Source organism: Pleurodeles waltl, chromosome 4_2 (assembly GCF_031143425.1).
Source record: "Pleurodeles waltl isolate 20211129_DDA chromosome 4_2, aPleWal1.hap1.20221129, whole genome shotgun sequence".
Lineage (NCBI taxonomy): Eukaryota > Metazoa > Chordata > Amphibia > Caudata > Salamandridae > Pleurodeles > Pleurodeles waltl.
This window is the reverse complement of record NC_090443.1, coordinates 794,647,915-795,224,630: the sequence shown is the minus strand read 5'-3', so window position 1 is coordinate 795,224,630 and position 576,716 is coordinate 794,647,915. Positions and strand designations below refer to the sequence as shown.

At 46.5% G+C, this 576,716-nt stretch overlaps 1 protein-coding gene and 1 long non-coding RNA gene across 2 annotated transcripts; one reads left to right on the top strand and one right to left on the bottom strand.

The window, feature by feature from the left end:
• Positions 1–147,881: 147,881 nt before the first annotated feature.
• On the bottom strand, positions 147,882–442,578 carry ANKRD13C (ankyrin repeat domain 13C). Its single transcript, XM_069232446.1, has 13 exons — positions 442,002–442,578; positions 407,316–407,357; positions 400,940–401,044; positions 362,530–362,615; positions 362,227–362,272; positions 355,908–355,974; positions 354,135–354,279; positions 331,289–331,420; positions 326,537–326,698; positions 283,499–283,578; positions 230,333–230,431; positions 172,434–172,534; positions 147,882–149,976 (listed from the first exon to the last, which is right to left on the bottom strand). Exons 1-13 carry the CDS (start codon positions 442,306–442,308, stop codon positions 149,846–149,848), a joined length of 1,503 nt encoding a protein of 500 aa, XP_069088547.1. The 5' UTR covers positions 442,309–442,578; the 3' UTR covers positions 147,882–149,845.
• A 1,749-nt stretch (positions 442,579–444,327) lies between these two features.
• Positions 444,328–570,609, top strand: LOC138293301 (uncharacterized). The gene is made up of 3 exons (XR_011202955.1): positions 444,328–444,368; positions 447,223–447,390; positions 570,538–570,609. It is a non-coding gene; the product is annotated as an uncharacterized lncRNA (long non-coding RNA).
• Positions 570,610–576,716: the final 6,107 nt, after the last annotated feature.

Genomic DNA, 576,716 nt, shown 5'->3' with positions numbered 1-576,716 from the left:
GGTCCAGCAGATCTTGCTCCCTGGCAACAAGGTCAGCCCAGCGGTGCTTCAGCTGGTGGTTCATTTTGCGGTGTTTTGTATATTATCTGCAGATGGTACAACACCTTTGCCCACCAGAGCCTCCTTGCCTCTGTGTGATAGCCTTGCTTCACACGACCACCTGCCTCTATCATCAGGGGTAGAAAGTGGCACACCAGCCAAATAAACCCACCCAGCAACTCCTCTCCCATCCTGCCAAGACAATGCCTACCCAACATTATTGTACCAAAATTAAAGAGGAGATAAATGGGAACAAAGGAGAATAGAGGGAAAGTAGGACAGGACAATTTAAAAAAAACTACAAACACAGTCCAACTATACCCATACTACCACTACCCACAACAGACTCCCAACACAACGAAGACAAATGTTGACAACACAGCTGACCACAAAAACACTCAGACAGGATACCACAGACAGTTATTATACACAAAAAGACAATTTAAAGACCACACTGGAGACAAAATCACAAAATGCACTGCACAAGGAGACAAGTCTATACACAGCCACACAGTCAGGAAATATCACAGACTGCAAAGTGAAAGTGAAAGTACACCCACTGTACCAATTCTGTAAACACGATATCCTATTACATCACTTCCTGCCTCAAATGTGGTGTGTTTTTCTTGTTATGCATCAAAATATAATGACGGTTACAGTCTGTGTGTCATTTTTTTTTTACGCACATGATAAGAAATAACCCCGCAATAACCCCGCATCCATACCGTTAAATATGTGTTATACTTAACCAACTTCCAGGGGGACAGTGTGTGAATTACCGCTCAGGGACAATGGATGTTTCAGGGCATTGTGCGTCATATTTTGATGCATATGCGTCATTTTTAGACGCATGTGTGTCTTTTTTTGACGCATATGCGTCAAATTTTCTGTCATTAACAGGGTTTGGATCATTTCTCATTTTGAATGGGACATGACAGTTGTAAAAATACAGAGATAGACTGATTGCACCCACATTGGGCATTACGGTGTATGGGCACATGTGACGGATCATACTACTGCGGACCATGATCCTCTACTTGGTGTACCTGATGTTCACGCATCACTGACGCAATAGATGGCCAAACGTGTGGGATACAATTATGTATTATCCAGTTTGGGCATGTTTTGCATCAAGAGAGGATAGCAAGGCAACGCAACTCACTACATTAACTCAAAGTCGCTGGGTCAATGTGTGTGATTTGGCTACTACTATTGTTGTTGACCCACTGTGTGAACATCACAAGATGCATTTTTGCTAATCTGCTGGTATGCATGTGGGGTCAATGTGTCCAACCCTCATATAAGTCAGTGTGGAATTGAGAGAGGACATGTGTTAATCATACACATAGCAAGAACTGCTGTGTGCACTTCCTAGGTTTTTTGGAACATAAACACCACCAATGACAAAGCATGCACTGGATAGATGGCAGATGGTTGTTCATGTCAATGTTCCAAAACTTAGCCATCACATGTCCTGGAATGTTGGATACTACTTCCTAGGCACTTGTTTGTTAACCCACCATGAGTCAGGCATGGGATCATACTATGTGGGTACCGTGTTTGTGACACGGAGTCCCTAATATAATACACAATTGTAATGTTACGCCACAGTTGGAGTCATATAAATGAGCCATGTCTCTCCTGTGGCAGTGGAGGACCAGCAGACCCAGCAGCACTTGTTCACATATTTCCAGTGGTAAAATGAACAGAGGTGTCTGGTTCATGTGTACGGGCCAATGTTTAGCCTGTATAATTATTGGGGTCTATGTTGTCACAGTTACGTGCAGGTCTAGTCATGAGTCTGGGGAGCTATTTCCTGTATCTACAAAGTATCCTTTGCAGATCAATAGAAGGAAAGCCAATGTGGATTTGAGAACACACATGGGGGTGGTCCAACCCTGTCACTGCAGACGTGTTATGAGTCTTTCAACAGGGCAACCTTGGTGTGCTGACAAAGTTAATGTCTCAGGAATCTTATACCGGCAGGTTTCCTGACAACATTTGTACACAGGTTGGCCTTTAAAATTCCCACTGCATCTGGGAACATCAGCGCCTCTGTGCTGATTACTCCCACAGCTATTGACCACACAAGCCCCATCAATATGTTGGGAGCAATGTGAATCAGCGTGTCAGGATCCTAACATGTGTAGACATTTCATGCACGTTATCTGACGTTGTTTGTTGTGCTGGAGGCACCATACCCAATCCATGCATACAGCCATGGTACACTGTCACAAATTGTCACTCATGCATACATGAGACCCAGACAAGGGATAGGCCATGATTCGGCTATTTGGAGACAAATTCCCTCCCCATGGTGCAATAAATAAACTGATTATGCCATACAATGTATTTGAGTATGCATTGTAGACCCAACTGACACAATACCCCAAGAGGACTATGAGGGTTGGGAAAGCAACTATGATACAAATATAGGCCCAAGGAACCTTTAGGGTAACATTAAGACAGGAGCCAGTCAGGCTCACAGGATGCAGGGTCAATCAGGTTCCAAACATTTCACAAGGTAAAAACACAGTGGTCAGACTGAGAGTGGTCAAAGGAGGAACAAGACAGTGGAAACGGAAAAGTGTGTTTGTCCTGTGTGTTGGAAAGTAACACATTAACCCAAGGGCTGAGTTACACAGCTGATTTATACGGGAAGGCATAACAGTGTAATGGACGAAATGGCAGCTTCTATGCTGTTCCAAGCAGCTGCAAAGGCAGTGCATGTTCAAATGGCTGGTGTCCATGGAGGTGCTCACAGGTGTGTGCAGCATCAGTCTCTCACAAGTCCTGTAGGTGAGATTCAAGTTCAAATGGCCAACAGTACCTTTCACATGGGAAGCAATGTACAGGTGATAACAGGGCTTAGAGACTACAAGCCAGTGCATTATTTAACCCGACGTCCATGCAGACAGAAGTATAATGACTATGGCATACCATACTAAAGAGGGTAGCACACTGGATTTAGATTGTGAGTCTGGGAGTGTGTAGAGGAGGGATTATCTGGGGACACATATTACCATTCCAGGACCCTCTGACAAAGGGTGGGGTGAGACCGGGAAAATGTGTGTGTCAGGACTTAGGACATGGGTTGCCATGTGCAGGGGATGTCATGTGAGCAATGCTAGTCATACCTGGGGCACTTGTGCTATGACTTTGCTGCTTAGATGGAAATCTAGTCACACATAGTCCTTGCAAAGATAGGTGATGTAACACTTACTGCTATCAAGGGTCTGGTCATACATTCCTGTTACTAATACAATAGCACATCCACTGCCTCATGTAAGAGGCATTTTATTCCATTATTGACTGATAGTGTCTTAGTTGTGTGCCATATGCTGCGATGAACCATGTTGCCAACATGTATGTGTGAAATAGGTGTGGTCCTCTGCTATTACCCTTCAAATGTGACATGTACAGGATATATGTAATTTACAGTGTGAGTGAATGTGGCTGTACATTCATACGCATCTAACTAGTTTAGGAATGTTCTGTGTCCTAATCGGTATTTCAGCAATGCTCCATGAGGCTACACTCTGATTCTGGTAGTTAGAGATAATGTTATGCAAAAATGATTATCCAGACCATGATATGGTGATTTGTATAGGTGTTTATTTACATATGGTAAGACAGTGGTGATGAGTGAGTACAGTTAAAATAAATTTTGGGCAATATGTTGTCTCTGACGCAATCCTGCAGCTGTGTTTAGATGGTCCCCCTCATGTTGATGGACAGCATCCTCCTCTTCCTCCTCTTCAGGCATTTGTGGGTCAGGTTCATATAGGGGAATGTTCCTTCTTACACATATGTTGTGCAGGATGGCACAGGTCAAAATTATTTTGCACACCATTTCAGGTGAGTATAGGAGGCTGCCTCTGGTGATGTCGAGGCACATGAATCTTGACTTCAGGATGCCAAAGATCCTCTCGACTATGGTGCGTGTCCTCCGATGTGCCTCATTATAGGCACGCTCTGATGCTGTGCTTGGGTTTGCAAATGGGGTCATAATCGATGGCTGGATCCCATACCCCTGATCAGCTGAAAGAGAAAATGAGTGAGAACGTGTTGATGTAGCTTGCCCCATAAATATCACTTTGCATGGGAGTAGTTCTCTTGTGTTGTCTGTGGCTCATTGGTGTTTGTGTTATTGTGTGGATTTCTAGGCTTCTAGGATGTACCATCAGCATTGGGTTGTTTCCTTATCTGAGCGGGTGTTTGGCTGTTGACCGGATGTCAGCAGTATTTTTGTAGAGTTGCAGTACAGTGTGTACTCCCTTGCATTGTGACTTGTGAAACAGGTGTCCCTGTGTCTGAACTGGGGTGAGATGATACTTCCATACACAGAATATGTTCGACAGTGGTGGTAACACGGTTGCATCTATGTACCCTTGACATCCCATACAATTTGACATATGCAATAGATTAATTTAAGCATCAGTGAGACCCTAAGATTTTGGAAGGTGACAATGTGCAAAACATCTCTGTACGTTGTGTGCACTGACTTGTTATCAATTGACTATGCACTAATTTCACATGTGTGACAAGTTCACTGCAGACCTATTTCTCTGCCCTTGCCAAGTCGACTCAGGTTGTAACGTGTACCTATACTACTGAACATGTTCAGGTTCTGATGGCTAACTTGGTTGTGAGGTTGTCATTTAGAGTTTCAGAAGGTACATCTGTTGTGTGTGTGTTAAATTGTCGCAATGCGTATGTGTAGGAATGTGCACTTTCAATATTGTCACTTCAAGATGTGTTCTAAGCACAGTCCACTTGCTTCTTGGTAGTGGGCAATGTGAGAGCAGGAGTGATGTGAGATATAGGTACAGCCTCAATGATTGCACGTGACCTTCATTGTAGTCATCATCATGCTATGTGTGTGATTGTGTTTCACCTGCAGCAAAAAACATTACACACCCCTTACATAGTAGGTTTGGTTTGAAGGGTGTTGGATTGAGTGTTATTGATGTGATATTGAAAGTTTAATCTTCCCAGATGTACTGCCAGTTGGGGCCATGTGTTTGTCATTGTGTTGTTTTAAATTTTTCCTTTGTGTCTGTGGAGTGGCATCAGTCGTTATTTGGAACTGTCATTTGTCCCTAGGTGTGTCTCCCATTGGGTGAGCATATCAGACATGCCTAGCGGTGTCACACCCTCAGTGTTTTCCTGTCCACGTGTCGATGTCATGGTGTATGTGTTGTGTGTCCTAGAGGGTTGCTGTGCAGTGTGTATATAACTGGGTTTCTGTACTTACCAACAAGTAGTCCATTTCCATATCGTCCATCCTGGAAGTGTTGATTGATGGTGCAGTGACGGAAGATGAATGAATCATGTACACTCCCAGGATACTTTGCCACGATGTTGGTGATCAAACCCCGGTGATCAACAATGGCCTGCACATCAATGGAGTGTGTGTGCTTCCTGTTGCGGTATAGATGTTCGGTTGCAGCAGGTGGCACAATGCGTACATGTGTGCAGTCAGTGGCACCAAGGACGTGTGGGAAGCCATTAATTTGGTAAAACCCCTGTTTTGTCTCCTGCTGCTTCTGCTGTGTGTTGGGGAAGCTGATGTGGCGGGTGTGAGGGAGATGATCGCATCCAGTACCTTGGGGAGGAAGGCGGAGAATGATGGCTGTGAGATCCCAGCAACCAGTGCGCCAGTGGTTTGAAAGGAGCCGCTTGCTAACATGTGTAGTACAGCTAGCAGCTTGGTTTCTGGTGGAAGGGTGCAGGTGTCTGCAAGTTGGGTGCCAACTGTGGCTCAATGTTGCGCAGCAGCTGCTGAATGGCTTGCCAGTTAAGCCTGTACCTCTGAATGATGTCTTGTTGGCGGAGTCCCAGAAGGGTTGTCCTAAAGCAGAATATCCTCACCTGCCTTCTGCGTTGCCTTTGGAGTCCCTGCTGGTGTTGTGGAAGCTGCTGTTGTTGGTCCTGTGCTCTGCGTCTGCATGCATGCTGGATGAAAAGCACCTCCATGTCTTCCTTTTGGAGCTCTGCTGTTGCTTCTGTGTGTTTCCCTTAAGTAGTGGTGTGTTTGCCCCATTTTAACACCTGCCCTGACCCAGACGTTATTTTTTGATGCACAAGAAGCTGGAAAAGTCCCACTTTAAAAAAGTCTTTGTTTAAGGTCCTAATGCCATAGGCTTGAGAAGATTCAGGTAAACAAAAATTTAAGAAGGCGTCGTTGTTAATCCAAAGTTTGCTCATTTATTTTGTATAGGGGGGAACAAAATATTTCCAAGATAGGATACATCAGTAAATAGGATCCAGAGAGAAGACAACAGGGTCAGCCAACACGTGTTTCGCCCCAACTGGCGCGTAAGCCGGGGCTTTCTCAAGGCTGAAAGAAAAGGGAAACAGAATCCAACTGAGGATAATACAGTGTTAGCGAGAAAAATTATTGGAAAAAGACAACACCGAAAGGTGAGAATTTCCGGACTACATGCAAAGGTGATCGGGTGCTAATTAATCCCAGATAAGAAGATACATGTGAGCATTATTGAAGGTAAGTGAGAGATAAGGAAAAAGATCGATCCGCGATATAAAATACTTTTTAGTTATTGTGACTGATAAGAAAAAATGATATTTTTTGATGCAAATCGGGTTGTGCGTCATTTTATGACTCCGCTTCCCGGCCATGCGTTATTTTTGGACGGGAACGCCTACCTTACATGTCATTAACGCAAGGCGGTTTCCCGCATCCAGAAAATGACGCACACGGTGGGATTTTGGCGTTCGCGGGCTCGGGCGTCAAAGTTTAAATATGGTGCACGGTTTGCGCCGATTGTGCGTCAAAATGTTTGATGCACATTCGGCGCAAACAGAGTATAAATATGCCCCTAAACATCAATACTCAGCTACTTGCGCAGCCGTGAGCGGAGTGATGAAGGATGGTGTATTCTCCCCTGAACATACCTACACGCAGACCCTAGGGGACTGCACAGCAGAGTTAGCTTAGCACTTGGCACTGGAACATACAGAATACCTTACATTGCTTGTGTGAGATTCATACTACTGTGTCCAGTCCTAATATGATTATATTAATGATTGGTGGTTGAAAGGGTTCAGAGACTCAAAGCGGAACACCATAAAACACAGAACTCTGTGGGGAAGGGTGGCTGATCTTAAGGATACGTTACCAGACACCCATGTTCGTCAGAAACTGGGCCACCAACGTGTAGGAGTACATGTTATTGGGAACACTTTGTCTGATGAAGAGGCCAAATCCGCAATAGATACGGCTTCTGTTGCAGCAGTGACTCGTTCCCACACACGACTGAATAAAGAAATTCAGGCTGCTGTGAAAGCTTTGACTGAGGGAAAGCCTCTTCCAAAAGCATACCCTACAAAACATTTTTACCATATCAGTGCACAGAATGTTGCCTTTCAATAATTCCTGGGGTTGGAGATCGAGTGATCCCCAACCAAGACTATAGATTAGATCTCTTCAAAGCAGCGCATGAGGGTGTCTCGCCACAATATCACTCTCACAGAGGCACTTCTGGTGGCTCGGTCTATACAAACAGACCAAGCAATAAGCCCTTTGTTGTGACATTTGCCAGCAAATTAAGGACTTAATCATCAAACGCCCTCACAGTCATCCCTCTTAGTGTCCATAGCCCACTACATTGTGTGTACCTGGACAGTTGTGGTCCCTTACAACCTGATGGTGCATACAAATACATCTTAGTGGCTATTGATTCTTATTCCTGTGGGTATGGCCACAGCTGTTGACTGACTCTCAAACTGTTATAAAAGATTTGCTGGTCTTTATTGGTTCAAATGCGGTTGCAGCATTTACTCGGACCAGGGCCCTGCTTTTGCCTCTAGGGCATTCAGGGACACCATGAGGAAGATGGGTGTTTCTTAGAAATGGGGTCTCTATCTGGTTGGCAGTTAGTGTGCACTCTGTCCAAGTAGAGACCCTCTCTCTAGTCAGGGCAATGGAGATACACACTTAATATAACCCCTGTTCACCCCCTTTGTAGCTTGGCACAAGCAGTCAGGCTTATCTCAAAGGCGATGTGTAAAGTATTAGTACCAACACACAGTAATACAGTGAAAACACTACAAAATGGACACCACTCAGGTTTAGAAAAATAGATAATATTTATCTAAATCCAACAAGACTAAAACGACAACAATCCACATACACAAGTCAAGATATGATTTGAAAACAATGGAAACGTTGTTGTTAAACAAAGTACCTGGTTTGCGTCTAAAGTATAGTTTCACGGGCGAGCACGCATCGAAAAAGAGCGATGCGTCGCAAGTGAGGCTGTGCGTCATTTCTTCTTTGGTCGGATAGGGGACGTGTTGTTTTTCTCTCCCACTAGAGAGGGATGCGTTGATTTCCAGATGGGCACCTCGGATCCGCGCATGCTTGGGTGGATTTTTTACACCCGGCGATGAAGCATGAGAAATCCGGCCGCATGGTGTTGGAAAACTGCGCTGAGTGGGGTTTGCGTCATTATCTGCAGCTGCAAGTGGGTGTTGCATGGTTTCTCCAACCAATGTGTGTCGATCTCCCAGCCGCGATGCAGGTGGGGCATCGATTTTAGCCGCAAAGCAGGTAAAGTGTTGTTTTTCGGCAGCGTTTCAGGTGGTGCATCAAACTTTTCCCAGCTCGGTGTTCTGTGCGTGGATTTCAATCCTTGTTCTGCCAACTTCACCTCTCAAGGGACCAGGGACTGGATAGGGCACCACCTGGCAAGGCAGGAGTCTCAGCAGAGAGTCCGGGTGCTGGCAGAGAAAGTCTTTGGTGGCCCTGAGACTTCAAAACAGGAGGCAAGCTCAATCCAAGCCCTTGGAGATTCTTCCAAGCAGGAAAATACAACAAGGTCCAGTCTTTGTCGTCTTTCAGGGATAAGCAGCAACTGCAGGCCAACACAGCAAAGCACAGTCGCAGGCAAAGGGGCAGTACTCTTCCTCCAGCTCTTTTCCATGACAGAAGTTCTTCTTGATTCCAGAAGTAATCTAGGCAAACTTCAAAGGAACGTCTCTGTGGTTCACAAGATTCTGTCTTGCCTGGGCCTGGATCCAGACACACACCAGGCGGTTGGAGACTGCATTGTGCGAGGGAAGGCATAGCCCATTCAGGTGTAAGTGACCACTCTTCCCTCCACTCTAGCTCAGATGGCTCATTAGGACATGCAGGCGTCACCCCAGCTTCCTTTGTGTCACTGTCCAGAGCGGATTCACAAACAGCCCAACTGTCAGTCTGACTAAGACAGGGAATACACAAGCAGGCAGAAACACAGAAAGGTTTAAGCAAGAAAATGCCCACTTTCTAAAAGGGACATTTTCAAACTGACAATTTAAAAAACAACTTAACCAAAAGATGTATTTTTAAATTGTGAGTTCAGAGATCACAATCTCCATATCTCTATCTGCTCCCAAAGGGAAAATTCACTTTAAGGTTATTGAAAGGCAGCCCCCCATGTTAACCTATGAGAGAAATAGGCCTTGCGACAGTGAAAAATGAATTTGGCAGTATTTCACTGTTAGGGCATATAAAACACATCAGTACATGTCCCACCTTTAACATACACTGCAACCTGCCCAGAGGGCTACATAGGGCCTACCCTAGGGGTGCCCTGCATGTATAAAAAGGGAAAGTTTAGGCCTGGCAAGTGGGTACACTTGCCAAGTCAAATTGGCAGTTTAAAACTGCACACAAATACACTGTAGTGGCAGGTCTGAGCCATGTTTACAGGGCTACTCGTGGGTGGCACAACCAGAGCTGCAGGCCCACTAGTAGCATTTGATTTATAGGCCCTGGACACCTCTAGTGCACCGTACTAGGAACTTACTAGTAAATCAAATGTGCCAATCATGGAAAAGCCAATTACACAGACATTTTACACAGGGAACATTTGCACTTTAGCACTGGTCAGCAGTGGTAAAGTTCCCAGGCTACCAAAAACAGCAGAAACAGAGCGCAGCACACAATCAACACATGGGAGGCAGAGGCAAAAAAGACAGGGGAGACCACGCTAAGGATGCCAGGTCTAAGAGTGTTGAACTCCATTACTCTTCCCCATATCATCCTGAGGGTAATAGTGCTGCGGAGAGGAGGAATCGTAACCTAAAGCAGTCCTTAACAGCCAGAGTATTAGGTTCAGGCCGCAGTTGGCTTCATCATCTATATGGGGTCCATAAAGCACTGAATAATCTGCCAAGACGGTCTTTGGGAGGACACACACATTATGAGGTCCTCTTTAGGCTACCTCTGTGTGTCCCAAATCTAGATGGCCCTGGTATGATGGCAGTAGACACACCTTTTGACATAAATGAACATCTCACTGCCTTAAAGGACATTCAGCAATTTTGTGATGATAATTCATCCGCCAGTGCTGCCACCTTAGAAATAAAGGATTTACAAACAACTTCTACAGGCTGATTCCTAAAACTGGGGATCTGGTTCATGAGAAGATTGCTGTGAAGAAGGAATTTGACCCATCCTACAGAGCACCGGTTCCAGGCCTGGGAATACAAGGCAGCAGAACTGTCATTCTACCACCACTGCCAGGTTCCAAAGCCAACAGATTCATCTCAATTGACAACATCAAACTGCACCAAGTGTCCGATCCTGCACAGTAGATACAGGCGTCCCTAGGGTAGCCCCTGATCCCCTCTCACTGCCCAACAGGATATACCTCTTCAAAGAAGAAACAACAACACTTCTGACTACACCATCATGTGCAACAATGCTACAAATGCCTCTCCGAGCATGGGGAGGATGGAAAATGAGCTTCAGCTGATTCCTGCTACCACTTCACTGACAAGAACTGTTTAAGATGTGGCTGTTTTCTACTCCAATGCAAAACAAACTGACAACATCGTCTAGTATGAACCGCCACGTGAAGTGGATCCATCCACCAGTAATGCACTGGCTCCTATGTTTGCAGAAACTGCTTCTGGCTATTTCATCGACATTGATGACTTTTCTTCAACTTCATCTGCACCTGCATCTGAAACTGTTTCAAAGACATGCAAGCTCTACACATGGCTTAAAAATAACTATTTGGTTTATCCATGGTATTATCTGTGGATATTTTTGACATTGCTTGCCTTTCTGTTATGGATTGGTTTTGTGACTGTTTTTGTTCTCTTGATAAATGGTCATCATCTTCCTGAACGCCCCTCTGTCAAGCCAGTAAATGAAGTTTTAACTTGTCCCTTGTGAACATTTCAGCAGTACCAATTCCAGATGGGATTGTTCAGGATAAAGTTCCATTTGATATTTTGGGGGCCACCGAGGTTATCCAAATTCCACATGTATTCAAATTTTCAATGACTGATGTAATTACACCTGGTGTTGTTTCTGATAACTGGGATGGTCAAACAGTTGAGTCTAAGCTTGCTGAGCTGCAGGATTACACTGTATTTGAAAGTAATGATGTGACAATGGGCACAACGAATTATGGAGAAATGTTCTGTTACAATCATTGAGGACATTACTTTCTGCACTGAGCAACTAGACACAGAACAGTATTTAATTACACACAGTGGGACCATTGTTCAACTCCATCTGTTTGGAGCTCCAAAATATATGTAGACAAATTTGCATACTTTTCTGGGCATGACACTACAAATGCAGAGTCATATTATTTCAAATTACCACCATCCAAAATGCGAAAGATTTTGCTAACTGACACCAAATTAATCTATTCAGATTCCTTTGGTTCCCGACTTGCTGTTGAAGGTTAGGAATACTGGAAGAGCACTACTAATGTGAAAAATGTACAGGGAACACAAGATTGGTAAACTCAGGGTAGGGAAGCTTTGTTTAGAGCATGCCTTATTCCTGTCCAAATGATATTCTTAAATGACACAAGTCAACAGACATCCTGCCTAGGGTTATCAAAATAAAAGAAATTAATGTGCCCCGTGTGTCCCCAGTGTCACCAATTGGCATTCATTCCTAAATGTCACTGAGGAAGAACTTGGGGCCAGATTTAAGGGAAAATGACGGTGTGCGCCACTGTGCCAAATGTGGCAGCGCCATGAGCCATCATTTTCACAACGCAAGGATGCACTGTATTTAATAGAATACTGCGCACCCCTGTGCTTCCCCCTGTGCCGGCGCTGAGTTTGCTGCTGTGCGCCAACGCAGCAATCCTTGCACCATTGTATAAGGATAGCTGCGTTGAGGGGGAGATTGTTTTTGTGAAGGAGGGAACACCTTCCTGCACAAAAACAATCTTACATGGCGATTTGCTCTTTCTATATGTGCTGCAGAATGAAAGCATTTCTGCTCATTGCGCCCTGCTAGTGCCACCCCTGGGGTGGTGTTAGATTTTGGCGCTGCCTCAGGTTTACAAAAACTCATAAATCTGGGGCATTGTCAAAGGATGTTGCTGTGGCACATCCACAGCAACACCCATTGCATGCCACTTCCATGCAAAGTACTGGGTGTGAAAGGGCCATATTTTCAAGGTGCCATTAAGCCACAAAAAGTGGCTCAATGCCACCTTGTAAATACGGTGCAGTGCATAGCGCCACCGGAGTGTCACTAAAAGTGGCCCTAAATGCTTGGGTTCAGAATGGTACCTATAATTCCACACTTTCGAGTCCCGGCAGGTGGTTATTGTGGCCAATAGACACAAATGTGTGTCAGGCGTGTTTTGTAAATTCCTCAGGGGGGTTCAAGATTAGATGGCTGGACCCTTGCTATGTCTTGGGTCAACACTCTGGTACAGTTACCACATACTGTGTGGGTAAACTGTGCCAACAATGGTTATGCACTAACATCTTAGCAACAGTTAAATAACATCTAGGTTTCCTATCAGAGGAAGTAGACTTGCAAGATTTCTTGCTAGATCCAAGAAAACCCCACTCAAAACGATTCCTGTCTGTCATATACAATGAAATATGGAAGCTTTCTCAAATTGAAGCAGTTGCACGTTTAAGGTAGATAGATAACGAAAATAAGGAAAAGGCTTTAGCTGTTGTAGATAATGACATAAATACTCTGTTCAACAGAATAGACACCCTTAATAACATAGGTGCAGACTTTAGGAAAGTGGCGCTGCACCCAGTGCAGTGACACTTTCCTTGCGCCCCTTAGCGCCCCATACCGCCCCATAGCGCCACCATGTGTGCGCCGTATCTAAGATATGGCACACCATGGCGCAGAGTATGGGGCAATAGCGTCAACATTTTGATGCTATTGATGTACTGTTCAGGGTTAGTTCCAGAATTTTTATGCTAACCCTGAACAGTACGTAGTGGCCCATTGAAAACAATGGTGTGCCCCCTTTTAATGCATGCTCTGAGTAGGTGTTAAAAGTGCCGAAAACAATTAAGCAAACAAATCTCTTAGATTTCTTTGCACCATTTTCTCACCCCCCCCCCCCCAATGGGGGTACTCCCCCTTTCAATACATTATGCCTGGTGCAGGTATAATGTAGCGCCAAGGGCTAAAATGTGGCGAAATGCATGCATTACAAAGACGTGCAATGCATGCATTACAAAGTGGCGCAATCAATGCTTCCACTTTGTAAATATGGCACTGGGAAAAGGCCACCTTAGCCTAAAACAAATTACACTAAGGCGGCGCTAAAGTGGAGCTAGGCCCTCTTCAATCAGGGCTGTTGTGTCTTCTGTGATGGATATCATACAGAATGACGTCCCTTTTACAACATGAACGAAGTCAACTGCATTCCATCATGCAGGTGGGTTGGACATTGCAGAAGATGAAAAATGGCCTTGTCCCTTGGAAATACATAAACAGTAGTGACTTGTTTGCTGCCTTTAATTTGTCCAGGTAGCAACAGATAATGGCTAAAAAGGAAGTGGGTTACACCATGCTCAACATAGAAAACTGCCTTCACCGTAGCAGAAACACCATCAACAGTATGGCTCATACATGGTGTTATAAATTTGCCAAATTCCACCTTTCATTTCATCAAATGTTTGAAACATTTTGCTCTGGGCAGATACGAGGGGCTAGGAGTTCACTATATAAAAGAATAGTGGGAGTTGCCTTTGAAATTCAAATGTCTGAACGGCAAAACAGAGGTCTTTCTGTGCGGAAGCAAAGGTGAGACTACTGTTAGTCATTCAATGATCTGCAAACAGGTGTCGCTTCATGGCTTTTGCAATGTGGGGGCCACAAACTTGGCATGTTTTCTGAAGGGTTTCCCTGTCCCTTTGATTTGTTCAGCATTTCTTATACTTTTGAACAGAAGTTATATGGTCCTGAATGATTAGAGCTGTTGCGGAATGAGACCAGAAATTACCTCTGCAATTTTGGTGTCTTAAGTTGTAACTTGCTGTGGACATGTTTTATTCCCCCCACACAAGAGATAAGAGTAGCAGGAATGTGGCCTCACATTGATACTACTAATGTAAATTATGACAAGCTGAGCAGAATAAATGCGGTATTGTTTAACGACTGCTGTTAAACATCGCCCAGAGAGACGTATGCTCTCCAGAAAGCAATATCATCAGCCGAGATACAATCCCTATTAAATACAACTTCCCGAAGCACTTTGGAGAGCTGACTTTCAGAATGTTCAACACCTCGACCACTACTGGGATTGTACATTTCTTTAAGGCTGTTGGGTCTGGATTTGTTTCCATATTCCAGACTGTCTTTGGAGACATTCCATCAGCTATTCATTAACTCTTTTCAAGTGTGTTTGGTGGGTTTTCTGTGACTTTGGTGCTGATTAGCGGGAGACTGCTGCTGCTGTTTCTAATACACAGTGGTTGTGCTTTCTCAGCTAAGTGATGAACCTACTATCACTAGCCCAGCTGTGCAGTGATCGCTTGGTATAGTTGTTTGGTGGTCCGTTGCTGGAAGAATTGGAGCATGATTGGCCATTGTCATTCCGACTAGTCCTGTGGTGCGTGCTACCTGTCTTTCATTGCACCTGGTGCCTCTTCGAGTGCCTACCATTGGTGTGTTTTGCTGTTCAGCCAGTGCCTCCTGTGGACAAGGAACTGCTGATGTTCCCGATGAGGGTTCATTTACGGTTGTGCCCCATGAGACTGAGGTTGATTCGTGAGGCCACTTATGAGCTTCTGCTTGTGCACTACTTGGCTCCACCAGGCACTATGGATGATGCTTCCTACGCGGGTGATCCTGCGCTTGAGGCTTCTGCGCACTTCTGCTCCGTGGCTCCGTCTGCCAATACTGTGATCTATCTGATGATGTGGAGACATTCCTGGATGCACTCCCATTTGATGATTTCAGAAACATTGTTCAAGATCTTGATTATTGCCAAATGATTTCACTATTGGGCTTATTCCAAAGTTTAAAACATTTAATGCCAAATTGCCTTATTAATTCAATTTGCATTTGGCTTGCTGTGCTTGTCATGGTCTACATTTTATCTCTTTGTATGTTTTTAGCATAGTTTTAATTAGATTTTAACCTGTTTTTGTCTCACACTGTTTTTAGCTTGGACTAATTGCACCTTCTATAGTGTGTTAGCATCCTTGTTCCCGCAATGGAGAGGGTGTAGTGAATCCAATTTAGTTTTATTGGGATTTAGGAGATTAGCTGAACACATAGGTATGAGGTCAGGCCTGAAGGTTAATGACTGACAGGTCACAAGTGGGACGACACTCAGCCGACAGCCAAACACACAAGCTTAGATCAGATCATACAGATAGGTAGCAACACTACAATGGTCCCTGGAGATTGGCCCCAGTAAAGCACAAATGCCCAGAGGGACCATGCGTTCCTGTTAGACCTGGCAGCTCTTGGCGTGGTTTCCCTGTACTTTTTGCTTCTGAACTCCTGTTTTTGGATCCTGTGCTGTAATTCGTTTTTGTTGGCTTTGATACTCTGGGCATTTTACCACTGTTACTCAGTGCTACAGTGCAAGTGCTCCCTCTCTAAAGGATATTGGTAATTGGGCTTCCATAATTGGCACCTTTTATTTACTGGTAAGGCCCTAGTAAAGTGCTCTATGTGTGCCCAGGGCCTGTAAATCAAATGCTACTAGTGGGCCTGACGCACTGATTGTGCCACCCACAGAAGTAGCCCTATAAACATGTATCGGACCTGCCACTGCAGTGTCTGTGTGTGCAGTTTTACACTGTCAATTTGACCTGGCAAGTGTACCCACTTGCCAGGCCCAAACCTTCCCTTTCACTACATGTAAGTCACCCCTAAAGTAGGCCATATGTAACCCCATGGCAGGGTGCAATGTATTTAAAAGGTAGGACATATTCTGGTGTGTTTTACATGTCCTGATAGTGAAATTCTGCTAAATTCGTTTTTCACAATTGCAATGCCTATCACTCCCAGAGGTTAACATGGGGACTGCCTTTTAATATCTTTTAAGTACAGTTTCCCATTGGGAGCAGATAGAGATTTGGAGTTTGGGTTTTCTGAACTCACCATTTAAAATACATCTTTTGGTAAAGTTGGTTTTTAGATTGTCTGTTAGAAAATGCCACTTTTAGAAAGATGGGCATTTTCTTGCTCAAGCATTCTGTGCCTCTGCCTGCCTGTGGAACTCACATGTGAGTCAGACTGACAGCTGGGCTGTTTTTGAGTTTCTTCTAGACAGTAACACAAAGGGAGCAGAGGAGTGTCCTGCATATCCTGATGAGTCTCCTGGGCTAGAGTGAGGAGGGAGGAGCTGACACTTACACCTGAAAGGGCTGTGCCTGTCCTCACACAATGCAGTCTCCAACCCCCTGGTGTGTGCTGGGGCCAGGGCTGGGCAAGGCAGGATCTTGTGAACCACAGAGACTTTTGAGGTTTGCCTACTTCAAAGGCAGAAATGAGAATAAGTAGGCAACCCAAAACCTCCGATTTTCAGATTACTTCTAGATCAAGAGGAACCTCTGCCAAGGAGAAGAGCTTGATGCTTGAGGAGGACCTGCCACTCTGCCTGTTGCTTTGCTGTGCTGGCCTGCCGCTGCTTCTACGTTCAGACGGAAAGGGCTGGATTTTATCTTCTGAATCCTGCTTGTGAAGTTTCTCCAAGGGCTTGGACTAAGCTTGCCCCCTGTTTTGAAGTCTCAGAGACATCAAAGACTTCCTCTGACAGTGCCTGGGATCTTCTGCTGAGAGTCTTGACTTGCACAGTGGTGCCAACTTCGGTCCCTGGGCCCTCAGAAGTGGAAGCTGGTAACCTGCTGGAGAAAATCCATGCACCGCTGTGTGCACGTCAGAAAAATCAACGCAGCGCCTGTCCTGCAGCTGAAAAATTGATGCAATGCCTGCCTCGCAGATGGAGAATTGACGCAGTGCCTGTTCTCACCATGGACCCTTCGCACAGCGTGTCAGAATTTTCCACGCATCGATCCTGGGCATCAAAGTCTTCAACATCACCGCACGGACCTGAGGCAGCTTGCACAGAAACCGACGCAACTTTTCCCTGCGAGGAAAGAATCGTCGCATCGCTGGCCAGCAGATAAAGAATCCACACACTGCCTCACTTGCAAGTAAGGAATCGACGCATCGGCTGCTTTTCCGACGCACATTTGTGGCTTTGTTTTTGACACATACGAGGTATGGGCTAAAACAATGCATCCTTTGATTTCTATTGAGTAAGACTCTATTTACTTTAAACAATTATATCTTTGCTTGTGTATGTTGTATTTTTGCCATTTTGGTCTTGTTTGATTTAGATAAATATTGGCTATTTTTCTAAATTGGTATGGAGTCCTTTTGTTGCGTTTTCACTGTGCTACTGTGTGTGTTTGTACAAATACTTTACCCATTGCCTCTGAGATAAGCCTGACTCCTTGTGCCAAGCTACCTGGGTGTAATACAGTGTTTTGCGTTGCTGGCCGCTTGGGCCACTAGACATGACACAGGTGGTACACATAAGGCTCTGGGTGTGACATAGGGCCAGCTCTCTGTTTTAAGAGGTGCCTTCACTTGGACCTCTGGGCATGATGCAGTCGGTACACATATGCTCTGGGTGTGATATAGGGCCCACATCTCGATGTTATTAAGGTATCCTGGTTTTCTCAGTGCCACTGGTTTCTTAGCAATGGTCGTATTTGAAAGAAGTGAGAGCTGTGTTTCACTTGGACCAATGGGCATGACACAGATGGTATGCAGGACCCCTGGGTGTGACATAATGGGAATTCGGACATTATGGTACTAGTGTGATTGTGATCTCGGAGATGAATGTGTTTTGCCAATAAGGGTCTATGGTAACTGAAGTAGGTCATTTCTTTCTCCATATAAATTGTTGCAGGGGTTATCAGAGCTGTGTTTCTCCCTTACCCTGACTAGAGTGAGGGTCTCGCTTGGACAGAGTGCAAATTGACTGCCAACCAGAGACCACAGTTCTAACAGTTCCCAAAAAACCATAAAGTTAGATGCCACATGTAGTTAGGTACACTTAGCCAATCACGACATAATGCACACAGCGACCATGCACCCCTCAGGCCAAACGTCTGGAAACGTACTCTTTGACACACATGGTCCCTCATTACAACCCTGGTGGTTGGTGATAAAGTGTCGGTAATACCGCAAACAAGCCGGCAGTGGAAAAAATGGAATTATGACCACGGCGGAAACCGTCCACACAGACAGCCACTTTAACACACCGACCGCCACGGCGGTAGCAACAAGCACCGCAGCAGTAACCGGCAACAGCTAGATGGAAGACAATGTACCGACCACTGTATTACAAGAGGCCTATCCGCCACCTTTTCCGGGGCGGTACCAACGACATCAAAAGCACTGCGGAAACAGTTCTCAGAAGTCAAAGGACTCACCTCTGGGGACTCAGGGAAGAACCACGCCGCCATGGAGCCCGAACTGCAGGTTTTCCCCATGCTGGTCTACCTCCTCCTACACCAGCAATACCAATGCCAGCGGTGACGACCACAGTGAGTACTGCGGCCTAGCACACAGGAGAGGGGGGAGGAAATAGAGAGTGACACACACACACAACATGCCACCCCCCACCTCCATACCCAACAGCATACACACAAACAGATGCAACAACATTACACATCCACCCCGTAGCCCTCAGGAATAATGCAAGGACAAAAGGAAGTGATTGAATTGAGTGTAATAAGATAAAATACTAGAAATATGTTGTCAAAAATCAAAACAGTATTTACATATATATAAATGGAGGGACACTGCCCAGTCCATAATGTCCGTGGGCCACAGGGCCACATCACATAGGCCAAGGCCCCACCTTACTCCTGCATCAACACAGAGAGAACACTGCTGGGGTATCAGGTCGAAAATACACAGGCACCTCAGGGGAACGGGGAATGGGGGGGGCACCTCAGCCGGAAGATGGTACAACACCACTTGTCCTGGAGGGGGCAACATGCCCTGTGCTCGGTCCTGGGGAGTGCAAAGCCACAGTCTCTCAAGTGGGTGGTTTGCTCACTGCTTGGTCCTGGGGAGACTAAAGCCACAGTCTCTCAAGTGGGTGGTTTCCCCACTGCTTGGCCCTGGGGAGTGCAAAGCCACAGTCTCTCAAGTGGGTGGTTTGCCCACTGCTTGGTCCTGGGGAGTGCAAAGCCACAGTCTCTCAAGTGGGTGGTTTGCCCATTCTTGGTCCTGGGGAGTGCAAAGCCACAGTCTCCCAAGTGGATGGCTTCTCCAATGGTTCTGGAGGGGGCTTTGTGCCCAGTGTGTTTCATCCTGGCAAGAAGGGGGTGAGTGGATGCCTTCTTCCACTAGTTCTGGAGGGGGCTTTGTGCCCAGTGTGTTTCATCCTGTCAAGGAGGGGGTGAGTGGATGCCTTCTTCCACTGGTTCTGGAGGGGGCTTTGTGCCCTGTGATGCAGATCTTGGGGAGTGCAAGGCCACAGTCACTCACCTGGGTGTCAGACCCACATGATTTGCAGTGGTCAGGATGCATTACAGTCCATGGAGGCAGGACTACACACAGCCCGCCGGCGGCGACGGCTGCTCAGTAGTGGCAGTGCCGGTGCTGGTGTCGGGGCTGCCAGCGGTCGGGGTAGGCTCCAGCCCTTCCCCTGCAGCCTCGGATGGCTGCCCACTGGGACTGCTGCTGCTGGCAGGGCTGCTAGTTGCAGTGCAGGTGGTGGTGCAGGTGGCAATGCAGGTGGCGGTGCAGGTGCCGGTGCTGGTGGCGGTGCTGGTGTAGGTGCTGCCAGTGGTGGGGGGTGGCTCCTGCCCTTCCCCTGCAGCCTCGGACAGCTGCCCACTGGTGCTGCTGCTGCTGGCAGTGGTGCTGGTGGCATTGCAGGTGGCGGTGCGGGTGGCAGTGCAGGTGGCGGTGCTGGTGTCATTTCTGCCAGTGGTGGGGGGAGGCTCCAGCCCTTCCCCTGCATCCACGGACGGCTGCCCACTTGGGCTGCTGCTGCTGGCAGTGGTGCTGGTGGCGGTGCTAGCAATGGTAGGGGGAGGCTCCAGCCCTTCCCCTGCAGTCTCAGATGGCTGAAGCGCCATGGTTGGTGTTGGGGGCTCAGAATCAGTCTGAGCACCAGGCCTCCTGTCCTTCCTACCTGCAGGGGCAGGCCCTTTGCCCTTGCCATTTGGTGGTGCCTTGTTGCCCTTGCCCTTGCCATCTGGTGGTGCCTCCTTGCCCTTGCCATCTGGTGGTGCCTCCTTGCCCTTGCCATCTGGTGATGCCTCCTTGCCCTTGCCAGCTGGTGGTGCCTCCTTGCCCTTCCCCTTGTAAGCTGGTGGTGCCTCCTTGCCAGCTGGTGGTACAGCCTTGCCCTTCCCCTTGGCAGCTGGTGCAGGCACACTGCCAGTGCTGATGGGTGTTTCCTTGGCGCCTCTCACACCTGCAGTAGCTGCCGAAACTACTGTGGCCATGGACTGTGTGGCTGAGGTGCTATCCTGGGTTCTGCCCACCTGGCCCGATGTGAAGGATAGGGGGGGAGGGGTAGGGAAGAGGTCAACGGCAGAGAGGAAAAGCTTCTTAGGGACATTGGGGTGGGAAGAAGGTGAAGGTTGTGAGTGGAGGAAGAGGGAGTGGTTGTTGGAGGTGTCTGTCTGCTGTGTTTGGGTACAGGTACATGGGCTGGATGCTGTTGTGAGGTGGATGGCTGTTGGGTGTCTAAGTGCTTGCGTTTGTGTACTTTGGGAGGAGGAGGCACAGACACAGTGAGAGAGGATACAAGGGACGTGTGCATGGATGTGGGGATGGTGACTGCAAGTGAGGGGCATGTAGTGATAGGCAAGATGGTGATGGAGGCAGGGGTGTGGATGTAGTGCATGCAGGTGTGAGTGGAGACGCTATTGGGAGGGAGGAGGAGGAGGAGGGGGACACAGTGGAGGCAGTGGATGTGGATGTAGTGCATGCAGGTGTGAGTGGAGACGCTATTGGGAGGGAGGAGGAGGAGGAGGGGGACACAGTGGAGGCAGTGGATGTTGGTGTGTCTGCATCTGGATGGTGTTTGTGTGAGTGCCTGTGGAATGATGTGTGGTGCTTGTGTTTGCCTGAGCCACTCCTGTGTGTTGTCCTGGGTGCATGCAGGTCTGCCTATGTGCTTGGGATAGGTTGGGGTTCAGTGGAATGGGACTGGGCAGAGGAAGCTGGAGAGGGGAGGCTAGAGACAGGAACAATGGCTGCCATCAGGGAGGAGGCCAGAGCCTGGAATGATCTCTGTTGGGCCGCCAAGCCAGAGTGAATGCCCTCCTAGAATGCATTTGTTTGTTGCAAATGCCCTGCCAGCCCCTGGATAGCATTCACTATGGTTGACTGCCCAAGAGCGATGATCGCAGGAGGTCAATAATCTCCTCACTCAGGGCAGCAGGGCTAACTGGGGCAGGGCCTGAGGTGTCTGGGGCGAAGGAGATGCCCACCGTTCTGGGTGAGCGGCCATGGGAAACTCGCTGAGGGGCTGCTGGGATAGTGGTGCTGGTATGGGGGTGGCCGCTGTACCTGTAGTTGGGGTGGGCACAGAGCTGTTCACCACCACTAGGGAGCTTCCATCGGAGGAGGTATCACTTTCAGCACTGTGTCCTCCTGTCTCTGCCGTGGTGCTCCCCTCGCCCTCCGTCCCACTGGTGTCCTCACCGTTGGTGGATTCGGCCTCATGGGCCCTGTGGGATGCAGCTCCCTCCGTTGCCTCTGCTCCTCAGCCAGATGATGCTAATGTACATAAGGACAGGATGACACAACAAAAAGGGGGGAAAGAGACAGAGGATGCACTTGGTCAATGGCAGCAACAACACCACCGTTGGAGTACACAACACACAGGGAACAGCCCAACGCACTACGCACTACGCAATGCAATACCAGTCACAATGCTAGTCACCAGGCCATGGACAGTAATACCTAACGCCAATTGCAGCATACCTGAGACCCACAGAGACCTGCCCAGTAGTGGATGCCCACTAGCTTGGTTGGAGGTGGAGTTCATCAGCCTCTGCCCAACATGGAACCTACCCTGCAATGTCCGACCTGGCCTAGTGGCACCAACAGGCCCACATCCCCCACCCGGAGACCACCCCACCATGCGCAAGTAGTATATTGGGAAACTGTACTCACCCACTTGTGCTACTGTGATGCCCTCTTGTGCTGCTGTGATGCCCTCAAGCGCCCATCCAGCTCCAGATAGGCCACCGCCAGTATGCGGAACATCAGGGGGGTCAGGGTTTGACAGGCACCCCTTCCTCCTTGGGAGGCCATCCCTAGCTGGGCCTCCGCCGTCTTCCATGCCCAGCGTCTCAGGTCCTCCCACCATTTGCGACAGTGGGTACTCCACCTGCACTAGACACCCAGGGTCTGCACATCCTTGCGATGGCACACCATATACCCTTTTTCTGATGGGCGCTGACCTGCAGAGGAAATACACATAGAAAAAGGGTATCAGTCATACCGTCCGGCCTGTTACAATAATGGCCACCATCTCCCTCCCATCCCCTTACGCACATACATTGCCCACCATACATGCAGCACACTGCCCAGGACCCCTCAACCCCCCCCCCCCTTACACGAGCACATACAGCACTCCATGCCCCATGCATCATGCCCACAGTGTACTCACCTGTTGGTCTGGAAGCCCATACAGCATTCAGTACTGGGGTAGGACCCCATCCACCAGTCTCTCCAACTCTGCAGCAGTGAAGGCAGGGGCCCTTTCCCCAGTGACACGAGCCATGGTCGGTTCTAGACGCAGGTCACAGCAGCACTTGCAGTGTAGGTCCTCTCCTGTTGAAGGTCAGGTAGCAAGTGAGTGAACAGATGGCGGTCACGTCCACTGCGGTGCATACTCTCACCACTGGCATACATCACCATTGGCTACTCTAACCCCTAGGGCCCAATGACAACCAATGAGGAGTTGCACGGCGGTACTCGACCGCCTTCCGCAATGGCGCACAACGTCAGCGGCATTACCTCATTTCCACATGTCCATTCACACAGGAAAGGTGGGCGCCATTTCAGGGGGGCAGGCCATGGCACCTAACTGTATCACAGCACACATAGGCACCATTTGGGCCTATACAACAACATACTGTTTCTGTCACAACATGCAATGCACTGTACATTTTGGAAATGTTGAATACTGACCAGATGATCATCGTTTTGCCCCCTAGATTACAACAGCTAAGGATGAATAAGAGATGGAGATATCCCCCCGTGTACAGACCCCTGTTGGACTTGGCAACAATGAAGGACAGGCACATTATCCCCATCTACAGACTTGACAGGGCCACAATCCAAGAGCTGTGTGCCCAACTGGAGCCAGACCTGATCTTGGCTATCCGTCACCCCACTGGGATCCCCCCTCTTGTGCAAGTCCTATCTGTGCTCCATTTCTTGGCAAGTGGCTCCTTCCAAGTGACAGTGGGCTTGGCAGCAGGAATGTCTCAGCCAATGTTCTTAATAGTGCTGACCAGAGTGTTGTCTGCCCTGATGAAACACATGTGCAGCTACATTGTTTTCCCCCAGGTGGAGGATTTGGCCACAGTGAAAACTGACTTCTATGCAATGGGACATGTCCCCAACATCATTGGGACAATTGATGGTACACATATTGCATTTGTACCCCCCCGGAGAAATGAACAGGTGTTCAGAAATCGAAAGAGCTTTCACTCCATGAATGTTCAGATAGTGTGCCTGGCGGACCAGTACATCTCCCATGTCAATGCAAAGTATCCTGGGTCAGTGCATGATGCCTTTATCCAGAGGAATAGCAGCATCCCATATGTGATGGCTCAATTCGAGAGGCACAGAGTGTGGCCAATAGGTGAGCCCATGGTCCCCACCCAGTATATGTTGGTGTATGGGTATGGGGTTGGCCCTAAGGGTTAGTGTCTGGCTAACAGGTATCCCTCGGTATTTGCAGGTGACTCTGGTTACTCCAGCCTCTCATGGCTACTGACCCCAGTGAGGAATCCCAGGACAAGGGCAGAGGAACATTACAATGAGGCACATGGGTGAACAAGAAGAATTATAGAGCGAACCTTCGGCCTCCTGAAGGCTAGTTTTTGGTGCCTCCATCTAACAGGTGATTCCCTATGCTACTCACCCAAGAAGGTGTGCCAGATCATCGTGGCTTGTTGTATGTTGCACAACCTTGCCTCACGTCACCAGGTGCCTTTTCTGTAGGAGGATGAGGCTGGAGATGGGCGTGCGGCAGTGGTGGAGCCTGTGGACAGTGACGAAGAGCAGGCAGAGGATGAGGATTTGGACAATAGAACATCAATCATACGACAGTACTTCCAGTGACACACAGGTAAGACACTGTAACTTCACCTTCCATTGCAGTTTTGTATTGTAAATTTTCACTGGCAGGCTGATATTCCCACTACTATGGCCACTTACTGTACCCTTTGACATGTCTATTTACAGATATCTGTGCCCCACTCAGGCTCCTGGTGTATTGACGGCAGCAAAATACAGGTCATACCTTTGTATACATTACTGTACAGTTGAATTGCAATGTCTACAGATTGTTAAACAAATACATAGTTCAATCACCACCAGTCACCAATCTTAGACACAGGAGGACTAAAATGGCACCACTGTGTGCACACGAGGAGAGCAGCTACAAGGACGTTTGCTACTCCCCCCCCGAATGTGCAGGACCAGTAAACCAACACCAAGGGACAGACTAGCTCAGGAAGAAGGTGAAATATTCGCCCAACCCTTTTGTCACCTGCTAGCCTCCTGGACTGAGAGAAGTGATCAGTACGATAGGCCCAGGCCGGAGAAGGGATCAATCGAACCAGGTTATATAGTGATTGCCGAAGACTGCATCTGGCACAGAGGGAGAGAGCCCAAGTCGAACTTCCCTTACATGCAGGAGTGTGTGAGGAGATGGGAACACTATGTAGAGGGAAAACCAGTAGAGATGTCTGGAGCAAAAATATGCCCATTACTACAGAAGGGCACATCAGGGACAATCTATGTGCCATGGACCCAGATAGATAAAGAGGGGCTAAGAGCAAAGCTGCCGCCGTTGTTGGATGGGGCCGGGAAATGGGTTTCATGCTATGAGAAAAACATCACGGGGATCACTCTAGCTATAGGTGATGTTCGGTGAGCAGACCAACATGGTGTTCGCCCGCACTTGTATCCCGATGGTCATGTTGACCAACTTAGAGCACGACAGGGCCATATTTAATTAATACAGGCACCAGAAATGGACTGCCCTGAGGGAAATATTCCCTGACTGCCCAGACGTAGTTGGGTTAATGGCAGAAACCATGAGACGTGGGGAGACCATAATAGACTTCCTAGACAGGATAAGAGAATGGTGACAGGACAGCCATAGACAAATACAGGCCCTCAAGTTGTTTTCTTTTATAACATCCTCAAGAAGTGGCTGTCCTCCAATGTAGAAAGCTGTTTAGATAATGTAGTAGGGCTAGAAACTAAACCCTGGCAAGAAATACAACCACACACACTGCACTTCCACAAGAGAAAACAAGAGAAAGATAAGGAGCAGCCCAGAGGGACAACGCTAAGTTGGTCGAACATAAGCTAAGGAAGACTGCCCTCGAGGGGGCTACATTGGCAACAAGTGTGCAAATGGCACCAGTCATGAAGGGAACTCCACCAAAGGACCCCTGAGGGTTCCAAAATGGCCACAGCGCTGGAAATCAGGGTGACTGGCAGCAGTCAAATCCCATACAGTGCCACTATTGCCATAGAATGGGCCACATGGCTGACAGATGCCAGCTAAGAGCACACCACGTGCAGAAGTCAAGCAGCCGAGGCCAAGTCCTGCAGAACTTTCATTCACAGAATGAGGCCCAGGGAAATGTAGCAGCATCTTATACTCAGCCACATGAAAATGAGTCCACTCCACACCACAGCAGCAGGGGTCAGGTAATTGGACCAGCGTGTGGCTTCAGCAGCCACAACCAGAGAACCAGGCTCATCATAGATTGGTACCACAGCCTCGACAGGGAGGGATAGCCATTTGGGGAAACAAAGTATACAAAGTATACATTTTGAGCACACCTTTAAATTCACTGCAGTAGGATTCAAACTAAAAGGCAAATAAGAATAACATTAGGGATTTCAACCATTTACTTGTACTTGGGACAGTCAGGGTTGTTGCGTGGCTTTCAGCCGGGTGTCCTCACTAGATTCCGCCATCACAGGCTGCCATGTGTCAATCAGGAATGCGCACCAGAGATTGTCATTTGGGGAACCCGCCTAAGCCTGGGTCCCACTCCACTGTTGGTCCCCCAGGGCAGGGCTAGCCAGTCACACCCCAGCGGAGGGCAGTCTGACTGAGAGGGGCAGGACAGCTCCCCAGCTGCTTCTAAAAGAGCAGGCACCCCAGGTCCTCAAACCCAAGAGCAAAGTGGGAATGGTTCCTATTACCAAGTCAAAAGGTCCGAATTCTCCGGACCCCAGCTGGAACCAAAATGCCTTTGTTGCGCAGCCCCATCAGCAACAGCGTCCTCAACGGCCCAGACACCGCATGATGTTGAGTCAGTAGGAAGGGGGAATCACCAGGACAACCAGTCACCCCAGTACATTCCCAAAATGCAGGCAGAATTCTGACGAGTTCCGAGCCTTGCTCCAGACACGCCACACAGTGATGTCTACTACCTCCTCCTTACCCTCAGCGCTTCCTAAAAGCAGCCAGGAACAGTAGGCCAAAAAAAGATATGGACCAAAGGAGAGGGGAGTGCTAGGGAGAGGAGTCCAAAACTTTCATCGCAGCCTCGGGCAGAATGCAGGAGTAAGCTCACCTCCACATCAGGTTTAGCAATAGGGTGACACGCAAGGCCTCACACTCCTTGAAGGGAGCAAAAATTCCAATACTGCGCTCCGCAAATTAGAGACACAAGTGTCATGGAGCCACACTCCAACCCACACAAGTACAGGACAATAAAGTTCAGAGGTCTAGGGAAACATCCAAGAACAAAACGAAGAAGCCCAGAGCTAGCCCAAAGGAAGCATCGAGAAAAAAGGGCGTAGTTAGGAGACGGTACCACTTGGGAAGATCACGTGGTGTGCCACATGCTGAGACCAGAGGGGTGCACACATGACCTTAGGGCACGTGGTATTCACAGACCAACGTTCAGTGTGAGACCCCTCCTTTTGCATTCTGCCACACATGTAGGCTAGAAACATTGCCTCGAGACGCTGACACTGACCCATGCACATTACAGGGCACAGAAGGGCTGGCAAAGTCAACATAGCACCAATTAGAAGGTTAAAAAACACCTGTTTCACGAGAATAACCCTGTAAAACACAGCATACAAACATATTCTTAGTTAGGCATGGCGGGGAGGGGGGAGACCTGCCGATGTGTAAAAACGAAGGCCCATATTTATACTTTTTTAGCGCCGCATTTACGCCGCTTTTTGATGCAAAAACGGAGCAAACTTACAAAATACAATTGTATTTTGCAAGTTTGCGCCGCTTTTGCGTAAAACAATTATGCAAATGCGGCGCTAAAAAAGTATAAATATGGGCCGAAATGTTTATAAATAACCTATTTTACCCAGAACCAGGTATATCGATCGAGCCCCCCCCGTGCCACACCAAAATACATGGAGAGCACAGAAATTCATAAAGGAATAATTGGCAAGATACAGATATGCACTATTTTTCTCTTATAACGACCAAACATAGCTCTTGCCCAACAGGTCTTCAGCCAAGCCATTAAGTGCATCACCCCTACCATCATCTTCTCAGCGGCTGCAATAGAATACCCAACAGGATCAAGAGGCACAACACACTCCAAGGTCCTTTTTTACATCCATACCCTCAACGGGATCCCATACCACACCTTTTCCCTAGGATTCTCTCTGAACTGTTTTTCAAAATGTTTGTCCTCGTCACAGAGAAAATCATAAGACATCTCAGCCAGAAACACTACAAGAACCACAATGATGCCAAAGTTATGTGTAATATTGCATTTGAACTTTCTCTGGTTGCTAGGGATGGTTCGGCATCCATGCATTTCCAATAAACAGTCTGATCTAAAGGAGTCTATTGGAGAGTTGTTGCTTGTAAGGAAATGCCTCCTTGGCATGGTTACCCCCTGACTTTTTGCCTTTTGCTGATGCCAAGTTATGATTGAAAGTGTGCTGGGACCCTGCTAACCTGGCCCCAGCACCAGTGTTCGTTCACTAAACTGTACCTTTGCTTCCACAATTGGCATAGCCCTGGCACTCAGATAAGTCCCTTGTAAATGGTACCCCTAGTACCAAGGGCCTGATGCCAGGGAAGGTCTCTAAGGGCTGCAGCATGTCTTATGCCACCCTGGGGACCCCTCACTCAGCACATGCACACTGCCTCACAGCTTGTGTGCGCTGGTGGGGAGAAAATGACTAAGTCGACATGGCACTCCCCTCAGAGTGCCATGCCAACCTCACACTGCCTGCGGCATAAGTAAGTCACCCCTCTAGCAGGCCTTACAGCCCTAAGGCAGGGTGCACTAGACCACAGGTGATGACATATGTGCATGAGCACTATGCCCCTACAGTGTCTAAGCAAAACCTTAGACATTGTAAGTGCAGGGTAGTCATAAGAGTATTTGGTCTGGGAGTTTGTCAAACACGAACTCCACAGTTCCATAATGGCTACACTGAAAACTGGGAAGTTTGGTATCAAACTTCTCAGTACAATAAATGCACACTGATGCCAGTGTGGAATTTATTGTAAAATGCACCCAGAGGGCATCTTAGAGATGCCCCCTGAATACCAACCCGACCTCTAGTGTGGGGCTGACCAATTTCTGCCAGCCTGCCACAACCAGACGAGTTGCTGGCCACATGGGGAGAGTGCCTTTGTCACTCTGTGGCCAGGGACAAAGCCTGTACTGGGTGGAGGTGCTTCTCACCTCCCCCTGCAGGAACTGTAATACCTGGCGGTGAGCCTCAAAGGCTCACCCCTTTTGTTACAGCACCACAGAGCATCCCAGCTAGTGGAGATGCCCGCCCCTCCGGCCACTACCCCCACCTTTGGCAGGCAAGGCTGGAGGAGATAATTAGAAAAACAAGGAGAAGTCACCCACCAGTCAGGACAGCCCCTAAGGTGCCCTGAGCTGAGGTGACCCTGCCTTTAGAAATCCTCCATCTTAGTTTTGGAGGATTCCCCCAATAGGATTAGGGATGTGCCCCCATCCCCACAGGGAGGAGGCACAAAGAGGGTAACCTAAACACACCCCTAAATTTAGTATTTAGGGGCACCGCAGAACCCAGGGAATGAGATTCCTGCAACCTGAACTAAAACGAAGGACTGCTGGCCTACAAGCCTGCAGAGACGACGAAAGACGACAACTGCTTTGGCCTCAGCCCTACCCACCTGTCTCCTGACTCGAAAACCTGCAACCAGCGATGCATCCAACAGGGACCAGCGACCTCTGAAGCCTCAGAGGACTGCCCTGAATCCCAGGACCAAGAAACTCCCGTGAGCATCAGCTCTGCTCAACAACCAGCAACAAACTTCCAACTTTTCTACAACTTCAAAGACATCACTCTTCCTGCCGGAAGCGAGAGACTTCACACTCTGCACCCAACGCACCCGGCTTGAGATCCAGAGAACCAACACCACAGGTAGAACTCCCTGACGACTGAGACTGCGACCCCGTGAATAGCCCGAGACGACCCCCCTGAACCTCCATAGCAACGCTTGCAGAGAGAATCCAGAGGCTCCCCCTGACCGCGACTGCCTGTAACAAGGGACCAAACGCCTGGACCAAGCACTGCACCCGTAGCCCCCACGACTAAAAGGAACCGAATTTCAGTGCAGGAGTGACCCCCAGGTGACCCTCTGCCTAGCCCAGGGTGTGGCTGGCCCGAGAAGCCCCCCTGTGCCCTGCCTGCACCGCTAGAGTGACCCCCGGGTCCTTCCATTGAAACCAATACAAAACCCGACGCCTGCTTTGCACACTGCACCCGGCCGCCCCCTGTGCCGCTGAGGGTGTGTATTGTGTGCCTGCTTGTGTTCCCCCCAGTGCTCTACAAAACCCCCCTGGTCTGCCCCCGAGGACGCGGGTACTTACCTGCTGGCAGACTGGAACCGGAGCACCCCTGTTCTCCATAGGCACCTATGTGTTTTGGGCACCTCTTTGACCTCTGCACCTGACCGGCCCTGAGCTGCTGGTGTGGTAACTTTGGGGTTGCCCTGAACCCCCAACAGTGGGCTGCCTATGCCCAGGAACTTAGACTTGTAAGTGTCTTACTTACCTCACAATCTAACCAATACTTACCTCCCCCAGGAACTGTTGATTTTGCACTGTGTCTACTTTTAAAATAGCTTATTGACATTATAACAACAACTGTATATATTATTGCTCTAATTCAAAGTTCCTAACTTACCTATGTGGAGTAGCTTGTATTTTATGTATTTACTTCAAATCTTGAACTTGTGGTTCTAAAAATAAATTAAGAAAAGATATTTTCCTATATAAAAACTATTGGCCTGGAGTTAAGTCTTTGAGTGTGAGTTTCTCATTTATTGCCTGTGCGTGTACAACAAATGCTTAACACTACCCTCTGATGAGCCTACTGCTCGACCACACTAGCACAACATACAGCATTAGAATTATCTAATTTTGCCACTATCTTACTTCTAAAGGGAACCCTGGGACTCTGTGCACACTATCTCTTACTTTGAGATAGTATACACAGAGCCAACTTCCAACATTGGTGGATCAGCGGGGGGTCAAAGACTTTGCATTTTCTGGACTACTCAGCCAATAGCTGATCACACGACTAAGGGGCATATTTATACTCTGTTTGCGCCGAATGTGCGTCAAAATTTGTTACGCACAACTGGCGCAAACCGTGCACCATTTTTAAACTTTGACGCCCGCGAATGCCAAAATTCCACCTTGTACGTCATTTTCTGGATGCGGGAAACCGCCTTTCGTTAATGACATGCAAGCTAGGCGTTCTCGTCTAAAAAATTACTTAAACTCCTGTGCGCCTTATTTACGCTACCGCGCAAAAATGACGCACAGCCGGGAGGCGGAGGCGGAAAATTACACACAGCCCGATTTGCGTCAAAAAATAACACCTGGGTCAGGGCAGGCGTTAAAATGGGGCAAACACACCTGTACTTAATGAAAACACACAGAAGCAACAGCAGAGCTCCAAAAGGAAGACATGGAGGTGCTTTTCATCCAGCATGCACGCAGACGCAGAGCACAGGACCAACAACAGCAGCTTCCACAACACCAGCAGGGACCGCAAAGGCAACGCAGAAGGCAGGAGAGGATATTCTGCACCAGGAGAACCCTTCTGGGACTCCGCCAACAAGACATCATTCAGAGGTACAGGCTCAACTGGCAAGCCATTCAGCAGCTGATGGGCAACATTGAGCCACAGTTGGCACCCAGCTTGCAGACACCCGCACCATTCCACCAGAAACCAAGCTGCCAGCTGTACTCCACATGTTGGCAAGTGGCTCCTTTCAAACCACTGGTGCCCTGGTTGCTGGGATCTCACAGCCATCATTCTCCGCCTTCCTACCCAAAGTACTGGATGCTATCATCTCCCTCACACCCTGCCACATCAGCTTCCCCAACACACAGCAGAAGCAGCAGGAGACAAAACAGGGGTTTTACCAAATTAATGGCTTCCCACACGTCCCTGGTGCCATTGACTGCACACATGTACGGATTGTGCCACCTGCTGCAACCAAACATCTATACCGCAACAGGAAGCACACACATTCCATCAATGTGCAGGCCATTGTCGATCACTGGGGTTTGATCACCAACATCGTGGCAAAGTATCCTGGGAGTGTACATGATTCATTCATCTTCTGTCACTGCAACATCAATCAACACTTCCAGGATGGACGATATGGAAATGGCCTTCTTGTTGGTAAGTACAGAAACCCAGTTATATACACACTGCACAGCAACCCTCTAGGACACACAACACATACACCACAACATTGACACGTGGACAGGAAGACAATGAGGTAGTGACACCGCTACGCATGTTTGATATCCTCACCCAATGGGATACACACCTAGGGACAAATGACAGTTTCAAATAACAACAGATGCAGCTCCACAGACACAAGGGGACAATTTAAAACAACACAATGACAAAGACATGGCCCCAACTGGCAGTACAATTTAGAAAATTAATCTTTCAATATCACATTAATAACACTCAATCAAACACCCTTCCAACCAATACGTACTGTGTAAGGGGTGTGTAATGTGTTTTGCTGCAGGTCAAACACCATGACACACATAGCATGATGATGACTACAATGAAGGTCACTGTAAGGAAATGCCTCCTTGGCATGGTTGCCCCCTGACTTTTTGCCTTTGCTGATGCTATGTTTACAATTGAAAGTGTGCTGAGGCCTGCTAACCAGGCCCCAGCACCAGTGTTCTTTCCCTAACCTGTACTTTTGTATCCACAATTGGCAGACCCTGGCATCCAGATAAGTCCCTGGTAACTGGTACTTCTAGTACCAAGGGCCCTGATGCCAAGGAAGGTCTCTAAGGGCTGCAGCATGTCTTATGCCACCCTGGAGACCTCTCACTCAGCACAGACACACTGCTTGCCAGCTTGTGTGTGCTAGTGAGAACAAAACGAGTAAGTCGACATGGCACTCCCCTCAGGGTGCCATGCCAGCCTCTCACTGCCTATGCAGTATAGGTAAGACACCCCTCTAGCAGGCCTTACAGCCCTAAGGCAGGGTGCACTATACCATAGGTGAGGGTACCAGTGCATGAGCATGGTACCCCTACAGTGTCTAAACAAAACCTTAGACATTGTAAGTGCAGGGTAGCCATAAGAGTATATGGTCTGGGAGTCTGTCAAACACGAACTCCACAGCACCATAATGGCTACACTGAAAACTGGGAAGTTTGGTATCAAACTTCTCAGCACAATAAATGCACACTGATGCCAGTGTACATTTTATTGCAAAATACACCCCAGAGGGCACCTTAGAGGTGCCCCCTGAAACTTAACCGACTGTCTGTGTAGGCTGACTAGTTCCAGCAGCCTGCCACACCAGAGACATGTTGCTGGCCCCATGGGGAGAGTGCCTTTGTCACTCTGAGGCCAGTAACAAAGCCTGCACTGGGTGGAGATGCTAACACCTCCCCCAGGCAGGAGCTGTGACACCTGGCGGTGAGCCTCAAAGGCTCACCCCTTTGTCACAGCCCAGCAGGGCACTCCAGCTTAGTGGAGTTGCCCGCCCCCTCCGGCCACGGCCCCCACTTTTGGCGGCAAGGCTGGAGGGAACAAAGAAAGCAACAAGGAGGAGTCACTGGCCAGTCAGGACAGCCCCTAAGGTGTCCTGAGCTGAGGTGACTCTGACTTTTAGAAATCCTCCATCTTGCAGATGGAGGATTCCCCCAATAGGGTTAGGATTGTGACCCCCTCCCCTTGGGAGGAGGCACAAAGAGGGTGTACCCACCCTCAGGGCTAGTAGCCATTGGCTACTAACCCCCCAGACCTAAACACGCCCTTAAATTTAGTATTTAAGGGCTACCCTGAACCCTAGAAAATTAGATTCCTGCAACTACAAGAAGAAGGACTGCCTAGCTGAAAACCCCTGCAGAGGAAGACCAGAAGACGACAACTGCCTTGGCTCCAGAAACTCACCGGCCTGTCTCCTGCCTTCCAAAGATCCTGCTCCAGCAACGCCTTCCAAAGGGACCAGCGACCTCGACATCCTCTGAGGACTGCCCCTGCTTCGAAAAGACAAGAAACTCCCGAGGACAGCGGACCTGCTCCAAGAAAAGCTGCAACTTTGTTTCCAGCAGCTTTAAAGAACCCTGCAAGCTCCCCGCAAGAAGCGTGAGACTTGCAACACTGCACCCGGCGACCCCGACTCGGCTGGTGGCGATCCAACACCTCAGGAGGGACCCCAGGACTACTCTAAGACTGTGAGTACAAAAACCTGTCCCCCCTGAGCCCCCACAGCGCCGCCTGCAGAGGGAATCCCGAGGCTTCCCCTGACCGCGACTCTTTGAATCCTAAGTCCCGACACCTGGGAGAGACCCTGCACCCGCAGCCCCCAGGACCTGAAGGACCGGACTTTCACTGGAGGAGTGACCCCCAGGAGTCCCTCTCCCTTGACCAAGTGGAGGTTTCCCCGAGGAACCCCCCCCTTGCCTGCCTGCAGCGCTGAAGAGATCCCGAGATCTCTCATAGACTAACATTGCGAACCCGACGCCTGTTTCTACACTGCACCCGGCCGCCCCCGCGCTGCTGAGGGTGAAATTTCTGTGTGGGCTTGTGTCCCCCCCAGTGCCCTACAAAACCCCCCTGGTCTGCCCTCCGAAGACGCGGATACGTACCTGCAAGCAGACCGGAACCGGGGCACCCCCTTCTCTCCATTCTAGCCTATGTGTTTTGGGCACCACTTTGAACTCTGCACCTGACCGGCCCTGAGCTGCTGGTGTGGTGACTTTGGGGTTGCTCTGAACCCCCAACGGTGGGCTACCTTGGACCAAGAACTAAGCCCTGTAAGTGTCTTACTTACCTGGTTAACCTAACAAATACTTACCTCCCCTAGGAACTGTGAAAATTGCACTGTGTCCACTTTTAAAACAGCTATTTGTGAATAACTTGAAAAGTATACATGCAATTTTGATGATTTGAAGTTCCTAAAGTACTTACCTGCAATACCTTTCGAATGAGATATTACATGTAGAATTTGAACCTGTGGTTCTTAAAATAAACTAAGAAAAGATATTTTTCTATATAAAAACCTATTGGCTGGATTTGTCTCTGAGTGTGTGTACCTCATTTATTGTCTATGTGTATGTACAACAAATGCTTAACACTACTCCTTGGATAAGCCTACTGCTCGACCACACTACCACAAAATAGAGCATTAGTATTATCTCTTTTTACCACTATTTTACCTCTAAGGGGAACCCTTGGACTCTGTGCATGCTATTCCTTACTTTGAAATAGCACATACAGAGCCAACTTCCTACAGTCACATGCAATCATTGAGGCTGTACCAATATCTCACATCACTCCTGCTCATTACCAATAACCAAGTGGACGGTGCGAAGAACACATATTGATGTGACAATATTGAAAGTGCACATTCCTACACATACGCATTGCGACAAATTAACACACAGACAACAGATGTACAGGCTTACAGACCTTCTGAAACTCAAAATGACAACCTCACAACCAAGTTAGCCATCTGAACTAGAACATGTTCAGTAGTATAGATACACGTTACAACCTGAGTCAACTTGGCAAAGGGAGAGAAATAGGTCTGTAGTAAACTTGTCACACGTGAAATTAGTGCATAGTCAATTGTCAACACGTCAGTGCTGACAACGTACGGAGATGTGTTGTACATTGTCACCTTGCCAAATCTAAGGGTCTCACTGATGGTTAAATAATTCTATTGCATATGTGAAATTGGATGGGATGTCCAGGGTATATAGGTGCAACTGTGTTACCACCACTGTGGAATTGAATCTGTGCATGGAAGTATCATCTCACCCCCAGTTAAGACACAGGGACACCTATTTCACATGACACAATGCAAGGGAGTACACACTGTATTGCAACTCAACAAAAATACTGCAGACATCCGGTCAACAGCCAAACACCCATTCAGATAAGGAAACAACCCAATGCTGATGGTACATCCTAGAAGCCTAGGATTCCACACAATAACACAAACACTGATGAGTCACAGACAACACAAGAGAATAACGGCCATGCAAAGTGATAATTATGGTGCAAAGTACATCAACAGGTTCTCACTCATTTTCTCTTTCAGCTGATAAGGGGTATGGGATCCAGCCATGGATCATGACCCCACTTGCAAACCCAAGCACTGCAGCAGAGCGTGCCTATAATGAGGCACATAGGAGGACACGCACCATAGTCGAGAGGACCTTTGGCATCCTGAAGTCAAGATACAGGTGCCTCAACATTACCGGAAGCAGCCTCCTATACTCACCAGAAATGGTGTGCAAAATAATTTTGACCTGTGCCATCCTGCACAACATATGTGTAAGAAGGAACATTCCCCTATATGAACCCGAACCACAAATGCCTGAAGAGGAGGAAGAGGAGGTTGCTGTCCATCAACATGAGGGGGACCATCCAAACACAGCTGCAGGATTGTGTCGGAGACAACATATTGTCCAAAATTTCTTTTAACTCTACTCAACCATCACCACTGTCTTACCATATGTCAATAAACACCTATACTATTCACTATATCATGGTCTGGATAATAATTTTTGCAAAACATTATCTCTAACTATCAGAATCAGAATGTAGCCTCATGGAGTATTGCTGAAATACAGATTAGGACACAGAAAAATCCAAATCTATTTTGATGTGTATGAATGTACAGCCACATTAACACACACTGTAAATGACATATATCCTGAACATTTCACATTTGAAGGGCAATAGCAGAGGACCACACCTATTTCACACATACATGTTGGCAACATGGTTCATCGCTGCATGTGGCACACAACTAAGACACCATCAGTCAATAAGGGAGGCAGTGGATGTGCTATTGCATTGGTGACAAGAAGGTATGACCAGACCCTTGACATCAGTAAGTCTTACATCACCTATCTTTGCAAGGACTATGGTTGGCAAGATTTCCATATAAGCAGCAAATTGATGGCACAAGTGCCCCAGGTATGACTAGCATTGCTCACATGACATCCCCTGCACATGGAAGCCCATGTCCTATGTCCAGCCACACCCATGTTCCCTGTCCCAGCCCACCCTTCTTCAGAGGTCCCTGGAATGGGAATATGTGTACCCAGATATTCCCTCTTCTACACACACCCAGACTCACAATGTTAATCCAGTGCGCTTCCCTCTTTAGTATGGTATGCCATAGTCATTGTACTTCTATCTGCATGGACGTCAGGTTAAATAATGCACTGCCTTGTAGTCTGTAGGACCTGTAATCACCTGTACATTGCTTCCCATGTGAAAGGTACTGTTGGCCCTTTGAACTTGAATCTCACCTACAGGACTTGTGAGAGACTGATGCTGCACACACCTGTGAGCACCTCGTTGGAGACCAGCCATTTGAACATGCACTGCCTTTGCAGCTGCCTGGAACACTATAGAAGCTGCCATTTTATCTATAACACTGTTATGCATTGCTGTAAAAATCAGCTGTGTAACACAGCCCTTGGGTTAATGTGTAACGTTCCAACACACAGTAGAAACACAGTTTTCAGTTTCCACAGTGTTGTTCCACCTTTGACCAGTCTCAGTCTGACCACTGTGTATTTACCTTGTTAAATGTTTGGATCCTGATTGACCCTGCATCCTGTTAGCCTTTCTGGTTCCTGTCTTTGCGTTACCCTAAAGGTTCCTTGTGGCTACATTTGCATCATAGTTGCTTACCCAACCCTCACTTTCCTCCTGGTGTATTGCATCAGGTGGGTCTACAATGCATACTCAAATACATTGTATAGCATAATCATTTTATTTATCGTAACATGGGGGGGGACTTGTCTCCAAATAGCCGAATCATGGCCTATCCCTTGACTGGGTTTCATGTATGCATGAGTGACAAATAGTGACAGTGTACCATGGCTGTATGCATGGATTGGGTATGGTGCCTCCAGCACAACAAACAACGTCAGATAATGTGCATGAAATGTCTACACATGTGAGGACCCTGACAGTCCACACACTGATTCACATTGCTCCCAAAATATTGATGGGGCTTGTGTGGTGAATAGCTGAGAGATTAATCAGCACAGAGGCACTGATGTTCCCAGATGCAGAGGGAATTTTAGAGGCCAACCTGTGTACAAATGTTGTGAGGACACCTGCCGTTATGAGAATCCTGAGACATTAATTTTGTCAGCACCTCAAGGTTGCCCTGTTGTCAGTCTCATAACACGTCTGCAGTGACAGCGCTAGACTATCCCCATGTGTGTTCTCAATTCCTCATTGGCTTTCCTTCTATTGATCTGCAAAGGATACTTTGTAGATACAGGAAATGGCTCCATTGACTCATGACTAGACCTGCACGTAACTGTGACAACATAGACCCCAATAATGATACAGGCTAAACATTGGCCCACACACATGAACTAGACACCTCTGTGCATTTTACCACTGGAAATATGTGAACACGTGCTGCTTGATCTGCTGGTCCTCCACTGCCACAGGAGAGACATGGCTCATTTATATGACTCCAACTGTGGTGTAACATTACATTTGTGTATTATATTTGGGACTCGGTGTCACAAACACGGTACCCACACAGCATTATCCCATGCCTGACTCATGGTGGGTAAACAAACAAGTGCCTAGGAAGTAGTATCCAACATTCCAGGACATGTGATGGCTAAGTTTTGGAACATTGCCATGAACAGCCGTCTGCTATCTATCCTGTGCATGCTTTGTCATTGGTGGTGTTTATGTTTGAAAAAAACCTAGGAAGTGCACACAGCAGTTGTTGCTACGGGTATGACTAACACATGTCCTCTCTCATTTCCACAATGAATAGCATCTGAGGGGTGGACACATTGAATCCACATGCATACAAGCAGATTTGCAAAAATGCATCTTGTGATGGTCACACAGTGGGACAACAACAATAGCAGTAGCCAAATCACACACATTGACCCATAGGCATTGAGTTACTGTATTGAGCTGGGTCGCCTTGCTATCCTCTGTTGATGCAAAACATGCCCAAACTGGGTAATACTTAATTGTATCCCACACATTTGGCCATCTATTGCGTCAGTGAAGAGTGCAAATCCGGTACAACAAGTAGAGGATCATGGTCCGCAGTAGTATGATCTGTCACGTGCCCATACACCGTAATGCCCAATGTGGGTGCAATCAGCTTATCTCTGTATTGTCACAACTGTCATGTACTATTACAAATGAGAAATGACCCAAACCCAGTTAAAGACAGAATTCGTTACGCATACGCGTAAAAAAAGATGCACTTGCATCAAAAAATGACACATATGCTTTGAAATATGATGCACATTGCCATGAAACATCCATTGGCCCTGAGCGGTAATTCCCACACTGTACCCCCTGAAATTGGTTAAGTATGAAACACATTTCAAAATATGGATGCAGGGTTATTTCTAAGCATGTGCGTAAGAAAAAAATTACGCACAGACTATAAGCGTCATTATTTTGACGCATAACAATAAAAACGCACCGCATTTGAGGCAGGAAGTGATGTAATAGGATATCCTGTTTACATAATTGGTACAGTGGGTGTACTTTCACTTTCACTTTGCAGTCTGTGATATTTCCTGACTGTGTGGCTGTGTTTTGACTTGTCTCTCTGTGCATTTTATGAATTTGTCTCCGGTGTGGTCTTTAAATTGTCTTTTTGTGTTTCATAACTGTCTGTGGTATCCTGTCGTAGTGTATTTTCGGTCATTTGTGGTGTCAACATTTGTCTTTGTTGTGTTGGGAGAGTCTGTTGTGGGTAGTGTTAGTTTGGGTATAGTTGGGCTGTGTTCTTAGTTATTTTGCATTTCCCTGTCCTACTTTCCCTCTATTCTCTTCTGTACCCCTTTATTCCCTTTTTTTTGGTGCAAGCATGTTGGGTAGGACTCGTCTTGGCAGGATGGGAGAGGAGGAGCTGGGTGGGTTTATATGGCTGGTGTGCCACTTCCTACCCTTAATGATAGAGGCAGGTGGTCGTGTGATACAAGGCTATCACACAGAGGCAAGGAGACTCCGGTGCGCAAAGGTGTTGTACCATCTCAAGAGAATCTACAACACACCGCGCAATGACCACCAGCTGAAGCACCACTGGGCTGACCTTCTTGCCAGGGAGCAAGACCACCTGGGGATTGTGATTGTGGCCCTGTTGGTGAGTACAAATCAGAGTAATGTGCACGTTTAAATGCTCTGTAGTGACAGTAGCTGATTTGTTCATATGCTGCTGGCAATGTTTTTGAACATGTGGAATGCTAGTTAAACATACAGGGGCATATTTCTACTTTATTAGCACCGCAATTGCGACATGTTTTGAAGCAAGAGCGGCGCAAACTTACAAAATACAATTGTATTTTGTAAGTTTGCGCCGCCTTTGTGTCAAAAAGCAGCACAAATGCGGTGCAAAAAATGTATAAATATGGGCTTCAGTTGCCTGTGAGGTATATAATATTTCTTACACATTACCGTCATTTGTTGATGCAACAGCTAGACTAACTTACAAAACACAACAGGAGCCTGTAAATTAGTGATGGCTTCACGTCAATTGATGATGCCAATGTGGCTCTAACAGATGTTTCATGCATGGTCTGTGAGTGTATCAGGAAACATATGTTTGAAATCCAGATATTTTCAAGAAATAATGGCCCGTATTTATACTTTTTTTAGTGCCGCATTTGCGCCGCTTTTTGACGCAAAACGGCGCAAACCTACAAAATACAATGGTATTTTGCAAGTTTGCGCCGTTTTTGCGTCAAAAAACGACGCAAATGCGGCGCAAAAAAAGTATACATACGGGCCAATGTGTCCCTCATTTTTTTCGGATACATATCTGAACTGGATTCTGACACATACGTAACAAGTTATAGCTGACCTCAGATAACATCTTAGACTGATATTTGGAGTTTGTAGTGCCACATTTAAATTAGGGATGGATGGCAAAAGGTATGCACACGGGTTCATATCTCTATGGTTGGTGCAACTTACCATAGCTGTGGCACATCAAATGAAGAAAATGATACAAATTGAGGGCTAACAACTGTCCCTGGCCCTCTGTACATTGTACCTGTGTGCCTTCAATTGGTCTTAGTCACAATGTCTGGGTGACTGGTATTGCAGTCCTCACAGAAAGTGGCTTGGCATGTCTCTCATGGATACACATGATGAGAGGAATAAACTCCATGAATTAGTCTGCTAACTAATGAAGGAGTATGTTTGCCACCACATGATATTTGGGGCCACTGAATGTGTGCAGATATGTGTGTCTCACTCACTGGAGTCCCCAGGTCTGTATATGTTTGCAGTGGTATGTAGGATGCAGTATCATCATGTCTGAGAGGCTTGACTTTCTGAGTTAATATTACACATAGTATTTGTATTTGGAAGTGTTGTGCAATGCACAGACATTGAGCACATTTCTCCCTTCCATGCCTTACAGGTGGCCCTGCCCCCAACACTATCGGATAGGTGGCTTGATTTGCGGGCCCAGACATCTCCAGTAAGTGTTGAGATTTCTGTTCTGGGTTGTTGATGTGTGATTGACTCCTGTGTGTTGGACACATAGCAAGGTGTGATGTGCTGGTCAATGGTTGGTTTTGTTCCTTGAGTGGAGTATCATTTTTTGTTCCCCATCTTTGAGTTGGCCAATCCTTATCATATTGTGATAATTTGGGATTGTAGGTCAGTCCTGTAGGCACGGCAATGTGAGTAGAGATGAGTTATGTGGATAAAATTTTAAATCAGAAAATGTGGCAGTGGACCATATTAGTGATTTAGGCCCATATTTATACTTGTTTAGCGCCGTATTTGCGTCATTTTTTGATGCAAAAACGGCGCAAACTTACAAAATACAATTGTATTTTGTGAATTTGCGCCATTTTTGCATCAAAAAGTGGCGAAAATGCGGTGCTAAAAAGTATAAAAATGGGCCTTAGTCAGCCAGTCAGACCCTGATTCTCCCAGAATAGGGATGCCAAAGTCTTACCCACAGACTTCAGCTTCCCTATTCACTAATGAACATGTTTGACTGTATTTTTAACTTCCTAGCAACATGTAGCTCCACATGTTGTGCTACGAGTATGAGGCACTTGAGTACAATGGCCTAGGTGTGCATGCAGATCATGGCCAGAGGTGTGCTTGCATCTATCTGTTTGTTGTAAGTCATGGGTTACTGGTAGGAAATGATGTTGTCAATGGTTTGCATTTCCAAAGATAAGTGTTGATGGGATTGTCCAAGGTTTGGGTGTATTCTAGTTGGACTTCCTCCTTACCTGTGGTGTGCTTGCCAAACCCATGTAGAGCTTTCTAAAGTTTCCTGGGTGTCCTTGTTTTTTAAGATTATTTGTTGCTTGTCCACCCTGCCTCCCCCCCCCCCGGCACAGGCATAGGGTAGTGAATAGTGTACCTAAGACTGATGATCCAAGTTTAGTACACAGACATGTAAATCTGTAAATCACTTGTCCAAACCTAGGATACCCACTCAGATTAGCAACTGCAGTCTATCCTGGCAACTCCATTTACAACTCGCAGATCTTGTGGCCCTAGATTGTAATCAAGAACATAGTAATTTGTTGGCCTGTCAGTGGTGGAGGATTTGCAGCATGATTTTTACCTGACAAATGGCTGAACAATGATGCCAAAGTCACTCCAGTTGTTACCCATCTTTTAGGTTTTTGATGTGCTGTTTGATGATAGGACATGTGTAGGCTGGCTTGGCATGTACAGCCTCAGGGACAATCAGTGATCTGTATGATGATATGGGCTGTTTCAGGTACATTAGATGTATTGTCTGATTTACTTCTTGAGACATTTCACACAATAAAGTACCTAATGTTTGGTTTTCTATTTGTCTTAAGAGCTGCCAATATGACTCCCATCCAGATTCGAGAGTTTCAGCGCAGGGCAATACGTTACCGCCACATTCTGGATGTGGTGTCTGGGTTCCATGGCAAGGACTTATCGCCATGAAAGAGCCTCCGGAGTGTGGAGGGCATTTGCCCAAGGGGGCCCTTCCGTGTCCACCACAGCCACCAGCACCACCACTACCACCCAGGTGGCACCAACATTAGCAGGGACCTTTGCTGGACCATCAACATCCACAGCTCCAGGACCTGTCACATCACCAGCTGCACCTCCTCCTACAGACATGGCACCGACAAGGGCCCATACTTCCTCCACTGGCACCCAGACTACCCCTGCTGCAGTCATAGACCCTGCAGCTTTTCACCAGATGCAAAAAGAACTTGGACCGTGTGTTGCGTAAAATGACCCAGCTGCAGCAGGAGGTGGCACAAGTGAATCGGAGGGTGCGTGCCATCAAAAAGACTCTGCGGAGGGCCAACTTGTAGACCTTATACTCAGCCATGATTCCCTCCTCTTTCCTCGTTCTTTAAATTAGTGGGTTTAGGGGGCTTAGTGTTAGGTTAGTATAGGCTGTTAGTCTAGTTAGTAGTAGTGGGTGGGGGTATCATACTTTTTAAAACTGTTTTTTCTTATGTGTGTTGGTGGGTGGCTGGGGGACGGTGTTGGGGTTTTGGTGTTTTAAAACAAATAAATTAAAAAAATATATAAAATAAAAACAAAAAAAAACAAAAAATATATTTGTTTAGTATAAGATAGTATGTGTTTAGGTTAGTATATGTTGTCCTCCATGTGTCCCGTCTTATAAGGGGGAAGGGGGGGTCGATGTTTAGATCATTTTGTTAAATGTGATAAGGACAATTGTGGGTGATATGTAGTTAGAGTAGTTTAGGTTAGGTAAGGTGTTTCCCCTGGTTTTAGCTTCTGTTTTTATTGTTTAATAAATATCTAGGTAACCCTTTACAGTATGTGTCAAATGCTTGTAGATCAGGGCCTTGGCATGAGTGAACAGTGTCTCTTTTGGATTAGCTTTAGTGTCCCATGCTGCAACCATATCCCAACTGAGATGTTACATTGGCAGCTACACCAAAGCTACTTAGCTAAGATCCGGCCATCCATTGCACCCACCACTCACGGTTACTATGGATCCCAAAGTGTGGCTAATTTGTGATGTATGTTTTCAATGTCACATACTTTGCTACCAGATTTAGGCCCATATTTATACTTTTTTAGCGCCGCATTTGCATAATTTTTTGACGCAAATGAGGCGCAAACTTACTAAATATAATTGTATTCTGTAAGTTTGAGCTGCTTTTGCATCAAATAATGACGCAAATGTGGTGCTCAAAAAGTATAAATACGGGCGTTAGTATTGAGGACACTGTGTTAAGTCTGCCTGCAGCCTGATGTCCAAGCGAATCCCTATAAGGTGAGTGGTAGTATGCTCTCATGTAGTATGGTATACATAACTCACACCTATCATTTGTTACAATGTTCAGCCCGGTGACTTATTTCTATGGAAACTCATACACATCCATTCATGCTGTATGGTGTGTTTTAGCTAAAAATTGGGGCAAATGTCACATACGTAGGTTTTGACTTACAGAAAAAAATGAAGGCACTATTTTCTGGCTTAGACATCCCGTAAGGAAGTGTTATTCTGTCCAACACAGCATTATGGTGTATAGTTTCTATTTTCCTCTGAAATAACCCTCAGGAAGGGCAGATGATGGTACAATCCAGACCACTGTGCATAGTTATCAGCCAAGATTTGTTCAGGTCAGGTGTATTGACAACCAATAATCATTGACCTGAGGTAAACATCACTGATGGCCATCACGGTTGATGTGTCACTTTACACAGAGACAAAGGGGGTCATTCTGACCCTGGCGGCCGGTGGCCGCCAGGGCCACCGACCACGGGAGCACCGCCAACAGGCTGGCGGTGCTCCCACAAGCATTCTGACCGCGGCGGTTCAGCCGCGGTCAGAAGCGGAAAGTCGGCGGTCTCCCGCCGACTTCCCGCTGCTCGGGGGAATCCTCCATGGTGGCGGAGCGCGCTCCGCCGCCATGGGGATTCTGACACCCCCTACCGCCATCCTGTTCCTGGCGGGTCTCCCGCCAGGAACAGGATGGCGGTAGGGGGTGCCGCGGGGCCCCTGGGGGCCCCTGCAGTGCCCATGCCAATGGCATGGGCACTGCAGGGGCCCCCGTAAGAGGGCCCCACTGTGTATTTCAGTGTCTGCAATGCAGACACTGAAATATGCGACGGGTGCAAACTGCACCCGTCGCACCCCTGCAACTACGCCGGCTCAATTCTGAGCCGGCGTCCTCGTTGCAGGGGCATTTCCTCTGGGCCGGCGGGCGCTCTTTTGGAGAGCGCCCGCCAGCCCAGAGGAAATGTTTGAATGGCCGCCGCGGTCTTTTGACCGCGGTGCGGTCATTTGGCGGCGGTACCTTGGCGGACGGCCTCCGCCGTCCGCCAAGGTTAAAATCACCCCCAAATTTGTTGTGTAAGTGCTATTTATTTAAAAGTGCTGTAGTGCTATATGTACATTGTCCATGATTGTGAGTCCATTAGTGTGACATCTTCCATTGTGATCCTAAACAAGTGCAAAAGGACATGTCATTTGACATGCTGAGGTGAAGTGTCAGACAGTGCAGAGGGACAGGATTTGCCAATGAGGTAGTGAGAGACAATCACAGGGTAGGGTGACAAGATAAACAGTGGACTGAAGAACAGTGCTTGAGTACAGTTGTTGCAAGACTGGCATGTTACAAAGCACAGGACCTTGGTAATAGGTGGCCATGTGGCAGGGACTAGTGCTACCGGGTACTCTTACGGGTGAAGGTGATCTGTTCCATGTCTTTATCTTCTGATGTGTGTGTTGTCTCCTCTGCCCTTGGTGGTGGTGGTTGTGAAGGGGCAACACACACCTCAGTGTTTGAAGATGTGGAGTCAGACATCCCGGTAGCTGCCAACTGTGGGGCTCTTAAGGGCAGTACTGCAGCAAGGAGGAGCTGCTGGTTCTTAAGAATAGAAGCCACATCACAGTGGTAGGTAGGCAGGTCGGCCCTGAGGGGTTCAATATTGCATTCGTGCTCGCATTGACAGGATTGTTGTTGTAGGTGTTGGGTCAACTCTATTACAGCTGTGCTGATTTCCTTCAACCTTTTTTCAAGTTCCTGCAAGATTGTTGTTCACCCTTGCATAGCTGCTGCCTGTTCTTCAGTTGACATCATGCACGAACGGACCCCCTCTAGGCTGGCTGCATTAGTTTGCCTCCCCACCTGCACCTCCTTTGCCAGCTCCCGCTGTACTCCAACTACAGTTCGCTCACAGCTGGTGCCAGGGTCGTCAGAGTCCTCAGCTGTGTTGGAGCTGGCAGGTCGTACAATTGGGGTGGTGGGTGGGTCCTCTGTGATGGCTGCTAGTTCTGTGCTCCTCCTTGTGACTGAAGGTGGGGTCTGGAGAGTTCCAAGGACATCTTGGAGGGTCTGCTGGCTGATGTTTGTCAGCTTGTCATCCATGTCATCAGGGTAGTCGTAGACAGGCATATCTGCAGGAGGGCCATCGTCCTCTGCAATGAGATATGGTACAATTAGTGTGTCTGTGTTGTGGGATTTGTAATATGACATGCCTGCCTTCCGATTATTTTCACATTGTGATCTTGATTCCTGTTCATTGTTCCTGTCTTTAATATTAGCATTCTCCCAGGCCTATGTCCCACCTGCATTTCACATGTATTGTGGTCAGTTTGTGGACTTGTCAGCATCACATCCTCTATGTGTTGGTTCAGGCCAAATTGTGAATTGCCACCTTCTTGTCCTTCAACCCTCCGTCTACTTCCATTCTCATGGTGAGGCCTTTCATTGGCTGTGGGTGTTCTGATGGCACTAGCACCACACTTAACAATCTGGAACTGCCCCAGTCTCTGATCTTTCACATCCACCTATATGTTGTTGAGATCTAGCATATACTATGTATAGCATTGGTATGGCACGATATGGATGTCAGCATTGGTAATGTGTACTGCTGATGTTGGGGAATGTGTGGTACATTGGATTGCACTGATTGTCATAGCAGTGTTCCGTTTCCTCCTCTGACTGTGCGGGTGTATTTCTGTAACCAGTTACATATGTCCTCCCCCTCCATGCTGTTGTCTGAGCAGTATGACATTTGGGATGTTGCATGGTGTCATTGGAGCTATTGTGACCCAGGCACAGGGTGGACCCTGACATATGCAGCATGGGTATGACATTAGTGCTGTGTACCTCCTAATGTTTATGACAATGGCTGATGTTTGTAGCAACTATGGACAATCACATTTGACAGGATTGGAACATTTGTATTGATTTCAGGGGATTGATAACATTGTCATCCCGAACCCTCTAATTTGGGTGTGTTTGATCCATGTGGACGTTACTGTCATTAGCTACTTGACCTGCACACACAGCAGAGGTGGTAGTGGCAATTGTTGTCAATGTTGCATTCCACTTGCAGATATGGTCAGAGGTTGTTAATTGGGCCCTAGTTAATCTAGGGAGAACACTGCCTGACGTGTGACGGACTGCAAGTTTAATGTTGTATCCTGCCCTCCTGGTCTGGCTTTACCTTTGCAACATCCTTGGCAAGGCAGCATACCCCAGTGCCTCATTTGTGCTTGTTGTTTCCGGCACTTATTTGTGAGGGCCGGGGCTTATTCTTATGCCTCAAGCATTTGCTGCAAGCAAAAGACACATATGTGAAAGACGTAAGAAGGAAAAACTAAAAACCTTCATAAAGGGAGAAAGTAGAAAGTTGCAGGATGAGCTGAAGGGGTAGGGGTGGCCGTAAATGGATTGAAGAGGCCCGAGATGGCTTCAGGATTACGCTGCCTCAGTATTCAGTGCTGGCAGATTTAATTACAGCAGCCTAATGTTTAAGAGAAGGGCTTTGAGCACCGGCACCTCTTGATTTATAAATTAAGCACTGGCGTACCCCCATGCAAAGGTTGTTGGTGTAGTGTAATATTGTGCCCCAGGTTTCCTCTGTACAGCCCATGCCCCCATGCCCCTCTACCCATGCCACTCCCTGAATATCATGACTTAAATGCATTGTGTAGTAGGTATGTCCACCCCCCGCTGACAGTTAACATTTGTGCATTTAAATTCCCCATGCGACTTACCATGCATGTGTGTTGTCTCCTGGTAATCTGCGCTGTCCTGTCCTTGAATCCTGGTGACGATTTCCTAAGGGATGGCGGCTGCGACCACCTCCTCTATGTGGTCCTGGCCCTCCTGCGGTGTTGTACTCCCACCTCCAGTCTGCAGTGCTGCCTTCCTGTTCCTGGCCATCTTTTCCTTGGTCCTGCGCTTGCAGTCATGCCAGCATTTCTTGGACTCGATGACTGTTCTCCGTACTTCTGCCACACTGTTAATCTTGTCAACAATTTGTTGCCATATTGCCTCTCTCCTACTGATGTGACAAACAGTTGGTGCTGGTGTTCCTTCACCTCTTTCACTAGAATTTCCTGCTCCTCTGCACTGAAGCGACACTTTCTTTTTTTCTTCTTCCTGTCCTGGGCCTTGTGTGGGTCCTCCTGACTGGTTCCTAGTCTGTTGTCATCTTCCTGGGGTCTGTGGAAGCATCTGGAATCCATTTTGGCTCTCCTTAGCACATTTTGCTGTGTTTGCGCCGGTTTTTGACGCAATTGCGTCAAAAACGGCACGTATCCGGTTTGCGACGTCGTAAACCGGCTCAAAGTCATTTTCGCTACGTTAACGTTTTCCTTTACGATGTGACGCATTGGTTTGAGTAAAAAAAAAATGACTCACACCTGTGGTTTGCGCCGCCGTACGCCAAAGTATAAATTTGACACCCGCATGGCGCACAGGAATGGCGTTAGCCGGCGGTAATATTTTTGATGGAAAACTGCGTCGGCGCAATTTTGCGTCAAAAAGTATAAATATGGTCCTGAATTCTAAAAATTGTCATTAGAAACTGATTTTTGCAATTTGAACTATTTTTCTACATTTTTAAAAGTCCAGCTACGGCCTTGTGTAAGTCCCTGTTAGAATTTCTTTTAGAGTTTAAAAATATATAAACTGGGCCCAACCCTACCAAAGTTAAGCTCCAGGAGCTTCTGGTAGAGTTTGCAAAGGACCACCCCTCTGAGGATAAAGCTACAGAGGAAGAAATTAGTGAACAGGAGGATGATTCCCTCCCTCCTGCCCTAATTAGGGAGACCCAGGTCCCTCGAACCCTGACTCCACAAGTGTTAGTCAGAGACACTGGTTCTTCCACAGGGGAGGCCAGTAACTCTGGAAGCATTGAGGGCAGCTTCAATGAAGATTACCTCCTGTTAGCCAGGATGGCCAAAAGATTGGCTTTGGAGAGACAGCTCCTAGCCATAGAGCGGGAAGGACAAGAGATGGGTTTAGCTCCCATCAATGGTGGCAGCAGCATAAATAGGGTCAGAGAGAATACTGACATCCTAAAAATCCCCAAAGGGATTGTAAGAAATTAAGAAGAAGGTGATGATATCACCAAGTGGTTCGCAGCTTTTGAGAGGGCTTGTGCAACCAGAAAAGTAAACAAATCTCACTGGGGTGCTCTCCTTTGGGAAATGTTCACTGGAAAGTGTAGGGATAGACTCCTCACACTCTCTGGTAAAGGTTCTTAACTGAGGAGTACAGGATTAGGTTCAGGGGGGCTCAAAAATCCTCGGGCCAGACCTGGGTTGATTTTGACTTCTCAGTCAAAACACTAGATGGTTGGATAAATGGCAGTGGTGTAAATGATTATGATGGGCTGTATAACTTGTTTATGAAAGAACATATTTTAAGTAATTGTTTCAATGACAAACTGCATCAGCATCTGGTAGACCTAGGTCCAATTTCTCCCGAAGAATTGGGAAAGAAGGCAGACCATTGGGCCAAGACAAGGGTGACCAAGACTTCCACAGGGGGTGACCAAAAGAAAGGGGTCACAAAGGCTCCCCAGGGGAAGAGTGTTGAGACATCCAAGGGAAAAAGTAAAGAGTCTTCTACAGGGCCCCAAAAACCTGCTCAAGAGGGTGGGTCCAAAGCCTCTTCACAATCCTCATTTGGGTATAAGGGTAAAAACTTTGATCCCAAAAAGGCCTGGTGTCGCATCTGCACTCAGCATGGACACCAAACTGGAAAAAAGGCCTGTTCCAAGAAAAGTCCCACAACTACTATTCCCGTTAGCACTTGAATAGCCAGTCTCCAGGTGGGATCAACAGTGTGCCCAGAGCAAATCAGGGTTCACACTGAAGCTACATTAGTCTCAGAGGGTGGGGTGGACCCTGCCACACTTGCTGCCTGGCTGCCTAACATGGAAAAATACAGGCAGCAGCTCTTAATCAATGAGACTAGAGTAGAAGACCTGAGGGAAACAGGTGCCAGTGTCATTATGGTGACAGACAAACGGGTTTCCCCAGGACAGTTCCTGGCTGGACAGACATATTCAGTCACCAATGCTGACAATCAGACTAAAGTCCATCCCATGGCAATTGTAACTTTAGAAAGGGGAGGGGTCACTGGCCTGAAACAGTTGGTAGTCTCTTCAGCTATTCCAGTAGAATGTCTGCTTGGAAATGATCTGGAGTCCTCAGCATGGGCTGAGGTAGAACTCAAAACCCATGCAGCCATGCTGGGTTTCCCTGAACTGGTGTGTGTCAAGACAAGGGCACATTGCAGGGCTCAGGGTGAAAAAGAAGTGCTGGAGTCTGGAATAATGGCCCAACCTTCCAAGAGAAAAGGAAAGAAGACTGGGGAACCAGCTTCAACACAGCACAAGAAACGGAACCTCTCTTCCCAGGAAGAAGTTCTATCCTCTGAGGGAACTGAGTCCATGGAGCCAGAACCTTATCAGGTTGAGCTCTTGGGCCCAGGGGGACCCTTAAGGGAACAGCTGTCTAAGGGGCAAGAAACTTGTCCCTCTCTTGAAGGCCTAAGACAGCAAGCAGCTGAGCAAGAAAAAGGAAATGTCAGTGGAACTCACAGGGTCTATTGGGAAGATGGACTCCTTTACACTGAGGCAAGAGATCACAAACCTGGTGCCACTAGGAGAGTGGTAGTGCCTCAGGAGTTTATGGAGTTCATTCTGACCTTAGCCCATGACATTCCCCTTGCTGGGCATTTGGGACAAACCAAGACATGGGAGAGGTTAGTCAACCATTTCTATTGTCCAAATATGTCCCAGAAGGTAAAGGAGTTTTGCACCTCCTGTGTCACCTGTCAAGCCAGTGGTAAGACAGGTGGCCATCCAAAGGCCCCCCTCATTCCACTTCCAGTGGTGGGGGTCCCCTTTGAAAGAGTGAGAGGGGATATAGTGGGTCCACTTGAACCTCCCACCGCATCAGGGAACCAGTATATCCTAGTAGTAGTGGATCATGCTACTAGGTACCCTGAAGCAATTCCCCTTAGGTCCACTACTGCCCCAGCAGTAGCCAAAGCACTCATTGGTATTTTTACCAGAGTGGGATTTCCTAAGGAGGTGGATTCTGACAGAGGTACCAACTTCATGTCAGCTTACCTGAAGCATATGTGGAATGAGTGTGGGGGGACTTACAAATTCACCACACCATACCATCCACAAACCAATGGCCTTGTTGAGAGATTCAACAAGACATTGAAGGGCATGATCATCAGGCTCCCTGAAAAACTCAAAAGAAGATGGGATGTCCTCCTGCCATGCCTGCTTTTCGCCTACAGAGAGGTGCCTCAGAAGGGAGTAGGGTTTCCCTCTTTGAACTTCTGTTTGGTCATCCTGTTAGGGGACCACTAGCTCCTGTAAAAGAAGGCTGGGAGAGACCTCTCCATGAGCCTAAACAAGATGTGGTGGACTATGTACTAGGACTATGTTCAAGGATGGCAGAGTACATGGAAAAGGCAAGCAAAAACCTTGAGGCCAGCCAACAACTCCAGAAGATGTGGTATGACCAAAAGGCTGCTATGGTTGAGTTTCAGCCAGGGCAGAAAGTCTGGGTTCTGGAGCCTGTGGCTCCAAGTGCACTTCAGGACAAATGGAGTGGCCCTTACTCAGTAGTAGAAAAGAAGAGTCAGGTCACCTACCTGGTGGACCTAGGCACTAGCAGGACCCCCAAGAGGGTGATCCATGTTAACTGCCTCAAACTCTTCCATGATGAGGCAGATGTAAACATGCTGATGGTTACAGATGAGGATCAGGAAACAGAGGCCAATATTTATACCTTCTTAGCGCCACATTTGTGCCGCTTTTTGATGCAAAAGCGGCGCACACTTACAAAATACAAGCTCGAGATCCAGAGAACCAACACCACAGGGAGGACTCCCCGGTGACTGCGAGCCCGTGAGTCGCCCAAGACGACCCCCCTGGTACCCCACAGCGACGCCTGCAGAAAGAATCCAGAGGCTCCCCCTGACTCGACTGCCTGTAACAAGGGACCAAACGCCTGGACCAAGCACTGCACCTGCAGCCCCCAGGACCAGAAGGAACCGAACTTCAGTGCAGGAGTGACCCCCAGGTGACCCTCTGCCTAGACCAGGTGGTGTCTGGCCCGATAAGCCCTCCTGTGCCCTGCCTGCACCACTAGAGTGACCCTTGGGTCCCTCCATTGAAACCAATACAAAACCCGACGCCTGATTTGCACACTGAACCCGGCCGTCCCTGTGCCTCTGAGGGTGTGTTTTGTGTGCCTACTTGTGTCCCCCCCCACGGCACTACAAACCCACCCTGGTCTGCCCCCGAGGACGCAGGTACTTACCTGCTGGCAGACTGGAACCGGAGCACCCCTGTCAACCATAGGCGCCTATGTGTTTTGGGCACCTCTTTGACCTCTGCACCTGACCGGCCCTGAGCTGCTGGTGTGGTAACTTTGGGGTTGCCCTGGTCCCCCAACGGTGGGCTGCCTATGCCTAGGAATTGAGACGTGTAAGTGTCTTACTTACCTCACAATCTAACCAATACTTACCTCCCCCAGTAACTGTTGATTTTTGCACTGTACTTTTAAAATCGCTTATTGCCATTTTAACAATGCTGTATATGTTATTGCTCTAATTCAAAGTTCCTAACTTACCTATGTGGAGTACCTTGCATTTTATGTATTTACTTAAAATCTTGAACTTGTGGTTCTAAAAATACTTTAAGAAAATGTATTTTTCTATATAAAACTATTGGCATGGAGTTAAGTCTTTGAGTGTGTGTTCCTCATTTATTGCCTGCGTGTGTACAACAAATGCTTAACACTACCCTCTGATAAGCCTACTGCTCGACCACACTACCACAAAATAGAGCATTAGAATTATCTAATTTTGCCACTATCTTACCTCTAAGGGGAACCCTTGAACTCTGAGCACACTATCTCTTACTTTGAGATAGTATATACAGAGCCAACGTCCTACGTTGCTCATATGCAGGGACCTCACTCAGGTTACCTTTAATTACACTACACCCAACACTAGCATACCACACGCACTACACAGCGCCCTTTTGTACAACATGTGGTGCCAGCACATGACTGCTGTGGGCACTAAGACATAGGCTGGGTCATGTTATGTCTGTTCCCTATTACTGCATGAAGTAGGCACAGATAGATTGTACTTATCCAAAGAGGTAGCCCCTGAAAAAAGCAAAATGCCTCCTCCATCTGTATCTGTGTAGAATTAGGGCTACAATGCTGCCTACTAGTGTGGAGCTCCATAGGGAAGTAGTAAATATGACCCACTATGAGACCAATCCTACAGCACTGTACCTTCTCACCAAGCCTAGTACCTTCTAACCAAGCCTAGTGGCATCCAAACTGAGCCAGACAGGATGCGCAGAAAGAGAGCTATAGGGGAGAACACTGTTTGGCCTCAGAATTTTCATGAGAAGAGATTTTTGGTCGGTAGCTAAACCACCTAACTAGTGCACAAACTTGTCCTCTTCTGCTTCCATCCGTGGTCCCAGGGGGATCCTTAGCATGTCTGGGGCTCTCACAATGACAAGAAATGGACCCCAGATATGGAGTTTCAGTGCAGGACCATCCACTTCGATGGCATGAGGGGGAATGGGTCTCGTAGGGGAAGTTTAAATGCTGATGGACACTTACGGGTAGTGGGACGAGTTTGCTTATACCTAGCTCATCCCTGGATGGCAGGGCCTCTGCTCCCTCATCACCACACCCCCCCCAACCCTGGTCATCCCCACAGAAGATCTGTCTGAACTGTTCCAACACCCGCTGAGGATGGAAACAACACTGTTGCACCAGGCTCGAAGGAGAAGAGCTGCTGATTATTTTGGTTGGGCTCAGTACGAGGACATTCCTAACCAGTTTAGACTGTTCCCTGATGCTCAAGTATCGGCAGGAGGGTCTATACACTTCTCCACTTTGCAGACAAAAGCAAATGCCTGATGGTTGCAGATAATATCAGGGTGGATGCTCAAAATGATGAACAATTCGGCCTTAATGCTATAAAAGAAGAACTAAGAGCCATTCGCCTCATGATGATGCAACATTTGTATATTTTGGACTTGATGACTGCAATGGAGGGTGAGATGTGTGCCAATATCGGCACATCTTGCTGAATTTTCGTGCCTGGCAATGACATGGACAATGGAACTTTATCACTTGCCATTCAAGCACTGCACCAATGGCAGAGAGACATGTGTGAGGAGGGAGGTGTCCCTGAGCAGGAGTGGTTCACAAACTGGTTCTCCTGGCTAGCTCCCCCGGTGGCTGACCAGTGTGTGCATGTCATTGTTGCCCATTTTTGGCATGTTACTGTTTTTGTGTGGTTTCTTACTATTTATTGGGAGTTACCTGCTGTAAAACCTCAGTCCCCAGATTAGATAGAATACATGTAGTGAGGGAGGTTGGACACAACAAAGTGGCAACACTGTGACTGTCATGACTTATGGGTTTGATGGTGTCGTCGAAAACTCAACTGAGGGGGAGTGTTTATATTGGATCAGTCAAGGCACACGACAAGACACCTTTATACACGAACAATACATTTTTGTATATGGATGAAGTCACATCACTCATGTTGGATTCCCTTGTCATGAACTCTTTGTCAAACCACATAGGTACGTGGTCAGGCAGGCTCTGCGGCTCAGGCCTGAAGGTTATTGACTGACAGATCACAAATGGGGTAAAACGTGGCCCACAGCCAAACACACAAGCTTAGATCAGATCCCACAGATAGGCAGCAACAATTCAATGCTCCCTGGAGATTGGCCTCAATAAAGCACAAATGGTCAGAGGGACCATGTATTCCCAAAACCCCATGAAGTTAAATGCTTGTTTTTCAGTACACTTAGCCAATCAGGAGACAGCACACACAGCACGTGCAGCAACCATGCGCCCTTCAGGCCAGACATCTGGACTTGTACTCACTGGCCCACATAGTGTCATTGCCAGGTCGAATCCCATCTGGATTCCCTATCTGGAAATTGTATCTGTGACTCTTTCTCAATAGTTTGCACATTTCACCAGGGAAATTAGTTTATTGCTCCCAGAGAAATGTATCAAATGTGGGTTATTTTGATGTTCTATAAAAGACAGTCCTCAGCCCCCGGTGCTGTAACTGCTCTCCCATGCCATAATGTTAAATTAAACAAACCACTTTCTGTTTAGCCAGATGTCTCTTGTATTTTGTTTTTTAAGGTAAATCCGCATTCAGGCAACACCACAAGGGTAGGAGCAATCCTCAGTCAGGTCCTGGCACTCTTATCCATTGCAGTGGTGTCCTATGGAAGTGGTCCTGATGCAAGGGATGAATGACACTGAAGATGCTCAAAGAAGCTGGGGATGCGATGTGGTCGACAGGGATTTACATGCGGCTACTCCCCCGTCAAAAAAGAGGGTGAGGTCCCTCGAAGTCCTCTCGGTGCTGGTAGAAGTCCAGTCACCCAGTATAGCGGTCACAACCAAATCCTTCTCTGTGCAATAACGTAGACTCTGGGTGACCAGGTTGCACGCAAAAGACTCTTCTGGGCTCAGCAAACTTGGGTGCTAATTTGAGCATTGGATTCTGATCTATGGTGCTGCACAACAGCAGTTGGCGGCTATCTGAAGATTCTGGGCTACCAACTTGCCCCAGCAGGCTTCTCAGCTGTTGTGGCCCTGTGCTGTGAACAGGAGGTCAGCCAGCAGACCCTTGGGCCCATATTCAAACTTTTTGATGCAAACCAGCTCCAGGCGCCTTCTTTAAGGATTGACGTTAGCCGGCGCTGCGGGCTGGTCAGAGTTAAAAAAAACTGACTCAAACCAGGCAGCGCCGGCTTAGGGGAAAATGGGGGTTGTGCGGCAAAAAATGGTGCCAGTCAGGTTTGAGTAAAAAATCATGGCTCAAACCGGACTTGCACCATTTTTTGACACACAACCCCCATTGAAATGACTCCTGTCTTAGCAAAGACAGGAGTCATGCCCCCTTGCCCAATGGCCATGCCCAGGAGACTTCTGTCCCCTGGGCATGGCCATTGGGCACAGTGGCATGTAGGGGGGCCCACATTGGGCCCCCCTATGCCACTTTAAAAAAGAAAAAAAGAATACTTACCTCAACTTACCTGTACTTACCTGGGATGGGTCCCCCATCCATGGGTGTCCTCCTGGGGAGGGCGAGGGTGGCAGGGGGTGTCCCTGGGGGCAGGGAAGGGCACCTCTGGACTGCTTCCATGGTCTGAGACCATGGAAGTGCGCCCATAGGTCCCTTAACGCCTGCCCTCACCCAGACATTAAAAAACAACACACATCAGGCTGTGCACTGTTTTTTAAGGCCCGCCCCCTCCTGTGCGTCAAAATGACGCAGGAGTATAAATAAGGCACACAGGCCTTAAAGTCATTTTTTGGATGGGAACGCCTACTTTGCATGTCATTAACTCAAGGCGGTTTCCCGCATCCAAAAGATGATGCACACTGAGGTTTTTTGACATCCGCGGGTCGGGCGTCATAGTTTAAATATGGGGCAAGGTTTGCGCCAAATGTGCGTAAACAGAGTATAAAAATGCCCCTTGGAGTCTCTTGACTTTGGCTTGGCTCTGCAGACTGTGTGCCCACGAGTAGGACACAGCAGTCACAGTCCCTTTCCTTTGCTAGCCACCAGTTGCAGACCACATCGGTGCAGCCTCTCTTTACGGGTTTCACGGTGTAGATGGGTAGTCCTTCTACAGCACTTCTTCCAGTCCCGACAATATCTGAGTTCCCAGTGCTGGGAGTATTCTATTTATTCTCAGAAAATGTGCCCTTAGGCTAGGATGCAGTTGGTAGCCAATGGGCTCCCAGGTCCCCCCCTCTCTTGGTGACCACTTCCTAGGAACTCCTCCCTCAGCATCCAGAGCTCCCTAGCCCAACCCAGAGGTGTGGCTACCAAGGGGGGGCTACAGGCCCATGAATAATTGGTTTTGCAGCAGGTTTCTCCTCTCCTTCCCAGATGCCAGTTATTCTGCCTAAGCAATGGGGCTGCCTCTCTCTTAATTGCTCCCCATTTGCTCTTCAAAGGCAGCTTCAGCTTTGAAGCTCCTTTCTTGGGCCAACACATGTGTAGCTTCCTGCTGGATCTAGGTGACACCTCTCTCTAGTGCAGGCCCCTGTTGTCACCTTTCCTGTGAGACGTTACCAATCTGTCAACACCAGGACAGTGCGCGCTCTACGGGCATCTAGAATGCAAAAACCCAACACTCGCAAGATAATGTAATTTATGCATTGTGATGATATGTTATTGTTTAACCTTTTGCATTGCAGAATTCCATCCAAAAGATTCATTTTTAAGGTGCTTATAAATACTGTACATTTGCAATGTATTGCTGCAGACATTCAGAGTGTGTTAGGGTGTGGTCCCTTTCCAGGGCCTTCTAGAGACTTTCCCTGCAACATGCCTGGGCGTGGTTCTAGGCTGGGCCAAGACTCTATAAAAGAGAGTCAGCCCAACTTCCAGTGCTCACTATTCAGAGGTCCCGGTGCAGAGCAGCAGCTTCTTCCTGAGTTCCTGTCCCGGCGACCTATTTGGATTTTCCAGTCTTCTGCACTCATCTCTCATTGGTGATCACTGTTTCCAGGCGGTAAGACAGTGTTTGGACATTTCCCAACACCGTAATTGAGAATTTTCATATTCTTGATTTTAATTCTTAAATGAATAACAGATTACTTGTGTGCTGCCATTTTTTGACATTTGTATGGTGGTTTGCAAATAGGGAGGACGCGCAATTTATTCCATAAAGATTTGACTTCGTTATTACATTGTTGTTCATTGCACGCTGATATTTCTTGACATTTACATGATGTTTTACGAGTTGGCAAGACGTGCAACTCGTTTCATGAGCATTTAACTTTGTTGTTCATTGCGCGCTACCATTTTCTGGCATTTACATGGTGGCATTCGACTCGGCAACACGCGCGATTCTTTCCTTGAGTGTTTTTTCATGTTATTCATTGTGCGCTACCATTTCTTGGCATTTGCATGGTGGCATTTGAATCGGCAAGACGCGCAATTCTTTCCCTGAGTGCTTTTCATGTTGTTCATTGTGCGCTACCATTTCTTGGCATTTGTATGGTGGCATTTGAATCAGCAAGACGCGCAATTCTTTCCTCGTGTATAAATAATGTAAATTACTGTGCGCTACTATTCTAACACATTTTCTTGGTAGCATTTCAAGTTGACACGTTGCGTGATTTATTCCTTGAATCTACGTTGTGTGATTTCATGGTGCACAATCCTTTATGGTGTTTAATACTCATATAAAAATCTGCAATGTGCGCAATTCACTTCCCAATGTTTTTTCTGAGATGAACACAACAATACCAGAGTTCTAGATGTAATGCTGTGAGTTCCTGATATATATTCTTAAAAGGAGATTCATATGGTTGTTTAGAAATTGCTCAGAGTGTTTCCTGATTCTCATGCTAAAGAAAGTACTCGAATCTGAAAGTCCTATTTAACTTTTCCTGTTTCCTCCTCAGGCATTCAGTCATCTAAAGCCTAGTCAGTTTTAGGACTATTCTAGGGTTGTTCATGTTTTTCGGAAAAGACGAAGCTTAGAGTTGTAGCATGGTACTGATTTCATGAGATGTAATTTTGATGTTGTGTTTTAACCTTTTGCTTCCTACAGGTCTCCTTCCCAGCTGTTCCTGTCCTAATCCCCTTTTCCCCACTTGGACTCTCTTAGACTCTGTGATAAATCTAATCAGAGTATTGGAGCTGTCTTGTGGTGGAAGTGTTGGGAACGTGCACAGACCCCGAGGATCTGGTGACTCTGACAGAATAGTGAGCCCACAAATTATTATCCTCCTGGTTTGTGTATGTTCTCAGCATGGCCACACTGGACGAGCTAGTCAAGGCTATCACCCAGCTCCAGTCAGAAGTGGTATCATCAAAGGATTTGACAAATAGTCTAGCTGAGAGGGTGAGTCAGTTACAGAATAAGGTTGAGAAGAAAGAACAAAGTTCCACAGGTGTGTCTTGGCCAGGTACTTCTTCTCAGACTTCTGGAGGTAATCCGACTAACATTTCCCTCAATGTTCCTTCAGCCATTCCTTTAGCTCCCCCAGAACGCTTCTCAGGTGATCCCTTGAAAGCGCAATCTTTTCTGGTTCAAGTGGAACTTCACTTCACCTGCAGACCACATACTTTCCCCGATGCCCAATCTAAAGTAGCTTTCTTGTTGTCATATCTGTCTGGAGATGCAGCTACCTGGGCTATTCCTCTTGTGCGTAAAAATAGTCCCCTGTTGTACAACTGGAAACATTTTGTTCATGAATTTGAGAGAGTTTTCGATCGTAGAACTGTAACACAGTCAGCAGATCGTGAATTATTAGACTTACACCAAGGGAATCAGGACTTAGTTTCATATTTAGCCAACTTTAATCGGCTGGTCGCTGAGACATCCTGGCCTGAAGAAAAACAAGCGGCCTTGTTTTACAGGGGACTCAAAGAGGAGCTAAAAGACATCTTAGCGCAAATCGACCCACAACCTGCAAACTGTCAAGATTTAATAAACCTTGTCTTGAGGCTTGATCATCGTTTAAACAAACGAAAAGGAACGCGTAAAAAGACTGAAAAACATTCTAGGCATGCTCATGATAACAAAGACTCAAGAACTCCGAGAGAAAGAACGCCGGAACCGATGGAAATTGGAACCATCAGGAGACCTTTGACCAAAGATGAAAAGGACCTATGCAGAAAAAATGGGCAATGTCTCTATTGTGGGCGGAAAGGTCATTTCGCCAAAGATTGTCCAATCAAAACAAAGAGCAAGCGAGGCCCAGTGCAGAAAGTTGCAACCAATGCATCAGTCGAGTCGGAAAATCTAAAGCACCCAAGTTGCAGAGAAGGGTTGCTCTTGGGTGTCACCGTGGATCCTTCACAATCCAAACATCTAAAATTGGGAATAGGAGTTCAGGTCAAGAAAAAGACCTATTTCAAGAAGGCTCTAGTCGACTCTGGGGCTATCGGAAACTTTGTTGACGCCCAATTGGTTCGTGCATGGGGGATCCCATGTATTGAAAAGAAGACCCCAGAAACCATCCAGGCAGTTGATGGAAAACTCTTGACTGGAGGTCCGATAACTCTTCAGACTGTCCCCTTGACAATAATTTGTGAAGGTAAAAATCAAAGAAAGAAACATAAAGAGGAACTCATCCTTGACGTGATCCATGCTCCCCAGTATAGGATCATCCTTGGCTTGCCATGGTTAACTCATCACAATCCAGAGATTAATTGAGCAGAACGAAAGATCGTGTTCTCATCAGTGCTATGTAAAGAACATTGTCTCCAAAGGACTCAAGAATCGGAAGTTCGCCATTCTTACATAGCTACCGCCGCAAAGAAAGAAGTTCAGTTGCCCAAACAGTATTCGTCTTATGATGATGTATTTGATGAGAAGGAAGCAGAGAACTTACCTCCTCATAGATCTTATGACTGTCAAATTGATCTAGTCCCAGGGGGGATACTTCCCAACTGTCGTGTGTATGCCCTGTCAGAACATGAAAATCAACATTTACGAAAATACTTGGATAAATTCTTAGAGAATGGTTTCATCCGCCCCTCTAAGTCTCCCACAGCTTCTCCTTTGTTTTTTGTTCCAAAAGCGAACGGAGAGCTTCGAACTTGTATCGACTATAGGGGCTTGAATAAAATCACCATCAAGAACAAATATCCTTTGCCTCTAATTCCGGTCTTACTGGAACAAGTAAAGAAAGCAAAAATCTACACGAAGCTTGATCTTCGAGGTGCTTACCATTTGGTCAGAATGAGAGAGGGTGACGAATGGAAAACGGCATTCAAAACAAGATATGGCCTTTTTGAATACACCGTCATGCCTTTTGGTCTGTGCAATGCTCCAGCAGCATTTCAATTTTTCTTAAATGACGTTCTTAGAGAGTACCTCGATATCTTTGCCATAGTTTACATTGATGACATTTTGATCTTCTCAGACAATGAGAATGAACATGTTCAACATGTCAAGAAAATTTTGGCAGCCCTTCGTAAACACCATTTATATTGCAAGCTAACCAAGTATGAGTTTCATGTTACCACAGTTGAGTTTTTGGGGGTTATCCTTACCCCTCAAGTTATGGTGATGGCAGAAAGGAAAGTAAAAGCTGTGTCTGAATGGCCCATCCCAAAGACTGTTCGTGATGTACAATGTTTCCTGGGCTTTGCAAATTTTTACCGGAGGTTCATCAATCATTTCTCCCAGACAGTGGCTCCAATTACTAAGTTATTAAGAAAGAAAGAAAAATTTGTATGGTCCCCAGAAGCAGACCAAGCCTTTTCAACTTTGAAAGAAGCTTTCTCCACTGCCCCAGTCTTGACTCATCCAGATGCGGATCGACCTTTTATAGTGGAAGCTGATGCTTCAGATGTGGCGATAGGAGCAGTCTTGTCACAACGAAACAAAGACACTGGTCACCTTCATCCTGTAGCTTACATGTCTCGGAAGTTGAACGAAGCCGAACAGAACTATGTAATTGCTGAAAAAGAGCTTCTGGCGATTCGTGACGCCTTTAAAGAATGGAGACATCATTTGTTGGGAGCTAAATATACTGTCACAGTATATACTGATCATCGCAATCTTCAATTCATGAGTTCTGCCAGACTTTTGACTCCTCGGCAATTACGCTGGATGCTGTTTTTTGCCGAGCTTGATTTTGTGGTAAACTTCCGGCCTGGTAAAGATAATCGCAAAGCTGACGACGCCTTGTCCCGCCAAGAGTCTACCACATTGCCTGCAGTTCAAACCTCCAGAGCTATCATTGCTCCTGACAAGGTCCTATGTATCATAAAAACAGAAGATTTCTTTGAAGACATCCGCAAATTCACTCAATGTAGAAAAATGGCAGGCGTGGGCCCAAGCAGATCCGAAAAGATCAATCAAGCAAGGATTACCCTTTCACGATGCTCGTTTGTTCGTGCCCACTACCACACTTCGCAAGATAGTGTTTCATTGGTTGCATGTTATACCTACAGCAGGTCACCCTGGTACTCCTAAAACTCTTGAATTAATCCAACGCTATTTTTGGTGGCCTACCTTAACAAAGGATGTAAAAACAATGGTAAACAACTGCGAAGTCTGTGCTCGCACTAAAACAAGTCATTCAAAACCGAAAGGGTTGTTACACCCACTCCCAACCCCAAGTCATCCGTGGGAACACATCTCTTTAGACTTTATTACAGGTCTGCCAGTGGTTCAACAGCATTCAGTAATTCTGGTGGTAGTAGATAGTCTCACGAAATATGGACATTTCATTGCCTGTAAGAAATTACCCACCTCTAGTGAACTGGCAACTATCTTACTGAATAGAGTGGTTCGTTATCATGGACTGCCAAAAGTGATCCTCTCCGATCGGGGATCGCAATTTGCCTCCAACTTCTGGAAGACATGGTGGAAAACACTCCAAGTGACATCTACCCTATCTACTAGCCACCATCCTCAAACAGATGGTCAAACGGAGAGACTAAATCAGACTTTGAAGCAATACCTACGTGCTTACGCTGAAAAAGCACTTAATTCATGGACATCAATGCTCTGGTTAGCTGAGTTAGCCTACAACAACTCCTTCCACACGTCTACTGGTGTTACACCCTTCTTTGGTTTGTTTGGCTATCATCCTGACACCTTGCCCATCACAATTCCTCAAGAAAGTTCTCTCACTCCAGCTGTGTCAGAAATCATTCAACATTTGCATCAAACTCAGAAATCAATTCAACAACATTTAGAAAAAGCCACAAAAAAATACAAAAAGCATTATGACAAGAAACATTGTGAGGGAACTCAGTATCAATCTGGTGACAAAGTGTGGCTTTCCACAAAACATATAGACTTCAAGAAGAAGCACATGTTCAACCCCAAATTTATAGGTCCTTACACTTTTCTTCAGCAAATCAATCCTGTGACCTATAAACTACAATTGCCAAAATCATTACGGATTCATCCAGTGTTCCATACTTCCCTCTTAAAAAAGGCAGTCCAAAAGGTCCACCCTCATCCAGCTCCTGTTCTAGTACAGGGGGAAGAAGAATATGAAGTCAAGAAAGTGTTGGACTCTAAACTGAGAGGGCGTAACCTATGGTACTTAATCTCATGGAAAGGTTATGGCCCTGAAAGTAATTCATGGGTTTCCGCATCTGATGTTCATGCTCCAGTACTTGTGAGACGCGTTCATTGTCTCAATCCAGATAAACCAGGCCCTAGAGCGCGCCTGGGAGAGGGGAGTACTGTCAACACCAGGACAGTGCGCGCTCTACGGGCATCTAGAATGCAAAAACCCAACACTCGCAAGATAATGTAATTTATGCATTGTGATGATATGTTATTGTTTAACCTTTTGCATTGCAGAATTCCATCCAAAAGATTCATTTTTAAGGTGCTTATAAATACTGTACATTTGCAATGTATTGCTGCAGACATTCAGAGTGTGTTAGGGTGTGGTCCCTTTCCAGGGCCTTCTAGAGACTTTCCCTGCAACATGCCTGGGCGTGGTTCAAGGCCGGGCCAAGACTCTATAAAAGAGAGTCAGCCCAACCTCCAGTGCTCACTATTCAGAGGTCCCGGTGCAGAGCAGCAGCTTCTTCCTGAGTTCCTGTCCCGGCGGCCTATTTGGATTTTCCAGTCTTCTGCACTCATCTCTCATTGGTGATCACTGTTTCCAGGCAATAAGACGGTGTTTGGACATTTCCCAACACCGTAATTGAGAATTTTCATATTCTTGATTTTAATTCTTAAATGAATAACAGATTACTTGTGTGCTGCCATTTTTTGACATTTGTATGGTGGTTTGCAAATAGGGAGGACGCGCAATTTATTCCATAAAGATTTGACTTCGTTATTACATTGTTGTTCATTGCGCGCTGATATTTCTTGACATTTACATGATGTTTTACGAGTTGGCAAGACGTGCAACTCGTTTCATGAGCATTTAACTTTGTTGTTCATTGCGCGCTACCATTTTCTGGCATTTACATGGTGGCATTCGAATCGGCAAAACACGCGCGATTCTTTCCTTGAGTGTTTTTTCATGTTATTCATTGTGCGCTACCATTTCTTGGCATTTACATGGTGGCATTTGAATCGGCAAGACGCGCAATTCTTTCCTTGAGTGCTTTTCATGTTGTTCATTGTGCGCTACCATTTCTTGGCATTTGTATGGTGGCATTTGAATCGGCAAGACGCGCAATTCTTTCCTCGTGTATAAATAATGTAAATTACTGTGCGCTACTATTCTAAGACATTTTCTTGGTAGCATTTCAAGTTGACATGTTGCGTGATTTATTCCTTGAATCTACGTTGTGTGATTTCATGGTGCACAATCCTTTATGGTGTTTAATACTCATATAAAAATCTGCAATGTGCGCAATTCACTTCCCAATGTTTTTTCTGAGATGAACACAACAATACCAGAGTTCTAGATGTAATGCTGTGAGTTCCTGATATATATTCTTAAAAGGAGATTCATATGGTTGTTTAGAAATTGCTCAGAGTGTTTCCTGATTCTCATGTTAAAGAAAGTACTCGAATCTGAAAGTCCTATTTAACTTTTCCTGTTTCCTCCTCAGGCATTCGGTCATCTAAAGCCTAGTCAGTTTTAGGACTATTCTAGGGTTGTTCATGTTTTTCGGAAAAGACGAAGCTTAGAGTTGTAGCATGGTACTGATTTCATGAGATGTAATTTTGATGTTGTGTTTTAACCTTTTGCTTCCTACAGGTCTCCTTCCCAGCTGTTCCTGTCCTAATCCCCTTTTCCCCACTTGGACTCTCTTAGACTCTGTGATAAATCTAATCAGAGTATTGGAGCTGTCTTGTGGTGGAAGTGTTGGGAACGTGCACAGACCCCGAGGATCTGGGGACTCTGACACAATCTACCTAGGATGGCAGAAAACTGTCTCCGGTTCAAGCTTCATGCACAATCATTAAGGGCACAGAAGATTGAAGGAGAAAGTGGCAACTTTGTAAAAGTCACACTCCGTAAATTGTTACATTCATTTCGACTTGACAACCATGTCAAGCTTAATGCAACAAGTTGTTTGAAACCTTAGAGTATCAACTTTGGTTGCACCGTTCAGGGGTTAGCATAGCTGAAGGGTCAGCATGTACTCTTGCACTCTCCAACAGGGCTACAAAGTCTTTCCACAGTAAAAACAATAGTTATGCATTTTGTATTGTCAGAACACGAAAAACACATGTTCTGTTCATGAAATATGCTACACCTTGCCTTAGGGCTCAGTAGGCCTACCAGTGAGGTGACACACATGTTTCAGGGGGACATTTGGCTTTGCCATGGCTTAAAATGGCAAAGTCAGGCTAGCAGTTCGAAACTGATCTTCCAGTCTGCAATGGCGGACTGAGAGACTTGTTTCACCTTTGTCACATCCAAAGTGTCACAGCCAATGCAGCAATCCCTGGGGTGACTCTCTAACTTACAAGCCCTAGGATCTTACAGGTTAGTTAACTTATGCCAATTGGGTATAGCCAGTGTAACATACATATCTTGGGGTCAGGGCACTGGCACTAAGGTCTAGTTAGCAGGCCTATTTGTGCTGTCAGAGTCGAAAAACCAACAGCATCAGTTAAAAAAACCTGGGGATAGCCATACAAAAAGAGGCACTTCCTTACATGGTATAAATATTATACAATATGGTGGAACCATAAATAGATCTTGGATTGTCCAGCAGAACACAAATAACTTCCCTTAGGAAGGGGAACAGCAGGATCAAGAATATGGGCAGCCAAGACCAAGGATGCCTGAACACAGGGCGAGTCCTCTGTCAGAAACTAAATTAAATTCTCATAAAGGAAAGTGGATCTGTTTCAGAGTAGCAACAAGAAGCTTCAGCTTACTACCTATGAAATGCACAGCTCCGATTTATGGACAAGAAGGACTGCAGTTTGAGAAATGGACCCGAAAGCATGGATGAATCTTCACCCCCACACAGGCACAGAGTCAAAAGAAGAACCACCTTCTCCTGCACCTACCCTCTACAAGGACACATTAAAAATGACCGGACAGGTGAAGCAGGGGGTCATGATAACTAACACTGCTGCTTCTGGTCTCTGCCCTGCATAGTCACAGGTATGTACGTACAGGTAGTGACCAGGGTAGGAGTGGTGTTGGGCAGATGCTTGTAAGGATGCAGCCCTGTGAAGGTTGTAAGTCATGGTTGTAAGGTTGTGAGACATGGTCATAAGAGATTCCGAACCCAAGATCAGGTATTGGTGCATCTCCTAGTAACGTCATCGAGTGCAAGGGGGGCCTGTTTGCCAAACAGGAGGCAACCATCAGAGGTCGTATGCAGTATGATTGCCTTAATATCTCCATGAAGGTCCAAGGAGATCAAGATCACGCCTACAGAGTCACAGAAGAGCGCACAGACCAACTGTGCCATCTCCCAAAGAGCGTGGGGGTGACACACCTATAGGCATGTGGTAGTGGTATATGAACAAACAGCCAGGCTCTTCTTATCATCTCAATCCACAAACATTATCGGTCAGTCGGGGAACATAGAGGCCTTTTAGCACCATCACCTATCAACCTCGAGGTCTCGTTCCCTAGACCCTTAGTTGACTGATGAAAGGACAAAAATGTCGGGTTGCCTGGAGCTGGATAATGAGCAACAGTGCATGTCCTGCACAGAAGCCAGACTACCCCATATAAGCATGACCGAGTCTAACAATGATGAATTAAAATGGTTCTGACATCGAGGGACTTGCCTAAGAGTATGGTAAAGAAAGCGTTAGCTGAAATCTCTGCAAATGGCAATGGCACTTCCAGGATCTTAGCTGCCTTTTTCACAAACCTTTAAACAACATGTGAGGCAGAACTGAGGGACTAGCAGGTTTAATTATATTAGTAGGGAAATCACTGAGGTTTTAGAAACCCAAAACAACAGTTTTTAGAGTCTGAACAGAAACAGAGCAAATCTGCTTCACTATCGAACTTTTGGACATGAAAACCCTCGAGCACGTCCTGGACAAGGCTTTGGAAGGTTCAAGATAGGTGCACAGGCCTCAAAAACTACGACTGCACTGTGGTTGGCATCAATATTAGGCTGAAGCTGAAACAGACAGGCAAAATAATTGCTGCTGATGCCAATGCGCTTTTAGAATGATTGGTGGGCTTGACTTGCGCCAGGGAAGAGGCCGCTGGTAGAGGCACACCAGAAAAGCCAGCAGGTGCCTCAGGCCAATGGTGCACAAGAGAGAGTTAGAATAAAGCAGACCTTAGGCAGCAAAGCCTGGATAAAAACTACCATTTTAAAGTGGTCTGCAGCAGGGGCGGGAAAGCTTTGAGCTGAGCCAGCAGAGCTAGAACAGACTCATGTCGACTTCATATCCACCAAAGTAGCTTACGGTTCGATAGAAGATGCCCAACACGTGCTGTTCTTGGAATGAGAAGAATTCCTCAGAAGAGATGTCGTACCTCTGTACCTCTGTTGAGAGCAGGATCTGCCAAAGCGCATATACTGACTTCCTTTTTGGCTTCCAGATGAATATAAGGAATTGCCACCCAGTCATTTAAATATGTCAAATGACAACAATCACCCTTGCACAACTGGAGCAGTACATGCACAGCATGGTCCCTTCTTCTGTGATATCGTTCCTGAAGCACTACAAAACAATGAATGTATCGGAGATACGAGAACCACTCTGCCATGTCAAAGGGTGCAGAAAAATACGGAACTGACTTCAGAGTGCCACGGCAGTGCCATGCAGGCCTCTTGGATGTCACGTTTTGGGAAACACTGGAGTCGAATAACCTTTTCCGGAATCAGTCCGGCTCACGAGGAGAATCATTAGGTGATGAATCTGCAGGTAGAAGTATCCATCAGATTCAGCCTGAGGGGAGCGCCACAATCATGCTCCCTAAAGGCCAACAACAAATGACTACTCACTCCTACACCTTCCAGCCAGCTAACTTGAGACCCCGGTGGAAGGACTGGCAAAGTCTTCTCCAAATGGTAGGCAATTACATCCGACTGTTGGCTGTTCTAAAGGGGATTGGTAACAACCTGAAAATGTCTACAGAAACGTACATCATCACAGAAGAAAATCACCTTCAGGAATTGTTAAAAGAGGACTGCAGTCTGTTTTACAAGTGCCCTGGAGCCAGTAAAATCAAGGATTCTACTTACACCATAGGCAATATGGCCAGGCAGCGTAAACTACTGAAAGGACTTGCGCTCAGCCTGCAGTCGGGCTGAGAATAGTCGCCAGAAGTATGGCCACTGTGGGTGTGCGCGTGTAAGGAAAGAGGGTTATTCCGTATTTCCATACAGGAAGCTTGGGTCTCCATAAATGGCTGGCTCTCACTCTTTTGCTACGCTAGCTTCCCTATAAATGCAGAAAAATAGATGGTCCTTCCTTCCGGAAAGCCTCTTTTCCTGAAAGGTTTTAGGACTAAGGGTCAGATTTACAAGCCCCTAGCACCACCTTAACGCCACCTTAGCATCATTTTTATGATGCCAAGGCAGTGTTAAGGTGGCCATTCCCCGCACCATATTTCCAAAGTGGAGCAAATCATGCATTGCTCTACTTTGCAACCCCTTGATCCACATTATGCCTGCACAGGGAGACCCAAAAAATGGTGCAGTGAAATTCACAAGATTTCACTGCACCATTTTTTCTATCATTTTTAATGCCTGCTCAGGGCAGGCGTTAAAGTGACGCACCCATAATAATATATGGGCCTCACTGTGCTTTGTTGCACTAGTGTCATCATTTTTGATGATAGTGCAGCAAAGCTCCACAACAGCGTAAAAAATGTTGACGCTTTTGTGTTAATGACCACCATGGTGCATCATATTTTAAATATGGCACAACTATCGTGTCGTTAGGGGAGTGAGAAGGGTGCAAGAAAAGTGGTGCATCAGGACCGATGCACGACTTTCTTGTGAATCTGACCCTCAGTATTAACTGTGCAGCACCACATCTAAAGCTATTCTCAGTAGTGGCATATTTTTGCAAGTAGTGCATGATTCATCTTAGGATCTACAAATCCATTGTGGGCTTCTCATCTTTATTTATCTCGCTGATTTAATTTTGCCAGTTACTAATATATCCTACTCAACAAGGTCAACACAAGCAGTGGCATATGGCTTTATGGGCATGGGAGGATGTGGTGAACTTCACCCAGGTACTCCTGAACCTATCAGTCAGGCTCATGTTCCCACCTCCTCGCCCTAGTTATGTTGTAACTGATGCCTCGATAAATGGCTGTGGATAGACATGTGGCACCAAAAACGTTCCTATCAGCATCATGGAATTGCAGGGAATAAGGCACGGCCTGCAGGCCCTTCTCACAAAGGTGTCCCTTCCTGCACAAAAACAATCCTGCTAACATGTGCAGACACCCTTGCACCATGAGGCAAGGGTGTCTACATTGATGCTACGTTGATTTGGCTTCCAGATACAGTTAAAAAGGGTCTGAATCAACAGGTGGAATGGAAAATACTGGCAACGTCATAGATAGACTATCTTGAACGGAACAGTTAATGTGATGTGTTGGAAATGGGGTCTTTGGTTGGCAGTCAGGTTACCCCGTGTCCAAGCAAGGACCCTCACTCTAGTCAGGGTAAGTCACACACAATCCAAATTATCCTGTGCCCACCCTCTGGTAGCTTGGCATTGAGCAGTCAGACCTAATTTAGAAGGCAATGTGTAAAGTATTTGTGCAATAAATTATACAATAACACCATATAGCACCACAAAAATATACCACACAGTGTTTAGAAAAATATATAATATTTATCTGATAAGATGCAGGTCAAAACAATCAAAGATGCAATAAGTAAATGTAGAGATATCACTGAAAAGTGATATAAGGGGGGTTATTACAACTTTGGAGGAGGTGTTAATCCGGCCCAAAAGTGACGGTAAAGTGACGGATATACCACCAGCCGTATTACGAGTCCATTATATCCTATGGAACTCGTAATACGGCTGGTGGTATATCCGTCACTTTACCATCACTTTTGGGATGGATTAACACCTCCTCCAAAGTTGTAATAACCCCCAAAGTGTCTTAAGTCTTTTTAAAGCAAACAAAGTCTCTTTCAAGCACAAAGTACCTGGTTCGCAGGAAAAATCGCCACAAAAAACCGCAGAGGAGGAGATGCGTGGAAACAAAGGGGTGTGCGTCCATTTCTCAGGCTGCACACGGCGATGCGTCGTTTAGTTTTCATGCAAGGACGGCTGTGCGTTGATTTCCGGCACTCGGTCTTGGATCCTCTTCGGGTTGTGGGGGTTTTCAGACGCCCCGGGGGCGATGTGTGGATTTCCTGCACTGGCAGGGCAAAGTCACAGAAGCTGCGTTGATCCAGTGGGCGCTGCGTTGATTCCTCTCTAAAAGTCAGGCGTCGTCATTCCGAGTCGGCTGTGCGTTGATCCAGTGGGCTGTGCGTCGAATTCCTGGTTGCTACGCTGGCGCTGCGTCAAACATCTTTTTACGAAGTCGGGCTGCGCCATTCCGGTTCGGCGTTCAGTGGAATTTTCACCACGGTGCAGGCTGTGCGTCGTTTCTGGCAGGCTGTGCGTTGAATTTCGCCGCATAAGGAGTCCTTCTTGTAGAGATGAAGTCTTTTTGGTCCTTAGACTTCAGGGAACAGGAGGCAAGCTCTATCCAAGCCCTTGGAGAGCACTTCTTCACCACAGCCAGAGAGCAGCAAGGCAACAGGGGAACAGCAAGGCAGCAGTCCTTCACAGAAAGCAGTCTGGTGAGTCCTTTGGGCAGCCAGGCAGTTCTTCTTGGCAGGATGCAGGTTCTGGTTACAAGTTTCTTCTCCAGGAAGTGTCTGAGTTGGTAGGGGCAGAGGCCCTGTTTATGTACCCAAATGTGTCTTTGAAGTGGGGGAGACTTCAAAGAGTGGCTTAGAAGCGCGCCAGGTCCCCTTTCAGTTCAATCCTGTCTGCCCGGGTCCCAGTAGGGGGTGTGGCAGTCTTTTGTGTGAGAGCAGGCCCTCCATCCTCCCAGCCCAGGAAGACCCATTCAAAATGCAGATGTATGCAAGTGAGGCTGAGTATCCTGTGTCTGGGGTGTGTCTGAGTGAATGCACAAGGAGCTGTCAAATAAACCCAGCCAGACGTGGATTGTAAGGCACAAAAAGATTTTAGTGCAGAGAAATGCTCACTTTCTAAAATTTGCGTTTCTAAAATAGTAATATTAAATCCAACTTCAGCAGTCAGCAGGATTTTGTATCACCATTCTGGCCATACTAAATATGACCTCCACCCACCACCCTCGGACCACCCCCAACACCCACCACCCATGCATGCAACCTTGGCATAGTTCTAGACTCATCTCTCTCCATGACCCAGCAAATCAACACCATAACATCCTCCTGCTTCAACACCCTTCGCATGCTACGCAAGACTTTCAAATGGATTTCGTTAGAAACAAGAAAAACAGTCACCCATGCCCTCATCAGCTGCAGACTGGACTACGGCAACGCCCTCTACGCAGGGACCACAGCCAAGCTTCAAAGAAAACTCCAGCGAATTCAGAACACAGCCGCACGTCTCATCCTCAACCTCCCTCGCCATGAACACATATCCACCCACCTCAGATCCCTACACTGGCTGTCCATATACAAAAGGATAATTTTCAAAGTCCTCGTCCATGCTCACAAAGCCCTCCACGACACTGGACCGGCCTACCTCAACGAACGAGTAAACTTCCACATACCATCTCGACAGCTCCACTCCGCCGACCTCGCCCTCGCTACAGCCCCCCGCATCCAATGCACCACCTCTGGCAGCAGATCCTTCTCCCACCTCGCCGCCAAGACCTGGAACTCCCTCCCCACCAACCTACGCAAGACCCAGGACCTCCTAACCTTCCGAAAGTACCTTAAAACATGGCTTTTTGAGCAGAAACCGGCAACCCCCCCTTCCAGCGCCTCGAGACCCTAACAGGTGAGTAGTGCGCTTAAGAAATTATTTGATTGATTGATTGATTGACCTTCCTATTCCTTTCAGACCAGCAGCTACCGCTCAAGCAATGTATGAGGGCAGCCCCAATGTTAGCCTATGAAGCGAGCAGGCCTCACAGCAGTGTAAAAAATAATTTACACTACCAGGACATGTAAACTACATAGGTACATGTCCTGCCTTTTGCCTACATAGTACCCTGCCCTATGGGTTACCTAGGGCATACCTTAGGGGTGTCTTATATGTAGAAAAAGGGGAGTTTTAGGTTTGGCAAGTACTGCACGCACAGGCCTTGCAATGGCAGGCCTGAGACAAGGTTAAGGGGCTACTTGAGTGGGTGGCACAATCAGTGCTGCAGTCCCAATAGTAGCATTTAATCTACAGGCCCTGGGCACACATAGTGCACTCTACTAGGGACTTATAAGTAAATTAAATAGCCCAATTGGGTGCGATCCAATGTTACCATGTTTAAAGGGAGAGAGCATATGCCCTTTAGCACTGGTTAGCAGTGGTAAAGTGCACAGAGTCTTAAAACCAGCAAAAACAGAGTCTAAAAAGTGAGGGAGGCAGGCAAAAAGTTAGGGGTGACCACGTAAGGCTGTCAGGTCTAACATGATGTATTCTACATAGAGAGTTATGGATCTTAACCGCCTTTCATTGTTCTGTGCCTGCAATTGCAGACACTGAATCGATATCTAGCAGTTCTACTAGAGAGGGTATGGTACCTTTCAGGGTTTCCTATTGTGTCCTTTTCTTTTTTATGGTTGGTATGTGGGTTGTGAGTCCCTTTATCTGTAATTTCATTTCTGACAATTAGTTGTATTGGTTGTTGTGGTTGCTGGCTAATAATGCCCTGAGAATAATTGGACGGGTCAATGTTTTCTTTCTGTTATATGGATAAGCTAGACTCTGGGGCTACCTACAGCAGGGTTGTGAAAGTAGATTTAGTATTGGAGAGCATTTAGATGGGCCATTTTTAAAGATGGCTGCCACAGTAATTGCATTGGTCATGTGACATGGTCATGTGACATGTGACTACCTGAATGCTCTGTAACAGGGAGACAGACAGTATGTGTATCTTACTAACATGGAGTGAGCTGATGGCCCAGATGGATATTTTATTTATTAACTTACTGAGGTCCACAACAGTATACTTACAGTAATTACAACAGTCTCCAAACTCTGGGCATTAGCTAGCCATTTTTACCAGTTTAAGATGGCTGACATAGTCACTGGAATGGTCCCATGACCTTTCACTTCCTTATTTAAACTCACCAGGAAGGCCAGCAATGTTTGAGTCTGACTCATGTGTTGAGCGGATGCAGATGGAGACAGACGCTAGTGGTCCCATATTTAAAATGTACGAGTATGCTGCAGTGGAGGCAGCGTTTTTCTAGAGTCTATGTTGTATGACGGTTAAGCAATTTTAATATGTTAACCTTTGTGGATTTGTTTACTTGGGCTTATATGCTGAAGTCCCCTTGTGTGTTGCTACAGAGTCTATTTTTGCAACCTGTTGTAAGTAGCAGAATATAGCTATTCTGGTTGGGAGCCTGGCACAGTGTAGTTTATGGTGCACTTGTGCTATGTTTTAAAAGTATTTTTTGAACATTCCTTGTCATGTAGGTGGTGGCTTATACTAGTATCCACACCTGTGTTTAAGGTGTTTTCTTGGGTTCAACAGGCGGTACACATGGTGTGATTTGATAGATTGCGCGGACTGTTTTATAATTAATTTTCCTAATGTGTAGGTATTATTTAACAACACGGAGTCCTGAAGATGGTCTGACGGACCTCTGCCTGCCACAGCAGGCTGAAACATCGACATTACCTTCTCATTTGACAAGCTGAATTGGAAGTCCATGATATTGCTTGAACTGGGACTGAAAACCAGGCAAGTATTGTGCAGGACTGTGTCATGAGGAGGGTTATAACTCCTTCCTGGATATTCTATTGGGATTCAATCTTGTGATCCAGGCTGGGTATAGACAGTGTTGTTGTTTATGAGATGTACAACAAATCCAACGAAAGTCAATTTTTTGAACTTCCTGAATCCTATTTAGCAATATATTGGATTTTAACAGTACAGAGTTGTCTTATTCATTAATTGACGACTGGATCATATGTACACATACTATATCTAAACAATTCCACTAGGAGCATTTTTAAGTGATACATTGGTGCTAGGCACCAATTAGTGCACTGGCTGAAAAGACAGGAATGCACCATATCTCATAAATACAGTGCATTCCTGCCCTTTTGATTTGGCATAGGGCAGCGCTGCAAAAAGACTTGCGGTGCTGCCCTACACCAAATCTTTGTAAAAGAGGCTCTAAATTACCAAACAAGAAGGTATATGGTCCTGTACCCTTTCAGAAGAGGCTCAGGACCTTAGACTGGGCAATCTCCAACAACATGCACATCTCTGCAGGGCATCTCCAAGGTCTCATCAATGATAAGGTATATGCTACCTCCTTTCACACTATCACTAATGGGGGCTTCACCAGGACAAACTGCAGATGATCTTGAAGCACCAGAGTGAACCCCAGCTGTACCTTTTTGTAGGAAAATGCCACTGATGGCATGGTTACCCCCTAACTTTTTGCCTTTTGTTGATGCCAGCTTTGATTGAAAGTGTGCTGGGACCCTGCTAACCAGGCCCCATCACCAGTGTTCTTTCCCTAAAACTGTACTGTGTCTCCACAACTGGCACAGCTCTGGCACACAGATAAGTCCCTTGTAAATGGTACCCCTGGTGCCAAGGGCCCTGTGGCCAGGAAGGTCTCTAAGGGCTGCAGCATGTATTATGACACCCTGAGGACCCCTCACTCAGCACATGCACACTGCCTCACAGCTTGTGTGTGCTGGTGGGAAGAAAAAGACTAAGTTAACATGGCACTCTCCTCAGGGTGCCATGCCCACAACCCTCTGCCTGTGTCATAGGTAAGTCACTCCTCTAGCAGGCCTTAGAGCCCTACGGCAGGGTGCACTATACCACAGGTGAGGGCATAGCTGCATGAGCACTATGCCCTACAGTGTCTAAGCCAATTCTTAGACATTGTCAAACACGAACTCCACAGTTCCATAATGGCAACACTGAATACTGGGAGGTTTGGTATCAAACTTCTCAGCACAATAAATCCACACTGATGCAAGTGTGGGATTTATTAAGAAATGCTCAGAGAGAGCATCTTAGAGATGCCCCTTGCATGCCAGCCCAACAGCTAGTACTAGGCTGACCGGTCTCTCCCACCCTGCCACTTCAAGACTAGTTTCTGGCCACATGGGGTGAGTGCCTTTGTGCACTCTGTGACCAGGAACAAAGCCTGTCCTGGTCGGAGGTGCCTCACACCTCCCCCTGCAGGAACTGTAACACCAGGTGGTGAGCCTCAAAGGCTCAAGCCTGGTGTCACAGCACCCCAGGGCACTCCAGCTAGTGGAGATGCCCACCTCGGGACACAGCCCCCACTTTTGGCGGCAAGTCCGGAGGAGATAATGAGAAAAAAAAGGAGGAGCCACCCTCCAGCCAGGACAGCCCCTAAGGTGTCCTGAGCTGAGGTGACCCCCTTCCTTAGAAAATTCTCCATCTTGCTTTGGAGGATTTAGCCTAATAGGATTGGGGATGTGCCCCCTCCCCAAAGAGAGGAGGCACAAGGAGGGTGTAGCCACCCTCAGGGACAGTAGCCATTGGCTACTGCCATCCAACCCTAAACACCCCCCTAAATTTGGTATTTAGGGGCGACCCTGAACCCAGGAAATTAGATTCCTGATGACCTAACAAGAAGAAGGACTGCTGACCTGAAAACCCCACAGAGAAGAAAGAGACGACAACTGCTTTGTCCCCAGCCCTACCGGCCTGTCTCCAGATTCAAAGAACCTGCAACAGCGACGCATCCAGCAGGCGCAGCGACCTCTGCTGACTCAGAGGACTGCCCTGCAACCCAAAGGACCAAGAAACTCCAGTGGACAGCGGCTCTGTCGAAAACAAGCAAGAAGAAACCATCTTTAAAGGGACTCCCACCTCACTCCTTAAGCGTGAGTCCCCAACACTCTGCACCCGACGCCCCCAGCCCATGTCCAGAGAAACCAACACTGCAGCTAGGGTCCCGGGCAACTCCCACGACGTGTCCACCCGGAGACAACCTCCCTGCACCCCCACGGTGACGCCTGCAGAGAGAATCCAGACGATCCCCCTGACCGCGACTGCCCTGTAACAAAGAACCTGACGCCTGGAAGAAGCACTGCATCCGCAGCCCCCAGGCCCGAGAGGAACCAACTACCGGTGCAGGAGTGACCAGCAGGCGGCCCTCATCTTTGCCCAGTCGGTGGCTGGCCCGAGAAGCCCCCCTGTGCGCTGCTGCCTCGCCAGAGTGACCCCTGGGTCCCTCCATTAAATCCAATACAGAACCTGACGCCTTGTTAGTACACTGCACCTGGCCTTCCCTATGCCACTGAGGGTGCATTTTGTGTGCCTGTTTGGGACCCATCCCCCAGTGCTCTACAAAACCACCCTGGTCTGCTCCCCGAGGACGCAGGTACTTACCTGCTAGCAGACTGGAACCGGAGGCCCCCTCGTCTCCATAGGCGCCTATGTTATTTGGGCCCCTCTTTGACCTCTGCACCTGAATGGCCCTGTGTTGCTGGTGCTGGGTGTTTGGGGTTGACTTGAACCCCCAATGGTGGGTTGCCTATGCCCTGGAGACTGAACTTGTAAGTGCTTTACTTACCTGACAAACTAACCTTTACTTACCTCCTGCAGGAACTGTTGAATTTTGCAGTGTCCATTTTTAAAATAGCTTATTGCCATTTTATGCCAAACTGTGTACATTACTGTTTTTATTCAAAGTCCTATGCCAAGTACCTTACAATTTAAGTACTTACTTGAAATCTGAAATTTGTAGTTCTAAAATAAATTAAGAAGATAATATTTTTCTATACAAAAAACTATTGGCCTGGACTTAAGTCTTTGAGTGTGTGTTCCCATTTATTGCCTGTGTGTGTACAACAAATGCTTAACACTACACTCTAATAAGCCTAACTGCTCGACCATACTACCACAAATAGAGCATTAGTATTATCTATTATTGCCACTATCAACCTCTAGGGGGAACCCCTGGACTCTGTGCACACTATCTCTCACTTTGAGATAGTATATACAGAGCCAGCTTCCTACTCTTTTCGCCACCCATCAGAACAAAACATGATGTTTTGCCAGCAGACACAATCAGGTTCATAGAGAAATGCATATTTTGATTACATGGTTTCACATCTTTATTTATTCCTGTCCTCTGTTTCCCATGTTCCCCAGTGTCTTGAGCAAGGCCAATAGGGCCCAATTCACATGACACAGCACAACACCTTTAGATAAAGGAAATTTAAACTAAATAAAACAGTTACGATGAAGTCTATGAAAAATATGCAATAAATTAATATACATATTCCCAACAAAATAAAAAAAATGTAGTGGGAAAAAAAAACAGCCTTAGTGAATAGGAACAAATTACTAGTGCTCAGGCATATCCCATGTGACAAACAATATACACAAATGGATTCACATCTTCACAGTACTATTGCTCCTGTCAAATCATACACTGTCATAGAGAGTCAAAGTACTAATGTCGACAACCTTTTGATCCCTTATTGGGATCATCATCAGGACATAAAAGTTATGCCTGAGATTAGCATATATGGTTACTGGCTATGTAGCCAAAACCTGTTATAGCAAAGAAAGAAGAAAAAAGAAAAGAGGGAAGGGACAGAAGAAGAACGGCAAAAATGGAAAAAGAATACTAAGAATTAATTAGATACTGCTGTATGCCAAAATAACCCTGGCACACCATGCATCATGTGCGTGAATGACTCGACATGTAGGGCATTGTGCTGTCACCATCTAAATTGTCTGGAAAGGAGGTCAAGTGAAATAAAATAGGCTAGGATCACACAGTTTGGTTAAGTGGAGAAGCCGGGGTTAATCCCAAGTTTTAGGTTTTACATTGTACAATTTAGGCACTATGGGCCATATTTATGAGCACCGTGCGCATCTGGAGTGTCACTTTTTCTGATGCTCTGGCGGTGCAGACCACAAAATCATATCTATGAGGCCACACAAAGCCATTTTGTGTGGCTTTGAATGGCCTCATAGATATGGAGCAAGGCAAGGCAGCACAAGTCTCTGCGTTGCCTCACTCTGCACCAGGGAGGCGTGCCATGGATACTGCATGGGTTTTCCTACGCAACATCCATGGATTTTGAAGCATTCCCAGATTTACCAGAAGTGGAAGACCTGGGAATTCTCCAACATGCCTTCCCAGGAGTGGCTTAACAAGGAAAAATATCATTTTTCTCCTCGCATCCTGCAGCGCACACTAAAAGAGGAAAATAGGTCAGGGGATTTTTTTGTGCAGGAAGGTTCTCCTTCCTGCACAAAAACAATCCTCTTTACAATGCAGGCCCATTTGCACCATAGTGCGTTGGCACTAGGCTGCCAAAATGGCACCAGTGCAGGAACAAAGGCAGGAATGTGCCATATCCTTTCAAATATGGCACATTCCTGCCATTTTCCTGCCATGCAGTGCAGCAAGTTGACTTGCTGCGTTACACTGCGTGACTTGACCACAAATGTCCTTAATTTTTTGTCTTCCAATCTAAAATTCTAATTTCAATATAGAATCTGTTAACCTTGATGTAACAAGAAGATATAGATTACTGTCAACATTTGGGGCCAGATTTAAGAAGCCCCTCATGCCACCTTGCACCACATTTGTGTAATTGTTTTTTACACAAATGTGGCGTTAAGGTGGCATTTCTCCTGTGCCATATATACAAACATTATGGCTGCACCAGGCATAACATTTGCAAGGTGGGGTGTTCTGACACTAGGAGGCCCGAAAAAATGTTGCAGTGAAATTTAAAAGATTTCACTGCGCCATTTTTTCTGTCATTTTTAACACCTGCTCACAGCAGCTGTTAAAATGACACACCCATTTAAATCAATGGGCCTCCTTGCACTTTGCTACATTAGCATCAACATTTTTACGCTATTGTAGTAAAGCGCCACAATAGCATCAAAAATGTTGACGGTATTGTTCTAACTAACACCATGGTTCGCCATATGTTAAATACAGAGCAAATATGGTGTCGTTAGGTTCCAGTAGGGGGGGGCGCAGAAAAAGTGACTCATCTGAGCTGATGTGCCACTTTTTCATAAATCTGGGCCCCTGTTTTCACTCCATAGGTATGGCTGCTTATACCACTCTTTACACCAAGGGGCAGAGAATGTCAAGAAGAAGACTGCTTTTCTTGTTGAGAGAGTCCAGTATTTTGTTCAGTATTCTCTCTCAGACATGGGCGACTTACTCTATCTATCCCTAGTTTCCTCATCTTTAAAATATCCCCCAGGTGCCAGACTGGAGCTGGAGGTTTTCATAGCATTGCTCCAGCATCTTGCTAGATGGCACTACGTGGCTCCGTTCTGAATTAATTCTGCCCCATTGAAGACTCACAGCCTCATGTAAGTGTCACACCTGCTGGCCGACGTCAGTTTCCTGCACGAATCTTTTCACACCAGACACAGAACACAAAACAATGGTCAGGACTAGTGTGCAGTTTTCTTATTTGGGTCTGTTTTATGGAACCATTTTTTAATTGTTTTCTGAGGCAATAAAATTCATACACATGCCTACATCCCCCGGCCTGCAGGGTGGGTATATTCCAAATAATAGAATAATAACAAAAAATATAGGCCCTATCTCTAAACGTCCCCACCAGGAGCACACCCACAAACCAGGTATCTGGGAAGTCCAGTCAGAAGGAGCGGTTATGCATAGTTGTAAAGCGAGGCCTATAACAACCATTAACTTCAGAGACCTTTGCTTCTCTCTTAGCCGTCAGACTTTTCTTCTCCCTCTTCGGAAGTGGTCCGGCGCAGCACACGGAGGTACTTGGGGCAGTTAATTTCCATAAATTCCATTGCTATTAGTGTGAGGCACAGTCCCTATTTTTTTTTTTTTGCAAAGTCCTGTCCATTTTGTTCCACTGGCATGTAAACCTTTTCCAGGTTTATTAATTCCCATATCTTGCACAACCATTGCTTGTGGTCCAGGCTTTTGTTCGTATCCCTGAGTACCAAGATCACCTGTTTGGCTATGCACTGAAAGATCGTGATTAGCGGCTGTGTGAAATTTTCATCCACCCGGAGGGAAAATATGCGTTGATCCTTAATAGCAGACAATCAAACATCTTGTCTCTATCATTCAAAACCGCTCCGCTATACCCAAGGGGGGCTCCTTCGCTATGGTGAAGGAGCTTCGCCCCACTGGCGGTGTCGGAAGCAGAAAAATAAAACTATAGTTTACTATTTTATTTTTCTGCTTCTGGTACAGCCAGCAGCGCAGGAAGGGGCAGGGCTGGGCCATGGGAGGGGGCAGAGGAGAGGAGGGGTGAGTGCACCTAAGTGTGCATGTGTGTTTGGCCGGCTGTCTGAGGCCTACCAAACTCACATGAGCACTTAGGTTTCTCCAGCCTGACTGTGCTTAACAGGCAGTCCTGCCTCTCAGACCAATCCTGCCATTTCTTTCATGCAAGGTTTTGCATGAAAGCAGTGCCAGTATTGCTGGGATGCTGGAAGAAGAGGAGCAGAAGGCGGCAGGGATGGAGACAAGAGAGGTGTTTTTTAAAATAATTTTCACCTTGTCTCCTTCCCCGCCCCTCCCCTTGAGTTATGCGGTGACCGCCGCAGCCTATACCTGTTAAAATGAGGGCAGTGCCAAAGTTATGCATGTGAGCCTGTTCCCCGCATCCTCGGCACCAGTATTTAGACTTGTTTTTATTCCATGCCTGAACTTTCTCTGTTACATAATACTAGAAGAAGGCCAACTTGATTAGCGTTTCTTTGATTGCTGCACTGGATGGCGTGAATTTTGCTCTTTGGAAAACCTCGTTCTATCCCTATTTTCAAGTGATCTGCCAAGCTCTTTTCTCATGTCTTGTGGCCTGCTGTCTTCAAGAGGTGTTTTTATATTTTCTTACTTGAGGCATTTGTCCAATCTTAACGATTAGCCTTTTTCAGAATAATAGTAGTAAGGGTCTGCTGGCTGCTTTTTAGGTCGAGCATTAGCGTTTGGCCTGCTGTATACTAAAGTATACAATAGAGTGAGTTTCAGCGTTCTGATTTGTTAGTTGCAGTGTCCTTCAAAAATCCTTGCATGCTAGTGGTCAGTTCTGCCTCTTTGTCCTGCCTTTTTTCACTTTGGGAGCAGCACAAAGTACTGTGTAATTACACTATGTCCTGTTTATCTCTTCTGTAAGTGACCTTTTTTGGCATTTGCCTGTTTCACCTCAACAGTGTGGGTGCTTGTTCATTCCCTCCTCCCCACCAGCTCCCTCTGTAAAAATAAACCAACAGCAAGAGGGGGGCTTTTCCAGGGCCAGTTCACCCTCGCTCTCTTCCTTTTGTTATTTTCAGTCTGTCTGGCAATGAGGTTCTGTCAGTAATTAACAACGCTATGAGCTCTAACTCGAGCAAACACGAGACTATTGCATTCCAAATGCTTGTTTATTCTTCCCAAGTCGGGCAAAAAGCGTACAAACCACAGAAGCTCGTTTTAGGGGTAAAAGGCTGCTTTAATAGAACAGGTCCGGTATAAAACAATAACCTTGGCATTAAGCCTAACAAAACTAGAAAACCTCACTAAACAATATTTCCTCCTAACCCCTCCCCCACCCTCTAAACTTGCCCCTCCCCAATACCCCTTGATCAATCCCTTCCCCATCTGTCCTGCTGCCCACCTTCTGTAGTTCCCCTTGCCTTTCCTCCCTTGTGATCCTTGATAAAACCTCCCTGCCCTCAAATATTTCTGCATCATCCCCTTCCCCCCAAAGCCTTTATGCCACACAGGAAAACCCTCCAGGCGTTTTCCTGCCCCACTCAAGTTTACGCTAACGATCCCAAAGCCTCTTCCCCAAGAATTCTGCCATCATAATCCTGAGATCCAATAAGTAGTGTTCATTACCCATAAATGACAAATGCACACCATCCTGCCGAAACAACTCCACGTCCGACACAACTATATTCTCATGAAACAAAAAGGAAAACCCCTGAACCTGACAAACATTCCTCATTTCCCTATTCACCTTCTTCCTTTGCTTCTCTATTCCAGAAAACAAATATGCTCCTCTCCAAATCCTACGGAGGACCAAACCTATCCAGACTATGGTGGTCATTACAACCCTGGCAGACGGTGATAAAGCGGGGGTAAGACCGCCAACAGGCCGGCGGAATTATTTTTGCTATTACGACCGTGGCGGAAACCACCAACAAAGACAGCCACTTTAACAATCCGACCGCTACGGCAGTACAAACAAACAGCTTGGTGGTCACCACCAACAGACAGGCGGAGGACAATGTACCGCCCACAGAATCACAACAGGCCAATCCGCCACCTTTTCCGGGGCGGATTCACCGCGGATAAAAACACGGCAGAAACAGGAATACCGAAGGAAAAACGCTCACCTCTACACACCCCACGAGGAACGAGGACGCCAAGGATCCGGAACTCCAAATTCTACCTGCAATAGTCTTCCTGCTCCTCTACCAGGAGCACAAATGCCGGCGGCGAAGACCACGGTGAGTACTGCACCTACGACACAGGTGAGGGGGGAGGGAACAAACAGGGACATACACACGCAACACCCCCACCCTCACCCACTACAATACACACACTAATGCATATCAATACATCACAGTTACACCCCCCAAACCCCCTGGAAGAATGCAAAGACAATAGAAAATGAGTGTAACCATTGTAATATATTAAAAGCAAGAAGGCAGAAATATATACATACACCATGTACAAAATATATACCAAGCATAGTAATCCAGGTAGTGCTCTAATAAAGTCTGTGGAACACTGGGACCACACGGTATGGGCGAGGCCCACACAAGATCCCCGACCATGATGGAGAGAATACTGCAGGGGTATCAGAGAGCAACTAAACAGGCACCTCAGGGGGAGAGAAAGGGGGGGGCACCTCTGCCGCTTGAGTGCATGGCGCCAAATCCACGAGGGGGCCACATGCCCACTGTTCCTTCCTGGGGAGTGCAAAGCCACAGTCTCTCAAGTCTCTACAGTGGGTGGTTTGCCCACTGTTCAATCCTGGGGAGTGCAAAGCCACAGTCTCACAAGTCTCTACAGTGGGTGGCTTGCCCACTGTTCAATCCTGGGGAGTGCAAAGCCACAGTCTCTCAAGTCTCTACAGTGGGTGGTTTGCCCACTGTTCAATCCTGGGGAGTGCAAAGCCACAGTCTCTCAAGTCTCTACAGTGGGTGGTTTGCCCACTGTTCAATCCTGGGGAGTGCAAAGCCACAGTCTCTCAAGTGGATGACAGTCTCCACTGGTTCTGGAGGGGGCATGGTGCCCAGAGTGCTTCATCCTGCTAAGGACAGAGGTAGTGGATGCCTTTCTCCACTGGTTCTGGAGGGGGCTTTGTGCCCAGAGTGCTTCATCCTGCCAAGGACAGAGGTAGTGGATACTTTTCGCCACTGGTTCTGGAGGGGGCTTTGTGTCCAGAGTGCTTCATCCTGCCAAGGACAGAGGTAGTGGATACTTTTCGCCACTGGTTCTGGAGGGGGCTTTGTGCCCAGAGCGCTTCATCCTGCTAAGGACAGAGGTAGTGGATGCCTTTCTCTACTGGTTCTGGAGGGGGCATGGTGCCCAGAGTGCTTCATCCTGCTAAGGACAGAGGTAGTGGATGGCAATATCCACTGGTTCTGGAGGGCGCTTTGTGCCCAGAGTGCTTCATCCTGCTAAGGACAGAGGTAGTGGATGCCTTTCTCCACTGGTTCTGGAGGGGGCTTTGTGCCCAGAGTTCATCATTCACCCCGTGACGGACTCATTTGCGTCAGTGCCCTTGCCGGTCATGGGCCAGCGGTGCCCTGTTCAGCGGTGCTTGAGACGGCGGTGCCCTGTTCAGCGGTGCCCTGTTCAGCGGTGCTTGAGACGGCGGTGCCCTGTTCAGCGGTGCTTGAGGCGGCGGTCTCCATTGCAGGGACTCAGCTGCTGGCGGTCCTTCATGGCCCAGTGGGGATTTTGTTGGCGGTCCTTCATGGCCCAGCAGGGCTTTTGCTGGCGGTCCTTCATAGCCCAGCGGGGCTTTTGCTGGCGGTCCTTCATGGCCCAGCGGGGCTTGTGCTGGCGGTGGCCTCCTGGACAGGTGGGCTTGTGCTGGCGGTGGCTTCCTGGGCAGGTGGGCTGGTGCTGGCGGTCCTGTCCTGGGCAGGTGGGCTGGTGCTGGCGGTCCTGTCCTGGGCAGCTGGGCTTGTGCTGGCGGTCCTTTCCTGGGCAGGTGGGCTGGTGCTGGCGGTCCTGTCCTGGGCAGCTGGGCTTGTGCTGGCGGTCCTGTCCTGGGCAGCTGGGCTGGTGCTGGCGGGCCTGTCCTGGGCAGGTGGGCTGGTGCTGGCGGTCCTGTCCTGGGCAGCTGGGCTTGTGCTGGCGGTCCTGTCCTGGGCAGCTGGGCTGGTGCTGGCGGGCCTGTCCTGGGCAGGTGGGCTGGTGCTGGCGGTCCTGTCCTGTCCTGGGCAGGTGGGCTGATGCTGGCGGGCCTGTCCTGGGCAGGTGGGCTGGTGCTGGAGGTGGCCTCCTGGGCAGCGGGGATGATGGCGGTCTTCTCCGCCGTGCTGCTCTTCCCAGACTTGCCAAGTTTCTTGTGGCCATTCCCCACCTTGGAAGGTGTCACAGCTGACTCCACACTCCCACCGGGACCCCTGGGAGCGGCTTTGGTGGCTGGAGTCTTCTCCCTCTCCCGCCGGGCACTGGCCAACTTCTGATGCTTCACAGGTGGGGGACTGTCCGTGCTGTGGCTCCGTGCCACACTGGCTGCCCTGGTGGCCGGTGCATTCCAGATTCCGGTGACTACAGGCACCACTGGTCCCGGAGATGTTGTGGCTGAGGTGCTAGTTCGGGACCTATGAGACAGACGGGGTGGGGGAGGTGTGGGAAAGAGGTCAAAGTTGGACAGGAAAAGTTTTTTTGACACACTGGGACGGGTAGCTGGAGGGGGTTTGGGAGTGGAGGAAGAGGTGGTGGTTGTAGGAGGTGTTCGTTTGCTGGCTTTGGGTGAAGGTGCATGCGCTGGAGGCTGTTGTGAGGTGGATGGCTGTTGGGTGGGTGTGTGCCTGCTTTTGTGTATCTTGGGAGGTGGCGTCACAGACACACTGGGAGAGGACACAGGGGACGTGTGAATGGTAGTGGGGTGGTGACTGCACGTGAGCGGGGTGTGATGGTAGTGTGCTGGAGAGGGACGTAGTGGCTGTAGAGGTAGTGCATGCAGGTGTGAGTGTAGACGAGACAGGGAGGGAGCAGGGAGATGAGGAGGAGGGGGACACAGTGGAGGCAGTGGATGTTGGTGTGTCTGCATGTGTGTGATGCTTGCGTGAGTGCCTGTGGGATGTGTGGTGCTTATGTTTGCCTGAGCTTCCCTTGTGTGTTGACGTGTGTGCATGCTGGTCTGTAGGTGTGCTTGGGATAGGCTGGGGTACAGGGGATTGGGTCGGGGTGGAGGAAATTGGAGGGGTTAGGCTAGACACAGGGACAATGGCTGCCATCAGTGCTGAGGCCAGAGTCTGAAAAGCTCGCTGAAGGGCCGCCTGACCAGAATGAATGCCCTCCAGTATTGCATTTGTTTGTTGCAACTGCCTTTCTACACCCTGGATGGCATTCAAAATGGTAGACTGCCCTCAGTGAGGGACCTGAGGAGGTCAATGGCCTCCTCACTGAGGGCAGTAGGGGTGACTGGGGCAGGGCCTGAGGTGCCTGGGGCGAAGGTGATGCCCACCCTCCTGGGCACGGGGTGAAGGCTGAGGGGCTGCTCGGAGGGCGGTGCTGGAAGGGGTGGTGGCGGCTGTACCTGTAGATGGGGGTGGCACAGATGTTGCCACCACCACAAGGGAGCTCCCATCAGAGGACGAGTCCGTGTCACTGGTCTCAGCTCCTGTCCCCGTCGTGGAGCTCCCCTCGCACTCCTTCCCACTGGTGAAGTCCGAGTCCGTAGTGTGGCCCTCCATGGCCATGTGGGATGCAGCCCCCTGGTGCTCCGGTGCCACTGCTCCTCCGCCTGATGATGCTAATGCACACGAGAACAGGGAGACCACAAAAAGGGGACGACGACAGAAGAAAGACATGTTGAGTGCATGCATTACCGCTACCGTTGGCGGACACGGCAGACACAGAAGCCCCCTGCACTACGCTGCGCTCTTGGGCTCCACTGTTCAATTCCTGGGAAATGGCCTACTAGGCTATGGACGACATCTGCACACATAGATGACACAGGGACATGACTAGGTGTACTTGGCACTCTACAGAGGTGGGGTGGGGTGCCACATGGCCTGCCTTACGGAGGGACCTTGCCTACGGAACTCGTCCTGGCCTAGGGAAACCCACAGCCCACCTCCCCCACCCAGACCCCTCCACTGCGCGCAAAGTCAGCAGAATGAGAATGTACTCACCCCCTTGTTGCTGCTGTGATGCCCTCAAGCGCCCATCCAACTCCGGGTAGGCCACCGCCAGGATCCTGAACATCAGGGGGGTCATGGTGCGACAGGCACCCCTCCCACGTTGGGAGGCCATCCCCAGCAGTAGGTCCTCCATCTGTGGTAGACCCCCAGGGTCCGGACGTCCTTGGCGATGGCACGCCAAATATCTTTTTTCTGGTGGGAGCTGACCTACATGAAATGTACAGGGGGAAGAGTGAGTTATAACCAATTGCACCGTCAAAGTGATTCGCCCCCATCCCTACCTTTGCCATGTGGCACATGCATTCACCGTTGTTTCATGCACGCCGCACTCTCCCCCCTTCCTTCTTACATCCAGCCCTCTCCACACAGGCATAGCCCATACATCATGCTCCCTGTGTACTTACCTGTTTGTCTGGAGGACCGTAGAGTAGCGTGTACTGGGGGAGGACCCCATCCACGAGTTTCTCCAACTCCTCTGATGTGAAGGCAGGGGCCCTTTCCCCAGACACTCGAGCCATTGTCTCTTCCAGACCGGGGTCACAGCAGCACTTGCAGTGTACGTCCTCTCCTGTCGAAGATCAGGTATCGAGTGATTCAACAGATAGAAAATGGGGGTCACGTCCGCGGCGGTGCGTACCGTCACCCCCAGCGTACATCGTCATTGGCTCCTGGGACCCATAGGGTCCAATGTTAACCAATGCAGTTTTGCGCCGCGGTCTTCGACCGCCTACCACAACGGTGTACAACGCCAGCGCAGTTACCTCACATCCAATTGTCCCACTTTACAGGTCAGGCAGCCGCCATTTCAGGGGCCCACATGGCTTCATTTTCAACTGCGTCACACATACCTAGGCCTAGACTCAACACACATACAGGCCACTTTTTGTGTATGAATGGTGTTCTGTGTAAACTGTGGCTACGTACCTCTGAGTTATTTGACTCTGTGCTCGTTGTTGTCCTTCATAGGCACCGTCCGCTGGGACATGTGAGGAGATGGTGGCATCCTCCGGTGTACCGACCGTTGGTGGACCTGTAGACAATGGAGGACAGACATGTGATTATCACATACAGGCTTGTCCGTGCCACAATCCAGGAACTGTGTACCAAGTTGGAGCCAGACCTGATGTCAGCAATCCGCCATCCCACAGGAATCCCCCCTCAAGTGCAGATGCTGTCAGTGCTCCATTTCCTTGCAAGTGGGTCATTTCAAACAACAGTGGCCATAGCATCAAGGATGTCCCAGCCTATGTTTTCCAACGTGTTGTCCAGAGTGTTGTCTGCCCTTCTGAAACACATGTGGAGCTACATCGTTTTCCCTCAGGTGGAGGATTTGCCTACAGTGAAAGGTGATTTCTGTGCCCTGGGACATATCCCCAACATCATAGGTGCCATTGATGGGACCCATGTGGCTTTGGTACCCCCCCACAGGAGTGAACAGGTGTACAGAAACCAGAAGAGTTATCATTCAATGAATGTACAGATGGTATGTTTGGCAGACCAGTACATCTCCCATGTGAATGCCATGTTCCCTGGCTCAGTGCATGACACCTACATCCTGCGGAATAGCAGCATCCCTTATGTGATGGGTCAACTCCAGAGGCACCGTGTGTGGCTATTAGGTGAGCACCTGGAAGCAAGACAGTGGGAATGGGTGTCTGGGTCTGGGGATATCCCTACAGGTTAGTGCGTGTCTAACAGTTGTCCCTCGCCATTTGCAGGTGACTCTGGCTACCCCAACCTGTCATGGCTACTGACCCCAGTGAGGAATCCCAGGACAAGGGCAGAGGAACGCTACAATGAGGCACATGGGCGAACTAGGAGGGTGATCGAGCGGACCTTCGGCCTCCTGAAGACCAGTTTCCGGTGCCTCCATATGACAGGTGGATCCCTATTCTACTCACCAAAGAAGGTGTGCCAGATCATCGTGGCCTGCTGTATGCTTCACAACTTGGCTTTGCGACGACAGATGCCTTTTCTGCAGGAGGATGGTCCAGATGGCGGTGTTGTGGCAGCTGTGGAGCCTGTGGACAGTGAAGACGAGGAAGCAGAGGAAGAAGACATGAACAACAGGGACTCAGTGATCCAGCAATATTTCCAGTGAGACACAGGTAAGAGTACAGACCTGCCTACTACAAGTGCTTATACACTACTGCCTCTCTACTGTCTGTCGTTTTCACCCAGTGTATGGTCACTGAGTTGTCACTTTCCCTTACGATTTCACAGATGTGGGTCCCACTGTGTGACATCTGCTTAGATTCCTCATAGACTAGAGCTGTGTGACATAGGTATGTTGACATTAAAATTGAAAGTGCATTTTGTCACTGTAATTGCTAATACACTATTTCGAAATCGCAGACAGACTCCAGATTGTTTTGTGCTTTAAGTGTGTTTATTTAAGTGCTCAATATTGGAGGGGGTAGTAAAATGGTGAGGGGTGATGGCGGAGGAATGTCCATGGCAGAGTCCAGTCTATTAGTCTCACAGGTGCATTGCCCATATGGGCATAGGAAGTGGAGCTGGGGCAGTTTAAGTATGGACAGGGTGACAAAGTGGGACAGTAGGATGACAATCAGGGTGGTCTCATTTCTTGGCAGGGGTCTTGGCATCGTGCTCTGTCTTGTTCCTGGATCTCAGGGACCGTTTGTGGGGTGGTTCTCCCTCTGCAGGGGGTGGGGTGCTGGTGTGGTGGTCCTGTGGCGGGGCGTCCTGTCCACTAGCGGAGGTGGTGGGCAGTTCATCGTCCATGCTAGTGTCAGGGTCCCCTTGTAGTGCCACAGTGTCCCTCCTGGTGTTGAGTACTTCCTTCAGCACCCCTACGATGGTGCCCAGAGTGGAGCTGATGGTTCTGAGTTCCTCCCTGAAGCCCATATACTGTTCCTCCTGCAGGCGCTGGGTCTCCTGAAACTTGGCCAGTACTGTTGCCATCGTCTCCTGGGAGTGGTGGTAGGCTCCCATGATTGGAGGAGAGGGCCTCGTGGAGAGTGGGTTCCTTTGGCCTGTCCGCCCCCTGTCGCACAGCAGCCCTCCCAGTTCCCCTGTGTTCCTGGGCCTCCGTCCCCTGGACCATGTGCCCACTGCCACTGCCCCCAGGTCCCTGTTGTTGTTGGGGTGGTGGGTTAGCCTGGGTTCCCTGTAGTGGTGGCCACACAGCTGACTGACGTGTCCTGGGGATGGAGGTATGGGCCCGCTGGGTGGGTGCTGTGCTGGTGTTTCCAGAGGGGGGAAGCTCTGTAGTGGCCTGTGACTGTGTGATAGGAACCGACTGTCCCGAGGTCCCCGATGGGCCGGGCTGGTCATCTAGATCCAGTTGGACAGAGCTGCTGTCATCACTGTGAGCCTCTTCTGTTGGCGGTGTGGACATGTGTAGACCCTCCTGTCTGGTGACGTTGGGTAGGGGCCCTGCAGGGGTATAAAAGGATGTTTATTACATCTGTGTGTGGCATGGTGTGCAATGGGTGGGTGACCGTGTACCCCAGTGCTTGCATTCCTGTGTGGGACCTTGTTTGATGATGGTTTAGGGGGGTGTATGGGTATATGCAGTGGGCATGCTTTAGTGATGGGTGTCCATGCTTTGTTGTTGCATGCAGGGCTTGGTGACGGGATGGGTGGTTTGTGATGTTGGGACATATGTGAGGAGTTGGAGTGCTGGGGTGAGGGTGGGGGTATGTGCTGGCATGCAGGTAGGGTGGGGGATGTAATAGTTGAGATTTAACTCACCAGACTCCATTCCTCCACCTACTCCTGCGAGGCCCTCAGGATGCAGAATCGGCAAGTCCTGCTCCTCCCATGTTGTTAGTTGTGGGGGAGGAGGTGGGGGTATGCCGCCAGTCCGCTGAACAGCCAGGTGGTGTCTTGAGACCACGGAACGCACCTTCCCCCGTAGGTCGTTCCACCTCTTCCTAATGTCATCCCGATTTCTTGGGTGCTGTCCCACTGCGTTGACCCTGTCCACTATTCTTCGCCATAGCTCCATCTTCCTTGCAATTGAGGTGTGCTGTGATCCGAAGAGCTGTGGCTCTACCCGGTCGATTTCCTCCACCATGACCCTGAGCTCCTCCTCTGAGAACCTGGGGTATCTTTGCCGTGCCATGGGGTGGTGCAGGTGATGTGTGGGGTGGAGTGTGGGGTGATAAGTGTGCTGATATGTAGTGGGGTGTTGAATGAGGTGCGTGGAAGTTCTGTGGGTGGTGGTGTTGTGTGCCTGTGGATGCTGGTATTGTTGATGGTGGTGTCTCTCTCTGTGCTTCTTTCTCAATTGTGGTCATAGGGGTTTGTGGGTGATGTGGGTGTGTGTTTTATATTGTATTGGGTGTGTGGGAGTGGTGTGTGTATGTGTATCAGGTGTGTGTATTTCGATTCGTCCAATGTGGCTGTGTTTTGTTAATGTGTGTGTATTTTGAGCGTGGCGGTGTGTACCGTCAATGGAATACCGCGGTTGAAAGACCGCCGCGTGGATTAGTGTGTCGTTATAGTGTGGGTGTATTTCTGTTGGCGTGACGGTGGAGGTTTTGTTTTTGCCAGCTTATCACTGACCTTTGGTGTGGCGGACTTGTGTGGGTGTCTAGATTTTGGCGGATTCAGAACTGTGGGTCATAATTGCTGTGGCGGAATTCCGCGGCAGCGGCGGTGTGTTGGCGGTCTTCTGCATGGCGGTAAGCGGCTTTTACCGCCAATGTTGTAATGAGGGCCTATGTGCGTCCCAGCCCAACGTTCCTTTATCCTCACCAAATCTATTTTTATCGCTTTCAAAAGTCCAATACCAGACAGAGACACCAAATCGTTCTCCCCAAGATGAATAACCAATAAATCAGGACTAATCCCTCGCTTAAGCCTCTTAGAAAGAACCAACAACAACTCTCCCCACCTCATGCCGCTCTTACCAACCCAACTAATCCTAATTTTAGCTCCATCCAAACCCAATTGCTTTCCGAAATGCCTGGATGACGCTTGTTTCTCTGCCCACTGCACGAACGAGTGCCCAACTATCCACACCGAACAGCCTCCATCGGGGCCCCCGACACAACCTACAAGAGAACAGCAAAAAACGCATTAAACTCTTATATAAAACAATGTCAAAAGAAAATAAGGTGAGAAAAGAGAGGAGGGGGGACGGGGATAAAAGAAGGTGTGAATAAGAAAGGAGACAAAACCGCACAAAAGCATAGCATCATAAGTAGACGACCACAATGACCAAAACTAACCCAGAGAAACATACCATCATTGAAAAAAATGAACATAACGCTTAAAACATTGTGATTTCCACCTCCCCATACCTATAATCAATCTATCTGATTTACCCAGACGTTTGGCCTCCGTGGCAGCACCAATCCGAAAAGAATGAGTCCCATAGTATCGGGGATCTAAACCAAACAAACCAATAGACCTTTTCAAAACTACAAGCAATTGGTGAGCCCTTAAAATTGAACCATCCTGGTGAATGAATACAAACCTTGATAACTCTGGCAAACTCCTCACAAAGGAAAACCACTACCTAAAGGGACAAATGCAAGACCTGGTACTCTGCAACACAACCTCCTGACCCCTCCCCAACTAGTCCGTTTTGGATGTTCGCAGCCAAATAACCACGTCGCCATTCCTTACCTGCACATCTGAATGTACAATGCCTTCATGCCCTTTAACTCCCAAAAGTTCTGAAACCCTAAAGGCTCCGTGGAAAAGCCATGACACACAAAGCAACATCAATTTTACTTCCCACTCTGAAAAACAAACTTCAACCAAAACTCCCAACATCTCCTGCAATAATTGCAATGTTATAGGATGCCTGCGGTCCATCCTCACCCCCCCCCCTTCCCTGGCCCAACCTGAAATCAATCTTCTACAAATTTCCCCCTCAACAGGGTCATATCCCCAAAAATACTTCCCGTAAAAGAAAATACCGGATAACTTACCTGATATGGTAACCGCAGATAAACCCATCTCTATCTGCTGCATAATGAAATGGACTGCATCTTCTCTCCTTTTCACAAACACCTCCACACCCCCCCCCCGTTTAACAGCACCCGAATTCAAAAATTCAAACCAGGCCTGAGCATAACTCTTCCGCGTGGACGGAGCTATGGACTGTTTAACCAGCTCCAACATCCTAACTCTCCTAATTCCCACAACTCCCCAGGGACAGCCGTCTTCAGCACATCCGCTCCCGGTGCCAGCCCACGGAATCTCTGCCACAGAAAACGAGACAGCGCATCAGCCACATCATTGTTGACTTTTGCCTTGAAAATCGCATTAAATGTCAAACATTTCAACAAAAAGACTCTCAAAAGCTTGAGTACTTTCTCATCCCTTGCCCTCTGTGAATTTACCAAATTGACCACGGACTGATTGTCCACATTGAAAACCACATTCCTATTCTCAAAGGTAGACAATGCTACAACAAGTGGGAAAAACTCCAAAAAGGCAATGCTGTGCTTAGCCTTCCTCCAACAAAAAAATGTGGATTTGCCAAAACCAGTCAGAACCATCCACCAACATGGTGACCACATTACACTCTTGCAAAAAAACAATCCACATCCTCAAATCCTCTCTGACACTTGCCCGAAGCCAAACACGATGATACGGTAAAACTGCTCCCGCATCGCAAAACCCAGGCGCCTACAGAAAGCTCTGCCAATCCGCACCACTTTGCAAGCAAAATTCAGATGACCCAGCAGTCTTTGAGCCTGACGCAACTCCAATTTCGGCTTTTTGACCGCTTCCTCCAATAAAGAGACCAACTACTGCACCTTCTCCCTTGGCAACCTCACTTCCATTCTCAAGGAGTCAAACTCAATTCCCAAGAAACTCAGGCATGACAAAGGCCCTTCAGTCTTCTCATGGGCCAATGGAACCCTAAAGTTAGCCATCATCTGCTCAAAAGCCACCAAAGCCTCACCACACTCACCAGACTGAGGCCTACCCACCAATACAAAATCATCCAGGTAATGAGTAACACACTTAAAACCACACTGATACTGAACAAACCACTGCAAAAAGGTACTAAACATCTCAAACAAAGAACAAGATACCGAACAACCCATCGGTAACATCCTGTCAACATATAGAGCACCCTCAAACTGCATGCCCAACAATGAAAAATCTTCCGGGTGAACAGGAAAAAGCCTAAATGCTGATTGAATATCTGATTTCGCCATTTCAGCGCCACGCCTACATCTTCTCACCAAAGAAATCGCATAATCCACTGATGCATAATGAACCACTGAATCTTCAGGAGCAATGAAATCGTTAACCAACGCTTCTGCTGGCCAAGACAAATGGTGAATAAGCCGAAACTCACCTTGCTGCTTCTTAGGGACCACTCCTAAAGGTGAAATAGTCAGATTAGGTAATGGCCAGCTGTGAAAAGGACCCACAATTCTGCCCAATTCCAGCTCCTTCTAGAATTTAGCCCTCACCACTTCCGGGAACTGTCTCACTGATTTCAAATTATTGGCCTATCTCCTCAACCTCGGACCTTGATAACATAATTTAAAACCTTCTTGAAATCCCCGTAGCAAAATCTTAGCTTCATCCAACCGAGGATAAAATTGTAACCAATAACCAACCACCTCCAACTTAATAGGAGTAGGGCCCTTTACCTGCCAGCTGCGGCCCATGTGCCATGCCTCTATCAGCCCCTCTGCCCTGTGCCCCTTGCTAAGCCCGATTGAATCCTCCAAAACATTGGTATGCCAGGTGCCTGCCCCCACAATTGGAACAATCGTGCCTAAATTTACATTGTTGCCTACTGCACATTCCACTCTTAAATGACCAGTATGCCCCATTATGTGGAAACTGGCCTCTTTGTCTGAAACCCACCCCAAATTGGGTGGGACGCCCCTGAAAGGGCTTATACTGAACAGGTAGACCACTTGCCGTATGCGTCGTAAGTGCATTCCTTGCAGTTCTCAACCACTGCATCCATAACTCGTTGTCAATCTCCCCGCAAACTTTCTCCGGATAAATAGCCTTACGAGCTCGAAATTCCTCATCATAACGAAACCAGCCGAATCCTCCATAATCCATCTGAGCCCTTCTCACAACATCCATGTATTTAAACAGGGCCACACAATTATCTGGGAAACGCTTGCACAAAACACTTGCATAGATCAAAAATGCAGAAGTCCAATTCTCAATTGTCGTTGGAACCTTAGGCCTGCGAGCCAGCTCCCATTCCTCCTCCTTAGAACCTTCCTTTGCCTGCACCTCTCTATGTAGTAGTTTAAAAACATCAATGAATTCACCTTTCCATATCTTTTCTTTCAAACTTTGAGTGAGATGCGCCCCCAAAGGCATCGACACTCCCATATAAGGCAGTTTTTTAGCTTTAGTCCCACCCTGACTAGCCTTCCCCCCTGCCACACAAGAACCAGACTGCCCCGTACTCACCTGAGCCAATTCCAACTTACCTGTAACCGCGTCCGTAGCACTTTGAGAGCCTTACAACTTACCTGCCTCTGCCCCATCCCCAACTCCCACTTGAATAGCAACATCAACATTCTCCGTATTCTGCGACACAACCGCTTTACCCCCAGAACAGACCTCAACCAAACCTGTCTCACAAGAGACCTCACCTCTAAGCAAATTGCCAGCCAAGTCCTGATAACGACATGAAAGACGATCGCGTTGGACTGCCCGCCTGCTCGTCTTAGACTACTCAACTGCAACCGACTGCACCCCATGAACTGGATCCTCTTCGTCATAGACCAACTGTTCTTCGTCGATGACCAATCCTGACACAGCACCCTGGCTAGCAGGAATGGTACGGATGACACTCAAATTAGGATCCGAGGATCCGCTTTCTCGAACAGCTGCCTCCCTCTGTGTCAGGCGAACCGCTCCGGGTTGTGCCCTCTCTTCCACCCGGTGTCCTGGGGGTGCCCTGACCTCCAGGGTCCTCGAAACCCAGCCGGCCGCCTGAACCGCTGATCTGCCTGCCGCAGCCATCTCATGTCCGCCTGAAGCATGAGCAGCATCACACCCAGGCTGGTACGCCCCCCTGATTCTGCTGCCAAAAATCCAACCTAACCTGAGCCGTACCTGACCTACCATCATCCCTAGTCGCACCACAAATAGTACCCCTAAGAACAGTACCATGCTCATCCACAAATTCCACCTGCTCACCAGCCTTCAAAACCGACTGATTAGAAACTTCCCACTCTTGAATTCTATGAACCATGGGACTAACCTCCCTCAGAACCCATTGAATCAATCGGCCACCTTGTGCAGAAAAACCTGCAGATGCTACAGTACTCCTACTGCCCCCTTCTCTATCTGTATCATTACCCATCTCTAAATCATCATCTGAATCAATAACAACAATAATATCCTTACCCAAAGGCGTAGCCCGATCATTTCTACCACAAACAAGCTGCCTACCATCTCCGATATTCAAAAATATCAAAGGTTCTGCGGGGCGCCGCCATATTGGCTGCCCCTTCTAAGGTCCTTTCCTTGGAAACAGGCTCCAACCGCTCCACTTCGCTTTCTACAGCGAGTGGGGATCGTTGTGAGCCATACTTCAAAGCGCGCCTGCGTTTGGACGCATGCGCGCCAACCGCCGACACCCCCGCCCGGCCTCCAGCAGAAATCGCAGCCTGATGCGCGCTTTCAATTTCCAACGTGCGCAATCCTTCGCCGCACGCCACCACCGGGCCGACCCTGGTCACTGCATCCGCCGGCAATGACCCCCGCCCAACAGCCGCAACCCGCTGCCTAAACGACGCCCCGGACCTCCTTGCAAATCTAACACCGCCCCGACGAACGGGGCAGTCAATCGGTAAGTCTGCACTTTGTTCAACAACCTGCAGCATGCGTTCTGGCGAAACAGAAACCTTTCTGCCAGAAACGCTCTTTGATTTAAACTTTTTTAACTTTTTTGGACTACTCGCAGGTGACGTGCAAGCTAAAACCGCGGCCGTCACACCTTCCGCTGAAGATCTCTTCGGTCTCTTCAGCCCCACCCACGCTTACTCCAGCACACCCTCCTAAGGTCCTCCCAAGGTCCTCCCTTCCTTCCTCCTGCAAAACCCTCAAAGCTTGAACTACTTTATTGGGCTCCATGACAACCAAAAAACAAACGACCAAAACACCTCTCAATAACAATGAAATCTCTCTAACCACTACGCCCCCAAAAAACAGTACCGCCTCCTGGGTGTGAACAACGGCCAAAGAGGCCGCCCACACCCAGCCCTCCTCTTATATGCCCACCCCAAGACCCACCCCATCCTGTAAATCCAGCCAATGACAACCCGACCCCCTTGTGGTTTTTCCCATCGGCCGATCAGCCAGGGGGGGAGATCGGGCAAGCCCTCTGCTCCCCCCAAGCTCCCATTGTTGCTTGATCCTACTTGCCCCCTACTGCTCCGTTGCTTGCTCTATCTTTGTTGTTTACTCCCCCAGCATTACTTGGTTTATCTGTTACTTGTCGGCACGTATGTATAGACAGGAGATTCATGACATGCTTTCAGTCACTTATTTTCCTCAGGGAGTGTGCTCTAAAGCGCTATCAGTCCTTTTCGGCTGTTCACCCTAGATGCTATTGATGGCAGCGCAAGACAGGCAAGAAAGAAAATGTATTTGTAATCAGACTTCAGGAAGTACTGAAAAATGATGGGTGACTAAATGTCAGTAAATGAAAGCCTAATATCGCAACATCTGTCTTATGTGAAAAGCGCTGGATTTCACTCGGATCTGCACTGTATAGACCTGGAAATCACAAATCTTCTGCCTGTGGTTGACGCACCCGTTTCACTAGAGTTGAGCGTATTCAATTAAGGTCATATTTAGTGGCTAATTACACCAAAGCATTCAGAAAATATGTCTCGGGGGTCTATTTCTTGTTCTGGGGCCCCGCTTTGCCCTGCCCCTCTTCCCTCACATCTCCCCGGCCTCGCTGTAATGAATATGTTGGGAGCGTGTCCCCGCTGGAATGTATTAATCACGTGGCTGTGTTTTGTTGTGTGTCTAGGTTCTTCCTTTCCACATCTAGCCTGCGTCAGGAAGGATGCCAAAGTCTGGGAACTAGGACGAACCAAAGGCTGACGATGCTTCAAAAAGACCGCACGTATATTGTAGAACGCATGTTGTAAAACGAGTGAAAAGTTATAACACAGAAATAATTATCGGAGACCCCCAGAAAGCGGCGTCCGCATGTTTCTGTGCTTTCTGCCAGTGCTTCGTGGTACATCTGTTCTTGCCCGTGGGCAGATGACACAGGCTTGTGCTCACATATGGAATAGTTTGTCACGGTTTGACGCAGGGACTAATTATACAATGTTTGCCCATGGCTTAATTCCCCTTTTTTATGATTATTTTTTTTTTAACTTTAGGCACATGCTTTCTCAGTGTCCATGATTCTTATTGCTAACACCAATAAAATTAGGGCTGCAGGAGTCCTCCCACCTCCCCTGCCAAACAAAGATTAAAGTTTATCGAATAGCACAAAACTATTTCTCGCTTTTTTGTGTGCTCCATTAACACTAGTTAGTGACTGGGGCAGATCGGTGTACTAACGGATAACCCTGACCCCTCTTTGTTACCCGTCGCCCTACTCGTGCTACCTTTGTCCCAGGGGTCATGAGGCAGTGACAGAACCGGGAGGCCAAAGGCACGATGGATTTAATTTGGTTTCAATGCTTGGCCCTTCCTGCAGCCCCGCAGCAGGAAGTGGTAGGTTGTTGAAAGGGAAAGGACGGGGCAGTAGTCCAGACCTGTGATGTCATTATAGCGTTAAATTGTGCATTATGTCATCTCTACTACGCATGGCCTTTGGGTGAATCATCCCCCATGGCGACTGTCAAGTAAAATTATCGCACATAAAATTCATACATGCATTCATTGCAGAGTGCAACCGTTACAGTTATTCTTTTCACTGTGGTGGATATTTAAAATGTTTTAGACAGGACTCTAGTATTTGTAGTTCCATTTTGTCCTACACATTGTTCTTTAAACCCTGTGGCCCTAATTACGAGAGGCTCGTAAATCATAGTGGACCCCTAATGGGAGGAGATGGGCTCATCAGCATTATACATTTGATTTTTCACATGAAGATTTTGAATGCTCAAATGTCAGGGTGAACCTCTGTGTGGAGGTGGTGGAAACCTGTGAACTCCTATTACTTCCAATTACTGGGACCCCTGGTAATGGTAATTTCATAAAGGGCTCCTACTGTTTTCTCCTTCGGTCTCGTATCCATTGTCCTTCCTCTTCCAGGTTAACACAACAATAAATAAACTTGGCAAAAGCCAATAAATCTGGCTTAATGAGCTAACACATGCAAATAATGGCATGCACAAATGTGGCTTCCATGCACATTAAGACCAAACCTATTAGCTTTGCCAATGCTTACTTTAGTCAGCCTTGTCTGTCTGAACTATTGTAACGTGAAGCTATAGTTCAAAGCCAGTAGTAACTTCACATTATGCCCATAAGAATCATATTTTCCTCTGATATGCATTAAAACTAAAAAGAGTTTCTATACCTGTTTTTAGGTTGAGCATCGCAGCATGCATGCACTGCTTTTCCGACATTTTGGTATGTATCTGGGCTTTGAACAACGCCCACCTCACGCCAATCACTACCAATCGTTCGTGGGCTTGCTCTTCAATAATCCTTTGATGACATTGGTAAATGGTTTGTTTGTCCCTCCTCGGGGAGGTTTTGTCACCGTCTTGGCAATCGCCCCTGTTATATGGCTAATTGCACTTTTGCCGATAAGTTTGACTGCGAGCGAACTTCTTTTTAGGGTCGAGCGCAAAGAGCTCTGTCCCTGGTGTAATCTCTCTGTGGGCTTTTAACCACGCCCATCAGTTTGGTTTGTTTCATGGGCTTGCCGTTTAAAATTCTCTACATTTCATTAGTGAAAGGCATGCATACGTCATGCCTTTTCCAGTGTTTAGCCCTCTCCGAGCGCACAGGCCAACTACTGAAAACATATGGGACTCCATGTTTTCCGTATGGGTTCTGGACTACTTTTTCTCTTTAATTCGCAGGCAGCACAATATCGCTGGGCAGTAGTCCCATGACTTCGACCCTGTTAGATGACGAATTGCACTTTTGCCGGTTACATGGCTAATTGCACTTTTGCAGGTTACATGAATAATTGCACCTTTGCCAATAAATTTCACTGCAAGCGAACTTCTGTTTCCTTTTGCGTGTCTCCGTCACGCTTCATGGCAGCCGTGGGCTTGCTTATGTGAAACTGTTTTACTTTCCAGTTTAAGTGGCATGAAAAGTCCAGTTAGGAGTTTAAAAAGCAAAGTGCTCTAACCTGAGTAAACGCGAGACCCGTGCATTGCAAATGCTTGTTTGATAGTAGAGTGCATCACCCAGTGGTGTACCTTTAAGTATCTAAATATTTCCGCTCTGTTAACCGGTAGTCCTCGTTGGCCTGCTCAAAAGTCTTTAATCGCCAGCAGGCATATGTCTCCTATCCACTTGCACCCTGCCTTTTGCCAGTCCCTGAAATCCCCCACTGTGAATGCAGATGTGAAATCAGGATTTCTAGTAATTGGGATCATGGGAGACGGAACAGTGACCAAACCTGGCTTAACCACTCCTGTTGGACTTGGCTCTTTCTGCATGGTCATCCCCAAACTTTGGGCCTGATTTATGAAAAGTTAGTGCCGCCTTTGCATCATTTTGTGACGCAAAAGTGGTGCAAACTTACAAAATAGAATTATATTTTGTAAGTTTACGCCACTTTTGCGGCACAAAATTACGCAAAGGCGGCACTAACCTTTTATAAATAGGCCCTTTTTGTACTTTCACCCTAGTTTTCTGAACCTGTTTCTGCACTTTTTACCAATTTAAATCAGTACTAAAGTGCTTGTGATCTCTTCTCTAAAACATGGTAAAGTTGGATTACGTTCAATTGGCCTATTTAATATACTTGTACGCCCCTAGTAAAGTGGTACTGCATGTAATCAGGGCCTATAATTTAAATGTTACCAATGGGCCTGCAGAACTGACTATTGCACCCACTTAAGTAGACCTTTAAACATGTCTCAAGATTGCCTTTGCAGCCTGTGTCTGCAGTTTAAAACTGTCATTTTTAACCTAACAAAAAAACACTTTTGCCAGGGCCAAGCCTTCCTTTTTAGGTACAGCACAACATGTTGGTATGTATCTGGCCTTTTAACCACACCCACCGCACACCCATCACTATCACTCGTTCATGGGCTTGCCTTTCTAAAATCCTTTCTTTTCGTTGGTAAATGCTTTACGTTTGCCTCTCCTTAGGGCGGTTTTGTTACCGCCTTGGCTATCGCCCGTTACATGGATAATTTCACTTGTGCCAATATGTTTGACGGCGAGCGAACTTCTTTCTCCTTTTGTGTCTCTTCACGCTGATGTTCATGGCGGCCGTCGGCTCTCTTATGTGAAACTATTACTTTCATTTTTCTATTAGTTGTTTACTGATCATGCCTTTGGTGTGTGGTGTACTTACTTCTCTTTTATGCCCTTTCTTCCTCTCACAACTGCCTTGGTTTTAAGGGCACAGGGCGATCAGCTGTGTTTTTGGAATATTTCTACGGTACTGCTTAGAAACCTGGCTATCGTGAGTGAAGGGGCTGAGGCGGCCCCTGGTTTCAATATCTTTCAGGAACACCTCCGAAGGGGAAAAGAGCTTTAACAAAAACAATCCCCAACTGTCCTTCCAGTGAAGTTTCTGCTGCTTTCCAGCAGCCCGTAAATATCGCCTTTCGTGTGAGCTTGTTACATTAGTTGTAGTTCTGATCTGTTAGTTCATATTCCTCACAGCAGGCACATTAACCTTCTGCACTACCTTATATTTAGTCCAAGCTTCCACTAGAGAAAAGTAAGTTCTCTCTCCAGAGATAACATTAATCACCAGAGTTATTTTAACATTTGAAGATAAAATGCAGTCTGTGATCTGCCTACAATACGTTCTTTGCAGCAGCCATATTAACGCTCTTTACTGCCTTATAATAATTCCAAGTGTCATCTCTTGCTTACAGTGCTGCATTTAGTATGACCAAAAGAGACACTTGGGAAAGTCATAACAAAACCAAAATGAAAGCGCAACACAAACAACAGAAATTTTCCTTCTTTGCAATTTCAAATTAGCCTTATAAAATGAGTACTTGTAAAAATATATGCAGCAGTTATTAGCGTGCGGTGTAAAGTGACAGCTGAACTTAGAAAAAAACATACTTTTTATGTATGCTAACAAGGCAATTGTGGGCCTCGCTAAAAAGCTAAAAACAAAGTTTATGGCTTCACTATCAAGGAAAAATAAATCAGCCTTATGTGTATAGTAACAGCTGGATCTAAAGAAGGCACACATTGTTTGCAGTGCTTAATTTGAGCCGGTGTGTTCCGATGGAGGGCACAAACAATATTTGTTAAAGGGGCCATCAGTTATTTTTTTGTCTCATTGATGTACTTTGGGCAAAATAAAGAATAATTTATTAGAAATACAAACTCTAACGTGAAAATGTCCTTCCATTCCAAACTATAAACAAGCTGCCAGGCTGGAAGTTTAAACAGCAAGATGTTATCATGATGTAGAAAACATTTTGAACACAAGGACATGAATCACTCTTTACTCGTAAACAAAATACAGCAAATTAACGTGAAAAAGACTGCTGGGGAGATGAAAGTTTAAGGTGAAAAACAAAAACAGAGCAGAAACATTAGCATGTGTTAGTGAGAGGGCAGCATTACCCAGATGAAAGAGTGTAAATGACTGGCTGGCTGGCTTGCGCTGTAGACAGCAGCGATGTTATCAGATGCTATAAAACTTTGTTGAGTGAATCACACCTAAACAGTGTAAATTGCAGCCAAACACCATATAGGACACACCAGTAAAATGACACGTAAACATAAATATTAAAATACACAATTGTATTAATATGCAGGCATTAGCTTTTAAAAAATATTTATTTTCCGTGTGGCCAATGTGTTCCGTGGTTCAACTATAGTTTTTAAGTGTAAATTGTGTATTTTGTATGTGCATATTTGCCTTCAGTAAACACATCAGCGTGCTTCAATTAAGCTTTGCTCAATCAAATGCTGGTAAATAACAACATTTTTATTTTTTTGCTGCCGATAGAGGAAGGTACATGGAAGTGCTTTAGTTTTATGCAGGGCCACTGGAATCAGATGGCAGGAAAAGACACAATTATGAGACAGGGATGACCAATTTAAGTCTGGTTATGTATTTACAATTCCAGTAGCTCTAATTCAAGAAAATGTGAGACCTATTGCATTGCAAATGCTTATGCTTGTTGATACATATGTCACTCCAAGAGTAGGCCCCCGAAGACTCCACAGGGGAGGGTGCAATGCAGTTAAAAAGTTTGACATGCACTTTTAAGTTTTACATGTCCTGGTAGTAAAAAAACTCCCAAGTCGTTTTTCACTACTACAAGGGCTACCTCTCCCAGAGGATAACATTGGAGCTACCCTATTACATTTAATATGCTGTAATGTCCAATTGGGAACAGGTAAACCTCTCAAGTTTGGTGTCTACAGAATTGTAATTAAAACCCTTGTTAATGACAAAGTCAGCTTTTTAATCACAATTCTGAAAATGCCATTTTTAGAAAGGTGTTATGTTCTTGTCCTAACCATTTGGTGCCTGCAGCCTGTTCCTGAATAACTTGACTAGGTGTAACAGGCAATTGGTCTTTGAGTATTGTTCTCAGGCAGTGAGACAAAATGAAGATAGGTGTTCGCAGGATGGGCCACTCTGAGTTGATGAAGGGGAGGAGCTCTCACCTACCACACTTGCACATCACACAGCTTCTGCCTCAACACACTCTTACAAAGTCTTTGACTTAGTTTTTTTGCAACCCCAGATAAGCTGGGGCTGGGACAGGAAAGAAGGGAATGCCTGACACCTCAGGGTGTGGAAACCTCTAGAAACGCCCTCTAGTTGAAAGAGGGCACCAGGTGTAAATATTGGACCTCAGACCCCTTCTCTTTAGTATGCTTCTGGACCTGTGGACTCTGCCAGGAAGGACTGCTGTGCTGATGAAAGACTCCCACTCTGCTGGACTGCTACTCTGAAGGACTGTTGCCTTTCTGTGCTGCTACCTGCTGCATTCTTGCCCGGGGGATATGGACTGGACCTGCATCTGTTGAACCCAGGACACCAGAGTGACTCCAAGAGCTAGTTTGCTGGCCTCTTGATTACAGCCTCAGGGACAGAAGTTTCCAGAAACCTTGAACCCAACACCTGGACTCTGGCATCTGTGTGTCCTACTCTGCCATGTGGTGCCACCCCAGTCTTGTACTATTGGAAGTGGGCCTGAATCTGCTCTTCCAGTCCATCTGTGGGTCCAACAGAACCAATGCTGTGCCGAGCAATGCTGAACAGAGCCTTAACTGGTGAAAGGACTTTGCATTGCAACCCGCAGCCTCATCTGAACCGCTGCTGCGTGATGAATCTTCGGTACAGGCCTTCGCATTGTGAACCTCTCGTCGGCGGCAGCCTCAACTACAACACAGAACTTTGCATTGCAAGCCCCCCAGCTTTTTCAGCACCACCTGGTGTGTGATGCATTCTCAGCACTTTACATCGCATTGCAATCCCTACTCATGGACGGCATCCTCGGCAACGATGCAGGCCCTTGCATCACAGCCTCGGAGCCTCTTGGAACTGACATTGCAAGATGTATCACTGATGAGGAATTCGCATCGCCTCACCTGTGCAACGCATCTTTGGTTCAGGACTCCACAACTCTTTGCAACCAGGATTTAAGGTAGTATTGTTCAGCAGACATAACTGGGTCCCTGAAGTCAGTTCACTGCGCTCCATTGCAGTGGACCTGAACTTGTGACTTTGTTCCGGCCTAACACAACCAGGTATCCATAGTGGAAGGCACTTAGCCCTATGTCAGGGGAAGTGTCCAATCTACTGGTCTCTTGTAGGTCCAAATATACACATCTGTCGGGTAATTAAACCCCATCATTACCAAAAGGTGGTTGACTCTGGTTAAAGTCTGACCCAAAATGTTATTGGAGCACTGGATGATGGCTCCTAAGCAAAGGCTCCATCTTATCAGAGTAAACTGGGGATGGCGTGTCTGACCTGTGCAGGGACACAACTTCAGCCAAAGTTGAGACAGATTTGATTTGGAGGTGGACAGGATAATGGGATTGACATTCTCCTCTGGTGTCGGCAGAATGAGAGCTGGTGTTGCTGTTTCAAGAACTAGAATGGATTGTGGTGTTGAAGCAAATACAGGAGGCACAGACTGCGTTGAGGGCTGACCAGCCAGTTTTAATCTAGCTGGAATTCTTTGAGGATCCATCTGGTCCAAAGGCACACCAGAGCGTACCAAAGATTCCACGCCTGGCCTCCTTATATGCCTCAATCTGTTCTTGGATCACCAATAGCTCTGGAAATTTGACATACATATGATTCAGCTGCAAAATCGACACCTCAATTGAGAGGCACCTCGAAGTCCTCATGCTTTCTCAGAAGGATAGGGGCAAGGCTGGGATAAGGTCCACTTGGACTTCTTGAGCTTCTTTTTGGATTGGACTCACCTGACGACTTGGACCGTTCTGACGCCGTGCTGCGGGAGCAGCCCTAAGAGTGGGAACGGGCTTGCAACATTTAGTACAAGCGGAAGTGGATCTTATGTGATTTCCTGTGAATCGTATCGCCTCCGGGTGCATCAGGGCACACTCTTAGTATGACTTGAAGTGAGTTGTGGCCTGAACACCAGACACACCTTATGGTGATCTGTCACAGACATCTGTTTGTGACAGGCCGTACAAGATTTAAACCTTGTCAGTTTTGGAGAGTACACATTTCCTTGCACACTATAGAGAAATTTTGTGAGAAAAAATTACTTGTCATCTGATGAGAAAAAGGTAGGAGCTAGCTCCGAATCAGCATACAAAGCGCAGAAAGAAAGGAACTGACATGAGTGGGCTTGGGTGGCAACTATATGCAGCTCCAGATATCACTTTCAGGGCAGATTGGGATCAACGTGGAGCCACACAATGCCACCTAGCATCTTCTGGATGCTGTCTGGCACCAGGGGATATTCTAAATGTAAGAAAGTACCCTCTTTCTGTCATGGTTACCCCCCACTTTCTGCCTGTTGTCAGTATGTTTCACTGTAATCCTGCTAACCAGGATCCCAGTGACTGTGCTCTCTACTTTTAAATTTAGTTGCTTGGACCACCCACACCCCACATTTGGCATACTGGTGCCCCCATATAAGTCCCTATTTATGGTACCCAGGGCATTGGGACACCAGGGGTCACCCATCTGCTGCAGCGTGCATTATGCCACCCATGGCGAGCCCATGCAAAGTGTATCTGCAGGCCTGCCATATGGTAGGCCCTCCTAGCCCAGAGGGCAGGGTGCAGGTACTTGATTTCCTTTGGGAGAGGGGGATAACACCCTCCCCCTTTAGAAATAGGTGTTACATGGCTTGGAAGGGGTAGCCTCCCCAAGTCACTGGTATGCTTTAAAGGGCACATTTGGTAACCTCCTTGCATAAACCAGTCTGCACTGGTTCAGGGACCTCCAGTTCCTGCTCTGGTGCTAAACTGGACAATGGAAGGGTGAGTGACCACTCCCCTATCCATCACCACCCCAGGGGTGGTACCCAGAGCTCCTCCAGAGGGCTCCTTGATTCTGCCATCTTGAATCTAAGGTGGGCAGAGGCTTCTAGGAGCATCTCAGTGGTCAGGTCAGCCAGGTGACGTCAGAGCCCCCTCCTGATAAGAGGTCACCTTGCTAGGTGACCAATCCCCCTTCCAGGGCTATTTAGGTCTCCCTATTGAGTGGGTCCTCAGATTTGGCTTGCAAGATTTCAGCAGGGCTCCTCTGCAACCTCTACCTCAAATTCTGGCCACCAGAACTGCAACTGGACCCTCCAGGACCTGACAATCTGCATCCACGACGAAGACTCAGCTTGGAACATTGTTTCCATGTCTCCTTCAAGCTTCTGCAACATTTCCCCGTCCCAAGGGTTCATTGCCACTAGGGGACGCAGATTCCTCAGCCGTCTATGAGATCCCAAAAGTCCCTTGCAAAGTGAGCGGTCGGGGAATCCGCAAGCAGGGGCACAGACCTATTAAGTTATATGACTGCCACACAGCTGTGATCAACCCCCAGGACTAGTGGGGCCGGACCATCCCTGTGTATGGAGAGGAGACAGTGCCTCGAGGAAGTTCCCTTGCCATGTTTTCAGGGCCTATATGCTGCCTATCACAATATGCAAACCATCTAATTTAGTGGTTCCCAACCTGTGGTTCAGGGACCCCTGGGGGTCCTCAAAGCCTCCTCAGGGGGTCCGTGAGTGCTTACAAAATGTAATAATTTTAACAGATTAGGTCCGCAGCTTTCAGTAATACCTCAGTGGGGGATCCCTGGAGTGCGAGGTAGGTGGATGCCACATCTATGGCTGCAGCCGCCTCCTGTACTATCTGGAACTTGGTGGGCCAAACCAACCGCTCTGCACCCTTTCTGGTTCTGTGTTTCAGTAGCAGTCATATGCTCCACAGCTCGGTATCTGTCCCTGCCTTACGCTTCTCGAGCCAGTCCCATACACTCTCAAGTTTGTCGAAGAACCAGAACTTCTCCAATAGCATAATCTTCATGAAGATCTAAAAGAGGAGTGCACATCGGATCCCTGTCTCTCAGAGCTCCAATATGACCATCAGGAATGATGTCCATTTGCCCGGTACTGCCATTGTGTAATCTGCAAATATGGCAATAGTGCCTCAGTTGGTGTCATCTTGGTCTGGGGGCAATCGATGTAGAGTCACGCAAGCTGGGTTGCCAGCTGTTCCTGTGCGTTTCGTGAAAGGGGGCATTCCCCCAAGGTCGTACCAGTCAGCCGAGCTGGCTATATATAAGGCATACTCAACTGTGCGAAGGCACAGGGGAATGTCCTCTCATCCCTCCATCTGGGGAACTTTGTTGTTATATCCAGCAATCAGCACACTTTGTCTTTGGGCTCCCATGGCACTCTCCTCAACTAATGGCACTCTACCATCCCTGTGGTGTGGTTTCAAGCAAGGCCATTACTCCGCTACTGTCCTGCGATCTCCCTGAGTGCAGTTGCCCACCCTACTGCACATCTAGGCCAGCCGCTCACCACCACCTCCTCCCTGAAGTTAGGTGGCATGTGCTGGTCTGACAGCCATCGTCCTCACTGCTCTGCTCCCAGCAATGCCTCTCCGGACTACTGGAGGTGCTCTCCTAATGCAGACAGAGGGACACAGAATGCTCAATCAGCACCACCTGCAGCTCAACCCTCTGTGGTAGAAGCAGGCTCAGAAGGCCAGAGAGATGCGTTCTCTCTGGGGGTCAACTCTGCCGGTGGGGCCCCAGTATGCAGACTGACTGGTAACTTCACGTTGCGGCCCCCACTCACCGTCTCTCCGCTGCGGGCTGCAACAATATCTGCCTCTGTTATTCTTGGTGAGCTCGTGGGTCACCATGTTGGTTTCAGGTCCTCTCTGGGTGGGTTGCTGCCGTCCTCCCCACCAGGGCTGCAGTTAGAGTGATCAGCCACCATCGGACGACATCTTGCCTGGTCCATCCACTGGAGCCTGCGCTCCCAGTCTCGCCACTCTGCGCTCCCACTCTAGTCCAAGCAACAGCCCCAGCTGTCCCACAGGCACTCTGCTCCATTGAGTGGCTTCAGATGTTGCTGTGGGTCCCTCCCGTGTCTCAGGATAACCAGGGATCAGTTGGCAAAGCTTCAACATTCACTGACTTACAGCCATCTTGTTGGGTGGTGGGCTATGCCCCCTTCAATTGATGAAGGCATTGCTTGACCACATCTGGATTAGTACTAGATGATGGGTATAAAGCTGGAGGCATACCCGGCTCAACCACCACCACAATAGGACCTCTGATTTGAGTTTGGTTGCATTCTTCTTGGAGTAAATTCGGAATAGTGAGAGGATGTACTTGATTAATCTAAACATACGTTTGCATTGGTAGTGGGCCACATAATGCTTCTTAATGTGATCAATCAACCCCTTCCTGTTTTTCTGTGCACGTAGCAGTGATGGCAGAATTACAGTGTGTGCCTTCCACAGCAAGAACTTAAACAAGTACTCTATTAGAATGATCAAAGGACTTGCTTATCAGGAATCCTTCCCAGAATGAGCTTTCAGTTTTGCAAACCACCCATCAAGAGCAACTTTCTCTTTAGCTGGAATCATTTGTACCTAAACATTTTACTCTCAATTATTGAATAATCATGAGACAGGATCAGATGAGTCAAATTTAGACTCTATTGTCTTTCATGGAGCTTGAGATCAGGTACATACATTGGAATGTCAAAAAGCATCTGACATGTTGTATGGACACCTAGTATTCCTCTAGGCAAATTGCTGAATGCTTGCTGAGCCCTATATCGATTATAAAACCATGTCAATTCTGAATCCAAAACTCTAGTAATAAAAAACTCGCTTTAGTGCACCACTGGCTTGCTCAACCACACAGTTTGTTTCTGGGCAAAAAAAAAAAGGTTCAAAGAACAGTAGTTGCATCCCCAAAGCACACATCACCGCCTTAGCAGCAAAAGCAGGGCCAACCAATCAATCAATCAATCATTAAATTTATAAAGCGCGCTATGTACCCATGAGGGTTTCAAGGCGCTGAGGGGGGGGGGGGGGGGTGGGGGGGCAGCTGCTATTGGTCGAAGAGCCAGGTCTTGAGGAGTCTCCTGAAGGTGAGGAGGTCCTGGGTCTGGCGCAGGTGGGTCGGGAGGGAGTTGCAGGTCTTGGCGGCGAGGTAGGAGAAGGATCTGCCGCTGGAGGTCTTGCGTTGGAAACGGGGAACGATGGCGAGGGAGAGGTTGGCAGAGCAGAGTTGGCGGGAGGGGACGTAGAAGTTGAGTCTGTTGTTCAGGTAGGAGGGTCCGGCGTTGTGTAGTGCTTTGTGCGCGTGGGTGAGGAGTTTAAAGGTGATCCTCTTGTCCACGGGGAGCCAGTGGAGGTCCTTCAGGTGGTGGGAGATGTGGCATCAGCGGGGTATGTCGAGGATCAGGCGGGCGGATGCATTGGAGTCGTTGGATGTCTTTTGCTGGGATGCCTGTGTAGAGTGCGTTGCCGTAGTCAAGTCTGCTACTGACGAGGGCATGGGTCACTGTTTTTCTGGTTTCCATCGGGATCCACTTGTAGATTCTACGGAGCATGCAGATGGTGTTGAAGCAGGAGGAGGAGACTGCGTTGACCTGTTTGGACATGGTGAGGGCGGAGTCGAGGATGAAGCCGAGGTTGCGTGCGTGGTTGGCTGGAGTAGGGGGGGTCTCAGCGCGGTGGGCCACCAGGAGTCATCCCAGGCCGAGGGGGTGCGTCCAAGGATGAGGACTTCCGTCTTGTCGGAGTTTAATTTCAGGCGGCTGTTTCTCATCCACTCGGCGATGGATTTGAAACCCTCGTGGAGGTTGGCTTTGGCGGTGTGTGGGTCATTGGTGAGGGAGAGGATGAGCTATGTGTCGTCGGCGTAGGAGAGGATGCTGAGGTTGTGCTGACGGGCCAGTTGTGCGAGGGGGGCCATGTAGACGTTGAACAGTGTTGGGCTTAGCGAGGAGCCTTGGGGGACGCCGCAGATGAGGTTGGTGGCTTCGGAGCGGAAGGGTGAGAGTCGGACTCTCTGGGTTCTGCCAGAGAGAAATGAGGAGATCCAGTTGAGGGCTTTGTCTTGTATTCCGGCTTCGTGGAGACGAGTTAGTAGGGTGTGGTGGCAGACCGTATCGAAGGCAGCAGAGACGTCTAGGAGGATGAGGGCTGAAGTTTCGCCGTTGTCCATATGCTGTCTGATGTCATCTGTGGCGGCGAGGAGTGCAGTCTCGGTGCTGTGATTGCGTCTGAATCCAGATTGTGAGGGGTCTAGGATGGAGTTGTCTTCGAGGTAGTGGGTGAGCTGGGCGTTGACGATCTTCTCGATGACCTTCGCTGGGAAGGGGAGGAGGGAGATCGGGTGGAAGTTTTTGAGGTCGTTGAGGTCAGCCTTGGGTTTCTTGAGGAGGGCTTGGATATCGGCGTGCTTCCAGCTGTCCGGGAAGGTCGCAGTATCGAAGGATAGGTTGATGATCTTACGAAGTTGGGGGGCGATGGTGGAGTCGGCTTTGTTGTAGACGTGGTGTGGGCAGGGGTCTGAGGGGGATCCTGAGTGGATGGAGTTCATGGTCTTTCGGGTTTCGGCATCATCTGCGTGAGTCCAGGTGGTGAGGCGGTCGGCGTAGGAGGAGTTGTCCGGGTGGGGTCTGGCAGAGGTGTGGTGTTGAGGCTGTCGTGGATGGAGGCGATTTTCTGGTAAAAGAAGGTGGAGACTGCGTCGCAGAGTTTCTGGGATGGTGGGACGTCGTTGACGTTGGCGCTGGGGTTGGAGACCTCCTTCACGATGCAGAAGAGCTCCTTGCTGTCGTGTGCGTTGTTTTTTAGGCGTTCTGTCAAGTGGGAGCGTTTGGCGAGTCGGATAAGTCGGTGGTGCTTGCGGGTGGTTTCCTTGTGGGTTGCCAGGCTGTCGGGTGTGCGCTCAAGAAGCCATTTTTTCTTAAGTTTCTGGCAGGTGCGTTTGGAGGTGATCAGTTCGTCTGTGAACCAGGCTGCTTTTTTCTTTACTTGGTTGATGGTGGGCCTCTTGAGTGGTGCGAGGGTGTTGGCGCAGTTGAGGATCCACTGTTGGAGGTTGATGGCGGCGGAGTCCGGGTCGGTAGGGTCGGTCGGTGGGTTCTTGGCGAGGGTGCTGGTTAGTTGGTCCTCGGTGACTTTGCCCCAGCGGCGGTGTGGCGGTAGTTGGGTGCGGTGGTGTTCGGTGTTTTTCTTGAATGTGAAGTGGACGCAGTGGTGGTCGGTCCAGTGGAGTTCGGTGGTGTGGCTGAAGGAGATGTGGTTGCTTGCAGTGAAGAGTGGGTCTAGGGTGTGACCGGCGATGTGGGTGGGTGTGTTGACCAGTTGTCTGAGTCCGAGGTTGGTGGTCAGTGATGCGGTGTTGGCATCGTTGTTGTTCTCCAGGTGGAAGTTGAGGTCTCCAAGGAGGATGTAGTCCGTTGAGGCGAGGGCGTGGGTGCTTGCGAGGTCAGAGATGGTGTCACTGAAGGGGGCCATAGTCTGAATAAAATGTATGAACTGCTCCCACAATACTAAGTACTGCAAGTCTTTTATGGCTGTTCAAGTAGTAGTAGTCTTTTGTGGCCACACTCAAAAGAATCTTTAACAGGAATTTACTGCACTAATATATATATTTATATTAATTGCTGGTAACAAACCAAACTTTTTAAGAAAAACACCACCAAACGGTGTGCTGGATATTCTCATGGGAGCTAGGCACTGGTCTTAGAACAGTGGAATGCCTCATTTGTTGACAAACGTTACATTGCTGTCTATATTTCTTTGCATTCTTTGGAAAATATGATAACCAATATCGCTACTGTATCACTGATGAAGTAATGCTGGTGCCAGCATGAGCCAAGGTCAACACTTTATTAATGGTCTTACCAGATCTAATCTAGATCTCTCTTTAGGTATATGCTTTTTTCCAACTTCAAGTAAAAAGACCATAGGAACAGTTTCTTTGGTGAGACTACAGGAGTACTTGGAGGGGAAACACTTAGAAAGCATTTCACCTTTCAATTTTGATTGCATTGAAACCAATAATGGCAGCATTGATCTTCATTTGACATAGTGGTACAAACTTTTAAAGTGGCAAATGTGATTCTGTCTTTGCAGCTAAATCATCTGCACATTACCCTTCAGAGTGAATTCCTTTACTTTTATGGGCCATGGTATATTGTATATGGACCAAAAAAAAGACTGGCCTGTAGAACAGCTACCTTTCTCCAAAGCTAGTTTGCTTCATCAATTAGACTTTTGAATGTCTGAATCCACTCAGATCCCAATGTGGTAAATCTACATTATAACTTTGTACATAAATCCTAATCTGACATAAGTGTGGGAATTGATGGATCAGCTTTACTAAAGGGCAGGTGTGAGGACATTAACTTCCGCTAATTGTGCAGTTGAATCACCTAAAGCTAATGTGTGCATGTACCGGCTTGAGGCCGCCACCTTTAAAGCAGAACAGTTGTGTCAATTGGAGGCTGTGCAGTCATCTGTATATAATATGATCTGATAGTCTTTTATGGGCAATGTATGTGGAGTCTGTGGTGTTGCTTTTTGATAGGAATTACTATAAAGCGTATCTTAATTATTGGAAGATGCTCCTTTAAAACAGCAGTCTGAACTGCTTTGCTTTTTTTCTTAGACTGAGTGAACTGTTCCTCTGCTTTCAAATAGAAGTGTTATTTATAAGTTGTTGGGGGTCATCTGTCCATCATTGTAAACTACATACGTTTAGCCTTAAGGAACCACCTTCATTACTAGACTGTCCAGTGTCTGGAGATATATGGGGATATATTTATGAGCCCCTAGCGACACTGGAGCGTCACTTTATGTGACGCTCTGGTGGCGCTATGCCCTGCGCATTATTTACAATGTGGTGTTAAGCTACTTTTTGTGGCTTAATGTCACCTTGTAAATATGGCACCTTACACACAGCACTTTGTGTGGAAGGGCTGTGCAATGGGTGTTGCTGTGGGCATGCCACAGAAACACTCATCGCATTTTGACTCTGCCCTAGATTTACGTGTTTTTGTAAACCTGAGACAGCTCCAAAATATACCACCAACCCAGGGGTGGCGTTAGCAAGGCTCAACAAGGAGGAATACTTTTATTCCTCCTCTTTTTTTGCTTTTTCTATCTGTGCTGAATTCTACAGCAGCCATAGAAAAAGCAAAATGCTAGAAATTATTGTTTATGTGCAGGAAGGGACACCGCACATAAACAATCATTTGAAAATGACGCTTTGGCACTTGTGTGTGTGCTGCAATTTGCAGCACACACAGAAGTGCCAAATTGCCGTTAGTGATTGTTTATGGACTCCTTCCCACACAAACACTCACACCCCTGAAAGCATGATTTTGCAAAGATGCCTGCATTGGCACTGACCCCTAAATTTACCGACAATACAGGGGTGCACCCTATTTTGGCACAGCGTCGGGCTCCGCCATTTTCCCATAAATATAGGTCTTGGTCTGTAACATGTCTGCCTGCTTGAGATATTCCATCTCTAACATGTGTGCCTGCACATAAGCAGTATGTGTGCAATTCCTTTCAGGAAAAAAGTTATTACATGTAAGAGCTTAATTTGCTAGGCGTAATGTGGCAGGTAAGCTCTTCCAAGGTTCAAGAACCCTATGAGGGGTTTTAACTTTCTCACTGTATATGAAGTTCCTAACGAAGCATAGTTCTGCATTAAGTCCAGTGGCAATTCTTTACCCTTACTGGGTAGTTCAAATCCAAGTAAGATCAAATAACATACACAATAAGATATCTGTGTTTAGCAAAGAGTGTGGCTAGTCTTTCCACCCTGTAAAGATACTCTGTTAAATCATGATCTGTAATGTATATGCCATCTATATACAAAAGCACTCCAAACTCTTCTTGTAAGAGCTCCATACTTCTTGCTGCAATAGGCACAGGCCTATTTCTATACCCTTGAGATAATCTTGTAGAGGCATACTATAATCCACAAAACAAGAAAGCAGTTAGATATTGTTATTCAGGAATCATAATTTTACTGAAGAACCAGTCTGAGATGTCCAACCTCATTTGATAAATTGTCCTAACTAAATTCAACATAAGTGCAGTGCTGTGAGCATTTTGCTGTGTATGCATTCACAATTCTATAATGTAACATTATTCTATAGGAGTAGTCCGATTTTAACATCAGAAAAAGGGGAGTGTTCATTGTAAATTGACAAGGCACTATCATATCCTCATAATAAAACTGATCCAGGTTGGCTATTATAACATGTTTCGCTTCTGGCTTTATGGATATTTAACTTGCATCTGTGGTTTACTCCGTAGGGAAAACACATGTGATACAGAGTTCTTATTCCACCCGCTTGATTTCTATTTAATGTAGGAGCCTTTTTTAAAGCTCTCACACCTGCCTATTTTCCCCCGAAACCCTCAGGTAGCAGGATATAAAAACCTTCAATTATTAATTACTTCCCACAAGGAACTTTCCTTATAGAAAGATAGAGAACAATCATCTTTAGTGAAAATATCACTGGCATTCCATAAATGTGACCTGAACATGGCTTTTATTAAACACAATACATCCCTCTTTATCTTTATTTCTACATAATAAAGTATTAGGTGAGCTAACATTGCATTGCATGCAGTGGTAGGAATTTTGTGGATTCCGGCGGATTTCATAAGTTTCCACCACAGAAATGGAAGGAAAATGGGTGTTTTCAGGCAGAATTTGAGGTTTGCCGAGCATTGTGGGTGAGAAAACATTGTGGGATCCACACAAGATACACCACCCTGGACTCCCCTGGATGTGCTAACTCAGGTTGATAGGAAACCTGTGGCTATCCACAGATTCCAGAACTTTCCATCACAAAAATGTGAGGAAATTGTAGTTCTTACCAAAATTTGACGTTTGCAAGGGCTTCTGGGTAAAATGACCTAGTGATCGCCACCTAACTTGTGTATCCCTGATTGCTCTTATTTTCTAGTTTAAAAAAAAAATGTGCATGTTTGTCTAGGTGGTGACTGAGCTAGGGCTCAAAATCCACAGCTACCCATATTGCAAAAAAAGGTAAGTTTCACTATATAAATGTGAAGCATTTAACGTTTTTCAATCAGGGGACCAAGGGCCACCCACAAAAACGGTGTTCAGTTTTTATGTGGAGACAAGTGGGGATATTGGTTAATTGTCAATTTTTGGATCTCAATCGATTACAGAACCTTCCAACATAAAATGTTAATAAATGAGTAATATTAGCCATATATGCCATTTTTCACACCATTATAGGAAAGTGAACAGAATCAATGCAAGTTAAACCATGCTGACACCTCAGGGTGTTTAGATTGGAAAAAGGAAAAAAAAAAGACAAACAAGGAGTTCTTAGTAAGTCCAACAACATCACAAAATAAAATGATGGACATAGTGTTGAAACTTTTCAAACACTCACCCCCAGTCACAGATCTGGGTTTAATCCATTGTTATTTTGCTTGCCACGTCACCCCAGTTTGGACCCAGCCATATGGAAATCAGTCTTGACCCTGCTCCCCAGGGGAACAGTACAGCCCGAACTGCCAAGCTAGGCCCTCCCTGGAGAGGAAACAAGCATCCTGGGACCGGTTTCGGGGTTTCACCCCACATCAGCAAGGCTAGATTGAATCCAGAGGGGCAGCAAGCAAGATTCCTGAAATGTGAGGTGGTATTGAGGTATGCTGGACCAGTACTGTGGAAAGCTTTGACTGTGTACTTCAGGAATTTGAAAAGAGTTGTGGATGGGCAGTCAGTGAAGCTGTTCGAGGTGCAGGGTGTGTGCCTGCTGGGATGTTGAGGGAGGAGGCTGCCTGCTTTGTTCCATATAATTTGGAGTCATCTGCTTAGGTGAGTGAGGGAGTAATTCAGTAGTGGGGTGAGTACTGCACAAACGTATTTGAATCTGTAGGTAAAGATGAAGTGATGGCTTGTGTATCTGTACTAACTTTACTATCTGCCTTCTGCCTATGCAATATCCCTGTGAAAGCACAACTAGCCTAAACTTGTCCTATTCGTTCATGTGACTGTCCCCATCAGAATCCTGACTAACCCTGTGTGCTTGCCAAGTGAACCTATACTAGCACCTTCTGACACTAGCTACTCGAAGCTCAAGAAAACTTCTTTCATGCACCTTCACCGCACTCACTGTGCTAAATCCATCCCCTTCCAGTTTTGAATTGAAGTTGGGGGGTGTCCGAGGATGAAACCTAGGCCTACATTCCTCGAACTGAGAGAGCATATCTATTTTTTAAACTAAAGCAAAAAATGCTGGGAAATACTGTCTAAGTACCCAAAGCAATAAGCCAAACAAATGTCTTGTGGTCCTCATTCACCAACACTTCTACTTTTGCTTTGAAAGTGTGAAAACTCAATTAGTAACTTGTATTACAATCAATATTACTGACCAAGGGTACTGGGCACTATCTTGTATGATGATTTTTACATACATATATATATATATATATATATATATATATATATATATATATATATATATATATATATATATATATATATAATTTGTTCACTGTCTGAGCACTGCATCATCTGCACTGATTTGGAAACATAATGAAATGTTAACTGTCCATATACTAAAAATAAATAAATCGTCATACAAGATATTGCGTCCAGTACCCTTGGTCAGTAACATTGATTGTAATACAAGTTACTAATTGGAAAATGTCACTTACTCAGTGTACATCTGTTTGTGGCATGTAGTGCTGCAGATTCACATGCTATGCATTATTCCGCCATCTAGTGTTGGGCTCTGAGTGTTACAAGTTGTATTTCTTTGAAGAAGTCTTTTCGGAGTCAGGGGATAAAGTGACTCCTCCTCTCGGTCATACTGCGCATGGGCATCGACCCAACTGTTAGATTGTTTTCCCGCAAAAGGGTGTAGGAAGGAGTGATAGAGTATAATAATATAGATGTTGTATAGAAATAGTAAGTAAGAATAGATGTCCATGCAAATGTAAATGTATCTACATATGTACAAAAGAAAAAGAAAAACTGCAATGAGTACAGGCTTCCAGGGAGGAGTGAGGGTGCATGTGAATCTGCAGCACTACATGCCACGAACAGATGTACACTGGGTAAGTGACATTTTCCGTTCAATGGCATGTGTAGCTGCAGATACACATGCTATGCATAGACTACAAAGCAGTTACTTTCCTAAAAAATTGCGGTGGCTAGCCCGTAGGAGTTGGAATTGCTTGAAATAATGTTCTTAAGACAGCTTGACCAACATTGGCCTGTTGCTTTGAAAATACATCTACACAATAATGTTTTGTAAATGTATGTGGAGTAGACCATGTGGCAGCTTTACATATGACTGCATTGGTATATTTCCTAAGAATGCCATAGATGCACCTTTCTTCCTAGTGGAATGTGCTTTAGGTGTGATTAAAAGTTGTCTTTTTGCCTTAATGTAACATGTTTGTATACATTTAATAATCCATCTTGCCAACCCTTGCTTAGAGATAGGATTCCCTTTATGTGGTTGTTGAAAGCCAACAAAAAGCTGTTTTGTTTTTCTGAATTCTTTGGTTCTATCTACATAGTACATTAGAGCTCTTTTAAGGTCAAGAGTATGAAAGGATCTTTCTGCAATTGAATCTGGCTGTGGAAAGAAGACCGGCAATTCAACTGTTTGGTTTATGTGAAAAGATGATACCACTTTTGGCGGAAATTTGGGATTTGTTCTAAGTACAGCTTTATGGTTGTGTACTTGGAAAAAAGGTTCTTCAAGAGTGAATGCTAGTATTTCACTAACTCTTCGCAATGAAGTAATGGCCACTAGGAAGGCAACTTTCCATGTTAAGAATTGAATCTCACAAAAATGCATGGGCTCAAAAGGGGGGCCCATGAGGCTGGTCAGTACAATATTTAGATTCCAAGTAGGAACAGGTGGTGCTCTAGGAGGAATAATACGTTTTAATCCTTCAATGATGGCTTTTACAACTGGAACTCTAAAGAGAGAGGTACCTTGAATAGTTAGCAAGTGCTGATATTGCAGTAAGAAGGATTTTAATGGATGAGTAAGCTAGATTTGACTTCTTTAAATGAAGTAGATAGCACATAATATATTGTATTGATGCGATAAGTGGATCAGTATTTTAGATTGACAGTAGTGAACAAATCTTTTCCATTTGTTAGCATAGTATTGCCTAGTTGTAGGCTTACATGCATTCTAATGGAAGTTTAAAGTATCCAAATTCTATGACTTCAGGAGCCAAATCGCTAAGTTGAGAGCACTGGGATTTGGATGTGTGGTTTGTCCCTTGTTGCATGTCAACAAATCTGGTCTGTTTGGAAGTTTGGAGTGAGGTACTACTGACAGGTCTAAGAGTGTTGTGTACCAAAGTTGTGTGCCCACGTTGGGGCTATGAATATCATGGTGAGAGGTCTGACGTAGTTTGCTGACCAGAAAGGGAAGTAGTGGGAGAGGGGGAAAAGCATAAGCAAATATCCCTGACCAGTTGATCCATAGAGCATTGCCCTTGGATAGAGGATGTGGGTGTCTAGATGCAAAGTTTTGGCATTTTGCTTTTTCGCTTGTTACAAATAGGTCTATTTCTGGTGTTCCCCACTTTTGAAAGTACTGTTGAAGTACCTGAAAGTGAATCTCCCATTCGTGTGTCTGTTGGTGCGTCCTGCTTAGGAGATCCACCAGCTGATTGTGTATTCCTGGAATGTATTCTGCTAATAGATGAATGTGATTGTGAATTGCCCATTTCCATATTGTTTGGGCTAGAAGGGACAGTTGAGATGAATGTATCCTGCCCTGTTTTTAAGGTAATACATGGTCATCATGTTGTCTGTTTTTATCAGAACAGACTTGTGTTTGAGAGGGGGGGAGGTTGAAACGCTTTTAGGGCAAGAAACACAGCCAGTGTGAAATTGTTTCTCTTTGAGATCCCATTCCCCTTGAATGGTAATATTGTTGAGATGAGCTCCCCAACCTATCATTGATGCATCTGTTGTTATTATGGTCTGAGGCACAGGATCTTGAAATGAACACCCATTCATTAGATTGCTGAGATTCCACCATTGATGGGACGTGTGCGTTTAGCGGTCCATCAACACTAGATCTTGAAGTTGACTATGTACCTGAGACCATTGTTGTAAGAGGCGTTGTTGTAAGGGCCTCATGTTTAATTCTGAACGTGGAAGTATGGCCATGCAAGATGCCATCATCCCTAGAATTTTCATGATAAATCTTACAGTGTATTGTGTATTGTATTGTGTACTGTATGTGGGGTATGAGATTTTGGAAAGCCTGTATCCTTTGTGTATTTGGATATGCTAGGGTTTTTTGAGTAATTAGAATAGCACCTAGGTAAGGTTGTACCTGTGCTGGTTGAAGGTGAGATTTCTGGTAATTTAGAGTGAGCACTAGTGTATGCAGGGTTTCCATTACATACGGAGTGTGTTGTAGGCATTGTGTAAAATTGCTTGATTTTATTAGCCAATCGTCTAGATATGGAAAGATGTGAATGTGTTGCCTTCTTAGGTAGGCTGCTACTACTGCTAGACATTGCGTGAACACTCTTGGAGCTGTTGTTATGCCGAATGGCAAAACTTTGAACTAGTAATGTTTTCCTGCTATGACGAACCTGAGGAATTGTCTGTGTGCTGGGTGGATGTGTAGTGTGGTCAGTTTTACGTATATTTTGCGCATTAGCTTCAGGCCTTAGGCCTCTGTGCACTTTGCCCTAAATATATTTTATTCATTTGCTAACAGCTTAGAGCCTCTGTGCACTTTGCTCTAAATGCTTTCTATTAGGCTTCGTACTGTTATTTTACAGAATAGCCAGTTCTACGGTGTTGTTTTTTATTCATATCACACTGTTTTGCCTACTTCAGCACTGGAGTTCTTCATAACATTCACTCTGTGCTTTAGTCAAGGATACAGTCTGGTACATTGCCGATAGACGTGGTAGGAGTCTAGACTTGCCATTCCTGCGTAGGAACATTTTGTGATCACGATGACATGTTAGTTATAAAATCACTTCCTTGTCCCAATACATGGAAGAGGGAGATTCCGACCAGGGAACCACAACTAGACGCTGACTGCCTCGTTGCAGATGCTGAACCAGATCACAAGCCTTTGCTCAGGTATGAGTGTGTCCGTCTCCCTAGTGATACAGAAAGGCAAGCTGAAAGCTTAACATGCTGTGCTCTAAATAGAACAAGCAGAGGGAGAGTAGAAACGGTTAGGAATTATGATAGCTTTATTTCTATGTTTTACTCTCCTGGTTACTATATCAATCCTACTATGTTGTATTGTTCTGGTTATTGCGGCTCACGCCTTAATATCTAAAATACAGTCGTTTTATTAAAACATTATATAAAACTTATACTGTCTTTGTCATTTGTATATGAGACCATATAGTGAATGAGAGAGTTGGTTTGGATCTGAGTGACCACGACTTCCCTGAGAAGTTCCAAAGATGTCATGCGCTCGGCTGCCCAATCATTTCTTCCCCGTGGGAGAAATGAGGCACTGCTAGTTAGCCGGAGCAACAACCGGATTTAGGGTGACAGAGTTCCTTACACGTGGGTCAGACTCAGTCCCCCACACCGTTATCGATCCTGCTGCCTAGAAATCCAGTAGTCTCATTTAGGATAATGAGAGCCCACGCGACATGGCGCCGCCAACGTTTGGTCTGGCTCTAATGTTTGGGTCCGACTGACTCTCTCGGTCTCGTATATATTTTGACTCCTCGGTTCCGTATGCGGAGACGTCCGTGGGGCTGAGGGTTTCCGCCACCACAGGTTGGGTACATCCTATTACTTAGTGGTTGGTTGTTCAAGCTTGAACTTTGAAAGGAAATACCCCGATATTGGTGTGCCTTCTCTGTCCTAGAGCTATTATTGTTATACTAATGGCGAATCCAGTTGTAGTAAATATACCGCTTAATATGCGATTTCCGCTCACGGGTCATCTGATAGCACATGGACTGACGGTCCAGGGGGGTCCGGTCACTTTTGTGGTGGACGCCCATGCAGCCTATAGAACAGAACTTTTTTATTCTTGGGTCGTATTTCCAGCAGCTGATGGGGGTACAAATACTTTTCACGAATATACTGTTGCGAATGTCCCTGGACAATACAGGGCTTATGCATACTTAGAAATACCTTTATCTTATCAAGAACACCATAATTGGCTTGATGGCGCCCCCCCACATTCAGTAACACCAGTACGGTTAGGTCCGTTGAGTAATGATGGTCCGACCTGGCCTTTATTGGTTACATATACACCATATCCTGGAGTGGCAAATGTGGCAGTGGCTGAAGTGCGTCGTTTATATGTGGAATTAACTGCAACGTACAGACGATTAGTTCAGTTTGTGATGCAGACATTAAATACTAATGCAGCGCGTGCTGCTCCAGCTCATCCACATGCGGTGGTGCCGGGAATAAATCCGGCCACTGTACACTCTGTAATGGGCAAGGTACCGGCTAAACGTGAGGAGACTCCATTTTGGCTGGCGCAAAAAATTAATACGCTGGAAGCAGTATTTCCCCATACGGGACCTCAGGATAAGCATAGAATTTTGATGATGTGTTTGCCGTATGGGATGGTTCCTACGGTGGATCTTTGTAATACTTGGGGCACGGTGTTTGCCACTCTCTATACTACAGCACACGGTACACCGACTATGGCTAATTTGCCGGAGGTGCTTAAACAAATTCAGGATGAATATGGGGCTGCCCCTGCCTTGGATTTAGGCATGCAATTGATGGGTAATTTTGACGCGGTGTCTTCTATTATTTTGAGTAATCTCAAGGGGGAGGCTGTAGCACTAGCAGTGCGAATGCGTCTTCGGGACGTTCCGCAGATTAATCAGGAGCGGGAACTTTCGAGAATAATAGCTGAAACATATTCTAGTATTGGTCGTGATAGCCTAGGGGCTCGACCGCAGAAACCACAATTGCAGGGTAAAAATAATAAGGATAATTCTAAGCAACAGCAACCTGAGGGTGCGAAAAAGCGCTGGGATAAGAAACAGCAAACACCTAAGAAAGATGGTGGGCAGTCTCCGCAACCGGAGACCCCACAAAATAAGTATAATCTCAGGAATAGGGATACTTTGAAGACACCTGATCGATATCAATATACTGATACGCGCCAATCTCGTTCCTTTCAGGACTCCTCGGAGAAAAGAAGTGAGAGAGGTGGGCGGTCAGAGCGGAGGACGGAGGTTTCTATTAAACAAGAAGAGAAACCGCTGCAACAAAAACAGCAGTTTAAAAAGAAGAAAGTGGCAGCAGTCTCAGTTAGACATGCCGCTCAAGAAGAGAGTTCTCTTGACGAACAAGACATGGGCGTTAGCGCTGTTCGACAGCGTGGCAGAGGTCACAATAGTTCGCCGGAGTCTTCTAGAGCATCTGGAGGCGAAAGCAACTGATGACTTCATACAAGTCGAGACGGCGGATATGCGAGTCTCTGATCCTGATCAAGTATATCTTGTGACTCTACGATTAGAAGGGGACATTGACCGCGTTGTACACGCCATCTTTTGGGACCATATGGTGAAATCATATGATGTCCTGTTGGCCGAACAAGATTGGCCACCTGACTTTGTTCGCGACTGTCCAGTTGGGGAGGAGGTTATTGCGCCTTCCTTTTCACCACTTGTTCCGAGAGAACTAGCGGAGTCATATGGTAAATCATGGGCTCTAGCACAAGCCCCCGCCCTATATAGAAATAATGTGGGGTGGGATAAACAATCACCTTATCATGTCATTCCCATTAAAGGAGAACCTCAGCCACAGCCGCAATATCCTATTAAATTTGAAGCAAGGGCATCGGTTCGGAAAATTCTTACACAATTGGAGTACCAAGGTGTGATTGAGCCTTGTGTCTCGCCGATGAATAATCCCTTATTTCCGGTTGCTAAACCGGACCATTCCTATAGGATAGTGGTGGATTACAGACATTTGAATAGTCATACACGCACATATGCTATACAGAATTCACATAGCGCTGCGCTTATGAATAATATAGTGCGTAAAAAATACAAAACAACCTTGGATATCTCGAATGGATTTTTCTGCCAAAATATAGCACCCGAAAGTCGGGACTATACCGGTTTCAGTGCGTTTGGCTCTCAGAAAAAGTTTTGTCGTTTACCTCAGGGGTATAAGAATAGCCCAGGACTGTTCTCGGCTCGTGTGACTGAACTTCTGCACGAGTTGGACCCTGAGGCGTTATCATATGTTGATGACATTTATTTGACGGACGATGAGATTCTACAACATCTCAGTCGCGTATCGCGCATTGTTGTGGGTTTTGCTGATATTGGTTATAAGTTTAATTTTAAGAAATCGAAGATTGCCTTCCTCAGTGTTATTTTCCTGGGATATGAGTTATCGAGTGAGGGCAAGAGCCTGGCGCCACATTTTTTGGAGAAATGTGCTTTACTGCAGCCTCCTAATACGGTTCGGAAGCTCCAGTCTTTGTTGGGGTTTCTGAATTTTGGCAGAACTTACATTCCTGATTATGCTACACGTATAAAACCCTTATATGAACTGATTCGCCCGAATTTTTCAAGTAGATTTTGGACGATTGAGCATACACACATACTGCGAGAGCTGCAGAATGATCTCTTAGCGGTTAAACATTTACACACGCGGGACAATAAAACTCATTTGGTCATCAGGGTGATTCCTGGGGCTGTTGGATTTACGTATGTCACCTTTAATGAAGGGGAGACAGTCCCAATAGCATACAAGTCCCACTTGTATTCTGCTGCAGAACAACGTTTTGCACAGACTGAGAAAATTCTCACTGCAGTACAGATGGCTGTGATCAAAGAAAGACCGCTAGCCCAGGGCCAACGCATTATTGTCGTTTCCCCAATTCCGGCCTTGGAGGCTGTTACAAAAGCGAGTGTTCCTAATTCGAAAGCTTTACACCCGCGGTGGATACAATGGGCTACGTCTTTGACGGCCACTGATGTGGATTACATATTTGACCCTAAGCTGCAGACTCAAGAATTTCTTCAATATGAAATAGAGTACCCGGTTCCTGCTGGCACATTACCTATTGACCAATATGAAGTGGTCATGTATACCGATGGCTCTGCGCAACCGGCGGTTGGGACTAAACAACAGTATTCTGCTGCTTGTGCGGTGGTGAGCGGGACTATGGAGGGGGGAGTTTTCTGCCCCCGACATACTTATACTAAAACCTTGGGAGATTGCACGGCGCAGCTGGCTGAGCTCAAAGCTCTTTTGTTAGCGTTGGAGCATGCAGAGCCGGCGATATTGACCTTGCTAGTCTGTGACTCCTACTACTGTGTGCAATCCTTCAATGAATATCTGCATTATTGGAAAATGAATGGGTTCAGAGATTCTAAAGGCAACACCATTAAACATAAATTGTTGTGGGGTAAGGTTGCGGGTCTGAAAGAGACGCTTCCTAAAGTCCATGTTGTACATACACTTGGACACCAGCGCGTTGGAATACACGTTGCTGGGAATACTTTGGCTGATGAGGCTGCAAAGTCGGCAGTGGCTATCGCTACTGTAGCCGCGGTAACTCGTTCGAGTTCAAAACCAGACATAGAGATTTCGGCTGCCATAAAAGCTACGGCTGATGGCACGCCATTTCCTAAAGGATTCCCTTCTAAATATAGTTACTGCTCGAGTAGTGCACTAAATGCTGTTGTTAATATTCCAGGCGTTGGTGTACGTGAGTTACCGAATCAGATTGAGAGACCTCGATTAATTTCTGCAGCGCATGAAGGGATGGCATCTGCGCATGCTGGTGTGGCTGCCACGATTTCGCTTTTACAGGCCCGTTATTGGTGGCCTGGTCTCTATAAGGAGACAAAGCAGTATGTCCTTTGTTGTGACGTCTGTCAACAAATTAAAGTATCGTCGGCTAGACGCCCGCAGCAGACTCCTCTTCTGATATCAAATAGACCATTACAGTGTGTGTACTTGGACCATTGTGGTCCACTGACACCAGATAGTGCATACAAATACATATTGGTTGCAGTAGATTCGTGCTCCAGATTTGTGTGGGTCTGGCCACAGCGCTCGGCTGACGCTCGGACTGTTATTAAAGATTTGCGTATCTTTGTCGATACATTTGCAGTTGCGGCTTTTCATTCGGACCAGGGCCCTGCTTTTGCCTCTAAGGCATTCAGGGACACCATGGCTTCGTTGGGGGTCCAACTCCAATTCTCGTCTCCATTTCATCCCGAGGGAAATTCTGTCGTGGAGCGTTTAAATCGTGATTTAAAGCAATCCTTAACAGCCAGGGTTATAGGTACGGGTCGTAGTTGGCTAGCCCACCTGTATGGAGTACAGAGAGCACTTAATAACTTGCCTAGAAGGTCACTGGGGGGTCGTACTTCATATGAGTGCCTGTTCGGAACACGAATGTATGTTCCTGATCTAGATGGTCCTGGTGTGGAGGCGGCAGAAACGCCCTTTGACATAAATGATCGTGTCACTGTTTTGCAGGATTTACAACGATTCCGTGAAGATAACTCTTCTGCGAGTGCTGCCTCCTCTGGAATTAAGGATGAGCCAGTAACACCTACTGGTTGGATACCCAGGATTGGGGATCTAGTGTGTGAAAAGGTCGCAGTAAAGAAAGAATTTGGTCCTTCTTATCGAGCACCTGTCCCGGTGTTGGGGGTGAGCGGCACGAGAACTGTGATTTTGCCGCCGCTGCAAGGGGCCAAAGGAAATCGTTTTGTTTCCATTGATAATGTCAAGTTACAACATGTGGCCGATTCTGCACAGCAGACCAAGAGGGACACCCAGTAGTTCCGACATCCCTCTCACTACTGGGGAAGAAGTCCCGCTGCAGGTGATTAGCACCGACCATGTTTCCTCTCCGAGCTTGGGGAGGGTGGAAGATGATCTTGCGATTGTTCCACAGTCGACGATTGATATCGATTCTTTTTCTCAAGTTGTTGTACGTTCTACTGATGTTTCTGAACATGTGATTTATAGCGTACCTAGGAGAGAACCTCCATCAGCTTCCTTGTTCACTGTTGCACCTTTTGCGAGAACTGCCTCTGGCTGCTTCAACGACGCGGATGCGGCTGTATCCAGCTCTTCGTCTTCGCTGTCTTCAATCCGAGGTCCACGTAAGCTACTAAGTTGGCTTAAACGTACATATTTTGTTGTTCCTTGGAACTATTTGTGGCTTTTTATGGATGTACTGACTATTTTTTTATGGTTGGGATTTGTGGTTACCTTTTTTCTGGTAATACATGGTCATTTTCTTCCTGATCGATCAGACATTGAGCACGTGGAGACTGTGTTGAGACCACATTTTTCGTCTCATATGGTTCGAAGAGACATATCCAATGTGAACATTTCTGCGATACCAATTCCGGATGGAATTGTGTGGGATAAAGTAATGTTTGAAATATATGGTCCCACTGAATTGATTCAAATACCGTATGTTCTTAAGTTATCAATGAATGATATTGTTATTCCAGGCATTGTTTCTGATGATTGGGATGTGAAGACAGTAGATGCTATGCTAAAAGATTTGCAATATTATACTGTCTATGACGATGAAGATGCTTACCAATTTAAAGATAATCATGGTGATATGTTTTGCTACACCTATTATGGACACCACTTTATTCACAAAGCGAGTAGCCCTAAGTCCATCTTTCATTATGTACAATGGGAACATTGCTCGACTCCTCCACCAGGGAGTTCGAAAACGTATAATGATAAATTTGCATATTTTTCTGGGCATGATCAGCGAAGCGCTAAGTCTTACTATTTTAAAGTGACACCGTATTCTAATAAGCAAATTTTGTTGACCGATACTAAATTACTGTATTCTAATTCGTTTGTATCTAAACTTTCGGTTGAAGGATATGAATACTGGTTGAAGACTGTTGACTTGAAAAGTGTTTGGGGTACGAAAAATTGGCAGATGCAAGGCAGAGATACATTATTTCGAGCATGCATTATCCCTGTGCAAATGATTTTCCTCAATGACACAGTACAACAGACTAGTTGTTTGGGCTTGGCGTCGATTAGAGAATTGACTTTGCCTAGCATACCTGTCCCTTCTAAATTAAATAACTGGCAGCACTATGTGAATGCTACTTTTAGTGAATTTACGCATTGGGTCCAGAATGGTACGCTTAACGCTTCATCGTTACATCCGGGCGGGTGGTTATTGTGGCCTGTAGACACTAATCAGTGTCATCAACGTTTTGTTACCTCTTCTGGGGGGTTCAGGACTAGTAGGGCAGACCCTCGTTACATTTCACCAGAACATGCAGATATAATAACTACATACAGTGTGGGGAAACTTTGTCAACAATGGTTGAAGTACTCCTCGCTGGGTGCAGTTAAGTCACACCTCAAGTTACTGTCTAATGGTACTGATTTACAAGATTTCTTGTCAGGTCCCAAGGTGCCCCGGAGAAAAAGGTTCTTATACGAAGTGTATAATGAGTTTTGGAAACTTTCCCAGCAGGAGGCTGCAGCCAGGTTAAGACAGATTGATCGAGAAAATCTGCTGCAGACTTTGTCTGTTGTTGATAATGGCATGCATACCCTTTCTGATCGTGTTTACACGATTGACAGCATTGTCTCTTCTGCTATTGACATTATAAAATCAGACATGTCTTCTTTATATCATGGGCAGAGTCAGACACGATCTATCATGCAGCTGGGTTGGACTCTTCAGACCTTGAAGGCGGGTCGCGTTCCATGGCAGCACATTCGTGCCAGAGAGATCTTTATCTCCTTTAATTTAACTCGTCAACAACAATTGATGGCTAAGAAGGAAGCAACGTATGTTATGTTAAATATTGAAAAGTTGGAGAAACTGCCTTTTACGGTGGCTGAGATTCCGTCAGCTGAGTGGTTGATTCATGGGGTTATTAATTTGCCTATCTCCACTCTGCAATTTACTTCTTGTTTGAAGCACATTCCGGTGGGTAGATATGAACTATTGGGTGACAGTTACATACACGAGGTGTGGGAGCTTCCTTTTCAGTACAGATGTGTTAATGGTTTGCGGGAAGTTTTTCTTAGCGGTAGCGACTGCGAAACTTCTGTTAGCCATTCCATGGTTTGTAAACAGCTGTCCTTGCACGGAGCGTGTAATGCTTCGATTGCTAACTTAGCTTGTTATCTGAAGGGAGTTCCGGTCCCGGTAATTAAAAACACTTTCCAGGTGCTTTCTAACGGCAGTTACATTGTTCTTAACAGCGAACGCTGCTGTGGCATGCGTGCCGGAATAGTTTACATCGTCGTTGTCAACAAGGCCGTTACGTGCTGCGGGAATGTGCTGTTTCCCCCTACTGAATTTTGGGAGGTAGCGGACATCTGGCCTCATATTGCTACTTCCAAGGTTGATTTCGACAAGTTGAGTCGGCTGAAAGCTTTATTGTTTCAAAAGCATGCGGCCCTTACATCTGCTAGCGAGACCTACGCACTTCAAGTGGCAAGGTCATCGGCGGAGATACAGTCCCTTTTGAATACTAACTTTCCGAGTCACTTCGGTGAACTTGTGGGACGTATATTTAATGCATCTAGCACTGCTGGTATTGCTCATTTTTTCAAAGCCGTTGGTGTTGGTTTCGTTCACACCTTCTCTTCCGTATTCGGTTTGATACCTTCGGCTATACACTCTATTTTCGGAAGCATTTTTGGGGGTTTCCCAATTACTTTGGCTTTATTTGCTGGAGTTTTGCTATTGTTGCTATTTTTTCGCAATGGCTGTCCCGCCGCAACGAGATCCTGTATTGCTGCTCCCGTCAGCGCAGCTGTGTCGTGAACGCATGATGCAGCGTTTTGTAGCAACACTCCTGGCTCATTTGGAGTGTGACTGGTCTTTGTCGTTCCGACCGGTTTTGGATTGTGTGCAACCCGTGTTTCGGTGCCTTTGGTGCTCGTTTGAACATGCACTGGCTTTCTGTCTCTCACTGCAGCGCTCTCCAGTGGTTGATCTTGATCTGTTGATGTTCCCGATTAGGGCTCATTCCCAGACTTGTGCACTGCGGTTGCGTTTGCTTCGTGAAGCGGATTATGAGATTCCCTTCCTGGAGGAAGATGGTTTTGTCTCTTTCCGTGGCACTACACGGGGTGCCGCCCTGAATGGTTTTGGGGCTTTGGAACACACCTGCTCCACGATACTTTGTGGCGTGGATCTTCCGATATTGACATATCTCGAAGTGGAGGAGCTTCTACGTTCTGTTGCTTCTGTTTGACAATTGGATTTTTTTTTTTCTCTCTCTCCCGACTAAATTGACACTATATTGCAATTCGCTCTATTGTCACGTTTCCTAAATTTATGACTTTGTTGTCTTCTCATCTTGTCGAAATGTTGGGTTTAAATTTAGGTCATGTTTTTTTTTTATGTTGTTGGAACCACTTGCTACCGACAAGGGGAGGGTGTAGTGTGGTCAGTTTTACGTATATTTTGCGCATTAGCTTCAGGCCTTAGGCCTCTGTGCACTTTGCCCTAAATATATTTTATTCATTTGCTAACAGCTTAGAGCCTCTGTGCACTTTGCTCTAAATGCTTTCTATTAGGCTTCGTACTGTTATTTTACAGAATAGCCAGTTCTACGGTGTTGTTTTTTATTCATATCACACTGTTTTGCCTACTTCAGCACTGGAGTTCTTCATAACATATTCACTCTGTGCTTTAGTCAAGGATACAGTCTGGTACATTGCCGATAGACGTGGTAGGAGTCTAGACTTGCCATTCCTGCGTAGGAACATTTTGTGATCACAATGACATGTTAGTTATAAAATCACTTCCTTGTCCCAATACATGGAAGAGGGAGATTCCGACCAGGGAACCACAACTAGACGCTGACTGCCTCGTTGCAGATGCTGAACCAGATCACAGGCCTTTGCTCAGGTATGAGTGTGTCCGTCTCCCTAGTGATACAGAAAGGCAAGCTGAAAGCTTAACATGCTGTGCTCTAAATAGAACAAGCAGAGGGAGAGTAGAAACGGTTAGGAATTATGATAGCTTTATTTCTATGTTTTACTCTCCTGGTTACTATATCAATCCTATGTTGTATTGTTCTGGTTATTGCGGCTCACGCCTTAATATCTAAAATACAGTCGTTTTATTAAAACATTATATAAAACTTATACTGTCTTTGTCATTTGTATATGAGACCATATAGTGAATGAGAGAGTTGGTTTGGATCTGAGTGACCACGACTTCCCTGAGAAGTTCCAAAGATGTCATGCGCTTGGCTGCCCAATCATTTCTTCCCCGTGGGAGAAATGAGGCACTGCTAGTTAGCCGGAGCAACAACCGGATTTAGGGTGACAGAGTTCCTTACACGTGGGTCAGACTCAGTCCCCCACACCGTTATCGATCCTGCTGCCTAGAAATCCAGTAGTCTCATTTAGGATAATGAGAGCCCACGCGACAGATGGGTATATGGAAATACGCATCTTTGCGGTCCAAAGCAGTCATGTAATCTTGTTTCTGTAGTAGTGGAATGACATCCTGCAGAGTTACCATGTGAAAATGTTCTGACAGGATGTATAGATTGAGAGGCCGGAGGTCTAGGATAGGCCTTAGCGTGCAATCTTTTTTGAGAATGAGAAAGTATAGTGAGTATATGCCTGTTCCTTGCTGAGAATGTGGGACCACTTCTATTGCTTGTTTTGGTAGTAGAGATTGTACCTCCCATTGCAACAGAACGTTGTGTTCTGGGGACAATCAGGGGTAACGTGGTGGAATGTTTCGGGGCTGGAGATTAATTCTAGGCAATAGCCATTGCGGATGATTGATAACACCCAATTGTATTTGGTGATATTTTGCCATTGAGAGTGGAATTGCTGTAGTCTCCCCCATCCCCCACAGGAGATGTGTGTGGTGGAGGGGTAGAAAAGAAGTCACTGTTTGGATGGTGTAGTGGCTTGTTTTGAAGCTTGGAACTTGCCTCTATTTCTCAAATATTGCCCTCTATAGGAACCTCTAAACCCCCTCTTTGATAATGTTGCTGCTGTTGTCCCTGCTTTGCCTGGGAGGTAGAAGCTTCAGAGGATTGTGGTTTGAATCCTCCCCTAAACTGTGACCTGCGAAAGGAGCCTCTATACGGTGTTCTGTATAATGCTCCCATTGCTTTCCTATGGCCGTATCGACCTCAGGACCAAATAAGTGTTTATCAAAAGGCATGTTAAGTACTGCGTGTTGAATTTCTGGTTTAAAACCAAAAGATCGTAACATTGCATGCCTTCCTATTTGTAATGGCAGTATTTACACTTCTTGGGGCTGTATCAGCAGCATCAAGGGCAGACCTTATCTGGTTGTTACTTATGGTCTGTCCCTCTTCTACAACCTGTTGTGCTTTCTTTTGATGCTGTTTTGGGAGGTGCTGTATGATGTCTTGCATCTCATCCCAGTGGGCTCTATCATATCTGGCAAGAAGTGCTTGTGAATTCCCAATTCGCCATTGGTTGACCGCTTGCGTGGCTACTCTCTTGTCAGCAGCATCAAACTTACTACTCTCCTTATCAGGTGGAGGAGCATCCCCTGGGGGTAGGCTGTTAGCTCTTTTCCTAGCCGCACTCACCACTACCGAGTCTGGAGGAACTTGGTGTGTGATTTAGTCTGGGTCTGTAGGAGCAGCTTTGTATTTTTTGACAATTCGGGGAGTATTTGCTCTAGCTTTGACCGGCTCACTAAAAATTTGGTCCGCATGTTTGACCATTCCAGGCAAAATGGGAAGGCACTGGTATATAGAGTGAGTGGAAGACAGTGTTGAACAAGAAATCCTCCTTTAGGGGCTCAGTATGCATAAGCACCCCATGATAAGCAGCTGCCCTAGAAACGACCTGAGTGTATGCACTTAATGCGGTCCAATTTGCTCCCACAACCAGTTCCACCAACATATAGGAAGCCTAAGCCCCCCTTAACCATGCATGTCCCAATTCCTGGGCTGCAACAGGCATTTATGCTTCCGGTCACTCTTGTAGTCTATCCAAGTAAATGCCTCACTGCTCCATGCTGGCCTCCTGTAGAGCTCGCTCCACTGATGCCCACCTAACTACGTCCTCCTGCCATGCCCATAGGGGTGGAGCTAATGCCGCCTTCCACACCATGGCAATGCAATGTTTGGCAAGCATCAGGGCCAAATTTTTTAAGTACTCAATTGCTTTGTCCTTTTAGTAATCACTCCAGTTTGTAGCAAACATCAGAGCGGGTCTTGTTGCAATAGAGATGCAGTTACCAGTGATACACAGGTAACTTCATTGCCACAAGATCTGAGGAGGTTGAAAAACCTCAGTGCAAAACCGAGCAATCCCCGGACATTCCCATACCATGAGTATGAAGTCTGCTACTCTACCGGACATCTAGGGAAAACTGGGTTGAAGGCCATGACCATTTTCCCTGTGCAGTCAGGAGCTAATTACGTATGGTGTACATAACTAAATTGTGTAAAGCGGAGATGCTCATTGTAGGAAGTTGGCTCTGTATGTACTATTTCAAAGTAAGAAATAGCATGCACAGAGTCCAAGGGTTCCCCTTAGAGGTAAGATAGTGGCAAAAAGAGATAATTCTAATGCTCTATTTTGTGGTAGTGTGGTCGAGCCGTAGGCTTATCAAAGGAGTAGTGTTAAGCATTTGTTGTACATACACACAGGCAATAAATGAGGAACACACACTCAGAGACAATTCCAGCCAATAGGTTTTTTGTATAGAAAAATATATTTTCTTAGTTTATTTTAAGAAACACAGGTTCAAATTCTACATGTAATATCTCATTTGAAAGGTATTGCAGGTAAGTACTTTAGGAACTTTGAATAATTACAGTAGCATATATACTTTTTACATAAAACACATTTAGCTGTTTTAAAAGTGGACACAGTGCAATTTTCACAGTTCCTGGGGGAGGTAAAGTATTGTTAGGGTTTGCAGGTAAGTACACCACCTACGGGGTTAAGATTGGGGTCCAAGGTAGCCCACCGTTGGGGGTTCAGAGCAACCCCAAAGTCACCACACCAGCAGCTCAGGGCCGGTCAGGTGCAGAGTTCAAAGTGGTGCCCAAAACACATAGGCTTCAATGGAGAGAAGGGGGTGCCCCGGTTCCAATCTGCCAGCAGGTAAGTACCCGCGTCTTCGGAGGGCAGACCAGGGGGGTTTTGTAGGGCACCGGGCGGGACACAAGTCCACACAAAAAGTACACCCTCAGCAGCGCGGGGCAGCCGGGTGCAGTGTAGAAACAAGCGTCAGGTTTCCAATGGGAGTCAATGGGAGACCAAGGGGTCTCTTCAGCGGTGCACGCAGGCAAGGGGGGGGGGCTCCTCGGGGTAGCCACCACCTGGGCAAGGGAGAGGGCCTCCTGGGGGTCACTCCTGCACTGGAGTTCCGATCCTTCAGGTGCTGGGGGCTGCGGGTGCAGGGTCTTTTCCAGCCGTCGGGATTTTAGAGTCAGGCAGTCGCGGTCAGGGGGAGCCTCGGGATTCCCTCTGCAGGCGTCGCTGTGGGGGCTCAGGGGGGATAACTTTGGTCACTCACGGTCTCGGAGTCGCCGGAGGGTCCTCCCTGAGGTGTTGGTTCTCCACCAGTCGAGTCGGGGTCGCCGGGTGCAGTGTTGCAAGTCTCACGCTTCTTGCGGGGATTTGCAGGGGTCTTTAAATCTGCTCCTCTGAAACAAAGTTGCAGTCTTTTTGGAACAGGGCCGCTGTCCTCTGGACTTTCTAGTCTTTCTTGAAGCAGGGCAGTCCTCTGAGGATTCAGAGGTCGCTGGTCCTGGGGAGAGCGTCGCTGGAGCAGGTTTCTTTAGAAGGCAGGAGACAGGCCCGTAGGACTGGGGCGCCAAAGCAGTTGGTGTCTTCTTTCTTCTTCTGCAGGGGTTTTCAGCTCAGCAGTCCTCTTCTTCTTGTAAGTTGCAGGAATCTAAATCTTTAGGTTCAGGGAAGCCCTTAAATACTAAATTTAAGGGCGTGTTTAGGTCTGGGGGGTTAGTAGCCAATGGCTACTAGCCCTGAGGGTGGGTACACCCCCTTTGTGCCTCCTCCCAAGGGGAGGGGGTCACAATCCTATCCCTATTGGGGGAATCCTCCATCTGCAAGATGGAGGATTTCTAAAAGTTAGAGTCACTTCAGCTCAGGACACCTTAGGGGCTGTCCTGACTGGCCAGTTTCTCCGGCCTTGCCGCCAAAAGTGGGGCCGTGGCCGGAGGAGGCGGGCAACTCCACTAGCTGGGTTGCCCTGCGGTGCTGGAACAAAGGGGGTGAGCCTTTGAGGCTCACCGCCAGGTGTTACAGCTCCTGCCTGGAGGAGGTGTTAGCATCTCCACCCAGTGCAGGCTTTGTTACTGGCCTCAGAGTGACAAAGGCACTCTCCCCATGGGGCCAGCAACATGTCTCGAGTGTGGCAGGCTGCTAGAACCAGTCAGCCTACACAGGTAGTTGGTTAAGGTTTCAGGGGGCACCTCTAAGGTGCCCTCTGGGGTGTATTTTACAATAAAATGTACACTGGCATCAGTGTGCATTTATTGTGCTGAGAAGTTTGATACCAAACTTCCCAGTTTTCAGTGTAGCCATTATGGTGCTGTGGAGTTCGTGTTTGACAGACTCCCAGACCATATACACTTATGGCTACCCTGCACTTACAATGTCTAAGGTTTTGCTTAGACACTGTAGGGGCATAGTGCTCATGCACTGGTGCCCTCACCTATGGTATAGTGCACCCTGCCTTAGGGCTGTAAGGCCTGCTAGAGGGGTGACTTATCTATACTGCATAGGCAGTGTGAGGCTGGCATGGCACCCTGAGGGGAGTGCCATGTCGACTTACTAGTTTTGTTCTCACCAGCACACACAAGCTTGCAAGCAGTGTGTCTGTGCTGAGTGAGGGGTCCCCAGGGTGGCGTAAGCTATGCTGCAGCCCTTAGAGACCTTCCCTGGCATCAGGGCCCTTGGTACCAGGGGTACCAGTTACAAGGGACTTACCTGGATGCCAGGGTGTGCCAATTGTGTAAAACAAAAGTACAGGTTAGGGAAAGAACACTGGTGCTGGGGCCTGGTTAGCAGGCCTCAGCACACTTTCAATTCAAAACATAGCATCAGCAAAGGCAAAAAGTCAGGGGGTAACCATGCCAAGGAGGCATTTCCTTACACTCATTTACTGGAAACAGTCTTGATGGAACGGAGGCTGCACTCCCAGGCCACCTCTGGAATTTGTCAATAGTCGTTCCTCCCACCACCCCTTAAGTGCTCGAATGCAGGTATAATAGCCCCTGACGCATTTCTCCATGTAGGCCTGATACCACTTGTCTTGTCCTACTTCTGTCCAGTATCATATCTAGCTGCTCTGTTGATGGTGGTAGCTCAAGTTCAGATCCCCACATCACCACCTCCACCACCACCACCCCAGGTAGGACTGATTGCAGGTAGACCCAACCCAGGCTTTTGAAAGTCTTTTCTATGTCCAGATAGGGCACCTAAAAGTCAGTAGCTGTTCTGCACGCCCCGTCCAGGGTACAAACTAGATGGTGCAAATTCAAAAACGTGTTCCTCCCAGGTATAAACCCATTCTTATCGGGGCGTGTCAATGTCTGGCCCAGAGGGGTCAGTTTATTGACTAGTATTTTGCCCCAGCGTGTACTGTCCCGGTTTCAGCAGGATAGTAATAAGGGCCTCCTTCATAGACTTGCAGGAGCCTAGATGCTAGGTGGATTCTATAAGTGGCATAAAACTCGAAGGGAAGGCCATCCGTTCTCGGTGTTTGTCCTCTGGTCATCTGTTTTATTGCCAACCTGATTTCCTCAAAGGTGAGGGAAGCATCCAATTTGTGTTTTTGTAGGGGTCCTGATATTGGTTAAGTCGCTATCGCCTCCTGATTAGAATCCCCTGGAGCCCTTTACAACATCCTGTAATAGGCCTCAAACTCTTGATTAATATCAGATTGCAAATTCTTTAGAAGTTTGTTGGTAGTGTGTATTGTTCTAATGGGAACCTGAGGAGTCTCAGATTTCAGTAGTCATGCGAGTAGACCGCTGGCCTTATCAACCATCTTGTGTTGACACTTGGTATATTCCTTGTAGTCTAGGTCCGATAGGCGCCGTAGTGTCTCCCTGCGTTTGGTTTGGACAACCTGTAAAGGTGCGAGGGAATCCAGGTTAGACACCTAGGGGGTCATTCCAACCCTGGCGGTCGGTGTAAAAGCGGCGGCCAAAAAAATGGAATTCCGACCCTGGCGGGAACCGCCAACACAGCCCGCCACTTTAACACTCCAACCGCCACGGCGGTACAGACAAGCAGCGCGGCGGTCACCGCCAACAGACAGGCGGCAGACAATGTACCGCCCACCCTATCACAACTCACCAATCCGCCACCTTTTCCGGGGCGGGAGCCCCGCCGATAAAAACACGGCGTAAACAGACTACGAACGGGAAAACGCTCACCTCTACACACTCCACGAGGAATCTGGACAGCATGGAACCAGAACTACACATCCTACCAGCTATTGTCTACCTGCTCCTCTACCAGGAGCACGAACGCCGGCGCAGAAGACAACGGTGAGTACTGCACCTACGACACACGGGAGGGGGAGGCAAAAAATTACGGGGACACACATACGCCACACACCCACCCCCACCCTCACCCACTACAACACACACATCAATGCAGAGCAACAAGTCAGAGTGACACCCCCCAAACCCCCCCGGAAGAATGCAAAGACAAAATAAAATGATCATTAAAAATGAAGTATATTATAGCATATTTGAACTTAAGTGAAATATGAAATATATAAATAAAATATATTACATCATGAACAATATATACATAGGTCAAAAGTCCGGCCCATATTGGCTATCATCCATTGTTCGTGGGCCAATGGGCCTAAACACATGGGCAAAGCCCACACACGAGACCCGATTCCATTGGAGAGAACACTGCAGGGGCATCAGATAGTAAAACTACAGGCACCTCAGGGGGAAGGCAAGGGGGGGCACCTCAGCCAGTTGAGTCCACGACGCCAGATCCACGAGGGGCCTCCATGCCCACTGTACCATCCTGGGGAGTGCAAAGCCACAGTCTCACAAGTCTCTACAGTGGGTGGGTTGCCCACTGTACCATCCTGGGGAGTGCAAAGCCACAGTCTCTCAAGTCTCTACAGTGGGGGGCTTGCCCACTCATCCATCCTGGGGAGTGCAAAGCCACAGTCCATCAAGTGGATTACAGACTCCACTGGTTCTGGAGGAGGCATGGTGCCCAGAGTGCTTCGTGAAGCCCTGGCCGACACAGATCCGGCCCTGCTAATGGGCCAGCGGTGCTTGAGATGAAGGGCCCAGCGGAGCAGTTCAGAGACGGCGGTGCCCAGCGGAGCGGTGCTTGACAGGAAGGGCCCAGCGGAGCGGTGCTTGAGATGAAGGGCCCAGCGGAGCGGTGCTTGAGATGAAGGGCCCAGCGGAGCGGTGCTTGACAGGAAGGGCCCAGCGGAGCAGTTCAGAGACAGCGGTGCCCAGCGGAGCGGTGCTTGACAGGAAGGGCCCAGCGGAGCGGTGCTTGAGATGAAGGGCCCAGCGGAGCGGTGCTTGACAGGAAGGGCCCAGCGGAGCGGTGCTTGACAGGAAGGGCCCAGCGGAGCGGTGCTTGACAGGAAGGGCCCTGTTCAGCGGTGCTTGAGATGAAGGGCCCTGTTCAGCGGTGCTTGACATGTGTTCCCAGGGAACCAGATCGGGCCAATATGTTCCGCTCAGTCGCCATCCGACCTTTCGCTTGCGGGGCCCTCCCGTGCTGGAGTCCTGGGCCCGTGGGTGTCCTCCTTCACACCTGAAATGGGGATGGTGGGGCCCTCCTGGGCAGCTCGCCTGCTGCCGGACTTGTCCGCCCTGCTGCCCTTGCCCTCCTTCGCCGATTCTCTGGGGCCCTTGCCTCCCTTTGTGGATGTGCCAGGTGACGGTGCCCGGGTAGTGCCTTTGGGGGCTGCCGTCTCTGGCCTCTCGCGCCGGCCCTTCCCTTTTTTAGTTTTTTTCCCAGGGGGTGGGCTGGCTGTCCCCTTGCTGCTGGCCGATGTTGCTGCCCTAGAAGCTGGTGGACTCCAATAGCCCCGGACTATGGTCCTTGTAGGTGCAGGGCTTGTGGTGGCTGAGGTGCTGTTTGGACTCTTACGAGATGGAGGGGGTGGGTCAGGTGATGCAAAGAGGTTAATTTTGGAGAGGAAAAACTTTTTAGGAGCAGTGGGAAGGGTAGGTGCAGTGGGTATGGGAGTGGAGGAAGAGGATGTGGTTGTAGGAGAGTCAAGTGTGGTGTCTTTGGGTGCAGGTGCTTGTGACGGAGGCTGTCGTGAGGTGGATGGCTGTTGGGTGGGTGGCTGCCTGCGTTTGTGTGGTTTGGAAGAGGGGGTGACAGACACACTGGGAGAGGACACAGGGGACATGTAAATGGCAGTGGGGGTGGTGACTGCACGTGTGCGGAGTGTTCTGGTGGGTGTGGTGGTGATGGACGTACTGGCTGATGGTGGTGTGCATGCAGGTGTGAGTGGAGACATCACAGGGAGGGAGGAGGGAGGTGAGGAGGAGGGGGACACAGAGGAGGCAGTGGCTGTTGGCATGTCTGCATGTGGATGTTGCATGTGTGAATGCTTGTGTGATCTGTGGTGCTTATGTCTGGATGAGCTGCCCTTGGGTGTTGATGTGTGTGCAGGCTGGTCTGTAGGTGTGGCTAGGATAGGCAGAGGAACAGGGGAGTGGGACTGGGATGAGGAAATTGGAGGGGGGACGCAGGAGACAGGGACAATGGCTGCCGTCAGTGCTGAGGCCAGAGCGTTGAACGATCGCTGATGGGCAGCCTGACCCGAAGGAATGCCCTCCAGGTATGCATTGCTCCAGTGCACCTCCCTTTCTACACCCTGGATGGCATTCAAAAGGGTAGACTGCCCAACAATGAGCGTCTGGAGGAGGTCAATGATCTCCTCACTGAGGGCAGCAGGGGTAACTGGGGCAGGGCCTGAGGTGCCTGGGGCGAAGGAGATGCCCGCCTTCCTGGCCGAGGGGGCACGGGGCGAACGCTGAGGGGCTGCTTGGAGGGTGGAGCTGGTGCGCTGGGTGGCGGCTGTACCTGTTGTAGCGGTGGGCACGGATGTTGCCGCCACCACAAGGGAGCTCCCTTCTGAGGACGTGTCTGTGTCGCTGACGTCTCCACGGGTCCCCTCCGTCTCACTGGTGAACTCTGAGTCGGTTGCATGGCCCTCCGGGGCCATGTGAGATGCAGCTCCCTCGTGCTCCGATGCCACTTCTCCTCCGCCTGATGATGCTAATGCACACATGAACAGGAAGACCAAAAAAAATGGGGGGGGGGGGGTTGAGAAAAAAATTACATGTTGAGTGCATGCATTGGCGACACCGTTGGCGGAGAGGACAGACACAGAAGCCCCCTGCACTACGCCGCGCACTCGGTGTACACTACTCAATTATTGTGACTTGGCCTACAAGCCTATGGACGACAACTGCACACATAGGTGACCCAGGGCCATGGATAGCTGTACTTAGCACCCTACAGAGGTGGGGGGCGGGGGCACAGGGCCATGCCTTACGGAGGGGCCTAGCCTACAGAAATCGCCCTGGCCTAGAGATCAACCCACAGCCCTCCTCCCCCACCCAGACACCCCCACTGTGCGCTAATATAGCAGAATGTGCTGGTACTCACCCCCTTGTGTCTGCTGTGATGTCCTCACGTGCCCATCCAAATCGGGGTAGGCCACCGCCAGGATCCGGGACATCAGGGGGGTCAATTGACGGGAGCCACCCCTCCTACGTTGGGAGGCCATCCCCAGCAGAGCCTCCACGGTCTTCCTGCTCCCGCGGCGGATGTCCTCCCACCTCTTGCGGCAGTGGGTGCCCCGTCTGTTGTGGACCCCCAGGGTCCGGACGTCCTTGGCGATGGCACGCCAAATGTCGATCTTCTGATGGGCGCTCACCTATGTGACATGGACAGGGTGGGAAAATAAATATCATTTTCTGCATGGTCGATGTGAGTGGCCCCCCTCCCCGACCTTGCCATATGGCACATGCTCTCATCTGTTGTGCGATGCATGCCTCATTCGCTCCCCTCCCCACCATCTTTCATCCACCCCACTCAACACAGGCATTGCCCACAAAGCATGGTCCCAGTGTACTTACCTGTTGGTCTGGAGGACCGTAGAGTAGCGCATACTGGGGGAGGACCCCATCAACAAGTTTCTCCAGTTCCTCAGATGTGAAGGCAGGGGCCCTTTCCCCAGTCGCAGCAGCCATTGTATCTTTCAGACCGAGGTGACAGCAGCACTTGCAGTATAGGTCCTCTCCTGTGGATGATCAGGTCTTGAGTGATTAAGCAGATAGAAAATGGCGGTCACGCCCGCCGGCGGTGCGTACCGCGGCGGTGCGTACTGTGACCGCCGGTGCACATCGTCATTGGCTCCTGAGACCCATAGGGTTCAATGTTAACCAATGCTGCTTTGAGCCGCGGTCTTCGACCGCCTACCGCCACGGTTTGCCACGCCAGCGGATTGACCTCACATCCCATTGTCACACTTCACAGGTCAGGCAGCTGCCATTTCAAGGGCCCACATGGCCTAATTTCTACTGCGTCACACAGGCCTAGGCCTTGCATTGCCACTCATACAAGCCATTCAATGCATAGCGAATCGTGTTCTGTGCAAGCTGTGGTTACGTACCTGTGGGTTGCTTGACTCTGTGCTCCATGTTGTCCTTCCTAGGCACCGTTCGCTGGGACTTGCGAGGAGATGGAGGAATGTTCCCGTGTCCAGACCGCTGGTGGACCTGTCGACAATGGAAGAAAGACATGCCATACTGACATACAGACTTGACCGAGCCACTATACATGAACTGTGTGCCCAGCTGGAGCCAGACCTGATGTCCCCCATTCGCCAACCCACAGGGATTCCCCCTCTGGTGCAGGTTCTGTCAGTACTCCATTTTTTGGCAAGTGGATCATTCCAAACAACAGTGGCCATATCATCAGGGATGTCTCAGCCTATGTTTTCTAAGGTTTTGTCCAGAGTGTTGTCTGCCCTGATGAAATACATGCGGAGATACACTGTTTTCCCTGAGGTGGGCGATTTGGCTACAGTGAAGGGTGATTTCTATGCCCTTGGCCATATCCCCAACATCATTGGTGCCATTGATGGGACCCATGTGGCTTTGGTTCCCCCCAGTGAAAGTGAGCAGGTGTACAGGAACAGAAAAAGTTATCATTCGATGAATGTCCAGGTGGTCTGTTTGGCTGACCAGTACATCTCCCATGTAAATGCCAAGTTCCCTGGGTCAGTGCATGACGCGTACATCATGCGAAATAGCAGCATCCCTTATGTGATGGAACAGCTACAGAGACACTGTGTGTGGCTAATTGGTGACTCTGGTTACCCCAACCTGTCGTGGTTACTGACCCCAGTGAGGAATCCCAGGACAAGGGCAGAGGAACGGTACAATGAGGCCCATGGGCGTACTAGGAGGGTGATCGAGGGGACCTTCGGCCTCCTGAAGGCCAGGTTTAGGTGCCTGCATATGACAGGTGGATCCCTAATGTACTCACCAAAGAAGGTGTGCCATATCATCGTGGCCTGCTGTATGCTTCACAACCAGGCTTTGCGACGCCAGGTGCCTTTCCTGCAGGAGGATGGTCCAGATGGTGGTGTTGTAGCAGCTGTGGATCCTGTGGAGAGTGAAGAGGAGGAGGACGACGGGGACGACACAGACAACAGGGACACAGTGATACAACAGTATTTTCAGTAGCACACAGGTACGAATCAACCCCGCCATTTTACATTTACTTAAAGTCTCCTGCCTCTCTACTTTATGTGTTTCCCCCCAGTTCCTGTTAACTGAGTTGTGACTTTCCCTTCCGTTTTCAGAGCTGTGGGCCCCACTGCGTGACCTCTGCTTTGTTTGCCCATGGACTACAGCTGTATGACAGTGGTATGTTGTCATCACAATGTAACTGAACATTTTGGCACCGTTATGTCTAATACATTTGTTCAAAATACAAGCAGACTCCAGATTTTTTACGTGCAATAAGTGATTTTATTAAAGTGCTAAATTTAGGGACATGATTGTAAAACGTGATGGTGGAATAATGTCCATGGCAGAGTCCAGTTTTCAGTCTCACAGGTGCATTGTCCATATGCCTGTGGAAGGATGGAGCAGGGGCAGTTTAAGTTTGGACAGGGTGACAATGTGGGACAGTGGGATGACATCAGGGGGTATTGTTTGCTGGCGGGGGTCTTGGCATCCTACTCTGTCTTCTTCTGAGATCTCAGGTACCGCTTGTGGGGTGGTGGTTCTTCTGCAGGAGGTGGGGTTCTGGTGGCCTGTCGTTGTGTGGGGGCCTCCTGTCCACTAGCGCCGGCGGAGGTGGTAGCCTGGCCTGGGTCCATGCTAGTGACAGGGGCCCTTTGTGGTGCCACAGGGTCCCGCAATGTGGTGACTATCTGGTTAAGGGCCACGACGATGGTCCCCATTGCGGAACTAATGTTTCTAAGTTCCTCTCTGAACCCCATGTACCGTTCCTCCTGCAGTACCTGGATCTCCTGGAACCTGGCCAGTACCGTAGCCATCGTCTCCTGGGAGCGGTGGTATGCTCCCATGATGGAGGTGAGGGCTTTTGGCGGTTTGCCAGTTGCCGGTCAGAATGACCGTGGCGGTTTACCGCGACCGCGGCAGTGTTATGGCGGTCTTCTGACCGGCGGTAAGCGCCTTTTACCGCCGAGGTCAGAATGACCCCCCTAGTCTTTTTCTGCAACTTTTTACATGATCCTCTAACTGTAAGACTTCTCTTTCAAATTCACGCTTCATGCTGTAATGCGTTGCCATACATACTCTGTAGGTCACCACTTTAATAGTGTCTCACTGTGCCACTACATCTGTAACAGACCCCTCATTTGCCTCGAAATACAGAGCAATTTGTTCACATGTGTTCAGAACTTCTCATCCGACAATGCTATTGGTTGCAGCAGCCAAGTGTGGATAGCCGGGTGAGTACGCGCACAGGAGGAGGACACTAATAACAGACTGTGGTCTGACAGTGCCCTGCCAGGTATTTGGTGTGAGTACTCATTCATCTGTACCCCACTACTGCAGACCAGATCAATCGGTGTGTGTAGTGAATGTAATGCAGAGTAGTGTGAGTAATCCTTCAGGCATGGATGTAAGGTGCACCAAGTGTCTACTACGTGCATATTGAGTGCCCACAGCTGCCTGGAATTGGTGTGTGATTGGGCTCCCACTAACAGCAGTGTCGATCAATCGAGTACAAAGTTTGGGACACTGCTGAAGTCCCCACACCAAAACATCCGTTAAAGTGGGTTGTGTAGTAAAGCATAGGCTAGGGAGGCCAGAAATAGGGGTTGCCCCACGTTTGGGCCATATATTTTGGACTGAGTAAGGGGTTCCCCATCCAAGGCACCCTGTAGAATAACATACCATACCACTTTGTCTATTAGTGAGTGTTCCAAGGGACACTAGGGGCAACCTACATCAAAACTCCCTGGTGCAAGTGCAATATGTAGTGCCATAGATTTCTCCCCCCGTCAACGCTTGCAAAGCTTGGTCAGTTCCACCATTGTCAAATGTGTTTCTTGTAGGTATGCAATCTGTAATGCTCTCTGCCTCAGGTATGAATGGATGCAGTACCATTTGCTATAGGAACTCATCCCTCTCACATTCCATGTCACAAGGCGATAATCTCTACAAGACATGGCAGTAGTGCAGGTGTGAAAATGACTCATCAGGGGTACAGTGCGGAATGTGCAGTGGTGTCACGAAGCACAGCAGGTACAGAACAAACGTATGAACAGTGTAAACAAGCCCCAACTAACCCACAACCCTCGCCGCTCCCCCAATCAAACTCATCCATCCAATGCTTTGGCAATGCACCTATAGTTATTCTGCCCCCTGAATGTGAGGGGGGGCTCCCAGTTGGGAACCGATCATGTGTGGTGTCTGGCCCTACCGCCAACTGGAATATAAAGCACTCTCCCTCATTCCTCCTCATATGCACCCATCACCCCCACTCTCAGCTCCTCTTGCCACTGTGCAAAAGGTGCCAGTACTAATTAGAGATAACACAAGGATATCACCACAGTTGGGAACATGCAAACAAGCTGCAGTCATTGGTGTGACGACCCGAGTACAACCTTGTAGTCCGCCGGCACCTCATCCATTGAAGGAGGGTCGACTGACCCAACCATGTCTGTATCTGAACCTCTGTTGTCGGATCCGGTGGCTACAGATTATTCCACTAGTGCAAGCCCTTCTCCTCGACACAAGCTGGCTTGCACTTTTGATGGTTTGCTTTGGATATGTTCCTCTGAGTCTGCCAGCCAGCTGTCCCTTCTGGACTGGCAGTGCGCTGATATTGGCCTGTCAGTTCCAACCAGGTCATGACCTCCTGTGATGATGTGAAGAGGCTCTTATTATCTAGAACAACTTAAGCTTTGCTGGGTACAGTAGTGCATAGTTGAGTCCCAGAGTTCGGAGTCGCTGTTTCACTTCCTGAAGTAATTCTTGCTGCTGTCTGACATTAAGGGTATAGTCTGGGAAAATGGGGATGGTGCTGTTGTCCACAGTCCACAGGCCCTTGGCAATTTGTAGGATGTTGCAGTCCCTGAAGTTGAAAAGCCGAGCCACCACAGGCCATGGGGGAGCACATGGACTGAGATGCCAGCCCGGTATCCTGTGTGCTCACTCCACTGAAAAGAAGGTAGATGTTTTACCCCTAAGAACTCTGTCCATGAGCCAGGCATCTAAATATAAATCCATGCTCAGTCCCCCTACCCTTGCGGGGAGGCCCACCATTCAAATGGTTTTCTGTCTGGATGCCCTTCTGTATCATCAACTAAGGGCTCGCAGAACCCACCACCACTTCCCTCAGAAGTGTTGCTCTGTGTGATCTTGGTCACCAACAGCAGGGAGTAAGGTTTTCAACATCTCAATAGAATCTTTTAACCTGTCCTTCAATGTTTTGTGATCTTTGCGTAAGAATCACACTTCCAGCTTCAAAATAGTGAGCTTACGTTCCAGGGATGTTTTTAGATTGTGAACTTACACCATCTGACCCCAAACTGTGGAAGTGGAAGTGTTCTTATCATAAATTGTAGTGAGCACATACACATCAGGTCTATCGGCGAACTTGACTCCGAGCAGTTTGTTGGAACGCAACACAGTGCTCTAGGTTTTTTGTAGCTTCTTACAAACAAGCTCCTACGGGAATCCTTTAGGGTGACAACAAACTGTACCACATGCGACAGTGCCAGCTTTGTACAGCTCACTGAACAGCTCTACTCCTGTATCGAATTTGTCCACATAAAGGTTATTACATTTACGGTCGAGTGGCTGGACATCTTTCCTGGGAGGGCAACCTACAAAGTTTAGAGTTGAGTCCTTCCCTGTAAACACACTCAAGCTGGACAAATAGCCAGAAGAAATCTTCCACAGCATGTACTACCTGATGAATAGCAAGCTCTTTTGCTTGCAATGTACTACCTGAACAGCAGCCACCCTTTGTACAGGATTAGGGACTCAATGGCTGTATTCCATCCAGGAGTGTTAATCTCTGGAAACCTGGGAGACAAATGTTCCACGACAGGCTGAATTTTGAACAACCAGGTATGATCTGGATGACCACAGGGCAGCAGAATGGTCATAGAAATACAGCATGCACTGCAACCGAAAAAGCAATTTCTTCTCACGTACAGTGCAAAGATGGGCGTTTCCCAAACCGTGTGAGCAGACCAGTAGGACTGCATGCTTAGTTTGTGCATTAACCCGTTTTCAAGAGTAAGGTCCAAAAATATCTTGAACTCCTCAAGTGAAGCTGGAATTCACTGGTGTGGCCTAGAATGAGGCCCTAAAGAGCCTTCTTGCACCCTCAGGAATTGCTTGATAGGCAAATGTGTTTGCTGCACAATTTGCTCAAGGAACTCAACATCCTCAAAAAGATGGACGTAGTCAGTTCAGAAAACAATTGGCCGTATTGACTTTACATCCAGCGTCACCAGTGAAAGGCAGAATGTAGGGCTGACCTACATTGATGGGCTGCCAAGAAAGCACTCTGACTGTGCTTGCTGCAGCATGTGTCTGCTATCTGGGTTGATCTAACCTGCTAGGGTCATTCCCATGCAAAGACTGCTTAGGAAGGGACAGCAAGACTGCCATCATCATGCCCCTCAGAACTGCTGCAAGATGAGTCGTTGGATGGAACTCTGCAGACTGAAAAATGACTTCTAGATTCTGCCCCATTTTCCTCTCCCTCAGATGCGGTCTTAGTATCTGCTGTCGCAGTCTCGGATCTGTCCTCCATAACCCGACTTAGTGCCTGAGCAGCAGTCATCCACCGACAATCTCTGCTGACTGGCTAAAACCTTCCTTCTTAAACTCTGTCCTGCATAGAAGGCAGAAATATTGTTCTAAATCAGCCAGTGAGCGTGCGTCTGTGAGATGTGTGCAATAGTAAATAAACAAAAATGTACTTTTTTTGGTGGAACAGCAGGTTCTCCAAAGGCACTGAAAGAAGTCACTGGAATTATACCACCGGGAGAGCACCCAATTATGCCATAGGACAGAGTAAATTATGCAGCACATTTTTGCAACAAGTGTACAGCATAGATTATTTTTATATATGTGTATTTTCCTATTGGGGGAGGGGTTTAGATAAAGGAAGGGAGGGTACTCCTGGACGAGCCTCTTACTTCCCTGAGGCTCAATGAGTAGATGGGCATCAGAGCACTGTTAGACAGGCAGAAGTCAAAACACCATTTTGGACTTCAACCACATACCTTTCCAACCATTAGCATCATAGATGAAGAAGTTGAAAATCAAGATTTATTCCAGCTATGTCGGATTCGGCATATTAAAGGGCTGTTCCCTCCCTAGGGATGTCTCCCTTCTAGTGGGTGAGAACTCCAACTTTCCTGCACCAAGGTCATCCTATAATTCTGCACACCATGCATTGCTCTCAGCTCCCCGTACACCTTTAGCATCACATCATCATACCAGACCAGTCATTGGAACTCCACTGTGACAGGGACCTGAACATAGGGGGGGGTATCTGGTCACCAGGCAAATGTCCCTGCTGATCCGAGTTACCAGCAGAGTCACATTAAAAATTACAGTTATCTACAAATTTATGGAGTAGTTAGAAAGCCCAAATTAGGAAGCAAATTACTTTGCAGCAGTGAGCCAGGCCACCAGGATTATCCAGCACAATCTAATTCTTAAACTAAGCTCGCTCAATTCTGTCTAGCCATGTTGGGAAGGGGACAATGTTTCAATTTCCCCGGCTAGAAAAGCCTCCACACCACCAAGACACAGAACATGTGTAGCTGCTAAATTTTAGAGCAAGTACAGGCCCTTCACATTACAAGATACTAAAGAGCTTTAAGTTGGATAGAGGTTCACAAAGAACCTGTATCTTGGTTAAATGCCCGCTGGTGCCTGTTATGGCGCCAAAGTGTACTCCCATCATGTTAAATTAGTTGTGGTACAATACGGTTTAGAAAATAAATAGACTAAGATGAATTTAGAAATTCAAGGTTTTATTTAAAAACAGACAAATAAAATAACGTCCTTGAATGAACAGTTTTAACAGAGTAGGCTGTTCAATTAACCCAACTCAAAACATACAATTTTCTAATAATCTTGTTCAAAGTGCCTTCATATTTCATTGTCCTATTTTTTTATCCGAACATGAAATGTTGAAACACTGCAATGGGTATGTCCAACAACATTTTATGAACATAAATGATGTCAACTAAAATGCCCCAAATATTGAAACGGATTAACAGAAACTAGACAAACAGTAATATGCAAAAAACGATTTTAATATCAATTTGGAGCGGATAGTTAAAAACAGCAGAAACAGGGCACTTATCGCCCTTTACTGCTTTATTAGTTTTTGATACTCTGATAACTTGTCCATAAATCTCAAAACTGTGGTTAAGTAGCAACTACTTGCAGAGGTGAAAAAAAAAACACAGGAAGGATTTGTTAACTACGTACACAGGTTAGTATTTTGGGTTACGAAAATAAAATAGTGGGGAAACGAGTTCCTTAAAAGGAAAGGTTTCAATATGATTTATATTACTGGAGAAATCACTAAAAAGCAGATATTTCAAAACTGTAAAGTCGTCTCCCTCAGCCCCCCACTGACGTTTACAAAAGCAATGATCTGGAAGACCAGTATAACTACGCTTGTTTAGCCCAAAAATATTTTATACCTACTTTACATGTTCTAAATTACTGTGTCTCACAGCAACATATTTCCTGAATTATTTAATGTGTTCCTCAAGGAAAACTTGTTGAATGGTTGATCATGTGGCCCCAATATGTTTCGAAGGACATGCAGTGGTGCTACAAAGCCTTCTAACAAACTGAGCAGGAATGAACAAACCGTTGTAATAAGGCCCACAATATGTCAACATCCTGTTCAAGTAAACAAACATTTAAAGCTGCAAAGGGATTTTCAAGTGACATTCCTATCATTTTCAGACACATCAAAAATCCTTGCAAATATTTCGGTGTACAAAGGCTTCTGCAGGACTCCCTAGCTACTAACAAATAGGCTAACTTTTGGGAAAAATACATTTTTGTACATGCCAGTTTATTGTTACCCATAAAAAGTTAAATTCAGCCAGATCATCTTGTTCTGCAGAATCTGTTTCTGTAGCTTCGGAAGAAATCGATAACTAAATATGAAATAAAACGTGATACAGCAGAACATCTGAAAATGACTGGTTTTAAAACCATGCATGTCAAGGCTGCACATGTACTGGTCTAAAAAAATTAGGGACTTTAACATAGGAAAATGATATGAAAGTAAGATTAGCAAGAATTAATATTTACAATAAAGAGAAAACAAAGCTAGCACCACAATGTTTTGCACTAAAGTGCTAAAGGAGGTAACTTATTCCCTGCAGGGCGAGTGCTCTTTCTGACATGTATTGCAATGTGTAAATTTCATTTATTGAGATGCCATTTGGTTCATTCATCTACAGAAAATGCATTCCTTCTAGTTTATACACGATTAACTAACATTCGAATTTATGAGCTATACATATTGTTACATAGTTTACAATTTATGAAAAAGATGCTTGAAAGAATATTTACAAACTCACCTTGAATGTAAGGTGAGACGCCAAAAGAGGGTCAGTTAAGACAGGTCATGTTTACACTTGGTCATGGTCCGTGTGAGCTCAATTAATTAGGAAGAAAATTACAGAATAAAAAAAAAACATATGACAGCACTTGTTTACGAATAACTTCTTCGTCTCTTTCGGCTGCCATACGAAACCATATTTTCCAAAGCAAGTTTAGGTGGACTGCTGTATTATGCTCCTTTGTGATGGCTCCAAAGTTCAATACCTGTTCCCTTTTCTTCTGACAGAATTGTAGGCTTGGGGGTCCCTTCTGCTGCGTGCCACTGATTAGCCACTTCCACATTTCTTCACTGTTAGCCACTGGGAATTGTCCATTTTCCAAGTACGCTATAAATCAGGAAAACGACTTGGATCCTCCTTGTAATCTTCAGGTACCATAAAAATAGATTCATCAAATTCATCATAGCGAAACTCTTGAAAAGTCACTGTGGCAGTGATGGTTGGAAACACGGGTATGTCTAAACAGAATGCAAAAACAAAGGAAAATCATGAGAGAGTAGGACTCCAAAAAGCAGGAAGGAAGGCGTAGTGTAAACACACTGTAACCAATGAATGTGAGCAGGTTTTGCCCCTTCAATAATACAATTAAGTACAATAAAATTAAGATTAGAGTGCAAGAGTAAATAATGGAGGGCAAACTGTGCTCTATCACATAATGGTTCCATAAGCCCTTACTTCACAATGTCTTGCAATGTCACATTGTGCTGTACTTCTAAATTTTACTGCAGACAAGAGCAGATGACTAAGATGGTGTGTTTACCTCAGACAGCTGAACGCCAATCTACAAGAGAAAAAAAAGACTAACAACATGCATGAATATTCATCCTCCAGCTCCTCATAAAGCAACCCCGCCAGAGCACCTTTATGTACAACATAGTGGTCCATGCAGAGCAAAGGTAACAGACCCGTGCCACCCTGTTTTTGGCACAATGTTACCATTCTGAGTAACCTTTTAGTTTCTCAGTTATTCTCATCCTAAGGCTGGCAATGGCAGGTATATTCACCTTCTCAATGCTTGCTTATTTGCACTTTTGTATTTTCTATTATTTACATTTTTAGTCGCATTCCTCTAAAAATATTCTTATTTCTTGTATCTATTAGCTTTTTAACATCGACTTTCTTCAGTGGAGGGAACCAAGTACCTTATAGCTCTGTTAAAACTAGTAATGGACACACATTCACCTGCCAGGGACCACACCAAATGGGCGGGAGGACTTGTTTAAAATATAAATTATAATGCAGACAAAGATACTCAGTTGTTATAGTCCGTGCACTACTGCATATGTTGGGTGTTTGAGTGCAATGCCCTCTATGGAACTTTTCACCACATGAACACTACTGGCAAAGATTTCGTATTTATGAACGGCAAACAGTGTTCTAAAAATAAACCCCCTGGGTTGTCCATCTACAACTTTCTCAGCAAGGATCGCAAATAATGAGGAGACTCCTCAACAGTGGCATTTGTTAATAATCCTGGCTTGGGATGACAACTCAATCACAACCCTTTCAAAAGTGAGTGTGACATGCTTTACATCTATAGGTTTTAGCATGTCTCACAGGGTGTTTTTTGAGGCCTTGCCCTATTTATGTTACCAGTCCTTCACTAGATGCTCCCGAGTGGTCACACTTGAACCCCCTCTTAAAATTACAAGCCCCGACAAACAAGTTACTTACCTCCGGTAACATCTCATCTGGTAGAGACAATATCTAGCTCCAGATTCCTTAGCTTTGAATTCTCAGACTGGATCCGGAACATTTTCGTGAGCAGTACCACTTCGTGCCATTAGGTGGCTTAGATTGACTCTGCATCCGTCATCGGCATCGGATATGATGTTGCAGCTCCTATATAGGCACCACCTCGGCAAGCAAATGTCAGTGCCTTTTCACAACTTGACACCCCAGAAGCGCAGAGCCATAAAGAAATTGACTTCTGGTGCGTCAAAACTAAGGCCCTGAAAGGGGACTCCCTGCCCCTAGAAAAGAGTTCACAGAGAGGGGAGGATGGCTGTGTTGGCATAGGTAAGTAAGCTGTTCATCCGATAGAGACTTCGAGCTATAGATTTCTTACCTTTGAATAGATACCCAAGCAATAGGATCCCTGGAGGTGCCTCTAAGAACCAAGTTCATACTAGAAAGTCCTGCAGGATCGAATGGGTAAAATCCCTCCCCATCCCTACAGACCAGACTGTCCAAGCAGTAGTGTCTGGTAAACTTGTGCAGGGAAGCCCATGTTGCCACCTGAAAGATGTCAAGGACTGGTACTCCGCATACTAATGCAGTGGTTGCTGCTTTAGCTTGGGTAGGATGAGCACACAAACCCTCAGGGGGTTGCCTTTTGGTCAGTGTGTAGTAGATCTTAATGCAGAGTGCAACCCATCTAGAGATGGTCTGTTTCTGCACTCCCTGACCTTTCTTCACACCCACATAACCTACAAAGAGTTGGTGATCCACCCGGAACTCTTCAATACCATTAAGGTACAACACCAACTCTCTTTCTGGGTCCAGGCGGTGGAGTCCTCCCTCTTCCATAGAAGGATGTGGGGGTATGGAGAAAAGTAGATAAGCTGATGGATTGGTCTAGTAAGCTGGCTCTCTATATGGTACACTAAAGAGAAGTACACCGTGCAGACAGTCCAGTGGATCCGCAATTGGTCTGCAGAGGCAAAAGTGCCGCAGAAAAGCAGGCCTGCGTGCAGAGGCTGCAGGCAACATGGGTGATCACAAGAGCGGTGAAACCTGAGGGGGAAACATCCTGATCCCTGACTCCAGAACAACGATGTTGTCTACAACGCAAGTGTAGGAAAGTAGCCTCTTTCTAGCTTGGTTGCCCCCACTTATTGCCTGGTTGTCAGTATGTTTGACTATGGTCTACTGGGATCCTGCTCACCAGGACCTCAGTCGGTTTGCTCTCCCCTCTAAATTGTACCTTTTTCTTCCCACAATTGGCATACTGGTCCCCCTTGTAAGTCCCTACTATATGGCACCTATGTACCCAGGGCATTGTGATTCCAGGGGATCCCTATGGGCTGCAGCAGTTATTCTGCCATTCACAGGGAACCCATGCATAGGGTTCTTCAGGCCTGCCATTGCAGTCTGAGTGAAACTGGTGCATGCATCCGTTTTCACTACACCACGTCAATATAAGTAATCCCTATGGTGTGTCCTCTCAGTCAAGAGGGCAGGGTGCAGGTACCTGTGTGTGAGGGCACCCCTGCACTAGAAGAGGTGCCTCAGAACCTCCAGATCAATTTTTCTGGACTTTGCGAGTGCGGGGACGCCATTGTACGCGTGTGCTGGACATAGGTCACCACCTATGTCCAGCTACATAATGGTAACTCCAAACCTAGGCATATTTGGTATGAAACATGTCGGAATCATACCCCAATACTGTTGCAAGTATTAGAAATATGATTCCATGCACTCTGGTGGTTCCTTATATGACCCCCAGCATTGCTACCACCAGTCTTTACAGGGTTTTCTGGGCAGCCCAGCTGCTGCCAAACCTCAGACAGGTTTCGGCCCTCCTGCTGCTTGATCTGAGAAAGTCGAGGAAGGCAGAACAAAGGATTTCCTTTGGGAGAAGAAGGTAACACCTTCTCCCTTTGAAAATAGGGGTGACTGGCTTGGGAGGAGTAGCCTCCCCAAACCACTAGTTTGCCTTGAAGGGCACAATTGATGCCCTCCATGCATAAACCAGGTTCAGGGAGCCCCAGTCCCTGCTCTGGCACGAACTGGACAATAGAAGGGGAGTGACCACTCCCCTGTCCATCACTACCCCAGGGTTGGTGCTCAGAGCTCCTCCAGAGGGTGCCTGGGTTCTGCCATCTTCTTCCCAAGGTTGGCAGGGAACTCTGGGAGCATCTGAGTGCCCAGGCCAGGCAGGTGACTCCAGAGCCCCCTCCTTATCGGTGCTTACCTCGTTAGGTGACCAATCCCCCTTTCAGGGCTATGTAGGGTCTCTCTCTTGGGTGGATCCTCAGATTCGGCTTGCAAGATTCCAGCAGGACTCCTCTGCAACCACCTCTTCTGGCCACTGGAACCTCGACTGGACCCTCCAGGAACCGACAAATGCTGCTACAATGAAGAATACTCTTCTGCAACTTTGTTTCCACGTCTCCTGCCAGCTTTGCAACATTTCCCCAGCCTTGCATGCTCAGAAGACTGCAACTCTTCAGACTGCACAAGAAGGAGGATCTCCCTTGGAGCGGAGTCACTCCCCGGCAATCGCAGGCACCTACAACAAGCGACAACCGGCTGCGTGGATCTCCCCTCATCTTGACCTGCATGGATCCTGCATCACGGGTGGTGGTCTGGAGTAGTCCTCCAGTTCCTCTCTGCCAGCTGTCCCACTTTGGTGGAAGTAAGCCTCTGCCTTCCCACACAGGACAGTACCCCTGTGCACCACGTCTCTTGCAGCTGCCAAGGCTTGTGTGCATCTCCTCCAAGGGATCTTCAGGCGACATGTAGCGCCAGCCCCCAGCACTCCATCCTGCAAAGCACAGCCTCCTGCGCGGTTCTCCTGTGGTGTGAAATCCTCTTTTGAAGTGCTGCATGGGCTTCTTCTGCGACTCCCGTGTCCCGGTCGTGTGGGACTTCTGTGGGTGCTGCCTCTGCTCCTGTGGACACTCTGCGACGCTCAGGGTCCCCTGTGTCTCCCACTCCTGGGTTAAGTCCGCCTGGGCCTTGCTGGTCCCTGGCAGCACCAATTTTCCACTTACCATGAGTTTGCCTTTGCCAAGGCTTGTTGGTGGAACTTCTGCAACAACACCCGTCTGCAGTCTTCCTTCCAGCGTGTGACATTTGCACCCATCAGGAACTCTAGTCCGGCTCCAGGGCTGCAGTGCTGACCTGTTCTTCATCACCGTCGACCAACTCCTGCAACTACAGCTGGGTGGGTAGTAGGTCCTACTCTTTCTGGATCCACTGCTGGTTTTCTTGCAGTCTTGTCTGGGTGTCGTCTTTTTTCTTCTTTTCCTCCTTTTGGGTGGTTTGAGGAAACTCCAGTGAATTCCTCCTGCCTTCCTGGTTGCTGGGGAGTACTGTGTTACTTACTGCTGTGGTTTTCTACTACTCCCAGCTCTCCTCTACACATTTTACTTAACTAGGTGGGGGTACCTTCTTCGCATTCCATTTTTATGGGCGAGCACAAAGTGCTCCGCCCATTCTGTAATCTCGCTATGGGCTTTAAACCACGCCCATGCCACGTCAGTCACTTACATTGGTTCGTGGGATTGCCTTTTAAAATCCGCTTTCTTTCATTTGTGAAAGGCATGCATACGTCATGCCTTTTCCGGTGTTTAGCCCACCTACACAGTACTGGTAAAGTACCAAAAACATACGAGGCTCGATGTTTTCAGCCGGGTCCGGACTAATTTATCTATTTATTTTACATGCAGCGCGATCACGCTGCATTTTACGTAGCGCGACCGCGCTGCATTTTACGTAGCACGATCGCGCTGCGTTTTTTTTTTTTTTTTGCTTTACAACGCTAATAGCTCTAACTCGAAAAAATGCAAGACCCGTTGCATTGAAAATGCTTGTTTTAGTATCTGGTTTGTGCTCCCCCTAGGGTCACTATTGGTTATTGCGATTTGCACTGTTTTCCAACCTTTTCTATGCTTATTTCTGATTGCTAGTATATATATTTAGTGTATTACTTACCTCCTAATGGTTGGTAACCCTTCTAGTATTTTGTGATTTGTTTAAAAAAAATAAAGTAACTTTATTTTTGTACAACTGAGTGTTTACTTTCATGTGTGTAAATGCTGTGACTACTGTGCTTTGGAGGATTAGGACCAATAGGTATGAGGATGAGCTCCACTCCCCAGAGGGAGTGGGCACATGGAGCGTGTAGCCACCCTCAGGGACAGTAGCTACTGGCTACTGCCCTCTAACCCTAACACACCCCTAAATTTAGTATTTAGGGGAGACCCTGAACCAAGCTCTTCAGATTCCTGACAACCTACAAAGAAGAAGGACAGCTGACCTAAAGAACCCCGCAGGGAAAAAGGAAGAAGACAACTGCTTTGGCCCCAGCCCTACCGGCCAGTCTCCAACATCAGAGAACCTGCAGCACAGCAACACATCCTGTGGGCCCAGCGACCTCTGCTGGCTCTGAGGACTGCTCTGCACCTAAGAAGGATCAAGAACTCCCGTGGACAGTGGACCTGTCCATCCAAGAAAGAAGAAACCATCTTTAAAGGGACTCCCACCTCACTCCAGAAGCGGGAGTCCCTAACACTCTGCAGTCCCAAACACTCTGCACCCGACGCCCCCAGTCCATGTCCAGAGAAACCAACTATCCAGAGAGGACCCCCAGGCGACTCCGACAACATGCCCACCTTGGGCTGACCTCCCTGCACCCCCACGACGACACCTGCAGAGGGAATCCCAAGGACCCCCTGACCGCGACTGCCGGGGACGAAGATATCCGGCGCTTGGAAGGAGCACTGCACCCGCAGCCTCCAGGCCTGTGAGAAACCGACCACCGGAGCAGCAACGACCAGCAGGTAGCCCTCACCCTTGCCCAGTCGGTGGCTTGCCCGAGAGAACTCCCTGCCTGCAGCACCTACGTGACCCCAAGGTGCCCCTATAGAGTTCTATTGAGAACCAGACGCCTTGTTGGCACACTGTACCCGGCCGCTGAGGGTGTGGTTTTTGTGCCTACTTGGGGCCCCTCTGTAGGAAAGTACCATCTTGCCTGGCATGTTATCCCCATACGTTTGTTTTTGCCTGTCTCACTGGGATCCTGCTAGCCAGGACTCCAGGACTCCAGGGCTCACAGTTTGTGGCCTGAATGTGTATACCTGTGTAGTGACTGTGTTACTGAGGCTCTGCTAATCAGAACCTCAGTGCTTATGCTCTCTCTGCCTTTAAAATTGTCACTGTAGGTTAGTGACCATTTTTACCAATTCTAAGCGGCACACTGGAACACCCTTATAACTCCCTAGTATATGGTACCTAGGTACCCAGGGTATTGGGGTTCCAGGAGATCCCTTTGGGCTGCAGCATTCCTTTTTCCACCCATAGGGAGCTCAGACAAATCTTACACAGGACTGCCACTGTAGCCTGAGTGAAATAACGCACACATTATTTCACAGCCATTTTCACTAGACTTAAGTAACTTATACGTCACCTATATGTCTAACCTTCACTTGCTGAAGGTTAGGTGCAAAGTTACTAAGGTGAGGGCACCCTTGCACTAGCCAAGGTGCCCCCACGTAGTTCAGGGCCATTTCCCCGGACTTTGAGAGTGCGGGGACACCATTACACGCGTGCAGTACATATAGGTCAATACCTATATGTAGCTTCACAAAGGTAACTCCGAATATGGCCATGTAACATGTCTAAGGTCATGGAATTGTCCCCCCCATGCCAAATCTGGTATTGGGGTGCCAATCCCATGCATCCCCGGGGCTCCACTATGGACCCCAGGTACTGCCAAACCAGATCTCTGGGGTTTTCTTTGCAGCTACCGCTGCTGCCACCCCACAGACAGGGTTCTGCCAGGAAGGCAGAACAAAGGATTTCCTCTGAGAGAGGGTGTTACACCCTCTCCCTTTGAAAATAGGTGTTAAAGGCCGGGGAGGGGTAGCCTCTGCCAGCCTCTGAAAATGCTTTGAGGGCACAGATGGTGCCCTCCTTGCATAAGCCAGTCTACACCGGTTTAGGGAACCCCCAGTCCCTGCTCTGGTGCGAAACTGGACAAAGGAAAGGGGAGTGACCACTACCCTGTCCATCACCACCCCAGGGGTGGTGGCCAGAGCTCCTCCAGTGTGTCCCAGACCTCTGCCATCTTGGATCCAGAGGTGTGAGAGCACTCTGGAGGCCTCTGAGTGGCCAGTGCCAGCAGGTGACATCAGGGACCCCTCCTGATAGGTGCTTACCGGACTAGGTGGCCAATCCTCCTCTGAGGGCTACTTAGGGTCTCTCCAGTGAGCTTTTCCTCACATAACGATTTGCAAGAATTCACCAGAGATCCTCAGCACCTCTCTCTTCGACTTTTGCCAAGGATAGACCGCTGACTGCTCCAGGACACCTGCAAAACTGCAGCAAAGTAGCAAGAAGACTACCAGCGACATTGTAGCGCCTAACCCTGCCGGCTTTCTCGTCTGTTTCCTGGTGGTGCATGCTTTGGGGGCTGCTTGCCTTCATCCTGCACTGGAAGCCACGAAGAAATCTCCCGTGGGTTGACGGAATCTTCCCCCCTGCTCCAGCAGGCATCAAACATCAGCGTCACCGGTACTCTGCGACTCCTCTCATCCTGACGAGCGTGGCCCTTGGAACACAGGTGGTGGACCCAAGTGACCCAGACTGTCCAGTGGTCCAACTGTCCAAATTTGGAGGAGGTAAGTCCTTGCCTCCCCTCTCCAGACAGTAATCCTGTGCACCGCATGAACTGCAGCTACAAGGGCTTCTGTGCACATTTCCACAAAATCCTTCGTGCACAGCCAAGCCCAGGTCCCCAGCACTCTGTCCTGCGATGCTCAGCTCCCTGAGCTGATCTCCGGCTTCGTGGGACCCTCTTTTGCAGTGTTGAGACGACCGCTGTGTTCAGACTTCTTGAACCTGTGTTCAAGTGCTTCCGTGGGTGCTACCTTCTTGTGCGTGGGCTCTCTACGTTGCTGAGGGCCCCCTCTGTCTCCTCTCCCAAGTGGCGACATCCTGGTCCTTCCTGGGCCCGGACAGCACCCTTTTTCTTCAACCGTAACTCTTGCAGCTAGCAAGGCTGGTTTATGGTATTTTGCCTAGGAAACAACTCTGCATCCTCCAGCACTCCGTGGGGCATCTTCTGCACGAAGGAGAAGTTCCTAGCACCTTAGGTTGTTGCAGAATCTTCAGCTTCTTCCATCCGGAGGCAGCCATTTTGCACCTTCAGCTGGTGTTTAGTGGGCTCCTGCCCCCTTCCCCCCCTCCCCGGGACACTTTCACAACTCTTGGACTTGGTCCCCTTCCTTGCAGGTCCAGGAATCCGTCTTCAGTGCTTTGCAGTCTGTTGTGGTCTTTGCAAAATCCTCTATCACAAGTTTAGTGTGTTTCTGGGGAATAGTAGTATTTTCTTTCCAGGGTCTTGGGGTGGGGTATCTTGGACACACTTAGTGTTCTCTTACACTCCCAGCGACCCTCTACACACTACCCTAGCCTAGCGGTCCATTCGTGGTTCGCATTCCACTTTCTTAGTATACAGTTAATGTTACTACCTGATTTTGGTTTGTGTGTATATTTTGTGCATTTTACTTACCTCCTAAGGGAGTATATCCTCAGATATTTTTGGCACACTTTCACTAAAATAAAGTACCTTTATTTTTAGTAACTGAGTATTGTCTTTCTTATGATATAGTACCTATATGATATAAGTGATATAGAAGGAGTGTTGTATGTCTCCTAGTTCAGCCTAAGCTGCTCTGCTATAGCTACCTCTAGCAGCCTAAGCTGCTAGAACACTACTAATCTACTAATAAGGGATAACTGGACCTGGCACAAGGTGTAAGTACCATCAGGTACCGACTATAAGCCAGGCCAGCCTCCTACACCCTCCAGTACTCCACCAAACCCCCCTGGTCTGCCCTCCGAGAACGCGGGTACTTACCTGCCAGCAGACTGGAACCGGAGTACCCCCATCTCCATAGGCGCCCACGTTATTTTGGCTCCTGTTTGACCTCTGCACCTGACTGGCCCTGTGTTGCTGGAGTTGGGTGTTTGAGGTTGCCTTGAACCCCCAACGGTGGACTAACTATACCCCGGAGATTGAACCAGTATGTGTGGTACTTATCTCTGAAACTGTACTGTACTTACCTCCCCCAGGAACTGTTGCAAATTGCACAGTGTCCACTTTTAAAAGAGCTTTTTGTCATTTTAATGACAACTGTGTACAATATTGAATCTATTCAAATTCTCAACTGTTACTATGCAGAGTACCTTTCATTTAATGTACTTACCTGCTAAATGAATCTTGTAGTTCTAAAAATAAATTAAGAAAAGAACATTTGTCTATATAAAAACCTATTGGCTTGGAGTGAAGTCAATGAGTGTGTGCTTCCACTTATTGCTTGTGTGTGTGCAACAAATGCTTAACACTGCCCTCTGATAAGCCTAACTGCTCGACCACAAATAGAGCATTAGTATTATCTATTATTACCTCTGTCAAGCCTCGTGGGGAACCCCTGGACTCTATGCACACTGTATCTCATTTTGATATAGTATATACAGAGCCAGCTTCCTACGCTGTGGTACTGCATGAGCTTTGCCGGTCTCCTAGATAAGCCTTGGCTGCTCATCCACAGCTACCTCTAGAGAGCCTGGCTTCTAGACACTGCCTACACTGCAGCTGGTATAAGGTGTAAGTACCTTAGGTACCCACCACAAACCAGGCTAGCTTCCTACATCAAGTGTAAGCATGCTTGCCGGAACGACGACTGCTTTTTTCTCTGCCATAATCACACATGTGCTGAACTACGCATGTGCGTGGTTAAGGCAGAGAAAAAGGCAGATTGGTTCGGGAGAGGGCGCGATCAGGTAAGTGTGGCTGGGGCAGGGTTGGGGTAGTTTTTAGTGGTGGTGGTGGATTAGGGGGTTGGGGTGGGCGGGGGTTAGGTAGTTTGGTTTTTAGGGGTGTGGGATCAGGGTAATTTGGTTTGTAGGGGCGGGTGGGGGATCGGGGTAGTTTGGTCAGGTAAGTTGGGTTGGGGGTACTTTTTAGGGGTAGGGGTGGATTAAGGTCTTGGGGTGGAGTTTGGGGTAGTTTGGTTTTTAGGGGTGGGGTGGGGATCAGAGTAATTTGATTTTTAGGGGTGGGGGTTGGTCCTTTTTAGGGAGGGTGGAGGGGGGGGCCGCAGAAGGTTTTTAGGGCTCAGGGTGGGTGGGGGTATCTGGGTAGTTCTGTTTTTAGTGGTGGGGATCAGAGTAGTTTTGTTTTTAGGTGCGCGGGTCGGGGTAGTTTGGTTTTTAGGGGTGGGGGATCGGGTAGTTTGGTTAGGTAAGTGGGGTTGGGGGTATTTTTTAGGGGTGGGGTGGATTAAGGGCATGGGGCGGTGTAGTATTGAGGGGTGGGAGTGAGTGGGGTCAGGGTAGTTTGGTTTTTAGGGATGGAGGGGTCAGTGAAGGTTTTAGGGCTCAGGGCGGGTGAGGAGTATCGGGGTAGTTTTGTTTTTAGGTGCAGGGGGGAAGTCGGGGTAGTTTTGTTTTTAGGGACAGGGGTTGGGGAGGCCGGGGTAGATATAGGGGCGGGGTGGGGGTTAGTTTTAGGGTGGGTTAGTCGGTGAGGTTTTAGGGCTCAGGGTGGGTTGGGGTGTCGGGGTATTTTTGTATTTAGCAGCAGGGGTGGGGGGTTTGGGGTAGTTTTTTTTCTTGGGGTGGGGGTTGGGTTGTTTTGATTTTGGGGTGGGGGGTCGAATAGTTTGGTTTTTAGGGGCAGGGAGGTCGGGTCAGTTTTGTTTTTAGGAGTGGAGTGGGGGTTAGGTTGTTTTTAGGGTGGGTGGGGGGGCGTCGAGGAAGGTTTTAGGGCTCAGTGGGTGGGGGCTGTTAGGGTACTTTTCTTTTTAGGGGCAGGAGTGGGGGGGTCAGGGTAGTTTTAGTATTAGGGGTGGGGTACTTTTAGGCCTTAGGGAGGGTGGGGGTATGCTAGAACCATGCAAGGCGTTCCCACACATGCCTTTACTAGGCATGCTTTTACAACGAAAAATAGTTGTAAAGGCATTTGTGTCAACAATTTGGTCGTTGTTCCGACCGCGTTGTTCAGGCACACGTGCATCTCGCATTAATTGTTCCATTAAATAGTCCCTGAAACATTCAGAAACACACCTGTGGTGGCTGAACTGGTCAGGACAAGACAGTGGACCCACTAGTAGCTGGTAAGTTTTCAGGGGGCACCTCAAAAGGTGCCCTGAGTGCAGTTATTAATAAATCCTTCACTGACATCAGTAAGGGTTTATTAATCTGAGATTTAGATACCAAACATCCCTATATTCAGATAAGCCGTTATGTAGCTGGAAACCTCGTAGTGGCCAGGTGATGACCAGTAAGTGGTCACTTACTACGTCTGAGAATTGACAGACATAGCAGGGGCATATATGCTCATGCAGATATGGCCTCACAGGTAATATAATGCACCCTGCCTTAAGGCTGTAAGGCCTGCTAGAGGGATGACTTACATAAATTGCATGCAGTGTTTAGGGGACATGGCACACAGGGGTGTGTGACAAGTCGTGTTTTCATTTTGTACTGCACCCACACATGCAGACTGCAACGGCAGTACTGTACGGGTTTGGTGAGAGGTCCTTCTGGGTGGCACAGCTGGTGTTGCAGCCCTCAGGGACATTCCCTAGTACCCCAAGCCCTAGGTACCAGGGGTACCATTTACTATGGACTTACAGTGGGTGCCAAAGATTGCCAATTGTACAACCGTTTAGCAGGAACTCAGTGCATGTCAACCCATCTTTGTGAGGACAGATGGAAAGGTAGAGCGGCTTAGATGACAATGCCTGCAGCTCACTCACACTGCGGGCACAAGGAAGGCTGTTTTCAAAGTGAGAAGCTTGAGAAAACAATTGTGGAGAGGCTCGAAAGGAGCGCACATCAGAAATATAAAAAACAAATTCAGATCCCATTGGAGTATAATGAATGGGGATGGAGGAAAAAGATGTGCATGACCTTTGAAGAAACCTATGTATAGTAGAGGACTTAAAGAAAATTGATCAGGCAACCTCAAAAAAGCAGAAATAGTGACAAATATCCTTTAAGAGAGGCCATAGGAGAACCCTTCTTGGCAAGGGAAAGGATGAACAACAGGACCTCAGAGAAAGGGGGTCAACAGACTTGTCTGTGCACCATGCTACTAATATCTTCTAACAGGCGTATACAGTTTTGATGGAAGGATGCCTGGCTGCCAAAATTACATTACAGACTTCAGGAGGAAGGTCAAAAGCTGTCAACTGTTGCCGTTCAAGCTCCATACAAAAAGGCGAACAGTGGACAGATTCTGGTGCAGAACCCTCCCCTGCTGCTGCAACAGAAGATCCTCCCGCAGGGACCATCACATCAAAAGATTGATGGACATGCTCAACAGCTCGCGATACCAGACTCTGTGCCCACACCACAGCCACAAGGATTATTTGGACCTGGTCATTCTTGATCTCTGGGCAGAAGCGGTATGGGTGGAAAGGGTGTACAGGAGGCCTCAGTTCAACTCGAGACGGAAAACGTCTCTGAGCGGTTGCCGCCTTGGAAACTCCAACACACAAAAGTGCTGACCTTGCACGTTCTCTGCAGAGGCGAACAGATCTAACCAAGGCTCTCCCTACTGCTGAAAAAGACCTTGCACCACCTTCTGATGGAGACGGCATTTGTGATCTGCTAGGCATTTTTGGCTGGGTTTGTCCACTCTGGCACTTCGAGATTCTGCCAGACGTTGAACCACCAGGGATATGCCCTGCTGGTACAGCCACGCGTAGAGCCTCCGGACAAAGGGTCCACAACCTGGCTCCATCCTGCTTGTCGCCGTACCACATTATGGTGGTGTTGTCCGTTAACACTTGCACCATCTTCACCTTGAGAGAGGGAAGAAATGCTTTCAATGCTTGTGGAGTTTGTGTCTGACAAACTCCCAGACCATATACTCTTTATGGCTGCCCTGCACTTACAATGTCTAAGGTTTTGCTTACACACTGTAGGGGCATAGTGCTCATGCACATATGGCCTCACGTGTGGTACAGTGCACCTTGCCTTAGGGCTGTAAGGCCTGCTAGAGGGGTGACTTACCTATGCCACAGGCAGTGTGATATGGGCATGGCACTCTGAGGCGAGTGCCATGTCGACCTAGTCATTTTCTCCCCACCAGCACCTCACAAGCTGTGAGGCAGTGTGCATATGCTGAGTGAGGGGTCCCCAGGGTGGCATAAGACATGCTGCATCCCTTAGAGACCTTTCCTGGCAACAGGGCCCTTGGTACCAGGGGTACCATTTACAAGGGACTTATCTGTGTGCCAGGGATGTGCCAATTGGGGGAACAAAGGTACAGTTTCAGGAGAGAACACTGGTGCTGGGGCCTGGTTAGCAGGGTCACAGCACACTTTCAATCATAAGTGGCATCAACAGTAGGCAAAATGTCAGGGGGGTAACCATGCCAAGGAGGCATTTCCTTACATATTGCCACTAAGAAGGCCGTCTTGATGGAAAGCAGCCGGAGGGGACAGTGGTTTGAAAGGAGCACACATGAGTTAAGTGATAACCAGGTTCCGGTCTCACTGAGGCATGATGGAGGGCGAAGGGGGAAACATAGGTACAACCCCTTTGAGAAATCTATTTACACTAGGTGACTTAAATAAAGATGGTTTGTTAGGCAACCGCAGGAAGGCAGGCACAGCAGAGATAACCCTTAAGAGTGTCCAGAGCAGAGCCCTGCTGGGCAAAGGTAGGAATGAAGAGAAGAATATCAAAAAGAGAAGCAGAAAGAAGGTCAATAGAAATCTCCTGTACAACATTTTACAAACTTTTGTCAATGGCAGGTGTATACCGTTTTAGTGGAGGAACACCTGGCCGCCAAGATAACGCTACAGACTTCAGGAGGAAGGTCAAAAGCTATGAACTGTCTCTGCTCAATCTCCATGCAAGGATGGGGAGAGTTGACAGGTTCAGGTGGAGAACCCTCCCCTGATGCAGCCTGATCGGAGGATCAATGCTCATTTTCAGAAGCTTGTAATACCAGACTCTCCGTGCCTATTACTGAGTCACAAAGATTACTTGGGCCCGGTTGTTCTTGATCTTCTTGAGAACTCTGGACAGAAGTGGTATGGGTGTACAGGAGGCCTGAACTCCACTTGAGATGTAAAGTGTCTTCAAGTGATAGCTGCCTTTGAAACTCCAATGTGCAATACTGCTGACATTGCACGTTCTCTCGGAAGGCGCACAGATCTAATCAAGGCTCTTCCCACTGCTGAAAGAGTCCTTGTGCCATCTCCAAATGGACACACCACTTGTGATCCCCTAGGCATCGACAGCTGAGTTTGTCTGCCCTGCCGTTCAGAGAACCTGCCAGGTGTTGAATCACCAGAATTATGCCCTGCTGTTACAGCTGTGTCCAAAGACGCAGGGACTCTTGACATAGGGTCCACGACCCCACCCGGCCCTGTTTGTTGCTGTACCACATGGCAGTAGTGTTGTCCGTGAACATGTGCACCAACTGCCCCTTGACAGAAAGAAGAAATGCTTTCAATGCTAGCTGGTTCGCCTGGAGCTCCAGCAGCTTGATGTGGAGTCTGGATTCCAATGAAGACCAGAATCCTCTGATCTTCACTTCTCCCAGATGGCCACCCCATCCCTAGGAATGACGCATCTGTCACCACTGTCATATCTGGTTGGGGAAGGGAGACGAGTCTGTCTAACTCAATCACGGTTCGTAATCCATCACTGCAGGTCTTTTGTAGTTTTCTCCAAGATCTGGATCGGAGAGATTCTCCTGATGATACGCCCACTGGAACTTCAGGTCCCACTGCAGAGCCCACGTATGCCATCTCGCTTGATTCGCCAGCAGGATGCAGGAGGCCATGAAGCCCAGCAGCCTCAGAGTCATTCTCACTGAAATCCAGGATAGAGGCTGAAACATCGGTTTCATAACCTGAATATCCTGGACTCGCTGCTCGGGAGGATAAGCCCGAACCCGCACTGTATTCAGAACAGCTCGATGAAAGAGTCTGTGAGGGAGCCAGATGAGACTTTTGCACGTTTATGGTGGACTCCAGCGAATGCAGGTCAGCCATAGTGTGAAGCTGGGAGATGACAGCTTGGGATGAGCCAGCCTTCAAAAGCCAGTCGTCGAGGTAGGGCAAGACAGAAACTCCTAACGTACACAGATGAGCTGCGACCACTGCCATCAACTTGGTGAACACCCAAGGGGCACTGGTAAGGTCAAAGGGGAGGATGGTGAACTGAAAGTGCTTGTGGCCTACCTTGAATCGCAGGTAATGCTTGTGGGCAGGCAGGATGAGGATGTGAAAATACGCACCCTGCAAGTCCAATGTTAACAGTCAGCATCTTGAATTTCTCCTTTTTGAGGAAGAGATTTATGATTCAAAGGTCTAGAATGGGGTGAAGACCCTAGTTCTTTTTGGGAATCAGAATGTAGCAGGAATAACAACCACTGCCAACTTATGATATTGGAACCCTTCCTATAACTTCCTTGGCCTAGAGAGCTGTAACTTACTCTCAAAGCAGAGACATATGTCCTCCACTGTCCCAGTAGGTCATCGGTCAGTGCTTCATTAAAGAACAAAAGGGGTTCAGGTGAAGAAGGCCCAGGCTGAAGCACTTCAGTAAAGAGATTAGACTTGACTGTCACTGATGGGAAGTTCGAGGTCCAGGATCTCCATTGCCCTCTTCACCACCATTGCATAAGATGCTCCCTTCTCCGTAGCCACTGTGGGTGGAGACAGCAAGCCAGTTTCTGGAGAGGTGTCCAGTCCACTGGCATCTTCTAGCTCCTCATACCAGTTCAATGATGTTGAGGTCTCTAACTGGCATTCTAAAGGGTCCAGTAATCCCTCCCACTCTTTCCCCATACCTGGCTGCTCCACAAAACGCTCAGGCAACGACCTAGGACCAAGGAGCCCTACTTGCGCCAGACCCAACTCCGAATCATCAGGGCTGAGAATGGGGGCGGTGGCGCCAGGAGCATTGATGACAGAAAAAGTTGCATTGGCATGACTGGTACCAATCTGAGATCAGATCCGTGAGACCCCATCCGAGCAGAGACTGGAGGCATCTGCGTGGAACCTTATTGGGTCTCCTTCAGACTCGCAGGGCCTGAAGGTGCTCCGTAGGGGTCGGCATGTTTGAATACTTGCCACATGGCCTTGTAAAACATTTATTTGAGCGGGTCACTCTGGCTCCTAGATACGGGTGTGGTGCAAAGTTGGACCTGGCAACGGCTCCAAAGAACCGTGCCTGGAACGCCGATGTTCCACCCTCATCGAGTCAGCTGACAGACAAAGTGAAGTCGAAGTCCAGTTAGATGACTACTTCTTCTTAAGTCTCTTCCTTGAGTGTCCCGAGGACCACAAGTACGACGAAGAGGACTTGGGGATCCTGGAGCGGTCCCTGTGACCACCTTCTTGATCGGGACCAAGACTTCCTAGGAGTGGCGCTAGATGACATGGACTGCCGGGCTGCAAAGCAGCTTTAGGGACTGCTCCCTCAAAGCTTTCGGCACCACGGCCAGGCAGTCTGATCACGACTACGAGTTGTAGTTGCGCTTGAGACACAAGGTACGGGTCGGTAACCGACATGGTGAGGTGACACGTGGCACATGGCTTCAACCCTACCTTTCTTGAGGGCATCCTCAACACATGAAAAAATATTCAACATAATATTTTTAAAAAGTCTGTCAAGAAGAGACAGAGGGGTAACTTTTCTCTGGATCAGAACTTAACTGTCACAGAAAGAAAAGAACTGGCATCTGCACAACTGGGCGGCGCCTCTATAGGTGACCGTGACATTACTTTCAGTGGCAACAATGCAGACGCTGCCGAACATATCGGAATGATGCCACCCGATGGCGCGCTGGGGTACTGCTCACGCAGACGTTTCCAGATCTAGTCTGATGCCTGAGAAATTTAAAGGTAAGGAATCTGCAGCTAAAAGTCTCTATCAGATGCTACAGATTAGGCAACAAGGAACCCTCATGTAAATTCTTTTGTGGCGGTCTCCACAGGTATCTGAACAGGCAAATGTGCAAAGCAGGTTCCAGCCCTTTCTGTTTGTCAGAAAACAGAGAAGTGAACTCAACTTGCACGTGTGATGTGGCCAGGCTTATAGCACTGCAATTAGGAGGCAGCTGGATGTAGTAGAATACATAACTTCGGGACTAAGGCCAAGAAATATCTTTTGTGCATAAGGGTAACATGATATTTGATACATATATTATTTTGATTTATCATTATGATTCTAAATATTAAAAAATTCATCATACCTGTTGGAAATTTGCCCTTTCTGCCAGGTCATTCCAGATTTTTGACCTTTTTTGCAGAACTCGTTTTTGCTGGCCTAGGACTCTGCACACTTCTTGCTAACCAGTGATAAGGTGCTTGTGGTCTCCCCTCTAAACATTTTAGAATTGGCACACCCCTAGTTGGCGGATTTCATTTACTCTGTCCCCAATATATGTTACCACAAATCCCAGGGCTGGTAAATGAAATGCTACTAATGGGCTGCAGCACTCATTGTGCCCCCCACAAAAGTAGCACTACAAAACATGTCTCCAGGCCTGTCACTGCAGCAGGGGTGTGCAGTTTTAAAACTGCCATTTCAACCTGGCAAAACAAGGCTTTTGCCAAATCTAAGTCTTCCTTTTAGAACTTATTAAGTCAGCCAAAGGTAGGCCTGAAATGCCCATGGGGCAGGACATATTGGGGGTGATTCTGAGTCTGGCGGGCGGCGGAGGCCGCCCGCCAGACTTCCCCCAACAAAATACCACTCCGCGGTCGCAAGACCACTGAGGGTATTTTGGGATTTGCCCTGGGCTGGCGGGCAGCCGCCAAAAGGCCGCCCACTAGCCCAGGGCAAATCAACCTTCCCACGAGGACGCCGGCTCAGAATTGAGCCGGCGTAGTGGGAAGGTGCGACGGGTGCAGTTGCACCCGTCGCGTATTTCAGTGTCTGCTTTGCAGACACTGAAATACTACGTGGGGCCCTCTTACGGGGGCCCCTGCAGTGCCCATGCCATTGGCATGGGCACTGCAGGGGCCCCTAGGGGCCCGCGGCACCCCCTACCGCCATCCTGTTCCTGGCGGGAGACCCGCCAGGAACAGGATGGCGGTAGGGGGTGTCAGAATCCACATGGCGGCGGAGCGCGCTCCGCCGCCATGGGCGATTCTGTAGGGCAGCGGAAAACCGGCGGGAGACCGCCGGTTTTCCCTTTCTGGCCGCGGCTGAACCGCCGCGGTCAGAATGCCCTTGGGAGCACCGCCAGCCTGTTGGCGGTGCTCCCGTGGTCGTTGACCCCCCATTGTATTTAAAAATGAGGACATGTATATTTCATGTTTTACGTGTCCTGGCAGTGGAAGACCTCCAAAGTAGTTTGTCACTGTGGCAATTCTAGTATTCCCATAGGTTAACAATGGTTTACACTATTACATTTAATAGGTACTAAATTAATTTGTGGAATAGCTAGAAAAATGTTTCAAGGGCTCATCTAACAGTAAATAAAATCCAACTTAATGGTCAAGTCAGACTTTCTATTACTATTTTGAAAATGACACTTTTACAACGTTGTCATCGTTCTGCCTAAAACCAAAAGGTTTGTCTGTCGCTAGTGTCCAACTGTTACTTGACCCTGGATGACTCCGCTGCGGTGAGATGTGTACTGCTCCCAGACAGGGGAACACAGGGCGGTAGGTGTAGGGTGGGGAACTTCTACCTTGAAAGGATGGCCTGGGGGCTGTGCTCAGCCCTCTCCGGAGCTTCAAAGGATGCCTACCTTGTTAATGGCACATAGTACTCACACCTACACCTGCCTCTCTTCTGTCAAAGCAGAGGGGGTTGAGAAACTAACTAGAACCGGTGTAAGAGGTGGACAAAGGGTTGTTCTCCACCCACAGGCTGACATAAAAGGTGGACCCCACAGACCTTGCCTCAGAACACTACTGGGCCTCTGAGGAATCCGAGGAATGATTGCGCTGCAATCTGAAAGCAGAAGGAACCCAAGACCTCAGAAGTGACTCCAAGGGCCAGTTGGCAAATCTCCTGTTTGATATGCAGGTACGGAAGCTTCTTGAGACCTCTCTCCCTACAATAGCCCAGCTGACCAATTCGAACTGGACCTGCCGTGGACCCCACTCCTGGCTTCTGCTGGAGCGAGTCCTAACCCCCAAGTGGTTTCCCTCACCACCCCCAGGCCCTGGATCCTTAGTTGGTGTTAGCGTGTACTCCTCCTGTCCCCATACAGGCTTTTTGCCAAGTTTCTGCCTGGAGAACTGATGAACACGGGGACTGTAGGAAAGATCTTTCTGACATGGTTGCCCCCACTTTTTGCCTGGTGTCAGTGTCTTTTGACTGTAGTACACTGGGACCTGCTAACCAGGACCCCAGTGCCAGTGTTCTCTCCCCTAAATTTGATTGGTAAGTACTTATTACACACCACAATTGGCATACTTGTGTACCCTTTTAAGTCCCAAGTATATGATACTTAGATACCTAAGGCACTGGTACACCAGGGGTAGCCCATGGGCTACAGCAGGTATTATGCCACACATGGAAGCCAATGCAAACTGTGTCTACAGACCTGTCATTGCAGCCTGTGTGAAAAGGTGCAAGCACCTTTCACCCCAGATATAAGGTTTACCTTATACCTTGGTCACTGCCCTCTGACCATGTACGTCCCCGCTCTGGTGAGCCCTTCAACCTAAGGGCAGGGTGCATGGTTCTAAGTGTGAAAGTACCACTGCATGAGCAGATGTACCCCTACAAGCCCCAGACCCCATTTTCCAGGGTTTGTAAGTGCGGGGATACCATTTAAAGGTCTGTAGTGGACACTGGTCAACACGAGATGTCCAACTACATAATGGCTTCACCAAACCTAGTCATGTTTGGCATCAAATATATTGGAATCATGCAGCTACACCGATTCCTGTGTCAGGTGCATGATACCATGTACTGTGGGGGTTCCTTAGTGGATCCCCCCCATGTCTGCTTGTACAGCCTTGGACGGTCTGCGTGCAAGCCAGTGCTGCCGCTGAACCCAGACACTGTACTGCCCTCCTGCTGCTGAGCTTAACTCAGGCAGGGGAAGGTAGAACAAATGATTTACTGTACAGGAGAGGTGTTACTACCTCTCCTTTAAAAAATAGGTGTCTCTCGGCTAGGGTGGGGGAGCTCATGAGCGCCAAAAGACTACCTTGAAGGGCACATTTGGTGACAAATTTGAGAAAACCTATTTATTCCACTGCAGGAGCCTCACAGCTCCCGCTCTGGTGTGATACCATTCAAAGGAGAGGGGAGTGACCAAACCCCTGCCCAGCTTCTCCCCTAGGGAGGTTAGCCAGGGCTCTGTCAGGTGGTCACTTGATTTTCCCATCTTGAAAATAAGATCAGCAGAGGCTCCTGGGAGCATCTGACTGGTCAGTACACCAGATTAGCGTCCCTGACACCCCACCCCCCCCCACCCGATAGGTGGGTCACTGCAGAAGCAGTTCAACCTCCTTCCTGAGTTACTTAAGGGCTCCCCCCTAAGGGTGTGACCCTAGATCCATCTGCAAGATTCTTCTTCCAAGACAGTTTTGCTGCTGGACACCCAAGACTACATCTGGTAGGAGGGCTCCTACTGCAACCTCGTCCCCAGGTATTACAAGAACTCTACAACTTCGGTGGCTGTGCGTCCTCCAGTCACAAGGACTCTGTCTACATTAAGGACAGCAAGAATGAATCTCCCTTGGAGCAAAGGAGTCACTCCCCTGCATCCGCAGGCACCTCAAAGTCGACTGGTTTGTGAATCCTGCTGTCCCACGGACTCTTCAAGGTTCTGAAACACAGGTGGTGGTTCTGTGGCTCTCCAGAGGTCTGAACTGTCTTCTTTGCATCTGGAAAGACTGTGGTCCCTCATTGGAGCTGCTTGGACGGAACCCATGTGCTCCATGTTTGTCGTTGCCACGGCTTGTTGGGTCTTGAGTCCGAAGACCTCCTAGCTCCAAGAAGTCCTAACCTTAAGCATCACACAGCTTCAAGACTGACGTCCTCTCAGCAACGTGGACATCCATAGGATTTGTGCTGCTGAGGCCTCCCCAGTGCCTGCTGCCAGTGGGTCCCCCTGGGATCTTCATTGTTTCCTGCTGGCTCTCCTTCCTGCTGAGGGCTGGCTATGACCTACTTGTAAAGGATGAGTCCCTTGGATCTTTCTGGTCCCCACTCCTGCAACTCTTCTTGCAACACATCTGTTGCATCTACCTAAGGCTTGTTGATGGTCCTACTGGGCACTGACCCTCCTGCAGTTGGACAACCGGCGTGGGACAGCTCATGGAGGACTCCTGAGATCCCTCGACATCACCTGGACTCCACAGCTGCATCTTCAAGCACTCTGTCTTACAGTGAAGTATCCACGTGAGAAGTGGGCATACCCCTCCTGCACACCTTGGCAACTCCAGGTGGCTTGGACTCTGTCCCCTCTCTCCACAGTTACTCTTCATCCAGAATCCATGCTTGGGTTCCACCGACCTGGTCCACTGGTCATTGTAACAGCTGGACAGCAAAGGTCCCCACTGACTTCAACGGGAGGTTTCAACATGAGCTCACTCCTATGCACTTGGGCTCCCTGGTGTAGATACCCCACTTCTCTGGGTATCCACGGATGGGGGCACTCTTGAACCTCCCTTGTCCCAACAGGTTTCCTCTGGGTCCTCTAGGAAGGGTCCCGAAACATGTGAACTCTAACCATGACTTACCCATGTTATCCTAAGGACACTGATCCAGTTTAACACCTCTACATATGGGCACCCAGAGAAACCTAGTTACTTACCTTAGTACTTCCCCAGTCCTGAAGATCCTTGGGCGTCAGTCTTGGTTAGTTGTGACTTTCACATTCAATTGTTTTAGTATATGGCTTGTGGCCCACTACTGCAAGACAAAGCAGAGATGATTTTTCTTCTCTGTCCCCAAGCACAGAAACTAATCCTGAAAATGTCAAATTCCCTTCTATTTTGTGTAGTAGATTTATTTTAACCAAGCCCTGTAGATTAAACTCAATGTGTGAATGAAAATGAAGGATTATTTCAGTGATTCAATGCAAAATTAATATAAAATACCAAAAACAATGGAATTTTGGAGAAAGTCAAGGGTATCTTATTTAGGCTTATACTGCAATCAATGTACTGTTAATAACAAGGACCATTAGAAGATTCAAGGTACACTTATTTTGTTTATAGTTTAATTTAGTTACCCAATTTCACAGGAAATCCTGGTGGAAGCTTCATCTGGACAAATTCTCTAAGTTTGTTAAAGTGCTTGAAAGGTGCAATCACTTCTAAAACATTCAATAATCTGAAAAGCAGAAATTCACAAATTTAACTTCTACAATTAGTAAAGCTCGGTTCAGACAGATCTGCACATGGAAAAGGTACTAGGGTAAAAAAAAAAATATATATTTTTTTTTAAAAGACCAGAAAAGAAAGTTACCCACCTATAATCCTAGATGTGCATAATAGCTACCTTCACTGATGGTCTTAAACTTAGAATATTCTTGTCTGTGTGCAGAGACCCCCGAAACACTTACTTTACAACTTATGTATGTCCACATGAGCCAAAAAGCTGTAATTTGCCAAAATCCCAAAAATTATTAACATGGTAGATTTAAAAATGTTTTATTTAACTTTCAATAATTCATAAGGCAACACTGCAGAGTGTGCTGCAATAAAGGAATAAAGCTCTGTATGAAGTAAGAAGTTGCATGAAAACAGGTCATCCTGAAAGGCTTAAAGAACAGAAGTGAAACTATACACTGTACCTTTAAGTAATCGGTGGTTTCCATATCCCAACAAGCCTTGAACTGGCAGTTGCCTCACAGGCTCAGTTCTTTTTGAGGAAGCCAACCAGCAAATACAATGTATTTGCCAGTCAAAAAAATTAGATTAGGGAGACAGGAGGTTGTTTATGACTTCAGTAAAGATACCTATGATGCAGAACTAGGATTACAAGTAACATTTCTCTCTTCACCATAGGATCTTCACTGACAGCCATAAACATAGACCCCAAAGTAACCCAAAAGTAAGCTCACCCTACAAGAACAGCCATCTCCTTATCCTGAAAGGAAATACAAAGCATAATCACACAGGGCCTTATATAAAGAGATTTCCTAGGGCATCCTGACCAACTACTGCATCTCGAGGCTGCATCTAGAATGTATTGTGAGGGTATGAACAGATTTTCAAGTAACTGTTCTACAAATATTCAAGCTCTGGGACATCCTTTAGTGAGGCCCGTGTAGTGACTTAACCGTGTGTGGATTGGGCTTTAGGTTTACATGGAAGAGGCTTGTAAGCAAACCTGTAAAACAGGGACATACTAGAGACCAGTGATCTGTATAAATGGATTGCTTAAATGTTGCAAACAACCTGTAGCTGATAAAACGTTGGTTTTTGTTTTAGTTTTTTTTCCATAAAAACTTTAGGACACAGCTAACATCTAAATGTAGACACCTTTCCGCATGATACTCAAAACAATTAGTTAAGATATAGATTGCTTGATATGAAAACTGAAAAAACTGAACACTAGTCTGCTAAAACAAAAACAAAAAAACAAGTACAAGTTTTTATGACAACTCTATTTTTATTTAAAAAATCATGCAAGGTTCCACTGCAGCTACAGGCTGCACCTCGCTTACTCTCGAAGCTAAAATAATGGCCACAAGAAAAGCAATATTAGAAGTAAGATAGTGTAATAATGCCTTGTCTATAGGCTCAAATGGAGAAGCCGTTAATTTAGATAAAAGTCGATTGACCTCCCATGGAGAAGCAGGCTGCAGTATAGCAAGATCGGTTTTCTTTAATCCCTCCAAAAAGTCCTTTATGACAGGGACCATGAAGAGAGATTGCGGAGTCTGGCTTTTCCTGTATGCTGTAATAGCCACCAACTGAACTTTTATGGAAGCCAACTATAGATGCGACTTCACAAGATGAAGTAGGTATAGAAGGATCACATCCTCTTGGTAGGACACTAGCTTACTGTAATTGTAGCTCTTACTACATGAGGAGGAGGAACACTTTGTGGTGACTCCAGAACCAAAGGTTAGAGGTAAGAAGCTAGATTAGTAAAAAGTGTACTTTTTGTTTCCTTGTGTATTAGTTGTAGTAAGGGTGTTAAGTCAGTTCCCACTGAGATCACATGCATTTAGCTGTACTGTTTGAAAGGGATGAATTAACTGAAATGGATTAGTATACGGAATAAGTGAGTTGTCACCGATAGTGGCGGAAGGAGAAATTCAATCATCCCATCAACCATCAAGTAAAAAAAAAAAAAAATCTATAAATATATCAATGAAAAAAACAAGGTTAAAGCTTAGTTATAGTTGGGAAAACTTATTGTCCACATACAAACCAAGCTTAAAGTACATGCATTTTAAAAATGTAAAAATTAGTTATAACTTTCATTTACACTCTATCCACCACCTCTAAATATTATAAGTAGAAGACCTTGTTACACACTCTTTCCAGCTTTGCAAACCAGACAATACTAACTGGGTGGAGTGTCGTAATGGATTGGAAAATGATGTAGACTACAGTATTGTAGAGTGGCATACAGTCTAGTTGATTTTTGTTAAGTACAGTGTAGAGTGGACTGGCATACAGTGTTACAGAGTAGAACGGCAATGAGGTGTGGAATGGCATACAGTGGAGTAGCTTGTCAGAGCAGAAAGGATTAGGGTGGGATGCAGTGGCATACAAAAAGTTGTGTACCGTGTTGTATAGTGGTCTAGAGTATTGCAGAGTGTTGGACAGGGGCATACAGTATAGTACAGTGGAGTGAAGGGGTACAGACAGGGGTAAAGTGTCAAAGAGTGGCATGCAGTTTAGTAGTGTTGTGAGTGGAGCTGAAATGCGTACAGTAGTGTGTGAAACAGTGGAGCTGCAGAGAGTGGATTGTTGTATAGTAGCACAGAGTGAGGTAAAGTCTTGTACAGTAGCCTAGACTAGAGTGGATTGGTGTAACGTAGTGTGAAGTAAAGTACAATAGAAAGCATTGGTGTGTTGTAGAATAGAGAGGCATGGACTGTACCTTCACAGCATAGGTAGTAAACAGGTATAAAATGAAGTCTGGTCTCGTACAGTTGAATGGTGTGCTGTTTAACCCCTTGGTTGCCACGGACGTGATGGTTATGTCCTTGGCTGCAGAACTGAGGTGCCAAGGACTTAATTGTTACGTCCTGTGAACGGCTCCATGAGCCTCCGACGCCCCTCCCCAGGGCAGGGATGGAAGGGGAATCGCTTCCCCTTCCACCCCTTCCCCTCCATCCTCCTCCCTCCCTCCCCCACCCCTGTGAAGTCTGATGACTTTAGGACTCCCTTTTATCTTTGAACCTCCTTAATGATTCACCACAATAATGTGTATCATATCAAGTAAAATTGTAAAGAGATTACGGAGCTAATATCCGAGAAATTCCTATCGAAGCACTACTAACTATAACTAAACAGTGCCAATCAGATTTCGTGTGTTTTCTTTCTTTTTATCTATTGTATTTTTATATTTGTTAATTGGTTTACATAATCGCGTGACCATGAATGTGTCTTTTAGTTGTTCATGTAGTAATTCTGAAACTTTACATATGCAGTCTAGTTTATTATTAAGGCTTCTTTGTTACGCTTAGTAGGATTGTGCTATATTTGAAGCCTAAAGTAAATGAAAGCCAATCACTGATGTTCTAAAAATTAAGATTATTACTTTTCCATTTTGTTGCACAGAAGTACATAAGGAAGATGTTTTTTGTTTGGCTTGTTGGGCACAGTTTTACACAAGGGACATAACACACAGCGTTGTCCTCTCATGAATATTGTTTAGTATTTTGTATGTATACCAAGGGTACCACCGAAAAAAGAATAAAATTGTGATTTATCCTCAGGTATTTTTTAATAAACACAACTGAATCCCAGAAATTATCCAGATTAATTATTTCTAAGAATTCTCTCAAGTGAATCCACTCCTTGCTGTTGAGTCTGCCCTGGTAGTACTATATTAACCAGGGTGGGGTGAGGTGGGCAATGACGAAGCATGTCACATTACGAAAGAGAGCCCACCTCATCTAATTTTTGGAATTGCCCGCAGATGAGGTAGATGAGATAGGTAGACTACCTGATATATGAAAAAATCGAGTACACAAAGAATGTTAAAGTATCCCAATAAGTGATTACCACATCTTTTTGTGATGTGACTTATATAATAAACACATGTTAAGGAGAAACATAATCACTATTTTTTTTTTTTTCACATATGCATAGCTTTTTTTTTTAAATGACAAATAAGTGAAATATACATGTATATAGACATATTGAAAAATATAGAATTATATGTATACATATATACATAAAATGAATTGATCCCTATATATCTACAAACATGTACATACATACATGTAATGTAAAAATGTTTGCTGAGCATAAATGTACATTCACAGTATTTCTTTATTTCTTTTCATTTCTAAAATGGATTATGTTATTTACCCTGTAAGCATCTGTTTGTTGAACGAAGTGCTGTAGATTCACATACTCTGCATGCTCCTGCCATCTAGTTTTGGGTCCGGAGAGGTGAAAGTTGTTTTCTTCAAAGAGGTTTTCCAAGTCACGATATCGTGTGACTCCTCCTCTTGGTAATACTGCATATAGGCATCAACTCCTTTTTAGACTGTTTTCCCGAAGGCGGTTGAGAAAGTAATGTAAGGATAGAAAGTTTACAGAACGGTGTCCATGCAAGAAGCAAGTACACACACACACACATATACATTACCTACTGGTGGTCCATTGAAAAAGTATTTTTTGACTTGCCTAAATCTTTGGCACAGTTTGATGAATCTTCATGAAAGTTTACCCAAAAAATGTTCCAGTGAATCTTGTTGTACATGGCAAGTTTTGGGGTGCTCTGTCAAGCGGAGGCCGAGCTAAAAAGGGGACTGGGGGGAACGGGGGCAAAGAACATGTGATTCTCATTATAATTCCCATAAGGAATTCAGAGACGACTACAGCCCGAACCGCTGGACAGAACTGCACCAAATTTGGCAAAAAGGTAGCTCTTGGCCCAGAAAGAGTGCTTTTTGTTATTTGGTCTAAATCTGCCCAGTACTTTTTGAAATATTAAAAAAAAAAAAAAGAAAAAAAAAATATATATATATATATAGCTATCTAGAGGCGCGAAGAGTTTGCAAATATTAACAAGCTTGTGCAGGGAAATGCAGAGCTCTGATTGGCTGCTCAAACTTCAACAAGGAAGTGTTGGCAGCCTCTTGGGACTCTACTTCAGCAGAGTCCCACAAAAAAAAGATTTAAAAAAAAAAGAAAAAGGGGCCAGGATAGGGACACCCTGAACCCTTATCTTTGGTGCTGGGTTCCCAGAGGGACAACCCACATAACAAAAAAAGCATTTTAAAAATAACCTTTTTGGTGGACCAGCAAATTCGTGGCAAAAAAAGAAATAAAAAAAATTTAAAAAAACAAACAAAAAAAAAAAAGCCCTCCGGTAAACCAGGTACCAAGGGCATTTTGCAATAAAGGAGGCCCCCCACTGGAGACTGACACCTGCCAGGGGCTTATTTATCATGAATGCAGCCCTGGAAACCACCACCTCCATGGGGCATTGAAATTATGAGTGCGGCTGGGTGGGGGGGAAGGAGGGGGTGGGGGGGAGTGAGAGGGTGTTGGTGGTGGATGGTCTCATGGACTGCGACCTCCCTGGGGCTAATAACAAATACAATGAGGGGAAGCCACCCGGTCATCCCCTCCCTCACCCCCCACCGTCATATCCCTGGGGACCACCACCTCCCCTGGGCTTTAAAGAAACTGAATGCGGGGTGCTGCCCGGTACCACCCCAGTAGCCCCGTGAACCACCACCTCCCCGGTGCTAATAAATTAAATTTGTCCGGGCTGCCCGGACCCCCTGCAGCCCTAGGGACCACCATATCCTCAGGGCTAATAAATTAAATGTGGTGGGGCAGCAATGCCCCCCCCCGCAGCCCCGGGGACCACTTGCACCCGCACCAAGCACTCATGACATCGTTGATAACAAATGATAATATCAGTGTACATTTTTTTATGAAAAAACGCTGCATGGTGGGGGCGCGAGTTATAGTTACCTTAGGGCACGTGTTATAGTAACTTGAGATTACTAACTATAACAGGTGAATTTCTATGGTTTTGTATGTTTACAATGTGAGCCTAACTATGACATCCCTGTAACCCTTGGTGTTTTAAGTATCTTGATTTGCCTTTCTGTGGATGTACTGAATGGCATACTCTGTCCCCGTCTCCTGGAGCAGTCATGCAGGGAAGCAGGCTGCCTTTGATACAGTGAAGTGATCTCGATGGTCACAGGCGCACGGGGAGGAGGGATGGAGCATGTGAATGTACAACACTACATGCCAAGAACAGACGCTTACAGGGTAACAATCCATTTGATGGCATGTGTGGCTGTAGATACATATGCTCTGCAGAGACTGTAAAGCAACCCTTCCATCAAAGCGGTGGCTAGCATGTAGGAGTTGCAGTTGACTGGAAAAGTGTTCATAGCGCAGACTGACCTAGATTAGCTGGTTGGCATCCTAGCACATCCACACAGTAGTTTTTTAAAATGTTTCTGGTGTAGACCAAGTAGCTGCCTTAGAAACGTCAGATGTAGGGGCGTTTCCAAACAAAGCCATAGCAGCACCTTTTCTACTAGTAGAATGTGCTCTAGGGGTAATAGGTAACCGTCTCTTGGCTTTAGCATAACAAGCTTGCATATATTTAACTATACATCTGGCTATGCCAGATTTGGATATTGGGCTGTCTTTATGAGGTGGTGAAAAAGCCACCAAGAGGTATTTTGTTTTTCTAAACTCTTTGGTTCTATCAATGTAAAACATGAGTGCTCTCAACATCTAGAGTGTGAAAGGCTCTTTCTGCAACAGAGTTGGGTTGCGGAAAGGAGACAGGTAGTTCAATGGACTGGTTATGTGAAACTGAGAAACCACGTTAGGTAGGAACTTAGGGTTAGTACAAACGACTTCCTTATCCTTAGGAATCTGGAAGAAAGGTTCTTCCAAGGTTAATGCCTGGAGCTCACTTACATGTCTGAATAAAGTGGACCTGAATGGAGTGGTTCAAAAAGAGGACCCATGAGTCTGGTGAGCACAATGTTTACGTTTTACTATGGTGCAGAGGGAACCCTAGGTGGAATGACACATTTAAGGCCTTCCGGGAAAGCCTTAATGACTGGAATTCTGAACAAGGAAATATGTATGCTAGATTTGCTTTTTGTAAATGGAGCAAATAAACAATCTCTTGAACTGTAGCTTTCATGAGGTCAATACGTTTGGGTTGACACTAGCAAACAAAATGTTTACATTTTGCTGCATAACTGGCTCTAGTGTGTGTCTACAGGCTTCTCTAAGAATGCTAATACATTCCGCACGCAAGCCTAAATAACCAATCTATGACCTCAGGAGCCATATCGCAAGGTCGATTGATCTGGGGTTGGGATGCTTGATTTGCCATTGGATTTCAGTGAGAAGGGCCGGCCTGTTGGGGAGCGTCTCATGGGGGACTACTCAGAGATCCAGAAGTGTTGTGAACCATGGCTGACGTGCTCAAATGGGAGCTACAAGGATCATGGTGAGAAATATTTACCCAATCCTCCGAAACACAAATGGAAAAACAGGGAGAAATGGAAAAGCATAGACAAATATCCTTGACCAATTCATCCTCAGAGCCTTGCCCTTGGAGAGAGGGTGTAGATACCAGGAGGCGAAGATTGGGCATTTTGCATTTTCTGCTGTGGTGAACAGGTCTATGTGAGGAGTTCCCAGTTTTGATAAGCATGACAGAAGGACTTGTGGGTGGAGTTCCGACTTGTGGACTTGTTGCTGCATCCTGCTGAGCAGGACTGCTAAGTCTTAGTCCATGCCAGGGAGATACTCTGCCACTAGGTGAATGTGATGGAGGGCCTGCTTCCATACTGTCTGAGAGTTCTGATAGTTGAGACGATCATGTCTCCCCCTGTTTCTGTAAGTAATAAATGGTTGCCGTGCGGACTAAGACAAACTTGTGAGACAACTGAGGCAGAAATGCTTTAGGGCTAGAAAAACTGCTTGAAGCTCAAGGCAATTGATGTGTAGGGACTCGAGACACTGAACTGTGAGGTCTTGAAGGTAAGCCCCCCAACCTGTGAGTGATGCATTTGTTTAATGTGACCTGAGGCACAGGGACTAGAAATGGCTACCCTTTCAAGAGGTTGGTGGTACTCCACTGTTGCAGAGAGCGGCGAGTCTAGTGGTCTAGCAACACTAGATCTTCCAGGTGACCCTGTGACTGAAACCATTGACAAGACAGACAATGCTGTAGAGGGCGTGTGTGAAGTCTGGCATGGGGAACTATGGTGATACAAGATGCCATCATCCCCAGCTGACGCAAAATGCTCCTGACTGTGCAAGTATGGTTCCCCTGAAATTGAGAGAGCAGAGTCTGAAAGTTCTGGACATGAGCCGGGCTGGGGTATGCTAACCCCAGGTCTGCATTCAAGCCAGCCCCTAAACAAAGTTGTACCTGAAGAGGCTGAAGATGAGATGGGATTGGGGAGAGTGAAGCCCAGGTCAACTCAGTGTGTTGTTGGCACTGGTGTAACGTACTGGCTTTGATGAGCCAGTCATCGAGGTAGGGGGAATGCATGAATGTTTTGCCTTCTCCAGAGTGCGGCAACAACTGGCAAGCACTTTGAGAAGACTCTGGGAGTGGCAGTGACTCCGAATGGAAGGACCTTGAACTGGTAGTGTTTGCCAGCAATGACGAACCTTAAATATTTCTGATGTGCAGGGTGATTTGGAATAAGAAAATAGGCTTCCTTTAGATGTAAAGCTGTCAAAGTCGCCTTGCTTTAAGTGCTGAATAACATCATGAAGCATGTACCTGTGGAAGTATTCTGACAGAATGTATTTGTTTAATGATTTAAGGTTGAGTATCAGTCTGACAGAGCTGTCCTTTCTCTGAATGAGGAAGTAAAGGATATATACTCCTGTCCCTTGTTGTAATGGAACCGGGTCTATGTACCCTTTGAGTAGAAGGGATTGGAACGCTATTTAAGAAGGATCAGGTATTCCTGAGATAGTCTGTGAGTGCGAGGGGGGAATATTGGGAGGAGTGGTTGTAAGCTCCAGACAATAACCATGCTGGCTAATGGATAGGACCAATAGGTTTGTGGTAATGTTGTCCCAGTGTAAGTAAAAAAGAAAGTTTGAGTCTTCCCCGGACAGGTGTAGGATGAGCGGAGAAAGATGGAGATAGTCACTTCTTGGAGTCAGTGGTCTTTCCTCTTCCCGAAAAAGAGTCTCTGTAGAAACATCTAGAATAGGCGGATTGAGGCTGCCTAGGGTGGGAGTTGGATGACTTAGTGGTAAAGGATTTGTAACCCAGGGTGACAAAAAGTGCCTCTTTGTGTAGGGGACTGTAGGGCACCCATGGCCTTAGTGGTGTCTGTATCTTATTTAAGTTTCCCAAGTGTGGTGTCTACCTGAGGCCCAAATACATGCTCCATATCAAAGGGAATATTAGGGACAGCCTGCTGGACCTCTGGTTTAAAACCAGAGCAACGCAGTCAACCATGTCTCCGGAGAAGGGCGCGGTTATTGATGCTGAGAGCTGCTGTGTCAGCAGTGTCCTGGGCGCACCCAATTGAGTTGAGCAGAAATTAGCTGCCTCTCTGCAATTGTCTGTTGCCACCTTTTACACTGCTCTTCAGGTAAGAACTGGAGGCGCTCCTCCATGTCATCCCAGTGAGCCCGGTCACACCGGGCTAACAAGGCTTGGGGGTTGGCAATATGCCAATAATTTGCAGTCTGTGCTGCAACTCCCTTGCCAGCAGCATCAATCTTTTTGCTCTCCTTCTCAGGAGGAGTAGAGTTCCCAGTGGCCTACTGGCTTGTTTACGAGCTGTGGCAGCTACAATAGAGTTGGGTGAAAACTGATACCTAATGTAAAGAGGATCAGAAGGAGCTGACTTCTGTTTCTTATCCACCCTTGGCACAATAACCCATGAGCAGACAGGCTCTTTAAAAGATCTCCTCTCCATGGCCAAGCATGCTTGGAAGCATAGGGAGATACTTTATCAATCAATCAATCAATCATGGTATTTATAGAGCGCGCTATGTACCCGTCAGGGTTTCGAGGCGCTAAGTGGGGGGGGGGGGGGGGTTGGGGGGGGGGGGGGGGGGAGCGCTGCTGGATTAGCGGTCGAAGAGCCAGGTCTTGAGGAGCCTTCTGAATGTGAGGAGGTCCTGGGTCTGGCGAAGAGATGTGGGGAGAGAGTTCCAGGTCTTGGCGGCGAGGAAGGAGAAGGATCAGCCGCCGGATGTCTTGCGCTGGATTCGGGGTACGATGGCGAGGGCGAGGTTGGCGGATCGGAGTTGACGTGTTGGAGTGTAGAAGTTGAGTCTGGTGTTGAGGTAGGAGGGTCCGGTGTTGTGAAGTGCCTTGTGAGCGTGGGTCAGGAGTTTGAAGGTTATCCTCTTGTCTACCGGGAGCCAGTGGAGTTCCTTTAGGTGAGGGGAGATGTGACTTCGGCGAGGTATGTTGAGGATCAGTCGGGCGGAGGCATTTTGGATACGTTGGAGGCGTTTGATGTCTTTGGTTGGTATGCCTGTGTAGAGTGCGTTGCCGTAGTCAAGTCTGCTGCTGACGAGGGCCTGGGTCACCGTCTTTCTGGTTTCTGTTGGAATCCACTTGAAGATTCTGCGGAGCATTCGAAGGGTGTTGAAACAGGAGGAGGAGACGGCGCTGACCTGTTTGGACATGGTGAGGGCGGAGTCCAGGATGAAGCCGAGGTTTCTTGCGTGGCTGGCAGGGGTGGGTGGGAGTCCGAGGACGGAGGGCCACCATGAGTCGTTCCAGGCCGAGGGGGTGCGTCCGAGGATGAGGACTTCCGTCTTGTCGGAGTTGAGTTTCAGGCGACTGTTGTTCATCCAATCGGCGATGGATTTTAGTCCCTCGTGGAGGTTTGTTTTGGCGGTGAGCGGGTCTTTGGTCAGGGAGAGGACGAGCTGGGTATCGTCGGCGTAGGAGATGATGCTGAGGTGGTGTTGGCGGGCCAGTTGAGCGAGGGGGGCCATGTAGACGTTGAACAACGTGGGACTGAGGGAGGATCCTTGGGGGACGCCGCAGATGAGGTTGGTGGCTTTGGAGCGGAAAGGGGAGAGACGGACTCTCTGCGTTCTGTCGGAGAGGAAGGATGAGATCCAGTGGAGGGCTTTATCTTGGATGCCGGCATCTTGGAGGCGGGTCAGTAGGGTGCGGTGGCAGACGGTGTCAAAAGCGGCTGATAGGTCGAGGAGGATGAGGGCTGAGGTTTCGCCGTTGTCCATTTGATGTCTGATGTCATCTGTGGCGGCGAGGAGGGCAGTCTCAGTGCTGTGGTTTCGTCTGAATCCGGATTGTGAGGGGTCCAGGATGGAATTGTCTTCGAGGAAGTGGGTGAGCTGAGTGTTGACGATCTTCTCGATGACTTTCGCTGGAAAAGGGAGGAGAGAGATCGGACGGAAGTTTTTGAGGTCGTTGGGGTCAGCCTTGGGTTTTTTGAGGAGGGGTTGGATTTCTGCGTGTTTCCAGCTGTCCGGGAAGGTGGCAGAAGTGAAGGATAGGTTGATGATCTTGCGGAGTTCGGGGGCGATGGTGGCGTTGGCTGAGTTGAAAACATGGCCATGTGAGTTGTAGTCAGTGCATCGAACAGGAAATCCTGCTCAATAGGGTCCATATGCAGCTCCACATTGTGGAACGCAGCTGTTCTATCTACTACCTGCTGGTATGGGATAGTGTCTTCAGGTGTTGAGGGGTGTGCGGGTTAGAGGTCAAGGTCATTAGAGGGAATAGGGTCAGGATCATAAGCAGACCAAGGGTCTGTGATGTCTTGAAACCCCCCCCCCCCCCCCTCACCCCCCCCAATCCTCATGGAAAATAAAGGTGAACCCTGGGGTTGTAATTTCCTGGTGGGGTGAACTGGGAGAATATGGAGTGGATGGAGGTAAAGGTGAAGAAGGAGGCGGAGGAGGAGGAGGAGTAGGTGAAGGAAGAGGTAGCAGACAAGGTCTATGTGGCAGACTGGTAACCGTGTCCTTGGTTCATTTTTTGGGTGGTAAAGGAACATCCAAAACCTCCTGGAAAGAGAGTTTCCACTTGGGAGAACAGGAGAGGGAGGTTTGGCAATAATCCGGCCTGTACCCTTCTGTATTTGGAGGTGGTGCTGACGAGCGTAGATGGTTTCCAAAATGGGCTCCACTGAAGAAGAGGTAGTGGAAAACTGGCCCGAGTCTCTGTATTCCCAAGATTTCGGCTCTGATGATTTTGGCACTGAAGATGTTGGTCAGAGAAGTTTGGTCATTACAGATGTTGAAGCTGCTGGTTGCAGGCTCAGTGCAAAGGCTTAAGTCGAAACAGAGAAAATCTCTCTGTCCGAGGAGAATGAGGGCAATGCCGAGGACAAAGCATTGGACTTCCCAGATGTTTTCAATGCCAAGCCTGAGGGCAGTGCATCTGAAGCAGGCATTCATTACTGACCATGGCCTGATGGCAGTGGTGGACCAGCGACCTCATGAAGGGGTTGAAGAGTCTTTTTTACCATCTTATGGTGGGCAGAAGGGGCTATGGTACTCCCACGCTGATCTGAGGTGATTTTGTAGCTTTCGATGTCCAACTGAACATCGAAGTCCAAATTGTCCTGAATGGAGAGGACCTCTTCCTTCTCTTGAGTGTGCTTCTATACAAAGATATCCGGGGTGTAGTTTGGCATCTTGTGGGCCATTTCAAACCGACGTGCTCTTTGGTCCCGAAGAATTTTCATAGAGAGGAAGGACTTACAGGCATTGCAGTTGGCATCTTGATGATCCGGGAAGAGACAGAGGTTGCACACCATGATGCAGGTCGGTGTGCAGAAATTTGATGCGGCACCAAAGACAGAAGTGGAATGGAGTCTGTTCCAACAGGGAAGCATTTCCTTTGGTGCCGAGTGGAAGGTAGGCCAGAGGCGGGCATTGGTGCCCCAAAAGGAAAGTGCTAAGATGATAAAAGCACGAGCAAGACAATAGCGTACAAATAGGTAAACTTGAGAGAAATATCGAACCAAAGCAACTCAGAAGACGCAGTGAAGACGCACACGTCCGAATCCAATGGCGAAGAGAAAACCATCTAACAAAGGAGTTGATGCCCATGCGCAATATCACCGAGAGGAGGAGCCCATCGAACTTGTGACTCGGAAACACTTCTTTGAAGAAAAACAACTTGCACCACTCCGGACCCAACACTAGATGACAGGAGTATGCACAGCATGTGTATCTACAGCCATAAATATAATCAAACATATTGTTAGACCCTTTAAGGTATCTTTTCTATGATCATATTTACATACTCTGACATATATATATTTACTTACTCTGACATATATGTTTTATCATAGAAAAGAGCACATGCCAAAATATTGACACTCCTTTACACATTATCAATATACAATTAGATATTTATATATTTAATGCCTATCTCCAGATAGGTAACCGTCCATACTGAGGCATATTGCATACATATATAATATATCCAGGTTTTTATGATAGTGATGTATTAGTGTTTAATAATAAATAGTTTATAAATATATACAGACATAGAAAAAGATATATATGAATATGTGGTCAGTCAAGTACTTTATTGGCTAGTTTTAGAAATAGAAGGATTTAAAACAATAACCACAGTTAAAATAAAATAAGTACAAAATACAAACACAATCTAAAAACATTTGGAAAAAAATAACAATAAAATGAAGAGAATGATTCCTGCTGTTAAACTGATGGTGCCAAACGAAGCCGGTTAATGGGCGCAGGACCCTTTCATAATTGTACATCAGGAAAAGTCATCCAAACGGCACTCCAAGCAACAAATGATTTATTTATTTTAGGCTGTCACGATATTCAAAGAGAAACAAGTTCTCGACTTGCAGAGGCTACGAGTTTCAACCTTTGCAGTCTTCTTCATAAGCCAAAATAATTACAGAAGCCCCCTCTCCCTTAGAAAACACACCCATGGTTTACCTAGACATAAAAAACAGATCATTATTTGAAAAAAGAAGGAAAAAACACATTTACCCCACATTTAAAACAATTTCGAAACCACCCCAAATAAATCCAAATCTAATTTAAAATAAAATCATCCAAAAATAATGGCCTCTAAATTATTATCAACATATATGTCCAATCTTTCATTATCTCACAATTTAGACTTTTTAAGAAGATTTTCAGTTTTTCCAAAATATATTTTAACATGTTCCTTATTATATAATTCTTCATTTCTTAGCAGAAAAAGTATAATCTATTGCCAAACATTTATTCACCAACATTACGGCCAAGTGTCCCTTTACCAAATTTTCTGACCAAATTCCATCCGGCCAAGGAATATCCATGGTATTATAGTATTTTTTAAAGAAACAACCGTCTAACAAATATAAACAATTCTTTAAATACACAAATTATTAATCGGGAGTTGGGGCTGTTAAACAGACGCAAGTCAAACATACTATACTACTAAACAGCCTCACAAGAATATATATATATATATGGAAAATGTCACTTACCCAGTGTACATCTGTTTGTGGCATTAGTCGCTGCAGACTCGCATGCTTTGCACATCCCGCCATCTAGTGTTGGGCTCGGAGTGTTACAAGTTGTTTTTCTTCGAAGAAGTCTTTACGAGTCACGAGATCGAGGGACTCCTCCCATTTCGGCGGGTGGGCACATGTGAATCTGCAGCGACTAATGCCACGAACAGATGTACACTGGGTAAGTGACATTTTCCATTCAATGGCATGTGTAGCTGCAGATACACATGCTTTGCATAGACTAGTAAGCAGTTATCGCCCCAAAAGCGGTGGTTCAGCCTGTAAGAGTTGAAGTTGTTTGAAACAATGTTCGTAGTACTGCTTGGCCTACTGTGGCTTGTTGTGCCGTTAACACATCCACGCAGTAGTGTTTGGTAAACGTATGAGGCGTAGACCATGTGGCTGCCTTACATATTTCAGTTATTGGAATATTTCCTAGAAAGGCCATTGTAGCACCTTTTTTTCCTAGTCGAGAGTGCCTTTGCTTTAATAGGCAATTCTCTTTTTGCTTTGAGATAAGAAGTTTGAATGCACTTAACTATCCATCTAGCAATGCCTTGTTTTGAAATCGGATTTCCTGTATGAGGTTTTTGGAAAGCAATAAATAATTGTTTTGTTTTCCAAATTTGTTTTGTTCTGTCAATGTAGTACATTAACGCTCTTTTGATGTCTAATATATGTAGTGCTCTTTCAGCTACCGAATCTGGCTGTGGGAAGAACACTGGTAGTTCTACTGTTTGATTCAAGTGGAACGGTGATATGACTTTTGGTAAGAATTTAGGATTTGTTCCTAAGACTACTTTATGCCTGTGTATCTGAATAAATGGTTCTTGTATGGTAAATGCTTGTATCTCACTTACTCTCCTTAGAGATTTGATAGCAATTAGAAATGCAACTTTCCATGTTAAGTATTGCATTTCACATGAGTGCATAGGTTCGAAAGGTGGACCCATGAGTCGAGTTAATACAATGTTGAGGTTCCACGAAGGAACTGGTGGTGTTCTTGGTGGTATAATTCTCTTCATGCCTTCCATAAACGCGTTTATGACTGGTATCCTAAATAATGAAGTTGAGTGCGTAAATTGCAGATAAGCTGAAATTGCGGTAAGATGTATTTTAATGGATGAAAAAGCTAGCTTTGACTTTTGCAAATGTAGTAAGTAGCTTACAATGTCTTTAGCAGATGCGTGTAATGGCTGGATTTGATTAGTATGGCAATAATAAACAAATCTTTTCCACTTATTTGCATAGCAATGTCTAGTGGTTGGTTTCCTAGCTTGTTTTATGACCTCCATACATTCCTGTGTAAGGTTTAAGTGTCAGAATTCTAAGATTTCAGGAGCCAAATTGCTAGATTCAGCGATGCTGGATTTGGGTGTGTGATCTGTTGTTTGTGTGGAGTTAACAGATCTGGTTTGTTTGGTAGTTTGACATGAGGCACTACCAAGGTTGTCTTGCCCAAGTTGGTGCTATTAGTATGAGTTTGAGTTTGTTTTGACTCAATTTGTTTACCAGATATGGAAGGAGTGGAAGAGGGGGGAAAAGCGTATGCAAATATCCCTGACCAACTCATCCATAACGCATTGCCCTGAGACTGATCCTGTGGGTATCTGGATGCGAAGTTTTGTCATTTTGCATTTTCTTTTGATGCAAATAGGTCTATTTGTGGTGTTCCCCATCTTTGGAAGTAAGTGTTTAGTATTTGGGGGTTAATCTACCATTCGTGGATCTGTTGGTGATCCCGAGAAAGATTGTCTGCTAACTGATTCTGAATCCCTGGAATAAACTGTGCTATTAGGCGAATGTGGTTGTGAATCGCCCAATGCCATATTCTCTGTGCCAGGAGACACAACTGTGTTGAGTGTGTTCCTCCTTGTTTGTTCAGATAATACATCGTTGTCATGTTGTCTGTTTTGACAAGGATGTGTTTGTGACTTATTATGGGTTGAAATGCTTTCAACTCTAGAAATACTGCCAGTAGTTCTAAGTGATTTATGTGAAACTGTCTTTGCTGAGTGTCCCATTGTCCCTGGATGCTGTGTTGATTGAGGTGTGCTCCCCACCCTATCATGGAGGCATCTGTAGTTATTGCGTATTGAGGCACTGGGTCTTGGAAAGGCCGCCCTTGGTTTAAATTTATATTGTTCCACCATAGAAGCGAGGTGTATGTTTGGCGGTCTATCAACACTAGATCTAGAAGTTGACCCTGTGCCTGTGACCATTGTGATGCTAGGCACTGTTGTAAGGGCCGCATGTGCAATCTGGCGTTTGGGACAATGGCTATGCAGGAGGACATCATGCCTAGTAGTTTCATCACCATCTTGACCTGTATTTTTTGTTTTGGATACATGCCTGTATTACATTGTGAAATGCTTGTACCCTCTGTGGACTTGGAGTGGCAACCCCTTTTGTTGTGTTGATTGTCGCCCCGAAGTATTGCTGTGTATGACACGGCTGAAGGTGTGACTTTGTGTAGTTGAGTGAGAAACCTAGTTTGTGGAGGGTTTCGATGACATACTTTGTGTGTTGTGAACACCGTTCTTGCGTGTTGGTTTTGATTAACCAATCGTCTAGGTACGGGAACACGTGTATTTGCTGTCTTCTGATATGCGCAGCTACTACTGCCAGGCATTTTGTAAAAACTTTTGGCGCAGTTGTTATCCCAAATGGCAACACTTTGAAATGGTAATGCACCCCTTGGAATACAAACCTTAGGTACTTTCTGTGTGAAGGATATATCGGTATATGGAAGTATGCATCCTTTAGGTCTAGTGTTGTCATGTAGTCTTGTTGTTTGAGCAATGGGATTACGTCCTGTAATGTCACCATGTGAAAGTGATCTGATTTGATGTAGGTATTTAACGTTCTGAGATCTAATATAGGTCTCAGAGTTTTGCCCTTTTTGGGTATGAGAAAGTACAGAGAGTAAACTCCTGTTCCTTTCTGATGAATTGGTACTAATTCTATTGCTTCTTTTTGTAACAACGCTTGGACCTCCAGTTGTAGAAGATCCATGTGTTGTTTTGATATATTGTGTGTTTTCGGTGGGACATTTGGAGGGAAATTGAGAAATTCTATGCAATAACCATGCTGGATAATTGCTAGGACCCAAGTATCTGTTGTTATTTCCTCCCATTGTTTGTAGAACTTGGTTAGCCTTCCCCCCACAGGTGTTATGTGTTGGGGATTTGGGACATGTAAGTCACTGCTTGTTTTGTGGAGTTTTGGGACTTTGGAACTTCCCTCTACTTTTTTGGAACTGTCCCCATCTATATTGTCCCCGAAAACTTACCTGCTGATATTGGCTCTGATAAGTGGGCCTTGTTTGTGAGGTTGTGGGTTCCGTGCTCTGTCCTCGAAACTGTGTTTTACGAAAAGTGCCTCTGCTCTGTGGGGAGTAGAGTGCGCCCATGGCTTTGGCCGTATCAGTGTCCTTTTTAAGCTTTTCGATGGCAGTGTCCACCTCCGGCCCAAACAACTGCTGTACGTTAAATGGCATATTCAGCACGGCTTGTTGTATTTCCGGCTTGAATCCTGATGTACGCAGCCATGCATGTCTCCTTATTGTCACTGCTGTGTTTACAGTTCTAGCAGCTGTGTCTGCTGCTTCCATTGCTGACCGTATCTGATTGTTTGAGATACTCTGTCCTTCTTCCACCACTTGCTGTGCTCTCTTTTGGAACTCTTTGGGCAAATGTTCTATAAAGTGTTGCATTTCTTCCCAATGAGCCCTATCGTATCTGGCCAACAAAGCCTGTGAGTTTGCAATACGCCACTGGTTTGCTGCCTGTGCCGCCACCCTTTTCCCTGCCGCGTCAAACTTACGACTCTTTATCTGGAGGTGGGGCATCTCCTGAGGTGTGTGAGTTCGCCCTCTTGCGAGCTGCCCCTACTACCACTGAGTCCGGTGTTAACTGTTGTGTGATGTACACGGGGTCTGTTGGTGGCGGTTTATATTTTTTCTCCACTCTTGGAGTAATGGCCCTTCTTTTTACAGGCTCCTCAAACACTTGTTTGGAGTGTTTTAGCATTCCAGGTAGCATGGGGAGACTCTGGTACTGGCTGTGTGTGGACGACAGTGTATTAAATAGGAAGTCGTCTTCAATTGGCTCTGCATGCAGGCTGACATTATGAAACGCCGCTGCCCTTGACACCACCTGTGCGTAGGCTGTACTATCTTCTGGTGGTGATGGTCTAGCTGGATAACAGTCAGGACTGTTATCTGATACTGGCGCATTATAAAGATCCCACGCGTCTGGATCATCATGACTCATTCCTGTATGAGTTGGGGATTGCATCATTGGTGGAGTGGCTACCGGTGATGGTTGCGGAGATCGTTGTGGTGATGGGGTTACTTGTTTAGCCACCTTTGCCTGTGGCTGCTTGTCTTTCTCTTTGAAGGCAAGTTTGCGTTTCATTCGAATCGGAGGGAGAGTGCTGATCTTCCCAGTTTCTTTTTGGATGTGGAGCCTTCTTTGGGTGTAGTCTGGCTCCATTGTCTCCAGTTCCTGTCCAAATCTATGTGTTTTCATTTGTGAGGACAGGCCTTGTACCTCTGTGTAGGAACTTGATTTCGGTTCCGAGGCCAGATGTTTCGGTATAGAAACCTTTGCGGCTGCCTTTTTCGGTTCCAACGACACTTTTTTGCTCTTCGGCGTACAGATTTCTCGGTGCCGACTTGGTTCGGTGCCGCTCTCTCGGTGCCGAGATTGCTCTGACCCGGCGTCGAGTCTGCTCTGACCCGGTTTCTCGGGGTCGAGTGTGCTCTGTGCCGGTATCTCGACCGGAGTCGGATGACTTCGACACATGCATGCCCTTTTTCGGTGCCAATGCTCGGTCACCTATTTTTTGGGTTAAGCCATGGCCTGTTGGCGGTGGCGTCCCCTGGGCTTTACTGGTTTTTATGTGAGTCTTGTGTATCGACGTCTTACTCACGGTTTTCGGCGTCTGCTCAGGATCGACCTCTTCAGAGTCCCGATCCTCGATGGAGAAGGCTTCCTCTTCTTCCTCCATGTGTTTTCGTCCTGTCGGCACCGACGCCATCTGTAATCTTCTTGCTCTTCGGTCCCTTAAAGTCTTTCTGGACCGAAATGCTCGATAGGCCTCGCAGGTATCCTCTTTGTGTTCTGGCGACAAACACAAATTACAGACCAGATGCTGATCTGTGTAAGGATACTTGTTGTGGCATTTGGGGCAGAAGCGGAATGGGGTCCGTTCCATTAGCCTTGAAGACGCACGAGGTCGGGCCGACCAGGCCCCGGCGGGGAATCGAAAACCCCGAAGGGTCGCCGGAGCTCTTCCGAATTCGGTGTTGATCTGTTGCATCTAACCCGATACCGTACGCAAACAATACCGTCAATTTTTCCGAGTTTTTCACTAACTTTCCGAACCGAAGCGCGGAGCAAAAAGGAACACGTCCGAACCCGACGGCAGAAAGAAAACAATCTAAAATGGAGTCGACACCCATGCGCAATGGAGCCGAAATGGGAGGAGTCCCTCGATCTCGTGACTCGAAAAGACTTCTTCAAAGAAAAACAACTTGTAACACTCCGAACCCAACACTAGATGGCGGGATGTGCAAAGCATGTGTATCTGCAGCTACACACGCCATCGAACATTATATATATATATATATATATATATGAAAATGTACTGTTTTTATGTCTACTGCTGTAAATTTTTTGTTGCAAGTACTGAGGTCATGCAGGGAAGAGCCACCTGCCTGCCAGTGGATCTTATGTTTGTAGGTAATGAATTCTATAGATTGGTGCTTCGAAAGAGAAAGATGCTACTCCCATTTATTTTTTTTGTATGCTGGGAATTTAAGACTAGGTGCATGTCTAGAGCAGATGGATTTGCAAATGGTTGGGCTCAAACTGGGGAGGCATGGTGAGCAAAAGAATGTTGGGTTGGAATGCTACCCAAGCGTTTACCAGTGGTCAGACTTATTGCTAGCATTCCTCCCCTTTGCCTTTAGTGGGTCTGATGTACCGCCCTAAGTGGCAAAGGTATGCCGGGACATGGGTCCTGTGTTTACTGTGCCACTTGAAGGAAGCTACACTCGACAGATTAGCCATAAACATAGAGAAACATGTTTGGATGCTTCTGTTTCTGATCAGGGAGGGCCTGGCAGTTCGGGTTGAACTGTTCCTATTGGAGAAAGGTCAAGACTGATTTGCATATGGCTAGGTTTAAACTGAGGTGGCAAATGATGGGCTGGAATGCTACCCCTAGCGAATGCCAGTGTTAGACTTAGTGCAAGCATTCCTCTCATCACCTTTTGTATGTCTGAGCCACTGAAAAGGTACGCAGGTAACTGAAGATTTTTTAAAATTTCCCATGTTGTTGGGGCTAAAATTCATTTATAATTCCTGGTAATGATTTCAAGTAGATGTTGAAAAGCATGGGCGAGATGATGGAGCCTTAGGAGACCCCTGCTTTTATGCTGTAGGCCTTGGATAAGAAAGGAGGAATATGGAAGGCATTGTTCTATTTATCACGTATTCCAAACAAGAGTGGTACCCTCTAAGCAGGCTTTGTTGCGTCTTTGGATTAGTGTGTCATGACTGACTGTGTCGAAGGTAGATGAAAGTTCCAAGAAAAGTATAGCAGCAACCCCATTCTGGCCTACTGAGTTTTTAAGGTAATCCCAGATGGTGAATATAGCATATTCACTGCCTATTCTTGAACAGAATCCTGTTTGGAAGACAGAAAGTAGAGTTGTTGTCAATGAATTTTGACATCTGGGGAAAGATTGCTTTTTCTAGACATTTGCCCAGGAATGGTCCCGTTTGCTATCAGTGTATAACTTGTGTATATTTGTTTTCTTTAATAATGGGTATACCTCTGCCTTTTTTAAATCTTCTGGAAATACTCTTGCATTTAAGTAGTTGATGATCAGTGTTGTGACTGTCGGAAGTTGTTAAAATAATTCTCCTGAAGAATTTTGGAAGACAGGGGTCAGATGGGCAAAGGCTGGCAGACTCGCTTTGAAAAAACCCAGAAATTCAGTTGGTAATAACTTTTTGGTGAAGTGGAGAGGTTGGTTAATGTACCTGGGAGGGGGTTGTTGGAAATGGGCTGATGCTGTTGGTTTTCTGCTTTGGCTGTGTAATGACCTGCTAGCTTGTTAGAAAGATCTTGAGAAATCGGTTTCTTATGTGCATTTTGGTTTGTGGAATTTATTGGCACATTGTGCATCATGGTTCTGCTTGAACCATAGCTTTTTGATTGTTGACTTGTACATTCTGTTTTGTCTATGTAGGCATATTTTGTTTGGAGGGTTGTTTGTTTTGAGCGAGGTGTTTTGAAGCTTAGCAATTTGTTGCTTTGTCTTTTTTCATACCATATTCATCCCAGTGGCTTGTTTTCCTGTCATTTTTAGATGTTTGTAGTGGTATTAGGATATCAAAAACATCATGGAACCATCCATACAATTTTTAACTTCAGATTCGTGTTGGAAGTATGCTGGGTTTCTAGGTCGTCAAAATTCAGTTTGCTCCAAGGTCGATATGTAGCAGCAGGTAGGGTGATTTTAGCTGGGGAGAGTTGGGGTGATTTGTTTTGGAAAGCCACCAGGTGATGGTCCGACCAAGTGACTGGAGTAATACTTTGGTTTGGCAAAAATGACATGCAATGTGTGTGGGTTTTGGGATGAGCCAATATAGGTTAAGTGTGTATAGGCCTGTGCGGATCTTTTTGGTTTGGGGCACAATAGGTTTGTCAAACCATATGTTCAGGTCACCAAGGATGCACTGGTTTGACTACAGTGAAGACTTGAAACTGTCTAGAAAGGTGTTTGTGAATTGTCCATTGCTGGATAGATGTCTGTGTGAAGGAGAAAGTAATGGGAAAAAGCTGGCGAAAAGGGCATCACATTTTCAGTTTTGGTTTGATTTGCTGTTCCCTTAAATATGATGGCTAAGCCGCCTCCGTTTGCCTATGCTATTTTGCCGCACGATCTGACAGCCTAGTGGGACAACTACATGTAATACTGGTGCTATGTCTTTCCCTAGCCATAATTCTGGATGTGATGTGATTTTGTGGTGCACTGCAGTGGGTATTATCCTCAGAAGTTGTATGAGGTGTGCTAATGGTGTTGGTGTTAACTGTAGAAGGGCAGAAAATGTGTTATTTGTGGGTGTTATCTTCATCCAGCAGACTTACAAGACATGTTGTTGGGTCTGTGTGGGTATAGATAGTCGAGAGAAAGGTTGAGGTTCAGGTGTTGGGCTGCAAAGAAGTTTTTAAGAAGTACTGTTGTGTGACAGACCAGGGGATGCAAGTTTATGAAGAGTGGTGTGGAGTTGCTTTCCTTTGCAGTTGTCGAGGGTCTATGAGTGAGGGGAAACATCCCAAACCACGACTCCAGAACAACGAAAGCAGAACAACGATTTCATTAACCACAACTTTGTTTTTCTGCGGCTTGACCATGCATGTGCTGAAAAACGCACATGCGTCGTTAAGGCACAGAAGAAGGGAGTCTGCTTTGTCGGAGGACGTGATCAGGTAAGTGGGGCTGGGGCAGTTTTAGGGGTGGGGGTGAGGGGTCAGGCATTTTTAGTTTTTAGGGGCAGGGTGGGGGTAGTTTAGGTTTTGGGGGTCGCTGTACTTTTAGGGGCAGGTGTGGGAGGGTCGGGTATTTTTTGTTTTTTAGGGGCGCGGGTGTGGGGTAGGGGTAATTTAGGTTTTGGGGGTGTCGCTGTAGTTTTAGGGGCGGGGCGAGGGGGTCAGGATATTTTTAGTTTTTAGGGGTGGGGTGGGAGGTCGGGATAGTTTAAGTTTTCAGGGGTGTGGGGGGTCATGGTAGTTTTTGGGGTGGGGGTGTCAGGGTATTTTTAGTTTTAGGGGCAGGGTGGGAGGTGGGGGTAGTTTAGGTTTTGGGGTGGTGGGAGGGTCGCTGTAGTTTTAGGGCCGGGGGTAGGGAGGGGTCGGGGTATTTATAGTTTTCAGGGGTGGGGGTATTTTAGGTTTTAGTGGGTGGGGGGTTGCGGTCGTTTTAGGGGCGGGTCGCAGTAGTTTTAGGGGTGGGGTGGTCGCTGTAGTTTTAGGGGTGAAGGTTTGGGGTATTTTCTTTAGTTTTTAGGGGTGGGGTCGTTTAGGTTTTAGGAGGGTCATGGTAGTTTTTGGGGTGGGGGTGTTGGTGTATTTTTAGTTTTTAGGGGCAGGGTGGGTTGGGGTAGTTTAGGTTTTAGGGGGTTGCAGCAGTTGTAGGGGCAGGGGGCAAGGTAGTAGTAGAATTGTTTGTAAGGGTGGGGGTTTGGGGTACAATTGTTTTAGGGGTGGGTGGGTCGGTGTGGAGGGAGTCGCATGCTGGAACCACGCATGCCGTTCCACACATGCCTTTACCAGGAATGCCTTTACAACGAAAAATCGTTAAGGCATTCGTGGTAAAGCCATTTGTGGTAACAACGCGGTGGTTGTTCCAACCGCGTTGTTTAGTCATGCGTGGTTCCAGCATTCGTGGTTTATGGTTCTGAATTCTGCAATGTATAATAGGCAGGTGAGTGAGTTGTGTATTTAAGTGTTTGGTGTCTGGCAAGTGTGAGGTAGATCTGGTTTAGAATGTGTGTGGATTGTGAAGGTATGTGTAGCAGAGGGGATGTAATGTGTCATTTTTGGATAGATGGGAATTTGTAATTGTGCGATGATTTGTTTAGAAGAAGCAAGTGTGTGTGTTTGGTTTTGTTAGGCTAATGATATCCAATACTGGTGGAGTAACCTCACGTGCAGGATTGGACTGTAAAGAACTGGAGAGATGTGAATGTAGAAGGAATGGGAATGTGTAAGAGGACAGCCTCTTTGGAGTGTAAGAGTAGATAATCAGGGATTTGTAGGGTTGGTTAAAGGCTGAAGGGGGAGGAGGATAACGTAGCCTTAGTGATTGATGGTAGAGTAGAAATGTATCCTCCTGCGTTTTGGGTGAAAAGAAAAGAGGGTGTTGGTGGGGGTTGAGCAGATGCTTATGGGGAATGGCATGGACATTATTCAGAACAGGCAATGTCAGGAATCCCCAAGGTGCCTCCTGTGTTATCTGTCAGCATCCCCAGGGGTTAGGGTTAAATCATATCTCTGTTCTTGGTTAAACCTTCATGTTTTTAAGTAAACATAGGGGGTTATTACAACTTTGGAGGAGGTGTTAATCCGTCCCAAAAGTGACAGTAAAGTGACGGATATACCACCAGCCGTATTACGAGTTCCATAGGATATAATGGACTCGTAATACGGCTGGTGGTATATCCGTCACTTTACCGTCACTTTTGGGACGGATTAACACCTCCTCCAAAGTTGTAATAACCCCCATAATGTGCTGTGTTACACAATTGGTTTCATCAATGCTTGTTTGCTAATGTGATCAGGTGTAGACCTGTGCTTCTAATAGGGTGTGGTGTAGACATGTGCTTCTATTTGGGTGTGGTGACTCATCCACATGTGGAAACTCAACTGCTTTCCTGATTGGCTATAAATAGCAGAGTGAAGCATGCCTCCCTGCTTGGCTTTGTTTTGCTTCCTGATCTCAGCATCTGATTTGGCAGTCCAGCCCATGCTGTCATCCTTGTATTCAGGACTTTTGAGGCAATTCTTTTCTTCGTTCCTATACCAGCTGACACCAGGCATTCCTCCAGCACTCCGGAAAAGACTGCAGCTTTGAGCGCCGCACTTTCATAGAACAGCTGGTGTATTTCAGACCTCGAATTTTGGCAGAGTGCTTATCTTGAAGAGACAAATGCATTTCTGAAGATTCTACATTATTGTAGTTACTTGCCTAAATGTGCTTCAGGAAATCTGTTTGAGCTCAAGTACTACAAAAAGTGACAGTGCAATTTTAAGAGAGCATTTACGTGACTTTTCTTTCTCTAATAGCATAACTCTTAGATTTAAATTGTGTCATTCATGCCTGTGTTTCAGGTTTGAGGAATTTGCTTTTGAAGGGTTTTTCACACACACAGTGAAATCAAACCAAACTGTTCCACCCTAACTGTTTAAACCCAGAGTGGATTGTTTTTGTTCCTTTTAGTTTAACCCTACGCATGCAGGAAAGTTATCTGTGATATAATTAATGCCCTTGTTTGTCTTTCTTGGGCATGATAAGTGCAACCCCAGTTCTAATTGTAGTGTGCAACTGTGAAGCCAGCCCTAGTGTTGCAGTATTTATTGTTATGGTACTCAGTTTGGGTTTTTGGTAATGCAGTGTTAGTAATTGTGGCAACAGTTATTATCCAAGAAAAGTGCTGGAGCATCCCAGTGTTCTTCTACCGCTCCCGTGCCCATATCAGAAAGAGAGAGATTCAGTTTCAAGGAAGTTGAGTGCACTAATTACTATCACTCTGTCAACAACGACCTACCCCCCGAAAATACAGGGTACCTGGCTGGGCCGGCAAGACATGGCAGTGTTTTGTCTCTTTCTCTTCCACTCCCAGTTTCCTTTTGGGACAGCTGCCAGGGTTTCTGTGTCCACCAGGAAGTGCCAAGAGGTGTCCCAGGAGGTCGGGGCATACCATTGCCCCTGCAGACATCCTGCTTTTCAGATGAGTGGCCCCGTCTCGACAGGCAAAGGGTAGTGGAAGGATTTTGTGTGAAAGAGAATACGGTGTGGAGGGAATTATTAATATGTGGAGTTGGGGTTAGTGGAGTACTGGTGATATGTAAATCTGAACGTAGTTTTGCACAAAGTTGTGTTCCATGTGGCAGTGAAAGGTCTCTTGTGTGAATGAAGGTATAAAAAGGCATGTACAAGTGCTTTATAGAGAGGATAGTGGTTGGTGAGTGAGTGGGGTATTGAATGGAGTAATTCTGTTTGTTTTAAGTGATAGGGGTATTTTTTCTGAGCGCCTGTGTGCACATGTGTAGATGAACATTTGTAGGTAGACAAAAGGGTAGCATTTCCAGCCCTACCAGACCCAAACAGTTAAGACGTTCTTGTCCTCTCCGCCCTTGATGCTCTGGCTGAGACACCCCGGAAGTGTTGCTTAGGCTCTCATTATCCTAATGAGGCTACTGGATTTGGGTGGCAGAATCACCTTAATTGTGGGGAACTGAGTCCAATCCCACACCATGTGAAAACTATCTGCCTAATCCGGGTTTTACGGCTAACTAGCAGCGACTCATCTCTGCCCAAGATCAGGGATGATTGTGGCCACCGGGCGCATGACAGAAATGCCTCCTCAGGACAATCGTGGTCGATCAGATCTCATCCTTTTCTCTCAGCTACATTAGTCTCATATATGCAAAGAAACAGAGGCGGAGATTGGTTCAATAAGGTTTATTGAATTAACTGCATCATAGGTAAAATGGCATGAATTGCAATAACTAGGGTGATAAAACATGCTAGAAGCAAAATGGTGACAAGAGTGAAACACAAGAAAAGTCCCACCATACTGCCACTATGCGTAATATATGTGGATCCTACCTAAGCTATGTTAGAGCACAGCGTGATAAGCCCTAATTCGCCCGTCAGGTTTCCCCCCTGGGAAGACATTTTCCATACCTGAGCAAGGAAGCCTGTTGTCTAGAAAGACACTGTGCCCATGTAGGCCAGGGATCCGGTAGTCTAAGCAAGCATCTGTAGTGAAGGCACTCAGCATGCAGTCATGGACATCAGGCTGGAATTTCTCTCCAATGTGTATGGGTCAGAGAAGTGTTATTATAATAAACCAGCTGATGTTCTCAGAAAATGTCCCCACGTAAGGATGTGTATGTTTCTGTGAAAGTCAGAGACACAGCGTACCACTTTGCCGTCAACTCCATTTGGCTGCAGCCTGGAGGAAAGCACAAAGTGAAAAGAATATCTTGCTAGGAACGTAATGCTTTCCTAGGCAAAAAAACAACTAGATAAAGAAAATAAAACAGCACCGCAAATGTGGCATATGCTGGAAAGATAAAATGAAGCAGAATAAAATGTAACTGGGCTAAAGTGCACAACGGCAGGCTTAGCTGGTAAAATAAAGTTTCTAAAAACATGGCTAATATAGATATATTACAGAAGGGGTGGGGGTGCTTGTAAATTCTTGTGGTGGGGTCACGTGACCCTCGCTCAGCCTCTTAGGCTCGCCTGCAGGCCCAGCCAAGATGCTGCCCAGCCAAGATGCTGCCCAGCAACAGCAAAATTAGTGTACCTGAAAAAAAAAAAATGGGTGGGGGGAGGGGGTGTCGTCAGCTTTCTAATCCACAAGGTTTTTCTGGGATAGAAGTTTGGAAGAGGAAAAATGGAGGAGAGGAGGAAGGAAACAAATGGGTCTTTCAGCAGTAAACGTTTGGTTACTGGTGGCAAGAATCGCATAAAATTCACATATTATCAGAAGCAAAGTTTTTCCTCAAATGTTCCGATCTACAGCTCTAAAATACACTGATAACAGTCAAAGGAGTACACAGCTATTGGGCTGATATGCAGAATCAGGTAGTCAGCAAGGGCTTGTAAGTTGAGAGCTGTGGGGGCTGGGTGGAGGGAGTTTTGGGGGAAGGCAGTGAGATATATGAGAGGAAAAGGGAGTACAGAGTGGAAGATAGACAAGAAAACAGGTGCTGCAAAGAGGGAAAGCAGAGAAAAGAAATGGGAGCAGAGCCAGAAAGTTTTTGGGACTGATGGGGGCACTGCGGGATAGAGAGGAAAAGGGTGTGCAGAGCAGAGGATAAAGAGAATAAGACTAAGGCTGCTGAGAGGGAATCATAGCAAAGAAAGGGGAGCACAGCCAGTAAATAGATAAGGGTATGATTATGAGGCAGACACCACAGACAGACCCCATCTAATGTAAAAGTTTAGGAAGCCCTAGACAATGCAATGTCTTCTTTTAGGATGCTCATACATGCTTGAGAAACATTTGGGTATCTATATTGCACAATATCAGGAATCATGTTGCCAAATTCGAGGATGACATTTTGGATGGTCAAGTTTTTCTTGCATAATGGCTGTCAAATTGGTTTGCTTGTGCCCGAAGAAATGGGAAAAAGTGTGGGGGGCCTGGGCAGCTGCTCCAGGCTCAGGCAGAGACTGTGGCATATGGGAGGGAAGGGAGGGTGGACGATGAGGTGGGGAAGCATTCCCTCGCCTGGACATCGAGAGGTCACGTGAAGGGCCACAAAAGACTGTATGACGTGTCTTTTATAATGAGCCATGATGTTAAGTAACTCATCTATGTACCCTCAATACATTGCTTGATGCAAAAATGTGAACCCTGTTTATGGTTTTAAAAAAACAATAAAAAAAGGTTTTATTATTTAAAAAAAAAAAAAAAAAAAAAAAAGATTTGGTTTGCATGGAAACTTCGTATCTGGTCTAAAAGGCATGTGAAGGCTTTCTGGAAACCAATACAGCCACAGACATTTGGGAGTTGGTATAGCTCAATTTCACTGACAGGATCAGTAAGTAGAATTGGCGGAAAAGCTTAGGGGACGTTTTCCAACCAGTCTATCAAAAGCACCCTGCCTATTGAGCTCAGTTCCCAGACTCTAGAGGCGAAGCCTGGGTATTATACATTTTGAATTGTTACAAACAGATGTTTGAGGAAGACCCAATTTGAGAAAATGCCTTCTAGCACACCTTCATTGAAAACCCATTTATGGTTTTCTACAGAGAATCTGCTGAGCATCTTAACTGTCAGATTTTTCTATCAAGAGTCAGTTACAGATTGTTTGAGTCCTGGACTTGCTGCCCCCTTTTTTGTTGAAATGGTGCTCTGTAGTCGTATTATCCGGAAGACTTTGAACTCTGTATAATGACAAGACAGTATCAAGATCTTGAGAGCTAGCCTGACTGCCTTCAACTCGTGCATGTTGATATAAGAGCTTCTTGTCTAACAACAGACCTTGCCCTTTCAACCTCTGAAGATAGGCTCCTAACTGGTCAAGGAAGCTTATGTTAAAATGTTTTCAGATGGAATTCAGACCAGGACTTCTACCACCAACACTGCACAATCAGTGAAGAAAACACAATTCTTCCAAATATCTTTCCATTGAGCCAACAGTTTTTCCAAGTTTATTTGTGGAGGCCTCATTTAGAGGCTTGCATTCAAACAATGAAAATACAGGAGGCCACTGACCCCCGCAGCAAAGCCATCAGGCTTGGAAATGGTATAGGAGTGTGAATTAGAAGAGATGTCTGAAAAAATGGGATACAGCTTTGTCTGTATCTGGGATGGCCCCCTACATAATGAAGCATGTGAACCGGAGTTGTCACAGATTTTGGGAGTTGAGATGAAGGCCTAAATGTTGTAGAGTAAGGCTATGGTCGAGTAGAAGTCCTGAACGGTTTTCTCTGTCAAGTGTGTTTATATTAGACAAGCATTAAGACAAGGAGAGATAAAAGCTTTTGCCTCTGGAGAAACTACTACTGTCACACCCTTGGAAAAGTCTGAAGCACTGGTTTCAGATTGAAAAAGATAGTAATGGTGGTGGAAATGCACATTGTGAACAACAATCTCTGTGTTTCCCTGCAACTGGAATGTGGAAATCTTCATTTTGCAGATCCACAACACACATCCATTCCACATCTTGGGTTGAGGAAATAGATGGACAGTCAGCATACACAATTCTTATTGTTTGATCCATTTGTTGATTAACTTGAGGTAAAAAAATTAAACTAAATTTCTGTTTAGAGTCTTCTTTGTGAACCCACAAATATGAATAGATATCTTTTCCTCTCCTGGAAGGGCTCAATGGCATGCCTCTCTAGCAGTGCTGTGCCTTCCTTCTGAAGTAACTGAACAGTATGGGAGTCTTGAATTGGAGAGTGTAGCAAGTCAATCATTTGTAACACCCATTTGTCAAATGTCATGTTTTGCAGGTTTTTTTAGAAGGTAAGATTCACTCCCTCCCACCAGAATTCCACACCAAGGAAGAAGTAGAGCAGTCACTGTCTGGGATGAAACTGTCTTTGTGAAGAGGAAGAAAGTTATTTTTGCTGGTGCTTTCTACCTCTCGAAGAACTTCAGCACAATAAAACAACCAGGGGGAACCAGCCCTCTGCCTTGGATGGCCAAGGTCTCCATGGGGGTCTGTACTGGGACTTGTGAAATCTCTTCGTTTTCTGTTTTAAGAGTCTACATCTTTTCCCTCATACAGTGCATCTCATCTTCCGTGTGTCGACCGAACAGAGCCACACCAGTGAAGGGAAGTTTCATTACTTTAACTCAGTGTTCAGTTTTAGAGAAGTAAGATGCAGAAACAAGGATCACCTCAAAAAAATAATGCAACATAATTATGAGATGGCTAGGTCTACTCTATCTGTGGAGGCAATTGTGGTGTGGCTGGAGACTAGAAGCTAGGCTCCCCAAGTGCATTCTCATAGCTTCCTAGAAGCTCTAAAGCACAGCCCATCTTGAGGGCTGTTGCCACGATTCCAGAGACATTCCCCTCTGGTTGCATCTATATGTGAGCTCGCTCTTTCAGGACGAACAAGTGTATTGGGAGTTGAAACAAACTTTTTCCTTATTGCAAACACCATTACAGAGCTTGGTTTAGGCTCTTTACTTAGATATATTGGGTGGTGCAAAATAGGCCAAATGATGAGCAAGGCTGCAGAATCTCTACTGTAACATGGGCTGAGATTTAGGGAAACTTGACAGGCATCTTTAATGTTGCTGAAGCAGTCAGGAAAATATACTGAAACCAGACAGCTCATTAGCCAGCCAATCAACGAAGTGCGTAAGAACAGAATAATGACAAGTTGATAAATTATACCTACTTATATAAACAGGTGACCAGCTCTCCCGCTAGGTCTTTCAGAGAGCTTGTTAGGGGCGGTTGTACTTCTGGCATGTTTCCAAAATGAATATCTGCAACATATGGAAATATCTTCATTATGGGCGACAACAGCTAAATCTTAGTACCTGGTGTGGTGTTAGAGGTAGGTGCAGGGGTTGCAACAGTTCCCAAAGTGGATCTTCTGCAGGCAAAATCCTAAGTGGCGGTCTTGATAGTAATAGATATTCCTCCAGAGTCTGTGAAAAAGTTGAGTATGTGATGGCACCATCAAAGTTGAGCTCTTGCACTCCAAATCTCTTGAATGTGATCACTATGAAGTTAAAAGATGTGTATTGGAATGTCTTGAACGATGTGTGAAGGATGCTGAAGTCTTGGTCGATAAGTCCACAGCAGCGGATGGAATAACAGCAAATGCCTCGACACCGATAGATTACAGGATTTTTCCTACGATGCCGAGGTGTCAGTGTTTTAATGTCGACACTGACACTAACAGAGCTTGCCTTTAATGGTGAACATGCTGATACGGTGTCATGTAATCTAGGGGAAGTGGTGGTAATCTATGGGAAGGGGTGGTAATCTAGGGGGGAGTAGCAGTAATGGAACAAATGGAGGCAATGGTTGTGCTGTCCCTTATTTTCAATTCAAAGAAGCTTTATTGCGGCTACAAGAGCCAAAAAAGCGCGAGCAGTAATAAATACAAATAAATGCACATGATAAAATAAAATTGCAGGTAATTATGGTGATCAAAGGGAGTAAAATATAAATAAAAATTAAAATGGAATAAAAATGAGATAGAATAAAATGGAATGAAATTAGATCAAATGAAATGATGTGAAATGCACTGTGCAGGATGTTGGGACAGTCTTATTTGGAGTCTTTGTCCAGGAGAGTTTTCCCTCTAATAAGCCAACTAGCTCCGAGGAATTTGGCGATAGCGATCACTAGCGTTGGCCTGGTGTCTGATCTAAGGATTCGCAGAGCTAGCGCAGAGCAGCGTGCTCCCAGTAGTCTGCATGCCGGGGCCAGCCATTTCCTACGGGGGGCAGTATACGCGGGGCATGCAAAAAGGAGGTGAGGGAGATTCTCGACGGGGGCTTTGCAAGCAGGGCATGCGGTGGATTCGTTGTGTGACCAGCTGCTGGTGAAAAGTCTTAATGGGAGTGTTCCAATGCGGAGCTGGAAGTACAGTTTCCTTTCCCTTGGGGCCGTGATTAGGTCCCAAAAAGTTTCGTACTTGCATGACTCTTTTAGGTTGGCAAAGTCACAAGATAATGTAGTGTGGAGTGCAGCCCGAGTGTCTTTGTTGTTGGCCCTTTGCCAGTAAAGTTTCTTTAGTTCGCTTTTCGAGGGAAAGACTGACGTGGCTGGTGAGTTCCAGAGATCATCGAGCCCGATAGAGTGAAGTAAATCCTTGATGGATCGTAGCCAGGGGATTCTGTGCAGGTGGTCAGCTTTTAGGATGACCTGTAGAGCTTCGGTGAAGATGACAAGTTCCGGAGTGGTCCAGAGACGTCGCCAGTACAGCAGAGGTCGCAGGCGGGCTTTGTGACCAATGCGTTTGATGCCGAGGTCCTTGAAAAGAGGGAACAGTGGGGTGCTTAGCGGAAGGGACACAAGGTTTCTTAAGAAGTTGTTTTCAGCGGTGGTTAGGTCTTGGGTTTTGCTATAACCCCAAAGTTCAGCCCCGTAGAGCGCTGAGGAAACTGCCTGGGCTTCGTATAACTGTAATACTGGGCGAATTGGTTTTGTGTGTGAGAGGTGGAAATTTTTTAGTAGAGCCCCAGTTGTTTGTCTTAATTTAAGGGCTTGTTTTCCTATGTGTGGCTTCCAGGACATGTTGTCAGTGAGTGTTATGCCCAGGTAGCGGAAAATGCCCACCTTCTCGAGTGAGGAGCCCTCTAAAGTAAATTTCCCTTTGAAAGATCTGTGGGGATTAAGGGTCATTAGTTTGGTTTTCGTTGCGTTGATTTCGAGTCCCTGGGATGAACAGAAATGCTCGAAGCACGCAAGGAGTTTCCTTAGACCACTAGGGGTCTTAGATATCAAAAGAGTGTCATCGGCAAAGAGTAAGACTGGGATTTTTTGTGTGCCCAGTGAAGGTGCGTCAGCCTGCAGTCTGAGGAGGGAGGGGACAATTTCGTTGATGTACAGGGAAAAGAGGGTCGGGGCAAGTACGCAACCTTGCCGCACACCCCTAGAGACGTGGATTCTATCGGTAAGTTGGCCCTTGTTGCCCCACCTGACTTGTGCGTAGTTGTCCTCGTGGAGTCGTATCAAAATGGCAAGGATGTGTTCCGGGATTCCCATCCGAGAGAGAGTGACCCACAGTTTGTTGCGAGGTACTAGGTCAAAAGCAGATTTGAGGTCCACGAAAGCTACATAAAGGCTGCCTTTACCGATGAACACTGTTTTCCAATATAATAATAGGAATCTGAGGGCTTGATCAGTGGTGGAAATCTTCTTTCGGAAACCGGCTTGGAGGGGGCTAAGGATATCGTGGTCAATTATCCATTCTTCTATCTTCCCTAGGAGGCAGTGGCAGAAGACTTTTTGGACACAGTCAATTAGACTAATGGGTCTATAGTTACAGGGAAGAGATCTGTCGCCCTTTTTAAAGATTGGAATAACAATGGCCGCTTTCCAAGAGTCGGGAATTGGCGCCCCAGATGCTATTGCGTTAGCTAGAATGGTGAGATATCTTGACCAGGATGCTAGGTCTGTTGAGAATAGGTCTGCAGGGACGCAGTCTGAACCAGGGGCCCTGCCGCGTTTTAGAGTGCTTAGAGAATAAGTTATATCACTTTGGGAGAACAACAGGGGTGCTGCGGTGGTTGGTGCTAATGAGTGAAGTAGGGGGGGGCCCGTACAAACAGAGGTGGGGCTATCATGATCAGGGGAGTACAGACTACTAAAGTGGGCTATCCAGTCTCTTGGGGCAATATTGGTTGTGATGTCCAAACCACTGGTTTCTGGGCCTCGCGCTGCCAGGGACCAGAACAGACTATAATTTCTCTCGCGCACAGCGTCGCTGAGTGATGTCCACCATTTGCTATCTTGATCACGCTTGGCTATGCATATTGCAGATTTATAGGACTTCCTAGCTACGCGGATGGCGATGGGGTCCTTGGATTTAATGGCTTGAACTAGGCGCTTGTTTAGGGACCGGCACGTTTTGTTGAACCAGCGGTGCCTAGCTTTGGGTCGTTTGTCGTCGTGGGCTGGGGGTGCTGAGAAGTGGGTTGCGATATCCCTAAAGCAGGAGGTGTGGATTGAGCTAATATCCTGGTGGGGTGTTGCAGAACCTTTCTCTAGGTCCCTTAGTGTGGATTTTAGGGTGTTGTTGGCAGCATTGATGAGTGCGGGCCGGGCCACAATATTGTCCCATTTTAGGTGTCTTTTGTTGTTGGCCAGGTTAATACCCTCGGGTGCTACTGCTGCGGGGTTAGACGTGGCTGGGAGGTTACCTAGGGCTAATGTGTGGACAGAGAGAGGGTTGTGATCACTTTCGGTCCGTTCGATGATTGTCATATCGATGACTAGAGGCCATAATCTTATATCGAATAGGCTATAATCGATTCTGCTGGTGTGGTTCGTTTTGTTGTATGTGTGACTACCGTTGGTGTCTGAATTAGTTCTGCCATTTAACGCCCTGAGTCCAAACTCCATGGTCAATGATTTTACCTGAATCGCAACCGACGTCCACCTTTTGATGGGTGGAATGGACAGGGCGGGGATAGACCAGACTTGATCTTCCTCGCGGGTGGACCTGAGATCGTCCCAGTCAAGGGGTTCGAATGTGACGTTGAAGTCTCCAGCCACAATGGTTTTATGATGGCGGGGATAATTTTGTAAGAGGGCTACGAGGGCGCAGAGGGTTTTGGAGACTTGACCCCCCCTGACCCCTCGAGCGTAGATATTAAAGATGTTCACCACAGAGTCGGGCCCAAAGGATAGACGAAGGCCTAACAGGTCGGGAGAGGCGGTAGGTAGCTGTGATATATGGCAGCTAAGCGATGTTTTGATCCAGATGGTCAGACCCCCTGAGGGCCTGCCTCTCGTGCTGGCCACAGCGGGGATGTGGAAATTTGAGTAGCCTGTTCGGAAGAGTGGGTCGAGTGACCATGTTTCCTGTAGGAGACATATGTCATGTTCGTCAATAAATGAGGAGAAGGATGGAAGGGGAAGAATAGATTTCAGACCTGCCACGTTCCATGAGACAAGTCGTACCCCAGATTGTGACTGAGTTGTGCTGCCTAAATGCCCAGGGTTTTTGAAGTTGGCTGTCAGGGGTTGGTTTGGCAGATGTGGCTGGGGGAGCAGGGATGGGATGATGCCAATGTTTGCCCGTGAGGCTTGTGGTGGTTGGTGATGTTCCTCTGTTGGAACAGGCCTGGTCCTGATCAAGGAGATGCTTGCGGGCCTAGACAGCAGCTCTAGGTTTGGTGGGCAATGTGCCTGCAAGATGGGTGGAGCATCGTTGTCATGATTGCTCGGTGAGCCGGAAATGGTCGCGGTGTCATGGGTAGGGGGGTGAATACATGGACAGACAGTGGTGGGGTAAAAGGAGGATCTGGGGGTGATGGATGTTGGAAGGTTGCAAGGTTTGCCTGCATAGATTTTAGGTGGGGCTGTGAGTCAATCATGTTTACCAAGAGGGGATAGGTTTTCTGCCGGGTGGTAACTCGGGTGTTCCTCGTGGAGCGTGGGTGACCTGGGCTGTTTAAACTGGATGCGTGAGTGTGCAGGTGGGCTTGTTCTTGCGTCTAGGGCCACCAGATTGTTTGCCATGGTCCTGTTCTTGAGTGTCAGTTTTAGGATATCAAAGTGAGTTCCCGGGTCTGGCCGTCGTACTACGGTAATTAGGTTCTCACGTATTATGGATCGGCAGCCTCTAACATGGCGAATCCAGTGGATTGCCTTGTTTTTGATAGAGTCTACCCCTTCCTTGCGTGCCAATGTGGTTAACTTGGGAACGTTAACCATTAGAACTATATTACCTAAATGGGACTGGTCAGTGGCAGGTTGCGTAGAGTATTTTGAGGCGGTGTTGCTCGTGGGTTTGAGGGTATTATGATAGATGTCTAGTGAATTTCCTATGCCTAAATTGTGGAAGAGGGGAGACTGGTGGGAGTTCATGGTCTTTTCTTTGGTAGGGTGAGGGCCAGGGTGGCTAGAAGCCGAGGAGTTGGGCGAGTTTGTTGTGATGCCTAATAGGATTGGATTTTGGGCAAGGTTACTGGTGGTCGTGTTATTTGCGTGGGTTAGCTGTTTTACTATTGCAAGTAATGAGTTAACCATATGCTTGAGTTCTGTGACTTCCTTCCTTAGAGCTTGTATGTATTCGATATGCTGTGGGGTTACATGAGGAGAGTGCGTGTTGGTTGCTGCTGGCCCATCTGCCAGGGTGTCTGGGTTGATGTCGTCGCGTGATTCAGGGAGGTTGGTTAGGGGATTGAAGCGGTTACTGAGCTGGATGGAATCGTTGGTGGCAAGTGGTAGGTCTTCTGCTAGGGAGGGGGCCGCATGGGTGATAACGTTCCTACTTTCACCCGCCCCTGTAGTGTCAGTAACTTGTTGCCCACGTTTCACGAAAATCTCAGCGATTTTCATGGAACCTTCCTTCCTGCTAGTTGAAGTGGGCCCCTCCCCAGTTGCAATAGAAATGTTTCCCTGGGGGCTAGTTAGTATTCCGTTGCATTCGCCCAGGAGAGAGTCGATTCTATCCATAACGCAGTTGCTAGCAGCATGCTTATGCCTTTTTCGCTTGGCTTTTAGTACTGCCCCGGCCCCTGCCTCTGTTGCTTTCCTTTTGCCCATCAGGTGTTAGTGTAGGTGCAAGGTTAAATGATAAGGTGTCAGATTAAATGGAGCAGCTGACTGGGGAGACAGAGTAGGAAATAACAAAGGGACTGCGTACAATATGGCCTTCTTGGGAGATAGATGTTAGGGGGGTGGCCCAGCCCAGCCTCTGTCAGCCGCTGACGGGCGCAGGACGGGCCCGCCCTTGGCCCGGGCTTTGCCCGGGCGCGTCCCGCGCTGCGGGAGCGCGAACAAGTTTTCAAGGGCTCCTGCCCCTCCTCCTAAGGTCACACAGCGCTTCCCGCGACGGCGGGAGCGCGAACAAGTTTTCAAGGGCTCCTGCCCCTCCTCCTAAGGTCACACAGCGCTTCCCGCGACGGCGGGAGCGCGAACAAGTTTTCAAGGGCTCCTGCCCCTCCTCCTAAGGTCACACAGCGCTTCCCGCGACGGCGGGAGCGCGAACAAGTTTTCAAGGGCTCCTGCCCCTCCTCCTAAGGTCACACAGCGCTGTCCCTTATTATCATTTGATCTCCCACTGTGGGCATCTTCTGACAGAGAGGGCCAGGCCTCAGTATAGTTGGAATTTCAAAAGTCTTTTGACGCTATTTCTTTTTGTTCCTTCTTTTAATGGTCCTATAGACCTCTTTTGATGAAATAGCAAGCGAATACAAAAGTGGTAAACAGAACACACATAGGTTTTATGGGTCTGAGGCTACCTCCTTCCTCTCATAGGAAGGGCACTTCATAAAATAGTGAGGACATGACTCATTGAAACAAGCAGTGATAATGCCAAAGGGACTGGCTTTTAAATGAAAGCGCATCTTTAGCGATGGGTTTAGGCATTCAATAAGTCAATATACAACATAGCACTCTGTCACTCATCTTAGCACTCATGCATCCATTCATCCATCCATCCAATTACTTCTTTACATTCATCCACCTACACACCCACGGTAAACTCAGAAACAAACTCAAAACATATGCAAAATAAATTAAAAGAATAAAAGTAGAAAAATAAAACATGCTGCTCCTTAAACATACAGGCATATGCTCACAATAAAAAATAACATTAAAGCAGCATATGGCTATCCTGAAACTGTACTATACACAGAGTTACAATGTTATGAAGTTCCTGCCTGGTCACCATGTTTAGTACCAATGTTTTGGCCATCTTGGAATGCCCACGAGTGATAAAAAATTTCTGAACTGAGTTCTCTCCTTATCTTTTTATTTCCAACAAATATAAATATTATGTATATTATATACATATTATGCATTGATCATTTTTATTTCAAGATCCTGCCAGACAAATAAGCCTGTCAGACATTTTGAAGAGACTGCACCAAGAATTATTAAAAAGATCTTTTATTCCTTCGGGTTTGTCGGGAGGGGGCAGTCAATACCAAAATCCTTGTTCATGTAACAAAACACATGCCTGCTGGCTTAATATGGACAATAACAATCCACCTTTGAAAGCTTACAGTCTTTACCATGTCTCTTAATAAATAAATTAGGCCTAAATTGCCTTTGTTGTAACGTTCATAAAAGAGATTACAAATTTGGCATCTAGCTTAACTTTTCCTGAAGAACTAATCAGGCTTATAGCCTTCATGATTAGCTTGTAATCATAACCAACTCAGACCTACTGTACTGAGCAAATGCTTTCTGAGCGGGCAACTGTGGGAAGTGGTCTTCTCTATATGGTGCAAAGGGGTACACTGTGCAGACAGTTCAGTGGCTCGTCAATTGATTTGCAGAAGCAAAAGTAGACAGGACTTATGCTCTATTTTGTGGTAGCGTGGGGAAGCAGTTACACTAATCAGTGGGTAGTGCTAAGCATTTGTTGTACCTATAGAGGCAATAAATGGGACACACCCCAAAGAACAAATCCAAGACCAATTTAGAAAAATAATACTTCTTTTTGTATATACTTTAAACCCAAGAATTTCGTTATAAGGTACATTATCAAGCATAAATACTTTCTAGTTTCAAAAATCGACACAGTGCATCAGAGTTCTTTAATGTTGCCCTATGGAGGAAAACCATGTTCGGCAAACAAACAATGACTTAGAAGGCCAATCTCAGAGACTTAAGGTAAGTACCAGGCACTGATCAGAACCACACCAGCAGGTCACTCCAGGCAGCACTGGGGCAGCAGAGTGCAGGGGTGTAGCAGAACTACACCTGCAGGTCACTCCAGGGAGCACTGGGGTGGCCGAGTGCAGGGGTGTAGCAAGGCATTGGGTGCCCAATGGTTTCAATGGGAATTGGTCCTTATTGAAATAGGCTGCAGGCTCTGGCTAGGAAGTCAGTTGGGGACAACAAATAGGTAGGTTATAGACATAGGGTGCTTGACGACGTAGGTGCACCTTTGATCCTTTTCTCCAGGGCCTAGGGGCAATTGATGCAGGGTTGTTCTCAGGCGCCGGGTTTCTCAGTCCAGGAGCACTCGCGGTCAATGGGTCCTCTATGTTGAGGCTGCAGGCGTCGTCAGGGAGTCCAGCAGAGGTGAACCCAGGGTAGACTCAAGCTCAGGGGGGCCGATGGACATAGTTGGAACCAGTAAGCCACCTCAGATTGGGTTGTGCTAACAAGTGCAGTGGTTGCTTGAGATGTCAGGTTTTCTTTCAACACCAGGCCTCAGGAGGGGCCTGTGTGCTGAGGCAGCAGGCAACTTGGGGGAGCCTAAGAGGGTTGAACCCACACTGGATTCAGACTCTGGACAGCTGGGGAACCTTGCTGGCACAGATGGTTTGCTCCACCTCGGGTGTAGACATTGGGTGCAGTGGTCACTTCGGGTGTCGGGTATTTGCTGTTCCGGAGGCTGCAGAGTCCTTTCTTGTGACGTTGTTGCACAGCAAATCCATTGCTCACAGGAGTCTGAGTCTTTGTGGAAGGCAGGCAGTCCTTCTGGGTTTCTGGAGGCTCAGCTGCAAGACGAGCCATCTTTCTAAGCAGAGTCCGTCAAGGTCAGCAGACCAGTAGGGCTGGTACCAGGTCAACAGCTTCTTGTTTTCCTCTTCTGCAGGTGTGACTCTGTATCCTTTTCTTTGTATTTCATCAGAATCTGAGTTCTAGGGTTCAGGGGTGCCAACTAAGTACTCAATTTAGGGGCATTACAGGGACTTCCAGATGGCAGCCAATGGGCTAACCACCTTTAGGGTGACCAAGCACTTTTTAAGAACACTTCCACGGGGAAGTGGTCATAACTCTAATACTAGTGCTGTTAGTCCTTTCAAACATAGATGGAGGAATTTAAAAAGGTGGTTCTGCTTCAGTGCACCCACCTTAGGGGTGGGACTGGCATAATCTGCCTACTTTTCCCACCTGTTCTGCCGCCAGGTGGCTAGGCCTTTGAAGCTCCCTGCCCTGGAATGTCCATCCGGCCTAGGTGAGGTGCTAACACCCCACCTAATGCAGGCTTTTGTCTCTGGCCCTCAAGAGTTCTGGCGTTCACCTTGGGGGGGCGTGAAACCTGTCTAAGGTGGCTGAAATTGTCAGGACCAGTCAGTCAACAAACTAGTAGCTGGTAGGTTTTCAGGGGGCACCTCGAAGGTGCCCTCTGGGTGCAGTTATTAACAAATCCATCACTGGAATCAGTGAGGGTTTGATAATCTGAGATGTCTGCTACCAAACCTCCCTATATTCAGAGAAGTCATCATGTAGCTGGGAAACTCGTAGTAACCAGTGTTCAGCACCTGCATTTAAAATGGCTTCCCTGTTCACTTATTATGTCTAAGAATCGACAGAGACATAGAGGCATATCTGTTCAGGCACATATTCCCTTACACGTGTCAGAATGCACCCTGCCTTAGGGGTGACTTACACCTGGCACATGCAGTGGTAGGGGACCTGGCACACAAGGGTGTGTGATAGGTCATGTTTTAAATTTTGACCTGCACCAACACACACAGTCTGCAATGGCAGCACTGTATAGGTTTGACGAGGGGTCCCTGGGGGTGGCACAACTAGTGATGCAGCCTTTGAGGACCTTCACCCCAGGCCCTAGGTACCAGAGGTACCATTTACTAGAGACTTACCATTGGTGCTAAACAGTGTGCCAACTGTGCAAAACAACTGTGCAGTTTTGGGAAAGAGCTCTGGCACTGGGGAACTGGCTAGCAGGGACCCAGTGCACTAACAATCAATATTATCTCAAGTACCAGGCTCAAAGTGGGGGGATGACCATGCTAAAAAGGGTGCTTTCCTACACCCTGTCACCAAACTCTTCTGTCTCAGCCCTATTTCAAGATGTGAGCTGGCATACTCTCTTTTGTGCCTCATTCTGTATAAGGGACCGACAGCAGTATAGCACACTCACAGTTCCCTTTACATCAGCCTCACTGATCCTCTCGGAAGCTTTTCTCTCTGAATATGCTTGTTCAAGTTACTTATCTTCGATAAAGCTATTTCTGGTGAATACACTGCAGATTCCTCACCTTGGGATTATCCCCAGGTACCAGACTGGATCTGCAAAACACAAAGCAGTGTTCTTTCACACCTGAACACCGTGTAACAGAAAGGACGCCATTTCACTCCAGAAGGGACAAATGGAGCTGCATATAAGCACCACCCATGAGTACTTGAAATAAATCTCGCCCTGAGACGCGGATTCTATCAGCAGCAGCAGAGTCCTTGATTGGGATCTTCTCAGATAGAAGAGCCCATACCACAGAACAGGAGTTGCGAGGGCAGTGAGATAAAGTATCCACTAGTAAGAGTGTTACTGAAGGTAAGAAAGTTCTTCTTCTGATGGATACTTCTAAACGCAGCTGTGTCAAACTTGCTAATAGATACCAAAGCCATACCTTTGTAGTTGGTGGGTCTGTGAAATGTCCCAAACTAAAATGTTCTGCAGGATTGAGCTGGCAAAAAGCCCATCTTGATATGGACTCATCTGTTGAGGTAGTAGTGTTTAGTGAACATGTGCACTGATACCCATGTAACTGCTTAATAGATTATCAGGACTGGCACTTGCCATGCCAGTCCTGGACGGAATGGTCCCCTAGGCCTTCTTGAAGATTCTTTTCAGCCAATGTGTAGCAGATCTTATGACAACTACTATCCTTTCCAACAAGGTCTGTTACTGTACTGCATTGCCCTTCTTTGCCCCAAATAATCTCACAAGGAGCTCATCATCCACCCGATGTTCCTTGGTACAAGCAAGGTAAAAGCGGAGAGCTCTCTTGGGATGGGACAATGGAGTCTTTCTTCCTCTTTTGAGGGGTGAGACGGACCAAAGAAGGTCAGCAGAGTGATGGTGTGTTAAACGTGAAAAGGCATTACCACATTTGGAAGGAAAGCAGCTAGAGTCCTTATCATGAATTCGTCTGGGAAAAGGTGGTATAAGGAGGATGGACCAAAAGGGCTTGAACTTCACTCCCCCTGCATGCAGAGGTAATCACCACGTTTGTAGGATGAGTAGGCCCAATGAACAACTTTACATTGTTTCGAAATGGGTACACATTCCAAAGGTGAGGACTAAATTATAATCCCACTTTGGCATGACAAAGGGTGTTGGTGAAAACATATGATGCAAACCATTTTATACAATGCATCACAACCGGTGATCTAAATAAAGATGATTGGTTCACCAAACATAAAAAGGCTTAAAGAGCCGACAAGTAACCTGTAATTGTGTCCAGAGGAAGACCTGGCTGGGCCAAATACAAAGCAAACAATAAAACATCCGACAGTTTCACCTAGAAAGGGTCTAAACTGAAGGGTACCATCACCACAAGCTTATCCCAGCATCCTGCAAATATAGTTTTCGTTTAAGGGCACTTGGCCACTAGGATGATGAATACCCTCGGGATGGAGAACAAAGAACCCATCTGCCCCTACTCAATCTCCACGCATGGAAGTGCAGATTATGCAGACTCAGGCGTAAGACCATGCCCTGCTACGGCCAAAAGTGATCCTCAAACAGCTAAAGCCTGATCAGAGGGGAGATGCTCCCATCAACACTCTCCTGGTGCAATCTGGTGCCACTAGAATGACTTGGTTCCAGTTGATTCCGATCTTCAAAACTTGGCGGAGGAGAGGTAGTAGTGGGAAGGCAGTTCAGAGTTCTGCTCTATGCAGAATGGGTTCACAGGAGACCGCATTCTGGGGTAAAGTAGCGCTAAAATGCTGACATTTTGTGTTCTTGTTGTAGCAAACAGATCTAAGCAGGGTTTTTTCCACTGACTACCTTGTGATTTCACTGAGGTAAAGCACCCTGTGCTGCAGGCGAGGAAATAGGAACAGGAAAATGGAAGATCTGGGGAGGAGGGGTGTTGGGAGCTGTTAGTGAGTGAGGGTTGAAAGACCCTGGCACAGGCATTCAGCACAGGGAAAAGGTAGGCAGTAGGGAAATTGAGGACAAAATAGGAAACATGAGAAGGGGAGAGCAGGAAGGAAATCATGGAAGTGTAAAGTGAAATAGGCAGGAGTGGAGGGAAATCAGGGAATGAAGAGAAAATAAAAATGAAGGACAAAGTGAGCTAGGAACATAAGAGTTGAGAGGAAGTGAGAGCACCTATCAGACAAGCAGAAAGTGGAAGGGTGCATTGTCCCAAGAAGTCCTACACAAGGAATACTCTGGGCTTGATGGTCAGCCCATCCAAACAATGGCAACCATTAAAATTATACAAGAGCCAATGGGTGCAAGTCTGTAGTGAGACCAAAAAAGGACTTCTTTGGGTCTAGAATGCATGGGTGAGATAAAGATTTTACATCCCAACAAAGTGTGATTGTATGGTTGGGATGTAAAATAATCCATACATCCTAAAGTATGTCTGGGGCGGTAAATCCTAAAACAGTTCTTCAGGATTGGGTATAAAAATGTAATTAGTTTCAACTCACTAATTATGCACACTACAAACGGCCACTGATCACTAATCCTCCCAGAACAAAATGATCTGTCTGTAAGGTAATGTTTGTTCTTGCCCCTAGCATTAGACCTCCGCTTGGCAGGTTATCAGTAATTTTTACCAGCACAAACAGACCCCATCATCGCCCACCACAAGGACGTCAACTGCCGGGGGTGCCACAGAGCCGGTGCGCAAGATAGCAGCACTTTAGTGAGCCTCCTACAGTTTGGGACCACTACCTGGCATCATTAACTGCACTTCGAGCAAATCACAAGCAACAAGCAAACATACATGTAGCTGAGCAGCTACACAGGTGAATGTGGAGGCTTGGGGCGCTGAAATCTACTTAACGGATGGGAAAACCGGTGAGGTACCCTGACCGGTAAGTGGCCTAAGATGGCAAAGGTGATGCGAATGACTCCGAGCCATCATGTGTAATCTGTACTGATTGATGGAGGGCTTACCCCGAATGTGAGAAGGACATCTATATCGAAGCTCTGGGCTTCATCCCCATAGTACAAAGCGAGCCAAAAAGCAGTTGGGACTGGAGCTTTGATCACTGTGTGGACCCTTGGATAGATCGCACAGGCACCAGGGAGGTGGTGGCCTGGCATTACCACGGCGCTGGCGGGCCCAGAGCTCCACCGGTCTGAACTCACACTGGAACACTCCAATGACCGGCAGATATGAGCCTAACAAAATTCGGCTGTAACAAGTGTTGGGACTGTCCGGAAGCGCAATGCCTGGGAGAATCACAGACTAAAAGTAAGTTTCATTAACCCCCAGCAGCGCAAACCCTGAGCAAGGCCCACTGAAGGTTGGACAGTGCTGGGATCCTCAATGGGTTATTGCCAGTGTTGTGCCGGCTGCGGCCCATACTGGCAGCAAAGCACAAGATAAAATCACCATAATTAATTCACTGCATAGAGAAACCCTACTACAATAACTACCGCTTTGGGTTGAGTGGAGTGCTAGGCACAGTGGCGTGTCTGGGACATCTGTCACATACAAAGCAATAAAGGAGACACTCCTTTGCTGTGATCTTGTGCTACTTAGAAACACCGCTATATCGGGAGTAGCCCACTATTCCCCCGCTCCTCCAGCTGTAACAGTCGTTAAGTAACAGAGGTACTCTGCGGCTCCACTGAAGCACATAGGAACATCATCCGGTGATAACCACAGATAAATCTGCACCTACAGCGCTGGGTGCACGCACGGCCAGAGATGCTGGGGTGCATAGCGGCCCTGTAGGGGAATAACACTTGATAACTGCATCTCCCTGTGCCCTGAGCGCTGAAAAGCCCATCATCGCTCTGACTGAACTCCGTAACTCAAACAACATGGGTAAGACAGACGGCTGTCAATTCTAGCTGCACTTCGACTCACGGTGCTCTATGAAAATAATAAATGAAGACTCTGAATTCACTGGAAGTGCAGAAGGATTAAGGGAAGCCCCACGTGAAGATGCTGAAATGAAAATGCTCTTCCTGGCCATTAAGCAAAGTTTGACGTCCGTAGAAGCTAAAGTGGACACCATGTGAACTAGGATAGACTCCATGGCCCACAAGCTTGAAAAACATGAAGGACGTCTCTAAAAAGCGGAATAAAGGCTGTCCACTGTAGAGGACACAGTGACCTCTCGCAGAAAGCAACTTCTCAACATGGAGAAGGTGTTGAAAATGATAGCAGCCAAAAACGAGGACTTAGAGGTGAGTTTGCAACGCAATAATTTGCGTATTTTAGGAGTGCTTGAAACAACCAACACAGGCAGGATGGAGTACTACACTATTTGGCACTGGGTCCTTCTGCAAAATATTTGTTGTAGAATGGGCTCATCAATCACTTATGCATCGTTCACTTTCCCCCGGCGCTCCAGCTCATCCAATAATTGCCTGAATCTTTAACTATAAGGATCATGAAACAGCACACTGATTGGTTAGGGAAAAGAAAATAATGAAATTTGAGGGGAATACTGTGTCGATATATCCTGATTTTACCACTGCGGTTCAGGAGGCTTAAAAGAAATTTGTTGTAATTAAACAGCGGCTCTGATAAGCGGCAATGCCATACATGATTCTATACCCAGCCCGAATGCATATCACCTATCAGGGAAAAGATCATACCTTTGGAAATCCACAAAAAGCCCTGGACTTCATATGGAAGAATGCTACTGGTTCATCGCGGACTCAGCCGAGGGCAGCCTCATTCAGACACAAGTCTACAACATTTGACACTGACTGAAGCAGAGTTCTTAACATTGATTAAAGTGTAGACAGGAGGTGTTGTACCAACCCTTCACTTACAACAGATCCCCTTAATCTTCTCTAAATGTTTGTGTCCTATTCAGTCGAAACGGTTTGCTCACTTTATCTGCAGTTCTTATAGATGTGTTACTACTATTGCAGAACCCCCAGACACCCTTGTTATTCCGAGGTCGACACTGCTTGGCTTCTGGGGTGACCCCCACAGATTAACCTTAATTTGCCTAACTACTCACTAGGTGCGTAGGTCATTCTTAAGTTAGGATTGCTGGTCGCCTTAGTAGCTAACCTGAAGTAGTACATTGATGTGCTAGAGTGCTGTCTCACCAGTGCTGCCACATGCAGTACTTGTGGGCAGCAGTTCCTGACCAACAATGCTGCCTTTTGTTTGTATAGGGCACTTTACGAGTTCCTGGGAGGACTTTAAATTTCTGGCGGGTTTGGGCTGTCAGTTTAGAGGGGCTTCGGATTGGTCCATTTACTACGAAGTGCACAATATTATCGGAAATGGTCCCAGAGGAACACAAGATGCCTAAGACTGTGATATCTTTACGTATAGGATACATGACATATAATTAATGTTCAGCCTTGACTACTCCTGAAACTCTGAAAAGCGCACACAGACTATGCATGTGAAGTGCATATGTCGGGAACGGAATGTAAGATTCCTATGCAACCAGTGCAAGCATAGGTATATTCTGGCATACCTAGATAGATATGATATACACATTGCACTATGGGAAGAAACTCACTTTTCAGCAACTACTGGAGCAACGCTTGCCACCCGATGGGCATCCCAAAGGGAACACTCCACTTATTCTTCCTACGTGACTGGCACTATAACAATAGTGTGTCAAGGGGTGCCTTACATACCGCAAGGATCTATAAATGATGATCAGGGTAGATATTCAATCATGTAAGGCAGGTTGCACTCCCATGCCATCATCATAGCTAATTGTTTTGACCCAAACACAGATGACCATACTTTCTTTGACATATTATGGCGGCTGACTGTGGACATAAGTCTGAGCTTAGAACTATAGGGTTGAGATTTTAATGTAGCACTGAATACTAAGCAAGACTGATCGCTTGTTTCCCAGTCAACACGTGGCACAGCGTCTAGACACACTGTAGATATAATGGAACAGCATAATTTAATAGATGCTTGGAGACAAGTCAATCCCACTGGCAGGGAAGAACAACTTACTTACCTTCAGTAATAAATTATCTGCTAGAGACATATTCTAGTTGGAGATTCCTTACTTTAGAATTTCCCCAGGCATCAGACTGGATCTGAAGATTTCTCTTCGCGCAGGTCCCTTGTCCACTGTCAGGTGGCGTCGGCCAACTCCGCATCCATCATTGGTACTGTGGTTGCCGTTAAGAGGCTGCAGTCGTATAGACGCCACCCTGGGGCACTGACAGTTTATTTTGACGTCTTTCCACGCCAGAATCGCAGAGCCATGAAGAACAGACTAGTGCACCAGAACTAGAGCCCTGAAAGTGAGTCCCTAGAAATCAGTTCACAGAGCGGGGAGGATGGGTGGGTCGGTAAGGAATCTGCAACTAGAATATGTCTCTACTAGATAATTCATTACCAAAAGTAAATAACTTGCTCAGCTGACAGAGAGACTTCTATTGGCGGAAAGGCGTACAGAAGGTCTGAGTTCTACTCAAGACAAAAAGCTTCGCCGAGTGAGTGTCGCCTTGGAAACTCCAATGCGCAGAACAGCTGACATTGCTCTATCTCTGCAGAGGAAAACAGATCAAACCAAGGCTCTCCCCACTGCAGAAAGAGACCTTGCGCCACCTCTGGATGGAGACGCCATTCGTGATCGGCTGTGCATCGAAGGCTGAGTTTGTCCGCTCTTTCGTTGTGGGAGGCTGCCAGATGTTGAACCATCAGGGCAATACCCTGATGTTCCAGCCATGTCCAGAGGCGTATGCCTCCTGACAAAGGGTCCAGGGCTCTATTCCGCCCTGTTTGTTGGAGTACCACATGGCGGTAGTATTGTCCGTGAACACCTGCACCACCTTCCCTTCGAGAGAGGGAAGGAATGCTTTCAACGCAAGCCTGATCGCCCGGAGCTCCAGCAGATTGATATGGAGCCCAGACTCTGCTGGAGACCAGAGTCCTCTCATCTCCACCTTTCCCATGTGGCCGCCCCAACCCAGAAGTGACCCATCTGTCACCATAGATAGATCTGGTTGGGGAAGGGAGAGGGATCTGCCGCGGACCTAATGTGGATTTGAAAGCCACCACTGCAGGTCTTTCGCAGTCCCCTCCGAGATCTGGACCAGGTCAGAGAGATTCCCCTGATGCTGCGCCCACTGGAACTTCAGGTCCCACTGCAGAGCCCGCATATGCCAAATGGCATGTGTCACTAGCAGGATGCAATGAGGCCCAGCAGCCTCAGAGTTAGTCTGACGGAAACCCAAGACCGAGGCTGAAAGATCAGAATCATAGCCTGAATGTTCTGGACTCGCTTTTCGGGAGGATAAGCCCAAAACTGCACTGTGTCCAGAACCGCTCTGATGAAAGGGAGTGACTGAGAGGGAGTCAGGTGGGACTTTCGCACGTTTATAGTGAACCCCAGAGTGTGCAGGAGGTTCACCGTAGTCTGAAGGTGGGAGACTACTTTCTGGGGCAAATCTGCCTTCAACAGCCAGACGTCGAGCTGCAACCACCGCCATCACTTTCGTGAACACCCGAGGGGCACTGGTATGGCCGAAGGGGAGCACGGTAAACTGAAAGTGCTCATGACCTACTACGAATCGTAGGTAACGTCTGTGGGCAGGCAGGATGGGGATGTGGAAATAAGCGTCCTGCAAGTCCAACGCTACCATCCAGTCTCCTGGGTCCAAGGCACACAGAACCTCAGCGTGAGCAAATGCATTCCTTGGCATGGTTACTCCCTGACTTTTTGCCTTTTGTTGATGCCAGTTATGACTGAAAGTGTGCTGGGACCCTTCTAACCAGGCCCCAGCACTAGTGTTCTTTCCCTAAACTGTACCTCTGTTCCCACAATTGGCACAGCCCTGACACACAGATAAGTCCCTTGTAAATGGTACCCCTGGTACCAAGGGCCCTGATGCCAGAGAAGGTCTCTAAGGGCTGCAGCATGTCTTATGCCACCCTGTGGACCCCTCACTCAGCACATGCACACTACCACACAGCTTGTGTGTGCTGGTGGGAAGAAAAAGACTAAGTCGACATGGCACTCCCCTCAGGGTGCCATGCCCACCTCTCACTGCCTGTGGCATAGGTAAGTCACCCCTCTACAGGCCTTACAGCCCTAAGGCAGGGTGCACTATACAACAGTTGAGGGCAAATGTGGATGAGCACTATGCCCCTACAGTGTCTAAGCAAAACCTTAGACATTGTAAGAGCAGGGTAGCCATAAAGAGTATAAGGTCTGGGAGTTTGTCAAACACACACTCCAGAGTTCCATAATGGCTACACTGAAAACTGGGAAGTCAAACTTCTCAGCACAATAAATGCACACTGATGCCAGTGTGGAATTTATTGTAAAATGCACCCAGAGAGAATCTTAGAGATGCCCCCTAAACACCAGTCCGACTCCTAGTGCTAGGCTGACCAGTTTCTGCCAGCCTGCCACAACCAGACGAGTTTCTGGCCACATGGGGAGAGTGCCTTTGTCACTGTGTGGCCAGGGACAAAGCCTGTACTGGGTGGAGGTGCTTCTCAACTCTTCCTGCAGGAACTGTAACACCTGGCGGTGAGCCTCAAAGGCTCATGCCTTTTGTTACAGCACCCCAGGGCATCCCAGCTAGTGGAGATGCCCGCCCCTCCAGCAACTGCCCCCACATTTGGCGGCAAGGCAGGACAGGATAATGAGAAAAAGGAGGAGGAGTCACCCACCAGTCATAACAGCCCCATAACAGCCCCTAAGGTGTCCTGAGCTGAGGTGACACCTGCCTTTAGAAATCCTCCTTATTGAGTTTGGAGGATTCCGCAAATAGGATTAGGGATGTGCCTCCCTCCCCTCAGGGAGGAGGCACAAAGAGAGGGTGTAGCCACCCTCCAGGACAGTAGGCATTGGCTACTGCCCTCCAGACCTAAACACACCCCTAAATTTAGTATTTAGGGGTGACCCAGAACCCAGGAAATCAGATTCCTGCAACCTGAAACAAGAAGGACTGCTTACCTGAAAGCCCTGCAGAGATGACGGAGACCACAACTGACTTGGCCCCAGACTCAAAGAACCTGCACATTGACGCATCAGACAGGGACCAGCGACCTCTGAAGACTCAGAGGACTGCCCTGAACACGAAAGGACCAAGAAACTCCTGAGAACAGCTGCACTGTTCACCAACAGCAACACTTTTTGCAACTTTGAAACAACTTCCCGCCAGAATTGTGAGACTTCACACTCTGCACCCGGAGACCCTGGCTCCAGCTCCAGAGAACCAACACTGCAGAGAGGACTCCCAGGCGACTGCGACCTCGTGAGTAACCTGAGACGACCCCCCTCGACTCCCACAGCGACGTCTGCAGAGAGGATCCAGAGGCTCCCCCAGACAGCGACTGCCTGGTAAAAAAAGAACCAGACGCTTGGACCAAGCACTGCACCCACAGCCCCCAGGACCGAAAAGAATCAAACTCCAGTGCAGGAGTGACCAGCAGGCAGCCCTCTTCCTAGCCCAGTCGGTGGCTGGCCCGAGAAGCCCCCCTGTGCCCTGCCTGCATCACCTAAGTGATCTCGGGGTCCCTCCATTGCTTTCTATAGCAAACCTGACGCCAACTTTGCACATTGCACCCGGCCGCTGAGGGTGTGTTTTGTGTGCCTACTTGTGTTCCCCCCAGTGCTCTACAAAACCCCCCCTGGTCTGCTCCCCAAGGACACGGGTACTCACCTGCCAGCAGACCCGAACCGGAGCACTCCCTGTTCTCCATAGGTGCCTATGTGTTTTGTGCCCTCTGCACCTGACCGGCCCTGTGTTGCTGGTGCAGTGCCTTGAACCCCCAACGGTAGGCTGCCTATTGCCCAGGAAACTGAACTTATAAGTGCTTTACTTACCTTACCTCAGAAACTTAACCATACTTACCTCCCCCGGGAACTGTTGATTTCTGCACTAAGTGTCCACTTTTAAAATAGCTTATTGCCATTTTAACCTATACTGTGTGTACTACTGCTTTAATTCAAAGTTCCTTACTTACCTGTGTGGAGTACCTTGCCTTTTATGTATTTACTTCAAATCTTGAATCTTGTGTTTCTCAAATAAATTAAGAAAATATATTTTTCTATATAAAACTTTTTGGCCTGGAGTTAAGTCTTTGAGTGTGTGTTCCTCATTTATTTCCTGTGTGTGTACAACAAATGCTTAACACTACCCTCTGATAAGTCTACTGCTCGACCACACTACCACAAAATAGAGCATTAGAATTATCTAATTTTGCCACTATCAACCTCTAAGGGGAACCCTTGGACTGTGGGCACACTATCTCTCACTTCGAGATACTATATACAGAGCCAACTTCCTTCTTGAGGAAGTAGTTTAGGTCCTGAAGGTCGAGGATAGGACGTAAGCCCTTGACCTTTTTTGGTATAAAAAAAGTAGCGGGAGCAACAACTACAACCTACTTCTGGCACAGGGACCTTTTCTATAGCTCCCTTGGCCAAGAGAGATGCAACTTCCTGGTGGAGAAGCGCCAAATGATCCTCTGGAAAATGATTGAAGGATGGTGGCATGGGTGGTGGAGCAGATTCGAAAGGGAGGGAGTAGCAGGATATGGAGGCTGCAGCGGGGGCAGAGGTTGACTGGGCAGACCTCTGGTTCCCTGTCCCACATGGTATTCCGCGTCCCCGGCCACGCAGAGGCTGAACAGCGTGCGCAGCACGGTGGCTGGGTGGAGGACGTGACAGGGGCAAAAAGCGGACTGTGGTGGGTGAGGGGCAGAGGAAAGACCGCAGGGCTGAGCCGTAGCCCAGGAATCCTTGAATCGCTCCAAGGCCGAGTCCGCTTTGTCTCCGAAGAGACGGAACCCATCAAAGGGCATGTCCATGAGTGACTGTTGGACATCCCCAGCAAAACCAGAAGTCTGTAACCAGTCATGGCGTCGTCAGGCCACCGTCGTAGCAACCGATCTGCCCAGAGAGTCGGTCGTGTCCAGCCCACAACGGATTGTGAACTTTACTGCATCTCTCCCATAGTTCACAGCTTGGGAGACGATAGCACAGGCCTCCTCTGGTATCTGCAGTAGGACTTGCGCAACCGTATCCCACAAAGAGTGGGTAGAGCAGCCCAAAAGGCATGCGGTGTTCACAGACCCCAGCATGAGACTGGAGGAAGAAAATAACATCTTGCCAAACTGTTCCAGTCTTTTGGATTCCCGATCCGGGGGTGCGGAAGGGATTACGCCTGAAGAAGAGGAAGCATGGATAACAAGACTCTCAGGCGTGGGGTGATGGGATAGGAATTTAGGGTCGTTCGGAGTGGGCCGATAGTCCTATTCACAGGAGCCCCTGTGTTGGGTTTGGACCATGTACCCAAAAGGACATCAGTGATGGCTTCATTAAACGGCGAATAGGGTTCTGAAGTAAAAGCCCCAGGCTGAAGAACCTCCGTCAGGAGATTAGACCTGACCTCAACAGTGGGAAGCTCGAGACCAAGGACCTCAGCTGCCCTACTGACCACCATGCCATAAGTTGCTCCCTCCGCTGTAGCCACGGTAGGAGGAGACAGCATGCCAGCGTCAAGAGACTCATCCAGACAACTGGCTTTGCCCAATTCCTGAGCCCAGTCCATTGAAGGATCATCCAGGTATTCATAAAGGCCCAGGGACCCCTGCAATCCCTCCCCATATTCGTACCCATAAGAAAATGGGTCAGAGGCCGACCTGGGGAGAGTAGGCCCCATTGAAGTCGAAGGTGGCGTCGGCCGACGCCGCTCAGACTCACAGTCAGAGTCGTCGGGATAAGAATTGAGTCGATGTCGACAGTGGGTACTACCGACTTCGGGAGCATCGATGATCGACCCGGCGCCGGGGAAGGTCTCAAGGGTGCGACACGGATCTGGAGGTGACCGGAGCCGAAGCTGCTGGTGCGGAACCTGAAGGCCCCTCAGCCGAACCCCTTAGGCCCGAAGGCGCCACATTGGGGTCGGACTACCCAAATATGAGGCGCATGGCCTCATAAAACTCTAAGTTGGGCATGGGTTGCTCCGGCAAACTCGGGGATGCGCATAGCCGACCCCAACGCAGGCTCCGAGGACGGAGTCCCTGTGCATGGAGGCTCTTCCCGCGTCAGCCGAGTGACGTGGCCAAGTCAGAGAGCAATGGGACTTCTTCGACTTCTTCTTACCTTGACCCGAGGATTTGGAAGAAGACGAGTGATGATAACTCCACGACCGATCTCAAGACCTTCCTCTCGAGAGAGACCGGGACCTACGCGGCACTCGGAGCACAACTTCGGGTTGTGGTCGTGCTTGAGACACCACAGACAAACCCGATGAGGATCTGTCACCATTGTACAATGACAGTCCTCACACGGCTTGAACCAGGTCTTCGGGGACATCCTCAACGCACCAAAGTTTCACAGAAAAACTCGACAAAACGGTCGAATTTGGCCAAAAAATAGCTCTTCTCCGGATCAGCGCACGGTGTGGAAAGAAAAGAACTGATATCTACATAATACTCCAGACGTCATCAAGGCGACCACAATGCCAACGATGCCTGCAGAGTTGACAGACGCGCAGGAGTATTGCTTGAAGGAAAATCTCTGGATCCAGTCTGACGCCTCTGGGAAATTCTAAGGTAAGGAATCTGCAATTAGAAGTCTCTATCAGATAAATAAATCAATAAAAAAAGGACACCACCTGCCTACAGTCTGCTAGGATCAGCTCTGCTCTAAAAATGTTACCATAGTTTTTTTTTATTGACCATTGGCACTATGACCTGCTTTTCTGAACGTGAACTATCACCTTTACCATGGGAAATCCTCTGTCAATTCCCCCTGTTTCAGGATATGCCAATTTCTTTTGCCCCTTTTCATACAACACAAAGTAACACAGGCCAGCACCAGACTGAAATCCATGATGGTGCACGCAGCGTGGATCCACCAGTGGCCCCATGAGGCAGAGGCTGAAAATCAGGAGTGTAGCAATCTGTGCAGACATACTGGTTCCAAGCCAGAAGATCAAGAGTCAGAAATCCTTCCCCCCTGAAAAATCAACAAGCAGCTCCAAAAACAGAAATGATGTGCTTCTCGCTACAAACCACATGGCAATCACCATTTTCAACCACAAGTCTGGCAGGTTTCCCAAGGTCAAGGGAGCTCCCATGACCATGAACTACTCCCTTCCTCAAAGTCTGCACCAGGGGAACTCAAGGAAGTGTATCCAAACACCTCTACACGTATGAAATATCCAGTATAGCATCCTAAATGGCTGACCCATGGCTGGGCCCGAAGAGTTTACTGCCCACAGCACCAAATGGTCTATTGTATTTCCCGCTCTCCTTCTTGACCAAAAAGGCAAACCCTGCCTGGTGATGCCTGCCTGGATAGGCTCAATCGTCTCCCCTTAATACAGGGAGTGCAGAATTATTAGGCAAATGAGTATTTTGACCACATCATCCTCTTTATGCATGTTGTCTTACTCAAAGCTGTATAGGCTCGAAAGCCTACTACCAATTAAGCATATTAGGTGATGTGCATCTCTGTAATGAGAAGGGGTGTGGTCTAATGACATCAACACCCTATATCAGGTGTGCATAATTATTAGGCAACTTCCTTTCCTTTGGCAAAATGGGTCAAAAGAAGGACTTGACAGGCTCAGAAAAGTCAAAAATAGTGAGATATCTTGCAGAGGGATGCAGCACTCTTAAAATTGCAAAGCTTCTGAAGCGTGATCATCGAACAATCAAGCGTTTCATTCAAAATAGTCAACAGGGTCGCAAGAAGCGTGTGGAAAAACCAAGGCGCAAAATAACTGCCCATGAACTGAGAAAAGTCAAGCGTGCAGCTGCCACGATGCCACTTGCCACCAGTTTGGCCATATTTCAGAGCTGCAACACCACTGGAGTGCCCAAAAGCACAAGGTGTGCAATACTCAGAGACATGGCCAAGGTAAGAAAGGCTGAAAGACGACCACCACTGAACAAGACACACAAGCTGAAACGTCAAGACTGGGCCAAGAAATATCTCAAGACTGATTTTTCTAAGGTTTTATGGACTGATGAAATGAGAGTGAGTCTTGATGGGCCAGATGGATGGGCCCGTGGCTGGATTGGTAAAGGGCAGAGAGCTCCAGTCCGACTCAGACGCCAGCAAGGTGGAGGTGGAGTACTGGTTTGGGCTGGTATCATCAAAGATGAGCTTGTGGGGCCTTTTCGGGTTGAGGATGGAGTCAAGCTCAACTCCCAGTCCTACTGCCAGTTCCTGGAAGACACCTTCTTCAAGCAGTGGTACAGGAAGAAGTCTGCATCCTTCAAGAAAAACATGATTTTCATGCAGGACAATGCTCCATCACACGCGTCCAAGTACTCCACAGCGTGGCTGGCAAAAAAGGGTATAAAAGAAGGAAATCTAATGACATGGCCTCCTTGTTCACCTGATCTGAACCCCATTGAGAACCTGTGGTCCTTCATCAAATGTGAGATTTACAAGGAGGGAAAACAGTACACCTCTCTGAACAGTGTCTGGGAGGCTGTGGTTGCTGCTGCACGCAATGTTGATGGTGAACAGATCAAAACACTGACAGAATCCATGGATGGCAGGCTTTTGAGTGTCCTTGCAAAGAAAGGTGGCTATATTGGTCACTGATTTGTTTTTGTTTTGTTTTTGAATGTCAGAAATGTATATTTGTGAATGTTGAGATGTTATATTGGTTTCACTGGTAATAATAAATAATTGAAATGGGTATATATTTGTTTTTTGTTAAGTTGCCTAATAATTATGCACAGTAATAGTCACCTGCACACACAGATATCCCCCTAACATAGCTAAAACTAAAAACAAACTAAAAACTACTTCCAAAAATATTCAGCTTTGATATTAATGAGTTTTTTGGGTTCATTGAGAACATGGTTGTTGTTCAATAATAAAATTAATCCTCAAAAATACAACTTGCCTAATAATTCTGCACTCCCTGTACAGCCTCCATACTACCAGGGCCTTGCCGACAGCATCCCATCCAAACCTTTTCCCTGAAGTGTCAGTGCTGACAAAGACCACACGCAGAGAAGCCACTAATCAGTCACCCCTCCTTATTCCTCCCTGCCTCCTCAAATACACTCTGTTGGACCTCCAGATCATTTTTTCACTGAACAACACTCCCTGCCACCACCAACACCACAACACCCTCTGCTGTAATCGCCTCCCACTATTTCCAGATCCACATACCAGGACAATCCATGCTTATCTACCTTCTGAAACAAGCAGACCACTCAAGGCCAGAGTACTAACCATCTGTTGTCTAGGGCCACCACTACCCCGCCAACTTTTTTTTGTCTACCTCTGTGCCCCAGGGACAGACGACTAGCAGACTCCTCATCTAGCCAAAGAGACAAACCAGCATACAATGATAGAATACTTTGAGACTGACAGGCGGGTAGATCACAACTTTCCCCTAACACTCTTTGAGAATCAGGAATCTGAGGGACAGCAAAAAGGTGGGAGGGTGAAAGCATCTCCCACCTAGCACCCAATTCCACAACCATCCCTAGTACTTCCTGCATTAATCTCAGAACCCTAGGAAACCTTGAAACATACATGCACCCTCACAGGCCCTGACATAAGATATCTGGGGCCTGACTTGAATAAGATCTCCAGTTCTCTGGCAGCCCTCTTCTCACTCTCCCCTGCTTTCACCCTTACCACACAAACAGCCAAGCCAGCTCTTCTTGCCCCACAGCCCAGACCACACAAGTTGGTGGAGAGAGCCAAGCGGTGGGCCAAAGCTAAAGTCTCAAGACCATGGAGCTGTGTCAGGGGATGTACAAGCCAGTAGTCTGGTTTAACGGGAAGGAACAATATAAGAGAAATAGGACTGAGGCAAATAATATTAGTGAGAAAGCAGAATGAATGACAAAGAAGAGACAGCAAAAATACAACTAATGTTAGTGTCAGGTCTACCACTAACACATTTTCTTTTCAAAACTAGGCTTTTATTAATTGACAGGTAAGAAAATAAAAAGTCTACCAGGTTGCTGAACAACTAGTTTGGTCGCCCAAATGCCTTAAAATGTCCAACCATTAGATGATGTTTGAGAAGCAGACTGTCATACCACTGTCAAGGGAGCTCTACTGCTCCATGAATACAGCTGGTCTTTCGTATACCTTTTTTATGGCCTTTTAAAACACTTTTTTTATTTTTCAGTAAGCAAAACTATTCAAGTAGTGTTATAAGAGAAAGTATGTGCATCTTAAATGGGCCAAACAATTCAAGCAAGCAATGGTTGAAGAGAGCTGATCCAAACTAACCCTAGTCTGAAAGAGTGTTGCTCAGACCCACTGCATGTTTTTGGCTGTTGGATACATGAGCTTCTGCAGATACCTAAAATGGTATACAGCCAAATCTACATTAGTGTGACCAAGTAGGCCGATGACAATTTAGGAATGGTCAGAGAAGAATACCTTAAATTGCTTAATTATCTTCACACGACTTCTGAACACAGATATTTGCTGTTAAATTGCTTTGTGGGCATGTAGTTTTATTAACAAAATAAGGACAAGTAAATTAACAATATGAAAACGGTTTTAATGCTATACTTTGACAGTACATTTAAGGTATGCTGCCCTTTACGGATGAGTGTCCCAAACAACAATCATACTACAAAAATATATATATATTTTTTAAATCACATCATAAAAAACATTATATTATCTTTTTATATAGGTGACAGACTTACGATTCAATTCCCAGGGGAAACTCTCGACTCATGGCGATCGTTGCTTTAAATGTTTTTTTACTTTCTTTGCAGACCAGTTCCCTGCCCAGGTGAGGAGCTCTAAGTAAAGACAACAGGAAAGCACAAATATGAACATTAATTTATTTCTAGCCTGAGTTGTTTTCAATACTATAGTAGGAGAACGCATTTAGTCTTCATTAAAGATGAAGCTGCTCGACTGTCAATCGGGATTGATAATTAAATAATATAGCATTTTCTGAAATGTTCCAATGACTTATGTTTTAATATAGATAATGATGGAAAATGTCACTTACCCAGTGTACATCTGTTCGTGGCATGCAGTGCTGCAGGTTCACATGCTCTGCATATTCCACCATCTAGTGGTGTGCTCAGAGTGTTACAAGCTGTTTTTCTTTGAAGAAGCTTTTTCGAGTCAGAAGATCGAGTGACTCCTCCTCTCGGTGATAGTGCGCATGGGCATCGAGTCCTCTAGTAGACTGTGTTCCCGCAGGAGGGTAAAGTAAAGAGTGAAGCATTGTATATGTACACACACATATATAGTAAGTAAAGAAGATGTCCATGCAATCTATATACCTATTTACATAAGAAAGTACTACAACGGCTACAGGCTTCCGGGGAGGAGAGAGGGTGCATGTGAATCTGCAGCACTACATGCCACAAACAGATGTACACCGGGTAAATGGCATTTTCCGTTCAATGGCATGTGTAGCTGCAGGTACACATGCTGTGCATAGAATGAAAAGCAGTCCCCTCCTAAGTAAGTGGTGGCTAGCCCATAGGAGTTGGAGTAGTTTGAAATAGTGTTTAAAGCACTGCTTGACCACATTGACTTGTTGGCGAGATAGCACATCCACACAGTAGTGTTTAATAAATGTGTGTGGAGTGGACCATGTGGCTGCTTTACATGTGTCTGCCATTGGTATATTTCCCATAAATGCCATTGAAGCTCCTTTATTTCTAGTAGAATGTGCTTTAGGAGTTATAAATAGTTGCCTTTTAGTTTTAAGATAGCAAGTCGAAATACACTTTACTATCCATCTGGCCAATCCTTGTTTGGAAATAGGATTCCCTTTATGAGGCTGTTGAAAACCCACCAAAAGTTGTTTTGATTTTCTAAAATCTTTTATTCTGTCCATATAATACATGAGAGCTCTTTTGAGAGCAAGAATGAGGAGGGCTCTTTTGAGATCAAGAGTATGGAGAGCTTTCAGCAACTGAATCTGGCTGTAGAAAGAAGACTGGCAATTCCACTGACTGACTGATGTGAAATGGTGAAACCACTTTTGGTAGAAATTTTGGATTTGTCCTAAGTACTATTTTGTGTTTGTAAATTTGGAAGAAAAGTTCTTCTACAGTGAATGCTTGAATTTCACTTACTCTCCTGAAGGAAGTAATTGCTACCAGGAAAGCAAATTTCCATGAGAGAAAATGAAGAGTGCAACAAAGCATAGGTTCAAATGGTGGACCCATAAGTTGTGTAAGCACAATGTTAAGATTCCAGGCAGGAGCTGGTGGAGCTTTAGGTGGGATAACTCTTTTAAGGCCCTCCATAAAAGCTTTTATGACAGGTATACTAAACAGAGAAGTATGCTGTCTGTTTTGGAGGTAAGCTGATATTGCTGTTTAATGAATTTTAATGGATGAATATGCTAGATTTGCTTTTTGTAAGTGAAGCAAATAAACAATATCCTGTACTGATGCTTTAAGTGGATCAATGTTTTTAGGTTGACACTAGTATACAAACATTTCCATTTAGCTGTATAGCACTTTCTGATTGTAGGTTTGCTTTTTTTTAGAGTATCCATACATTGTGATGGATGCTGTACATATCCAAATTCTATGACTTCAGGAGCCAAAGTGGCAGGTTGAGCACACTGGGCTTGGGATGCTGATTTGACCTTTGTTCTGAGTCAATAAGTCTGGTATGTTTGGAAGTTTGCAAAGTGTACTACAGACAGATACAACAGTGTTGTGTACCAGTGTTGGCGTGCCCACATGGGAGCTATGAGTATCATAGTAAGGGAGGTGTGACAGATCCTGTTGACCAGAAATGGAATTAGTGGGAGAGGGGGAAAAGCAAAAGAAAAATATCCCTGACCAATTAATCCATAGAGCACTGTCGTTGGATTGAGGGTGTGGGTACCTGGACGCGAAGTTTGGGCATTTTGAGTTTTCACTTGTTGCAAAGAGGTCTATGTTTGGTGTTACCCACATGTGAAAGTACTACTGAATTACTTGTGGGCGAATCTCCCATTTGAGTATTTGTTGCTGTATAAGAGGTCCGCTAGTTGATTGTGTATCCCTGGGATATACTATGCTAATAGCTGAATGCAATTGTGAATCGACCATTTCCCATTTGTTTTTGCTAGAAGGGGAATTTAGATGAATGTGTGCCTCCCTGTTTCTGCAGACAATACATTGTTGTCATGTCGTCTGTCCTTATTAACACTGTTTTGTGTGTGATTTGTGGTTGGAATGCTTTGACTGCTAAGAATGCTGCGAGCAATTCCAAGTGATTTATGTGGCAAGTCTGCTGGATTGAGTCCGATTCTCCTTGAATTGTAGGATTGTTGAGATGGGCTCCCCAACCTGTCATTGATGCATCTGTGGTGATTACTGTCTGTGGCACAGAGTCCTGAAATGACCGCCCCTTTGATAAGTTGGTGTGATTCCACCAGTGCAGAGATTAAGTCTGGTGGTCAAACAACACTAGATCTCGAAGTTGACCCTGTGCCTGAGACCATTGCTGTGAGAGACACTGATGGAGGGGTCTCATGTTTAGACGTGCATTGGGCACTATACTATGCATGATGCCATCATTCCCAATAGCTTCATGATAAACCTTACTAGGTAAGTTTGATTGAATTGTAATTGGGATAAGGGAGTGTGGAACGCTTTAATTTGTTGTCAATTCACATAGGCTAGTGCTGACTGAGTGTTCAAAATTGCTCCTAGATATGGTTGAATTTATGCTGGCTGAAGGTGAGATTTCTGGTAATTGATTGTGAACCCTAGCCTGTGTAGGGTATCTACTGCGTATTATGTGTGTTGTTGACAGGTTTGAATGGTGCTGGCTTTTATTAGCCAGTCGTCCAGATAGGGAAAGACATGTATGTACTGTCTTCTGAGGTATGCTGCAACCACTGCTAGGCATTTTGTGAATACCTTTGGCACCGTTCTCCAAAGGGTAGTACTTTGAATTGATAGTGCTTACCTGCTATCACAAACCTTAAGTACGTGCGGTGTGATGGATGGATAGGTATGTGGAAGTAAGCATTTTTTAGATCTAATGCTGTTATGTAGTCTTGTTTTTGTAACAAGAAAATGACATTCTGCAGAGTGACCAGAGACAGAAGATTGTGTGGAAAACTGTGTGGGTGAAGGTGGTGGTGGAGTGTGAGTTGGTGGAGAAGAGGGAAGGAAAGGTGAATGCAGCAGAGAAGGCTGATGCACTGTCTTTGGCTTCTCAGCCTGCTTAAATATCTCCACCGGTGAAGGGCCAGGTTCCAAACTATGTTGGAGTGCTAGTACTGGTTTCAGCAGTATATTAAATTTATTTCAGCTCCGAAGAGGAGCGTGGATGTTTTGGCTCCAAGATGGTATGTAGCTCTCTCGGTTCCGAAGTGGAAGCCTCCATCTTTCGACTCAATGCTGAAACAGGCGTGGTAGTCTGTTCGATGGAGTGAGTCTTGGCCTTTTTCGGCATCAAACCCGAAGGTTAGTTGACGATATGTAGTTTTCAGGTCAGACCATAGCCGGCAAGCAGTGGTGGACCCTATCCTTTTGTGACTTTTTAATCAGTTTTTTATGGGAAGGGGCTGGTGTACTCAAGTACTGCGCCGCAGGAATAATTTGGCTGTCCCCATCTGAGTCTCTGAGTCCCGCTCGGAGGCAGAGTCTGGGATGGAGACTTCAGTCTGTGCCTGTTCCTCACCGGAGATGTCAGGCGTTTGTTCCGTCGACTTCAATGGCATCTCTAGCCATCTTGCTCTTCGATCCCGTAAGGTCTTCTTGGATCAGAAGGATCGGCACGTCTCGCAGGTCTGTTGTTTGTGGTCCAGATAGAGGCAGAGGTTACACACCGAGTGCTGATCGATGTAGTGTAACTTGGCGTGGCACCGACTGCAGAACCGAAATGGAGTCCGATCCATGAGCCTGTGACCCAGTAGGCCCGAAAAGGGTCCGGGTGCCCAAAAGTGCGTTAATCGATCCTGACGCTACAATCGGATCGAGTGTAGTCAAACGTGTTCGAAAAATGATAACGATGCTGAAGGAAAAGATAGAGAAGTTAAGATAGTACTGATCCGAAATCTACCAGAGCGAGAGGGAACACGCCCGAACCAGACAGCAGAAAGAAAACATTCTAACAAAGGATTTGATGCCCTTGCGCACTATCACCGAGAGGAGTCATGCAATCTTGTGAATTGAAAAAGCTTCTTTGAAGAAAAGCAACTTGTAACACTCAGAGTCCAAGACTAGATGGCAGAATATGCTAAGAGAACTGGATCTGAACCAATCTAAAGCCAAATAACCTCTCCCCCATATTTGCAATTGAGAGGGTACATTTGGTGCTCGTGGTTCTGCTTCGACCCGGTGCTCCCCCTGTGCCATTATTAGGCACAGTTTGAATTACAAGGACCGTGACTGTATCCTGCAAGCAGCTACGGAAACCGACTCAGCCTGCTTCGAAAATCAGATCTGCATTTACCCTAATAATACCAACAAGGTGCAAAACACGAGGAAAGGCTTCCAGGAGGTTAAGGCCAAATTCAGGTCCATGGGTCTAAGATAAATGCTGCTGGACCCCGCCAGATTCCGCTTGGTCTCTGTGGGCAAATCTCACTTCTTCGATACCCCAGAGGATGTCTGGTGGTGGTTGGAAATCTGGGACAAGGTCCCCAAGGACAGGGCCAGTTCAGGTAGCGCCAACACTCCTGCGACACAGGGGCTGTGTGGAGGTGTAAAGATGACATTATGGAAGACAACAGGGGCGCCTTCTCGACAGGAGAGTTACAAAGGGTCGTTATCCAGGATGACGGCACAATGGCACTAGATCCGGAGAACCAGGTTACACTAGTGGAGGCGAGCTCACGAGATCGTGTCCAGGAGAAAATTACAGGGCCCCGGTCACCTTGACTGACGCATGGCGCATTACTCCGGTGAGCAGGGGGTCACATGAGTGGTTGCTCTATAATCACAGGGACGAAGTCTGATGGTTCAACAGCTCATCAGACTCAACTGAACATATATCCTTTCAAAATATAACCGTACATACTCTTTCATCTAACTCCTTCACACCTGACATGGAGATTTTCTCAGTAAAGGGGGGTTTGGTGAGAGCCCATCCACATATGTGGTAGGCATGGTTTGGAAGTTGGGGTTAGGCTGGCTGTCTCAACAGCATTTGTAATTTTGGATTTGCAGTAAGTTTGTTGCGTTCCTGCATATCCGGGGAGGAAGAGGGTAGGGAATTGTTATCATGGGTTGAAAAGGGTTGTAATTATATTTATGTTTGTTGACACAGTGTACATGGAGGTCTGGCAACAAGGGGCAATGTCAGACAACATTTAACCCTTCTGGGTCGCCCTGGTAGAGGAGAGGAACTCAGAAGGGAAGGGAGACATGCAGGCACATGGTGGATTTATTGAAGGTACTCTTTTGGAATACCAGAGGACTCAGGAAATACACAAGGTACAGGGTACACTAGTTTCTCCATAAACAGAGAAACCAGATTGCTTGTATACAGGAACTATATCTAATGGGTAAGGAAACACAGAAACTGGGGAAGAAATAGAGTGGGCATCTATTCATGTCCAAATACTCATCTTATGCACGGGTAGTAGTGATATGGGTGGCACCGGGGCGTAGTGGGTCATTATATACTTTTGGAGGGCACACTGGATGAGAAACCCATAACGATCCTCAATATGTACAGGCCCAATTCAGATAATCGAATGTTTTATGACAAAATACTAGATTGCTTGATGTAGCTGGAGGGGAGACAATCTGGGCGGGAGATTTTAATTGTGTGCTGGACGGTGACAAAGACCGCAGCCCCCCTAAACCTCTCATGGTAATATCACTCAAAATGTTTATGACTCCTTGGGACTCCACAATGGCTGGAAGGCATTACATCCTGATACAGATAGAGAGGAATTTATGTGCCACTCGAAAATGCACAATACATTTAGTCATTTGGATCGTTTTCTCCTGGCGAGTTTCACAGCCACACAAATATCCTCAATTAAACATTTAGGCAGGTTCTTATCAGATCCTGTACTGTTAGAGTTACAGTGGGCGCCAAGAAGGAATGGACAGCGGACTTGGTGCATGCCCCCAGATTTTCTAAAGGACATAGTGGCCTGTAAAGCATTGGAAACATTTTTCAAAGATTATTTAGAGTTAAACTGGGGGACTATGCGTAGTAGAGAGGTGGATTGGGAAGCCCTGAAGGCCTTCATAAGAGGAGCATGCTTGGGGACTGTCTGTGAGATGAGACGTCAGCTGGAGGCAGAACTCAAGACACTTGAAAATAATTAGGCCAACCTGCAGAGAGATGAGACAAGCACTGACACTATACATGGGGAGTTGCTGAGGCTGCACAGGGCTCTAAAGGAGCTCTGAGATGGACTGGACAGGTTGACATTACACTCCTATCGACAGCAATTGCACAGGGAGGGGGGATAAGGCTGGAAGCTTGTTGGCATGGATACTTTGAAGAGAAACTGAACCCCCCCGCACACCCCTTTGTTGTATATCTTACAGATGCTAGTGTGGTGGGGGTCTCCAGCAGAGAGGGCATTTTGGCTTTCTGTTGAACATCTGAGCTGAAAGCTGGTCCTGCCAGCGCAGAGAACAAACTAAAGGATTATGTACAGGGGCGGACCTCCCTTCGCTAAGCCCAGCGGCAGGAGCTGGAGGAGGATATATCTTTATAAGAACTAGGGAGGCCGTTAAAGCAACAAATAAATCAAAAGCACCAGGAGGTGACGGGCTCCCAGTTGAGTTCCATCAGTCCTTTAGGACCTCAATTCTAATGAGGCTACTAGAGGTTTTTCAGGAGACATGGAAAAAGGGTATCCTGCCAGACTCGATGCGCAAAGGGATAGTACATTTAATGCTAAAGTCTGGAGGAGATGCAGCCGATCCCTCTGCTTACAGACCTCTCAACATGTTGAGCTCTGATGTTAAAATCCTCTGTAAGGTCTTAGCGACCCAACTGAGAACTGTGATCCAGGATTTGGTCCATAAAGACCAATGCAAATTTATTCTGGTGCACAGCATTACTTTTAACTTCACATGTCATGCATGAGACGTCTGAGGTCGCCCAAGGTCTAGCCTTCGTGTCTTTGGATTTTGAAAAGGCATTTGATAGTGTTGAGTGAAATTTCCTGCTGTCAGTGTTGTGAGCTAGGGACTTTGGGCCACATTTTTGTGCTTGGGTGAGGCTCCTTTATACAGGACCCCACTATCCGAATAAAATTAGGGGGGCACTTTCTGAGGCATGGAGGGTGGGCAAGGGGACAAGGCAGGGATGTCCCCTGTCCCTGGTCATGTTTGCCACGTCAATCAAACCTCTGGCGACACAGATGCGCTGAGACATGCACCAATATGCGATACAACTAAGAACGCAGGCTCATGTCACCTCGCTATACGTAGATGATGCACTGATTTCTTTTTTTTTTTTTTTTTCATCTGCAGAGGAAGCTGTGCTGATGCAGCTGCTGATATAATTTGCTGTTTTTTCAGGACTTAAAGTCAATGTCTGGAAACCATTGATATTTCCCCTTGGGGGACTTAAAGGCAAGCTTGCAGACTTTCTACAGGCAGTGGGCTGTGCTGGAAATTGGAGGGTTTTTAGATACTTGAGCATATGGATTACCCATACCGAGGAGGCTCATAATCATCTTAACACTGAAAAAGTTGCCAGGGCCTTTTGAATTCTGTTGCATTTTGGAATAGATTACCTCTTTCTACAATGGGGAGGGCAGCGATTGCAAAAAAAAAAAATCTTCCCCATTGTCTATATCTTGTTCAGAATACCATGTTTCCCCTTGTGCCTACTATATCTTAAGCTGGACAGGTTACTAATCTCTTTGACATGGGTGGGACGCTATAGCAGGGTTTCCCTCTCGAAACTCAGAATGAACCTGGAAGACGGCAGTCTGGCAGGGCCGGACTCACAGCTACATTATTATGCAGTGCAGTTGCAGCATGCAGCCAAATGGTTGACAGACTACCAAGGATGGGAGAAGAGACTATTCCACGACCTATTAGGTGGGCATCCTGCAACTTTTGTTGAGTGGGGTATATCAACACACCGATCCCAAACTTAGTGAATCTACAGCTGCTTTTTGGCAGCAGGTGGTCCAGAAGACTATACGTCATGCCCCGTTTGATAGAGAATCTAAATTTTGGTATCTGGCACCTTTCAGAGCCATCAAGGAATGTATGTCCATGGAGCAGAGTTAGACAGGAGGGTGCATTATGGCAGAAGACATCTATCTGGGGGAACGTTTCATCTCCTTCCAAAAGGCACAGGAAACACTTGGAACAGGACCTGGGTGATTTTTGCAGTATGCCAAATTTGGAAAGGGTGGTACAGGAGGTGTGGTGTGACTTTCCAAATGCCCCACAGGCTTTTCAGGTACTGGGGGGGGGGGGGGGGGGGGGGGGGGGGGAAAGCCTCCTCAGGTGGGAAGAGGGTCGTCATCTGATTTTGCTGTTTTATACGGTGCTCAAGAGTGACAGGCATCACAGTACGTATTGCACGAAGCACCTGGGAGAGGGACATGTGGGCAGAGATCACAGATAAGGAATGGAGCCAGGCAACCTAATTGGTACGGACTGTTTCATGCAATAATAGGTTCAAATTGATGCATTTTAATTATTTACACCGCACCTACATGACACCATACTTACTAAACAAAATAAACCCAACCAGGAGTCGAGATGCAAGTGATGCGGTGAAATTGGGGCTACTTGTTTATATTTAGCTTGGATTTGTATGGGGGATAAGGCCTTCTGAAGGGAGGAGGTATCAAAATATCGGCGGCTACAGAGTTTACTCTTGCACGTGGCCCGAAAAGGTGCCTGTTGGGAATAATTCCCAAACCCAAGGGATGGAAGAATCCCTTTAAGGAAGCCCAGCTAGCCTTGCTGCTGGCTAAGCGAAGGGTTGCTATTGGGTGGACGGGTACCCAGAGAACCCACTAGTGCATCAATGGTTGAAGGACTGCTGGAGTGGGGGCACCGGAGGAAGAACACATGTGCTTAGTGCGCACGGATGAGAAATCAGCAGCTGAAATACTGGCCTGGGGACAGCTACTTGATCAATTTACAGAAAGGGTGGGTTCCAGTTCAGACTCCCTGGTAGAGGAGGAAGAGTGAAAGATGGAATGGGAGATTATGTACATGCCTACTGTGACGACCATATGCGTATTGGACTCCTTGGGGGTAGCACGAGACAAGCTTTTGGCTAGATGACGTGGTCTGTGGGTCGATGGCTGGATTTCCCATTTCAAAACAATTGTACTGAACTCTGAGATGACATTTCAGATGTATGACAATCCCTGCAACTTAATGGTCTTGACTTACCTTTTGCGTCTATTTAAAATGCGGTATCATTCCATAGCACTGTCTAGTTTGGATACACGTTTTTGCAACATGGAATGTATGTTTTTCATTTGCTCTTAAAACCAATAAAATACATTTTATTTAAAAAAAATTCAATTGCTTACCTGTAACTTTGGTTCATGGATTAACAAGATTTATAATAATCCTAGTTTTGAGTCAGAAATCCACAGTGACTAATGCAACAGTTTTACCACAGTGGAACATTTATTCTTTCATTTTTTGTTTACTGTGTACTGGATTGAGGCCTAACACATGCCAGAATTCATTTTATATTTATTGGGGTGACTTCAAATACACATGAAAACAAGATCCCAACTATGGAGAACCAGCTAGACATAACTTGATTTTCTTCATCACTTATTACTGTTCAAACATTCACACACTTTTAAGAGTAGACTAGTACAAGGAATGTACTTGGAATGTGGAAATTAAATCTCTCAAACTCTTGTTTTCCATTTGCCACTCAAAGAAAAGCAGAGGTGCTTAGTGAAGGCATTCATTGCTCTCCAGATCACTGTCTAACATATCCGGGCATGTCTGTTTTCAGGAGTTGCATGCTAATATAGACTGTATGATTTACTGCTTTGAAATAGTGTCTTCTCTGTGGACGCCACACACTGGAAAGAGACAACTAGTTCATCCTTCTGAAGTGCTTGCTGTGTCAATGTAATTTATTGGAACTCTAGAAATCTAATATGCAACTTGTACTTTCTGCTTGATTAAAAAATATATATATTTGTATTGCAGGCTTTTACATTAAAACACAAACACAAGAAGAATACCATGGATTATAATAATAAAAAAACAATACAGTTAGACATGAAAAAGAACAAAGAAGAGCATTATTTCAGAAGACCTCAATCCAGTTCATACAGCTAAATAAAGTACCATCACACAAAGTGCATAGTGCTCGAGAAGATACCCGTAATTGTTCTTCCAGGTGACTAAGAACTGCCCCATAGACCCTCTAGGCCAAGTACCATACCAAATGTAAAGTGTGTATGTGTGACCTTCGTTATCAGCAGTTATAATTCCAACTTCCATCGTACCCAGCAATAAAAAAAGGACATTGAGGGCAGTGCAATGTTCCTATTACACAAAAAAGTATCTTAAAAGTGAGATATCAGTTCAACCAAAACCTTAGTCAGTAAGCAAAAAACAGACAAGACTCATAATATTTCAGTGGGAGTAATTTGGGCTGCCACCAGCATGGAAACAGGTGGGTGCCGTGCCAAACCGAGCCCAAAAATATGAATAAATGATAAAAAAAAATGTGATATCCCACTATTATTTCCAGCTTCAGAGCACTTCCGGCTATAAATAACAAAATACCAAGAGAAAAATGAAGTATAAGTGTAACCAGCGGTCTACATCATTAGTCATTTGCTAGCCTTCTTGCCTTTGCGTGAGTACAAGGACATTTACATGATATACATTGCTAACATGAGGGCTAACTACTGGTGAAATGTGTGTGTTTGTGGTCGAGCCAGGATGATGCGATACACAGACAAACTGTGGCCATAGCAACAAACGTAAACAACTGAAAGGGCCAAGGAACCATGTTTCTATACACACCCAACAAGATAAGCAGGGGCGGGGGGAATGGGGAGGAGATGGATTTAAGGTAATATTAACATGTAACCTAGAGTAAAAAAAGAATTGTGATCTCGCTTCTAAGTGGCTCAAGTGCAGGACATCAACAAACCATGTTTATCAAATCTGCCCATGGATGCTGCCACTGTGGACCACAAATATCCAACGACCCTCCCCATTAATCCTTTCTGCTGGAGATGTTGGGGCTGCCAACGACAAAGAGAAGGGTACTTCTTACTAGATTGGAGACTGAGCGATTGTTCGGGCATCTGCCCATCACCATATTTCTGAAGAAAATCTTGCAAATCCTTCTAAACTTAAAAAAGCCTGAAAGTCACTAGTCCTCCTTTCAGATATGATAACCAGGAAACCTACTTTCTTGTAAACTTATTTAAACTCTGAGCTATTCAAAGATTTAAAAAGTGCTCCCATCAGTGTTGTGGACAAAAGGTTTAGTTCCCAGCTGTCAGCTTGCATCACTGGAAGGCATACTTTCAAAAAGCTACTCCAAAATACTTCTCAGAGACTGAAGAAAGGTAATCAGCCAAGTGACAAGTGTGTTTTTTTGCTTTCTTTACATTCTGGTAGGAACCTGGTGAACCCTGATTGTCAAATGTCATTAGCCTGACATAACTAGGAATAAGATGTATGGGAGAACAGCTGAAAGCCTACAGGGTGCTGAGAGCAGACAGCACTAGTGACAACACCGTGTATCTAACTGTGACTGCTTTAGGAGCTCCATTCAGTCATCATGCAAAATATGTCAGCCCCATTATGAGTCAAAAGAAAAAGTTACTTACCTTTGTCAACAATATTTCTGGTGGGTTCAAAACCTTCTGAGAGATTCCTCATTTTACGGTCTCCAGGTTTCGGACTTGCCTGCAAAACGTATTATCTTCTATGACTTTGTGGTACCATCTGATGCTTAACATGGCTCCATCCGTGACTTCCCTTCCAGATGAGATGTTACTGGAGTAGAACAGGCACCAACCAAAGCATGGATGTCAGTTCCTGGTATTATATCTGCTCCTCATCAGAGTGTGTGGAAAGGAATTAGGACAGCCAAAGCAGCAACATACATTTAACGTAACATTTCTGCAATCTTTGGGATCATAATAATTAGAGCACTGGCTGGTCGGGGAAGGAGGAAGAGCAGCGAATAATCTGCAAGACGAATGTATATCCACTAGAAATTGTTCATTTTCTTTCTGATTGATACATCTTCCACGAGATTCCTAACCTTATCAGTCTCTCTCTGGAAGGTGGTACTGAGTAATACAGGGTAACCAGGGGAATTATACAGCACAGCTTAGGCAAAGTATTTGTCACTGTGCAACTTGAACACAATCGGTAGTGCTTTACAAAAGTACGCAAGAACGATGACCATGTAGTTGCCTTGTAGATGGTGGCAACCAGGAGACCTCTGAAAAGAACTGAGGAAGCAGTCAGGGCTCTAATTGAATGTGCATGAATGTCCTCCTGAGAGTTCATTCGTGGCAAGGATATGAGATTTTGAACTTGTTTCAAGGGTAAGAAGTTAAACCAGACAACTATGAATTGGCTCAAATGAAAATGCCATAAAATAAGTCAAAACAAAACTAAAAGACCACTGAGAAACTATCAATGGAGTATAGAGGGGGGTTCAAATAAAGCAAACCTTTCAGAAAATACACCATCAGTGGCAATCTAAACATGGATGTTTCATCAGACAGACACAAGAAAGCAGATGGGGTCACTGACTGTTGCCACTGGCAGACCCTGTTGAGCAAGGGACAACACAATCGCAAGACATCGAAAAGGTGAGATTTACCGAAGTGGATGCCTTTTGATTCACCCCACTGAACAAACATAGTCCAACAGTCTGTTTAGATGGATTTAGTAGCAGACTTCCTGGCCAACAAGAAGACATCTTCAAACTCAGCAGTCTAACTGAGATTATTAGATTATTAAATCTCCATGTGTGCAGCTCCGAGAGCAGGTCTTCTCTTCACAGCAAAAGAAGGAGCAAATCGATGCTGAAAACCAACAAATAAGTGTACAGATCTTCATTTGCCTGACTGGGGAAGTCTATCAGATGTGCTCAAACCTGCTGTCCCTCATGAAGTGCTCTTGATAGAAACAGGATCAACTGAAATGTGTACAGTAGGCTAGAGACCAGTCAAACCTTGAATGCATCTCCCAGGGAACCATTGAAAGGGAGTGTATGACAAAAAATTGAAGGGATTTCCTGTTATGGACTGTGGCAATCTGCAGAAGATCACCTCTATCACTTCAGGATGTAGCTCCTGCTTGAGGTTCTTCAGTGATAGTCGACAGAGCTTACTCCCTCACACTGAGGAAGCCCTCTAGATGACTTGCTACTGGGAATATTAACTCATCGTTGAGCTCACTTCAACAGGTGGAATTGCTTCCCAACATATGGGCCACAAACTCACATCACTCTGTCAGTTGATAAAAATGGACAATAGAGGTATTCAACAGAATGTGGATGTTAAACTCCAGATATGGAAGGAAGAAAGGTCTTGAGAGCAAGATGGACCATCTGTAACTTGAGCATATTTATGTGTATGTGCTGCTCTAATGCAGACCACAGGCTCTCACCATCATGTCACCCTGATGAGCATGCCAGCCCAGCAAGGAGGCCTCCTTGACCACAATACTCCGAGCATGAGTGGGGCAGAAGGGGACCATCCACCAATGCAGATCCCAACATACCAAATGGAAGATCTGTACCAGAGTCGAGAGGGTGCCTTGGTGTTGCTGTCACCGTCTCCTCAAACATCACTAAAGGGTTCTCATCGTCTTTCTGGCATGAAACACCAACAACATGCACAACGAGGCCTAACAAGAGCATGATCTGCAGGATGGTACTTCAGAATGGAGTCTTGACCGTTAGAATTATTGTCCAAATAGTCAATCTTCTAAGAAGGAGGGAAGTCTTTTATAACGACTCTGTCAAGCAGTACCTCAAAAGAAGTCAGACTCTCTGAGGGAGTGAGGGATAAAGCCCTGGTTGTGCAGAAGTGGATTGGAAGGTGAAAAAGGGTGTCTTGGTGATCCAGGGAGACCAACCAATCTTCAGAGTTCAAGGACAACAAGACTTAGCCTTTGGACAGCAGTCTGAACTTGTCTTGTGGGATAAACAGCTTCAGAAAGAGGAGAACCCAAAATAGGCCTTATGTTTCCAATCTTCTTTCGAAACCAGTAGTACATGAAAATAATTCTGTCCCGCTTCTCTTCAAAAGGCATCACTTTTGTGACCCAGTTCCCTCAGCCCTGCAAGGACTTCTTCCTTCAAGATCAAGGTGCGAGTCAGTGAGCACACACTTTAGGAAGATAGGTGGTGCAGCAGGGATGAAAGGAAGGGATGGCAAGAGCCTTGGAGGATCCACTGGATAACCCAGTAGTGCATTGTCAGTCTTCCAATTAGCAACAAAATGGAGACTCTCCCCACAAGAAGGTGATGCTGTGAGGGAGAGGAGTCAGAGGCTTTTATAAGAAAGAGAGTCCACAAAGGACTGAGAAGTAGACTTGCTGCCGGTGACCTACCCGGATCAAACCCTGTCTTGAAAGAAGCAAGAAGCAATACATCTGGTGTGGCATGTCTGCGGGTGGAGATGGTTGCTCAGTGGCGTAACATAGGGCTCAGCAGTCCTGGGGGGGTATGGGGACAGGTAATTGGAATCTGGTTAAGAAGAACTGAAAGCTAGGCTGTCATCGTTACTACCTTGACACCCTGTCACTAGCTTGATACCTTTCTCCAGTTCTGGCAAGGGTAGATTAACCCAAGCGGTCCTGACAGAGAGGTCGGTATAGGCGCACAGCGAGCGCCCACCTTTGATGCAAGTCTGACTATAAGGGGACGCTCCCTCTCCAGGATACCAGAGGCTAGTAGCCTTTATTGTTAGGGTTCTCCCCAGGTATTCCCTTGGCTAAGGTAGGCCCTTCCTTCCCTTCCCACGTTTTTTCCTATTGCGAATTAAACTGCAGCGTGCTATTAGCATCCGCTACAGGGATCCAACGCCCTGATGAATGCCCAGAGACCCTCCATAGCTCAATCACAAGGGCAGAAACATGTCGGCTAGATAGGTGACCTTGTGAGTCATTGTTCTCACACTGGTCTCCCATTCCTTTTAAACACACCACACAGAACCTTCTATTAAAACTCACCCTGGTATCTGAGTAGGTGTTTTTATTCCCATAGCATAGCTGGATCCCTATCTTTCCAGAAATCTAACTAAATTTACGCACTCCCTCCTGTTCCTTTAACAGCGAGGTTGAGTCCGCCCAGGTGGTATTGCCCTACCTGGGTGGGGCTAGGTGGTCATATGATGAAGCATGACACTATATAGTGTGTGAGACCACCTAGTCCGTAAAGGAAATCTCCCTCCACAGACCGTGAACCACCCCGCGTTGTATCTCTAGTTGAGATTTAGCACTGGCATGGTGACGCAATTAGCACACTTCCAATCCATTTATGTTTCCAAAAAACCCCGTACTCTCTTTTGTGACTTAGATTAACTCAACAACAGTTAATTACAAATCAATAGCACGTTATACTCATACTTTGTACTATGCCAGTGATGCACACTAGACAACGTCTGGCATGGTCAAGGATACATCATTGGTCCCAGCCAAATAGCTAGGTATGCAAGACATGGGATGTATTTAATCACCAATATAAAAGCCAAAAATTACATCCGCCCCCCAACCGAAAGGGACGTTGCTCCACACTCATACATTACACCCTACTCAAGGGCCCCACAATGAACCTTATACACACTACAGTGTATACTCCTGGCGACATTCCCATAGGCGAATAGTTTAACACACAACAAGATGCCATTGCTCACTATGTTCCCGTTCTCCCCACACTCCCTTACATATGCCACACCAGGCGGCTGCCCCCCTCCTCCCCATACATCCCACAGGACACCAACACTTTATTTTTCCGATCCCCAAGGCATGTGATTATGTGTATAATACAAGTGTATTTGTTTCAATAATATTTGTATAAAGTATGATTTGGGTATGAACCTAAATGCACTGAGATTATTGTTCATAGCCGCTAACTGATCCTGCGACGCTCCTTCCTTCCCGCCTGCCTTTTCTTCCCCTCCTTCCCCCTGCTAAGCTCTGCAGCAGTTGTTGATGCTTTGTAAACAAAAATAGATTAAAAAAATAAAACAATGGGAATAGAACAGGTCCTGATGGACGGCAGATGAAGCTAGACAGACCTCTGATATCAATGTCAGTAAGTCCCACAAATGGTTTAATGATGCCATCTTCCTGAAACCACTACCACCATTCGATACCAACAAAAAGAAAAATACTGGTGATTAGAGACATCCGACCATTTTATTGATGTGTAGAAGAACTAATCACAAAAGACTATCTAGTACCCGACAATCTTGCTGGTGACGGTGTAAAAGAAGTCATAGGGTAAATGCTGTGCACTGATGAATTTATATATTGTCAAATTAAAGAAGCTTTGAATGCAATCCAGTGCTGCATGTAGATTATGAAAGTTACATTTTCAGTCAGGAATGACAGAGTGGGTGAAACCATAGAAAAATTTGTAAGTAATAAGTTAATGATGAAGAAGCAATACGTCTCAGAGGTATTACAATGCCTGTCAGATTCATTCTCACAATGAATGCTGAGAGAATCTTAGTCTGAAGCAAGTTCTCATGTCTGCCAGAGCTGAAGAGCATGCTGATCTTCAAGCTGCTGACACGGACGCTGGAGGTACCCAAAGTAAGTCAGTCATGGACACGAAAAGCAAACAAACATAAAGCTGAAGAATTCAAGGAGATTTCTCCAAAGAAAAAAGTTGTCTTTCTGGTGTGGATTGCCGTTTCCTACACATAGGTAAATGTCCTGCCATTGGACAGACATGCAAGGGCTGTGGAAAAGAGAACCATTTTGTAACTGTTCCAAGGCAAAGAAAAAAACATAAGTGCGTCAGTGCGAGATGACAAAATGGCTGACTGAATATTCTGGAAGTGAAGTTCGATGCACGGCCAGAAGGCCAAGCAACAACAAGAGTTGAGACAAATCAACACCAAAGTCGATAGTCATCTAAATCACAGTCAAAATGTTTGCCATTATTAGTATCAAGTTCAAGTAAAGAAGGTGATTGTGCAATGCCGATGTTTACCTCAGAAAAATGTGCACATGTTAAACTGGATGCTTATGAAGAAAAATACCAGCCAAAGAAAAGCCAACATGAAAAATCTCCAAAGTCATTCAAACACTGTCTGAAGATTACACAGAAAACAAACTGTTGTTCCATACCTTTCATTATAGACAATGGTGCGCCAAAAATATTAAGCCTGAGGAGAAATATATTCAACTATCTCCACTGCCACGACTGACACCACTGAAAACTAAAGTGCATACATGGGCTACATTGACACCTTTAAAAAGTAAAGGTTCATTCAAAGTGAATTTGAAACACAAGAAAACACAAGTGCAAGCACCCATCCACGTGCTTCTAGTTACAGCGTAAAGTGCCTATTTACTCAGTTACAGCACAGCTGCTGATATGGGACTGATCTCAGTGAACTAGAACATGAATGCTCATCATGAAATAGTAAGTCAGTTCCCTTCTTTGTGTCATGGGTTAGGAAAACTTAGAACTATGAAAGTACAATTGCATATTAATGAGGATGTCCATTTAAAATGCAAGTGCTGTCAACTGTCACTCCCCCACATGATGTTTCCATGTTATGCTCAATTCTTGGCATGGCCAGTTAGTGTTCCAGATACATATAAGACTTTGCCACTATGAGAGCTCCATTGAGAGAGTTGACGAAAAAGAATGTTTAATTTCACTGATCACATGATTTCAAGCAAAGTTTTAAGAGATTCAAACAAGCTAATGAAAATGCTACTGAAATGGCATGTTTTGTTTGAAAGCTGAATATAAATTGTTGATGCTAGCCCAGTTGGGTTAGGTGCAATCCTCGCACAGCACAACAGACACTCAAATGCTTGAAGATATATCGCGGCATATGCAACCAAGAGATTGTCCCAGAGTGAACATGAGATTCACAATCTGAAAAAGAGTTTGGCAGTAGTGGGAGCTTGTGAACATTTCCACGTGTTCCTATACAGAAAACCTTTTACGCTTGTGACAGATCATCAAGTATTGCTGTCAATCTTTGGCAATCCAAAGCCCAACATACCTTCACTCACTGAACGTTGGGGTCTACGATAACAAGAGTGCAACACACAATTTTGCAACCTTCAGGACAGATCAAAACCCTGCTGACTACTTCTCCAGAGTGCAGATACTGTGTCAAGGTAACCCTTCTAAGACAGCTGAAGCCTACATAAATATTATTGTGAAATCAAAAACACACCTGCTGCCGATTCATTGGAACAAACTGACGCTGCCATTAGTCAAGACAATGGCGTGTTACAACTGAAAGACATTATTATTCCTCAGTCATGGAACCAACATACTCAAACTCTTACGCGGAACAGTGAATACCAGAAGTTGAAAAATGTCAAAGACAAACTGTCCATGACATAAGAAGGCATTATCCTGAGGGGTTCGAGTATTCTCATTCCGGATAGTCTGCAACAACATATAAAGTGCCAAATGAAGGACATTGTGGAATCGCTGCAAAAAACGAGCTCTCTGAGATAAGAGTTTGGTTCCTTCATCTAGATGAAGGAGTTAAAAGAGAATTAAAGGCCTGTCACATGTGAAACTGCCTGTCATCGAAAACCACTCAGCACCCCTCAAACATGTCAGAATTGCCAAATCATGCATGGGAAAGAACTGCTGTTGACTTTTTCGGTCCACTTGACAATGGATATCACTTGATTGTGATTGTGGATGAATACTTCTGTTTTCCATTAGCAGAATATCTTTCATCTATCATTCAGGAAAGGTCATTGATCACTCTGGAAAGAGTCATTGAGAGATAAGATGGCATCTTCGTGACAGGGTATTACTGCATATTTAAAATCTGACAATGGCCCACCTTTCAATAGTCAAGAATTCAGAGGCTATCGCAATCTGCTTAGTGTGAAGCATCAGAAGAGCCCATCTCTTGGAAACTGGCTAATGGCCTTGTTGAACATCTCATGAGTACACTAAAGAAAGCTGTTCAGCGTGCTGCATTAGAAAAGCTCAACCTCAAGAAAGTCTTGAATTCTACGCTACGAGCTTACCATTCGACTCCTCACTTGACCACAGGTGAATGCCATGCAATGTTGATGTTTGGGAGAGCAATGACAATCAAGTCAATAGACAAACACAAGAACTGAAACCCGCTCGAAAGACTTGGATCATAAAAATAAATTGAAGGCCTATGTAGACAAGAGACAACATGCAAAAGACACTTTCTTCTTAAGAAAAGATCAAATGCTTGTCCGTCAGCCGAAAAAATGTAAGTATGATGCTCCATTTGATGTCGAGTCATTGCATGTTCTAACCAGCAAAGGTCACATGGTGACAGCCAAATGTTCTGGGTAATTCATTAAGCAAGATTCCTCGCATTTCAGACAGGTGGCTCATCACTTGTTAGATACTGATGTTAACAGAGACTGGTTCAGAAAGGACAATCCCTGACTACCGTTGCTCCAACTTTGCCAATGCAGATCATGGACACTCCTGCTGCTGATTGTCAGTTTTTAAAGACATGATCGGTACGAAGCACCAAGAAGGCTTATCAAAGAGCTAAGACTGTAGATGCTCTAAAAAAAAAGTAATTTTTTTTTTTTTTTTTTATTTAACAGAGAGGGAGACGTAGTGTAATGTGAGTATGAATGACAGAACCCTTTTGGCTCTGAAGAACTCCGTAGAGCTGTGACCTAAGTGTTAGAACATGGTGAAGTGATTACAGGTTTACAATGTTGAGCCTGCGGTTATACCCAGGTTAATAAAGACGTGTAAGTGCATAGCTCGGAGTGTGGCGTATTTATTGGCGGGTACGCAGGGTGAGGAGGATGCTACAGGACTGCCTGAGGGTGCTCTTGCACATGACACAGGGACAACTAGGTGTATGTTGAAGCAACTCTGCCAAAACATTCTAGGCACTCATTGTTAGAAGTGATCATTTACCTGCAATCCTAGACACAGTCCGTGTCAAAGTTGAGCCAGATGTAGCTGGGTTTTAAGCTTTTTAGAGTTGGGCAGAGGGTTTTGAGAGATTTTAAATACAGATTAAATAAATGATTAATGAAATGCATTTTAAACATCTTTTCTATAACTTGGATTTATTAAGAGCGAGAGGGCCTTGTTAGGAAACTGCTAAACAGATATTGCAGGACAATATGAGTTTGCAAAGATATCATGGGACTATGCAACTTCAGAAGCAAATTGTTTTAGGCCACAAAATTAAACTGAAGGAGAATGTACATTTATATTTTGCAGCCTAGAAACTAGATTTGTAGAGAGGTTGGTAGGAGTCACATGGGTGTTGGAGGGCTTAGGGTTACTAGCAGACTGTCCCACCCTGGAAAAGGCCACTCAGTGAGGCCTTCTGTTGGCCTGGTCTTCCCTTGTTCTCCAGTTTGCAGGCAAGCGTTCCTAAATGAGCACACGTAAGCAAGAAATGCAGCATACAAACTGAAAATAATTCTGCAGTTGATACACAGTGGACTTTTTTGCAGTTAGGTATTGGACATCGCCCAAACTCAGGACTGCACAGTTACAGGCTCCCGTGAAGGGACTATCCAGCCCTGTTCTCCTTCAGCAGACTTGCCCAAGCAGCTCAAGTCCTGCATTTGTTTAAAATGTGCCTAGCAACCTGAGCTCTAATGAACAGTAAGCTGCCACCTCCCATTGGGACTTTTAGGGTGTTTGTTGCACACATGCCCTATCTTTACATCTCTCCGACAGTGAGAGACATGAGGGACCTTTGTGCTGGGCCGCTCATATCTAGCTACAGCCAGTCAGCAATGTGAAACGTCTGTAAATTTCTGTTCAGGAAAATTATATGCTGTTTACCAAGTGTTTTACTATAACTCAAAGTCTTCTGCAGAGAAGACTGGAACCAAGAGGGCCCCTCTTATGTATGTGGTAACCTAGGACTGGACTGTTCGTACTGGAGCAGGGTCAAGACTGATTTGCAGTTGGCTGGATCCAAACTGATGTGCATGGTGGGCTTGAGCATCACGTCGAGCAATTGCCAGTAATTAGTCTTATTAAAAGCATTCCTCACATTACCTTTTGTGTTTTTGACTCATCTCAAAGAACAGTCAGCCTCCATCAATAGGCACAGCAATAGGTGTCACCTGCAAATGTCTGGTACAAAACATTTCCACACAGTCAAAGCCACATTTCAGGATCTATTTTGATTTATGCAGGCTATTACTTACCAGGCCAGAGAAAAGCTTCATCATAAGGTCTGGAAGGCTGAGCATTGCAAATTTTGCCAGTTCCCTTAAGAGATGGGCGTATCGGCCCAAAAGGTAGATGGCATTATCTGAATGCAGAGCCAAGCTGCTGGAGATAAATACTTTGGGGCCCAAGGCATCACATTTCTAGGACTCTGTCTTGGGTTATGTTTTGAGGATGGTGCAACAACCAGATTCTCTAATGACAGTTGGGAGAATACGTCATGTCCACTTATTTGAATATGTAGTAGACTATAGTGATAGTGCCTAGATTCAAATGTGGCTTACTGGAGTCAATCCAGTGTTATGTTGCGGCACTAAGCAACCTCCAACTCTTTAGAAGGGTTACTTGTGCTAAATGGCCGCAACAATGCCTGCTGGGTGATCTTTTGCAATCTGATACTGCAGCATCCAGACTGGGTAATTTGATCACATGCCTCTTCCATGGTCCCTTTTTTAACCCCTCTCTGAGGCAGTCAAGCACCTGCTTTGTAGCTAAGGCCAAAAGAGTAAAGGGCATGTCCTGCGCAACTCCTTTGTTTATCCCAGTCCAGGGCTTGCCGTACTTTGATCCATATCTGCAGTGCTCTACAGACCACAGAAGAGACAAGCCATTGCGAGTCTCCACCCCTTCCTCACCTTTCCTATTCTAATCCACTGGTCATCACAAACAATCTTTCAAGCACTAGAATACAAAGCTCACATCTCATGAAAACATTCCTTATACTGGCACACACAACACATACCCAATCTCTAAAACTATTCCCTTTCAAACCTTTGCTCAGAAACCCTCACAAACATTGGATTATGCACTGGTGACTGCTTAACTGACAACCCATAAAAATCCAGACATTCACTTAATCAGAGGTCCGCTTCATTTGCACTCTGCTCCACTTTGCGATGAACTCATTTCTGACAGCTGTATAATCATTCCCTACTCATATAGCCTGGCTACCAACCAAAGGATTTCCATCCAATTAAGAGTCTCTTAACATCTCTTTTGAGCAGGACACTTTATCTGCCAGATTTAATCTCATCTGCTGCTGATTTGGACAACAAATATTTAATTCTCGACTTGTCCGACTTCATCCCCCTCAGCCAGAGTCTCAGATTCCAACAACTCGTGCTAGAGTCACCTTGCAAGGGACCAAAATGCTAAAGGCATTAAAGAATTTATTTAACAAAATCACTGCACCAGCATTTCTAAGTCATTTTAAAGGCAACAACGTTCACTTTGTTATTTCAGCTCTGTCTTAAACCTGACAAAAGTAATTTACTTTATAATGGTTCATCCACTTGACAATTCCTATTACTCCTGTTTTCTTGTGGTTGTAATACTGTGAAAAACGTAATGCAGGTGCAATAACGATAAGCTTATTTAAACATTTTCGTTTAGACACATATCAGCCAGGTACTAATTTCATGTCCTCCTATCGCCTCTGACCCCCACATTCTTCTTGCTACATTAATAAAACACAGACCCAGACCTTAGCAAGCACCCAAGTCTCTTTATACACTGAGATCATTAAAACTAAACCTGTGCTATATAGTGTAAGTTAATGTCTTCCTCTAGTCAGCCAACTCCAATATTAACACAATACTATTCATGTCTTAAAATTCTAAAAGGGGAATGAACAAACTGATAGGTGTCTAGTAATAGAGGGAATTAATGGACAAGTATCATGCCATGGTAAAAACTATTGACATTGTAAATGGAAAGGTAAAACACAAAAACATAACAGTATACTTATTCATGACATTCCAAGAAAAGAGGTATTCATAAACTTGAAAAGACACAGCATGAATCCCTAGCTGCACCTGAAAATCGTCAAAGAAGCATAAATCACTGGCATCAAAAACTTAGCTACAACCAAGTCTCACTTCGAAGAACCCACCCTGAAGACTAACACAATAAGTCATTACTCAAACTGATGAAACACTGCTCCAATGACCGCTCTGGCAGACTGTCCACCGACAATTCCATACAGAATTCAATCAACATTAATTAATATTTTAGTTAAAAATAATCAACACAGTCAACATTAAAACTATAGACCACCACAAATATTCCTTACCTGGGAAATACTCTGCACTATAACACCTTTAAATTACTGACCACCATCACAAAAGCATCCTTTTATGATGTTGATGCCCTTCCATCCTCCTTCAGGAAATCCTATCTCCATACACAGATCTTGAGCATAACCTTACAGATATCCCATCCAAATTTCTGAAAATCAGTCCCAACTTCCATTCAAACAAACTATCCAATCATCTAGACTAAGCAATGTCCACGTCTCCAGAATTGCAATAACCCTTAATACCACACATTGTCTGTAAACACCTAAGCTGCTCTGCTTGCATGTGGAACATTGCTAATCCATCATTGCCTAAAGTGCATAATTTCCTTAAATTGCTATCTACCAGTGGCCAACACTTTTTCTTGGTACAGTAAGATGATATCCTAAGGCAGGGTCTTGGTTTTGCTATTGACTATATCTAGGTTTGCAATTTCCTCTTCAATGTCCTGCACTTCATTCAAGCAGGCTATTTTTAACTTGTAAAGTTTGAGACTGTCATTACCCTTGTCACCATTTTGTAGGACTCTCTCAGAACGAAACCTCTGGCTGCACCAAACCAACGTTAGGTTTGAAGTAATGGTCAGTGGTTTCCGGCAAATCTATTAATGTCTGGTTCTGCAAGTTTCATAAGTCTCTAATCCTCAGATTTCATACTTTGCTTTGTTTCAGTACCATCCAGACGGGGAACGGCCCGAGATGCGCCTGGCCAGACACATACAAATTGTAAAACTGGGTAACCTCATTTGTCAGGAAGTAGACTCGTCTCAAGCATAATTTATTTTCCCTTGTGTTGGAGTTACAGGCATTACGTCATATGGGACCCCACCACCAGAGTTAAGGGGTCAGGGTGTTCGTACCCTGGCCCCTTTTTTTTTTTGTAACTTTTTTTTTCAAGACTCAGCTTCAGCCGAGTCCCAAGATGGCTGACAACACCTTCAATGACTTTTGTTGTTGAAGTGTTATCAACCAATCAGATCCCTGCATGAGATGATCGGGAGGGATTGCAAATCCTTCACGTCCCTAGATATACAAATTTGTATTTTCTTTAATTTCTGTATAACTACTGAACAGAATTACACCAAAAAAACACAATAACGCTTTATGGACGAGGATCTACCCTTCAGCCAAATTTGGTGCAATTCTGTCCAGTAGGTTTTGTGCTATCGCTGTGCAAAATCCCTATGGAAAAAGTAATGGTGAAAACGTGTTTTTGGATCCCCTAACCCCCCACCACCTCCTTCTCAAGTCCCCACTGGCCAGATCACCCCGAAACCTTCCAGGCAGCAGCTGACAGGACTGGCAATTTTTGTTCAGAATGTTTTGTGAAGATTCATCAAGCAGCGCCAAAGAGATAGGCAAGCAAAACAAAAAACAAAAAACAAAAAACGCTTTTTATATAGAAACTAGGTCCTAACTATACCTAGTTGCAATCGCCACTGCTGGGCTCAGAGTGTTATAAGTTGTTTTTCTTCAAAGAAGTGTTTTCGAGTCAGGGGATCGAGTGACTCCTCCTCTTCGGCTCCATTACGTACGGGGATCGACTCCATGTTAGATTGTTTTCCCGCAGAGGATAAGGTAGGAGTGATAGAGTATAAAGAAAAGAGATGTCCATGCAAATGGAATATATGGAAAATGTCACTTACCCAGTATACATCTGTTTGTGGCATGAGACGCTGTGGATTCACATGCTGTGCATTATCCTGCCATCTAGTGTTGGGCTCGGAGTGTTACAATTGTTTTTCTTCGAATAAGTCTTTTCGAGTCACAAGACCGAGTGACTCCTCCCTTTCAGCTCCACTGCGCATGGGCGTCGACTCCATCTTAGATTGTTTTCCCGCAGAGGGTGAGGTAGGAGTTGTGAGTATACTAGAGGTGCCCATGCAATGGAGTAGGTTTGTATGTACTTGATGTGTATCAAAAGAATATTTATTTACAAATTTACAATTTTCATTCAACTAAGAATGGCTACAGGCTACCGGGGAGGTGGGAGGCCGCATGTGAATCTGCAGCGTCTCATGCCACGAACAGATGTACACTGGGTAAGTGACATTTTCCGTTCGGTGGCATGTGTAGCTGCAGATACACATGCTGTGCATAGACTAAAAAGCAGTAATCTCCCCAAAAAGCGGCGGTTTAGCCTGTAGGAGTTGAAGTTGTCTGAAATAATGTTCTTAATACACCCTGTCCTCCTGTGGCTTGTTGTGTTGCTAACACATCTACACAGTAATGCTTAGTGAATGTATGAGGCGTAGACCAGGTGGCTGCCTTACAAATTTCTGTCATAGGTATATTCCCAAGAATAGCCATTGTGGCGCCTTTTTTCCTAGTGGAATGTGCTCTTGGTGTAATAGGTAATTCTCTTTTTGCTTTAATATAGCAAGTTTGAATACATTTAACTATCCATCTGGCGATGCCTTGTTTGGATATAGGATTACCTGCATGAGGTTTTTGGAAGGCTATAAACAATTGTTTTGTTTTACGAAATTGTTTTGTTCTGTCAATATAATACATTAGTGCTCTTTTTATGTCCAATGTATGTAAGGCTCTTTCGGCTACTGAGTCTGGTTGCGGAAAGAAGACTGGGAGTTCCAGTGTTTGGTTTAAGTGGAATGGTGATATGACCTTTGGTAAGAATTTCGATTTGTTCGGAGAACCACTTTATGTTTATGTATATGTATAAAGGGTTCTTGAATAGTACATGCTTGTATCTCACTTACTCTTCTAAGTGATGAGATAGCTATTAGAAAGGCTACTTTCCAAGTCAGATATTGCATTTCACAAGAATGCATGGGTTCGAATGGTGGGCCCATGAGTCGTGTTAATACAATATTAAGGTTCCACGAAGGTACTGGTGGTGTCCTTGGGGGTATGATTCTTTTTAGTCCCTCCAAAAATGCTTTAATGACTGGGATTCTAAAAAGCGATGTTGTAGGTGTAATCTGCAGATAGGCAGATATTGCAGTGAGATGTATTTTAATGGAAGTTAATGCTAGATTAGACATTTGTAAGTGTAATAAGTAGCTTACGATGTCCTTTGTGGAGGCATGTAGTGGTTGAATCTGATTAGTGTGGCAATAGCAAACAAATCTTTTCCATTTGTTTGCGTAACAATGTCTTGTTGTTGGTTTTCTTGCTTGTTTAATGACCTCCATACACTCTTGTGTAAGATTTAAATGTCCGAATTCTAAGACTTCAGGAGCCAGATTGCTAGATTGAGCGATGCTGGATTCGGGTGTCTGATCTGTTTTTTGTATTGTGTTAACAGATCTGGTATGTTGGGTAATTTGATGTGGGGTACTATTGATAAGTCCAACAGTGTTGTGTACCACGGTTGGCGAGCCCAGGTTGGTGCTATGAGTATTAGTTTGAGTTTGTTTTGACTTAGTTTGTTGACCAGATAAGGAATGAGTGGGAGAGGGGGAAAAACATAAGCAAATATCCCTGACCAACTCATCCATAGTGCATTGCCCTTGGATTGAGGGTGTGGGTACCTGGATGCAAAGTTTTGGCATTTTGAGTTTTCTTTTGTTGCGAATAGGTCTATGTTTGGTGTTCCCCTGCAGAGGAAGTGATCCTGTATTATCTGGGGATGAATTTCAAATTTGTGAGTTTGCTGGTGATCTCGACTGAGATTGTCGGCCAACTGATTCTGAATGCCTGGTATGTATTGTGCTATCAGGCGAATGTGATTGTGAATTGCCCAATGCCAAATCCTTTGTGCTAAGAGACACAGATGTGACGAGTGTGTCCCCCCCTTGTTTGTTGAGATAATACATTGGTGTCAGTTTTGACAAGGATGTGTTTGTGGGCTACCAGTGGTTAAAATGCTTCTAATGCTAGAAACACCGCTAGCAGTTCCAAATGATTTGTGTGAAGTTGTTTTTGCTGATTGTCCCATTGACCCTGTATGCTGTGGTTGTTGAGGTGTGCTCCCCACCCCATCATGGAAGCATCTGTTGTGATAACAGCTTGAGGAACTGGGTCTTGGAATGGCCGCCGTCTGTTTAAATTTATAGGGTTCCACCATTGAAGCGAGAAGTGTGTTTGGCGGTCTATCAACACTAGATCTTGAAGTTGACCCTGTGCTTGTGTCCATTGTTTTGCTAGGCACTGTTGTAAAGGCCTCGTGTTATCTTGCATTTGGGACAATGGCTATGCATGAAGACATCATGCCTAGAAATTTCATTACAAACCTTACTGGGTAGTGTTGGTTTGACTGTATGCTTGATGTTACATTTTGGAACGATTGGACCCTTTGGGGACTTGGAGTGGCAATTGCTCTTTGTGTGTTGAGTGTTGCTCCCAAGTATTGTGGTATTTGGGATGGTTGCAGATTTGATTTCTGGTAATTTATAGAGAACCCTAGTTTGTGTAGAGTTTCTATGACGTATTGCGTGAGAAGAAGACATTGTTGTTGAGTGTCGGTTTTTATTAGCCAGTCGTCCAAATATGGGAATACGTGCATGTGCTGTCTCCTTATGTGAGTGGCTACTACTGCTAGGCATTTTGTGAATACTCTTGGGGCCGTTGTTATCCTGAACGGTAGCACTTTGAATTGATAGTGTACGCCTTTTATTACAAACCTTAAGTATTTTGTGTGAGAAGGATGGATGGGTATGTGGAAATACGCATCCTTGAGATCCAATGTTGACATGTAGTCCTCCTTTTTTTAGTAAGGGAACCACGTCTTGAAGTGTTACCATGTGGAAGTGGTCTGATTTGATGAAGAGATTCAGTGTTCTGAGATCTAAGATAGGTCTTAACGTTTTGTCCTTTTTGGAATTAGGAAATATAGTGAGTAGACGCCTGTTCCTTTCTGATTATTGGGTACTAGCTCTATTGCTTGTTTTTGTAATAGTGCTTGGACTTCTATTTGTAATAGGTTTAAGTGTTGTTTGGACATACAGTGTGCTCTTGGTGGCACATCTGGCGGGAAATTTGTGAATTCTATGCAATAACCATGTTGGATAATTGATAGGACCCATGCGTCTGTGGTAATTTGTGTCCAGTTTTGATAATATGCGGTTAGCCTCCCCCCACTGGTGATAAGTGTTGGGTTTTGTGATATTGAAGTCACTGTTTGGTCTGGCTTGGTTTGGTTGCCTGGAACTTTCCCCTTCCTCTTGGGAATTGTCATCTATAAGAACCACAAAATCCTCCCCTTTGATATTGTGCCTGATAGGTGGGTCTGGTTTGAGAGGTGGAAGGCTCTGATGTTTGCTGTCGAAAACCTCCTCTGAATTGTGGTTTCCTAAAGGTGCCTCTGACTTGTGGGGAGTAGAGCGCGCCCATGGCTTCGGCAGTGTCCGTGTCTTTTTTTAACTTTTCAATTGCTGTGTCCACTTCCGGCCAAAACAATTGTTCTTGGGTAAATGGCATGTTCAACACCGCTTGTTGGATCTCTGGTTTGAATCCAGAGCTTCTTAACCACGCATGCCTGCGAATGGTTACCGCTGTGTTTTTTGACCGTTCGTGCTGCCGTGTCTGCCGAGTCTAGTGCGGACCTTATCTGGTTGTTGGATATGGCCTGTCCTTCTTCCACAAGCTGTTGGGCACGTTTCTGGTGTTCTTTAGGCAAGCGCTGTATGATGTGTTGCATCTCAACCCAGTGTGCCCTGTCGTAGCGAGCAAGTAGGGCTTGCGAATTAGCAATCCGCCATTGATTGACTGCTTGTGCTGCCACTCGTTTGCCCGCTGCGTCAAACTTTTTGCTCTCTTTGTCAGGTGGTGGAGCGTCTCCTGACGATTGAGAGTTTGCTCTCTTTCTTGCTGCTCCTACAACTACGGAGTCCGGTGTAAGTTGTTGTGTTATGAACACAGGATCCGTTGGGGGAGGCTTGTACTTCTTCTCAACCCTAGGCGGGATAGCCCTTCCTTTAACTGGCTCCTGGAATACTTGTTTTGCATGTTTGAGCATACCCGGGAGCACTGGCAGACTGATAGGAAGCGTGGGTGGATGCTAAGGTGTTAAACAGGAAATCATCCTCTATTGGCTCTGAATGCATTGCTACGTTGTGGAACGTAGCTGCCCTGGATAGTACCTGCGTATATGCAGTACTATCCTCTGGAGGTGACGGCTTTGCTGGATAACAATCCGGACTGTTATCCGATACTGGTGCATCATATAAGTCCCATGCAGCCGCATCATCCTGTGTCATCCCTGTATGTGTGGGTGACTGCATTGGAGGTGTTCCCACTGGAGACAGTTGTGGTGAGTGCAGTGGGGACGGTTGTGGTGAAAACCTTGGGGGTGGGGATTTGTCTCTAACCACCTTTGCCTTAGGCTGCATTTCTGTCTCCTGAAATGCAAGTTTCCTTTTAGACTTGATTGGAGGTAGAGTGTGTATTTTTCCAGTCTCTTTCTGGATATGCAACCTCCTTTGTGTATGGTCTGGTTCTTCCATACTTAATTCCTGCTCAAATCTATATCTTTCCTTCATTTGGCTGGAAAGTCTTTGCTCTTCTGTGTAAGAGCTTCTTTTCGGCTCCGAGGCCGCTTTTTTCAGTACCGAGGTTTCAGACATAGTCTTTTTCGGTTCCGATTATATTTTTCTCACTTTGGGTGAGTCGAACTCTTGGTGTCGAGAGCGTTCGGTGCCGGAATCTCGACCGGAGTCGGAAGCCTTCGGCAAATCCCTGGCCTTTTTTCGGTGCCGATGGTTGGTCACTTTCTTTTCGATGGGTTAAGCCATGGCCTGTTGGCGGTGGCGTCCCCTTGGCCTTAAAGATCTTGAGTTTTGGACGGGGCAGGTTTACTCACTGTTCGCTGCACCGACGAGGTTCAGTCACTTTTGGATTCGTCCGATCCCTGGATGGAAATGCTTTCCTCTTCTCCGACGTCGAGTTGCTCTCTCGGTGTCGACGACATTTGCAGTTTCCTTGCTCGTCGATCTCTTAAGGTCTTTTTTGATCGAAACGCTCGACAAGCCTCCCAAGTATCCTCCCTGTGTTCCGGTGATAAACACAGATTACAGACCAGGTGCTGGTCTGTATAGGGATACTTCGAATGACGCTTCGGACAGAAGCGGAAGGGGGTCTGGTCCATTAGTCTTCGATGACGGGTGTGGCTGGGACGACCAGGCCCCGGTGAAGAACGGAAGCCCCGAAGGGCGGCCAGAGCGCTCTTGATGTTGGTGCCGATACAATAACACTAACCCGGTACCGAACGCTAACAATGCCGTCAAATTTTTCAATAATTTAGCTAACTTTCCCGATTCGAAATACGGAACGAAGAGGAACATGTCCGGACCCGATGGCGGAAAGAAAACAATCTAAGATGGAGTCGAAGCCCATGTGCAATGGAGCCAAAAGGGAGGAGTCACTCGGTCTCGTGACTCGAAAAGACTTCTTCGAAGAAAAACAACTTGTAACACTCTGAGCCCAACACTAGATGGCAGGATAATGCACAGCATGTGTATCTGCAGCTACACATGCCACCGAACATATATATACATATGTACAAGTGTTTGTTTAACTTAAACGGCTACAGGCTTCCAGGGATGTGGGAGGGTGCATGTGAATCTGCAGCGGAACACGCCACGAACAGATGTACACTGGGTAAGGGACATTTTCTGTTCAATGGCATGTGTAACTGCAGATACCCATGCTGTGCATAGACTAGAAAGCAGTTTTTCCTCCCATAAAAGCGGTGGTTAGCCTGTAGGAGTTGAAGTTGTTTGAAATAATGTTCTTAGTACAGCTTGACCTACTAGGGCTTGCTGCGCTTCTAAAACATCTACACAATAATGTTTAGTAAATGTATGTGGTGTTGACCAAGTAGCTGCTTTACATATTTCAGCCATTGGTATATTTCCTAAGAAGGCCACTGTAGTCCCTTTTTCCCTTGTGGAATGTGCTTTAGGTGCAACTAAGAGATGTCTTTTAGCTTTAAGGTAACATGTTTGGATCCATTTTACTATCCATGTTGCTAAACCTTGTTTTGAAATGGGATTACCAGTATGAGGTTTTTGAAAGGCTACAAATAGCTGTTTAGTTTTCCTGAATGATTTTGTTCTATGTATGTAATAGAGCTCTTTTAATATCTAATGTATACAGGGCTCTCTCTGCCACAGAATCTGGCTGTGGGAAGAAGACTGGTAGTTCCACTGTTTGATTGATATGAAAAGGTTATACTACTTTAGGAAGAAATTTAGGGTTAGTTCATAGTACGACTTTATGTTTATGTACTTGTATGAATGGTTCTTCAGTTGTGAAAGCTTGAATTTCAGTAACTCTTCGCAATTATGTAAATGCGACTAGGAAGGCAACTTTCCATGTTAAGAATTGCATTTGACATGAGTGCATAGATTCAAATGGTGGGCCAATAAGTCGCGTAAGCACTATGTTTAGATTCCACTAAGGCACTGGAGGTGTTCTAGCTGGGATGATGCGTTTTAAACCTTCCACAAATTCTTTGATAACAGGAACTTTAAATAAAGAGCTGTGCTGTATATTTTGCAAATATGCGGAAATTGCAGTGAGATGTATTTTTATGGAAGAAAAAGCTATATTTGATTTTTGCAAATGAAGCAAATAGCATACAATATCTTGTATTGATGCAGAAAAAGGGGAAATTTGCTTAGATTGACAGTAATATACAAATCATTTCCATTTGTTGGCATAGCACTGTCTGGTAGTGGGTTTTCTTGCTTGCTTATTTACTTCCATACATTCAGTTGGTAGTTGTAGATACCCAAATTCAATGACCTCTGGAGCCAAATCGCTAGATTGAGTGTATTGGGATTTGGATGCCTGATCTGCCCTTTGATTTGTGTCAACAGATCTGGTCTGTTTGGGAGTTTGGAGTGTGGTACTACTGACAGGTCTAATAGTGTTGTGTACCACGGCAGACGTGCCCACGTTGGCACTAGGAGTATCAGACTGAGCGTGTTTTGAAGCAGTTTGTTGACTAGAAATGGAATGACTGGGAGAGGGGGAAAAGCGTAAGCAAATATCCCTGACCAATTGATCCATAGAGCATTGCCCTTGGATAGGGGATGTGGGTATCTGGATGCGAAGTTTTGGCATTTTGCGTTTTCGCAAGTGGCGAACAGATCTATGTCTGGTGTTCCCCATTGATGAAAGTATTTTTGAAGTACTTGAGGGGGAATCTCCCACTCGTGTGTTTGTTGATGATTTCTGCTGAGAACCTCTGCTAATTGGTTGTGTATCCCTGGAATGTACTGTGCTACCAGGTGAATTTGGTTGTGTATTGCCAATTTCCAAATTTTTGGAGTTAGGAGGGAGAGTTGGGACGAATGAGTCCCTCCTTGTTTGTTTAGAGAATACATGGTGGTCATCTTGTCTGTTTTGATCAAGACATTTTTGTGAATAAGGAGAGGCTGAAAAGCTTTAAGTGCAAGGAAGACAGCTAACATCTCCAAGTGATTTATATGCAGCTGTTTGTGTTGGGCATCCCATTGTCCTTGAATGTTGTGATTGTTGAGGTGAGCTCCCCAGCCAATCACTGATGTATCTGTTGTAAGTATGGTCTGAGGCACAGGGTCTTGAAATGGCCGCCCTTTGTTTAGGTTTGTGGAATTCCACTACTGAAGGGACATGTATGTTTGGCGGTCTATCAACACTAGATCTTGAAGTTGACCATGTGCTTGTGACCATTGTTATGCAAGGCACTGTTGCATGGGCCACATGTTTAGTCTTGCATGTGGAACAATCGCAATACAGGATGGCAGGATGCCATCATGCCCAATACTTTCATCATAAATTTGACAGTGTACTGTTGCCCTGTCTGTATTTGTGCCAATATATTGTGAAATGCTTGTATTCTTTGTGGGTTTGGGCTTGAAAGCGCTTTTTGAGTATTTAGTATCGCCCCTAAATACTGTTGAATTTGCGCAGGTTGCAGTTGTGACTTTTGGTAGTTTATGGAGAACCCCAGGGTGTGCAGGGTTTGTATTACATAATGTGCATGGTTTTTACACTGTGCATGACTGTTTGATTTTATTAGCCAATCATCTAGATATGGAAAGACATGAATGTGTTGTCTTCTTAGGTAGGCCGCAACTACCGCCAGCCATTTTGTGAATACCCTGGGAGCTGTTGTTATTCCGAAGGGTAACACTTTGAACTGATAATGCTTTCCTTGAATGACAAGCCTGAGATATTTTCTGTGCGCTGGATGGATGGGTATGTGAAAATACACATCTTTGAGGTTTAATGTTGCCAAGAAATCGTGTTGTTGAAGTAGTGGGATAACATCCTGTATTGTCACCATGTGAAAGTGTTCTGACAGGATGTAAAGATTGAGGGTTCTGTAGAAAAGATATCCATAGTCGATGTGCTCTAAAGTCTTTTATTGGATCCAAATTAAATATCTCATCCACAGAAAAGCCAACCCACAGCTATCCTCACATCATCTTCCTCCCATCCTCAGTCTTAACCCTCTTCCCTCAGAATCTCCATCACCACATTCCATGTAACAAGAAGCATTCCATGAAAGGAGATGGATGGGCTACATAAACTGCAGGTGCAAATACCACACACCTTTCCCCCCCAAAAAACAAAAAGAAACAGAGAGTAAACATCATGAACTATATACATTGAACATACGAATAAACTGTCCCTTAAGATGCGATTAAAAACTATAATACAAGATTCAGTAAAGAACACATTGCAAAATCAGATATTTTTTCTCTTTGAGATCACAATACGATTGAGATTCCATATACGGCCATCATTAACCTTTACAGCATTCTTGAACAATTTCGTTACACTAAACAGACCCCAAAATTTGCTTTCGCTCTTACCCAAAACAGGTCTCTTAACCAAAACTTCATCGCCAACATTCACTTTCATATCACATACACATTTCGTTCTGTCAAAGTATTCCTTTCTTTTTTCCACAGAATTTTTCTCACACATCCTATCATACTCCCCATGAGACCAAGAGACAGCTTTATCCTTACCCCCGGTGACCCAACCAGGAACCAGCATAGTATTGGGTTTCCTTCCCCTGAATAACTCAAAGGGAACAAATCCTGTAGTAAAATGTGGAGTAAAGCGATAAGCTACCAAGAATTTCCTCAGGCCTTCCTTCCAACATCTCCCTGCAGCTACTTCCAACTGCACACACTCCTTTACACACCTATTAAACCTTTCTACAATACCATTCCCTTCAGGATGATACAATGAGCATAATTTGTGCTTTATCCCCAACTTCTTCAAATAACATTCCATTTCCTTGGACACAAATTGCGGACCATTATCTGTTAGGATGGCATTGGGAAAACCCTCTCGAGCAAAAACTTCTTCCAGAAGATTGATTATTCTTCTGGTTTCTACACTATTAACTATACCAATCTCCACCCAACTGGAAAATTGATCAATTAAAACCAAAATATAACTGCTCCCACCTTTACCATAAATTGGTCCAACAATATCCATAGCCACAACATCCCATGGCCTATTCGACAAACTCCTGATACCCATTGAAGGCACTCTTGGTTTGTAAATTTTATCGCTATTGCAACAGTCAGGGCAGTCTCTAATTACTCTCTCTATGCATAAATCGATCCCAGGCCACCAATAGTTCATACGAATCCTAGCTTTGGTTTTACTTATGCCCTGATGGCCACTATGACCAAGATGAATGATTTTCTCAACTAATCCATCCGGTACCACTAATCTCCCCCCACGAAACAGTACATCATCTGAGACTGACAATTCATGTCTTATCTTCCAGAATGTTTTTAAAATATTAGAACTCCTTAAATCTTCAAAGTCCCATTTGTTCTTGAGGAAATTACATACTCGTTACAAAATGGAATCATTCGCAACTGCACGTACCCAATCATCATGGCCAATAATTCCTTCTGTTACACTACACACACTGAAATTGTTATCCTGGTTATCACACAAGTTTTCTTCTGAAACAGATGCAAGTCTGGACAAGCAGTCAGCTGTATTATACGCTCCAGGAACATAAAACATTTGAAAATTGAAATCTTGAAGATTAACCACCCACCTACTTATTCTGGAAGAAATTTGGTCAAGACCTTTTTTCATGAAATCTTCAATTAAAGGTTTGTGGTCAGTATAAACATGGAAAAGTCTTCCCCATACAAAATTCTTAAATTTGTTTATAGTCCAAAAAACACCTAATGCTTCTTTCTCAATTGTAGAATAATTTACTTCAGACCCTTTCAAAGTTCGCGAACAATATACAACTGGTCTCCAATCATGTCCTTCTCCTTTCTGTAAGAGTACACCCCCTAAGCCTTTTGTGCTAGCATCTGTCATGATCACACTCAACTCATTGGGATTGAATGATTTCAAACAGCCCACTCTAGACAGTTGATTTTTAACAATCATAAACTCGTTTTCACACAAATCATTCCATACAAATTCCACACCCTTTTTGAGTAATCTTCGCATATTTTCTGTTTTCATAGCTAGGTTAGGCAGAAACTTTCCATGAAACTCAACCATACCAAAGAAAGCCTGTAATTCTTCTTTGTTCTTTGGTGAGTGTAGCTTTAAAATACTCTCTATTAAGTCTTGTTTCGGGTACAGACCAGTAGAAGTAATTCTGTGTCCCAAATATTCTATTTCCTCCTTACCAAAATTACATTTATTGAGCTTTAGCGTGAGCCCATGACTTTTTAGGATACTTAACACTTTCCTAACCCTTTCTTCATGTTCTTCTCTAGTCCGACCAAAAACCAGAATATCATCTTGAAAATACTTCACACCTTTCTCAGAACTAAATAGATCATGCATTAACCGTTGAAACACAGATGCAGCCGATACCAGCCCAAACGGCATCCTTATAAATCTAAACGTTCCAAAAGGCGTGATAAACATAGTGAGATCTCTTGAATCTACATGGAGCTTCACTTGATGATAGGCTGAAGCCAAGTCTAATGTACTAAAATACTTCGCGCCATGCAAGAGAGTTACCATTTCTGTGATATTAGGAAGTGGAAAAAGATCACTTACAACAGCCTTGTTAAGATTCCTTAAGTCAATACACAGTCTGATATCACCCGAGGACTTACGTGCGACAACAATGGGAGAAACCCATTCTGAAGCCTCAACAGGTTCAATGATCTCATTCTGACATAAATTATTCAACTCTTTCTCCACATCATCCCTCACAGATATCGGTATTGGCCGTACCTTACAAACTACAGGAATTGCACCTTCTTTAAGCTTGATGCGATGTACATATTTGGTGAGACACCCTAGAGTGTCACTAAACACATCCTTGAATTCACTCACAAACTTTGGTACTTTCTCCATATTAACGTCTGTAGATATTTCACACACACCACTAACACTCTTCACAAAGTCTTTTTTGAGCAAAACAGGTGTAGAGTTATTAGGATCTAACATGACTGAGTTCTCTTTGATGAGGCCAGCTTAAAACGCTGTCCCCTGTCACTGGAACATAGATCTTAGCAACAATGGAGTTTGACTTGAAGATAATTTCAGATTCAAAGTATCCCCTTAGCTCTATGGTTTGACCTCCACAGCCCCCTGGAATTACGTCAGGATCTTCCAACTTTATATTGTGACTCAAATACTTATCAAATATCTCATTAGACATTAAGGTTAACCATGCTCCAGAATCAAAGAGAACTTCACACTTAATACCACACATTGTTACAGTGTCTCTCGGATAATTCTTCTTCTTTCCTTGCTCATCAACCATCAATATGCAGTCTTGTACCATTTTGACTGCAGAATCCTTTTGTGACCTACAACATTTGGCAAAGTGCCCACGTTTTCCGCATACTTTGCAGATAGCATTGATAGCAGGACACTTTTTAAAAGATGCGAAATGCCCCAAATTTCCACACCGAAAGCACTTGGTATCCTTGTATTTAGATCTTTGAATTTGTGTTAGTTTTGTATCATCCTTTTCTCCTTCTCCTTCTAATGTGTGGCCTTCCTGTTGCTCATTTTTAGGAGCTATTTTATTTACTGGAGGAAATTTGTTTTTTTCCAATTCTCCGACACATGCTAAGGTATGCCCCACACTTTTGGCAATTGTCACAACTTCTTGTAGAGATGGATCATCCTTTCTCCAAAGTTCTTGTCTAATTTTGTCACTAGAGCACTTAAGCATAAATTGATCTCTTATACGTTCTTCAAGCGTTAATCCAAATTTGCATGTAGCCGCTAATTTCCTTAAGGCAGTGATGTACTCTTCAATAGATTTATTTGGGCCTTGTTCTCGCATACCAAAGTGATATCACTCTAAAATCGTACTAATCTTAGGAAGATAGTGTAGATCTAGTTTCTTTATGCAAAGTTCAAATTCATTTAAGTCCGTTCCATCATCTTCCGGCTCAGGTAAAGTTTTAAAAAATCTCCAGTCCTTCACATCCTAAACAATGCATGAGAAGGGAAACCTTCCTCTCATTTGATAATGATGAACTACATACTCTTGTATAGTGCAGAAAGGACTTTTTCCATTTTGACCATATGATAGGCGCTTCGCCAGGTACTGTCAAGAAAAACGGAGGTGGAGGTATATTTTGCATTATTTTGTACAGAGAAAATAAATAAATAAATAAATAAATAAAATAAAAATAATGTTCTTCTTTATATATATTATGTTATTGTTATTTCCTTATGTATTTCCTTTCAATTACTATGAGATGTTTTGTAAAATATCACACTCATTAGTAAAGTTCAAACGTGAAGGTCATTTTCTAAAGGCAGTTCATCTTGTATTGTGTTCAAGCTGGGCAGAATAGTGCTGGTGAGACTGGTGAGTAATTGCTGCTTATTTTCCTTGCTTTCACCGGGTATGCCTTTAAATGTCCAGTTTCCAGTATTCAGTATCCCCAAAGATACTGAAACTAACGCGCTCACGGTATCCAACTGTGAAACGCGTTAAAATTTAATGAACGGGAAGCGCGCGGACAATGAACGAGGCACAGACTATGTGCCGCGCGCTGAAAGCTGTGGGCTGAAACGGGAGCGTGCGATAAACAAACATGCGGCGCCCGAGTGCAGAACGCACGGGCTCACAGTAAATCATGCCTGAAGTGAGATGGAGCGTGACAGCGCTCGTGGCAAGAATCCAGTTTATTTTAAATACAAACAAAACGCCGAGGAGTTAAACGCGCTTGAGAAGATCAAAGAAAAGTCTTGTCCTTGTTAAAAGTGCGTAAAAGAAAAATCAGTAACAAATCCTTACACTCCAATACGCTTTATAACAACATTAAGATAAAGCTTTTCTTCAGGAACTCAGTAGAATAATTGAATCTCACAGTCACTTAAGATCCATCTTTTCTCCTTTTTTTTCTCCTTTTATATTGATATCCTCAATATCTTCTCTTTAGTATTAAGAATGATCCAAAATGTATAAAAAAAAAAAAAAACAGGAAGAACTCACCAAAAGGAGATTATGAAAATAGTAAGGTATGATCCAACTGTCAAAGGAGATCCAACGGTAAGACTGCTGTGTTGAGATATCCTATTGAACACATCGCATCCTCGTCGCCAGGGTAGAAAAGATATCCATAGTCGATGTGCTCTGAAGTCTTTTATTGGATCCAAATTAAATATCTCATCCACAGAAAAGCCCACCCACAGCTCTCCTCACATCATCTTCCTCCCATCCTCAGTCTTAACCCTCTTCCCTCAGAATCTCCATCACCACATTCCATGTAACAAGAAGCATTCCATGAAAGGAGATGGATGGGCTACATAAACTGCAGGTGCAAATACCACAGGTTCTGAGATCTAATATTGGGCCTTAAGGTCCCGTCCTTTTTGGGAATAAAGAAATAGTGAGTAAACTCCCGTTCCTATTTGATATTGCGGCACAGCTTCTATTGCTTGTTTGAGTAATAGAGACTTGACTTCTTGCAACAGAGGGATATGTTCTGTGGACAGCTTGTGTGGTTTTGGTGGAATATTTGGTGGAGTTTGTGTCAATTCTATGCAATAGCCATTGCGGCTAATTGATAATACCCAGCTGTCTGTGGTAATGTTTAGCCAATTGTTGTGGAACTTTTGTAGTCTTCCCCCCACAGGTGAGGTGTGAATTGGGAAGGAATGGCACAAGTCACTGCTTAATTTGTTGTGAGGATTGTTTTGATGTTTGATATTTTCCCCGGCCTCTGCGGTACTGGCCTCTAAGTTCTTTTGAAACCACCTCGTTGGTATTGAGGTTGGTAGGCCGACTTTGGCTGTGAGGTGGATGCCTCGGCAGTTTGGGCTCTAAACCCACCTTTAAAAATTGGGGTTTACGAAAGGATCCCCTGTATTGTATGGTATACAGTGCACCCATGGCTTTTGTGGTGTCTGAATCCTTTTTCATCTTTTCAATTGCATTGTCAACCTCTGGGCCGAAAAGTTGTTTTTGGTTGAACGGCATATTGAGCACTGCCTGTTGGATTTCAGGCTTGAATCCTGAAGACCTAAGCCATGCATGTCTCCTTATGGTTACAGCAGTGTTGATGGTTCTGGCTGCTGTATCTGCAGAGTCCAGGGCTGACCTGGACTTTCCTCTACTATCTGTTGTGCCCTTTTTTGCTGTTCCTTGGGGAGATTTTGGATTATGTCTTTCATCTCATCCCAGTGGGCCCTGTTATATCTAGCCAACAATGCCTGAGGGTTGGCTATTCTCCACTAGTTGGCTGCCTGAGATGCCACCCTTTTCCCCACAGCATCAAACTTCCTACTCTCTTTGTCTGGTGGGGGTGCACCACCTGACGACTGCGAACTTGCTCTCTTCCTGGCAGCGCTTACAACTACTGAGTCAGGAGGTAACTGTTGGGTAATATAGACAGGATCGGAAGGAGGTGGCTTATATTTTTTCTCCACTCTAGGAGTAATTATCCTTGCTTTTACTGGCTCCTTAAATATCTGGTCTGCATGTTTTAGCATGCCGGGGAGCATAGGAAGCGACTGATATGTTGCATGCGTAGAGGAGAGTATTAAATAGGAAATCATCCTCTAATGGCTCAGTATGCATGGCGACATTTTGATACGGTTCCGCCCTAGCTATTACTTGAGTGTAGCCTGTACTATCCTCTGGTGGTGAAGGCGTAGAGGGATAGCAATCTGGGTTATTGTAAATAGTGAATGGGGTCTGGGTTATAACGATCCCATGGATCCACATTGTCCTGCTGCAAATCAAATGAGTGTGATGGTGACTGCATAGGTGTAGGACTGGTAGGTGGAGAGAGATGTAAATGTGGAGAGTGAGGAGGAGAATGAAGAGGAGATATTTGAGGAGGTGGAGTTTTCTCCTTTGTTCTTGGCACTTTAGCTGGAGGCTGATAAGTGTTCAATTCCTCTTGAAAGGCGAATTTCCTCTTTGGTTTTGGAGGCGGTGCGGTTAAAATTCTGACAGTCTCTTTATGGATGTGAATCCTGGCTTGCCTTTCATCCATTGCCTCTATTTGTGAGTCCTTCTCAGTAGCTTTGTGGCTTTAAGTACTTGTGAAAGTCCATGCTCCTCAGTATAAATAGGCTTTTTTGACTCTGAAGCTGGTTTTTTCGGTATCAAAAAAGTTGGGGTTGAGGATGGCCTCGGCTCTGAAAATTATTTTTGAGATTTTGACTCAAAAGAGCGGTGTTTGCTCAGCTCGGAGACCGAGCTTCAGCTGGTTTCGGAGGAGTGGCTTTTTTCGGTGCCGAACTTGTGGGTTGGTGACCGAAGGTCTTTTTTTCTGATCAAGCCATGGCCTTCAGGCAGTGGCGTCCCCAAGGCCTTATGTTTCAGCTTGGCTGGGACAGGGGCAGACGTACTCATGTGCTGTTTTGCCATGACCGTTCTGTCCTCCTCTGATTCCTGCTCAGAGTCGGATCCTCGAACGGAGGCAGCGGTCTGCATGATCTCCTCCTCTCCGACATTGAGACGTTCAGTGCTTTTGGATACCATCTCGAGTCTTCGTGCTCGTCTGACTCGGAGCGTCTTCTTGGATCGAAAGGATCTGCAGGCCTTGCAATTTTCTTCCCGATGGTCTGGGGAAAGGCAGCGATTACAAACGAGATGTTGGTCCGTGTAAGAGAATTTAGTGTGGCACAGAGGACAGAATCGGAATGGAGTCCGGTCCATGAGGCTTCCACGCGGTCAGCCCGACGAGGCCCGACGGTACCAAAGTGTCGATAGAAGGTGTAACGCAATCGAAACAATACAGACGAGAACTAAAGAGTTTAAGCTTTTCAGACTCAAACTATCGGAGCGAAAGGAAACACGTCCGAACCCGATGGCGGAAAGAAAACAATCTAACATGGAGTCGATGCCCATGCGCAGTGGAGCCGAAGAGGAGGAGTCACTCGATCCCATGACTCAAAAACACTTCTTTGAAGAAAAACAACTTGTAACACTCCAAGCCCAACACTAGATGGCAGACGAATGCACAGCATGTGTACCTGCAGCTACACATGCAATCGAACATATGGAAAATGTCACTTACCCAGTGTACATCTGTTCGTGGCATGATATGCTGCAGATTCACATGCTGTGCACTGTTCCTGCCATACTTCACCCACTCTAAAAAATACCCTTGCCACCCAAATACTCTTCCCCACACTAAACAGTAAACGTACCCTTGCACCAAAATACCCCTACCCACTCTCTAAACTCTACAAATATCATTGCCAACCAAATACCATCACCCACTCTGAACCCTAAAAATGCCCTTGCCACCCAACAACCTTACTCACCTTAAAGACCATAAATATCAATGTCACCCTAACCCTATAACCCACCCCTCAACCCCTAAACTGTTTGTGGCGTGTAGTGCTGTAGATTCACAAGCTCTGCATATTTCTGCCATCTACTGTTGGGTCCGGAAGTTTGCAAGTAATTTTTTTCTAAAGTCTTTCGAGTCACAAGGTACAGTGACTCCACCTCTTGCTGGTAATGCACATGGGCACTGACTCCATTGTTGGATTGTTTTCCCACAGGTGGGTGAGAATGGAATGTAGTGTAAAAGAAATAAAATATGACCACGCAAATGAATGCATGAATATGGCAAAATAAAACTGCAATGGCCATAGGTGTCTGGGGAGGTGGGTGAGGCGTATAAATCTGCAGCACTACATTCCAAAAACAGATGCTTACTGCGTAAAGTAACATTTTCTGTTTGATGGCATGTTTGCCTGTAGATATACATACTCTGCATACACTGTAAAGCAGTGTCTCTCCAAAACGGTGGCTAACCTGTGGGTGTTGTAGTTCTTTGGAATAGTATATGTAGCACTGTCTGTCACACAACAGCCACACAATGTTTTGTGAAGGTGTGTGGGAATGTTACTTAAAAAGACCATAGTCGCTCCTTTTTCTGAGTGGAGCATGCTTTAGGATTTAGGAAGCTGGCTCTTTATATAGTGGACCAAAATTAGGTACAGTGTGCAAAGAGTACAACCAATCCCCAGAGGTATCACAGAGGGACAAATGACATCCCAAATGCTCTCTTTTTGGTAGTGTGGGTTGAGCAGTTAGGCATATCAGAGGGCAGCACTAAGCATGTAAGGCACACACTCTTACAGTAAGTGAGATACATACTCAAAAGAAATCTGACAGCAAATTATAAAATGAACACTTACTTTTACATAAATCTAGATATCAAGATCACTGGAGACAGCTGAGTACTGTACTTTTCTTCTTATGAATTTTTAGAGTTCTTAAAAGTTGACAATGCATTTTTTCCCCCAGACGTCATAATGCTATACTATGGAGAAGGAACAGGCACTGCATACAGGTATAGTACAGCAACATATGAGACCAATTTCCTGGATTTAGGCTAAGTATGGGGCAAAATCCAAGGCCACAGCAACAGGTCACCTCAGACTGCACTGGGGTGCAGTTCAGCATTGAGTGCCTCATGCAAGTCTATGGGGATCAGTTTGGTTACAAAGTTGCTGCAGGGAGGGACTGTGAGATCAGTCCTTGGGGACGCACAGGACCCTTGAGGTCCTCAGGCACGTGGGGACACTGTCGGTCTACTTCTCCTCAGGCTGTGGGGTGCAGGTGTAGTGGTATCTTCTGGTGTCTTGTCTGGTGCTGGAGTTCCTCGCGGTAGAGGGAGGACCCGCAAAAACAGTCCGCAGGTTTGGCCTGGGGGTCCGTCTGAGCAAGCCAACAAGTGGACTCAGGTCTCACGAGGCTGGGAGACGTGGCGACACACCCTTGGTCCTCTTCTCCCTGGTCCAGGGCGGATTGGTGCAGGGGTGTCCTGATGCATCAGGTCTTTATCTTCAGGTCAATCGCAGTTGCTGGGGTGTAGACTAAGGCTCAGGGTGGGCTTTGTTTCTGAAGGGCCTGGTGAGCATGCTAACACCGCTGGCCCACTTCAGCTTGGACTAGGCAGCTCAGGTGAAGGGGTGATGTTCGGCGTCAGGTTTTTGGCACTTCCAATCCTCACAATTCTTTGGTGGGTGCAGCTCCTCTACTCTAAGGGAGTTCTTCTTAGCGAATGGCGAAGAACTGGTTTCTTGGAGGTTGCAGCAGCAGGACCGGTCAGTTGCTCCTCGAGGGTCGGATGCAACCGGCAGGCTAGCACAGTTCGCATCAAGTCAGTCGTGCTCCTCAGTCCTCGGGTTCAGCAGGCTTCTTGTCCACTCCTTTTTTGTGTATAGCAAAGATCTGGTATCGGGGGGGGTCCCCTAAATGCTCAATGAATGAATGAAAGGGAATGAAAGGCAGTAGCCAATGGGATACTTACCACTGGGGTCACTACACCCCTAAGAAGACCACTTCCTGTATAGAAAGGGCATCACTCCGTACAGAGGTTCTAAATTCCACCGCACTCAAGATGGGGGAATTTCCTAGGCTGTGTCCACTTAAGGTTGGTCACCCTAGGGGTGCGTCCAGCCTGAAAATGTAACACGCCTACTGCATTGCTTATTTTCCCTCCCGCCGGTCCTGGTGCCAGATGGACCCTGTGGCAGGGGGATCAGCATCTCCCTCTGAGGAAGGCCAGTTCTGCATACCAAAGGTGGTGAACTTCTTTAAACCTCTTGCCTTGCCTTGAAATGCAGGTCATCCTGAGAAAAGGGGTGTGTAACACCCCTGCTAGAGCAGGCTTAGTTTCTGACCTTCAGGGAGAAAAGGCTCTCTCCTTTGGGGGTCAGATTCTCATCTGTTGGTGGCAGACTGGTTAGAACTGGGCAGTGAGCTCACCAGAAGTCAGTAGATTTTTTAGGGGATGCTCTAAGATGCCCTCTGGGTTCATATATTAATAAATCTGTCACTGGAGTCAGAGTTTAATACAAGATGTTTGATACCACACATCTCTATTTACAGTGCAGCCATCATGTAGCTGGGGAACTCTTACTGATCACTGTCCAGCACATGCATTTAAAATGGCTTCACTGTTTACTTACTATGCCTAGAAATCGATAAAAGACATAGCAGGGGCATATAATATAATGTACCCTACCTTAGGACTGTATGTGCTGTAGGGTTGGCTTACAAATGTTACATGCAGCGATTATGGGACTTGGCACACAGTCTGTGTGCTATGTCATGATTTCACATATAGGATGCACCCTGTCACAGAGCCTGCGATGTCAGTCTGCATAAATTTGGTACTGGGTCCATTAGAGTGGCACACATTGTGCTGCAGCTCTTAGGGTTCCCTCTTCAGTTCCCATGCCTTAGGTACCAGGAGGACCATTTACTAGGGACTTACAGAGGTGCTAAAGGGCCTGGCTACTTGAGGATCAAGTGACCAGGTGTCTTGTTTTGGGGAAGGAACACTGGTCCGGGGAACCTGGTTAGCAGGAACCCAGTGTACCTCAGTCAAAGTTACATCAATAACCAGGCAAAGGTTGAGGAGGGGGGACTGCAACCAGAACCAAGCTGCCTACATAGCAGGAATAGGCAATGGTCTTTTGGCTTTGGCATTGCATCTCTGGATACATTCAATGATCCACCTAGCTATACCAGATATAGATATAGGCTTGCCTTTGTGAGGTGGTGAAAAGGCAACAGAAGTGGCTTAGTTTTCCTAAATACTTTAGTACTATCAATGCAGAACATATGTACCTTGTATCTGTGTGGAGAGTTCTTTCAGCAAAGTAATTTGGGTGTGGAAAGAAGACAGACAATTCAATGGTTTGATTTATGTGAAATTGAGATACCACTCAGGTAAGAATTTACGACTGGTGTGGAGAGCTACTTTATCCTTGTGTATTTGGAAAAAGGGTTCTTGCAAGGTTAACGCCTTGAGCTCACTTACACGTCTAAGGAAAGTGATTGCAACTAAGAATGACACTTTCCAAAACGGACATTGAAAGGGACATGAATGTAAAGGTTTAAATGATGGACCCATGAGTCTAGTGAGTACAATGTTAAGACTCCAAGAAGGCAGTGGGGCTACCCTTGGCGGAATCACTCTCTTAAGTCCTTCCATAAAAGCTTTAATTACTGGAATTTTGAAAAGGGAAGGATGCTGTCTGTTCTGAAGGTAAGCTGCTATATTTGATCCTATGGAAGTGTATGCTAAGCATTGCCCTTGGACTGAGGGTGTGGGAAGAGTTTTTTTTTTTTCTGCCAAAAAATCTATGTCTGGGTACTCCCACTTTTGAAAGTAGGGAAGCAGGACTTGTGGGTGGAGTTCCCACTCCTGCACTTGTTGTCAAATCCTGTTAAGGAGGTCGGCAAAGTTGTTGTGTGAGAGATTTATTTGCTAGCAGGTTAATGTTGTGGCGAATGGCCCAACGCCAGATTGTCTGTACAGACAAGATCACTGTAGAGTGTGCCTCCCCCCTACCGTTTCTACACATAATACATAGTTGTCGTGTTGTCTGTGAGTATTATGACAACTCTGTTGATGAGTTGTACTGTAAATGCTTTCAACACTGAATAGCTAGAAGCTCTAGTTAATTGATGTGCATGGTTAGATGTTTGGGATTCCAGAGACACTGGACTGTGAAATCCTGAAGGTGAGCACCCCAACCCATCTGAGATGCATCCGCAATCGCAATGATCTCTAGAACAGGGTCTGGAAAAGGCCACCTCTTCAACAGGTTGGTGTTGTTCCACCACTGCAGATAGCAATGGGTGTGGCTGTTTAACAACACTAGATCCTCTAAACGACCTTGTGCCTGAGACCATTGGCGTGCTAGACGTTCCTGCAATGGGTGCATGTCGAGACAGGAATTCTGCACTATAGCAATGCAGGAGGCCATCATGCCTAAAAGTCTCATAATACATTTGACTGTGATTCATTGGTTGGGGCAGAAATGCAAAAGTTGTATTTGAAAGTTTTGTACTCTTGCTGAATTGGGATATGCTAATTCCAGTTGCGTGTTCAGAACAGCCCAGAGATAGGGTTGAGCTGAAGAGGATGTAGGTGAGACTTTTGGAAACTGATAGCAAAACCTACTTGATGCAGCACGCCTATAGTGACTTAAGTGTAATGTAGACATTGCTTGAGAGTGTTGGCTTTGATAAGCCAATCATTCAGATATGGGAAGACATGAATATTGTGTCTGTGCAAGTGAGCTGCAACCACTGCTAGACACTTTGTGAACACTGATGGGCCAGTTGTGATTCCAAAATGGGACAACTTTGAACTGGTAATGTTGCCCTGCTATTACAAATCCAAGATATTTGCGATACGCTGGGGTGAATAGAAATGTGAAAGTAGGTGTCCTTTAAATCTAGCTGTAGGAAGCTGGCCTGGTGTGTGGTGGGTACCTGAAGTACTTACACCTTATACTAGGTCCAGGTATCCCCTTTTAGTGAAGTGTAGGCAGTGTCTAGAAGCCAGGCTCTCTAGGGGTAGCTGTGGATGAGCAGCCAAGGCTTATTTAGGAGACATGCATAGCTCATGCAATACCTCTGTAGCCTCACAGCACTTACACAAATGAAATAAAACTCAGTGTTACGAAAATAAAGGGTCTTTATTACTGTAACACAGTACCAAAACACTATATAGACTACCCTCCAATAAAAGGTAAGTAAACACACTACATTTGTACACTAGTTATCATCAATAGGCATAGAAAGTAGTAGAAAACAGTGCAAATGCAATTAGACAATAGTGAACCTAGGTGGAGCCCAGACCATATACAAAAAATGCAATGTGAACATAGGACCCCCACCTAAGGAGGTGGAATGTGTAGAGGGATGCTGGGGGTACTAGGAAACCCCACAAGTAAGTACCACAGTCAGCCATGCGACAAGGAGGAAAGGAGTGAGTTACTGTTTTTTTCCCAAACCATCCAAAAGGAAGAAAATGAAGGAAATTAAACTCCCAGACAAGACTGCAAGAAACCTGCGGCGGATTGCTGAAGAGAAATACCTGTGGAAGAAGGGGACCAAGTCCAGATGTCACAGAAGAGTCCAGGAGGAGTAGGAGCTACTACTCACCCAGCTGTGGATGCAGGAGTTTGTCTGTGGTAAGACGAAGACAGTCAGGAATGCAGCCCTGGAGCAGGTGAAGAGTTCCTGGAGGATGGAGTTGACGTCCCACGCTGGATGGATGATTGCAGTCGGTAAGTGGCATGGAAAAGTCACCAACAACTCTTGGCAGAGGCAGAAGTTGTGGTGAAGCAAATGTGGAGCTGCTGGGGACCAGCAAGGTCCAGGAGGACTCAACCCACGGAGGGGTACCATCAGCAAGGTAGACAGTCCACTGAAAAAGAGGCAGTCCTCACAGAAGACTTACTGGACGAGAAACCAGGAGTCACAGAGGAGCCCCACACAGCACTACTGGAGAAGGGTCTCAAGCCGCAGGAGAAGCATGCAGAGGGCTGTGCTTCGGAGGAAGGAGTGCTGAGGGTTGGGGCTACATGGAGCATGAAGATCTCTTGGAGGAGATGCAAACAAGCCTTTGCAGCTGCAAGAGATGCGGTGCATGGGGGTACAGTCCTGCGTGGGAAAGCAAGGGCATACCTCCACCAAAGTTGGACAGCTGGCAGAAAGGACAAAGGGGACTACTCTGGACCCCCACCTGTGATGCAGGATCCATGCAGATCAGGATGAGAGGAGATCCACACAGCCAGTCGTCGTTGCAGTTGGTGCCTGCGGATGCAGGGGAGTGACTCCTTCACTCCAAGGGAGATGTCTTGTTCCTTCTCATGCAGACTGAAGACTTGCCGTCCTCAGAGGATGCACAGGCGGGGAAAGGTTGCTAAGGAGCTGTGGAAACAATATTGCAAGCAGAGTCTTTGTCATGGATGCAGACTGTGGGTTCCTGGAGAGTCCAGTCCTGGTTGCAGTGGCTAGAAGTCGAAGTAGAGGTTGCAGAGGAGTCCTGCTGGAATCTTCCAAGGTGAATCTGAGGACCCACCCAAGAGAGACCATATATAGCTCTGAAAGGGGGATTAGTCACCAAGCCAGGTGACCACCTATCAGGAGGGGGCTCCGACGTCACCTGCCTGATCTGGCCGCTCAGATGCTCCCAGAGGTCCCTGCCAACCTTGGATTCAAGATGGCAGAACCCACGGACACTCTGGAGGAGCTCTGGGCACCACCTCTGGCATGGTGATGGACAGGGGAGTGGTCACTCCCCTTTCCATTGTCCAGTTTCGCACCAGAGCAGAGACCGAGGGTCCCTGAACCGGTGTAGACTGGTTTATGCATGGAGGGCCCCAAAAGTGCCCTTCAAAGGATTTTCAGTGGCTTGGGAAGGCTACCCTCCCAAGCCTGTAACACATATTCCAAAGGGAGAGGTGGTAACCCCCCTCTCCCAAAGGAAATCCTTTGTTTTGCGTTACTGGGCTGGAGCTGTTTAAGCAGAAGGAGGGAAGAAACCTGTCTGAGGGGTGGCAGCAGCTTGGGCTGCCCGGAAAACTCCAGAAGATTGGTAAGAGCAATGTTGGGGGTCGTGTGTGTCCATCTTCTTTAGAGGGGATTTTAGTAGGGGTTTGTAGGGTGCCCATGGACTTAGCTACTTCATTGTCCTTTTTCATGTTTTCGAGCACCTGGTCGACCTGTGGGTCGAAAAGGTGCTCCTTGTCAAAAAGGTACATTGAGTATGATTTGCCTTATCTTAGGTTAGAAGCTGGAAATGTGAAGCCATGCATGCTGGTGCAAGAGGACACTAGTACTGATGCCCCATGCAGCCATAGCAGCAAGGTGCAGCAAGCAAAATTGTTAGCCATAAGCTGACCTTCAATGAAAGTTTCTAGGCCCCTCTTTCTGTGTTCCTCTGGGAGGTAATGAAGGAGCTCCTCCATCTCTTCCCAGTGGGTATGGCCATATCTAGCAAGCATGCCCTGTGTGTTGGCGATACACCAATGGCTGGCGGCTTGAACAGCAACCTGCTTCCCAGAGGCATCAATTAGCTTGCTCTCCTTATCAGGAGGAGAAGCACAAGCTGCTTGGAAATTAGCTCTCTTCCTTGAATTAGAGACCACTACGGAATCTGCGGGAATCTGATCTCTAATAAAGACGGGGTATGAAGGAGAGGCCTTGTATTTTTTGTACATGTAGGGTAATGATACATGCCTGGCTGGACCATTAAAAATATTGTCTCATCTTTCCCTTAAGCATGGGAAGGTAATGTGTGGCCCTGTGCTATGTAGTGAGGGTTTCAAAGAGGAAGTCATCCTTGATTAGCTCTTTGTTTAGGGGCACCTTATGATAAGTGGCAGCCCACCCAATAAGCTCCTGAAAGGAGATAGTATCATCAGGAGGGGAAGGTCTGGCCCGGATAGATATCTGTGTCAGTGTTGATTTAAAGGTCAGCATTGTATTATGACCACGGGTCTGTGTCTTGTGGAAAGGTTACAGTATCGTCCCCTGCTTCCTAAACATCCTAAAAAGAGTAGGGGGAGCCCAGAGGTGTAATATCAAGGGGGTCACCCTGAGAGTGAGGTGGTTAATGGGAGGGTGGTGGTGGTGTCTGTGGTGGTGGAGAAGGCGGCAAAGGATGGCGTATGTCACCTGAGTCTCTATCCATCCTTTTGGTCTTGGAAGGAGGAGTAGGAATGTCACTGGCCTCTTCAAAAGTAAGCTGCTTCTTAGAAGGTGTGGAAACAACAGCTTTAACCAGAACCCATCCCAGTCTGTGGTTGGATATGAAGCTGCATTTGTTTAGTGTCCAGCTGCTGCTTCATTTTGTGGAGGATAGACTTAATAGAAGTACTAGGCTCTGAAGGCGTGATGACTACTTTTTTCAATGCCGAAGATCTCTTGTGTTTTAATCCCGAAACCGTCAGTGTTGTGGCAGGCAAAGCTTTTTTCAGAGCTGGAGTGGTCATTGTCGAGTGGGAGGCCGAAGGTTTCAGAGCCGAAGCTGGTAATGTTCGGCTCGGTACTGATCTGACCTGTTGAGGCTTATTGTTTGGAGCCAAACTCTGCGGCAGAGCTTCCGAATTAGTTTTTGAATGCCGGCTACAGCCCGACAGCAGTAGAGGCCCAGTAGCCTTTACTTTGGTACGAGTGGTTGTCTTTTTGGGCTGAGAAGGGGAGCCAATATTCCCAATTGGCTGAACTGGTGGAAGGCCTTGCATTTGAAGAACTGTGTCCAAGTTGGAGTCTGAATCCTCAAGTGAAAATACCTCCTACAAGGCCTCTTGTAGCTCCTGCGCTTGCTTTGACATAGTGACTTTTAGCCCGAAAATGTCTAGAGTCTCCTCGATCTACTGTCACTGAATCTCACGACAACAGGCCCTTCAACTCCTCAGGGCCTATTTAGATTGAAAAGATTTGCAAGCCTTGCAGTCCTCCTCTTTATGGTTTGGAGACAAACAGTGGTTTCCGACCTGGTCAGTCCACAGGAACTTTGCGGGGGACTTCGAGTAGAAATGGAAGGGAATCCATTCCATTAGAAGTTCATTCTCCTCAAGATGGAACCGAGAAAATAGCGACCAGAACGACCTGTCTGAACGAGCAGATAAGATGGGTAGTATCTTCAGGTCCTGGAATGCAGAGGATAGGATATATGTGTTCGAAAGACAATACCGACGGTATGGAAGGTATCCTGAGCAGAAAGAGTCCAAAAAACAGTCTCCAAGATGGGAGGCGGACAGAAATCAATCTAATGGAGTTGATGCCCATGCGCATTACCAGCAAGAGGTGGAGTCACTATACCTCGTGACGCACAAGACTTTTCAAAGAAACACAACTCGTAACCTCCCGGACCCAACACTAGATGGCAGACGTATTCAGAGCGTGGTACAACAATGTCCTCTTTGAATGAACTGCATAAAAAGCTCATCAAAATGTAGCGGTTAATCAGAATGCAAATGACAGGTGCAAAAAGGACATGGAATATTTTAAGCAGCCATATTTTGGGATTCAGATCGGCCAGAGGTCTTGAGAAGCCCTACTACAGCATCAATTTTCTCAGAAGTGGTAGCCTTGATTAGGAAATTAAGAAGTTTATTTTTTATAACATTTTTAAAGGTATCCCACCTCATCCGACAACAGCATGAAAGCTGTGCAACAGTTGCAACAACCCTCTGATGTCAATCTTATCAGTAAGGAAGAACGTAGCTGCTTACACAAAGTCTGAATCTCATGATCAGAACAAATGGAAGGAATAATTAGTGTGATTGTAATATTAGGGCCCATAAAGAAGAGTCAAAACAGGGCACACTGGTGCGGGTAGGACCATTAGATTTGTTGTAGAAAGCCTAGATCTGTGCAACTGTTAAAGAAAATGGGCTTCTATTGGATCAGAAATGTGTACATGACAAATTATAAGTCACCCAGTGGAGCCAGAGAGGAGTAATTAACAAAGTGAAGCATTATCATACCCATTATGCTCTGACTGATCTTACTTCTCTAGGAGGAAAGTTGTAGATCGACCCTACTATGTTATACTTTAGTAATATCAATTAAGTAAACTCAGTCATACTGAAACAGGAATTTCAGATGGAGAAAGGTGTAATGGTTAGCGCCAGATAAAATGTAATTTGACATACTAGTAACAACGCAGCAGTCAAGAAAAAGCCTACGGTAGCAAGTAATCTTCTGGCTAGCCTCAAGAAAAGAAACATATATGGAAAATATCACTTCTGTCCAACAATGGGTAAAGAGGAAATCTCTTGCACTGTGCAGTTAATACCAGTTGTTCATATTATGTTACTATACTTCAGGTTTCAATTCTCCCGCTATACAGATAGCAGAATAGCTGCTCCTAACTACTTTGGTGTTATATTTAGGAGCAATGGGAATGGAGCACAGAAAGAACTGAAGGTTAGAAGCTTATATTTTTGAAGGCTAGAAGCTGACACTGGATGCAGATGCCTCACACTTTAGAGTTGCTGTGGCAATGAGAAAGAATCTAGCTGAAGGATTTTTCCACTTTGCATGATTGCTTACCAAAGTGCTACAAATTGTTTACACAATCTGAATTTTTATCATACCTACGAATGTTTCAAATTGTATGCACCTTTTACTTTGATTTAGTCTGTTTGACATAAACAAATGGATTTGCAACATGAGTGTTCCGGACACCATTCAGTCTCTCATTTAATGTAAATATGAATACAGTTATGATAAAGAATGTCATGTTTCATGAACTGCTGATTTTTTTCATACTGCATGTAAGAAAAACAATATGAGTATTAATGTGACACATACTTCCCATTTTCAGCAGCGATGTACTCTTCCCATGTAATCGTATTGGGAGGTGGTGGAGTAAGTGACTGCCTTCGCACAGGCTGCAAAAGGAAGAACAACCAGGACTTCCATTACTAGATTGCTTTACACAAATCCACTGTATCGCTTAAAATTAGACTTGGTGTGAAGTACAAGTTACTATCAACAAAGACATTTCTTGCAGAATCATTAAAATGTCTAGACCAGCTATATATATATATATATATATATATATATATATATATATATATATATATATATATATATATATAGAGAGAGAGAGAGAGACACACACACACACACACACACACACACACACACACACACACACACAGACACACACACAGACACACACACAGACACACACACAGACACACACACACATCCATACCCAACCTCTCCCCGGCATACTGCAGGCAGATCTGTAGAAGCCAGTGCCTGCTCATACAGAAAAGGCTAAGAGGAAGAACTGTCTGGAGCAGAAGTTCTTAACATGGGGTCCACAACATTTACTCAGCGAGCTCACAACTGTTCAGAAAATTCATTAGTAGCAGATTAATACGGTATACATACATTAAAAGGTAAATGGAAAATATTCCAACAATCTGTAAACTTGAGGACATCTCAAATTTGAGGCTAGAAATTAATGTGGTATCCCTGGCTTGAATTGTGAATGCAGTGCAAGTACAGGAAACAGTGATATGTAAAACTGGTGGCATCAACTGATGCCACACTATGCGCATGCACATATGTCCTCACCTGTGGTATAGTGCACCGTGCCTTAGGGCTGTAAAGCCTGTTAGAGGGGTGACTTACCTATGCCACAGGCAGTGTGATGTGGGCATGGCACTCCGAGGTGAGTGCCATGTCGACTTAACCATTTTCTCCCCACCAGCACACACAAGCTGTGAGGCAGTGTGCGCATGTGCTGAGTGAGGGTCCCCAGGGTGGCATAAGACGTGCTGCAGCCCTTAGAGACCTTCCCTGGCATCAGGGACCTTGGTACCAGGGGTACCATTTACAAGGGACTTATCTGTGTGTCAGGGCTGTGCCAATTGTGGGAACAAAGGTACAGTTTGGGGAAAGAACACTGGTGCTGGGGCCTGGTTAGCAGGGTCCCAGCACACTTTCAATCATAACTGGCATCAACAAAAGGCAAAAAGTCGGGCGTAACCATGCCAAGGAGGCATTCCCTTACACTTAGCTATTCCTTGGTTGCCTTATATCAAACCGGAAGTGCGTGATCTGGGGAGACAGACGCTTTTCCCGCCCCGGATATCCAAAGCGGACATAACATGGGTTAAAAATGTGCTCAAAATCACGAACAGATTGCGCAGAGAGGAAACTGAAGCAGCCAAAATTTCCGTTAGGGAATACGATAGTTTGCAATACACCCCCTATATGGAACCTTATTTGTCCTGGATGGACACTATGTGGGACCGACTCTTGTTAACTAGATTTAGGCTGGGTTTAGTAAGGAGGCATCTAAGCCTCCCACTGGGTCAATTTAATTATACTAATGTGTTTACTTGCCTGTGCAATGAGTCTTACCCGCAGAGTCTGCTCAACCTCACTATTATTTGTAAATATTATAGGGCCTTTTCTAAAAATACTTTAGTCCAAATGATTAGATCCAGTTGAGCAAGAAAATATTGTACCTGCACTTTTGAATACCCCTGCCCTCTGCGGTTCTGTTTGTTCCTTTTTAAAATGTGAGCTTAGTACAAGAAACAAAATGGCTTTTTGATTGTTTACCGTTGTGTTTTGTTGGTATTTTGCACATTCTTTTATTCTGAGTATTTTATTGTGTATTTAATCTTATTTTTAAATAAATGATCAACTGTGATTTTTATTTTTTAGGATGTTTTGTTTAATTGTATTGTGCTTTTATGGCTGTCTTTTACCGCCAAAATAAAGCTTTCTTAATATTTTATTTTCAACAACCAATCAAATGACTATATAACATGGTCAATAGATGATTTTCTCACATTGCTGTCTCCCTATGTAGACACGAACCCTCCCCTGGCAACCATTTTAGTCAGATTTTAAGGAGGTACTTCTTAATTCATATACCTCTAAGAGAAGGATAAGTAGTACGCACATGAATGTATAGAAACTGAAGTGTTGGACAACCATATTAATCTCACATTCTCCATAAAGTCCTTATGTAGATTTACATGCTTCTTTGAATAGTGTTCAAGTAAAAAGCAAGTGGACAAAGTATTAATCTTCATTGGAGTACACATTTCATGACTAACGGTAAAGCTATTTGTTTCAACATATCTTTACTGGCATCTGAAAAGAAGAAAGGCAGGCATAACCTACACCATCCAGTACCTCTTAATAAAAATAAACCCTATTCCCCTGCAAAAAACACTTCCTAATTCCTTTAACTCCTTTGCTAAGGAGGGTTCTCCCTCAAACCACGTTCTTAGCCTTTAAAAAAAAATAAATATATATATATATATATATATATATATATATATATATATACACACACACACACACATATAGTATATGTAAAAATTCAGAGCACTTCACGCTTAGGACTTTATTGTGCTTTTCCACAAAAGGTATATAGACCAAATTTGTGTCCTTTCTTCCCTACACATTAGAGATGCTGAAGGTCGCCAGGATTACTGATTCCACCAGAAAGAACCACGAAAAAACCAGGAGATGTAACAAATTGTTTTTTTTTGTTTTTAAACCTACTGTGCAAGAAAGCACATGCAATCTTTTCTAAAAATGATGTGAACAAAATGTTGCTAAGATCATCATCTTCCCAGCTTTCAGAAAGAAGAAATGTTGTAAAAATAAACCAAACAAACAAAAAACAATCCCCAGTTTTTTCATTTTTTTAACCAGTAGTTGATTTTTCAGGTTTTTGCTGTTCCTGCCTACTTGCAGTAAGTGGGAGAAACAGGTGTGAAACCTATGTGAGAACCTGGAAAGCTGAACATTACTGAAAGGTAGACAAATTTGAAAATTCAGCAAGGGGTGATTTCTGTAAATCGCACACAGTTCTCTCAAAGACACTAATCATCAAAATCAAAAACAATGTAAAGAGAAATTGAAACTCCCTCCCAGAAATAGGTGACGACTCATTCATCTGTAACTCTAAGCCCCAAAGGCAAAAGTAATACACCGTCAAGTCTGTTAGACCGCATGGACATTCAGTGTTTGTTAGTTGTCCAAAAACCTATGACACCCAGAGCCCACAACTGATTTTTGATTGTGTATCAAGTTGGCTGAAATTCATATATGATATCTAATTAATAAAAAATGGGTATGAAGAAAACCTGTGGATTTTTTAAATGTGAAACTACAACTGATTTTAGGAACAGAGGCTATTGCTACAACTCAGAATTTAAGGTTACTCATGCTATCTTGTCATTCAGAAGGTATTTTGCAAAAATCATTTTCTTGCATGCTGCTTCCATTTGGCAATCAAAAATGGAGAGAAATGTATTGGATAATAACAAATGTCCTTCTATTCTGTGTTCCCAGATTTCGTCTGATAAAAACAGATTCCTACTTGTGTTGCTGGGTCTATCGGCTGCGACACAATAGGGCCCAAAACACAACATAGAAACATCAAGTTTTTGCTTATGTGTAGCTGTTCAGCCACCGCCCAAACCCAGACAATTCTGAAAAATACACACACAGGAGAGTCTAGAGTGGGGTAACTTGTGTGGATCCCACTACCGTTTCCAAAAACAATGTCCTGCTAGCCTCAAACTGTTGCTAAAATCACAACTTTTCTTTATATTTCTGTGAGGTAGTCAGTAAGGATCTACAAAATTCCTACCATCAAGCGTTTCCACACTTATCCCAATAAAAAAGGCACCTCAGTTCTGTGGCAAGGCACATCCCGTACTACAGGAACAGATACAAACTGTGCCAATAGGAAATCAATGTGGTCTTTGCATAGTGCATGGGTTAGTCTGTTTTGGTATTAGGTAATAGGCTCAGTCTTACAAATGATCGTGTGCATGTGTGTGTGCAGATGAATTACTTTGTTACCTTTGGTAATGTCTTTTCTAGTAGAGAGCATCACAGTGCAGATTCCTCAACTTGTGAAATTCCCTCAGGTGTCAGATCTGGAAACATGTGTATCAATTCTCTCATGTATTGGTAGGTGGCTCTGTGTCTGATATACCCTGTCCCTAATGAGACGCTGATGCCTTTGTAAGTATGCACCACCTCCATGCTGACATGTTCCTTTTTAATCTCGGTCTGCGCTGATGGACGTGGACCTAAAGAAATCAGAATACGGCAGCATGCAAACTTTATAGGTAGGTACATTAATAGTGGACTATCTGAGTCCATTCCACAAAAAGGGGAGGAGGGTGGGTCATTCAGGAATCTGCAGTTACATAGAGTGTGTATCAGAAAAGTTACCAAAGGCAAGTAACTTATTCTTCTGATAGAGACTTCTAGCTGCAGAGTCCTCACCTTCTGAATAGATACCAAAGCAATACCTCCCAAGGTGGTGGATCTGTGGAATGGCACAAAGCAGATGCTGCAGGCCAGACTGGGCAAAGTTCCTGTCTCACCAGATCTGACTGTCTATGCAGTAATACTTGTGGATTTGTGGAGAAACGCCCACCTAGCAGCCTGGCAAATGTCTGTGAATGCCACACTGTGCTCCGGTGCAGTGGCAGGAGCCTTTGCCCTGGTGGAATGAGCGTGCAAGCCTTCCTGGAGCTGCTTTTTGGCCAGCCCATAGAAGATATTGATGCATAACGCAATCCAATGGGAGATGGTTCTATTTTGCGCAAGCCTTTTGAGGGCTGCTTTTTGGCTAGCCCATAGCAGATCTTGATGCATAACGTAAACCATAGCGAAATGGTTCTCTTTTACACTGCTTTGCCATTTTCTGCTCCAGGGGAAACAATGAAAAGTTGGTCATCATGTCTGTAATCTCTGGTCAGATAGATGTGAAGCCTAATGGCCCTGTTGTGGTCTAGTTAGTGAGTCGGTTTCTCCTTAGTGGGTTGAGTTTGAGCATCGAAAACAGGCAAGATGACGGATTGCCCTAAGTGGAAGGGCGTGACTAACTTAGACATGAGTGTTGCTTTTGCCAGGTAGGAGACCAGGTAGTCTGGGAAAAGTGTATGGTTGTAGGACACACAAAGCTCGCAGTTCACGTACTTGCCTGACAAAGATTATTGTGACAAGGATCACTACATCTTGATGTTTAAAAGACACAAAGAACAACTGCACGTAGGTTTGAATGAAGTGCACATTATAACAGTGAGAACCAAATGAACGTCCCACTGCGGCATCACTAAAAGTGTTGGCAATAAAATGTGGCCAGCCCCTTCAGGCAACGCATCACAACAGGTGACAAAGAGGGATGGCTGATATGGTAAGCATAGGAAGCCAGAGAGGGCTGAAAGTAAGCTTTAAATGTTGCTACAGCAAAACCATACTAGGCAAAAGACAGGCAAATTAGGAGAATATGTGATAACTGTGCATTCAGAGGTTGGATAGGTCAGTAGGAGCACCAAACAAAAGCTCTACACCAGCATCCTGAGTAAACAGATTTGGTACACTGGTGCCTGGCTGCCAGAATGACAGCAATCACTTTGGGAGGAAGGTCGAAAGAATAACTGTTGCTGCTCATTCTCCATGCATGGAGGTGCAGCTTTTGCGGGCTATGGTGCAAGACTCAGCCTTGTTGCTGCAACAGGAGGTCCTGCAGAAGAGGGAGGAGAATCAGAGGACATGTACTCCAGGCCAAATGTTCTGAATACCACTCTCCTCCCTCACCCTGTTGCCATTAGGAAGATTTGGGTCCATTATTTCTTTATCTTTTTCAGCAGGAGATGGCAGGGCGGAACCACGTACAGGAGTCACAACCTCCATTTCAGGTGGAAGATTCCTCGGAGAGCGGACTGCCTTGGGAACGCCAACATGCACACGTTTCAACACTGAGCATTCTCTATAGTGATGAATAGAACAAACCAGAGATCTCCCTATTCATAGAACCCACCCTCTGTCATCTCAGAGTGGAACGGGCATTCATGATCCACTAGGCACCGTCAAAACCAGAGTAATTCTATCATTTCAAAAATCTAAACCCTGGTTTTCTCCTCACCTTCTTGAACTTAAAAAGAACTGTAAAACAATTAGAGAGGCTGTGGCGAAAAAACTACAGTCTACCCAACAGAGAGATTTACAGACAATCGATCAGAATATATCATCATAATATTAAAATTGCCCAGTCCACCTATTATGGTGAGAAAATAGAAAGTTCTTCATGTCCCCAGAAATACATTTTTCAAATCTTTAAAGAACTGACTACACCCCCCATATCTGCCCCTATGACTGAGGCCTCCGTTACTCACAGTAATCTACTGGCATCATTTTTTCAAGAAAAGGTCATCAGTATATACTCTGGGTTCCCCGCCTGAACGAATCTGCTCCCTATTTGTAAGGACATAGATTCCCGCTTTGAAGGAGTCTCTTTAACCACATTCTCCCCTCTCACGGACGTGGTGACCAACAACCTTCTGTCCAAAATCAAATCTGGTTCTCCTTTGGACCCTGCTCCTCCCTCTGCTCTCTTGCGGGTATCAGACACCATTGTTCCTCCACTCACAAAAATTCTTAATAACTCTCTATCCTCTGGTTCTTTTCCTCAGTCTTTTAAACACGCTGTTATTAAGCCCCTTCTGAAGAAACCTAGACTTGACCCCACTCTACTAGAAAACTACAGACCTATTGCCCTCCTTCCTATCTCCGCCAAGATTCTTGGGAAACACGTCAATTCTGAACTAACTAGCTATCTTGAAAACCATGAGCTCCTCCATCCCACCCAAATGGGCTTCAGAGCTTTGCACAGCACCGAGTCAGCTCTTCTCACTGTAACCGAGTCGGCTCGCCAGCTCTTAGATCTAGGGACTCATGTAGCCATTATCTTGCTTGATCTAAGTGCAGCCTTCGACACAGTCGATCACGATCTTCTCTGCTGGAGACTATCAGAAATAGGGGTAGGAGGCTTCTCCCTTTCCTGGTTTTCCTCCTTCCACAAAGGTAGATCCTTCCAAGTTCTGGACCGTACCTTCTTTTCTGGCCTTTTACCCTTGGCATGTGGAGTCCCCCAGGGCTCCTCTCTTAGTCCCACTCTTTTCAATGTTTATCTGTCACCATTAGCCAAAGTGATCGCCCCTCATAACCGGTCACTGGTCACCTATGCAGACGACACACAGTTGGTGGTGTCCCTCTCCAGCTCTGGAGACTCGTCTGTGGATAACCTCTCCCGCTGTATGAGTGACATCACCAACTGGATGATTGAGTCCAAACTCAAATTCAACAATGGGAAGTCGGAGGTTTTGGTCCTGGGCAATGGTTCCCCTGCTATTCCTCTCCCATTGTTTTCAGACACTTTCAGCAATCTCCCTCCTCCTAAACCTGCAGTTAAGACTCTGGGTGTGTTGCTTGACCCTCGGCTTACTATGGATCCCCAAGCTAATAAAGTCTCCTCTACTTGTTTTGGTCTCCTACGCATGTTTAGGAAGATTCTCACCCTTCTCCCTCCCACGGCTAGAAGAATCCTCATTCAAGCTTTAATCCTTTCCCGGCTAGATTATGGAAACTCCCTGTTCCTCAGTTCACCGCTCTACGTTATAAAGAAGCTGCAGAGAGTGCAAAATGCAGCTGCTAGGCTTCTTACTCACTCCTTAAAACTTTCTTCCGCCAAATCGGCTATTTCTACCCTTCACTGGCTCCCCATCAAAGAACGGATCCATTTCAAATCACTCTGCATTGTCCACAGGGCCCTACACGGTAAGGGTCCTATCTCTCTGAGAAAACGAATTTTCCTGCATACTCCATCTAGGAATCTACGATCCTCCTCTCTCAGGTATGCACACATTTCCCGGTCTAAGAGAGCTTGGGGCAATAACTCCTTCTCCAGCAAGGCTGCCCATCTTTGGAACGCCCTTCCCTTGGAGCTCTGCTATGGATCCTCGGAGCGACTCTTCAGGAAAAGGCTCAAAACTATTCTATTCCGTAATTAACATTGATCCCCCTACCTACTCGTTTTCTTTGTTGCTTCAGCGCTGGGATGCCCTTGGGACGCTATGCGCTCTATAAATTCTAAAAACTAAACTAGGCACCGCAAGCTGAATTCATCTGCCCTGGCATTCAAAGATTCTGCAAGGTGCTGGGCAATCAGGAGATACCCTGAGTTTAGTCACTCCAAGAGGCACAGAGCCTCCTGGCACAGAACCTATGACCCAAATCTGCCCTGTTTGTTGCTATACCAAATGGCAGTAGCATTGTCCTTGAAAACCTGCACCTGTTCCGCCTTGATGATTGGGAGGAATGCTTTCAGTGCCAAGTGGATCACTTGCAACTCCAACAAGTTGACATGGAGGCGAGCCTTTGTCGGAGACCAATGTCCTCTGTTCTGATCTCCACCTCTCCCAGATGTCCTCCCCAACCTTGCAACAATGCATATGTCGCAACCACTGGCTCTGGATGGGATAGGGAGAGTCTACCCCTAGTCCATTCCTGGTCAACCAACTACGACTGCAGAACATCCAGGAGTCAAAGGAGACTACAAAAGGACTACAACAAGTCCCCTTGATGCGGAGCCCACTGAGACTTTAGACCCAACTGCAGAGCCTGCACATGCCTCCTGGCGTGTTCCACAATCAGGATGCAGGAGCCAAGAGGGCCAGGCGCCTCAAAGTCACTCTCACTGAAACCCAGGACGATGCTTGAAACTTAAGGATCACAGCCCGGATGTACTGAACTCAATGAAAAAGAGGGATAGCTCAGGACAGCAGTGTCCAGGACTGCGGCAACGAAGGGGAGTTGTTAAGAAGGAGCCAGGTCTGACCTAAGCACTTTGAAGGAAAAACCCACCAATGTCAAAAGGTTGACACTTGTCTTAAGGTGGTTTACACCTGTCTGAGGCGAGTCCAATTCAGTAGTCAAGGTATGAGAGGATTGAATTCGCAACCTCCACAGAACATAAATGTTATGCCCATATGTAAATATATTCAATCAAGCAAGATACTGCTGCGTTTAGGAAACATAAAAGACCTGCAAGCCTTCATTTGTGACTCATGAGCAAAAGAGTATCATGTTTCTGGACCCAGATGCTGAATGCTGACATAGCGGTTGGACATCTTTTCTTTGAGTTCTAATCTAAATAAAAGGTTTATACCTGATCCTTTTCTGGGTGATCAGTCAAGCGGGGCTGAGAAAAAAGGGATGGGGGAATCAAAAATGTTGTGTTTCAGATGTTAATTCCCATAGGACCTTTAGACAGGACTACAGCCCAAAACACTGGACGTAATTACACCTAATTTGGCAGAAACCTAGCTTTCGGTACGCACCTTGTGCTTTTGCTTATTTGGTGTAAATCCGTCCAGTAGTTTGGGAGATATTAAAGGGAAAACAGATTTATATATCTCTGGCCACAACAACTTTGCGAAGATTAAGAGCTCGTGCACAGCAAATGCACAGCTCTGACTGGCTGCCAACACTTCAAACCATGAAGTGTTAGTAGCCATCTTGGGACCTGGCTTCAGAAGAGTCCCAGAAAAAATGTAAAAGAACTAAAAAACAAAAAGGGGCCAGCGTAGACAACTTTGCTTTGGTGCTGGAGTCCCAGATTAAAAGAAAAAATACTTTTAAGCTCTGGGGAACCCCCAACCCAACTCAATTTTAGCCATGATTCACAGCAGTTCCAGCGCAAATAAAACAAGTGCAGGCTCCAGGGCTTGTTTCCAATAGAGCCCCCAGGGGGGGCAGGTCCTGGGGCATTCATTTATATATGCAGGGGGATACCCCCCACCTCCCTTACACTCCTCCCCATCCACCCCGCAGTCCAGGGGACCACAGCCCATCAGGCATTCAATAAAATAATGAAGGGGCGCCGGGGAATATCACTTTCCCAGGGCTATGCTGATTTGGGGGGGGGGGGGGATGGCGATGGACAAAGCGGCCCCCTCGAGAAGCCACTGATGGTCCTGGGGACCACCACCCCACAGAGCCGGCTCCTGCTATGTCGCGGGGTGCCCACCCCTGGGACATAGCTGTTTGCTTTTGCTTAGTGGGAGCTGACAGCCTAATCCATTCCAGTCTAATCCGATCGTTGGACCTGGCCCGTTCTGCAGAATCACCCAAGTTTTTTGCTTTCTTATGTCTTTCTTTGCTGAACTCATTTTTGTTGTTCTGTACACATTTTCCTTGACAACAAGAGGTAAGGTACTTGTGGTTTTCCTTGAAAACATGGTGATATTGGCCTACACCTAATTGATACATTTAATTTATTTGTTTGTCCCAAGTACATGGTATTATATGTACCCAGGACCTGTAAATTAAAAGCTAGTACTGGACAGCAGCAGTCATAGTGCCACTCATTTTCAGTTGGCAAAATAACATTTCTGCTAGGCTTAAACCTTCCTTCTTAATACTAAGTCGTCATCCCTAAGGTAGGCCCTAATGGCTCACAGGGCAAAGTGCATGGTATTTAAAAAAGTAGGACATTTGGGTCTAAATTTTGCATTCCCTGGTAGTAAAAAAAAAAACTCCTAGTTGTTTTTACTGCTGTAAGGCTATCTCTCCCATAGACTAGCAATGGATTGCCTTATTACACATAAGTGCTAACTTAAGATTGAGAGCAGATAGATAAATAATGTATGCACTTAAATGAATTGTAATTTAAAATCCTCTTAAAAGCTAAAATCTGATTTTAAATTATAAATTGGAAAATTACACTTCGTTTTTTCCTGTTCAAAGTTCCTTAAGCCTTCCTAGGAGCTTCCAGCTGCCTCAGCCTGTTACTAGTTCCCCTCCCCTCATCAGGAATGTTTATGGAGCCCAGAAAGTGAGCAACAGGACCTGGGTGTAGCTGGGAGTAGGTCCTCCTGGAAGAATAAGTGGGGAGGAGCAGTACCCTGCCCTGCTTACAATTCAAAGGGCCTTGGCTACAGCACACACAAAAGAACATGACACTAGACCCTGCCCTTGTCTGTTACTCTAGACAATTTGGAACCGGGACTGGGAGAAGGGGGAAAACTGTCCAGAACCAGTTTTGGGGGTAGGGCAGGGAACTCCCCCCACACTAAGTCTGGCACCAGGTATAAACATAGGACCCTCAGAACCACTCATCAGAACACTCCTGAATCTGTGGACGAGTCAGGAGTGCCCTACTGCCTGGAGGACTGCCTTTTTGTCTGAAGGAAGATTGGACCTGCATCCCTTCAACCTAGGCTATCCAAAGTGCCACAGAGTCATTTGGCTGACGTCCTGTGTGGGACAGGTTACTAGAACCCCCCCCCCTGCAATTGCCCAGCTAACCAGCACCAAATGGGCCTGCCTGACCCCATCTGCTGGCCTCTGCCAGTCCTATTCCCCAAGAGGTGTCTCACAAGTCCTGGACACTTGGTTGGCATCAGTGAGCGCACCACCACCACAAGGTAATTCTTCAGCTGGACTAACCTGGTCCATGTATCCGGGCTGCGCCCCATCGCTGTCAGCCTGAACTTGTCACTTTTACCTGGTCTACTGCGACCAGATAACCAAGAGTGCTGCTTTCTCCTTCTTGGCACTATTTCCACTAAAACGTTCAAAATTCCATATCCATGGTTCTACTGATTGGATTTTTGTCACCCTGGTATTTCATTTATTAAAATGTACTCTATTTTTCTAAACTGTTTTGGGATTTGTTTGTGTTGTATGTTCACTTTATTGCTGTTTGTGTGCTGCATAAATACTGTGCACATTGCCTACAAGCCTGACCACTTTTGTGCCAAGCTACCATAGGGTTAGGCACTGATTAAGATATTGACCATTGCAATTTACCCAAACAAGGACTGTAGTAGCTGCTTGAGTGGAGCTTCCACCCCTCTAATCCAACAACCCAATTTCAAATACTGATCAAATACTTTTAGAGAAAGAGAGAGAGGGAGAGAGAGAAGAGAGAGAGAGAACATTTTGCCCTCCAAACTTGACTAAGCAAATCAAATGTAAAGCTTCCTGGTGTTGTCACCTGTATTCCAACCCCATGGTATACAAGGATAAGAGAAGACAGCATTGTCTAATATATGCATTAACATTTTGGTGAATGTCTTTAGATGTAGGTTGAGGAGGGAAAATGGACTTCATGACAGTAAAAGGGATCCTCAGTTGGTTTGAGGACTAGAGACACCATTCCTTCCTTCACTGAAGGTGTCAATCAATGCCGCTAACTGAACATGTTGAATAGATCTGTAAGGAGGGATAATAACTGCACAAATGTTTCAGAGAACCTGGCCATAAAGCCATCCAAACGTGGTGCTTTAGTCTGCTCAAGGCCACCTATCGCTAACAATACCACCAGCTTAGGCTTTTAGAGTTCAAGAGATTCTATGTCTATAAAGCTCAGGTTTAGCAAGCTCATAGAATCTTCTTGGTGACTACAGTGGAATGTTTCTCTTCCCTATACCCTACCTTCAATCATCGGCAGTCTAGGTGCCATGAGTAATCACGTAGGAACAAAAAGCCTTCCCTACCCTACTCTCCGAACCCTCTTGTGGCATTCTCTTGGTACAAAATCAGATGAACAAATTGCATTTATTTCTACCCTCATTTTGAAGCATTCAGGTTTTGTGACTAGCAAGCAGGCACACTAGGAACTGCTTCCCATATTTAGTGGTATCTTTTCCCCTCTGAGCAGTATGATTTGGTATAATATGGAGTGCTCCAAGATACTTTGGCTGGCACAATTCACAGTAGGCCCTAGAGAGGATGGCCATACACAGTGCTCAATCAGTTTTGTAGGTACTATGTGTTTGTTCCACATATTGCAATATTTATTCCACTGACAAAATCTCCCTAGTCTGTCCGATTGATGGTGGGGACACCTTACCCCATATCACTCGTATAGACTAGACTGCTGCAGTTAGTGTTATTCTAAATCGATTAGCCAGCATTGACTTGTGTGATCTACCCCTTGGCAATGGAAGCCCCAGCAGACTAACCCCTGGATCTCAAAGTCTGCATCCAAGTCTTTCAATATTGCTTCCCTGTGCCTTTCCAGGTTTGGGCAGTGCCACAGAGAATGTGTCAGTGTGTATGTTGCCCCACAACCCTTTCAGCAATGTGCATTGTCTTGTCCCATTCATGCACGTTTCTGGAGGGTTCTATACTGTTTGATTAGCTTATATAGTGTTTCTTTTCGCTTGCAGCTTTTAGCTGATATTCATGCCTTATCATACACTTTGCTCTATTCTATGTCCAATAAAGTTCTCCTCAGTTCTCTTTCCCACCTTTTTGTGCTAGCATCTTGGATGAGTGCTGGCTACAAATGAAATGTTTGTACACACTGAGAGGATGTGTTCGTTATAATATGTATTTGTAAGCCACTTTACAAATGTTGCCATTTGCCTAGATGCAACCTCCCATTTCAGACTGAAAAACCCAATGTCTGCCCTGCATGTATGTGAAGTATTGAGTCCCAAGGAGATAATATATAGGTGTTTAAATTATGTGAATTGCTTGATTTGCCCATCTGTGAAACGGGAACCCACCACCACATTTTTAAAATTTCCATTTTGTTAAGGCTTCTACCTCTTTTATTTATACCTGGTTGGAAGTCCAGATTAAAGCAAATAGGTGTAAAGGGAGAGGGAAACTGTGCAACTCTTTTAGGTCGCCACTGTAACCCATGTCGCCAATGTAGCACATGTAGCACATGTGATAGGAGAGGGGGAAAAGCCCCCATCTCCTATGTCTCAAGGCCATCCATGAAACTTGCCACTTTGGGGTGGTCGCTATCAAGTGTTCTATTCCACACCACTGTTTCAAGTTACCACAATCCTACTAGGTACCTTAACGGGGTAGCCTGGCTACATGTTTGGATGTGAGGTACAAATGGGCCCCCTTGAGGTGTTGGTCAATATGTGTGTTTTGCTGCGATAATCTTTTTATATGACCATATGTAGTTATTAATTATTGCAACCTACTGAGAGTCTCTCTCAGGTTAGATATGGGGAGTGTTTGAAATAAATGTGATACTTCGCAAAATATTCATTTTAATAAAGGGTTATAAATTTCACCTCAAGAGGTTTTTGGTGTGATTAATACACTGCCCACCAACTATACACCATGATTGATCTGCATGCACTAAGTCATGCAACAGGGTTCCCAGGAAGGAGGGTGCCCAGGAAGGTTGCTAAAATATTAGTGATACGCTTGTCATCAATATTAAACAAGGAAATCGGACAATGTTTAATTTGTTAGAGAATAGGAGCTGGTGCCCGAAGTTTGCCTCAAACATCCTGTGGCAAAAGCGATCAAAACATCTGGGGTGCTGAATACCAAGGCTAAGTAGTGTTGATTCCATTCATGCATCTTTCATCCAACACCAAACACTCACTGCCTCTATCTCACTCTTTCAGGTTCCTTTTTTTGTAAGCTTCTTTTGTCACTGTTTTTCCATCCATCTCTTACTCCTTATTTCTCCCTTTTAAGATTTTCTCTCTCCTGCTCTGAGGCAAAATATGATGAGGAAAAATAAGTGCTGGCCCCCAAAATTGTCTCACTGAATCCCACGTGCATTCACCGGCTCAAATTAAGCTTTGTTATTGGCCTGTGTAAGGCACACAGTGCCCATTCCTTCCCAGGCTTGGTTATAAGCACTACCTCAACTTCTTTCATTGAGTCGATAATCTCTCCCATGTCCCCAAAACTGATGTATAATCTAGTGAAAATGGGTACCAGTGAGGAGCAAAACAACTTATAAAAAGTGCCAGTGAACCCATTAGGTCCCAGTGCCATTCTCTGTGAATTGTGCTCATCACCTCAGCCACTTCAATCGGATCTCCAATTTCCCACCAATTAGAAGGTCCCCTTCAGATAGCTCGAAACTGTTCTGTTATATAACTTTTTTAAAAAGAGTTCTTGTTGGGTTCATAAATGGAGGCCGTGGAGTACTCCTGTCCGTCAATTTGAACCACTAATCCAAACCTCGAAAATTCATAAAAATGTTACTAGACCTGCAGGTCGAGCAGCTTGAATAATCTACTCGTCCTAACTGTAATGTGCTTGACCCGGAAACGGATCTCAAATTGTGTGATCCTACGTAAATACTGTATTTTACAGTCTCCTTTTTCTCCAAATGTGTGAGTTTAGCATTTCTGCTGTAAAAAAAAAAGAATCCTCTTTTGTTTAATTAAATACACTCAACGTTTGCTCCATGTATAAAAAATTTAGCCCACACATAGGGTACACATGATCCATGCATGACTTGCCTCTTGGTTTACTAATAGCTTTGCCATCAGGGCAGAAGGGTTTCTCAGTTAATGTTTAAACAATCACTTTTAATAAATATATTACTAAAGCATGATGTGGTGGTGCACTGTCATTTACAGACAGCAAATTTCCAAGAAATGTCCTAAAACCCACCCACTAACTTGCAGCTTTGCTGATAAAAACTATATTATGTATTAACAATAATCTGTAAAAATTGGGTTTCAGAAAACATTTATCATTTGCACATCACCAAGTAAAGTGTTCTGACTTTTTTTCATCCTATTAAAATATTTTGTTCATCACACAGAAGTACAAAAAATGGTCTTTCACAGCTACTGAAATATATTTTGAAATATCTGTAAAGTTGACTTAGTTATATAAATGTTGTGTGTTAGAAAAAAGCTGATACCAAAAGCCTTTCACTTCACATAGAACAGACAGTTCACCTTACAAAATCCTGGAATACTGCAGTCACAAGGAAAGGTATTTCCATTGCACAGAACACCTGTTCTTTGTCCACTCCCCAGAAGGGTTGAGTGGAATCTAAAATTAGCTTGACCTCATACAATAAAACTAGTCAATGTGAGTCGTCAAGTGAATTTTTTGAGCCCTGGATTTAATCCCCATTCTATGATACACCCTCGAAATGTGCTACCACAGATAAATACCACCTATGCTGTTTCCGACTCTAGAGAGGCCGCTAACTGCTGCAGAAACTATCTGGATTTCATTTTGTGATATACCCAAAGTTCAGCACTGCCTAACTCCTTTGGGGGCAATTCAGTACAGTCACATTGAGACTAACAATTTAAAGTAAGTCCCCGATGTTCATTCAAGGCGACTGAAGTAAAATTATTTGTGCTGCAAAGTCTGGACCCCACATGTGGTGTATTTATTCTAAGCCCTCTCCAAACTTGTACAAGGAAAGAGCTAGAATGCCAAGTTCATCTCCCACCCTTCCTAAGCTTGTAAACAAGCCCACGCATATTAACTATGCTATGAGATCCAATGCTATTCTATGGGTTCTGTTAATCCTGATTTTGTTGGAGGTGACTCACTGGGGGGTTTGGGGAGGGGCAGGGGGGAGTGTCTCCTCAGGGCAGCTGCGGATGAAGGTCATCAGCTGCTGCACAGATGCTTGAGTGTCCAACCCCTCTGTGCAACTGGGAGGCCTTTAATCCTCACTTTGTTTTGCCTAGATCTATTTTCTTGTTTGAAGGAAAAAACTACTAGCATTGATCTTCCAGGCTTACTATTCTAATCCAGGCATGATGAAGCTCCTCAGAGCTGAAATAGACAGTGCGTTCTAGATCTTCCACTCTAATACCAATTGCCTAAACATCTTTTTGGATCTCTTTGTGGTATTTTTTTAGGTCACATCTAATTGCAGCCACCTCTTCTTTCTTTAAGAAAATGGTGGTAAAATCTTGTGAGTTGGCAGAGGTCAGTTCATGCTTTTCCCTACTCTTGGGGGATTGTCTAGCTGATGTCATCGCCTTTTCACCCTTGTAACCTTTGTTTCCTTCAGTAGATAGCATTTCTATGCATCTCTTCCAGCCCTGTTTGCTGCCATATTCTAGAAGATCCTTGAGGTGTCTGGTCAACTCAGAACGTTTGAGAGTATTTGTTATAAAATGTCTCCATACTGGTGCATTCCACCTATCCTCTGCTATAAAGTTTTCATCAGACGAGTCTCTAGGGTCATTCTGGAGAGTCAGCTGTAAACAACCATGGGGATTTTTGTCTCCCTCATAGATAAGGCCTTGTTGTATCCACTGAGTGCTTCTCGTACCCTTACACTTTTTCAATTATGGAGACATTTCAATGCCACCAAGAGCCTTCCATAGGTCATCTAAGAGTACCTGAAGTCTAACCTCAGCATCCAGAGTCACACTTAATTCACACAAGTAGCTGCTACTGCTTGTGTTTCCACAAGTATCTGTCTGAGAAGTTGGGCTGCTTGTACTTCCACTGGGAGCCATACAGCTCCTTCTCCATTGTGACACTGCTTGCACCAAACCCCTCAATATATCTAGACACTTCGGACATTCTGGCTTCCACCTGGGGCCAAGCACCAACCCCTACTACAAGTACCTCTTAGGTTCAGTTCACAGGACGTGACCTACTTTCCTGCAATCAGATGGTGTGGGAGGGACGGACAACATTTTTGGGCTTCAATATCTCCTAGTATGTCATTGCAGGCTTTTTCTTTTGTTTATGGCTGCTGGTGTCCCCAGGTCCCGTCCCTAACGCAGCTTCCATGTCCCTATTCAAACTGGCATTTGCGGACCAGAACCTTTGTGGCCGTCACTACGCTGCTCCACTCCAATGCCGCCAGTCTTCTCTTTCCAAGCCAGTTCACAGCCTGGGGGCAAACGTAAATGGTTCCTTAGTCTACACTCTTGGCAGGGGTCAGATTGTTGCTATTGATCATCTGTTGCTGAAGCCAGGAGTGGAGTCTCACACACTCATGTCTGCTCCATTGGCTCTCTGGCCATTTCCCCAGTTAACAGTAGGACATTTTTAACAAGGTGTTCAGTCATCACTCGGGTTAGAAGTAAGGCTTGATAATGCTTTCCCCCCCAAAAAATGTTTTGATCCTGGTTGGTTCAATTCAAGTACAGTGGCCAAAACAGGAGAAAGGCAAGGAGATTGCTTGCAGTCAGAGCAATACTCTGAGCAATGCAAGGCATGGGTCTTTGTGTTGTCACATGCCCAGAAGCGTGACCATGCTCAGTAGGCACTAGGCCTTCAGTTAATACTTCAGAGAACAGGGAACACTACAAGGTCTTTGGGCATAACCCCCACAATCCACAGTGAGTTATGGGTGTAAGGTGCTGCCTTCACCCAAGAACTGATCCCATTCTCCTTCACTTCTGATGCTCACTAGGCACAGCTTTTAGTCATATGGAAGACACAACCCAAATGGAAGGGGCTTCAACATAACCTATGGAATCCCTCCCCCCTCTCCACCTCCACTGTGCAAAGATTGGACTTGGTCCTTAAGTAACAGTGTCATATTCAGCATCGACCCCCCCCCCAAACCTCTGACCAATCTACAGTACGGTTTTCTAGATCAAACTTTATTGGACATATCTTGCCTTTGGAAGCTTTTGATTACAGAGGACATTGCATAAAAATGCAAACTGCTGCATTTAAAACCAGTATGTTACAATTTCAAATGGCACAGAGGTCAGGAGATGAACCTGTGAGGAGTACATACGGTTACTAATGCAGGGATTTGGGTTAGACAGATTTAGGTTTGGTTTTTATACAGCATTCCATACAGTATTTTTTGCATTCTTGAAATACTCCAAATAAAAAGTGTTACCATTATGAAATTTTATGGTACTCCATTTACTAACCAGTTCAGTATTGACAGCTAAACTGGCCTTGTTGAACAAATTACTTACCTTTGTAACGCCTTAGCTGGGAGAGAATATATCTAGCTGCAGATCCCTTAACTTAGAATGATCTCAGGTGTCAGACGGGACCCAGAAGATTTTTCGTGAGCAGTACTCCTGCAGACCAGTAGGTGATGTAGTTCGGCTCCACGTGAGTTGTTGCCATCATCCATGCCGGAAGAGACGGCCACAACACTGATATAGGTGCCACCCAGGTACGTTGACGTCAGTTTCTTTTTACGACTCCATGCCAGAAACGTGGAGTCATGAAGAACATTGATCACTGATGTGTAAAACAGGGCCCTGAAAGGGATTAGCCCTGTCCTAGGAATCTGTTCGCAGCTCGGGGAGGATGGGTGGGTCAGTAAGGAATCTGCAACTAGATATAGTCTCTAACAGATAAGGAGTTACCAAAATTAAGTAACTTGTTCATCCGATAGACTTCAAGCTGCAGATTCCTTACCTTAGAACAGATACCCAACCATTACTAGATCTGGAGGTAGGTCAGCAGTAAATTTCAGGCGAGGAAGTCCTGTAGGACCAAACAGGCAAAATGCTTGTCATGACAGACCTAACTGTCCAAGCAATAGTGTTTAGTAAACATGTGCAAGGAGTCCAATGTTGCTGCCCAGGAGATATCCAGGACTCGAACTCTGTGTGCTAACGTAGTGATCGCAGCTTTGGCTCTGGTGAAATGAGAACACAAGCCCTCAGTGGGTTGCTTCTTGGCCAATGGGTAGCAGATTTTAATGCAGAGCACAACATATCTTGAGATGGTCCTTTCTGCACAGCACAAACCTTTTTAGCTCCGATATGCCCCATGAAGAGGTGATAGTCCACCTGGAATTCTGGTTTGCGGTCAAAGTAGTACGAAATGCTCATTTGGTATCCAAACAATGGAGAAGCGCCTTATCTTTGGAATGATGAGGGGAGCATGAAAAGCAGACAAGGTGATAGACTAACCTACATGAAAGCCCATGACCACCTTTGGAAGAACGGAGGCCCATGTGCGAAGCACCACTTTGTCAGGATGGATGTCAAGGACTTTAGCTCACCAACTCGTCGGACGGATGTTATAACGATGAGGAAAGCTGTTTTGATGGTGAGTAACCATTGGGGACGATTGTGAAGAGGCTCAAAGGGAGAGCACATTCAGAATGTAAGCACCATATTCTAGTCCCACTGAGGCACGATAAAAGAATCTATGTACAACAAGAGAAAGAATGAGGAACCTGAGAAGGAGGGTGTAGGAAGTTGGCTCTGTATGTGCTATTTCAAAGTAAGGAATAGCATGCACAGAGTCCAAGGGTTCCCCTTAGAGGTAAAATAGTGGTAAAAATAGATAATACTAATGCTCTATTTTGTGGTAGTGTGGTCGAGCAGTAGGCTTATCCAAGGAGTAGTGGTAAGCATTTGTTGTACATACACATAGACAATAAATGAGGTACACACACTCAGAGACAAATCCAGCCAATAGGTTTTGTTATAGAAAAATATCTTTTCTTAGTTTATTTTAAGAACCACAGGTTCAAATTTAACATGTAATATCTTGTTTGAAAGGTATTGCAGGTAAGTACATTAGGAACTTTGAATCATTTCAATTGCATGTATACTTTTCAAGTTATTGACAAATAGCTACTTTAAAAGTGGACACTTAGTGCAATTTTCACAGTTCCTGGGGGAGGTAAGTTTTGGTTAGTTTTACCAGGTAAGTAAGACACTTACAGGGTTCAGTTCTTGGTCCAAGGTAGCCCACCGTTGGGGGTTCAGAGCAGCCCCAAAGTTACCACACCAGCAGCTCAGGGCCGGTCAGGTGCAGAGTTCAAAGTGGTGCCCAAAACGCATAGGCTAGAATGGAGAGCAGGGGGGGCCCCGGTTCCGGTCTGCTTGCAGGTAAGTACCCGCGTCTTCGGAGGGCAGACCAGGGGGGTTTTGTAGGGCACCGGGGGGGGACACCAGCCCACACAGAAATTTCACCCTCAGCGGCGCGGGGGCGGCCGGGTGCAGTGTTAGAACAAGCGTCGGGTTCGCAATGAAAGTCAATGAGAGATCAAGGGATCTCTTCAGCGCTGCAGGCAGGCAAGGGGGGGCTTCCTCGGGGAAACCTCCACTTGGGCAAGGGAGAGGGACTCCTGGGGGTCACTTCTGCAGTGAAAGTCCGGTCCTTCAGGTCCTGGGGGCTGCGGTTGCAGGGTCTTTTCCAGGCGTCGGGACTTAGGTTTCAGAGAGTCGCGGTCAGGGGAAGCCTCAGGATTCCCTCTGCAGGCGGCGCTGTGGGGGCTCAGGGGGGACAGGTTTTGGTACTCACAGTCGTAGAGTAGTCCGGGGGTCCTCCCTGAGGTGTTGGTTCTCCACCAGCCGAGTCGGGGTCGCCGGGTGCAGTGTTGCAAGTCTCACGCTTCTTGCGGGGAGATAGCAGGGTCTTTAAAGCTGCTCCTTGAAACAAAGTTGCAGTCTTTTTGGAGCAGGTCCGCTGTCCTCGGGAGTTTCTTGTCTTTTTCGAAGCAGGGCAGTCCTCAGAGGATTCAGAGGTCGCTGGTCCCTTGGAAGGCGTCGCTGGAGCAGAGTTCTTTGGAAGGCAGGAGACAGGCCGGTGAGTTTCTGGAGCCAAGGCAGTTGTCGTCTTCTGGTCTTCCTCTGCAGGGGTTTTCAGCTAGGCAGTCCTTCTTCTTGTAGTTTGCAGGAATCTAATTTTCTAGGGTTCAGGGTAGCCCTTAAATACTAAATTTAAGGGCGTGTTTAGGTCTGGGGGGTTAGTAGCCAATGGCTACTAGCCCTGAGGGTGGGTACACCCTCTTTGTGCCTCCTCCCAAGGGGAGGGGGTCACAATCCTAACCCTATTGGGGGAATCCTCCATCTGCAAGATGGAGGATTTCTAAAAGTTAGAGTCACCTCAGCTCAGGACACCTTAGGGGCTGTCCTGACTGGCCAGTGACTCCTCCTTGTTGCTTTCTTTGTTCCCTCCAGCCTTGCCGCCAAAAGTGGGGGCCGTGGCCGGAGGGGGCGGGCAACTCCACTAAGAGTGCCCTGCTGGGCTGTGACAAAGGGGTGAGCCTTTGAGGCTCACCGCCAGGTGTCACAGCTCCTGCCTGGGGGAGGTGTTAGCATCTCCACCCAGGGCAGGCTTTGTTACTGGCCTCAGAGTGACAAAGGCACTCTCCCCATGGGGCCAGCAACATGTCTCTAGTGTGGCAGGCTGCTGGAACTAGTCAGCCTACACAGACAGTCGGTTAAGTTTCAGGGGGCACCTCTAAGGTGCCCTCTGGGGTGTATTTTGCAATAAAATGTACACTGGCATCAGTGTGCATTTATTGTGCTGAGAAGTTTGATACCAAACTTCCCAGTTTTCAGTGTAGCCATTATGGTGCTGTGGAGTTCGTGTTAAACAGACTCCCAGACCATATACTCTTATGGCTACCCTGCACTTACAATGTCTAAGGTTTTGCTTAGACACTGTAGGGGCACAGTGCTCATGCACTGGTACCCTCACCTATGGTATAGTGCACCCTGCCTTAGGGCTGTAAGGCCTGCTAGAGGGGTGACTGACCTATACTTGCATAGGCAGTGAGAGGCTGGCATGGCACCCTGAGGGGAGTGCCATGTCGACTTACTCGTTTTGTTCTCACTAGCACACACAAGCTGGCAAGCAGTGTGTCTGTGCTGAGTGAGAGGTCTCCAGGGTGGCATAAGACATGCTGCAGCCCTTAGAGACCTTCCTTGGCATCAGGGCCCTTGGTACTAGAAGTACCAGTTACAAGGGACTTATCTGGATGCCAGGGTCTGCCAATTGTGGATACAAAAGTACAGGTTAGGGAAAGAACACTGGTGCTGGGGCCTGGTTAGCAGGCCTCAGCACACTTTCAATTGTAAACATAGCATCAGCAAAGGCAAAAAGTCAGGGGGCAACCATGCCCAGGAGGCATTTCCTTACAGAGGGGCTGAAAGGGGATTAACATTTCTGTCAGAGTACCAAGCCACAAATTTCTTTCAAAACAGGTATGTACCATCTTGGTGGCCTGGCTGCCAAGATAACATCACAGACTTCAGGAGGAACGTCAAAGGCTGTCAAATGCCACTGGTCAATCTCCATGCAAGACAGCAGAGACTGGACAGGTTTGGGTGGAGGACCCACCCATGCTGCTGTGACAGAAGATCCTCCCGAAGGGGCAGACTAATCGGAGGATTTACTGCCATGCTTAGTAGCATGAGATTCCAGACTTCTAGTGCCCAATCTGGTGCCACAAGGATGACTTGGCCTGATAGTTCTTGATCTTTTTAAGAACTCTGGACTGGAGTGGTATAGGTGGAAAGGGGTACAGGAGTCCTGAGCTCTACTCTAGACGAAAAGCGTTGTAGAGCGAGAGCTGCCTTGGAAACTCCACCACGTGAAACTGCTAACACTGACCGTTCTTGGGGGGGGGACGAATAGTTCGAACCAAGGCTCTCCCCACTGCTGAAAAAGACCTTGTGCCACCTCTGAATGGAGACACCATTCGTGATCTGCTAAGCATCTGCAAGTGAGTTTGTCAGCCCTGGAGTTCAGAGGTGTTGTATCAGCAGGGAAATGCCCTGATGTTCCAGCTATGTCCAGATATGCAGCGCCTCTTTACAAAGGGTATACGACCCCACCCAACCTGTTTGTTGAAGTATCGCAAGGAGGTGGTGTTGTACGTGAACACCTTCATCGGCCTCCCCTTGATTGAAGGTAGGAAGGCATTCAATGCTATTTGGATCACCCGCAACTTCAGCAGATTAATGTGGATTCTGGCGGAGACCAGAGTCCTCTGACCGTCACCTATCCCAGACAGCCGCCCCATCCCAGGAGTGACGCATCTGTCTCTACTGTGAGATCTGATTAGGGAAGGAAAAGGGGTCTGCTGCTGACCCAACCGCAGGTCGTCAGCCATCACTGCAGATCTTTTGCAGTGTCCTCTGAGAGCTGGACCGTGCTGGAGAGATTCCCTGGTGATGTGCCCACTGGAACTTCAGGTCCCACTGCATAGCCTGCAAATGCCAATGTGCATTTGTCACTAGCAGGATGCAGGAGGCCACAAGTCCTAGCAGGTTCAGAATCTGTATCAACGAAATCCAGGATAGAGGTTGAAACATCAGATCATAGCCTGAATATTCTGGACTCACCACTAGGGAGGATAAGCCCGGAACTGCAAGATATCCAGAACAGCTTTGTTGAAAGGGGCATCTGAGAGGAAGTCAAATGTGACTTTGGCATGTTCATAGTGAACCCCAGTGAATGCAGGTGGTTCGCTGTAGTCTGGAGGTGGGAGAAGACAACCTTGGACGAGCCCACCTTCAACAGCCAGTCGCCGTGATAGGGGAGGCCTGACACCCCTGATCTCCGCAGATGAGCTGGAACCACCACCACCACCACCACCTTGAGGAAGACCTGAGGGGCGCTGGTCAGGCCAAAAGGGACCACTGCAAACTGAAAATGCTTGTGACTGCCCATGAACTGAAAGTAATGTCTGTGGGCGGGAATATGAAAATATGCGTATTGTAAGTTCAATGCTACCATCCAGTCTCCTGGTTCCAGGGCAGACAGAACATGAGCCAAGGTGAGCATTTTAAATTTTTCCTTCTTGAGGAAGTAGTTGAGGAGCTACAGATCTAGGCTAGGGTGAAGGATTCATCCTTCTTTGGCACCAGAAAGTAGATAGAATAGCAACCACAACCTACTTCTGGCATCAGGCCCTTCTCAATGGCTCCCTTGGCCGACAGAGGCGTAACGTCCTTGAGGAGAACAGAAAAACGATCCTCCGTCAGCCTGTCTTGAGACGGTGGCATGGGGTAAGGAGCAGTCAGGAAGGGAAGGGAGTAGCCCTTTTGGATCAACTGTAAAACCCACCTCTCTGATGTTACGGACTGCCAGCGGAGCAGAAAATGACTAATCCTGCCACAAACTGTGTGCCTGGGATGGTATAAGGGCAGATTAGGAGGATTTACAGGCTTCAGTTGAGGAGGGGTGGAGGGCTGACCAGACCTCTGGCTGCCTGATCCACGAGGCTTGTCGATACAGCGTCCTAAGCTGTGCAGGGGCTGTAGAGCATGCGTGGCTGGGTGGGAACTAGTGCGGTTGGTACCCCCTGCCATAGCTTTTAAAGGGGCAACAAAATGACTGGAGATGGCGCGGAGCAGAATGTAATACTAAGGACTGGGCCCTGACCCGACGGTCCTTAAACCTCTTGAGAGCTGAGCCTGTTTTGTCTCCAAAGAGATGGGACCATTAAAGGGCCTGTCCATCAAAGAAGACGCAGCATTCCCCTGAAAAGCCAGTAGTGCGTAGATAGGCATGGTGGCTAAGAGCCATCATCTACGAAACCATTCTGCCTCGAGAGTAAAGTTCACATTGAACTGTTAACTATGTGCCACTCCCCCGTCTGCTACTGTACCCAAAATGATATCAGTGAGGGCATCACGGCTGAAGAACCTCAGTCAAGGGATTAGTCTTGATTGCAACCAGGGTTAACAGGAGAAGGTTGCGGTGGCATGACAAGCATTGGTCCGGATCCAGAAGTAGATCCTTGGGGCCTTACCGGTGCCAGGGCAAGAATTGCTGGCGTGAAAACTGCAGGGGTCCCTGGCAACCACACAGGCCTAAAAGCACGCTGGAGTGGGACAGGCCTTCCAAATATGGCACACAAGGCATCAAAACTCCTCCTGTTGGGTGGGGGTTGCTCCAGCTCCCGGAAACTCAAGGAAGCGTGGATTCGGCCCAGATGCAGGCTCATCTGCTGACCTATGACTCAAATATGGACCCCCCCGCACCTCGTCAGCTGACGGACAGGGAGAAGCCAAAGCGTGCTTCGACTACTTCTTGCGTTTTGATTTATCCGAGTGTCCCGATGATTTTAAATGGGAAAGTGACCTCCGACTCCACGACTGATCCCAGGACCTTCCTCTCGACCAAGACCTCACCCCGGGGGGCTGTCATGAGCTTGAGGGAGCGCTCCCACAAAGCATTCAGGTTCATCGCAAGGCGGTCAGACCATGACTTTGGGTCATGCTCAAGGCACCACAGGCAAACAAGATGCGGGTCAGTCACTGATACTGGCAGTGGGCAGTTACCATTGGCTGGTGACAGGTGCCTCAGGGCTTGAAGTCAGCCTTCCTAGATGACATTCCCGCCACACTCTGAGCAAAACCTCAAAAAAGTATTGACAAAACATTGAAAAAAGCACAGTCAAAAAAGACTGAAGGGGGTATCTCGTCCCAGAACGGCACTGGCTGGCGTAGAAAGAAAAGAACTAATGTCAGCACACCTGGATGGAGCTTATGAAGGTGCCACTGACGTCACTTCTGCACAACGATGCACGTGGAACCGAACAATGCCACCTACTGGCATGCAGGAGTACTCGTCATGAAAAATTCTTCTGCACTCAGTGTGATGCGTGGGATAAGGTAAGGATCCTGCAGCTAGAAGTCTCTAATCAGCTAGATCGTGTGACCTGCAGGTCATGCAAATGTCAGCTGTGACTGTTTAACATACTTGGCCATTGCACCATCACTGCAAGTAGACTTCTTTGGAGGAGTGCCAGAAATAGGTATGCTGAACCTCAGAGGTTTTGGGATTTTGTACAAAAAACCTATACATTCTTTCTGACCTTGTGCTATAGATGACTTTAAAATGTGTTCCACAAGTGCAGCTGAGCAACGGGAAGATAACAAAAAAAACGCTGATGCAGCTCAAAGTCTCCCAATGGGTTGCAATCTGCGATCACATGATTTTTTTGCTTCTGTGATTAGTGTTGCTGCCAGACCACATGCTGAACCCTGTGATGTCAGTACAATCTATGTTACATTATAGTGGGCTCTGTGAAATTTTCTTTTGGAGCCTCACATTTTTTGAGTGTTTCTGTAAAAGCCTTTGCATGGTGCATATCATAGATCATATAGGCCCTCATTACAACCCCGGCGGTCTGAGACCGCCAGGGCTGTTTTGGCTGAAGCACTGGCAACAGGCTGGCGGTGCTTCAGGGGTCATTACGACCGCGGCAGAAGCGCTGCAGTCGCACCGCCGGGGCCGGTGGTTTCCCGCCACAATGGCCCCGGCGGTAGTAATTCACCAGGTCAGCGCTTCCCAGGGGATTACGAGTCCCCTCTACCGCCAGCCATTTCCTGGCGGTTTAAACCACCTGAAAAAGGGTGGCGTGACGGGGAGTTCCGGGGCCCCTGGGGGCCCCTGCACTGCCCATGCCACTGGCCCCCTGATAGGGCCCCATGCAGCTTTTCACTGTCTGCATAGCAGACAGTGAAAAGCGAGACGGGTGCAACTGTACCCGTCGCACGGCCGCAACACCGCCGGCTCCATTTGGAGCCGGCTCCCATGTTGCGGCCCACATCCCCGCCGGGGATGTCAAAATGGGCACAGCGGGAGTGCGCCCGCTTTGGCGGCCGCACAACGGTTACAACTTGGCGGGCGGCGTTTGCCGCCCACCAATGTTGTAATGAGGGCCATAATCTTCAATTAAGAATAGCAGATGCATTACCTTCTACTGGATGCCAGGTCCCTTAGTCTAATCCAGTGAGATCTTGTGACAGTAGTTACAAGGTCAGATGAGTGAGGTTAAAATAATGAACTCACTACCAAGAGTCCTTGTAGTTCTGTCTCTTGTACTTGGTGGGATCATCTGAAAACATTTACATTCACTACCAAATGATTCCAGCATGGCTCCCCAAAGCCATGGATTCAATCACTCATTTAATCATTGCAGCCCTGAATCTGCAAATTATCATCTAACAGAATCTATCCTTCTCTTCTCATTTTCTGGCGGAGCCAACAATGCTGGATCAGAGAAGTACCTCTTACTCACTGGCAGCACAACAATTTATACTGGCTAAGGGCCAATCCTAAAAGTAGAGTACTGCTCTGTGAGGGTTCCTATTTCTTCATAGTTATGGGATAACAGACTTAAGAGTCCCCAGCATAATAAATATATTTCCATTACTCCCTTAAAACATAAAGGAGCCAAGTACTTAAGCAGTAATGGTTTTCAGTGCACAATGGTGCACTGTAAACACGTGATATTATTAATGTAGACCTCACAGGGAAAAGTTGAAAACTAGAGACCCATCCTACATTGCTAATATGACACCTCACAGGAGTCCCGTTTCTATTCAGTGTGCAAGACTGCTCCATGACATTTTCAATGTCTGATTCCCCTATAAGCATGGTACTGTCTAGGTGTAGGGGACTGTCTGAGTTTGAAACTTTTTCAAAGGTGGTGATGACACTTTGTCGTCACCTACAGTTTCTTTTTTTTTTTAGGTGAAGAGCCAGAGTTGCATTTATTGCAAATTGCATTTCTGCAAAAGTATATTTTTTGGAGGACAACACTGAGCAGATGGCTAGAGCATAGTGCTTTTGGACAAATATACTCCGCAGTCAAACACTTCTTCACGGTTGACTGTAAAGATGGGAGCTGAATTATGACCTCTGAATACAATGATCATAAAGTACATATATGCTTCAACATCTAATTCTGCCTTAATTTGATGGGCCTTTGTGCCAAGAGAGGTCTTGACATGTATGGTTAACACAAAACTTATGACATTTGAACCAAAAGGAAAATGTCACTTACCCAGTGTACATCTGTTCGTGGCATTAGTCGCTGCAGATTCACATGCTGTGCATAGTCCGCCGTCTGGTGTTGGGTCGGAGTGTTACAAGTTGTTTTTCTTCGAAGAAGTCTTTTCGAGTCACGAGACCGAGGGACTCCTCCTCCTTTGTTTCCATCGCGCATGGGCGTCGACTCCATCTTCGATTGTTTTCCCCGCAGAGGGTGAGGTAGGAGTTGTGTATGTTAGTAATAGTGCCCATGCAATGGAATGAATAAGTATGTACAAAATAAAGGTTAAGGTAATATATTTACAAATGTACAAATGTTGGAGATTACTTCCAAACGGCTACAGGCTCCCGGGGAGGCGGGTGGGCGCATGTGAATCTGCAGCGACTAATGCCACGAACAGATGTACACTGGGTAAGTGACATTTTCCGTTCGGTGGCATGTGTAGCTGCAGATACACATGCTGTGCATAGACTAGTAAGCAGTTATCTCCCCAAAAGCGGTGGTTCAGCCTGTAGGAGTGGAAGTAGTTTGAAATAAAAGTTCTTAGTACAGCTTGACCTACTGTGGCTTGTTGTGCAGATAGCACGTCTACACAGTAGTGTTTAGTAAATGTGTGAGGCGTAGACCATGTTGCTGCCTTACATATTTCGTTCATTGGAATATTTCCTAGGAAGGCCATGGTAGCGCCTTTCTTCCTGGTTGAGTGTGCCTTTGGTGTAATAGGCAGCTCTCTCTTTGCTTTAAGGTAGCAGGTTTGGATGCACTTAACTATCCATCTGGCTATACCTTGTTTTGATATTGGGTTACCTGTATGAGGTTTTTGAAATGCAATAAATAGTTGTTTTGTTTTCCTAATTGGTTTTGTTCTGTCAATGTAGTACATTAGTGCTCTTTTGATGTCTAATGTATGTAGTGCCCTTTCAGCTATTGAGTCTGGCTGTGGAAAGAACACTGGTAGTTCTACTGTTTGATTTAAGTGGAACGGTGAGATAACTTTTGGTAAGAATTTTGGATTGGTTCTTAGAACTACCTTATTTTTGTGTATTTGAATAAATGGTTCCTGTATAGTAAACGCCTGAATTTCACTTACTCTTCTTAGAGATGTAATGGCAATGAGAAATGCAACTTTCCACGTTAGGTATTGTATTTCGCAAGAATGCATGGGTTCGAAAGGTGGACCCATGAGTCTTGTTAAGACAATGTTGAGGTTCCATGAAGGAACAGGTGGTGTTCTTGGTGGTATAATTCTCTTTGGGCCTTCCATAAATGCTTTAATGACAGGTATTCTAAACAGTGAAGTTGATTGAGTAATCTGCAGGTATGCAGATATTGCTGCGAGATGTATCTTTATGGAAGAGAAGGCCAGATTTGATTTCTGCAAATGTAGTAAGTATCCTACTACATCCATTGGAGATGCATGTAATGGTTGAACTTGATTATTATGGCAGTAGCAAACAAATCTTTTCCATTTACTTGCATAGCAGTGTCTAGTGGATGGCCTTCTAGCTTGTTTTATGACCTCCATACATTCTTGTGTGAGGTTTAAGTGTCCAAATTCTAGGATTTCAGGAGCCAAATTGCTAGATTCAGCGATGCTGGGTTTGGATGCCTGATCTGTTGTCTGTGCTGTGTTAACAGATCTGGTCTGTTGGGTAGTTTGACATGAGGCACTACTGACAGGTCTAGTAGTGTTGTATACCAAGGTTGTCTTGCCCATGTAGGTGCTATTAGTATAAGTTTGAGTTTGTTTTGACTCAATCTGTTTACTAGATATGGAAGAAGAGGGAGAGGGGGAAAAGCGTACGCAAATATCCCTGACCAATTCATCCATAGAGCATTGCCTTGAGACTGCTGGTGTGGGTACCTGGATGCGAAGTTTTGGCATTTTGCGTTCTCTTTTGTTGCAAATAGGTCTATTTGAGGTGTTCCCCAAATTTGGAAGTAAGAGTTTAGAATTTGGGGGTGAATCTCCCATTCGTGTACTTGTTGGTGATCCCGAGAGAGATTGTCTGCTAGCTGATTTTGGATCCCTGGAATAAACTGTGCTATTAGGCGAATGTGGTTGTGAATTGCCCACTGCCATATCCTTTGTGCTAGGGGAGACAGTTGTGTCGAGTGTGTTTCCCCCCCTGTTTGTTTAGATAATACATTGTTGTCATGTTGTCTGTTTTGACAAGAATGTATTTGTGGATTATGATGGGTTGAAATGCTTTCAACGCTAGGAATACTGCTAACAATTCGAGGTGATTTATATGAAACCTTTTTTGATGTACGTCCCATTGTCCTTGGATGCTGTGTTGATTGAGGTGTGCTCCCCACCCTGTCATGGAAGCATCTGTAGTTATCACGTATTGTGGCACTGGGTCTTGGAAAGGCCGCCCTTTGTTTAAATTTATACTGCTCCACCATTGAAGCGAGATGTATGTTTGGCGGTCTATCAACACCAGATCTAGAAGTTGACCCTGTGCATGTGACCATTGTGATGCTAGGCACTGTTGTAAGGGCCTCATGTGTAATCTTGCGTTTGGGACAATGGCTATGCATGAGGACATCATGCCTAGGAGTTTTAACACCATCTTTGCATGTATTTTTTGTGTTGGATAAATGGCTTGTATGACTTTGTAATTTTTGTTAACCCTTTGTGGACTTGGAGTGGCTATCCCTTTTGTTGTGTTGATTGTCGCTCCCAAGTATTGCTGTGTTTGGCACGGCAGAATGTGTGACTTTGTATAGTTGATGGAGAACCCTAGTTTGTAGAGGGTTTGTATGACAATCTGTGTGGTGTGAACACCTTGTTAGGGAGTTGGTCTTGATTAGCCAATCGTCTAGGTAGGGGAACACGTGTATTTGCTGCCTTCTGATATGTGCAGCTACTATTGCTAGACATTTTGTAAAGACTCTCGGTGCGGTTGTTATACCGAACGGCAACACTTTGAATTGGTAATGTATTCCCTTGAATACGAACCTTAGGTATTTCCTGTGCGAGGGATGTATCGGTATGTGGAAATACGCGTCTTTTAGATCTAAGGTTGTCATGTAGTCTTGCTGTCTCAACAGTGGTCCTGTAGCGTGACCATGTGAAAGTGTTCCGATTTGATGTAGGTGTTTAGTGTTCTGAGATCTAAGATTGGTCTCAGTGTTTTGTCTTTTTTCGGTATTAGAAAGTACAGTCAGTAAACTCCTGTGTTTCTTTGTGGACCTGGTACGAATTCTATTGCGTCTTTTTGTAGTAATGCTTGAACTTCCAGATCTAGCAGGTCTAAATGCTGTTTTGACATATTCTGTGTTTTTGGTGGGACGTTTGGAGGGAGTTGGAGAAATTCTATGCAATAACCATGCTGGATAATTGCTAAGACCCAAGTGTCTGTTGTTATCTCCTCCCAAAATTTGTAGAACTGGCTTAGTCTTCCCCCCACTGGTGTTGTGTGAAGGGGTTGAGTGACTTGTGAGTCACTGTTTGGTTGGCGGGGTTTTGGGACCCTGAAATTTTCCCCGGTTTCTAGGGAATTGTCCCCCTCTGTATTGGCCCCGAAAGCCTCCTCTTTGGTACTGTCCCTGGTAGGTAGACAGTGTTGTTTGTGAGGTACTAGCTTGTGTGGTTTGACCTCGAAACCCTCCTCTGAAGGTTGGTTTGCGAAACGTGCCAAAAGTGCCTCTGCCCTGCGGGGAATAGAGTGCGCCCATGGCCTTAGCTGTGTCAGTATCTTTTTTCAATTTTTCAATTGCCGTGTCCACTTCAGGTCCAAACAATTGTTGTTCATTGAACGGCATATTGAGCACTGCCTGTTGCATCTCAGGTTTGAAGCCGGATGTGCGCAACCATGCGTGCCTCCTTATGGTTACCGCGGTATTTATTGTTCTTGCAGCTGTATCCGCTGCATCCATAGAGGAACGTATTTGGTTGTTGGAGATATTTTGTCCCTCCTCAACCACTTGTTTTGCCCGTTTCTGGAATTCTTTGGGTAGATGCTCGATGAGATGCTGCATCTCGTCCCAATGGGCTCTGTCATATCGCGCTAGGAGCGCCTGCGAGTTAGCGATGCGCCACTGGTTTGCAGCTTGTACTGCAACCCTTTTCCCAGCTGCGTCGAATTTGCGGCTCTCCTTGTCTGGAGGTGGTGCGTCGCCTGATGTGTGCGAGTTGGCTCTTTTACGAGCTGCTCCTACGACAACTGAATCTGGTGGCAGTTGTGATGTGATAAAAGCAGGGTCTGTGGGCGGTGCTTTATATTTCTTCTCCACCCTTGGAGTTATTGCTCTGCTTTTGACAGGTTCTTTAAAGATCTGTTTAGCGTGCCTTAGCATTCCCGGGAGCATAGGAAGGCTTTGATAATTACTATGGGTGGAGGAGAGGGTGTTGAAAAGGAAGTCATCCTCGACAGGCTCTGAGTGTAACGACACGTTATGGAACTCTGCTGCCCTAGCTACCACCTGTGCATACGCTGTACTGTCTTCAGGTGGTGAGGGCTTAGTAGGGTACGACTCAGGGCTATTGTCTGATACTGGGGCGTCATAGAGATCCCACGCATCCTGGTCATCTTGGCTCATAGTGGTATAAGCTGGTGAATGTGACGGAGTCTGTGCCGGTGATGTACGAGTTACCGGTGGTGGAGAGGGTGGTGGAGTTACCTTCTTTACCACTTTTGCTTGTGGTGTCTTTTCTTGTGGTTGGAAATCGAGTTTCCTTTTCCTCCTGATTGGGGGAAGAGTGCTGATCTTTCCTGTACCACTTTGTATGAAGATCCGCTTTTGGGTGTGGTCTACATCTGTGGTTTGTAAATCTTCCTCAAACCTGTGTTTGCGCATTTGGGAGGACAGTGATTGTTCCTCTGAGTACGAACTGACTGTCGGTTCGGTTGCTGGTCGTTTAGGCACCGAAACCGTGTCTTTTGTTGTTTTCGGCTCCAACGAGATTTTCCTTTTTTTCGGTGTCAAACTTTCTCGGCGTCGACCATCTTCGGTGCCGCTGTCTCTGTGCCGAGCAGCCTCGGTGGTGCTGTTTTGGTGTCGACCCTTTTCTGCAGCACTTTCTCGGTCCCGAGATTGCTGCGTGCCTGTGTCTCGACCCGAGTCGGACGACCTCGGCACCAGTTCGCCTTTTTTTGGTGCCGATGGACGGTCACCTACTTTATGGGTTGAGCCATGGCCTGTTGGCAGTGGCGTCCCCTGGGCTTTGTCTGTTTTCCAGTGTGGTGCTTGCTTCGACGTCTTACTCACGGTTTCTTCGACGTCGAATTCTTCCGAGTCCGATTCATGGATGGAGAAGGCTTCTTCTTCTTCTCCCTGTTCCTCGAACCCTCGTTGTCCTGTCGGCGTGGACACCATCTGCAACCGTCTGGCTCTTCGGTCACGGAGCGTTTTTCTCGACCGAAACGCTCGACAGGCCTCACACGTTTCTTCCTTGTGCTCGGGTGACAGGCACAAGTTACAGACCAAATGTTGGTCTGTATAGGGATATTTACTGTGGCATTTAGGACAGAATCGGAACGGGGCCCGTTCCATCAGTGTCGATGTTGCACGCGGTCGGGCCGACCAGGCCCCGACGGGGGATCGAAATTACCCCGAAGGGCTACCGGAGCTCTTCAGGATTCGGTGTCGATTCTAATCTAACCCGATACCGAACGAAACAATATCGACGTAGTTTTCCGAAGTTATGACTATCTTTCCGTCCCGAAACACGGAGCGAAAAGGAACACGTCCGAACCCGATGGCGGAAAAAAAACAATCGAAGATGGAGTCGACACCCATGCGCAATGGAAACAAAGGAGGAGGAGTCCCTCGGTCTCGTGACTCGAAAAGACTTCTTCGAAGAAAAACAACTTGTAACACTCCGACCCAACACCAGACGGCGGACTATGCACAGCATGTGTATCTGCAGCTACACATGCCACCGAACATACACTTTACCGACTGCTCTAAACATAAATGTGCCCTTAACATAAAATATCAAGCCGCTGACAAGGTGTGACTACCAGGGTAACTTTAAAATAGCAGTATGATGGTACATCATTCCATAAAGGCTGCAACCAGTAAACAGTCCCTCTTCAGTAGTACAATCACTTGAATAGAAAAGGCCGAAACATCAGACAACTAAGTGATAATGCACTTAACTGCACTCCCCAAATGCTATAATAACCCAGATGCCGATCACTAGGGTTAAAAGAAGAAGCACAGTACAGAAGGTAAGCCTCTCTATGGTGCATATAGAAGGCCACTTGTGAATCTATTAAACCTATCAACGCTGGAGAAGTGTAGTTACAAATAAGTAACGTATCCAGCACTGGACCTTTTTATACATTTACATGCTTCAGAGCAGCAAGCACTATGATATCAGTATTGTATGGACAGAGTGTCTTCCCTTAATGGGAAAGACATCAAAGAACTGCCTGTATCACCACTGTGCCTGTCAGCATTCGGAGGCAGCACCCAAATCTGAGGCGGTGCTGCAAGGAACCTTAAATAGTATATTGCTATCATTTGAAGACTATTAGGTCTATTGACACTAGCATGTTCTGTCTGGGGTATTCCTTTGGGTCTTCTCCTTAGGGCAGCCATACTGTGGCTCGTTTTACAACCATTCTTCATCTTTGAAGTGTTGATAATGTGAATAGAGGTATCCTGCCTGTTCCTCCAAGACCCTGGACAATGAGCTGTGTAGGACTGCAAATGGTACCACATCAGCTCACATAGTGCAGTTTTTAGCACTACTGACTGCACCTATTACCTTTGTGACTAACCAAAGTAAGTATGTGGAGTTATTGGTGTGGCATCGGCACCCACATTTATCAGAGAGGTCAAGGGGGAAAGATGTTGACATAGAGATAGCCATCAGTACAATTATGTTCGATGGAAGGATCGCCTGCAATGACAGAGCAATTTGGAAGCAGAGGGAGGCGCATGACAAGGTGAAGGGGAAGACCTGGTCGACAACGCTTTCTTTAATGTGACTTTGCATGGATTTTGGCTGAAATCTTATTGGCTTTAGGTGAAAGGCAGGAGACTTTGAGGCACAGAAGAAGGCACTTACAGGCAGAGGTTTGGAAGATTAAAAAGCTAATTCTGCAGAAACGTTTTCTTTTTTCTATACTTATTTTAGATTCCTGCTGTTCCCCTTATGTGGCATGTTTCCAGGTTTCTGAGCGGTGCTTTGCAAATTCATATTAAAGGTTTGAGGAAATCTTTCTGCAGATTTTGCATCTGCTTATGAGTTCAGCACAGCCAAAAAACGCAAGTTTTATGTGGCTTGTCCATGTATAACCTGAGCTTTCTACAGCCTCGGAAGCCATGAAGACATCTTCCATTGGTGCTATGCGCTGACATAAGTGCCAGGTCCCTTCCCACCAAGCTTCAAAAGGGAGCCCCTCCTGTGTTGGTTCCAGAAGTCTGGGCTTCACTCTTTGTTCAGTGGGCTTGGGCTGCACATGCCCATGTGCAGTGTGGCAGCTAATTATCAGAGACAGATTCCCGGCTCCCCCAACCCCTTCTTTCCAAGGAACTGAGTCAAACACTGACAGGAGACTACCCACATTTATGCATGAATGGACTAAAGTAGAACATTTTTGCAGAAAGAAATCACAACACTGACTAAAAGAACAGATTATTTAGAAAATGAGGTGCAACAGAATCAAACCACAGTCTTGGGAAATCCAGTGATAGTATAGTTGACCCTTCAGAGTTTATGGTAAACTTAATACCTAAGTGGCTGGACCTACATAGAGCATGAACCTTTTTATGTTCACAGGGGCTACAAAATGATGGCACATGTACACAAATGTGAGCTAAAAGTATGCAGTAGGAAAAAAATAATACATGATGTGATGGACACGAGGGGCTAAGAAACAACACCAAGAAGGTGTAAATGCCCATCTAAAAATTAGGGGTACTACCATTACAGCAGGGAAAAACTAACTAGCTCTGATAAAATAAAAGTCAGGCACACACTTATCATAAAATGTCCACATATATATGTAATACTTTGATGAAATATTGCATGGCAATTATGTTGCTCCATGGACACAGTCTGACCCTGTAAATCTGTAACTTATTCCCTCCTCACTTTTTCTTATCTCCTAAAATGCATCGCAATGCTACTTATAGTTGTCTGAAAAAAACAGTAATAGTGTGCACAGCCTTGAGAAAGGCGTCTAAAAAGACTGGAACACACAGTCAAAGATTATTTTTTTAGCCATCTAACCTTTGAAAAATGAAAGAGTTCACACTACTCTGAGCATATGATGTTTTCCCTGTATGAGAGGAGAAGATGAGGACTGGGCGTGTCTGTTGGTACCCTCGTCTCCTCCGCTATCTTCTTTTTCTATATTCTCGGCTCCTCTCCCTTCGGCGTCCTCTTCTCTTTCCGCGCGCGCCACGCGTAGTCCTTCTTTACTTTTTAAACTCTCGGGAACCTGGATATCCGGCGGTTTTGCCCTCCTCTGCTCGCTCCGCTCTTCGTCCTTTTGCAGGTAAGTTTTCGGGAATCCGGATGTCCAGATTCCTGGTTTCAGTAGATTCGGTCGCTGCAAGACCTCCGGAGCGCCGTTCCGCTCTGGATTCGGCGCTGGATGTAGCCGGGAAGTCCGCCACCCGGCTACACTTCCCTTCCCAAGGACGGGACTGATACAGTTCCGATGCTCCAGGAAAACGGGACAAATAGTCTGCAGTACACTGGAGATCACCTGGAATGTGCCGGACCTGAAAAGAAAAGGGTTGGAGTTCCATAAACCATCTGAGGATGCGTGAGTTGGTGTTCTTGTTGGAGGCCAACCAAGTGAGAGGTGCATGGTCTGTATACAGAATAAAGGGATGTCCTAAGAGGTAGTATTGTAGGTTCTCAATGGCCCACTTGATGGTGAGACACTCCCTCTCGATTACTGGATAACGCCGTTCGCTAGCCAACAACTTCCTATTAATGAATACAATGGGATGGTTATGACCATCCTAGTCCATTTGAGACAATACTGCTCCTAATCCAACGTCTGAGGCATCTGTTTGAAGGTGAAAGACTTTATTAAAGTCGGGCACTTTAAGATTGGTTCAGTCGTGAGGCAGTATTTTAGGTGTTGAAAACTAGACAGTTGATCTGCTGTCAAGCCTGATATTTTGGATGGTTGTTTTTTTTGTAACAGGTCTGTAAGGGGTGCTGCTAATGTGAAATATCTGGGTATGAACCGTCGGTAATAGCCTATTAAGCCCAAAAAACAACAGAGCTCTTTCTTTGTTGTTGGAATAGGCACCTGTTGGATGGCCTCTACTTTATTTTTCTGAGGTCGTAGCTGTCCCTTCCCTATAAAATACCCGAGGTATGCGATGTGATCATGGGCCAGATGACACTTTTTTGGATTAGCTGTGAGACCTGCTGAGTGTAGAACATGGAAAACACGGTTTAGATGGTCAAGATGGTCTTCCCACGTTTCACTAAAGACCACTATATCATCGAGATAGGCGGCTGCGCAATTTTGGAGGGGTCTTAAGAGGTGGTCCATTAACCTTTGAAAGGTAGCCGGAGCACCATGCAGGCCAAACAGCAGTACTGTGAACTGGTAAAGCCCTGAGGATGTTGAGAAAGCAGTCTTTTCCCGGTCTGCTGGAGCTAGAATTATTTGCCAATATCCTTTTGTTAGATCGAGAGTTGACATATACTGGGCCTTGCTTAACTTCTTGAGCGAATCGTCGACTCGGGGAATGGGTATGTATCAAAAAGGGATATGGCATTCAACCGGCGAAAGTCAATACAGAAAGGGATAGAACCATCCGGTTTCGGTACTAGTACGACAGAGTGAACACCAACGGCTAACAGATGGTTCTATCACTTTCATTTGTAGCATGGTCTTTACTTCTTGCTCAATTAGATGTCGGCGGGCCTCTGGGATACGGTAGGGTTGTAGTCATACTATCCGGGATTCTAATATGATGATGCATTAAATTTGTTTTACTGGGTTTTCCTGAAAATAAGCTATTATGTTGAGCCAAGAGGTAATCTAGCTGTCTTTGTTGGTGTTCTGTGATATTGGGATTAATTTGGGGCCGTTCTGAGGATGTATCCGGGTTGGTGGGGCATAATTCAATATATAAAGATTTCTCGGGTGTTATTAGAAAACCCGTAGCTGTAGGGGTTACAGACATAGTGGGCTCCTCCCACTTATTTAGCAAGTTGATATGATAGATTTGTACTCGTTTTGGGTTCTTTCATAATTCTATGAGGTAGGTAACAGGAGAGACCGGTTTTAATACTGTATAGGGACCCTGCCATTTGGCTAATAGTTTATTGTCGGAAGTGGGACGTAATATGAGAACTTTATCGTTGGGTTGGAGATGTCTTGTTTTCGTACCCTGGTCGTAATACTTCTTTTGTTTGCTCTGGGCTTTCTCCATACGACTGCGCACGTCTTCCCATACTGTTTGCAATTGGAACTTAAGTTTGTGTACATAGTCTAATAAGGGTTTTTCACTTTCTATCTCAGCCGCCATATCAAATAGACTGCGGGGTTGTCGCCCAAAGACGAGTTCGAAAGGACTATGTAGAGGCTTGTTCATGGGACCTTATGGCGTAGAGAACCAGTGGGAGCTTTCGGTCCCAGTCTCGCCCTGATTCTGAGACTGTTTTCTTCAATAATTACTTTATTGTACGATTATACCTTTCAACTAGGCCATCGGTTTGGGGATTGTAAGGAAATGGCTCCCTATTGCAGTTACCCCCCACTTTTTGCCTGAAACTGATGCTGACTTGACTGAGAAGTGTGCTGGGACCCTGCTAACCAGGGCCCAGCACCAGTGTTCTTGCACCTAAAATGTACCATTGTTTCCACAATTGGCACACCCCTGGCACACAGATAAGTCCCTTGTAAAAGGTACCAGTGGTACCAAGGGCCCTGTGACCAGGGAAGGTCCCTAAGGGCTGCAGCATATGTTGTGCCACCCTAAGGGACCCCTCACCTAACACATGCACACTGCCATTGCAGATTGCCTTTTTCTCCCCACCAACACACACAAAGTCGACATGGCATCCCCCTCAGGATGCCATGCACACAAAATACTGCCTGTGGCATAGGTAACTCACCCCTCTAGCAGGCCTTACAGCCCTACGGCAGGGTGCACTATACCACAGGTGAGGGCATAGCTGCATGAGCAATATGCCCCTACAGTGTTTATTCTTAGACATTGTAAGTACAGTTGTGGCCATATTAAGTATATGGTCTGGGATTTTGTCAAAAACTAACTCCATAGCTCCATAATGGCTACACTGAATACTGCGAAGTTTGGTATCAAACTTCTCAGAAGAATAAACCCACACTGATGCCAGTGTTGGATTTATTAGAAAATGCACACCTGTATTTTACCCAATTATTCAGTGCAGGACGGACTGGTCTGTGCTAGCCTGCTGCTGAGAGACGAGTTTCTGACCCCATGTGGTGAGGGCCTTTGAGCCCTCGTAGGCCAGAAACAAAGCCTGCTCTGGATGGAGGTGCTTCACACCTCCCCCTGCAGGAACTGTAACACCTAGCAGTGAGTCTCAAAGGCTCAGGCTTTGTGTTACAATGCCCCAGGGAACTCCAGCTAGTGGAGATGCCCGCCCCACTGGACACAGCCCCCACATTTGGTGGCAAGTCCAGGGGAGATAATGAGAAAAACAAGGAGGAGTCACCAACCAGTCAGGACAGACTCTAAGGTGTCCTGCCTTTAGAAATCCTCCATCTTGATTTTGGAGGATTCCCCCAATAGGAATAGGGATGTGCCCCCCTCCCCTCAGGGAGGAGGCACAAAGAGGGTGTAGCCAACCTCAAGGACAGTAGCCATTGGCTACTGCCCTCCCAGACCTAAACACACCCCTAAATTCAGTATTTAGGGGCTCCCCAGAACCTAGGAAACTAGATTCCTGCAACCTGAAGATGAAGAAGGACTGCTGACCTGATGCCCTGAGAGAAGACAGAGACAACAACTGCTTTGGCCCCAGCCCTACCAGCCTGTCTCCCCATTTCAAGAAAAACTGCAACAGCGACGCATCCCCCAGGGTCCAGCGACCTCTGAAGCCTCAGAGGACTACCCTGCATCTAAAAGGACCAAGAAGCTTCTGAGAACAGCGGCCCTGTTCAACAAACCTGCAACTTTGCAACAAAGAAGCAACTTTTAAAGACCACACGTTTCCCGCCGGAAGTGTGAGACTTTCCACTCTGCACCGACGCCCTGGCGCGACCTGCGGAAAACTAACTCTACAGGGAGGACTCCCCGGCGACTGCAAGCCCGTGAGTAGCCAGAGTTGACCCCTCCTAAGCCCCCACAGCGACACCTGCAGAGGAAATCCAGAGGCTCCCCCTGACCACGACTGCCTGATTCAAGGAACCCGACGCCTGGAAACCACCCTGCACCCGCAGCCCCCAGGACCTGAAGGAACCGAACTCCAGTGCAGGAGCGACCCCAGGCGACCTTCTGCCTAGCCCAGGTTGTGGCTACCCTGAGGAGCACCCCCTGTGCCTGCCTGCATCGTTGAAGAGACCCCCGGGTCTCCCCATTGATCTCTATTGAAAACCCAACGCATGTTTGCACTCTGCACCCAGCCGCCCCTGTGCCGCTTAGGGTGTACCTTCTGTACCCGCTTGTGCAGAGACGCCTGCAGAGGGAATCCCGAGGCTTCCCCTGACCGCGACTGCCTGCTTCAAAGACCCGACGCCTGGTAAAGACACTGCACCCGCAGCCCCCAGGACCTGAAGGATCCAACCTCCAGTGCAGGAGCGACCCCCAGGTGGCCCTCTCCCTTGCCCAGGTGGTGGCTACCCCGAGGAGCCTCCCCCTTGCCTGCATCGCTGAAGAGCCCCCTTGGTCTCCCATTGAATCCTATTGTGAACCCGACGCCTGTTTGCACACTGCACCCGGCCGCCCCCGTGCCGCTGAGGGTGTACTTTTTGTGTTGACTTGTGTCCCCCCCGGTGCCCTACAAAACCCCCCTGGTCTGCCCTCCGAAGACGCGGGTACTTACCTGCTGGCAGACTGGAACCGGGGCACCCCCTTCTCCATTGAAGCCTATGCGTTTTGGGCACCACTTTGACCTCTGCACCTGACCGGCCCTGAGCTGCTGGTGTGGTAACTTTGGGGATGCTCTGAACCCCCAACGGTGGGCTACCTTGGACCCAACTTTGAACCCTGTAGGTGGTTCACTTACCTGCAAAACTAACAAACACTTACCTCCCCCAGGAACTGTTGAAAATTGCACGGTCTAGTTTTAAAATAGCTTATTGCCATTTTTGCCAAAACTGTACATGCTATTGTGATTATTCAAAGTTCCTAAGATACCTGAGTGAAATACCTTTCATTTAAAGTATTGTTTGTAAGTCTTGAACATGTGGTTCTTAAAATAAGCTAAGAAAAGATATGTTTCTATATAAAAACCTATTGGCCTGGAATTGTCTTTGAGTGTGTGTTCCTCATTTATTGCCTGTGTGTGTGCAACAAATTCTTAACACTACCCTCCGATAAACCTACTGCTCGACCACACTACCACAAAATAGAGCATTAGAATTATCTCTTTTTGCCACTATCTTACCTCTAAGGGGAACCCTTGGACTCTGTGCATGCTATTTCTTACTTTGAAATAATACATACAGAGCCAACTTCCTACAGGGATGATATACCGAGGTTTTGAGTTGTTTGACTCCTAAAGTCTTACAGAAGTGTGCCATAAAGGACGACATAAATGGTGTACCTTGATCAGTTAAGATTTCATTGGGAAACCCAACCCTGGCAAAGAAGCCAATTGTGGCTTGGGCTACATTTCTGGGTGTCATGCTAGTGAGAGGTATGGCTTCTGGATACCTGGTGGCATAATCAACGAGAACTAAAATGTATGCGTGTCCTTTCGTGGATGGGAGGAGGGGGCCTATCAAGTCCATTCCAACTCTAGAAAAGGGGATGTCTATTATTGGTAAGGGTTGTAATGGTGCTTTTCTCTGGGGTCCTGGGTCTACTAGTTGACATTTGGGACATTGTGTCCCCCTCCCGGCTGATTGTGAGCAAGATAGAGCACCTGTGTACAGTAGGGTTCGGGTACCACTAATTGTCTTTTCTCACTATTATCATGTCTGATGACTCGGTACAGGAGGTTTTTGTAGATAAGGAAATATGGACCCACCTCGTCCGTACTTTGTTTTGGCTGCTTTCCATGCATTCTGGAGAGATGGATCCTCCAAGACATATTTATAGATATAGAAACAAAATCAGCCAGGGTACCTTTAAAGAGAGCCAAGACCTGAGATACCCAAATGTTATACAAACAGCTGAAAACAAACAATATGAGTTATACACAGATGATCATAGTATATTGCTAATTAGAGGGTCTGACAGCCGTAGACCTTTTTCTAACAGATTAAGTTAATTAAAACCCTATAGAATAGGTGGATTCTTGCTAAGTAATGCAAAAAGGGAAGCTTTGTCTAGCCAATCCCTGTGCAAAAAGTGATAAGCTAGGAAAAGGCAATCTGGTCAACTATTAGCCCATGAAAAAGTGTAACAGATAATCAGGTTGAAAAAATATAATTGGGACAAAAGGCACAAACAAGATTCCCACTGCGGCAGTGTAAAAAGGGGATAGGGGCGTTGGGTTAATGGTCAGATTTGCAAGTGTCTTATGCCACAGGACATGCAACAATGGTATACTCTAAAATTGCCTTTATTACAATACCTTGTTAATAGAGAGGGTGATGATACCTGTGAAGGCAATGCAACTAGCTTGATAAAATATGGTAAAGCTGAAAATGGCAGCTTTCTGAAACCAGCTTATACATTACCTCAAAATTCTGTTCCATTACATTTCCTCCTTTACTCAGACTTTCCATGATGGCCTTATTTCGAAGAATATCTTCTTCGCTGAGATGTTCTCTTCGTTTTCTGGATTCTAAGACTAGTCCATTTATTAAATAGAAATCTGCTAAAAAGTTTCCAACCCTTTCCTAAAAAATAAAAAATAAAAAAAAAATTATTATCAATGCTTGTGCTAATTAAACACTAATTTTTAATGTGTTCTTCTGAAAAAAAACATTAACATTTTGCAACCACAACCAAGGTTTTAGGATTATTTTGAATGTGGATCGTGGACCTTAAGGCAATTCTGATTAAAATGTAGTGCGAATCCAAGCACATGTTATGTCTCATGTCTTCCAGGAATCATTACCACCATGGCCTATGCATTCTCCACACCCCCTTCCAATCCAGCAGCTGATTTAACATAGGAAAACAATGTCTCCTGTCAATACACCTTTATCTGGTGCCCATATGAGTTCCCCATAAGAAATGTAAAAATTCATATATTTTTTAAAGTTGTTTTTAGTGCCGTTTCTTCTGAACATAACAGCATACACTACTTACTGTAGCACAGTTCATCTCACTGCCTTTACAAAGTGGTGATTTTGTCAGTAAGACATACAGTACGAAATATTGTACCAACGGATCTAACAATCAATGTCACTCCTAAAAATACAATGGTGGTCATTATGACCCTGGCGGTCTTCTGACTGCCAGGATAAAGGTGGCGCTTTCACCGCCAACAGGCTGGCGGTGAAGACCGCCACATTATGAGTGTGGCAGGTTGGCCTCTGCTAACCCGCCATATCTCCACTCATACTGCCATGGCAGTTGGACCTGCTGGGCCAGAGATGAGCATCTCCGACCCGGCAGTCCACAGAAGACCACTGGCGGTATTAGGAGCCGTCTTTTCATCGGGGTTTCCCCTGTGGAAAGGCTACTGGTGACAGTGAATTTCTCCCCAGTCACCGGTAGATGACCCACCCCCACCCGCCAACAAGCACAAATCCCCCCCCCCACCCTCCAATCTCCCCCTCCACAGACAAGCGCCCCCCACATACATGCACACGCACAGATACCCACATGCACCATGCATACACTCATTCACCTACACTTACATACACGCATTCAATCACACGCATCCATACTCGCATTCACCTCAGCACTCATACATACATTCAACCATGCATGCACACATCCATTCAAATATGCATGCACACACCCATTTAAACATGCATACACCCACTCACACACGTACACAACCCCCCCTCATCCTCCCATTCCTTACCTGGTCCAGGGAGGAGTATGTCCAGTGGTGCCCCACCATCAGGCCACCACTACACCCTATTATTGCACATAATACGGGGGTCGGTATCCTTCTGGCGGGGGGAAGAGGGGGATGGTGGGGCTGTGAAGGAACCACCCCAGTGCCTCCACCCGCCAGCACGCCTACTGCTGGATTTCTGCCCAAAGTGTGGCGAAAGCCCAGCAGTGCCCGTAATATGGTGGGTGGTCTTCTGGCGCCCATGGCTTCAAGGAAGACTGCCCAAGTCATAATGACCACGGATGTCTTTAAACCTAACCTAAAATCCACTTCCACCTCCACTGTGCTCCTCTCTGTGTATCTGGTCCGTATGACCCAAAGTCTACCACCACTGGTTGACACATCCTCAGAAAACCCCGGTTTAGTTTTTTGTCACTCATTGTCTCATTTACTACCCCCCCCCAAATCCCCATGACAGCTCTTCTTCCTTTCACATCTACAAGAAAGTCATATGGTTATGTGATAATTGCAAAAGGATGTCAACCCTTCACTTGGTGACAATAACATTCTTCTTCACAGTGTTCCCTTCGCTAGTGGGAAACCAACGATCCCTGCATTTCTTAAGTATGTTAGGGGTGTCTGTCAAAAAAGTGCAAGAGTTCAGAGGTACGTTCAAGTCATTTCTAGAGTTCTTTTGAGGTCCCCCTGTTTCTGCACTTCGTATTGCTGCCAAGGGTAACACAATCTTCAAGATACTAAAAGAGATGTGAGGTCTTTAGTGTTTGGTCAGTTATATTTTCTGGTGTTATGAATGGAGTGCTTTTCTTTTAATGGCTAACTCCTAATGTTATTGTGCCACTTCTACTTGTCCTGCTACTTACTCCTTCTCCAGGCCTAGCAGAGAAATTGGAGAAATCGTATAATTCTGCATACATACGCCTGCATTGTTGGCAAAGCACCCAAATGAGCTGACGAGGTTGAGCATCCAAAGGAACTAATATCATGGAAAAAAGTGACTCTTGGTGCTTTCACTTTTTCTTTTGCCTCCTTTGGTTCAAGGGCACTGAAGGTATGCTGAACAGTGGAAATCTACCCCATGTGCTTCATGCTGCAAGACTCCCGGTTCACCACTGGGTGAGGTCTCCTTTTTCACTGGCACCTGCAGAGTGCAGGGGTTGAGAGCTGGGCTACTAGAGCAGGCTCAGACTGACAGGCTGATAAGTAAAGGATATGGGTCTTCACTCCAAAGGGCAAGCCTTCAGTCACCAGAGACTGACACTTGGTCCACTGGCCTGAGAGGGGGAATGGCTTGACTTGTTAGTGGAATAGGACTGTAGCAGCACCATGCAGGAGAGACTGGATCAACCCTTCCATAAAGCAGCTGCTTGAGACGTTTGTGTTCAGATGAGGTTCTGGGGTTGACTCAACAGTGCAACGGAATCTAAAGAGCAGAAGAAAGTTTGGTTCCCAAAAGACCCATCGTTCTTATCCACTTCACACCACTTTTCTGGGTCTTTTAAACTTCCCCTTGTGCAACAAGCTTTGTGTAGGAGAAGAAAAGCACCTTACAACCAGGTCACTTTTACATTTTCCAAGGTTAACTTCATCACTTGCATTGGGCCAGTGAAGGTGACCTCTGCAAAGCAGCAGTTCAGTGGCAGAAACAGTACTTCCTGCAACGTGGACCAACAACTATAGTTAATTCCTGACTCTTTTATAAGATAATTAATCAAATGTAATCTGCTGTAAACCCATGAACTGCACCTCCCTCCTTTGCAAGGAATATTCCATCCATGCCAGAAAAATCAGTCTGTGGGATCCTCCCAAAGTCTTTCCACAAACGGCACACTTAACAATGGGCAGCAGAACTGAATGCTTGGAGCCAAAATTTAGTTTCCTGTTACTTTACTGTTTATTTGCAATTGTAAAAGGGTCAAGTAAAGCAGCTGAAACACATTTTTCAAACAGTCTCTTCTTTATGAGGAGAATGTTTCTGTCATCTGCTTTAAATCACCCTTTTACGATGGCAAGAAAAGAATAAGAAACAACTGTTTGATGCTAAGGTTTCAGATCTTATAGCAGCCCATTATCCTTTCACTAACCACTTCGATAATGGTTAGTGAAGTGTTTTGTTTGGAAGAATCAATGTATCCTGCCTGAGATAATAGTAAACCCCCACTGTGTATAAAAGCAGAATGGCCTGCTTTTTAGGCCTTTGGTCAGGCAGTGTTTAGTGTGCAGTATCCTGTATGGGTGCTGTTGTTTATCTCTAGTGTACAAGAATTAAAGTATTAGTGCACACTACTGGAATCAATCCCTTTGTTCTTTTTAAGCATGTGACTCTCTCAGGGTAATGAGAATGAGCAGTCAAGGACTCCTTAAGATGGTGTAGGCGGTAGAATCTTGGTTAGCACGACCCGGTAATAGCCATTAAATAATATCAATGTACAGTTGGCAGTTCATATTAGAAAAATAAAAGTTATTTATTAACAGAGAAACAAAAAACTGTTAAAAGGGAATCCCTGTGGTGACAAGATATAAACCCAAACATAATTTTAGCTCCATAGCTCTAGGTGCAGTCAACAATGATCCCCATTGCCAGTGTTATCTGATGTGTCTAGGTTAGGCCAACTAAGGAAACTTTAGAAGAACGTATATGTCTATAATTCTAAATGAGAGGTCATATGGGGATACAGATGCCTGGATTCTGAATCCAACTCTGGTCTTTGGGTAGAATTTGGAATAAAATATGTCACCCCAAAGAATACTCCATACCAGAATAAAACCTGCCACCCCTAAAGCGCAGATTCTTAAAAACTCACCACTCAGACAGAGTCTAGGATATTCCTGGTGCTCTGTAGTTTTGGTTTGACTGGGTGGAGGAGGAGGGTTTTGATAGTATAATGCTGTGGTCTAGTGACCCAAAGGAAGTTGCAGTCCACTCAAAGGATTCCATGAATACATTATGTCTTGGAAACTCTTGGTTTTCCTTACCAAGAGGTTGTTGAGAGTACCTGAACATGAAAGGTGGCCTCTGCATCAGTATCAAAAGTTAATGCTGAATGGGGAGTTATAACTTGTACTGCACCCCCTTCAAGTAAATGTAATGAGTCACTTGATGGTCTCTCTAAGAGGAGAAAAAAAGTTCCCAAATAAGACATGTAAACCTTGGGTAGATTAGAAAAAGGTATGAAACAGCTGTACAGTATAGGCTGCTTGAAAGTGGCTTTTTGACAGCACCGAGGGAAAGCAAAAAAAGCAATTGAACTAAAAAACGGTGCAGCATCAGAAGTCTTTTTCGTTGACTTGCCAACAGGTGGCATTATAGGACCTAGAAGGAGTGTGCTTCAAACACAAGGATAGGGAGCTGATCTCATGCAAGAGGAAGAGATGCTTATTCAGGGCTCTGTTGAACAATTGTAAAGAGTCCAAGGCATGTCAAGGAAAACAAGTGGCAAAATTTGCAGACACCTACTGTTTTGTCTTCGCGGAAAAGCCACCCTGTTTGGGCACGTGTGAATGAAATGGATTTGGTGGATAATGTAGCTGAATAAATATCACTGCTCATCAAGATGTCAACTTCTTCCTCTGTTTCCATTTCCGACTCCTAAATTTAAAAAAAAAAAAAAAAAAAAAAAATTCATCATGTTTTTTTGAAAAGATTTTTATTTTAATAATACATTTAAAATGGACATTTTGTTAACATCTCATAATGCAATTAAGATTTGAATATTCTAAATTTGAAAACAATGTAACTTCAGTCCCCCAATCCTGTAAAGAAAATGCATCAACTCAGACAATAGCTCAATGCCATCCTAGAAAACAGAAAATAAGTTACACATAGTGGGAAGCTGTAACAAAGCATAATAAATCGTCAATCTCTATTCTTGTGGCAAAGGCCAAAGAAATAAACGCTTTAGAATGTGTTATAATGCACACCTGGGCAGTTTTTCTCAGGTACTCTGTAGTGCTTCAACAACATTTTCAATAAGTTACATTCTCCAAGATGACCTGCCAGCCAGAACTGTTCCTGTGGGAGCAGAAACATATGTTGGAAGGGTAGACTGTATGATGTGCGAAGACTCCTTTTTAGAGCTTCCAAGGCATCCATAACCTCTCCGTCACTCACATGTCAATGCACTGAATCAATGATTAGAGGAATGGACAACTGAAAAGGTTTAGGAGCTCAACTACTTCATAGTTAAGTATTTACTTGTGTGCAAGCAAACTCCAATCAACTAGTTTAAAAATTTCTGTAAATTAACTATTTTCAAACAGTTTCCATCATAGCCTTCTTTTCTTTATATTATACCAGAAAAAGCTACAGCTCACATTGTCTCTCTTAGTTCTTCATTTCTGTTGTAGTAGCAACAGTACTGCATTCAAAGTATGAATACTCGTCTGTTGGAGCTAAATGATTTAAGCATATTGGCAGAAAAACTAGTGATTAACAACTTTTGAACAACACTGGGTGGGAACTCTGCATGCGTCCAGGTAATTGCTTCTTTCATATCATGTATCTGCACAAGATGGGACGATATAGATCAGTGTTGCTTTGGAATCTTGAACCACAGGATCACTTCTCTAGATGAAAAAACTCTTATCCTCGTGTTAGGTAGCTAGATTTGCACCACTAGAATTAGACTATTTCTACAAGACTTAAAACTCTCTAGAACATGTCAATTTAGTTGTCAACTACAATACTCTTGACCACTGTACTGGACAGTTGTATGTGATTTCACAGAAAGACGGTTTCATGGAATACAATTACTTAGAAACCATTTAACCTAAAACTGTTGAATAGAAATTTGCAGGATGAATGGTATATACCATTTTCACAGAAACCAAATCCTAAAATGCCCTTTTTTCCTGAATTAGTGTTTGTAGTGTAGGAAACTGGCTCTGCATATACTCTATCAAAATGAGATATATTGTGTACAGAGTCCAGGGGTTCCCCAGAGGCTAAAGTAGATAATACTAATGCTCTCTTTTGTGGTAGGGTGGTTGAGCAGTTAGGCTTATCAGAGGGTAGTGCAAAGCATTTGTTGTACACACACGGACAATAGAAGAAGCACACACTCAATGACTTAACACCAGACTAATGTTTTTGATATAGTACAAATATATTTTCTTAATTTATTCTTAGAACCACAAGGTTCAAGTTGCAGGTAAGTACTTCAGTGATTTAGTATTTCACACATGTATCAATAGCACTTTGTTTGAAATCGATAAGTTATATCGTTTTGGAAATATTGGCAATTACCTGTTTTAAAAGTTGACGCTGTGCAATTTTCAGAGACAGTTCCAGGGGGGAAGAAAAGTTAGATCGATTTGCACGCAAGTACAACACTTACAGTTCCAGTATCCGAGGGGCTAGGAAGCCCACAGGTTGGGGTTCAAGTTAACCCCAAACACCCACCACCAGCAACACTGGGCTGGTTGGGTGCAGAGGTCAAAGTGTAGGTAAAATTAACATGGGCTCCTATCGAGACTAGGGGCACTCAGTTTCAGATCTGCAGCAAGGTAAGTACCCGTCTCTTCGGAGGGAAGACCTGGAGGGTTTAGAGGAGCACTGGAGGGGGATGAGAGGGTACAAGTAGGCACCAAACATATACCCTCAGTGGCGCTGGGGCGGCCAGGTGCAAACAAGATGTCGGGTCTCCAATGGTTCTCTATAAGGGGCCCCCAGGGGTCAGTCAGAGGCTGCAGGCGAGGTCTAGGGGGTCGTCTCAGGCAAACCACAGGCTGGACAGGGAGGAGGGCCCCCTGTTGAACATTGCTGCACCGGAGTTTGGGTTCTCCAAGGCCTGGGGCTGCGGGGCAGTGTGTCTTTAGGCGTCAGATATCTTTGTCTGCAGCTTCACGGTCAGGGGGTCCTCGGGATTCCCTCTGCGGGCGTTGTCGTGGAGGGGTGTAGATCGCAACCCAGGGTGGGCACTTGCTCAGAATCACCTGAGGATCCTCTCTAGCTGGTTGGGCCACTGGGACACGGGCTGTGGGCACAGGGTGCAGAGTGGTCAGGACTCATGCAGTCGGAGTGAGGCTGGACCCCTTAGTTGTTTCTTCTTTGGACAGGGCCGCTGTCCACAGGAGTTCTTGGTCCTTTTGGGTGCAGGGCAGTCCTCTGGAGCTTGGCAGAGGCCGCTGGTCCTGCTGGATGTGTCGCTGTTCTTGTGCAGGTTCTGTGAAGCAGGAGACATGCCGGTAAGTCTGGGGCCAAGTCAGTTGTTGTCTTCCTTCTTTTCTGCTGGGGGTTTCAGCTATGCAGTCCTTCTTGTCAGGTCACCAGGAATCTGTGAGCTGGGTTCAGGGATTAAAGATTTAGAGGTGTTACAGGGGTCGGAGGGCAGTAGCGAATGGATACTATCCCCGAGGGTGGCTACAACCTTTCTGTGTCCACTCCCTTTGGGGGGGGGGGGGGGGGGGGGGGGGCACAAACCTGTTCCTATCCTCCAAACCAAGATGGAGGATTCTGCAGGGTGGGGGGGGTCACTTCAGCTCTGGACACCTTAGGGGTGGTCCCAGCAGAAGTGGTCACTCCACCTTGTTTTTCTTAAGTCTTCTGACAAACTTGCTGCCAAAAGTGGCACTTTGTCCAGGGGGCGGGCATTTCCACTAGCTGGAGTGCCCTTTGGCACTGTAACATGCGACCTGAGCCTTTGAGGCTCACCGCCAGGTGTTACAGTTCTTGGAAGGGGGAGGGAGGTGTGAAGCACCTCCACCCAGAGAGAGCTTTGTTTCTGGCCTCAGAGAGCAAAAAGGCCCTCAACCAATGGGGTCAGAAACTTGTCTGCTAGTGGCACGCTGGAACAGGCCAGTCAGTCCTACGCTACAGGATTAGGTAAAATACAGGGGGCATCTCTAAGATGCCCTCTGTGTGCTTTTTAGAATAAATCCAATGCCAGAGTGTGTTTATTGTGCTGCGAAGTTTGAACCCAAACTTCCAAGTATTCAGTGAAGCCATTATGGAACTGTGGAGTTCGTAATGACAGACTCCCAGACAATATACTTAATATGGCCACACTGCACTTACAATGTCTAAGAATGGACTTAGACACCGTAGGGGCATATTGCTCATGCAGCTATGCCCTCACCTGTGGTACAGTGCGCCCTGCCTTAGGGCTGTAAGGCCTGCTAGTGGGGTGACTTACCTATGCCATATGCTGTGTTTTGTGGGCATGCCACCCTGGGAGGGATGCCAGGTCGACTTTGCCTTTTTAGCCCCACCAACACACACAATCTGCAAAGGCAGTGTGCATGTGTTTGGTGAGGGGTCCCTTAGGGTGGCACAACACATGCTGCAGCCCTTAGGGACCTCCCCTGGCTGGCCACAGATGCCACTGGTACCTTTGACAAGGGACTTATCTGTGTGCCAGAGGTGTGCCATTTGTGGAAACAATGGTACAGTCTTAGGAAAAGAACACTGGTGCTGGGGCCTGGTTAGCAGGATCCCAGCACACTCTCAGTCAAGTCAGCATCAATATCAGGCAAAAATTAGGGGCGGGGGAGAGGGGTAACTGCAACAAGGGCCAGTTTCCTATACATGCCCCTCCCAGCCCACATGCCAGTAGACTCAGCCAAACCTGGGAGAGTCTTCCTGGTCTGTCAGACGAGGACAAGTAGGGAAACAGGCTGGTTTGTTGCAAGGCCTACTATGCCATACATCCTCCTGTCTAGGTCATTCCCTCTGGGAAATTGACCAACCTCAACAGTGATAGGACCCAATCTGAATTGCTTCTTGTCTGTGTTTTTACTGTCTTCAACCATTCTTTTTATCTTGGGTCTACAGGCATCTACCTCTGCTAATCCTATCTTAGCAAGGGCCACTCCATCTTACCCAAACTGGTTACACACAGGTGGAGTAACCCCACCATGACCAAGAGGGTCAGGGTCCTATCTTGCTATTTGGCATGGGGTCAGACCACCATGCCAAGGACAGTGCAGCTATAAAGGCTAGCACCCAGCAAAGGCCACTGACCGCTGTCAGTGCCCAGAACCACATCTTTAGCTCTTCATCACCAGGAGAAGGGGCTAATATACAGGCTTCTTTGGGTTCAGGGTGCCTGTCTGCTGTGGTAGAGTGGGGGGTTGCCACATCTTCTTCCACTCTCTCATCTGTTAGCTGAGGAGCCACCCACTAACTCTTAACAGTTGCCTGACAGTCAGGACTTCTTGTGGGTCAGGCTGGACTTTACAAGTGTCAACTTTGGAGTTCTCCCCCACTGGAGCAGAATCTCCTTGGCTTACTGGAACCTTGGCTAAAGGCTGTCCACCTTTCCTGCACTGCTTTTTCTTCTGGGGCCTACCATTAGACACTGCAGGGGCAGTACCTCCAGAATTCTTGGGAGAGGGCTGGTAATGGACCAGCTCCTCTTCTGGGCTCTGATCAACTTCTGGGTAGTCATTTCCAAGGGGAGAGAATCAAGGGGGAGGTCTTTACTGACTATCACCCTTTCTCCAGCTAAACGCCCCACCCACTTCTAGGGGCACTAAAGCTACAGGCCTATTAGTGACCTCCTCTGGGCTAACCCTTACCCTGGCAATCTCCCCTTGAATGTACTGATTTGAGAGCACCAACCTGTCATGCACAAGTGTGTGACTGGCACACGTGTCTCTCATGGCAATGGCTGGGATTCCCTTCACCAGTTGGTGGTGGAATTATCTACTTCTCTCTGGAATCTCCAACTCACCTGCGGGCCCATTTTCCAGTTAAAGGCTATGAGGACCTCCTCATCAGAGGAGTCATCCCCAATGGCTACACTGACTACCCCTGGGGTTTGCTAGTGGGTTTGTTTTGGGGACAAGAAATGTCCTTGGTGTGGTGCCCTGTCTGTCTACAGTTGTGGCACCATGCCTTAGTGGAATCCATTTCCCTGGTACCCACTTTTGTTTTGGGATGTGTCTTGAGGCCCACCCACATGGGCAGGTTTTTGGGGCCTACCAAGGAACTTTGTATTTTTTATTTTTTTTTATTTCTAGGAGTGTCACTGTAGGAAGTTGGCTCTGTATGCACTATTTCAAAGTAAGGAATAGTATGCACAGAGTCCAAGGGTTCCCCTTAGAGGTAAGATAGTGGCAAAAAGAGATAATACTAATGCTCTATTTTGTTGTAGTGTGGTCGAGCAGTAGGCTTATCAAAGGAGTAGTGTTAAGCATTTGTTGTACATACACACATGCAATAAATGAGGAACAGACACTCAGAGACAATTCCAAGCCAATAGGTTTTTGTATAGAAAAATCTCTTTTCTTAGTTTATTTTAAGAACCACAGGTTCAAATTCTACATGTAATACTTTGCATGAAAGGTATTGCAGTTAAGTACTTTAGGAACTTTTAATAATCACAATAGCATATATACTTTTCAAATAAAACACATATAGCTATTTTAAAACTAGACAGTGCAATTTTCAACAGTTCCTGGGGAGGTAAGTGTTTGTTAGTTTTTGTAGGTAAGTAAACCACCTACGGGGTTCAAGTTTGGGTCCAAGGTAGCCCACCGTTGGGGGTTCAGAGCCACCCCACAGTTACCACACCAGCAGCTCAGGGCCGGTCAGGTGCAGAGTTCAAAGTGGTGCCCAAAACGCATAGGCTTCAATGGAGAAAGGGGGGGGGGGGGGGGGGGCGGTTGCAGTCTGCCAGCAGGTAAGTACCCGTGTCTTCGGAGGGCAGACTAGGGGGGTTTTGTAGGGCACCGGGGGGGGGGGGGGGGGGGGGGGGAACACAAGTTAGCACAGGAAGTACACCCTCAGCAGCACGGGGGCGGCCGGGTGCAGTGTGCAAACACACGTCAGGTTTGTAATAGGAATCGATGGGAGACCAAGGGGTCTCTTCAGCGATGCAGGCAGGCAAGAGGGGGGCTCCTCGGGGTAGCCACCACCTGGGCAAGGGAGAGGGCCTCCTGGGGGTCACTCCTGCACTGGAGTTCCGATCCTTCAGGTCCTGGGGGCTGCGGGTGCAGGGTCTTTTCCAGGCGTCGGGATCTGAGAGTCAGGCAGTCGCAGTCATGGGGAGCCACGGGATTCCCTCTGCAGGCGTCGCTGTGGGGGCTCAGGGGGGACAACTTTGGTTACTCACAGTCTTGGAGTCGCCGGGGAGTTCTCCCTGAAGTGTTGTTTCTTCACCAGTCGAGTCGGGGTCGCCGGGTGCAGGGTTGCAAGTCTCACGCTTCTGGCGGGAAACGCATTTGTTTTAAAGTTGCTCCTTTGGAAACAAAGTTGCAGTTTTGAGTGAACAGGGCCGCTGTTCTCGGGAGTTTCTTGGTCCTTTTAGAGCAGGGCAGTCCTCTGAGGATTCAGAGGTCGCTGGTCCTGGGGAAAAGCGTAGCTGGAGCTGTTTTCTTCCGAAGGGGGGAGACAGGCCGGTAGAGCTGGGGCCAAGGCAGTTGGTGTCTCCGTCTTCTCTGCAGGGTTTTTCAGCTCAGCAGTCCTCTTCTTCTTAGGTTGCAGGAATCTAGTTTCTAGTTGCCAATGGCTACTGTCCTTGAGGGTGGCTACACCCTCTTTGTGCCTCCTCCCTGAGGGGAGGGGGGCACATCCCTATTTCTATTGGGGGAATCCTCCATCTGCAAGATGGAGGATTTCTAAAAGTCAGAGTCACCTCAGCTCAGGACACCTTAGCGGCTGTCCTGACTGGCCAGTGACTCCTCCTTGTTTTTCTCATTATCTCTCCTGGACTTGCCGCCAAAAGTGGGGGCTGTGTCCAGGGGGCGGGCATCTCCACTAGCTGGAGTGTCCTGGGGCATTGTAACACGAAGCTAAAGCCTTTGAAGCTCACTGCTAGGTGTTACAGTTCCTGTAGGGGGGAGGTGTGAAGCACCTCCACCCAGAGCAGGCTTTGTTTCTGTCCTCAGAGAGCGCAAAGGCTCTCACCGCATGGGGTCTGAAACTCGTCTCTCAGCAGCAGGCTGGCACAGACCAGTCAGTCCTGCACTGAACAATTGGGTAAAATACAGGGGGCATCTCTAAGATGCCCTCTGTGTGCATTTTTTTATAAATCCAACACTGGCATCAATGTGGGTTTATTATTCTGAGAAGTTTGATACCAAACTTCACAGTATTCAGTGTAGCCATTATGGAGCTGTGGAGTTCGTTTTTGACAGACTCCCAGCCCATATACTCTTATGGCTACCCTGCACTTACAATGTCTAAGGTTTTGCTTAGACACTATAGGGGCATAGTGCTCATGCACCTATGCCCTCACCTGTGGTATAGTGCACCCTGCCTTAGGGCTGTAAGGCCTGTTAGAGGGGTGACTTACCTATGCCATAGGCAGTGTGAGGTTGGCATGGCACCCTGAGGGGAGTGCCATGTCGACTTAGTCATTTTCTCCCCACCAGCACACACAAGCTGGTAAGCAGTGTGTCTGTGCTGAGTGAGGGGTCCCTAGGGTGGCATAAGACATGCCGCAGCCCTTAGAGACCTTCCCTGTCATCAGGGCCCTTGGTACCAGGGGTACCAGTTACAAGGGACTTACCTAGGTGCCAGGGTTGTGCCAATTGTGGAAACAATGGTACATTTTAGGTGAAAGAACACTGGTGCTGGGGCCTGGTTAGCAGGGTCCCAGCACACTTCTCAGTCAAGTCAGCATCAGTATCAGGCAAAAAGTGGGGGGTAACTGCAACAGGGAGCCACTTCTTTACAGTCACCCACTTCCTCCTGGGAAAGCTATGTAACCCCTTTCCTTTGGTCACCCCCAGTGGAAGTCTTGGTCACCCTAGTCTAGACCCAGTGGTCTGCCTTCTTTCCCAATTCTTGGGGAGAAATTAGACCTAGGTCTACCAGATAATGATGCAACGTTTTATTGAAGTAGTTACTTAAAATGTGCTCTTTCATAAACAAGTTATAAAGCCCATTGTAAGGAAATGCCTCCTTGGCATGGTTACCCCCTGACTTTTTGCCTTTGCTGATGCCAAGTTATGATTTGAAAGTGTGCTGAGGCCTGCTAATCAGGCCCCAGCACCAGTGTTCTTTCCCTAACCTGTACCTTTGTTTCCACAATTGGCACACCCTGGCATCCAGGTAAGTCCCTTGTACCTGGTACCACTGGTATCAAGGGCCCTGATGCCAGGGAAGGTCTCTAAGGGCTGCAGCATGTCTTATGCCACCCTGGGGACCCCTCACTCAGCACAGACACACTGCTTGCAAGCTTGTGTGTGCTAGTGGGGATAAAACGACTAAGTCGACATGGCACTCCCCTCAGGGTGCCATGCCAACCTCACACTGCCTATGACATAGGTAAGTCACCCCTCTAACAGGCCTTACAGCCCTAAGGCAGGGTGCACTATACCATAGGTGAGGGCATAAGTGCATGAGCACTATGCCCCTACAGTGTCTAAGCAAAACCTTAGACATTGTAAGTGCAGGGTAGCCATAAGAGTATATGGTCTGGGAGTCTGTCATGCACGAACTCCACAGCACCATAATGGCTACACTGAAAACTGTGAAGTTTGGTATCAAACTTCTCAGCACAATAAATGCACACTGATGCCAGTGTACATTTTATTGTAACATACACCCCAGATGGCACCTTAGAGGTGCCCCCTGAAACCTTAACCGACTACCAGTGTGGGCTGACTAGTTTTAGCAGCCTGCCACACACCAGACATGTTGCTGGCCACATGGGGAGAGTGCCTTTGTCACTCTATGGCTAGTAACAAAGCCTGTACTAGGGGGAAGGTGCCTCTCACCTCCCCCTGCAGGAACTGTAACACCTGGCGGTGAGCCTCAAAGGCTCACACCCTTTGTTACAGCACCCCAGGGCACTCCAGCTAGTGGAGTTGCCCGCCCCCTCTAGCCACGGCCCCACTTTTGGCAGCAAGGATGGAGGAGATAATGAGAAAAACAAGGAGGAGTCACTGGCCAGTCAGGACAGCCCCTAAGGTGTCCTGAGCTGAGGTGACTGACTTTTAGAGATCCTCCATCTTGCAGATGGAGGATTCCCCCAATAGGATAGGGATGTGCCCCCCTCCCCTCAGGGAGGAGGCACAAAGAGGGTGTAGCCACCCTCAGGGCTAGTAGCCATTGGCTACTAATCCCCAGACCTAAACACACCCCTAAATCGAGTATTTAGGGGCTCCCAGATCACAGCAAGATAGATTCCTGCAACCTAAGACGAAGGACTGCTGAGCTGAAAAACCTGCAGAGAAGACAGAGACACCAACTGCTTTGGCCCCAGCTCTACCGGCCTGTCTCCCCACTTCTAAAGACACTGCTCCAGCGACGCGTTCCCAGGGTCCAGCAACCTCTGAAGCCTCAGAGGACTACCCTGCATCTAGAAGGACTAAGAACTCCCGAGGACAGCGGCTCTGCTCCACAAAGACTGCAACTTTGCAACAAAGAAGCAACTTGGAAACAACACACGTTTCCCGCCGGAAGCGTGAGACTTTGCACTCTGCACCCGACGCCCCCGGCTTGACTTGTGGAGAACAAACCCCACAGGGATGACTCCCCGGCAACTACGAGACCGTGAGTAGCCAGAGTTGACCCCCCTGAGCCCCCACAGCGACGCCTGCAGAGGGAATGCCGAGGCTTCCCCTGACCGCGACTGCCTGCTTCAAAGACCCGACGCCTGGTAAAGACACTGCACCCGCAGCCCCCAGGACCTGAAGGATCCAACCTCCAGTGCAGGAGCGACCCCCAGGTGGCCCTCTCCCTTGCCCAGGTGGTGGCTACCCCGAGGAGCCTCCCCCTTGCCTGCATCGCTGAAGAGCCCCCTTGGTCTCCCATTGAATCCTATTGTGAACCCGACGCCTGTTTGCGCACTGCACCCGGCCGCCCCCGTGCCGCTGAGGGTGTACTTTTTGTTTTGACTTGTGTGTCCCCCGGTGCCCTACAAAACCCCCCTGGTCTGCCCTCCGAAGACGCGGGTACTTACCTGCTGGCAGACTGGAACCGGGGCACCCCCTTCTCCATTGAAGCCTATGCGTTTTGGGCACCACTTTGACCTCTGCACCTGACCGGCCCTGAGCTGCTGGTGTGGTAACTTTTGGGTTGCTCTGAACCCCCAACCGTGGGCTACCTTGGACCCAACTTTGAACCCTGTAGGTGGTTTACTTACCTGCAAAACTAACAAACACTTACCTCCCCCAGGAACTGTTGAAAATTGCACGGTCTAGTTTTAAAATAGCTTATTGCCATTTGTGTGAAAACTGTATATGCTATTTTGCTAATTCAAAGTTCCTAAAGTTCCTAAGTGAAATACCATTCATTTAACGTATTGTTTGTAAATCTTGAACCTGTGGTTCTTAAAATAAACTAAGAAAATATATTTTTCTATGTAAAAAACTATTGGCCTGGAATTGTCTTTGCGTGTGTGCTCCCCATTTATTGCCTGTGTGTGTACAACAAATGCTTAACACTACCCTCTGATAAGCCTACTGCTCGACCACACTACCACAAAATACAGCATTGGAATTATCTTTTACCTCTAAGGGGAACCCTTGGACTCTGTGCATGCTATTTCTTACTTTGAAATAGTAAATACAGAGCCAACTTCCTACACCCATCATAGTCACGCACTTCATTTCCAGTTATCCACCCATTCAGTGTTTTCAATGAGTAGTCTATAAAATCAACCCAGGACAGGCTTGAGGTTTTGTGAGGCCCCCTGAACCTAATTCTGTACTTGTCAGTGGTGAATCCAAAGCCCTCAATCAGGGTAGCCTTCATGTGGTCATAGGATTATAGGTATCACTATCTGGAATGCCAAATAAAAAGTCACAGCGTATTCCCGCATAAACCTCCCAGTTGATTATAAGGATGATCAACTTGGAGTTTTATGCGGGAACACACTGTGATCTCAACTTTTGCTTGAGGGTAACTTATGCTTTGTCCGGAAGAAGTGGCAATTCCGCAATAAGTGTTGGCTACTTCAGTGCTACTATCCCACTTCAGTACAATATCAAGAAATCAATTTGTTGGGACATTCATGTGATTATATCTACACAGAAACTTTGATCTGATGTAATGGAAATTTCAGATGAGCAAGGAGTACAATATGATGACTATACACATCAAATGAGTTGATGTATTGATGACTACAATAAATGTTTTGTACTGATTTTACTGACAATATATACAAATATTCAACTTATATATTATTTTGGAATGGAGTTTATTTTGCATATACAATTTATATTTTGAACACTACTCCCCACAACTTCTTATGTGAATTTGCACCAACAGAGGGTCACTTTAAGAATTTGTCGGTTTGACACTACACCTTCTATTGTATTCTCAGTTTCTAAATATTTAGAAAGTGCTTAGCATGTCTGGATAAGGATCTTATCAGTCTGAATTGTGTGAATTTTTGATGTCATGCTTTGAGCTTTTTTACTCTTAGGAGGGTCCCAAAGCAGGGAATAACTTGTGCCAGGCATGTTCCAGGCATGTGAAAGCAGTTGAACACTCCACCCTCCCACCCCCCCCCCAAAATATATTAGATTACGCAAATGCTGGATTGTTCTATTATGTTGTGCCTTGGGCATGAGCCAACTGTGGGTCTCTTTGAAAATATGTTGGTTTGATAGTAAACCTTGTATTGTATTCTCAGTTGTTAAATATTTAGGAAGTGCATGGCATGTCCGTATGAGGACCTCATGAGTCTGTATTGTGTGAATTTTTGATATCATGCTTTGAGTTTTTTGTTGTCTTAAGGGCATGCTCTTAGGAGGATGACATGTACCAAATTTGCCAACTACTGTACTGTAATATGTCCTTTTTATTAAAGCTTAAAATATTGTGTCTCATTGCTCTTTAGGAAATTTGTAAACTATTTCTTTGTTTTTTTCTTCTTTCTGATTGATGTGATTGTGAGATAGATTTACTTTTTCAGTATTATGTTCTGGGTCAGAATGTGTATTATATTTGCTTTTATGGTCCTCCACCAAAATAAAGTATTGAAATGAAATTAAATGAATCAGAAGTTGTTGCTTAGTCAAATGTATGTGCCCTTGTGATTTCTGGTTGACAGACATCCACATATTATTTATTTTTTATTTCAACTAGGCCAAGAAACTGATCAAATTAACATTTCATCACATAGGGAGGAGCGGAAGCAGACAAGCCTGGCTCCAGTGATTAATATGAGCTGGTGGTTGCCAGTAGGCCCACCGGCACTTATTTTTAGGGACCGGCACTTATTTTCCTCACCCATCATTTCCCGAGAGCAAGAGAGGGAAAGCACACAATGGGAAAAGAAGGAGTAAGAAAAAGACTCAAAAACCATTTCAGAATAAGGAAGAAGGAACATGCAAGAGTGATATAAAGGGGCAGAGTGTGTCTGGGAGAGGATTAGAGAGGCATGAAGTGGATTGAAGACTATTTAACCTTAGTATTAGGCACGCCAGCATTTTCTTGCATTTGCCACGGGCTTCTGAGCAGAGCTTTGTGCACCAGCACTCATACTTTTAGAAATTAAGCACTGCCTGACTCAAAGACCAAGATTCCTAAATGGATTACCTTCTGTTTCAGTAATTGGTAGTCTTCAAATTAATACACGCTACTTTTGAAATCTTTCTTTCAGTCTCAGGTGCTGTGGCACAACACTGACTGCTGGCTTCCCACACAGTCCCAGGAAAAGTTGCAACATATGTTCCACTTACTCTGTGATGTAAGTGTGTAGCTTATTGATTTCTTAGTGTAAAAGTTGATTCAAGGACTGATGTAGAGAGAAGGCAAATTTCTTAATTTTTCCACAGAGCTGCATACTTTTACATTCGAATGAAGATAATACACCAAGTACAAATAATTGAGGATTTAAAAAATTGCTTCCATTTTATATTCTTCATTGGGAGCCACACAATATAGATGTTTTCTTCTTTGTGCTTCACTACAAACCTATGGCTTGTGACTGATCCGTGGGCAACCATGCTAGCAGCTACACCAAGAAAACTGTTTTTGGAAGTAAACAGTTGATAAGAAAACCTACTAAGACATCACATCTCACTAACTGCCAGTTATCTTGCAGCAATACAAAAAGTCTGGGCAGATATCTAGTATGATGTATGAGAATTTGTGGAACAACGAAAACTGACCTGATAAACCACATTGCAAGAAACCAGATCATGGAAAAACAATTTTAAGGAAAGACATTTTTTAAGGAAATACAAATCTAAAATTGAAGGAAATATTTCAAAGGAAATATAATTTTAAGGAAAATCTAAAATTACATTAAACTTGGGTGGGTGGAGTTGAGGCATAGAAAGGCGGTTTTAGTTTTCTGGAAAGGTGAAGTTTAGGGATTAGGCATAGAAGAGTTTAGTGGTGATGAGGGGATTTTAGGGTTCACAGAGGAATGGAGTATTGGGGTGGGGAGCGTTTTTTAGTGTTCAGTGATGGGCAGAGTTTACAGCTGGTGAGGGGTTCGGGAATGATTGGAATTTAGAGGTGGTAAGGGCTTTAAGGGTTCAGGAAGCATGTAGTTTATGGAATAAAGAGCTTTAGGTTTCTATAATGGAAGGAAGTTAGAGAGGTGAAGAGTTTTAGGGTTCAGGGATGGTTGGAGTTTAGATGTAAAAAGGCTTTTTTCAGAGGTCAGAGATAGAGTTTAGGGGTGGTAAGCGGTTTTTAGGGCTTACAGGTGAGTGGGATTCACAGGTGGTGAGTGTTTTTTAGGGCTCCATGAGGAGTGAAGTTTAGGGGTGGTGAGGGTTTTAAGATTTGAGGGAGGAGTGTTTTTCTTTTTTTTTTTTTTAAGAACCAAGGGCCAGATGTAGCAAATTTGGAAATTTCGACTTGCAATTTCCAATGCAGAACGGTGTCTCAGACACCGTCTGCGACTCGCTATGGGGTCGCAATGACCCACCTCATTAATATTAATGAGGTGGGTCGCAAATTGCGGCCCCATAGCGAGTCTAGGCACTCGCAAACATGGAGGCCTGCTGTCGTCAGCAGACCTCCATGTTCGTGACTGCTTTATCAATAAAGCATTTTTTTTTTTTAAGTGTAGCCCGTTTTCCTTAAAGGAAAACTAGCTGCACTTAAAAAAAAAAAAAACGAAACCTTTAGTTTCGGTATTTTTTCAGGGCAGGTAGTGGTCCCTTGGACCACTACCTGCCCTGAAAAAATAATTTTGGGTCCATTCACAAAGTGGAAGGGGTCCCATGGGGACCCCTTCCAATTTGCGAGTGGGTTACCATCCACTTTAAGTGGATGGTAACTGCGATACCCTTTGCGACCGCATATGCCGCACACACCTCTGATGAAAATGTTTCAATAAAAAATGTGAAGCCATTGCATTTACACCTTAAAAATATGCACACATGTAGGAAACTGGCCATTGTTGCATTCCCCCCTGCTCCCCCCCACACACCTTTTGCCTGATATTGATGCTGATTTGACAGAGTGCTGGCATCCTGCTAACCAGGCCCCAGCACCAGTGTTCTTTTCCTAAAACTTTACAATTGTTTCCACATTTGGCACACCTCTGGCTCACAGATAAGTCCCTTGTGAAAGGTACCAGTTGTACCAAGGGCCCTGTGTTGTGCCACCCTAAGGGACCCCTCACCAAACACATGCACACTGCCATTGCAGACTGTGTGTGTTGGTGGGGAGGAAAAGGCAAAGTTGACATGGCATCCCTCTCAGGGTGCCATGCCCACAAAACATTGCCTGTGGCATAGGTAAGTCACCCCTCTAGCAGGCCTTACAGCCCTAAGACAGGGTGCACCATACCATAGGTCAGAGCATATGCCCCTACAGTGTCTAAGTCCATTCTTAGACATTGTAAGTGTAGTGTGGCCATATTAAGTATATGGTCTGGGAGTCTGTCATTACGAACTCCACAGTTCCATAATGGCTTCACTGAATAGTTTGGTATCAAACTTCGCAGCACTATAAACCCACACTGGCATTGGAATTATTATAAAAAGCAAACAGAGAGCATCTTCGAGATGCCCCCTGTATTTTACCCAATCCTCTAGTGTAGGACTGACTGGCCTGTGCCAGCCTGCCACTAGCAGACACGTTTCTGACCCCATGGGTAAGGGCCTTTGTGCTCTCTGAGGCCAGAAACAAAGCCTGCTCTGGGTGGAGGTGCTTCACACCTTCCCCCCCCCCCCATTCCCCCTGGAGTACCTATAACACCTGGAGGAGGAGCCTCAATGGCTCAGGCCTCATGTTACAGTGTCCCAGGGCACTCCAGCTGGTGGATATGCTCGCCTCCCCAGACAAAGCCCCACTTTTGGCGGCATGTTCATCGGGAAACTGGGGGGGGGAGTGACCACTTCAGCTGGGACCACCCCTAAGGTGTCCAGAGCTGAAGTGACCCCCCCCCCCCCTCCCTGCAGGATCCTCCATCTTGGTTTGGAGGACAGGGACCAATAGGGTTAGGTTTGTGTCCTCCTCCCCAAAGGGAGTGGACACTGGAAGGGTATAGCCACCCTCAGGGACTGTAGCCATTAGCTACTGCCCTTTGACCCCGTAACACCCATAAATCTTTTATTTAAGGGCTTCCCTGAACCCAGCTCACCAGACTCCTGGTGACCTGACCAGGACTGCATAGCTGAAACCCCCAGCAGAGAAGAAGGAAGACGACAACTGACTTGGCCTCAGCCTTACTGGCCCGTCTCCTGCTTCAAAGAACCTGCACAAGAACAACGCATCCAGTGGGACGAGCATCCTCTACCAAGCTCCAGAGGACTGCCCTGCACCCAAAAGCACCAAAAACTCCCATGGACAGTGGCGCAGTCCAAAGAACAAACAACAACTAAGGACTCCAGCCTCACTCTGAATGTGTGGGTTCAGACCACTATGCACCCAACCCCCACAGCCTGTTTCCAGGTGTCACAACCAGCTAGAAAGGATCCCCATGTGATTCTGAGCAAGTGCCCATGCTTGGTTGACCTCTCCACCCCTCCTGCAGAGGGAATTCCGATGACCCCCCTGACCACAAAGCTCCAGACGAAGTTATCCGATGCCTAAATACACACTGCAACCGCAGCCACTTGGAGAACCGGACCTCCGTGCAGCAACTTTCAGAATGTGGACCTCCTCCCTGTCCAGCCTGTGGTTTGCCCGAGGCGACCTCCTGGACATCGCCAGCAGCCTTTGAGTGACCCCCCCCGGGCTCCTTAAAGAAAATCATTGGAGACCTGACATCTTGCTTGCACACTGCACCTGGCCGCCCCAGCGCTGCTGAGAATATATGTTTGGTGCCTACTTGTGGCCCCTCAGTGCTCCTCTAAATACCCCACGTCTGCCCTCCGAAGACGCGAGTACTTACCTGCCTACAGATCTGAAACAGAGTGCCCCTAATCTCGATAGAAGCCCTTGTTAATTTTGCCTACATTTTGACTTCTGCACCCGGCCGGCCCTTGTTGCTGGTGGTGGGTGTTTGGGGTTAGCTTGAATCCTAACCTTTGGACTTCCTAACCCCCGGAGACTGGAATTGTTGTACTTTGCTTCAAATCGATCTAACTTTTCATCCCCCCAGGAACGGTTTCTGAAAACTGCACTGTCAAATTTTAAAACAGATAACTGCCAATATTTCAAAAACTGTAAAAATTATCGTTTTAAAACAAAGTGCTATCGATACATGTCTGAAATTTTCAACTATTGAAGTACTTACCTGCAACCTGAATCTTGTGGTTCTAAAAATAAATTAATACAATATATTTTTGCTATACAAAAACCATTGGTCTGGAGTAAGCCATTGAGTGTGTGCTTCTTCTATTGTCTGTGTGTGTACAACATATGCTTTGCATTACCCTCTGATAAGCTTAACTGTTAGACCACACTACCACAAAAGAGAGCATTAGTATTAACTACTTTAGCCTCTGTTAAGCCTCTGGGGAACCCCCTGAACTCTGTGCACACAATATCTAATTTTGATATAGTACATAGAGAGCCAGCTTCCAACATTCGTGGATCAGCGGTGGGGTCTACGACTTTGCATTTGCTGGACTACTTAGCCAATACCAGATCATACAACTAAATTCCAAAAGTTCCCTTTAGAAAACAGATTTTTGAATTTAGCATATTTTTCACAAAAAAAATTAAAGGTCCTGCTGTGGCTTTGGTTAAGTCCCCTTCGCATTTCTTTTTAGATTTAGAAAGTTATTATACGTTAGGGTTTAGTTACTAGAAGTAGTTTTTAGCTCCTAAAAGTAATCCCCAAACTAAGTAAACAAAATTAGCAGCTCAAAGGACATGGTGGTGAAGCTCAACCTCACCCCTTACCTCCATCTTATGATTAGTGTTAAGGAATCTCTGCAGTCTCAAGAGAATCAAAAAAGATTCCCACCCTCCCTAGAGCAAGCTCCAGGAGCTCTTGGCAGAGCATACAAGGGCCACCCTGCTGAGGAGAAAGACCTCCCCTCAGATGAGGAAGAAGTTAGGGATCAGGGGGATGAACTCCTCCCTCCTAACCTAACTAGAGAGGACATGGTCCCAAGGTCCCTGTATACAAGGATAGTGCTCATAGGATCTGGCTCTCTCGCAGGAGAGTCTAGTTCCAGAGGGAACATTGAGGGCAGCTTCAATAAAGAGGACCTCCTCATAGCAATGATGGCCTAAAGATAAGATTTGGAGAAACAGCTCCTGGTTATAGAGAGGGAGAAAACAGAAATGGGTTTAGCACCCATTAATGGTGGCAGCAACATATGAATTAGGAACAGAGAGTATTCTGACACCCCTAAAGTCCCCAAAGGGATTGTCCCCAAATATGAGGATGGTGATGTCATCATCAAGTGGTTCACAGCCTTTGAGAGGGCCTGTGGAACCAGAAGATTAAAAAAGTCTCATTGGGGAGCTCTTGTTTGGGAACTGTTTACTGCTAAGTGTAGGGATATGCTCTTCACAACCACTAGAAATGCATGATGATTTTGCTTTGGACCTATTAAATGCTGGAACAGATACCTATCTGTGCTCGAATGTAATTTATGTTGTGGAGACTACAAGGACATGACTATGTTGTTTTGGAGCTATTAAATATTGGAGGATGATGATGTTTGTACCCATTTACTAACAATGCATTGAGGAAATCTCAACTTGTGCTTGTGTGTAACTTATGCTTTGCCCTGAAGAAGTGGTGATACCGCGAAACACGTTTTGGCTACTACAGTGCTGGGATTGTGCATCAATAAAATATCAGAAAAAAAAACTATTCATTGGGACATTCATGTGATTACATCTAAACAGAAACTTTGATCTACTATGAGCTGATGTAAATGGAATTTTCAGATGAGCAAGAAGTACATGATGATGATTATACACATCGAATGTGTTGATCCATAGATGACTACAATCAATGTTTGTACTGATTTTACAAACAATATATAAAAATATCCAACTTTTATATATATTTCTGTGATAGAGTTTTCTTTGCATATACAAGTTATATTTTGAACACTACTGTAGGAGGCAGACCTGGCTTATAGTGGGTACCTGATGGTACTTACACCTTGTGCCAGGTCCAGTTATCCTTTATTAGTAAATTAGTAGTGTTCTAGCAGCTTAGGCCGATGGAGGTAGCTATAGCAGAGCAGTTTAGGCCTAACTAGGAGACATGCAAAGCTCCTACTATACCACTTATTTCATAAGAATCAAAATACTCAGTTACTTAAAATAAAGGTACTTTATTTTAGTGACAATGTGTCAGAAATATCTCAGGATATACTCCCTTAGGAGGTAAGTAAAATACACAAAATATACACACAAACCAAAATCAGGTAAGTAAACAGTTAGAAAAGTAGTGCAAACACTGTAGTATACAATAGGATGCAATAGGCCTAGGGGCAACACAAACCATATACTAAAAAAGTGAAATGCGAACCACTTAGGGACCCCAGGCCTAGTGTAGTGTGTAGATGGTCGCTGGGAGTGTAAGAAAACACTAAGGGTGTCCAAGATACCCCACTCCAAGACCCTGAAAAGTAGGAGCAAAGTCATCCTACTTCCCCAGAAACACACTAAAGTCGTGATAGAAGATTCTGCAAAGACCACAACTGACTGCAAAGCACTGAAGACGGATTCCTGGACCTGAGGACCTGCAAAGGAAGGGCAGCAAGTTCAAGAGTCATGAAAGTGTCTGGGAGAGAGGTGTGGGGGGGGGGGGGGGGGGGGGGGGGCAGGAGCCCCTTAAACCCCAGATGAAGGTGCAAAATGGCTGCCTCCGGGTGTAAGAAGCTGAAGATTCTGCAACAATGGAAGATGCCAGGAACTTCTCCTTTGCACAGAAGATGTACCATGGCGTGCTGGAGGATGCAGAGTTGTTTCAACGCAGAAAGACCGCAAACAAGCCTTGCTAGCTGCAAAGGTCGCGGCTTAAGAAAATGGGTGCCGCCCGGGCCCAGGAAGGACCAGGAGGTTGCCCCTTGGGGGAGGAGACAGAAGGGGTGCTCAGCAGCACAGAGCCCATGCAGAAGCAGGCAGCACCCGCAGAAGCACTTGAACAGGCGTTCAAGAAATCTGAGCAAGGCGGTCGTCTCAACATTACAAAGGAGGGTCCCGCGAAGCCGGTGGTTAACTCAGCGAGTTGAGCAATGCAGGACGGAGTGCTGGGGGACCTGGGCTATGCTGTGCAGGATTCCTTGCAAAAGTGCACAGAAGCACTAGCAGCTGCAGTTCACGCAGTACAAAGGATTACTGTCTGGCGTGGGGAGGCAAGGACTTACCTTCACCAAATTTGGACAGAAGGACCACTGGATTACACTTTCTGATCCCGAGATGGATATTTGGCACCATGGCTAACCACATGCCAAAAATCGCTCCGATTACCTGAGCGGATTGCACCCATCACATCCACTCAGATAGAGGACTCACAATCAACTCTGGCCTGCTTCTGCTCTAGTTTATACCTAACTCTAGCTAGCTGTGTGTGGTGCTTAGAGCCACCCTAATTTGCTTTAACTAAAGCAGTCTACACAATCTACACAACTTGTTGAACCAGGTGGAGTTGAAATTGAGTTCATTATCTTAGGCAGGGGTTTGGAAAAAAAATGGTGTTTGTCAATATATCAAAACACATAATATGGGAAGCCATTACTAGATTGGGGACAAATCAGGGTCCGAAAACAAAGACAAAGTAGGACCTTAGTCTGCATACACTAGAGCTAGAACACTATCATGGTCCGCTACATTTTCCCACCTCACATTCTTCCGATTGTTAGTTACACTCAGAGTACCGAGTGATGCTCTGAAGAAGCAATCGTTCCCATTAGACAAATCTAAGAGGGAAAGGATCAGAGCACCATGATCACTTCCAGATCGCACTACCACTTCCATGTCACTAAGATTCCTCCAAAAATAAAAATCTAGTAGGAAGTAATCAATAGTGCTCCTATATAAATTCCCTTTAAAAGTAGGGTGTCTAGCCAGATCAGAAGCAGGCTGGCCATTGCAAGCTCTTAAATTACAACATAAGCAAATATCTCCAATTTGCAAAACAACACTGGCTGTGATATAAAAGGGCCCATGGGTTGGGGAATTCCCCGGATCTGATCTTCCTCGCTGGCAATCTCCCTAATGAGCAGTGAAGGCTCAAATGTAGAATTAAAATCCCCACCAAACGACCACAGATGACCCGACAAGTGTCCCGTCGATTAGCTGTTTCAATTGGGTTAAAACTGGGGATTCTGAAGACTTTGAAAGAGATCTGATATATACATTATATGCAGTCAATATTCCCCATTACCCATGCACAACTCCAACCCCATTTGATTGGGGTTATCGATCTTTAATAATTTTCCATAATACCTAGAGGAGATTTTAAGCCATACAGCTAAGCCCCTAATGCTCCTCCGGACTTGGACTTTTTTGCTGGGATGCTAAAAGATTTAAACCTATGCCCACAAGGTGCTTCTAGCTGCCAAGTATCTTGAAACGTAACAATAGCCCCATTATCAATAAAAGTCCCACAGTCTGTCTGGTTTTCCTCACTTTTAAGTCCAGCAATATTCCAAGAAATAATTGATCATTTATTATTCCATAATACGGATATATGCTCACAAGATTGGCAAGATGCTCTCTCATCCTGCTAAGCCATTACAGGCACAGTTTCCAGAGAGGGTAGATCAGTTGCCAAAGTTGGATCTTGAGCCAAATTTCTAGAGGCAGAAGACAGTGGTGGACATAAGCTACTGTACGTTAAGGACGATGCTGGAGCATGTATTGGAGGGCCATGAGTTACAAGAGCTGATTTTACATCCTTTCTAATTGTAGGTGGACTGGTTGAACTATCTACTCAGTCCACAAAAGATGTTGAAGAGAAGGTATGCTCACCATCTGTCCTCTTTTCTAAAGAGGTATTAACTTTAAGCTGAATCCCAGAGTTGACTGGAAGAAGCGTGCGAGTTTCCAAAGAAATTATACCCCTAAGAAGAGATGAATTCTATTCCTTTGTGCAAACCTTCAGTAGTATAGTGGTGAGAATCTTAGCCCCCAAAATGCACCAAGGAAGAGAAGGATCACTTGGTGCAATGAAACTGTCACTATAGCTAGGAAAGACTAGCTTCCTTTTCAAGTGGAACGGCTGAGCAAACCACCATGCCCAACAGAGCCAGACTGTGCAATAGTGTTTCTGGAGCAAGTGAACGCTTACTCCCCATGTCCTTTTGAGTTCCTGGGTGTCAAAACACCACCTTCATGGCCCTTTCAAGATTATGTTCAAGCTGGAAAAAGTCATTATCTAGTAGAGAAAGGGTGACATTTGTAATCCAGGGTGTGACTAACACCCTCTACATCTGACCTTTGCAGAACAGCGGTTTGTTGGAATGAAAGGGTCCTTAGATATACTGTCCACCAACCCCACTATCTGGAGAAGAGCTTTGTACTTGTATTTTCAGGTTGCTATGCTTGCCTTTAAACTCTTCTTCAAAATGAATTTAAATACAACTATACTAAGAAATCATACTTGCTTTGCATTGGAAGAGGTGGCTTGAAGGACACCTTGTTGCAAACGGGGTTACACAGTTTTACAAGGGAAAGCTATATCACAGACAAAATACACACAACTAGCACTGGTTGCTAGAAATTGCGGAAAGTACAGTCCGAGAATTAAATAGAGCAATGCAGATAGCCTGCGGTATGGAATATCAAAGTATAACACAAGCAAATATTCAGGTCATCTGATCAGCAGAAAAGAGTGAATTAGAGGGTGTCCATCTGTGTTATGGAAATGGGGATGGCCACACTTTGCATGTATGAGTGTTTCAGATTGTGCAGGAATTTGGCTGCCACAGATTTGAGCAGAAAGTTCTGATTGTGCGGAGAACCAAGAGATGGCCACAAAAAGACAGGAAAAAGAAAGGCAACTATGGTTTTTACGTTTCCTATATGCACATCAAAGCCAAGAACAGCCAGAACATACTAACGATGTAAAACATACCTCATGATGTATTCGTTGATACACTTTTTGTTCATTATCTAAAACCACAAAAGATTCGGATGGTACTGCATCTCCGTTGAAAATAAAGCTTAAATCACCTCGTTGGCACTTCATATCAGTAAAATCTATGAGAGTCGTGTCAAGTCTGCAAAAGAAGGACAGCACACTAAAACCTGGAAAGGGTTTTGAGACACATACAATTTAAATACATACAAATCCAAAAATACTAAATAGTCTCTCTCATCAGGTGAAGGTACAGTTCACAACTGTAAAACACTACCAACATCACTCTGCAGCCACAATTTAAAACAAATGAATGTGCAAGTGCTAAAACAATTTCTTTATCAGAAGTGGAACTGACATAAAAGACTGGATAAATCATCCATTACAATCTGCGACTAGTAAAGAATTCAGCAAAATGACCTTTGAACTGAGTTTGTTTGCTAAATTTGGACTCCGAGAGTCACAAGCCAAACTACCTCATACATATTAATGAAGGAGGTCCATTACTGCAGTTCACTCAGAATAGTGGACATCATAGGGATGGTGCATTGCTAATGTCACCAGACCACCATGTCTGTGATCGCATTTCAATAAAATAAACTTTTCTGTTTAAAAATAAAAAGAAAAAAAAACACATGCAGACCATTATCATTGGAAGTAAATGGACTGCATTTAAGAAGAAAAATGTTCTGTTTCTGAAAGGTCTGAGTTGGAAGTGGTACCCTGGACGCTCAACAAACTAACTACTTTACAATCACAAAGATGAAAGAACACCAAATAGACCCTTTCCAAATTGCGAATGTATTCCCACAACAAAGTGTGAATCTGTACTTTTTCAATGTTTTCCAACAGTATTCAGGTTGCAAAATATTGACACATTGCATACGGATTCACTTTGGAAGAGAAAAAAGGGCCAGTATTTTAATTAATCTTTAAGAATGCTTGTGTGTGCATATCTTAACTCTGTAGAGACCCAAACAAAGCTGTAAATCCAATACAATGTTTTCATCATTTATCATAACAGCATAGCAAAAGCAAAGCAAAACAAATGAAGTTGCCAGTGTAATCAGTGAATGCGGCCATGCCCTTGGCAGGCTAAGGCATCCAAAAAGTAAGCTCCTTTAAAACAAAAATGCAATAAACCTGCAATTAAATTGTTGATTCAGAAAAGTAGATACATCAAAGATAACCCAAGAGCACTATACTAATAAAAGAACAACGCGAGCATCATCGCCAAAAGAAAACCCAAATGTACACTATAAACATCTGCGAAATTTAATGGCCTAGAAAGACAACCCGTCCAAGCGATGACAAACAATGGGAAACATACGAAAGACAATAGGTGAAGGGGGCTGACACTCCAACAACTGTCTGGTGGCACGAGTTCTTAAAAATAACTAAAGTTTTCTGTAACCAGACCTAAAAAATAAATTAAACAATCAGTTACCAAATTCCACCGCAGATGTTTCACATCCACATTGTAGCTGCAGAGTTTTCAGAGTGCAAGGACTTATGTCACCAGTATACATATTCCACATTACATGTTCGACGTCTAAATGATGAAGGTAATTTTAGTCCTCATAGGAGCTACATAACATTTACATGATTAATTACCACGTCTCCTCCCTCACACATGACCCATCACATAGTAAGCATGCAATACAATAAAACAAATATTGGCATGAAACAGGTCACCTGAATGCAGGAAAAACGTGATTATTATTATTTCAAAACGCAAAAAAAAAAACAAAAAAAAAAAGGAAAGCTTACCTAATATTTATACCCTGTTTATATATTTTACATGCATCAGAAGGCAGAATTCTGGAAAGTAAAGGCACTGCATATATAAAAGGAAAAATTAAGGTCACTTTCTTCAGATTTGTTTGAGGGAAAGAAAACATTTGAAAATGACCAACATTTAAACTGTTCACTTAGCAGGATCAGAATGCAGGACTGCCAGACAAAAGTTAATTTCTTCCACACAAGTTCCATTTTTATGCTAAGATGATCCACAAATAGTGAAACTCGATCATTAACAAAATGCAGCAAACATTTTAGCACCACAATATAATTTACATTTCATCAAAATAACATTACTGGCTTTGCACATGAAGATTAATCATCGAAGAATTTATATGAGGCGTGCACATTGAGTAGGTTGTGAAGGTAGAGTTGCTTTATCATAACTGATTTTCAGTATCTATTAAGAGAAGTCCTACAGAGCAACCGTACGTGCTAATATTAAGGTATAACTTATAAAACCATTATCAACGTTTACTTCAGTACGCACAAAGTACCTTCACAATTTCAAGTATTTATTAGCGTTGTCATTTCACATAACACACTGTGTTGCACCAAGAGAAACAAAATAACCAAACAATATTCTAACTAAATAAAAAAAAAAGTTGTAATATTACTTTTTGCCTTCCGCTGCATCCAAATAATGCTTACAAAAACTCTAGCAAAAAAATTGACTCAACGAAAAACAAAAAGCTGAAGTCAAGTTTTCACATTTGTGTGAGACCATGTAGTCCCTAAAGATATTATTAATAATCTTAGGATAAGGGCGAGTGAATCCCAAGGAAGTGCTGGCACTGTCTGGAGGAATTCATATACAGACCTAAAAGAGGGACAGGAACTGTGGACATACGTGGACAATACATTGAGCAGTAGCAGCTGGAGTGAAATGAACAAGTTACTTACCTGTGGTAACCATTTATCTGGTAGAGACATATTCTAGTTGCAGATTCCTTACCTTGGATCTGGAGATTTTTCTTCGAGCAGTACTCGTGTGCGCAGTTAGGTGGCGTTGGTTGACTCCGCGTCCATCATCGGCATTGTGTTCACTGTGATAACGTTGCGGTCGTACAAAGGCGCCAGCCACCCAGTCATGCTAACGTCACAGCTTTTCACACCAGCAGTGCAGAGCCATGAAGAACACTGACATTGGTGTGCCAGAGCTAAGGGCCTGAAAGGGGAACCCCTGTCCCTAGAAATCAGTTTGCAAGTGGGGAAGATGGGCGGGTCAGTAAGGAATCTTCAACTAGAGTATGTCTCTACCAGATACATGGTTACCGAAGGTAAATAACTTGTTCATGTGTTAGAGACTTCTAGTTGCAGATTTCTTACCGTAGAATAGATACCCAATCAATCCCATCCTCTGAGGTGGGCTGCGGACCAAGATCATACTAAAAGGTCCTGTAGGACCGAACAACCAAAGTAGCCATCTCTGCGGACCTGACTCTCCATACAGTAGTGTCCTTTGAACATGTGCAAGGATGCCAAAGTTGATGCCTGGCAGATCTCCAAGCCAGGAACTTTGCATGCTAAAGCGGTGGTGACAGCAGTTGCTCTCACAGAGTGAGTACGCAAACCCTCTGGGGTTTGCTTCTTTGCCAAAGCATAGCACATTTTGATGCACAGCAGCACCCATCGCGAGACGGTACGCTTCTTCACTGCCTTCCCTTTCTTCCCACCCACATATCTGACAAAGAGTTGGTCGCCCACCTGGAAATCTTTAGTACGATTGAGGTGGAACATCAATGCTCTTTTTGGATCCAGACGGTGGAGTCTCTCCTCTTTATGAGAGGGATGTGGGGTGCGTAAAATGTAGGCAAAGTGATGGATTGGCCTATGTGAAAAGGAGTAACAACCTTAAAAAGGAAGGAGTCCCTTGTAGTAACACCACTTTGTCAGGGAGGACAGACAAAAATTATGGCTTAGACGAAAGAGCTTGAATTTCACTCACTCTGCAAGAGGCAGTGAGAAAAGCAGTCTTGATTGTAAGGAGCCGCAAGGGACAGTTGTGCAGTGGCTCAAAAGGGGCACACATAAGGTAAGTTAGAGCCAAGCTCAAGTCCCAATGGGGCATAATGAACGAGGTCGGAGGAAACAAATGGATGAGTCCCTTAAGGAACCTTCCAAAAATGGGATACTTGAATAAGGAAGGTTGGTCTAGTAATCTAAGAAAGGTGAAGATGGGCAATAAGTAACCTTTAAGGGTGCCCAAAGCAGAGCCCTGCTGGGCCAAAGAAAGGATGAACAAGAGAACATCAGAGTAAGGTGGAGAAAGGGGGATCAACAGACTTGGTGTTACCCCCATGCCTCAAACTTATGCCAATGACAGGCATATAACATTGTGGTGGAGGGACGCCTGGCTGCCAAGATAACATCACAGTATTTGGGAGGAAAGTTGAAAGCTGTCAACTGCCGCCACTTAATCTCCACGCAAGAAGGCGAAGACTGGACAGGTTCGGGTGGAGAACTGTCTCCCGCTGCTGCGACAGAAGATGCTCCCGAAGGAGCAGTCTGACAGAAGGATCTGTGGCCATGCTCAGTAGCTCTGGATACCATATTCTTCGTGCCCTTTCCAGAACCGCAAGAATAACTTGGGCCTGGTTGCTCTTTATCTTCTTCAGAACTCTGGACAGAGATGGTATCGGAGGCGTAAAGGAGGCCAGAGTTCCACCTGAGATGAAAAGCGTTGCTGAGTGAGTACTGCCTTGGAAACTCTAATGTGCAAAACAGGTGACATTGTGCATTTTCTGCAGAGGCGAACTTATCTAATTAAAGCTCTCCCCACTGCTGAAAGAGGCCTTGCACCATCTCCGAATGGAGACACCATTCAGGATCTACCATGCATCAACAGCTCAGTTAGTCTGTTCTGGCGTTCAGAGAGCCCGCCAGATGTTGAACCACCAGGATTATTCCATGATCTTCCAGCAATGTCCAGAGGCATGGAGCCTCTTGACAAAGAACCCAGACTTCACCAGAGACCAGAGATCTCTGATCTCCACCCCCACCATGTGGCCGCCCCCTCCAGGAATGACACATCTGTCACTACCATAAGATCTGGTTGGGGAACGGAGAGGGATCTGATGCTGACCCAATCGCAATTTGAAGGCCACCACTGCAGGTCTTTTGCAGATCCCTCCGAGATCTGGACCATGTCGGAGAGATTCCCCTGATGCTGCACCCACTGGAGCTTCAGGTCCCACTGCAAAGCCTGCATATGCCATCTGGCATGTGTCACTAGCAGGATTCAGGAGGCCATGAGGCCCAGAAGCCTCAGAGTGAGTCTCACCGAAATCTAGGATAGAGGCTGAAACATCGGAATCATAGTCTGAAAGGGTGCCCTCACACACAGGAACATGCACCCTGCCATTTGGGCTAGGAGGACCTACCATAGGGGTGACTTACAGTGACCTGGTGCAGTCATCTGCGGTGAGAGGGTGCATGCACCTTTTCACGCAGGCTACAATGCCAGGCCTGCAGACATTTTGCATGGGCTCCCATGGACGGCATAATACATGCTGCAGCCCATGGGGGAACCCTGGTGTACCGATGCCCTGGGTACCCAAGTACCATGAACTGGGGACTTATAAGGTGACACCCGTATGCCAATTGTGGAGTGCACAAAGGTCCAAGATAACCAAATTTGGAGGGCGAGAGCACAATCACTGGGGTCTTTATTAGCAAGATCCCAATGAAAACAGTATAAGCACACTGATGGCTGGCAAAAAGTAGGAATAACCATGTCATTAGGAGGGTACTTTCCTACAAACATAAGTCTGCACAATTCTCTGGACCTTTCCATAAATATTCTTTTTAATTGTCGATTTCAGGAAACATCCTGAAAATCTGGCACCGTCTACCCTTCCAGGCACACTTCCTCCCAGTTCTCACTCCAATGACAGGTTGTATCAGGCACTCAAAAATCATCTAATGACCATCCCCCACTGGACTCCCTCCATGACGGGGAAGACATCATTTGGTGAGGTGAATGAAGACAGTGGTCTTACTTCTGGGTCACACTTTTGGCTACAATTGTTTTCCAAATCCTGGTATTCTCATACCAAAATGTTTTGTAAAGTGAATTTCTGGAGAGGGCCAAATTAGCTGGAAACCAAGGTCCTCCTTAAGAGTTGCTTGGAGCGAAACTCCCAGACGAGATAGTGGTCCAGGCCACTATGCATTTCTCAATATCCCCAACCCCAGAATTATCAGGTCTGTAAACATCTATCCCGACAATTCCGGGCACTGACTCCTCAGATAAGCTGTGGGGCAGTTGCTGCGCCCTGCCACCGGCTGCTCACAATCCTGAAAATTATTTATAAAAAAGTGTGTGCAGTTTACTGAAATGGCCTGCAAAATCTTCAAATGTTCTCATATCCTCCCCTCTTAATTCACTGGGAGAATTGTTAGGCCTTCCGTTTCCCATGTCATTAGTATTTGGTGGATGACCCCTAAAAAAAATCTGTGTTGGCCTGAATCAGTGCTATTGTTTATTTTGACATGGAGTCATGTTCAATGTGAGGGATCTCATGGAAATCAGGCTGCTATCCATTAAGGTATGGTGTGTCTTTCCTGGGTGTCAGAATAAAACAGAATAGGGTACTATTTTGGGTTAAAGCTGCTGTATTTAGCAGAAGGGAATCCATTCTTTTTGTATGATCCTCTCCATCACGACCACTGGGTTTCGTGGAAGTTATTTACCTGAGAAATGTAACTGAGTTGCTTCATAATATTAGTGGAAGGTAAGAAGGGCTAAACCCCCATAACACCTGTCTTTGTAAACTACCCTCATATGTATTCAAGCGCTGTACTTAGAAACTCTGGATAAATGACTTATCTTCCTACATGGGCCAACTCTTGTTGAACCGTACGGAGAAGCACTGAAATATGTGTAAGATTCTCAAGATTCTCAGGAACAGGTTCATTTTTTATAGTGTCTGTTTGTCTCTATAAAACAATGGGAGTAATTGTAAAACTATAATGTGTTTATGCTCGGTCCAGAGCTTTCTTAGAAGAAAGTCTCATCAATATCTGACAATTTCTCCCACAGAAAGGAAACCTTTCCTATATATGCCAGTATTTCAGAATCCTGGAGATTATTTAGGTCAGCACTGCTTAAGTGTACATAGAAGAGGAACATCTCTGTATTCTGTCCATGGTCTGATTTGGGGGGGTCCCCTCAGGGCATAGTGCAACTGCACTATGGTTGCTTTCACTTGTTTAGGACTGAGCTCCTGTGCTGAGAACCGGTCTGTCATATCAACTTGCCCATAAAACCTGTGAGGCATGTATGCTAAGGCTTTCTCCGCGTCACCCAACTCTAACCTGGCCACGTACTGCTTGGCTCAATTTAAATCCCTACCAGTCTCCCTCACTAAGTGTTAATTATGCATTTCTAGATTCTGTATCTAGGTTGTAAGGCTTTTATGTTCTTTAGTCTTTGCTCTTTTCTGATAAATAAATCCACATACAATATCCTATAGGACTTTCTTCAGTGTCCCACAACACTACATTATTGACTTCTCCAGTCACCTATTTCGGCATTTGCTGCAGTGTTTTTTTGTGTGCTTGCAAACTGGAGGTCTTTAAGTAAACTTTTGTTAAAGCCCCAGCAGCAGTCTGTATCCAGGGCAAGGGGTATGTGGAGGGTCTGCAAGTGAATTATTTTAAGGAAACATTTAGATCACACTCTTAGACAACTGCATTTTCTCCCTTCTACAGTGAACATTATATCTCTAACAAGGCATTGCTTGAACAATTCTGACTAGTTAAGGTTCAAGCTTATAATTTCAAAATACAACCTAGAACATTGATAAATCTTTCACATTTCATTATAGACAATTATAAAAATCCCAGGCAAAGTGATCCAAACTATGGTGATTCATCCATTAACAATTTTCATTTCAGATTCTCCTCGCATGATTGGTGTTAACTCCAATGTTATGATATCCTTAGGTTATCAGTGCTCTGTATGCAACGTTTCAACTGTGATTATGACGACACTGGGTATGTAAAAGCTAATGCATCTTTGCTATGATCCTAATTTCCTCAGACTGTTGCTTTTCTTTTCAGATTATTAATCGTGGCACTTTCTCAGCCACTGAACAACTCACACGTTACAATGAACAAGCTGTAAATTGAAAAAAATACAGTTTTCACATTAGCTAAATGTTGCGACTCATTCCTGCATCTCCAGATAATTTTCCAGCCCCCCTACTCTAGCATGACAGCCCTTGATGTCATAATGTCACCATTTCATAAATTTATAAAATTATAAAACATCATTACATCTTACCCCAGCTTTGAAAATCCCAGTGAAGTTCTAGATAAAAATCTCCCAGCTGCGTAAAAGAAAAACAAGGGATCAACATGCACATTGTTGCTTTCATCAAACAAATAGACAAAATCAGTTGGTGGAAATGAAGTATCTATGCCTAGCCACATTAAGGTTCCTACATTGTATATATGTGCTTAGCTATAGGACCTTGGTGTCACTATGTGTTCTAGGTAGTCATATTTGCATTATGAACAGTTAAATGGAAGTGTTACAGTGCAGCAACCCATCATTTTGTATTGAAAAGTAAACAATGCAAAATACCTCTTTGAGGGCATTTAATAATCGTGGTCGTTTTTCTTCCACACTTTCTCTGGATTGTTGCTTCAACTTCCTTAAAAGTGCTGTAACTAAAATATTCACAGAATTAAAAATCTGGATTTCCATAGCAGGGGCTCATTGTTTCTGGTGGGTTGAATGAGGACACTTCCCATATTTGAAGTAGCAGTACTTGGTTTGTAGTATATCAACTCTGTTATCAAGGACGCCACATCTTAAATTATTATATAAAATCATGTAATAATATACTGCTATGACAGTTTAAAGTGACCTATTAAGTCTGATATTCAAATGACATTTCGGTGATAATCTTTTTCATAATATGTTATGTAAAGCAGTTTCAACATGGGTGTGAGAGCACATCAATGAAAGCATATACTACTCAACACCGCAAATAACATCCATAAGGTAATGGATACTATAAACAAGGTGCTACAGGAGTACGGCATCTGTGGCTTTTTAAACTACTTAGTAGCAACAGAGATGATTAACTATCAATTTAACAAATCCTCATTCTTTTTTGATGAAGGGCATTGAGTGAACCGCTCAATAAGAAAATCCTGTGCAAAGATGATCATCATGTGGATTCTCCCAGTTTACCAGACCTCTGCTCCAACAATGGTGCACTAGGTGCACTCAACCTAGCCGATGACCTACAAAGGGAACTAGCTGTAGCCCTGTACATGGTTACATGGGCAAAGGCACACCTACTTCAGTCATTCAGGAATTTGACTGGTGGCCACAAATAGACTGCAATTTTAGATTTGGTACTCTCTTGTGTGCCTGAGGAAAGATTTATTTTAACATGTCTAAGGGCCAGATGTAGGAAGGCATTAGCGCCTCGCAAACAGCAAAAAACGCCGTTTGCGAGGCGCTAATGCCCTCACGCGATGCTGAAAAACATATTGCGAGTCGGTACCGACTCGCAAAATGTGTTTCAGACTCGCAAATAGGAAGGGGCGTTCCCTAACTATTTGCGAGTCGCACCGCGATGTAGGGTTGATTTGTGACCGCGAAAGCGGTCGCAAATCAACCCGCAGTTAACATCCACTTGCAGTGGATGGTAACTCATTCGCAAAAGGGAAGGGGTCCCGAGGGGACCCCTTCCCCTTTGTGAATGCTCCCAATAATATTTTTTCAGAGCAGGCAGTGGTCCTAAGGACCACTGCCTACTCTGAAAAAGACCCGAAACAAAAAGGTTTCGGTATTTTTTTCTATTTGCAGATCGTTTTCCTTTAAGGAAAACGGGCTGCAAAGAGAAAAAAAAAAACTGCTTTATTTAAAAGCAGTCACGGACATGGTGGTCTGCTGTCTCCAGCAGGCCACCATCCCCGTGAGTGCCTAGACTCGCTATGGGGTCGCAAACTGCGACCCACCTCATAAATATTTATGAGGTGGGTCTTTGCGACCCCATAGCGAGTCGCAGAAGGTGTCTGAGACACCTCTCTGCATTCCAATTTACGAGTTGCAAATTGCGAGTCGGAAGGACTCGCAATTTGCAACTCGCAAATTGGTTTCTACCTACATCTGGCCCTAAGTCCCTTACGAAATGATGAGTGCAGTGTAAGTGCCCTGATCTGCTTATTGGATATCCTGTTGCACAGCACTAAAGCTTTACTTATTTTCATCTAATACATACTAATTCCCTGCCTTACACTACATCTGCCTTACACTACATCACCATGCAGTAAGAATCCTGCCAATTCCATAGTAAGCATCTTTTTGACCCTTGTCCACCATGTCTCACCCTTATCTGGGCCCAGCAAAAGCTTCCTCAGAACAGCTACTTGTCTACTCCTAAGATTAAATGCACACATCACCCACTTACCCTGTTCACGAGACAGCAACAACTACACACGTCGAGAGGCAAAGTTTCCAAAACCTAGTACAGATTCTCTACTTCTCTCATCACCCTTATTGTCGGAGTCTTCTGATGTCCCTTCTGAGTAAACCATTACACAAACATGGATGCCCAGCAAACATTTTCATCCCATTAGCCCACTCGGATCTCTCTACCCATTAGCTGATATCAGTTGATATATGCTCCACGGGAAGACTATCATACACAAAGTTGAGTGGAGGCAGGCTCTCATTTATTTCTCTCTTTTTACATGCGGAGTCAAATACTTTCTTAACCATGACAATCATCATGCATTGACCTCTCTAGTTGTGGAGCCATACAGGATAAAGCATTATCAACCTTGTCCCCATGCCCTAAAATGTTAAAGTGCAGAGAAGTTCATTAGGTTAATGTTACCAAACTCCTTTGAGATGTTCAATGCATACTATTGCTTCAAGGTTCAAAAGCATTCAGGTACCTTTTCCACACAACAAACGGCAAAGCAACCATGTAGGTTCTGAGCAAGGCATCTCACATAGATCTTACAGTATCCCTTGCCAAAGTACTTCACAGCTCCACTCAATACGGAGTAAGAATTTAGGGAACTGACAAATAATGGTACAAACGAAGAAAATATAGATATGTTTGCATGGGTCTTTTAACATCTAAAACTTGTGAAACAGATGTAGGCTGAAGAGTATGAACCACAGTCTCTGAAGACAGGTCTATGAGCTGTTAGGAACCAGTTATACCCCTAAAGTTCAGGTCAGGAGGCCAGCAGATAAGCCCTTTGAGTCAACCTTGGGGTCCTGGGTTCAAGATGGCTTGCAGGTTCAGTTCTTCCTCTTCAGACAGGAGGGCAGCAGGTCAGCACAGTAAGTCCCAAAGGAATTACTATATTGTCAGAGTAGCAGTCCTTGCAGCAGCACAGTAGTCCTTCTTCCTGGCAAAGTATCTACAGGTCCAGAAGTGTAATGAAGTGGTGTAATCTGAGGTTCTTCCTTTAAACACTGGTGCCTGGGTTCTGGAAGGTGGGAGTAGCTTCTAGACAGTGTTTTAAAGTGGCTGGAACTACCTGCCTCCCGTGCCTGGCTCCAAGCACGCTGAAGTGACAATGTAGGGTTGTTAAGCCTTTGGGTGGAGAAAACACACAGCCGAATCTGGTGTACATGTGGCTGGGTCCACCTCATCCCTCAGATTCTGCCAGTGATGGGACATTCAGTCATACCTAAGCACCTTACTGCCAACTATAACTAGTCATGTGTCCAGAGACAGGCTGCAGGCACCAAATGACTAAGAGAAAGAAAAATTCTAACTTTCTAAAAGTGGCATTTTCAGAATTGTAAATTAAAATCCAACTTCAACATAAGTTAGGATTTTAAATCATGATTCCATAGACATCAAACATGAATTTATTATCTCTTCCCATTTGGAAATTACACTTAAAATGTGTAATAATTTGTAATAAGGCAACTCCAATGTTATCCTATGGAAGAGATAGGCCTTGTAGTGGAGAAAAACACTTAAAAGTGCATGTTCTACATTTTAAATACACTGCACCCTGCCTTCTGTGTTGTTCAGGGCGTACCCTAGGGATGACATATGTATAAAAAGAGAAGGTTTGGGCCTGGCAACAGGTTTACTTTGCCAGGTTGAAATGGCAGTTTAAAACTGCACACACAGGTTCTGCATTGGCAGGCCTGAGATGTTTACAGTTCAATAGATACTAAACATGACATTTCTACCCCATCACATTTAGACATTTCTGCTTACTAAATGTAGTAAGGGAACCCCCAGTGTTATCCTACAAGGGGTAGGTCTCACAGCAGTGAAAAACTAATGTTATAGTTTTCACTACTAGGACATACAAAATTTAAAGGGTACATATTCTTCCTTTTAATTACACAGCACTCTGCCCTACGGCAACCTAGGGCCTACCTTAGCTGTGACATACGTAATAAATGAGGAAGGATAAGTTACTTACCTGTAAATCCTAGTTCTCTTCCAGGGGTATCCTCATCAAAGTCATAAACATTGAATATTCCCGCCCTCGTGCAGTGACCCCGGAGCATACATAAAATACACACATGTATAAGTATGAAAATATACACAAAAAATATATAGCATTTTTAGTAGACAATTTTCATACCAAACCCATATATACCTGTGTACAACAGCAATGCAGACTATAATGATAAACAGGATAAAATGCTTTATTTCTTTGGAGTTTTCTTATTTATTTTTTTTAAAAACTCCCTTTCAAATTTACAAGAAGAAAAGACTTTCCAATGCCCCATAGCTGGGCCCAGGGAAAGAAGCAGTAGCAACACCAGTGAAAAAAAGAGAAAAAACGACATTTTAAACAATGGAGCATTATTAGCCAATAGGCTGCATGCAGGTTAACACAGCAGAAACACAAAATTTGGCACTGTGCCTTTAAGACCCACAGCACCTCCAGTATCCCACCATGCCTCAGGGGTGAAGGAGAGGTGACAGTTGGTTCACAGTTAGGTCAGTACTTTTTTACGGTGACAACGTATCCGACAGATTAGAGAGATAGTCTGTCCTGCACTTCTAGGAGACTTGCGTCCGGGGAGGAGGATGGGTTGTTTATGACTTTGATGAGGATACCCCTGGAAGAGAACTAGGATTTGCAGGTAAGTAACTTATCCTTCTCTTCCAGGGGATCCTCATCAATAGTCATAAACATTGAATAGATTAGCAAACCCATCCCTTATCTCTGCGGACTGTCTAATGGAAGTGCATGAAGAGATATACACTATGCAAACAAATTTCTCAGAGACGCTTGCCCAACTTGAGCGTCTGCTCTGGCATCTGAGTCCAAACACTAATGCCTAGTAAATGTATGTACAGACTTCCATGTAGCAGCCTTACAAATTTCAGAGATTGGAACATTATTAAGGATGGCAGCAGTAGCCGCTTTTTCTCTTGTCGAATGAGCTTTAGGCCTAGCCAATAACTGTTTGTTAGCCAACTGATATGCAGTGACAATACATGAAACTATCCATCTAGATATGGTTCGTTTAGAGGCTGCATCGCCTGTTCTCATATGACCGTAATTTACAAATAGGTGGTGAGATCGTCTAATCAATTTTGTCTTATCCAAGTAAAATTTTAGTACTCTCTTCAAATCCAGAGAGTGCAAAGCTTTCTCCGCCGGAGTATCCGGATTGGGGAAAAAAAGTTGGTAGTGAAATAGTCTGATTAATGTGAAAATCCGACACCACCTTCGGTAAGAATGATGGATGAGTTCGTAGAACCACTATTTTCACGGAAAACTGTGTACAGTTCCTTGGAGTACAAAGCCTGAATTTCACTGACCCTCCTCGCCGAAGTAATGGCTACGAGAAAAGCGGTCTTCCACGTAAGGTGTTGTAAAGAAGCTTTGTGGATAGGTTCGAAAGGAGGGCCCATGAGTCTAAATAATACTATGTTTAGTTCCCATGGAGGCGAGGGTTTTCGAATGGGTGGAAAAACCTTCATCAAACCTTCTAAGAAATCCTTGACTACTGGTCTTGTAAAAAAGGATTCCTGAGAAGGTGACTTACGATAGGCAGTTATGGCAGATAAATGTACCTTAATAGATGACACTTGTAGACCCGATTTCGCCAGATGGAGCAGGTAAGACAATATGACCTCCTCCTGAGCCAGAATAGGATTCTGACCCTGCTGACGACACCATATGTAGAATCTCTTCCACTTGAACGCATAAAAGCGCCTCGTGGAAGGCCGTCTAGACTCCTTTAAGATGTTCATGCATTCCTGCGAGAGCCCTAGATGCCCATACTGCAGGAATTCAGGAGCCATGCCGTCAAGCTCAGAGAGGGAAGGTTGGGGTGAAGTATCCTGCCTCCCAGCCTGCAAAGGAGATCCGGTCTGCACGGCAGCCTCTTGTGCTGTTGTTCTGATAGGTTGAGGAGATCCGTGTACCAGAACTGACTATGCCATTGCAAAGCTATGAGAATCATTATGGGGCAGGATCTGAAAAGTTTATTTATCACAGCTGGTATGACGGGGAATCGGTGGAAAGGCGTAGAGAAATATCCCTGACCAGTTGATCAACAGGGCATTCCCTCGAGACCCCGGACGGTAGAACCTGGACGCAAAGTCTGGGCATTTCTTGTTTACCTCGTCTGCGAAGAGATTAACTGAGGCCGACCCCATTGCATGAAGATGTCTTCAATGACCTCATTGTGAAGAACCCAATCGTGGGCGTCCTTCAAGGGTTCTGCTTAGGAAGTCTGCCTCCACGCTTTGCTGCCCTGGGAGGTGAATTGCGGTCAGAGACATTCCCCTCGCTAAGAGCCAATTCCAAATGGCCTGAGATTACCGAGACAGGGGAAGGGATCTCGTCTCTCCTTGCTTGTTTAGATAATACATTGTCATCGTGTTGTCAGTTTGTATGAGGAGAGATTTTCCCTGAATTGATGGAGCAAATGACTTGAGAGCCAGATGAACCGCTCTGAGCTCCAGCAGGTTGATATGGTACGCCCTCTCTTTGTTAGACCACAGGCCCTGAGCTTGAAGGGAACCCAGATGAGCTCCCCAGCCCTGAAGCGACGGATCCATTACCAGAGTGTCGGACGGGATTGGCTGATGAAAAGGAACTCCCACTGACAGGTGATGTCTGTGCATCCACCATCGTAATGATTGTCGCGCTCCTACTGGAAGAAGCATTCTGTCCTCCCAGTGGCCTGTGTGTTGATTCCAGTTTTCCTCCATAGCCTCTTGAAGAGGCCTCATATGTAATCTGGCGTTCGGGACAATGAAAATGCAAGAGGCCATGGAGCCCAACAGAGATGTCACCTGACAGGCCGTAGGCGCTGGGGAACCCAGAAGGTCTTGACACTTCCTCCTTATTGATAACAGTCGCTCCTCCGAAGGATACACTCTTTCGAGCTCTGTATTCAGTATTGCTCCCAGGTAGTGGAGGGTTTGTGTTGGGATGAGGGTGGACTTTTGGAAGTTGACTTGTAGACCTAGAGATCGGAAAACACTGAGCACAATGTCCAGATGGTTTTTCGCCTGTTCCGGAGAGGAGGCTTTCAGTAGCCAGTCGTCTAGGTATGGATAAATGAAGATTTTCTGCTTCCTTAAATGCGCCGCTACTGTTGCTACACATTTGGAGAATGTGCAAGGGGCAGATTTTAGGTCGAACGGGAGCACCTTGAACTGATAGTGTTGGGAGGCTATCACAAATCGTAGGAATTTCCGATGTTTGGGAATGATCGGGATATGAAAATACGCATCTTGCAGATCTATGGAGCACATCCAGTCTCCTCGATGCAGTTGAGGGAAAATCTGGTGGAGAGCCAGCATCCTGAACTTTTGTTTCTTTATCTATTTGTTCAGCAGCCTCAAGTCTAGAATCGGTCTGAAAACTCCTTCCCGACCCTTCTTTACTACTAGAAAATAGCAGGAGTACACCCCCTTTCCTCTTTGTGCGACTGGAACCTTTTCTATTGCTTTTTTCTGTAACAGGGCACGAACCTCTTTGAGTAATAAGCTCATGTGAGCAGGACTGGATTTGGTAGGTGGCAAGTGAGGAGGAGGTTTGCGGAAAAGAAGAGAATATACACTCTCTACAATGTTCAGCACCCATTTGTCTTTTGTTATGCCATGCCACTTGTGAATGAACGCTGTGATACTTCCCCCAACCGGAGTGGTGTACGGTTTCAAGGGAAGCGAATCCTCATTGTTTTGCGGGGGCTTTTGAGGTCTGCTCGAACCTCGATCTCTTGTGGCCTTACGAGACCTTGTTTCTGTTGTGGTCTCTGAGACCAATGAGGGGTTTGAACCCTCTGTTGGAACGGGTGCCTATCATAAGGCCTGTACCTTCGCCTGAAGTCTTTCCTCCTCTCGAGGCCCACTGCCCTCATGGTGTCAATCTCCGCCTTCATATGCGCCATCTCCTCATCCGTGTGGGTCCCAAATAGCGAGTTTCCGTTAAACGGAATATTCAAGATACGCTGCTGCGCTTCCTGTTTTAATCCTGTGAGTCTTAGCCAGGAAGATCTTCTCGCACAGACCCCATGCGCGTAACCATGTGCTGCAAAGTCTGCACCATCTGCTGCCGCACTGATGATCTGATTGGACACCAGACTTCCCTCCTGAAGGAAGGATCTCCTGAAAATCCTGTCTGTCCTCTCTAGGCAGCTTTTCTGCAAACCTGCTCAGTGAGTCCCAGAGTGTGCGATCGTATCTACCTAGGAGTGCGGAGGCGCTGGAGACCATCATTGACGCCGCCATGCCACACATCTTCTTCCCCAGAGAGTCCAGGTGTCTACTCTTCTTGTCCGGTGGAACCGTAGAGGATGACGCCACTGAATGGGTTTACGGTCTGCGGCCAATATGACTGAGTCTGGTGGTGGATCAGCCCTGAGAAACAAAGGATCTTGATCAGGTGCCTTGTATTTCTTTAAGATCCTAGCGGGAGCAGAACGGAGGTTTGCTGGTGTTAAAAAAGTCTCCATGGTTGGTTGTAGAAGACCAGGCACCAGCAGTAACAATTTCTTTGAAACCGCCCTGTGTTGCAAGGTTTCAAAGATTACCGACGAGGAGGTTGAAGGCTCTGGGCCCTCAATATTCAGCTTTTGTGCCCCCCTGAGAAGCACCTCGTTGAAAGTTGTGATGTCGTCCACCGGGGAAACTCTAGCTGGTGGAGAATCCGTTAGAGTCGGGGAGTACCCTCTTACTGAAGACCCCGACGATGTGGACCAAGAAGGAGACCTTCTGTGACGGCGAGATCTTTATCTTGATCTTCGCTGGGAGCATGACCTGCTCCAAGATCTTGTTGTAGTGCGCAGAGGTCTAGTGGCAGACGGCGATCTGTGACGATGCAATGGTGGAAGCGATGACGGGGAACAGACAGGCACCTTCCTACCAGCTGACGTCGATCTAGCCTGTCTCTCCTGAGAATGGCTTGTTGGCTGCCTGGGAAGTGAAGAGGACGATGTCCTTTGCCTCTCATTAGGACCATGAAGCCTGATTTTCTCTCGGTCCTTCAGAGTCCATTTTGACATGTTCTTGCAGTGTCTGCAAGTGTCAGGGCAGTGGCTCTGAGGTAAACACACTATACAGAGAGTGTGGATCAGACTGGGCCTTCTTCTTCCCACAGGAAGGGCACTTCACAAAAAGAGAAGGCATTTTCCAGTCAGGAAAAAAATCACTTGACTCAGACAAAGGTGTAAAACGTTGAGTAAAGGTAGAAAAAATGCTGTTTTTAAATATTTTTCTGTGAAAAACTCTGAAAAATGGAGAGCTCATTGCTCCAGGATCCTCTCAGAAGAAGCCGGAAAAAAGAACTGACCTAACGGTAAACCAACTGTCACCTCTCCTTCACCCCTGAGGCATGGTGGGATACTGGAGGTGCTCAGGGTCTTAAAGGCACGGTGCCAAATTTTGTGATTCTGCTGTGTTAACCTGCATGCAGCCTGCTGGCTAATAATGCTCCATTGTTTTCAATGTAGTTTTTTCTCTTTTTTCACTGGTGTTGCTACTGCTTCTTTCCCTGGGCCCAGCTATGGGGCTTTGGAAAGTATTTTCTTCTTGTAAATTTACAAGGGAGTGTTTTAAAAAAAAAAGAAAAAAAAAAATAACTCCATAGAAATAAAGCATTTTATCCAGTTTATCATTATGGTCTGCATTGCTGTTGCACACAGGTATATATGGGTTTGGTATGAAAATTGTCTACTAAAAATGCTACATATTTTTCATGTATATTTTCATACTTATACATGTGTGTATTTTATGTTTGCTCCACGGTCCCCACACGAGGGCAGGAATATTCAATGTTTATGACTTTGATGAGGATTCCCCTGGAAGAGAATTTAAAGGTTTCGCAAAGGGTTTTGAATGCCAAGTCAACATGGCAGTGTGACACGTCATTCAGGCTGCACTGGGAGGCCTGGGACATGTTAAAAGGGCTACTTAAGTGGGTGGCAGAATCAATGCTGAAGGCTCACTAGTAGCATTTAAATTACATGCCCTGGGCACATGAAGCACCACTTTACTAGAGACTTCCAGGTAAATTAAATATGTCAGAGTTGGGTATAAGCCATTCCAACATGTTTTAAGGAGAGAGCACAATGATATTAGCACTGGCCAGCAGTGCTTAAGTGCACAGGGCTTAGCTACAGAGATGCACATAGGTTTCAAATCATTATATTCATACCTACAATATACACGAGACAGGGGCCACAACACCAATAAAAAGGAAATACCTTCAAACACTACTACCATTTCAACTGTTGATCAATGTGTTCCTTGTGCACATTTTGGTGAGTAAGTTACCACTTTAAAACAAGGGATAGGCAGAATTAAAACTTAATTCACATGGGCAAGCGAGGTCAAGAAATATCGCCTTTGTGAAGGTGAGTCATGGTTTCACGACTATACAGGAGTGGAGTCCAGTGCAACTTGAACAGTATTCCTAATTGCCTAATGTCCTAACCAGCTGCTACTTTAGTGTGTGGGGTACTGGATGCTCTACTGATGTTTTTGGTACAGCTACTCAGGGCTGAACTGCGCTTGGGGGACTATGGCATATTGCAGGACTGTGAAACACCCCTCTTGGGTTACTTAAAGCACTGTGTTGAAACACAATTTACATCAAAGTAGACAACATTGTTGTGGCATGAGCACAAATTACTCTCACCATGACCCTAATTTAAATAGGAACAGGGTACATGTTAACCTTCCTTGATAAATTCAGCAATTTGGAAATCACTTCACAATTGACAGCTCAAATACACATGCATCTGGATGATGAAGCTATCAGGATTTCTTCAACAAACGCAGACCCATCACCACTAAGCGGGCTATACAATGCACTTGGTGTTCTTTCTGTAACGTGAAGCAGAGTAGCTAGAATCAACACACTTGCCAAAGTCAGACCACATCTCGATAACCCACGTAAAATGTGTTGAGCAGGTTAATGCCCAGGTGAGGGACCAAGACCACCAGATCACAACCAAGTGCAGAAATATCAACAACGCCTGAAACACCCTTCAATATGCTCCTTTAGGACCACTGATAAATATTTGACAAAGCTGCAAAGCAATATTTCACCCTGGATGCACTATAACTCGCACCCCTGCCAAACACAGTTTTATTCTCAATAATTTTACTGCAAATGTTACACTGATATTATCAATGAAGTTATCAAAGATGTCAAGAGCGATGTAATATGTGGGGTAATTAGCACTGCATGGCAAAGGCAAGAGTTATAGTAACCTTAGGGCATGAGTTAAAGTTACTTGAAATAACTATAACTGGTGAATTTCTAAGGTTTTGTAAAAGTAAATTCAGAACCTAACTATAACGTCCCTGTAACCTTTGGCTTTATATATATATATATATATATATATATATATATATGGAAAATGTCACTTACCCAGTTTACATCTGTCAAGTTATCAAAGATGTCAAGAGCGATGTAATATGTGGGGTAATTAGCACTGCATGGCAAAGGCAAGAGTTATAGTAGCCTTAGGGCATGAGTTAAAGTTACTTGAAATAACTATAACTGGTGAATTTCTAAGGTTTTGTAAAAGTAAATTCAGAACCTAACTATAACGTCCCTGTAACCTTTGGTTTTATATATATATATATATATATATATTCACTATAGCAATGCTCACAGCTGGGCTCCTGGAGGCCCGAGAGAGGTGGTGCGTAGAGAACCGGCAGAGCACTCCGGTTAAAAATAGAAACAATGAAGAAGCTTCCAAGGAAGAACGCACACTCGGGAAATCCCAGAACTCAAATAGAGTAATTTATTTCACACACTACGCGTTTCGGCTGTCTAGCAGCCTTGATCACGTGTAACATACCACCAGTGTACATTTAGTTAAATACCCCTTGAATCAAGGCTGCTAGACAGCCGAAACGCGTAGTGTGTGAAATAAATTACTCTATTTGAGTTCTGGGATTTCCCGAGTGTGCGTTCTTCCTTGGAAGCTTCTTCATTGTTTATATATATATATATATATATATATATATATGGAAAATGTCACTTACCCAGTTTACATCTGTTCGTGGCATGTGGTGTTGCAGATTCACATGATGTGCATATCTCGCCATCTAGTGTTGGGCTCGGAGCGTTTCAAGTTGTTTTTCTTCGAAGAAGTCTTTAAGAGTCATGGGATCGAGTGACTCCTCCTTTCAGTGATGAAATAGTAAATAAGATGTCCATGCAAATATATATACATATGTACAAATAAGTACTACAACGACTACAGGCTCCCTGGGAGGAGGCAGGGCGCATGTGAATCTGCAGCACTACATGCCACGAACAGATGTACACTGGTTAAGTGACATTTTCCGTTCGATGGCATGTGTAGCTGCAGATACACATGTTGTGCATAAACTAAAAAGCAGTTCTCCTCCCAAATATGCGGTGGTTAGCCCGTAGGAGTTGAAGTAGTTTGAAATAGTGTTTTAAGCACTGTTTGTCCAACATTGGCTTGTTGTCTAGATAACATTTCCACACAGTAATGCTTCGTGAATGTATGTGGTGTGGACCATGTGGCTGCTCTGCATATATCTACAATCTGTATATTTCCTACGAATGCCATGGAGGCACCCTTTTTCCTAGTGGAGTGTTGTTAGAAAGCAACAAAAAGTTGTTTCGTTTTCCCCTAAAGTCCTTTGTTCTGTCTACATAATACGTTAGAGCTCTTTTAAGATCAAGAGTATGTAGAGCTCTTTAAGCAGTAGTGTCTGGCTGTGGAAAGAAGACTGGCAATTCCACTGACTGATTAATGTGAAATGGTGAAACCACTTTAGGCAAAAAAAATGGATTTGTCGTAAGTACTACTTTGTGTTTGTGTACTTGGATGAAGGGTCCTTCTAGAATAAATGCCTAAATTTCACTTCCTCTTCTCAAGGAAGTAATTGCTACTACGAAAGAAACATTCCATGTTAGAAATTGAATAGTACAAGAGTGCAAGGGTTTGAATGGGGAACCCATAAGTCTTGTGGCTACAATATTAAGATTCCATGCTGGAACTAGTGGAGTTTTGGGTGGAATAATGCGTTTGAGTCCTTCCATAAATGCTTTTATGACAGGGACTCTAAACCGAGAGGTATGCTGTATGTTTTGTAGGAAGGCTGTTATGGCCGTTAGATGAATCTTAATAGAGGAAAAGGCAAGATTTACTTTTTGTAAATAAAGCAAATAACACACAATGGGGGTCATTCTAAGTCTGGCGGGCGGCCAGACCGCTGAGGGTATTTTGGGTTTTGCACTGGGCTGGCGGGCGACCGCCAAAAGGCCGCCCGCCAGCCCAGTGCAAAACAGCCTTCCCACTAGGACGCCGGCTCAGAATTGAGCCGGCGGAGTGGGAAGGTGCGACGGGTGCAGTGGCACCCGTCGCGTATTTCAGTGTCTGCAAAGCAGACACTGAAATACAAAGTGGGGCCCTCTTACGGGGGCCCCTGCAGTGCCCATGCCATTGGCATGGGCACTGCAGGGGCCCCACGACAACCCATACCGCCATCCTGTTCCTGGCGGGAGAACCGCCAGGAACAGGATGGCGGTATGGGCTGTCAGAATCCTCCATGGCGGCGCAGCAAGCTGCGCCGCCATGGGGGATTCCCAGGGCAGCGGAAGACCGCCGGTTTTCCGCATCTGACCGCGGCCAAAGCGCTGCGGTCAGAATGCCCTGCGGGGCACCGCCAGCCTGTTGGCGGTGCTCCCGCCGACCCTGGCCCCGGCGGTCAAGGACCGCCGGGGTCAGAATCACCCCCAATATCTTGTACTAATGCTTTAAGTGGATCTATATTTTTAGGTTGACAGTCGTATACAAACCGTTTCCATTTATTTGCATAGCATTGTGTGGTTGTTGGTTTACATGCTTGTTTTTAGAAGTTCATACATTCTCATGGAAGCTGTAGCTATCCAAATACTATGACTTCAGGAGCCAAATCGCCAAGTTGGGCACACTGGGATATAGATGCCTGATTTGATATCTGTTCTGAGTGAACAGGTCTCGTCTGTTTGGAAGCTTGTGATGTGTTACTACTGAGATCTAGGGGTGTTGTGTACCAGTGTTGGCGTGCCCACATGGGAGCTATGAGTATCATGGTGAGAGAAGTGACACACATTTTGTTGACCATAAACGGAATTAACAGGAGAGGGGGAAAAGCGTAAGCAAATATCCCTGACCAGTTGATCCACAGAGAATTGCCCTTGGACTTTGGGTGTGGGTTTCTGGATGCGAAGTTTTGGCATTTTATGTTGTCGCTTGTTGCGAAAAGGTCTATGTTTGGTGTTCCCCACATCTGAAAGTAATATTGAACTACCTGTGGGTGAATCTCCCATTCATTTATTTGTTGCTGTGTCCTGCTTAAAAGGTCTGCTAGCTGGTTGTGTATTCCTGGGATGTATTCCGCTAGCAGGTAAATGTGATTGTGAATTGCCCATTTCCATATTGTTTGAACTAGAAGAGACAATTGGGATAAGTGTGTCCCCCCTGTTTTTTTTCAGATAATACATTGTTGTCATGTTGTCTGTTCTTAATAAGACTGTTTTGTGTATGAACTGTGGTTGAAATGCTTTGATGGCTAAGAACACAGCTAATAATTCCTAGTGGTTTATGTGTTACGTTTTTTGTATTGGGTCCCATTCCCCTTGTATCGTTAGATTGCTGAGATGGGCTCCCCAACCTGTCACCGACGTATCTGTTGTGATTATGGTCTGTGGCACCGGGTCTTGAAATGGCCGCCCTTTGTTAAGTTGTTGTGATTCCACCATTGCAGAGATTTGTAAGTTTGGCAGTCTAACAAAACTAGATCCTGTAACCGACCCTGTGCCTGAGACCACTGTTGCGAGAGACACTGTTGCAGTGGTCCCATTATTAGTCTCGCATTTGGTACTATTGCTATGCATGATGCCATCACTCCCAATAGTATCATGACAAATCTTACTGCATTTGTGATATGAGGTATTGAAAAGCCTGTAACCATTGTGGATTTTGGTAGGCTAATGCTGAATGAGTATTGAGAATTGTGCCTAGATAAGGTTGAATTTGTGCTGGCTTAAGATGAGATTACTGGTAATTGACTGCGAACCCTAATGGGTAGGGTATCTTGTATATTGTGTGTGTTGGCATTTTAGAATGATGCTGGATTTTATTAACCAATCATCTAGGTACGGGAAGACATGTATGTGGTGTGTTCTGAGGTATGCCACTACTACAGCTAGACATTTTGTGGACACTCTTGGTGCTGTACTCCAAAGGGTAGTACTTTGAATTGGTAGTGGTTGTCTGATATTACGAACCTTAAATACTTGCGGTGAGATGGATGTATGGGAATGTGGAAGTAAGCATCCTTTAGATATAACACAGTCATGTAATCTTGTTTTTGTAGCAGGGGGAATGACGTCCCGTAGAGTGACCATGTGAAAATGTTCTGACAGGATATCTAGATTTAGAGATCTGAGATTGAGAATGGGTCTGAGAGTACCATCCTTCTTTGGTATAAGGAAGTATAGCGAGTATAATCCTGTGCCTTGCTGCAAGATGGAACCATTTCTATTGCCCCCTTGAGTAACAGAGATTGTACCTCTTGTTTTAGTAGAATAGTGTGTTCTGGAGAGAGTCTGTGAGAACGAGCAGAGAGGCGCTCTAGGCAATAACCATTGCGGATTATTGAGAGTACCCATTGATCTGTGGTGATGTTTTCCCAGTGAGAATGGAATTGTTGCAGTCTTCCTCCCACAGGAGACATATGGAATTGTGGAATGTTTGGGAAGTCATTCTTTAGTGGGTGTGGAAGCACCCTTTGAGGCTGCAAATTTTCCTCTGGCCCTGAAATTTTGTCCTCTGTAAGAGCCTCTAAATGACCCTCAAGTAGTACTGCTGTCCTTTGTTTTGGATGGGAGGTGGAAGCCTCTGCAGCCTGGGTTTTAAAACCTCCCCTAAATTGTGGTTTCTGAAAGGAACCCCAAAATAGTGTGGTATAAGGGGCTCCCATGGCTTTTGCTGTGCCAGAGTCTTTCCTGAGATTTTCAATGGTTGTGTCCACCTCTTCCGAAGAGTTGCTGTTTGTTAAACGGTATATTAAGGACCACCTGTTGTATTTCAGGTTTAAAACCTGAGGACCTCAGCCATGCATGTCGTCTAATTGTGATGCTGGTATTAATTCCTCTAGCTGCAGTGTCAGCTGCATCTAGAGCAGACCTAATCTGATTCTTTGTCATGGCTGACCCTCTTCCACAATTTGCTGCGCCCGCTTTTGGTGTTCTTTGGGTAGGTATTGCAAGAATTCTGGCATCTCATCCCAATGTGTCCTGTCGTATCTTGCCAACAGGGCCTGGGAATTGGCAATACGACATTGGTTGGCTGCTTGTGTTGCAACCCTTTTGCCCGCAGCACCAAATTTTCTGCTTTCTTTGTCAGGAGGTGGAGTATCCCCCGAAGACTGACTATTGGCACGCTTCCTGGCTGCACTGACCACAATAGAATCTGGTGGTAATTGTTTTGTGATGTAAATTGGATCGGTTAGTGCAGGCTTAAATTTTTAGTCAATCCCCGGTGTTAGAACCCTAGCTTTAACTGGTTCTTTAAATATTTCCTCTGCGTGCCTAAGCATACCAGGAAGCACTGGTAAACACTGGTATTGCTTATGAGTTGAGGATAGTGTATTAAAAAGAAAATCTTCTAAAGGTTCCACATGCATTTGTAACCCATGGTATGCAGCTGCCCTAGATATTACCTAAACCGTACTATCCTCTGGTGCGGATGGTTTAGTAGGGTAGAGATCTGGATCATTAGATGGTATAGGATCTGAGTCGTACATGTCTGATGGATCTACAGTGCCTCCTTGTGAATGAGTATGAGAGTGTGATGGTGACTGTGATGGGAGAGTGATAGGTTGTGGTGAAAAAGACAGCTGCAGTGTATGTGGTGGAGAAAGCTTTAGAGGTTTCGGCTTTTCCTTCCGCTCGAAAATTATTGTCGGTGGTGGAGCAGTATCAAGAGTTATCAAGAGTCTATTGAAATGCTAGCTTTCTTTTAGTCTGTGGAGGTGGAGAAGTAATAATTTTCCCAGTCTCTTTCTGGATTTGTTTTCTTCTCTCCTTGCTTTCCGTAACCTCTAAAATAGGTTGAATGTCCGATTCCTCCATTTGATGTTCAGAGGTATGTTTTGTGCCCTTAGAGGAATGTTCAGTGAATGTTTTGGCCACCTGCTTCATTCGTGCTGAAAGTCTTGTTTCCTCTTTATAGGATGATGTTTTCAGCTCCGAAGTCGAACCAAGGCATTTCGGTTCCAAAGCTGTTGGCCGAGATTTCGGCTCCGAAGCAGGGCGTACTCTTTTCAAATCCAATGATTGTGGGCGTCGGCTCGGTTCGAAGGGTGAGGTTTTAATTTTTCAGCTCGACCCCGACACTGAAACAGGCGTGATAACCTGTTGACTGAGGGTTTTGGTCTTTTTCGGGTGAAACCATGGCTTGACAGCAGTGATGCACTCCAGGCCTTGCCTGAATTTTTAAAAGTGAGTGTTGGGGCAGGTGTACTCATATTGCATCGCTGCTATTGGCTGGCTGTTGTCGTCAGAACCTGGCTCGGAGTCTGAATCTGGGATCGAAACTGCTGTCTGGGCCTGCTCGTCTTTGAGGGTATCAGTGGTGGATTCTGTGTGCTTGGACACCATCTCCAGTCTTCATGCCCTTCGATCGCGTAGTGTGTTCTTAGATCGAAAAGACCGACACGCCTCACAGCTTTCCACATGATGTTCTGGAGGCAGAGATTACAGACCAAGTGCTGGTCTGTGTAAGAAAATCTAGCGTGGCACCGAGGACAGAATGTGAATGGAGTCCGATCCATCAGGCTATGACGCAGTAGGCCCGAACAGGCCCAAGGAGGGGCGTTTCCTTGATCCTGACGGTGCTATCAGATTGAGTGCCGAAGAAACCGTTTTCGAAACAATACAGGCGGTATGAGAAAAGTGTGAGATAATATAGAGTTTCTGAATCAAAAGTCCCGGAGAGAGAGGGAACACGTCTGAACCCGACAGCAGAAAGAAAACAATTTAACAATGGAGTCGATACCCATGCGCACTATCAACGAGAGAAGTAACTCGATCCAGTGACTCGAAAAAAAGACTTCTTTGAAGACCAACAACTTGTAACACTCCAAGCAGTAGATGGCGAGATATGCACAGCATGTGTATCTGCAGCTACACGTGCCATTGAACACTCACACACACACACATATATATATATAAATATATATATAAATATAAAATTACCTACTTGTGGTCACCACTAGGTAGTTATAGTTAGGACCATGTTTCCATAGAAAAAGCTTTTTTTGACTTGCCTATATCTTTGGCACTGCTTGACGAATCTTCACAGAATTTTCCCAAAAAGTGTGAGTGATTCTTGTTGTGCATGGTAAGTTTCAGGGTGATCAGTCAAGTGGGGGCGGAAAAAAAAAGGGGGATGGGTCCCAAAAGTGTGGTTCCCATGTTAATTCCCACAGGAGCTTTAAACACGACTACAGCCCAACCTGCTGAATGGAATTTCACCAAATTTGGAAGAAAGGTAGATTTTTTTCCCCTCGGATATTGCTTTTGGTTGTTTGGTGTTAATCTCTTCAGTAGTTTTTTGAGATATTAAAGGGAAATTAAGTTTGTTTATCTAGGGATGTGGATCCTACCCGATGACTTTGCGAATAATAACTAGTTTGTGCACTGAGCTGCGGAGCTCCGATTGATTGCCAACACTTCAAACAGGAAGTGTTGGCAGCCATCTTGGGACTTGGCTTCATCAGAGTCCCTGAAAAAAGTAGAAAAATAAGACAAGGGACGAGGGTAGAGCCACCCTGGCCCCTTAGCTCTGGTGCTTGTGTCCCAGAGGGACCCTGCCCGGGCTAAAAATCACTTAAAAAAAAAAAAAGAAAAAGAAATATGCAGCAATTTCGTGAGGTTCACAATTTGCAGATTATATATATATATATATATATATATTTTAAAACAACAAAAAATGAGCGTGGGCAGCCACACTTGTTTTTAAGAAGTCATGGGCCATGGGGGTGCAGTGCTATGCAGTGTTTGCTTTGTGTATTACTCTGTTTAAGCAATGGGGAAGCTAAGTCACAGCTCATACCTCACCTCGCTTCCCAATAGGCTGCCTGCTGGGCTCCCTGGAAGACCAATGGCACATTCACTGGAATTCCTGGGACACTGGTTTCCCACCACAACTGGAGTGACTGTACTTCTAGCAAGACACTGTATATTGAATGTTCAATGGTATTCCCATTTTCATGCAGAGTATTGGGGCACCTGCACCTAAACATTCAGTAAATTACTTATACAATGACGGTTGCTCCTCAACGAATGGGCAAAAGCATTGGACACGGAGACCAACGTGGTGTCTTAATCAATGGTTAATATTGTTGCCTGTATAAACTGATCAATGCCAAGTGTGGCTCTGATCCAGAGGTGAGCCAACAAGGAGAACCAGGGAAAAGAGCATCACAGTTGTGAAGAAGACCAAAAACACAGACCAGAATGGACTTCATTCTTTAAACGCCCAAAGATGTGTCGGTTAGCTCAGCAGCAGTGGCCTTTCCTGGTGAACTTGCTCACCTGAATTATTTCTAGGACAACTTCCCCTGCACACCACACTCCTAGGTGGGTAAGCAAGGGACAGAACATGTATTGCTGGGAGCAAGATCTTAAAGGCTAGATCATTCTTGTGTCTGCCAAGTTTTATGAAGTTGAGAATTATGGGCAGTAAAATGCGCGACGGGTGCTGCTGCACCCACAGCACTGCCATATTGGCACTGGCTTGATTAAGAGCCGGTGTCAACGTTAAGGCCCTCTTCACCGCAGGGCCGGCGGGCAGAAACACTGTTTCCACCCGCCAGTCCTGTGGTGAACTTGGAATAGGTTCGGTGGTGTCCTGGCCGCACTAGCCGTCAAGTGGCGGGGTTAGTTTGGCGGGCGGCCTCTGACAACAGCCAAACTCAGAATGACCACCTCAGTCACTTTCCTTGCCCCATGACTTTTCCTATTTGTGTGCCATCCATTAAATATCTTGGCTACAGAAGGTGCTAGCACTTTCTGTGTATTGCTTATTTTAAATTATTTACTTTCCTGTTAAAGTAATTTTCTTTTTCAAAATTAAAGCACTGATTATCACTGCCATGGAACGTGATTTAATGTGTCATACTGAATCAGAGTTTCTAACCCTACTCCCTTCATCTCCTGGAGTATGCCTTGACTGTTTAACTCGGCTACCCCAAGTGAGTTAAGTGCCCAAATGGAGTGACTTAGTCCATTACTTGGAGTGCATTAGCTGTGCTACGTTAGTGGTGAAGGACTGTATCCCAACAAGACACTACACAGTAATCACTCACTGTCTCAGGACCCCACAAATAAATGCACAGAACACACAGATATACACATATGTGCAGCAAACAGGCCAGGTTTGACTATCTAATGAAGCTCAGTTTTCACATTGAGCTGTCACAACTTGATAACTATGAACTGGGGGTAAAATACATCACTCACATCTTAAAAATTGTTGAAATTAGAGGCAGGGCTCAAAGTCTTTAGATCTGGCTATTATATGTACAATGAACATAAACAGAAGCCTTTAGAGAGGCTAGAAAATCTACAGCTGGAAGGTATTACTGAACAAAATGAAATATTTGCTCTCTGGTGCACGAGACAAAAAAAGACTACAAACAAAAGAGAGTACATTTATCTGCAGAGACAGCAGAATTATTGAAAACACACCTACAGTGGATGTCTATAACACAAAGGTTAGAGAACAACAAGAAACCATGCCGAGTTCAGCCACTTAATGATAGGAGTATGCAGAACACAAAAATCTAGATGGGATTAATTACATTTTATTTCACAGAGCACTTTCTCAGGCAAAAATCACCTTCAAGTTGATAAAATATATGCTGGAGACACTTGGATGTGAGTCTGCCATTTTGAATTCCCAGCCATCCTAAACATTTCAGAGGCTCTTGCTACTGCTGGGACACCAAAGAAGAATCTGATTTTGCAGTGGACAGTCCATTATGATTCTGCATACAGCTACATTTTTTTCATGTTGTATTCTTAAGACGTGGACTGCTTTGATGAAGAAACTGCAGCAATAAGTAAGTGAGTACTGGCCCCTTTATGTACCTCCACAAACAAAACCGTCTAGAGATTTTCATTTTTGATTTGCGTTTTTGTATCATTAGAGAAGCAATTTAGCTTGGGTAGACATTGCTAATCCGGGCTGATTTTTTCTGGACAACATTTTTAAAAATGGCAGATGTGTTACAGTGATGATGTAATCTTTCAGGAGCCATGAGACCTATGTACTTCATTTTGGTGTCAAAACAAAGGTTTTGGTGGTCAAGTAATCTTACAGAGTCAGAAAATAACTCCTCAGAGCAGCCCTTCCGTCATTTTCCAAAATGGCGGCTCTATAATGATGTGTTTTAGCCATCATATTGGTAATTTATTTTAATATTGTTTTTGTTTAAGGTTTGTTTTTTATTGATTAGTAAATATGAGAGATGCACGTGGTAGCAGAGGATTTTTACTGCCTCCCACAGTGTTGCTAACTACAAAATCTGAGGACTCCTTCAACAAAGAAAAATGTGGCATGTGCCAAACTAATCCGAAAGAAAGACTAACATCAACTGTGGCCGGACAGAAGAGAATTCGAGATGCTGCAGAAATATGGCAAGACTCAGTTCACAAAAGATTGAAACCGGTTGGTGAAGAAGATCAAATATTTTATCATTTTAACAACAAGACGTACACAATGGAAAAAAGGCTAGAAAAATGTGTTAATTTTTTTTTTAAGCAGAAACCAGTGAATCATGACAAGAATCTGAGTCTTCTAAGAAAGTGACGACAACCAAACCCAATGCCCATCCACTTAGTAGATCGATGGCTACCCCTCGTCCACCTCCAACAACTGATCAGAAAGCAGAGGATCTTCAATGTGTTCTCTGTGTTTAGCCAGAACAAGGGTCAAATGGATTGATGGAGGAACAAAGTACAGAGTATGTTAGTCCCAAAGGGCAAACATGTTTTTATCTGCAGCTAGTTTCTTCCATAATTAAGTTTTCAACTAAGAAGCTGATCTAAACAGTGAGGTGTTTCTATCTGCAGAAGATTTGAATGTTCACCTGAACTGCATGCATGCATACATTCACAAATATGAATGTACAATGAGCTCCCAGCAGCAACGTAACCACCACCATTCAGTTAAGTTTGCACTCCTTAAAAAAGCAAATCAAGTTTTAAAGCCACTTGAGTGCTGGCTACAGGTTCACATTCAGTGAGATCAGAGAAATAAATGGTAAACACTGATGAAACTGTACTGATCATTAATAATGAAATTAAGATTTTTCTGGTGAGAATGTACTATGACAGAATTCATTTTTGTCAGCGTCACAAAAAGAATAGGCCACTTATGGTGTTCTCAGCTATTCTGACTCATGAAGTTCTTGCTGCTAAAATACGATCACAGGATGCAGTAAAATCAGCAGGAACAATTATAAGAACATTTTGAAAAATTTTGATTTTGGGCTTGAAGACAAATTTTGTGATGTCCCAGAGCTCCGCAAATCACGGGAGTCAACAAGAATGCCCAGTCAAGTTTTAGCATTTTTTTACATCATTGTTTAATGTCAGCAAAGCAAAACTGTTACAAACTAAAGTTCTTGAATTTGGAGCAGAAGCCGACAACCCTGATGATGGATTTGAAGAAGATATAAGCAAAGAAGTGGAAGACAATTCCATGAACTGACAGGCCTATGCTGTGCAAATGTACTGTCTTTTCCAAATCACATTTTAAGAATTACATTATGGCAAAAAGAAAACTCGAATGAATAGGATTGGTGTATCAAAAAGTTATACTGACATAGTACTGTAAAATATTGTGAATCCAAAAGCACACCAACTCCAAGTCACTTTACTAGGAAATTATTTACAATTGCTGCTCTTGATAATTTTGATTTTGAACACAGCTCTTCTTTATCTGGGACATCCAGCACACACGAAACTGCAATGGTACTTTTTCAAGACTGTAACAATGAAGTAGCTGCTGAAAAACAAGCTGTGTCAGCTCCAGGCATAAACAAACGAAGCTGCAAACTTATAACCCAACTGCCTTGCCAACGTGTGCAAAATCACTACTAGCAATCACCACGCCCCAGTCTACCAGAAAGTTTGAAAGTGGCTGAAGACCTGGATCTTCTTCTACCTGATGCTGCGGTCCGCAAAGTTGACGTAACTGAATGTATATTATTGCTTATTCGGTGCAGACTAAAGGATGAAGAAAAGCCAGTTCCTCCATGGGCTGAAATTCATGCCCCAATCTCCCAGAATTCCATCCCACTGAAGGTTTGGTTTTTACCAGTAATACCATCACCACTCACAAACTACGCAATAGCGTACACAGCTCTAAACAAAATTTCAAAATGTGCATGCTCAGCTTGAAGACCAGCCTATCCTGCCAGTTTTCGGCGATGAAGGTGTTTTGCGTATTGCATCTGACATTTTTATGAGCAATCCAGTAGAATTTGATGATCTTTATTCAATGATAGGTGTTTTCCACATACCAAAAGTTGCATTGTGGTGTGCAAGAAGTTCTCAGTGGCTGTGGCATAGACCATGCACTTATTGAGGCTAAAATCTTTGGAAGCAAACTGTCCAGTCAGTATTGAGCGAAACTCATTATATTTGATTGTTACAAGGTAAGCTCATCATATTTGAAGCTATAGAAACATTGTGTTGGAATGCCTTCTGGACAAAGAATGACAAATTAGGTTTTGCATATCTTATCTCAGAAGTGAACAAGGCACAGGGTGCACTTCATTCAAAAGACATAATTGAAAGCCAGGCAATGTTCAATACAGTCAGTTAAAAAAAAATAATAAAAAAAAAATAAAAATAAAAAAATCAGAAAACCAAGTTTGAAGAGTCTTTCAAAGAATGTGAAGAAAAATCAGAACTTTGCAGGTACGGAGGAATTTTTTTAAACAGGATAGCTCTAGTAAGAAACTTGGAACATGCTGATCGGGAACGTGATTGGGAACCGCACTTGAATATTGTGGAGTCACTGATTACTGCATTTCGCAAATTTGACTGCAAAAGCTACCTGAGATACGGGTCTTGGTATTTGGAAAGAGTGAATAAGCTAAGTGTGGAAAAACCATACCTCTACAGAAAATTCATTCAAATACATTTTGTGGTGAAAGACAGAGTGAAGGTTCAATGCTGTGGCTCCAGATCTGAAACTGGAACAGAGGATCCAGAGACACAGAAAAGCTCCAAGGAAATTGTTGGTCGAACATGTAAAACTGAATATGTTGCTCAGTGGTAGCTATTTTAGCATGAAGTCCTTTCTATTTACAATGTTTTCAGAGAGATGACAAATTCAAAATTAATGGACCACCGTGAAACTGTTCCTTAACCCTTGTGGGAAAAAGAGGGGAATGTTTTAATGAACATGTTGACAGCCTTCTTCATTTCAAGCAGCAGCAAGAAAACCCCTTTGAAATGACTGAGCCTGTGCAACTACACAACTTTGTGACCAAACAATATGTGGATAACGATATAAAAACACATCTCCTAGATGTCCTGGAACATGGATCGAAACTATAAGCAGAACTGAAGCAGGAGAGATTGGTATTGAAAAAGAAAGAGTTGACTGACAGTCACTAAAGCTAAACTTCCATGCTTTAATTGCCATAGTATGAGTTCCTGTCAACTAGCCCCTACACAACAGGTTACAAAAAAAACACAATGTACGCAAGCACACAGAGAGATGGATGTAGCAAAAGAAAGGGATGAATTTATCAAAGACATTTTGTCACATGGTCTTCTTCCAAGAAACACATTTTTAATGGAGATGCTGCGAACAAACCAGTGAAGCTCAAACTCGTACAAAAGCTTTTAAAATAACTTTCACCTGAAGAATTTTAATTTTGAAAGGTTTCCTCACTGAAAATTGCTGTAGTTGTGGACTACATGTCACAATGGTGAATGTTCAAGTTTTCATCTGCGCAAAACTTTGGAGAGGTTGTCCAGACTGTGCTACAGATATCAAAGTCAGCTGCACATTGTCTATGACAGTTATCTTGAACTAACTCTCAAAGAATGTGAGAGAATCAGACATTGCTTACAAGTGGAACAATTGATCGTGTCTGCATCAAACATTTGACACCTATACCTATGCAACTTGATGAAGTCTGGTCATCAGCATCGAACAAGATAAACTTGGAAATTTTAACTCACCAAAACACTGCTGATGCTTCAGTGAACACTGAATTTCTAATTATTGCAAGTGGAATGATTATCAATGAGAAGGAGGTGCCTCCTGGGATATATTAAAAAGGCATGGGCCATATTGTTCAAGAACTTCACAGCAAATTGGAGGAAGCTTACCTTTGTGTTGTGCCACGCTGAGTGGGCTGTTGGAAATAGTTCCAATCAAGTCATTATACTGTCAAATGACACAGCTATCATTGTGCTACTTAGATTTGGTGCAATGCTCATAAGGCAAGGATTGTCAGAGTTATGGAACAGATGACAAAAGACACTTAATTCCTGCTTCATATTCTGTACAAGCAACTTGACCCAGAGATGCCCAGTGTTCTTATCAAGGCACATATTCTTACGGGTGATGGTACTATGAGCAAAATTGGAAGAAAGATCTGAGCTTTGACTGCTGAACCTGTGAATTTTCTAAAAGGATTTGCTGAGACAGAAGAAGAATGTGACTTTAAAGATGTTAAAAAATACCTTGTGCGTGTTTATAAAATGAGTCCTGACTGTCACACATTTGACGATCTTAGCTACAGTAAGTTCAATAGATCAATCCTGCTAAGTGACTTTCGACCAACGTCCTATTCTGTGCGTGGACACATTAAAAGAGCATTCTACATGATCAGAAGACGTGTAAAGTTTGGATCAGGCATATGTAGAGAATGATCAGTGTGAATTTGGTTGAGAAGATGTTGAAGGGGTGCTAAAACCTACAAACTGTCAAAAGCCTCTACCCACAGAACTTACGTGTATGCAAAACCTGTGCTACAAATAGACATCCCCGTCGATATGCCCTTCTCAAATGTTCAATATTCTGCAAATGCACAGCAAGTGATTGCCAAAACAAATTAGGTGAACTATGAAAATGTGTCTAAAACAGGAGTGATAACCATTTTTATCTTTATATTCAGATCATAAACATTATTTGGTGTATGCATAACAGGAACAAAACCCATTATTATTGGTTTCATTTCTATATATATGTCTCTTCTTCCTCTATTATAATAGCCATTTTGGAAAATGGCGGAAGGGTTGCGTCGAGAAGTTATTTTCTGCCTCTGTGGTACTACTTGACCCCTCAAAACCTTTGTTTTGACATCAAAATGAAGTATATAGGTCTCATGGTTCCTGAAATATTAAATCACAGCAACCATCTGCCATGTTAACAACAACAAAACAACAAAAAAAATCGGGCCAGATCAGCAATATCTATCCAAGCTAAATTACTTGTTTTCTTTAATGAACCAAAAATTCAAATCAAAAATTCAAATCTCTAGACAATTTAAAAAATTTTTTTTTTTTTTTTTAAATGGAGGTATATCAGGGGGCCAGGAATTAAACGTCGGACGCCTTGGAAGCCTCTCAATTCCAGTTACCCAAATTATAAACAAAGTATGTCTGAAAACCATTATCTAAACCCTAAGTGAAGGAAAAACTATTGGCCAGATGTATCAAAGGATTATGCATTCGCAAACGGTGCGAATCTGTAAATTCCACTGTTTGCGAATTCAAAATCACCTTTCAGGATTTATGAAAGAAGTGCAGTGCAATTTTAGGGAATCACAATTTTTAGCGATTCCCTAAAATTGTGACTTTGAATAGGGAATCGCAAATTGCGATTCCCTAAATAGGAAATCGCAAATAGGGAATTCCTATTTGCGATTTCCAAAGCACATGTATCATGCATTTCCTAAATGAGAACAGGGCATTTAGGGAATGCAATTACCACCAAATCCAATTTGGTGGTAACCATGTGCAATTTAAAAAATGGATTTAAAATGTTTTTTTTTTTTTTTTTTTTTTTTTTAAATGCCATGAAGCGCACACATGCCCCTAGGGCATAAATACACTTTACATGTGCACAATTTCTTTGGGTTGGGGGTGCATCAAAGGGGGCTCTAAGCCCCCAGCACCCATGAATTGGCATTACCTAAATTGCGAATTCCTAACTGGAATTCGCAAACTGGGAAATGCAAAACCATTTGCACCTATGGGTCTTCAGGCCCATAGGGATGAATGGAGTCCCAGTCCCTAATAGAGACTGCAAATTTGAAGAAATCGCTATTTGGAATTCGCTATATTCTTAGATCCCATTTAGCATTTCTCAACTAGTGGTTTCTTAAAATTCGCTATTTAAGAAATGCAAACCGGGACTTTGACACATCTGGCCCCATGTCTCTAATAAGCTAAGCAAACAGTGCTAATTTGACTTTGTACTGTTAAGGAATTCTAAGGCACACAGACTTCTTAATATGCAGGGCAGGGTGAGTTTGTTTTGGTGAAGTACCACCCTTTGTTTGAAGGATTATACTTTACACACTGTTCGTCCATGTATTTGGAAAAGACAGGGATGTTGGAGGAATTTATGGATTCAGAAAGAATACCCTTGACACAGAACAAGGATTACAGATAAACATCTTTTCTTTCTGTATCATGGCAGTAGAATAAAATACCAAGCTATTATATGCATAGCCACAGGGAGGGTTTCCAATGCAAAGACAAACACGCTGAAATAAATCTCCTAAACAGATACTCTGCTCAAGGTAGTCAAACCTACCAGAGTACCATTTCTAGGGTCAGAATCGGTGCAGCAATGCCTAGCGAAAGAATGGACAGATCTCCAAATTGCTGCTTTGCTGAGGTCTGCAACTTAACTTTTCGAATCATGGCAGTGGTAGCTGCTCCCCTCCTCCCTCCACCTGAGTAGAATATGTTCTAGGCCTATCCAGCCCATCTGCTAAACTTTTGATAACTTATGCAGAACTGTAAGAAATCAGGTTATTTAGTTGAGGGGGGGGAATAAGTGCCCACCTCAAGTAAAAAATACAATCCTTGTCATGGTGAATCCTTAAAGTCACTAATTTAACCTCTGCTCAACCCAACCCCCCCCCCCCCCCCCGGTAGATATGGCACAGAGCAGACAAGCTTAACTTCGAGGCAGTGTGTAAAGTATTTATGCAGTACTAAAACAGTAATAAAGCTGAAATTCAAAACAGTACAAATCCTGAAATGAACTAGAGAATAGATTACACTTTAATAAACAAAATGGCACCAAAATGAAAAAAATCCAATAAGGGTGACTGGAGTATTCATTTTAAAAGTATTAAACAAAAAAAAAAAAAAAGGGGCCAAGAATCACACGTGCCAGTGATATTCAAAGGTCGCCGTAGAACGGACCTAGGCGCAACTTGAAACTGCCTTGCGATGGAGTGCAGGTTAGACACACCAGAATGGTTTGGCATGGTCAAAGATTTTACCTACTGACTTAGTCCTTTACGTCCCAATCCCTCACAGGAGCACACTTCTAAAGCTCCTCAGGACCTAATGGTAGCCCTGAGAGAGTCATGGGAAAGGGCATGGAGATGCAAACAGGAGAGTCCATCCCAGGACCAATTGCTATTGGTCAGCTGGGCAGTTGCAGGAAAAGGCAGCTTGTGACTTGTTCAACAAGTTACTTACTTTTGGTAATGCCTTATTTGGTAGTGACTATCTAGCTCATAGGTTCTCACAAACATTTTTCCTGGGGCCACAAATGATGTTCTGAAGTGAGCCCGAGGGCCGCATTGATGCTATCAGGATGGGAGTGCAGCTTTAAGGGTGGGTAAAAAGTGCAGGAAACTTTATTTTCTTCTTTTTCTTTACTCCAGTTAGCTTGTAAATTAAAGCTTCCTCCTTTATTTAACCTAGTTCTAAGTGTTAGTGCCCTCTGAAGTAAACAGCAACCCAATGCTGCTTTAATCCGGTGGCCGCATGTGGAGGTTAGGAGGGCCGCAGGTGGCCCCAGAGCCGTACTTTGAGTTTCACTGATCTAGCCGCAGATTCTTTATCTTAGAATTATCCCCAGACGTCAGACTGGATCAGGGATTTTCTTTTGCGCAGTACCCCTGTGTTCCAGTAGGTGGTTCCATTCAGCTCCACATGGCATCAGCTTTCACACAGGAATCAACGTGCGCAGTGCCTATAAAGGCAGAAACCCAGTGCCCTGATAACAGTTTATTTTCACAACTTTCCACGCCAGGAGTGCAGAGCCACAAAGAACACTGATCACTGGAGTGGAAAACTAGGGCACTTCAAAGGAAAGCTCTGGCCCTAGAAATCCATTCGCAGAGCGGGAAGAATGGGTGGGTTGGTAAGGAATATGCAGCTAGACAGTCTCTACCAGATAAGGCATTACCTAATGCAAGTAACATGTGCATCTGACAGAGACTTCATGCTGCAGATTCCTTACCTTAGAATAAAAACCCAAGCAGTACCTCCCCAGAGGCAGGTCTGTGCAACTGTTTTACACTAAAAAGTTCTGCAGAACCAAACAAGCTAAGTGTGCATCCCGATGAACCAGACTGTCCAGGCTGTAATGTTTTGTGAACGTGTGCAAAAAGGCCCATGTTGCTGCCTGGCAGATGTCCAGGACCAGAACTCTACGTGCTAACGTAGTGGTCGCAGTCTTGGTTCTGGTGGAATGAGCACGCAAACCCTCAGAGGGTTTCTTCTTGGTCAATCAGATATTACTGCAGAGCATGATCCATTGGGAGATGGTCCATTTCTGCACAGCCTTTACTTTTTCGCTTCGACATACCTCATGAAGACTTAGTTGTCTACTAGGAACACTCTTGTGCGGTCAAGGTATTCAACATAACTCAAGACTGAAGTCGCTCCTCTTCCTTGGAAGGATGTGTCGAAGGTAAAAAATATACAAAAATGTGACGGGTGGAATGCTTGCATTAATCTCAGCCACTGGTAATCACTTGGGGCCACATCCCAATCAATCGTTATTTTACACACCCGGTCCCCTCAATTTGGACCTACCTATATGCAAATCAGTCTTGACCCTGCTCCAATCAGGAACCTTGATCTCCGCAGATAAGCTGCAACCACTGCCATCACCTTGGTGAACACCAGAAGGGTACTGGTAATGCAAAAAAAGGTGTATGGTGAACTGAAATTTCTTGTTTCAGGGCAGACAAGAATTGAGCAACTGTAAGCATTTTGAACTTCTACTTTTTGAGGAAGAAATTGAGAGGGTGCAGGTATAGGATAGGACAAAGTCCTCCATTTCTCCTGGGCACCAGAAATTAGCAGGAATAACAACCACACCCATACTTCTGGTATCGCCACCCTCTTTATAGGCCCCTTGGCAAAGAGAGCCAGCACTTCCTGGAGGTTCTAGGAAAGATGGTCCTCTGTCAGCCTGCTGCAAGCATGTGCCATGGGTGGAGGGAAGTTCACAAAGGGAAGGGAGTATCCTCTTTGGACAATCTGAAGAACTCAGCGGTGTGAAGTTACTGACCTCCAGTGGGGCAGGTTATTGTGTATCCTGCCTCCCACTGCGTGCCTATGATGGTAAGAGGGCAAACTAAAGGGGTCTGGATGTTTCAGCTGTCAGGTGATTTGGACTAGTCTGACCTCAGACTGCCTGACCCAGAGTGTCTGTAGGTACTGCATGCTTGGCCACGCAGAGGCTGGGAAACTTGCACACCATGGTGGCTGGGCAGGTAAAGACGTGGCTGGAAGCCCCTTCAGTGGGCGTGACAGGAGTGAAAGGCAGACTTGGGTTGGCGAGGGCCATGGAAAGACCTAAGGACCTGGTTGTAGCCCTGCTATCCTTAAAGCACTCCAGTGCTGAGTTTGCCTTGTCTACAAAGAGACGGGAACCATCAAAGGGCATGTCCGTAAGCTATGTTTGGAGAACCCTAGAAATGCAAGTTATTCTCAGGTAGACATGGCACTGTAAGATCACAGAAGACAAAACTGCACTGCTCAGTGAGTCGGTTGTGTCCAGCCCACATTGGATTGCAAACTTGGCTACCTCTTTCCCGTCTGTAGTAGCATGCCAAAGTATGGCCACGACCTCCCCTGAGACGATGGGCAGCATCTGCGCCATTGAATCCCACAGTGCATGGGAGTAATAGACCAAAAGACACGCTGTGTTCCGCAGAGCCAGGCCTCGAATGACAACGCTTCCTTGTCTTGTCAGATGACTTTGACAGACAGGGCAAAGTGAAGACCTCTACGAATTCTTACTTTTCTTTTTCTTGTGAGTCTTTCCCAAATAAGTCTGTGAGTGCGACGAGCATCTTGGGCTCCATGACCAATACTGGCACCTTCCTCTTGATCAGGATCAAGACTGCTGCAGCGCTGCACGTTAAGCTTGAGACTCAAGGCGTACGAAGCGGCAGTCAACACAGGTCTTAGAGTCATTATCATGCTCGAGGCACCAGAGGCAAACAAGATGCAGGTCAGACACCGACATCTGTCAGTAACAGACCTCCCCAAGGCTTGAGGCCAGCCTTTCTAGCTGACATTCTGCCACACCAGGAAAAGTTCTAAAAAAAATAAAAGACTTCAACACAAATTTGTAAAAGGTCATTGAAAAAATTACTGGGGGTAGCTCTCGCGATCTGCGCTGAAATGTGCAGGAAGAAAGGAACTAATGCACTGGAGTGGCACCGCTATAAGCACAGTGCATGCGCCTTCTGTCACGGACAACCACACAGAGCCCAACAATGGCACCTACTGGTGTACAGGGTTACTGCTCATGAAAAAATTCCACATCCAGTCTAATGCCTGGGGATAATTCTAAGGTAAGGAATCTGCAGCTAGAAGTCTCTATCAGATGTGTCCCTATAGCTTTTAACAGGAAGTTAACCCAAGAGGGAGAGCAGGTCCAGTATTGCAAGCTCTTCTCAGGTCTCAGACAGCAGGATAAGTCCTCATCTGAACTTCCACAGGTCTAGGCATGTTCTGAAATGGGTGCCTGAAGATGCCACATTTATGCATGGCACAAGCTAAGGGAGGGGGACAATGACACATGGGGAGGCCACGTTTACACCTCGCACAAGTTAATCAGTCAGAATTGCACCTGGGGATGCATAATCAATGGGTAAAGGCTACACTACACACCCCGAAACGGGTCCCAGGATGCTTGTTTCTGGTCCAGGGAGGACCTGGCCTGGCAGTTCGGGCTGGACTGTTCTTATGGGGAACAGGGTCAAGACGGATTTGCATATGGCTAAGTCCAAACTGGAATGGCATGGTGAGCAAAAATACTGATGGATTAAACCCAGATCTGTGACTGGGGGTGAATGTCTGATTTGGTCTACAGTCCGTCCATCAACTGTCCTTCTGCATTTTTCTTTTACATCTATCTCTAAAGTCAGATTTAGACTGTCGCTGTCCCCAGTGAAACTCAGAAACTGAGGTCTGGTAGACCAAAGCTCAGCAATCAGACAGTGGATACACACAAATTATTTTGCCATTCTATTTCCCTTACTGGAAGTGCCCAAGATTTGTATAAACCATAAGCCCTGATGAAGCTCATGGTGTACAAATGAAACGCATTGACTGTATTTTATGAAGACAATTAAATGAGCAATACATAATTGATTTCAAAATGTCTGGATCTTTATTGTTTTGGTCTGAGGAAGTAATTGATGTAGCTCTTAAGTAATTGATACCACGTCGTTGCCTCTCTGTTTTTTTGTATTAAGTGCCATCCTGTAAAATGTTTCCCTTTTGATCAACATGTAGTCGTCTCTCAGGTCCAGAATGGGGCAAAACTCACACCTAACTCCCCTTGTGAACCAGGAAATAGGAGTACAATTCATTTTGCTTTTCTAGTGTGAGGACTGCCTTAATAAAACTTTAGGAAAAACATTTTTACTTCTTGAACTGGATAATTTAGGTGCAATGGGTTGAATGATTTCAGAGGTATAGAAGGAGGGAAAGAATGGAACGTGATTTTGTAACCAGACTGCACAATATTCAGCATCCAAACATCTAAAGTGATGCTCTGCCAGGCAGGAAAATGGTTGGACATGTCCCTCTACAGGGCACAGAAAGAGACAGCAATCCGTTGCCTTACAGACGGCGTTTCCCTACAGCTGTGAAAGGCTATTTCACTCTTGTACGTTTAGGCTTATAAAAAACTGCTCCCACTGTGGTTGCTTTTGTCTTTGAAGCTGCAGCTTTTGTTACCTTTTCCAAAAAGAAAAAAAATAGTTATGCTAAACTTTACCATGTCTTTTGAACTGAACTCTAGGAGACTCTTTACTCTTTTCTTATTTCCAGAGCCACATATTTTATTTTTCTGCTTGGTTTATTACACTGAAGTTCCCTGTGTGGCCAAAAGAGGGAGGAACTGAAATAGGGTCCAATAATAGTTGTTGCTGCTTTTTAGAGTCAAACAAAGTCATAACCATAAAGAACATCTCATGTTAAGTATATGTCACATATCAAGAACAGTCACACTAACCAAATCTTATACCGTGCTAATGGTCGGATCCGAAACCAGCATCGCTTCTTTTAGTATGTCAGAATTGCTTTTACCATATTCCATCCAATGCTGGTCAGGGAAGCTTTCCAATGAGTTCCACAGCTCAGATAAGTAATGGCCCAAATAAGGCTGTAGAACTAGCAACCTTTAAGGCAGAAGCTGATGTTGTGCAGATTTTCCCTCCCACTGCATCAATCGTCTTGCTTTCTTTTCCAGAGGAGTAGTAGAGGTAGAGCTGGATGCAGTGCAACTCTCTTAGGTACAGAAGTGGCCATGGGGGTCAGGTGGAGGAATCTCTTTCAGGAAAACTGGATCTAAATCAGGATGTCTGCATTTGTTTTCCTTCCATCTAGCCACAGGTATCACTGAGAATTGAGTGAAAGAAGGTTGCAGGTAAGTGTTCTTTTTAACATGGTTACCCCTACTTTTTGCTCACTGGTACTGAGTTTTTTTTTTTCAACTTTGGTTCACTGGGTCACTGCTAAACAGGTCCCCGGTAAAAGTGCTGTTTCCCAAAAACCAGGTAACAATGTGGACATTTGGCACACTCCTTTTAAGACTTTAAGTGGTACCATGGGTATCTAAGGCATGAGTAGGACAAGGGCTGTAGCACTTATTGTGCCACCCGCAGGGACACCCCTAAAAACAAGTCAAACAAAGCTGCCACTGCAATCTGTGTGTCCTGGTACGAGCCAGCCGAAAACACCACATGGCACCAGCACTGCATCTAAATATATGCAAGTGACCCCTACAGCAGGCCCTGGAGCCCAAAGGCAGGGTTCATTATATTTGATGAGTAGTCCTATCTGCATGAGCAGATAGGACCCTGTGATGCCAGCCCCTTTGCTGAGCAAGTGAACAGGGAAGCCATCTTAAGATTTGTGCTGTACACTCATCATCACAAGTGACCCACTCACATGTCTTCACTGAACTCTACGGTGTTTGGTATCAAACACCTATTCTGAATAAATCCAGGCTGATGTAAGCTTCAGATGTATTATGACATGCACCCAGAGGGCACGTAAGAGATGACTCCTGAACCCCACTAGTCACTGAGTGTGTTGGCTGACTGGTCTTGACCATACTGCCACCAGAAACAGGTTTCTGACCCCCTGGAGGTGAGGGCACATGCTCTCAGAGGTCGGAAACAAAGCCTGCTTTGGAGAGGGGTGTTGTCACCTACTCTAGCAGGACGGCTAGCAGATATGCATTCCAAGGCCAGAAGCTTCAAAGGCCCTGCCGCCTTTGGTATGCAAACCCTCTGCTCCCCCATCCCTTGGTGTAGCCAGCCTCTGCCAGGAGGCCCATTTGGCACCAGGACAGGTGGGAAAATTAGTCAGACGGCATACACTACCTTTAGGCCAGCCACACGCCTATGGTGAGCTACCCGAAGTGGACACTTGAGGAAGGATTCGACCATCCTGTTTTTGGTTAAAACTAGGCCTTATGGGATAGGGATATGCCCACTCCCCACAGCAAGTGGTCATATAGGGGGTGTAGGCACCCCCAGGGCAACGAGCTCAATGAGTATTTAGGTGGCCCCCTAACTCCACAAGAACAGATTTTAAAGAAGACGGACCCAAAGAGCCGCGAAAAGCAAGAACTGAGGAGCAACAACTGACTTGGCCCGAACCTCACCAGCCTCCCTGCTGTCTTCAAAAATTGCTCCAAAGACAACTCATCCTGCAGCTATTCTGCCTCCAAAAGCCTGGAAGGACACCCAGCACTTTGAGAAGTAACCAGGTTCTCCCGTGGAGTAGCGGCGCTGCTTCCCTGCATCCTGCAGGCACCAAAGACGACTCACAAGGAGCCCGGACCACCAAACCCAACATCGGACAGCACCACTGCACCTGTGCTCCCTAACCCGAGCTGAAGTGGGCCAACATTGCCAGTGTGGTCCCCAGACAGTCCAGAGCCGAAGTCCACCTTGGGTTTGCCAACAGTGAACTTCCCACAGTCTGCGGCCTTTTTGTGCAGGCCTCCTCTATTGCGACTGCTTCCTGTGATGAAAACTTGACACCACAGAACACCTCTGCACCTGGCCACAGTGACCCAATGAGTAGAGGACCAAAGGTCCCCCTAAATCCCTGAGCATTGCGAGAGCTGAGCGCCCCTCATCCAGAGGTGACCTGTTGGTGCTGCCGTAGACCTTGCCCTGTCTGTCGCAGCCAAGCACCCATATGCAATATATGTGTTTCTCCATAGGATTGCATTACCGCTTTAGAGACATTTATGGCATGCTGCCTGTTTTCTTCAAAAGTGCATCAGTATTTATTCTTGTCACAGCATTCTGGTGTTGAAACCTAATATGAACAAAAGTAATAAAAATTCCAACAAATGGTCTTAAGTTCCTTCTTGAGCGTGTGTCTCATTTATTGCCGCTGCAAGTTTAACAAATGCTTAGCACTACCCTCAGACAAGCCTAACTACTCACCCACACTACCACAAATAAGAGCTTTTGGGATTGTCACTTTTAAACCTGTAAACCAATAAGGGTAGCCTGGACAACCTGCATAGTGTCCACTTACATTTGGTACATTACACAGATAGCTTCCTACAAATGTGTGCACAGTTGACTTGGCATTAAACCTATCATAGATCTAGCCTGTGGTTTAGGATGTAGAGTTTCACTGATGATAGAAGTTTCATAGACTGGAGTAGATGTTTCTATGATACGATTTTCCTTGCAGCTCTCTTGTTGACCTCACAGGGGATACAATGTCTACTGATACAATTCAGTGAGAAGGTGATTCTGGAGATATGACAGAAAGAGTGCTCATGACTGATGAAGAAGAGGAAGGTCTTCTAGAAGGAGTAAGTGACTTGGGTCACTGGGATGACAGATTATTCTTCCCTAGAATGATGAGTGGAAATCCTTCCTTTTTCTCACTAACTCATTGTCTGAAAAATGTATGTGATGGTAAGATCTTTTCCTTATCGTCCCCTTGTACCATCTCCATGGAGTACAACTCGGGGTCAATGGGTTGGTGAAATTTTAGTTACGACAAGCGATGGAGCCAAAGGTGGTTGCATGGTCAAAGTGGGTGAAACCTCATGGCCTCCACTATGAGATTTGTCCTTTGCCACTTGGTGGGTGGGAGCTGTTCTGTAGAGGGTTGCAGCACCAGAGAAGGACATACCTCCAAGTTCTGATGGTCTCACTAAAGGTCAGCATGTGGCCTCTTGGAGTTATCTAGTGGAAGCTTCTGTAGACTCGCATGCCTACTCCGTCAGCAGGCCTCAAAAGTGACAGTGACAAAAAAGAGGAACCAGATGTCAGAGTAGAAGTTCCTGACACATTTGCCAACAAATGCCTGGACATAGACTGAGTCAGCGACAAATGCCTTGATGTTCAACAGGAGAACGAACGCTGGCGACTCCAGGAACCACATGAGGGTCTGATAGCGGTTCAGACCTGGTGGTTACAAGGGCAGCATAAGAAGGGACAACTATCTTGCCTCTCTGGAGCAAATTGATCATTAGGCTGTATGGCCTACATTCACCCTAATACAAACTTTCACTCGGTTCTTGAGGCACTTGTGCCATCTCTTGTGGGGCATCTCTAGCTATATTTCAAGCTGGTGTAGGAATCCAGAAGGCAGATGATTTACATGCTGTGTTTATCTTTCCAGGACTTCTTTCTCCACAGGGAGGGCATTTATCATAAGAGAGCTGTCATGGTGGCTTCAGACATAAAGGTGAGAACACCTCAGGTAAGTAAGACTCACTTCAGAAAAATGAAGAGGATGCTACAAAACTTGAGTGAAGGAGAAAAAGAATAATTTTTTCAGCCAAAATAAGCCTTAAAAGGCATCAGCGTTTGTGAATCCACTACACTTGAGCTGGAAAAACCAAGTGGTTCAAAGACCCTGTACTCCAGAATGGGAATTCCTTAGAGGTGCAGTGTCAAATTAACATGGACAGCCTTTTAGAGGTTCCATTTTACTTTTACTTAGGGTTTTTTTTAAAAAGGGTTTAATTTAGTGTTTTTTGTTTTGTTTTTGAATTTGGCTAACTGGAGTTTTTCAAACAAAAAAAATATATGTTGATAATGTTGCTTCACATGAGAATTTTGTTAGTTTTAAATAATTTGAAAAACGGCATTCTGGGTATCCAAGAGAAGTGTAGGTAAAAGCTCCCATAAACTATTTTTAGACTGGGACTAAGTAGCACATTTTATTCTTCTACCATGTTCTTCACCTGAGCCACATTCTCTCTCTGACTCTAGATATTTTTGGCAAAAAGGAATCTATGTAATAGCACCACTGTTGGCTTATCATTCGATAAAGAAAGCTATTCAGATCATTCTCAGAGAATGAGCACTTCACAATCAGTAAGGGCATGGTGTTTAGGGGGAGAAAAATGCACAAAATAATCTTCAAGAAAATGACAAAAAGTCGATTTGCGAACTACCACTCAACTGCCAAAGTAGTGCCTTTTAGGTTTGGAAGGTCAGTCTGGCTGACTAAAAATTAGATTATGATATGATAAGGTAAATGTTTCCAGGACACCAAATATAAGTCAGTGAATGATGAATTCCCATTATGGGAAAAGTGCACAGTTCTAACTTGTGATGAAAATATATTTGTGCTCCCGCAGTGACACAGTTGAAACTTACTGATCTGCTATATAACTTTCAGATCCGAACAATTTTTTCAAACAAAAACTATGGTTTGAATGGTTTATGGCAATTATTACACAATTAGACATTAAACAACAAAAGCACAGCACAGACTGATGCACACTAGCGAATGGTGGGAAATTTAAACAATGCTGAATAAAAATACTTCACTGAAATCAGTCTGACATCTAATCACTAAATCACAAAGAAATGGTTGTCTATTTGTGTCTGAGAGATGAGTGAACTTGAAAATATGATTTTTAATCACCAATCCCACGTAACCATCCTGGACATGCTTACAATAATAAAACAAATCTACATTAAGTTTGTGAGTCTTACTCATTTGCCGATCTCCAAAGCTGATGGCTTCAGCGAGAGGACTCCAACCCTGAGCATTTTTCACCTTGACAGGAGCATTGTGAGCCAAAAGTAAATGGGCACACTCTGTAAAAGAAAAGGTTTACAGCTTTGAGGGGGTTTGATCATGCATGTACTGAATGTGAAAAAAATAATAAGAAATCTATCCAGACAGAATCCCAATGAATCAGCCTTCCTTCCATTAAAAAATAAATAAATAAGACAGCACATGGTTACGTAGGAACGCATTAGACTGTCTGCAAATCATAACCCATAAGTAACCTGTTGAGCAACCTTAACGCATTTGCTTGAAAGTGCAGTGACATGCATGAATTGAGTTACACCATCACCCACCAACATGATACTGGTGTGGTTTTGAGACAAACTGTAGAAAGGGGTGATTGCTTATGATGCATGTCCAGGATGTAATGCTGGAATTCACTTTTTACTTCATCAAAGAGCTGTCTACCAGAGCCTTTTCCAGTCAAGAACTCTTACCTTCAATCTCTTTCACAGTGTTTGAGAAGTAAATACCTCTTACATCTAGTATTGGCTGTTTGGTGCACCTAGGGAGTGCTTCCACTTGAATGCATGACAGACTAGTTTACAAATCAAACTACACTAATTGACACATTTATTTTATTACACAAGCATTTACTTCAGACTTTGATTTCATTCATTACCGCTACACTCCCAACCAATACTACCACACTACTAGCCCATTATCACCATCTGACCACCTCAAAACTATTACACTACCCACCCACTTTCCAGTGTGCCTCCCCTAGACACCACACAATCACCTCACCAATGCCCAACCATCTAATAAGGACAATCCCAGCAGTAACTACCACCAAACACCCTGACACATATAGATACTGCATAGCCATCCCCATGATTACACTGCCATATAAAAGTAAATAGGTACTAACTATCACCAACACATTAACACACCCCGGCAAAACAAACACTGCCACCTAGCCTCATTATTAATTCATCACAGAACCACATGACCCTCACACGACAACCTGCCCCTTTCAAGCCACCGATTTATCACTGCATGCAACCATACTACTAAACATGTCAATACAACCATTACAGTTACAAAGTGTCACAAAGCAACATTCTAGGCACAACTCCCCCGCATAGAAGCACTCTACAAACCCAATAACATGCTTGGCGTTCACCACCACAAAACACCTCAAAGTAAAGAGCGTTTACGTAAATGACATACTGGGTTTTTTGGCTCTTTAATTACTGATCTGAGATGGTCCTGTAACTAAAAAGAAAATATAACATGTCAAAGCATTTATTTTTAAGTGGGTGAGGAGTGGAAACTACATCGGGGAGGGTGAGTGAAACTGTTAAGCAATAGCAACAAAGGGGGCTCTGAAACAACATGGAAGGGAATGTAAAAGTAGGAGCAAGCGGGGAGCATAAGCAACACAGGCACTGGGAAAAGCAACACAGAGGGGGTGAGGGTGGAATTAATGGGGAGGCGAGTGCAAGAGGGAAGGAGCAAGGAGAAGCAGTCAGGCAACAGAAAGCAAAACGGAGTGCAGGGAGAGAGCTGTACACAGGAGATAAGACTTGAAAACACACACTATAATGAAGTGCTTCACACAAAAAGTACTGCTTGAAAAGCAGGAACTGGAAGCAGAGATGGTGCATAATAAAAGCTGCAATGCACCAAAGAACAGACAAAACACAAGACTGACAAGCTGGGACATGAATAAAAAACAGGCAAAATGTAAATGACAAGAAAGCAAAACAACAGTAAGCAATGGGAGGGCTCCAAGCCTCTATGTTCTTGGTAAGCCACAATATACCTTGCAACAGACAGTACAGGGGATACCTAGTAGGCTCGACCTATAAAGTGGAACACAATGGCCTGAAACGGTTTTCAACTTTACTTCTTTAAAGCTTTCTTTCGAGCACTACCTCACCAACGTAGTTAATCAGACTGTACGTTTTTCCAGAACTGCTCTATATAATCCTTTCTCTTTTTAGTATATGTTGCGAAGACGAATCTTCATGCAGGAAAGTAGGAAATAAACTATATTTTTTTATTAAACATCAGATCTAGTAAGGAGTGGTGTCAGTAAGAAGCGGGCCAGGACCAAGTCATCAACTGCCACCGGTTCCTGCCAACCTCCACCTCGATTCCTCCCCCAACATTCGCCCTTCCAAAATTCTTATTACAACATTCCAAATCCCACACATCTTCCCCAACCATTAAGAGAAAATAACATAATCTAAAATCTAAACTAAGCGTATACGTTTTTTTTACTACAACTAAAGAAAACCTACATGAATTCCCTACAAAGATAATGTAAAGAACAAAATTTATAATTTTAATAGATGTCCGTCAAAGTGTGCAGGCAACTTCCTCACTCTTGTGCTCTGCCTTACTGATTCATAGTTATTCACACTATTTCCACCTCTGTACACAATACCATCACCACTGTTACCATTCCCATTTCTGCTTGGTAAGTCCTACTAACAACACGGTCACCCAACATGTATTTGGTATTTTCACGTATGTCATCACAAGCCGCATCGCTTATGGTCCCTCCATTCTCTTTAGGCCAGCACATGCTCACTTGATGCAAAATCCACACTGCCATCTTCCAATTTCACGACTGACAATTCTCAAGACCAAGCTGCAGCACCTTTCTCAACAATCTAGGTCTTCTTACTTGCACATACTGCCCAGCTTCCACCTCGGTTTGTTACCACCACAACACAATTTGGTACGTTCCTGGCTATTCTCCACATGCTCCCTCATTTCTTGATCTTGTTCCGTCCCACTTAATTTCTCATTCTTTTTTCAACCACCATGGCACCAGTTTGGTGGATGGTTTCCTCCCTCTCAACAATTCAAATGGCTTATTGCCTGTTACCAAATGAGGCGTTACCCTGTATAACAATCTTTCCTGAAGCATTTTTTCCCCACGGTAAACCTGACTTAATAGGCAAATGAATAGTTTCTTTTACCACACTATTAAATTGTTCTACCAGACCATTATTCTCTGGGAAGTACGAACATGTTTAAGACCTGCATTTTTTTACAAACCATTGTGTTTTGTTAGATACAAGTTGCACTCCATTATCCGAAACCAGTACTTAAGGGATACATTCCAGTGCCAAAACATATTCTAAAAACTCGATCCCTAAATCAGTGGCAATATTAATCATCATCCTCACTTCTGGCCGTTTTGCATAGTAATCATTTAGAACTATAGCAAAATTGTCCTTAGAAAATAAGGTGAAGAAAGGCCCGATAAAACCAATGGCTAATTTGTGCCCTGGACCATCAGGTAATTCCACCATGGTCTAAGATATATTCAAAGGTTTAACTACTTTATCACACATACTGCATTACTGCATGCTTTACAATATCTCACCCAACAATCCACCATGCCATCCAATCCGGGCCACCAAAAATTCTCTTTAATTTTCCATTTTAGTAATTGACATACCTCTAAGTCCTTCATGCCCTAATTTAATGACAACTTCCACCCCCCCCCACCACAGTGGAACAATTTTATCACCTCTTAAAATTATCTCCCCACACACAACCAATTCATCTTTGACTTTCTAGAATGAAGAACACTCACCTCTTAGTTGACTTTCCCTAGGCCAACCCTTCAAAAATATACCCATTCACCATCTCCAAAGTAATGTCTTTTTCCATTTCTTGCATCCACGTTTTTTCAGTTAATTCATTCTCACCCATTTTTCCACTTTCTACCATGTCCTCATATGTGAACTCTACCTTACATTCTTCTTCAGCCAATTCACTTCCATCCACACAATCACTTAGTAATCTCGACAGACCATATGTGAGCCTGTTTTTTTCCAGGTTCATAATGAATGTCATGAAGCAACATTTGTAGCTCTGATGTCAATTATGCCAACCCAGGTGTCAAATTCTTACCACCCCGCTCCCGTTTCCGAATATTCACTAAGGGCTTATTGTCCATGCATATTTTGGATTCTGTCCCTCACACATACTTTCTCAATAGTTCTGCAGCCCATGCCGCGGCAAGCAATTCCTTTTCTATGATGAGTAGTTCTGTTTGTGTTATTATACATGCTGCAATACATTTATCTTCTTTAATTCTTTAATTGAACAGCTCCAATTCCATCACGACTCTCTTCTACAGACATCACACATTCAGCCCCCAACACAAAAGATTTTAAACATGGTGCCATTCATATCTCCTTTCTAATTTACTTGAAGTACTCTGATTGATCTTGTGAACAATGGAACTTAAAAATCTTTTTTTAATAATACACGTAGTAGTTCTACTTTGGATGCATAATCTTCCACCAAACTCGAGAAAACTTCTGCAAGTCCTAAAAAAGGCATTAGTTGTTCCTTCCTCTCTGGTTTCGGAGCTTTAACAGCATCAACACAGCTGACCATAGAACAAATTCCTTCCATGGAAATTACATGTCCCAAATACTCCACTTTCTCAAAAATACATTTCTCATTTTTTACAGTTAACCCACTTTTTTTTTTTTTAAGTGCCAACAAGACAGAATGCAATGTAGCATCATGCGTTTTCTTTACCCAAACTTAAAATGTCATCTTGAAATAGTTTTGTACCATGTATGCACATTTCCCACTGGAAAACCGGAGTTGCAGTTGGCAGTCCGAATGGCATTCTTCGGTATTGATAAAGACCTTCTTTATATAAGCCTTACAATTCTTAGACTACTCTTCTAACTCAATTTGATGGAATGCATCTGTGAGGTCTATTGTTGAAAATATTGCTGTATCACCTATTGAGGTCAACTCTTGCAAATTAGGCAACAGAGGAGTATCTACCCAAATCACCCCATTCAAACATCTCAAGTCCATGCAAAGTCTCAAATCCCCATTTCATTTAAGAGATATCATGACTGGCTATACCGAATCAGAACACTCCACTGGTTCAATGATTTGTTTTTCACGTAACTCCTGTAGTATTTCCTTCAACTTCCATCTGTAGTTTATAGGTACATTTCTTAATTTTTGTCTAAAGGTACCACCTTCTCACATAACACAATTTTGTGCTTATATCCATGCATTCTTCCCAGTTGGTCACTAAACACACTGGGGTACTTTTCCTAATTGTTGTACTCAATATTATCTTGACCACATTAATTCACCTTCTGAATAGAATACACTGGGGGATTGATACATGGATCAATTTATATCAAGTTCCACTATATGTGGCCACCTGAGAATCATGGCCCCTTTATCTGCAACACACATCTTCCCCTGACACTTCCTGGATTCAAACTCAATATCAGCCCACATAAACCCTTGCAAGGGAATTGTGTGACCAGAATAACTACCAGAATTGACATCAGGATCATGTAATTTTTTTCCTGTCCATTACCTATCAAATATATTTTTTCCTATAATAGTGTACCATGGGCAGGAATCTGCCATAGTCGACCTGTACACCATCTATGTTTGTATAACAGCTTGGTAATTTCAAAGTCTTCACAATCCATGATGTTTGTTCATTTTGTATACAATTATCGTGCACACTTTATACTAATTCCTGCACATTTTCTTCTTCCTCTATCACATTATACACAATTTGATTGACTTTCTTTGTTGTAGTTTTGCACATCCTATTGAAAGTACCTTTTTTTCTTACATGTGTGACACACTTTATTTAATGCTGGGCATATCTTGGAATTTGTCAAATGGTTACTTGATCTGCACCAAAAACAAACTAAACCTTTACTATTTGCAACATTGGATACAAGCCCACCATCATTAGTTCTAATCTCAACAAGTATTTTTTTGTTCTTAACAGCCTTTCCTCCCATCACTGCACTAACCCGAGCATTATTGGTCCCCTCATGGCTTAGGGTTTGTATGCACTTCTCCAAAACCTCAAGACTTCTAGCAACATCAATAGCAGCTTTATCCCACCCTCATCGCCATTGTTGCAAAGACGAGTCGTCATGCAGGTAAGTAGGAAATAAACTATATTTTTATTTACTAACATCAAATCAAGTAAATAACGGAGTGAATCAGAAGTGGGGCAGGATCATCTCATCAACCGGCTCCTGCCAACCGCCACTTGAATTCTCCCCAAACATTCTCTCTTCCAACATTCTTATTAACAACATTCCAAATTCCACAGTATACAACTGCTTTTAACCTATGTGTAAAATCGAATGGTACTTTATATATATAAAAAAATAAGGTGGATATCGAGTCACAGTTAAAGAAGGGTTATGAAGATAAGTACTGAAAATATGAGAACATGTTACGTTATTCATATTTACATAGAACGCGGGGGAAATCTTTCAATAAGTAAAACAACTGACGTAAATAACTACTTGCCTTTGTTGCCTAACGTCACCGCAAGATGTAATGGGGTGTTTCCTAAAAGAAAAATAGAATAATTAAACTTCTTGTGTCACAATATACTTTTATCCTCTCTTAGTCTTTCACTTCTCAAAAATACATGCTATCATTTGATCAAAAAAGTTATAACAAACATAATAAATATTAGTTTAAAGTTGGAAAACGTTCAAGATTCATACATTACCATTCTCCGACATGCAAGGTCTGTTAAAGGTAGCATCATTGAAAGTGTTACCCATGGATATGTAATCTAAATTAATAATTACAATAACAAACACTGATAAAGAAATTAGGTTTCACTTTTAAAAAGTATGTCAGCGATGCTTTATTTTGGGTGGACAAACATTTAACATCAAGCACCATTGCTGTTGGCAGCATTCACTCTAAATCCAACACATCTGTAAGACCCGTGGGTAAGTTTAATTTTCATAAAGTTTTATTTTATGAGGTCGAGCTATTTTTAGATTCCACTTGATCCGTCTGGCAGTGGACAAAGAACAGGTGTTCTGTGAAACTGAATTAGCAATTAAGATGCCTTGAAATCTTATTCTTGTCACCTTTGCTCTATGTTCAGAGACAGAGGTCAAACGTCAGTTTGTCTTATTGCAATAGAAATACTTTTCCTTGTGACTGCAGAGTTCCAGGATTTTGTAAGGTGAACTGTCTGACTTAAGTGAAAGGCTTTTGGCATCAGCTTTTTCCCAAACACACAACATTTATATAACTAAGTCAACTTTACAAACATTTCAAAATATATTTCAGTAGCTGTTTAAGACCATTTTTTGTACTTCTGTATGATGAAAAAAATATTTTAATAGGATGAAAAAAAAGTCAGAACACTTTACTTGGTGATGTGCAAATGATAAATGTTTTCTGAAACCTAATTTTCACAGATTAGCGTTAATACATTTTTATACGTTTAGCAGTAAGGCTGGAAGTTAGTGGAAAGGTTTTTGGACATTTCTTGGAAATGTAGTGTCTGTAAATGAATATGCGCTACCACGTCATGCTTTAGTAATATATTTATTACAAGTGAGTGTTTAAACAATCTGAGAACCACTCCTGCCCTGATGGCAAAGCTATTAGTACACTAAGAGGCAAGTCACGCATGGTTCATGTGTACCCTATATGTGTGCTAGATTTATTATACATGGAGCAAACGTTTAGTGTATTCAATCACACAAAAGGAGTTTTTTTACAGCAGAAATGCTTAACTCACATATTTGAGGGTGCACTCATATGTGAGGATGAAAAAAAGGTGACTGCAAAATACAATATTTGCCTAGTACCACACAATTTGAGACCCATTTCTGGGTCAAGTACATTACAGTGAGGTTGAGTAGATTATTCAAGCTACTCCACCTGCAGGTCTAGTAACATTTTTATGATTTTTTGATGCCTGCAAATGGTTGATCCAATTTAAACTATCCATAAAACCGATCTGGCCTGCCCACACAAGCATTTATGTAATAAGTGGTTATTTTTCTGACTTCATATAGCTCTTCGTACCACCTACGAGGTGGCAAGGCACAATAACTGACAGGCCTTAAGGTTGGAATAGTGCTGAATTGCAGCGTGATCTGTATGGGAAGCACTTGGATGTTGTGCTTTGATATGATGACCAGAGAAGTGCTCCTACTCTGACATCAGTCACAGCGCTTAATAGGATAGCAGAAGCAAGGGATACTACGCGTGCTTTAATTATTATCGTCTTTGGTTGGGAGGGTGTGGTTGAGGAGTACAGCATATGTGGAAGTTCTTTGGTGCGTGATGAGTAATGGATGTACATTGAGTAAGAGGAATCTTGTATCTACAATTATACGTCGAATGACCTAGATGCACAGATGGTCTTGTGCATCATCCAGGCGAGGGAACGGTTCTGCTTCATAGATGGGTGTGATTTATAAAGCAGAAAATGCACTGGCTACATGCAATCTGTAAATATGCTCTAAAGAATCTACTCAGGAGTAACAGTACATTCATGTGGTGGCATCTCTGATTGCAAGCACACATTCTATAATCCCTATAGAGACTGGGTGGACTGAGCACATCAGGTACCCAAGTACCATAGTCAGACGTAAGTGTGTAAGCAGTAGGCAGGGGCGTGGAACTTAATAAAATATTTACTTGTCCATGGGACAGGTTGCTTCTTAAATCTACTTGTCCAGTAAAAAAAATCTACTTGTCCCTTTGGTGCCAAGTAGTGCGTCGACAAGCTCATTATGTCTCTGGTAATAGCCTCTCTGTTTATGCCAGGGCTACTACTATACTAGGGCTTCAATACTTGCAATTTCGATCCGTACTATAGCAATTTTCTTATTTTGCCACCTTTTCATAGATCTACATATTGGGGCTGAAGGAAGCAGTAAGCAATAGTTCCAGGGCTGGAATGCCTTAGAGCAGTGGTTCCCAACCGGTGGGCCGGGGACCCCTGGGGATGCGCGAAGCCTCCTCAGGGGGCCCGCGACTGCTTAAAAAATGTAATAATATTAGCTCCCAGCTATCACTAATGACTCCGTGGGGGTCCCTGTGTTCCAATAATGATTCAGTGGGGGTCCCCGGGCTCTAGTATTGATAAAATGGGGTTCCACAGAAGTCAAAAGGTTGGGAACCACTGCCTTAGAGTCTGCAAACCTACTATCTTGCATGTTTTAAGGGTTTTTACCAGCTCTTCTCTAATCTTTTCCCAGAATGAGAAAGGTTGGAAATTTACTCCTGACAAGGGCAGAAGCAGAAGTTCTTTCAGGGTTGGGGACAAAAAGTGATTGGAGGGTAAGTAAACTTGTAAACGCTCAATAGATTTTCACATGAGCAAATCTACACATGCATATTCGCTTGTGCTAAAATACAGTTCAAATATTTTCTAAGATTACAATTTCCTGGTCTTCTTCTGTAAGTTATTGTGAACTCATGAAAGCCACCAATTCAAAGACATATACTGTAAGGAAATGCCTCCTTGGCATGGTTACCCCCTGACTTTTTGCCTTTTCTGATGCTATGTTTTGAATTGAAAGTGTGCTGAGGCCTGCTAACCAGGCCCCAGCACCAGTGTTCTTTCCCTAACCTGTACTTTTGTATCCACAATTGGCACACCCTGGCATCCAGGTAAGTCCCTTGTAACTGGTACCTCTGGTACCAAGGGCCCTGATGCCAGGGAAGGTCTCTAAGGGCTGCAGCATGTCTTATGCCACCCTGGGGACCCCTCACTCAGCCCAGACACCCTGCTTGCCAGCTTGTGTGTGCTGGTGAGAACAAAATGAGTAAGTCGACATGGCACTCCCCTCAGGGTGCCATGCCAGCCTCTCACTGCCTATGCAAGTATAGATAAGTCACCCCTCTAGCAGGCCTTACAGCCCTAAGGCAGGGTGCACTATACCATAGGTGAGGGCACCAGTGCATGAGCGCTGTGCCCCTACAGTGTCTAAGCCAAACCTTAGACATTGTAAGTGCAGGGTAGCCATAAGAGTATATGGTCTGGGAGTTGGTCAAACACGAACTCCACAGCACCATAATGGCTACACTGAAAACTGGGCAGTTTGGTATCAAACTTCTCAGCACAATAAATGCACACTGATGCCAGTGTACATTTTATTGTAAAATACACCCCAGAGGGCACCTTAGAGGTGCCCCCTGAAACCTTAACCGACTATCTGTGTAGGCTGACTGGTTCCAGCAGCCTGCCACAACCGAGACATGTTGCTGGCCCCATGGGGAGAGTGCCTTTGTCACTCTGAGGCCAGTAACAAAGCCTGCACTGGGTGGAGCTGCTAACACCTCCCCCAGGCAGGAGCTGTAACACCTGGCGGTGAGCCTCAAAGGCTCACCCCCTTTGTTCCAGCACCACAGGGCACTCCAGCTAGTGGAGTTGCCCGCCCCCTCCGGCCACGGCCCCACTTTTGGCGGCAAGGCCGGAGGAAATAATGAGAATAACAAGGAGGAGTCACTGGCCAGTCAGGACAGCCCCTAAGGTGTCCTGAGCTGAAGTGACTAACTTTTAGAAATCCTCCATCTTGCAGATGGAGGATTCCCCCAATAGGGATAGGATTGTGACCCCCTCCCCTTGGGAGGAGGCACAAAGAGGGTGTACCCACCCTCAGGGCTAGTAGCCATTGGCTACTAACCCCCCAGACCTAAACACGCCCTTAAATTTAGTATTTAAGGGCTCCCCTGAACCTAAGAATTTAGATTCCTGCAACTTACCGAAGAAGAAGACTGCTGAGCTGAAAACCCCTGCAGAAGAAGAAAGAAGACACCAACTGCTTTGGCCCCAGTCCTACCGGCCTGTCTCCTGCCTTCTAAAGAAACCTGCTCCAGCGACGCTTTCTCAAGGACCAGCGACCTCTGAATCCACAGAGGACTGCCCTGCTTCAAGAGGAACAAGAAACTCCCGAGGACAGCGGACCTGCTCCAAAAAGACTGCAACTTTGTTACAGAGGAGCAGATTTAAAGACCCCTGCAATCCCCTCCAGAAGCGTGAGACTTGCAACACTGCACCCGGCAACCCAGACTCGACTGGTGGAGAACCAACACCTCAGGGAGGACCCTCCGGCGACTCCGAGACTGTGAGTAACCAAAGTTGTCCCCCCTGAGCCCCCACAGTGACGCCTGCAGAGGGAATCCCCTGGCTCTCCCTGACCACGACTGCCTGACTCTAAAATCCCGACGGCTGGAAAAGACCCTGCACCCGCAGCCCCCAGCACCTGAAGGATCGGAACTTCAGTGCAGGAGTGACCCCCAGGAGGCCCTCTCCCTTGCCCAGGTGGTGGCTACCCCGAGGAGCCCCCCCCCCTTGCCTGCATCGCTGAAGAGACCCCTTGGTCTCTAATTGATTTACATTGGAATCCCGACGCTTGTTATTACTCTGCACCCGGCCGCCCCAGTGCCGCTGAGGGTGTACTTTTTGTGTGAACTTGTGTCCCCCCCGGTGCCCTACAAAACCCCCCTGGTCTGCCCTCCGAAGACGCGGGTACTTACCTGCTGGCAGACTGGAACCGGGGCACCCCCTTCTCTCCATTGAAGCCTATGCGTTTTGAGCACCACTTTGAACTCTGCACCTGACCGGCCCTGAGCTGCTGGTGTGGTAACTTTGGGGTAGCTCTGAACCCCCAACGATGGGCTACCTTGGACCCCAATCTTAACCCCGTAGGTGGTTTACTTACCTGCAAAACCTAACAATACTTTACCTCCCCCAGGAACTGTGAAAATTGCACTAAGTGTCCACTTTTAAAACAGCGATTTGTGTTTTATGTGAAAAGTATATATGCTACTGTAAATATTCAAAGTTCCTAAAGTACTTACCTGCAATACCTTTCAAATGAGATATTACATGTAGAAATTTGAACGTGTGGTTCTTAAAATAAACTAAGAAAAGATATTTTTCTATAACAAAACCTATTGGCTGGATTTGTCTATGAGTGTGTGTTCCTCATTTATTGCCTGTGTGTATGTACAACAAATGCTTAACACTACTCCTTTGAGAAGCCTACTGCTTGACCACACTACCACAAAATAGAGCATTAGTATTATCTCTTTTTGCCACTATCTTATCTCTAAGGGGAACCCTTGGACTCTGTGCATGCTATTCCTTACTTTGAAATAGCACATACAGAGCCAACTTCCTACATATACCATGGGTGCACTTTTGTGACTTTCTTTAAGAATCAGGTCCCTAATTAGGTCTGGAGTTAACAAAGACATTTTGGTTTTATTGAACTTCTATTTCACTCTCTATCGGCTGGTTTTTACTGTGAGTGATTGCATTCTGCTCTTCCACAAGAAGCATATTGGCACACAACATAGTTTTGTTTAGTGCCAGGAACCAGTGAGGCAATCAGTGGCGTAATGAAACTGAAGGGGGCCCCCCTGCAAAGAACATGGTGGGACCATCCCCTCCAGAGCAGGTGCTGTGCAGGGGGGACCTCAAGGTCCTTACAGGCTGAAACAGGAAAGATTCAGTTAACTTATTCACCCTGGCAATGGAATCTTTTGCACTGATCAGGAATGCATATAAAACGAGAAGGGTAATAAATGAGTCACTTGAGAACTGACAATCAATGTTACAGCTAGTTCCTTTCTAGGAAAGCATCTCCTGCACAGGCACATGGGCAAGAGGATGTGACAAGCTCTGCTATGATCATGCAAATCACCCTTCAACTACACTGTTTCTGCCTGGTAACCATTTGTTCAGGCAGGGATGAGAATAGTGACAGCTCAGAACCAGGCATAGAAGGAATCAGGATATGGAGCCACAGTCAAAAAACAGAAAAGGGGATCGAGAAGGGAGGGCGTAGAAGAAGAACAGGTTATGAAGGATGGAAAAAGGAGAAGACAGGAGGGGTAAGAAACTATGAATAAGAAGGTGGAGTAAGAGGAACAGCATAATGAAATAACCAATTAAAAGGATTGGGGGAGTGAGCGGTTTCAGAAAGCAAGAGAGAGCAGGGAAGATAATGAAAAGAATAATATCAGAAGGAAAGACAAGACAGGTCAAAAAAAGAGAACAGGAATGCATGTTTTCCTTAAACATAAAGTAATTACAAACCGAACAATGTCAGCCTTGCCAGGATTGCATCCAAGGACTTACTGGTCATGTAGACTGCATTTCCCCATCAGCAACCACAGAATGTGCAATGCAAACTGGAAGGCAGTCTAAAGGGAAGTCCCTGGTGTCAATGTGAAAGGTCAACCCAGCAGAAGGGGCCTCTAGGAGCCTGAGGTGGCAAAAATTAAGGAGGGGTATTATCGTGACCTGGCAGATGATGATGAGTAGGGGAGATGTCCAAGATACTGTTACTGTGTTGGGCAATGCAAGATCATCACACTGCCTACTAGTGTGAGAATGCCCCAACTGACAAAATGGCTTGCATGGTAAGGAACATGCATAACTGTAGAAGTTGAAGGACGTTAATGTTCAGATTTCAAATGAACGAGCTGCTGTTCAACACAATTTGATTTGCATGTCTTTTGATGTGTATTCTATGCATGCCTATGTATGTGGTAGGTTTCAGTGTTCTGAGCATTGGCTGCTTCTGCTGAAGCAGCACTCCTCCACATGCTAAAAAAGCACGGATTTCAGGATGAAGAGAGTAAAAAATACCTGCAATGCAGAGTTTGGTAAAGAACTAGCTCTAAAGTTCAATGGAGCAAAATAAACCTAATGCCTTAGAGTTGTAAGTAATGCTTAAGCATATTATAAATAGAGTGTTACACTGTGGGCAAGTGGCTGGTGTATAACCTCATACCTTTACAGACTACTAATGTGTTTTTTCTGTGACCTGGAGACCTCCATTTCCGACCACACCCACTTCCCAAAGGAAAGATACTAATTTATTTTAGGGCTGGTAAGGGAGGCACCTATACTGGACAAAGTGACAGGTTTCCACCAAAGAAGCAAATGGCTTCTCAACCTAATGCTATAGGTCCTTGTACAATTTGAGGGGGCTGTGTTGTTTCCAATATCTATATACAATAAACGGTCCACTCTGTCTACGAAGAGGTGGTGCTCTTGAAAAATGGAAGAAGTTACACACATAATGAAGCAAAAGGTGATGCTTTCCCAGTAATTGTCCCGATTTAAAGGCCACTCCTCAAAATGAAGAGAGAACTTCTTGCATATCATGAGAACTGCCAGCATGAGCAAGGTAATAGTGACATACAGACCTAGGTCAATTTTTTGTTGGTGGCCCGCAAATCTCTTTCAAAGATTTGCCTCCTATGGACTTCTATTTATTTGGCTCCCAAAATATTCTGGCCTGTTACAGAGCAAAAAGGGTTTCATCTGTAAACAGTAGGTCATTGTTTCCGTTTCGATGCTCTCCTTAGAAGGGTGAAACTCCCACTCTGACATTTAAAGATGTGGAAGGTAGCAGCAGCGAGAGAATGGGAGCACTGTACCTTTGTAATAAAATTAAAAATTTGACAATGATTCGGACGAACTGGGATATGGAAGCCTGGTTCCTGAAAAGTGAATAGACTGAGTTATATTGTGCCAGAAAATGAAGAATGACTTGGTTACCACCTTAAGTCCTCATTTCCCTTTGTATTTGTTCCAAATGTGGAGACAGAGTGTAACTCTTCCCTCTTCTGGAATCTGAAAACAATTCCATCTCCCCTTCAGTATCTTGGTCAAAATATTCAATTTTGTTTCTTTAAGATGTTTGTGGCTATTCTTTTTAATGAGTGCAAAAGGTGGGGGAACTGTCCAAACCTCTGCTTGAGGTTATATCCTGTCATGCACTCACATATTAGGTTACTCTACTTCCCACTCGCAAGGCAAAAGTGTGACAAAAGCTGAGGAGTCACAATCTGCTTGCATGATCTTTCATCTTCTGTGCAGAGAGCCCTGCCAGCTTGTGATGGCTCTGGATATCGGACATGGTGCCTCTAATCAAGGATAGTCTATGATGGAACCTGATGGAAGGCAAACGGTCAATATAGGCAATAAGTGCTAAAGTGTAATAATATTCCTGCCATAATAAGATTGTTCTGCTTTCATGGCTGGCACAATGATATAGCAGTCTTTGTGCTAGCTTACAAAGTGTGTTGTGCTTATTTTTAGGGCCTCACATATACCGCCTCAGTGTGGGCACCCTAGGTTTTTCTGCGCCTATTTTGCAAGAAAATTATAGACTGAAGCACTGGCATGCACAGTGTGTGAGGCCTGGCCCTAAAATGGCAACGTAAAACTAGTTTCAGTCAATTAGGGTGGCAAAGTATCTTGTAAACTGTAAACTGACCCAGACATTGCACGTCAATGTCATATGTGGGTGGCAGTGTGTTATGGCACCCATATATATGGTACGAAGTCTATGGCGACCAGAAGCACCATTATGCTCTGGCTAGGCTACAATTTAATTGCACTGCAGAGATTCGTGGCAAGGAAAAGTACCTTTACCATGCACAGAAAGGTATTTTTTTAGATTAAATAGGTTATTCTTAAAGTTTGCCTGGTTAACCCATTGAGCTGGGTGATTGATATATTAAACACAGCATATTAAGTATTGGCAGTTGTATGCCCTCACAATAAATGATTGTCCAAAAGCAGTTTTCACAAAGTAGGCTACATATTTCAGGAACAGACCTAGAAGGGTAGAAGCATCCATATCCTCTTTCTGGGAAAAGGCTACAAAAATAATTGTTATGTTTCACTATTATTATTGAAGCATCTAATCCTAAAAGAAAACCAGTTTGCCTCTCACCTCTATTCCAGTAAGTCAATAGATTATCCTTGCTGGGATTTAATGCCCCTGCTCCCAGTAGACAATGGCTTGGCCTCTGGGTACAGGAAGCCATGGCTATTAACAACTGACAGCTTAACAAGGAGGCAGCTCATCTAAACAGCGGAGTGGTTAGGAAAAGACCAGAGCCCCTCCAGTTGGAGGAAAAGAACCATCATCTTGTTTTTAAGGCTTCAGGGAAATTTTTACAGTAAACCAAAGAGGTTAAAAAAGGAGTTGGGAAGTTTGCGAGAAAATAGGAATGGCCACTCTCTGGCTAGTGCACAGCATGAGACTGGTTCATCATCACCCTTTCCTTTAAACCTTCCTCGTTTGGGAAAACAGCAGCTGCAAAAACCCAGCCGGAAAAAAAAAAAGATTCAAAGATTACTGAGAGCACCTGGGGACTGGAAGTCTCCAATGGTATAATGGTTGGCCTTATGTTTGCCTGCTCCAGGAACACAAAAAGCAGGAGGACTCCTTAACCCAACCAAGCTTAGATGACCAGAAGGACACTGGGCACTGGATGGAGAGACCTGGTGCCTATAAGCCTGCTCCAGAGGACCTAATGGATGCAGGAAGTATCAGGAGGACCTATGTAGAGTGCTTAGCAATTTCTAGGAGCCCATTAAATACTGAAAGTGCAAGTATTGTGGAGAAGAAATTGTGAAAATCGCTCTGTAATGAAAGGAGGCATTTGCCATCATATTAGTGCTATGACTATTGTGGAATTAAAAGTAAGACTTGTAAATGTCAGATAAAGGAGCAGTTAAACAGTGTTGAGTGGCAAGACAATTCGGGAACAGTACTGTTGAACTGATGGTTTAGAAGCTGAAAGGGTGGAAAAACACATAAGAGGGTTTTTCAGATTTAGGTGTGGGGTCAAGCTCAATAGGGACTAGGCAAGATGGTCAGAGTGGAACCTACAGAGAGGGAAGGGAATCTTATGAAAGCGTAAGGGATGGGAAAAAGCATAAGGATATCTTTTAGATTTAGGCATGAGGACAAGCTGAATGGGAACTAGGCAAGATGTTCAGAGTGGGGAATATGGAGAGGGAAGGAACGCATATGAAAGCTGTAAAGATGGAAAAAAGCATAAGAGGGTTTTGTAGATTTAGACACTTGGACAAGCTCAATGGGCACTAGACAAGATGTGCAGAGTGGAGAATATGGAGAGGGAAGGAAAGCATATGAAAGGAGGAGAGGGTGGCAGGATGTATGTAAATTGAGAAGCGTGAAAGATTGTTTAGGGCAAACTTGAATAGTAGCAGGAAGGAAGGAGAAATCTAACTAGTAGATAGCCATTCAGAGAGAAGACTGAGGATATGACTTGAGGGAGAGGTTGAGTTCACAGCAGTAGGATGCATTTGCAGAGTGCCAAACTGAGGGTGTTGGGAGCCTGTTTGTAATTACAGAGGTCTCTAGGCTTTCAAGATTTCTCAAGCTTGTGGAGACAGATGCACATTTGTTTTGAGGCAGTAGAATTTGGAATGATCCAGGGCTACAGAGCAGCGCATTGGCAGTGAATGTAAAAAGGTGTTACTTGAAGGCTTTTTAAGGGTGACTTGGGCGGGGGCAGAAAATAATGACAATGCATTGTCAAACAGTGAAAATCTTCACACATGCAAATGATTGTTAAGCTGAATTACTTTCATTGTTACCACTGACTATATTGCTGTCACAGCCCTTGTATCTTCAGACTACATGCTGTCATAATATTCTGTCTACCCCCAAACAATCAGTCTGGTTGCTCACACCAGTAAGTAGTTGGCATCATTCAGGTGTATCAAGAACTCCTTGAAAAGTGAAATCAAATCATTTATCAGTAGGGTGTGGAGGTATAATTGTGGGGGTTTACAGGGTAGGGCGAAATGGGAATTATAGGGTCAAGACTAAAAATTTCTATGTTGTGTATCAATCAGGTATTCAATAGACAATTTGAACAGAGGTGACGGGGAGCACTGGCATAACTTCTAGCCTCAAAATGAACACTTTAGGTAAAGCGTTTGAAAGCTATTATCGCAGAACTGGCTAGACATGGTGGTTCATCTACTAGAAATAAAGCGGGTGGTAGCAGCTACCTGATAGGGACTATTATGGAAGTCACACCACACAGTATTTCAACACAGAAACGTGCCCGTTTTAAAAAATCTGGCATTTGCATATAAAGATGAGTATTTGTCTTCAGAAGTAGGTTCACTGCCCTCACACCCTAAGCTGTTCAAACTCTGGGCTGTTCAGTTCATAAGTATAGTCTCCAAGCTGTAAACATGCACCTTAGGTGTATAAAACTAGTTTCTGTTTCAGGTTTGGAGGAAACCTTTCAGAGCAAGGTCTCCTTAACACCCACTACCACAGTCTAAACATATTCCGAATAGGCAAGAAATGGCTAGGATCACATAGATTTGGTACTGAAGTCTGGCAGAGTCTCCTACGTAACTAACAGCATGCCCACATGCATTGCTTTGCCAGCCTCATCTAGTGAAGCTCAACAGAGGGTGGGGTGCTTGCATCTAAGGCACTGCCTTCCTTCCCATTCATTCAAGCTGTGTTATGAAATTTATTTATGATTAGGTAGGATTCATTAAAGGTTCTTTGAGGCAATGTTAATGCATAGGACACAAGGACAAAAATATTTATAGATGAAATTTAATTCAAAAACATGAACCAGTGCTTGAGTGACAATGATATGAAGTATAATGGAGTAAAAAAATAAAAAGCAATACTTTCTTCGCAACTTAAATATTTGTAGCTATCACACATTTGTTCTGATCACAGAACATCACATTTGTAAACACTGTGACAGATCTAGGTCAAATAGTACACAAGTTATTTAGAATACATTGGAAAACATGAATCATAAATTATTCAGCAGCCATCAAGTAACGGAAATCTACCTTTGGTTCTGTATGCAAAGATGGTTTTGAGAATATGGATCAGCCTGCACAAGTTTTCTGTGTATTTATATAAAAAAGGAGTCATCTATTTTTAGTAGACAAAGTATAATATGAGTAGGTTGTCGATTTGGCTGTAATAAAGCTACATAAAATATACACATCCTAAAGAAGAGAACAAAAGCTTTAGCATTCTTATACAAACTGCACACCTACCTGAAGCAGCTCTGCACAAATAACACTTCAACTTAGCAAATGCAACGCTTCTGTATTTTTTTTACATTTCATATTTATTTAACAATAAGGTTGGCCACCACAAAACATACAGTTTTGCATTATCATGTGGCAGGTACCTCTACTAATAGAGAATCCAACAGCTGCAAGGCTAACCAGACATACATTTCTAGGTTAACTTACCCCAAACAAATCTTCCACATGCCCCATATTCACACCCACCTCTTCATCCTTGGCAGTTATTCATTCATTCAGTCAGTCAACAACCATTACAAAAAAAAAAAAAAAGTGGAGGTTGCTCTTCAATTAGTCAGAGGTTTTTGCCCATAGCTTTGGGGCCAGGGTAATTTCCTATTTTTATCTTCATGCCCAGCAGTGATAAAACCCCATCCCCTAACTGAAGAATCCATGAAATACTTTTTCATGTATAGTGGAACTCGAACCAAAGAAAAATGTAATAGTAGGAAGTAAAATTCAATTATTGCTACATCATTATCAAGAACATGAATGTGTAAAGAGCTGCTATACACTGAACAATTGACTGAACATAATATTCATTAAAACCACTTATGAAATCACTCTTGAAAATAACTTACTCCAAATACCACTACCGTTGAGATCTGTGGACCCACCCTCTACCCACGCCTGACTGGGCTGCCCAATTACCACTCAAATAAATGAAAAGTATCTTTTTCAGTATTCTTTTAGTAGAGACCGAGAGTAAGCTCTGGTATATCAAAAGGTCTCACCTTTGAGACCACCTTTATAATGCCGTACAGTATCCTCTGATACTGTGCAGCATGGCTAAAGAAAGAAAGGCGCGCTGACGTGTGGCCATGCCATTTTGTAGCCATTTGAGCATCTACAAAATGATACTGGCGCTTTCCTTTTCAGTTTACTGATCCAAATTGGAGGAGTACAAAAATAAAAGCAGCACAAAAGTATTTTTTTCAAGTACATGTGTGGCAGGGAACCACAATGAGAGTGCGGGTGGAGGGGAGCAAAACGGATGGCATGGGTGGGGAAAGAAGCACACAGGGACAAACGCAACTTGGAAGGGATGCAAGAGAGCAACACGGAGTAGGATGGAGAAAGAAGTACACAAAGAACAAGTAAGAAAACACATGCACTTCCATGGAATGTTTAACCGAAAAGTAAAAATTAGAGCCTAAAATGTAAGCAGTAGAAGGACAAGCTCAAAGGGAAGGACAAACACAAGAAAAGGAAGGAAATCCCACATAACTTTTGGAAAAGGCCTTTTTTGGAGGGTTATCCCCAAAGCTATTGCCTTGCTAACACAACAAATGAAGGAAAAACAAAACAAGTGACAGTGGAATAATCGCATGTGAGACTAGGGGTTGTGAGTATTCTAGCATGCAACACTGATGCAACCCCAAATAATCTGAAATCTCAGTGGTAAGGGTCACTTCAGTGTTTATCCACTCTTGCAAAGAGGCAATAGTCCTCTGATAAGTTAGTTTGTTAAAAGATCACTTGTATGATAACAGATGCAATTGTGTTACTCAGGCGTTTCAGTCTCTGATATACTCATTATGTAAGACCATTCTCAGGACAATGCTTAAAGCTCAAATGTTTAAATCCCCATCGTTTTGTGAATACTGAATATAAAACTGCAGTGATTTTGATAAAAATGGGTTTCTGTGGCACTTCTTGTGGATGCCAGGAATTTTTCGACCGACTAATCTTCTGTGACGGGACCTCCCTTTGTCTCTGATAGGCAGGGCGTCAGCTGTGAAAATGGTGGTGCTACCCAGGTGTCTGTGTACGCTGCAGGGCAAGCTTTACAAGATCCCCCGCAGCTACTTCAACAAACTCAACAGCTTTGGCATAGACTTTCTTTGGGACAACAAGAGGAAACAACTAGAACTACTCATGCCTAAACATACATGGGAGGGAGGTGGAATTGAGATTCCCAATACAGAACTCTACTGCATGGCACCTGCAGCACGCAGTCCACTAGCTCGATGTCACAAACAACTGGGGGAAAAAGTATCTTGATGGGATCCTATGGTAGCCAAATGCTCCCTGCGCTGCTCACGTTTGGGGTGCGTGTGCCATCAGACATTCCCTTCCTCATACGGTCGGTATGCCGGATATGGGACTGCGCAGTCACAAGGCTGTTGAAAGGTGGCCCATATGCACGGGATACGCCACTATGGAAGCTAAGGCAAAAATGGCTGAGGTAATGTCAGTACAATAATGGAAAGACAAAGGCTGTGACTTTCTAGGCGACATATCTCGTTGGCCAACTTATTTGCAGGATGATACAACAGAGTCCTTTGCGTTAGGCACCGGACTGTATTTAGAGTAAGTAACGATAACCACTACAGCATGGAAGATATGGCCCTGTTTCCCAGAGGAGCCATCACCCTCACAGAAACGGACAACACTTTTTGCAATGGCAGGAGGTCGTAGGCTGATATTGCACATACACAGTCCATTCTGTTAAGGGATGACTGGCCAAAAAGAACACCTAGAGCACACATGAAAAGGGAGGAGGTCCCAGAGGAAACCCTGTCCACCCAAGACTGGGGCAAAGTCCATGTAGGAGTGCTGACAGTGAGCTCCAACGTGCACTTTAAACTAATCCAATATCATTACACATATTAGGTGGATCTCTCACCCAAGACTTCACATAACATCTACCCCACCTGAAGGAACCAGTGTGCTCTCTGTGGGACTACCGCAGCAGATTTTCTTTTTTTTTTTTACACGTGTTGTGGCACTTCCCAAAGATAACGCACTTCTGGAAAGAGGTGACGGAGAACCTCAACAGAGCTGCTGGATAGAAGGTTCAGCTCATGCTGCAAGCAATGTTACTGGGTCTGATTCCAGCGTCGGCAAAGAAGAAACTCAACCACAAATTTATTTCACTAGGCCTATTGCTTTCAAAGAGGCACATTACTATAAAATGTAGGAGGAGCCCTGTGGCCCCCAGATATGCGGACTGGCTCAGAGATATGTCGGAATTGACAGTTACAGAGGAAGTCAGGATGAAACATGTAGGTAGGGATCAGAAATGGGAAGATGACTTGGTGGTATTAGCGCTGATGTTGACCGAGTTGCGTGAAATGGCAGATGCAAATGTCAACATAAGTAAAACAGTAGAGGTGGGAACGACCAATAGCAAATTAGAGGGTCATAGGATGGAGAGGGGGAGTGATCATTCAAGGGTCCCTTTTGAGCTTCATAGGACCGAAGAGAGGAAGGGAGGCCACAACGGGGGTGGGACAGGCTCGGATCATAACATTGGACGGGCAGATTGCAGAGGCTATTTTCGACCTGCAAGGTGCAGCTTCTGTTTAGATATTGCTCCCAAGTAGGAAGATTGCCCAAAATTGCATTGTGGATCCAGGGGAGAAAATGAGTAGCACTGGGTGGTAGTAGGGAGTTGGGGAGTGGTTACTGAGCAAGATATTATTGCAAAATGTGATTAAGTATCACATTACTGGGGTTATGATATTTCAGTCTTGCGAAAATCAATAAAGAGTTGTTTTAAAAAAAAAAAAACACAGCAAAGAATACTGATCTATTAGCTTTGTATCTCCAATGCAGTCAAAGGTTTGTTGATGCAATTAATTAAGGGTGCAAACCCTTTTCACATCCATTGAATGGAATGATCTCACTGCAGGAGTAGTAGTAAGTTTTGGTCTAGCTTGACAGAGCAGTTGTCGCCTGACAATTGTGTGAGCATCACCAGAAGAGAGGCTTTGTATTTGCCCACATTAGTAGCCAGGAGTACGTTTTGACTGAACGCTGTGTTCTTCCACAAAAAAAAAACTTTTTAAAAAAAACAAAAAAATATACAAAAAAACTTGCTCACCACACAGCTGTGATAATTTTTATCATCTGTCTGACTGAACTTGAACGTTCAAGGGAATACATACTGTAATGCGATTAAAGTGTCTTAAATAACTAGACAATTGTTGGTGCTTTTCTCTTGCAGCAGCACAGATGGGAGGGGGTAGTCATTAATATACATGGATTATTAGGTCTAGCCAGGTAGTGCAACTGCCACCTGACATTTCAAGCTACACCAAAATTATTCTACAGTTCCTTGCTTACACACAAATACCTATCCATCACCACGCTATTTACTTCTAATGCTTCACATGACCATACAAAATTCCTTTAAAGTGAGACCTTTACGCATTCCCAATCCTTGTTGAAGAAGGTGGATAGAAAAAAAAAATTGATTTATATGGACATAGGAAAACATTTTTGGACTTCCTATGACTACCCAGTGTAGGGTTTGTGGGAGCAATCTGTGTAGATCCTGCTTACTCTACAAGGCTATAGTCAAACGTTGCTTTCCAGAAAAGGAAGATGCTGCAAAATACATAATGCATCTGTTTAACAGAGAAGTGGGGTGCGGGCTGGCAGAATGTTGCATTAAATTTGGAAAGGACAACATTCGGTTATGATGTTATCAGTTTCATCTTTTGCTTATGAGAAGGAATGTGTTTTACTTTCATTTAAATTTCAAGGACATTTAAGAATTAATTATTGCCTGTCTTTTAAAGAGGAGGACGATTAGTGGCCTTCATTCCCCCTTTAAATGAAAGGTTGAGTAGCCATGGACAAAGAGCATTTTTCCATGGTTGAGTCAACTCCAATCAAGGTACCAGCTGCCAACAAATAAGCTGAAAGGGAGAAAGGGAAATCAACAACCACAAGACCTCAAACCATCATGACATGTCTTCAGAATGTCTGGCACTACTTAATGAAGTCTTGCAATACCAACTTGCTGGATTCCAGTGGGACTGGTGGCGACAGACCATCTACTTCGGGTGCAGATGAGCCTGTGAGGCTATTTTTCTGAGCCAGGAACCAAATGACTGTTGTGAAACTTGCCCAGTTGATTAGGAACCCTTACATCTGAGAATCCTGCAGAGCCTAAGTGCATAAATTAACCAATTGTCCAAATAAGGAATTCATGCTACATCCTCTCCATAAAGCAAAACCACCACCACTACTAGCAAACTGGTAAGGCCCTCAGCATAGGTGCTAAGTCAAACATGAAGACACTGAACAGAAAAATGTTTTGACCCACTGGAGGTCTTGATAAAGGTTGGAAAGTTGAAGGTCCAGTGGCACCAGAAAGTCTCTCAATTCGAAGGCATGACTGCAGACCATCTTGAACCCATTCAAATATTAGCAGCACTGTTAAAATCTGAGTTTTATTTTTAACCTAAGATACAATGGAAGATCCTGCCTGAAGAGAGTTAACCATGCACTCCAATCTTTCAAATTTAAAAACAACGGGAAGACTGGAAGGACACCAGGGGTTGCAACAGCAGGGCCAAGTTGTTCAGTCAGCACACAATGATAATCAAAAGTTGAAGCACTTATAACACACTACAACTTGCAGATGCCTCAATATGAAGGGTGTTACACTTGGCCCAAACAAACAAACTCCTTATTGCTTCTTTCAGATGAGGAAATGTGGTATTCTCCTATTCCCTGGAGCCAAAGGAGGCTGCCATTTTTAACTCCAGCCAAGAGATAGCTTAAGCAATCAAAACATTTCACAACTAAAATGTACATAGAAACAGGGGCCTTTGATCAGCTCTTTTCATCCACTAGTCTGTGAACCTGCTATTCACAATTTGCTTCTGCTCACCGCAGTGCACAACTAGGGACAATGCCACTTCAGTGATTGTCTTTCTTGCACTTTGGGTGACATGATTTTTCCTGGTCACCTGTGCACATCCATCTAAGAATGAAGTGCCTGGGCTGGTGGGTCAATGTGTTACTTTTTCCTTATGCTTAATTGTTTAGCCACTCGTGTGTGTTTAAACCATGGCTTCCAGTTGCAGTAATTTAAAGCAGTAGCCTTTTAATGGCTGATGTGAGCCAAGGCATTTTGAATTTAGTAAAAATATATGTATAATATACTTATTATAGGGGCTTTTAGCAAGCCTTCTTCATCCACTGGTCTGTTATCAATGGTCCATTATTCTGCCATTCACACTTTTCTCCTGCCCACTGAAGCATACAGCATGGGGCAAAGGGCCAAACTATTTCAGCCACTGGGTAACTTCACTGTGACTGACAGCATTCTTCCCTTTCGTAAGGAACACATCCACTGACAAAATAGTTATTTTCATAGCTAAATACTACGATAGCAATGTATGCTATTTTAGATATTTGTTTTAGTAATGTTGACAACAGCTTTCCTAAAATTTCACTTCTGCAAAACCGTGACAAAACAAAACAAGCACTGGCTAAGTCAAATGTTTATGCATAGTAAAATGAGAGGAGGGACCCGTGGAGTAAAAGTGCAGAACAAAGTATTTGTGTCTAGCAACAATATCAACAGAGGGCGTAAATCCAAGAAAACTTAAAAATTTCAAAGACATATTAAATAAGTTTACTAATCTGTAAATTACATAAAATAATAATGGTCATGAAACTACATCATATTTGAGGCAAGTATACTTTATATATCAATAAAAGAATCGTCCATACAAATCATCAGAATCACCTTCATGACTATGGTCAGTGAAATAAGTGAACGCATGGTGCTAAAAGTTACAAGCTCAAAATGTATTAAAAATATAAAGATGGTGATAATATACACATACAGAAAGAGTCACGGTGTCACAGAGTCAGTGATTGAGTCCATAAAGTTCAGATATTTTGCTCTGTGCTCAAATAAATGTGAAATGTCTCTGTTGTGGTCTGTGCTAACGGCCGTGTAACCAGGACATGCTTTGAAGGGTCATCATCAGGACAACGAAGAATGAACTGAGCACTAGAAGTGCATATGTGACTTGCCTTCCAAGTTCAAAAAATTGTAAGACCCAAGAAAGTAATTTGTAGGGAGGACAGAGGAGACAGCTTTCCGCTCCTAGAAAAGGCAAATTTGAAAGGGTCATTGATTCAAACCACGGGTGGTGCTTCAGACATTTCTGGGGCGGGCTGCCCAGAATGGGCAGCGATTCAGGTGCTGATTTATGGATCAAATCTGTTTATTGTTTTATAAAGATAGAAACATACAAAACACGCCCATCACAGGATATAAACATAAAATGCAATATATCAGCACAAAAGGAACGCCACATCTTCATACAGAGGTCTTATTCATGTATGCCCAAACCCTGCATAGGAGATCCCCCTGCCAGACCTCTTCTTGCTGAGCCATGTGCCTACTGAATATGTCCAATAGTCATCCAGGATGACAATCCAGCGAGTGAGAACCACATAAACATATAATTAATAACACTTCAACTATGCTTCCCTACAAAGTCCGTGTCATCCTTATACCTCACCCGCCCCTTCCATCAATCAACCGTACGGTACCCCTTCTCGACCGTCCTCCCTCTCAACGACCCACCCCAGGTTTCAGATCAGCCTCAAAACTCTCAAGTAGGTCGGGCAGGTCAGCTCAGTGAATTCTGCAGAAAGAAGCCTAAGAAATGGCTTCCACAGTTCTCCCAGGTCTCCTGCGCGCTGCTGGGAGGCTAATGTAAGTTTCTCCATTGCAAGAATAAACCAAAGCTTCTGAAGCCATGAAACACAAGTAGGGACCATATCTGTACCCCAAAGGACCAGAATCAGCTGCAGCGCCGCATTGAGTGCTAGGGCCATCTGCCTCCCTTTTAGAGATCTTAAGGGAAAAGTAAGAGGATTGGGCAGCCCCAATAAAATGTACGATGGGAATCTCGGGATCTTAACCTGAAACGCTGCATCTATATTGTCTATAATGTTTTCCCAGTAACGATGTAGCTTGGGGCAATGCCAAAGCAAGTGTACCAGTGTGCCTGTAGCTCCACACCCTCTCCAGCAAAGGTCTGTCTTATCATGGTCCCATGCATGCAACCGCGCAGGGGTATAGTACCAGTAAGAGGCGACTTTGTACGATGTCTCTGTTCCTGCTGCATTATATGCCGTATGGTGTATTCTATAGAATATGCTGTCCCACTCCTCATCCGAGAGTTCTCTCTCTAGCTCCCTCTCCCATCTCAGCTGACCCTTCGACTTAGGCGGGCGGCCTTCTCCTTGCAAGAGACAATAGAGCTCCGAAATAACTCTCCTATCATCCTTCTTTAGAAACCGCCACTTCTCAAATGGCGTTAGAGGCCTATTATCAGAGCTCTGTTCGCTGGCAAGAGAGCCCTGTGTCTAACCTGATAATACATCAACCTATCCGCCTCCACCAGGCCATAGCCCTCTCTCATCTGGTCAAAGGACAGAGCCCCATGTTCATCAAGAAGGCTTCCCACTCTCCTACAACCCCCTTCATACCAACGTCTCAGACCTTCCAGACGGAGTCCAGGCTCAAAGTCAGGGTTCGCTCCTATTGGGGTCATCGGGGAGGGGAAAGAAGTCAGCCCTGAACGGCAAGCCACCGCATCCCATACCCGTAGCTTTGTCCCAGTTATCGGGACACATAGAGACCTCCAGCTCTATGTCTGCGCCGGAGCAAAGGCTCCTTCCAAATATGAGAACCCGCCACAGCCTGATCCATGAAGCACCAATGCTTCTCCGTGAGAGGGCGGCTCCACTCTACAAGAAAGCACAGGTGCGTTGCCTGGAAATATCTCTGGAGACATGGGATCGGCAGTCCCCCACTGCTCTTGGGTCGGTATAAAACCTGCCGCGATAAACGTGGCGCTCGGCCCTCCCATATAAATCTCAGGACCGCTGACTGTAGCGAGTGTCCGGGGCGGGGGTGGCGTCAATGGGAGCACCTGAAACATATAGAGTAGTCGCGGTAAAACCGTCATTTTAATCGCCGCCACCCTACCCAACCAAGACAGCTTATGCCTCTCCCACAATTCTAGATCCCGCTGTATATCACGTACCAGCTTCTTATAATTCAGACTCGCCGTTTTTGACGCGGATGTCGCTAACTCCACCCCAAGGTAGGAAAGGCGCGAGGATGACCAAATAAAGGAATAATCGAGCTCTCAGATCCTCCTTGTGGTCAAAGCTCAAGAAGAGACTAAGGACCTGAGACTTCTGCATGTTTACTTTAAATCCCGAAATATGGCTAAATTCAGCTAGTTGCTCCATAAGCGCAGGCAAAGAGGTAACGGGCTCGGCAAGTGTAAGAATCACATTGTCTGCATATAGGGTAATAAGATGGTGGTCTCCGCCAAATTTCACACCAGAAACTAAGGGGCAGTCTCGTAAACGCTGTGCGAGGGGCTCCATATATAACGCAAACAGGAGGGGGGAGAGTGGGCACCCCTGTCTGGTCCCCCGCCTGACCGGAAACGGCATTGAAAGCACCCCATTGACTCGAACCGCCGCTCTAGGGAGCCAATAGGCACACTGGATCCATGATCTAAAGCGCGGACCCAATCCAAAGCGCTTCAGAACCCGGAAGAGGTATGGCCAGTGGACCCTATCAAACGCCTTCTCAGCATCGATAGAAAGAAAAAGCGCCTCCCTCTGAGATCTATCAATTTTATCTAGCAGGTGCAAAAGTCTCTTCGTGTTATCGCCACACTGCCGATTAGGAATGAAACCCGACTCATTGAGATCTAGAAGACCCGGCATGTAAGGATTAAGGCGGAAGGCAAGTATTCCCGTGAACAATTTGGCATCTATGTTCAGAAGTGAGATCGGCCTGTAGGAAGCACAGTCCTCTGGATCCTTACCCGATTTATGTATAACAGTAATGGTAGCATCTAGCAAACTCAGCGTCAGCGTCCAGGTCTTCCGAAAGGAATTGAAAAGCCTTGTGAGAAGCGGGGCAAGCTCTGCACAAAAAGTCTTGTAAAACAATGCCGTGAACCCGTCAGGGCCGGGGGACTTCCCAGTCTTCAGGCGGGAAATCGCCGATATGACTTCCTCTGACCTTATCTGCTGGTCTAATAACGCCGCCTCTCTCCCACCAAGAGGAGTAATTGCTATGCTCTCTAAATAAGAGTCCAGGGGCGCCTCGTCCCACTCGTCTGCCGCATATAAACCCCGGTAAAATCCTGCAAAGGCCTCAGCAATCTGGTCACTCGTATAGGCCACCTCTCCGGAAGGGGAGCGAATCAGCTTGACTGCCGACGCCACACGCTGTGCTCGTAACCGGTGCGCTAGTAACTTTCCGCATCTATTACTTCCAATATAATATTTATGCTTGAGTCGTACTACTGCGTACTCCGCCCTATCCCAGTCTAATCGCTTCAGCTGCTGCCTTGCCTTCTCTAACTCTCGCCAAATTCTGGGCGCACAAGTAGATTTATGGGAGCGCTCCAATGCAGCCACTCTCTGCTCTAGCTTCTCTCTCCTCGCTCTATTATCCCTTGCAGACAATGCCATCACCTCGCCCCGCACTACTGCCTTCAACGCCTCCCAGAGAGTTTCCATGGAGGTGGTACCGATATCATTGAAGGCAATATAGTCCCTAATCGCACGCCGAAGCGACTCCACTGCTGACTGACTCTGAAGCAAGGAGCCCCAAAAGCGCCAGCCCGGGGTACCCACGCGGCCCACCTCCACGGCCAATTCAACAGTAATAGGGGCATGATCAGTCAAGGCCCTGCGTTCTTTTGTGACCTCTCTAACCCGGGACATAAGTAAAGACAAAAAGAGATTGAGCCGTGCGTAGGTCTTGGTCGCCGCAGAATAGAAGGAATAGTCTTGGAGTGTAGGATGCAAGTTCCTCCACACATCCTCCAACCCACACTCCGCTAACCATTGGCACCCCCTCTCCGTCAATGCCCCAGTCTGCCCAAAGCGTTAACCCGAGCGGTCAATCTCATTATCCATCACCAGATTAAAATCCCCCCCTATCAGAATGGCGCTATCTGGCGAACTAAGTATAGGGGAGATTGACTATCTCAGGAAAGTCTCCTGTTGGGAATTAGGAGCGTAAAGGGAAGCAACGGTGAAAGAGAAAGCCCCAAGCCGCATTCTAATAGCTAGGAACCTACCCGGAACTTCAAATACCTTCCCAACTACCTCCCCAGGAAAAGTCCTCGCAAGCAATATTGCCACCCCCCGCATGCTTCGTAGTAGCGGAGGACCAAAGCTGCCTAGGGAACCATCGGGAGCGCATGCAAAACGTATCTTTGTGTAACAAGTGGGTCTCTTGTAAAAGGCAAATGTGACTCCCAGATCTCTCCAGGCCTGACAGAATCACTAACCGCTTGGTTGGGTTGTTAAGCGAACGAACATTCAAACTTAGACACTTAATTGTCATATCGTAACCGGGGGAAGAGTCTCCAGGGGAAAGAGCACGGGGCTACTCCGCCAATAACACTCATGGACTGGACTCCCAGGGAAGCACATCAACAGACAACCATTACGCACAACAGGTGCTCGCAACCAAAAGAAGTCCTTGTGCACACATCGACACAGAGGAAAAAGTCCCAAGTGGGTCGTGAAATCCTCTTAAGTTCATCAGTTAGGCCCATCCGCCCCGCCGCCCAGGCCCCTCCTTGACAGCCAGTAGGCCAGCGAATAAGCGACCCGATGCTGACCAGTCGCACTCAAGTGCCCTGATCCTGAACATTGGTCCCAGCGGCCACATTGCTCACTGCCGACTGCCGCTCCGACAATAGCTCCGACGCGGTAGGTCGCTGTCGTTTCCTCCGTCTCTCCTTTCTCCTCCAGCTCGGACGGTCCTCTCTGCTCGGGCCCAGCTTCGCACCCAAGTCCTGGCCCACCCTCTGCCAGGCCCAGGATCCGGTTCGCCTCCGATACGGACTTCACTTGACGGAGCTGCGCATCCCAGTGAAAGATAAGACGGAGCGGGTGGCCTCAAGAGTATGACACATCCTGTGCTCTCAAGTGTTCCATAATAGGCTTAAATTTGCACCGTCGCTGTAAAGTCCGTGCCGAGAGGTCCTGAAATAATTGAAGCTGGAGCCCTCTAAATTGGATCTGCGGCAGATTACGTGCCCGTTCCAAAATACTCTCCTTGAGCCCATAATTGTGGACGCATGCCAGGATATCCGGAGGGCGATCTCCATCACCTCGGGCCCGACCCACCCAATGCACTCTATCAAGTGCAATCTCTCGGGGCTCCTCCAGGCCTATAACTCGACCACAAACTCTCCAATGTCCTCCTTCTCAGCCCCAGTCGATGCTCCTCTAATGTGGATGTTATGCCTGCGTGACCGGTTCTCTAGGTCCTCTACCGCAAGCTGAAGGAGATCCTGTTGTTCCCGCAAGCGAATGCATTCTTGTTGGAGATCAGCCACTTCCTCACCTCGGGAGATTTCACCCTCCTCAACCTGAGCCACCCGCTCACCTAGGGAGGTGACCTCTGTCCTCAACTCTTTTACCTCGCGGGAGATGTCCCTTCGAAGCTCTTGGAGGTCGCTCCGGAGCGAATCGAACAGGGAGGCAAGAAAGCCTCTTGTTACCGGGGCCCCCTCATCTTCCTCCACCTCGCTTCCGGACATCTCGCAGCAGGGAGCCTCTCCGGAGCCCCACCCGGCACTGGGCGGGCCCCGGTGAGCATGTCTCTGACCGTCCGTTCACGCTTGCCTTTAGCGGTCGCCATCTCTCCAGCTCCCCACAGTGCAGTGGGACTAGCTCAGTTGAAGCCTCCTCACAGGTAAGCTCAGGGGTCGGGCCACCCGAGGCCCACCGAAGTCACCAGCCGCCGCTAACCTCCCCACCTGCAGGCAATACACGTCTCCTCTCTGCCGCACCACCTGCCTCGTCTCCTGGGAGGTCCACCGCAGGCCGTCTGCACCGCCGATCAGTGGCCCCAGGGCCTCACATCATCAAGGGCCTCTCTATGGCCGGGTCCAGCCACCCAAGCGTGCAGCCGCACTTGTCTTTCCTGCAGAGACGTAGTCCCAATGCTCCTCGTGACTTCAGCACACAGCGCCACATCAAGGGCATACCTTAGCCCCCGGCGGAAACCAGCCGCACAGCGCCCTCCCGGGCCGCCGCTGCGCCACCTCTCGTGGCCGCCTGGACCCCGGGTACCAGGGCCGCCGCACCGCCCGGACCGCCGCAGGCCGCGCCCTCCTGCCGCTGGCTCCGCCTCGCCGCTCGGCTCCTCCGCAGGTGCCCCGGACCCCACCGTCCGCAGCTCTGGGCGCAATCCCCATGGCCTCTGAGAAGCACCCCTACCGGGGTCGCAACAGCTATGTCAGAAGCCTAGGCGGCGGAGCTCGGACGAACACGTCCACTCATGCCGCCATCTTGCCACGCCCCACTCAGGTGCTGATTTAATAGTCCAGATAAGACAAAGGATATCTGAAGGCGAGAAGTCCTATGCTTTCTGCAGTGAAGAAGCGAAAATAGGATTACTAAAAATGATAAAACATGCCTGAGACTTATCATGCAGCATGTACCAGGCACGATGAATCAAGAAGTGTGGTTACTTAGTGCTGGGAAGCAGCAGTGGGGGAACCCAATGATTTGGATGACGGCATGCCACTCATAATTTAGGCGACGCATTGGCTTGGAATTCCAGGGTACATCTTGTGAAATACAAGCCGGCACTGGAAAGCAACAATGTGGAACAAACGGAATCACTAGTTTGTTCATTCCTCCCACTGCTAGTTCCAAGCAGTTATCCTCTTCTTGGCTGAGACACCATGTGCAATGATGGTTAAAGTCTCTGGGGCCTCAGTAATTTTAGTATTCCTCTTTAAGTTGCTTCAGTGTAGGACTTTTCCTCGACATGAGCCCTCTGTGTTATCTGGACCACTAAATCAACACCTGAATCACTGCACACGGTGCCAAACACATGCCGCTATGTACTGTCTATCCTCGTTTGTTTCTTGCTCACATTTTCGCCTATGTGTGTCACTGCTAACATCATGTGCTCAGTTTTTCATGGAAGACTTTTTTTTGTCTATGACCTTTTTCATTGCTATTTAAATAATATAAATCGGTCTACAATCTGATGCGGTTCCATAGCCGTTAATCATTTTTTCTTATTTGAAGTCATTACCTATTGATCTTATTCAATATATCACTTGGATTTTAAGGTTTTCTTACCCTGATACCATCCGTGAACATTATTGTTAGAGTTATAATGCCAAAAGGCTGACAGCCAGTGCCAGTGCCAGAATTAGGTTTCTAAGTGCCAATAAAAATCGTACTTTCCTGTGACATGCATTAAAATGAAAAAAGGTCCCTGTACCTTCACCAAGTACACATGGCTGCTATGCAGCACTTGCCGTGTTCCAATAAAATGATATGAAGTTATTCATTTATTTTTATGTTTAAAAAGAGCTTGAAATTAGCAGGGCCATAACAGGGAGGTTTGAGGTGCTCTTAAATGAGCCTTTAAATGTTGGCATGAACAAAAGGAGAGGTAAGCAGGGTCACAGAGTCTGAACGGAGTATAAGGATATAACCTGTTCAGTACAAAGGAAAGGAACTGAAAATGTTGATGGACAACAGAAAGGACTTTGTACGTGACACATATCATTTAAAGAAGCAAGTTCAATTAAACAAGGTGAGGACAAGCACGACTGAAGTTATAGGCACTCAGGACTAAACGTGCCATTTGGTTTCAAATAAGAAAGTTGATGAATCAAGTACTCGTAGAGTTCAAGGTAGGGAGCTGGCATAGACTAGCACACATCCATGTGACACCAGACTAAACACTTGAAGCTTATGCTGAAGAAGGAAAAAACCTCTCTCACACAAAGCAGCTGAAAGAGTTAACTGAAAATGACTGCCGAGTCTTAAGGGCCCACAGATAACTGAGCATCAGAGAGGATTTAAATGTGTCACACCATTTCCAAAAGTCATAAATGAGGTCCCCTTTCTTGTGGTCAGTAACAGTTTAGTAATATGCATCCATAAGCTCTACTATTTTTGTGCATTAATCTTGACTCACCTGCTACTGATCTATTTCCAGGCTCCTTTCCGACATAGTTGGGAAAAGGGTGCTAATGACTGACCCCCTGCCTGAAAATAAGATTGGTACTGTTGGCGTACATATAAAATCCAAAGCTACTAGAAGGAATGAGTCTTGTCAGTGGTTCTAGTGAGACACTAAATACGGTACGGATGAGCCATCTGAAATTTTGCAAATTAGAGGAAGGAGGAGGGTAAAAGACAAAGGTGACAGAAAACTGGTTGACGGGTGTTAAGTAGAAAGGACCCAAACCAGGATAGTGCAAAGGCAGCAAACCCAGTCACTTCAAGACGCTGCCATAGAATGTAATGCTAAAGACCGTGTCAAATGCCACTGATAGGTCAAGTATAAACAGGATAATGATCCTGCCATTAACAGTCCCAGTTTAAGTTTGTCTGAAAAAGCTTAAGAAAAAGGAGAGGTCAACGATCTACAGGGGATCCTAACATGGGCTTAAACACCGCGTCAGACAAAAAGTCAATCAACTTAAAAGGGATAGAGGTCAGGCACTTCTGAGAAGCTCACTCAATTTGTTGATTGATTTAAATACTGCTTTATGAGCAGTGGTAGGGTAAAAAATTGTGGCTAAACAGTACTTCTTCTGAAGGTTAAGGAGATGCATTTTATGGTGTTGTAAGACTATTTTATATATCTGCCTCCTCAGAAGACACCATCATCATCTGCATCAGTTAAGATCATTTGGAGTATTTTTATCTTAAGGCAATTAATGCAACCATAAAGCAAGGATCTAGTTTGGTGTGACATATCTGAGTCTTCGTCATCCAAAGTCTGAATGATTCTGACAGAGGAAAAAACATAGCCTGATGAAGAACCAGTAACTAAAAAAAGCTGGAAAATTAGGTAAGCAGGCATTAAGAGAATAGGGTGCAACTTTCTACCAATTAGCTTCTAATCTTTCCTTACTGTGGAACTACGACAGATGATGCTATAATTAACAGAACCTTGTAAAGTGTCTGGCTCTTAATGTGAGAAGATAAATGCCAAACACTGCCAATTTAAAATGTAGAGAATGAAGGGAATTTGCTCGCCTTTAGGTTCTTAATCAAGTGGAAAATACAACCTAATAGATGAAAACTCCAATAAGAATAAAGTCGGATAAGGGTTGTTCAATAACCAGTTTAGTGATTTGTTGAAAAAGTAACAAATAATAGGCAGGCAATGATACTTTACAGTAAGGCTGAAACCTGCCTTTTGTGGGAGCACTTCTGTGGTGGGGAGACAATGGGAGACCAAGGTCTCCCGAAACTACAGGAAGTTCTCAGAGAACATGGAAAAGTGGGTGGCGAAGGTGCCGAAGTGTCTTCAGTCCATGAAGAAGAGTGGGCAATTTCTTCCACTGCCAACAAGTAGTGGAGGTGCAGGTGCTATTCTGTATGCTCCAGGTCTGAGAACAGAGGTATTCCTGCCCCAGTGAGTTTGGTTAGCAAAAAGAAAATATCTGCTTGGCCACTGCACATTTTTAGGGTCGAGCCTGCGATGCATGCGCTTGCACATGCGTATCAGTAGTGAGACGCTTTAGGAATGAGAAAAGGGCTCGGAGCCCCGTCCACGTCAGGTCAGTGTATTTCATTGGTTCGTGGGCTTGCCTGTTAGAATCGGCTTGCTTTCATTAGTGGAAGGCATGCATTCGTCATGCCTTTTCCGGTGGTTAGCCCTCCTTGAGCGCAGCGACCAAGTACTGAAAACATGCAAGGCTCGCTGTTTCCCGTCAGGTTTGTGGACTACTTTTTATCTCCGTTCGCAGCGCGATCTCGCTTGGCAGAAGTCGAGCGCGCTGCATAACATGGACCCCGTTACATAGTTAATTGAACTTTTGCCAGTTACGTAGATAATTGCACTTTTGCCGATAGGTTTTGTTACAAGTGAACTGTAGCAGCGGGATCGTTCTGTTTTTTTTCCATTCAATGTGGCAAGAAAAGTCCGGTTGGGAGTTTACAACTGCTAATAGTTGTAACTCGTTTTATTCGTGGTTGCTATAAAAGTGTTTCCTAGAGGCGTCGATTTTCTTACATCCTTCTCCCCAGCATCAGTGTGTCGTCTCCTCCCTGCAGACAAACAAGATAAGACAGCAGGAGAGTTGTTGCCACAGTCCTGTTACCATTTGATAGAAACTTTTATATTTGAAGCTAATTGTTAAAGTGAAAGAGAAACATACAACTTTGTACGGTAAAAACACACATTGCCTCAAAGCACACACGGGAATGCTTACCAGTTACATTTTGTTACAGATAATTGTATAGCTCAATAGTAAGGCCTCGTAGCGCTCCATGTTATTATATTGACGATATAAGAGTAACATGAACAGAGAGTGTGCCTCAGGCTATCACCTCTTCTGGGGTTCCTGCAAAAGGAGAAATGACCTAGTTTGGGGATGTCATACAAACTAAGGACTTCTCACAAAGCTCAGTCAAGTAAGCTTATTTGTTTATATTTGACAAATGGAGCCAGCATAAACTGGTTACAATGTAACTAAAGTTACAAAACACGTCACGTATCCCTGTTACATTAAAGGACCGGCCACTAACAACAGAGCTACTGAGCAAGACCAGGCCATTCAAACAACAATGCGTGGCATGCGCCATGTGCATCTGTCAATATAATGACCTGCCCTGTGTAGAAACCTGTGTAGAAACCACCGGAGGAGGAAGGCCATACCAGCTGATAAAGGCAGGACCTTGGTGACCCTTGGACAGAGGAATCTAGTCTTAGCAAGGTACCCGATGATATCAGGGCCAATCGTATCTGGAGGCACTGCATTCCCATTACTAGTGCTGTTTACACAGTGTTACTGTATATTATATATATATATATATATATATATATATATATACACATACATACACATACATATATATATAAAACATTTAAGTAACATACTGTCTGCTAGTTTATTGTAAAGCGCCTGGGAGCCTGCGCAGCCGGGAAGAGGAAGAGGGGAGACAAACGCGTCTCCCCTCAAAAGGTAAGTGGGTTTTTTTTTTCCATTTATTGTTTTGGGACCCACACCCCTCTGTCCCTTCGCTCCCTATCCCGTCCGACGCCCCTCTTCAGTGGCAGCCGCCACTGGTCCCTGTATTTCCGTTGGCGTCGGAGCTGGTGTTCTTTTGTTCGGTCTGGGGTCAGCTCCCGAGGTGTTTGACAAAGTTGTGGCCTCCTGGGGTTCTTCTTCTTCTGCAGGGGATTCCTGTCTTCCCTTCTCTGGTTGTCTGTTTGGTCCAGGGGGCATCTCTCCCCCTGCCCTGTGTTCATGTGGGAATACTGCTTGATCACCTGTCGTCTCTGGGCTTCATGGTGGGCAGTAGTAGAGCACTTTGCATCACATCGATCCTGTTACTTGGATAATTGCACTTCGGCCAATATGTTTTACTGCAAGGGAACTTGCGTTTCCTTTTGTGTGTTTGCTTTGCGCTTATGGAGGCTGTTGACTCGCTTAGGTGAATCTGTTTTACTTTTCAGTTTATGTGGCAAGAAAAGTCCGGTTAGGAATTTACAAAGCTAATAGCCTGTTAGAATCTGCTTGCTTTCATCAGTGGATGGCACGCATATGTCATACCTTTTCCTCGAGCGCAGCGACCAAGTACAGAAAACATGCAAGGCTCGCTGTTTCCCATCTGGTTTGTGGACTACTTTTTCCTCAATTTTCGCAGCGCGATCTCGCTTGGCAGAAGTCTAGCGCTTTGCATAATATCGACCCTTTTACTCAGTTAATTGCACTTTTGCCGGTTACGTACATAATTGCACTTTTGCCGATAGGTTTCATTACCAGTGAATTGTAGCAGCGCAATCGGGCTGTTTTTTTCTTTCAATGTGGCAAGAAAAATCCGGTTGGGAGTTTACAACTGGTAATAGCTGTAACTCCGACAAATGCCCTAGTGCATTGCAAATGCTTGTTCAATATTGGTGGTGAGCGAAACAAGAAGGGAACATGGGGCTGGTACAAATCTGCCTGCATGGCAACAACTGCAAGATTCAGTGCGCTATGAGTTAGGCTTTCCAGTACTGCAAGAGTGCTGAGTGATGCAGCATACCCTAAGATGAGTATATAGGCCTCGAGAAATCTACTCGACCACTCATTATTGCGAGTCAGATTTGATCAGGTGGAGCTATATTTAGGACCTACGTGCCCTTCTGGTGTGATGACAAACAACAGATGTTCTAGACACCCAAAAAGTGAAGGTGCAATAAAGATGCCTTTAGAACTTGTTTTCACCTTGTCACATTTGCTCTGTATTCTGAGATGGGGGTCAGAAGTCAGCTTACTTCTCTAGCTGTAAAGTAACACAATTCTGTAAAGTGAACTGTCTGACCTGCTGTATAGAGTGTGAAATGAAAGGTCGCAAGGTGTCAGATTTTTCCTAACATATATTTAAATAGCTAATATGTCAAATGGACAAACCTTTAAAAAAAAATTGCAGCAGTTGTGATAGCTTCTTTTATGTACTTATGTGTCATGAAAACAATATTTGAATAGGATGAAAACAAATAACAACACTTATCTTGGTGATGTGCAAATGATAAATGTCTTCTGAAACCCAGTTTTCACACATTGTTAGTACACTATAAAGTTTTATCAGTAAAGCTACGAGTTAGTGGGAAGATTTTCGGCCATTTCAATAGGAAATTTACTGTCCGTACACAACAGTTCGCTACCACATCATGCGTTAGTAAAATATTTATCAAAAGTGAGCATTTAAACAAGAACTGAGAAACACTCCTGCCCTGATGGCAATGCTATCAGTAAACGAAGAGGCAAGTCAAAGGTCATGAAACCCTATATGTGGGCTAGATTCATGTTATACATGGAGGAAACGTTTAGTCTATTTAGTCAAACAAGAGTATTTTTTGGTACAGCAGAAATGTTGAACTCACATATTTGTAGGGGCATTCATATGGGAAGATGAAGGAAAAGGCAGCTCTGTAAAATAAAATATTAGCCTAGGATCACAGAATTTGAGAACAGTTTACAGGTCACGAACATTTCAGTTAGTTGGAGTAGATTATTCAAGTAACTCCAACTGCAGGTCTAGTAACATTTTTATGATTTTCTAGGGCCTGGTACAGTATATACAGCTGAGTTACAACAGAGGAGAAAAACAGACTCCTATAAGACCACATGTGAGGGAAAAAAAAAAAAACACTTCAGGTAGCATTTCAATGGCCTAAAAGGGGGGGTGGCGCCCAGATTATAATGTAATTTTAAATAACATACCTTGATGTGCGCAAAAACGTAGACAACTATGTTTTACAATTCATCAACTCATCTTCTTTACATTTCTCACATTTAACCTGTATGCCATCAGGTTTCCCGCTCACTCTGATATCTATTTAGAGCCATGATCCAATAGAAACCATACTTAGGGCCTCATTTGGTGGGTCGTACCGCCACATTACAATGCTCGCGGTCGGGCCTCCAGGATCAGAAATCCCAGCAGTCTGGAGGTTGTTGCAGTCTTAATCTACCAGGGCAGCGTTGGGGATTAAGACTCCCATCTCTGCCAGCAGTTTCGTGGCAGTACCACTGCCATGAAAAGGCTGGCGGAGAACGGGTGCAGTGTGCCCTGAGGAGGGAGAGGGAAGGATTGGGGGGGGGGGGGGGGGGTCCTGCAATGCCCATGCACTTGGCATGGGCAGTGCAGGGGTCCCCCTGGCCAGCACCCTCACAAAATTCACTGTCTGCAAATGGTGCTAGTGCACCCTGCAGGCTACAGCATTGCCTCTAGCTCGATTATGAGCCGGAGACAATCCTGTAGGTTGTTTCCTGCTAGGCCAGCAGGCGGAAACTCAGGTTTCCACCTGCTGACCTAGCGGGAAACTCTTAATGTGTCTGGTGGGAGGCAGCCTGTGTAGCGGCAACCTCCCCGATGGTACCTGGGCGGACGGTAAAAACCATCCTCCAAACTCATAATGACCCCCCCTTTATCTGGTTCCACATTAAGATTTATCTTAGTACTTTACACGTCTTTAATTACAAGGGGGTAAACTAGGCTCAGATCAGGCATTAATGTGTTTTAGAGACTCTGCAGCACAATACCATTTTATTTTTAAAAGAAAAAAAAAAAGGGGAAGGACATGACCAGGTCACGCTGCTTTCAGCTTTACCTGCCAGGGACATTATTTGTGTTTGACGTCAAGACACACTTGTTTGAAGGGTGTTTTGGAGTGGTTAAGGCTGAGGGTGAAAGTCATAAGATAGATTTTCAGTCTAAATCTGTTATTCAACAACCAGCAATTTCTTAGAGATGTATTACATTTTCTTTCCATTGAGGTAGCGCAGCTAACAATTATCAGCAAACAGAAAAACACAGGAGAAATAAGGCCCGTGTCCTGCGCCAAAAAGATATCTAGTCAGCCAACACTAGCTCCACATACAGATCTCATTCCTACGTCTCCTAGAGTGCTGAATAATTTTGCACACCTTCTAGGGCACCAACTGCAAGATGATGCTCAGCAAAGATGATAAGAGACAGGAGTGGTTCTTGGGGACAGAAAAGGAGACAGGAGGCATGGGGGAGGGGGTTGTTACAAAACAAACAAAAATACATAATTATCTAAAAAATAAAATAAAAAAATAAAAAATAAATAAAATTAAAAAAAACTTTTGTTTCGCGCTTCGCTGCAACACTGGACTCAGGCACAAGCTCCCAACCTGCCCTCCGTCCAACCTCATTGTTGCTTTCATGCTTCTGGCAGCATGAAAGTAGCATTAGACTTGCACAGAGCGACCAGCCAGGACGCTCTGTGGCATACTAAAAGTCTTAACCTGCTGTCCCCAACCCAGCAATGCAGTGTGCACAGTGCGCAAGTGTGTTTGGCCGGCCAAATCTACATGCCCTCGTCCCCGTGACAGCCCCAAGCCCCCGCCCCTTTTACTATAAAACGATAATGAACGTTGCTTATTATCGTTTTATAGTAAAGGTTGTGCAGCTGTTGCTGTTGAGGGGGGGGGGGGGGGGCGACGCTCCGCAGCCCTAATGGAGGAGCCATCCCGCTCTTAATTTAAGAGAACTAGAGTTCTGCCCCGTGTGAAGTCTCCCACACCTCACTTCGGGGTGGTTCTACATGCATCCAGTTTCTGGAGCAACGCGACTCCCTGAGTTATTGAGGGGGTAACTGTCAGTTCAGCGTAATGCACATCTTCCTCGGCAAGTTTTGGGATATTTCATGGTGGTGAGGTTTTGGAACTCCCACGTTATTTGGACATTGTATCCACGTTAGCAATCTCTCTTTCTTGTGCGCGGAAACGGACCATCTATCTTCTAAAGTCATCTCCTGCATGCGATACAGTCAAATTAGCACTAACGGGTGAATTAAGTCTCCCTTGCTCTTCAGTAGACCTTTCCCTCCTCCTCTCTGTGAGCTCCCACCTAACCACATGTATCCCTGCTAACCCTGCCGCTTAGTCTCCTGAGGCTCTCACACCCAGAAGGTCCTTTCACCCGTTCCCCAGTATGACAGGTCGGATGACAACCACTGACAGGTCGCTCACACTCACCGTGATTATCCTTCTGGCCGATGCTGTGGGTCCTGATGAGGGAGGAGAGTCGGCGGATGTCCCCCTTGAACACGCACTCATGCACAGGGAAAGCGAGACCAGCTTCGCCGGCGTCACCAGGGCTGAGCGGCCGCTCTGTGGGGGCAGAAGGTGAGCGGACCAGCTTGTGGTTGCTGAACATTTTGCCACGAGCTTTGCCGCTACTGCGGGTAAACCCAACCGTGGCCTCCTCGTCGGGCTCCAATAGGTCCTCATCTTTGCTGGGCTTCTGGTCCCTGCGCAGGGAGCGGATTTTCTCCCCGGTCATGATCTCCCCTGCTGGAGAAGCTGGCGGCGGCTGGAAGACTTAAGCACAGTGCATGGTAGGACAGGGGTTGGTGCCGCTGAGGACGGAAGGCAGAAGACAACAGCTAAAGGACTGTCAGTACTGACTCTGGAACATCCCTGAGGGGCCTCCGCTCATACAGATGGGGCACGGCCATAATCCGCCGCTCGTATCGCGAGAACCCGGGCGGACCTGACAGGCCCCCGTAGCACTAGACCGCGTCACGTTTCATGTTTGCAGGCGGCCGTCTTGGGAGTAGGGTACATTTCCTTAACCTATAACAGGACACGTTAGGGACCCGCCTCCGGTGATGTAAACTATAGATTCGTTTATCGAGGCGGCCATTTCGAAATGGTGATTTTGAAATTGAATTGTACAGAGAGATGAAAGCAAACGTGTCTTTCTCAACCAGAGTTAAGCCATCTTTAGTTTCGTACTTCACTATTTTTTTCCTCATGAAACGAGCTCTACAATTATTGTAATTGTATTTATATTACACATATTACCCCTGACAAGGCGTCTAAGTGCTTTTCGAGGAGTAGCAGGCTACTCTGGAACCCAAAAGGATTAGTCGAGAATAAGTATTGGGATTTACGAGTTAATTTGAGTATGGTTGCCAAGTTTCCCAGGTCAATGTGTGATGTGCTGCTCCAGGTCAGGTTTTTTTTTCCTTTGAGTTGTGGGACTTGTAGTCCTGTATTATAATGCAATAAACAAGACAACAATTCCTAGAATTAAAAGAAAAAAACCAGACTGGAGCAGCACACCCAGGTCAAACAGTATTACTTTAGAAGCCATCCCAGAGTCATTGGATGATCATTCAACTATTCCAGAAGTCATTTTCATGTCATCAGACATCATCCAGCTCTTGAAGTCATCAGCAAACTGTAGAAACTAGGCTTGCTGATTTGAGGGTGATTTGCAAATGACTTCCTGATTACCTCACAAGGTGGGATTGTTCTTGAGGACTTGATGATGATTTCAAAGTGACTTTCTGATCACTTCACAAAACAAGATTGTTCCTGATGATTTGAGGAAAAGTATCTGATTACACAAGTTTGCTAATGCATGCAAATAGGAATGAGTAGTTATTTTGCAGTGGTTTACATCTGGGCCATTACACTGAGGTGAGTACATTGGGAGTAACTTTACATCACAGTTTGTTATATTGAGAGTGCTTTTATTTTGCATCTCAAAGGGTAAACATTTTGAAAATTGTTTATATATGTGTACATTATTATTTTGGATATAATTCCATCTGCTGCCTAGTAAGTGCCTAGTATATATATATATATATATATATATATATATGTGTGTGTATGTGTTTACACACATACACATGTGTATATATTTTCATTACTACGTTATTAAGATTGATTTAAATTATTGGACCCTTACATTTATTGCTAATCCCCAAAATATGTAACTTCTAAATAGTAATAAAGTAGCAGAACTTTACAAACTTTAGGTGTTTCTTTTTTAAAAACTAATCATTTTAGGTACTCTTAAAAAATCCTAATATAGCTATTATAGTAAACGAATACACAGTTCCACAACAATTTGTGTGGCAGTTATATTAAAAGAATATGGTTCCAAGTGAAGCATTGCATCAACTTTAGGGTTCGAACCCCAACCTCTACTCAACATCGTTTGAGTAAATCACGTAACTTCCCTGCTCCCCAAAAAATTGTAACGCCTGGCTCTCTGTAAAAATATCTCACGTAAAGCGCGTTTACGTTTTTCAGTCAAGTTTTCGCTACCTAAAACTGCTGTACATTCAACACAAATAATAATTTGTGCAGTGTCTAGCCTGCTTCCACAATAGTTAGCAGAAACAAGAAAAATAAAGGCTACTAAAGATGGTGTGCACATCTGCAGAGATGTTGTAGGTATAAACTAGGAACAGGTTGTCTTTGCCAATGCTTGATGGCCGGCAGGTTAATTATTGCACCGTACATTTGTTCTCGTCCCTTTTCTGTTTCTTTTATCTACTTGTTTTGCATCGGAACGGAAGCAGAAGTGTAGCTCGAGTGGGATCGAGGGTGAGGAAAGAGCAAAAGATGTGATGTGTCGAGCTGTGCCAGTCTGTGGATCCGGTGCCCTGTTCACTAGAGATTGGAAGGCGAAGGCATTGTTCCATTTTGTTCGGTATTTTTTTAGGGGGTAGAAACGGGGGAGAGGCGGGTGTGATTTCCCACCTCTTTTCCACACTTTGGTTTTTTTGGCAAGCACAGCGCGTTGTTTGAAAGGCAGGAACCGCCATTTAAATGCAGCCATTGAATGTATTGTTTTATTTGGGAGAGGTGGGCACAGGTTGTAATATGTTAAGGCCCACCTCTCCGTTGTAATCTTCAACAAGCATGTTTTCAAGTATTTTTAAGACCTGGGAATAGGAACCCAAAATCCGTGGGCTTGCATGACTGACTTTGTTTGGAGCCCCGCACGGACTTTGGAACGAAGCACTTCCATTGAGGGTTAGACTCGGGGAAGCTAACAAAGGGAGATCCAAGGCTGAGAGAACTCACGCAGGAGCCGAGCACTGAATAAATGTGTATGTAAATCATGCAGCAATTGTGCTGCAGTGGGATAATGTTTTTAAACCAAGATAAGTATATTTCTTAAACATGCAAAAGTGTTTCCCATTAGAACATCATTTTATATCACTGCATTCATAGAAGTGACATGGACTGAGAAACAGACAGTACTGCCTCTGCCCTGATAAAAATGCTAGTTAGTGAGCTGAGGCAAGTCGGTTGTGGCATTGATTATTATAATACATAGGGCAACATTATAGTTAAATCATACGGGAGAGGTTTGTGCAGCGTAGATGCAGTATTTGAAGTTGCTTTCTCACCTATGTGATAATGAATAACACGTATTTTTAAAGGATCACACAATTTGGTCAAAGTTAAGGAACTGGGATTAATCCTAGTTACATGATTTCACACAGAGCAATTCAGCCACTAGATGGGTATATCTTTTCCCATCAAAGTAATACATTGACTTTCATTGTTGCCATATGTGAACAGAGCGTTGGTGACTGTCAGAAACCACTTTTTCGGCTTCTTTATATAGCGCAAATCATGGCCAACAACATAGATTGTTACACTTTTTTTGTCAACACCGGGACAGTAGGCTGTATACACAGGATGTCAAGCCAAGGCTCAGATCAGGACCTGGTTTCAAAGGATGTTTCTTTAATTGTTGCAGCAGGTACAGTGGTACCGAGGGGCCCACTGACCCTTGATTATTGCTTTATTTTCCAATTCAAACAGCAGCCAGGGGGGCACTTCCTTCCATGCACTCTGGCCTGTGGCACACTGGCTCTGCCACTGCTGCTTCCCCACATACCAGGGTTGGCATTTTAGCCACCAGACCACATCTCCTGGTGTGAAAGATCAGCTCCTTTTTGGCTCAAGGTTTCACAAGGACTTTGATCTGAGCCAGAACAGGCATCTAACATGAGCCTGCCTCGAGCTGTCAGTGGCTCTCCCACCACTATTAAGGGGGTGAATGAGCTCACCTCTGAACACCAGTTTGCAGACTTAGTTAAATTTCATGGTTTGTTAATGCAAGAGTATGCATGTATGGGAGTCTATCTTAAGGAAGTAGGACTTCATTTCGAAAGAGGTAGCGGTGGGATTTGGTCTCTGAAAGCATTGTCGTAATTCTCCACCCAAAAAAATTCTGATGGCAACACTGACACTTTATCAGAATACCTATACTAATGCCAGGAAAACATCTTTTGATGACAGGTGATACCTAGGGTGCTAGGGTTTTCTAAAAATCACCATTGCGTGCCTTGTAAAGCAAAGCTACACATTAGGCATGGATGGCCCAGGAATGATACAGCCCTGTCATTCTTCAGCTTTACATATTTTATTACTGTATGTATTATGAAGCAGAGATATACACACTTTCTCGCTCTCCCTCACTATCTCATTTTTTACTCCGCTTCTCACCTCACTCCTTTCCTACTATACATTCTCCTTTCAAGCTCTACTTTTGCTCCCCCCTCACTAACTGCTTTTCGTTTTTCAATCTTACCCTTCCACTCTCATTTCTGTCCCCATTAATGCTCTCCTTTGTAGGTCCCCTTTTCTTCCTTTCCTTTACCACCTCTCCTTTCCCCTCTTTTTTTATTCTCATCATGTTCCTTTCTTCCACTCCAGTCTCTGCTTCTCCCAGTTCACCCACCAATATACATAGAATTTTAGTAAAATCAACAGGTCGAAGTACTTTCGGGTAGGTGGTTGTGTAATAAGGTTTTCCAAAGCCTTCAATATATGAGCCGTTTTCTGAGGGATTGTAGGTTTTCAAACCCTTTAAATAGCATTCTGTTTACATAATTTGAAACAATCGCTTTGGTCCAACAATAACTTAACAGGAAATCACAAGTGGGATTGAGATGAAAAATGATAGTGTGGATTTTGATCTAGGTAACATTATGTTTTGAGGCAAGTGCTATAATTGAGTAACATTTGATTATTGGGGGTGATGATGGGGGCCAGAGTTAGCACATGAAAGTGACTGAAGACCTCAGGTGGTGACGGGGAAGCAGGCAATGGCATTTTTTTTAAATGCAATTATACTTTATCTTTTAAATACTGTTACTAATACACTGCTGCATCTTAATCCATTTACCAATCTCAGAAGAATGGAAGAATGAGTTTGCGATGAAGGGCTTTGAATTCATACAGCAGTAATTGATGGTGGGATGGCTAAAAGGTGTGGTAAACAGGCATGGGGGATGGTTGAAAAAGGGGAGTTTGACATGAATCCATATGTGAAGTCATGACAACTTTAGGAGGGTCTTCATTTAATTTGCAGGAAAATAAGTCCAGTTTCCATATTTAATTGAACTATTTTCCACCTTCCACACTTTTCAATACAAAGTTGAAGCAGCACTGCAAGATCAATGGATCCTTCTATTGCAACATTCAAAGACCGAGAGCCGAGGAATGTTACTGAAGAGTCTGGGAGCTGGTGGCTATCAAAGAGTGCAAGTTAACAGGCGGCTGGCTACTGGACATATTCAGTCCCTTGTCATTAACATAGTATGTGGTAAGTGAACCCTTAGCTGGGACTTGTGTGTGAACAAGCACTGCAGAGTGCCACCATATTTTGTTCTGTAGTCTTAAGACATGCATTGCTATTGACTTTCCTTATGATAACCTCTGTATGCTTCCACCACACATGAAGAAGCTCCCTTGCAAAGTGTATTTCATGGGTTCACTCACCAGTCCTAGTAGCCCGATTATTTGTCTATCTCAGGACTCAGGAGAAGGTGGTGACAGTTGCCAACTCTTCCCTGGCTGGGGACACTGATTTAGTAGCTGAATGGATACTAAGATAGATGTTAGTCTCAAATAGCCTCTATATTGGGCTCTACTATGCCTTGATTTTAATGTTTTCACTGCATGAATTTCAGAATTGGCAAGGCCTGTGCTGTTCTCAAGAAAAGCTTTAGTTTGGAATGGTAAAATCTGTAAGCAATAAAAACAAATGAAAAGCAGTAGCCTACCACTTAAATTAGTAGATGTTACATGTACTATTTGCTGCCCGAATACTGGTTGCAAATTTCAGCTAGTATTTTTGCGACCAGTAAATAATTTTTGGAACTGATCTATTGTAGGAAGTTGGCTCTGTATGCACTATTTCAATGTAAGGAATAGTATGCACAGAGTACAAGGGTTCCCCTTAGAGGTAAGATAGTGGCAAAAAGAGATAATACTAATGCTCTATTTTGTGGTAGTGTGGTCGAGCAGTAGGCTTATCAAAGGAGTAGTGTTAAGCATTTGTTGTACATACACACAGGCAATAAATGAGGAACACACACTCAGAGACAATTCCAAGCCAATAGGTTTTTGTTATAGAAAAATATCTTTTCTTAGTTTATTTTAAGAACCACAGGTTCAAATTCTACATGTAATATCTCATTTGAAAGGTATTGCAGGTAAGTACTTTAGGAACTTTGAATAATCACAATAGCATATATACTTTTTACATAAAACACATATAGCTATTTCAAAAGTGGACACAGTGCAATTTTCACAGTTCCTGGGGGAGGTAAAGTAATGTTAGTTCTTGCAGGTAAGTAAACCACCTACGGGGTTCAAATTGGGGTCCAAGGTAGCCCACCGTTGGGGGTTCAGAGCAACCCCAAAGTTACCACACCAGCAGCTCAGGGCCGGTCAGGTGCAGAGTTCAAAGTGGTGCCCAAAACGCATAGGCTTCAATGGAGAGAAGGGGGTGCCCCGGTTCCAGTCTGCCAGCAGGTAAGTACCCGCGTCTTCGGAGGGCAGACCAGGGGGGTTTTGTAGGGCACCGGGGGGGACACAAGTCCACACAGAAAGTACACCCTCAGCAGCGCGGGGCGGCCGGGTGAAGTGTGCAAACAAGCGTCGGGTTTCCAATGGGTTTCAATGAGAGACCAAGGGGTCTCTTCAGCGGTGCAGGCAGGCAAGGGGGGGGGCTCCTCGGGGTAGCCACCACCTGGGCAAGGGAGAGGGCCTCCTGGGGGTCACTCCTGCACTGGAGTTCCGATCCTTCAGGTCCTGGGGGCTGCGGGTGCAGGGTCTTTTCCAGGCGTCGGGATTTCAGAGTCAGGCAGTCGCGGTCAGGGGGAGCCTCGGGATTCCCTCTGCAGGCGTCGCTGTGGGGGTTCAGGGGGGACAACTTTGGTTACTCACGGTCTCGGAGTCGCCGGAGGGTCCTCCCTGAGGTGTTGGTTCTCCACCAGTCGAGTCGGGGTCGCCGGGTGCAGTGTTGCAAGTCTCACGCTTCTTGCGGGGATTGCAGGGGTCTTTAAATCTGCTCCTCTGGATACAAAGTTGCAGTCTTTGTTGAACAGGGCCGCTGTTCTCGGGAGTTTCTTGGTCTCTTGGAAGCAGGACAGTCGTCTGAGGATTCAGAGGTCGCTGGTCCCAGGGAAAGCGTCGCTGGAGCAGGTTTCTTCTGAAGGAGGGAGACAGGCCGGTAGGGCTGGGGCCAAAGCAGTTGGTGTCTTCTTCTTCTCTGCAGGGTTTTTCAGCTCAGCAGTCCTCTTCTTCTGTAAGTTGCAGGAATCTGAGTTCCTAGGTTCTGGGGAGCCCCTAAATACTCGATTTAGGGGTGTGTTTAGGTCTGGGAGGGCAGTAGCCAATGGCTACTGTCCTTGAGGGTGGCTACACCCTCCTTGTGCCTCCTCCCTGAGGGGAGGGGGGCACATCCCTATTCCTATTGGGGGAATCCTCCTTCTACAAGATGGAGGATTTCTAAAAGTCAGAGTCACCTCAGCTCAGGACACCTTAGGGGCTGTCCTGACTGGCCAGTGACTCCTCCTTGTTTTTCTCATTATCTCTCCTGGACTTGCCCCCAAAAGTGGGGGCTGGGTCCAGGGGGCGGGCATCTCCACTAGCTGGAGTGCCCTGGGGCATTGTAACACGAAGCTTGAGCCTTTGAAGCTCCCTGCTCGGTGTTACAGTTCCTGTAGGGGGGGAGGTGTGAAGCACCTCCACCCAGAGCAGGCTTTGTTTCTGTCCTCAGAGAGCACAAAGGCTCTCACCGCATGGGGTCAGAAACTCGTCTCTCAGCAGCAGGCTGGCAGAGACCAGTCAGTCCTGCACTGAACAATTGGGTAAAATACAGGGGGCATCTCTAAGATGCCCTCTGTGTGCATTTTTTAATAAATCCAACACTGGCATCAGTGTGGGTTTATTATTCTGAGAAGTTTGATACTAAACTTCCCAGTATTCAGTGTAGCCATTATGGAGCTGTGGAGTTCATTTTTGACAGACTCCCAGACCATATACTCTTATGGCTACCCTGCACTTACAATGTCTAAGGTTTTGCTTAGACACTGTAGGGGCATAGTGCTCATGCACATATGCCCTCACCTGTGGTATAGTGCACCCTGCCTTAGGGCTGTAAGGCCTGCTAGAGGGGTGACTTACCTATGCCACAGGCAGTGTGAGGTTGGCATGGCACCCTGAGGGGAGTGCCATGTCGACTTAGTCATTTTCTCCCCACCAGCACACACAAGCTGGTAAGCAGTGTGTCTGTGCTGAGTGAGGGGTCCCTAGGGTGGCATAAGACATGCTGCAGCCCTTAGAGACCTTCCCTGGCATCAGGGCCCTTGGTACCAGGGGTACCAGTTACAAGGGACTTACCTAGGTGCCAGGGTTGTGCCAATTGTGGAAACAATGGTACATTTTAGGTGAAAGAACACTGGTGCTGGGGCCTGGTTAGCAGGGTCCCAGCACACTTCTCAGTCAAGTCAGCATCAGTATCAGGCAAAAAGTGGGGGGTAACTGCAACAGGGAGCCATTTCTTTACATCTATGCACAAATAAGTCGGTTTAAAAATTTAGATTCAGAGTGGGACGCAATTTGATCTGTTACTTCAATATTCATGAGGTTGCAAATTGTGGCTTACTCCGATTAGAGACCATGACTGGGATGGTGGCCTACTGCAGTCAGGAGGCTACCATGTCTGTGACTGCCTTTTTTAAGCGAGCATTGGCAAAAACAATAGGTCTTGCCTTTGCAAGTGCTATTGGTTTTGCCAATGTGTTTGAGCCATGTTCTAGGTTTTGCAAGTATGCACGTAGGTAGTTCATGTGGAGATTTGTTGCAGAGACGGGTGGTGTCCACCCCCCACCTATTGTTCTAAAGTCTACTTTAAATTGGCTATGTAACCACTGTACAGTCCAGTGATGAAAAACTGTTTTTGTTTTCCCAAAAAGTTGCATCAGCAGTGTATCAATTCTTCAACATCCTTGGCGTATACACCTTGCTCTATACACCTCCATCACTCATACCTACACAAAACAATGTATTGTCCTTTCGTAGCAAGCCCCTATCCTCTTACCACACTCCTCTATCTCCCTGGTTCTCTTCCATCCTACACCCTGCATCTTTTGCACATCATTTACACCCACCACTTACACTCCACTGCCAATGGTATTTCTCACTCATAATCAGTCAACTTTCACAACACAAAATTATCAGCGCCTATTGCAGGAAGAGTGTGAAACGGCATGATAGCATTCACAGCCTCTCACTCACTACCTCATTTATCCACACACACATTCCCAGTAGTTACAACACCCCTCACAGACTGAAGCGCAAACACTCACACCACACACTCAAAATGCTATAACTAACCAGGCAGTTCTTACCATGTCATGCGATGAACCACAGCCTTTTAACCTACTCAATCCACAGTTCACTTAGTACATGCTCACAATTTTACACAACACCCCTGTTCACCCACATTCACTTGAAACATTACTTGCCTAAAAGCACCCACTTACATGATCCCTTACTCACCATCACTGAAACTATTAGACTTCACTTGCGCACACTAACTCAATATTTGTTCACCCTTGACACTGCTCACTGTCACCATTTAATTGGTTATACCTCCTACATAGACTCATAATCTACCTGTTACAACAGCCATACCATTTGCTTACTATTCATCACTCAATACCGTTTAGAGCTCACTGGCCATGGCATCTTTTTTCGCACAGAACCACTAGTCCCACAACTCTGCTTCATGTAGCACAACTAGGCAAGATTGTGTTCCCACACTACCGTCAGCGCCCACCTCTTGCAAAATTAATTTCTTACAAAATACATTTATCAGTCCTCTACAACCACCCTTTATTATAACTGTACGTGAAACCACCTGTTCAAAGCATTCACCCTCTAACGTAATTTGGCCATGTGCAGCAAAGCTCAGTCATCAACATGCTAACAGCACATTCCACTCACTTATAACACTACTCATATAACTGTCTCACAACACTAACTGCTCATCTCACCATAACATCCTCACAAAGCACCATTCAATCACTCTGAATACTACACAGCAACATCAGCAAAACTGATAACCCACTCACAGCACTGATTTACACCATTGACTCCTGATCATCTACTTACACAATTTTGAGACACTAAACACATACACGATGCAAAAGCACCGTCCTCCATCACCCTTTCACTGACCCCTCACAACACACATTCTGTTGCACCTAGCACCATTTATCCTTTCAGAACACCACTGACACATGCTTCCGGTACCACTCCCTACACCAGTCACTCACTCCATTCACTTCACGCTAGGCAGTTGCAACAGCACTTTCTTTCAGCACCAATCAGTTAGACTATCACTCAAACACAGAGTAACAACCCCAACAACTATCTCATCTCCGCCACAAACTTTAACCACTCACCACACTATGATGTTCGTATCCCTTGACAAAACCACTTTCACTACACACTTATCCAGTAGTCAGTCACCTCTGCCATGAAGCAGTTACTTGTATTTTTTGTAGCCATGATCCACTTTTCAGCCAAAATTAATAAAAATATGGAATTCTTAACTTCCACAGAATGTCAGACAAGGTTTAACCATTAATATTCGAGATCATATTAGAGTAGTGGTTCTTAACCTGTGGTCGGGCAGACCTTACGCAGGGGGACTGCGACTACTTAAAAAAATAAAATAATATTAACACACTAATAAATTTTATTAAAATAAAGAAGCAAAATGTACAAATGTAAATCCTCCGATTTATTTGTGGGAGTATTGCAAGTGCTTCAAATAGAATATCGTATCGTATGGATGACGAGTGACCTAAATTAATTTGGAAAAGCAGCAACATTCCTATTAAAATGTTGATTTTGTTTATTTGTGAATAAATAAAACATTTTATCATTTGTGTGTTTGTTTGATAAATTCCTGCTTCTGTACTTGCTATGCATTGTTTTGCTGTTCAAATCGTAAGTGCTTAGCTGGGGGACCCTGGTTTTCAGTGATGAATCATCAGGCGGCCCACAGATTCCAGGAATAATGCAGTGGGTGCCCTGAGTTCCAGTAATGATTAAAAGGGGGTCCACAGAAGTCAAAAGGCTCAGAACCACTGTCGTAGAGTAATACATCCCCATCTTGAAATCATCATGGAGTAATACAGTCAGATGCTATCTTGGTGTAATACATCTCCATCATTAAGTCATCATATGGCCTCATTCTAAAGTTATCCTGGTGCCATCCTTGAGTAATGCAGCCTCATGGTATGTCATCACAACATCATTCTGTAATAATACAGCCTGGACTAATCCAGCCTAATCTTGAAATCATCCTGCAGTAGTAAATGATCATCACATGTTTACCACTGAAGTAATCAGGAACCCATCCTTGAGTAATCTGGCCTAATCCAGAAATTATCCTGGGGTCATTCTGCAGTAGTAAATGATCATCACATGTTTTTTACTGAAATAATCGGAAATCCTTCCTGGAGTAGTTTCTGTGACGGCTCTAGAGTCATCTCATTAAAATATTTCGCCCCATAGGCATACTTCAGGATGGCTTGGGATGACGTCCTCAGATAATTACAGGAATAGCCCAGCTGAAGTCATCAGATGACTTCAGAATGACTCCAGGATGATCTTCCTTTTTGACTTGGGCACCAAGCATGGACCTGGGAAAGTTGACAAGGCTGTTTTAGTGGTAGACATGTGTCTGTTGTTGTGTGCTTCAGTAAACTTCTTATTTCTGGCCACGGCATGATGAGGAGTAGGTTTTAAGGCAGGAGTGTTACTTTGAGGAACGTGTGACTATAAGCACCCCCCCCCCCACCTCCTGGAGGACCTATGATGCAATTAGCATAAACACTACAAATTTGCCCAGAAGAGCATTGACACTGAAGGGTAGTATTTATTTAATTTAATTTAATTGGTATATATCACCTTACCACATTAAATAGTAAAAGTACTTCTACTAGTGTAAGGCGCACGAGGAGTGATACTAGGTAGATCACTTTGGTCCTGAAGAGGAGTTTAGGGGTTAACTCCGAAACATGTAGACCACATAGGAGGACAGGTACATAATATGCCCACCCTCCAGACACCCCTTTTTAATCATACCACCCCTGTGAGATATATTAAACTAGTAATATCATCCAGAGGTTTTTTTTTTTAATTTACTAAGACCCTACCACTCCTATCCTTTTCTAGAATCCGCATCGCTGAAACCAATAGTGCTCCCACGTATTCTGTCAGTCGCAGCACGACTCGTTCTGCAACAGAACGGGAAGAAACCCAATGATGAAGCATGCCACCAAGGGGTAACCCTGGTGGGTGAGGGTTTTTCTAATAAAAATACTTTTTTTCTGTGGAAGTTTTTACCCTCTGGGTTGGGCCTCTAAATATGTTTACTAAAGAAACATGTAGGCTTTGTCGGATCTGGCAGCGACTCCTTATCACCAGAAGGCATCCGCTGCAGCTGGCCATTCTCTGGGGTACAGGAAACCCTTCTGATGACCTCCTAAGTCAATACAAAGTCTCTCAGCCTTGTGGAGATCTTGAGGCGAGGACGCAGGTTGAACTTTGCCAGGTACCAGGTCATTCTTTGGAGGGTCAACACTCTCCAAACCAGAGGGCGACTATGCTTCAAAAGGAACTACTCTGAGGGTCCTCATGAACTGTTCAGCCTCCCAGATGGCTTGAGGCCATTGAGGTGTAATCTTACAGTGGCAAATGCCCTGGGCGACCAGATAGGTTGCAAAATCCTGACTTGAAAAGGGAGGGCCATTGCCTGTTCGAAGTTCTTGGATGTGTCCATGGGTGGCTAGCATCTTCTCGATGCAAGGGATGACGTGTTCTTTCGTGGTAGAGTCCAGGATTTTCACCTCCGGATACTTTGAAAAGTCGTCAATGACAACTAGCATATGGCACTCTAGGTCAGCACTGGCACAATGACATGGAGCCTGGGGAATGGGCTCCGTGATGATGGGAGCTGGGGGATCCGCTGGACCAATGGTTTGGCAGATGTGACAGTGTTGCACAGTCTGCTCCACTCGTAAATCCAAGCCGGGAACCATACTTTGCATCGTAGTCTGGCTTTGGTTTTCACTATGCCTTGGTGAGCGGCATGGGCCTGGTCAACTACTTGTTGCTGTATGGACTTAGGGACGACCAGTCAAGGCCCTCGCAACAGACACCCGTCCGGGGACATGGCCAGTTCATGTTGAACATGATGCAGAGATGACAGTGTTGTTTGAGCTTCCGCCGTTCTTCCGGATATGTGGTGCATCATCAAGTGCCATCTGCCTCTGAGGACACTGGATATGGCCAACTGGAGGCATTCATCTGCTTGTGTGGCTGTCCTGATTTCTTCCAACGAGATTGGAAGGGTTTGTGACCTCTCCACCATTAACCTCACATATTCTTCCACATCCGCAGCATCAGCTTCTTCCTGGGCTCTGGCAGTTCTGGCATGCCTTGAGAGCTAGTCTTCCGGATTCTGAGCTCCCGGCCAATACACCACAGAGAATTAGTACCCCTGAAGCTGGAGGATCCATTTTTTGATCTGGGGTGGCGGTTTGGAGGATAGGGAAATGAGCACGGTAAATCACTGGTTGGTGAAAATGCCGACAGCCCCAGTGCACCACTATCACCTCCTTTTCAATGTGTGAATACCATTGCTTGGTCTTGGTTAACCCCCGGCTGGCATAGACAACCGGAGCCTACTCTCCCTCACTTCCTCTTTGTGACAAGACGGCCCCAAGTCCCACTGGACTGACGTCCACGGACAGTTCTGTTTCTTTGGATGGATTAAAGTACAGCAGCGTGGTACTTGCGAACAGGGATTGTTTGGTCGCTTGGAATGCGGCTTCTTACAGGGGGCCCCACTCCCGAGTGGCGGTTTCCTTGGTTAGCTCTCTTAGGGGAGTGGTGAGAGATGGCAAGTTCTGAATGAATCTTCCGCAGTAGGTGACCATCCCTAAGAAGCTGTGGATACCTGTGACAGAGGTGGGGGCGGGGACCAATTGGATGTCTGAGCGCATCTGGCCTTATTGGGTCTTTTATAATTAGTTGATAAGGGGATGTGTTAGAGGTTCGATGGACCTTTTGACTACACATAGAGTAATCTCACCACCATAAGTCAAAACACTATGCATCAAATGTCAACACCATCACAAATAACCTGAACATCATTCTATTATCAAAGACTTGAGTTAGTAATCTTCACTCACCATGACCCGTTTGGCCATGAATAACCACGCCTTTTGGCAAAGTTAGAAAGTTTATTTCCCTATATTAACAATGCTAACAATACGTATATTAGTCTTAATACCAATTGATAAACATAAATGAATAACACTGGCTGACCAAATCTTCTAAAGAATCTTAATTCAATTAAAACATTATTAATTAAGCCTTCAATAGTTATGGTACAAATCAATAGTAACAATAACTGTGCAATAGAAATGACACACATCTGGTCTCAAAGGTGAACAAGATAAATTCTCAATAGTAACATTCGTTAGTTTTTGGATTCCTCACTAACCCTCTAATTAGAATAACATGTTTGGACTTCATGGAAAACAATTTTGCCAAAGTTAATTTGGAAAACATCTAACTATGGCTGTATCAAAAATAGAGGTTTGGTACCTAGGAAGCAAAGAGCAAAAACTTACAACAAGATAATAACAGAGGTTATACCTCTCATCAAATGGATTGGCAAGGTCTGATTCTCTTCGTCAGTTGGACTTCTGTCTGGTCAGCGTCGACACAGGGACAGTGAAAGGAAGGGCTCGGCCACGGTGGTGTTCTAGATTAGGGGAACCAATTTACAGGCATTAAACTAAGGAATCAGCATTTTGGAATCATAAGAAATACATGGCACATGCGGTACTCCACAAAAGGACTCTAACAGGAATGGGAAGAGTGGGTCTCGAAGGAATCTGGATAAGAACTCGAAGACATCGGGAAAGGGTACCGACTCGCCTGTAAGCAATCAGGGTAAGTTAAACTTGAATAAAGTATCTTCTTACAACCCCACTGGTCAGCGAATCATACGTTTACAGTTAGTCCAATGGAAATTAATGTCTGTATCTAATATATAGCTAGCCAGTCTTGAACACGTTGATGATTGGCTCCTCTTCTTTGGTTCCCATTGTCAGGCTCGTCAGGCATCTTCTTTGTCGCAATCCATATTCTAGTCAGTGCGTCCATTGTTGAATCCTGGGAACATCACTGTCTCACGCTTCAAGTTAACATTTGTATCTTTTTCTAGTACAAGATAATTCTACATGCAGTTCTCATGAGAAAGTAAAAGACATCTACGAAGCGTTTGGCCAGCGCAGTGTGAACAATGCAGTTCGAAATTCTTTGGTCATTCATTTCCCACTATTTATTAAACATTGTAGTTTGACATTAGGCTTTGCAGACTAGCCACAAACCCCGCCAACTTATGGCCTACAGTTAGCAAATCAACTACATAACATAAATCTGTTAATGGGATACACCTGTACATTTTTCTCTACTTATGTACTATGAATAATAGTAATATGCATTCACTGAAAACAGTTACGTATTTTATCATGACCCAAAATACATAAAAATCATTAGTAGTTAATTCAGCTCTCACAATCCCTCCTCTGATGACTACGTATGTCATTACACTTAATACCATATTAAACAAAATTTTTGTTTATCTAAATTTTAAATCCCCGTAATTATTTATTCTCTTTCCCTGTATTGAGTTTTCTTTAAAGTACTTTTCCCTTTCAATTTCCTCTCTCCTGTGATCATTTTTCAGCATCTTCATTTGAATCACATGGTACAACTTATAAATTCCCCAGGCTCCAACTAAGCAAATCCACAGTAATCAATAATATTTGTATTATTTTCAGAATTATACCTTTACCTGGGTTGCCCAGACAATTTCCCACAGAAGCAAAACCTTTTCCAACATTTTCACAAACTCTGCGTGCCTTCAATTCTGTTAAATCAGAGCTAGTGCTGGTTAGATTATTAATAAGGCCACTAATTTCTTTACTATTCTTAGGTATATTTGTGGAACAATGTTGCCATTTCAGTACTTTACTGACTCTGCCCTCTTTTGCTAAAAGGATGTCTAACGCAAGGCAGACCTGAAGATTCATAGATCTTACCGCAGCCGCTTCAGTGTCCACGAGGACCAGGGCTCCAGAAAAACTTGTCAGCATGTTATCCACAATTGTAGATAACTTTCGAATCTTCACAAAATTTAGAATAACTCCCACTGAGGGAATTATTGCTCCAAATATATCCCTAATATGCCAGAAGCTGGTTCTCACTTCTGCCTTTTCAATTGTAGTTCGTTTGATTTCGGTGTCTCCTTCACATTATCAAGATGGTACATTTTGGGGAACACAACTCCCAAGTATCATGTACCATACCATCCTCTTGGAAGACAGTAATAGGCATTTTGTCCACATACATAGTAAATCCCAGAAAAGGATGTGTCTTGTCCATTTAACATGAAAGTCTATTTGCTCTGAAAAATGAACACGTCAGCACTCACTCATTCCCATAAAGTATCAGTCTTAAACTGATGTCTACATATACAGAGCTTTACTACAGGAAGTGCGTCTCAGGCTAACTTCCCTTATATGTTATCTATACTAAGCGCTGGGTCATTTCTAAAGTTTCTGTTATCCGTGCCCTGCTCCATTCTCGTTTTCAATACTCTACGTCTATCTTCAGTCTGGTCTAAGAAACTCTTATCTACGAAAGCAAGCATGTCAGGTTGTTGTGGTGGGCAAAAACTGTACCAAATGTTAGTGTGGGTTCAAATAATTCTCTTACTATATCTATGTCATGGCCCTTAGCAGGTTTGGTCAGGTATTTAATAATAGGGATGAAGGAAAACATTATGGCCTGATTTGAATAAAAATACTGTGTGTATTCCTGGTTACAAAATCTGGATAATAAAAGACTGCAACTAATATCATAGGTCAACAAAACACTATGGTAGGTAATTCCTTCTTCCATGGATGGAAGAATCTGCGTACATACATAACAATCTCTCATACCCATTGTCTCAATATATTCCTGAAGCAGGTGAAAGAAAACAATAGTAGAAAGAGCTCCTTGTGAACTATCTATGTGTAAGTATCTCTCATCTTGTTCAAACTTTTCTAAGGTCATAAGCGTAGGCACACCTTTTCCATAGAGGTATTATTAGTTTCAGGTTGGCTGGTAAAATGCACACTCACAATCAACACCAGGCATACTACTACACTTGCAATTGCTAAACCAATACCTATATACCTACAACACCTACCCTTTCTAGCTTGTTCATTAGGGTTACTCATGATCTGTGAAGAACCAGAAAGTAGAATACATTTCTATACAACTATGCAGCAAAAACAAAAATCTTCTTGGTGCTTATTTGCAGCATTCAGTCTTTTCTTCCAGAGTATCTGTCAAAATAGGTAAGTTTGTCAAAAAATCGGTTTAGCAGCTTGTCAAATCAGGTTGTTTCAAAAGTCTCTTCCGGTTACTTTCAATAGTCTCTTTTGTACTTCTCTTAGTTTCACCAATTTTACACAGCTCAGTTCATTGATCTCCTTCATGTGCCAAAATATTGACCTGGAATATCCTGATCAAAACAAAGAAATTCTCTCTGACATTTACTTGTTGTTGCAAACAGGACCTGTGTGCCTTCTGTTTTCAGTTCTCTTTCTTTTCAATCTTTGATCTCCATTTAACGCTCCCCCACTCAAATCTTCCTTTCTTGTGGTGTCTACTTCTTCTATGGTTGATACCGTGATCAATTCTTTCCTCTTGGCTTGTAATTTTAGCCACTTATCTCCTTTCAGTGGACCCTTGGTCCATGCCCTTTTCAACGTTGAACTTTCAACTTCTTCTAGTTCTGCAGGGCTGTGATTTGACGTACCTGCATCTTCTGTCGGAGGAGTCGGATCGTTTTGACTTTGTCCTGGCTCAACTCCTTCCACTTCTTCAGAGAGCCTGTTACCTGCTCTGTTTGTCTTTCAAGACGGTCTGCTTCTGAGAGAGCCCTCCTCTGACTAGACTCTCCTACTATTTTATGTGAGATCGGTTCGCTGTTACCCTCCTGTAAGTCCTCCACTTCGTCTCTCACAGGAGTGCCTGAAACACTTTTGGTCTGCTCAGATTCAGTCTCTGATTCTCCTGTCTCCTTCTCCTTTTCTGGAGATCATCTGGAGGTTGCTGGTGCTCTCAACAACTCATCTTCATTGTTGAGGGGACAGGGTACTTTCCTAGTATGGCTTGTGTTAATCCAATTTGGGACTCCTGCACACTTCATAGCTTTGGTACAAACTAGTACCACTTGGTAAGGGCCTTTCCACCGAGGCTCCATACAAGTATTCCTTACGTGTTTTCTGATCACAACCCAATCACCAGCTCTTGGGTTGTGGCTTTGATCTTGAGACAGCTGCAGTGTGGTAGCTTCCACCTGATGAGAGAAAGAGCAAACCACTTCAGCCAAACCCTTGCAGTAGTCCAACACCATATCATCTGTTATGTTGACAAGAGCATTTGCAGGAACGTCCGGCAACCTCATTGCTCTACCCATGACGATTTCATGTGGTGATAGTCCAGTCTTTCTGTCAGGTATGTTTCTCATACTCATCAGTACTAACGGTAGTGCGTCTGGCCATTTCAGATTCTTTGACGCATACATCTTGGCAAGTCTTGACTTTAAGGTACTATTAATTTGCTCAACAAGTCCTGATGCCTCAGGGCAGTAGCTACAATGCAACTTCTGCTCAATGTTTAAATCTGAACATAGCAATTTAATGACTTCATTGTTGAAGTGACTTCCTCTATCTGATTCTAAAGAGACCTGAAACCAAAACGGGGGATCAGTTCCCTAAGTAATAGCTTCGCTACTGTAAGGCTGTCATTTCTCTGTGTGAGGTAAGCTCCAATCCAGTGACTAAAGATGCAAACAATCACCAACACATACCTCAATCCTTCATGTACAGGCATCTCAATAAAATCCATCTGCATCCTGCTAAATGGCCCTCCCACTCTTCCAATGTGGCTCAAATTGACCACAGACCTTTTTCCCATGCTTATCTGCTGGCAGATGATGCAATGGTGCCAAATTGCTTCGGCAACCTGTCTAAACTTTGGATTGAACCAAAACCGCCTAAATGTACGAATCATGGCATCCCTTCCAACATGTGCTTGACCATGATAATATCTGGCAATTTGAGTCAACAAATTATTTGACAAAACCACTTGTCCCTCCCCTGATACTCATATGTCATCATCCCGCTGCACACACTTCAACTTTACCCAAGTTTTTTTCCGTCTTTGTTAACATTATCCTGAAGCTCCTTTAGCTCTTCCCAAGAGTCAATTACATTCAGTATATAGGCTCTCATTACAACCTTGGTGGTTGGTGTTAAAGTGTCTGTAATACAGCCAACATGCTGGCGATAACTATCGCTAAATTATGACCATGGTAGAAAGATCTCCGATAGACATTCAATGTACCACACCGACTGCCAGGGCGGAAACAACCACCTACGGTGGTAGCCACCTACGGTCAGGCGGAAGTCAATGTTCTGCCCACCATATTAAGACCCTGGAAACCGCCACCTCTTCCGGGGCAGTACTAACAACATCAAAGGCATGGCGGAAACAGAGCTCAGAAGGGAAAAGACTCACCATTGGAGAGACAGGGAACAACCACGCCGCCATGGAGCCCGAACTGCATATCTTCCCCATGATCTTCTACTTTCTGCTCCACCACGAACACCAACGCCATTGAAGACGATGACGGTGAGTACAGCTGCCTAGCACACGAGGGATGGAGGAAGGGAGAAAAAGAGAGTGACACACACACGCACCACACACACCCCTCCCCCAACACCATACACATAATCAGCTGCATTAAAAAAACAATTTCTCCCTGTAACTCGGATGAATAATGCAAGGGCAAAACGATTTTGAAAAAGTGAATGTAATGAGATCAACACAGTATGAAAAATAAGTTAGGCAATATAATAGATATATACATATGTACAGAAAAAGGGACACAACCCAGTCCACAATGTTGGTAGGCCACATGGCCACAGGCCAAAATCCAAGGCCACACATGTCACCTGCATCAACACGGAGAGAGCACTGCAGGGGCATCAGTTGGTAAATAGGCTGGCACCTCAGGGTGGCGTGGGGGGGGCACCTCATCCGGGAGATGTAACAAGACCACTGGTTCTGAGGGGGCAACATGCCCTGTGCTTGGTCCTGGGGAGTGCAAGTCCACAGTCTCTCGAGTGGGTGACTTTCCCACTTGCTCTGGAGGGGGCAACATGCCCTGTGCTTGGTCCTGGGGAGTGCAAGTCCACAGTCTCTCGAGTGGGTGACTTGCCCACTTGCTCTGGAGGGGTGCTTGTGCCCTGTGCTCTTTATCCTAGGGAGTGTTGGGCATGTGGGTGTCTTACCCAATGGTTCCGGAGGGGGCCTCGTGCCCTGTGCTTGATCCTGGGGAGTGATGGGCATGTGGGTGTCTTACCCACTGGTTCTGGATGGGGCCTCGTGCCCTGTGCTCTTGATTCTAGGGAGTGCAAGGTCACAGTCTCTCAGGTGGGTGTCATCCCCACTGGACTTGCAGGGGACAGCCTCACAGCAGCCCATGGAGGCAGGATTACATACCGTTAGCTGGCGGTGATGGCTGCTCAGTGGAGGTGGTGTTGCTGCTGATGATGGGAGGCTTCTGCCCATCCCCTACAACCTTGGATGACTGCTCAGTGGAGGTGGTGGTGCTGCTTGGGGTGGGGAAGGCTCCTGCCCATCCCCTGCAACCTCAGACAGCTGCTCAGTGGTGGTGGTGCTGGGGGGGGCAGAGGCTCCTACACATCCCCTGCAACTTCAGACGACTACTCAGTGGAGGTGGTGGTGCTGCTGGGGGGGGGGGGAGGCTCCTGCCCATCCCCTGCAACCTCAGACGGCTGCACAACCATGGTTGGTGGTGGGGGCTCCGTCACAGTTCCTGCCCCAGGCTCCTTGCTCTTCCTGGCAGCTGGGGCAGGCTCTTTTCCCTTCTTAGCAGCTGCTGCAGGCTCCTTTGTCTTCCTGGCAGCTGGGGCTGGCTCCTTTCCCTTCTTGCCTGCTGGGACAGGTTCCTTGCACTTTCTGGCAGCTAGGAGCAGGCTCCTTTCCCTTCTTGCCTGGTGGGGCAGGCTCCTTGGTCTTTCTGGCAGTTGGGGCAGGCTCCTCTCCCTGGAGGCTGCCTGGTGCAGGTTCCTTCACCTTCAGGCCATGTGGCCTGGATCCTTTTCCACCACGAGTGGGTGTGGTGAAGACTGGGCCCCTGGATTGGGTGGGTGAGGTGCTTGGCTGGGTTCTTCCAAACCTGCCCATAGGAGGGGTAGGGAAGATGTCAGTGGTGGATAGGAACAGTTTTTAGGGACATTGGGGCAGGAGGAGGGAGAAGGAATGGGAGTAGAGGAAGAGGGAGTGGTTGTTGGAGGTGTCTGTCTGCTACATTTGGGTGTAGGTGCATGACCTGTATGCTGTTCTTAGGTGGATGGATGTTGGGTGTCTGAGTGCTTGCGTTTATGTACCTTAGGAGGGGGGCTGTTCTGCTTGGTGTGGTGATGATGCTGGTAGTGGGTGATGATGTAGTGCATGCAGGTTTGAGTGTAGATGGAACTGGGAGGGAGGTGGAGGAGAAGGAGGAGAGGGAGACAGTGGAAATAGTGGATGCTGGTGTGTCTGCATCTGGATGGTGTTTGTGTGAGTGCCTGTGGGATGAAGTGTGGTGCTCGTGTTTGCCTGTACCACTCTTGTATGTTGTCTTGTGTGCATGCTTGTCTGGCTGTGTGCTTGGGATGGGTTGGGGTTGAGGAGAATGGGGCAGTGGAGGTTGGAGGAGGGATGGTAGAAACAGGGACAATAGCTGCCATCAGAGAGGAGGCCAGAGCCCGGATCGATCTCCGCCAATCCAGTGTGAATGCCCTCCAGGAATGCATTAGTCTGTTGCATCTGGGCTGCCAGCCCCTAGATGGCATTCACAATGGTTGACTGCCCTACAGAGATGGATCTCAGGAGGACAATAGCCTCCTCACTCAGGGCAGCAGGGCTCACTGGGGCAGGGCCTGAGGTGCCTGGGGCGAGGGAGATGCCCACCCTCCTGGGTGAGCGGGCATGGGCAACTCTAAAAGGGGCTGCTGGGAGGGCAGTGCTGGTACGGTGGGTGGCGGATGTATCTGTATCTGGGGTGGTCACAGAAGTGTCTGCCACCACCAGGGAGCTTCCATCGGAGGAGGTATCTGTGTCAGAACTGCCCCCTCCAGTCTCCGTCGTGGTGCTCCCCTGGCCCTCTGTTCCACTGGTGCCCTCACCATCGGTGGACTCTGCCTCCTGGGTCCTGTGGGATGCAGCTCCCTCCATTACCGGTGCCTCTGCTCCTCCGCCAGATGATGCTAATGCACATAAGGACAGGATGACAAAACAAAAAGGGAGGGGGAAGGAGACAAAGGATACACTTGGTCAATGGCTGCACCAACACCACCGTTGGCATACGCAGCATCCTCACATACAGGGAACAGGCCTACGCAATATGCCATAGCACTAGCAGAGAAATAGTTAGCAGCCAAGGCATGGGGAGGGGCACACACTGCCAAATGCAGCACACCTGTGACCGACGCAGCCCTGACCAGTAGTGGATGCCTAGGAGCTAGGTAGCAAGATTTTCCCTTCTGAGCCCTAGCACACAGGGGACATACGCTCCAATGTCAGGCCTGGCCTGGGGAAACTCACTGACACACATCCATCACCCGGATACCACCCTACCATGCGAAAGTTGAAATTATTGTCACTGTACTCACCCCCTTGTAGCTGTTGTGATGCCCTCAAGCACCCATCCTTCTCAGGATAGGCCACCGCCAGTATTTGGGCCATCAGGGGGGTCAGGGTTTGACAAGCATCTCTTCTTCGTTGGGAGGCCATCTCCCATGGTCTTCCGTGCCCAGCGTCTCAGGTCCTCCTACCGTTTCCTGCAGTCGGTGCTCCGCCTGCCATAGACCCCCAAGGTCCGCACCTCTTTGGCCATGGCAGGCCATATACCCTTCTTTTGATGGGTGCTGACCTGCAGAGGCAATACACACAGGAAAATAGAATTAGACAAACTGTCCTGCCTGTTACACTTATGGCCCACCATACCCCTTCACATCATCATTTACACACACATGGCCCAGCACACAACCTATATGCTGCCCAGAGGACATCCACCCACCCCCCTTACACGAGACCTTCACACACACCACTCTATGCATTCATGTCACATGCATCGTGCCCACAGTGTACTCACCTGTTGGTCTGGAGGACCATACAGCAGTCCATACTGGGGTATGACCCCATCCACCAGTCTCTCCAACTCCTCAGAAGTGAAGGCCTGGGCCCTTTCCCCGGTCACACAGGCCATGGTAGGTTCCAGACACAGGTCACAGCAGCACTTGCAGTGTATGTCCTCTCCTGTGGAAGATCAGGTAGCAAGTGAGGGATCAGATAGAAAATGGCATTCATGTCCACGGCAGTGCATACCGTCATTGCCCGCGTAGATCACCATTGTCCACTGTAACCCATAGGGCCCAATATTAACCAATGAGGAATTGCACAGCGGTTCCTGACCTCCTCCCGCAACGGCACACAGCGTCAGCGGAAATACCACACTTCCACCTGTCCCTCCACACAGTTCAGGCGGATGCCATTTCAAGGGGGGGGGGCAGGCCCTGTAAAATCGCTGCATCACTGGTGAAATTAGGACATACTGGACAAATCACACTTACCCATTACAAGTTAACAGGATGCAAAGTTCAGTTGTAGCTCCATTGTTCAGTTTGTGACCGCCTCCTCACTCTTTTGCCCCATAGATTCCTACCGCTGTGGATGAATAGGAGATGGAAACATACCCCCGTGTACAGACTCTGGTGGCCTTGGCAACAATGGAGTACAGGCACATTATCCTCACCTATATACTGGACAGCGCCACAGTCATAGAGCTCAATTGGAGCCTGACCTGATATCTGCAATCCGTCACCCCACTGGGATCCCCCCCTCTTGTGAAAGTTCTATCAGTGCTCCATTTCCTGGCAACTGGTTCTTTCCAAGTGACAGTGGGCTTGGCAGCAGGAATGTCACAGCCAATGTTCTCAATAGTGCTGACAAGAGTGTTGTCTGCCCTGATTAAACACATGTACAGCTACATTATATTTCCCCGGGTTGAAGATTTGGCCACAGTGAAGGCCAAGTTCTCGGCAATGGGACATATCCCCAACATAATTGGGACGATTGATGGAACACATATTGCATTTGGCCCCTGTCAGAAAGAACAGGTTTTCAGGAATCGTAAGAGTTTCCACTCTATGAATGTGCAGATGGTGTGCTTGGCGGACCAGTACATCTCCCACGTCAATTATAAGTATCCTGGGTCGGTGCATGATGCCTTTGTCCTGCGGAATAGCAGCATCCCAAATGTGATGGGCCAACTACAGAGGCACAGGGTGTGGCTAATAGGTGACCCCTGGTTCCCACACAGTATATGTTGGTGTATTGGTATGATGTGGGTCATATGGGATAGTGTGTGGCTAAATGTTGTCCCTCAATATTTGCAGGTGACTCTGGTTACCCCTACCTATCATGGCTGCTGACCCCTGTGAGGAATGCCAGGACAAGGGCTGAAGAACGTTATAATAAGGCCCATGGGCGAGCCAGAAGGATAGTAGAAAGGACCTTTGGCCTCCTGAAGGCCAGGTTCCGGTGCCTCCATCTAACAGGTGGATCCCTGTGCTACTCACCCAAGAAGGTCTGCCAGATAGTAGTGGCATGCTGCATGTTGCACAACCTTGCCCTGCGACGCCATGTGCCTTTTCTGCAGGAGGAGGAGGCTGGAGATGCCTGTGTGCCAGCAGTGGACCCTGTGGACAGTGAGGTTAAGGAGACAGAGGATGAGGATGAGGACAACAGAACATCAGTGATCAGACAATACTTCCAATGACACACCGGTAGGACAGTGTTACTTCACATTTCAAGGAAATTTGTTTGAATTTCTGTGGCACTGGCATGCTGATATTTCCCACCTCTATGCCAAGTTACTGTTCCCTCTGGCGATGCATTGTACAGATGTTGGTGACCTCATATATACTCCTGGTGTGATCACTGCAGCCAGCTACAGGTCATTCATCTATGCTCATTTTCCGTACAGTTGAATTGCAATGTTTGTACCTGTTTCAATGAACATTTGAAAAATATGACATACTCCAAACTTCTTTTTTTTCCAAGGGTGTTTCTTGAAGTGCTAAAATATTGAGGGGCAAGTGCAAGGGGATAGGGTGATGATGGAGTAAAGTCCAGGATATTGTTCCAGTCTGTTTGTAGCACTATTGCATTTTCCAAAGGGACATAGGAAGGGGAGCAATGGCAGTTCAAGATGGACTGTGTAACTGAGTGGGACACAAGAGTGACAATCAGGAGAGTCTCATTTCCTGGTGGGGGTCTTGGCAAGTGTCTCTGGGTGGTTCTCCTTCTGCAGGGCGAGGGGTGCTGGTGGCCTGTGAGTCCTGTGGCGGTGCCTCCTGGCCAATAGCAGAAGCGAATGTGGAAGGCTGTTCAGATGTCTGGCTAGTGGCAGGGGCCCGCTGGTGTGAGACTGCCTCCCTCATAATGTTGGCCTTGTCTGCCAGCACCTCTGCTATGGAGATCAGGGTGTTGTTGATGGCCTGCAAGTCCTCCCTGATCCCCTGGTACTGTCCCTCTGCAGCCGCCTGTTCTCCTGCACATTGTCCAGGATCTGGTCCATTGTGTCTGGGAATGTTGATAGGCTCCCAGGATCTCTGAAAGTGCCTCCTGGAGAGTCGGTTCCCTGGGCCTGTCTTCCTCCGGCGCACAGCAGTCCTCCCAGTGTCCCTGGTGGCCTGTGCCTCTGTCTCCTGAACCGTGTGCCCACTGCCACTGACCCCAGGTCCCAGATTGTCTTGGGTATGTGGTGTGGCCTGGGGTCCCTCTAGAGGTGGACACACTGCTGATTGACGTGTCCTGGGGACAGAGGTGTGGGTACACTGGGTGGGTGCTGTGGTGGTGTTCCTGATGGGAGAGGATCTGTGGTGGTGTGTGACTGGGCCTTGGAAACTGACTGTCCAGAGCTCCATGATGGGCCAGGTTGATCATCCAGACCCTGAAGACCAGAGTTGCTGTCATCACTGTGGGCCTCTTCAGTTGGGGGACTGGATAGTGCTGGCACCTACTCTCGGCTGACATTGGCTGGGGTACCTGTGGAGATGTAAATAATGTGTTATGGTTTCCGTGTCTGATATATTGTGCATCTGTGGCTTGCCACTCTTTGGTTGTATTTGCCCTGGCAGCTTTCACTTGTGTATGTTGGTGTATGGTGGGATTGTTAGTTCTTTATTGTAGGAAAGTACCATCTTGCCTGGCATGTTACCCCCATATTTCACTGTATATATGTTGTTTTAGTGTATGTGTCACTGGGACCCTGCCAGCCAGGGCCCCAGTGCTCATAAGTGTGCCCTGTATGTGTTCCCTGTGTGATGACTAACTGTCTCACTGAGGCTCTGCTAACCAGAACCTCAGTGGTTATGCTCTCTCTGCTTTCCAAATTGTCACTAACAGGCTAGTGACCAATTTCACCAATTCACATTGGCATACTGGAACACCCTTATAATTCCCTAGTATATGGTACTGAGGTACCCAGGGTATTGGGGTTCCAGGAGATCCCTATGGGCTGCAGCATTTCTTTTGCCACCCATAGGGAGCTCTGACAATTCTTACACAGGCCTTCCACTGCAGCCTGAGTGAAATAACGTCCACGTTATTTCACAGCCATTTACCACTGCACTTAAGTAACTTATAAGTCACCTATATGTCTAACCTTTACCTGGTAAAGGTTGGGTGCTAAGTTACTTAGTGTGTGGGCACCCTGGCACTAGCCAAGGTGCCCCCACATCGTTCAGGGCAAATTCCCCAGACTTTGTGAGTGCGGGGACACCATTACACGCGTGCACTATACATAGGTCACTACCTATGTATAGCGTCACGATGGTAACTCCAAACATGGCCATGTAACATGTCTAAGATCATGGAATTGTCACCCCAATGCCATTCTGGCATTGGGGAGACAATTCCATGATCCCCCGAGTCTCTAGCACAGACCCGGGTGCTGCCAAACTACCTTTCCCGGGGTTTCACTGCAGCTGCTGCTGCTGCCGACCCCTCAGACAGGTTTCTGCCCTCCTGGGGTCCAGCCAGGCTTGGCCCAGGAAGGCAGAACAAAGGACTTCCTCAGAGAGAGGGTGTTACACCCTCTCCCTTTGGAAAAAGGTGTCAGGGCTGGGGAGGAGTAGCCTCCCCCAGCCTCTGGAAATGCTTTGATGGGCACAGATGGTGCCCATCTCTGCATAAGCCGGTCAATACCGGTTCAGGGATCCCCCAGCCCTGCTCTGGCGCGAAACTGGACAAAGGAAAGGGGAGTGACCACTCCCCTGACCTGCACCTCCCCGGGAGGTGCCCAGAGCTCCTCCAGTGTGCTCCAGACCTCTGCCATCTTGGAAACAGAGGTGCTGCTGGCACACTGGACTGCTCTGAGTTGCCAGTGCCAGCAGGTGACGTCATTTTCTGGCTATTTAGGGTCTCTGCTTTGGGGAATTCTTTAGATAACGAATGCAAGAGCTCATCAGAGTTCCTCTGCATCTCTCTCTTCACCTTCTGCCAAGGAATCGACTGCTGACTGCTCAGGACGCCTGCAAAACCGCAACAAAGTAGCAAAGACGACTACTGCAACCTTGTATCGCTGATCCTGCCGCCTTCTCAACTGTTTTCCTGGTGGTGCATGCTGTGGGGGTAGTCTGCCTCCTCTCTGCACTAGAAGCTTCGAAGAAATCTCCCGTGGGTCGACGGAATCTTCCCCCTGCAACCGCAGGCAACAAAAGACTGCATCACCGGTCCTCTGGGTCCCCTCTCAGCACGACGAGCGTGGTCCCTGGAACTCAGCAACTCTGTCCAAGTGACTCCCACAGTCCAGTGACTCTTCAGTCCAAGTTTGGTGGATGTAAGTCCTTGCCTCCCCACGCTAGACTGCATTGCTGGGTACCACGTGATTTGCAACTGCTCCGGCTCCTGTGCACTCTTCCAGGATTTCCTTTGTGCACAGCCAAGCCTGGATCCCCGACACTCTAACCTGCAGTGCACAACCTCCTGAGTTGTCATCCGGCGTCGTGGGATCTCCGTTTATGACTTTGGGTGAGCTCCGGGTCACTCCTCTTCGTAGTGCCTGTTCCGGCACTTCTGCGGGTGCTGCCTGCTTCTGTGAGAGCTCCCTATCTTGCTGGGCGCCCCCTCTGTCTCCTCAAGCAATTGCCGACATCCTGGTCCCTCCTGGGCCACAGCAGCATCCAAAAACCCTAACCGCGACCCTTGCAGCTAGCAAGGCTTGTTTGTGGTCTTTCTGCATGGGAACACCTCTGCAAACTTCTTCACGACGTGGGACATCCATCCTCCAAAGGGGAAGTTCCTAGTCCTCTTCGTTATTGCAGAATCCACAGCTTCTACCATCTGGTGGCAGCTTCTTTGCACCCTCAGCTGGCATTTCCTGGGCATCTGCCCAATCTCAACTTTGTTGCAACTCTTGGACTTGGTCCCCTTGTTCCACAGGTACTCTCGTCCGGACATCCACCTTTGTTGCATTGCTGGTGTTGGTCTTCCTTGCAGAATTCCCCTATCACGACTTCTGTGCTCTCTGGGGAATATAGGTGCACTTTACACCTACTTTTCAGGGTCTTGGGGTGGACTATTTTTCTAACTCTCACTGTTTTCTTACAGCCCCAGCGACCCTCTACAAGCTCACATAGGTTTGGGGTCCATTTGTGGTCCGCATTCCACTTTTGGAGTATATGGTTTGTGTTGCCCCTATACCTATGTGCTCCCATTGCAATCTATTGTGACTATACATTGCTTGCATTAATTCCTTTTGCTATTACTGCATATTTTTGGTATTGTGTACATATATTTTGTGTATATTTACTGAGGGTACTCACTGAGATACTTTTGGCATATTGTCATAAAAATAAAGTACCTTTATCTTTAGTATATCTGTGTATTGTGTTTTCTTATGATATTGTGCATATGACACCAGTGGTATAGTAGGAGCTTTGCATGTCTCCTAGTTCAGCCTAAGCTGCTCAGCTATAGCTACCTTCTATCAGCCTAAGCTGCTAGAAACGCTTCTTCTACACTAATAAGGGATAACTGGACCTGGTGCAGAGTGTAAGTACCCCTTGGTACCCACTACAAACCAGGCCAGCCTCCTACATTTATGGTGTGCATGCTTTGCTGATTAGTGTCCATTCAGGGTTGTGAGAGCTGTCCATGCATTGGTAGAGCATGCAGGGCTTGGCATTGGGATAAGTGAGATGTGATGGAGTGTGTGGGAGGTGGTGGAGTGATGGGAGTGTGGGTGGGGGTATGTGATGGCATGCAGGTAGGGGGGCAGTAGTAGTAGAGAGTTGACTTACCAGAGTCCAGTCCTCCTTCTACTCCGGCCAGGCCCTCAGGATAGAGGATTGCCAAGACTTGCTCCTCCCATGCTGTGAGTTGTGGGGGAGGAGGTGGGGGTCCACCGCCAGTCCTCTGTACAGCAAGCTGGTGTCTTGCTTAAATGGAACGTACCTTCCCCGTAGGTCGTTCCACCTCATCCTGATTGTAGGAGGCTGGCTTATAGTGGGTACCTGATGGTACTTACACCTTGTGCCAGGTCCAATTATCCCTTATTAGTAGATAAGTAGTGTTCTAGCAGCTTAGGCTGATATAGGTAGCTATAGCAGAGCAGCTTAGGCTGAACTAGGAGACATGCAAAGCTCCTACTATACCACTTATATCATATAGCACTATATCATAAGAGTCACAATACTCAGAGTTACTAAAAAATAAAGGTACTTTGTTTTAGTGACAATGTGCCAAAAATATCTCAGAGGATATACTCCCTTAGGATGTAAGTAAAATACACAAAATATACACACAAACCAAAATCAGGTAAGTAAACAGTTAGAAAAGTAGGGCAAACACTGTAGAATACAATAGGATGCAATAGGCCTGGGGCAACACAAACGATATACTAAGAAAGTGAAATGCGAACCACTTAAGGACCCCTGGCCTAGTGTAGTGTGTAGAGGGTCGCTGGGAGTGTAAGAAAACACTAAGGGTGTCCAAGATACCCCACCCCAAGACCGTGAAAAGTAGGAGTAAAGTTACCCTACTTCCCCAGAAACACACTAAAGTCGTGATAGGAGATTCTGCAAAGACCACAACTGACTGCAAAGCACTGAAGACGGATTCCTGGACCTGAGGACCTGTAAAGGAAGGGGACCAAGTTCAAGAGTTTCAAAAGTTTCCAGGGGGGGGCAGGAGCCCACTAAACCCCGGATGAGATGAAGGTGCAAAATGGCTGCCTCCAGGTGGAAGAAGCTGAAGATTCTGCAACAACGGATGATGCCAGGAACTTCTTCTTTGCACAGAAGATGTCCCTCGGCGTGCTGGAGGACGCAGAGTTGTTTCCACGCAGAAAGACCACAAACAAGCCTTGCTAGCTGCAAAGGTCGTGGTTGAAGAAAAAGGGTGCTGCCTGGGCCCAGGAAGGACCAGGAGGTCGCCACTTGGACGCGGAGACAGAGGGGGCACTCAGCAATACAGAGAGCCTATGCAGAAGCAGGCAGCACCCGCAGAAGTACTTGAACACGGGTTCAAGAAAACTCAACACTACAAAGGAGGGTCCTGCGAAGCCGGTGGTCAACTCAGCGAGTTGAGCAATGCAGGATGGAGTGCTGGGGACCTGGGCTGTGCTGTGCATGAAGGATTCCTTTCAAAAGTGCACAGTAGCCCTAGCAGCTGCAGTTCACATAGTACACAGGATTACTGTCTGGCGTGGGGAGGCAAGGACTTACCTCCACCAAATTTGGACACATGGACTACTGGACTGTCGGGGTCACTGGGATCCAGCTCCTGTGTTCCAGGGACCACGCTAGTCACGATGAGAGGGGACCCAGAGGACCGGTGAAGCAGAAGTTTGGTGCCTGAGTTAGCAGGGGCAAGATTCCGTCGACCCACAGGAGATTTCTTCTTGGCTTCCAGTGCAGGGTGAAGGCAGACCGCCCCCAGAGCATGCACAACCTGGAAACAGTTGAGAAAGCCGGCAGGATTAGGCGCTGCAATGTCGCTGGCAGTCTTCTTGTTACTTTGTTGCAGTTTTGCAGACGTCCTGGAGCAGTCAGCGTTCGATCCTTGGCAGAAGTCGAAGAGGGAGATGCAGAGGAACTCTGGTGAGCTCCTGCATTCGTTATCTGAAGGGAAACCCACAGGAGAAACCCTAAATAGCCCTCAGAAGAGGATTGGCCACATAGTCAGGTAATCACCTACCAGGAGGGATCTCTGATGTCACCTGCTGGCACTGGCCACTCAGGGGCCTCCATTGTGCCCTTACACCTCTGCATTCCAGATGGCAGAGTTCTGGGACACACTGGAGGAGCTCTGGGCACCACCCCTGGGGTGGTGATGGACAGGGGAGTGGTCACTCCCCTTTCCTTTGTCCAGTTTCGCACCAGAGCAGGGGCTCGGAGATCCCTGAACCGGTGTAGACTGGCTTATGCAAGGAGGGTACCATCTGTGCCCTTCAAAGCATTTCCAGAGGCTGGGGGAGGCTACTCCTCCCCAGCCCTTAACACCTATTTCCAAAGGAGAGGGTGTAACACCCTCTCTCAGAGGAAATCCTTTGTTCTGCCTTCCTGGGACTGGGCTGCCCAGACCCCAGGAGGGCAGAAACCTGTCTGTGGGTTGGCAGCAGCAGTAGCTCCAGTGAAAACCCCAGAGAGCTGGTTTGGCAGTACCCGGGGTCCATGCTGGATCCCCAGGGATGCATGGGATTGGCACCCCAATACCAGATTTGGCATGGGGGACAATTCCATTATCTTAGACATGTTACATGGCCATATTCGGAGTTACGATTGTGAAGCTACATATAGGTATTGACCTATATGTAGTGCACACGTGCACCTAACCTTCACTAAGTGAGGGTTAGACATATAGGTGACTTATATGTTACTTAGGTGGAGTGTAAAATGGCTGTGAAATAACGTGGACGCTATTTCACTCAGGCTGCAGTGGCAGTCCTGTGTAAGAATCCAGATCTCCTGGAACCCCAATACCCTGGGTACCTAGGTACCATATACTAGGGAATTATAAGGGTGTTCCAGTGTGCCAATTAGAATTGGTAAAATGGTTACTAGCCTGCAGTGACAATTTTAAAGGCAGAGAGAGCATAAGCACTGAGGTTCTGATTAGCAGAGCCTCAGTGACACAGTTAGGCACCACACAGGGAACACATTCAGGCCACAACTATGAGCACTGGGGTCCTGGCTACCAGGATCCCAGTGAGACAGGCAAAAACAAACTGATACACAAGTAAAAAATGGGGGTAACATGCCAGGCAAGATGGTACTTTCCTACACTGATGTCATCCCTGGTTCTTGGGTGCTGTCCCTGTCCACGATATTCGCCCATAGCTCCATCTTCCTAGCTATCGATATCTGCTCCACCTGTGCTCCAAATAACTGTGGCTCTACCCTGATGATTTATTCTACCAGGGCCCGTAGCTCCTCCTCTGTGAAGCAGGAGTGTCTTTGTGGTGCATGGATGTTGTGTGAGGTGTGTAGGTAAGGGTGTGTTAGGTAATGTGTTGGGGGGTGTGCTGTGGGGTGCGTGAGTGGTGTATAGGTATGTATAGTGTGTGGCTCTGCTTGTGTCAGTGATTTTGGTGTCAATCTCCTGCCAGTAATTGTTGTTTGTAAGGGGTTGTGGGTAATGTGGGTGTGTGTTTTTTAGTGGTGTGGGTGTGTGGTGTGTGTATGGGTGTCAGGTGTGTATTGTTTGAATTGTTCAGTGTGGTGTTGTTTTGTTTGTGTATCCATTTTGAGCGCGGCGGTATGTACTGCCAATGGTTTACCGCTGTTGAATGTCCGTCATGGTGATTCGTGGGTCATAATGTGATGGGCGTTGTTCTGTTGGCGTAATGGTGTGGGTTTGGATACCGCCAGTTTATCACTGACCTTTGGGCTGGCAGATTTGTGCATGTGGCTGAATACTGACGGATTGGTGTGTGTGTGTCATAATATGGTGAACGGCTATCTGCCGTGGCTGCGGTGAGTTGCCGGCAGTCAGCGTGGCAGTATGTGGGATTTACCGACATATGAGGACCATAGTTTGTCCATGGTTCCTCCTCTGGCAACAATTCCCATTTGTCTTTAAATGATATAAGACTCAGGGCACAAATCCTTGCAACCTGATCTGCATATCCATTTCCCAATGACACAAAATCTTGTGATTTCAGGTATGCACTGCATTTCACCACATGTCACCACAGCAATCTTTTCGGACATTTGTAAAGCTTGTAACAAATCATGTATTCTTTCCCCATTTCTGACTGATGAAGCAGAAGAGGTCAGAAAACCTCTCTGTGACCATAGCTGGCCAAAGTCACAGAGTATTCCAAATCCATACTGACTATCAGTGTAGATGGTAACTTTAAGTTGTGGGGAAACATGGCATGCTCTAGTAAGAGCCACTAGTTCAGCCACCTGTGCAGAATACTCCTTGAAGCCAGGACACTTCAAGTATACCAGAGATTGTGCACACAGCATATCCTGCTCTCAATGTTCCCATGTTATCTGTTAAACAGGAATCGTCAACACAACTAATTTGGTCATTTTCTTCCAATTGGTTGTCTTTAATATCAGGCCTAGGTTTGGTGCACCAATCAGTCACTTCCAGACAGTCATGTTTGAGTTCTTTCAATTTATAAATTTAAAGATTTTCATTGGGAAGCAAAGTCGCGGGGTTAAGCACAGTACATTTCTGTAGCGTTACATTCAGAGACCCTAGGCTTACAGTCTAATAATGAGTCAGTCTGGCATTGGTCAAGAGCTGGTTCTTGGTTCGAGTAAGCAAAACTTCAATGGAGTGAAGGGCCATGACAGTTAAAGGATGTCTCATCACAGTGCTGTCACTCTGAGTGAGGCTCAGTCCAACCCCGGCTACTGTGCGTAAACAGCCAGCTAAACCTGCTGTGACTGGGTCCAAAGTAGCTGAAAATTATGCTACTGAGAGGTTTACAATGCCATGGACGTGTGTCAAGACAGACAAGGAACATGCATCACGTTTGTGACAAAACAACATAAATGGTTTCGTGTTATTAGGCATTCCCAAAGCCGGGGCTCCGCACAGACTTTCTCTCAACTTAGAAAAGGCTTTCATGCAAGCTTGGTCTAACACTAGGAGATCAGTAATCTCTTTGTGAGTCAGCTTCTGTAATGGCTTTGAAATGATCAAAGCGTTGGAAATCCACTGATGACAAAAGCTCACCTTTTCCAAAAACATCCTGACATCTCTCTGTGTGACAGGGGGATTCATCTGTAATATAGCTGTAATCCTCTCCCTGAAATCTTCCTAGCTTCCTTTTCGATTTGGTGCCCCAAGTATTTCACTTCAATCTGACAATACTGCAATTTGGCTGGGGACACTTTGGCCCTCATTACAACACTGGTGGTAAATCCCGCTTACTGCCGTGGAGACGGCCGCCAACATACCGTGGCTGCGCCGGAAATCCGCGGTAAAGCATTGGTGGTACACACCGCCACGCTCAAAATACACACACAGTTACAAAACACAATCACATTGGACAATTCAAAATACACATACCTGACACACATACACACACCACACCCACACACTCACACCACTATAAAACACCACCCACATTACCCACAACCCCTTACATGCAACAATTTTGAAGAAGCAGAGAGAAAAGCAAAGACTACACCGTCATCCAGAGGCACAGAACACTATCACACATACCCCATCCACGCACCTCACACCACAACACATCACCCCACACATCACATCACACATCACCTTACACATCACTCACAACACATCATGGCACCTCAAAGACACCCCAGATTTTCTGAGGAGGAGCTCAGGGTCATGGTGGAGGAAATCATCCGGGTAGAGCCACAGCTATTCGGATCACAGGTGCAGCAGACCTCCATTGCCAGGAAGATGGAGCTATGGCAGATAATTGTGGACAGGGTCAATGCAGTGGGACAGCACCCAAGAACAAGGGATGACATCAGGAAGAGGTGGAACGACCTACGGGGGAAGGTACGTTCCGTGGTATCAAGGCACCAGGTAGCCGTACAGAGGACTGGCGGTGGACCCCCACCCCCTCCCCCACAACTAACAACATGGGAGGAACAAGTCTTGGCTATCATGCATCCTGTGGGCCTCGCAGGAGTAGTAGGAAGACTGGACTCTGCTAAGGCAAATGTTTACTACTATATCCCTCCCACCCTACCTGCATGCCATCACATACTCCCACCCTCACCCTTACTCCCATGACTCCACCACCTCCCACACACCCCACCATCACAACCAAGCCCTGCATGCAACAACAACGCATGGACACCCATCTACAAAGTATGTCCAATAGAGAGACTCACCCAGGCCACAAAATCACCACTCACACAAGGGCCAAGGCGATAGTGCAAGCACATTAATACAGGGAAACACACCCATTGCACAAGTTGGCACACACAAATACAATAACAATGCATTTACATCCCAACAGGACCCCTTCCCAACGTCACCGGACAGGAGGTGCCAGCCATATCCAGTCCCCCCACAGAAGAGGCCCACAGTGATGACAGCATGTAGGAGGCTGGCCTGGCTTGTAGTGGGTACCAAGAGGTACTTACACCTTGCACCAGGTCCAGGTATCCCTTATTAGTGTAGAGGGGTGTCTAGAAGCTTAGGCTGATAGAAAAGGTAGCTTAGCAGAGCAGCTTAGGCTGAACTAGGAGACGAGTGAAGCTCCTACAGTACCACTAGTGTCATATGCACAATATCATAAGAAAACACAATACACAGATATACTAAAAATAAAGGTACTTTATTTTTATGACAATATGCCAAAAGTATCTCAGTGAGTACCCTCAGTATGAGGATAGCAAATATACACAAGATATATGTACACAATACCAAAATATGCAGTAATAGCAATAGAAAACAGTGCAAACAATGTATAGTCACAATAGAATGCAATGGGGGCACATAGGGATGGGGGCAACACAAACCATATACTCTAGAAGTGGAATGCGAACCACGAATGGACCCCAAACCTATGTGACCTTGTAGAGGGTCGCTGGGACTGTAAGAAAACAGTGAGGGTTAGAAAAATAGCCCACCCCAAGACCCTGAAAAGTGGGTGCAAAGTGCACCTAAGTTCCCCAGAGAGCACAGAAGTCGTGATAGGGGAATTCTGCAAGGAAGACCAACACCAGCAATGCAACAACCATGGATTTCCAGAAGAGAGTACCTGTGGAACAAGGGGACCAAGTCCAAGAGTCACAATCAAGTCGGGAGTGGGCAGATGCCCAGGAAATGCCAGCTGTGGGTGCAAAGAAGCTGTCACCGGATGGTAGAAGCTGTGGATTCTGCAAGAACGACAAGGGCTAGAAACTTACCCTTTGGAGGATGGATGTCCCACGTCGTGAAGAGTCGTGCAGAAGTGTTTCCGTGCAGAAAGACCGCAAACAAGCCTTGCTAGCTGCAAGGGTTGTGGTTAGGGTTTTTGGATGCTGCTGTGGCCCAGGAGGGACCAGGATGTCGGCAATTGCGTGAGGGGACAGAGGGGGCACCCAGCAAGACAAGGAGCCCTCTCAGAAGCAGGCAGCACCCGCAGAAGTGCCGGAACAGGCACTACGAAGTGGAGTGAACCGGAGCTCACCCGAAGTCACAAAAGAGGGTCCCACGACGCCAGAGGACAACTCAGGAGGTCGTGCACTGCAGGTTAGAGTGCCGGGGACCCAGGCTTGGCTGTGCACAAAGGAAATCCTGGAAGAGTGCACAGGAGCCGGAGTAGCTGCAAAACACGTGGTTCCCAGCAATGCAGTCTAGCGTGGGGAGGCAAGGACTTACCTCCACCAAACTTGGACTGAAGAGTCACTGGACTGTGGGAGTCACTTGGACAGAGTTGCTGAGTTCAAGGGACCTCGCTCGTCGTGCTGAGAGGAGACCCAGAGGACCGGTGATGCAGTTCTTTGGTGCCTGCGGTTACAGGGGGAAGATTCCGTTGACCCACGGGAGATTTCTTCGGAGCTTCTAGTGCAGAGAGGAGGCAGACTACCCCCACAGCATGCACCACCAGGAAAACAGTCGAGAAGGCGGCAGGATCAGCGTTACAAGGTCGCAGTAGTCGTCTTTGCTACTATGTTGCAGTTTTGCAGGCTTCCAGCGCGGTCAGCAGTTGATTCCTTGGCAGAAGGTGAAGAGAGAGATGCAGAGGAACTCTGATGAGCTCTTGCATTCGTTATCTAAAGAATTCCCCAAAGCAGAGACCCTAAATAGCCAGAAAAGGAGGTTTGGCTACTTAGGAGAGAGGATAGTCTAGCAACACCTGGAGGAGCCTATCAGAAGGAGTCTCTGATGTCACCTGCTGGCCCTGGCCACTCAGAGCAGTCCAGTGTGCCAGCAGCACCTCTGTTTCCAAGATGGCAGAGGTCTGGAGCACACTGGAGGAGCTCTGGGCACCTCCCAGGGGAGGTGCAGGTCAGGGGAGTGGTCACTCCCCTTTCCTTTGTCGAGTTTTGCGCCAGAGCAGGGCTGGGGGATCCCTGAACCAGTGTAGACTGGCTTATGCAGAGATTGGCACCATCTGTGCCCATCAAAGCATTTCCAGAGGCTGGGGGAGGCTACTCCTCCCCAGCCCTGACACCTTTTTCCAAAGGGAGAGGGTGTAACACCCTCTCTCTGAGGAAGTCCTTTGTTCTGCCTTCCTGGGCCAAACCTGGCTGGACCCCAGGAGGGCAGAAGCCTGTCTGAGGGGTTGGCAGCAGCAGCAGCTGCAGTGAAACCCCGGGAAAGGTAGTTTGGCAGTACCTGGGTCTGAGCTAGAGACTCGGGGGATCATGGAATTGTCTCCCCAATGCCAGAACGGCATTGGGTTGACAATTCCATGATCTTAGACATGTTACATGGCCATGTTCGGAGTTACCATTGTGACGCTATACATACACGTCGGGGACATATGTATAGTGCACGCGTGTAATGGTGTCCCCGCACTCACAAAGTCCGGGGAATTTGCCCTGAACGATGTGGGGGCACCTTGGCTAGTGCCAGGGTGCCCACACACTAAGTAACTTAGCACCCAACCTGTACCAGGTAAAGGTTAGACATATAGGTGACTTATAAGTGACTTAAGTGCAGTGGTAAATGGCTGTGAAATAACGTGGACGTTATTTCACTCAGGCTGCAGTGGAAGGCCTGTGTAAGAATTGTCAGAGCTCCCTATGGGTGGCAAAATAAATGTTGCAGCCCATAGGGATCTCCTGGAACCCCAATACCCTGGGTACCTCAGTACCACATACTAGGGATTTATAAGGGTGTTCCAGTATGCCAATGTAAATTGGTGAAATTGGTCACTAGCCTGTTAGTGCCAATTTGGAAAGAAATGAGAGACCATAACCACTGAGGTTCTGGATAGCAGAGCCTCAGTGAGACAGTTAGTCATAACACAGGTAACACATACAGGGCACACTTATGAGCACTGGGGCCTTGGCTGGCAGGGTCCCAGTGACACATACAACTAAAACAACATATATACAGTGAAATATGGGGGTAACATGCCAGGCAAGATGGTACTTTCCTACACAACCACCCCCCCAAACGAAGGACAATAAGACTAGCCATGACCTGATGAGTCTTCATTGTCTAAGTGGAAATATCTGGAGAGTCCATCTGCATTGGAGTAGGTACTCCCAGGTCTATGTTCCACTGTATAGTCCATTCCCTGTAGGGATATGGACCACCTCAACAATTTAGGGTTTCCACCTTTCATTTGTTTTAGCCAAAGTAGAGGTTTGTGGTCTGTCTGAACAATGAAGTGAGTGCCAAACAGGTATGGCCTCAACTTCTTCAGTGCCCAGACCACAGCAAAGGCCTCACTCTCTATGGCAGACCAACGCTTTTCTCAAGGGGTCAACCTCCTGCTGATAAAAGCAACAGGTTGATCCTGGCCCTCAGAATTAAGTTGTGATAAGACTGCCCCTACCCCTAATTCAGATGCATCAGTTTGGACAATGATTTTTTTGGAGTAACAGGGGCTTTTCAGGACAGGTGCAGAGCACATGGCCTGCTTCAGCTCCTCAAAAGCTTTCTGACAGCTAGCTGTCCACAATACCTTTTTAGGCATTTTCTTAGATGTGAGGTCATTAAGAGGGGCTGCAATGGAGCCATAGTTCTTTATGAACCTCCTGTAATACCCAGTGAGGCCTAAGAAGGCTCTCACTTGGGTCTGAGTTGTAGGGGGAACCCAATCTATAATAGTTTGGATTTTCCCCTGAAGTGGTGCAATCTGTTCTCCACCCACCAAGTGTCCCAGATAAACCACTTTCCCCTGCCCTATCTGGCACTTTGAAGCCTTGATAGTGAGGCCTGCCTTTTGCAGGGCCTCCAAAACTTTCCACAGGTGGACCAGGTGATCATCCCAGGTGGAGCTAAAGACAGCTATATCATCTAGATATGCTGCACTAAAAGCCTCCAGACCTTGCAGGACTGTATTCACCAACCTCTGAAAAGTGGCAGGTGCATTTTTCAACCCAAAAGGCATTACTGTGAATTGGTAGTGCCCTCCAATGGTTGAAAATGCAGTTTTTGCTTTTGCATCCTCTGATAACTTGATCTGCCAAGACCCTGCAGTCAAATCAAAGGTGCTTAGATACTTGGCAGATGCCAGTGTATCTATTAGCTCATCTGCCCTGGGTATAGGGTGAGCATCAGTTTTAGTTACTTGGTTGAGACCTCTATAGTCAACACAAAATCTAATTTCCTTCTTTCCATCTTTGGAATGAGGTTTTGGTACAAGTACCACAGGAGAGGCCCATGGACTTTCAGAGTGCTCAACCACTCCCAGTTCAAGCATTTTCTGAACCTCTTGTTTTATGCACTCCCTGACATGGTCAGGCTGCCTATAGATCTTACTTTTGACAGGCAAGCTGTCTCCAGTATCTATAGTGTGCTCACACCAAGAAGTGGTGCCTGGCACAGTAGAAAAGAGTTCAGAAAACTGACCCAGGAGATTTATGCAGTGTTCTTTCTGCTCAGCAGTAAGACAATCTGCTAGAACTACACCTTCCACTAGAGCATCTTGCTCTGTGGAAGAGAAGAGATCAGGGAGAGGGTCACTCTCTTCTTCCTGTCCTTCATCTGTTGCCATGAGCAGGGTGAGATCAGCCCTGTCATAGTAGGGTTTCAGGCGATTGACATGGAGCACCCTAAGGGGACTCCTGGCAGTGCCTAAGTCAACTACGTAGGTGACTTCACCCTTTTCCTCAACAATAATGTGGGGTCCACTCCATTTATCTTGGAGTGCTCTTGGGGCCACAGGCTCCAAGACCCACACTTTCTGCCCTGGTTGGTACTGAATCAGAACAGCCTTCTGGTCATGCCATTGCTTTTGGAGCTCTTGGCTGGCCTGAAGGTTTTTACTGGCCTTTTTCATGTACTCAGCCATCCTAGATCTTAGGCCAAGTACATAGTCCACTATGTCTTGCTTAGGAGCTTTTAAAGGTTGTTCCCAACCCTCCTTTACAAGTGTTAGAGGACCTCTCACAGGGTGTCCAAATAGGAGTTCAAAGGGGCTGAAGCCCACTCCTTTTTGGTGTACCTCCCTGTAAGCAAAAAGGAGGCAAGGTAACAGGACATCCCATCTCCTGCGGAGTTTTTCAGGGAGTCCCATTATCATTCCTTTGAGAGTTTTATTAAACCTCTCAACCAGTCCATTTGTTTGTGGATGATAGGGTGTAGTGAACTTGTATGTCACACCACATTCCTTCCACATGGCCTTTAAGTAAGCAGACATGAAATTGCTTCCCCTGTCTGATACCACCTCTTTTGGGAAGCCCACCCTGGAAAAGATTCCCAGGAGGGCCTTTGCCACTGCAGGAGCTGTAGTGGTCCTTAGAGGAATTGCTTCAGGATATATGGTGGCATGGTCCACTACCACCAAGATAAACCTATTGCCTGAAGCAGTAGGAGGGTCAAGGGGGCCAACTATGTCAACTATGTCAACCCCTACCCTTTCAAAGGGAACCCCAACCACAGGCAGTGGAATAAGGGGTGCCTTTGGAGTGCCACCTGTTTTGCCACTGGCTTGACAGGTTTCACAGGACTTACAAAATTCCTTTGTGTCCTCTGACATTCTCGGCCAATGAAACAAGGGGACAAGCCTGTCCCAGGTTTTGTCACGGTTTTCAATGGGCTTACCGTCGAAGTTGATGAGGGTTGGGGAACGACCCCGGTTCCGGCAGGTTCTGCTCTGGCCGAGGTAGGGGCGACCCCTTCCGGTAGCCACGGTGCTGTTTGACAATAGCAAGCCACTACAGTCCGTGCCCTCCAGAAGGAGTCCCAGAAGAAAAATCCCAATAGGGTACAAAACCTCCAACAGGAACTCCCTGAAACAGAAGGAGGACACCAAGGCGTTAGAGCTGAAGAACCAAAGGTACAGGAAGACTGGAGACGAAGACAGGTCAGGAAATACTGGATTCACAAGGAGAAACCAGCCAGAGCGTAACTACCACCAAAGGAGTGTTGCAACGCAATGACCAAGCAGCTAAATTCCCCTTATATACCTCTAGACAGGAAGTAGGAAACAGGAAGTAGAAACACCACCATCTTGGATTGGGGAATAGAGTATCATAGTGAATAAAGTACACGCGTCCAAACAAATGAAAACAATGCATGCTGGGAAGAGAGGAAGTGGGCAGCATGCTGGGAAAGGGAAAAGGCAGGCATAAAAACACCACCCTGTGCAAGTATTCGGCTTTTGCCTTTGAACATTGGTAAGTGGTGAGCCGATGTTTATCTGTTGTAAAGCGCACTAAATGCGCTATGCGCGGTCAGGCCTGAAACCCACTCGGGGTCCCAAGCCCTGCCGCATCTGCCTTTGTGGCAGAATTGAAAGAAGGGGGCGCGGCGAGTGCCGCGACCCCTGACCAGGCTTGTGATGTCTCCTGCGGCTTGTGTGCAAGCCGCGGCTCCCCCGCGGCCCGCGCGCAAGCCGAGGCTTCTCCCGCGGCTCGCACACACGCCGCGGCTTGTAAGGAATGCTGTGCCGCGGTGCCCTGAGCTTGCGGCCACGGCCGCCGCAGGAGCCGCGGCGGTTGCATCGTGACAGTATGTCCCCCCCCCCGAGGTCCCAGGTTTGTGAGGGAAGAGGCAAAAAAAGCGACGGACCAAAAGAGGGGCATGAACTGAAGGGGCATCCTCCCAGGAACACTCACTCATAGGGTAACCTTTCCAATGAATAAGATATTGGAGGTGCCCATGAAAAAACCGAGAGTCACAGATTTCCTGGACCTCGTACTCGGGCACATTATCAACCAACAGAGGAGGGGGATAGGAAAATTGTCTGTGAAAAGGATCAGGAAGGTAAGGTTTAAGTTGAGAGACATGGAATACAGGGTGAATCTTCCACGTCCGGGGCAGGCGAAGACGCACAGACACTGGGTTAATCTTTTTGAGGATTAGGAAGGGACCATAAAAGCAGGGTTTGAATTTGTTCTGAGTGAGTCGGAGAGGTAGGAATCTAGAGGAGAGCCAGACTTTATCATGGACCTGATATGGAGGAGCCGCACAGCGTCTCCTATCTGCTATCCTTTTCATGCGGATCTTAGTGGCCACAAGATTGGAATGGATCACACGTTGGACACCCTGTAGCTGTCAAACATAGGAGGAAATGGCAGGTAGGTTGGAATTATCTCTCAGGGGAGTTGGAAAGGCCTTGGGATGGAAACCGTAGGAGCCATAGAAGGGAGAGACCTTCGAGGCGCTGTGTATGGAGTTGTTATAGGAGAATTCTGCAAGCGATAAATAGGTAGCCCAATTACTCCGCGTAGCATTGCAGAAGCTACGTAAATATTGTTCGAGACCTTGATTGAGTCGTTCCGTCTGTCCGTTGGTTTGGGGATGGAAACCAGATGATAATGCCACTTTGATTCCCTATGTCTTACAGAATTGATTCCAGAATCGGGAGATATATTGAGGACCCCTATCCGATATAATGACCTGAGGTAATCCATGAAGCCGAAAGATTTCTTGTGTAAAGATTTGCCCTAATTCTTTTGCCGTTGGTAACTTTCTTAAGGCCGTGAAGTGAGCCATCTTGGTGAAGGAGTCCACGGTTACCATTATTACGTGATTTCCCATTGAAGAGGGTAAAGAGCACATGATATCTGTGGAGATAGTGTGCCATGGACCTGGGGGAACTGGTAGTGGGCGAAGTAATCCTACTGGTTTAGTACGGGGTGTCTTGGCTTGAGCACATATAGGACAAGATGATACATATTCCTCAGTATCTGTCTTGAGAGTTGGCCACCAGAAGGAGCGAAGCAGAAGTTCTTGGGTAGCTTTCATTCTGCGATGGGGGAATCATGGCACATACGTAAGGCTTCAGTCTGTACTATTTTAGTGGGTAAGAACAGGGCCTTATCATGATAATAATAGCCTTGATCAATATGCAGTTGCAGACGCAACTTATTCAGCTCTGTCTCTTCTAGACGGGCATATTCGGACTTGACTTGGTCTAAAAAAGTCTGTACTACCCCAATTATCTTGTTCTTGTCAAATAGGTTCTGTACAGTAGACTCTCTGCACTCAGGGTAATGTCGGGACAAGGCATCCGCCAGGATGTTCTGAGAACCAGGGATGTAAGTGATATAGAAGTCATATTGGCTGAAAAAGAAAGCCCATCGAGCCTGCCGGCTGTTCTGACACTGAAAGTTTCTTAAGCACTGTAGATTTCTGTGGTCTGTCCGGGCTTCAAAAGGTTCTTTTGAGCCCATCAGAAAGTGTCTCCATTCTGTGCATGCAGTCTTTAAGGCGAGTAATTCACGTTCTAACACAGAATAGTTCCGCTCTGAATCGGATAAAATGTGTGACAAGTGGAATACAGGGTGTTCTAAATCATCATCATCTTGTTTTTGCAGTAAGACAGCCCCAATGGCTCTTACTGAGGCGTCTGCGACAACAATGAATTGTTTGCTGGTGTCTGGGTGTCGTAGAATAGGGGCTTGAATAAATGCTTTCTTTAAATCCTGAAAGGCTAACTCTGCGTCTTGTGTCCAACAAAAGCTCTTCTTTAGATGATCTTTTTAAAGGGTTTGAGTAATGTAGCTGGTTCTCTGGGCAAAGTCTGCTATGAATTGTCGATAGAAATTGGCTAATCCCAAAAAACACTGAGGTGGTCATTCTGACCCTGGCGGTCTTTGACCGCCAGGGCGGAGGACCGCGGGAGCACCGCCGACAGGCCGGCGGTGCTCCAATGGGGATTCCGACCGCGGCGGTAAAGCCGCGGTCGGACCGGCACCACTGGCGGGGTCCCGCCAGTGTACCGCGGCCCCATTGAATCCTCCGCGGCGGCGCAGCTTGCTGCACCGCCGCGGGGATTCCGACCCCCCCTACCGCCATCCAGATCCCGGCGGTCGGACCGCCGAGATCCGGATGGCGGTAGGGGGGGTCGCGGGGCCCCTGGGGGCCCCTGCAGTGCCCATGCCACTGGCATGGGCATTGCAGGGGCCCCCGTAAGAGGGCCCCTACATGTATTTCACTGTCTGCTGCGCAGACAGTGAAATACGCGACGGGTGCAACTGCACCCGTCGCACAGCTTCCACTCCGCCGGCTCGATTCCGAGCCGGCTTCATCGTGGAAGCCTCTTTCCCGCTGGGCTGGCGGGCGGTCTGAAGGCGACCGCCCGCCAGCCCAGCGGGAAAGTCAGAATTACCGCCGCGGTCTTTCGACCGCGGAACGGTAACCTGACGGCGGGACTTTGGCGGGCGGCCTCCGCCGCCCGCCAAGGTCAGAATGAGGGCCTGAGTCTCCTTGATGGAAGAAGGAGATGACCAATTCAATATAGCTTGCACCTTGTCTGAGTCCATGGCGACTCCAGTTTGGTTAATGCAATATCCCAAGTATTTTACTTCCGTCTGATCAAACTCGCACTTTTCAGGTTTGCAGAATAAATGGTGTTGTCGGAGTCTCTCTAAAACTTGGCGAACATGCTTAGAGTGTTCCTCTGGATGAACAGAAAAGATTAAAATGTCGTCGAGATACACCACCACTGTTTGTTGCAAAAGATCGGAAAAGATATAATCCATGAACCTTTGAAAAATGGAAGGGGCATTGGTGAGTCCGAATGGCATTACTCGATATTCGTAGTGACCAAAGGGTGTTCTAAAAGCGGTCTTCCATTAATCACCCTTTTTAATTCTTAGAAGATGGTTGGCTCCTCTGAGATCTAGCTTAGTGAATCTCTTTGCCCCTCTGACTGCTTCTAGGATGTCCTTAATGAGGGGTAACGGGTACCGATCTTTAATAGTGATCTTGTTTAATCCTCTGAAATCAATACAGGGACGCAAATCTTTAGTCTTCTTAGGCACAAATAAGAGAGGAGCCCCTGCAGGTGAAGAAGAGGGAGCAATCAACCCGCTCTGTAGGTTCTCATCAAGGTATTCTTTAAGAATCTGCTTCTCAGGTTCTGTGAGAGAGTACATCCGCCCGAAAGGAACACTGTCTCTGGTTCTAAAGGAATGGCACAATCGTATTCTCTATGGGGTGGCAGTTCAGGTTTTTCTGACTTCTGGAATACATCAACATATTCCTGATAATGCCTGGGAACTCCCTGTAGGACGTTAATAGAGCATCCCACCTTAGGAGGTGCTGCTAAGAGACCTTTTGGGGACCAATAATCTCCTGCGAGATAGCAGTGGTGTTGGCAAAAGTGAGAGGATAAAGAAATAGTTCTTGTTTCCCAGTTGATGTAAGGGTTGTGCCCTGTGAGCCATGGAATTCCCAGGATCATGACGTGGTGTGGTGATGAAATTAAATCAAACAAAAGATTTTCTTGGTGTTTCCCAAACTGTAGACAGAAAGTAGGGGTGGTATATTGTACGGGTCCTGAGGCCAAGAGTGATCCATCCACTGTATGTACTTGTTCTGGTACTTCCTTAGGTATTTGTGCTATCTGTTGTTCTTTGGCCCAGTTTTCATCTAAATAGATGCCACTGGCTCCGCAGTCCAATAAAGCCAAGGTTCTTTCTTCCCGACCATCAGTTAAATGAAGGATAACTGGAAAAAGAAAAAGAGTAGTTCCTTCCTCCCTGGAAGAACAAATGGAAGGTTTTTCACGATATCCCGTCCTCACCCTTCTCACTGAGGACGGGAGTTGGCGTTTCCCAAAGGCTTGGTTGGACGAATGGGGCAGGTGCGAATTAGGTGACCAGCTGCACCACAATATAGGCAAAATCCCTTTCTTCGTCTGTTCTCTCTTTCACTAGCTGATAAAGGTCCTCGAGCCGTATCAATTTGCATTGGCTCTTCTTCGGTGGCTCCCTTGGGTTCAGGACGGACTTCCTCGGTACGATGAGAGAAGGTTCGAGATGTCACTGAGTGTGATGGCAAACGACTCTTCCTTTTCTCCATTCTTCGTTCATTCAAGGGGTATTCTATAGTCAGAGTCTGATCCATCAATCCTTTAAGGTTCTCTATCCTAGCAGAGTGCACCAATTCATCCTTAATGTCCTCTCTGAGGCCTCTGCGGAACAGTGTTACCAGGGTACGTTCCACCCAGGATGTTTCTGCTGCTAATTGTCTGAAGCGGGTGATGTATTGTAATACATCTTGATTCCCTTGTTGGATGTCACAAAGAGCTTCTTCTGCTGAAGCCTCGAGTCCAGGGCACTCAAACATCTGTTTAAAGGTAGTGACAAAGGTGGAATAATTAGACAGGCAGGGATCATTTCTTGTCACTAATGGAGTGGCCCAAGCCAAGGCCGGCCCTGATAAGGCGCTAATCAAATACCCCACCTTGGTCTTGTCTTGCAAAAATTGCGAGGGACGAAAGGCAAAGTAAACCGTCAAGGCATCCAGGAATTCTCTCAATTTGTTAGGCTCACCGGAGAAACGAGGCGTAGTGGCAGATACTGAGGGGACGTCAGTAGTCCGGGATGCAAAGGCTTGTCGATAGACGGTATTTTCAGTACGTAGCTGTTGGAGTTCTTGAGCCTGTTGTTGTATTGTCATGAGCAGGGTCTGACTGGTGGCTTCCGTATTTGCCACTGGATTATCCGTGGTTCTGGACTGCATCTGGATCTTTTGGCGTTGCAATCTGTCACGGTTTTCAATGGGCTTACCGTCGAAGTTGATGAGGGTTGGGGAACGACCCCGGTTCCGGCAGGTTCTGCTCTGGCCGAGGTAGGGGCGACCCCTTCCGGTAGCCACGGTGCTGTTTGACAATAGCAAGCCACTACAGTCCGTGCCCTCCAGAATGAGTCCCAGAGGAAAAATCCCAATAGGGTAAAAAACCTCCAACAGGAACTCCCTGAAACAGAAGGAGGACACCAAGGCGTTAGAGCTGAAGAACCGAAGGTACAGGAAGACTGGAGATGAAGGCAGACCAGGAAATACTGGATTCACAAGGAGAAACCAGCCGGAGCGTAACTACCACCAAAGGAGTGTTACAACGCAATGACCAAGCAGCTGAATTCCCCTTCTATACTAGACAGGAAGTAGGAAACAGGAAGTAGAAACACCACCATCTTGGATTGGGGAATAGAGTATCATAGTGAATAAAGTACACGCGTCCAAACAAATGAAAACAATGCATGCTGGGAAGAGAGGAAGTGGGCAGCATGCTGGGAAAGGGAAAAGGCAGGCATAAAAACACCACCCTGTGCAAGTATTCGGCTTTTGCCTTTGAACATTGGTAAGTGGTGAGCAGATGTTTATCTGTTGTAAAGTGCACTAAATGCGCTATTCGCGGTCAGGCCTGAAACCCACTCAGGGTCTCAAGCCCTGCCGCGTCTGCCTTTGCGGCAGAACTGAAAGAAGGGGGCGCGGCGAGTGCCGCGACCCCTGACCAGGCTTGTGATGTCTCCTGCGGCTTGTGCGCAAGCCGCGGCTTCCCCCGCGGCCCGCGCGCAAGCAGCGGCTTCTCCCGCGGCTCGCACACACACCGTGGCATGTAAGGAATGCCGTGCCGCGGCGCCCTGAGCTTGCGGCCGCCGCAGGAGCCGCGGCGGTCGCAGCGTGACAAGTTTTCATTTGCCCCAAATGCCCAGCTAAGGGAATGTCGTGGGCTAGAGTTAGGAGGAACCCTCTGTATTGCTGAGGAATCACCAATCTCCTGGCAGCTCCAGGTTTTGGATCCCTTGCTTCAGTATACAAGAGGTTGTCCTCCCAGTAAACTCTGTGAGAGTCACTGACATCCCCATTTGCTTGTTTGACAGCTTGCTGTCTTAGACCCTCTAGTGTGGGACAGGTATGCTGTGCCACACTCAGCTCCTGCCTGGCAGGCCCCCTTCACCCAAAAGCTCAGCAGTGTCTGCTTCCAGCTTCTCTGGTGTAGGTTCTGCACAGGGTGGAAATTCTTCTTCCTCAGAAGTTGAATCTACTGTAGAGGGAGGGATAGTAGGTAGTGTTTTACCTTTACTAACCCTAGCTTTACTAGAGCACTTGGTCCATTCTTCCAGGATCCAAGTCACCCTGTCCTTTTTGCTTTTTGGCCTGAGCCCTTGTCAAAGCAAAAATATGCCCTGGAATGCCCAGCATTGCTGCATGAGCCTCCAACTCCTCTTCTGCCCAAGCTGATGTCTCTAAATCGTTCCCTAGAAGACAGTCTACAGGTAAATCTGAGGCAACCACAACTTTCTTTGGACCAGTAACCCCCCCCCCCAGTTGAGATTCACAACAGCCATGGGGTGGCTAAGAGTGTTGTTATGAGCATCAGTCACTTGGTACTGGTGACCAAGTAGGTGTTGTTCAGGGTGGACCAGTTTCTCTATTACCATTGTAACACTGGCACCTGTGTCCCTGTAGGCCTGAACCCCAACACCATTTATTAGGGGAAGTTGCTTGTACTTATCCATATTAAGGGGACAAGCAACCAAGGTGGCCAAATCAATGGCCCCCTCAGAGACTAATACAGCCTCTGTGGTCTCCCTAACAAGACCAACCCCAACTAAGTTACCAAAAGTGAGCCCAGCTACTCCCTTGGATTGACTATTAGTAGGTTTGCTCCCACCACCACTGCTATTACTAGGGGCACTAGGTGTAGCAGCAGGGGTTGTAGTGGTAGGAGGCTTGGTGCTTTTCTTTGGGCAACTGGGATCAGTTGTCCAATGGCCTTTTATTTTACATAAATAGCACCATGGTTTCTTTTCTTTGTTTTGATTTGAAGAGGATTTGGGCCGACCACTCCCATCAGAGTGTTTTTGTGGGCCTGATGAAGACTAATTTTTAGATTTGTCCCCACCCTTGTCAGAAGACTTATCATCCTTCTTCTTGCCATCCTTGTCACCCCCTGTATGAACTTTTCTGTTCACCCTTGTTCTGACCCATTTGTCTGCCTTCTTTCCCAATTCTTGGGGAGAGGTCAGATCAGAGTCTACCAGGTACTGGTGTAACAAATCAGACACACAATTTTTAAGAATATGCTCTCTCAGGATTAAGTTATAAAGGCTTTCATAGTCAGAAACTTTACTGCCATGTAACCACCCCTCCAAGGCCTTCACTGAATGGTCAACAAAGTCTATCCAGTCTTGTGAAGACTCCTTTTTGGTTTCTCTGAACTTGATCCTGTACTGTTCAGTGGTTAAGCCATAACCATCAAGGAGTGCATTCTTAAGAACTTTAAAATCATTGCCATCACTTTCCTTAACAGTAAGGAGCCTATCCCTACCCTTTCCACTGAAAGATAGCCATAGGATAGCAGCCCACTGCCTTTGAGGGACCCCCTGTACATTACAGGCCCTCTCAAGTGCAGCAAACCACTTGTTAATGTCACCTGCCTCCTTGTAAGGGGGAACTATCTTTTACAGGATTACTATCTGTAATACTGCTGCTGCCACCATGGGGTCCAAACCCCAACCTCTGTCTTTCTTTTTCTAAGTCAAATGCTTGTCTATCTAAATCCAGCTGTTGCTTCTTGAGCTTCAGTCTGGATTCTTCCACTCTCAATCTATTGAGCTCCCTTTCTAACACTCTGTCTTCAGGGAGGGTGGGTTGGGCATGCCTTGACACAGAAGAATGGTGTGAATGAACAGAGGGAGTCCTGTCCCTAACAGATGGCACTCTAACAACCTGGCCTAAAGGAGTAACCTCTATACTATGATGAGAACTCACATCAGTACCAGCCCTGCTAGGTGGTCTGCTAATGGGCAGGTTGGGAAGGTTCCCTTCTAACTCTTTTACTAGGGGTGCCCCAGAATCAGAGTGGGAACCATCAGCTAATCTCTCACCAGAAGTGCCAACTAAGGTCTTATCTTGTTCAATGAGCATATTAACTAACAGTTCTCTAGAGGGATTCTTCCCTACCCCTAAACCTCTTTCAATGCAGAGACTCCTTGCTCCTTTCTAGCTAAGGTGATCATAAGCAAGTTTAGTCAGATCAACAGTTTGACCTGTACCAGACATTATAGAAAAGGTTTAAGGAACAGAAAAAGAAAAAAAAAAAGTTTTCAGAACTTTTTAAGGAACAGATAAAAAACTTTTACAACTTTTTAAGAACTTTTTGAAAGTTTAGAGGTACTTTTCAGCACTTAGCAAGAAGAGTAGGAGAAGAAAAGCAAACATTTTTGGTTAGGTGTATATACACTGAACTTGGTTTGTATATTTTTCTCTTATGAAAAGTACAATATGACAAAGTGGTAAGTAGTTGCAAGTACTTATCCCACCGCTGCACAACCAATGTAGGAGGCTGGCCTGGCTTGTAGTGGGTGCCAAGAGGTACTTACACCTTGCACCAGGTCCAGGTATCCCTTATTAGTGTAGAGGGGTGTCTAGCAGCTTAGGCTGATAGAAAAGGTAGCTTAGCAGAGCAGCTTATGCTGAACTAGGAAACGAGTGAAGCTCCTACAGTACCACTAGTGTCATATGCACAATATCATAAGAAAACACAATACACAGATATACTAAAAATAAAGGTACTTTATTTTTATGACAATATGCCAAAAGTATCTCAGTGAGTACCCTCAGTATGAGGATAGCAAATATACACAAGATATATGTACACAATACCAAAATATGCAGTAATAGCAATAGAAAACAGTGCAAACAATGTATAGTCACAATAGAATGCAATGTAGGCACATAGGGATAGGGGCAACACAAACTATATACTCTAGAAGTGGAATGCGAACCACGAATGGACCCCAAACTTATGTGACCTTGTAGAGGGTCGCTGGGACTGTAAGAAAACAGTGAGGGTTAGAAAAATAGCCCACCCCAAGATCCTGAAAAGTGGGTGCAAAGTGCACCTAAGTTCCCCAGAGAGCACAGAAGTCGTGATAGGGGAATTCTGCAAGGAAGACCAACACCAGCAATGCAACAACGATGGATTTCCAGACAAGAGTACCTGTGGAACAAGGGGACCAAGTCCAAGAGTCACGATCAAGTTGGGAGTGGGCAGATGCCCAGGAAATGCCAGCTGTGGGTGCAAAGAAGCTGCCACCGGATGGTAGAAGCTGTGGATTCTGCAAGAACGACAAGGGCTAGAAACTTCCCCTTTGGAGGATGGATGTCCCACGTCGTGAAGAGTCGCGCAGAAGTGTTTCCGTGCAGAAAGACCGCAAACAAGCCTTGCTAGCTGCAAGGGTCACGGTTAGGGTTTTTGGATGCTGCTGTGGCCCAGGAGGGACCAGGATGTCGCCAATTGCGTGAGGGGACAGAGGGGGCGCCCAGCAAGACACGGAGCCCTCTCAGAAGCAGACAGCACCTGCAGAAGTGCCGGAACAGGCACTACGAAGTGGAGTGAACCGGAGCTCACCCGAAGTCACAAAAGAGGGTCCCACGACGCCAGAGGACAACTCAGGAGGTCGTGCACTGCAGATTAGAGTGCCGGGGACCCAGGCTTGGCTGTGCACAAAGGAAATCCTGGAAGAGTGCCCAGGAGCCGGAGTAGCTGCAAAACACGCGGTTCTCAGCAATGCAGTCTAGCGTGGGGAGGCAAGGACTTACCTCCACCAAACTTGGACTGAAGAGTCACTGGACTGTGGGAGTCACTTGGACAGAGTTGCTGAGTTCAAGGGACCTCACTCGTCATGCTGAGAGGAGAACCAGAGGACCCATGATGCAGTTCTTTGGTGCCTGCGGTTGCAGGGGGAAGATTCCGTCGACCCACGGGAGATTTCTTCGGAGCTTCTAGTGCAGAGAGGAGGCAGACTACCCCCACAGCATGCACCACCAGGAAAACAGTCGAGAAGGTGGCAGGATCAGCGTTACAAGGTCGCAGTAGTTGTCTTTGCTACTTTGTTGCAGTTTTGCAGGCTTTCAGCGCGGTCAGCAGTCGATTCCTTGGCAGAAGGTGAAGAGAGAGATGCAGAGGAACTCTGATGAGCTCTTGCATTCGTTATCTAAAGAATTCCCCAAAGCAGAGACCCTAAATAGCCAGAAAAGGAGGTTTGGCTACTTAGGAGAGAGGATAGGCTAGCAACACCTCGAGGAGCCTATCAGAAGGAGTCTGTGACGTCACCTGCTGGCCCTGGCCACTAAGAGCAGTCCAGTGTGCCAGCAGCACCTCTGTTTCCAAGATGGCAGAGGTCTGGAGCACACTGGAGGAGCTCTGGGCACCTCCCAGGGGAGGTGCAGGTCAGGGGAGTGGTCACTCCCCTTTCCTTTGTCCAGTTTCGCACCAGAGCAGGGCTGGGGGATCCCTGAACCGGTATAGACTGGCTTATGCAGAGATGGGCACCATCTGTGCCCATCAAAGCATTTCCAGAGGCTGGGGGAGGCTACTCCTCCCCAGCCCTGACACCTTTTTCCAAAGGGAGAGGGTGTAACACCCTCTCTCTGAGGAAGTCCTTTGTTCTGCCTTCCTGGGCCAAGCCTGGCTGGACCCCAGGAGGGCAGAAACCTGTCTGAGGGGTTGGCAGCAGCAGCAGCTGCAGTGAAACCCCGGGAAAGGTAGTTTGGCAGTACCCGGGTCTGAGCTAGAGACTCGGGGGATCATGGAATTGTCTGACAATTCCATGATCTTAGACATGTTACATGGCCATGTTCGGAGTTACCATTGTGACGCTATACATATGTCGTGACATATGTATAGTGCACGCGTGTAATGGTGTCCCCGCACTCACAAAGTCCGGGGAATTTGCCCTGAACAATGTGGGGGCACCTTGGCTAGTGCCAGGGTGCCCACACACTAAGTAACTTAGCACCCAACCTGTACCAGGTAAAGGTTAGACATATAGGTGACTTATAAGTTACTTAAGTGCAGTGGTAAATGGCTGTGAAATAACATGGATGTTATTTCACTCAGGCTGCAAGGGCAGGCCTGTGTAAGAATTGTCAGAGCTCCCTATGGGTGGCAAAATAAATGCTGCAGCCCATAGGGATCTCCAGGAACCCCAATACCCTGGGTACCTCAGTACCATATACTAGGGATTTATAAGGGTGTTCCAGTATGCCAATGTAAATTGGTGAAATTGGTCACTAGCCTGTTAGTGACAATTTGGAAAGAAATGAGAGAGCATAACCACTGAGGTTCTGGATAGCAGAGCCTCAGTGAGACAGTTAGTCATAACACAGGCAACACATACAGGGCACACTTATGAGCACTGGGGCCCTGGCTGGCAGGGTCCCAGTGACACATACAACTAAAACAACATATATACAGTGAAATATGGGGGTAACATGCCAGGCAAGATGGTACTTTCCTACACAGCTCTGCACGCCTGGATCACGATGACCAGCCTGGCCCATCAGGGACCTCTGGACAGTCAGTTCCCCTGCCACAGTCCCAAACCACCACAGAACCTCCCCCTCAGGAAACACCACCACAGCACCCACCCAGCGGGCCCATGCCACTGTCCCCAGGACACGTCAATCAGCAGTGTGTCCACCACTACAGGGACCCCAGGCAACCCCACTAACCCAGGACGATCAGGGACCTGGGGTCAGTGGCAGTGGGCACACGGTTCAGGGGACAGAGGCACAGGACAACAGGGAAGCTGGGAGGACTGCTGTGCGACAGGGGGAGGACAGGCCCAGGGAACCGACCCTTCGACCATGGGCACGGTACTGGCCAAGTTTCAGGAGACCCAGTGGCTGCAGGAGGGACAATACATGGGGATCAGGGAGGACCTCACCAACATATACACCATCCTGGTCACCATAGCAGGGGTGCTGGCTGACATAGGCAAGACCATGAGGGAGGCAGTGGCACAACAAAGGGCCCCTGACACTAGCCAAATTGAGGAACAGCCGTACACCTCCGCCGGAGCTAGTGGACAGGAGTCCCCGCACAGGACAAAGAGGCCAACAGCAACCCACCCCCTGCACCACCCCGCAAACAGTCCCTGCGATCCAGGCAGAAGACAGAGAACATTGTCAAGACCCCCGCCAGGAAATAAGACTCTCCTGATTGTCACCCTTCTGTCCCACTATGTCATCCTGTCCAAACTGAACTGGCATTAGTCCCCTTCCTATGCCCCACTGGACAATGCACCTGTGATACCAAGAGACTGGACTCTATCCTGGACATTTCTCCACCATCACCCCAGCCCCTTGCACATACCCCAATACTCATTAGCCCCTAAATAAACACCCTTTATGTACAAACCAATCTGGAGTCAGTCTGATCTTTCACAAATGTATAATGACAACTTTAGTAACAAATAGCAATGTAAATGTTCATTTACTCATACGAATGTATGACAGTTGTTGGACAGCAGTACATATAGCAGAAGGCAGAATGGGGTACCCAGATCTGAAAAATGGAAATCCAAAGTCAACAGTCAGTGTCCATAGACAGAGTTTGAGAGGCTGACTTATACAATGTCCTACAGTATTCTGAAATGTGAGGAGGAGTTACAGTCTCTTACCTGTGTGTCACTGGAAGTACTGGATGATGATGTTCCTTCGGTTGTCAATATCTTCTTCTGCCTCCTCTTCCTCACTGTCCACAGGCTCCACCGCTGCCACAGACCATCACCAGACTTATCCTCCTGCAGAAAAGGCACCTGGCGTCGCAATGCCAGGTTGTGCAACATGCAGCATGCCAAGATTATCTGGCACACCTTCTTCGGTGAGTAGTATAGGGAGCCACCTGTTAGATGGAGGCACCGGAATCTGGCTTTCAGTAGGCCGAACGTCCTCTCAATAATACGCCTAGTTCACCCATGTGCCTCATTGTAGCGGGCCTCTGCCCTTGTCCTGGCATTCTTCACTGGGGTCAGTAGCCATGAGAGGTTGGTGTAACCAGAGTCACCTGTAAATGTCGAGAGATACCTGTTAGACACACACTAACCCTTAGGGACAACCCCATACCCAGACACCTACTCATACTGTGTGGGGACCTTGGCCTCACCTATTAGCCATCACATAAGGGATACTGCCATTCCTCAAAATGTAGGCGTCATGCACAGAGCTAGGATACTTGGCATTCACATGAGAGATGTACTGGTCCGCCAAACACAACTTCTGCACATTCATTGAATAGTAGCTTTTTCAATTTATGTACACTTGTTCATTTCTGCGGGGGGACAAATGCCACATGTGTACCATCAATGGCACCAATGATGTTGGGGATATGTCCCAGGGCATAAAAATCAGCCTTCACTGTGGGCAAATCCTCCACCTGGGGAAACACAATGTAGCTGTGCATGTGTTTCAGCAGAGCAGACAACACTCTGGTCAACCCATTAGAAAACATTGGCTGCAACATCCCACTGTTGTTTGAAAGGAGCCACTTGCCAGGAAATGGATCACTGATAGGACCTGCACTAGAGGGGGGATTCCTGTGGGATGGCGGATAGATGACATCAGGTCTGGCTCCAATTGGGCACACAAGTCTTGGATTGTGGCACGATCAAGTCTGTAGGTGATTATGATGTGCCTGTCTTCCAGTGTCGACAGGTCCCCGAGGAGTCTGTACACCGGAGGATACCGCCATCTCATCATCTACCCCAGTGGTTGTGGCCTATGGAGTAGAACGGTGAGCAGAGGGTCAATTTGCCACATAGGTTGCACAAGTGTGTCTGCAGTAATGAGAGTAAATCCGTGTGTGACGTAGGTAGTCCATATATTTGCCAAAATGTGCTGTGACGCAGTTAGGTGCCATGGCATGTGCCCCCTGAAATGGAGGCTGCCTGACTTGTGAGGAGGGACAAGGGGAAATGAGGTAACTGCGCTGGCATTGTGCTGCGTCGCGGTCAAAGACTGCCGTGTAATTCAGCATTGGTTATCATTGGGCCCTACGGGTTCCAGGAGCCAATGGCGATGTACGGCTGCGGTGACGGTACGCACCGCTGCGGACGTGACCACCATTTTCCATCTGTTCACTCACTTGATACCTGACCTTCAACAGGAGAGGACTTACACTGCAAGTGCTGCTGTGACCTGTGTCTAGAAGCGAAAATGGCTCGACTGTCTGGGGAAAGGGCCACTGCCTTCACCACGGAGGAGTTGGACAAACTGGTGGATGGGGTCCTCCCCGAGTACACGCTACTCTACGGTCCTCCAGACAAACAGGTGAGTACACTGTGAGCATGATGCGTGGGCAATGCCTGTTTGGAGTGGTGTGGATGGAAGATACATGTTGGGGGGGTTGAGGGCTGCATGTGAGGATGGTCAGTGGATGTGCGTCAGGGCATGGCTGGGAACTGGTGGGCAATGAGTCTGACGGTCCGGACGGGTGAGTAATTTCCTTTCCTTCTGTACCTTTCTCTAGGTCAGCGCCCACCAGAAGAAGAGTATTTGGCGTGCCATCGCCAAGGAAGTGCGGTCCCTGGGGGTCTATCATAGACGGAGCACCCACTGCCACAAGAATTGGGAAGACCTGCGTCGCTGGACCAAGAAGATGGCAGAGGCCCAGCTGAGGCTGGCCTCCCAACGTGGAAGGGGTGCCCGTCGCATCATGACACCCCTCATGTTCCACATCCTGGCGGTGGCTGGGCGCTTGAGGGCATCACAGCAGCCACAAGGGGATGAGTACAGAGTCTTGAAGCTGAACTCTGCGTGGTTTAGGAAGTATCTGGTTGGGGGATGTGGGCTGTGGGTGCCCCTAGGCCAGGGCGAACATGGCAGTGTAGGTCCCTTGTTGGGCAGGCTCTGAAGCACTCCAACCCCAATAGTATTAGTGGGCATCTACTACTTGGCAGGCTCCTGTGGGTTTCAGGTGTGCAGCTAATGGCATTAGGCATTGTACCTCATGGGCTGGTGACTTTCCTACTAACTGGTAGTGCATTGCCTAGTGTATAGGGCTGCTCCCTGTGTGTTCTGTCTGTCAGCGGTAGTGGTGTTGCTGGCATTGACCATGTGTGTTCTCTGTCTCCTCCCCCCTTCTTGTTTTGTCACCCTGTTCTTGTGTGCATTAGCATCATCTGGGAGAGGAGCAGAGGCACCGGCGACGGAGGGAGCTGCATCCCACATGTCCCAGGAGGATGAATCTACAGAGGATGAAGGCACCAGTGGGACGGAGGGTGGGGGGGAGCTCCACGACAGGGACTGGAGGGGATACCAGTGACAGCGACTCCTCCTTTGATGGAACCTCTGTGCCCACCCCAACAACAGGTACAGCTGTCACCCCCCTACCAGCAACACCCTCCCAGCAGCCCCTCAGCGAGTTTCCCATGCCCGCTCACCCAGGAGGTTGGGCATCTCCTTCACCCCAGGCACCTCAGGCCCTGCCCCAGTCAGCCCTGCTGCCCTCAGTGAGGAGACTATTGACCTCCTGAGATCCCTCACTGTTGGGCAGTCAACCATTCTGAATGCCATCCAGGGTGTCGAGAGGCATTTGCAACAAACAAATGCATAACTGGAGGGCATTCATTCTGGCATGGCGGCCCAACAGAGAGCATTTCAGGCTCTGGTATCGGCACTGATGGAGGCCATTGTCCCTGTGTCCAACCTCCCCCTCCAACTTCCACTACCCAGACCCAGTCCCCTCTACCTCAGCCTATCCCAGAGCACACCATCAGACCAGCATGCACACACATCAACCTCCAAATGAGGCTCAGGAAAACATAAACACCACACATCCCGCAGGCAGTCACACAAGCACCATACCCATGCACACATACCAACATCCACTTCCTCCACGGAGTCCCCCTCCTTCATGTCCCCCACCTCCCTCCCTGTCTCGTCTACACTCACACCTGCATGCACTACATCGTCTGCCACTGCCTCCATCACCAGCACGCCCATCACAACACACCGCTCACGTGCAATCACCACCCCACTACCATTCACACGTCCCCTGTGTCCTCTCCCAGTGTGTCTGTGAGCCCTCCTCCCAAAGTACACAAATGCAGGCACACACCCACTCAACAGACATCCACCTCACAACAGCCTCCAGCCCATGCACCTTCACCCAAACTCAGCAGACGTACACCTACTACAACCACTACCTCTTCCTCCACTCCCACACCCCCTCCATCTTCCCGTCCCTGTGTGTCTAAAACACTTTTCCTAGCTAACATTAACCTCTTCCCTACACCTCCCCCCGTTCTTCCCTTAGGGCCAGGATGTCTAGATTCCAGCCCAGTACCTCAGCCACCAAATCTGCATCCGCTGTGGTCCTTGCTAGTCCGGTACGATCGAAGGGGGCACCCGTCAGAGCTGCCAGTGTGCCACCGACAGATATGAAGGACCACCCTATTCCGCCACCTGCAAAGGTCAAAAAGGGTCCGGCTTCCAGCAGGGGAAAGTCACACCACCCACCCAGCAAGGCCTCGCCCAAACACAGAGAGAACAGTGCCAAGGTCCCTGCAGCGACTGCCAAGGTGGGGAAGGGCCACAAGCCAAAGGGTAAGTCACCTCAGGGCACGATGTCTCCTGGTGAGGGGCTGGTGCCCACCATATCATCAGGGATGGCAGCCACCTGCACCACAGTCACCACCACCGCTCCGACCACCACCTTCACCGCCACCTGCACCGCCGCTGCCACAACGTCAGGCTGTAGCATGATCTCCAAGGATCAGCCAGCACTGGCAGCATCTCCGCCGCAGCCACCGCCACCTGCACCACCATCAGCACCGCCATGTACACAGCCGATACTACTCTGTCGGACGTCAGCGCCATCCTCATTGGGCAGCCGTCTGAGTCTGCAGCTAACGTCCTAGACCCTGGACACACCACTTGAGGCACCAACTCCAGCACTGACACGAACCAGCAATTGGCAGCCTAAGTCGCGGCAGGATGGAGTGTGGCTCTGCCTCAATGGAGTATCATGCTACCTGGTCCAGGTACATCACGGGGCTAAGACACCCAGGTGAGAGGGTGTCAACTGCCACACCCCAGGTGCAGCATCACTGGGCACAAAGCCCCCTCCAGAACCAGTGAAGAAATGTATCCACTCACCCCCAATCCTTAGCAGGATGAAGCACAATGGGCACAAAGCCCCCTCCAGAACAAGTGGAGAAATGCATCCACTCACTCTATCCTTGGCAGGATGAAGCACACTGGGCACAAAGCCCCCTCCAGAACTAGTGGTGAAATACATCCACTCCCCCAATCCTTGGCAGGATGAAGCACACTGGGCACAAAGCCCCCTCCAGAACCAGTGGAGAAATGCATCCTCTCCCCCTCAATGGCAGGATGAAGCACACTGGGCACAAAGCCCCCTCCAAAACCAGTGGAGAAATGTATCCACTCACCCCTCCTTGGAATGATGAAGCAGACTGGACACAAAGCCCCCTCCAGAACCAGTGGAGAAATGCATCCACTCACCCTATCCTTGGCAGGATGAAGCACACTGGGCACAAAGCCCCCTCCAGAACTAGTGGAGAAATGCATCCACTCCCCCAATCCTTGGCAGGATGAAGCACACTGGGAACCAAGCCCCCTCCAGAACCAGTGGATTGAGGCATCCGCTCACCCTATCCTTGGCAGGATGAAGCACACTGGGCACAAAGCCCCCTCCAGAGCCAGTGTGTCAGGAATAAGGCTGTGCGTGGTCCAGGTCCCGTGCTAAACTCCACTTTTCCCGGATTTGCGGCACTTTATGCACACCACTTGTCATCCCCTCTTGTTCCAAAAGTGGCCATCAGCTTCGTCTGTCCAGTGGTAAAGCGCATGTAGCTGCAGGTTCAGGACATTGGTGGACAAGATGCACTTATCTGTGCTATTCTATGAAGGGACTACAATTCCCATGTTTTTAGAGGCAGTAGCCATCTTGGGGTGTGGCAGGCCTATAAAGCCCAGCCCCACCCAAGCACGTTGCTCACTAATTTGAAGACTTCGATGCAGTTAGACCTCATGGGGGTTCCTCTGAAGAAGAGCAGATTTCCTGCATGGCAGATGGACGGCAAATTAGAGTATCCTTGTTTCCATGGTGAATTCAGATACAAGTAGGTCGTACTTGTAGCGGTAAGGTCTTGATAAGCCCAATCTTGAAGGGAGTTGTTACTTCCAAAAGGTAAAGCGCCCCTTAGCACAATGAGCAAAACGCTTCAGGACACACATGTAAAGCGCCTTTGGCACGGCAATCAAAGCGCTTCAGTCGCATGAGTAAAGCACCCTTGGCACAGCAATCATAGCACTTCAGTCCGCATACGTAAAGCGCTCCTGGCACAGCAATCAAAGCGCTTCAGTCCACATGAGGAAAGCGCCCTTGGTACGGCAATCAAAGCGCTTCAGTCCACATGAGTAAAGCGCCCTTGGCACAGCAATCAAAGCGCTTCAGTCCACATGAGTAAAGCGCCCTTGGCACAGCAATCAAAGCGCTTCAGTCCACATGAGGAAAGCGCCCTTGGCACGGCAATCAAAGTGCTTCAGTCCACATGAGTAAAGCGCTCTTGGCACAGCAATCAAAGCGCTTCAGTCCACATGAGTAAAGCGCCCTTGGGACGGCAATCAAAGCGCTTCAGTCCACATGAGGAAAGCGCTCTTGGCACAGCAATCAAAGCGCTTCAGTCTACATGCGTAAAAAGCCCTTGGCACAACAATCAAAGTGATTCAGGCCACATGATTAAGGCGCCCTTTAGCATAACGAGCGTAGCGCTTCCGATGAAACAAGTGAAAGCGCTATTTGGCATAAGGAACAAAGCGCTTCAAGTTAAATGAGTAAAACTTTCCGGCCTATAGTTGTGAATGTGAAAGCATTTTTGAAGATAAGCAAATTATAGTTTCCATTGTTTTTTGGAAAGCATAATATGTGAAAAGCATATTTAATTCTTTGAGAATTTCTAGGCTATGATCAAAAGTTTATGTTATGAATGCATAGTTGTTACAGGATTGATATTCAGAGTATGACCATAGTCCAAAGCTCTTGCCATCTCTTGGTTCTGAGGTTGTAGTTTGTTCTTGTTCCATGATTCAAAGACGGGGCTTTGCCCCTCTCAATCTGATATCACGGAGACCCCTTTAGTCAAGAGTCTATTGATGAGTTATACTGCTATGAATGAGTATGTGCATATTTGTTCTAACCTTTTCTTTTCAGATGGAGCCCCCTCGAGGAGCAGTGGTGTCGTACCATCATCCGGCTGAGCTGTACCCCCTCCCCTTCCCCCTGAGGTGCCTGTTTTTTTTTGACCTGATGCCCCTGCATTGTTCTCTCCGTTTTGAGGCAGGTGTCATGTGTGGGCTTCGTCCATGCTTTTTGGGACCACTGGTCCACGGACATTTACATGGGACAGTGTATGGACTGTGTACTTGATGTAAATATTTGTGTATACTGATTATTTGCTTTTCTCTTGATCTATCTGATTGTTCCTATATAACACTAGTTAAACTCATTTCATTTTGTCCTTGCGTTCTTTAAGGGGGTGATGAGGTGTATCTGTGATGTTGTTGGATATGTGTGTGTGTATGTTGTGGGTGAGGGTGGGGGGGTGTGGGTGTTGCGTCCCGTGTGTGTCACTCTTTTTCCCTCCTCCCCTCCCCTGTGGGCTAGGTGCAGTACTCACCGTTTTCGCCGCCGCCTTCTTTCTACTTTGTGGTGTATTAGTAGATACATCAACATGGGTAGGATCTGCAATTCGGGCTCCATGGCGTCCTGGTTCTTCGTGGAATGTCGAGAGGTGAGTGGTTCCCCTTCGATGTTCAGTTTCCGCCGTGCTTTTGATGGCGTTGGTACCGGCCCAGAAAAGCTGGCGGATTGGTGCCTTGTAATAGTGTGGGCGGTACATTGATTTCCGCCAATCTGTTGGCGGTTACCGCCGTGTTGCTTGTTGCTACCGCCGTGGCGGTCGGAGTGTTAAAGTGGCTGCCTGTGTTGGTGGTTTCCGCCATGGTCGTGATCCCATTTTGTTAACCGCCGGCCTGTTGGGGGTATTACCGCCACTTTAACACCGACCGCCAGGGTTGTAATGAGGGCCTTTGTGTCTGTTCTTTCCCAAATGGTTTAGTACGGTAATAGTATCATGTCTGCATGCCTCTTTTGTCTTTGAAGCAACTAGCAAATCATCAATGTACTGGACCAATGTAGATTGGAAAAGCATTTCCAACAACTCCAGATTCTTTGTCAGTATCTGATTGAAATGGACAGTGATTCCGAAAATCCTTGAGGAATTTGGCACCAACAATAGACTTGATCCAAGAATTTGAAACAGAAAAGAAATTGACTATCCTCATGTTGAGGTACAGAAAAGAATGCTTGCAATAGGTCCACTACGTTGAACCATTCAGCATCGCAGGGGATCTGAAACAATATCACTGGTGGATTTGGCACCACTGGGAACACTTAATCACAATATCATTAATTTTCATTAAATCCTGAACAATCCAAAATTTGCCACAGGGTTTCCGTAAACCCATTATTGGTGAGTTACATGGGCTGCTCAGTACTTTTAATATGCATTGGTTTACAAATTCTGCAATTATAGATGCAATCCCCTCGGTTGTATCTTGTGTCACGTGGTACAGGGGTATCTGAGGGAAAATGGCGTTCTGCTTGACTGGGACTCTAACTGGCTCAACATCTTTGATTAGACCAATGTCTTTTCCTGAAAAATCCCATACTTTCATTTTAACAGTTCCCTGTAAGTCACTGGGAAGATCTTGCATGATGAAAACCAGAAATAAGCTGATTAAAGGGTACTTTTCGTTCACTGAGTCACAATCTGTTTCTGTAGGCAAGTCATCTTCATCATCACTGTTTCTTTGGCTGTCAATGCCATCGTTCAAACAGGTAATTGAACATCTTGTTTTGCACAGCAAGTCTCTTCCTAGCAAAGAAACAGGACTTAAGTCGCAGACTACAAATTTGTGTAATCCTTTAAAGTTTCCAATTTTAAGTGAGACTGGTTCAGTAATCAGGTTTGTCAAATACTGATTTGCGAATACTACAATTTGTACTGTTTTCCCTGAAAGGGGCAAGTTTGGGAGTTTTTTGCTGCTCACTGTAGAGCGTGTTGCTCCTGTGTCTACTAGAAATGAGTCGTTGTGGCCCATTACCTTACCATTTACATAACGACCCTCCTGATCTACTTATAATGAAGCTGCTAACTCACATTCTTCCTCATCTAAACTCTCATTCACCCAACCATCATTTGCTTCATCCTCAATGTGTAATGGATATTGGTGTATTATGTTATTATTCGTATTGACCCTTTGACCTGTGGCCTGCTGATGAAGCATCACCTGCTGCTGATCCATCAGGCTAGAGGTATCTGAATTTGTTTTCTAGGTACTATTTGGACTTGTGGTTGCATTGGCTGCAGTTGGGTCATTTGCAAACGTGGCAATTGCATTTGTTGCATAGGCTGAAAATCTTGTATTTGGTTCAAATCATTCTGGAAATTTGGATTTTGACCCCTATTCTTGGTCCCCTCATATTTGGAAAAGAATTAATTTTGTTTGTAGGCTGAGCAACACCTTCCCTGACCTAGCATCAGACACTCCCGCTTCCAATGTCTGAGACTACCGAAAGCGGGACAAGGTAACATTCTTTTCATTCCTTGCACATCATTCTGTGTGACCACTGTATTCAGATCGGGACCACGGTTCACATTTCCAACTCCACCACAACCTCTACCTTTCGCCTGGTTCTTAAATCGCAGGTTTCCCTGCTGCTGCTGTGAAAAATGTCCTTGCATTCCTGTTTGAGCCACTTTAATCTGCATCACCTTTGCCTTCTCTTTCAATTTTCTGTGTTTCAATTCAATCTCATCACTACAGTACTTAGCATACTGCAACACTTCATCAATCGATTTTGCTTGCCAACAACTCAAATGACCCTTAATCATCTGGCTAATTTCAGGTCTCAGTCATTCAACAACCCTGAACACAAAATGAATCATGTCCTTCGGCTCAATTGTCTCTGGTCCACTGTAATGTTTAAAAGCCTGCCAAAGTCACTCATAGTATGCATGTATCGACTCTTTCCATTCCTGTGCTGTCCAGTCTATTCTCTGCCAGTCAATATTCTTGGGCAAGATTCTTGTTTTCAGGAACTCAATCTCTTTATAGTAGTATTTCATTACTTGAGGTGATGGAGCACCTGTGGCTGGATCTCTCTGAGGTTCTCTTGTTGGCCAATCTACACTCCTCTTGCATTCGATCTACAAATCTTCTGACAGTGTGTTCAAATCCTCCCACAAACAGTACACAATTTCACAAACCTATCCATTTCCTGGTACCATTTTAATGGCTTTTCTCTCAATCTGGGTAATCATTTGTAAATGACAAAATGTCAATTCTGCTCCAAGGGAAATGAACAAAATTCATTATCTGGAATTTCTCTCGTAGGTAATATTTTCACCGGGTCCTCAAACTGCTGTGCATTTGCATTACGATATACAGAATCCCTTTTCTTCACCCATCTGCCTTCCCATTTATCTAATGCTCCCTGTGTTTGAATGTTCTGAAGTAATTCCCTAAGGTGTATTTTAATTCCCTGTATTTGCATGTTTTCAAAATCTTTTGGGTCACACTCTAATCTGTAACTCCTCTTCAAATACTTTGTTTTCTCAATCTCTACGTCATATTTCTCTGCCAGGTCTGCTAATTTCTGATGTACAATTACTGCTTTGTTGGTAATTAGTTGGTACAAATAGCGCAACACCTCTTCATGGTATGAATCAATTCTTTCTAACCCTATTGTTCCTTCGATTAAATCTTCTGCTTCTAATCTAAGCCTGGTCATATTTAGTGGGCTTTCTCCACTGGAATCTCCTTGTGAGCTACTCAGCTTCTCCAACCAGTCAGTTAACTGCTGAGCTGTCAAGCCTAGTAATGAAATGCTAGTATTATTTACACCTGATATTGGCTGTAACATTAGACTCGGGGTACCTGGTGTTATCAGGATTGGGTTGGGACCTATGTCTAATCTCCTCTGACTATTTGGAGGAGCGCTAAAGGAACTCAAATCAATCAACAGTCCAGTTCTGTCAAACATCCAACTCATTGGAGTCATCCTTCCTGCTTGTTCGTCGAACCTTTCCTGGTCTAGTTGTGGATTTTTCTGTGCACTATTCTTATTGTTTCCTTGGGCAAACAACCGGATAATGGGACCAATAGTAACGAGTACTGTCACTGCATCTTGACTTGGTCAAATGTTTGGTTTCTATAGTACGTTACTCCTGTATTCTGGCTTGTTAATACAGACATCTCTGTCTTTGACCCTGTTATGGGGGTGTATCTCAAAATTGTTTGCGTTTGCATTGGAGACATTAAATTTGGGGTAGACTCCATGTGGATTAGAGTTGGCTTCTCATAGACCTGCTTCAAGTGAGCAACTTGTCCTGTTGGCACCACTAAATTTGTCGCAGTATCTATGATATGCACAACTGTATGTATTCTGGGTATGTAAACCTGCGGCATTTGCAATGTAGGGGTAGTAGGAATATTATGGCTAACTTGTATCTGTCTCTGTGTCATGTCAGTAGTCACCGGAGCTGTGGGGTCCGTACTAGTGCTTGCACCTAACTCATGTACTGCATATGGTGGGGGACGGTTTCTCAATTGTAAAATAAATTTGTCATCATCTGAGTCTTCGTCATAAGTGAGAGACTTTCTAGACTCTGCCGACCTTTCCTCTCTGTCATCAGAGGGATATGAATCCTTCTTCTTGGTTCTCTTTCTGACCTTATTTTTCTTCTCTTGGGTAATTGCAGGAAACAACCCAATTCCTTGTAAATTCTCAGTTCTTCAAAATTTCTGTTCACTATCCCATCTCCCCTTAGCTAAAGTCTCCTCAGCCTTTCTCATTATTCTCTAAAATTTCTGCTGCTGATGCTGTCTGGCCACTAATTCCCAAATAACTAATGCTTTAAACTGTGCAGGTCTCGTCTGAGGTTTCGAGTCATACAGTACTTTCCTCAAATTCTCTAGAATTCTTAAATTAAACATTCCATGGGTAGGAAACGCCATGGGTAAGAAACGCCTCCCTTCCTTCTCTGCCTCCTTGCACCATTGTTTCAGCCAAAGACATGGTGCAGCACCTTGTTCTTCGAACACAATATAGGTGGATGTACCTTCTGGCGGTGCAATATCTCCTATTCTAACTGGAATGAACTCATATCCCCCTCAGGGCACTCTTCAAAGCTTTGAAAAATGTAATCTCCGGCCCTAAATATTCTTTTAATCAAATCAGGAAGTAAATTTCAATCTCAAAATCCTTTTTGTTTGCCTTCTCAAACAATTACGCTTCACGGTTGTCCACAAATCCGTTTGAGTCCTTTCTCACTAACCGACCTATCCCAGCGCGGCTCTAGTGAAGTCACACTCACATGTACAGCGGCTGACAAAGCCTCTTGGCTTGCCCTCCTAAACCCAGAATTACGGAAAACTAAATGCAAATATTGAGAGCACTAAATAAAAATCAACACACAACTTGTCCATTTACTACAGGTAGGTAACACAATCGCTTCAGAAACCTTACTGATTTTTCACTGCGGAATTTTGCTCTGACAGATACTCCTTCTATCTCACAAGCAAAATTCGACAGACAAATTTTACTCTCAACTGATCATTGGATCCTCCTGGTGCATATAGGCCTCACCAAATCTCAGTTGAAAACCTATCACTCACTTTAACACACACTCTGAGTTTGTCAGCCACGCCCGATTGACCTATTAAACAGACAAACTACAACATAAACCAAGTGTTTCATACACTTTTCAATACTCTGGATTCTTAGACCTCGCAGGCCCATATACTAACAACCACATAGGCAATTTTTTAGCACAAAGCGGCACACACATTTGAAGTACAACAACTTCCCTACTCCCAACTATTGGAGTACGCAAACTCTCTAACAACTTCATTTGGAGTATGCAAACTCCTTAAACAACTTAATTGGAGTACACAGACTCCCTATTCTCTCACAAACATCACAATTCACCTGTAATTTGCTTAAGCTGTGCAAACGTGAAATCTATTTCAATCACATTCTCAATAGAAACGCTGGGACCATCTTCAAACAAGCATTGGCAAACTCCAAGGTTTCGGGAAAGCCATGGTAGGCTTTAGGGAGACATATTCTAGTTCCTTCTACCACGGGGACAAACCGTCTGACTCTTTTAACAACCTGGGAAATACTAATCCTCCTGAGTACTAACCATTGAACTGTGCTAATCAATGGGCAAATGATAACTGAAAATAAAGGTGTCCTCTTAAGGAGACTAACCATCATCTGTTACTAAAAACTGTGAGCGCGTCTGGTCTTATTGGGTATTTTATAATTAGTTGATAAGAGGACACGTTAGAGGTTGAATGGACCTTTTGACTACACTTGAAGGAATCTCACCACCATAATTCAAAACACTATGCATAAAAAGTCAACACCATCACAAGTATACTCAACATCATTCTATTGTCAAAGACTTAAGTCAGTAATCTTCACTCACCAAAACCCATTTGGCCACGCCTTTTGGAAAAGTTAGAATGTTTATTTCCCTATATTAACGATGCTAAAAATACCTAAATTAGCATCAATACTAATTGATAAACATAAATGAATAACACTATCTTACCAAATCTTCTAAAGAATCTCAATTTAATTAAATCATTAATAATCAAGCCTTCAAGAGTTACGGTACAAATCAATAGTAACAATAACTGTGCAATAGAAATTACATGCATCTGGTCTCAGCAGGTGAACAAGATAAATTCTCAATTAGTAACATTTGTTAGTATTTCGATTTCTTACTAACCCTCTAATTAGATTAGCATGTTTGGACTTCATCCAAAACAATTTTGCCAAAGTTAATTCAGAAAACATCTAACTGTGGCTCTATAAAAAATAGTGTTTTTTTACCTAGAAAGCCAAGAGCAAAAACCTACAAGAAGATAATAATATTTGGTTATACCTCTACTCAAGCTGCGATTTTCTTTGTCAGTTGGACATCCTTCTGGTCAGCATCAACACGGGGACAGTCAAAGGAATGGCTATAGATTAGCAGAACCAATTTACAGGCATTAAACTAAGGAATCAGAATTTCAGAATCAGAAGAAATGCATGGAACATGCAGTGCTCCACAAAAGGAATCTAACAGGAATGGGAAGGATGGGGCTCGAAGGAATCAGGATGAGACTCGAAGACATCGGGAAAGGGTACTGACCTGCCCGTAAGCGATCAGGGGAAGTTAAACTTACATAAATTATCTTCTTACAATGCCATTGGCCAGTGAATCGTACGTTTACAGTTAGTCCAATGGAAATTAACGTCCATATCTAAGATATAGCTAAACAGTCTTTCACACGTTGATGATTGGCTCTTCTTCTTTGGTTCCCATCGTCAGGCTCATCAGGCATCTTCTTTGTTGCAATCCAAATTCTAGTCAGTGTGTCCATTGTTGAATCCTGGGAACATCGTTGTCTCACGCTTCAAGTTAACATTTGTATCTTTTCTAGTGCAACATAATTCCACACACAGATCTCATGAGAAAGTAAAAGACATCTACGAAGCGTTTGGGCAGCGCAGTGTGAACAATGCAGTTAGAAATTCTTTGGTCATTCATTTTCCACTATTTTATTAAACATTGTAGTTTGACACTAGGCCTCACAGAGTAGGCCCAAACCGCGCCAATTTATGGCCTATAGTTAGCAAATTAACTACATAACATAAATCTCTTAATGGGATACACTATTGCATTTTTCTCTACTTATGCATTATGAATAATAGTAATATGCATTCAATAAAAACAGTTACGTAGTTTATGACGACCACTCAAGTGGGCACCTTGTCCGAATTGCACATTATTTTCTATGTTAGCACAATTTCATGCAAATTCTTAACCCAAAATAAATGAAAATCATTAGTAGTTTATTCAGCTCTCACAGATGTCTCTGACTTTCTTAGGATCAGTTCGGACACCTTTTTCTGAGAAATGATATCCGAAGAACGGAATGTCCTGTTGTAGCAATTCACACTTCTCCCTGTGCAAAGTCAGATCATTGTGATGTAGGCGATGAAAGGTGCTCCTCGATGGAAGAGGCATGAGACACGCTTCTTATGCTGTCCTGGAACACCTCTGCAGCGCTTGACACCCCAAAGCTAAGGCGCATGTATTGCCGCAGTCCAACGTGTGTCGAAAATGTTGTTATGGCTCTTTACTCCGGCGCTGGTAGCAGTTGGTGGTAACCCACTCGGAGGTCCATCTTGGAGAACCATCGAGTCCAGCTGACTTCTGCCACAATGTCATCTACAGTCAAAGTTTGATGACATTCCCACTGAATGGCCAGGTTTTCTAGGTTCATGTCCACACAAATTTTCACCTCGCCGGGTTGTTTTGGTCAGAACAATCGGTGAGACCCACGGTGTCGGCCCCTCCACTCGCCCAATGATATCAGCTTCTTCTAGCTTTTGCAGGTCATTTTCCACTTTGGGGTGCAGGTGGAACGCTATGCGCCGATTTTTCAAGGTAACAGGTTGAATGGAAGTGTCAATGTTCAGATTCACAAGCCGTCCTTTCAGACACCCAATGTCCTCAAACAGTGATGAGTATTCTTTTACCAGGTCATCTAGGGCCCCTATGTGTACACTGAAAGTGAACAACACTAAATTGAGCTCCTCTGAAGTGCGGCAGCTCAGTAGCATTCCTGACCCCTCTCTGGTGACAGAGATCTTGGAACGGGTGGTGTTGGTTTCATGTGTGATGTCCATCATGAAGACTCCTGCTAACGAAAGAGGTGTTGAGGACCCAAAGGTATATACTTGCACTGTGGTAGGGTGAAGTGTCGGGCGAATTGGCAGTGTTTTGAGCACCAAGGCCCATATTTATACTTTTTGACGCAAATCAGCGCCATGGTAGATTTGCGTCAAAAAGTTTACTGCCGGCCAATGCCATTCCTACGTGCCAGCCGGGTGCCTTATTTATGGAATGACGTTAGCCGGTGCTGCGGCCTGTTTGCGTCAAAATAAATGACTCAAACCGGGCAGCGGAGGCGAAGGGAAGACTGGGGGTTGTGCGCCAAAGAATGGTGCAAGTCAGGTTAGAGTCAAAAATATTGGCTACAACCTGACTTGCGCCATTTTGTGACACACAGCCCCCATGGAAATGACTCCTGTCCTAGCAAAGACAGCAGTCATGCACCCTGACCAATGACCATGCCCAGGGGACTTCTGTCCCTGGGCATGGCCATTGGGCATAGTGGCATGTAGGGGGACCCAAGTTAGGCCCCACCTATGCCACTCGAAAAAAAAATATATATATACACTTACCTGCACTTACCTGCACTCCCCATGGATGGGTCCCCCCATCCATGGGTGTCCTCCAGGGGTGGGCTAGGGTGGCAGGGCATGTCCCAGGGTGCAGGGAAGTGCACCTGTGGAGTGCTTCCATGGTCTCCCACCATGGAAAAGAGCCCACAGGTCCCTTAACGCCTGCCCTGACCCAGGCGTTAATTTTTTACGCAAATCAGGATTAACGTCATTTTCTGGCTTCACCTACAAACCGTGCTCCATTTTTGCCCGGTTGGATAAATATGGCGCACAGGTGTTTAAGTCATTTTTTGGATGGAAACGCCTACCTTGTATGTCATTAACGCAAGGGGGTATCACGCATCCAGAAAATGACGCACACTGAGAAATTTTGACGTTAGCGGGGTCTAACGTCAAAGTATAAATATGGTGTTAGTTTTGCGCCGAATTTGTGTTAAAAAAATGACGCAAATCCGGCGCAAGCAGAGTATAAATATGCCCCTGAGTGTGCCAGAATGTTAATGGATAGCCCAGTGTCAATGAGGGCAGACACCTGTTGACCTGCAACCTTGACTCTGCACCTTGGAATTCTCTTCCGGGGAAGACCACTGAGTTGTGTAGCATGGATGACATCTTAGTCATCGTTCACGTCTTGTTCTTACTCCTGATGGGGGAGTGCATGAGCAGTGTGGACTGTTTTAGTCTTGGTAGATTTCGGCGCAGTCATGGAAGGACACACTTTAGCATAGTGGTTAAGCTTTTGGCAGTTCATGCATTGCTTCCCTTGAGCCGGGCACTTGCCCTGGTTCAGGTAGGCCGCTCTGCATGTGTAAGATGTATGAGTAGTGCCTGGCAGCTTGGGTCTTTCCTTTTTGCTGATGCACCTGCAACGATCACATTTACAGGTTCCATCTTCATCGGCTTCTGTAGCTCCGATTCTATATGTGCTGTGGGACTCATGACAACTCCTTCGACCGACCCATGGTGAGCATGTCTGCCATGGACATGCCCGCAAGCTGCAGGATGTGTTCCCTTAGATTTGTTGAATGGCACCCCTGAATAAACTCTGCGTCGGCCAGCGTGCAGGTGCTGGCTAGATCTTTGAGTCGGGCACAGAAAGTGTCCACTGACTCCTCTGGGAGTTGTCGGGCTTGCCAAAGAAGGAACCTCTCGTAGTCTCTGTTGGTGAGAGGTTCGAAGTGCGGAGTGAGGGCCCGTTTCAGGGACCGGTAGGAGAAGGGTGGGCCTTCTTCCACCACTGACTTGCTGATTTTATGTATTGTGGCGCTGCTGAGGTGTAGGAGCATAGGTCGTCATCTCTCAGGATATAGCACCACTGCCGCAAAGTAATTTTCCAATCGCTCTACCCACATTTTTTATCTCGCTGCTTGGGCTGATGGGGGTCCGTCCTCCACAAATGGCTCCAGCGCTGGAATGGATGCCATGGGTCAGCAGAGATGGGTGTCAGGGGATGCTGGATTACGGGCAGGTTGTACGTGGTGGACAGTTGGCTGGTACAACCGGGCTTCAATCTATGGGTATGATGGCTGTAATGGGGCCTAAGGTCTGTCTATGTGAGATTCCTTCCTTGTTTTCAATGGAGTAGTATCCAGGCTTTCAGACACTGCACGATCTGGGCACTGTGTGTGGTCACTTTGTTGTTGGCACTGCTATGGTGGCTCAGCAGGAACCACTTGACCGTGGAGCATGTCCTTCCTGCAGATCCCCTTTCAGATGCTCCTCCGTGCCTTCCAGAGCTGCCGGGGGTGGGGCTACAGCCTCGTAGCAAAACACACAGCATGCTCGTTCTTCCCCTGCAGGGCCGGCATGTGGCGGGTGCTCAGCATCTCCTCTTTCTTACCACTTCTGCTCCTCACCTGACAGGGCACAGGCCGCTGAGAGGAAGGCTGCACTCGGGGCGCCCACCTGGCCTCCGCTGCAGTGAACCAGTGCACTCCGGCTCTCTGAAGACTGGGGAGACCACCGGAGCAGCACCAAACAGGTGGGGTAAAATCCTCAACCCCCCGCAAGCAGGTATGGAGAGAGGGATGAGAAAAATGGGAGCCATCTCCTTGGCCCTCGTCGCCAGTTTGTTGTGTGCTGGAAGGCCGGGGGCACAGTGAGGCTAATAAAACACACACAGGGCTGTAGTTTTACACACTGACCTTTGGCGTCAAACCATGGGTCCCTTTATTTACTATGCCCCTTACGTCAGGGGCATATCACAGTGCCATTCCCGCAAGGGGTCCGGCACCTTTCCTTGTGGGACTCCACTCCCTACACCAGTGGAGTGGTCCCACGACACAACGTATGTTGAATAGGATAATGGTTAGATAGAAGAGGGAAGAGTTTAGAGAGTGTTTGTAAGGAAATGCCTCCTTGGCATGGTTACCCCCTGACTTTTTGCCTTTGCTGATGCTATGTTTTGATTTGAAAGTGTGCTGAGGCCTGCTAACCAGGCCCCAGCACCAGTTTTCTTTCCCTAACTTGTACTTTTGTTTTCACAATTGGCACACCCTGGCATCCAGGTAAGTCCCTTGTAACTGGTACCCCTGGTACCAAGGGCCCTGATGCCAGGGAAGGTCTCTAAGGGCTGCAGCATATCTTATGCCACCCTGGGGACCCCTCACTCAGCACAGACACACTGCTTGCCAGCTTGTGTGTGCTGTGAGGACAAAACGAGTAAGTCGACATGGCACTCCCCTCAGGGTGCCATGCCAACCTCACACTGCCTATGCAGTATAGATAAGTCACCCCTCTAGCAGGCCTTACAGCCCTAAGGCAGGGTGCACTATACCATAGGTGAGGGCACCAGTGCATTAGCACTGTGCCCCTACAGTGTCTAAGCAAAACCTTAGACATTGTAAGTGCAGGGTAGCCATAAGAGTATATGGTCTGGGAGTCTGTCAAACACGAACTCCACAGCACCATAACCAACATACAACCCAGAGTGCACCTTAGAGGTGCCCCCTGAAACCTTAACCAACTAACCGTGTAGGCTGACTGGTTGCTGGCCACATTGGGAGAGTGCCTTTGTCACTCTGTGGCTAGTAACAAAGCCTGCACTGGGTGGAGATGCTTATCACCTCCCCCTTGCAGGAGCTGTAACACCTGGCGGTGAGCCTCAAAGGCTCATCCCCTTTGTTACAGCACCACAGGGCATTCCAGCTAGTGGAGTTGCCCGCCCCCTCGGCCACGGCCCCACTTTTGGCGGCAAGGCCAGAGGAGATAATGAGAAAAACAAGGAGGAGTCACTGACCAGTCAGGACAGCCCCTAAGGCAACCTGAGCTGAGGTGACTCTGACTTTTAGGAATCCTCCATCTTGCAGATGGAGGATCCCCCCAATAGGGATAGGAATGTGACCCCCTCCCCTTGGGAGGTGGCACAAAGAGGGTGTAGCCACCCTCAGGGCTAGTAGCCATTGGCTACTGCCCTCCCTGACCTAAACACACCCCTAAATTCTGTATTTAGGGGCTCCCCTGAACCTAGGAAGGCAGATTCCTGCAACCTAAGAAGAAGAGGACTGCTAAGCTGAAAAACCCTGCAGAGAAGACGGAGACACCAACTGCTTTGGCCCCAGCTCTACCGGCCTGTCTCCCCACTTCTAAAGACTCTGCTCCAGCGACGCTTTCCCCAGGGACCAGCGACCTCTGAATCCTCAGAGGACTGCCCTGCTCTAGAAGGCCCAAGAAACTCCCGAGAACAGCGGCCCTATTCACCCAAGACTGCAACTTTGTTTCCAAAGGAGCAACTTTGAAACAACTGCGTTTCCAGCCGGAAGCGTGAGACTTGCTACTCTGCACCCGACGCCCACGGTTCGACTTGTGGAGAACAAACACTTCAGGGAGGACTCCCGGTGACTGCGAGACCGTGAGTAGCCAGAGTTGCCCCCCCTGAGCCCCCACAGCGACGCCTGCAGAGGGAATCCCAAGGCTCCCCCTGACCGCGACTGCCTGACTCCCAGATCCCGACGCCTGGAAAAGACTCTGCACCCGCAGCCCCCAGGACCTAAAAGATCGGAACTCCAGTGCAGGAGTGACCCCCAGGAGGCCCTCTCCCTTGCCCAGGTGGTGGCTACCCTGAGGAGCCCCCCCCTTGCCTGCCTGCATCGCTGAAGAGACCCCTTGGTCTCCCATTGATTTTCATTGGAAATCCGACGCGTGTTTGCACACTGCACCCGGCCGCCCCCGTGCTGCTGAGGGTGTACTTTCTGTGCTAACTTGTGTCCCCCCCGGTGCCCTACAAAACCCCTCTGGTCTGCCCTCCGAAGACGCGGGTACTTACCTGCTGGTAGACTGGAACCGGGACACCCCCTTCTCCTTTGAAGCCTATGTGTTTTGGGCACCACTTTGAACTCTGCACCTGACCGGCCCTGAGCTGCTGGTGTGGTAACTTTGGGGTTGCTCTGAACCTCCAACAGTGGGCTACCTTGGACCCAAACTTGAACCCCGTAGGTGGTTTACTTACCTACAAAAACTAACAAATACTTACCTCCCCCTGGAACTGTTGAAAATTGCACTTTGTCTAGTTTTAAAATAGCTATATGTGATTTATATGAAAAGTATATATGCTATTGTGATTATTCAAAGTTCCTAACGTATTTACCTGCAATACCTTTCATTTGAAGTATTACATGTAAAATTTGAACCTGTGGTTCTTAAAATAAACTAAGAAAATATATTTTTCTATAGAAAAACCTATTGGCCTGGAATTGTCTCTGAGTGTGTGTTCCTCATTTATTGCTTGTGTGTGTACAACAAATGCTTAACACTACTCCTTTGATAAGCCTACTGCTCGACCACACTACCACAAAATAGAGCATTAGTATTATCTCTTTTTGCCACTATCTTACCTCCAAGAGGAACCCTTGGACTCTGTGCATACTATTCCTTACTTTGAAATAGTGCATACAGAGCCAACTTCCTACAGTGTTATTTTGGAAATCATAGTAGCAAGATGAGGTTTGGGATGAGTAAAAAGGAGAGATTAGGAGAGAAGAGACTGTTGAAAGGCATTAGGGAGATCAGAATAGTAAAATAATGCTTAGTATGAGCCAAAGGAGGGATACATGAGGGAACAATTTAAAAAGGGTTATTTGGGAGATCATAGTGGTAAACTGAGATATCTGGTGAACCAGGAGGGATAGAGTAGAAAAGAGTCTAGAAAGGGTTATTTTGTAGATTACCGGTAGATTGGGGTTTGGGATGAATCAAAGAGTGGAGGTAGAGGATATATTGCAAGAGGGATATGTTGAGACAGAGTAGTGCATTGGAGAGAGTGAAAGTTATTATTTTTTCTCTTTTCTACAGTAGGAGTAAAATAATAAATATGATTACATGGTTACATGGAAAGGGTATATATGTATAAGGAAGATAATATATTTAGATTTAAAGTTATACTGTATAAACTCAGGCTTTCAAGTTGTTGCTGTACTTGAAGCCAATTATTTATTTTTATAACTCAATTCAAAAGAATAAATGTTTTTCTCCATAGTTCAATAATGAAGCACTTGTATATAAAATAGTTTTGATAATATTTACAGATTGTGATAGATAAATAAAACAGAGAGCCGTAAGCATCTCATCAGACAACTAATATATAAAACAATGCATTGATCTATAAACATGTCAAACATAGAATAATATTTATATTTCTAACTGTAAGTAATATATACATTTGATAACCATAATTATTATACATACTTGTACAAAGAAATACATATATCTAGATGCATACATATAATCAAATTATAAATGATTACATACACAGAGATATGCTGTACATTAGTGTTTGAGTATGGCGGTTATGTAAGAAAGAACCAACTCTTCAGTAGTCTTCTGAAGATAGGATAGTTATCCCTGAATCCTGTATTTGAGGGTAATCAATTCCATAGTTTGGCTGCTTGAACAGAAAAAGATGCACCACCTCGTATGGTGGGGGTTTGAGGCGAGGCACCAATCTTGAGTAGAGGTTCCTTTGCTGAATGTATTTGGTGATTTTATTCCTGATAAAAAGTGGTCCTGCCCCATGTATTGCTTTGTGGGTGATACAAAGTAGCTTGAAGTTGGATCTTCTGGCAACCAGTAACAAGTGTAGGGCCCTCAAGGCAGGGGAGATATGGGCTTGCGGCTTTATGTGTAGGAGTATTCTGGCAGCAGAGTTCTAAATCCGTTGTAGTCTTTTCATAATTGATAGAGATGATCCGTGGTGGATGCCATTGGTGTAATCAAGTTTGAACAGTACAAGAGAGATAGTAACCTGGACCTTGTGGGGAAATCCCAGGTGGGGGGAGATGGGTTGCAAAGTTTTCATGGCGATAAAGCTTGACCTTGCTAATTTGTCCACTTGGGCATTCATTGTTAACTTAGGGTCTGTGGTAATTCCAAGGTTGCTTACTTCCCTAGATACTGTAGAAGGTGGGCCCAGATCGTCAGGTGCAGAGTGGGTCATAATTTTTCTAGTCGTCACATGTGAGTATTTCTGTTTTGGAAACATTCAATTTGAAATGGTTTCATGTCATCCACTGATCATTGGCTGTGAGGAAAATGAAGATTTTTGGGGTTCCAATGTCTTTAGGGCTTTCCAACTTAAGGAGTATTTGTGTGTTATCTGCATAGTTGTAGCATGTAAGCTTAAGTCCATTGAACTTTGCCGGTTATGACGTCATGTAGATTTTGAAAAGCATGGGGGACACCTGCTTTTGTGAAGTACTGTTTGGATGAGAAAGTGGGAGTATGGATGACATTTGTTCTGTTTTGAAGGTAGGGCGTGATCCAGTCAAAAGCAGCCTCCTCTATAGCGACTTTGTAGATTCTTTGTATTAGAGTGTCATGGTCAACTGTGTCAAAGGCAGCTGAGAGGTCCAAAAGAAGAAGTACAGCAACCCAGTTCTGGTCTATTGTGTTTTTAAGGTTATCTCAGATGGAGATGAGTGCAAGGTCTGTGCTTCTTCCTGGCCACAATCCAGATTGGGAGTCTAAAAGTATGTTGTTATCTTAAATGCATTGTAAAATCTGGTTGAGTGCTGCTCTTTCTATCAGTTTGCCCAGAAACGGTATATTTATAATTGATTTGTAGTTGTTGGGGTCATGCAGGTCAGGGTTTGTTTTCTTTAATAATGGGCGTATGTATACCTTTTTTAGGTCTTCTGGAAAATTTACCATAGTTAAATAATTATTGATGATTCTTCTGACTAGTATGGCAGAAGAGGTAGATAAAATAATGTTCGCAAAAATGTGTGGTGGAGAAGGGTCAGAACGTTTATGCATAATTTAATTTATTCTGCAATCTATAAACACTTGTAATGAGTTATTTGCTGTGTCAGATCAGGAAAGGTAGATTTTTTATTTGTTTTATGTCTGGCTTTTTTCTTTTGTCATTTTTTTGATATTTTACATTTTGTACTGTGTTAATGTGTGACATTTGTAAGACATCTTGTGTGACACAGCAACATTTTTATATTGAATGCCACTTTAGCACACCATGTGCAAACCATATATAGCTAGTTCTGGAACTGTGGAAGAATTACTCAGGGAACCCATAATTTTGGTAAGGGAGGCGGTTGTGGCATTAAGGGGTGGAGAAAATGATTTTCATCCTATGGTTTGCTAGTAGATATACATTCATTTTTATAAAATAATATGTCAATACAATTGTGTAAAAAGTGAAAATGTGATAGTAGACTTGATTTGCCTAACCTAATTTCTCAGTATAACATAGATTATGGGGTTCAGGCAGACAACTTTGTGTGGCTTGCAAGTCTCAGGATATAATATTGGTTAGATACCTCAAAACATAATGTATATGCTAGAGAGTTGTGTGTGGGTATGTGGTTTGATTTTTTTAAATAAAAAAGAGGGTAAGTATGCCTGCGACTGAGCATTGCTTTAAATTTACAGGTCACAGATTTCTCTTTATGTAACACTACTCAGTGTTTCACTACGTTTTTTGAAGAGATCCTTGTGTTACCACAAGTCATAAAGTTACACTGCTGGTAAAATAGCTGAATAAGTTTTGTAGCCACTGCCAACAACTACTTGTGACCTGTAAAGTAGCTCAATCTTTGATGTTTCTAGGATTGGCTAAATGGGTTGGATACATTCATCTCTTACTGTTAAGTTCCAAAATTAATTAAGTTTTTTAACCATTACAATGGTTCAGTGGGTTGAATGGTACTAAAATAGGCCATAAAGTCTTGTCAGGAATTAATATTTTGGAAAAGCATAATGAGTCTTCCATCATCGTGATGAGATAAATAAATTGAGTACCATTAATGAGCTCACATCTTTTATCTATAGCCAGTTCCAGTGGAACTATGCATCAATAGAAGGGCTAAATTATGTGTACAACATCTTTCATCCATTTACATGTACAAAATGTCAAAATCTGTAGTATGCTGCTGCACCTTTTGTGGTTGTATTATCTTGGTATATTGTAATACACATCGATACAAAGGGGACCACAACACTGTACAAAATACAGAAGTTTCTGAAGAAAGAAAAATATATGTATTGCCTGAATCCTATGAAAGTGTTTTTCACCAAAGATTTTACTTTGTAATGATGCACAGGGACACCATTTTATTGACATACCTGTTCTGTAAAATAAAATAGTGTGCATAAAGCATACAATGTTGCACTTAGCACAAACAAACAACACTTTCACACCTCTTGTAATAAAAATGTCTATTCCTGCCATATTTAGAAATGTGCATAGGCTTCCAGGGAGCAGCCACAATGCGGGGAGGGTGAGATGCATTGCCTGCCAAGCCTGTGAATGTTGGGCAGAGAATCAGATTTGTTTAACTACTGCCATGGTGCTACGTGTGTGTCATGCTGCTGGAGCGGTGTAGAGTGTGTTGTTGGCTGGCCATGCCACAGCAGTGGTGTGGGAGATTAGAGATGCCGCCACAGACAAATGGTAATAGAGAGTCAAGGTGGTCCACAGCAGGACTTGGGAGTTGGGAATGGAGTTAACCTGGGCCACGACTTTGGACAACCAGGAGCAGGGTCATCTTTTGGCTTGAGCAATCTAGGGCTGGGCCCAGGAAGCCAATCTTGAGTGGCACTTTTCTGAGTATCTTTCGTCGAGTAGCCCATCTTATGTATGCCATGCCGAGCTAGGGGTTTCTTTTATTTTGAGTTTAGTTAAGATTCAGCCGATTTTGTTATGACACAAGGCATGGACTTTTGAGCATACTAGGTTGAATCAAGAAATTATTGGGGATTATCTCAGGTCCACTCAAACAGGAAAAGTTCAGTGGTTAGAATATGTTAAGAACTTTGTGACCAACCTGGGGCATCAAGATTATTTTTATAAACCTGAATCTCTAAGGAGTGTAGCAAGGAAATCCTTGATGAACGAGTGCTTGTCACATCTGGAAGAATTAAGGTTATCTGCTGAACTTCTTTAGCCAAGTGTTTAAAAAAATCAGCTGACTTCAACCTCATGTGGCATGCAATTGTACTTAACTGAGGTGAGCAACGACCAGCACAGATTTGTTTGAACCAGGTTTAGATTGGATATTTTTCATCACCTGGTGAATTTTCCAATTATGAGTGACTGGGCGCGGCCTATGGAAAGATGCTTGTGTAACAAGGAGACTGACCAAAGCATCTTTCATACAATTTTATTCTGTAACTTGTACAAGATACAAAGAAAGGCACTGTTGTTACTGCTGTTGAGATCCATAGATTTGGTGCAATGTCATCTAGCTTATGTGTTTTTACAATCTTTGCCAACTTTCTATATTTGTAATGTTATCTCTAAGTTTTTATTGGCTATCTTAAGGCATAGAAAGATTATACATCCTAATGAGAGCAGGAGGCAGATTATATTTGAGTGGTAAATGGATTGATGTTTTTACTATTTATTACAGTTTTTTATTGTGTGTACAAACTGCTTTTATTAATTGTTTAACATACTGCAGGATGTGTTCTTAACATATGATCACCCTCTTCTACCCCCCATCTCACTTAGTCACTACTACCATATCTCAGAACCTCACCCCCCAAACAACTTGACAGCAGCGTAATGGAGCTCAACAGTAAATGATTTAAGTGAGTTGGGAGAGGTGTGTAGATGTTTGTGTTTCGAGGCCAGTCACTGCTCTGATGTGGTCAATCAGGGCTTGGCTTAGGAACACAAATGGGTCCCCCTGCTCCATTATTTTATTACCAAGCCAAATTACTTTCTGCCCAGGTGCTGTATAAGCAACAGCTGGCTTTGATCAGGAGGAGTTAGGATTTGGAGCAGCACCAAGGCAAGGTGCAGCGGCTGCAGAAGTGATAAATCTGCTCTGTGATCTGGGAAAATCAGCCTCACAGAGAGGGAGATCTTCAGGAGGAAATAGTGGATCCCATCAAAGTGGGAACAGGGCCAAGGGCCAATGTGATCATTGAGAAGAGGACTGGAAAGAGTCAAGGCTTAAAGGGAGTGTAATTCTGGGAAGGCCACCATTTCAAAGAGCTCAATGGGAAGAGGAAATTCATTTTTTTATAACACATTTTATTGCTTTCATGGTTATCAACATAACACAACAAGAAGTGAGCTCGATCCTCAGGGACACCATGGAAGAGACAATTTTTCATAACTCCAGACTCAAACAAATACTGGCCAGTGAAATCCAGGTGGAGTAATCAAAGGGGGAGTGGCACATCTGAGAAATCTTTATGCAAATGCTTTCCATCCTAGCTCACTGGAAATGGCAGGCATGAAGGGAGGGCCTGAACTTGTGTCATTTCACTGTAGGCAAGTGGGTTCTAAAAGAGGAAATGGAGGCTTGCAAGAGGAAGGATCATAACGAAACAGGAAGAACGTTGCAGAGGAAGAAGTGTCTGAATCTATGCCCCTTCATTTGAGGTGATGTCTGAAAACCTGGACTGCTGAAGTCTATTGAAGTAAGTAAAGTATGCGATTGTACATTATGATTGTGAAAGTCTGCATTTGAGGAATGTTGGAAATAGCCCTATCTGCAGGGTCACCCCCAAACATTTTGTCCCTCATTATAACCCTGGCGGTCGGTGTTAAAGCAGTGGTAAAACTGCTAACAGGCCGGCGGTAAAAAAAATGGAATCACGACCGTGGCGGAAACTGCCAACATAGACAACCACTTTAACACTCCGACCGCCACAGCGGTACAAACAAACAGCATGGCGGTCACCGCCAACAGACTGGCGGAAGACAATGTACCACCCACAGTATAACAACAGGCCAATCCACCACCTTTTCCGGGGCGGATTCACCGCGAACAAAAACACGGCGGAAACAGGACTTGGAAGGGGAAACGCTCACCTCTCCACACCCCACAAGGAACCAGGACGCCATGGAGCCAGAACTCCATATTCTACCTGCCATTGTCTTCCTGCTCCTCTACCAGGAGCACGAACGCCGGTGGCGAAGACCACAGTGAGTACTGCACCTACGACACAGGGGAGGGGGGAGAAAAAAGAGAGCAACACCCCCACCCTCACCCACTACAACACACACACAAATACATGCTGAAACATTACATTCCCCCCCCGACCCCTGCCCCTGGAAGAATGCAAGGACAAAAGGAAATGATTGTAACAATTGTAATCAATAAAAATACCTTACTCAAAAATATATATACACTATTAACAAATATATACACCAAGATTTCAAGTCCATGTACTGCACCTACATAGTCCGTGGACCACTGGGCCCAAAATGCATGGGCGAGGCCCACACAAGATACATGATCAAAACAGAGAGAACACTACAGGGGCATCAGATTGAAATAAAACAGGCACCTCAGGGGGAAAGGAAGGGGTGGCACCTCAGGCGGATGAGTGCACAATGCCAGATTCACGAGGGGGCTCCATGCCCATTGATGTATCCTGGGGAGTGCAAAGCCACAGTCTCACAAGTCTTTCCAGTGGGTGGTTTGCCCACTGCTGCATCCTGGGAAGCGCAAAGCCACAGTCTCAAGTCTTTACAGTGGGTGGTTGGCCCACTGCTGCATCCTGGGGAGCGCAAAGCCACAGTCTCACAAGTCTTTACAGTGGGTGGTTTGCCCACTGCTGCATCCTGGGGAGTGCAAAGCCACAGTCTCACAAGTCTTTACAGTGGGTGGTTTGCCCACTGCTACATCGTGGGGAGTGCAAAGCCACAGTCCCAAAAGTGGATAACAGTCTCCACAGGTTCTGGAGGGGGCTTTGTGCCCAGAATGCTTCATCCTGCCAAGGACTGAGGTAGTTATGTGAATCTCCACTGGTTCTGGAGGGGGCTTTGTGCCCTGGGTGCTTCATCCTGCCAAGGACTGTGGTAGTGCTTCATCTTGCCAAGGACTTAGGTAGTGGATGTGAATCTCCACTGGTTCTGGAGGGGGATTTATGCCCAAAGTGCTTAATCCTGCCAAGGACTGAAGTAGTGGATGTCTTTCTCCACTGACGGTGGGCCTACATGGAAGCTGTCCCGGCCCCTGAAACTGACCACCAGCTTCGTACGACTGAGCACTGGGGATGACAGCCATGTCTGTGGTGGTGCCACTGGCACATGATGTGGCGTGGCCGCTGGCGGTGCTTGTGACGGGCTCAGTAGCGGCGGTGGCCTGCGGTGCTGGTGGGTGGCTCAGTGAGTGTGCTGGTGGCGGCAGTGTCCTGGGCAGCGGTGCTGGTGGTGGCGGTGTCCTGGGCAGCGGTGCTGGTGGCGGTGGTGTCCTTGGCAGCGGTGTCCTGGGAAGCGTTGCTAGGGGCGGTCTTGTCCGTCGTGCAGGTAGGTGGCAACTTCCCTTTCTTTCTCTGCCCCTTCCCCACCTTGGATGGTGGCGCAGCTGTCTCTCCCAACTGTAGTCCTGGGGGAGCCCTTGGTGGCAGGTGTTTTGCCCTTCTCCCTCCTGGCTGTGGCCAACTTCTTATGTTTCTGAGGTGGGGGACTGTCCGTGGCCTGGCTCCTTGGCACACTGGCTGCCCTGCTGCTTGGCTTACTCCAGAAGCCGGTTACTGCTGGCACCACTGTTCCCGGTGATGTGGTGGCTGAGGTGCTGGGTTGGGACCTGGAAAGGCATGCCCTAGGGAATGGAAGGGGTGGGGGAGGAGAGGGGAAGAGGTCAACATTTAAGAGGAAAAGTTTTTTATACACAATGGGACGGGTAGATGGAGGGGGTTTGGGAGTGGAGGAAGAGGTAGTGGTTGTAGGAGGTGTACGTTTGCTGACTTTGGGTGAAGGTGCATGGGCTGGAGGCTGTCGTGAGGTGGATGGCTGTTGGGTGGGTGTGTGACTGCGTTTGTGTACTTTGGGAGGTGGGCTCACAGACACACTGGGAGAGGACACAAGGGATGTGTGAATGGTAGTGGGGGTGGTGAGTGCACGTGAGCGGTGTGTGGTGATGGGTGTGCTGGTGATGGACGTAGTGGCTGAAGATGTAGTGCATGCAGGTGTGAGTGGAGACGTGACAGGGATGGAGGAGGGAGACGTGGAGGAGGGGGACACAGTGGAGGCAGTGGCTGTTGGTATGTCTGCATGGGTGTGATGCTTGTGTGAGTGCCTGTGGGATGTGTGGTGCTTATGTTTGCCAGAGCTACCCTTGTGTGTTGAGGTGTGTGCATGCTGGTCTGATGGTGTGCTTGGGATAGGCTGAGGTACTGGGGATTGGGGCTGGGTGGAGGAAGTTGGAGGGGGGAAGCTGGACACAGGGACACTGGCTGCCATCAGTGCTGAGGCCAGAGTCTGAAAAGCTAGCTGTTGGGCTGCCTGACCAGAATGAATGCCCTCCAGGTATGCATTTGTCTGTTGCAACTGCCTCTCTACACCCTGGATGGCATTCAGAATGGTAGACTGCCCAAGAGTGAGGGATCTGAGGAGGTCACTGGCCTCCTCACTGAGGGCAGCAGGGTGGGCAGGGACTGAGGTTCCTGGGGCAAAGGAGATGCCCACCCTCCCGGGTGAGCTGCCACCGGGCACACGCTGAGGGGCTGCTGGGAGGCCGGTGCTGGTAGGGGGGATGGCGGCTGTACCTGTAGATGCGGGGGGCACAGATGTTGCCGCCACCACAAGGGAGATCCCATCAGAGGAGGAGTCCGTGTCGCTTGTCTCAGTTCCTGTCCCCGCCGTGGAGTTCCCCTCGCCCTCCGTCCCACTGGTGAATTCGGAGTCCGTAGTCTCGCCCTCCAGGGCCATGTGGGATGCAGCCCCCTCCTGCTCCGGTGGCACTGCTCCTCCGCCTGATGATGCTAATGCACACAAGAACAGGGAGACCACAAAAAGGGGGGGAAGTGAGGAGAAAGACATGTTCAGTGCATGCAATACCGCTACCGTTGGTGGACACTACAGACACAGCAGCCCTCTGCACTACGCCATGCACTTAGATTTCCCTAATTAATCACAGGGCCATGGGGTACAAGGCCTATGCCCGATTGCTGCACACATGGATGTCACAGGAGCCTGACTAGGTGTAGTTGGCTCTTAACACTGGTGGGGTGGGGTGCCACATGGTCTGCCTTACGAAGGGACCTTGCCTACAAAACTCGCCCTGGCCTAGGGGTACCCACAGCCCACCTCCCCCACCCAGACACTTCCAATGCGTGCTGATTCAGCTGAATGAGAGTGTACTCACCGACCTTGTGGCTGCTGCGATGCTCTCAAGCACCCATCCAACTCCGGGTACGCCACCGCCAGGATCCAGAACATCAGGGGGGTCATGGTGCGACGGGCACCCCTCCCACGTTGGAAGGCCATCCCCAGCTGGGCCTCCGCCGTCTTCTTGCTCCAGCGGCGAATGTCCTCCCATCTTTTCCGGCAGTGGGTGCTCCGTCTGTGGTGGACCCCCAGGGTCCGGACTTCCTTGGCAATGGCAATCCAAATATCCTTCTTCTGGTGGGCGCTGACCTACAGGAATAGTACAGGGGAAAAGGAGAAGATATAACCGTCCGGACCGTCACAGTCACTGGCCCGCGTTCCTACCCATGCCATGACGCACATACACTCACCGTCGTTTCATGCACGCCTCATTTTCCCCCCGTATCTTACATCCACACCACTCCACACGGGCATTGCCCATACAGCATGCTCACAGTGTACTTACCTGTTCGTCTGGAGGACTGTAGAGTAGCGTGTATTGGGGGAGGACCCCATCCACTAGTTTCTCCAACTCCTCCGGGGTGAAGGCAGGTGCCCTTTCCCCAGACACATGAGCCATTGTCGCTTCCAGACTGAGGTCACAGCAGCACTTGCAGTGTAGGTCCTCTCCTGTCGAAGATCAGGTATCAAGTGAGTGAACAGATGGAAAATGGCAGTCACTTCCGTGGCGGTGCGTACCGTCACCGCCGGCGTACATCGACATTGGCTCCTGGCACCCATAGGGCCCAATGTTAACCAATGCAGGATTGAGCCGCAGTCTTCGATCGCCTACTGCGATGGTGTACAACGCCAGCGCAGTTACCTCATATCCCATTGTCCCACCTTACAGGTCAGGCAGCCGCCATTTCAGGGGGCCACATGACATTATTTTTAAATGCGTCACATCTATCTAGGCCTTGCATACACGCTAAGACAGGCACATAGGGGATTTAAAAATGTGTGCAATAAAGTTGTGTTTTCGTACCTCAGTGTTGGCTGACCCTCTGCTCACTGTTCTCCTCCATAGAGCACGTCCGCTGGGGCAGGTGAGGAGATGGCGGCATCCTCTGGTGTACAGACCGCTGGTGGACCTGTCGACAATGGAAGAGCAACATGTAATTGTCACCTACAGACTGGACCATGCCACAATCCATGAACTGTGTGCCCAGTTGGGGCCAGACCTGATGTCAGCTATCCACCATCCCACAGGCATCCCCCCTCTAGTGCAGGTGCTGTCAGTACTCCATGTCCTGGCAAGTGGGTCTTTTCAGACGACAGTGGCCATAGCATCAGGGATGTCCCAGCCTATGTTCCCCAACGTGTTGTCCAGAGTGTTGTCTGCCCTGCTGAAACACAAGCGCAGCTACATCGTGTTCCCTCAGGTGGAGGATTTGCCTACAGTGAAAGGTGACTTCTATGCTTTGGGACATATCCCCAACATCATAGGTGCCATTGATGGGACACATGTTGCCTTGGTCCCCCCCGCAGGAGTGAACAGGTGTACAGAAACTGGAAGAGTTACCATTCAATGAATGTGCAGATGGTGTGTTTGCTGACCAGTACATCTCCCATGTGAATGCCAAGTTTCCTGGCTCAGTGCATGACGCTTACATTCTGAGGAATAGCAGCATCCCTTATGTGATGGGGCAACTCCAGAGGCACCTTGTGTGGCTATTAGGTGTGGACATGGACCCTATACAATGTGAATAGTTGTCTGGGTCTGGGGTTGTCCCTAAGGATTAGTATGTGTCTAACAGTTGTCCCTCGACATTTGCAGGTGACTCTGGGTACCCCAACCTGTCATGGGTACTGACCCCAGTGAGGAATCCCAGGACAAGGGCAGAGGAACGCTACAGTGAGGCACATGGGCGAACTAGGAGGGTTATAGAGAAGACCTTCGGCCTCCTGAAGGCCAGGTTCAGGTGCCTCCATATGACAGGTGGTTCCCTATTCTACTCACCAAAGAAGGTGTGCCAGATCATCGTGGCCTGCTGTATGCTGCACAACTTGGCTTTGCGATGACAGGTGCCTCTTCTGCAGGAGGATGGTCCTGAAGGAGGTGTTGTGGCAGCTGTGGAGCCTGCGGACAGTGAAGAAGAGGAAGCAGAAGAAGAGAATATCGACAACAGAAACACTGTGTTTCATCAATACTTCCAGTGAGACACAGGTAAGAAGACATCACTGCCTGCTACATCTGATACACTTGTTCTACCTCTCATCTGTCTGTCACTTTCACCCAGTGTATGGACCCTGATTTGTCACTTTCCCATTCGATTTCACAGATGTGGGTCCCACTGTGTGACCTCTGCCATGTTTCCTCATGGACTAGAGCTTTGTGACATAGGTATGTTGACAATACAATGGATACTGCTATTTTCCTCAGTTATTGCAAATACACATTTGTGAAACCACAGACTGACTCCAGATAGTTTTGTGATTTAAGGGTATTTATTTAAGTGCTAAATAGTGGAGGGGGTTGTAAAATGGTCAGGGGTGATGGTGGAGGATTGTCCATGGCAGTGTCCAGTCCATTTGTTTCACAGGTGCATTGTCCAAAGGGGCATAGGAAGTGGAGCTGGGGCACTTGATGGATGGACAGGGTGACAAATTGGGACAGAAGGATGACAATCAGGGTGGTCTCATTTCTTGGCGGGGGTTTTGGCATTGTTCTCTGTCTTTGTGCTGGATCTCAGGGACCGCTTGCGGGGTGGTTCTCCATCTGCAGGGGGTGGGGTGCTGGTGTCGTGGTCCTGTGGCGGTGCCTCCTGTCCACTATCGCCGGCGGAGGTGGTGGGCAGTTCATCGACCAGGCTAGTGTCAGGGGCCCCTTGTTGTGCCACAGTGTCCCTCCTGGTGTTCACGAGTTCCTTCAGCACCCCTACAATGGTGCCCAGGATGGTATTGATGGATTTGAGTTACTCCCTGAACCCCAAATACTGTTCCTCCTGCAGCCGCTGGGTCTCCTGAAACTTGGCCAGTACCGTTGCCATCATCTTCTGGGAATGGTGGTAGTCTCCCATGATGTTGGAGAGGGCCTCGTAAAGAGTGGGTTCCCTGGGCCTGTCCTCCCCCGTCGCACAGCAGCCCTCCCAGTTCCCCTGTGTTCCTCGGCCTCTGTCTCCTGAACGTGTGTCCACTGCCACTGCCCCCAGGTCCCTGCTGTTCTTGGGGCGGTGGGTTAGCCTGGGTTCCCTGTAGTGGTGGACACACTGCTGCTTGACGTGTCCTGGGGACAGAGGTATGGGCCCGCTGGGTGGGTGCTGTGCTGGTGTTTCCAGAGGGGGGAGGCTCTGTTGTGGCTTGTGCCAGTGTGAGGGGAACCGACTGTCCCGAGGTCCCAGATGGGCTGGGCTGGTCATCTGGATCCAGTTGGACAGAGCTGCTGTCATCACTGTGGGCATCTTCTGTATGGGGAGTGGACATGTCTGGAACCTCCTGTCCGGTGACGTTGGGTAGGGGTCCTGCAGGGGTGTAAAGGCATAATTTTAGTATCTGTGTTTGCCATGGTGTGCAATGGGTGGGTGACCCTGTACCCCAGTGCTTGCATTCCTGTGTAGGACCTTGTGTGCTAATTGTTTAGGGGTCTGTGTGGGTATTTGCAGTGGACATGCATTGGTGATGGGTGTCCATGCTTTGTTGTTGCATGCAGGGCTTGGTGTTTGGATGTGTGGTTTGTGATAGTGGGACATATGTGAGGAGTTGGAGTGATGGGGTGAGGGTGGGGGTATGTGTTAGCATGCAGGTAGGGTGGGGGATGTAATAGTTAAGATTTGACTTACCAGAGTCCATTCCTCCAGCTACTCCTGCGAGGCACTCAGGATGCAGTATAGCCAAGACCTGCTCCTCCCATGTTGTTAGTTGTGGGGGAGGAGGTGGGGGTCCACCGCCAGTCCTCTGAACCGCGATGTGGTGTCTTGAGACCACGGAACATACCTTCCCCCGTAGGTCGTTCCACCTCTTCCTGATGTCATCCCGTGTTCTTGGGTGCTGTCCCACTGCGTTGACCCTGTCCACGATTCTGCACCATAGCTCCATCTTCCTTGCAATGGTGGTGTGCTGCACCTGTGATCCGAATAGCTGTGGCTCTACCCGGATGATTTCCTCCACCATGACCCTGAGCTCCTCCTCAGAAAACTTGGGGTGTCTTTGAGGTGCCATGGGGTGGTGTGGGTGATGTGTGAGGTGGTGTGTGTTGTGATGTGTGGGGTGATGTTTAGGGGTGTGTGGTGTTTTTTGCGTGGATGTGTATGTGTGATGGTGTTGTGTGCCTCTGTATGGTGGTGTTGTCTTTGCTGTGCTGTCTCTCTGGCCTTCGTCAATATTTTAGGTAGTAAGGGCTTGTGTGTGATGTGGGCGGGTTTTTTATATTATATTGGGTGTGTGCGAGTGGTGTGTGTATTTGTATCAGGTGTGTGTATTTGGAATTGTCCAATGTGGTTGTGTTTTGTAAGAGTGTGTGTATATTGAGCGCGGCGGTGTGTACCGCCAATGGTTTACCGCGGTTGAAAGACTGCCACGTGGATTCGTGGGTCGTGATAGTGCGGGCATATTCCTGTTGGCATGATGGTGGAGGTTTTGTTTTCGCCAGTTTATCACTGACCTTTGGTGTGGTGGACTTGTGTGGGTGTCAAAATTTTGCCAGATTCTGAGCTGTGGGTCGTAATAGCTGTGGTGGAATGCCGCGGCGGTGTGTTGGTGGTCTTCTGCACGGCAGTGAGTGGGATTTACCGCCAATGTTGTAATGATGGCCTTTGTCTTTTACCCTCCACTTCATGCTGAATTCGTTTTTGTTGGCCTTAGCATTATGTGCACTTTACCAATGCTATCCAGCGCTAAATTGCTTGTGCTCTCTCTCTAAAACATGGTTTGATTGGTATATACCTCATTGCCATATTTCATTTACTCCTATGCCCCTAGTAAAGTGCACTACATGTGCCCAGGGCCTGTAAATGAATTGCTTCTAGTGGATCTGCAGCACTGCTTGTGCCACCCACTTGAGTAGCCCCTTTAACATGTAACAGGCCTACCATTGCAACTTGAATGCAGTGTCACACTGCCATGTCATCTTGGCATTTGAAACCCCTTGACAAACCTTAAACTCCCCTTTTATTGCATATAAGTCACGCCTAGGTAGGGTAATTCAAAGGAAGGACATGTACTTTCACGTTTGATATGTTCTGGTAGTGAAAAGCTCTCAAATTAGTTTTCACTACTGTGAGGCCTAACCCTCTTGTAGGATAACATTGGTGATTCCTTATTATATTTACTAAGTGGTAATTCCTGAGAAGAGGTAGATATATCATGTTTAGAACCTATGGAATTGTAATAATAAATCTTCTTTAATAATAAAGTCAGACTTATTGTTACACTTTTGAAAATGCCACTTTTAGAAAGCTTGTATTTTCCTGCTCTTAGCCCCGTGTACCTGCAGCCTGCCTCCAATACACATCTGGGGTGAGCGACAGCTGGGTTTTGTATATTCCACCTAGACATCCACTCACAATGGGAGCTTAGGTGTTGCTTGATGGGCCTTAACAGGCTGTTCACTGGGTTGATGATAGGTCGGAGCTGTGCACTGCTTCACTTATAGCTTAATAGACTGTGTCCTGCCTTCACATAAAGGGCTGCATAGCCCCCTGTAGTGAGTCCGGAGCCAGAGCAGGAAGCGCAGTGACTCTGTGCACTTCAAAGGCATCTGTTTGACTTTTCCCCCACTTCAAAGGCACAACTGGGAATAAGTGCTGGACTTCTGACACCACCAACCCAGTACAATTCTGGACCTGTGGATACTGTGCCAGGAAGAAGGACTGCTGTGCTGCCAAATGACTGCCACTCTGCTGGACGGCTACTCTGGAATAACTGTTTTCTTGCTGCTTCAACTTGCTGCCCTCCTTGCCTGAGTGAGAAGGAATGGGCCAACATCACTTGAACTCAACACCCAGAATGACTCTAAGGGCCAGCTGACTGTTCTCCTGTTTTTTGAAGTCTCAAGGACACAAAAGTCTTCCAACCTTCCTGCTACAGCACCTGGACTCTGCCGTCTGAGAGTCTTGCACTGCCCAGTGGTGGAAGTCCCGTCCTGGGCCCTGGGAAGTGTGTATAAAGAGTTGCTTCAATCAGAATTTCCGGATCAATAATGTTGTGCTGCTCAGAACTGGCGCATCTCCATCGGCGACAAAAAATAGGTACACTGTTCCAAACAAAGAAACAATAAACACAGAAAAACAAAAGAAGTTAGGTCTCACAGGTACATGAAAATTCAGAAGCAAGGGCCCTCATGTATATCATTGGGCTTGCTCTATGTCAGACCGGCAATGCAATGTGTGACAGGGACCTGAAAGGGGCCTCTTTGTCGAAGAAGTTATCTAAATATGAGTACCAAAGGTCAGAAAGCTGTAGGTTACAGAAAAACAGCTGGAGAGAACAAAATAGTAAAATTGGCTCGTACACCTCCTCGAGGGACGAAATTTTATTAGGCAAGCGAGGAGCCGGTCAAGATTAAAAACACATGCAGAATGGGAGGGAAATAATAGTCCCACAGTCTATATAATAAAGGGAAAAAGCATAGTGACTTTAACCACTGTAGAGAGTCAACATGTTTTGCGCCTTAAAACGTCCAAAAGGATCACCTGGAGCTTCATCAGGACTTAAACACAATCTTCTCCAAAGCTTATAGTGTGAGAGTACACTACGTTCATTAAGTACTGGATATGTACAAAGAAAGGGGAGTAGAGGCTTACTCACAACAGTTTTATGACTACTAGCAAAAACTGAGGCGAATCATCCTTAATTAAGGGCAGAGCTCCATAAGAAAACACATGCCGAAAGTCAGTGGGTGTTTAGTAGCGCCGTCATTAATGTAACAGGAGTCTTCATCTGGGCCGCGTTCTCGAGAACCAGCATCTCCATCGGCATCAAAGCATTGCAGCTGCTGCAAGGATTAAGTGCAACACATCACTGAGTGCGCGCCACATCGCCTCCATTAACAACGCATCTCTGACTTTGCGTGGCTCAGAGCCGACTAATAGCCTCCATTCCAAGGATCAACAATGACGCATCGCCTCCTCTCCTTCTCGAATCTTCCTCAACGGTGACACAAACAACTCACTTTTTCAGCAGGCCAGGGCTGGTCCCTGTATCTGACCTATGCTCCATAGCAGTCGGCCTGAACTTTCAGATTTGACCCGGTCTAGTGGGTCCAAAAAAAACCCGTTGGAGCTTTATGCTTTTAAGCATTACATTTAAGTATATTCTTTAAAAATTGATATCTCAAGTTCTACTAATTGCATTTTTGTCATTCTGGTCTTGCCTTGTACATGAAATTAAGCTCTATTTTTCTAACCAGGTGTGACATCATTTTGTGTGGTGTTTTCACTGTTTTACTGTGTAGTAAGCTGGGTTCAGGTTGTAGTAACCCCCCTTTTTTGCTTGGTGTTAGTATGTTTTGAACTGTAGTGTTCTGGGATCCTGCTAACCAGGAACCCAGTGCCAGTGCTGTCTCCTCAACAGTTTTGTTGCTATTAAACCTTTTACCCCCACAATTAGCATACTGGTGCATGCACGTAAGTCCCTAGTAAATGGTTCTTAGGTACCCAGGGCATTGGTGTATCAGGGGTCCTCCATGGGCTGAAGCATGTATTATGCCACCCCTGGAGGCCTCTGCGAACTGTTACTGCAGGCCTGCTATTTTAGTCTGTGTGAAATGGTGCATGCACCCTTTTATCACCAAACCTGACAACTGCACTTAGACATTGTAAGTCACTCCTCTGGTAGGCCCTTCAGATCCCAGGCCAACTCCTGAATTATGTAAGTGTGGTAAAGCCATCTTAAGGTATGTAGTGAACACTGGTCAAAACCAGTGGTCCAACTACATAATGTCTTCTCCGAACCTAGGCATGTTTAGTATCAAACATGTTGGAATCATGCAACTACACTGATTTGAGTGTTAGTTGCATGATACCATGTGTTCTTGGGGTTCCTTAGAGGATCCCCCACTTCTGCTTGTGCAGCCCTATGAGTCTAGCTGCCAGCCCACTCTGCTGCTGACCCAATACACTGTTCTGTCCTCCTGCTGGTGAGCCAGCCTGAGGCAGGAGAAGCAGAATAAAGGATTTCCTGCAAGGAAAAAGTGTGATCACCTCTCCCTGTGTATTAGGTGTCTGAGGGCTGGGGTGGCTTCTGAGGGTCACCAGGCTGCTTTGAATGGCCAATTTGATGCCCTCCTTGCAAAATCTGGTTTGCACCAGTTCAGGAACCCACTGTTCCCGCTCAGGAGCAAAATTACCCAAAGGACAGGGGATTGACCACCCCTGTCCAGCTCCTCCCCTAGGGAGGTGCACCGAGCTCTGCCAGGAGGGCACTTGATTTTGCCATCTTGGAAATAAGATGGGCAAAGGCCCCTGGGAGCATCTGACTGGTTAGGCCTGGTACATGACGACCCTGACCCCCTCTGATAGGTGGGTCACTGCAAGAAAGTGACCAATCCCCTTTTAGGGTTACTTAAAGGCTCCCCAGCGGGTGGGTCCTCAGATTTGTTGAGCAAGACTCTCCACGGAACTCTCTGAAATATCTTCTGCTCCTGTCCTCTGGAACCGCTGCTGGTCTTCGTTGGAAACAAACAAGTCTGCGTCTGATGGGAAGGCTCCCATTGAAATGTTTCTCTAGATCCTGCAAGAATTCTGCAACATCCAAGGCTGTGATTCCTCCAGGGTCACGAGGACTCTGTTTGCACCAGGAATAATGAAGGAATCTCCCTTGGAGTGAAGGAGTCACTCCCCTGCATCTGCAGGCACCTCCAGACACTGTCAATCAACAGGTGGGGTCTGCTGTCCACAGACTTCTGAAGATCCTGCATCCCAAGTGGTGAGTCTGTGTCTTCTGGGTCCTGCTAGTCTTATAATCAACTTGGGGGAGGGTGGGCTCCTGCTCCTGCTCCTGCCACTGGACTGGAACTCTTGTGCACCATGACTGTTGCACTTGAGAAGGCTTGTTGACTCTTCCTCCAGGAAACCTTCAAGCACCGAGAAGCCCCGGCCTCCAGCACTTTGCAAGGTGAAGATCAACCCTTGTCCTGCCGCTCCTGTGACGTGGGACTTCTGTTTTGTTGTGCTGGTAAGGCCTTCCTGTGTCCATCGCCTGTGGGTCACTCATGGGAACACCATCAACTTCTCTTAGCCTTCCTGTGTGCTGAGGGCCACCTCTGACTCCTCGTCTTGGGTAGAATCTCCTGGACCTTGCTGGTGCCCAAAACTCTTCAAACTATTATTCAGCTCTTGTTTGCATTTGCCAGTGCTTGTTGGTGTCCTGGCTAGTCACTAACGCTCCTGCAATCCGGCGACCATCAAGGAGCTGCTCGTAGGTGACTCATGGGATTTTGAGCAGCTCCTGGACCCTGCAGCTGGACTTCTTCTCCCACCGACTTGCAGGAACTTCATCTTCCAAGTGTGGGCATTGCCACCTGCACCACCTGGGCACCTCTAAGGGTGCTGGACCCTGCCCCCTTCCTTTGCAGGCCCTCCACATCCAGAATCCATCCCTGGATTCTGCCGGCCTGGTAAACGGGTCGTGACAGCAGCTGGACAATCTGAAGCATTCACTCACTTCAGAGAGAGTCTCTTCTCCCCTCTGCATCTGGGTCCTGTAGTCCTGTAGCCTGGGGGAGAGACACTCCTGCCTCGTGTCTACTGGTTTCCTCTGGGTCCATTGGGAAGGGTCCTGAATTCCACTAACTCTAACCACTAATCTCTGTGTTAATCTATGGGTCAACTGGGTGGGTAACTACCTTACTCCTGGTTGCTAGGGGCCACCTACTGTACTTACCTCTTGTGTTTCTAACTGCCTCCAGACTGCAAACTTTTTTAGTATATGGTTTGCCCCTCCCCCCATAGGGCCTGTGTATTTTTATGCTATTTCTGCTGATTATTTTGTGCATATGTGGTGTGTATATATCTCCAAAGGGAGATATACGAATGCTAGTTTCGTAGTAATGCTGCAATGAAGTATCCTCTATTTTTACAACACTTTTTTCGTATGAGTGAGTTACTGTCTCACTACTGTGGTATTGCAAGTGCTTGACATTCCTCCTGGATAAGCTATAGCTGCTCGCTTCAGCTACCCCTAGAGAGCTTTTGTTAGCTGGACACCTATTGACTATCACTAAGGATTGCCTGGACTTGGTACAGGGTGCGACACCATAGGTGTACACCATAAACTGAGCCAGCCTCCTACATACTGTATGAAGAATTGCAAAAATACCACATTGCCTCTTAAACTAAGCCTTACTGCTATGTGCATGCTACCAGGGGGTGAGCACAGATTAATTTAGGGTGTGTTGATGACTTACCCTGACTAGGATTGTGGTTCCTGTTGGACAGGGCGCAAACCTCTGCCAAGCAGAAACCCAATTTTTAATAAGGGATATGAAGTAATGCTGCCTTTGAGGAATCCAAGATTAAAATTAAGTCCAGCTGGGAGTCACAGTGTGCGGCATGATTTTGTACAGGGGGTTACAGAAGTGATATATATCTATGAAGCCCACTGCCATTGAGTCATTACTACAGTAACTAACAGAGTGACATTAATAGTTCACACAGGCTCTCCAAATTCACTAGCAGTAGGCACAAGCAGGTTACCAAACATTATTTACAACAAGCAGTACAGATGCAAACAGCTCATCAGATCCACCACTAATAGGAAATAAACTTCTTATTAAAACTCATGTATTTTATAGCAGCCTTGAGGTTCCACCTAGATGTGCCTTCAAGTGTTTTGAAGAAGATTGTGCCAAGAGAGGATCCTGATTATTATTTGTTACTTTTGAAGAGGCTCGAAATGCAATTTGGCCGAAAGAGTGCTGGGGGGCAATATATTGCTCTTTTGTGTACTGGAGTGATGCAAATCTAGAAGCACACAGTCTTGGCGGTGTGGAAAGATATGAGGAAATCAAGAAGTCTATTTTGTAGAAGCTAGAATATGATGAAGAAAGATGTTGTGAAAGATATCTTTGTTGGACTGGAAAAAAGGTGGGGAAATGGTGGAAAGAGTCTGTGTTCTCAAGGTACCTCCACTAATCCTGTTTGTCAGTAAAAGGAACCAACTGGCTGGAATAGAAGAAAAATAGAGGGGAAAAACTGTATGTTGTGCCCAGAAACTCAGAAAATTTATTGACTGGGACCTTGATGACAGCAAAACCTTTCGGGTAGCCCAGAGGAAAGAGGACACTTTGCATCATGCAATCTTATATCCTGGGCCACCATAATTGACAGGGTAACCCAATATTGTCCCAAGAACTAGGTACTCAAAATTCTAAGATAACACATGTTTAAGAAGGACTAATTTTTATTATAAACTCAATATAGATGAATATCAACAATTAATGTTCTAGTCCAAGCATAGAACAATTCTATATTTGAATAAGTCCACATACGGCGTGATATAAAATGAATATCAATTTTTTATGATCATCAAGTTTGTACAAGAAATTAGAGCAGCTACAATACTGATTAATCATGTAAACAAGCACAGGTAACCTACTCCAGTCCCACTAACTCCACACATAGGGGACTCAAGGAGGGCACCAACCCCCTTACTATCAAAGACAAACAATATTTAATAATTAATCAGTCCTGCCTGATGCCACCCAGGCAATCAGAATCCTTCATGAAATATTCCAGGAGAAATGCGATGTGTTTCGTCATGAGGGTATATTAACTATTGTTTGTATTAGATAGTCAGGGAGTTGATGCCCTCCTTGTTTACACAACAAATTAAAGTACTGCAATAATTCAATGCAGTGTCAGTCTTATTTTGACAACAACAATCCTTCCCTCCTTGCTGATGTGCCATTCAGGGATGTACATAAGCAAGGTATGAGAGTAGGATCGTTGGCGCTACCAAACTGGCATCTTGGGAACACCATAAGTGCTCCAAATAAAACTTACATCTCTGCTGCCCCCCGAATGTTCCCCTCCTTATAATGCCTTATCTTGTAGCTTGGTTATTTCTTAAAAGCTTGCCACTGGAATTCACAATGGGGACAGAGCGGAAGCATCAGAGTAGCCCGGAGGAAAGAAAGGGAAACAGGTGTAGCTGTTGAATTTGCCAGGGCATTTCCATGAATAACTTCATCATGGGCAGACTGGTGGACTGTACATCTTTTGATAGCAATTGCATTGGGGAGTTGAAGGGCATCTAACAGGTTGGCTACATAGGGGCCATGTTTGATTTGCACCCACTGTAACAGAGGAAGTCCCATTGCTTCCGTAGCTGTCCATATCAGTCCTTGAAAACTCATAAAAATGTTACCCAACCTGCAGGTCTAGTAACTTCAGTAATCTACTTGACCTGATTATAACAGTCTTGATCAATAAACTGTTCTCATATTCTGTGATCCTAGGCAAGTGTTGTATTTTTCAAAACCTCCATTTCTTCGTTATCACATATGACAGCACCTTTAATTATGTGCGTTGAGCAGGTGTATTATACATAAAAACTATTTTGTTTGATTTAATAGACTAAACTTTTGCTCAATGTACAGCAAGAATCTGGCCCACATGTATGGTACACATGACCCCTGGATTTTGTTCACTAAAAGCATTGTCATCAATGCAGTGGCAGGAATGTTTCTCATTCTTTTTTTAAAACTCTCAGGTTTAATAAATACTGTCAATATAATGATGTTATTTTATGTGCTAAGATGAAACACTTTCGCTCACCACACTTAGCCAGGATATACCTTTCCTATTATTTCAGTACCGTAAAATGATCTCAATCCTGTACCTGGCCTGCGCTCAGTGTTACATCTATACTGCCCTAGTACTCCATGATCTTTAGCTGTCTCTTCCATAGGCAAGATCAAGGTGTGGCACAAGTTTAAGGCATTACACTTATAGTTAATAAAATGCTTGTCACAGCTACACCGTCCATACCTCTACACTCCCTCCCCTCAGCCCCAAATCTGTCACCAGCTTGCACTCCCTGATGGTACCTGTGCCCCGCAATGGTGGATGAGGCTTTCTGGGTCAAACATACAGAGTCCCCGGGCTGATTTATCCACCTCTAAGGGACGGCATCACTCGGTGGGCTGTGATGGTGAGGTAATTATGCTGCTCACCTTCCTGGGAGCTAGGTAAGAAGCATGCAAGGTTCAGGATCAAACATCTATTTAAAGTATTGTGACCTTCAGATAACAATAGGATCTCATATTTGGTTTGTTGGGAACTAGCTAAATGTTGAGTTTTGGAGCTCAGTAAAAGTGATAATACAGAATAATTAAAGATGGTCACTAGTTCCTCTCGGAACCTTTGAGTTTGTTTTTTTAACAATATTGGGAATTCCTTTAACTAAATTCCTGAGATCGCCTGGGACCCAAGGGGCATGAACGTTCACTAAGGATCCATTTACACCAGGTAATTGCCTTAGTGGAGCCTGAAGAATATCACCCTTTTGTGTCACACTACTGCGAGTGTAAGTAACAACTGGAGACAAGGCATGAGTCATTTTGTGACTTATAACCCCTCTCTTCATTAGGAGAAGTTGCAGACTTTGAAGTAGCACCCTGTGTGCTCCTATTAGTCCTGGACTCCTCAGGGTTGTAAGAAGGAGGAGGTGTAGGTTGACTCCTTTGGGAAGCTGAGATTACTTGAGTGTGTGCAAGGGTGAAGAGAATAGATGGAGGATGAGGAAATAACCCTGTGAAGAAAACTACAATGTCTTCAGAAGTCTCATCATCATGAGTAAAGGTGTATTAGCTGCGGATAAATTGGGGCACTAGGCTTAACCACTGAGTCTTTGTCATTTCTCTCTGTCACCGTGCCATCAGTCAAGCCTTTGTTGCATTTGTCTTTTAATTCCTTCACTTTTTTCTTTATTTTTTCCTGAGAGTCTTTAAGACTCTGCCCCTGAGACTCGTGGAGTCTCTTAGACCTCTCTTCATACCAATCAAGATGTACATTCCATTAATCTTCTGGTGCCCTACTTTTCCTTACTTCCCAAGCTTCCATTAAGTTAACTATTTTATCCAAATCAAAAGCTGCCTTAAGCAGAAATCGCTTGGAGGGTTCTGTTTTAGTGTAGTAGTGCCTTTTATCAAACTACATGTTCTGTATTCATAATGCACCTACATATAATAATCTGGGGTTCCTTTGTTGAGGTGACTTCCCTTGATTCTGCATTACATTTAATTCACACTAGACACTTTAATAAAAAGATGTGGTGTTTCACGCTAAATAGCAATTCACTATATATCACTCTAGACTCAAGGCACAAACACAGAACAATGTGTCTCGCTAAAGAGCAGTACACAAGGTATCATTCTAGATTCAAGGCACAAACATGATTCATTTTGGGAAGAGAAAGAGAAAGAAAAGAACAATACTTGAACACAGGATAGGATACAAATATTCTCAGTTGGGTTATGGTTTCACCAAGCCCATTTGCATTCAAGAAACTCATCTTTGTGAGAACCTTGGTGCAGCTGAACTTGGTGCTCAGACCTGGCCAACAGGTACCTCAATTTATACAGGATTCATAATTTCAGAACTCAGAATTCATACCTAACAACCTGTATGTCATGTTCATACCTTGTATCATCTATAATTAAACCTGATGCACTGTATCTTAGGACCTTTATAACTTGGGGCTTAATTTAGAACTCGATGGACGGGTTACTCTGTCACAACAGTGATGAATGTCCCGTCCACTGAAATATAAATTCCATAGAATATACTGTGATTAAATCAGGCACTTAGATCTTAATTCTTTGAACCTAGCACTTAGAACTGGTTGTAGAGCATTACAATGCATGCCTTTGCAACCCAGACGTTTACTATGCAGATTTAGCACACACTTCTGTGCCACACATTTACATTGAGTATAATTAAAACACCTTTATCACACAAACCATTACCACACGTGCTTTTGTCACCCATACATTTACTATGCTATGAAAATAAGTCAAACACAAAGAATTCAACTACCAACTTGCAATAACACTATATTTAAAATCACATATTATTCTTAAAATTCTGTATGTTTTAATTTTCTAAAAAATGCCTCCAGCAAGATGGTTGACCTTGCATACACAGAAGGAAAAAACTATTTTGTAAGGAAATGCCTCCTTGGCATGGTTATCCCCTGACTTTTTGCCTTTGCTGATGCCAAGTTATGATTTGAAAGTGTGCTGGGACCCTGCTAACCAGGCCCCAGCACCAGTGTTCTTTCCCTAAACTGTACCTTTGTCTCCACAATTGGCACAACCCTGGCACCCAGGTAAGTCCCTTGTAACTGGTACCTCTGGAACCAAGGGCCATGATGCCAGGGAAGGTATCTAAGGGCTGCAGCATGTCTTATGCCACCCCAGGGACCCCTCACTCAGCACATGCACACTGCGTCACAGCTTGTGTGTGCTGTTGGGGAGAAAATGACTAAGTCGACATGGCACTCCCCTCAGAGTGCCATGCCAACCTCACACTGCCTGTGGCATAGGTACGTCACCCCTGTAGCAGCCCTTACAGCCGTAAGGCAGGGTGCACTATACCACAGGTGAGGGCATAAGTGCATGAGCACTATGCCCCTACAGTGTCTAAGCAAAACCTTAGACATTGTAAGTGCAGGGTAGCCATAAGAGTATATGGTCTGGGAGTCTGTCATGCACGAACTCCACAGCACCATAATGGCTACACTGAAAACTGGGAAGTTTGGTATCAAACTTCTCAGCACAATAAATGCACACTGATGCCAGTGTGCAATGTATTGTAAAATACACCCAGAGGGCATCTTAGAGATGCCCCCTGAAAATATACCCGACTTCCAGTGTGGGCTGACTAGTTTTTGCCAGCCTGCCACACACGAGACATGATGCTGGCCACATGGGGAGAGTGCCTTTGTCACTCTGTGGCCAGGAACAAAGCCTGTACTGGGTGGAGGTGCTTCTCACCTCCCCCTGCAGGAACTGTAACACCTGGCGGTGAGCCTCAAAGGCTCACCCCCTTTGTTACAGTGCCACAGGGCATCCCAGCTAGTGGAGATGCCCGCCCCTCCGGCCACTGCCCCCACTTTTGGCGGCAAGGCTGGAGGAGATAATGAGAAAAACAAGGAGGAGTCACCCCCAGTCAGGACAGCCCCTAAAGTGTCCTGAGCTGAGGTGACTCTTACTTTTAGAAATCCTCCATCTTGTGGATGGAGGATTCCCCCAATAGGATTAGGATGTGCCCCCCTCCCCACAGGGAGGATGCACAAAGAGGGTGTAGCCACCCTCAAGGACAGTAGCCATTGGATATTGCCCTCCCAGACCTAAACACACACCTAAATCCAGTATTTAGGGGCCCCCAGAACCGAGGAAGAGAGATTCCTGCAACCTAAAGAAAAAGAAGGACTGCTGACCTGAAGCCCTGCAGTGAAGACGGAGACGACAACTGATTTGGCCCCAGCTCCACCAGCCTGTTTCCCTACTTCGACGAAAACTGCAACAGCGATGCATCCAGCGACCTCTGAAGCCTCGGAGGACTGCCCTGCATCTAAAGGACCAAGAAGCTCCTGAGAACAGCGGCCCTGTTCAACAAACTGCAACTTTCTGCAACAAAGAAGCAACTTTAAAGACTCCACTATTCCTGCCGGAAGCATGAGACTTTCCACTCTGCACCTGAAGTCCCCGGCTCGACCTGTGGAAAACAAACACCTCAGGGAGGACTCCCTAGTGACTGCGAGCCCGTGAGTAACCAGAGATTACCCCCCTGTGCCCCCACAGCAAAGCCTGCAGAGGAAATCCAGAGACTCCACCTGACTGCGACTGCCTGTAACAAGGGACCTGACGCCTGGAACCAACACTGCACCCGCAGGCCCCAGGACGTGAAGGAACAGAACTCCAGTGCAGGAGTGACCCCCAGGCGACCCTCTGCCTAGCCCAGGTGGTGGCTACCCCGAGGAGCCCCCCCCTGTGCCTGCCTGCATCGTTGAAGAGACCCCCGGGTCTCCCCAATGATTCCAATACAAAACCCGACGCCTATTTGCACTCTGCACCCGGCTGCCCCTGTGCTGCTGAGGGTGTACTTTCTGTGCCTGCTTGTGTCCCCCCTGGTGCCCTACAAAACCCCCCTGGTCTGCCCTCCGAGGACGCAGGTACTTAGGGTAGGGTAAGGGTAGGTCGCTCCCCCTGCCGCTGCAGCTCCTCCAAGTTCCCGAGTTCCTGTGTTCCTGAGACCCACCTAACTGTAAGTACCCCCCTCCTCCCAGCCCCTCGCCCTGCCCCGCGCCACTCACCTTCTCTCCTGCTCCTGCTTCTTTTCCTCCTCTCTGTCTCTTCCTCCTCGCCCCCCCTCTGCAATCTTCTTCTGTGTTCTTCTGTTCTTCTGTTCTTCCCTTCTGTTCTTCTGTGTTCTTCCGGTCTTCTGTGTTCTTCTTCTCTGTTCTTCTCGGTGCTTCTGTGTTCTTCTTCTCGGTTCTTCTGTGTTCTTCTCTGTTCTTCTCTGTTCTTCTGTTCTTCTGTTCTTCTGTCTTCTGCTCTTCCGGTCTTCTGTTCTTCTGTCTTCTGTTCTTCTGTCTTCGGCTCTTCTACCTCCTCCGTCTTCTTCCCCCGAGCCTGCCCTCCTGCTCCTTCCTCATCCCCCTCCCTCACTCGCCTCCCCCTCTCTCACCCCTAGCTAACCCGTTCGCTATCTACCTCCCTCACTCCTCCTATCTTCCTATCTCTCTAGCTCCCTATCTCACTATCTAACTCCCCCACTCTCCACCTCCTCCTACCTACCTATCTGTCTATCTATCTATTTCCCTATCTATCGACTTCTCTATCTATTTTCTCTATCTATTTCTCTATCTCTCCCCCCCTCCCGCCACCCCCTCTACTACCTATCTCCCTATCCTCTCACTCTACCTCTCTCCCTCACCCACCTCTACAACCCCCCCTCCCCTATCTTCACAACCCTACTCCTATCTCTCTCCCTAATCTCCAAACCTCCTAACACTCACCCTCCTCCACCCTAAACCCCCTCCCCCAGCTCCTCTCACTCTACCTGTCCCCCCCCCTCCCTTGCGCTTTCCCGCCGCGACCTCCTGCACGCCCCCGCCCCCCAGCTCCCATTCGCCCCCAGCTGACCCCTCCCCCCCCCTCCTACCTCTTATGGCGGCCGCTGCGCGACAGTGGTAGCGACCCTTGACCCAAGGGTAGGTCGCTCCCCCTGCCGCTGCAGCTCCTCCAAGTTCCCGAGTTCCTGTGTTCCTGAGACCCACCTAACTGTAAGTACCCCCCTCCTCCCAGCCCCTCGCCCTGCCCCGCGCCACTCACCTTCTCTCCTGCTCCTGCTTCTTTTCCTCCTCTCTGTCTCTTCCTCCTCGCCCCCCCTCTGCAATCTTCTTCTGTGTTCTTCTGTTCTTCTGTTCTTCCCTTCTGTTCTTCTGTGTTCTTCCGGTCTTCTGTGTTCTTCTTCTCTGTTCTTCTCGGTGCTTCTGTGTTCTTCTTCTCGGTTCTTCTGTGTTCTTCTCTGTTCTTCTCTGTTCTTCTGTTCTTCTGTCTTCTGCTCTTCCGGTCTTCTGTTCTTCTGTCTTCTGTTCTTCTGTCTTCGGCTCTTCTACCTCCTCCGTCTTCTTCCCCCGAGCCTGCCCTCCTGCTCCTTCCTCATCCCCCTCCCTCACTCGCCTCCCCCTCTCTCACCCCTAGCTAACCCGTTCGCTATCTACCTCCCTCACTCCTCCTATCTTCCTATCTCTCTAGCTCCCTATCTCACTATCTAACTCCCCCACTCTCCACCTCCTCCTACCTACCTATCTGTCTATCTATCTATTTCCCTATCTATCGACTTCTCTATCTATTTTCTCTATCTATTTCTCTATCTCTCCCCCCCTCCCGCCACCCCCTCTACTACCTATCTCCCTATCCTCTCACTCTACCTCTCTCCCTCACCCACCTCTACAACCCCCCCTCCCCTATCTTCACAACCCTACTCCTATCTCTCTCCCTAATCTCCAAACCTCCTAACACTCACCCTCCTCCACCCTAAACCCCCTCCCCCAGCTCCTCTCACTCTACCTGTCCCCCCCCCTCCCTTGCGCTTTCCCGCCGCGACCTCCTGCACGCCCCCCGCCCCCCAGCTCCCATTCGCCCCCAGCTGACCCCTCCCCCCCCCTCCTACCTCTTATGGCGGCCGCTGCGCGACAGTGGTAGCGACCCTTGACCCAAGGGTAGGTCGCTCCCCCTGCCGCTGCAGCTCCTCCAAGTTCCCGAGTTCCTGTGTTCCTGAGACCCACCTAACTGTAAGTACCCCCCTCCTCCCAGCCCCTCGCCCTGCCCCGCGCCACTCACCTTCTCTCCTGCTCCTGCTTCTTTTCCTCCTCTCTGTCTCTTCCTCCTCGCCCCCCCTCTGCAATCTTCTTCTGTGTTCTTCTGTTCTTCTGTTCTTCCCTTCTGTTCTTCTGTGTTCTTCCGGTCTTCTGTGTTCTTCTTCTCTGTTCTTCTCGGTGCTTCTGTGTTCTTCTTCTCGGTTCTTCTGTGTTCTTCTCTGTTCTTCTCTGTTCTTCTGTTCTTCTGTTCTTCTGTCTTCTGCTCTTCCGGTCTTCTGTTCTTCTGTCTTCTGTTCTTCTGTCTTCGGCTCTTCTACCTCCTCCGTCTTCTTCCCCCGAGCCTGCCCTCCTGCTCCTTCCTCATCCCCCTCCCTCACTCGCCTCCCCCTCTCTCACCCCTAGCTAACCCGTTCGCTATCTACCTCCCTCACTCCTCCTATCTTCCTATCTCTCTAGCTCCCTATCTCACTATCTAACTCCCCCACTCTCCACCTCCTCCTACCTACCTATCTGTCTATCTATCTATTTCCCTATCTATCGACTTCTCTATCTATTTTCTCTATCTATTTCTCTATCTCTCCCCCCCTCCCGCCACCCCCTCTACTACCTATCTCCCTATCCTCTCACTCTACCTCTCTCCCTCACCCACCTCTACAACCCCCCCCTCCCCTATCTTCACAACCCTACTCCTATCTCTCTCCCTAATCTCCAAACCTCCTAACACTCACCCTCCTCCACCCTAAACCCCCTCCCCCAGCTCCTCTCACTCTACCTGTCCCCCCCCTCCCTTGCGCTTTCCCGCCGCGACCTCCTGCACGCCCCCGCCCCCCAGCTCCCATTCGCCCCCAGCTGACCCCTCCCCCCCCCTCCTACCTCTTATGGCGGCCGCTGCGTGACAGTGGAAGCGACCCTTGACCCAAGGGTAGGTCGCTCCCCCTGCCGCTGCAGCTCCTCCAAGTTCCCGAGTTCCTGTGTTCCTGAGACCCACCTAACTGTAAGTACCCCCCTCCTCCCAGCCCCTCGCCCTGCCCCGCGCCACTCACCTTCTCTCCTGCTCCTGCTTCTTTTCCTCCTCTCTGTCTCTTCCTCATCGCCCCCCCTCTGCAATCTTCTTCTGTGTTCTTCTGTTCTTCTGTTCTTCTCTTCTGTTCTTCTGTGTTCTTCCGGTCTTCTGTGTTCTTCTTCTCTGTTCTTCTCGGTGCTTCTGTGTTCTTCTTCTCGGTTCTTCTGTGTTCTTCTCTGTTCTTCTCTGTTCTTCTGTTCTTCTGTTCTTCTGTCTTCTGCTCTTCCGGTCTTCTGTTCTTCTGTCTTCTGTTCTTCTGTCTTCGGCTCTTCTACCTCCTCCGTCTTCTTCCCCCGAGCCTGCCCTCCTGCTCCTTCCTCATCCCCCTCCCTCACTCGCCTCCCCCTCTCTCACCCCTAGCTAACCCGTTCGCTATCTACCTCCCTCACTCCTCCTATCTTCCTATCTCTCTAGCTCCCTATCTCACTATCTAACTCCCCCACTCTCCACCTCCTCCTACCTACCTATCTGTCTATCTATCTATTTCCCTATCTATCGACTTCTCTATCTATTTTCTCTATCTATTTCTCTATCTCTCCCCCCCTCCCGCCACCCCCTCTACTACCTATCTCCCTATCCTCTCACTCTACCTCTCTCCCTCACCCACCTCTACAACCCCCCCTCCCCTATCTTCACAACCCTACTCCTATCTCTCTCCCTAATCTCCAAACCTCCTAACACTCACCCTCCTCCACCCTAAACCCCCTCCCCCAGCTCCTCTCACTCTACCTGTCCCCCCCCCTCCCTTGCGCTTTCCCGCCGCGACCTCCTGCACGCCCCCGCCCCCCAGCTCCCATTCGCCCCCAGCTGACCCCTCCCCCCCCTCCTACCTCTTATGGCGGCCGCTGCGCGACAGTGGTAGCGACCCTTGACCCAAGGGTAGGTCGCTCCCCCTGCCGCTGCAGCTCCTCCAAGTTCCCGAGTTCCTGTGTTCCTGAGACCCACCTAACTGTAAGTAACCCCCTCCTCCCAGCCCCTCGCCCTGCCCCGCGCCACTCACCTTCTCTCCTGCTCCTGCTTCTTTTCCTCCTCTCTGTCTCTTCCTCCTCGCCCCCCCTCTGCAATCTTCTTCTGTGTTCTTCTGTTCTTCTGTTCTTCCCTTCTGTTCTTCTGTGTTCTTCCGGTCTTCTGTGTTCTTCTTCTCTGTTCTTCTCGGTGCTTCTGTGTTCTTCTTCTCGGTTCTTCTGTGTTCTTCTCTGTTCTTCTCTGTTCTTCTGTTCTTCTGTTCTTCTGTCTTCTGCTCTTCCGGTCTTCTGTTCTTCTGTCTTCTGTTCTTCTGTCTTCGGCTCTTCTACCTCCTCCGTCTTCTTCCCCCGAGCCTGCCCTCCTGCTCCTTCCTCATCCCCCTCCCTCACTCGCCTCCCCCTCTCTCACCCCTAGCTAACCCGTTCGCTATCTACCTCCCTCACTCCTCCTATCTTCCTATCTCTCTAGCTCCCTATCTCACTATCTAACTCCCCCACTCTCCACCTCCTCCTACCTACCTATCTGTCTATCTATCTATTTCCCTATCTATCGACTTCTCTATCTATTTTCTCTATCTATTTCTCTATCTCTCCCCCCTCCGCCACCCCCTCTACTACCTATCTCCCTATCCTCTCACTCTACCTCTCTCCCTCACCCACCTCTACAACCCCCCCTCCCCTATCTTCACAACCCTACTCCTATCTCTCTCCCTAATCTCCAAACCTCCTAACACTCACCCTCCTCCACCCTAAACCCCCTCCCCCAGCTCCTCTCACTCTACCTGTCCCCCCCCCTCCCTCGCGCTTTCCCGCCGCGACCTCCTGGACGCCCCTGCCCCCCAGCTCCCATTCGCCCCCAGCTGACCCCTCCCCCCCCCTCCTACCTCTTATGGCGGCCGCTGCGCGACAGTGGTAGCGACCCTTGACCCAAGGGTAGGTCGCTGCCGCTGCAGCTCCTCCAAGTTCCCGAGTTCCTGTGTTCCTGAGACCCACCTAACTGTAAGTACCCCCCTCCTCCCAGCCCCTCGCCCTGCCCCGCGCCACTCACCTTCTCTCCTGCTCCTGCTTCTTTTCCTCCTCTCTGTCTCTTCCTCCTCGCCCCCCCACTGCAATCTTCTTCTGTGTTCTTCTGTTCTTCTCTTCTGTTCTTCTGTTCTTCCCTTCTGTTCTTCTGTGTTCTTCCGGTCTTCTGTGTTCTTCTTCTCTGTTCTTCTCGGTGCTTCTGTGTTCTTCTTCTCGGTTCTTCTCTGTTCTTCTCTGTTCTTCTCTGTTCTTCTCTGTTCTTCTGTTCTTCTGTCTTCTGCTCTTCCGGTCTTCTGTTCTTCTGTCTTCTGTTCTCCTGTCTTCGGCTCTTCTACCTCCTCCGTCTTCTTCCCCCGAGCCTGCCCTCCTGCTCCTTCCTCATCCCCCTCCCTCACTCGCCTCCCCCTCTCTCACCCCTAGCTAACCCGTTCGCTATCTACCTCCCTCACTCCTCCTATCTTCCTATCTCTCTAGCTCCCTATCTCACTATCTAACTCCCCCACTCTCCACCTCCTCCTACCTACCTATCTGTCTATCTATCTATTTCCCTATCTATCGACTTCTCTATCTATTTTCTCTATCTATTTCTCTATCTCTCCCCCCCTCCCGCCACCCCCTCTACTACCTATCTCCCTATCCTCTCTCTACCTCTCTCCCTCACCCACCTCTACAACCCCCCCTCCCCTATCTTCACAACCCTACTCCTATCTCTCTCCCTAATCTCCAAACCTCCTAACACTCACCCTCCTCCACCCTAAACCCCCTCCCCCAGCTCCTCTCACTCTACCTGTCCCCCCCCCTCCCTTGCGCTTTCCCGCCGCGACCTCCTGCACGCCCCCGCCCCCCAGCTCCCATTCGCCCCCAGCTGACCCCTCCCCCCCCCCCTCCTACCTCTTATGGCGGCCGCTGCGCGACAGTGGTAGCGACCCTTGACCCAAGGGTAGGTCGCTCCCCCTGCCGCTGCAGCTCCTCCAAGTTCCCGAGTTCCTGTGTTCCTGAGACCCACCTAACTGTAAGTACCCCCCTCCTCCCAGCCCCTCGCCCTGCCCCGCGCCACTCACCTTCTCTCCTGCTCCTGCTTCTTTTCCTCCTCTCTGTCTCTTCCTCCTCGCCCCCCCTCTGCAATCTTCTTCTGTTCTTCTGTTCTTCCCTTCTGTTCTTCTGTGTTCTTCCGGTCTTCTGTGTTCTTCTTCTCTGTTCTTCTCGGTGCTTCTGTGTTCTTCTTCTCGGTTCTTCTGTGTTCTTCTCTGTTCTTCTCTGTTCTTCTGTTCTTCTGTTCTTCTGTTCTTCTGTTCCTCTGTCTTCTGCTCTTCCGTCTTCTGTTCTTCTGTCTTCTGTTCTTCTGTCTTCGGCTCTTCTACCTCCTCCGTCTTCTTCCCCCGAGCCTGCCCTCCTGCTCCTTCCTCATCCCCCTCCCTCACTCGCCTCCCCCTCTCTCACCCCTAGCTAACCCGTTCGCTATCTACCTCCCTCACTCCTCCTATCTTCCTATCTCTCTAGCTCCCTATCTCACTATCTAACTCCCCCACTCTCCACCTCCTCCTACCTACCTATCTGTCTATCTATCTATTTCCCTATCTATCGACTTCTCTATCTATTTTCTCTATCTATTTCTCTATCTCTCCCCCCCTCCCGCCACCCCCTCTACTACCTATCTCCCTATCCTCTCACTCTACCTCTCTCCCTCACCCACCTCTACAACCCCCCCTCCCCTATCTTCACAACCCTACTCCTATCTCTCTCCCTAATCTCCAAACCTCCTAACACTCACCCTCCTCCACCCTAAACCCCCTCCCCCAGCTCCTCTCACTCTACCTGTCCCCCCCCCTCCCTCGCGCTTTCCCGCCGCGACCTCCTGCACGCCCCTGCCCCCCAGCTCCCATTCGCCCCCAGCTGACCCCTCCCCCCCCCCCCCTACCTCTTATGGCGGCCGCTGCGCGACAGTGGTAGCGACCCTTGACCCAAGGGTAGGTCGCTGCCGCTGCAGCTCCTCCAAGTTCCCGAGTTCCTGTGTTCCTGAGACCCACCTAACTGTAAGTACCCCCCCTCCTCCCAGCCCCTCGCCCTGCCCCGCGCCACTCACCTTCTCTCCTGCTCCTGCTTCTTTTCCTCCTCTCTGTCTCTTCCTCCTCGCCCCCCCTCTGCAATCTTCTTCTGTGTTCTTCTGTTCTTCTCTTCTGTTCTTCTGTTCTTCCCTTCTGTTCTTCTGTGTTCTTCCGGTCTTCTGTGTTCTTCTTCTCTGTTCTTCTCGGTGCTTCTGTGTTCTTCTTCTCGGTTCTTCTGTGTTCTTCTCTGTTCTTCTCTGTTCTTCTGTTCTTCTGTCTTCTGCTCTTCCGGTCTTCTGTTCTTCTGTTCTTCTGTCTTCTGTTCTTCTGTCTTCGGCTCTTCTACCTTCTCCGTCTTCTTCCCCCGAGCCTGCCCTCCTGCTCCTTCCTCATCCCCCTCCCTCACTCGCCTCCCCCTCTCTCACCCCTAACTAACCCGTTCGCTATCTACCTCCCTCACTCCTCCTATCTTCCTATCTCTCTAGCTCCCTATCTCACTATCTAACTCCCCCACTCTCCACCTCCTCCTACCTACCTATCTGTCTATCTATTTCCCTATCTATCGACTTCTCTATCTATTTTCTCTATCTATTTCTCTATCTCTCCCCCCCTCCCGCCACCCCCTCTACTACCTATCTCCCTATCCTCTCACTCTACCTCTCTCCCTCACCCACCTCTACAACCCCCCCTCCCCTATCTTCACAACCCTACTCCTATCTCTCTCCCTAATCTCCAAACCTCCTAACACTCACCCTCCTCCACCCTAAACCCCCTCCCCCAGCTCCTCTCACTCTACCTGTCCCCCCCTCCCTTGCGCTTTCCCGCCGCGACCTCCTGCACGCCCCCGCCCCCCAGCTCCCATTCGCCCCCAGCTGACCCCTCCCCCCCCCTCCTACCTCTTATGGCGGCCGCTGCGCGACAGTGGTAGCGACCCTTGACCCAAGGGTAGGTCGCTCCCCCTGCCGCTGCAGCTCCTCCAAGTTCCCGAGTTCCTGTGTTCCTGAGACCCACCTAACTGTAAGTACCCCCCTCCTCCCAGCCCCTCGCCCTGCCCCGCGCCACTCACCTTCTCTCCTGCTCCTGCTTCTTTTCCTCCTCTCTGTCTCTTCCTCCTCGCCCCCCCTCTGCAATCTTCTTCTGTGTTCTTCTGTTCTTCTGTTCTTCCCTTCTGTTCTTCTGTGTTCTTCCGGTCTTCTGTGTTCTTCTTCTCTGTTCTTCTCGGTGCTTCTGTGTTCTTCTTCTCGGTTCTTCTGTGTTCTTCTCTGTTCTTCTCTGTTCTTCTGTTCTTCTGTTCTTCTGTCTTCTGCTCTTCCGGTCTTCTGTTCTTCTGTCTTCTGTTCTTCTGTCTTCGGCTCTTCTACCTCCTCCGTCTTCTTCCCCCGAGCCTGCCCTCCTGCTCCTTCCTCATCCCCCTCCCTCACTCGCCTCCCCCTCTCTCACCCCTAGCTAACCCGTTCGCTATCTACCTCCCTCACTCCTCCTATCTTCCTATCTCTCTAGCTCCCTATCTCACTATCTAACTCCCCCACTCTCCACCTCCTCCTACCTACCTATCTGTCTATCTATCTATTTCCCTATCTATCGACTTCTCTATCTATTTTCTCTATCTATTTCTCTATCTCTCCCCCCCTCCCGCCACCCCCTCTACTACCTATCTCCCTATCCTCTCACTCTACCTCTCTCCCTCACCCACCTCTACAACCCCCCCTCCCCTATCTTCACAACCCTACTTCTATCTCTCTCCCTAATCTCCAAACCTCCTAACACTCACCCTCCTCCACCATAAACCCCCTCCCCCAGCTCCTCTCACTCTACCTGTCCCCCCCCCTCCCTTGCGCTTTCCCGCCGCGACCTCCTGCACGCCCCCGCCCCCCAGCTCCCATTCGCCCCCAGCTGACCCCTCCCCCCCCCTCCTACCTCTTATGGCGGCCGCTGCGCGACAGTGGTAGCGACCCTTGACCCAAGGGTAGGTCGCTCCCCCTGCCGCTGCAGCTCCTCCAAGTTCCTGTGTTCCTGAGACCCACCTAACTGTAAGTACCCCCCTCCTCCCAGCCCCTCGCCCTGCCCCGCGCCACTCACCTTCTCTCCTGCTCCTGCTTCTTTTCCTCCTCTCTGTCTCTTCCTCCTCGCCCCCCCTCTGCAATCTTCTTCTGTGTTCTTCTGTTCTTCTGTTCTTCCCTTCTGTTCTTCTGTGTTCTTCCGGTCTTCTGTGTTCTTCTTCTCTGTTCTTCTCGGTGCTTCTGTGTTCTTCTTCTCGGTTCTTCTGTGTTCTTCTCTGTTCTTCTCTGTTCTTCTGTTCTTCTGTTCTTCTGTCTTCTGCTCTTCCGGTCTTCTGTTCTTCTGTCTTCTGTTCTTCTGTCTTCGGCTCTTCTACCTCCTCCGTCTTCTTCCCCCGAGCCTGCCCTCCTGCTCCTTCCTCATCCCCCTCCCTCACTCGCCTCCCCCTCTCTCACCCCTAGCTAACCCGTTCGCTATCTACCTCCCTCACTCCTCCTATCTTCCTATCTCTCTAGCTCCCTATCTCACTATCTAACTCCCCCACTCTCCACCTCCTCCTACCTACCTATCTGTCTATCTATCTATTTCCCTATCTATCGACTTCTCTATCTATTTTCTCTATCTATTTCTCTATCTCTCCCCCCCTCCCGCCACCCCCTCTACTACCTATCTCCCTATCCTCTCACTCTACCTCTCTCCCTCACCCACCTCTACAACCCCCCCTCCCCTATCTTCACAACCCTACTCCTATCTCTCTCCCTAATCTCCAAACCTCCTAACACTCACCCTCCTCCACCCTAAACCCCCTCCCCCAGCTCCTCTCACTCTACCTGTCCCCCCCCCTCCCTTGCGCTTTCCCGCCGCGACCTCCTGCACGCCCCCGCCCCCCAGCTCCCATTCGCCCCCAGCGGACCCCTCCCCCCCCCTCCTACCTCTTATGGCGGCCGCTGCGCGACAGTGGTAGCGACCCTTGACCCAAGGGTAGGTCGCTCCTCCTGCCGCTGCAGCTCCTCCAAGTTCCCGATTTCCTGTGTTCCTGAGACCCACCTAACTGTAAGTACCCCCCTCCTCCCAGCCCCTCGCCCTGCCCCGCGCCACTCACCTTCTCTCCTGCTCCTGCTTCTTTTCCTCCTCTCTGTCTCTTCCTCCTCGCCCCCCCTCTGCAATCTTCTTCTGTGTTCTTCTGTTCTTCTGTTCTTCCCTTCTGTTCTTCTGTGTTCTTCCGGTCTTCTGTGTTCTTCTTCTCTGTTCTTCTCGGTGCTTCTGTGTTCTTCTTCTCGGTTCTTCTGTGTTCTTCTCTGTTCTTCTCTGTTCTTCTGTTCTTCTGTCTTCTGCTCTTCCGGTCTTCTGTTCTTCTGTCTTCTGTTCTTCTGTCTTCGGCTCTTCTACCTTCTCCGTCTTCTTCCCCCGAGCCTGCCCTCCTGCTCCTTCCTCATCCCCCTCCCTCACTCGCCTCCCCCTCTCTCACCCCTAGCTAACCCGTTCGCTATCTACCTCCCTCACTCCTCCTATCTTCCTATCTCTCTAGCTCCCTATCTCACTATCTAACTCCCCCACTCTCCACCTCCTCCTACCTACCTATCTGTCTATCTATCTATTTCCCTATCTATCGACTTCTCTATCTATTTTCTCTATCTATTTCTCGATCTCTCCCCCCCTCCCGCCACCCCCTCTACTACCTATCTCCCTATCCTCTCACTCTACCTCTCTCCCTCACCCACCTCTACAACCCCCCCTCCCCTATCTTCACAACCCTACTCCTATCTCTCTCCCTAATCTCCAAACCTCCTAACACTCACCCTCCTCCACCCTAAACCCCCTCCCCCAGCTCCTCTCACTCTACCTGTCCCCCCCCCTCCCTTGCGCTTTCCCGCCGCGACCTCCTGCACGCCCCCGCCCCCCAGCTCCCATTCGCCCCCAGCTGACCCCTCCCCCCCCCTCCTACCTCTTATGGCGGCCGCTGCGCGACAGTGGTAGCGACCCTTGACCCAAGGGTAGGTCGCTCCCCCTGCCGCTGCAGCTCCTCCAAGTTCCCGAGTTCCTGTGTTCCTGAGACCCACCTAACTGTAAGTACCCCCCTCCTCCCAGCCCCTCGCCCTGCCCCGCGCCACTCACCTTCTCTCCTGCTCCTGCTTCTTTTCCTCCTCTCTGTCTCTTCCTCCTCGCCCCCCCTCTGCAATCTTCTTCTGTGTTCTTCTGTTCTTCTGTTCTTCCCTTCTGTTCTTCTGTGTTCTTCCGGTCTTCTGTGTTCTTCTTCTCTGTTCTTCTCGGTGCTTCTGTGTTCTTCTTCTCGGTTCTTCTGTGTTCTTCTCTGTTCTTCTCTGTTCTTCTGTTCTTCTGTTCTTCTGTCTTCTGCTCTTCCGGTCTTCTGTTCTTCTGTCTTCTGTTCTTCTGTCTTCGGCTCTTCTACCTCCTCCGTCTTCTTCCCCCGAGCCTGCCCTCCTGCTCCTTCCTCATCCCCCTCCCTCACTCGCCTCCCCCTCTCTCACCCCTAGCTAACCCGTTCGCTATCTACCTCCCTCACTCCTCCTATCTTCCTATCTCTCTAGCTCCCTATCTCACTATCTAACTCCCCCACTCTCCACCTCCTCCTACCTACCTATCTGTCTATCTATCTATTTCCCTATCTATCGACTTCTCTATCTATTTTCTCTATCTATTTCTCTATCTCTCCCCCCCTCCCGCCACCCCCTCTACTACCTATCTCCCTATCCTCTCACTCTACCTCTCTCCCTCACCCACCTCTACAACCCCCCCTCCCCTATCTTCACAACCCTACTCCTATCTCTCTCCCTAATCTCCAAACCTCCTAACACTCACCCTCCTCCACCCTAAACCCCCTCCCCCAGCTCCTCTCACTCTACCTGTCCCCCCCCCTCCCTTGCGCTTTCCCGCCGCGACCTCCTGCACGCCCCCGCCCCCCAGCTCCCATTCGCCCCCAGCTGACCCCTCCCCCCCCTCCTACCTCTTATGGCGGCCGCTGCGCGACAGTGGTAGCGACCCTTGACCCAAGGGTAGGTCGCTCCCCCTGCCGCTGCAGCTCCTCCAAGTTCCCGAGTTCCTGTGTTCCTGAGACCCACCTAACTGTAAGTACCCCCCTCCTCCCAGCCCCTCGCCCTGCCCCGCGCCACTCACCTTCTCTCCTGCTCCTGCTTCTTTTCCTCCTCTCTGTCTCTTCCTCCTCGCCCCCCCTCTGCAATCTTCTTCTGTGTTCTTCTGTTCTTCTGTTCTTCCCTTCTGTTCTTCTGTGTTCTTCCGGTCTTCTGTGTTCTTCTTCTCTGTTCTTCTCGGTGCTTCTGTGTTCTTCTTCTCGGTTCTTCTGTGTTCTTCTGTGTTCTTCTCTGTTCTTCTGTTCTTCTGTTCTTCTGTCTTCTGCTCTTCCGGTCTTCTGTTCTTCTGTCTTCTGTTCTTCTGTCTTCGGCTCTTCTACCTCCTCCGTCTTCTTCCCCCGAGCCTGCCCTCCTGCTCCTTCCTCATCCCCCTCCCTCACTCGCCTCCCCCTCTCTCACCCCTAGCTAACCCGTTCGCTATCTACCTCCCTCACTCCTCCTATCTTCCTATCTCTCTAGCTCCCTATCTCACTATCTAACTCCCCCACTCTCCACCTCCTCCTACCTACCTATCTGTCTATCTATTTATTTCCCTATCTATCGACTTCTCTATCTATTTTCTCTATCTATTTCTCTATCTCTCCCCCCCTCCCGCCACCCCCTCTACTACCTATCTCCCTATCCTCTCACTCTACCTCTCTCCCTCACCCACCTCTACAACCCCCCCTCCCCTATCTTCACAACCCTACTCCTATCTCTCTCCCTAATCTCCAAACCTCCTAACACTCACCCTCCTCCACCCTAAACCCCCTCCCCCAGCTCCTCTCACTCTACCTGTCCCCCCCTCCCTTGCGCTTTCCCGCCGCGACCTCCTGCACGCCCCCGCCCCCCAGCTCCCATTCGCCCCCAGCTGACCCCTCCCCCCCCCTCCTACCTCTTATGGCGCCCGCTGCGCGACAGTGGTAGCGACCCTTGACCCAAGGGTAGGTCGCTCCCCCTGCCGCTGCAGCTCCTCCAAGTTCCCGAGTTCCTGTGTTCCTGAGACCCACCTAACTGTAAGTACCCCCCTCCTCCCAGCCCCTCGCCCTGCCCCGCGCCACTCACCTTCTCTCCTGCTCCTGCTTCTTTTCCTCCTCTCTGTCTCTTCCTCCTCGCCCCCCCTCTGCAATCTTCTTCTGTGTTCTTCTGTTCTTCTGTTCTTCCCTTCTGTTCTTCTGTGTTCTTCCGGTCTTCTGTGTTCTTCTTCTCTGTTCTTCTCGGTGCTTCTGTGTTCTTCTTCTCGGTTCTTCTGTGTTCTTCTCTGTTCTTCTCTGTTCTTCTGTTCTTCTGTTCTTCTGTCTTCTGCTCTTCCGGTCTTCTGTTCTTCTGTCTTCTGTTCTTCTCTCTTCGGCTCTTCTACCTCCTCCGTCTTCTTCCCCCGAGCCTGCCCTCCTGCTCCTTCCTCATCCCCCTCCCTCACTCGCCTCCCCCTCTCTCACCCCTAGCTAACCCGTTCGCTATCTACCTCCCTCACTCCTCCTATCTTCCTATCTCTCTAGCTCCCTATCTCACTATCTAACTCCCCCACTCTCCACCTCCTCCTACCTACCTATCTGTCTATCTATCTATTTCCCTATCTATCGACTTCTCTATCTATTTTCTCTATCTATTTCTCTATCTCTCCCCCCCTCCCGCCACCCCCTCTACTACCTATCTCCCTATCCTCTCACTCTACCTCTCTCCCTCACCCACCTCTACAACCCCCCCTCCCCTATCTTCACAACCCTACTCCTATCTCTCTCCCTAATCTCCAAACCTCCTAACACTCCCCCTCCTCCACCCTAAACCCCCTCCCCCAGCTCCTCTCACTCTACCTGTCCCCCCCCCTCCCTTGCGCTTTCCCGCCGCGACCTCCTGCACGCCCCCGCCCCCCAGCTCCCATTCGCCCCCAGCTGACCCCTCCCCCCCCCTCCTACCTCTTATGGCGGCCGCTGCGCGACAGTGGTAGCGACCCTTGACCCAAGGGTAGGTCGCTCCCCCTGCCGCTGCAGCTCCTCCAAGTTCCCGAGTTCCTGTGTTCCTGAGACCCACCTAACTGTAAGTACCCCCCTCCTCCCAGCCCCTCGCCCTGCCCCGCGCCACTCACCTTCTCTCCTGCTCCTGCTTCTTTTCCTCCTCTCTGTCTCTTCCTCCTCGCCCCCCCTCTGCAATCTTCTTCTGTGTTCTTCTGTTCTTCTGTTCTTCCCTTCTGTTCTTCTGTGTTCTTCCGGTCTTCTGTGTTCTTCTTCTCTGTTCTTCTCGGTGCTTCTGTGTTCTTCTTCTCGGTTCTTCTGTGTTCTTCTCTGTTCTTCTCTGTTCTTCTGTTCTTCTGTTCTTCTGTCTTCTGCTCTTCCGGTCTTCTGTTCTTCTGTCTTCTGTTCTTCTGTCTTCGGCTCTTCTACCTCCTCCGTCTTCTTCCCCCGAGCCTGCCCTCCTGCTCCTTCCTCATCCCCCTCCCTCACTCGCCTCCCCCTCTCTCACCCCTAGCTAACCCGTTCGCTATCTACCTCCCTCACTCCTCCTATCTTCCTATCTCTCTAGCTCCCTATCTCACTATCTAACTCCCCCACTCTCCACCTCCTCCTACCTACCTATCTGTCTATCTATCTATTTCCCTATCTATCGACTTCTCTATCTATTTTCTCTATCTATTTCTCTATCTCTCCCCCCCTCCCGCCACCCCCTCTACTACCTATCTCCCTATCCTCTCACTCTACCTCTCTCCCTCACCCACCTCTACAACCCCCCCTCCCCTATCTTCACAACCCTACTTCTATCTCTCTCCCTAATCTCCAAACCTCCTAACACTCACCCTCCTCCACCCTAAACCCCCTCCCCCAGCTCCTCTCACTCTACCTGTCCCCCCCCTCCCTTGCGCTTTCCCGCCGCGACCTCCTGCACGCCCCCGCCCCCCAGCTCCCATTCGCCCCCAGCTGACCCCTCCCCCCCCTCCTACCTCTTATGGCGGCCGCTGCGCGACAGTGGTAGCGACCCTTGACCCAAGGGTAGGTCGCTCCCCCTGCCGCTGCAGCTCCTCCAAGTTCCCGAGTTCCTGTGTTCCTGAGACCCACCTAACTGTAAGTACCCCCCTCCTCCCAGCCCCTCGCCCTGCCCCGCGCCACTCACCTTCTCTCCTGCTCCTGCTTCTTTTCCTCCTCTCTGTCTCTTCCTCCTCGCCCCCCCTCTGCAATCTTCTTCTGTGTTCTTCTGTTCTTCTGTTCTTCCCTTCTGTTCTTCTGTGTTCTTCCGGTCTTCTGTGTTCTTCTTCTCTGTTCTTCTCGGTGCTTCTGTGTTCTTCTTCTCGGTTCTTCTGTGTTCTTCTCTGTTCTTCTCTGTTCTTCTGTTCTTCTGTTCTTCTGTCTTCTGCTCTTCCGGTCTTCTGTTCTTCCGGTCTTCTGTTCTTCTGTCTTCTGTTCTTCTGTCTTCGGCTCTTCTACCTCCTCCGTCTTCTTCCCCCGAGCCTGCCCTCCTGCTCCTTCCTCATCCCCCTCCCTCACTCGCCTCCCCCTCTCTCACCCCTAGCTAACCCGTTCGCTATCTACCTCCCTCACTCCTCCTATCTTCCTATCTCTCTAGCTCCCTATCTCACTATCTAACTCCCCCACTCTCCACCTCCTCCTACCTACCTATCTGTCTATCTATCTATTTCCCTATCTATCGACTTCTCTATCTATTTTCTCTATCTATTTCTCTATCTCTCCCCCCCTCCCGCCACCCCCTCTACTACCTATCTCCCTATCCTCTCACTCTACCTCTCTCCCTCACCCACCTCTACAACCCCCCCTCCCCTATCTTCACAACCCTACTCCTATCTCTCTCCCTAATCTCCAAACCTCCTAACACTCACCCTCCTCCACCCTAAACCCCCTCCCCCAGCTCCTCTCACTCTACCTGTCCCCCCCCTCCCTTGCGCTTTCCCGCCGCGACCTCCTGCACGCCCCCGCCCCCCAGCTCCCATTCGCCCCCAGCTGACCCCTCCCCCCCCCTCCTACCTCTTATGGCGGCCGCTGCGCGACAGTGGTAGCGACCCTTGACCCAAGGGTAGGTCGCTCCCCCTGCCGCTGCAGCTCCTCCAAGTTCCCGAGTTCCTGTGTTCCTGAGACCCACCTAACTGTAAGTACCCCCCTCCTCCCAGCCCCTCGCCCTGCCCCGCGCCACTCACCTTCTCTCCTGCTCCTGCTTCTTTTCCTCCTCTCTGTCTCTTCCTCCTCGCCCCCCCTCTGCAATCTTCTTCTGTGTTCTTCTGTTCTTCTGTTCTTCCCTTCTGTTCTTCTGTGTTCTTCCGGTCTTCTGTGTTCTTCTTCTCTGTTCTTCTCGGTGCTTCTGTGTTCTTCTTCTCGGTTCTTCTGTCTTCTGCTCTTCCGGTCTTCTGTTCTTCTGTCTTCTGTTCTTCTGTCTTCGGCTCTTCTACCTCCTCCGTCTTCTTCCCCCGAGCCTGCCCTCCTGCTCCTTCCTCATCCCCCTCCCTCACTCGCCTCCCCCTCTCTCACCCCTAGCTAACCCGTTCGCTATCTACCTCCCTCACTCCTCCTATCTTCCTATCTCTCTAGCTCCCTATCTCACTATCTAACTCCCCCACTCTCCACCTCCTCCTACCTACCTATCTGTCTATCTATCTATTTCCCTATCTATCGACTTCTCTATCTATTTTCTCTATCTATTTCTCTATCTCTCCCCCCCTCCCGCCACCCCCTCTACTACCTATCTCCCTATCCTCTCACTCTACCTCTCTCCCTCACCCACCTCTACAACCCCCCCTCCCCTATCTTCACAACCCTACTCCTATCTCTCTCCCTAATCTCCAAACCTCCTAACACTCACCCTCCTCCACCCTAAACCCCCTCCCCCAGCTCCTCTCACTCTACCTGTCCCCCCCCCTCCCTTGCGCTTTCCCGCCGCGACCTCCTGCACGCCCCCGCCCCCCAGCTCCCATTCGCCCCCAGCTGACCCCTCCCCCCCCCTCCTACCTCTTATGGCGGCCGCTGCGCGACAGTGGTAGCGACCCTTGACCCAAGGGTAGGTCGCTCCCCCTGCCGCTGCAGCTCCTCCAAGTTCCCGAGTTCCTGTGTTCCTGAGACCCACCTAACTGTAAGTACCCCCCTCCTCCCAGCCCCTCGCCCTGCCCCGCGCCACTCACCTTCTCTCCTGCTCCTGCTTCTTTTCCTCCTCTCTGTCTCTTCCTCCTCGCCCCCCCTCTGCAATCTTCTTCTGTGTTCTTCTGTTCTTCCCTTCTGTTCTTCTGTGTTCTTCCGGTCTTCTGTGTTCTTCTTCTCTGTTCTTCTCGGTGCTTCTGTGTTCTTCTTCTCGGTTCTTCTGTGTTCTTCTCTGTTCTTCTCTGTTCTTCTGTTCTTCTGTTCTTCTGTCTTCTGCTCTTCCGGTCTTCTGTTCTTCTGTCTTCTGTTCTTCTGTCTTCGGCTCTTCTACCTCCTCCGTCTTCTTCCCCCGAGCCTGCCCTCCTGCTCCTTCCTCATCCCCCTCCCTCACTCGCCTCTCCCTCTCTCACCCCTAGCTAACCCGTTCGCTATCTACCTCCCTCACTCCTCCTATCTTCCTATCTCTCTAGCTCCCTATCTCACTATCTAACTCCCCCACTCTCCACCTCCTCCTACCTACCTATCTGTCTATCTATCTATTTCCCTATCTATCGACTTCTCTATCTATTTTCTCTATCTATTTCTCTATCTCTCCCCCCCTCCCGCCACCCCCTCTACTACCTATCTCCCTATCCTCTCACTCTACCTCTCTCCCTCACCCACCTCTACAACCCCCCCTCCCCTATCTTCACAACCCTACTCCTATCTCTCTCCCTAATCTCCAAACCTCCTAACACTCACCCTCCTCCACCCTAAACCCCCTCCCCAGCTCCTCTCACTCTACCTGTCCCCCCCCTCCCTTGCGCTTTCCCGCCGCGACCTCCTGCACGCCCCCGCCCCCCAGCTCCCATTCGCCCCCAGCTGACCCCTCCCCCCCCCTCCTACCTCTTATGGCGGCCGCTGCGCGACAGTGGTAGCGACCCTTGACCCAAGGGTAGGTCGCTCCCCCTGCCGCTGCAGCTCCTCCAAGTTCCCGAGTTCCTGTGTTCCTGAGACCCACCTAACTGTAAGTACCCCCCTCCTCCCAGCCCCTCGCCCTGCCCCGCGCCACTCACCTTCTCTCCTGCTCCTGCTTCTTTTCCTCCTCTCTGTCTCTTCCTCCTCGCCCCCCCTCTGCAATCTTCTTCTGTGTTCTTCTGTTCTTCTGTTCTTCCCTTCTGTTCTTCTGTGTTCTTCCGGTCTTCTGTGTTCTTCTTCTCTGTTCTTCTCGGTGCTTCTGTGTTCTTCTTCTCGGTTCTTCTGTGTTCTTCTGTGTTCTTCTCTGTTCTTCTCTGTTCTTCTGTTCTTCTGTTCTTCTGTCTTCTGCTCTTCCGGTCTTCTGTTCTTCTGTCTTCTGTTCTTCTGTCTTCGGCTCTTCTACCTCCTCCGTCTTCTTCCCCCGAGCCTGCCCTCCTGCTCCTTCCTCATCCCCCTCCCTCACTCGCCTCCCCCTCTCTCACCCCTAGCTAACCCGTTCGCTATCTACCTCCCTCACTCCTCCTATCTTCCTATCTCTCTAGCTCCCTATCTCACTATCTAACTCCCCCACTCTCCACCTCCTCCTACCTACCTATCTGTCTATCTATCTATTTCCCTATCTATCGACTTCTCTATCTATTTTCTCTATCTATTTCTCTATCTCTCCCCCCTTCCCGCCACCCCCCTCTACTACCTATCTCCCTATCCTCTCACTCTACCTCTCTCCCTCACCCACCTCTACAACCCCCCCTCCCCTATCTTCACAACCCTACTCCTATCTCTCTCCCTAATCTCCAAACCTCCTAACACTCATCCTCCTCCACCCTAAACCCCCTCCCCCAGCTCCTCTCACTCTACCTGTCCCCCCCCCTCCCTTGCGCTTTCCCGCCGCGACCTCCTGCACGCCCCCGCCCCCCAGCTCCCATTCGCCCCCAGCTGACCCCTCCCCCCCCCTCCTACCTCTTATGGCGGCCGCTGCGCGACAGTGGTAGCGACCCTTGACCCAAGGGTAGGTCGCTCCCCCTGCCGCTGCAGCTCCTCCAAGTTCCCGAGTTCCTGTGTTCCTGAGACCCACCTAACTGTAAGTACCCCCCTCCTCCCAGCCCCTCGCCCTGCCCCGCGCCACTCACCTTCTCTCCTGCTCCTGCTTCTTTTCCTCCTCTCTGTCTCTTCCTCCTCGCCCCCCCTCTGCAATCTTCTTCTGTGTTCTTCTGTTCTTCTGTTCTTCCCTTCTGTTCTTCTGTGTTCTTCCGGTCTTCTGTGTTCTTCTTCTCTGTTCTTCTCGGTGCTTCTGTGTTCTTCTTCTCGGTTCTTCTGTGTTCTTCTCTGTTCTTCTCTGTTCTTCTGTTCTTCTGTCTTCTGCTCTTCCGGTCTTCTGTTCTTCTGTTCTTCTGTCTTCTGTTCTTCTGTCTTCGGCTCTTCTACCTTCTCCGTCTTCTTCCCCCGAGCCTGCCCTCCTGCTCCTTCCTCATCCCCCTCCCTCACTCGCCTCCCCCTCTCTCACCCCTAGCTAACCCGTTCGCTATCTACCTCCCTCACTCCTCCTATCTTCCTATCTCTCTAGCTCCCTATCTCACTATCTAACTCCCCCACTCTCCACCTCCTCCTACCTACCTATCTGTCTATCTATCTATTTCCCTATCTATCGACTTCTCTATCTATTTTCTCTATCTATTTCTCTATCTCTCCCCCCCTCCCGCCACCCCCTCTACTACCTATCTCCCTATCCTCTCACTCTACCTCTCTCCCTCACCCACCTCTACAACCCCCCCTCCCCTATCTTCACAACCCTACTCCTATCTCTCTCCCTAATCTCCAAACCTCCTAACACCCACCCTCCTCCACCCTAAACCCCCTCCCCCAGCTCCTCTCACTCTACCTGTCCCCCCCCCTCCCTTGCGCTTTCCCGCCGCGACCTCCTGCACGCCCCGCCCCCCAGCTCCCATTCGCCCCCAGCTGACCCCTCCCCCCCCTCCTACCTCTTATGGCGGCCGCTGCGCGACAGTGGTAGCGACCCTTGACCCAAGGGTAGGTCGCTCCCCCTGCCGCTGCAGCTCCTCCAAGTTCCCGAGTTCCTGTGTTCCTGAGACCCACCTAACTGTAAGTACCCCCCTCCTCCCAGCCCCTCGCCCTGCCCCGCGCCACTCACCTTCTCTCCTGCTCCTGCTTCTTTTCCTCCTCTCTGTCTCTTCCTCCTCGCCCCCCCTCTGCAATCTTCTTCTGTGTTCTTCTGTTCTTCTGTTCTTCCCTTCTGTTCTTCTGTGTTCTTCCGGTCTTCTGTGTTCTTCTTCTCTGTTCTTCTCGGTGCTTCTGTGTTCTTCTTCTCGGTTCTTCTGTGTTCTTCTCTGTTCTTCTCTGTTCTTCTGTTCTTCTGTTCTTCTGTCTTCTGCTCTTCCGGTCTTCTGTTCTTCTGTCTTCTGTTCTTCTGTCTTCGGCTCTTCTACCTCCTCCTTCTTCTTCCCCCGAGCCTGCCCTCCTGCTCCTTCCTCATCCCCCTCCCTCACTCGCCTCCCCCTCTCTCACCCCTAGCTAACCCGTTCGCTATCTACCTCCCTCACTCCTCCTATCTTCCTATCTCTCTAGCTCCCTATCTCACTATCTAACTCCCCCACTCTCCACCTCCTCCTACCTACCTATCTGTCTATCTATCTATTTCCCTATCTATCGACTTCTCTATCTATTTTCTCTATCTATTTCTCTATCTCTCCCCCCCTCCCGCCACCCCCTCTACTACCTATCTCCCTATCCTCTCACTCTACCTCTCTCCCTCACCCACCTCTACAACCCCCCCTCCCCTATCTTCACAACCCTACTCCTATCTCTCTCCCTAATCTCCAAACCTCCTAACACTCACCCTCCTCCACCCTAAACCCCCTCCCCCAGCTCCTCTCACTCTACCTGTCCCCCCCCTCCCTTGCGCTTTCCCGCCGCGACCTCCTGCACGCCCCCGCCCCCCAGCTCCCATTCGCCCCCAGCTGACCCCTCCCCCCCCCTCCTACCTCTTATGGCGGCCGCTGCGCGACTGCGCAGCGGGCACGCCGGAGGCGCGCCAGAGGCAAGCCCGTCTGCGCCCGTCCGCGCCTGGCCCGCGCCCAGCGCCACGACCCCTGGTCCCCAGCTCCCCCAAGCCCCGCTGATCCGCTACGACCCCACCACCCTCCACGCCCTCAACCCAGGGCGCTCCAAAACCTGCTTCCTAGCTCACCCCAAACGCACCCATGGACCCTTCGCCTGCAACTCCTGCAAACGCATCTTCCACCACGCAAGTACCACGACCACAAGCCCACGCGCCATCAACCACCTCAAGTGCATCCTGATCAACGGTCGTTCCGTCCACAAGCACGCCGTTGAACTTTGGGACCTCCTGGACTCCACAGCCCCGGACGTCGCCTTCATCACGGAGACATGGATGAACGCCTCCTCTGCTCCAGACATCGCTACCCGCCATCCACGAAGGCTACAAGATCTCCAGAAAAGACCGCACCAACCAAGTAGGAGGAGGTGTCGCCATCATCTTCAAAGACTCCATCAGCGTCACCACCTCCACCGAAGACCCCCCCCTCGCCGCTGAACACCTGCATTTTCAGATTCGCACCGACCCAAGGACCACCCTCAGAGGATCCCTCGTCTACCGTCCTCCCGGACCTCGCGCCTCTTTCAGCGACGCCATCGCCGACTTCATCTCCCCGCACGCCCTCGCCTCACCGGACTACATCCTCCTAGGCGACCTCAACTTCCATCTGGAACAAAACAACGACCCCAACACCACCACCCTGCTCGACAACCTCGCCAACCTCGGCCTCAAACAACTGGTGAACACCGCCACCCACATCGCCGGACACACGCTCGACCCTATCTTCTCCGCCAGCAAACACGTCTTCTTCAGCCACACCTCTGCCCTACACTGGACCGACCACAGCTGCGTCCACTTCACATTCCGACGCGAGACCTCCCACCTCCGCACTCAACCCATCCCTCATCGACAGTGGAACAAGATCCCTGAAGAGCAACTCTTCTCCGCTCTCGCCGCCAACCAACCCACCCTCACCACCGACCCCAACGACGCAGCTCTCAACCTCACAAACTGGATCTCCAACTGCGCTGACAACCTTGCTCCCCTCAAACGCACGCATCGACAGACCAACACCAAAAAACCTCTCTGGTTCTCTGACACCCTCAAAGAATCAAAGAAAACTTGTCGTGCCCTTGAGAAGGCCTGGCGCAAGGACCACACCGCTGACAACATGACCGCCCTCAAGAACGCTACACGCGAACACCACCACCTGATCCGCACTGCCAAAAGGAACTTTTTCACCGACAGACTAGACAAAAACAGCCACAACAGCAGAGAACTCTTCAGCATCGTCAAAGAGTTCTCCAACCCCAGCGCCAGCGCCAACGCCGTCACGCCCTCACAGGATTTGTGCGAATCCCTCGCCACTTTCTTCCATCGCAAGATCAGCGACCTCCACGACAGCTTCGGACACCAGACCCAACCATACATCACTGAACCCGCTTCCCCGGACATCACCCTCAACAACTGGACCCACATCAACACGGAAGAAACCAAATCCATCATGAACTCTATCCACTCCGGCGCCCCTTCGGACCCCTGCCCGCACTTCATCTTTAACAAAGCCGACGACATCATCGCCCCGCACCTCCAGACCGTCATCAACTCTTCTTTTTCTTCTGCTACCTTCCCCGAATGCTGGAAGCACGCTGAAGTCAACGCCCTACTAAAGAAACCTACGGCTGACCCAAGCGACCTGAAAAACTTCCGCCCCATCTCTCTTCTACCTTTCCCAGCCAAGGTAATAGAAAAGACCGTCAACAAACAGCTGACCACTTTCCTGGAAGACAACAACCTGCTCGACCCTTCACAAACCGGATTCCGAACCAACCACAGCACGGAAACCGCCCTCATCTCAGTCACAGACGACATCAGAACCCTGATGGACAACGGTGAAACAGTCGCCCTCATTCTCCTCGACCTCTCGGCTGCCTTTGACACCGTCTGTCACCGCACCCTAATCACCCGCCTACGCTCCACCGGGATCCAAGGCCAGGCCCTGGACTGGATCGCCTCCTTCCTCGCTAACCGCTCCCAAAGAGTTTACCTCCCTCCGTTTCGCTCAGAACCCACCAAGATCATCTGCGGCGTACCTCAAGGCTCATCGCTCAGCCCGACACTCTTCAATGTCTACATGAGCCCCCTCGCCGACATCGTACGCAAGCACGACATCATCATCACCTCCTACGCCGACGACACCCAACTTGTACTCTCCCTCACCAAGGACCCCGCCAGCGCCAAGACCAACCTACAAGAGGGTATGAACGACGTCGCAGATTGGATGAGGCTCAGCCGCCTAAAGCTGAACTCTGAAAAAACTGAAGTCCTCATCCTCGGCAACACCCCGTCCGCCTGGGACGACTCCTGGTGGCCCACGGCCCTCGGCACCGCACCGACCCCCGCAGACCACGCCCGCAACCTCGGCTTCATCTTGGACCCTCTTCTCACCATGACCAAGCAAGTCAACGCCGTGTCCTCCGCCTGCTTCCTCACTCTCCGCATGCTCCGTAAGATCTTCCGCTGGATCCCCGCCGACACCAGAAAAACCGTGACCCACGCCCTCGTCACGAGCTGCCTGGACTACGGCAACACCCTCTACGCCGGGACCACAGCCAAACTCCAAAACCGCCTGCAACGCATCCAAAACGCCTCGGCCCGCCTCATCCTCGACGTACCCCGCAACAGCCACATCTCCGCACACCTGAGACACCTGCATTGGCTCCCAGTCAGCAAAAGGATCACCTTCCGTCTTCTCACCCACGCACACAAAGCCCTCCACAACAAGGGACCGGAATACCTCAACAGACGCCTCAGCTTCTACGTCCCCACCCGCCCCCTCCGCTCCGCTGGCCTCGCACTTGCTGCCGTCCCTCGCACCCGCCGCTCCACGGCGGGTGGGAGATCTTTCTCCTTCCTGGCGGCCAAGACCTGGAACTCCCTCCCCACCAGCCTCAGGACCACCCAGGACCACTCCGCTTTCCGGAGACTCCTAAAGACTTGGCTGTTCGAGCAGCGATAACCCCCCCTTTCCCCCCTAGCGCCTTGAGACCCGCACGGGTGAGTAGCGCGCTTTATAAATGTTAATGATTTGATTTGATTTGATTTGATTTGACTTACCTGCTGCCACACTGGAACCGGGGCACCCCTGTTTCCCATGAAGCTATGTGTTTTGGGCACCTCTTTGACCTCTGCACCTGACCAGCCCTGAGCTGCTGGTGTGGTAACTTTGGGGTTGCCTTGAACCCCAAACGGTGGGCTACCTCGGACCCAACTTTGAACCCTGTAAGTGTTTTACTTACCTGTGAACTTAACAATTACTAACCTCCCCCAGGAACTGTTGATTTTTGCACTGTGTCCACTTTTAAAATAGCTTATTGCCATTTTTGTCAAAACTGTACATGCTATTGTGATTATTCAAAGTTCCTAGTATACCTGAGTGAAATACCTTTCATTTGAAGTATTACTTGTAAATCTTGAACCTACGGTTCTTAAAATAAATGAAGAAAATATTTATTTCTATATAAAAACCTATTGGCCTGGAGTAAGTCTTTGAGTGTGTGTTCCTCATTTATTGCCTGTGCGTGTACAACAAATGCTTAACACTGTCCTCTGATAAGCCTACTGCTCGACCACACTACCACAAAATAGAGCATTAGAATTATCTCTTTTTGCCACTATCTTACCTCTAAGGGGAACCCTTGGACTCTGTGCACACTATTTCTTACTTTAAAATAGTATATACTGAGCCAACTTCCTACATATTTCAACTAAAATTAATAGTCCAGTTGTATTTTGAATCTATAAAAAAATGAATTCTGAGGGATATTTTATTTGAAAGTGTAGTTGCACCTCACCAGCACTTCAAAATCAGCTGTCTACAATTTTGTGAACATTGCCACTCCGCTCTCTGAGGTGGTCAGACGTGGAAACCAGAGCAGCAGCTTCTCTCAGAGAGTTACACTGCCACCTTGTGACAAAAGTAAGAAGTGATACCAATTCCACATAATTAAGCAATGTTATCAAATAATATTTACTAAAGGATCTATTTGTTAAAACTAATATTTATGTTATTGAAAGATTGACTTCTATTTAATACAATAATTAAAGAAAATCAAAGAATCACTAAAGAACATTTCATGTAATTTAATGATTAAAACCTTTAAAGAATCAAGTAATAAGCACAAATCAGGGATGAACCCAGTGAATGTGCTGGGCAGGGGGCAGACTTACAATTCTGTCTCCAGTCATAGCTGACCTGAGGGAAGGGGTTGCACAGTGGGCAGGAGGCAAACTCACTATTCAACCTCCAGTCAAGGTGACCCCAGGGAATATCTAACTCTAGTCAGGGCTGACCCCAAGGAAGGTGCTGGGCGGTGGTCAGCGGCAAACTTGCTCTTCTAACTCCAATGAGGGCTGACCACAGGTAAGGCACTGTAGAAAAAAAGGAAGTTAACAGTACGATGTGTTTCTAAAAAAGAAAAGAAAGTATAGAAGCAACCATGAATGATCTTAAATCTCTGTGGCCTAAAATCGTGCTCAAAAACATAAGAAGTGTTAATGTATGTGAAACTCTTTGCAGTAAATCCTGCGCCTTACTTTCCAAAAGAAGTCAGAACAACCCACCAAGTGCCACAAGAAGACAAGCCAAAACATCAAACCATCCAAGAAAACAACAACAAGGTGAAATTCCCATTCAAATGTAAGCAAGAGACAAAAATCTGAAGTTAACAAAACAATTTTCCCCACAATAAAATGGAATTGCAGCATTTAAATGACATTGAACGTTTTGTTTAATAAAATACATTCAATGCTTCAGTAATAATTAGGTCTAACTGCAGGGAAGACTGGAGGTACAAGACATGCATGGAACAAACTACTTAATTTAACTCCAGTCAGAGCTCATCCCTAGGAAAGCACAGGACAGTGGACAGCGGGTTAACGTACTTTTATTGCTCCAGTCTGGGCTGGCTTCAGGGAAGATGCAGGACAGTGGGCATGGGGCATATTTACTATTCGAACTCCAGTCAGGGTTGACCCCAGGGAAAGTGCTGGACAGTGGTCAGGGGGTAGTCTTCCTGTTCTATCTCCAGTCAGGTCTGACCTCAAGGAAAGGGATGGGCAGCAGGCAAACTTACTATACGAACTCCAGTCAGGATTGACCCCAGGGAAGGTGCAAAAAAGAGAGCAGGGGCAGACTTACTAATATAACTCTAGTCAGGGCAGACCTCTAGGGAAAGTGCTATAGCAAAAACATAGGAAGTTAACATTATTATGTCAAACAAAAACCTAAAACAAAGAAAAACGTTGAATGATGTTAAATCAATGTGACCTAAACTCTTGCTCAATAACACTGAAACTGTTGCCATGTATAACTCTTTGCAGTGCATATTACACCATACTTCTCAAAAGAACACACACCAAGCCAACAAGCACCACAAGAAGCCAAGACAGATCATCAAACCAGCCAAGAATCTAACAATAAGGTACAATTCTCCTTCAGATGTAACCAAAAGTGAATATTATAATATGCAACAGCGCTTTTTTTCACAACTTTAAAATAGTTTAGCAGCACTGACAGAATGAGTAAACATTTCTGTCATGCTACAGCCACACAGAAGACATCAATAGTCAGAGTAATGGTCAGTTCCACTGTCTCACCTGTGTGCCATTGTAAGTATTGATGTGTAACTGATGTTCTGTTTTCCTCATCCTCATCCTCTGCCTCCGCATCCTCACTGTCCTCAGGGACCACTGCTGCCACAGGGTCATCTTCAGTCCCCTACTCCTGCAGAAAAGGCACATGTTGTCTGAGGGCCAGGTTGTGCAACATGCAGCATGTCACTACTATCTGTCAGACCTTTCCGGATGAGTCGCATAAGGATCCACCTGTCAGATGGAGGCACCTGAACCTGGCCTTCAGGAGGCCGAAGGTCCTCTCAATTATTCTTCTGGTTTGCCCATGTGCCTCATTATAACGGTCCTTAGCCCCTGTCCTGGCATTCCTCACAGGGGTCATTAGCCACGATAGGGTTGGGTAGCCAGAGTCACCTGCAAGTATTGAGGGACAACATTTAGCCTTACACAAACCTATGGCACAACACCATAAGGCATACACTGATAAACAGTGGGTGGGGACTCTAGCTCACCTATTAGCCACACCCTGTGCCTCTGTAGTTGGGCCATCACATTTGGGATGCTGCTATTCCTCAGGACAAAGACGTAATGAACCGACCCAGGATACTTGTCAGTGATGTGAGGGATGTATTGGTCTGCCAGGCACACCATTTGCACATTCAGTGAGTGGAAACGATTCCTGAACACCTTTTCATTCTGGGGAGGGTGGGGGGGGACAAATGCTATATGTGTACGGTCAATCGCCCCAATAATATTGGGGATATGCCCCATTGCATAGAATCCTGCCTTCACAATGGCCAATCTTCCAGTTGGGGGAAAGCAATGTAGCTGCACATGTGTTTCACCAGGGCAGACAAAACCCTTGCCAGCACGATTGAAAACATTGGCTGTGAAATTCCTGCTGCCAAGCCCACTGTCACTTGGAAAGAACCAGTTGCCAGGAAATGGAGCACTGATAGCACTTGCACAAGATGGGGGATCCCAGTGGGATGACGGATAGCAGGCTCCGATTGGGCACACAGCTCTATGATTGTGGCCCTGTCCAGTCTATAAGTCAGTACATGGTTGTCCTCCATTGTGGTCAAGTCCACAAGTGGTCTGTACATGGGGATTCGTCTTCTCCTACCAATCATCTGCAGAGGTAGGTATCTAAGGGACACAAGAGTGAGTAGGCTGTCACAATTTGAACAATGGAACCCCCACCTAAGTTTACATAGTGCACGTATTTGATGGGACAGTGGGAATGGCAAGGTGAGTGCAAATCTATGCAGTGACACAGTTAAGGTTAAACTGATTGTTGTCCACCACCATGAAACGGCGACCGCCTGCCCTGTATGTAGGGACAGGTGGAAGTGGGGTACCTCCGCCGTCGCGGAAGGCAGTCTTGCACTGCCGTGCAATTTCTTACTGGATAATATTGGGCTTTATGGAGTACAGTGGCCAATGGGGATCCGTGCCGGTGGTGACGGTGACCACCATTTTGTATCTGATTCCTCACTTGCTTCCTGACCTTCAACAGGAGAATACCTACACTGCGTGTGCTGCTGTGACCTGTGTCTGGAACCTACCATCACCGGTGTGACAGGGGAAAGGGCCCCTGCCTTCACTGCGGAGGAGTTGGAGCGATTGGTGGATGGGGTCCTACCCCAGTATGGACTGCTGTTTGGTCCTCCAGACCAACAGGTGAGTACACCTTGCGCACAATGCATGTGGGAAGGATGCATGGAAATGTGTGTGCAAGCATCGTATCATGGGGGGGGTGTCTTGTGGTGGTGTACATGGTGTGCGCCGGGTGATGTGTGTGCCAATGGTGATAGAAATTGGATTGGTGGGCCATTGACACGCTGGATTGTATGTGCAATGGTGTCCTCCCATCTGTATCGCCTCTGCAGGTCAGCGTCCATCAAAAGAAGGGATTATGGCGTGCCATCGCCAAGGATGTGCGGACCCTGGGGGTCTATGGCAGGCGGAGCACCAACTGTCAGAAATGGTGGGAGGACCTGAGACGCCATCAGATCCTGGTGGTGGGTGTCAGTTAGCGGGTGCCCCTTAATGCCAGGCCAGACATTGCAGGGGGATCCAGCTCAAGGGTAATGGTTGAAAGGCAAAACAAGGTAACCTAGCTAGGTTGTATTCCATGTCAGACAGGGCTTAGTGGGTCACAGGAGGGGTGCAGTTGGCAGTGGTTGGCCCTCATCTTGCTGTGGCATATAATCAATTGTTTGACAGTCCAATGCATAGTGCTCAATGCTGATCCCTGTGTGTGACAATGCTGTGCATGCCTTCTGTGGTGTTGGTGCAGTAATTGACCTCATGCTCCCTTTCTCTCTCCCCCCTTTTTCCTTCTGTCATCCTGTCCATGTGTGCATTAGCATCATCTGGTGGAAAAGCAGGGGCACCGGCGACAGAGGGAGCTGCATCCCACAGGACCCAGGAGGCAGAGTCCACCGACGTCGAGGGAACCAGTGGGATGGAGGGCAAGGGGAGCACCACGGCGGAGACAGGAGGTAACAACACTGACTCATATACCTCCTCCGATGGAAGCTCATTGGTGGTGGCGGACACCTCTCTGACCACCCCAGATGCAGGTAAAGCCGCCACCCCCCTGTACCAGCACTGCCCTCCCAGTAGCCCCTCAGCGAGTTGCCTGTGCCCACTCACCGAGGAGGGTGGGCATCTCCTTCACCCCAGGCACCTCAGACCCTGCCCCAGTGAGCCCTGATGCCCTGAGTGAAGAGGCTATTGACCTCCTGAGATCCATCTCTGTAGGGCAGTCAACCATTGTGAATGCCATCCATAGGCTGGCATCCCAGATGCAGCAATGCAATGCATTCCTGGAGGGCATCCACAGTGGATTGGTGGCCCAACATAGATCGATTCAGGCTCTGGCCTCCTCTCTGATGGCAGCCATTGTCCCTATTTCTACCTTCCCCCCTCCAACTACCACTTCCCAGTCCCAGTCTCCTGAACCCTAACCCATCCCATACACACATACAGACGAGCATGCACACAAGACATCACTCAAGAGTGGCCCAGTCCAACACAGGCACCACACTTCATCCCACAAGCTCTCACACAAACACCAGACAGTTGCACACACAACCACATCTACTGCCTCTACTGTCTCCCCCTCTTCCTTCGCCACCTCCCTCACAGTCACGTCCATACTCACACACCTCACTAGCAGACACCTCCACAACATCCACACACGCATCCCCTGTGTCCTCTCCCACCCTGTCCGTCCCCCCTACTAAAGGACACACTCACCAGCATTCAGACACCCAACAGCCACCTCACACACACACACTGCCCACGACCTGCACCCAAGTCCAGCAGCATACACCTCCAACAACCAACGAAAAAGCCATAATCTTTCTATTACCCATCTATATATCTCCTATACTATATAATGTTCCTATCATTAAATAATCACTCTACATATATGCCCATTTAAAATAATGTATTATAAAGTAACCTACCTTGTGTGTGCATAGTTTGGTACACATATTTCACTACTGTATTCACATATAATTTATCGATCTCCTAAAAAATATTCCAATTCATAATCTGAATTTAATCCACATTCAACTGCTTGTAATCTCATAATCCACATGGATTCTTTCCTCCTTAGTGCAAGTTCCCTATTTCCTCCTCTCTGACTCGTTTTGATATGTTCAAAACCAAAGAATCTATGGCTTTTTCATCTTGTATAATATAGGTTAGTTTTGTTTTCTATATTTTGTGATTTATTATAAGGTATGCTAGTGATAGTTTTTTAAATAAATTTGATAACTTTTGGAGGAATATGGCTGTAATAAATGGGATTACACGAATATAAGTTAATATGATGTATTACACTGTTTAGTGAGGGCTATTGTATGTATCAAATTCGTAGAATAGCTGTAGATACTAGGTTAGGTGCTCTTTTACATTGCAAGTAGAAGTAGGAGTTCATTTTTTACTTTTTATTTTTTTATTTCTCTGTTTATTTTTATTTATGAATAAGAATTAGTGTTTAAAATACGGACTTAATAGAGTCTATTGTGATCGTAAGAAATGGAAGGAAGTTTGTTTTAGTTATCTAGTAAAAATACACTGCAAGTAAAAGAGGGAATCCTCTTTCAATATTTACGAATAAGGATCAGTGTTGAGAAGACGGACTCAGTATAGTCTAAGATTATCGTAGACGATCGAAGGAAGTCCTCTTTCACTCTCTAACAAGAGTAAGGCGTGGCTTTTTAAGCCACAGTTAGACTCGCAGTCTGTTTTATGCTTTTACGCGTACTCCCGTTTGATCGCTCGTCAACGATACAGAGTCTATCCAATATAGAGGTGGGTGTGACAATGAGTACAAGAGATGACAAGAGTTTTTTAAAAGAGATGCTGATTATGTGTATACTGAGGTCTTCTTTACATTCCCTTCACAGATATGTTCATAAATAATACTTGATTTCATTAGAACTAAGTTCAGCATAGCAATAATTAAGGAGGTAAGCAAGCATGAAAGAGAGAAGCTAATGTATGGGACAATTGGAGTTTCTCTAGGGATATTAATATTGTACTAGTCACTATTATATTGGTACTTATAGAAATCGGTTTTGGGGAAATTGACTTGAAAAGAGGATTTAGGACAGTTTTACTAGCAGGTATATTTTTAAGAGCACTGATAGGAATAAGGGAATTCACTTGTTTGTGCACGTTTGGAACACATAGAACGTTGGTTTATCACTAAGGTGATGGATATGTCGTAATATATTTTTGGAGTATTTCTAGTTTATGGGAATTTCCACTGTTTTTTACTTAAATAGAATATGTGCACTATATAGAAGGTATATAAATATATGTCTGTATGGAATAGAAATTTAGGGACATAATTTATGAATGTATATATGTAAAATAGTTATTATTGTATATATATTATTGACAGCCATAAGAAGCCCTGAGGAAGTCAATGGGGAAGATTTAACCCAGATGAAACACGTGTTGGCTTGGCTGGAGCAATATGTGAAGAAATAATAAAGAAGATTTCTTTGGTTACTCATCCTGGAGCTCATATTTGCCAATACTTTTTGTGATTATACACTATAGTAAACAAGAGTGGTTTTTAGTTGTTTCATTTGTTGG

Excerpts from the sequence above, each read along its gene's own strand:
- ANKRD13C (XM_069232446.1), bottom strand. The coding sequence starts at position 442,308 with ATGACCGGGGAGAAAATCCGCTCCCTGCGCAGGGACCAGAAGCCCAGC. Across the intron at positions 362,616-400,939 it reads CTTTGGAGATCGGCAAATGA|TTACAGCACTTTTAAGGAAG; the intron begins GTAAGACTCACA and ends TGAATATTTTAG. Across the intron at positions 230,432-283,498 it reads ATCGCTGCTGAAAATGGGAA|AGCTCCTCACCTGGGCAGGG; the intron begins GTATGTGTCACA and ends GTCTTTACTTAG.